This window comes from Falco biarmicus, chromosome 8, assembly GCF_023638135.1.
Source record: "Falco biarmicus isolate bFalBia1 chromosome 8, bFalBia1.pri, whole genome shotgun sequence".
Taxonomy (NCBI): domain Eukaryota; kingdom Metazoa; phylum Chordata; class Aves; order Falconiformes; family Falconidae; genus Falco; species Falco biarmicus.
In genome coordinates this window covers 6,353,311-6,914,414 of record NC_079295.1, presented here as the reverse complement: position 1 = coordinate 6,914,414, position 561,104 = coordinate 6,353,311, and the positions used below count along the sequence as shown (strand labels likewise).

At 46.0% G+C, this 561,104-nt stretch overlaps 17 protein-coding genes, 2 long non-coding RNA genes and 47 other non-coding genes across 97 annotated transcripts in view; 27 read left to right on the top strand and 39 right to left on the bottom strand.

Moving 5' to 3' along the window:
• The window catches only part of COL6A2 (collagen type VI alpha 2 chain), a 28,407-nt gene extending 11,331 nt beyond the window's left edge, over nt 1-17,076 (top strand). Inside the window, exons 14-28 of one of the 2 annotated variants that reach the window (XM_056349189.1) lie at nt 776-865; nt 1,719-1,781; nt 2,192-2,254; nt 2,388-2,450; nt 2,985-3,047; nt 3,483-3,533; nt 3,911-3,946; nt 4,328-4,390; nt 4,638-4,700; nt 4,992-5,027; nt 5,279-5,324; nt 5,879-6,031; nt 6,290-6,742; nt 7,077-7,115; nt 15,495-17,076. In XM_056349189.1, the coding sequence (XP_056205164.1) occupies nt 776-865; nt 1,719-1,781; nt 2,192-2,254; nt 2,388-2,450; nt 2,985-3,047; nt 3,483-3,533; nt 3,911-3,946; nt 4,328-4,390; nt 4,638-4,700; nt 4,992-5,027; nt 5,279-5,324; nt 5,879-6,031; nt 6,290-6,742; nt 7,077-7,115; nt 15,495-16,102 (1,890 nt within the window). In that variant the 3' untranslated portion in view covers nt 16,103-17,076. The other variant, XM_056349190.1, reaches the window with a different exon arrangement.
• Nucleotides 17,077-18,428: 1,352 nt separating this feature from the next.
• On the bottom strand, nt 18,429-28,258 carry FTCD (formimidoyltransferase cyclodeaminase). 2 transcript variants are annotated; one of them, XM_056349191.1, is made up of 17 exons: nt 28,039-28,257; nt 27,028-27,211; nt 26,521-26,649; nt 26,252-26,340; nt 25,820-25,999; nt 25,594-25,731; nt 25,169-25,300; nt 24,441-24,502; nt 23,633-23,762; nt 23,333-23,494; nt 23,031-23,074; nt 22,811-22,949; nt 22,420-22,515; nt 20,996-22,223; nt 20,484-20,519; nt 19,888-20,243; nt 18,429-18,750 (listed from the first exon to the last, which is right to left on the bottom strand). In XM_056349191.1, the coding sequence occupies exons 1-14, from the start codon at nt 28,090-28,092 to the stop codon at nt 22,137-22,139; spliced, it is 1,626 nt and encodes a 541-aa protein (XP_056205166.1). In that variant the 5' UTR covers nt 28,093-28,257; the 3' UTR covers nt 18,429-18,750; nt 19,888-20,243; nt 20,484-20,519; nt 20,996-22,136. The 2 variants fall into 2 exon arrangements, with proteins under 2 accessions (XP_056205166.1, XP_056205167.1); XM_056349192.1 differs by lacking the exons at nt 18,429-18,750; nt 19,888-20,243; nt 20,484-20,519; nt 22,811-22,949 and having other exon boundaries at nt 22,077-22,223; nt 28,039-28,258.
• Nucleotides 28,259-28,623: 365 nt separating this feature from the next.
• Nucleotides 28,624-28,705, bottom strand: TRNAS-CGA (transfer RNA serine (anticodon CGA)). Its single transcript has one exon. It is a non-coding gene; the product is annotated as a tRNA-Ser (tRNA).
• Nucleotides 28,706-28,979: 274 nt separating this feature from the next.
• TRNAP-AGG (transfer RNA proline (anticodon AGG)) lies at nt 28,980-29,051 on the top strand. The gene has a single exon. It is a non-coding gene; the product is annotated as a tRNA-Pro (tRNA).
• A 404-nt stretch (nt 29,052-29,455) lies between these two features.
• TRNAA-CGC (transfer RNA alanine (anticodon CGC)) lies at nt 29,456-29,527 on the bottom strand. The gene has a single exon. It is a non-coding gene; the product is annotated as a tRNA-Ala (tRNA).
• A 449-nt stretch (nt 29,528-29,976) lies between these two features.
• TRNAA-UGC (transfer RNA alanine (anticodon UGC)) lies at nt 29,977-30,048 on the bottom strand. The gene has a single exon. It is a non-coding gene; the product is annotated as a tRNA-Ala (tRNA).
• A 158-nt stretch (nt 30,049-30,206) lies between these two features.
• Nucleotides 30,207-30,278, bottom strand: TRNAP-CGG (transfer RNA proline (anticodon CGG)). Its single transcript has one exon. It is a non-coding gene; the product is annotated as a tRNA-Pro (tRNA).
• Nucleotides 30,279-35,763: 5,485 nt separating this feature from the next.
• Nucleotides 35,764-36,778, bottom strand: LOC130154388 (feather beta keratin-like). The gene is made up of 2 exons (XM_056350430.1): nt 36,745-36,778; nt 35,764-36,101 (listed from the first exon to the last, which is right to left on the bottom strand). Exons 1-2 carry the CDS (start codon nt 36,776-36,778, stop codon nt 35,785-35,787), a joined length of 351 nt encoding a protein of 116 aa, XP_056206405.1. The 3' UTR covers nt 35,764-35,784.
• Nucleotides 36,779-41,213: 4,435 nt separating this feature from the next.
• On the bottom strand, nt 41,214-41,295 carry TRNAS-GCU (transfer RNA serine (anticodon GCU)). Its single transcript has one exon. It is a non-coding gene; the product is annotated as a tRNA-Ser (tRNA).
• Nucleotides 41,296-41,961: 666 nt separating this feature from the next.
• TRNAT-AGU (transfer RNA threonine (anticodon AGU)) lies at nt 41,962-42,035 on the bottom strand. Its single transcript has one exon. It is a non-coding gene; the product is annotated as a tRNA-Thr (tRNA).
• Nucleotides 42,036-42,898: 863 nt separating this feature from the next.
• On the top strand, nt 42,899-42,970 carry TRNAP-AGG (transfer RNA proline (anticodon AGG)). The gene has a single exon. It is a non-coding gene; the product is annotated as a tRNA-Pro (tRNA).
• Nucleotides 42,971-43,261: 291 nt separating this feature from the next.
• TRNAA-UGC (transfer RNA alanine (anticodon UGC)) lies at nt 43,262-43,333 on the bottom strand. Its single transcript has one exon. It is a non-coding gene; the product is annotated as a tRNA-Ala (tRNA).
• Nucleotides 43,334-43,587: 254 nt separating this feature from the next.
• TRNAP-AGG (transfer RNA proline (anticodon AGG)) lies at nt 43,588-43,659 on the bottom strand. The gene has a single exon. It is a non-coding gene; the product is annotated as a tRNA-Pro (tRNA).
• Nucleotides 43,660-44,533: 874 nt separating this feature from the next.
• On the bottom strand, nt 44,534-44,615 carry TRNAS-AGA (transfer RNA serine (anticodon AGA)). Its single transcript has one exon. It is a non-coding gene; the product is annotated as a tRNA-Ser (tRNA).
• A 279-nt stretch (nt 44,616-44,894) lies between these two features.
• On the top strand, nt 44,895-44,966 carry TRNAP-AGG (transfer RNA proline (anticodon AGG)). Its single transcript has one exon. It is a non-coding gene; the product is annotated as a tRNA-Pro (tRNA).
• A 254-nt stretch (nt 44,967-45,220) lies between these two features.
• TRNAA-UGC (transfer RNA alanine (anticodon UGC)) lies at nt 45,221-45,292 on the top strand. The gene has a single exon. It is a non-coding gene; the product is annotated as a tRNA-Ala (tRNA).
• Nucleotides 45,293-45,996: 704 nt separating this feature from the next.
• Nucleotides 45,997-46,078, bottom strand: TRNAS-AGA (transfer RNA serine (anticodon AGA)). Its single transcript has one exon. It is a non-coding gene; the product is annotated as a tRNA-Ser (tRNA).
• Nucleotides 46,079-46,357: 279 nt separating this feature from the next.
• Nucleotides 46,358-46,429, top strand: TRNAP-AGG (transfer RNA proline (anticodon AGG)). The gene has a single exon. It is a non-coding gene; the product is annotated as a tRNA-Pro (tRNA).
• A 292-nt stretch (nt 46,430-46,721) lies between these two features.
• On the bottom strand, nt 46,722-46,793 carry TRNAA-UGC (transfer RNA alanine (anticodon UGC)). The gene has a single exon. It is a non-coding gene; the product is annotated as a tRNA-Ala (tRNA).
• Nucleotides 46,794-47,047: 254 nt separating this feature from the next.
• Nucleotides 47,048-47,119, bottom strand: TRNAP-AGG (transfer RNA proline (anticodon AGG)). Its single transcript has one exon. It is a non-coding gene; the product is annotated as a tRNA-Pro (tRNA).
• Nucleotides 47,120-47,992: 873 nt separating this feature from the next.
• Nucleotides 47,993-48,074, bottom strand: TRNAS-AGA (transfer RNA serine (anticodon AGA)). Its single transcript has one exon. It is a non-coding gene; the product is annotated as a tRNA-Ser (tRNA).
• A 280-nt stretch (nt 48,075-48,354) lies between these two features.
• TRNAP-AGG (transfer RNA proline (anticodon AGG)) lies at nt 48,355-48,426 on the top strand. Its single transcript has one exon. It is a non-coding gene; the product is annotated as a tRNA-Pro (tRNA).
• Nucleotides 48,427-48,683: 257 nt separating this feature from the next.
• Nucleotides 48,684-48,755, top strand: TRNAA-UGC (transfer RNA alanine (anticodon UGC)). Its single transcript has one exon. It is a non-coding gene; the product is annotated as a tRNA-Ala (tRNA).
• A 707-nt stretch (nt 48,756-49,462) lies between these two features.
• On the bottom strand, nt 49,463-49,544 carry TRNAS-AGA (transfer RNA serine (anticodon AGA)). Its single transcript has one exon. It is a non-coding gene; the product is annotated as a tRNA-Ser (tRNA).
• Nucleotides 49,545-49,823: 279 nt separating this feature from the next.
• On the top strand, nt 49,824-49,895 carry TRNAP-AGG (transfer RNA proline (anticodon AGG)). Its single transcript has one exon. It is a non-coding gene; the product is annotated as a tRNA-Pro (tRNA).
• A 294-nt stretch (nt 49,896-50,189) lies between these two features.
• TRNAA-UGC (transfer RNA alanine (anticodon UGC)) lies at nt 50,190-50,261 on the bottom strand. The gene has a single exon. It is a non-coding gene; the product is annotated as a tRNA-Ala (tRNA).
• Nucleotides 50,262-50,515: 254 nt separating this feature from the next.
• On the bottom strand, nt 50,516-50,587 carry TRNAP-UGG (transfer RNA proline (anticodon UGG)). The gene has a single exon. It is a non-coding gene; the product is annotated as a tRNA-Pro (tRNA).
• A 671-nt stretch (nt 50,588-51,258) lies between these two features.
• On the bottom strand, nt 51,259-51,330 carry TRNAP-AGG (transfer RNA proline (anticodon AGG)). Its single transcript has one exon. It is a non-coding gene; the product is annotated as a tRNA-Pro (tRNA).
• A 534-nt stretch (nt 51,331-51,864) lies between these two features.
• Nucleotides 51,865-51,936, top strand: TRNAP-AGG (transfer RNA proline (anticodon AGG)). The gene has a single exon. It is a non-coding gene; the product is annotated as a tRNA-Pro (tRNA).
• Nucleotides 51,937-52,226: 290 nt separating this feature from the next.
• TRNAA-UGC (transfer RNA alanine (anticodon UGC)) lies at nt 52,227-52,298 on the bottom strand. Its single transcript has one exon. It is a non-coding gene; the product is annotated as a tRNA-Ala (tRNA).
• A 275-nt stretch (nt 52,299-52,573) lies between these two features.
• On the bottom strand, nt 52,574-52,645 carry TRNAP-AGG (transfer RNA proline (anticodon AGG)). The gene has a single exon. It is a non-coding gene; the product is annotated as a tRNA-Pro (tRNA).
• Nucleotides 52,646-52,929: 284 nt separating this feature from the next.
• TRNAS-AGA (transfer RNA serine (anticodon AGA)) lies at nt 52,930-53,011 on the top strand. Its single transcript has one exon. It is a non-coding gene; the product is annotated as a tRNA-Ser (tRNA).
• An 872-nt stretch (nt 53,012-53,883) lies between these two features.
• Nucleotides 53,884-53,955, top strand: TRNAP-UGG (transfer RNA proline (anticodon UGG)). The gene has a single exon. It is a non-coding gene; the product is annotated as a tRNA-Pro (tRNA).
• A 255-nt stretch (nt 53,956-54,210) lies between these two features.
• On the top strand, nt 54,211-54,282 carry TRNAA-UGC (transfer RNA alanine (anticodon UGC)). The gene has a single exon. It is a non-coding gene; the product is annotated as a tRNA-Ala (tRNA).
• Nucleotides 54,283-54,575: 293 nt separating this feature from the next.
• On the bottom strand, nt 54,576-54,647 carry TRNAP-AGG (transfer RNA proline (anticodon AGG)). Its single transcript has one exon. It is a non-coding gene; the product is annotated as a tRNA-Pro (tRNA).
• A 277-nt stretch (nt 54,648-54,924) lies between these two features.
• On the top strand, nt 54,925-55,006 carry TRNAS-AGA (transfer RNA serine (anticodon AGA)). The gene has a single exon. It is a non-coding gene; the product is annotated as a tRNA-Ser (tRNA).
• A 704-nt stretch (nt 55,007-55,710) lies between these two features.
• Nucleotides 55,711-55,782, bottom strand: TRNAA-UGC (transfer RNA alanine (anticodon UGC)). The gene has a single exon. It is a non-coding gene; the product is annotated as a tRNA-Ala (tRNA).
• A 255-nt stretch (nt 55,783-56,037) lies between these two features.
• On the bottom strand, nt 56,038-56,109 carry TRNAP-CGG (transfer RNA proline (anticodon CGG)). Its single transcript has one exon. It is a non-coding gene; the product is annotated as a tRNA-Pro (tRNA).
• A 258-nt stretch (nt 56,110-56,367) lies between these two features.
• TRNAA-CGC (transfer RNA alanine (anticodon CGC)) lies at nt 56,368-56,439 on the top strand. Its single transcript has one exon. It is a non-coding gene; the product is annotated as a tRNA-Ala (tRNA).
• A 598-nt stretch (nt 56,440-57,037) lies between these two features.
• TRNAS-UGA (transfer RNA serine (anticodon UGA)) lies at nt 57,038-57,119 on the bottom strand. Its single transcript has one exon. It is a non-coding gene; the product is annotated as a tRNA-Ser (tRNA).
• Nucleotides 57,120-57,402: 283 nt separating this feature from the next.
• On the bottom strand, nt 57,403-57,474 carry TRNAA-UGC (transfer RNA alanine (anticodon UGC)). The gene has a single exon. It is a non-coding gene; the product is annotated as a tRNA-Ala (tRNA).
• A 254-nt stretch (nt 57,475-57,728) lies between these two features.
• On the bottom strand, nt 57,729-57,800 carry TRNAP-CGG (transfer RNA proline (anticodon CGG)). The gene has a single exon. It is a non-coding gene; the product is annotated as a tRNA-Pro (tRNA).
• A 249-nt stretch (nt 57,801-58,049) lies between these two features.
• TRNAA-UGC (transfer RNA alanine (anticodon UGC)) lies at nt 58,050-58,121 on the top strand. The gene has a single exon. It is a non-coding gene; the product is annotated as a tRNA-Ala (tRNA).
• A 724-nt stretch (nt 58,122-58,845) lies between these two features.
• TRNAS-CGA (transfer RNA serine (anticodon CGA)) lies at nt 58,846-58,927 on the bottom strand. Its single transcript has one exon. It is a non-coding gene; the product is annotated as a tRNA-Ser (tRNA).
• Nucleotides 58,928-59,203: 276 nt separating this feature from the next.
• On the top strand, nt 59,204-59,275 carry TRNAP-AGG (transfer RNA proline (anticodon AGG)). Its single transcript has one exon. It is a non-coding gene; the product is annotated as a tRNA-Pro (tRNA).
• Nucleotides 59,276-59,572: 297 nt separating this feature from the next.
• TRNAT-AGU (transfer RNA threonine (anticodon AGU)) lies at nt 59,573-59,646 on the top strand. Its single transcript has one exon. It is a non-coding gene; the product is annotated as a tRNA-Thr (tRNA).
• A 280-nt stretch (nt 59,647-59,926) lies between these two features.
• On the bottom strand, nt 59,927-61,054 carry LOC130153755 (vitelline membrane outer layer protein 1 homolog). The gene is given in 4 exon segments (XM_056349029.1): nt 59,927-60,328; nt 60,330-60,519; nt 60,666-60,783; nt 60,869-61,054. Coding segments are annotated over 4 exon segments (597 nt in total). The 3' UTR covers nt 59,927-60,225.
• A 924-nt stretch (nt 61,055-61,978) lies between these two features.
• Nucleotides 61,979-62,060, bottom strand: TRNAS-GCU (transfer RNA serine (anticodon GCU)). The gene has a single exon. It is a non-coding gene; the product is annotated as a tRNA-Ser (tRNA).
• Nucleotides 62,061-62,378: 318 nt separating this feature from the next.
• TRNAM-CAU (transfer RNA methionine (anticodon CAU)) lies at nt 62,379-62,451 on the top strand. The gene has a single exon. It is a non-coding gene; the product is annotated as a tRNA-Met (tRNA).
• A 610-nt stretch (nt 62,452-63,061) lies between these two features.
• On the bottom strand, nt 63,062-63,134 carry TRNAM-CAU (transfer RNA methionine (anticodon CAU)). The gene has a single exon. It is a non-coding gene; the product is annotated as a tRNA-Met (tRNA).
• Nucleotides 63,135-63,242: 108 nt separating this feature from the next.
• On the top strand, nt 63,243-63,324 carry TRNAS-GCU (transfer RNA serine (anticodon GCU)). The gene has a single exon. It is a non-coding gene; the product is annotated as a tRNA-Ser (tRNA).
• Nucleotides 63,325-63,539: 215 nt separating this feature from the next.
• Nucleotides 63,540-90,187, bottom strand: MCM3AP (minichromosome maintenance complex component 3 associated protein). 2 transcript variants are annotated; one of them, XM_056350090.1, is made up of 28 exons: nt 89,333-90,187; nt 89,012-89,235; nt 88,131-88,209; nt 85,723-85,870; nt 84,421-84,617; nt 83,383-83,522; nt 83,028-83,225; nt 82,539-82,807; nt 81,708-81,870; nt 80,993-81,153; nt 79,601-79,845; nt 78,670-78,860; nt 77,580-77,680; nt 76,472-76,603; nt 75,782-75,895; nt 75,118-75,270; nt 73,511-73,708; nt 73,155-73,223; nt 72,328-72,462; nt 71,731-71,884; nt 71,003-71,261; nt 70,549-70,646; nt 68,825-69,215; nt 68,419-68,676; nt 67,611-67,740; nt 66,408-66,608; nt 65,617-65,767; nt 63,540-65,118 (listed from the first exon to the last, which is right to left on the bottom strand). In XM_056350090.1, the coding sequence occupies exons 1-28, from the start codon at nt 90,153-90,155 to the stop codon at nt 64,960-64,962; spliced, it is 5,541 nt and encodes a 1,846-aa protein (XP_056206065.1). In that variant the 5' UTR covers nt 90,156-90,187; the 3' UTR covers nt 63,540-64,959. The 2 variants fall into 2 exon arrangements, with proteins under 2 accessions (XP_056206065.1, XP_056206064.1); XM_056350089.1 differs by having other exon boundaries at nt 78,670-78,857; nt 89,333-90,185.
• YBEY (ybeY metalloendoribonuclease) lies at nt 90,186-92,255 on the top strand. Of its 2 annotated transcripts, XM_056350097.1 has the most exons (3): nt 90,191-90,587; nt 90,902-90,970; nt 91,151-91,287. In XM_056350097.1, the coding sequence occupies exons 1-3, from the start codon at nt 90,249-90,251 to the stop codon at nt 91,235-91,237; spliced, it is 495 nt and encodes a 164-aa protein (XP_056206072.1). In that variant the 5' UTR covers nt 90,191-90,248; the 3' UTR covers nt 91,238-91,287. The 2 variants fall into 2 exon arrangements, with proteins under 2 accessions (XP_056206073.1, XP_056206072.1); XM_056350098.1 differs by lacking the exons at nt 90,902-90,970; nt 91,151-91,287 and adding an exon at nt 92,118-92,255 and having other exon boundaries at nt 90,186-90,587.
• On the top strand, nt 91,324-106,246 carry POFUT2 (protein O-fucosyltransferase 2). The gene is made up of 9 exons (XM_056350096.1): nt 91,324-91,484; nt 92,118-92,368; nt 93,928-94,072; nt 94,423-94,533; nt 98,800-98,866; nt 102,343-102,468; nt 103,020-103,200; nt 104,043-104,166; nt 104,413-106,246. The coding sequence occupies exons 1-9, from the start codon at nt 91,324-91,326 to the stop codon at nt 104,564-104,566; spliced, it is 1,320 nt and encodes a 439-aa protein (XP_056206071.1). The 3' UTR covers nt 104,567-106,246.
• A 2,257-nt stretch (nt 106,247-108,503) lies between these two features.
• Nucleotides 108,504-196,439, bottom strand: ADARB1 (adenosine deaminase RNA specific B1). 5 transcript variants are annotated; one of them, XM_056350095.1, is made up of 10 exons: nt 167,234-167,589; nt 156,311-156,385; nt 148,372-149,303; nt 138,928-139,042; nt 136,076-136,244; nt 135,415-135,563; nt 134,637-134,805; nt 124,025-124,206; nt 115,462-115,640; nt 108,504-114,764 (listed from the first exon to the last, which is right to left on the bottom strand). In XM_056350095.1, the coding sequence occupies exons 1-10, from the start codon at nt 167,331-167,333 to the stop codon at nt 114,588-114,590; spliced, it is 2,247 nt and encodes a 748-aa protein (XP_056206070.1). In that variant the 5' UTR covers nt 167,334-167,589; the 3' UTR covers nt 108,504-114,587. The 5 variants fall into 5 exon arrangements, with proteins under 5 accessions (XP_056206070.1, XP_056206069.1, XP_056206067.1 ...); XM_056350094.1 differs by lacking the exons at nt 108,504-114,764; nt 115,462-115,640; nt 167,234-167,589 and adding exons at nt 172,273-172,309; nt 186,415-186,477; nt 196,203-196,439 and having other exon boundaries at nt 123,826-124,206; XM_056350092.1 differs by lacking the exons at nt 108,504-114,764; nt 115,462-115,640; nt 167,234-167,589 and adding exons at nt 170,967-171,117; nt 172,273-172,309; nt 196,203-196,439 and having other exon boundaries at nt 123,826-124,206.
• Nucleotides 196,440-211,565: 15,126 nt separating this feature from the next.
• SLX9 (SLX9 ribosome biogenesis factor) lies at nt 211,566-268,989 on the bottom strand. 2 transcript variants are annotated; one of them, XM_056349341.1, is made up of 6 exons: nt 268,408-268,872; nt 266,704-266,812; nt 223,584-223,652; nt 219,378-219,531; nt 214,555-214,623; nt 211,566-212,177 (listed from the first exon to the last, which is right to left on the bottom strand). In XM_056349341.1, the coding sequence occupies exons 1-6, from the start codon at nt 268,870-268,872 to the stop codon at nt 212,051-212,053; spliced, it is 993 nt and encodes a 330-aa protein (XP_056205316.1). In that variant the 3' UTR covers nt 211,566-212,050. The 2 variants fall into 2 exon arrangements, with proteins under 2 accessions (XP_056205316.1, XP_056205317.1); XM_056349342.1 differs by lacking the exons at nt 211,566-212,177; nt 214,555-214,623; nt 219,378-219,531; nt 223,584-223,652 and adding exons at nt 257,311-257,748; nt 259,538-259,588 and having other exon boundaries at nt 268,408-268,989.
• A 3,144-nt stretch (nt 268,990-272,133) lies between these two features.
• ITGB2 (integrin subunit beta 2) lies at nt 272,134-285,985 on the top strand. Of its 2 annotated transcripts, none has more exons than XM_056349353.1 (16): nt 272,134-272,302; nt 278,799-278,865; nt 279,188-279,276; nt 279,572-279,755; nt 279,934-280,104; nt 280,321-280,562; nt 280,891-281,046; nt 281,248-281,343; nt 281,483-281,572; nt 281,901-282,041; nt 282,300-282,484; nt 283,173-283,417; nt 283,678-283,897; nt 284,045-284,250; nt 284,358-284,524; nt 284,806-285,985. In XM_056349353.1, the coding sequence occupies exons 2-16, from the start codon at nt 278,802-278,804 to the stop codon at nt 284,869-284,871; spliced, it is 2,322 nt and encodes a 773-aa protein (XP_056205328.1). In that variant the 5' UTR covers nt 272,134-272,302; nt 278,799-278,801; the 3' UTR covers nt 284,872-285,985. The 2 variants fall into 2 exon arrangements, with proteins under 2 accessions (XP_056205328.1, XP_056205329.1); XM_056349354.1 differs by lacking the exon at nt 272,134-272,302 and adding an exon at nt 277,165-277,254.
• A 1,342-nt stretch (nt 285,986-287,327) lies between these two features.
• On the bottom strand, nt 287,328-297,949 carry KMO (kynurenine 3-monooxygenase). 2 transcript variants are annotated; one of them, XM_056349355.1, is made up of 15 exons: nt 297,766-297,948; nt 296,032-296,101; nt 294,626-294,723; nt 293,595-293,684; nt 293,305-293,353; nt 292,461-292,548; nt 291,637-291,802; nt 291,042-291,113; nt 290,406-290,527; nt 288,972-289,119; nt 288,463-288,520; nt 288,270-288,352; nt 287,899-288,000; nt 287,746-287,805; nt 287,328-287,549 (listed from the first exon to the last, which is right to left on the bottom strand). In XM_056349355.1, the coding sequence occupies exons 1-15, from the start codon at nt 297,817-297,819 to the stop codon at nt 287,382-287,384; spliced, it is 1,428 nt and encodes a 475-aa protein (XP_056205330.1). In that variant the 5' UTR covers nt 297,820-297,948; the 3' UTR covers nt 287,328-287,381. The 2 variants fall into 2 exon arrangements, with proteins under 2 accessions (XP_056205330.1, XP_056205331.1); XM_056349356.1 differs by lacking the exon at nt 291,042-291,113 and having other exon boundaries at nt 297,766-297,949.
• Nucleotides 297,950-302,313: 4,364 nt separating this feature from the next.
• Nucleotides 302,314-309,878, bottom strand: C8H21orf58 (chromosome 8 C21orf58 homolog). The gene is made up of 7 exons (XM_056349028.1): nt 309,807-309,878; nt 309,126-309,180; nt 307,171-307,238; nt 306,309-306,452; nt 305,742-305,856; nt 304,210-304,349; nt 302,314-302,490 (listed from the first exon to the last, which is right to left on the bottom strand). Exons 1-7 carry the CDS (start codon nt 309,864-309,866, stop codon nt 302,314-302,316), a joined length of 759 nt encoding a protein of 252 aa, XP_056205003.1. The 5' UTR covers nt 309,867-309,878.
• A 5,769-nt stretch (nt 309,879-315,647) lies between these two features.
• Nucleotides 315,648-407,340, top strand: PCNT (pericentrin). 15 transcript variants are annotated; one of them, XM_056348169.1, is made up of 55 exons: nt 315,648-315,822; nt 321,521-321,748; nt 323,742-323,792; nt 324,723-324,902; nt 326,340-326,483; nt 328,021-328,185; nt 329,472-331,934; nt 332,044-332,136; nt 332,361-332,537; nt 333,575-333,830; nt 335,717-335,775; nt 335,957-336,131; nt 337,668-337,804; nt 338,322-338,433; nt 340,117-340,149; nt 341,558-341,822; nt 342,096-342,180; nt 342,574-342,790; nt 344,218-344,456; nt 346,889-347,364; nt 348,632-349,208; nt 350,321-350,554; nt 351,411-351,575; nt 353,335-353,481; nt 354,964-355,115; nt 355,936-356,150; nt 356,625-356,833; nt 358,263-358,425; nt 359,511-359,654; nt 367,825-368,054; nt 368,499-368,618; nt 369,175-369,195; nt 371,847-372,074; nt 372,463-372,633; nt 374,037-374,189; nt 374,782-374,952; nt 375,220-376,341; nt 377,661-377,813; nt 380,790-381,311; nt 382,190-382,295; nt 382,752-382,906; nt 386,681-386,878; nt 387,155-387,325; nt 387,960-388,155; nt 388,826-389,039; nt 389,736-389,886; nt 391,591-392,295; nt 392,970-393,250; nt 394,041-394,143; nt 397,452-397,616; nt 398,950-399,188; nt 400,139-400,227; nt 401,673-401,826; nt 403,721-403,845; nt 406,940-407,340. In XM_056348169.1, the coding sequence occupies exons 1-55, from the start codon at nt 315,769-315,771 to the stop codon at nt 406,981-406,983; spliced, it is 13,602 nt and encodes a 4,533-aa protein (XP_056204144.1). In that variant the 5' UTR covers nt 315,648-315,768; the 3' UTR covers nt 406,984-407,340. The 15 variants fall into 15 exon arrangements, with proteins under 15 accessions (XP_056204144.1, XP_056204143.1, XP_056204142.1 ...); XM_056348168.1 differs by having other exon boundaries at nt 356,622-356,833; nt 382,193-382,295; XM_056348167.1 differs by having other exon boundaries at nt 356,622-356,833.
• A 1,977-nt stretch (nt 407,341-409,317) lies between these two features.
• Nucleotides 409,318-531,356, top strand: DIP2A (disco interacting protein 2 homolog A). 3 transcript variants are annotated; one of them, XM_056350544.1, is made up of 39 exons: nt 409,326-409,743; nt 445,342-445,413; nt 463,042-463,161; nt 472,254-472,373; nt 477,835-478,080; nt 484,433-484,561; nt 485,368-485,487; nt 486,695-486,892; nt 488,562-488,653; nt 488,902-489,012; nt 489,761-489,884; nt 490,158-490,267; nt 490,699-490,801; nt 492,487-492,551; nt 492,871-492,964; nt 493,416-493,535; nt 494,959-495,073; nt 496,193-496,332; nt 505,524-505,660; nt 507,059-507,139; nt 507,335-507,462; nt 509,166-509,280; nt 510,436-510,637; nt 511,218-511,327; nt 511,466-511,546; nt 514,015-514,138; nt 514,942-515,063; nt 515,377-515,488; nt 515,713-515,822; nt 516,342-516,472; nt 518,049-518,217; nt 519,391-519,561; nt 521,646-521,675; nt 522,745-522,806; nt 524,385-524,442; nt 524,910-524,984; nt 525,649-525,823; nt 528,351-528,474; nt 529,362-531,356. In XM_056350544.1, the coding sequence occupies exons 1-39, from the start codon at nt 409,647-409,649 to the stop codon at nt 529,612-529,614; spliced, it is 4,746 nt and encodes a 1,581-aa protein (XP_056206519.1). In that variant the 5' UTR covers nt 409,326-409,646; the 3' UTR covers nt 529,615-531,356. The 3 variants fall into 3 exon arrangements, 2 of the variants coding, with proteins under 2 accessions (XP_056206519.1, XP_056206520.1); XM_056350545.1 differs by lacking the exon at nt 521,646-521,675 and having other exon boundaries at nt 409,328-409,743; XR_008823747.1 differs by lacking the exons at nt 511,218-511,327; nt 511,466-511,546; nt 514,015-514,138; ... (11 more) ...; nt 528,351-528,474; nt 529,362-531,356 and adding an exon at nt 510,198-510,285 and having other exon boundaries at nt 409,318-409,743; nt 510,436-510,572.
• Nucleotides 512,665-524,932, bottom strand: LOC130154461 (uncharacterized). Its single transcript, XR_008823748.1, has 2 exons — nt 524,484-524,932; nt 512,665-512,797 (listed from the first exon to the last, which is right to left on the bottom strand). It is a non-coding gene; the product is annotated as an uncharacterized LOC130154461 (long non-coding RNA).
• LOC130154462 (uncharacterized) lies at nt 528,315-529,475 on the bottom strand. The gene is made up of 3 exons (XR_008823749.1): nt 529,336-529,475; nt 528,690-528,985; nt 528,315-528,440 (listed from the first exon to the last, which is right to left on the bottom strand). It is a non-coding gene; the product is annotated as an uncharacterized LOC130154462 (long non-coding RNA).
• Nucleotides 531,357-531,590: 234 nt separating the features above from the next.
• Nucleotides 531,591-534,871, top strand: LOC130154459 (zinc finger protein 239-like). The gene has a single exon (XM_056350547.1). It carries the CDS (start codon nt 531,961-531,963, stop codon nt 533,035-533,037), a length of 1,077 nt encoding a protein of 358 aa, XP_056206522.1. The 5' UTR covers nt 531,591-531,960; the 3' UTR covers nt 533,038-534,871.
• S100B (S100 calcium binding protein B) lies at nt 533,250-541,922 on the bottom strand. Of its 5 annotated transcripts, none has more exons than XM_056350549.1 (4): nt 541,644-541,922; nt 540,218-540,370; nt 539,540-539,695; nt 533,250-533,501 (listed from the first exon to the last, which is right to left on the bottom strand). In XM_056350549.1, exons 1-3 carry the CDS (start codon nt 541,821-541,823, stop codon nt 539,555-539,557), a joined length of 474 nt encoding a protein of 157 aa, XP_056206524.1. In that variant the 5' UTR covers nt 541,824-541,922; the 3' UTR covers nt 533,250-533,501; nt 539,540-539,554. The 5 variants fall into 5 exon arrangements, with proteins under 5 accessions (XP_056206524.1, XP_056206525.1, XP_056206526.1 ...); XM_056350550.1 differs by lacking the exon at nt 533,250-533,501 and adding an exon at nt 538,059-538,171; XM_056350551.1 differs by lacking the exon at nt 533,250-533,501 and adding an exon at nt 538,221-538,709.
• Nucleotides 541,923-548,194: 6,272 nt separating this feature from the next.
• Nucleotides 548,195-558,140, top strand: LSS (lanosterol synthase). Its single transcript, XM_056350294.1, has 22 exons — nt 548,195-548,269; nt 548,352-548,541; nt 548,616-548,754; nt 548,838-548,946; nt 549,275-549,396; nt 549,728-549,824; nt 550,653-550,788; nt 551,003-551,111; nt 551,455-551,573; nt 552,013-552,110; nt 552,246-552,273; nt 552,880-552,936; nt 553,638-553,709; nt 554,411-554,461; nt 554,606-554,755; nt 555,097-555,193; nt 555,395-555,500; nt 556,053-556,118; nt 556,545-556,625; nt 556,929-557,099; nt 557,524-557,602; nt 557,824-558,140. Exons 1-22 carry the CDS (start codon nt 548,235-548,237, stop codon nt 558,007-558,009), a joined length of 2,298 nt encoding a protein of 765 aa, XP_056206269.1. The 5' UTR covers nt 548,195-548,234; the 3' UTR covers nt 558,010-558,140.
• Nucleotides 558,141-561,104: the final 2,964 nt, after the last annotated feature.

Here is a 561,104-nt window from a genome sequence, read left to right as displayed (position 1 = left end):
CATCCTGGTGATTCTGAAAATTAGCCCACTGGCATGGAGAAAGAACAAGCCTCTGGGTGGCCAAATGAGCTTTCCTGTCATGTGTGTCCCCACCAGTACATTTTGTAGGCAACAGGAGAAGGGACTGCGCAACATCCCTGCAGCTGCCCAGAGCCAAATAAATATGGGTTTTGAGCAGAGAAAAGCAAGCAAAATACACTTAGGAGGATTTACATTCCTAGCTGATCCATTGCACTGCATCTTTCCTCCTTTTCCCATCATCTCCTGGGTAGAAAGGCCCTGTTTGGCTGTGATTTCCCCTACTACAGTTTCATGACTTCCTCAGTGTTTGTGGCCATGCCAGTGTTTGCAGGCTGTTTCTATTCATGTGAGTAAAAGTTAATGATGAATTTCTCAGAGATCTAACACAGGCTTTGCCCACTGTACTTGACCTTACAGCCCAAGGTTGCTATGCTGATGGCCGGTTATTTCAGAGGTAGTGGAGGAGGCTGAAGTAACCCTCCAGCTTTAGGCAGGGCTGGACAGATGCTGTAAGGAAGAGCTGACAAGCCTTTGCACTGGGTGATGGAGGAAAGGTGACACAGCGTCACGCTGCTCCAAGGCTGGAGCCTGTGCACATAGCATTGACATATAGGCATGGCGGGTGCGTGGAAGTATAAATTCTGTGCTCATACACTCCTCTCCTCAAGGGTGGACTGCTTGGCACAGGAGAAGAGGTGCACGTGTGCACCTTGACCTCTCTTCTGACAAATTGTGTTTCTTTTTCTTCTCCAAGGGACTTCCAGGCAACCCTGGAGCTCAAGGGCCTGCTGGAAGCAAGGGAAGCAAAGGTGAACCAGGACCTCCTGGACCCAAAGGAGAGCCTGTAAGTGTCTGAATAAGTCCCTGGACAGTGGGCACACCACAGGAGCCTGATGCAGTTTCATGGATGAGCACTGAGAAAGTCCCCTGTTTAGCCTGCCTGCCCTGCCTTCTGCATCCCAAAAGATGGATGTGCAGATGCAGATCCCCTTGTCTCCGCCATCTTCATAGAGCAGTACTTCCATAATCCCAGGCCTGATGTTGACCATTTCACCTTAGAGAAGCATCCTGTATTCCCACACAACCACAAATGCCTCTGTGGATGCCCAGGGACACTTTGGTTGCAAGGTCCCCAAACTGCTGCCTTCTTGCAGGAGCTCACAGAGTGGAGATCTGGTGGCCATTAAGGCAGAGCTGTCTGAAAAGGGCAGTGTCATGACATCAATTTTGCCACACAGACTCAAGCTAATGTGGTGGGCCACTGCAAAATTTGGGGAGCAGGTGAGAGGCGATGTTCCTTGGCAGAACACAGCAGCACAGCTCCACCAGCACCAAGAGGCCAGAGGCCAGCTGGCTTGTGCCCTTGTGCAAGATCCAGTGGGGAAAGCAACGCTGGATGAGCTGGAAGTACAGCAGAGTGTTTAACCCTCAGGGAATGAACCACCAGTGTTTGTGGTCACTGCAGTGACCACCCCACTGATAGAATAGTCTGGCTGTGGCTTCCCAAAAGCCAAAGGCAAGATCTCAAGCAGTGTCAGCGTGGCCATCCCCGCTGCCCTGCTGCCCGGTGCATGCTCGCTAAGGGGGCAAGGAGAAGTCTCTTGGGTCGGGTGGGAGAAGGCAAGGCAGCCAGGTGTCATCCATCCGGTAGCATCCACCTTTGCATCCCATTTATGTAACTTTCTGTGTCTGCCAAGGGTCGACGTGGAGATCCAGGGACGAAAGGCAGCAAAGGCACTCCCGGGGGCAAAGGAGAAAGGGTAAGTAAAGCACCTGCCCAGACTATTGCAAATGAGCCCAAGATGCACGGGGCTGGTGTGTGTGATGCGCCACTGCCCAGCGACGAAGTATCCAGCACCAGAGCTGGGAATAGCACATCCCAGTGGGCTCTGCGTGGGTGCTCTGCTCCCACTGTGCCTGCTGTCTGCCCTGATGCCAGCAGGTACAGCCTCCTCTTCCAGGGCTTGATCCAGAGAGGCGATGAAGGGCAGCAAAGCTGAAGGCTAAGAGACCTGTTCAGAGGGCACACTGCCCTACACTGTGTTTCAAGCTGAAAAATGCCAGATTTGAGGATGGCATCATGCCTCCTCACTCCAAGGAGCAGTGCCACGTACACAAACAACACTGGAGACATCCCTGACCAGGAATAATATCTTTGCCCTCCTCACAGGGAGATCCTGGTCCTGAAGGTCCCCGTGGCCTGCCTGGCGAGGTTGGAAGCAAAGGAGCAAGGGTAAGCCTGGAGCAGGGGTTAGTGACAGCCAGGAGGGAAGGAGAGTGCTGCTGCCATCCAGGGCAGCTCACTTGTATTTCCTCCTCGTGCACACCTGCCTCCATATGTTCTTGCATCTTTCTTTGTTTTGCAGGGAGACCAAGGACTGCCAGGTCCCCGAGGCCCTTCAGGTGCCGTGGGAGAGCCAGGCAAGATAGTAAGTCATCCTCGGGCATCTGCGTAACCATCTCCTCCTCCTGCAGCGAGAGCTTGCCCTGCTGACATAAGCTGGCTGCACTGTCCCTCCTGAGGGAAGCCTGCCTGACCTTGTCTCAGGGATGCTCAAAAATTAGCCCAGAGGCCCCTGGCTAGCTCTTCCTGGGGCAAGGAGAAACTGCAGGAGCCAGGAGTCCCTGCTTCTCCATCACTCCAGTCCCAGGCATTCCCATGACAACATGGAAGGGAACACATCAGAGCGGGTCACGGGGTGAGGAAAGCTTGGACTCCCTGGGCTCCCATTTGTCCTGGGCTGGATGTCAGTCCAGCACCCCACAGTAGTGCCGTGACATCCATGTGGCTCTATGGGATGCAGGAACCCAAGTGCTGGATCAGGCACTGTCACAGAAACCTCATCAGGAGGGGATATGGTCCTGCAGCATCATGTCAAGAGCTGGTTTTTCCAGCACAGTCCCCTGTGCGGCCAGGGAAGCCACAGGGAACGTCCTCACCTATTTCCTCCACTGTCCTACAGGGATCACGTGGGGACCCTGGTGACTTGGGCCCAAGAGGTGATGCTGGACCACCAGGACCAAAGGTAAAGTACCTGAATGCAACTCCACATTTGAAAGGGTATTTTGGTGTGCTATTTTTTTATAAAAAAGAAAAAAGAAAAAAGAAAAAAAAAAGAAAAAGAAAAAGACGGTTTCCACTGAAAAACTTGCATGCCTCAGAAATGGAATGGCTCAAATCTGGGCATCCCTATGGGGCAGAGATGTAGGTCTTGCTGTGGCCGAGGCAGCTCTGTTTACACCCCTTACCCTGCACAGATTCAGGGGTGTCCCTGGCATGTGATATCCCCAAGACCCTGCAAAACCTTGCTTCACACAGCCAGTCCCAACGTTTCAGGGCCAGCTGAAAGAAGGTGGTGTCTCACCGCAAGAGAAGATGAAACCAGTTCTGACTGTCACTGGCATCGCCAGGTCAGGAGGACTGGGTTTGGTTTCTGACGGGTCATTTTTTTCTACCAAAGGGTGACAGAGGCAGACCTGGCTTTAGCTACCCCGGACCCAGAGGACCACAGGTATGTGTGCCTCATCCAGTGCACATGCGTGTGCTGTGAGGAAACCTGTTTCGGTGGAGATTGCTGTTGGAGCTGGGTAGCCTGGGAGTAAAGAGAAGGAGGAGAAAAAATGATCGGGGTCACAAAAACGTGGAGCCCACCAAGCGGGTGAGGGGGTTGAACACTGGGACTGAACCTGCCTCACGGCAGAGGTGCTAGGGACCCCAGCCTTGGCAGAGGTGCTGGGGAGGTGGCTGCACCCACCACCCCAACCATCGGCCCGAAGCTACACCTGCTGTTCGGCTTTGCGTCCCTCACTGCAGACTTCGGATGGATGTGTGCACAGTGTGGGGCTGGTGCTGTTTGGGTGCTGACCCCTCCCTCCTGTCCCTCCACAGGGTGACAAAGGTGAGAAGGGACTGCCAGGACCCAAGGTGAGTGTGTTTGTCTGCGTTGCCTGTTTCTTGTGCTGACTGAAATGCTGAGCAGTTGTTGCCCGACCCTCCAGGTGCATGGCCGAGGAGCCTGTCCTGCCGGCAGCTGCCCTGGCTGTTCCCTGCAGCTGCGGAGCCTGGGTGTATCTCCCAAGCCCAACTGCTTTTGAAACCATCTGAAATATGTTTTGCAAAACTTCTTGATTCTTAGTTAACGCCTATGTAAACACTGTTTCTTTAATCTGCACTGAGCTGCCGGTTTACGGGGTGCTCTCCCAGGCCAGGCAGGCGTGTTTTTGACAGGCTCATAGTGGTAGTGCCTCTGCCTGAGCACATCCAGATGTGCTCCATGCCGGATCTGTTTCTCCTTCCTTCGAGCAGGGAGGAAGAGGTGAGGTTGGACCAAAAGGACTGCAAGGGACCAAAGGCGAGAAGGGGGAACCGGTAAGCAGACTTCCCGTACTGCCCACAGGGTCAGCGTCCCCCTCCCACACCTCTGCGCGGTGTGCTGGGGATGGGGCTGCCCGCTCTCCTTGCCCACCCCGTGCCCCCAGGCTCAGCGGTGGCAGGCTGGTGACCGTGCTTAGCAGAGCTGTGTCTGACAAGGGGGTCAAGAGGAGCCCTGAACACCAGCAGCTGCATCGCCATCCTTGCTGGAGAAATATTTGATCCTTCTTTGCTTCTTCCCCAGGGTGACCCTGGCCCAGGAGGTGAGCCTGGACCCCGTGGTCCAACTGGTGAACCTGGCCCTGAGGTACGGTACCGTGCCATTGTGTCTGAGCAGATGCTGCAGCTCCCTCCTCCCCTCCCCACTTCTCCATGATGCTTTAAAGCCCAGAGGATCCCAGTGAGCAAGCCCTGCAGCAGGGCTTGCTGGAGGCGACACAAGTTGCCAGATGTGTCTGCTGGCTCCCAGCAAGGGTTTCCTACCCTTCCCGTGACAGACCCCTGCAAAACCGCACATTTTTGATGGCTCTGACATCTAGTTCCCAAAAAGGGAACTCACGGTAAAACTGTGCCTGAAATCCCTGTGTTTTTCTTACAGGGGACCGCTGGCCCACCAGGAGACCCTGGCCTGACTGTAAGTAGCACTGCTCTGCAGCCCCCCTGCTCTTCCTCCTTGGGCAACCATGGCTTTGCTGTGCACAGCCTGAGAATGAAACGGGGCATCAGGTCCTGCCGCTGCCTGGTGGAGTGGCCTGTGGCATCCCACGGGAGCCAAGGAAAGAGGGGAGGGGGTCGGCTGGGTGGGAAAGGCTCTCCTTTCCCTTAGAGGGGATGGATGCTGTGTAAGGGGAGGGGGGCATTCACCCTGCACCTCTTTGCTGGCAGGACTGCGACGTGATGACCTACGTGCGAGAGACGTGCGGATGCTGTGGTGAGCAGATCATCAGCTCTCCTCAGGGCAGGGGAACGACCACTCGAGGGATGGGGAGGGGGGGTCACCAGAGGCTGGCTCCTTCACAGCTCTGCCCTGTGAGCTGCCCTTTGCACTGAGCCGCCAGCACGGTGGGCTCTTTGCCGCTCTGCACCCTGCAGAGGAGACACCACGGGAAGTCCATCCTGCCCACCCCAGCCCCAGCCCACCCACTAAGTGTGATGGCACTGATGGGACAGCCTGGCTTACCTCCCAGAATCTAGCTTTGCCATCGCAAGAGCAGTGAGCTATAACGTAGAGTCGCATGGTCCAGATGATAGGATGAAGCGTATTACACAGTGTGATTAAAAAGGTTTCTTTTGATACACATTGACAGAAAGATGCATGTAAGATCCTCCGTACGCTGCTGCTGTGGGCAACACCATAAACCCTGTCGATGCTTGGTGTGATGCTAACTGTCTCTGTCTTCCCATAGATGGTCTCTTCTGCCTTGTTGGCTCTTTTCCCCACCATCATTGACCTTTGTGCTTTCCTCTTTCTGTCCCTCTCCCCAGACTGTGAGAAGCGCTGTGGTGCCCTGGACATCATGTTCGTCATAGACAGCTCGGAGAGTATTGGCTACACCAACTTCACCCTGGAGAAAAATTTTGTTGTCAACGTGGTCAGCCGGCTGGGCTCTATTGCCAAGGACCCCAAGTCGCAGACAGGTCTGGGCTGTGTGGGGACAGAGTGGGACATGGGAAAACTCAAAGGGTCTTGAATCCCTCCAGCATCCATGTTTGTCTGTATCTGCCCTGGGCTGCAATCCATCTGTCCAGCATTTTTGCTGCAGTTTCTGCTCTTCCCTCTTTCCTTCCCAGCTTTGTAGGCCAGGCAGGCAGCTCTTTGCTGGTATGAAAGTTTGCTGAATTTCCCCACTTTTCCCTGAGGATGCAAAGCCAAGTAATGTGACCCTTCACCGGCAGGTGCCCGTGTCGGAGTGGTGCAGTACAGTCACGAGGGGACCTTCGAAGCCATCAAGCTTGATGATGAGCGCATCGATTCACTGTCAAGCTTCAAGGAGGCAGTGAAGCGCCTGGAGTGGATTGCGGGAGGCACCTGGACACCATCTGCTCTCCAGTTTGCCTACAACAAGCTCATCAAGGAAAGCAGGCGAGAAAAAGCCCAAGTGTTTGCTGTGGTGATCACGGATGGGCGCTATGACCCCAGGGATGATGACAAGAACCTAGGGGCTCTTTGCGGTAGAGATGTGGTTGTCAACACCATTGGCATTGGAGACATGTTTGATCAGCCAGAACAGAGTGAGACCCTGGTCTCCATTGCCTGCAATGAACCCCAGCGAGTCCAGAAGATGAGGCTCTTCTCAGACCTGGTGGCAGAAGAATTCATTGACAAGATGGAGGACGTGCTCTGCCCAGGTCTGCACCTTTCCTTGCACAGTTCTGACTGGAACTGGAGTTTTCACCCCCAGGGTTTGGGGTTGGGGGGCATATATGGTGCATTGCAACGATTGTAGAGATGCTGTGCCCTAGCAGGTTGGCCAGTAGCTCATAAGCTGGGTCATTCATGGTGGGGGCTGACCTTTATGTAGCTCTGGGTAAGCAGTCCTGCCTCAGATATGGGCCAGCCTTTTGGGGCAGCCCTTTGGAGTCCTTTCCCCTTTAGAGACCTCACCCTGCCACCCCAACTGTGCAAGCCTTGAGGGGGGGTGGCAGCATGTCACTCAGTTTTCCCTGTTTCTTTTCCTTCCAGATCCACAGATCGTCTGCCCTGAGCTGCCTTGTCAAACAGGTAAACTTTACAAGTAGCTTCATGCCATCTGCACGAAGGGATGGGGGAGAGTGCACATGGCTCGGGAGTGGGAAGAGGGTGTGCAGCCCTGTTCATTCCCTTTGGATGGCAGGAGTTCGGGATATAGTGTTACTTTACATGAGGAGAGGCTCCAGGGTTTCATCTCCTGCTCTTTTTGTGTCTCTCTGAGTTCTCTGCACAGGTAGGTACAAGTGCACCATGTTAGTGCACTAGCATGGCTCAGCCCTGATATTTCTCCCTGTCCCACCAAATTTTGACCTTCAAACTCAGCAATTAATTTCTCAGTTGTTCCATGTTTCTATTATACATGAAGTCAAAAGCCCCTTGCTAAACTCTCCCACCCATGTGACCTTTGAAATGCAGAGCCCACCCTGCAGCACTGGGCAGGATGCTCTGCGGGAGTGACAAGGACAGAGCAGGGGGTAGGGGACCGTTTGGAAAATGACACCATAGTGGACCCAAAGCTTTGGCTTCTCTAACACTGGCTGTATTTAATTAACAATTAACTGAGGGTGTTGGATTAAAGGAAAAAGGCTGTAAGGATCCTGCAGTATAAAGGAGACGGCCGCTGCTCGCTGCAGGTAGCTTTACTTGAGCATATTTTGCTTGTTAAAGGCCAGATCTGCAACCTGAATTACTAGCAGTTCCGTCTGTCTGAGTCTTTGTGCCTGTTCAAACACAATAGATGCACTATTTGCTGGTATACACAAAGCTTATAAAGGACAAAGTTTTGCCAGCTCTTGCAATTTTTATCTCTACTCTTGCCGTCAATGTTGCTGTGAAAGACCCCAGCTTCAACTCAGTATTATACAGAATCTCAAATTTCATTTTCAAAGAAGTCCCTTCGTTTCCATACAAAGCAAAGGAAAACTGGTCCCAGGACACTCAGAATCTGAAGACAGGAAAGCTGTAATTACTCCCATCTAAGACATCTCACTAGTATTTTGAGTATTTGCACCTGGCAATGCAGAGCGCACGATGTCCAGCCGTGATGCTGAGCTATCCACACAGGCTCCTCTGGAGTGTCCTCTGAGGAGCTTTGTCCTGCGGATCCATGCACAAGGCGGCGACATCCCCATGCCACACTGGTGACTGCTCGGGTGTCTTCAAAGGTTTGGGTCTTTGCAGCCTCCCTGTTTCTGAGGAGCACTGCAGGAGAGAGACTGACCCAAGCAGTGGTGTGTTCTCCTAGGCTTGGGCCATCAAAGCCCTCCAAAGCAAGGCGAAGCTGGCAGTCCTTTCCCTGTAGTGCACTTGGGTGTTTCTGTTCCTGATGAAAGGTGAGAACAGTTCACTGGTACCTGACAGTCCTGGGGACCAGAAATGGCTTGAGGAAGCATCTGAGAGGGTTCCCTCTTGGGCAAATCCCTCAAGCCATGCCATAGGCAGGCCAGGTCGGGTGCAGGCCCTACACCTGTACCCCCGAGGACATGGGAGTGAGGTGGCTGAGTAGTGTGGGCCTCCTGCAAAAGTGTTGCTACACCCATCTCAGCATGGGCAAAAGATGTCCTGGTGTGCTAGGCCTGGTAGATCAAGTTTTAAGTGATACCCATTCAGGAGCCTTTGGGCAAAGCACCTTCCACCCGTAGCACTGGATGGTCTGTGATGCATTGCTGTCACCATTTAGAAGGATTTGCAATAGCAAATAGCTCGCCTAGCGACGAGGGAGCCTGTTGGATGTGCTGTGACATAAGGCATGTGACAGAGCCTGGGGCTTCTTTGCCCAGAGCTCAGCTCCTCTGGTTCTCCAAGGACATCTCACGAGTTGGTGCCAACTCGCATTCAAACCCTTTGGATGGAGGTGGTGCCCTTCGCAGGGTATGTGGGTGAGCTTTGTGCACACCCAATGCGTGTGTCCCATGGTAGACAGGCCAGACAGGTCCAGGCCAGGGAGGCAGCTGCACCCAGCCCTGCTCCCGGCCCCATGGCTGTCAGCGTTGCAGTCCTGGCACTTGTAAGAAGCAAATCAATTGCGCGTGCCAGGCACTCCAGCTCCAGCCTGGGCATGGTCAGCAGAGCACAGAGAGGGACAGGTATTGCACACAACTGGCTTCCTCCCTGCTGCCTGGCAGAGCCAGGCACATCACCGCTTCGGGTTCACACCTGCAGGTGAGGGTGTCCTGTCTCAGTACTTTGCCGAAGGAAATCCAGGTTTTCCTGTTTTCAGGGCAGATCCTTGTCTCCCTGTTACCACCCGTTGATTCCTGCGGTGCTAACAGGATGCTGGCGTGTTAAATGGGTTAAATGCTGAGCAAATCTGAACTGACCACTTGCTTGGATAGAAACCGCATGACGCTCTGTGAGGCGCTTTCTAACCCATGCAAAAGGCTTTGCTTCGAGCTTTGGGATTTTGTTCAAATGTAAGTGGAGCCAGGTGGAGATGGAGGCTCTCGGGGTCCTGACTAGCCCGGCCACCGCACGGGAGCATTGCAGGGCAGTGGCTGTAGCCAAAGCACAGCGGGCTGAGTGCCAGGCAAGGAGTTTACATAATGCTGTCCCTCGGATGTCTTTCTGGCTGTACAGCATCATGTATAAGTTTGCACGTAGCAGAATTCAAAGCTCCATAATGGCTGAATCCTGTATACAGAAAGAAGTCGGACCCTGTGGCCCTCTTCCTGAGCACTGCTCTTTCTCCATCATGCCTGTGCTGGATGAGTAGGAAGGAACCAGGCAGTTAAGGTTTCGTGTAATATTCTGAGGTCTCTCGGTTGATGTGCGAGTGTTTTCAGTACAAATCCCACAGTTCCTCAGACATAAATGTGGCAGAAAGATTTAAAGCCTGGCTTTGGTCTTTACTTCTCTGTCCTCGTTAGCTCTGTTCCCTCTGGTGCGGTGCACATAGGGAAGCCAGGGAGCTTTCAGAGATGCAGCCATTGCTAGCAAGCCCTGAAAATATTCTTTTGACGCTCACTTGCAGATGACAGGAACCCTGGGAACGTAAACCCACTTATTTTCCGCCCCATGGAAGAGGGAGTCAACATAGATTTCCCCAGCACCATACATTCGATCGCCCAGTTCCTAAACTCCACGCGGGAAACCCAGGACCCCAGCATGTACACCCAGCTGGTGGCCACTTTGGCCTTTACCGCCGAAAAAGCCAAGTTTGCCACTGGAAATGAGCGGCAAGAGTGGATGGACTTGTTCATTGACACCTTCAAAATGGTGCACAGCGAGATTGTGGGGGACCCAGAAACTGTGCTAGGGCTTTGCTGACATGTCTGTTAGAGATCCCGTGGAAGTGGGTGGAGGCAAAGGTTGAGTGGAGGTGGTAATTGTCTTTCCTAGAGTGCCTGTTTGGCAGAGGGGACAGGTACATCAGTAGGTGCTTTTAGTTTGTGAGAAACACAGGCAGTGAAAGAGCTTGGTTGCGCTCAGTCGGGCACACACAGGGCAGTCCTGTCTGACTTGGCTGGCTGATGAGCGTGGCAGCTTTCTCCAGTAATGTCAAGAGATGCTCTTGCTTTGCCCACTGCTTTTCTGCAGTCACCTCAGTGCTCCCCCGCTGCGCTCCCAGCCCCAACCCTCAGCCAGGCGTTCCACCAAGTAGGCTGCCAGTACGCGTGGCTGAGGGCCAGAGGGAGCCCCTCATTTGCAGAGAGCCTAACGATGCGCTTTTCCCACGCCTTCTTGCGTATGTATTTGCTGCTTGCTTCTGAAGCATCTTCTGCCTCCTCTTGCTGGGTTGCCGTGAGGGCTTTCTTTGGGTCTTGCAAACCGTTCATGTGACAAGACGGACAGAGCAAGGTGCGTCTCCTCTGGCCGCAGTGGGTGTCCCTGTACAACCATTCAATGGGCCGGTGGGGACAGCAAAGGGAAGGAGGAAATAGGATGGGAGAGGGGACAGCCCCGGCTTTCCATTGAGAGCACCAAAACCTGGGGAGTGCTTCTCTCAGAAGCTGTATGAGCTCCCTCCGCCCTTTTCTGTGCTTGTACTTCTGTGTTTCTTCTGTCTTAATTAGCACCATGTACCTGTTTATATCCAAGAGACAGAGGTTATGTAGGGCTAGGCGGTCCAAAGCAAAAATCCCTGACTGTGCGGTCAAACCTCTGTGATGCGTTACGTGAGCTATTTAAAAGCAAGTATTTACACTTGGTGTAGTACAGCCCATTTGATCCATACCCAGAGCTGGTTTGGTTCAGAGAGACTAAAGACCCACGGCTTGTGCTGCGGGAATGTGCATTTAGATGAGGAGTGATGTTTCCACGAGCTCAGCTGCCCCCGGTTTTCCCAAAAATCCAGGCAGGTGAATGCCATTCCTACCCCCAGAATAATTGCTGCCCTCTCAAGCCATAAGAAGAGAAAGTGGCATTTCATGTGCAGACACAAGAGAAGTGTTTACTGCCAGCAAGTGAATTTTGCAGCCTCTCTAACTGACATGGTATTATTGCAATAAAATATACTAAGCAAATGGCATATTTAATGGCCAGAAGGGAGATGTATGGTCTTAAAAAATGCTGTTGGGCTGTAATGCTTCCAGATGCACAAAGTGGAGCCAGTTGCCAAGGTCAGGAATGGGAAATGAAATGAGGAACTTGCCCACTTTGAACTTTGTGCAGCATTTTCTTCCAGCTCTGCTCCAACACCCGGGGCTTGCCAGTCTAGGTGAGAAGCCATCCAGCGACAGGCTTGCAGGGGAGGTGTTTGTGTTGGTGAGCAGATCAGATGTGCTGCACAAAAACAGCCTTTCTCCCAAGGTTTTAGCACTTTTTGCTCCCAGTCTATAGCAACAGGGAGCTCAGAGAACTCTACTGTTGGTGTTATAGAGGGAAGAGACTTCAGAGAGCTTTACATGGTGTTCTCCGTGTTTTAGGTGAAGGCAAAAGGATCAGCCTGTGTCTGAGTCCGTATGCTAGTGTCTGGTCATAATCCACGTATTCCAGGTAGTCTGTGCAAAGCCAAGCTCCCTACTGTTTTGATTTGTACCCCAAAATTAGCATGTGACTTAGCCTGCTGGGATGCAGCTTAGGAGGACTGCACTCAGAGTAGTTAAGCTGCTTCAGCCATGATGCTAGAGGAAACTCCCCCAAAAAAATCACTGAGCTGAAGAGAACATATCAGGGCTGGGGTATCTTGCTGAACAAGACAAGAATTGGGCAAGACTTCAGCAACGGGAATGTTTATTTCATTTCATTGCAAAGCAGCCATTTATTTCCTTTCTTTTGGAAATATTTCCTAGCAAAGCAGTACAACAAATGAAAACCTCTGCTCATTGGGGGGGAAGAGAAAATGTTGCTGGGCAGTACCTGTGTTGACCCTTGTTAGATGGGGGCAGGGGGGTGTAGTGGTGTTTTGCTAGCATAATCCTGGCTAATCCCTCTGATAAAATCGCAATTTTCATCACAGCAGTGGTTCCTTCAGTGAGGCTCTTGGGCAAAGGAAGGACACAGAAAAGGAGCTGGGGAAAGGACAGTCCACACCTCCCCAGAAGTACTTGAGGGGCTGTGAAAGGGGGAAGCCCCAGAAAGGGCTGGGAGGTCAGTCCCCATCTCTCGGTCGCTTTCGTCTCCACTGTCAACACCATGAGACAACAGAGAAAATGCCAGATACCCAGGTTTTAGAAGCAGCAGGAACATGATGGCGTGGTTGGGGTTACTCTGCACATGCAAGTAATTAGATGGGTTGCTAATGGCTGGAAAATCGATGGTATTTCTGCTTTCAGTGCTGCCTCTGTTAGACATCCTCAGCTGTGTCCTAGCACACGGTTCTCAGTTCGGTGAGCTGCAGGCATTGATGCCTTACTGTAAGCCACGTGAGGAGGACCAGTGCAGCAATTAAAAGCATGACATGAAGATTTAGTTGGCTTAATTCAAAGGTGGTACCTCCGAGAACTTCTCCCCCAGTTAAGGAAAAGAATCTTGTTCCTTGCTGCAGGAAAGGTCCTCAACTGTCAGAAATGGGAACAAGTTGCAACGAAAGCATGACACTAAACAGGACAAACCCAAGGTTTTGCTGCACTGCCTCATATCTGTTAAGTTGCCATGGGATAACTCACACATAGGAGCATCTTACCACACAGCTGGCAGGCGAGCAGCAGGCAGAGAGTCTCTGGGGAGTGCTCCTGCAGCAGAAGCTGCAACTGGAGAGCCAGGTGTGCATCACGCTCTTGCTGAAGCTCCATGGAGTGATGCTGCTCTCAGCCACAGCCTGCTTAACTAGGAGCTCTTAAGGCTTGCTTCAGTTCCTGTGGGAGGTGGGTGGCTCTTGCTTGTCGTCTCAAGAAACATGACTGCATGTAGACAAGCGTTGGGGGGAGACTGGTAATACTTCTCCAATGCCATAGGCAGCCATCACTCCCACTTGCTTGCTTCCACCTGCTTTTGCAGACCACTGTGTAGATTTTGGACTGTGTGGTTGCAGGGGGCATGCCTTCCTGCCTTTCCCCCTCCACGACTGCACAGAGCAGGTGAGAACCAGGAGTGCAGGTGCTGCCAAGGCAAAGCATCCCTGTGGCAGCAGTGCCCGCACACTGGGAACTGCAGCATCAATGTTCCCTTAGACCACATTTCTGAAGGAAGGTTGGGCAGAGGTGAGTACGTACCTTTATTGCTTTAAAGGAATGGCGTATTGCAGTTGAATTTGGAAATGTGATATTCTAAAAGCTCATGGGGGAAACAGCATTTTTTTGGAGATCTGACTGCAGTAGAAACCGAACTGCCATTGCAGAAGCCTGTCATTCGCAGTAGGACAAGGTACAGTAAGCACCATTCAAGGTGTGCTGTTATTGTAGGTATGTTTTACAGTGGGGGCTAAGGAAAAAAGCAAGTCTACAAGGTCAGGGAATACAATACGGAAACAACCATAGACTTCTGCTGTGACCAGTGAGTTAGGTTAAACCATAAGTACCAACAGAAATTCCTGCATCAGGTTTGACTGTTTTATCATGGATGGCAGTGATGCCAAATAGTCTGTGAGCTCAGTGATATGCACCATCAGAGCTTCTGCTACACTGTCTTGTGCTGTTGGATTCATGTTGGACACTGTCTCTGTAATCTCAAGAGCGCATGTATCTGCTTAAATACAGCTTTGCTGTTTGCCGAATGTTGACTACACACAAAGTACTCATGTACTAAAGAGTGATCCGTTTGTTCCTCAGCTCATAGGAGTTGTTACACCAGTTCAGCACCTTCCATGCTGAATCTGGCAGCCTTCAGCACTGAGGAAACACTTTATCAAATTGGATTTGCTCATAGTATGGAAATTAGACATAATATGATACTCCAATCCCAAAAGTTACCCTGCCAAAAATGGATGCTCGAGCTGGGGCTGCTCCAGAATCTCCTGTTCCTTGCCAGTCACACAACACAACATGACATCGGCTCCAGGGCTTCACCTTTTTGCGATTCAATCTGAGCCACAGAATTACTTGACAGCGACACAGCCATTGCCCTGATGCCACCTCAGGGGGTGGTCAGCCGCAGCAGGTACACCACAAATCAATACTGCTGCTGCCGTTGTATTCCCAACTAGTGCTTTCATCAGAGAAGGAAATTCAAAAGAGGAAAATTCAACAGTGCAGAAATGGAATTGCTTCTGAGAGAAGCAGTGCATGCAGAGGAACAGCAAATGCAATACACCCAACTACTGCAAAGGGAAGAAATAACAGTCCCTAACTAACGGCTGGCTCCAAAGACAGCTATTTTCTTCCCCTTTTTTATTCTGAGTTTGTTCATGGCAGATATATTCGTATGCCCACTTGCCCGCTTGGTGGACAGGTGCTGTTCTGAGTGACTGAAGAAGAACAATGTCCTGCTGTGTTTCGCCCAGATACTGGTCTTTTCTGTATTACAAAAGCTGCTTTACTATGAACAGGTGCACCGACAAGGATAGTCTTGTTTTCCAACCACATGACCCAACCTTTATAAGCTCTTTAGGAATTAGTGCTTGCTGATGAAACTAATCTGGCTGAAAGGTATGAAAACAGCTTTCATCCTCCAAATCTGTGTGTGAAAAGTAGCTCTGAAAGTAAACCACTCCCTAGGAGTAACTGAGAGGTTTGCAGACACTGCCTGCCATTAATCACTGGATATTCCTCTTGCAGATAAGAGCTGGGAACTGCTGTAAGAAGGTGGATGTAATTCTGGGGCTGAAATGCAGACCTGTTTAATCTCATGCATGTCTGTTACAGGCCCCAGAATTAACATTCATTAAGACCTAGTGCCCAGGAGCTGAGGGTGTCAGAAGCAAAGCTCCTGCATTACCAGCTGCAAAGACATGCTTTGGGAGCAGAGTGGGGCTTGTTCTTCTTTGTCCAAAGATGCACAGAGGCAATTCCAGCCCAGACTGCCTGAGGCAAGCCCCAACTTTATCCTGTAGGCTTTCTTATGCTCCCAACCCTTGTCGTCTTCTTTCTCCCGCAGAGCTTGCAGTGGCCCAGTGCACACAGCGCCCCGTTGATGTCGTCTTCTTGCTCGATGGCTCTGAAAGGATTGGGGAGCAGAATTTCCACAGGGCCCATCACTTTGTGGAGGACGTGGCCCGACAGCTTACGCTGGCCAGGAGCAACACCGATAACATGAATGCCCGGATTGCACTGCTGCAGTACGGCAGTGAGAGGGACCAGGATGTGGTCTTCCCACTGACCTACAACCTGACGGAAATCTCCAACGCCCTGGCACAGATAAAGTACTTGGATTCATCCTCCAACATCGGGTCAGCCATCATACACGCCATCAACAACATCGTACTCAGCCCAGGAGGTGGGCAGCGACTCGCCCGGCGCAATGCTGAGCTCTCCTTCGTCTTCATCACCGATGGCATCACAGGAAGCAAGAACCTCGAGGAGGCCATCAACTCCATGAAGAAGCAAGATGTCATGCCCACCGTAGTGGCTCTCGGGAGTGATGTAGACATGGACGTCCTGCTGAAGCTTGGCCTTGGGGACCGGGCAGCCATCTTCAGGGAGAAGGACTATGACAGCCTCTCCCAGCCCAGCTTCTTTGACAGGTTCATTAGGTGGATATGTTAAATGAAGGGAGTGCGCATGGCCTCTCACCGATATGCACCCCACCCTGATATTACCCGTTTCATTTCCTTCCCTCTGTATGGTTGCTAGCAGCTCTGAGCTGGCCCAGAACAGCTGCCCTCTGGGTACTCCTTTCTAGCCAAAATCCAGAGCTCTTTTTTTATTTTCATGATGAAAAGTCATATATCTTACACTTATGGTGCTAATTAAAACCAAGGTTGAAGCAGGATATAAAGCCATATGACTTACTTATGTAAAGCTTTACACAAACCAAGCCATGACTTGCGTAAATGCTGTAATCCTAGGAGGGCTTTTCAGAGAAGCAAGAAACCTTTCAGTGTAGCAGGGCCAATGAACATCTCTAGTTTTCAAAAACTCTCAATACCCCCCAGTGTCCTGTGAGGAGCTTTATGGTGGCGACATCCCCTGTTCTTTAGCAAACCCTTTTCCAGGTTATCTCATCTTTTTTGTTCTCTCGGTACTTCTGCCCCGAGAGGACTGAGTGAGTTTATGACACGTCACATGCTGCTTGAAATGGTCAGCAACTTACTTTCCTTTTGCATGGCCTTTGGTGGTTTGCTCCTCTTTCCCAGGAGCAATGGGATGGCAAGAGGTTTTGCTGCCTTATGCGCTTGTCTGCAAATACTCCTTTTGGGGCTCTGTCTATCCTAAATTCCACGTATTATCTTTAAGATCTTTTTTTTCCTGTGGACCATATCTCCCTTGCTTCCTTCTGCCATTCCAACCTTCATCAGAACCTGTTCATTTATTACTGCACCCAAAATCCTGGGTGAGAAGGGGCAGGATGCCTCCCAGCATCTCACAACATACTGGGCAGCCACCGGAGCTGCCTCCCATCATCCCAATGTGCTCAAAGTAACCACGGTGCCACTTTCCCACCAGTATCTGCTAGGCAACGCCCAGATTTGAACTTGAATTGTGCTGTCTGCAAAAATAAACAAACTGTTTTCACCCTATCCTGAAAAAGCCTCTTTACTGTGTAGTTTGTCTTTTAAAAATTATTTTAATGAGCAGCTGATTCTCCTGGTGCTAAGCTGGTAAGTCAGGATAAGTTTGTCTTCTGCCTGCCCTTACAAGTGCTGGAGCACAAAGCCAGGTATCCCTGCAGCACAGCCGTCATGGGGCACTGCTACAGACCCAAAGGACCACAGGAGGAACCTGTGGAACCTCTCCAGCCCTCCCCACTGTCTCCAGTAGGCCACTTGCAGACTGGTTCCTCTGGCCCTGCACCCTCACAGTGCCCATCCAGACCATGATCTCTCAGTTTAACAAAGACCATGACTTCATTCCTTACCTACTTCATGTTCCTCACCTGTCCATGGGTCCCTCTTTGAGCAGGCTGTGCTTTTCCCCACCCTGAAAGGGGCATTGCACCTGAGTCAGGCTTTATCCATGCTTTCTTCAGCCCTTCTTGCATCCAACACTTGTGTGTTTTGAGCCAGGACAGCGGGGTAGAGGAGCCCTCCAAGGATGAGGGCATTTCTGTACGCTGGTGGAGGTGGGATGGGGAGGAGAGTGTGGGCACAATGTGGGTGGTGTGTAGGGGACCCCAGGCACGGCGTGCAGAGGAGCCAGCAGGGAAAGGCTCCCAGCATGGGCACAAGCCAGGGCAGGCACGCCAGTGGGGAGCTGTGGCCACACATGCTGCAGTGTCCCTGCCGTGTTTTCCCTCCTTCAGAAAGGCTGTAGGGGAGCTTGGAGGGTCACCAGGACAAAACACAACCGCATCCAGAGAGGGAGCTGCAGGAAGGCAATGCCCCTGCCCCAGCACAGTACCTAGCCAGCAGCACAACAAGGACAAAAAAGCCTGCGCTGGCAGAAAATCTGGGTGAGATCGGCTGCAGCACCTCTTTTGAGATCCCTTCTGCAACAGAGAGCTGCGCATGGTTGTGCCACTAGGTCCATTAGCTAGTTGCGCTCTCTGGCAGCGAAACATTCTTGATAACGCAGCTGGGAAGGGTCCTCATGGTAGCCATGGCCATCAGCAAAACAAAAATAAAACAACAGCAAGAGCAGCTCTGTGTTAAAATTGTGGTGAAAGCACTGATGGGCTTTTCACCTTTCCTAGCAGACATGCTGCAGTCACATGGCCATGGCTCAGGGGCTCCAGAAAGACAGCGCACTGCTTTTTCCTATTTATTATTACCATGGCGCGAAGGGTGACAACCCATACAGCTCAGCAAGGGAAAGTTACAGCACTCCCCAACCAGCCCCTCTGCTGCAGCTGGGAAATCTCACCTTTACGGGCAGCGAGATCCATGTTAGCAGCCAGCATTATTGCACAGGAAAAAACACACGAACACCATCAGACTGTGAACCAGCACGTGATAGTCCCTGCACTGCTACCTGCAGCCTTGGGGATGACTTTCAGCAGGCGCTCCCGAAAGACAGAGGATGGAACTGCTGCCCATTATCCCATAGCAATTCCTGTCAGAGAATTTACAAGCTAAAACCAAGAAGAATCACCGAGCAAGCAAAACGCCACTCTAAGGGGAAGGGAAAAGGAGCGGAGCAACATGCAGGTGGTTCCCATGGGGTGTTTGACTTTGTGTTTCATCGCTTCACCACCACGCATGTGGGAGATGTCCTCTTCAGTCGGAGTCAGAACTGCTGCTTGAGCTGCTGGAGTGCTGGAGGAGATGAAACAACTTTAGGATAGCATGGAAACAACCCTCCTTCACACCACTTCTGATGCTGCCAGGGGTGCCTGCCCTCAGCACCCCACCGGGGCCAGGTTGAGCCTGCAGCGGTGGCAGCTGCAGACCTGCCTCTCCCCGGGTGTCTTTGCACACCAGCAAAAGGGGTGCCCTCAGGTTTGCACGTGGGATGGGTTGCAAACCAGTAACTAGTTAACATCAGGGCCCCGTGGGCCATGCAGAGGGTGAGCCTGCAAGGAGCCAGCACAGCACCACAGCCAGGGTACCCTGACTTGAAGATAAAATAGCTGCTACTGACATTACCACAATTTTTATTGCAGTTTATCGCAAAGCTGTCACAAACCGTATTTCAGGGTTTGGAGCCATTGTTTTCCTGTTTGGAGAATATTACAAGCATGTCGTGGGTGGACTGGGTTTTTTGTCATTGTTTTACAAAGCTGCTCAGGCCAATTAAACAAATTCCAGAAGGGTCCTGATCTCTGCCAGCAAGGGCAGATGGCCAGGCAGATCGCTTTCAGAGCCATTACAGAGCGAGAGGAGCTGACCGTTTGCTTTGCTTGGAAAATGCTCCTACTGTTGATAGTGGAACTGGGGGTTTGTTTAACAGTCCCTCACTCAGACCTGCTCTGGATGCTGCCCATCTCTGGAATGGCATTTTCTGCAGCATCTACTCCCAGCACAGAGAATTTTTTTTTTTTCTTTATCTAATTTATTTTATTTTGTAGGAGAGAACTGAACTGCTCCTCTGCTCTGGGACACTGAGCAAATGACCTTTAGGGGAGGTACAACTCACTCTCGGGCAAGCAGGACAAAGTCCTGGGATTTAATACACTGAGTAGCGCACTCTGAGCTGCGTCACTGTTCCCAATGGCTTCAAGAAATTTCACGGATCACATTTCAAAAGACACGAAATGACTTACACTTGCCTATTTATTAAGCAAACATCTCCACATCTAAAACAAATCACTGGGGTGGTGGCAGCCCGCTCCAGCCACCGCAGGGTGGAAGAGGGGAGCCCCAGCTGCCCAGGCTGGATGCTGCGGCATCCATGAGGGGGTTCAAAGGACCACAGCAGAGATTCAGAAGGGTCCATTGCCACCTCGCTCTTACCTTGCCTCCATGGTGCTTGGAGTGCTTCTTCTTGTGCTTCTTATGGTGCTTCTGATGACAGCCAGGGGGGCACGGTGAGCACCCCGGCATTCCTGGTGGTCCAGGATGCGGGTGCCCATGGGGATGATGCCCTGGTTGGGGGTGCCCATGGTGGTGCTGCCCCGGTGGGTAGGGGCCAGGTGGAGTGGGGCCACAGGGATAGCCACCTGGGGGTCCTGGGGGATAAGCCCCAGGGGTGCCAGGTGGCACTGGAGGGTAGCCGGGGTAGTGACCTGCTGGAGTGCCAGGACCAGGGTATCCCGGAGGAGCAGATGGGCAAATTTGGACTTGTGGTGGTGGCACCCCCCCGGGTGCACCTAGGAAGAAGAGGGGGGCTGTTAGCAAGCAGAACTGGGCTCCCCCCATACAGACAATGCAGGGAGCTGGTGTACCCATGCACCCAAAGGACCCCTCCTGGTCTACCCCCCTCCTCACAAACGATGCCCCCCTCCCCTTTGGCATGCAGGTAACCCCTCCGGTGCCTGTGGCGGTTGCATAGAGCTCTTCCTCAAGCCCTCATGCCTGCGTGGTACCTGCCCAGCCCCGCGGCCCCTCACCTGGGTTGGGGTTCCACATCCTCCACGGCCCCTGAGCTGCAAGGGAAAGACGGGCACTGTCAGTGCTCCCTCCCAGCACCTCCTGTCACAGGGATGTCATCGCCCTGCCAGCAGCCAGGACATGGCTCCCCTGTCCCACATGTCCGCCCCAGGCAGAAACCAGGCTCACTTCCTCAGGAATGCTGACACCCCCAGACCCCAACAGCCACCCTGCCCCTTCAGGTGACAGCACCAACACCGAGAGCGACTGTCCTTATCTCTGTGCACCCTCAGAGTCCAGGCGTGTGGTTTCTACTGTTAATGGAAATACTAACCCACCTCCAGCCAAGCCTGGGTGCCCAGCCCATGTCTTCATGGACCACGAGGGACTGGGGACGCCATGTCTGGGTGCGGTGCCAGCCATGGGGACAGTGTACCCTGACCCACAGGTGCCCACGCTCCCACTGCCCCCGTGCCCCCCAGCTGCCCTGCACCCCCCAGGCGCTGCTGCCTCAGGAGCCGCTTCTGCTCACCGAACCTGCCGAAAAGCTCCCAGCAGAGGCGATGCCGGCAGACCCTCTGCAGGCACCACTGCCAGCAGCACCCCCGATCGCTGTCCTTGGCACGGCTCACCCAGGGTGGCGGGCACCCACTAAATACCAGGGCCCTGCCCAGGTGACAAGGGGTGTGGCAGGCAGGGGTGACACAGCATAACAGTGGAACCAGCCGCACCACTCCCTGTGCCATGGTCATCACCATGGGCACATGGGAAATGTCAACACGCCGCTCCCAGCCGGTACAAAGGTCCCACAGGGCTGATAAAAACATAGGACGGAGGGTGATGGTTTCACATCCTGACATCAGGTGATGGGATGAGTCAGGCATCCCCACCATGAACCCTGGCTTGGTGCTCCCAGCGTGGACACAGCATCCAGGGGCAGGGGCTGGCACAGGTGGGGTCACCCTCCTGCAGGCACTGCTGTGGGACAGCAGGGTCCAGCTAATGACTCCCTGTGACACTGATCAGGGTGCTGCCATGGGGTGCGGGTGGAGGAGGGGATATCTGCCATCAGACCCGTTCAAGAGAGGCAGGGCTCGGTGCCCTGATGCTCAGGTCTTTCTCTCAGGGAGTCTGTGAGGAGGGGGCAGAGCTCCTCCCGTCCCATCCCCACCTTCTTGCCAACATTCCCAATACTGCCCCGCATTTGGCAGCGCTGCTTTCCCTGGCCAGTGAGCAATGCAACAGGCTGGTCTCATCATGCGGTGTCAAAAAGACACCTTGCAGGAAAGGATTGCACCAGGGCTTGCCCCAGCCCCGTGGGCAGCGGGGTGTCTCGGGGGGGGGGGGCAGTTCTGGGCATGGATATACAGAGGGGTGTGTGGGGCCAGGAGGTGCCCACGCACTGGGATCCCCTCCTGGGCAGTGCTGTCCCCTCTGTTGAGATTGCTGTGGCCCCAAGCACTGCCAGCCCAGCCAGCTCCTTCTGCCCCAGGGATTGGGGGGATGGAGACCAGGGTCTGAACCCCACACGGCAAAAATCACCCTTAGCCAGGGAAAGGCCAGCAGGGGACAGGACGCTCCTGAGGCAGAGACCGAAGGAGCCCAGGCAGGGATGACACGATTCCCAGCTGTATTGGCCACTGCAGAGCCCCCAGCGCATCCCTGAGCCCCTCTCAGGCTGCCCGGTTCTCCAGCAGCGTCAGAACGAGCGCCGAGCCTTGCTTCGCCTCCTCCAGCAGCCCGGAGACCTTCTGTGACATCTACACAGGGAGGGAGAAGGTGCATCATTTGCCTCTCAACAGGACAGAAGAGCAATCCACCATCCACCCCATGCATCCCGCTGATGGCGAAGGAACGGGGTGCCTGGGAACGAGGGGTCCCAGGGGCTTCATCTCCATCTCTGTCCCACCCCATCCTTGCCACCAGGGCTAGGACACACTCACGGCCTCTGCTTACTGCGAGCTTGAACTTCTCATCCGTTATGTCTTTGAGGTTGATCATGACGTTGAAGTAAGCTCCGAACACAGCTGCTTCCAGCATTTTGGCTCCCACCTAGGAAGAGAGGCTTGTGAGAAGGTCTTCTGCACCGGTATTCTCAGGACATGGCTCCAGCAGTGGGAACCATTCGCAGCCTTGCCACACAGGTGGGGAAATTCAGGCAAGGATTGGTGGAGGTCAAGTCTTCTACAAGCTGCCAGAAATTTAGCAGATGGAAATCCCTGGCCAGTTTGGGAAGCCTGGCTGGAGACCAGAGGTCAGGACATGATGGGACACCTCGCAGGGAGAAGCCATGAGCCCAGCAGCCTCCAAAGCCCCAGCTGGGGCAGCGCTGAGCCTGGGGCCGTACCTGGATGTCAGATTTGCAGGCCAGGTTGCAGTGGTGTGCCAGCTCCTTCAGAGCAGGCCAGAGCCCGCTCACCTTCTCTGCCAGGGCACAGGGCACCCTCACTGCCGTCTTCAGCCCCTGCTGCATGGCAGCTGTGCGCCTGCGAGGGGGGACAGCCCCAGCGTGAGAGCTGGGCAGCCATGCTCCCCCAGCCTGCGAGACGCCACCCAGCCCAGCTCACCTCTCCTGCTCTTCGGGGGTGCTTTTTGGCAGCTTCATAGCTTCCTGCAGGACAAGAAAAACAGATTTTCTGCCATTTTCTCCAAGATCCTGTGTGCCTTGGATTGGGGGCCATGGCAGACCTGATAGCTCCCATGCTTTTCCAAACCTTTAGGTGATGATGTCCCTTCCCCTGGGCCCTGGCTTGGACCAAGGTCACAGCCCTGCTCCTAAAGACACCAGGGTACACAATGCCAGCCCCCCCCTCCCAGCTGGAAAGCCCCCTGCTTCTCCATGGCATATCTGCCACCAGCAGGGCCTCACCATGTAGCTGCTGAAGGCACGGGAGTCAGCATCCACCATTGCCACCAGTTCATCCATGGCCTGGTGGAAGGGGGGAATCAGCTTCCTCATGATGGGGTCCAGCTCCTCAAACTGCCGCTTCCCATAACTCATCAGCCCCACCATGCAGCCCAGTGCTGCTCCCTGCAAGGCCACAGGGATAAATCCTCCAACTGGTCACTGTGCCCACTGCTACCACCATGCTGGCTCTCCTCAGCGGTTCAGCACACCCAGAGGACCCCCGAGGCAGGCAGGGACCCCATCCCACTGTGTGGCACGTACCAGGGCACCCGCAGCTGCAGACACAGAACCTCCTCCTGGTGCTGCCGACCTCCCACCGACTGCTCGCACAAAGGTGCCCAGCGGCTTGGCCACCAGCCCCCCATCCACCTCTCCTGCCTGCACCAGGTACCTGTGGCACAACAGCTCCATGGGTCAGAGCACACACACACCCCAGACGCAGGGAAACCCACCACCCCCTCCCTCTCCCTTTTCAGCCAGCACTGCCCCCTTCAATAGGTTTTCATCCACCCCTTGGTTCTGTGGGTGGCTGAGAAGGGGGGTAACCCCCAAAAAACCCAGTGGGAGGGTTGGGGAGAGGACAAGGAGCCCCATGGGGACCGACGGAGAGCTGGGGAGCACTTGTCCTGGTAGTGTGGTGGGTTGCTCCAAGTTAGACAGGGTGGGCTCACGCAAAGGGTGTTTGGTGGGACAGAAACACACCTGCAGCCATGTCCCCAGGGGGGATGACAAGGACATAAAGAGCATGTTCCCCCCCACCAGACATGTGTTTTACACCAGGCACTGCAGCACAGCATGTACATGCTCAAATTTGGCCAGAAAACCTGCCCCCGTTGCCTGCCTGAGTGACCTGGAGTCCCCGCACCCCATGTTTACAACCATCAGCATCTGGGAGAAGGGACCACCCCGTTCCTGCCCAACACCCAGCAGAGATGACCCCAAGGTGAGAAGAGGAGCTGGTCATAGGCACCGCTCCCAAAACAAGCCAAGTGCAAGACACAGGCAGCAGGATGCCCCCCGTCCGGGCAGGGACGGGCACCGTGATGAGAAGCAGGATGGGGGTCCCTACTCAATGATGCGCTCCCGGGGGTGAAACGGAGACAGGGAGTCCAAGCCCAGCCGGCTGACCACCTGCAAGAAGCAGCACCGCCATGTCAGCCCCATCATGTTAAGTCACATTGCATCCTCATTCCCTGCTGTTAATTAACCATGGGTGATCCAGCCCTAGGACAGAGTTGCTCGGGCCATCACCCAGGGAGAGGACAGCTGGCGTCACCAGCTTGTCCCACCCCATACGTGCGGGCAGCATGCGGCTGCCTACAAACACTGATAAATAATTAGCTTGCTCTTATCTAGAACGTTCCCCATAGGGTGGAAATGTCCCTCCCTCCTGCAGCTGAAAAGCAGAGCCTGTCTCCTTGTTCCCAGCTCATGCTGGTCCTGGGACAGTTGCCCATAAAGCCACACACTGTCCTTGAGCTCTGGGGAGGTCTCCTTCCCCTCCTGGCCTCCATGTAGGCAAGATGGGCAGCTGCTGCCTGCACTCTGTGCTCAGGGGATGGGCTATCTGCTCTGTGAGCATCGTGGCATCCTCAGGACAACAAGAAACTTGTCCTGCTTGCTGTGCCTTCACAGCTCACCAGGCACCATCCCTAGAGACAAGTGTCATGCCCTGGGGACTGCTGGGGTCCTAAATCTCTGCTCAGTGCCACTTTGGGAGGCTGGGGCGGGGGGGGGGCTTCACATGTTTCTCTCATTATTCCACCCTCATCTTGGTACCAGGAGGAGCCACATTACCAGCCTGATCTTCTGTTCCTCCTCCAGGATGAACAGGTTTTCCTTCTTGATGTAAAACTCGGCTGTGTCCAGCATGGCCTTCTTGGGGACAAGCCCCACCAGCTGGGACCCCACCACAGGGAGATTCAGTGCCTGCAAAGAACATCAGAAATGCAACTGTCCCCAGAGCCACCCACCTTGCCACCACTACCACCCCAGCCTGATGGTTCTCAGGACCTGGGGAGCTCATGGAAAAGCCTTCAATGGAGGAGCTGGGGGCTAGCAGCAAGTTGCTGAGCTTTTGGGGTTTTCATGCCATTCAGCACTCTGCTCAATGGGAGATAAAGTAGAACCTGACCTGGGGATGGGGAGAAAAACTTGGAGGGAGACATCCTCTACCAAGCCCCTACTGAAACAAGCACTTCACACCACCCCGTGCCACCCACCTCCGCGTCTCGGCAGACCTCCTCATAGACGGCGTGGAGCGGTGTGGTCTCAAAATCCAGCAGGTTCGTCGAAACCTGGGCTATGTTCTCTTCTTCCAAATACCAGCCAATGCCCTGCACCCTCTTCAAGCGCCCAGGCTGCCAAGAACTGCCACAGTCAAGGCATGGCCCAGGAGGCCGGGGGGCAATCAGGTCTGCTCCCAGCACGCTGCCGGCACGGGGGTACCTGGTCGGTGCCACGACCCTGCTCACGGAGGTTGAGGGCGATGCGGTGAGCCAGCTCTTTGGTGCACAGCAGGTTGACGTTGTATGCAATAAGGAAGGTCCGAGCACCCGTCACCGTGGCCCCCCACCGGGGGACAAAGGTTGGTGGCCCAAAATCAGGCGCCCACTCTGGTTTTGCAAGCTGGGGAGGAAGGAGGAGAGCGTGTGGGCTGGCACTGCTGAGCAGCATGGGCCACCCTCCTGGGGATGGCATCTCCCTGCCCAGCTGGCATCTGCCATCACCACCTCCATGTTCAGTGGCACCCAAAATGTTTCACCAGCTCCTCTCTGTGTGAGGGGTTTACGCCAGCCCCCAGCACTCTCCCTGAAGCTGGGGAGGTATGGCTCAGCTCTGCCCAGCCCGTGCTACCCAGAGAGGTGCTGCCAGGCTCACCTTCTCAGGGAGCGCCTCGTACTCCCCAGCACGGATGGTGGGCAGGGCTTTCCTGCTCTCATCCTGTGCCGCCTCGCCGTACAGGTAAACTGCAAGAGAAAGTCAGGGGCGAGCGCTGCCAGGCAGGGGCTGGCAGCATGTCATCTGGTTTTGCCCGTTCGGAGGCAAACACCATTTGGTTAAGGTTTTGCAAAAGGTGTGCCTTTTCTCCACAGCTGGAAGCATATGGGGTGGGATGGGGTGGGCAGAGGTTCCTGGTCCTCACTCACCAGGAACCCCCAGCTCCGCTGCCAAGCGCTGCCCAAAGACGTGGGTGCAGGTGATGCACTCCTCCATGCTGACGTTCATCACCGGCACGAAGGGGCAGACATCCAGGGCCCCCATGCGAGGGTGTTCACCTGGCGACAGGGCAGAGAGAAGGATGGGAGCTGGGAAAAGCAAGCAGACAAGGAGGGAGGACGGCCCTTTCCCAGTCTTTTTTGCAGACCGGGCACTGCCACCACGAGGAAAGCTGAGTTTGCAGCAGTAATATCTACTCCAGCCCAGGGACAGGAGGGATTCAGCCTGTCTGGATCAGGAGGACGAGCAAGAGCTTTGCACAGTCCCAGCACCATCCACCCCGGCAGCAGCCTGCTGCAGGTGCAGTAACGTGCCGTGCTCGGCCACTGGCAGCTGATTTTAGCTCCAGCCATGCAAGGTGCAGCCAGAGCTGACCACGCACGGCAGCCAAGGGATGCTTCACACCAGATCAACTCCCACACCCCCCAGAAGCTCACCCGTGTGCCGGCTCATGTCAATGAGCTGCCCGGCCACACGGGCCGCGCTCAGTGCGCCTTCGACGACAGCCTCGGGGGAGCCCACAAAGGTGTAGACAGTGCGGTTGGTGGAGGCACCGGCGTCCACGTCCAGCAGCACGCAGCCCGGTGTCCGGGAGATGGCCTGCCCCAGGGCGTCGATCACCTGCCGGGCAGCAGAGGGGAGCAAGGTGGTTGAGCCAGCCAGACCCCCACCACAGCCCCAGCTTTGCAAGGTGGGGGATGCCTTTTCTCAACCGTCCCCCTTCCCACCGGTGATGGGGTTGCGGATGACCCCACAATCAGTGGGGATGCAGCCCTGCACTGCAGACTATGCAGGACCCAAAGGCACGAGCATCCCACTCCTACCCAGGGGGTTTGGGACACCCCTGGCTTCCAGCAAGACGCAAACCCACTGTGGTAGAGAGAAATACCCAGCTGCTGCCACACGTTGGAGAGTACCATCCCAAATTCCTGTTCCTAAGGATACTGCCCCCTGCCAGCTTCCAAGCAGATTTGGCTCTGTAAATCCTGTTCCCTCGGGGAAGCAGGGATTTTATGGCAGTTTTGGGTCCGCTGAACTCCTGTATCCCCAGCAGGGGCAAAGTTCAGCCTGAGGCTGATGCCCAGAATGGATCCCACTAACCTGGACAATGTATTTTGGCACAAAACCTGCAAGCGGTATTTCTCTAAGGGTACACAGAAGAAATACAGCAGGAAATAATGCCAGACCACCCTGAGACCTGGTGCTACAGCAGCCTGCACACAACGGGGAGGTCTGAGCCCCCATTTTGCACCAAGGTGCCAAAAAGCAAGCAGGGGCTACCTTCAGGTATTTTTGGCATTAGCCAGGCAGGGCAAGGTGCACATCACTTCAGAGGAGCAGGGCAGAGTCTGGCAGCGGTTGCTGCTTGCACAGACCCCTGCCAAGGCAGCCCAGCTGTCAGCACCCCAGCATCACCCACCCCCCAGCCACTCCATGTGCTCCCTCACCTCTTTGTTATTCCCCTCCGAGAAGTTTGGGACACACTCCACCAGCTTGGCCATGGTGTCAGGGTCTGCCTCAGGGTCTGCCTGCTCCACACGGTTCCGGGCTCTCCTCCTTGCACCCTGTGGGTTTACCTGCCCTTTCCTGTCCCACAGCAGAGGAAAATCCTCCCAGCACCTTCTTCGCAGCAACCAACTTCACGGTTGCCCCCGAGCCAGGGTTTCTCATTAACCACATCGATCTGTGGCCAGGAGACAAAAAGGGTCTTGGATAAACAACATGGTACTGGCCCTTCTGTGGCTCCAGAAGCTCTGAGCACACGAGCACTGAGTGCTCACCAGGGCCAGCCTACAACGCTAGCTACCCACAAGTGTAATTAATTGCTAGAAGGTGATGCTACATTATTGAAAGCACCTGCTGCACCCAGCACCGTGCTGTGGCAACCAGATGGGACAGCCTGCTCCTGCCAAAGGCACAGCAATAGGACCACCAGTACTCCACAATGGTGAAGGAAAATGCCCCCCCAAGACCCCCAAAGCGTGGGCACCCCAGGACACAGTCTGGGCACCGAGGTGGTGGGCAAAATCTCTCGCTGTGAGCAGGATTCGAACCTGCGCAGGGAGACCCTATTGGATTTCGAGTCCAACGCCTTCACCACTCGGCCATCACAGCCCCGCACCCCAGCACCCACGGGGGATACCTGCCCCCGCCCTGGGCACCCCCCGGTCCCCCCGGGCACCCCGCTTTCCTGGCAAGTGGGGGCATGTCCGGGGTGGCCAGTGCGTCCCCGCACACCGGCTCAGCCCCGCTGCGCTGCCCAGGGGCTGCTGGCAGGGCCTGTGCGCACCCAGTGGCTGCAGGGACAGCGGGGTCCCTGGGCAGCAGTGCCCCCCCAGCCCCCCAGTGCCCGCCACAGGGTGGGGGTGCCCGTGCAGCTGCGCACCCCGGCTCGTTGGTCTAGGGGTATGATTCTCGCTTAGGGTGCGAGAGGTCCCGGGTTCAACTCCCGGACGAGCCCTTCTTTTGGGCACCCGCTGCTGGGCTCAGCCCCCGTAGGGATGGGGCACAGATGGGGTGGCAGTGCCCAGCACAAGGGGGGACAGGCGGCCTCCCGAGCTTGGCCATGTCCATGCTGCCAGGACAGTCCCACCTGAGACACGGCTCAGCCGTGGCCAGGGCTTGTCCCCTCCCAGCGGGGAAGGGGTGTTGGGGACAGCAGAAGGGGGATGTGCTGCCACCCCATCCCCGCTGGGCAGCTCTGGCCAGGGGCAGAGCCACATAGCTGGCAATGGAAGCAGCCACCGGGATTCAGGAAGCTGGGAGGAGAAACCCTGGCAGGAGAGGGAGATCAGCCTTGGGATGTCCCATGCAGCAGGAAAGGGGATGTTTCTTATGGCTACTTCCAGGGGGAAAAAAAGGACATGGAGATGCTGGGGGTTGAACCCAGGGCCTCTTACATGCGAAGCAAGCGCTCTCCCGCTGAGCTACATCCCCCTGCCCAGGAGTGCCCAGGCACTGGTGCTGTCCCTGCGCTGCACTAGTGGTGTCCAAGCTTGGTAAAACCAGTGTCAGTTGTAAGAGAAACCCTCCTGCGCTGGGTTAGTAGAGAGCAGCAAGGATGCCACCCCCAAAGGAGAGTGTGTCCCAAAAGAAGGGCTCGTCCGGGAGTTGAACCTGGGACCTCTCGCACCCGAAGCAAGAATCATACCCCTAGACCAACGAGCTGGGTTGGTGCACCCCATTGCACCCCCACCCCCATTTTGGGGTTAGGGATGCAGCTGAGGCTGTAGCTTTCACACACGCCACCACAGCCTGCGGATGCCAGGAAGCACCCCCAGCGCAGCCATGCCCGCAGGCACCCAGGGATTTTCAGGGGGGCCTGGGGGGCTCTGCCAGGCCGGCAGCCGGCAGGGAGGGGGCTCTGGTGAGGTAAAAAAACGACATGGAGATGCTGGGGGTCGATCCCAGGGCCTCTTGCATGCAAAGCAAGCGCTCTCCCGCTGAGCTACATCCCCCTGTGCCAGCAGGACCTCGCTGCCAGCTCTTGGGGGTCCATCCTGCCCATGGGGACGTGCCCAGTGAGGACAGAGGAACAAGCCCTCCATCCCCTAATACATGCCCGGGTTGTGTCACAGCCCCATGTGCCACCAGGGAGGCTGGGTGCCCAAAAGAAGGGCTCGTCCGGGAGTTGAACCCGGGACCTCTCGCACCCGAAGCGAGAATCATACCCCTAGACCAACGAGCCGGGGCAAAGCCATGGTCCCTGCCCTCGTCCCCTGTGCTCCATCCACCCATGGCACTGTGCACAGTGTGATTGCTCCTGGGTGCCCCATCTCCCATCACCGTCCCTCAGACACCCATCTCACATGGTTCCATAGCTAACGAACTGCCTTTCCCCTTCCCCACAGGTACCGGCATGGCTCTGGGACAAGGGACAGGAACAACAAGCACCAGGTTCCGCGCAAATTCCTCCAGCTTTTCATTTCTCCCAGCCACCAGGAGCTGCCAGCCATAGGGGTCAGCAGGATGCTGGTGCTGGGGACTCCACGAGTGCCATGGGGGACAGGACTGGGAGGGCATCTCCGGAGCAGGACAGGGGGATTTTTTCTTGACACAGTCCCCAAAGGTAGGGCTGCCTGTAGCTGTGCTGGGGTGGGAAGCCAGGCTGCTACGGGAGCCCCAGCTGATGGGGATCGCCCTCCACACAGGACAGACATGGGAGAAACAGGATAAAGAGCTGATTTTCAGACAGTCCTCCTGCAACGAGCCTCTAATGCTAATTATAACACCCTGCAGGCTGTGCCAGAGCAAGAGTTCCCCCCCTGTGGCACATCCAAACCCCATGAGCTGAGCCGGGGAAGCGGGAGGATGGATCAGCCATAGGCGGTGCCAGCCAGCCTTGCTCCTGTCCCCTGCAAAACAGGGGAACTGGGGAGAGCAGGCAGGGGGACCACAGCCACCCTACCCAGTAACAACCAGATCGCCCTTCTCTTTGGGAAACGTGCAGGCACCTAATTCTCGGCAAACGTGAATTAACGGCCCGGGAATATTTAATTGAACAATTCTTGAGTTTGAAACTCAAATTGCCAAGTATTTCCTCCCCAGGATTTTGCAAACCGTTGGGATTCGGGCTCCGCTGGCATTGCTCTTACCCTTGTCTCTGCCTGAGGGCTGCCCTTCCCAGGGGAGCGGCTCGGAGGAGGAGGAGGAGGAGGAGGAGGAAGTGCAGGACAGCCGGGAGCAGCGTCTGGTGATGGTTTGGGCTTAGGGCGAGGCACGGTGCTGGCGGAGCCCAGAGGGCTGTGGGCTCGTTGGGGTGCAAGCCCTGGGAGCCCCCTCTCACAGGCAGTACCAGGAAGGCCAGCCCAGCATACCAGTGCCTTTTGATTTGCTTGCTTCTTCCCCCGTGACTCACACCAAGGCAGCCTGTTATTTTCCTGCTCTATGGCATTTCCAGCCCTGGGGAAGAACTGGAGCCCTTGCCTGAGCCATCGCCTGTCTGGCTCCCCAGGCGGGAGCGGGGCCCTTGCGTGGCAGGGAGGGCAACCAGCGAGCCCCTGCCCCACGGTCGGTCTGTGGGTGCCCGGGGTGTGGGGTCCTCCTGGTGGTGCCCTCTCCTCCCTCTTATCCCGGCCATGCAACCGCTTTCTCTCCCTTTCCTGGGAGCAGGCATCCTCCCTGCTTTGGTGGGAAATTGCATTGCAAGGCTTTTCTGGGTGAGGAAGGTTTTCATTGTCAGACAAGTCCCATCCCAGCCTGCCATGCCTGCAGGCTCCCAGCTCCAGGGGCTCCATCTCTCCACCCGGCTGGCTCCAGGGTGCACGTTCCCAAGCGCTCTGGCCAGAACTCCTTGCCCCAGCAGGGAGGACAAGGGACGCTGCCTGTTGAGGCCAGCCAGCCCTCCTGGTGTTGCCCTCAGCTTGGTGCTCAGGTGCTGGGGTGGGATACACCTTTTGTAACCTAGCAAAAGCAAGGGCAGTGGATCTGTCTCTTCAGCCTGTCCCACTGCTGTGAGTGACTGGGATTTTTGTCTTCTCATCTGGATGTGCAGAGAAGCCACAGATTGGTGTGCTGGGATCTCACTGAGCCAGCAATCATCCATCCACCACCAATGCATCCATCCTTGCCACCAGCCCCATGCTGCCTGCAGCTTCCAGTCCTGATGGTCCCACTCACTTACTATTCACACCAGTCTTCCCTTGCCCATGACAACTCTCTATGCTTCTCCACTTGTTCCAACTCAAATCATGACTTCACCCCTCCTCCCCACCTCATCCATTCCCCGAGTGGCAAGGTACCCACCACCACGCGAGATGCTCACTGGCTGCTTCTGTTGGCTTCCCCAAGTACATAAATGCAGAGAAACCCGAGCAAGCTCATTTGTCACATGCGGTGGTGCAGGCTGGGATGTCCCAGGCACCCCAGACAGACACCCCAAGGCTCTGACCCCACCATAAGGAGCTACCCCCTCACCTTCCCAGGCCAGCGTGTTTTAGCCGCTCCCTGTTGAGCTGGCATACCTCACCGTAATTTCTGCACTGTAGTTTCTGCTGGTGCAGTTGACTTCACCGAAGCAAAGGGCAGAAGAAAGAAAATTAAGGGGAATAGGGGTGTCCAAGAAGCAATAACTGTTGCCGGGGGAGGATGCTAAGTGACAGCAGGGAGGTTTCCTCCAAGGACACGAGGAGGTGAGGGAGGATGGGAGGTGAGCAGGAGATGTGGAACTCAATAGATGCATGTCTGGCCAAAGGGTTGCACCTGGGCTACGCTCCAGGCTTTTCTGAGAAATGCTTTTGCTGTTGCTGCTTTTGAAACCCCTAAGCAGGCAATTCTGGGACCAAACCCCAGGATCCAGCTATTTCCTTCCATGTGCATCCTTCCACCCGCTAAACATTATTTTCCATCTCAGCCTTAGTACGTAGCTCCCTGTTTCTCACCAGAGTCTTTGGCTGCACTGTCTTTGCAGAAACCTGTATTTTAGGGCCTGATCAGCAGGTCTGTGGGCTCCTGCCCTGGGCAAGAGCTGGATGGGGGGGGATACGTGGTGGCATGAATTCAGGACAGCACGGCTCCCAGCTGAGAGTCACAGCACCCGAGGGGCGCAGGGTGCCAACTCCCTTAGGACAGGGAGCCCTGCAGGGCACCAAGGTCCTCACTTCCCCGACTGTCTGCACTAAGGCATTGCAATTTTCAAGTCAAATCAAGGACCTGTGTGGATTTTAGTCTCCTTTAAGACACTGGATCTTCAGAAAAAAAAAAAATAGGTATAACCTCACCAGTGGAGTCATTCAGTGAAAAGCCACATAAAAACGTCATCGTTCTTTCCTTCTGCTCCATCCTGGACTGTCCTGTGCAGCAGACCGGTGGAAGACAGTTGCACAAGCCCCAAATGCCTACAGCTTCCTCATAAAGCTTTTGCTGGAAATCCAGTGCTTTTCCTTATGGCAGTGTTCTGGAGAATTTTGTACCCTATCTTGGTAGAAAGTTTCTGGAGCTGGGATAAAAATCTCTGAGCAGTCCTTGGAAGAGGGATGTGAAACCACACCTCTCTTCTGGTGCTCTAACTGCTGAGCAATTGCCACATAAATTTTCTCCCAATTAGGAACACCTCTGAAGATCTCCTGAGCAATAAAACCAGTTGAGCTTGGTCAAAGGCTTTTGAAGACCAACATAATTCCAAGCTCAGCATAATCCCTTATTATAAACACTCATAAGCTTTATGCAAATTGTCACGCTACCAAAATGCTTGAGGTATGAAAGAAGATTTAAACAGCAGCCACAGAGGACTCTTAATTCCTCCCTCCATCAGCTGAAAAGGTTCTGCTTGATGATACGTGGCATCTTAAAGAAAGGCTTTACTCTGTGCCTGACATCTTTCTTTCCAGAGACATCTGCATCCACTCCCTGTAAAACAATTAGTCTCCAGTTCTCTAATGTGTTCAGCTAAAGTCTTGGATCCCAGTCCTTGGGAAGAGCTCAGCGCGGAGCTCACTGTGCCCTGAGTGGGTGTAGGGATGGGGTTATCCTTGTCCTTCTCTAACTGCCCAGCTCACAAGCAGGGGACCTGCAGGTCTCCACTCAGCAGCACAGCAAAGCTCCCTGCTGAGCACTGGTCCAGCTGTTGCTCTTGCCTCTGTATCTGGAGCACACAGGAAAAATACAGTTTCCTCTTCATGTCGTTATGATGATGTTTATATATCTTTCCTGCTGGCATTACCACAGGTCTGACTGTCCATCACGCTTTGTGTCTCTGAGAAATGTCAGGATGCCTCTCCCCATGACACCTCTGATCAGTTAGTGCCCAGTCACAGGTCCCAGCACATTTGGGCTTCTGAACGTCTGTGTCCGGAGAAAACCTGGGTAACCCTGCACTGTTTCACATCGCACGCACCCCTCTTTGACAGTGCTGGGGATGCTACTGTGTGCATGAGCTGCGGGACGAGGTGCACCTGCATCCAGGGTGGGGTGGCATTCCCTGAGCCATCATACTGAGCTGGCATGGGAACACGAGTATATTCAGCTCATGTTATTCACAGGGCTTACTCAAGGCAAACGCTGCAGCTGCGCCTGTGCATATGCATGTCTATGTGCACATGGAGCAGCACAGAGCAAAACACTGCTGCTGCTTCACTGAGAGATACAGCCAGATGTAGACACATCACATGCCCATCACATGGGCTATCTAGGTTTGAGTCAATACACTTATTTTTTATAAGGCCCCTTTTGCCACATGCTGTTATAAAAAGCAAGAATGAAGAGCCTAATGCTTGAGGTCTGATTTTGCCCTGGTATATCTTAGGAATTTTCTGCTTTTCATTGTCACTCATAAAACATTGAGTGAATTGGGCATAGGATGACCATCCAAAAAAGCATCTCCCAAGAAGCCCACTTCCACCTTTTTTCCCTGATGCCACATCCATTCTCCTTAGCTCACCCAAAAAAATGCTGCAAAATGCAGGGTAAATGCCATTTTTAACATACCAAACCTTAGCGTTCCCACCTCCTCGAGGGAACAGGCAACAAGCCTGCTCCTGTGGGAAGTCTTCCCCAAGCAGGTGCTTCCTGTGGGGCAGCAGGAGAGCTTTCCAGGCTGAGAAAGTTGCCTGCAGGCTGGTCACAGCAAACCACACACTTATGTCAGCACAGCGCGGTGCTGAGCAGCAGAAACTCCCTTTTCAGACCAAAAAACCCTCTCCCCCCAGCAACAAGCTGCCTCCAGAGCAGGTTACCCCTCCAGACCAGAGGCACAAGGAACACCAGAAGACTCAGGCTATGATTGTAGCATGACTTTAATGAGAAGGAGAATAAACCAGTTCAGAGTATAAGAAGTGCATTTCCAGCGCTCAGTAACAAAATGGATAAACCCCACTCCAAGGGACAAGGGACAAGCCGATCCATACAAGGTGTTCCTCTGCCCCACCACCCCGTTACTATCATCTTCCACCTACAGCCTGCTAGAAGCATTTTCGCCCAGCCAGCAGCAAACACTGTGTAGCACCGCAGGGTGTGACACCTACGTGGAAATATAAAGTAAGGCTTAGCGAGAAAAAGGTATACAGAGGCATGGTCTTGCCAAGCTCACAAGGCTCCCTTCCTCCTGGGGGGGCTGCGGGTGCCCCCCAAAGCTGGGAAACCCACAGGCATTTCCTTAGTCCTCTTCCCCAGTCTTGGTCCTGTGCTTTGTTTGTCCTTCTTCCCGACGCGGCCACTCTGCTGGCATTGGTGGGAGGGGGTGACCGCTGGGGACACCCCTACAGCCCACTGCCCAGGCACAGCAGTCCCGCCTTCCCCAGCCCTCGGGGACCCCCAGAGGCCACGGGGACCCCGCAGCACCGGAGGTAGCTCCCAACCGCCGCTGACGCCGTGGACCCCACCGTCGTGTTCTGCGGGTAGGAGCTGAGGATGGGCCCGGGCAGGGTGACCACGACAGTGGGGGGCTGGATGATGGCAGTGGAGTCCCCACAGCGACGGAAGCAGGGCTGGTTGCAGCTGGCAGCCAGTGGCCGCGGACCACAGGAGGAGGGCAGGCACAGGTCGTAGCAGGACATCGCTTGGCGAGGACGTGCACCTGAAAGCCAGAGCAAGGGCATAAATGCAAGGCAGAGGCTGGTCCGTCCCTGCTGAGCCCTCATTCAGCTGCTCCCATAATAAGAGGGGCGTCAAAGCTAGCTAGAGGGGCAGTCTGGATGGTTTAGAAACCCTGAAGGAAGGCTTTCCAAATGGGCAGGAGCTGGATTCCCCCTTCCCTCGCCCCGTAACCCGCTCAGGAGAAAGTGAGGAGTGTGGTTTGAGCTGCAGGTCTGGGGGAGCTGGAGGCACCAGACACAGAGCAGACCCGCTCCTGCACGCTGCTGCCTTCCAGCTGACAGCAAGCCTCCAGCGAGCCAAACCCTTGCTCAGACGAGCCTACTTGTAGCAAAATCCACTTAATACAATGTGAGTGAGCTGAACTTAATGTGAGCTGAGCTTTCCCATCCCAAAATATAAGGGACCTTCCATAAACAGGGACACATCTATCCCCACAACCTGGGCACGTGCCATTCTTTCTTTTTTTCTTCTTCAGCAAGAAAAACCAGGCAGGACACACCCGGCTGTGCGGTTAGGGACCCTGCAAGCCCTGCACCCCACAGCCCCTCACACTCCTCGTTCTGGAGCAGAAATAAACCCTTCCCCGACAGCCTCCACATGCAGGAGGGAGGCAGGTAACCAACCTTGAACTCTTGCAGAGGACCGGGCACAAGGCATCGGTGAAAGCAACAGCTCAGTGGGGAGGAGACGGAGCCCGTCTTGACTTACCCAGGCAGAGGAGGCGGCGGTGGCAGCTGGGAGCGGGTGGTGGGGCTGGGTGCCGTCCGGGGTTTTATAGGGTGCCCCGGCCCCCGGGGGAGCGGGTGCATACCTTCCACCTGAAACTCCCCAACAACCAGCAGTTTTCTCCTGGAAAGCTCCCCTGGCTGATTAAACAGTTCCCTCTTTCATCTGTCATGTTTTGTTTCCATTTAATACTGAGTAAGATTGAAATGATTCGGGCTACAGGCATTAATTACCTTGCTTCCCAAGGCCAACGTACATTTTAGGTCTTAATGCCACCAGGCAGGAGTGTTTCAGCAGAATTTAGGACAGGCGCATCCCCGGCGCATTGCTCCCCACCTTCCCCTGAGCACAACCACTTCAGCTCCCCAGTGCACCTGAGGTGAGCTCAGGGATGTAGGCTGAATGCAAGAAACATATATTTGTATATATATATACATAAATATATAAACATATATATATAAACCCTGCAACAGAGGTCACACTGACAGCAGGAAAACCGGGGGGGCTGCTGGGGCGAGGGGGCTGGGGGACCACCCACAGCTGGGAGAAAAATGCTGGAGGGCATTTCTCCTGCCCCAGCCGCCCAGGAGCTACAGACGCAGACATGGGACTGGAGCTAGCCCGGCTTGAGAAAAATGTTGCCCTTTTAGATCCACTTAGAGGATTTTACCTTTTTTTTTATTATTCCTCACACCTTGGAAGGCATATCAGATTTTAAAAGCAAAGTAATCGTGGGCTCTGCAGTCCACCCCTGAAGGGGATGCACACCAAAACCGACTGATTTTGTGCAGTGAGCTCATTTCTGAGGCCCAAAGCCCTTCCAGCCTGCTCCTCGGCCATGCCGACCGCCGTGAGCCAGAAGTTCACAGCTACGCTTCCTTGTGATGGAGTAACATCATCAAGACATTTTTAATTACAGGCTGCAGCATGACACCAGATTGCTCTGCTGAAAGCCTGTTAGCTGCTCAACCGCTGGGGAGTCGCCAAAGCCCCGACCTGCACTTAAACGTGAATCATCTGCACACTGGGGAGAGGGAGTCACTGGCATGGTCCCAAGCAGGGGGATGAGCCATCAGGCTTTAGGGCCAAGGAAAGTTTGAAAAAGGCTTTTCATTTCACGCCAGCAGAGCCCAGATGAAGGCACAAACATCTTCTGCCTCAAAAATAAATGATGGTAGTACTGGGGCACATGTACTATGCATGTGTGGGGCCGGGGGCTGTCAGCATCGCAGTTAAAGACATGCCTTGTGGGGTTCTGAGGGTCATTTCAGTTCCTAGGGTGACCTGGCCTTGCAGAGCCATGGCTGATAGCACTGGATTGTCCCTGGTGAAGCTTCCCTGCCCTGCCTGCCAGGGCAAAGTAGCCTTCCAGAGGTGCCGGGGTCAATCCCAGCTATTTTTAACAACATTCTGGAAGGGCAAAGAGGAAATCAGCTTTTCCGAGGTGCAGTGGAGGATGGGTGCTTCAGACAGCAGCAATCTGCAGCCTGCTAAAGTAAGGCAGGAAGCTGTGGGCTCATCACAACCTTCTAAATGGCAATTTGTTGAGCAGGAAAGGATGAGGCTTTATTTTAAGCTTTCCCTTGCTGCTTTTTACAGTACTCTCAAATAATAAAACAATGCCACAGGTGCACCTTGGACCCACAGCACTCCCATGATCCCAGGGAAAACAGCCCTTCCTGGGGGATGCCCTTCCAGGCTTCCAGACACAGGCTGGGATCTTCTGATTTGCAGCCTCACTGTGTGTTTCAGTTTTGCAACCCAGTTGAGGTTCTGCTCACATGGGACCATCACGCTGCAGAAGAACGTCCATGGATGCAGCGATGCTTGAAATAAATGCAGGAGGGCAAGTAGAGAGGGCATGCTGTTGAATGTGAGCAGATCTGTGTACTGAAACAAGTGCTTTGCCTGGAGAAGGGGATGGGGAAAACCAGAGGCACGTGTCAGGAAGTTAAAATAATCAGATTTGTGTAATGCATGAGATTAAAACAAAGGAAAACCATGGGGGAAAGAGCTCTTCCTGGAAATGCAGGTATTTAAGAGAAAGAGGAGGACTTGTTTTTCCAACCCCTATTCATTTCAGGGAATGAACACTTTCTGCTTGAGACATGACTTTCTCTGGAGGAACCACAAAACAAAGAAAATTTCACCAAACCAAACACATCAGACACATTTTCTTAATTTCTGCAAAGGATCCAGTCTGTGTGGCCATCTCAGCCCTGGTTCCTCCTGCAGATGAGGGCATGAGGAGAAACATGGTGCAGGACCAATATTCGCTGTGTTTCCCTTCCCATCACCAGCCCCAGCAGCACTCTCTGACTCCAGTTTCACCCCTCTGCATTTTGATTTCTGACAGTCCAAGGACTAGATGTCTCTGAGACCGGCTGGAGGGTGGAAGCTTGCCTTGCCCCAAAATTTCTCCTGAAAGCCACAGGCCAAGGCACATTTTGGAGCAGCAACAGACCCCCTGCATCCCATCTCCAAGGAACACCTGCATCCAGTGCCCTCAGTTGGGGCTTGCCCCTGGGCTGCAGCCAGCCTCTGGGCAGCAGGACACGTGGGGACCACTCCCAGGCAGCTGATGGGCGAGCAGGACACCCTGGTGCCAGGAGGCAGCATCCTGATGCAGACAGATCCACCCAGGGGCTGCCCCTCCACTGCAGCCGCAGAGCATCCTTGGCTGCCTGTGCCCTTGCCGGGGAAGACGCAGGATGCTTCAGGGCCACTGTGTGCAGCCTGGGGAGCGGAGCCCAGCCGGTGCCACTGGGGAGAGCCAGGCCCTGGCTGCGTGTGCTGCCCTGGGGCTGCAGATGATCCAGTTTCATGCCGCCACATGTCCCCTATAATTGCCGAGTCCCCAGGTGGGCTGATGTTCCACAGCGTCACCGAGGCTGGCATGTCTCCCCCCCGCAGGAGGCCTTGTCACCGCACACCAGGGCAGGGGCATGTGTGTGCTGGGGCAGACAGCCCAGCAGGGCTGAAGGGTGTCCCAAGGGAGTCAGCTCGTCTCCTCTCCCGGCTGCCTCTGCCCTGCAAGCCCCCAGGTCCCATCCTGCTGCAGCAGCCACCATGCCATGCACCACCATCCAAGGAGGAGCCTGCACCCACCGCCCCTTCCTATTTCACCATCTCCAGCTGCAAGGTGGTGTCTCTCCGGGGCTGTAACCCTGGTGCACCAAAATCCATGCCTTTTCCCCAGGAAACCTCCTGCATCCCTCCTGCAGGGCACCTGGCTGTTCAGGCACAGACATCCCACTTTCCCAGGATGGCAGAGCTGGCTGAGCACCACAGCGTCTCACAACAGCGGGACAGGATGGGGCCGGTGTTTCCCTGCCGCCTGATCACTGTTTCTGGCTAGGGAGATGCTGACAGAGGGAAGCAGGTCCCAGCTGCTCCCCAGGCACCTCCCCAAGGCTTGGAAAGGAAACGTGGCTCCAGGGAAGGTCACCAAGCCAGTGCTGGGTTTGCAACATGGGCAGCCAAGTCTGAGTGTCCTCACCTTGCCTCCAAGCCACAGCATTGCCTGGCCACATCTGTGGAAAGAAGGGGTGGGAGCGAGGAAGGCACCTGCAAGGCTGGCACAACACACGTCCCCAGCTGCATCGAAGCACAGGTGTGCTTTGAGAATTGCAAGACTTCCCTCTCTGCAAGACCACGGAGATTTCAGCAGTTAAACACACCACACACACACCCGCCCAAGCAGACAGGGGGTTTTAACTCTTTCCTCTTCATCTCGCAGTAGCTCACTCTCTGCTCTCCCCAGGAACCTCCACCGCGCGCACTGCTGCAGACACAGGAGTGAGCTGCCGGCATGCAGCAGCCATACCACCCCCACAGAAAGTAGCTCTAGGACGTGGCAATGGCTCCGTGAGGCACAGCTTTGTCCAGAGATGGCTTTTGGCTCCCATCAGCACAGCAGGGATGCCCAGGGCTTGTGTATGAGACGCAGAAAGGAATAAATTGGCTGACAGAGAGCAGAAGGGAAAAAAGCAGAGAGCAGGCTCAGGGTGTGCCCGCATCACTGCCCGGCCAGCATGGGCAGCCAGCTGCTGGCCTTCCCTGCCCATCCTCTGGTGCTTTGCCCCCTGGAGAAGATGCTGTTCGCTGGCAGGAGGGCAGGTGGGCTCGGGGAGCAGAGGGGGATGGTAGCCTGCTCCTGCACGGGAGCGTGGGGCCAGGCACGTTGCACAGGAGGGCAACACAGGTCGCTGTGCGGCCAGGAGCAGGTCTGGCAAGTGGGAGCAGCAATCCAGGGGCAGAGGTGTATTTAACATGGCAGAGCAAAACAAGAGAGAGGCAGGAGGAAGGTGGCCGTGCCGAAGGTGGCACCAAAAGCTTCCTGCTGGGTGGCAGGTCCCTGAAGGTCCGACGAGGGTGGGATTCGAACCCACGCGTGCAGAGCACAATGGATTAGCAGTCCATCGCCTTCACCACTCGGCCACCTCGTCCCATGCCCCAGCCAGTTTTTTGGTTATTTTTTTCCCCTTTTTTCACCAAAGGCTGCAAACCTGTGGCTGGTTCTTCAGGGCACCCTCTGCAGAGCCCCAGCAGCCCACCCGCCTGGCCGTGGCAGCCGGCAGCCCGCCCACCCGAGGCAGGGCAGAGCAGCAAGCCTTTGCCAGTCATCCGCCCCTCTCCGTGTTCTCTGCTGTCCCTGTGGTCAGCGGATGGCAAAGGGTGAGGTGGCATTTATTTTTGCCATAAAAGTGTGTCCCCCCAGCTTTGTTACTTGCCGCAGGTCTCCATCACCCACACACCACCAAGCACTCACCCCACATCCAGAGGGTTTTCCTGCATGCTTCAGAAGCACCAGCTGCACAAATGAAGAACGGGGAAGGTGGTGGGGGTCCAGCAGGGAAGGTGGTGGGGGTCCAGCAAATGAAGAACGGGGAGGGTGGTGGGAGTCCAGCCAACACTGGATGTGCCTTTTTATTTCCCAAATACTCTCGGATCCAGCGACAGTTTGGGTCATGCCAAGGGAGAGGGAGAAGAAGGAAACTCCTTTCCCCGAGCGTGGGGTCACCTGGGACAGAGAGGCGGGGAGGGGGCTTCGCTGATCTAGGCAGGGCAGGGACCCCCAGCTTGGGGCAGAAAGGAAAAACAGCCCCAGGCGCAGGCACCACTGGGAGTCGAACCCAGGATCTCCTGTTTACTAGACAGGCGCTTTAACCAGCTAAGCCATGGCGCCCACCTGCCCCCCAGCCATGGGGTGCCCCCCAACACACTTGACCATCTGCCTGACACCCCCCTCCCCCCTCCATGCCACACACTGCTGCCCCAGGTCTGGGATACCCCAGATCCCAAACCTTCCTCCATCTGCAACTGGGAGTACCTCCGGTGCTGACCCAGGCTCTTGGCACAGGGACATCAACATGTTCCCTACCAGCACCAGCTGTGTTTTGGGGTCCCAGCCCCTGTGGGGACTTGCCACCCCCCTCCCCTTTCCCTGACAGAGCTCTGCCAGATGCCCCCAGGCCATGTGCTTCCCCAAGGCAACAGCCTCTTCAGCTCTTTCTCTGCCTGCTCACCCCAGCAACCTGGGGCTCCCCAGAGCACCCCTTGGCTGGCCAGCTCACCCAGCGGTTCCCAAGGCCAACTAAAACAATCTCAGTGTGTCCTCCAAGGGCTCAGGCACCCCCAAAGTCTCCAGTTTTTTGAGAGGCGCATAAGACACAGCAAGGAGGAAAGTAGCCAAGAGCAGCTCCCCAGTGCAGTGGGCACTGATGACACCCATGCCCACCCAGCTCCATTTACCTCCTCCCAGCCTGGCCCAACCCTGACACTGCAGAAGGGACAGTGACCTGCTTGGCCATCGCCATTGCCACCCAGCAGGAAGGCTGAAACGGTGAGGGCAAAACATCCCACAGCACCCTCTGCCGTGCCAGTGCCCAACTGGGATCGTCCACAGGGGATACTGGTGACCCCAGTCAGCTCCTGGGTGCTGGGAACTGAGTGCTCTCCCTGGCACCTGTGCTGGCAGCGCAGGCAGGGCTGGGGCAGGGTCGATGGGGGCCGGGTGATGGATTGGCACTGGTGCCACCTGCGCACCCCGGCTCGTTGGTCTAGGGGTATGATTCTCGCTTAGGGTGCGAGAGGTCCCGGGTTCAACTCCCGGACGAGCCCTTCTTTTGGGCACCCACCGCCCCACTACCCAGCAGATGCTCCCACCACCACCAAGATTCACACCAAGAGACGCCCCAAGACCCCGCGCAAGGGGCACAAGGTGCCCCCACACCCTGCAGTGCCCGGGCACGGGGGGAAAGGGCCCCTGGCATTCCCTGCAGGCAGCGCGTGCCAGCAAGCACCCCCAGCGCAGCCGTGCCCGCACGCACCCAGGGATTTTCGGGGGGGCCTGGGGGGCTCTGCCAGCCCGGCAGCCGGCAGAGAGGGGGCTCTGGTGAGGCAAAAAGGACATGGAGATGCTGGGGGTCGATCCCAGGGCCTCGTGCATGCAAAGCAAGCGCTCTCCCGCTGAGCTACATCCCCCATGTCTGGGCAGGGTGGGGGCCTCTGCTCACCCGCTTGGACCCCAGGGTCCCAAACCAGACCATCGGGGCTGAGCTCCACCATCCCCATTGCTGCTCCTAAGGGCTTTCATCCTGGCTTCGGGATGTGCCCACCCAAACCCTCTGCCCATCCCTGCTGCATCAGGCACCGGCGCCCTCCCAGCACCCAGGCCATGGTCCCACCGCCAGCCAGGGTCATGCACACCCACCGGGGAGGCTGGGTGCCCAAAAGAAGGGCTCGTCCGGGAGTTGAACCCGGGACCTCTCGCACCCTAAGCGAGAATCATACCCCTAGACCAACGAGCCGGGTGGGGCGCAGCACTGTATTGCACCCCCAGCCCCTCTGCCCCACACACATTGGGGATTTGGGGGCACCTCAGGATGCATGTCCCTGGGCACGTGCTGGGAGCACGGAGGTCCCTCTGGCTGTGGCCACAGGACTTTAGTGCCCAGCATCTCCACATCCTACCTTCTTCGGGGGGTTTCCCCCTCAGAGCCATCTCCCAGCACCCTGCAGGTTTTGCAAGGACCACAGCTCTGCAGCATCGCCTGCCTCTCTTCTTCTTCTGTGGGGCACCCCCAAAGGCAATGGCCTCGTCTGACCTGCCTTTCTCCTCACTCCCAGAAAATCCCCGTTGCTGTGTCCTTCTCCAGCCCCCGGAGATGCTGAGTGTGGGGTTCGGGGGGCTGCAGGCACTGGGTGTCCCTTAGGTGCTCTGGGCTGGTGAGTGGGTCAGGGTGGGGAAGGAGGTTCTGGGGAAGAGCAGGGGCATGATTTTTTGACACAGCCCCCGGGCAGAGCTGCCCACTGGGGATGTCACCCGTTCTGTTCTATGACCCCATCGGGGCTGAGCCTGGCACTGTGTGCCTAAAAGAAGGGATTGCCCCAGACTTGAAGCCAGGACTGTGGCACCCTAAGCAGGAATCATACCCCTAGACCAACATGCCGGGGTGCACAGCTGGCACCCAGCACAGATCCTGCCTCCCCTGACCCTCCCTCCCCTCTGCTTGACAGCCATCCCCCTCCCCCAGCTCCCCAGGCATGTGGCACGGGGCCATGATGAGGAGCTGCCTGCCGTGTGAGCTGCCCTGGCTCCCCTCACCCTCCCACCTCATACGCCCCAGGACCCCCGTGTGGGCGCCCCAGGACCAGGGCACTGGGGCAGTGGGCAAAATCTCTCGCTGTGAGCAGGATTCGAACCTGCGCAGGGAGACCCTATTGGATTTCTAGTCCAACGCCTTCACCACTCGGCCATCACAGCCCCGTGCCTCAATACCTGGGGGGGGGGACATCTGCCCCCGCCCTGGGCACCCCCCGGTCCCCCCGGGCACCCTATTTTCCTGGGAAGTGGGGACATGTTCTGGGGTGGCCGGTGCGTCCCCGCACACCGGCTCAGCCCCGCTGCGCTGCCCAGGGGCTGCTGGCAGGGCCTGTGCGCACCCAGTGGCTGCAGGGACAGCGGGGGTCCCTGGGCAGCAGTGCTCCCCCAGCCCCCCAGTGCCCGCCACAGGGTGGGGGTGCCCGTGCAGCTGCGCACCCCGGCTCGTTGGTCTAGGGGTATGATTCTCGCTTAGGGTGCGAGAGGTCCCGGGTTCAACTCCCGGACGAGCCCTTCTTTTGGGCACCCAGCCTCCCCGGTGGGTGTGCATGACCCTGGCTGGCGGTGGGACCATGGCCTGGGTGCTGGGAGGGCGCCGGTGCCTGATGCAGCAGGGATGGGCAGAGGGTTTAGGTGGGCACATCCCGAAGCCAGGATGAAAGCCCTTAGGAGCAGCAATGGGGATGGTGGAGCTCAGCCCCGATGGTCTGGTTTGGGACCCTGGGGTCCAAGCGGGTGAGCAGAGGCCCCCACCCTGCCCAGACATGGGGGATGTAGCTCAGCGGGAGAGTGCTTGCTTTGCATGCAAGAGGCCCTGGGATCGACCCCCAGCATCTCCATGTCCTTTTTGCCTCACCAGAGCCCCCTCTCTGCCGGCTGCCGGGCTGGCAGAGCCCCCCAGGCCCCCCCGAAAATCCCTGGGTGCGTGCGGGCACGGCTGCGCTGGGGGTGCTTCCTGGCACGCGCTGCCTGCAGGGAATGCCGGGGGCCCTTTCCCCCCGAGCCTGGGCACTGCAGGGTGTGGGGGCACCTTGTGCCCCTTTGCGCAGGGTCTTGGGGCGTCTCTTGGTGTGAATCTTGGTGGTGGTGGGAGCATCCGGGTGCGCAGCTGGCACCCAGCACAGATCTTGCCCCCCTGGCCGTGGCACCGCAGAGGCCACGTGTGTCCCTCCCTCCCCTTCACTCACTGGCCATCGCCTCCCCCAGCTCCCCAGGCATGTGGCACGGGGCCATGATGAGGAGCTGCCTGCCGTGTCAGCAAAACCGTGCCCACCTCCCCATCGCACCCCCCTCTAAGGCTGCTGCCTCAGCTCTCCCGGGTCTGCAACACCTGGAAAATCCTGGGGGAACCTGTGCAGGGCTGTGGCAGCCCCGGCCTGGGGCATCAGCCAGGGAGCAGGTTCCCTCCTGCAGGACCTGCTCAACAGGGAGAAGCGCAGGGCTGGGGCTGCCCAGGCACCCCTCACCCTCCCACCTCATCTGCCCCAGGACCCCCGTGTGGGCGCCCCAGGACCAGGGCACTGGGGCAGTGGGCAAAATCTCTCGCTGTGAGCAGGATTCGAACCTGCGCAGGGAGACCCTATTGGATTTCTAGTCCAACGCCTTCACCACTCGGCCATCACAGCCCCATGCCTCAACACCTGGGGGGGGGGGACATCTGCCCCCGCCCTGGGCACCTCCCGGTCCCCCCGGGCACCCTATTTTCCTGGGAAGTGGGGACATGTTCTGGGGTGGCCGGTGCGTCCCCGCACACCGGCTCAGCCCCGCTGCGCTGCCCAGGGGCTGCTGGCAGGGCCTGTGCGCACCCAGTGGCTGCAGGGACAGCGGGGTCCCTGGGCAGCAGTGCTCCCCCAGCCCCCCAGTGCCCGCCACAGGGTGGGGGTGCCCGTGCAGCTGCGCACCCTGGCTCGTTGGTCTAGGGGTATGATTCTCGCTTAGGGTGGGAGAGGTCCCGGGTTCAACTCCCGGACGAGCCCTTCTTTTGGGCACCCACCGCCCCACTACCCAACAGATGCTCCCACCACTACCAAGATTCACACCAAGAGACGCCCCAAGACCCCGCGCAAGGGGCACAAGGTGCCCCCACACCCTGCAGTGCCCGGGCTCGGGGGGAAAGGGCCCCCGGCATTCCCTGCAGGCAGCGCGTGCCAGGAAGCACCCCCAGCGCAGCCGTGCCCGCAGGCACCCAGGGATTTTCGGGGGGGGGCCGGGGGGCTCTGCCAGGCCAGCAGCCGGCAGGGAGGGGGCTCTGGTGAGGCAAAAAGGACATGGAGATGCTGGGGGTCGATCCCAGGGCCTCGTGCATGCAAAGCAAGCGCTCTCCCGCTGAGCTACATCCCCCATGTCTGGGCAGGGTGGGGGCCTCTGCTCACCCGCTTGGACCCCAGGGTCCCAAACCAGACCATCGGGGCTGAGCTCCACCATCCCCATTGCTGCTCCTAAGGGCTTTCATCCTGGCTTCGGGATGTGCCCACCCAAACCCTCTGCCCATCCCTGCTGCTTCAGGCACCGGCGCCCTCCCAGCACCCAGGCCATGGTCCCACCGCCAGCCAGGGTCATGCACACCCACCGGGGAGGCTGGGTGCCCAAAAGAAGGGCTCGTCCGGGAGTTGAACCCGGGACCTCTCGCACCCTAAGCGAGAATCATACCCCTAGACCAACGAGCCGGGTGGGGCGCAGCACTGTATTGCACCCCCAGCCCCTCTGCCCCACACACATTGGGGATTTGGGGGCACCTCAGGATGCATGTCCCTGGGCACGTGCTGGGAGCACGGAGGTCCCTCTGGCTGTGGCCACAGGACTTTAGTGCCCAGCATCTCCACATCCTACCTTCTTCGGGGGGTTTCCCCCTCAGAGCCATCTCCCAGCACCCTGCAGGTTTTGCAAGGACCACAGCTCTGCAGCATCGCCTGCCTCTCTTCTTCTTCTGTGGGGCACCCCCAAAGGCAATGGCCTCGTCTGACCTGCCTTTCTCCTCACTCCCAGAAAATCCCCGTTGCTGTGTCCTTCTCCAGCCCCCGGAGATGCTGAGTGTGGGGTTCGGGGGGCTGCAGGCACTGGGTGTCCCTTAGGTGCTCTGGGCTGGTGAGTGGGTCAGGGTGGGGAAGGAGGTTCTGGGGAAGAGCAGGGGCATGATTTTTTGACACAGCCCCCGGGCAGAGCTGCCCACTGGGGATGTCACCCGTTCTGTTCTATGACCCCATCGGGGCTGAGCCTGGCACTGTGTGCCTAAAAGAAGGGATTGCCCCAGACTTGAAGCCAGGACTGTGGCACCCTAAGCAGGAATCATACCCCTAGACCAACATGCCGGGGTGCACAGCTGGCACCCAGCACAGATCCTGCCTCCCCTGACCCTCCCTCCCCTCTGCTTGACAGCCATCCCCTCCCCCAGCTCCCCAGGCATGTGGCACGGGGCCATGATGAGGAGCTGCCTGCCGTGTGAGCTGCCCTGGCTCCCCTCACCCTCCCACCTCATACGCCCCAGGACCCCCGTGTGGGCGCCCCAGGACCAGGGCACTGGGGCAGTGGGCAAAATCTCTCGCTGTGAGCAGGATTCGAACCTGCGCAGGGAGACCCTATTGGATTTCTAGTCCAACGCCTTCACCACTCGGCCATCACAGCCCCGTGCCTCAATACCTGGGGGGGGGGACATCTGCCCCCGCCCTGGGCACCCCCCGGTCCCCCCCGGGCACCCTATTTTCCTGGGAAGTGGGGACATGTTCTGGGGTGGCCGGTGCGTCCCCGCACACCGGCTCAGCCCCGCTGCGCTGCCCAGGGGCTGCTGGCAGGGCCTGTGCGCACCCAGTGGCTGCAGGGACAGCGGGGTCCCTGGGCAGCAGTGCTCCCCCAGCCCCCCAGTGCCCGCCACAGGGTGGGGGTGCCCGTGCAGCTGCGCACCCCCGGCTCGTTGGTCTAGGGGTATGATTCTCGCTTAGGGTGCGAGAGGTCCCGGGTTCAACTCCCGGACGAGCCCTTCTTTTGGGCACCCAGCCTCCCCGGTGGGTGTGCATGACCCTGGCTGGCGGTGGGGACCATGGCCTGGGTGCTGGGGAGGGCGCCGGTGCCTGATGCAGCAGGGATGGGCAGAGGGTTTAGGTGGGCACATCCCGAAGCCAGGATGAAAGCCCTTAGGAGCAGCAATGGGGATGGTGGAGCTCAGCCCCGATGGTCTGGTTTGGGACCCTGGGGTCCAAGCGGGGTGAGCAGAGGCCCCCACCCTGCCCAGACATGGGGGATGTAGCTCAGCGGGAGAGCGCTTGCTTTGCATGCAAGAGGCCCTGGGATCGACCCCCAGCATCTCCATGTCCTTTTTGCCTCACCAGAGCCCCCTCTCTGCCGGCTGCCGGGCTGGCAGAGCCCCCCAGGCCCCCCCGAAAATCCCTGGGTGCGTGCGGGGCACGGCTGCGCTGGGGGTGCTTCCTGGCACCGCGCTGCCTGCAGGGAATGCCGGGGGCCCTTTCCCCCCGAGCCTGGGCACTGCAGGGTGTGGGGGCACCTTGTGCCCCTTTGCGCAGGGTCTTGGGGCGTCTCTTGGTGTGAATCTTGGTGGTGGTGGGAGCATCCGGGTGCGCAGCTGGCACCCAGCACAGATCTTGCCCCCCTGGCCGTGGCACCCGCAGAGGCCACGTGTGTCCCTCCCTCCCCTTCACTCACTGGCCATCGCCTCCCCCAGCTCCCCAGGCATGTGGCACGGGGCCATGATGAGGAGCTGCCTGCCGTGTCAGCAAAACCGTGCCCACCTCCCCATCGCACCCCCCTCTAAGGCTGCTGCCTCAGCTCTCCCGGGTCTGCAACACCTGGAAAATCCTGGGGGAACCTGTGCAGGGCTGTGGCAGCCCCGGCCTGGGGCATCAGCCAGGGAGCAGGTTCCCTCCTGCAGGACCTGCTCAACAGGGAGAAGCGCAGGGCTGGGGCTGCCCAGGCACCCCTCACCCTCCCACCTCATCTGCCCCAGGACCCCCGTGTGGGCACCCCAGGACCAGGGCACTGGGGCAGTGGGCAAAATCTCTCGCTGTGAGCAGGATTCGAACCTGCGCAGGGAGACCCTATTGGATTTCTAGTCCAACGCCTTCACCACTCGGCCATCACAGCCCCATGCCTCAACACCTGGGGGGGGGGGACATCTGCCCCCGCCCTGGGCACCTCCCGGTCCCCCCGGGCACCCTATTTTCCTGGGAAGTGGGGACATGTTCTGGGGTGGCCGGTGCGTCCCCGCACACCGGCTCAGCCCCGCTGCGCTGCCCAGGGGCTGCTGGCAGGGCCTGTGCGCACCCAGTGGCTGCAGGGACAGCGGGGTCCCTGGGCAGCAGTGCTCCCCCAGCCCCCCAGTGCCCGCCACAGGGTGGGGGTGCCCGTGCAGCTGCGCACCCTGGCTCGTTGGTCTAGGGGTATGATTCTCGCTTAGGGTGCGAGAGGTCCCGGGTTCAACTCCCGGACGAGCCCTTCTTTTGGGCACCCACCGCCCCACTACCCAACAGATGCTCCCACCACTACCAAGATTCACACCAAGAGACGCCCCAAGACCCCGCGCAAGGGGCACAAGGTGCCCCCACACCCTGCAGTGCCCGGGCTCGGGGGGGAAAGGGCCCCCCGGCATTCCCTGCAGGCAGCGCGTGCCAGGAAGCACCCCCAGCGCAGCCGTGCCCGCAGGCACCCAGGGATTTTCGGGGGGGGGCCGGGGGGCTCTGCCAGGCCAGCAGCCGGCAGGGAGGGGGCTCTGGTGAGGCAAAAAGGACATGGAGATGCTGGGGGTCGATCCCAGGGCCTCGTGCATGCAAAGCAAGCGCTCTCCCGCTGAGCTACATCCCCCATGTCTGGGCAGGGTGGGGGCCTCTGCTCACCCGCTTGGACCCCAGGGTCCCAAACCAGACCATCGGGGCTGAGCTCCACCATCCCCATTGCTGCTCCTAAGGGCTTTCATCCTGGCTTCGGGATGTGCCCACCCAAACCCTCTGCCCATCCCTGCTGCTTCAGGCACCGGCGCCCTCCCAGCACCCAGGCCATGGTCCCACCGCCAGCCAGGGTCATGCACACCCACCGGGGAGGCTGGGTGCCCAAAAGAAGGGCTCGTCCGGGAGTTGAACCCGGGACCTCTCGCACCCAAAGCGAGAATCATACCCCTAGACCAACGAGCCGGGTGGGGTGCAGCACTGTATTGCACCCCCAGCCCCTCTGCCCCACACACATTGGGGATTTGGGGGCACCTCAGGATGCATGTCCCTGGGCACGTGCTGGGAGCACGGAGGTCCCTCTGGCTGTGGCCACAGGACTTTAGTGCCCAGCATCTCCACATCCTACCTTCTTCGGGGGGTTTCCCCCTCAGAGCCATCTCCCAGCACCCTGCAGGTTTTGCAAGGACCACAGCTCTGCAGCATCACCCGCCACTCTTCTTCTTCCATGGGGCACCCCCCAAAGGCAATGGCCTCGTCTGACCTGCCTTTCTCCTCACTCCCAGAATATCCATCCTTCCCTGGCCCCCGGAGATGCTGAGTGTGGGGTTCAGGGGGCTGCAGGCACCGGGTGTCCCTTGGGTGCCCTGGGCTAGCAGGAATGCTGGGATGGGGAAGAAGGTTCTGGGGCAGAGCCAGGGCATTGTTTTCTGCATGCAGACCCTGGCTGAGGGGCTGCCTGATGCTGTGCTGGGACTGGCAGCCCTAACTGCTGCAGGAGCTCCAGCTGTAGTGCCATCACCGTGCCCACTCCCTGCACCACAGCCTCGAGCAGAGCTGCCCACCAGGGATGTCGCCCCGCCCCGTCTGTGCCTCATCTCCACAGGCCTGAGCCCAGTAGTGGGTGCCCAAAAGAAGGGCTCGTCTGGGAGTTGAACCCGGGACCTCTCGCACCCTAAGCGAGAATCATACCCCTAGACCAACGAGCCAGGGTGTGCACGCATCACCGAGCACAGATCCTGTGCCCCAGCCCTGGCACTGCACAGACAAACGCATGTCCCCTCCCTCCCTTCTGCTCGCCGGTCATCACGTTCCCCAGCTCCCTGCAGACGTGGCATTGGGCGATGCAGGAAAGCCCACTCATCATCGCAGGAAAATGCCACTTCCCTCCTATCCCAGGACTGATAAACCCAGAAGACCGCGGGGAGCCTGTGCTCCGTGGCCATCACAGCCCCAGCCTGGGGCATGTGGGGCTCTCGGTGCAATGCTGGCTCCCCATCCTTTGACCTCAAAATCCCTCCGGTCCCCCCAGGCACCCCGTTTTCCTGGCAAGTGGGGGCATGTCCAGGGTGGCCAGTGCGTCCCCACACACCGGCTCAGCCCCGCTGCGCTGCCCAGGGGCTGCTGGCAGGGCCTGTGCACACCCAGTGGCTGCAGGGACAGCGGGGTCCCTGGGCAGCAGTGCCCCCCCAGCCCCCCAGTGCCCGCCACAGGGTGGGGGTGCCCGTGCAGCTGCACACCCCGGCTCGTTGGTCTAGGGGTATGATTCTCGCTTAGGGTGTGAGAGGTCCCGGGTTCAACTCCCGGACGAGCCCTTCTTTTGGGCACCCACCGCCCCACTACCCAGCAGATGCTCCCACCACCACCAAGATTCACACCAAGAGACGCCCCAAGACCCCGCGCAAGGGGCACAAGGTGCCCCCACACCCTGCAGTGCCCGGGCACGGGGGGAAAGGGCCCCCGGCATTCCCTGCAGGCAGCGCGTGCCAGGAAGCACCCCCAGCGCAGCCGTGCCCGCAGGCACCCAGGGATTTTCGGGGGGGCCGGGGGGCTCTGCCAGCCCGGCAGCCGGCAGGGAGGGGGCTCTGGTGAGGCAAAAAGGACATGGAGATGCTGGGGGTCGAACCCAGGGCCTCTTGCATGCAAAGCAAGCGCTCTCCCGCTGAGCTACATCCCCCTGAAATAGCATCCTACCTGGGATAGTATCCCCATCGCTGTGTCTTTCCCAGACCCCAGAGCCACTGAGTGTGGGGTTCAGGAGGCTGCAGGCACTGGGTGTCCCTCAGGTGCCCTGGGCAGTTGATGGGGTCAGGATGGGGAGGTCAGCGGTGGGGCAGATGGGACATGGTTATATGGAGGCCGGCCCCGCGCAGTGCTACCCACTGGGGATGTCAGCCCGTCCATGCCATATCCTCACGGGGGGCAGATCCTGGTGGTGGGTGCCCAAAAGAAGGGCTCGTCCGGGAGTTGAACCCGGGACCTCTCGCACCCTAAGCGAGAATCATACCCCTAGACCAACGAGCCGGGGGTGCGCAGCTGCACGGGCACCCCCACCCTGTGGCGGGCACTGGGGGGCTGGGGGGGCACTGCTGCCCAGGGACCCCACTGTCCCTGCAGCCACTGGGTGCGCACAGGCCCTGCCAGCAGCCCCTGGGCAGCGCAGCGGGGCTGAGCCGGTGTGCAGGGACGCACCGGCCACCCCAGAACATGTCCCCACTTCCCAGGAAAATAGGGTGCCCGGGGGGACCGGGGGGTGCCCAGGGCGGGGGCAGATGTGTCCCCCCCCCCCCCAGGTGTCGAGGCATGGGGCTGTGATGGCCGAGTGGTGAAGGCGTTGGACTAGAAATCCAATAGGGTCTCCCTGCGCAGGTTCGAATCCTGCTCACAGCGAGAGATTTTGCCCACTGCCCCAGTGCCCTGGTCCTGGGGCGCCCACACGGGGGTCCTGGGGCGGATGAGGTGGGAGGGTGAGGGGAGCCAGGGCAGCTCACACGGCAGGCAGCTCCTCATCATGGCCCCGTGCCACATGCCTGGGGAGCTGGGGGAGGGGATGGCTGTCAAGCAGAGTGGAGGGAGGGTCAGGGGAGGCAGGATCTGTGCTGGGTGCCAGCTGTGCACCCCGGCATGTTGGTCTAGGGGTATGATTCCTGCTTAGGGTGCCACAGTCCTGGCTTCAAGTCTGGGACAATCCCTTCTTTTAGGCACACAGTGCCAGGCTCAGCCCCGATGGGGTCATAGGACAGAACAGGTGACATCCCCAGTGGGCAGCTCTGCCCGGGAACTGTGTCAAAAAATCATGCCCCTGCTCTTCCCCAGAATCTCCTTCCCCACCCTGACCCACTCACCAGCCCGCAGCACCCAAGGGACACCAGTGCCTGCAGCCCCCCGAACCCCACACTCAGCATCTCCGGGGGCTGGAGAAAGACACAGCAACGGGGATTTTCTGGGAGTGAGGAGAAAGGCAGGTCAGACGAGGCCATTGCCTTTGGGGGTGCCCCACGGAAGAAGAAGAGAGGCAGGCGATGCTGCAGAGCTGTGGTCCTTGCAAAACCTGCAGGGTGCTGGGAGATGGCTCTGAGGGCGAAACCCCCCGAAGAAGGTAGGATGTGGAGATGCTGGGCACTAAAGTCCTGTGGCCACAGCCAGAGGGACCTCCGTGCTCCCAGCACGTGCCCAGGGACATGCATCCTGAGGTGCCCCCAAATCCCCAATGTGTGTGGGGCAGAGGGGCTGGGGGTGCAATACAGTGCTGCACCCCACCCGGCTCGTTGGTCTAGGGGTATGATTCTCGCTTTGGGTGCGAGAGGTCCCGGGTTCAACTCCCGGACGAGCCCTTCTTTTGGGCACCCAGCCTCCCCGGTGGGTGTGCATGACCCTGGCTGGCGGTGGGACCATGGCCTGGGTGCTGGGAGGGCGCCGGTGCCTGATGCAGCAGGGATGGGCAGAGGGTTTGGGTGGGCACATCCCGAAGCCAGGATGAAAGCCCTTAGGAGCAGCAATGGGGATGGTGGAGCTCAGCCCCGATGGTCTGGTTTGGGACCCTGGGGTCCAAGCGGGTGAGCAGAGGCCCCCCACCCTGCCCAGACATGGGGGATGTAGCTCAGCGGGAGAGCGCTTGCTTTGCATGCACGAGGCCCTGGGATCGACCCCCAGCATCTCCATGTCCTTTTTGCCTCACCAGAGCCCCCTCCCTGCCGGCTGCTGGCCTGGCAGAGCCCCCCGGGCCCCCCCCGAAAATCCCTGGGTGCCTGCGGGCACGGCTGCGCTGGGGGTGCTTCCTGGCACGCGCTGCCTGCAGGGAATGCCGGGGGCCCTTTCCCCCCGTGCCCGGGCACTGCAGGGTGTGGGGGGCACCTTGTGCCCCTTGCGCGGGGTCTTGGGGCGTCTCTTGGTGTGAATCTTGGTGGTGGTGGGAGCATCTGCTGGGTAGTGGGGCGGTGGGTGCCCAAAAGAAGGGCTCGTCCGGGAGTTGAACCCGGGACCTCTCGCACCCTAAGCGAGAATCATACCCCTAGACCAACGAGCCGGGGTGTGCAGCTGCACGGGCACCCCCACCCTGTGGCGGGCACTGGGGGGCTGGGGGGGCACTGCTGCCCGGGGACCCCGCTGTCCCTGCAGCCACTGGGTGCGCACAGGCCCTGCCAGCAGCCCCTGGGCAGCGCAGCGGGGCTGAGCCGGTGTGCGGGGACGCACTGGCCACCCCGGACATGCCCCCCTCTCCCAGGAAAGCGGGGTGCCCGGGGAGACCGGGGGGTGCCCAGGGCGGGGGCAGATGTCCCCCCCCCCAGGTGTTGAGGCACGGGGCTGTGATGGCCGAGTGGTGAAGGCGTTGGACTAGAAATCCAATAGGGTCTCCCTGCGCAGGTTCGAATCCTGCTCACAGCGAGAGATTTTGCCCACTGCCCCAGTGCCCTGGTCCTGGGGTGCCCACACGGGGGTCCTGGGGCAGATGAGGTGGGAGGGTGAGGGGAGCCAGGGCAGCCCCAGCCCTGCGCTTCTCCCTGTTGAGCAGGTCCTGCAGGAGGGAACCTGCTCCCTGGCTGATGCCCCAGGCCGGGGCTGCCACAGCCCTGCACAGGTTCCCCCAGGATTTTCCAGGTGTTGCAGACCCGGGAGAGCTGAGGCAGCAGCCTTAGAGGGGGGTGCGATGGGGAGGTGGGCACGGTTTTGCTGACACGGCAGGCAGCTCCTCATCATGGCCCCGTGCCACATGCCTGGGGAGCTGGGGGAGGCGATGGCCAGTGAGTGAAGGGGAGGGAGGGACACACGTGGCCTCTGCGGTGCCACGGCCAGGGGGGCAAGATCTGTGCTGGGTGCCAGCTGCGCACCCGGATGCTCCCACCACCACCAAGATTCACACCAAGAGACGCCCCAAGACCCCGCGCAAGGGGCACAAGGTGCCCCCACACCCTGCAGTGCCCGGGCACGGGGGGAAAGGGCCCCTGGCATTCCCTGCAGGCAGCGCGTGCCAGGAAGCACCCCCAGCGCAGCCGTGCCCGCAGGCACCCAGGGATTTTCGGGGGGGGCCTGGGGGGCTCTGCCAGCCCGGCAGCCGGCAGGGAGGGGGCTCTGGTGAGGCAAAAAGGACATGGAGATGCTGGGGGTCGATCCCAGGGCCTCGTGCATGCAAAGCAAGCGCTCTCCCGCTGAGCTACATCCCCCATGTCTGGGCAGGGTGGGGGCCTCTGCTCACCCGCTTGGACCCCAGGGTCCCAAACCAGACCATCGGGGCTGAGCTCCACCATCCCCATTGCTGCTCCTAAGGGCTTTCATCCTGGCTTCGGGATGTGCCCACCCAAACCCTCTGCCCATCCCTGCTGCTTCAGGCACCGGCGCCCGCCCAGCACCCAGGCCATGGTCCCACCCGCCAGCCAGGGTCATGCACACCCACCGGGGAGGCTGGGTGCCCAAAAGAAGGGCTCGTCCGGGAGTTGAACCCGGGACCTCTCGCACCCGAAGCGAGAATCATACCCCTAGACCAACGAGCCCGGGTGCTACAAATGGCAGGGATTCCTCCTCAACCTCCTGAGCAAAGGCAACTGGTTGGCGTGTGATGAGGCCTGGGGAAGTTCATTCTTGGTCTTGATGGATGTTCCCAGCTGGGAGGTGTCCCTTGGTGTGCCCTGGCTGTGGGGTTGACTCTTGGATATGTGCATGGGCCACAACTGCCCTGGCTCCAAAAGCCATGGGGGTAAGAGGACCGGGATGTGCAGCTGGACACCCTGGTGCTGGCAGCCCCCTGGCAGGGGGATGTAGCTCAGCGGGAGAGCGCTTGCTTCGCATGTAAGAGGCCCTGGGTTCAACCCCCAGCATCTCCATGTCCTTTTTTTCCCCCCTGGAAGTAGCCATAAGAAACATCCCCTTTCCTGCTGCATGGGACATCCCTCTCCTGCCAGGGTTTCTCCTCCCAGCTTCCTGAATCCCGGTGGCTGCTTCCATTGCCAGCTATGTGGCTCTGCCCCTGGCCAGAGCTGCCCAGCGGGGATGGGGTGGCAGCACATCCCCCTTCTGCTGTCCCCAACACCCCTTCCCCGCTGGGAGGGGACAAGCCCTGGCCACGGCCGTGTCTCAGCCCACGGGGCACCGAGCAGCACCTTGCTACCGGCCATGATGGGACTGTCCTGGCAGCTGAGCTGTGCTGGGCACTGTCACCCTGTCCGTGCCCCATCCCTACGGGGGCTGAGCCCAGACTGTCCTGGCAGCTGAGCTGTGCTGGGCACTGTCACCCTGTCCGTGCCCCATCCCTACGGGGGCTGAGCCCAGCGGTGGGTGCCCAAAAGGGGAGGTCGTCTTGACTCCAGTGAACCCACCACTGCCCAGCACCTGCCTTCTCCCTCCCCACGCATCAAGCTCCTGTCCCTGTCGGAGGGGGCTGCCCGAGGCCCCCCAGCCTCGACCAGCTGTGGTAAAATCTCTCGCTGTGAGCAGGATTCGAACCTGCGCAGGGAAACCCTATTGGATTTCAAGTCCAACGCCTTCACCCCTCGGCCATCACAGCCCCTGGTGTCCTCCCCCCAGGCCGTGAACACCCCGGCTTTGCTGTGGGGTTTGCCTTCAGGGAAAAAATATCCCCAGCCCTGGTGTGGAGGCATCTGCACAGATCTTGGCTGCAGCAGTACCCACAAGTGCTGGGGTTGGGAAAAGGGAGCTTTGGGGATATTTCCCAATGGCTGGAAAAAATCGAGGAGCAGCAGAGAGCCTCGCTGCAGGGCAGGTGCCAAAGGGAAGCATCCTCCAAGCATTCCCCAAGGAGGCAACAGGTTTTGGGGGAAAAAAGGATATGGAGATGCTGGGGGTTGAACCCAGGGCCTCTTGCATGCAAAGCAAGCGCTCTCCCGCTGAGCTACATCCCCCCGTCTGGGCAGGGTGGGGAGCCTGGACAAGTCCCCTCACCCCCCAGGGCTGCCCCACTGCCCACTGCTACCCACTCTTCCTGAAGGGCCCTTACTCAAAAAACAGACCCTCGGGGCATGCTGCTGTTGGATCTTAGGGGTCCATCCAGCCCACGGGGACACATCCGGCCAGGACATGGCACTGACCCCTCTGCCCTCACCCTGGTTATGCCACAGCCCCATGTGCCACCAGGGAGGGTGGGTGCCCAAAAGAAGGGCTCGTCCGGGAGTTGAACCCGGGACCTCTCGCACCCGAAGCGAGAATCATACCCCTAGACCAACGAGCCAGGTGTGCAACATGCTGCAACCTCAGCCTCTGTGCCCCACAGTTTTGATGGGTTGGTGACGGTGGCTGATGTTGCCTGTTGCCCTTGGTACAGCCTGGAGCACAGAAATTCGTTGTACCGTGCCCACGATATGGGGGCCGGTGTTTGGAGGTGGCCACAGCACATAACTGTCCTGGCCCCAGTAGCTGTGGGGGCAGCTGGCCCCCGGGGGTCAGCAGGGATCGCGGGGCACAGCCCTTCCCTACGTGGGGGGATGTAGCTCAGCGGGAGAGCGCTTGCTTTGCATGCAAGAGGCCCTGGGATCGACCCCCAGCATCTCCATGTCCTTTTTGCCTCACCAGAGCCCCCTCCCTGCCGGCTGCCGGCCTGGCAGAGCCCCCCAGAAAAACCCCGGGGGCTGGCCCATTGTGGGGGCAGCAGCTGGTGCCCACACCCCATGCCAGGACCCCGAAGAGAAGGGAGCTGCCTCAATCACCCTGCCCAAAACTGCAGTGACTGTCGGGGAGGAACAAGGGACGAAAGCCAACAGCTGACCCCAAATGAGCTCTTTGCTCCCCAGACAAAAGCAGGGCAGGCTTTGCCCAAAGGACAAACCCCTCTGGGTGTTGGACCCAGGTCCTCCTGCACCTGGAGATAGAAGTGTACCCCAAGCCTGCACTGGGAAAGTGGAACAGTACCCCAAGCCTGAACTGGGCTCCCCAGCCCTCCCGCTTGGCCCCACAGCCCTGAGCTTGCTGTGGCTCCCAGCTGGCTCACAGCCCTCTGGTAAAAGCATATGCAGATAAAACCACAACCGACACACCATGGCTGTGGCTGCTCAGCCTCTCTGGCTGGTCCCTCCTCAGGAGGGAGGATTTGTCACCTGGCCCCAGGGCAAGTGGTTGATGGCTCCCTTCCTTACTTGCCTTACTGTTCCCGGGGCTGCCAGAGAGTGGGTTCCCTGGTCCAGGAGCTCCTTCCCAGGAAGAAGGTGAGGTGCAGGGCTGGGGACCCTTCCATACCTGCTCACCCCAGTCCCGCTCCCACAGCAGTGGGCAAAATCTCTCGCTGTGAGCAGGATTCGAACCTGCGCAGGGAGACCCTATTGGATTTCGAGTCCAACGCCTTCACCACTCGGCCATCACAGCCCCGCACCCCAGCACCCACGGGGGATACCTGCCCCCGCCCTGGGCACCCCCCCGGTCCCCCCGGGCACCCCGCTTTCCTGGCAAGTGGGGGCATGTCCGGGGTGGCCAGTGCGTCCCCGCACACCGGCTCAGCCCCGCTGCGCTGCCCAGGGGCTGCTGGCAGGGCCTGTGCACACCCAGTGGCTGCAGGGACAGCGGGGTCCCCGGGCAGCAGTGCCCCCCCCAGCCCCCCAGTGCCCGCCACAGGGTGGGGGTGCCCGTGCAGCTGCGCACCCCGGCTCGTTGGTCTAGGGGTATGATTCTCGCTTAGGGTGCGAGAGGTCCCGGGTTCAACTCCCGGACGAGCCCTTCTTTTGGGCACCCGCTGCTGGGCTCCCACCCAGCCCCGCCCAGAGCCCATGTGCTACCCAGCCACCAACTTTTATCCCCCAGGGACTCCCTGCCGTTGCTGGGGCTCGGAGCTTAGTGTGACACACCGCATTGTCCCTCATCCCTGGGGTCCCAGCCCTGTATACCCTGGCCCATTGGTCCTGCAGGGTGACGCTGGTGTCAGGCTGGCAGCAGGATGGGGACAGGGGCTGGGCTATGGCCATGGCTGTAGCAGACCCTGTGGCCATGGGGCACCCCATGGCTGGGGGGCAGGTGGGCGCCATGGCTTAGCTGGTTAAAGCGCCTGTCTAGTAAACAGGAGATCCTGGGTTCGACTCCCAGTGGTGCCTGCGCCTGGGGGCTTTTTTCCTTTCTGCCCCAAGCTGGGGGGCATTGCTGGGGGTCTCTGCCCTGAGCAGGGCACCCTGGCGTCCCCATCGGGATTTCCTCCAGTGCCTGCAGGCTCCCACCCTTTTGCCCTTTGAGAAGGGTCCTGCTTCGACTTTTCGGTTACACCCCCCGGTGGGTGACACATCCCCATGTCCTGGCAGGGCCAGCCTCAGCTCCCTGCTTCTCTGCCCCAGTTTGCCCCCTGCCAATGACGAAGCCGCCCTGACACAGTCTGGGTGCATGCTTTTACTGAAAGCTTATTTCAGAGTAGGACAAGAACAGCCCTGGAAATGCTGGGGAATATCTGGAAGTCTGGGTGGGCGCAGAAAGGACTTGCAAACATTTCTGGGAAGCGGGGTAGGTGTTGGGGGGCTGGCAGCAGCACATAACCAATGATGGAGTGCATGGGGATGAGGGAAAGGTGCCCCCTGAGGGTACCAGAGCTAAAACATCTCCCGGTGGGGGGGACCCCATGGATAGGCTCTGCTGTGGGTCTGGGTCACCGGATCAGGTGCCCTGTAGTGGGTTTCCAGCGCTTGTTACAGACAGCAGAAGAGACGCAAATCATTCAGGGCTGTGTCAGCCCCCTTCAGCCCCCGCGCAGGCTCCTGCCGTGTCTGGATGCCGCACACTGCACTGGGGGCTCCAGCTGCCCCACTGGCCCCAGGTGGACCCTGGCCCCTCCAGGATGTGCCCGTTGGAGCAGGCAAAGCGGGCACTGGTGGCAGCCACTTCATCACTCAGGAGCCCGCGCTGAGGTGCCTGGACCCGCAGAGCGAAGCCCACCAGGCGCCCTCGATGGGGGCACCAGCAGGCCTCTGACCAGTGTCCCCCATCTAGGCGGGGAGAGAGGAGGTGGTGGGTGGTGAGGCTGGGGGTGTGGGAGGGGAGGAGGAGAGACTGAAGCCCTGCAGGGCTGGGGGCAGCAGTGAACAAGGCTCCCCAGCCACAGGGAGAGGGCAGGGGGGGCGGGGGGCTCACCTGCCACTCCGGGGCTCAGCCATGTAGCCACCGCTGGGGTTCTTGCTGTGGGAGCAGTGCAGCCGAATCCGGTTCAATGCCGTGTCATCCCCCATCACCCCCTGGGGTGTCTCTACCTGCGAGGGAACAGAGGTGGGGGGTTAACTCCCCACAGGAACGGGGTCCCTGGACTGGCCGTGGGCACTGCCACAGAGGCTGCACCTTGAAGCTGATGCCACTGGCGTAGGAGCCCTTGGGGCACATGTCCGGCCAGGTCCAGTCTCCCCAGGGTCCCCCGCTGGACACGGTGATGACCGAGGCATCCCTCCCACCCTGGTCCCACGCCTGCCCCTGCCCTGCGGCACCTGCAAGCCCTGCAGGCAGCAGCAGGACCTGTCCCCCCGGCATGGCTGCCCTGCCTGCAGCTGGCCCGCCAGGCTTTTACACCTAGCAGGGCTGGCAGGAGGGACCTGGAAGCATCTCAGTTACCTTCCCAGGGTGCCCAGGCCTGTTGGATGGCCGGGATTAGCTGTAGGAGAGAGTTAATCCTCCCCCGGGGTGGAGTGCAGGGAGCTGATCCACCAGCTCTTTGTTTGGGTCCCTCTCCAAGCAGTTTGCCCAGGACCACCAGGCATTCCAGTGCTAACCAGGGCTCTGGGCCACGCGGGACTGGGGCACCTTCCTCTCCCTCTCCAGGTTCCCACCATATACAAAATGGGATTTGCATGCTGCCTTTTGCTCTTTCTTTCTTTTTTTGGCAGTGAAAGTGAACAGGCACATTCAGTGACACCTCTGAAGGAAATCCCTTCCCACCTTCCCTGCCCTTAATCCCCCAGGTATCCATTTCATCGTGCCTTCATGCTTCATTTGTCCCAGTTTGCTTTCTGGTTGTGCTTTGCCATTCCAGAGGGTTATTGTCTTACTGCTTAACAGCATTTTCTGCAGTAATAGCTCTTTCTGAGTGGGGTTTTTGACATGAGTCTTGGATAAGAGATTTCCAGCCACTTACTTCCATGCCAGGACCTGGCTGCCCTTTCAGATGCTTCTTCAGTTTCTTCTACCCCTTGTTTTCTCCCTGTCACTGCCTTTTTAAAGCTAAATGCTACTGCGGGGGCGGGGACTGGTGACCTCTTCCCCTTGGGAGGATGCAGTTGCCATGGTGGGCAAGGCACCTGCTACCAGATACCTCCCAGGGCTCTGACTCGGCTGGGGGTGGCGCCCAGGGTCCCCGTGTGCCAGGCAGAACCTTGAGCCAACCCCTGAACCGCAGGACACGCAAACCCAGCTCGGGCTCTTCCCCATTTCTTCCGCACCGCGAGCAAAAAGCTATCCCGACGAGGGTGGGATTCGAACCCACGCGTGCAGAGCACAATGGATTAGCAGTCCATCGCCTTCACCACTCGGCCACCTCGTCCTGCCCCTCGCCGCGCGTGGCCCCGCCCCTCGCTAACAGCCGCATGCTGCCGCCCTGGGGGGCCCTGCCCCGGCCCTGCAGCCGCCCTGCCCCGGCCCTGCAGCCGCCCTGGGGGGCCCTGCCCCGGCCCTGCAGCCGCCCTGCCCCGGCCCTGCAGCCGCCCTGGGGGGCCCTGCCCCGGCCCTGCCCGCCGCCCTGCCCCGGCCCTGCAGCCGCCCTGGGGGGCCCTGCCCCGGCCCTGCCCCGGCCTCGCTCCGGCCCTGCCACCCTGCCTCGACCCGCCGCGCTGAGGCCCAGCCCCGGGCCTCACCTGCCACCGCCCTCTTAGCGCAGCCGGCAGCGCGTCAGTCTCATAATCTGAAGGTCCTGAGTTCGAGCCTCAGAGAGGGCAGAGCTGATTTTTTAAAAAATTTCTTTTTTTTTTTTGGTTTGGCTTGGTGTGGGAGGCTGGCCGCCGTTTCGCTGCCCCGCTGAGCCCCGCAGCAGCGTGAGGGGGCTCTGCGGTGGGCACACCTCCATACCCCGCGCCCCAATGTAATAAGTAACTAAGGGTAATTTGCTGATCAAACAAGTTCAACAAGAAGAACGAACCCATTGTGGTGGTCTTGAGAACTTCCTGTTTAGCAAGAAGAGACCTGTCCACAACGTTATCTTGCTACACCAAACATGGGAACTTCCTGTTTGACAAGAAACCACGATAAGAGAAGCAGCAGAGGGGCGTACTGAAGATGTCAGAAGTGACCTCGGTGAAGATAAAAAAAGCTGCTCAGCTTGCTTGAATTTGCGAGCCCTTGGTGGAGCTGCGATTCCCCGGCTGCCCAGCGCTGCTTTTGCTTTCCTGCCTTAACAAATATTTAGTGAATCCATTTCGGACTCTATTTGTTTAAATTCAACTATAACACCAACATCCTCTGCTCCCTGCCGCGGCGATGCCACCCGGCAAAAGAGCGGTCGGGCCCTGCCGTAATCAGGCTCTCAACCACCGCGGCGGCAAAAATTCCTGCCCTCTCTGAGGCTCGAACTCAGGACCTTCAGATTATGAGACTGACGCGCTGCCGGCTGCGCTAAGAGGGCGGTGCCAGGGCGGGCGGGGCCTCGCCCTCACCGGGGCCAGGACGGCGCGGGCCGGGGCGAGGCCGGCGGGCGGCGCGCAGGGGCGGGGCTGCGCGCGGCGAGGGGCAGGACGAGGTGGCCGAGTGGTGAAGGCGATGGACTGCTAATCCATTGTGCTCTGCACGCGTGGGTTCGAATCCCACCCTCGTCGCGATTGTTTTTTGCGGCCGCCCCGAGCTCTCCCACGGTGCCCAGAGGCAAAGGCATGAAGTCCTGAGCAAAGCGATACAGTGGGTGCCAGAGGCCGGTCTCGCTTCCCACAGTCTGGCAAATTTGGTTATTTTACACTGGACAACCCAGCACTTTAACAGTGTGCCACTTTGAGCGCCCCACGGCCAGAGCTTTCCCATAGCAACGAGGCACCAGTACGTTTCAAGCCACTACAAATTTATTAGGTACAAAACACATTTACAGCAGACAGTGTGAACCAACATCCCGAAACATTTCTGGGTTTTCACAGCTGAATTCCAGGTAAACTGAGAATATCAACAGCAGCACTGCGGTAAAGCACGGCCGAGAGCATCACACAGGCTTCGCTCTGCATGCAACCAGTGAACCTCAACGCAGCTCAGCCCAACAAAACTGTATGCAGTACAAACAGGCTCAAAGTATAATTTCTTCAGTTTAAATTTATTTCAACGTCATATTACGCTACTACTGCTATCCTAGATTTAAAAGAAATGATACAAATTCTATTAAAAAAAACAACTATAAAATTACTTTTTTGGAAGGCAGCTGGCCAGTTTGGACTACTGAAAATTTCAAATGAAATTAGAAGCAAGTCAAACAACTGGTCTCTGGCAGGCAAGATAACCAGTGTTTACTTCCAAAGCTACACTACTTCGCATTTCCCAGGCAGAAATTTCTGTCTGAGAAAAATCTGCTGATATTGTAATAAAGAAAATAAAATTACTTGTACAGGAGTACTGCAGACATGGAAGTACATCTTCATTCTAGTTACTGGAGATCAATATCAAACTAAAACCAAAGGTCTTCAACCTCCAAAGCCACAGCTTTTTAAACACTGGAAAATACAGGTTATCTGCTCTTCCAAAAAAAAGAAAATAATTTCTCCATAGCTGTTTACTGAAGAAAGTGTCCTGCTTTACAACACAATTAATCTGTAGAACAAGCAACTCATCTGGTTTTAACTTGGGCCAGCAGTATAAAAATCTTTCTGGATTTGCACTGAGCATCATTAAGTACAAAATATGGCCAAGTGCTGCACCGACTCAATGACAGTGCTGACTCCTGGGCAACAAAAAAGCAATTTCAAACCACAGTGCTAGGCAGCTTCTGCATGAAGCAAGCAAGCACAGAGCAGGGACAACATCTAGGGACAACATCTTGGGGACCGTGTCTATGGAGAGCAATTGCTCTGGTGTTCCCAGGGGCCCCCCGCCACCCTAAAGTATTCTCCTGGTGAAGCTACGTTTACCCATGATGACAGCTGGCAGAAAGAAAAAAAAAATCACCACTAAGTGTCGATTTAAGGCCTTCCAAGAAAAGCATTTGACCCGTCTCCTTGCCCGTGAAGCAGAAAAGGAGGGAGTCGCAGAGCGGGCAAAGCCCACCAGTGAGCCAGAGGGACACAGCGAGCCACCGACACACTGTCTCTGCGCAAGGCAGCCATGCGAGAAGGGCCCAGGCCCCACATCTGCTCCGTGTTCTTCTCGCAGGAGGATGTCTGCTTTTTCTGCAACGTGCCCCAGGAGCTCGTCTGTTCAATCACCAGACTGGATTTCTTTACCAAGTCTCTTGGTCTGCACACGTATCTCAGCTCTGCTCAAATATCCACCATGTCCACCAGAGCAGACAGGTGGAGCTCCGAGGCAACTTCACCTTCCCTGTTCGCTCTGAGGAGCTGTTGCAAGTGTTTCAGTCTGTCTGACAGCGTGGGGCTCAGCTCCTCCACCGAAAGCTTGGATGCCTCTTCATTCCCAGCCTGGGCAGAAGGAAAAAAAACAAACAACCAAAAAACGAGATGAGACTGAGAAAGAAGCATTACCCAGTACCAACAAGGCACTTCTCAGCTCACCAGCTGTTCCCCCACTTTTGAGGAGAACCACGGAGGTCAGCACCCTCCCAACCCCTGAGGAGGTAAGGCAGAAACAGCATGTTCCTCTATTTCTGTCCCCAGCTTTCCCACAACTGGGGGAAGCTGACCCACACAGTGATTCCATAAAGTGCAGCACCACAAGGGATACAGTTATGGCTGCCAGCAGCAGAAAGCATTAACGCTGTGCAGAACTCTTACTCCAGATCTGCAGAAAGCATTCCTCCTCCCTTGGAGGATAACTTGGAAGTTATTTCCAAGGCGCAGTTTTCCAATTCTTTACTTCCCAGGTCTATTCCACACGGCACACCAGGGTAATTCCCACTAAAGGTTTGGCACCTGCACTCCGTAGAGCCATAGCAAATTCTCAGTACCATCCTTTCTTACCTCTTGAGCAGATGACACGGGACTCTTCATCAATGGACAGGTGACAGTTGGGGTGGACACCAGAGACTGGGGGAGGTAGAGAGGAAGACCCAAGAAATCACCAAGGGGCTCAATGTCCTCAGCTAGACATCGGTGCAACTGTTCTTCAAACCTTGACAGAAAGAACAAGAGCATGGGTCAGATTGCAGGATGTTCTTGTAACCAGTGAGTTAACCAAGGGGTTTGGGTTCAGAAGTGACTGAACATCAGATCCTGCTTGCAGACATTTCCAATACGGGCTGACATAACCCACTGCTATGACAAAAATCCATCACAGAAGGTTGTGGTACAGAAAAGGAGCCACACAGACTGAAGGCGCCCACCTGATGGGGAAGGCAGAAGAGACAAGAAACCCTTGAGCCAACCTCAAAAGCTTTAGCTCTTCAGCTTTGGGATCTGCATTGCTACAGGCAAACTGACATCCCAAAGTGGACTTCATAGACATTTGTGATACTGCAGGACAGACTACTGTACACACAGTACTGCTTTAGTTTTGGTGGCCTGATTGACCACAGACAGCTTCTAACCATTCCTCCAAGCTCCAAGTATTTCTACCATCCTGGACTGTTACTGTGATGCAAGTAGGTGCTAGCAGGGAACTGCACTGCACTGATGAGATTAGATTAAACTAGAGATAGCCTAGGTTGTTTCCTCGCACTGTTGGACTTCAGCTTCCCATTACGTACAACTTAGAAATCGTTTGCAACCCTGGGCCAGGGCCGCAAGGAAAGGATGCTGCTCTGGGAACTTACCTCCTGCTTTCTATTTTCTCCAGTTGCAGCTGTGCCAGCAGACGCTCTGGGAGAAGCTCCTGAGCTGAGGCTGTGAATTCACCTGCACTGGGAATGCTCTTCTCTTGACCCGACAGCATGTTCACCCCAGAACTATATCCATCTGGCATCATGGAGATGCTATATGGTTTCTTAAAAGAGTTGGGAGATTTTACCCTTGACCTGAAGGATGGGGGGGGGGGGGGGGGGGGGGGAAGACAGACAAAACCAAACCAGAAATTAGTGTGTGTTGGTTTTCCTCTACTAGCTTGAAGTCTGGAAATAGCAGGGAGTGAGAACTGACTATTAGGAGACATCCCTTGTACCAGGGTCCAACATACCACCACCCATGTGCGGGAGTTGCAAGGAACTGATCTGGACAGGGGGCTGGGATGCGCCCCACAGGAAAGTATCTACCCCCACACCTCCTGCGACACAGCAGAGCAGCAGCTAAGCTTCCAAGAGTGAAGAGAGACTGGCTTCGCTCTGAAGGAAGACAGGGCAACAAGCTACACTCTTGAGATCTCAAATACTTCCAGGCCACACAGCTCTGAGGCACCCTCAACTTCTAGCACCTTCTCTTAGCAGTGGGACTTTCTTGATGTCTTCCCCCAAGCTGGGGACAAATCCTCCTTTTGAACTCAAAATGCTGCAAAATTTAACATGTAATTACCATGCAAATCATCTAACATGTAATTCATCTGTCGGGTCCAGGCTGCAACTGAAGGTGAATGTAAGGGAGGGGGCACTACTAAATAAAGGGCACGCTCGTGATTTATTCCTATGCTCTTCCCCAGCCTCACACTTTCTCCTCCATGCTTTGCGTACTTGGTACAAGTCTAGTTCCAAAGCCTCAGCAGTGGTTTCTTCAGCAGAAGTTAGTTTCTCCACTTAGAACACTTTAAGCACTCCCCAAGCAATCCATTTATTTGAGAGCTGAGTAACCCTGCAGAAAATAAAGTCTACTTACTACACTGTTTCAGCACATCCTTGTACATCATTTCAAGGAGATGTACAGAAGCACAGTCTGGGAGGATGCCACATGCTGGTTTTCAGCATCATGATGGCAATATATATTTCATAGTAGTGGCCCTGAGCAACCTCCTTGGAGTTCACCAACCAACTCCGACGGCACAAGGGACAGCTGAACGCTACTCCCACAGGGAGTGCCAGCCGCCGCCTCACCTCTCGTGGCCTTGCCGGATCTCCTCCTGCGTGCGCAGCCTGGCTTGTTCCCACGAAAAAGGGAGAGTGAAGTTCTTTAAATGCTCCTTGAAGAAGTACACGCGAATCTGACCATCTTCACTTACTGCTTCTGTGAATAAACCCAAACCCAACGCTTATCATTAGAACAGGTTTTCCCCTTCAGAAGAACAGCTCATTATTGAAAAGCCAAACTGGGGACAAATCATGTGTTCACTTTCAGGTAGCTTAAAGTTGTAACCTGCATGTAAAAATGAGTCTTCCTAAGCTGACTTACTGTTCAACAGATACAAAACTACTGGGAAAGACTGTAAAATGCTGCTTTATCTTAATTTTAAAAATTCTAGTGCATCCAGGTTCAGTGTTCAGTGGGTTAAGTAGTCATTTCATTAAAAGAGGCTCCCTATAGTTAATCCGAACAGGACACCAAAAATGCACCCACACACTTGGATTCTGTTTGCTTCTGATTTCAAGACAAACGTCATTAATCCGTGGAAGTGCTCATTAACAGTGGCAGCCTGCCATCTCAGCTGACCTGAGCTTACATGGTCCAGAAGGACCAATTCTTTGCCTTCGGCTGAATGTAAACCCTCTCCTACTGGGAAAGGAGGGCTGAAAGACTCTTGACTACACAGAGACCAAATTTTGAATCACAAGCTCAAGTCAAGTCATAATCAAACACAGCAAGACCGTAGCTCCTTCTCTGCCATGCATAAAAGGTACCGCTGTCAAGATATTAAACACAGTTACACAAGAAATATCGTCCATGTTGTAGAAGGACATGCAATACCTGGGGCAATAGGCAGTTTGGGTGGTTTCCAGTCTCTCAGTTTATGATCAATGCAGACTGCCAAGATATCATCCCAAGGGATCTCATCGACAGAAGGTCCATCTCCATCAAAGTTCCCAGATGTTTTGTTTTTCCACTTCTGGTAAACTTTGCTCAGCAGATTCTCCACTTGCGACTGGATCAGCGGCTGAGTGTGGGAAGAACTAGCAATCTGAGACACATACTGAAAAATCATGCAGCAAACAGGACGCCAAGGAGCTATGGAAAAAAATCCAACAAAATAAATTGCAAAGATCTGTGACAGAGCCAAACCACCCACCTTACAAGGTGGGTAGCTCAACAAGGCACAGGCACGTCTGAAAGAATAGCATGCCCTCGAGAGGATGCTGCAGTGTGAAGTACATACCACCTAATGGAGGCAGATCTAGGTAAGGGATCTGGAAGGACAGCACAGCCTTCTTCAGCCAGGCCAGGTGATCGGGCATGTTCCACTGCAGGTGGGGTAATAGTTTGTTACCCCCAGGCTCTGAAAACTCAGTAACGGGCCAAGACAAGTCACAAAGGTGCTCGGAGGATGCCACATCTGAAAGAAACTGCAACACACTGTTGTACAGCTCTATGATGACCCCAGGCTCCTGAGACAGCAGGCCAGCTAAACGTCTCTCCTTCCAGTCATGGTAGAAGCGCTTGCCAAATTCACCGTCAATCCCATCCTCAACGTACTCCCGAAGGGTCTGACTGCAGAGCTCAAGGGAGTCTGGGTACTGGGAAACCAGCCAGCCCACAGCCGCAGAGATCTACGACACACAAAACACGTGTGGTTGGCAACTGCTCTACAGTGATCAGGACACAAAGGATTCAGTCCTGCAACCCTAAGTGTGATATCACCTATTCAAGACACTATGCAGTAAGATACAAAAGGAATCAACTATCATCATCCCAGTACTTGCAACAAGTAATTCCCCGACTAGGCTGTTACAATCTAAATTCACACCCAGCAGGCTCAGGAAAAGACAGAAAGAGACTGTTCACACCAGGTGCAGTCTGTGAGAGGAACTCCCTGTTGCAGAACACCGGGGATGCTGAAAACTTATCTGGGAGGAATTGGACAGATTCACAGAAATAAGCCCAGGGTGACTCAATCCAGAGAAGCAACGCCTGATCCTGCAGTCCTTGAACTGCAAAGAGATGCAAGTTGTCAGGGTTTGTGGGGGAGGCATCACTCCGGGCCTGTCTTGTTCTCACCTTCTTTCTTAGGCACCTTCTTCAGACACCTTCAGAACGGAATACAGGGCTGGAGCTGCTTTTGGTCTGAGTCACCTTGGCTGCTCTTGGCCACTACCCTCACTCACCTCTCCAAACCTCCCCACTGTGACTCACACACAAAAACCTATTTTAGACTTGTAAGTATCATGGGGTTTTGAGTCGTCTCCAGGCCACTGTTGCCAAGCACACAGCAAACTGAAGGACAAGGGGAAAAGCTGGTGTCTGGAGGCTGTCAGGGAGAAACCCATACAATCCCTCTTCACGTATGTGAGAGGACAGAGGCATCCCTCAGTCCCATCCATCAAGACGGAATAATACTGGCTGATCTCACAGCACCCAGAAGATACACAAAAAAAAAGGTGCTTCGCATTTCAGAACTGGAAGCTTAAGGGCACAAAGGCTTACCCACCACTAGCACTCATCTGTTAGGCAGCAACTGTACCCCTGCTAGTCAGGGCAGACAGGACAGACAAGAACGGATTTACATAATCATTACACAGATAAAACCATCTTTCATGTAGCAAATGCCACTGACCTCTAGTCAGTTAAAATAGAATAGTCACGAATAATGGAAAAGCAGCAGTAACGCTGCATTTCAGGATAGTTCTGGCTGATGTTGGAATCACTGTTAACAAGTGAGTGTCTGACTCCAGCAAATTCAGATGCGTGGAAAAAAAATGGCAAGAGGCTTTTTGAACAAAAAATAGTTTACAGAAGCTTCCAAGAGGAAAAACATCCCATTACACAAGACTCAGTTGCAATTTAAGCTATGAAGAACATAATAATTCCTTATTAAGGCGTTAGTAATCGAGAGATTAATGATAAACTAGTCAAGTATCTCTTCACGTGAGTTGCCATCCTTACCCTTCCGGTGCCTTGTAAGTCATTGATAGAACTCGGGAGCTCAACAATGGTGTAGTCTGAAATAAGCTGGGCTGAAATCAAGTCCTGCAGCATCAAACCTTAAAAATAAGAAAACCCACCATATTCACAGAGAAAAAGCACACCTACTCTGACCACATTTCTGTGCATACATTCACAGCATTGCTTCCCTCCTCCAGCCTTGCCCACAGACTCTCAGAATCAAATACTCTGCGCAAAGAAAAGCTCAATGCCAAGAGAAAGTGCATCTCCTTCCATACTGATCATTCTTAAGGCCTCAGGATTTCTAGCAAAGCTTTTAGAAGTACTATACTTCACAGTCTCTCCCTTTAGAAGATAAGGTATTTGAGAGACTGCGCTAGCTGCAACAGTTCTACTTGGGGCCAAGCCCTAAACATTTACATAGTTATTTCAAGACAAAGAAATAATTACATACCTTCTTCTACTTCTTTCTCTATGGCCTCCTCTTCCTGACCAGGGACTAGAACTACCAAAGGAACTATCGGGTGGAAAGGTTTGGCCTGAAGCAACTGTTTCAACTGCAGCAAAGCTGAAAGCCAATAAACATCATCTTCTACAACATCTTCACTCCTAACTCGAGGGGGCAGGAGAAGAATGAGACCGCTGGTTCCAAGCAAGTCTTTTTGCATCTCAGCCATATCAAGCTCAGAGTCGGAGAGTGCACGGTGTGCCACCTATACAAAGTAACAAAGATGACAACAGTAATGTACCTAAAGCCTAACAAAGCTATTTTCATACTGAAATCTGTAGTTCACTATTGTTAGCATTCAGCTTTGCCATTCATTACCAAGAGCTCTACAAATTCTAAGACAATGAACTGTTAGACAGACACTGATGTGTCCAATAGATGCAAGTCAGCACAACAGTGCACCTGAGCACCTGATTTGGCATCAGGAATTGATTAAGATTGAGGTTTTAAACTATTGCACTGTATTTAAGCAAGTATTTACTCAGGTGATTGGAAAACAAGGAAAAAAAAAATCCATCTTTTTTCAGACCTTTTCAACAATCCCATCTTTCCCAGTATCATCTCCTTCCATCTGACAGGACACAGTGTGAAAAGCTGCTGCATAACATCCACTGGAAAAGAGCACACCCTGCCCTTCTGGCCTGTTAGGTTATCATGATATTGTTCTCACCTACCTTTATACACACACTGACTTTAATGCTTCTGCTCCCTTGCATGCCAGGAGAATTAAATAATGTCAGTGTTTGAATTCTGTCTTCTGTATGTAAAGCAGGTTTCTTCCAGCTTTTGTCTCCCATAAACTTGGCTTTTACCCAATCCACCAGTACCCTAGCAAACAAGAAAGAGCGGGTTTCTGAGGTTTTTGTTTTTAAAAAATGGCATTTTGGGGTTTTAGCACCAACACCTCTGTAACACCACAATTATCATAAACTCAACCTTCACCTTGCTTGGATTTTGCTAAATAGCTATTAAATGTCCTGAAACTATCCATGCCGCTACGTATCTCAAGGTTTTTTCGCTTTCAGTATGAGCAAAAGGAATGCAGTGAACAGTGTCAGGAGAAGATACGGACCACTGCAATAATTCTATTCACAGCTATATTCTTTAGTGCACCTTGGAGAAAAAACAACCCAAACAAATCAACCACAAACTGGAAGTTTGATATGGTACAGGGGAAAAAAAACCCACCATATCAAGGACTGTATACTACTACTCTCCTATTTGACTGCCCTGTTTGAGAAGTGGACCCAGGAATCAACTCTTTCACTTACCTGTTGGGATCATCCTCTGCATATTCGTCATCATTTGGCAAAACCAATAGCACCTTCCAAAAAACCTGTTCTTGTTGGACTGGAATATGTTCAGTGATTAATGAGACAAGATCCAGGGGAGTCCAAGCTAAATCACTTAAAGAGAAACAGAAGCTGGTGAAAAGACCCTGCTTAGTGCTCATTCCTACCTGGGGAACGTGTTGGGTTTGGTTTTTTTTTTTTTTTTTTTTTTTGCTTTGAACAAGTTACAATACTGCGTATTTCAATCAGTCCAAAATCAGAGCTAATTCTTTAGATTTGTTGCCTATTTCACCACAGACCAGACGCTTTCAAGAACTGCAGCTGCTAAGTCTGTCACATGAGCCTTACTTTGGGGATTGTGGGACCATATATGTACTGCTTCACTTCCACACTGTTTCAATACCCTGCCTCCAATAAACACACAGGCCACTAGAATGCACAACAAGCCATGAGAAGGCAGATCACCTCTTGCAATTTAAATGTCTAGATCAATCCTTTCACGTCACAAGCCAGGCCAGTAACAGCTCATTTACTCCTCTCCCCCTATACCCCATCCCACCCTGGTACAAAAACCCACTGTAATGTCCATCAGATCCTTAAAGTTACGCCCATGGCAATAGGATTAGATGGCCTAAAACTTCCATGAATTTATCTTCCAGTTTCCCTTACCTTGAAAATACTCCCAGCAGCAAGGCTGAAGTAGACACCCGAGTATAATTTGTTATTCCTTACTCACATTTTTGAGATCTCTGGCATTTCTGTTACAGTTTGCTTAGAAAGAAAACAAGAATCAAACACCAACATACCTTAACAACTGCTGGTAGAAATGCTGAACTTTAATTTCATGTACTGTTTTGTTTCTCAGCCAATTCAACCTGGGAACAAGAGAATCTTGGTTGTAATTTTTGGTATAGAACAGGTACTTTAACCAAATTTAGGAAACACTAAGACTTCAGAAGTACTGCAGACACTTTAGAAAGTTGCCGTAATAGCAGGATTTATTTGAATTTTCAGTCTTTGCCGTGGCTTTTGTGCAAAAAGGGTTTTTTTGGGGGTATTTAAGAACAGTTTTGCAAAACCATTAACATCCACAGTGGAAGAGGACTACTTTGTAACTTACCTTCCAAAAACTAACCAGATTGCTAACTAGAAGTATCCTTACCTAGTGCAAGAGATTCCCAGCTTTCCTCCGTTACCCAAGTTTACAATTCTCTTGCACAAGTTCTCCATGGCTATAGGCCACTCTGCACTGGGGGACAGTGCTTTCAGTTTATTTTTTGGATCTGTGCAACAGGGAGCTGCTGGAAACGCCCTCATTTGATGTTTCAACTTTGTTCGAGCTGCCACTGCCTCCCTCCACCTTTGGAAGACAAGAGATAAATAAATTGTTCTGCAAACCAAACAGGTTTTGTTTTTTCATCTTGCCCATCAGACTGGACTGGGCTCTCACCCCCCCACCCCCCCCCCCCCCAAGTCAGCCCATCCAGGGGACAGGGTGAGGTGGTGCAGCGGGCTTAGCTGTATTTCTGCATGCAGCCGCAAAGTCAGAGCTCAAACAGAGCGTGCACAGAATGAGACCTGCCAGCTGTACAGAAGCAGCATCCGAAAGTGGCAGCCTCGGGCCCCATTCAAAAAAAAAGCAACAAAAACAAAAGGCAGCAGCCTTCTGCTTAGTAAGCTGCACTTGCTCTCAGTGGCCAAACTGGTCACAGGAGGGAAACAGGGACTGCTGTTCTTCCATCTCACCCCTTCCTCAGCTGTCTCAGCTGTGCTCCCCTGGCAAAAGTTCAAGCATAGCTTCCCTTCCCCATTTCCAGCGTGTTTATTCCTAGCCCATATAGCATTTTACAAAGATTCATTGCAAAGCTTCTCTGGTATCTCAAGACTTGCTGAAAACACATTTGCAACTCTGCTGCAATAAGAAAGGTATGCCTCTTTCTCTCTTGAAGGAACATTTAAAAAACCAACAAGAAGCAAACATATAATAAAGTCTTTATCGTTAGATATTTGCATTTTTTCTACGATCAAATGATTCAAAATGCGTGGCACTCAATAGAATTATAACAAAAAAGCCAATTCATGAATTAAGAAAGTCTTCTATTGCACTTCCTCAGGTATTTTCAGGGCTTTATAAAAATATTCATGCATCATCCCATTTTCTTGACGGCCGCACGTACACTTGTTTTACACATCCTTAGGCTCCTCCTTAATCTTCCCTGTTGCACTGAAGGGTATTTATACAGGCCGTGAAGAGACACATGAGCTCAATTTTAGGATAGAAAGAGCTCTGCAAGGAAATATGCTCCACAGAGAAGAGACTAGCCTGCTGCTTCCTCTTCAGCGGCGAGAAATACCACCTGAAACGCACCTTGACCTGGCTGCACTGGGACAGCACAGCACCGCAATGAATCTCTGCCTTGGAACACCACAACAGCCACTAAACACTTAGCACACAGCCAGAAAATCAAGTGTCCAACAGAAGAATACAAGGAGATATCATTACAAGTTTCTAGATAGAATGAAGCTGAAGTCTCCTACCAAACTCTCAATACCTGACTCCAACGAGGTGTGCTCCTCACCCCACATACAGCTGAGTAACTCAGAGGCTGGTAATAAAACTCTAAGTCTACACTTAAGGTGGAGACAAGACAAGCCAGCAAAAACTGTCTCAAAAAGAATGCAACCAGACAGCTGATAGTTCAAACTCTACTAACCACTACCCGCCAATGCTCCCAAGAAAAGCAGCTGTATCACAGGGTGGCAACTCACCGTTGCAAGTACTTGCAGAAACACTGGAGCTCCTGAAGGGTTTCCTTGGCAATCTGGAAAATCTCATCCTCCAGAAAGAGGTCCATGACATGACCACAAACTTCTTCCGAACACCGGGCAATACGGGCTTGCCGGTCTCTTTCTAAGGCACACCTAGTTCCAAGTGAAACAAACCAAGACCCCTAGTGAGGTGGAGACTGCAGCAAGTGCCAACAGAATTAGCTGAGATGCGAACAGGGAAGACGATCTCGTTTAGCAGAGGGGAGGAATTTTCCACACTTCTGCTCTATGGCCCTTCTAAATAAGGCCTGTAATCAATTAGAAGTCATTCAAGTTTCACGCTGATCACGGGCTTCCAGAAAAGGGTCTACAAGAGAGCCCACAGCTAGAGCTGTAAGGGAGTCAGAAGAAAATTAAGCATACAGAGCAGCCTTGTCCTAGACAAAGCCTCTCTTCCCTCCACCCTGGAGGCCCACTACTGCCCAACACAGTATGACTGCAAATTGGCAGCCTGCTGTACAAGCAAGCACACTTTCCCTCTCAAGTAATTTACTGAAGATGACCTCAGAGAAGGCCAAGCAAGAAGCCCACCACTTCCTGACAAACTCTTATCCTTAGGAAAGCATCCTACAGCAAATTATAGCACACAGCACGTTGTACGTACTTTAATTCATTGGTTGAAGCTTCTTGAACGCTTTCCTTTATTACTTCTTCCATTAACTCCATACCCACCAACTGGCTCAACTGTTTTATTAGCTGTTCTCTTTCTTGCTTTTGCCTGGAGGGACAGAGAAAAGATTTACACAAGTGAACAGATTTACACTAGCAAACCTGCCACTTAGTTAAACAAGTGCTACACACAGTGTCAGACAGTTCACCTAAAATTGAGTTCCCACTATCTGGTTTCTCTCTCTCTCTCTCTAAAGATAAAAAGCTTTGCATGGAGTCGGGCTTCCCTCAAAAATACAGCTGACAGTGGGGTTATTGTACTCTTACCCCAAGTAACTTACCCCAAGCAGCTTACTCGGAAGGAAAAGTTCCTGCATACAGCAGGGCCAGGACGCGCCTCCCTCTCTGGAAGCTCTGGGTGCAGTTAAGTTCCCAAAATTCCCACCCACTATTTTCACAGTGGCTCTGTAAGGTCAAAATACTAACTAGCAGATCACCTGAGAACGCAGAAGGGACAGCCTATCTGCAAGACCCCAGGGCAGTTCAAGGCGAGACAAAGTGAGTGCTGTCAGCATGGCAGAGACACACAGGGCCTGAGCATACATGCAAGGGCACCAGCTGTCATTACCGTTGCCTTAGGAGTGTATACAGCCCACCCTGCCCCGCAGCAAAAGCAGCAACTCACCTCTCTTCCTCCACTCTGCGCTGTTCCTCTTTGACACGCTCCCTTTCCGCAACAAGCACGCTTCCTGCCACTTGTCTGAGGATCTCCTCCATCACTTCAGTCACGAGTTCCTCCACAGTGGCCTCCGAGGTGCTGTGCAGAAACAGCAATTCTCTTTTCAAAGCCACCAAATTTTCATTTAATGCCCTACGTCTGTGCTTTCCTCAAGCACACCCTTGCTCCATTGTGGTGGGCTGACTCTAGCCATCAGGTGAGCACTCACACCGCTACCGGCTCACTCCCCTCCCCGCATCGGGACAGGGGAGGAAATGGGAAGAATAAAAGCAAGAAAACTCATGGATAGACATGAATACACTGTAATAGGCGAAGGGAAAAACCCACACCCACCCCACCACCAAGCAAAGCAAAGGCAGTCTGCTACCATCTCCCAAAGGCAGACGAATGCCCAGACAGTCTCCAATCAATGGCTACCCTGTAAGCCAGAAACCTCCACCTTCTTTTCCTCTCACCCAGTTTTATTGCTGACCGTGACACCCCATGGTACGGACTTCAGTCAAGTCTGGGTCTGCTGTCACAGCTGTGTCCCCCCACAGCCTGTGGCACAGCCCCAGCCTACTCACAGGGATGCAGAATGAGAAACAAGGTAGGCCTTGACCCTGCGCTCTTCAGCTATAACCAAAACTTGGTGCATTAACCACACTGCTTTGGTCACAAACCCACATCTACGACTCTAGCAACCGCCCTGGAGACGAAGCATTACTTGAAACAGAGAAGTATCCAGATTTGGATTTACTCCTCTTGTCCTGTCCCCCCTGCCCCTTCAGGCACCTTCCTTTCCACAACATAGGTTTCTTGTGGCAGTAGTGTGAGTGTCGTGCAAGGCAAGGTTTACAGAGGTTTGCAGTTACCCTTCCATTAGGTTAGCTGGTAACAGAGAGGTGGCAGACATCTGGAGGAAGGTTGTCTTTTCTCTCAACTGTATCAGTAAGACTATATCCACTATAGACCTTGCCTTGCTTAGTAGTTTTTTGGTCTTCACACATGGTGTCACTACAGCAAATTGCAGCTATGACAGACTCCAGGAGTGCCAGCAATAAATGCTCTTTACCAGATGGCAGCAGTCACGTAAGCCACTCCTGCTCTGCCGACTTCTCTGCACTCTCCTTTGAGGACATCATTCACAAGCCCATCCACCACTTCGGCAATGTCCTACAACACAGCAGAGGAAGCAGCTGAAGCAAGATGCAGTCCTGCTCAGGATGGCCTGGGCACGCACCTGAATTAGGAGCAAGGCTTTTCAGCCTCGTTTATCTGACTGAAATTGGCAACATCATCTGTATTTCTACCTACAGACTAAGCTAACTTAAAACACAACAGCCTGGAAATTTTAAGACTATCTAAAAGGTTAGTAACAGCCCAGAAACAAAAGCAGCTTTCTGTATTAAATATGGGCAAGTTAGCAAACAATCACTAAGCAAAGTGAATTTTGAGAGGCATTCCTATCTTCTTACTCAAGAGTTTCTCTCATTCTAGCAGATACAATTCCAAATGACCAGGTCTAGTTTTCACTGAAATGTAGCCACGTTTAGGTAGAATATGGCAGCTGCACTTTACAAAGCCATGAGACACTCCGAGATGGGTTCAGCAGTACGTATCTAAACGTGGGTGGGTGAGAGAGAAAGGGGAACTGCACAGATACACAGGGTACACATTCAAGGCCCAACATTAATAGTCATATATCCACAAGAAGAAACCTTCTTGTGTCTCATTTGAAATACATGCCATTAAGGAACAGCTCAATAACATTACCATACCATGATGTATGATAATATTCACTAAAGCAAAGTTTACCTACTAAGTCAAAGATCATAACTTTCTACCATCACTTTCTGACTCTCTCCTCAGAGGTTTCTCAAATAAATGCTAAACAGTCAGGGCTGTCCATCTTATGAAGGAGTCTGAATGAGCACTGACATTTCAAATTTGCATGTGAAGTCACTGAAAACTTCCTCTTTTCAAAACAGTGCAAGGAAACAATTTTTCAAAGTATCCAAAGCACTGAAACAGGGATTGTCTCCTTTTGACTCTACAGAACACATGCAGATTCTGGAAAAATAAAACAACCTAAGAACTCAGTTACCTTTCATTATATTTCAGATCTTTCCCAAAAACTTTAAATTTTATTTAAATTTCCTTACTGTGTCTGTGTAGACAGGCTGAGGCTTTGAAGAGAGAGGCTCAGGTTGTCCAGCAGGTTGGGAGATGGCCTGCGCAGGAGGCAGCACTGGCACAAGCTGACGAGGTAACAGCGAGGGCAGAAGATGTGCTGGCGGCTGGACTCTTACTGCTGTGGCATCTAAATCCACACCTTTGCTTTCTGCTCTTCCTTCTTGGAGGGATGAGGGGGAAGAGAAATTAAGGAAACCATGTCAGTCACAAATAGCAGCATAACTATTCTTATCTTCAAAAGCTGACAAGTCTGATAGATCTCATCAGGTCATAAAACAAGTCCAGAACAGAAGCTGGCTGTCTTACGGTTAAAAATATATAATCATATCATAGAAGCTAATCTGTATTTATTAGTATTTTATAAAAAATACTAAAAAAATCCATTGCATGTTGCCTCCAATACCAAGTACATGCATTTCCAATAAAACAACTGTTTTAAGTTAAGTACACCTAACACCTACACACACCTCTTGAATAAACGCAAGATATCTGTACTTTCAACTATGCCAAAAAAGCATATGTTCAGCTAACTTGAAAAACACCACAATTACACACACAGTGGGAACAGTTGCAATACAAAATCTGCAAACTGAAAAGGGAAGTTGGTTGCCTGAAATAGCCAAATATCTAGTTATTTCACCTACGTTGGCAAAATTGCGCTCATGTCTCTTAGTGCATTTCCTGTATTGGAAAAAGTATTTTATTAATCAGGTTGCTTTTTAGTATTTATAGATACGTAAGTACATTTAAATCAAAACATGCTTTTATTACATCAAATTTCCATGCAATTTCAATCCGTATGAGCCAAGAACAGTTTCTGCTTTGTAAAATAAAACTACTCACAGAGCTGACCCAGCAGCATGTTCCTGAGCAGTATCTAGAAAGCACGTTTGCTCTTACCTGTTGCTTCCACACTGGGTTTTTGGCTACTACTAGCTTGATCCACAGAGGTGCTTCCACCAGTATACTTGTTCTGTCCGTTGAAGCTGGACACAGGCATGTGGTGAGGCACCGAGGGCAACGGCCCACCATTTACAACTTCCCCAACAGAGACAGATAGCTTCTGGCTGACAAACATTGATTTACGTGGTTTGGGTAATCCATCTGGCTCCAAGAAAGCTGAACGATTCAGCTCCACATAAGCACTGGGGAAAAATAAAAACCAGGAGTACATCCTCAAAGCTCCAGTAACCTATAGGTTTTCAGTTTGAAAGCTTAGCGGGACAAAGTGACACAGGCACAGGGCACCCACGGTTGCTCCCTATAGTTCGGATATCCATCTTTGGCTGGAACCAGAAAAGGGAAGGCAGAGATCACTGTCCTCGCTGCTATACCTCCCAGGACGGAGTACAAGCTACTAACATTTCTGGGCACCTTTGTGGACTATTCTGTCTCTTTTTCCTTTTAACCTTTATCCACTGAGCATATTATCCATGCACGTTTTACCTAGACTACACCCCACGTGACTGCTGCCAGGGCTATTTACAGAAGTCATTTTAAAAGCTGCAATCTTCTTCCAATCTTGGCACCTGTAGTCTCTCTGATGTATTACTTCAAAGCAGAAAGTTACCAGGAAATAAAGCACTCTTTATACATATATATCTATCTAGTGCTCCACATTTTTTTGCCTTCTCCAGTCTCTTGAGATTGCAAATCTGTATGAGCACATCTTACAATGTATGTATTTCCATGGCAGACACTCTTACCTGCAGACCATTGGCTTTGAACATCCTCTAAACTGGTCTGCACTGTTCAGCTTCATCCTGCCCTACACGCGTCACCATAATGCTAGTTTCCTGAGAAGCAGAACTGTAACCTCGTTTCCTATGGAGCTGCAATTTACTACAATTCAACTGCAAGATAAGAACCTAAAACGTTTTTTTTTTTTTTTTCTACTGAGTTATCTACAACATTTCTTCACAGGGAGGAAGACTCTGGAGTCCAGTGGACACCAAGCTCAATATGCAGCCTCTCCTTTGGGGGAAATGTTTCTACCGTTTTCAAAAGCTATTGTGGGAAGTCACAGTAGTTACAGAGATATAAGCCCCATTTCTTGGTGGAAAGATGCAAAATTAAAGAACTTTTCATGATTACAGCAATAAAAATAGAACAGATAATTGAAATTTGCAACTATCACTGTCCTAGTGCTTTGCTTAGAGAGGCCAGCCCCTGTTCTTTTCTTTTTCTGGCTGCAAACCACAGAAGCAGCCCATCCACATCAACACTTCACCTAACATCAGTCTAAGCCCACTAGGCATCTTAAGGCACAGACACCCTTTTCCTGACACTTACCCATCAGACACACTCAGGCCATAATAACTTATAAAATCAGTTGCTTCCTCACAATCTTTGAACAGCAGCATGCGGACCAGGTGATCCAAGGGAAACACTGTACATCTCTGAGTGCTCACAGTGTAGGCAATATTGAGAGATTTGAGAGCATCTTTACGAATCTGGGGGACAGTAAGAGAAAAACCCCACATAACTACTAAGTTAAAGAACCCAAAATCTACTACGAAGCTGAAAATCATGTTTAAAAGAAATCAGTATTTTGCCATCAAATATCCACATAAGCAACTGTTTGAATTTAACTTTCTTTTTAAATTCTCTGCACTTGCTTTCTAGTTTCTGCTCCTCTTCAATGTTGCTCATTTTGAGCATATGCCTTTGCGATTCTTGTGCAGAAGGAAAAACTTGTAAGAACTTCTGAAAATGCAGGTTCATATTTTCTTTGCAAAAGTCTCAGATTTGCTTCTCTATTGTTTTCAGGGGAAATAATATGTATTTGTACACAGTTACAGGAAAAAAATGCTGAGAAGAGCATTTTAGTATTTGCCTTTTATATCACAGCAGAAAACTCTTGATAAAATTTTAAAGGCTTCTGAAGTGGCAAGAACAAGATTATTTTTAAGGCTAAATACCTACCAAGTTTTCTGCTAAGAAGATTTCCTCCCAAAAGTCCCAGCTGATTAACACTTTAAAAAATATCCATCTGCCTTTTTCTCACCTGGTTGAAATAACAGTGTAAGAGGCAGGCATTCAGATAGGAAGCTGCTTGCACTAACTTGAAAAACCTCACAAAGTTGTTGCTGTTTAAGGCAGCAAAAGCTTGAACCGCAAATCTAACTTCAGGAGAGTTTCTAACCTCTGGATGAAACTGCTGTACTTCTCTGTGGAGACAAAAGACAGAGACAAACCTTTTGCTTCGCTATTAACAATCCTAATTCAATAGCAACCCACAACAAACCAGAATTAAAATTAGGAGCTTTAAGCAAAACATGCAACTCCTGTCCAAAACAAATGGCTGTGAATTAAATCTGCAGCATTATTTAACGATCATTAATCTTCTACTGATGTGTCCATAATCAGCATATTATTTAGGTACATCACTCCAACACCTAGGCAGAAAGGCAGTTAAAGAGATCAACTAGAAAAGCAAACTATGACTGATCACAAAACATTTTTTTCTTGGTCGTACTGCAGAAAAAGCAGTGAAGCTTGGACACAAATCCGGGAAGAGAAAAAAATTTTCCTTGACTGAGAATAGTGAAGACTTAACTTTCCCTTTTGTTTGTTTGGTTTTTTAAATACCTGCAGAAGCTCTAGTGAGTTATTCAAGGAAACAAAACAAAACTTTTTTTCTTAACAACACACACACACACTTTTTAAAATGACCTATTGAAACACTCAAGTGAAACCTTACTACAGTACACTTTCTTTGGCAAAAAAATATTGCAACTAAGTGCTTCACTTCCATTACAATTTGCCTGGACTTAATTCTAATCTCAATTTTTCCCAGAGGCAAAGAGAGAAAACAAGCGGTATCTGTTGTTCCCACCTGAGAATATCACCCTTGTTGAGATTCAGCAAGACATTGTAACCTCTGAACTCTGCTTCACTCTTGCAGTAAATCCCCTTGTTAGCCAGGTCCTGATACATCTCCTTCAAGCTCTGCAGGCATTTAGTCATGTTCTCATTGTTGATCTTGGCATCGAAGGAGGACATGGGCTCTTCACACAAGTGGTGAGCGCAATGGATGTGAAAGCGAGTGCACTTCTCAATCAGAGACACCATCAGTGGGTTGCAGAGATGTTGCTGGGTTATATCCTAACCAGAACGATAAAGAAAGTATTGCATGTATTTTTTTAAACTACAGTTGAAGAGCATAGTCATCTGGCACTACCTTTGAAAACTCTTTTCAGCTGTGCTTTGAGGCACTTCACAATTCAAAAACATTTGAATTACTATTGCTTTTTGCTTCACTTTTTACAGCATTATGTCATCTTTCATTTTCTATCATCAAACATCATCGCCCCCTGGTCCTTACCTTTCTTATTCCACGAGTCCTGTTCCAGACAAAGTCATACCATTCTCGGTAGTTTCCTTCTCCTTGATCCATAATGTTTGTCACTAAATAGTCCATGGTCATGCTCAGCACCTCAGAGGGTCTCAATTCATGGGGCAAAGGCTCCTCTTGATCTGCTGAGGACCTGCTATATTCCTTGATTGCTGCCGCGTGATCTACCTGCAAGGTGGAGAGAAAAGAATCAAAGTCTAAGGAGTATGTTCAACTTCTCAGGAGTATAGATGACTGATAGCAAACACCACCAACAGTTTCCTATTAGCACCAAGCAAACAGATGTCCCTAGAACAACAAACTCCTGCATACAGAGGGCTCATACCTTGTCAGATCCTAGAAGCGATTCAAAGATACTGAGCTGGTTTCTTGTCTCCCTCATGTAGCGCTCCTTTTCAGGACACATGTCTGGGCAAGTGCCAACAACAGTTTTTGCTTTGCCAAGATCAGTCCTTTTTATTCGAGCTAGAAAAAAAATAATAAATTGAGCAAGCACTAAGCAGCTCTCATTGTTGTTTTCATGACATGCCAACACATCCCTGAGCATGTCAGATGCCTCAGCTGCGGTCTGCACGTTGGTTAATGGATGGATGTCAAGAAGTACATTGCTAGGGCAACAGTTCACAAAAAAGCTAGTGGGGAAAATGTCTCTAGAGATTCTCATCCTACAACTACCCAGAGCAAGGCTGTACCCACAACTTGGCATGGTCAGAAACACACAAGAACGCCCTACTCCGGGAACTGTCCCAGGGTTGCATCACTCCTTTGGGGAAGTTTCTCCTAATGTTCCACCTGGATATCAAGAGTTTTTCTGAAAAGAATGAAGCCTCTAAAAGATAGCCAATGTTTTGTATCCTAACAAAGCACCGGCAATTTCACAATTCCACATCAAGTGGATGAGAAATCCATTTGTTGATATTAAAAATAAGATCTTAAATTAAAAGTAGGGTCAGCTTTGAAATGGTAAAAACAGGATGGAAGGGTTTACAAACCAGCACCATGACACAAAGAGCCATTTCTTGAAATAATTACCAGCTGTGTAGTAGTTTAAATTTAGAGAAACACAATTAGGCTTTGGGTAGCTTTCTTCAAAGAGTGTGCAGGGATGGAAATCTCCCTACATCGCCTGTTTCACAGAAGATTAAAAGTCTAAATATACACATGCAATAAGTAACACAGATTTTTGTGTGTTCTACAAGAAATTAATGTATAGATGTTCAATAGAGATTGTTTTACAGGCTGCTTCATGTTAAACCCTCTTTTAAAAGCCATTTCCATAATATCACAACAGCTTTGCAACAAACGCCAAACACTTCTTTCTTTCCAGCAGAGAACAGATGTTACACTCCATTCATGTAACTACCTTGTCGCATGATTTTGTCCCTTTGGTCCAAAAGACGGTATCTTTCTTCAGATGTCTCGGCCACTAATCCTACCAGGTTACCAAGAGATGACAATGAAGCTCCCAAGGCCTCTGAGCTCTGCCCTTCAGAATTAGAATCAAACAAATCTGCTTCAAACTGCAGCGCCTTTCGAAGACCAGGCTTCTTTGCAGGAGAACTAAAAATAGAAGATTTTTTAAATCCTATAACACTATAATGCACACCCCAGCCTTAATCAGTTCACTGCTCTTTAGGGCATCAATATCTCTGTTTAGAATAATATTTTGTTCAAAAGGCAATGTATGAAATAAATGAAGTATGTACAGATGTACTAAGGTTGTTATGAGCTAACACTAGCACTGGGAGTTAATCTGGTTAAATACTCAGCACTGCCTTGCCAACACTGCCACACATTCTTGATTGTGGTGAAAGCCTCATCCTTTGTACAACAGGAACGGTATTACTAAATGTGTCCCAGAGTGGACAGAACCAGATGGCTGTGGCAGCATTTTTGCATCACTATGGCACAGCAGTCTGCATTTTAAGCCAGGAACTAGCCTGCTGTTTGGTGTGAAAAAACATGAATGCTTTCTATAGCGGCAAGAGATTATTAAAGGATTTTACAGGGCCAAGATACAAACATGCTTTTTAAATCAAGGAACATTCATTCCTTCACAATGTATTACTAATTTTATAATTGTATAACTATGCATACCAAATTACTTTTATCAAACCAGCCACATCATTAAGGTACCACAGAACCATGACAACCTTGCCACTCCAGAAACTGACACGAAAACAGGAGGATTCCTGTACAAAGACCATTCACTTGAAGTGAGACAAGGCAATAATCCAAACACCAGTTACTCTGAAAAGGGGACTCATTCCACAGAGCTGTAATTGCCTACAAATGAAACTACTCGCTTCAGAAGCTCATTTAATCATGGCCACAGAACAGTGCCATTACTCTGCTTGGTCCCAGTTTGGCTCTGCACTGCTTCATTCCATTCCCTTATGCCTCACTATTGCAGGTGTTGTTACTCATGTTATGAACAAAACATTCAAAAGAAATATGCAGACCTAAGCAAAAGATCTTAACAAGCAGGTAGAATTATCTTTCTGACAAAGTCTTGAGATCTGTGACCTTGTAATTCAGACTAACCAGAAGAGACGAGGGAAGCACACTTCTCGGTAACAACAGGACTATTTGGCACAGACTGATAATCATTTTTCCCCAGGCACTCCATTTCCTGCCAGATGGACTCCCAGAGGAGCAGACGTACCTTTTACCAGGCATGACACCGCTTGCAGAAGATCTTATTAAAGGTTTTCGAAGAGGGGAATGCTGATAGTTTTGCTCCTCATTGTTCTGCCTTCCTTCATCTTCACCTGCTTTCTTCTCCTTGGATGAAAATTCTCTTTTTGCTGGACCTGACATGACATATGAACATGAAGCTAGGTACTTGCCAAATAGTTTAAGGAATAATTCTTCCCCCCCCGCCCCCTCCCATAGGGGTGGTGATAAGCAGTTTGGTTTTTAAAAAAACAAAATTATTAGAAAATAAGAGTCACAGTTTTGTACAAGTATGCAAAACTTTCAGGACAATTTCCACTAGAAGTTGTACCGAGTAAGGCTACCAATTGCTAGTCAGCTTCACTGTTCTATAAACAATAAGGACTTTTCAATAAAATATCACTTTGCAATAACTATAATTGGTCAGCAGATTGTCAGTAAATGAAGTCCAATCATCATGTGAACTTAATTTCTCTTAGGTCTGGGATATAACCCACAGATCCCGACTCTCTACAGCATATGAATTTCATTTCACCTATGTAAACCACAATTCCCAGTGCTCCTGCTGAAGCATTTTCATTATTTATTTCACATACTCAAGCTCAGACTGAGGTTGGCATGCTTTCTCAAGAGCTACATCTACACCATCCACGAAGGAAGAATTTCTTCTCCCAGGAACAGATTTTCAACCAACTGGATTTCTTAAATTCTCTCCGATTAGTTATTTTAGAATTCTGCCTTATACGTTTCTATAGACCCAACATCACAATAAAATGACAAAAGCAAACAGGCACCCCTAGAGCTGCTTCTTCAAGATGTTAATTCTCAGGAAGACAGCTCTACAGCTATTCATTTTCTGGAAGGCAGGTCTTTGGTTGGTCAAAGCTGTGGTGAACCATTCATTTGCTGACACCTGAAGTGCCTCCCCAGGCTAGGATCTCTGAGGTACACACGCAGCACTCAAAGCTAAAGAAAGGGAAGCACTTGACAATTCAAATATTCGCCTAGGGGATGAACAGCCAACCTTCACACCTCCTTTTGCTCTAATCCCAGGCAGGGTCTGGAATCGAGGTTTCCCATTTCTAATGTCAGTTCCCTATAGTTGCTCTCTTTTTGGTTCAAGCGGTGTGTGATTGTTTATACGCACAGAACAGCAACCTCAGCAACACAGATGCTCACTCCAGAGTACGCCTTAATTTGCAGGACATTTGCCCCACAAGCTGGAAGTCCACGCTCTGAAGTGGGCAGCAAGGCATTTGAAACTGGGTTTTCTTACATCCCCAAAGAACCTCCTACTTCTAGATAGAAGTGCTGTCCTGTAGGTGGGTTCGTTACCCGGGGCACAGACTCCGGGTCTTCGCGTGCTCAGACTCAACTTCTTTTGGGTCTGGGGAATTTCTCGAATCGGTGGTTGCTATTTCCCACTGCTGGAATTACATTTTCCCTAGTTTTGCCGAGTTCATTACTTGTGGTGAGCCTCCTATAAGCTCACCTATCTTGTGGAGGTGCTTCCTTTGTTAAATTCCTTTTCTAAACCAAAGCATTTGCCAGCCCTTAGGAAAGCTTTTAGCAGGATATAAGAAGTGCTTATAACCTGAATTAACCCTTAACAACTCATTTGCTGCAACTGCCTTAGTCAAACTGTCAACAATACATTCAGTTCTATGTTCATATGAATACATTCATATGGTATCAGAAGCACAAAGTTAACATCACTGTATTCTTCATGTGGCTGCTTCTAAATTCTCTTGTAAAACTACACTGTCAAGTGTCTTTAGCTTTTTCCTACGGCTGAAATAGCATTTTGGCTCAGAGCAGGGAAAATGTTTTACGGAATTTAAGAAAGTAATAGTGCGATTTCCAACTGTGATTCGCAGCTGCTCGCTTAAAACTTCCTCAGTACCAGAGGACAGTAATGCAGGTACTGGAAGTTTACACAGCTTACAAAAACAACTGGAGAACTTGACAGGAGAAAAATTCTCCAAGGACTAAGACACCCCTCCTGGCTCCCAGGGTTCCCTAACCACAGGCTGTTAAAGGCTGAGAAATTATCCTGGAAGCAATTACATGCTTTATCCTGTTCTTTTTTGCCTCCCCTGCATATTCATTATCAGCCTTTGCCATAGACAGAGTTAGCTGGGATGTCACATAAAATGCAAAACAACTACTTTTATGCTTCTGTAAAGAATAACCTCCAATGCTCCCAGCTGCTCTGTACGCCAGCCTGACTAGCAAAAGTCAAAGAGAACCATCATAGTTCTGGATCTGTGATGTTTCCACAAGACATAGAGACATGGAGATCATCTTTGTATCACTCTCAGCACATCAAGAAACAAGACCAGAGTGATGGCGTGCCATTTACGTATCGCCCGGTAACATCTGGAAACACAGACTTACTTGTTTTTTTCTTTTGCCAAAATGTTACTATGTCTTTGTGCAATTCTTTTGCTTTTTTCCTGGCAAGAGCTGCAGAGGCCTGAAAAAAAAAGCAGAGTATGAAAACTTATTAGCATCACAACGTTGAAACGCGCAGTGCATTTTTTTGCCAGAAAACATTTACCAGTTTCCACAAAATTCTGGTTACTGTGCTTTAAGACCTACATGCAACCAGAAGGACTGGTTTCCACAAATATTGCTGCTTTTCTAAGAGCTACAGCAAGCATAGAGCACTTGAGCCTTAAAGGTGCGTTTTTAAGCACCACAGGGAACGCACCAGGCAGTCTCCGAACCGCAGCGCACCTCAGCACTGACATAACGGCAGCAACCCCAGCAAGCAGGGGTCACTCTGCAGGGGTGGCACCAGCTCACCTCCCCCTCGGCACTGCCAAGCCCGAGCAAGAACATAGCAGCATACGTAACTCGGATGTGAGCAACATGAGACAAGAAGCAGGGACGACCCGCTTGGTGTTGGAGCTGGATGACAAGAGGACAGGTAAAGCCAGGCTGGGTCACCATGCCTGGGGCCCACGCTGAGGCCTGCACGCTGCCATCCCGGGCTGTATCGAGGCACTGATGGCACAATGCTGTCCCCCCAGGGCGAGGGATACACCAATGCTGTCCCCCCAGGGCGAGGGATACACCAATGCTGTCCCCCCAGGGCGAGGGATACACCAATGCTGTCCCCCCAGGGCGAGGGATACACCAATGCTGTCCCCCCAGGGCGAGGGATACACCAATGCTGTCCCCCCAGGGCGAGGGATACACCACGCTACCAGAGAGAGGTGGCAGCTCTTAGGGGTCTAAACCCGCTCCCACGCCAAGCGCTCCTCGACACTCACATGATCAAAGAAGTGGAGAACGGCCATTTTTTTGTTGCGCCTGGTCATGATCCGTCGAACTTTCACGAACTGGCTGAAGTGCTTCTCCAGCACCGTCCTGTCGTTGATGTAATCGGGGATGTTCTTGCACTGGATGGCCGTCAGCTCGCCGGGTGACAGCCCCCCCAGCCCCTCCGTGCTGTCGCTGCCCCGAGTCCGGCGGGCGGGGGTCGCGGGGGCAGCCTCTGCGAAGAGAGGGAGGGAGAGAGGGAGGGAAACCGCCGCCTCAGAGCGCGGGCGACGGCGGGCGGCGGCGGGGCTCCGCGCCCGGCCCCAGCCTACCTTCCCGCGGGGGCTCCCGGGCCTCGGCCGCCGGCGGCTCCTCGCCCGCGCCCCGCTCGGTCTCGACGGCGTCCCCGCGGTCGCGGTGCCCGCCGCGGCCCTGGCTGCGCAGCATGTCCTCCAGCGTGCGGCCGAAGAGCGCACCACCGCGGGGGCGGCTCAGCAGCACGGCCCGCTTCTCCGGCGGCGCCGCCCGCCCGCCCAGCAGCGCCCGCCGCGGCGAGCGCTCCCGCTCCCGCTCCTCCTTCCGCTTCAGGCCCTTGGGCGCCGGCTCCCCCGCCTCCCCGAAGAGCGACCGCGGGCCCTTCTCCTCCGGCCGGCCCAGGGCGGCGGCGGGACGCGAGAAGGAGAAGGGCCCCCCCGCCGCCGCGCCCGCCGCCGCGCCCGCCGCCTCCGGGCCCGTCTCAGGCGCGAAGCCGAACGGCGGCGAGAAGGTGAAGGCGGCGGGGGCGGCCGGGCCCTTCTCCCCCTCGCCGCCCGCCAGCGGCTTGAAAGCGGCGGCGCTCTCGGGCGCCTTGAAGCGGAACTCGGGCGCCGCGAAGGCCCCGCCGCCGCCCGGCGCCTCGCCCGGCCCCGGGAAGCTGCCTAGGTTGGTGGGCGGCTTGAAGCTGAAGCCCGCGTTGCCCGCCGGGGCCCCGCCGCTGCCCGCCGCCGCGAAGGCCGGCGCTTGGCCTAGCCCGTAGGGCGGCCCGAAGGCGGCGGCGGGCCCGGGTGCGAAGGGCAGACCGGCGGCGGCACCGCCCTGCCCGAAGACGGCCGCCTGCCCGAAGCGCAGCGGCGGGGGGAAGGCGGGTGGCCCGCGGAACGGGCCCCCGGCGTTCATGGCGGCCGCCGCCTCTCCCCGGCGGGCGGGGTCTCGCCGCGCAGGCGCGGGCGGCCCGGGGAGCGGGGGCGGGCTCCCGCCGCCATCGCCATCATGAGCGTGGTGCTGCGGAACGCCCAGCGAGCCGTGCCGGTGCGCCGGGTCCCGCTCCGCCGCGCTGTCTGTGCCCTGCGGGCCGCCTTAGGTGCCTCTCGCTTCGACGTGGGGCTGGTTTGTGCCGGCAACGGGTTGATGCGGCGTCTTAACGGCGCGTACCGGCAGCGCCCGGAGCCCACCGACGTCCTGTCCTTCCCCTTCCACCGGGTCACGGCGGGGGAGCTGCCGCGGCCGCGCTGCCGCGACGAATACAACTTGGGGGACATTTTCCTGGGGGTGGAGTACATCCACCAGCAGTGCCGCGCCACCGGGGAGGACTTCGACAGCGTGCTGGCGGTGAGGCGGCCGGCCGGCCCGGGGCGGGGAAGGGCAGCCGAGGGGTGTCCCCCCGCGGCAGGGGGCGGCTGCCGCTCCCTTGGCCCGGCTGGGCTGGACGAGGAGGCGGTGGTGGTACAGCTTACCCTGAGCTGTGCGGTTTTGCGTTACCGGCTCTTTGCTGGAAGTTTTGGCAAAGCGGCAGATAGTGGGGTACGGGGCGAGCTGGCACGCCGGTGGGGCCGGGGCGGGCTGCGGTGCCGGGGCTGCCCGCAGCTGCCAGCCGTGGGACTGGGGCTGTTACACGCCTTACAGAGCCCGGCTGCTTTCCGCAGGTGACGGCGGCCCACGGACTGTGCCACTTGCTGGGCTACCAGCACAACACGGAATCCGAGTGGCAGCAGGTACGGCGGTGGCGGGGCGCCGGGAAGGGCGTGCGGTGCCCAGCCTGGGGGGGCGGAATTTTCCTGTCCCTCACGCCCCCACCCGTGACGGGGCACCCGCCGGCTCCACAGGGCTGCGGCTGGCGGAGAGGCCGGTAGCCCGGCCGCGGGGCACCCAGCGGGGCTTCCCTCCTCCCGCAGATGTACCGGAAGGAGGTGGAGATCCTGGAGGAGCTGAACCGGCTCACCGGCGCCAGCCTCCGGCCCCTAACGGCGGGCCTCTTCTGAGGGAACCGCACCGGGGCCGCTTTCCTCCCGCGCACCGAGGGGCCGGGCCGCCGCCGGGGCCGCCCCGGACGTGTCGCAGCGCGGGGATGGCGGCGCAAGGCCCCGGCCGCCGCCTCACGCCGCTGCTGCTCGGCCTGGCCGCGCTCGTCCTGCCGCCGCCCGCCGCCGCCCAGCCGCCGCCCGCCGCCCTCCGCGCCGGCCACGCCGCCTCCTCGCTGCCCGCTGCCGCCGCCGCGCCGCGCACCAGGTGAGGAGGGGCCGCGCAGCGCCCCCCGGCCCGGCCCCGGCCCCGCCGCAGGGTCGGCACCTGCCGCCTGCTGAGGGGGCTGGTGGGTCCCCTGCCGCGGTGCTGAGCCGCGGGCCAGTGGCAGGTAAGGGTCCTCCTTTGCCTGCTGGTGCCGTTTGGGTCGTTTCTGGAAGATGCTGTCGCAGCTGTCTGGGGGCTTTCCTGCTCTGAGCGCGGCTGGGGCACCCCAGCTGCACCCTGGTCCTCTCTCCCTCCTCAGCCTGTCCGCCTGCCTTTGTATTCAGCACTGCGTGATGTGATGTGCCTCACCGTGCACCATGTTACCCTCAGGGCGAGCAAGACATCTAAGGAATTCACTCCTTTCCCCCCCATCCCACCCCATACAGGAAAGCCTCATGGCATGTGCCACTTTGATGATGTCCCACAAGGAGACTGCGGTGCCTCCCCTAGCCCCTGCAGCATGCACTGCTCTGCCTTCCCCTACTTCATCCCTTCGCCTCTTCTGAGTACCACAAGCTCACAAAAGAGGAACAGTTTCCATCCCGATAGAGTTATGTGGTGGTGGGATTCAAAAAGCAAACCACTAGAAGTTCTGAACTCCCCAAAGTAATTGCATTGCTTTGTTCTCCCCAGGTACCTTTTGTATGATGTAAATCCTCCTGAAGGGTTCAACCTTCGCAGAGATGTCTACGTTCGCATTGCTTCCCTTCTAAAGACCTTGCTGAAAAGTGAAAACTGGGTGTTAGTTTTGCCTCCCTGGGGACGTCTTTATCACTGGCAGAGCCCTGACATCCTTCAGGTCCGGATCCCTTGGTCCGAGTTCTTCGATCTCCCAAGCCTCAACAGGAACATCCCTGTCATTGAATATGAGCAGTTTCTGGCAGGTAGAGTATGGAATTGTACAGCATACAGTTGGCTAACTATTTGAGGTGATTTCTTGTTTATGCTTATATGAGCTTTTACCTTTAATGTGAAATAAAAAAAAAAAAAGGTGGCAAGAATCGTGCTGAGCAACAAACCACTGGGATGAAATAACCCAATTATTTGGCAGCTTGTTTGATGTAGCACTGTCATCCCCACGATTTCCTAGGGACCCTAGAGAAAGACCGTTAATGCTTCTGGTTAAAGTCACAGATGCTTCTGTGTAATTTTGGCCATGGTAAAAAACCTTCTAAGGAGAGAGAGAGGCAGCCTGTCAAAATACGGGCAAGTCACCTTTTTCTGGAGGTGGTTGGGCAGTAAAAGCTGTGCAGCGGTGTCATGGTTTAACCCCAGCTGGTAATTTAGTACCACGCAGCCGCTCGCTCACGCCCCCCTCACCCAGAAGGATGGGGAGTAGAGCTGGAAAGGAATGTAAAACTCGAGGGTTGAGGTGAGAGCAATTTAATAATTGAAATAGAATAACAATGAAAGAACAATAATAACAATGATGACAATAACAGTTATAATGAAGAGGGGAAGGAAAAGAATAAAATCCAGAGCAAAAGGAAGAAAAGAACACGTGGTGCACCGTGTAACTGCTCACTACTTGCTGACTGTCCTGAGCGTGACCTGCCCGCCCTGGCCACCCCCCAGGTATATATACCAGGCATGATGCCCCATGGTATGGAATACCTCTCTGGCCAGTTCGGATCAACGGACCTGGCTGTGTCCCCTACCAATTCCTTGTGTCCCTCCAGCCTTTTCACTAACAAGGCCTGAGGAACTGGAAAGTCTCACATCAAAGCCAAAACACAGCACAGTACTAGCTCCTAAGAAGATAATTAACTCCATCCCAGCTGAACCCAGGATAAATGGGTTCTTCGGTGAACTTACCTTTTCATCATCGAGGTTGCATAATCTCAAAATACTTACCCCTGCTTTTTGTGTACCAAATGGCATAGAAGAGAAGGGCCTGCCCTAAGAACGTGGAAACCATGAAGTTGGTTCCTTTAGGATTTAATGCCATGTTGAACTAATCACCAAATGCCAAACTCTGCAGCAGTGTCACAGACTTTTTCAGCAAAGGAAATAAAAGGCCCCCCAAATGTCACACTTCCTCAAAGAGCTCTGAAAGGGTCACTGTCCCTTTCTTTTCAGGAAAAAGCATTTAGAAACCCTGAAATTTAGAGGAAGGAGGGCTTGTACTTGTCAGGAGGCACTCTTCCCATAACAGCTACCTACAGCATTGAAAACCTTTGTGCTTCATGGTGTGTTTTACCCAGCTTTTGAATTTACATTTCCATGGTGATTCAGTTCTGTGTGTCACCTTAAATCAGGCATAGCTGGGTGGGAGTAGTAGGTTGTCACGCCCCCTGACCCTTTTATCTTTTCAGCTTACACAGAACTTCCTTTCCTTTTTCATAGGGAAGAAAGTAGTTTTTTAGCTGCAAGTAATGCTTGTTCATACCTTTATTGCATGATTTTTCATGCTCACAAATGCTTTGTTTTGCCTTCTGTGCAGAGTCAGGTGGGCCCTTTATTGAGCAGATTTATGTCCTACAAGGCTACGCAGAAGGATGGAAAGAAGGAACATGGGAAGAAAAAATAGATGAAAGGCCATGCATTGACCAGCTTATGTACTCCAAAGACAAACATGAGTACTACAGGTAACATCTAGCAGTCCTTTCAGTCTTCTTTTTACTTGTGTTCAGTGAGACATTTGCCTACTCTACAACAACTGCACAAGTCTGTTCTGTAAAGTGTTGTCTCTGAATCTCTCGATGCTGTGGGTTCACTTTGTTTTTAAAACTCCACTGATAATAAAATGTCATATTGGTAGTAGAAGATCTGATTTTAGAAAGTTATTTCACACAAATACAGTGTAAAGGAGCTGGCTGGTTTATTTACATTTTCTGTCATCTTTCTAGGGTGTGCTGTTTATTTGTTTCATTACAGATATGGCATTAATTTAAAATAGAAGCCTGTGAACCAACCAATACTTTGTGTTCCCTTTCAGGGGATGGTTCTGGGGTTATGAGGAGACACGGGGCCTAAATGTCTCTTGTTTGTCTGTCCAAGGATCTGCCTCTATTGTGGCTCCAATCCTTTTGAAGAACACTTCAGCACAGTGAGTTGCCTTGTATTGCTATTTATTGTTGTATCACGTGCCCACAAACCCATTGCCAGGTGGGAAGAGCAGGGGGAACTTAGAGACTGTTGTGGCAATTCATCACTGAGTTACTGTAATCCGTTAAAACCATTACAGAAGGAATTTACATTGTAAGAAGCACCTAATTAAGTTAAATGATGCAGTCCTAAAATCTAAGAGGAAATAGCCTTGAGCTCCTTAGTCGTCTCTCTTGGGTAGCTAAATGTCCTTCCCACCCTATGTTTGCCTTTCCTTCCTTTACCATTTGATGCTGGGTCAAGAGGGAACAAACAGAGTGGCATCAGTGTTTCCCAAGCCCACGTCTCTCGTGAGGTGCAGTGCCTGGTCTCTTGGGACATCTGTCCTCCATAGTGTGAGCTGGGTTTAGAGAAAGCAAGCATCATGTTCTGTCTTTCTGCTCTCAGATGCCACTAGGATAATCAGAGGAAAGGAAAGCTCTATATGAGAGTTGGAGCATGCTTACATTATCCCAGTAGCAAAGTGTTTCCGGTCGATTGTGACCCTGTAACAGCTGAAGACATCATAGCAAAGCAAAAGCTACTGGGGTACAGGAGCGAAGAGGAAATAATCGCTGTCTGGGAATACATCAGGGAAATAAATCCTTAGGAGAAACACAGAAGGTCTAAGCTGAAGCGCAGTTTTGCCATGAGAGCAAAAACATCCAAAAATTTGACATCAGTATGATTTTATTGAAAATGAGATGAAGGTATCCCTAAGGGGATCTGTAGTACCTCCCGCTGGGAGCAGGGAAGCAAAGTCCTGTTTTTTAACAGGAAGGTTTTCTATTTATAGGAGTTATACCACAGTCTTTGCCAGTGACAGCAGAAAACTGGATTAAATAAGCCATAGAGGTCTCCATGTTTAGCCCTACAGTTAATTCCGTCGTGGCAGCTGTCAAAGGTCTGGCATGAGGAAGATCAAGAGAAAAATTAGGAGTAGTGCCCAAGTATTCCTAGCGTGCAGACAAGGTGCCTTATCCATGAGATCACATTTCGCAGTCAGATTCAAGTAGGAAGAAGTACGAATGTAGCAGCAGTGTAAGGGCAGCTACAGTAGTTCATGTTAAAACTACTGGTTCCTGTTAAAGTTGGTGCAGTTTTGTCTGTGAAATCCAATAGTGGCTAAAATCAGATGCCTGCAGAAAAGTATAAGAAATGGGCAAGTGTGTGTAATGCCTCCCCTGAGTCTTGTCCCACCCTGAATTCACGTTTGTGGTTGTAGGGACCTTCTTTGCTGAAAGCGATCTTCATATCTTTTACATCTATCAGTCAGTCCACGGATCTGTGCAAGCCTCCCTTTGAACCCCCAGGCACACTGTTAGCATCTACGAAATCTTGGAACAAGACCTAAAGGTTTTGCACCTTAACTGTGTGCCCTATGAAAATCTACCTCCTTTTGTAACTCCTGCTTGCAAGTTTCATCTAGCATCATGTCGTGCAAGAGACAGTGAACAAACAGCTCTTCAATATTCACCTCCATACCATGCATGATTTTACATCTGTCTTACTCCTCCTGGCTTGTCTCCTCTGCAGTGATAAGAGTCCTGGCTTCACTGGTTGTTTCTCATGTGAAAGCCTTTCCATGCCTTTGGTCATCCTCAATGCCATTCTCTGAACCTTTACAGCTCAGCTGGATCCTGCACACTGAGTGCAGGTAAACCCATTACATAGTGGTACAATGACATGATCTGTTCAGCGCTCCTTTCTTTTTCTGGTAATTCCTGATCTACAAATTCCCTTTTTTGACCTCTGATGAGTGTTGCCTTGTCATTTTCATCAAACTGTCCTCATTCCTGAGCGTCAAGCCCTGTAGTTATCAGATGAAGCTAATGGTTTTTATTTTACCGGGTACACTCCTACATTAGATTTCATCTGCCACTTTACTGGCCAGTCATCAAAACTTCACAGTTGGCCTTTGTCTTTCCTGTTTTGAAAAATTTAAAGTGATCCACAAGCTGCGTCACCCCAGAGTTCACACCCTTTTGTAGGTTGTTTAGGAATATGGTGAAAAGCAGATTCCTTCCACTTGTGACCTCCCTGTACAGTGAGAACTGGATATTTACCCGTCTTTAAACTTTTTTTTTTAAATCTGTGCCAGGGCCTTCTCTCCTGTGCCATTGCTTAGGTTTTCTTAAAAGCCTTTAACAAAGGCTGTCAGGGAACCCTGGTAGGCAGTGTCAATGAGCTTTCCCTTACCTGCATGGGTGCTTATGTCTTTAGGCTATTCTGATTGTTCAGAGCTCCCAGTTGATACTTCTCCGATTTAGATATCCATCAGTTCTGGCTTTTATAATAGTTGCTCTTAAGTTGTGTAGTACTGACATCAGGTTTGCCACTATGTTGCATCCCAGACCTCCCCAAGGATGTTTTTAGAAAATTGACATCACATATGCTGTGTTGCAGTTGTAAGAAGTCACATACCAGAATTAGTGGCACAGCTGCTTCATCCTTGAATTCCTTGACAGCTATTGGGTGAATACTGCCTGGTGTTGGTCATTTGTGGGTTCCTTTTGTGTGGCTGTTCTGTCGCTGGACACTTCCTGTGGCCGCTTTGGTTTGGGAGATGCGTTCTCTGATGAGTTTGCCTGTAAAATGTCATTCTTGCAGGTGAATCTTCCCAGCTTTTCCACCTAGTGCACAGCTACAAAAAATGCCAGTAGCTGTTGCTGCCATGACATTACTGTCTCTTAAGTGCTTATTAAGCCTTTGTCTTTGTATTGGAATGAAGATTTGTCATTAGATTGAAGGCCTTTATTTCTTGTTGCTCAATTTCTTCTTTGACTTTCTTTATTGACTTTTTCTATTTAACTTCATGGAGTGTATGAACCTTTTTGTTTTCTTCACTTGGATGCTACTTCTGCATTTTTGCATAGTCCCCTTTTTGACACTGAATGCAACTGCAGTAAGTTTCCTTTGGCCATTGTTGATCCAGTAGGATGTCGAAGATGAGTACATTTATGGCCACTGTCATGAAGTAGCTCTTCCACTGTGAGATTGTGGTCTGTGTCTTGCTGCTGCTCAAGAGGATATCAGGAGCTACTCCTTGCCCAGTTCGTTCATGGAACTGTCTTTGACAGTACTCAAACTGCACTTACTTAGTCTCATCTTGCTGTGACACTTGCCCAGCCTACCTGGGGATAGCTGAAATCTCCAATGCACAAGTCACTGTAGCCTCTCTGATCTCCCATGTTGCCCTTTTGGACAATCAGTTTTATGGTCGTGGTACTGTATTATTACTCTTCAGGTGTGGTCACTTACACAAATCTTCCTGGCATCTTTAGATTATTAATCTGATTCACCTCCAAGCTTCCTGTTAAATGCAGCTCCAGCAGCACAGTCTAGTCTGTTTTCCAGATTATTTTTAGGCTATATTCAAGTGTCCAGCTGATTTTCAGCAGTGATAAAGTTGATTTGTTATTTCCTTTCTTTCATTTTAGTAGAAAATGAATCAGATAATGAGTTTGACCCCTCCTTTCAGCAGAACCATTTTCTCTGTGTGTTTGCTCATATTGAGCACAAACTAAGCCTACATCCCCTATGCTCTTGGATATTTCAAACTCCCCAAATTTTTTCTGCTTCTTAGCGCTTGGGTAATGCAGTTATGTTTCCAGTACACAATCCAGTCCTGAACTGTGTGTGTTTATGAAAAGCACAGGCTGCTTTCATGTTAGTGAATAAGTTTCATTTTAAAATTTGGGTGTAGTTGCTAGTGCACATTTTTGTAGAGTCTGCAGGTTCTTTGATCTGTTGTTTTACTGTAGGACATCGTATTCCCCAAGTGGAAAACACCTGCTCTGATTTTGCTTTTGTGAGCATGACTCCAGCTTCCTTCAAGAGGCTTTCACATGCTCCGAGGCTGAGCATCATTCATGGGTTGCTTCTCCCCTTTGGATCACTCTCCCTGTTGGCAATCTTGTTTCTCCAGCACCAGCTACTGTGAGGACTATGTGAGGGACTGTTAAGGCTTGTTTGTGTTTAACTGTTAGAATTAAGAGTGTCATTCATTAAGGAAGAGAGCAAGAACACGCAGTGGCATAGTTCCCTTCTCTCCCCAGCAGGCTATGGGTCACAATTTGCTTTGTACAGAACAGACTGGCAGCCTGTCCCTCATTCCCTGTGCTCCCTTTGCAAAACAGATCATTTATCCTAGCAACTGTATAAAGAAACATCATAATGTAAATTCTATTCCTAAGGGAACTGCACTCAGTTTTACAATTTTTAATAGGTCAGTGATGTTAGACAGAGCTGAAAACCTTCTTCATGACCACTACGGAGGGAAAGATTATTGGAATGTGAGTATTTTCCAGTTAGCTTCTCTAGACTTTCTACTTGGTTCCAATAAAAATTTGATAAACGGTATGTGCTTCAGTTTTGCTTCTGGTTTCTTTTCTTGAAAGTAACTCATGTCTTATGTTTCAGCAGTGTATGCTAAAGGTGGTCTGCAGGCTGCTGTGGATTAATGTAATGCAGGCATTTGTCCTGGTGTCTTGTCCCCAAAGACTGGGTGCTGCAGGGCATGGTGTTTAGAAGGACCTCCCCTGTGCAACACATCTGCCATCAGAAGGGAACTGCCTTTGGGCAGTTTCTTGTCTAGTCAGCCTTAAGATCAGACTTTTGAAAAAAATTCCCCAAAGCGCTCAATATTGTCCTAACCGCCTCCCCATTGGCTTCAATGGCAAAATTCCCATGAGTTTCAAGGTAACGCTGAGCACTGTTGGGAGACCCCACCCAAGGGTCTATGGTAAAAGAATTCCTATGGGAAAAGTTTTAAGTCAAAGGTTCAGCCACAGGAACATGGAACACTGTACGGAGTGCTTGATGTAATTACAATTTCTAAGAGCAAGTGACCCTCAGGATGCTATGAAACAAGTTACGTAGGCCTCAGGCTTGTAAGATGTAAGTGTCTGGCTATTCACTTGGTATACGGCATGCTTTTCAGAAAGGGACCAAACAGTAGTTTGCTAACTATGAATTTTTCATTGAGAGTGATTTTCCAAACAGAGACATGCAACCCGTTTATAATTTTGGAGTCTGACTTGTAGTCCTGCAAAAGCAGACATAAAATTCATGTGGATCCTTAACATGTTTCTTAACAGTGGTACTTTAAACATTGTCTCAACAATTTAAACTTGTTTCAAAATGATTTCAAACTAGCTAGAAAAATATTCTTCTTTCTTTTATTTCAGTTTTAACTGTCTGCATGATTTTTGGTTGTTTTTTTTCTTAATAACTCTCTGGATGTCTAGAGTTCTTCTTAAATCTTGCAAACAGATGCCCTCTTGTCTCAAAGAAGTTTTTAAGTCATAACAAGCCAGCTTCCCTTTGCAACCAACCTACATCTTTGGTGTCCAAAAATACTCTTAATTTAATATTGAGCTGTGCTGTTGTCACCATTTTTGTTTAGCTTCTCTACCAGTGCAAGATGAAAGATACTGCTTTGGGATTCTTAATGGTTGAATGACCACGGAGCAGGAAACAGCTCCTGAAATGGTTTAGGAGCAACTTTGAATCCCTTGAGGAGCATTAGTGTAGCATGTGGACCATGTAAGTGCTTTACTATCTATATGGAAGCAGAAAGTTCTCTTGAGGACAACTGTAGAAAAGCCAACAGTTTTGACTGTGGTTTCACCATTTTGGAAGGCCGCTCTCAAAGAGTTTGAGATGTGTACAGTTAAATCACGTACACAAAAAGGAGCATAACCAACACTGTTTTTGTTTTCCCAAACTTGGAATCAGAGAAAAATTCAGGTGCGTAGGTGTCTCGGCAGCCCTGCCTCCAAGTTTCCACTCCAGAATTTGACCTGGTGGTTTGGGGCTGTGTCCAGCTGAAGGTGGAAAGCCCCCCCCCAGCTGGAGATCTGCCAGCTCTCTGGGGCCTGTCCCGTGGCGGTGCCACTCTTGTGGGCAAGAGATTTTGCCTGGTATCCAAACAGAAGTTGCCTTGCTCCAGCTTGGGCCCAGGGACTCTTGTCCTTTCTCCGTGCACCTCTGAGAAGTCTCTCCCTTCTCTGTTTGTTTCTTTGCAGACAAAAAGGGAGAAGAAGCAAAACTTGGAGGTAGTTGGAAAGGGTGACGGTATTGCGCATGCAGAGTTGAAATGTATACTTTAAATAAGAGGGTAGCCAGATACAGAGTATCCGCTTTAGAAAGTGTATCAGTGGAGGTTCACACCTTGGTGTTTTCTCTTTTATGTACTCTGTTGCAACATAACTGTTCATCCAGAACAGCTGCTCTCCGAGGAGTGCTTTGCACCCAGGAAAAACTTGGCACAGCATACTGCGGGGGTGCCGAACGTGACGTAGCAGTCACACAATCCATCAGGGTGAAGTTTAGAGGTGTTTGATGCAAGCATAGTGTTCAGGGATGGTTATTGTCCTCCCCAGTGCCAGTACTGCCCCTGTACGCGTTTGCTGCCTCTTGGACATACCGTGTTCACCACATCTTGGGTAAGATACCCAACAGCTTGACTCGACAGGAGCATATTGTGTTGACATATTACAAAAAGGAGGAGGAATGTCTGTCTCTGAACTGCAGTGTGAGTGTTTTGCAGCAGACTGTGTACATCTTCCCTTGGTATAAATGTTTTGCTGGAGGATTTTGGATGGGATTAGAAAGCCAGTGCTGATCTCTTTAAAGATGCTAGAAGAGCAGGCTTTGCCATGTAATAATAATTATATATTTATGTATGTGTTAAATAATACATATTTGGTTTTATATGTAATATATAAATACATATAAATACTACATATTTAATTTGCTATTAAATATGTAGAGGGGTGTGGATCTCCAGGTCCCAGTGTGATGGATCTTACCGAAGATTAAATCATTCTGTGTCTTATTGAATGATACGGAGGAGAAACCAGTTCAACCACAGCGAGTTTGGCACAGGGAGAAATAGCTGCTCTGGGAGAAGATGAAAAAAGCCTGGCAGATTGTCGTTCCTGCCTCTTTGCCAGCGCAAGGCAGAGGCAGAATTGGTGTGGCTGTGTCTTGGAGTGCCAGTGATGCTCTGCCTGGCTTTGCCACTGTGTAGCGAACTTTGTCCACTGTGGGTTTCACTGTGCTGAGAAAAGAGAGGCTGTTGGAAATGGAAGAGAAGTGTTTTCATTGCACCTTCTTTGGTGCCCATCACACAATAGACAACAGACTTGTATAAAATTGAGACTTGGACCAAACTGCCAAGTGTCCTTTGTAAGCGGTGTACGTCAGATGGGATTTCCTTAGTTCTGTGGTGTGTGCCTGTTAATAAGAAGGCTGTGTGTGACTGTGTACGGTGGTAACTGCATCGCAAAATCTTTGAAAGAGGTCATTATTCACAGGTGAAGAAAATAATTCCTTTTTCATCACTTTCCCACTGAATTTGGTACGAGCGTCTGTAGCTAGACGCATGGGGTTTTTAAAGCAGGTTTTATTCTTACGATGTTTTGCAAGCTAAAGTCTTTGCCCAGATTTTGTTTCCAAAGGTGAGGTATGTTGCTAGAGTGTTTAATTTGTTATATTATGTCTTCTGTTATGTAAATAACTATGGTCTACTCGGTACACCTATGTATTGCAGGGTCATGGATGAGTATGCTGGTTATAAATGTGGTTATGATTAGGATTAAACAGTTAAGTCTCTGATGAAAGGTTAGAAATTGTTGCTTGCAGTGCTGCATGGATGTATCAGAAGTAACTGCATCTTGGAAGCTCTGTGTATGTGAAACTATCTCCATTTAGGCATTTTTAGCTCTCCCATTTTCTGACTCAGCATCTGCTCTTATTCCAACAGACCCGTCGGAGCATGGTGTTTGCTAAACACCTCCGCGTAGTGGGAGATGAGTTTAGAAAAAAGTATCTTCAATCCACCGATGAGGCAGACAGAACTCATTACAAGGAGGACTGGACACAGATGAAGGTAAAATCACAACAGTCTGTTTCCCATAACAAATTTAATATTTATTTTTTTTTATTTGTGTACTCCTGGCTGTGCGTGGCAGGGAATACTGGAAGATACATGGGACTAGCTCTGCCTGTTCAGACAGAGGTGGATGTGCATGTTCCTACTGTACCCTAATCTCCCTGCGTGACATGAGGTAACAGTCTGTTGAGATGTGGCTAACTGGTTCTGGGTGCCAGATTTTTGTTGCCCTCATTTTCTTTAGTGAAACAAGGGCAGCTTCTGTATTCAGCATCATCTGTGGGTGTAAAGTTCCACTGCAGACTGCCAGTTGTGGATTTGGTCAAGGAGAGCAATTTTTGTTTACAATGATTTCACTCTTCTATGATGCAGTCCATCCAGGGTCAAAACTTTGCAGTAAGTGTCCCAAAATACTGCCAATCCATACCTTAAAATTACTGTCTGCAGCCAGAGTAATTTAGTGCCTTATCCAGAGATTATGCATTCAGGCCTTTTCAGTGTGAATGAATAGTGTTGCTCTCAAGTTTTAAATTTTATTTGTCTTTTAGGTTAAGATGGGCACAGCTCTAGGTGGCCCGTACCTTGGGGTTCATCTCAGGAGGAAAGACTTCATCTGGGGTCACAGAGAAGATGTGCCTTCCCTGCAAGGAGCAGTAAAGAAAATCCGCAGCCTTTTGGACATGCATAAACTTGGAAAAGTTTTTGTAGCCACTGATGCTGTTGAGGAGGGTAGGCAGATCAGTCAGTTTAGGACTGATAACCTTTGACAATGAGCGCAGCAATTAGCACTTTGCTTTTATAAATGACTGGAAGTGCATACGCCTCCATCATTGAATGGGGAATTGAACAAGATCGGGCAGCTGTTTCCTTCCAGCTCGAATAGTTGTGTCAAACCACTCATCTGGTATTTCCCATGGGAGGTTTGACACTCTCTGCAGTGGGAAACTGGGAATTGAATTTGCCTGTTCCTCCTCCTCTTAATTCCATCCCACCTTTTTTAGCTTTTCAGAGACTCTCGGACATGCTGGTGGGAAGGATCCCCTGAAGTCTCCCACCCAGCCTTCCCCTTGGCTGCCCCTGGTGCCACACTGGGGTGGACCTAGCTGTGTGTGGCCAAGGCTTAGAAATCCCCAAGGGTGAAGTTCTCCTCCCAGGCCTTATCCCAGGGCTGCACCTCCCTCCCAGTGGTACCTAGGGATCTATTTCAACATGTGATGTTAGAATAACCCCGCAGGTCATGGCATCTGCATAGCTAATCAAAGTTTACTGTCAAGAAGCTGGTACACCTACCCTGTAGGGTTAGAGCATGAGGCTAGTGGCAGTGTCTGCTCTATCCCTTGCAGGCTTCCCCTCCCACTGAGAACTGCTCCTCTCGGCACCATGTCTCTGACCCACTGCCCCCCACCCCCAGCTCAATACTCTTGACGTTTGGCAAATGTAAAATTTTTAGGTAGATTTTGGTTTGGCTGGCTTCGTAACTGTTCACCCAGGGTTTCCTTAAACACGTTTTATGACAGCAGTGAGTGGCTTTTTAGAATGTAAAAATAAATTCGCATCCTTCCCTTTTTCAGAGATTGAATTGCTCAAGAAGCTGCTGCCTGAGATGGTGAGGTTTGAACCCTCTTGGGAGGAGCTAGAACTTTACAAAGATGGGGGCTTGGCCGTGATTGACCAGTGGATCTGCGCACACGCAAGGTAGTGAAGTCACAAAACAGAATGTTGTTAATGACCCAGATATAGTTGTTTACAAGTCGTATATGACATTGATTTATACAATCGACATACATATAAAATAGCCATATACTAGTTATATTGTGTATGAATATATATGATAATTTCATTATATTGTTTCAGTGAAATTAAAGTTCATGGGACTGAAATCAATTACTTGCATTTAAAAACTTCCCCCCCTTCACAAACCCATTCTGATTCTTTTCACAGGTATTTTATAGGCACCTCAGTTTCAACATTTTCCTTCCGGATCCATGAAGAGAGGGAGATCTTGGGGTTTGATCCAAAAACAACTTACAACCGATTTTGTGGTGAAAAAGAGAAAAACTGTGAGCAGCCAACTCACTGGAAAATTGTATACTAAAATACGGAGAAATCCAAGGGCTTTAATACTGGTGAGCTCAAAAGAACAAGGAAAGACTATGGGGAAATACCTCCTTTTCACCAAACTGGCTCAATCCTCTACCCTCTTCTCAGTGTTTACTTGACATCTGGGTTTTGAAGTACAAGCAATATTCATTGACTTAGTCAGGCATTGATAGGAGCGAGAAAAACAAAGTCAGCCTGGGATCCCATTCTCAGCATAGCTGGGACTGGAGGGCAATACCAGCCCTGCAGTTGAGACCTGAAAGGCAAAACTTTGTCCTGAAACCACGTCACAATTTTCCTTCTAGTTTTAAGGAAGAGGAACGGTTTTAACTTTTATAAACGTAACACAGCTGTGGTCTGTACTGCATTTCTGTCTTTTATTTTTCATTCTGTTCGGTGTTTGCCTCTGGTAGCAAAAACTACATCTTGGTTTTTTAACCTGCACTACGTGAGCTGAAGATTGCGTGTAAAGTCTGTCGTTCCCTGGGGAAATCTTCCTTTTCCAATAGTAATTTGTGAACATTCAAATTGTCTGATGCAATCAGTGCTTGATGAAAGAAGAGAAGGTGGCATTTCTACCTAAACCAACTGCTTCTAGTAGCAGTCTCAGTGAGTCTGTGCTGAGGGGTGCAGCGGTGGGGCTTGTAGGGTGCTAAAGGGAAGGTTATATTTCTTCTTACGTTTTACCTTCACAATGGAAACTTCTTTTTTTCACCCGTTGTCCTCCCAAAGGCCTGTTCAGTTGGACTGATGCAAAAGTCAGCACCCTTTTGGGGTTACCCAGTCAGCTCGGTGATGGTGATGCTGTACTAAAAGGCCTTTCAGTTTCCTTGTCAGATGGATCCCAGTAATTCAAATTAATTTGCTGCATTTCTGCCTTTATGCAAGGGTGCAAACTGAGGACAGTGACAGGCAGCAGAGGTCATTGGCCCTGGAGGTGACGTGTGTGAGCCCAGCAGTGGGGAGCGTTGCAGGTGGGGCTGTGCTCTGATGCAGGTGGCTGGCTGGTGGTCCGGGGGGAGAGCCCGGTGCTGCACTACCTGCCAGAGGGAAAGCGCAGCTCCTGTTTGAGAAAGGTTTTGTGTGAGTACCCATTCTAGCTCTTGCAGTCTCTTGCTGTGTAGAATTGGCAGTTGGGAAGTATTCTGCCCCATTCGGTGCTTCAGGTTGATCTTTTGCCCTGCAGGTCTACATGGCTCTGTTAACCTTCTTCAGACGTGGGCTAGGAGACAGAATTCAGTAGGCAGAGCAGGCATTTTTCCTTAAAAAGTCAATTTTACCAGATTGCCTCGATGTTAGCAGACTTTTCATTTGCTCTTTCCTCTTGGCTTGAGTAGGGATATATATAACCTTCCTGTGCTGTGCAGTGGACATTTCACAGGGGCCCCCAGACAATGAGGTTGGTTCCTCCTGTGCAGCCGCAGTGGAAGCTGTCAGGGCTTCTCAGACAATAGTAGCAGCAGCTCTCCTGTTTATTACCAGCTGCACGTTGCATCTCCGTGCAGCAGCTGAGCCCCTCTGGCGACAAAGTGGGGAGCCCAGCATTTCAAAGCAGTGCCTTTTCCCACCAAGTCAAATGTTCTCGTTCAGCTTGTGCGCCGTGTAAAGCGATGGTGGTGATTTACGTGTGATGTATACCTCGCTGAGAAAAAGTAAAAAGCTTTGTAGCATTTTATGGGATGTGTCCGTGCTTCTTCCTTCTTTCTAACCATGCATTTTGCTGTCTCCTGGCTCCCTAGTGTTGAGGTCCAGCATAGGAGAAACTTGGGATAAAACCTGCATGCCCTGACGAAGTTGGGTTTTTTTCATCTGTCCCACAAGGTGCTGCATCAGGGAGCGCAGCTGGGGTTACCGTTCTTGGCGCTGGGAGGCTGCATCTCCGTGCATCCCCAGATGCAAGAGGATGTTGACGAACAGGAAGAGTCCACAGGAAGGCTGCTAAAACCTGCGGCAGCTGGAGTATGCGGTGTATGAGGAGAGGAGGGGAGAGCTGGGCTTTCTCAGCCTGGAGGAGGTGAAAGAGGGATCGAACTTGCCTTTCGCTGCATAAAAGGCATCACAGGGAAGGCAGAAGTGGGCCTTTCGGAGGTGCACAGCAAAAGCACAGGAGGCTACAGGCACAACCTGCCACAAGGGCTAAAAGAGAAAATGAGGATTAGAGAGAAGAGAGCAGGGCAACAGCTCCCTTGGTCAAGGGCTTCCAGCAACATCCCCTCTCCCTTGAGTCCCTGTCTTGACAAATGAAAAAAAGGATGGAATTTCCTCTTAAGTCCACAGGATCTTGGGACATGGCTGTCCTTTGTCTTGTCTTTGCAGTGACAACACGTGTATGTACAAACGTACGTATGCATGTATATGCGACTGTGGCACCTTTCAGCTGGCGATCTGTGCCAAAGCAGCTTGTTGCCTTGTAATTCTGTATTTTCTGGTGTTGTACCACTGTCTGCTGTTTTCTGGGTTGTAGAGCAAGGAACTGAGCAGAGCAGACCTTGTTACCTATCCCCTTGCACAGGAGAGCTTAGGAGATCTGTATCCTTGGCAGTAATGCTGTTACGTTCCATTTTTAGAATAGATGGAAGGAACGTGCGGGATCAGTTCTCTCTGTCTCAGCGTACAGTGGAAGAAGATGCATTCATCAATGTGAAAATAAGAGCAGAAAAAGTTCTGTGAGATGTGAGAATATCCACAGAGAGTATTGCAATGGGTTTTCTCTCCACCTTCAAGGACAAACATCACGTGTTCTGTGTCTGCTCCCACGCCTTTCGGCAGAGGAGGGCTTGCAGAGGGTGCGAAACCTAAAGCACCGCTGCACTCGCATCCTTTGCACAGCTGCTGCACTCGCAATCTTTGCACAGCTGTCCTAGGAGCCTGCCGCGTTGGGGTTTTATTCAGTGTGTCCCTTCTTGGCTGTGGAGTTCCCTGGCTGCCAGCACAGCCTTTCTGTCACAAGGTGGAGACAGCAGACCGGTCTGTGACCAGAGCCAGCTCTCCAGATCCACGCGGGGCCTGAGCAGCTGCCTCCTGCAACCAGCACTGCAGCGGGGCTTGCAGGTACATGTAAAACCAATCAAAGCAACCAGCGCAATGCTGCTAGTGCGTGTGAATTGCTGACAGCGGCTGCGGAGAGCGGGGCAGCGAGGCAGGGCTGATTTTCCCCTCTTGTGGTGTACAGGTTCCTGCTGGGAAGGAAAGGCTTAATGGCTACCAGGCGTGTCCGTGGGGCTGCCGTGTGGCCTTGTAAGGGTGAGCACCAGGCTTCTGCTGTCCCCAGCACTGGGGAGCTGGGGTCCACCCCCGGTGGGGGCAGTGCTAGCACCCACAGGGCTCACCCAGCAGCAGGGCTCAAGGCTACAACCACGTAGATGGAGGACGCACGCGTGCAAGTCCCTAGAAGTTAGGGACCCACGCACTTGGGATTTGAGTAAATGACTGCAAAATAAATACCACTTTCCAAGAGCAGCAGCAGCAGTTGCGCAGCCCCCCGCAGCCAGCCGCAAGCCACACATCCACGCCAGAGCTGCAGACCCGTTGGGTATCTTCTCGCCCTCCCCTCGCCCGTGCTCCGGGCAGCGGTGACGCTGCACATCACCCACCGCACCCAGGCAGCGGGCTGCTGTCCCACGGGCAGGGAGGGCAGCTCCCACCTCCAGAGCTTCCCCCTCCCAGCTGCAGGCACCGCCACCCCCAGCAGTGCCGTGCGTCCCCAAGCGTGCACATCCTCCCTCCCTCCTTTTCTCTTTGCAAAAGCTGCGATTTCAGAGATCAAGTTGGCAGCATCACGTAAATACCCTCCGCTCCCTTCCTCGCTAGCTCTTCAGGATGTAACCAAACCCACCATTTTAGGGACACACATGGTATTTTGTGACATTTCACTTATTTTTTCCCCCTGCCACTAGCCGTATCAATATACAAAAACAATGAGGAAACTTAGCAATGATATAGCTCTTTATATTTTCAAATCTCTGTACAAACATTAATTAAACAAAGCAAGGTAGTATGCAAAACAGTCATTGCTTAGAATAATCGACCGATGGGTTGTGCTTCAGCAGTGACACTGGGATGGGAACAAGTGTGCTGTAAGGAAAGACACAAACCAGAGGTAAAATGAGGTCTCGTCTTCAAAATTGGGGTTATGAATGGAGAAAGTAACTGTTGAGGACAGTATCTGAGAGTGTTCTTTAATATCCTTACACCAGGTTGGTAAAGCTAATGTATTCACACCATCACACAGGAAGATTGGGGAAGAGTAACTGCTTAATGCAAATAATATACAGCAATATATATATGTATGTATAAATATATATTCACACACACGTTTGATCTAAAATTTGTTAAAGACGTCTCAGCCGACCTACAACAAAAATGATATCGGTATGGTAACGGTGAAGGTATTAAAAATGCAAAAAATACTGCAGTGACCTTGACTGGGGATCCTTCCCTTCAGAGAACAGAAATTCTTTAAATTGTTACGCCTGACAGCAAACACGGCTCTTAATTTCTCCTCTCTGGAATGACTGAAGAAAACCAAACACAGCTGCCCATGAAACTCATTCCTGCACACGCAGATGCTGTTGGCACTATTAACTGTCCGTTTGTGGACAGGCAAGGGGACAGACCTTTGGCTGCAAAGGTTCTGAAAGACACCACATGTTGACGTGATCCAAGGAGAAAGCTCAGGTCCTGTCTGCTCTGCACCAGCGCCGACAGGTTCAGCATTTCAGCTGCAGCTCGTTTTTTACGGCCCCTGTCAGTCTGCATCACTCCTACCACGACCCGCTCCACAGAAACGACGACAGGAGAACTTTTGATCAGAAGCACCATCACAGCTTAGGCACATGCTGCTAGCAGATGTACTTAGGGAAAAGCAGGCCTTAGTTTTATCTACCTGGGTGTGTTTTAGGGGCAAATACCTGCCTAGTGATGAAGCACCACACATCCTGCAGCTCTAAGTACCCAACCCGCCCACCACAGCGACCCACGCAACCTTATTCCCTGGGGGGTTGACCCAAAATCGCTGCGGATACTCCAGAGCAGTTGTTTCCATCAGGGATGGGCGGCGAGCTCAATGCACGCTAACAGATTTCCACACAGCTAGGGCCGCCTGTGCTGCCACATCTCTGGGAAAGGCCGTGGCTGGGAGGAGCCGCTGCTGCCGAGCGGCCAGTTCGTTTGGCCCGTACTCCCCGTCTCCTGCCCAAGGGCCTCTTCAGCGGGAGGGAGCAGGAATCCCATCCCACACCATCATTTCTGCTTTAGGAACCAAAGAAACCGGCAATTTCAATTTCTCTCCCTTCCTCCTCCTGCTGCAGCCAGATGCTGCCTCAGCATCAGCACCGGCCCGAGCCCCTGGCGGGACAGGGACCAAGCCCCGGCCACCGCGCTGGGGTGCAGCGGGGCCCTGCCCCGTGGCACTGTGCTCAGCATCCCTTCCACAAGCCACAACATGTCCCTTTTCACTACTGTGCCTCCGTCACCTCCAGGTAACCCTGGGTTAAACATCAACTCCTCTCCCAACAGGAGCGCGCTGAACAAAGACGTGATCTTTTAAACTCAATGGAAATCACTTAGTATTAGAAAAACACCCCAAAGATAGAAACCACACGGCAGTTCTGAGACAGGATAATTGTATTTTATACGTTTTATTTCTGTGGGGGTTTAGGTTTTAAATAACATTAGACATTTTTGTTCTGACTGTATACCTGAACTGCAGCTCTTCTTCCTTTTTGGTAAACTTTGGGATAATTTTCACAGTGGACAGTTTATGATGATAAAAATGCAAAGAATTCCAAGTGCAGCTTCTCTACAAGCACGAGCCTTCCAAGCATTAAAGCTTAATTGAAGGAATGGCAAGAATAATCTTAGCTATTTAGAAAACCACTGATATTTAAGAAAAAAGAAAAAAAATATATATATCAATTATGTGGTGACCACGACTAAGCAATTCTTAGAATTGATTCTCAGTTCCTGGGTGGTTATTTTTAAAAAGACAGCTTGGTTTCAAAAGGCGGCACTCGTCTTCCGCAAGACACACACTGCTTCGTGCTACCCAGCGCTCCGAGCCCACAGCTTTGTCTCATGCGCTTTCTCACTGAGAGAGCAGGATGAGACGTGGTTTTGCCCCTTGGGCAGCCGGCACTCTGAGATAGCACAGACCCGGACTGATGAAATGCAACACCCACTCCAAGATCCTTAGACTTTCAGCTGCAAGTTATTCTAGATTTAGAGGATGTACAGAGTAATAACACACGAAAGTCTTCTACTCCTGAGTTTCCTATGCAGTAACCGGTCACAAAAAGATTTCTCTAAGACGAGATCGCAATTGCCAGCTGTACGGGAACCCCGCTGCTGTACACCCCTAAGCACGCAGAGTCACAATTACCATCACCAGCTACACGAGGGCAAGCGGGGGCCACCACAGCTATGCAGACATCTACGCCGTTGGGGGAGAACGGTCGCTAACGAGCTCCTACACACGATACACTTCACATACAAGTGGTAAGAAATAATCTATAGTTATTACCAGGTCCTGAGTACAGCCATAATCGATATTTCAAGTGTTAGCTTTTAGGCCCAAATTTTCTTAAAACGATCCTGCAGAACATATATATTTCAAACATCTATATTTAAAATTATCTATTTTACTAACCTACAAACTTTATTATAGCTAGACTGTCATCTGGAGAAAAACACCTTAAATTAGATTTCAAGTATTCATCAACATTAAAGTTGTTACTCTTTAAGTCCTTTGAAGATCCTGAGACAAACACTCATAGTCAATCAAAAATAAGGACAAAATAATAATAATAATTAAAAGAAGCCAAGCAGCTCCCAGAGCAGCATTGCAAGTCCCTGTGCAGGCCAGCTTCCACCCCCCCAGCCCAGGCTTTCCAGCCCCCCAACCCGCCGGGCAGACGCGCAGCTCCCGACAGAAAGGTCGGTCACAACACTGGGCAGCTGCCAGAACCTGAGTTGTCTTATCTTTCGCAGTTGCTTAAAATTATATACATCGCTATCCGTTCGTGCTCGGTGAGGGTGATTTGTGAGGAGTACGGGAGCGGCAGCAATCGCAACTCTGCCTCCCAACTCCCTTCCCAACTTGTGCACATTGAACTGCACAAAAAGTAACAAGCAGGCGAAGGAAGCCAAGCGGTGTTTTATTGACTCCCGGAAGACAGATATGGATTGCATACAACCCTGGAAAACTTCTTCCTTTTTTGAAATCCTGGAATTATAAACAAGAGAACTCATTCCTCATAAATGACCTGACACCATTCCTTCATCAAAAGGTTTTGGCATGGAACGTATTTTCTTTACAGTTTAATTTTTATCGTTCATTCAAACGGCTTAAAAAACTATGTCTATAATAATAATACTTAAATATATTGCTCATATTTGTGACTTCATAAAAAAAATAGTTTGAGCTAATACTTTCCTAGTCATCAAAAAAACCCAGAGAGACACCAACTTTTGAATGAGCACTTCAGAAAGATGGGTAAAAATAATTTGCTGGAAATTATCAACAGACTCCATTAATCAATAGACTGAGCCCCTTAAAAGAGTGTATTTCCTCTAACAGCAGTAATGATCTCAAGGAAACGCGCACGGTACGACCAGCTTTCCCTCGATCCTGCAGAAACATATGCACGTCCTCAGCTACAGCCACAAACAGAATTTCTGCAACACGAGCGAGACAAGGTTGATCTCAAAGGCAAGATGCCTGAGCGCTTGTAAAATCTGACCACACACAATTAAATGCCTTTTAGTTTTCGAATAGGTCAGCCTAAGCCTCAGTCAGATGACAACCGCAAAAGCCTTGTCGGGCTTGCAGAGGCCATGGGAGCACTTTTGGGTTCAATGAGAAGCCGACAGGATAGCTTAAGTCACCAACAAAGCTGAATAACACCGCCTGTCTATTGCAGCTTGCAACATTTGTTCCTCCGGCATCTGGAAAAGGCAGTAACCTCTGGAAGCATCAGACTTTTCCAAGGGGATCACCAGGCCACAAACTTGCTCGCCTTCCCAGAGCAGTGCTCGCTATTACCCACAATACCACCAAAACCGCATTGTTTGCACCTCAATGCGTTACTTCTGAGACACTAACCCAGAGGTTTCAACTAATGCACAAGTAATTTGTGAGCTTGATCATTTTTTGAAGTTGAAAACATGTTCCTACTTGAGCAGTAACACAGCAGCACATCTCCTTGGCATTGGCGATTGGCCAGAAGTGGTTTGACATCAAAGTCTCCAGCACCCCCCAAGTGTTTTCTAACCCCCTGGAGATGCTGGGGCTGAGGTACGGTTCGCTCCAGTCACAGCTTTGTGATACACAGGCTTTGGCCGTGAAGCTGGCTGAAGGAACCCACGCTCCACTCCACAGCCTCCGCGGGTGCGATGGCACAACTCTAAACGGGAACTCTGACCCAATGTGGGTCTAAAAAAGTAACCCTTGGTTTGACTTCAAAGCACGGACCAGCCCGCTGATCTGCTGTCCTGTGAGCATAGGCAAGGGGCGGTGGAGCGGAGGGACGGGAACCAGCAGCTGGAGCAGTGGGTGCACCAACTTGGTTTTGTCAGGCAAACTCTCGTGTCATGAAGCATCACCTTCATACTCGCAAAGGGAACATGGAAGATCTCGGAGATGCTCTTCGGAAAGCACAGGTGATACCTGGATGGGCATGAGCCAAGGGACGTGTTTGGACGCACGCCATGTGAGCAGAGAAGCGACACCGGACACTGGCTCATCTGCTCCTAAATGTCACGTACTAAAAAGTGTTTTTAAAAATGCCTTCTACACACCAGTTAATTAAACTGATCTCACAACATTTCCCCCTTCTATCTTATATTTTTACATAAAGCAGAAGTGTCAACACCTTCAGGAAAAACACCTTTCTAAGTAATCATCACAGCAAATGAAAGCATGTTTGAGAGCAACTTACCTAGTTAGTTTCATGAAGACCATCACACACGTAAAGCTAAAACGCAATGAAATCTCAGAGACACAACAATTTGGGTGAAAGCAGATAAGAGCTCACAGGAAAGAAGTTGTAACAACTTTTTGTCCGTACAAGAGCTTTTCATTTCTGACAGGAGAGCAATTAATACCCAGCAAGTGACTGGTTTTGGCAATTCAGGCTTAGTGCCCTTAAAATGAGCAATTTAAAGTTGTCATATTACTGTTACAGTTACGATTGTATTCTGATGAGTTCCTGGGATATACAAATCACCTACTTCTAAACAGGTTTCTGCACGTTATAGACTAAACTTCTTAACTTACAAATAATTATTTTGCTGTTTCCAGTTTACAATGGTAAAAAAAAATGAAGACTTCACAATGTGTGTAAATGGGAGGTAAATGTATTTTTAAAAACAGAATAAAAAGCTGCATGTTAAAAACTGGGTCACAGACTAATAAATACATACATCAAAGACATGAAATTTTCAGCAGCTGGTTTTAAAGAGCAAGGAAGTGGGGAAAAACTAGCTGTCCAGACTCCACTCTGGCTCTGTGATCTATACGCTAGAAATATCTGCAGTTCAAAAACAAGTTAACAGAGGAGTAGAATCAGCTTTGTCGCCTATTTTCTTTTAAAAAAATTAAGCTACTTCCTAAAAGTGTGGTGTAAAACCTAGAGAAACTTTCATTTCTTCACGCACTTGATGACACTGAATTAAAAAAAGAAATTATTTTAACCCAGAAAAAATGAGTCATTGTATAGTGTAAGGACAGCCTTACTGCTAGTTTTCTACAGTAAAAGTATTTCTAGAAATACACCAGAAATTACTTTCCCATAACAAAATATACAATTATGTGTCAGATCATTGAGTTTCAATACTTAGGCAAAACAGAAACAGTTACTATGAAGTTTCAAAAAAAAAAAAAAAAAACCAAAGGGAAAAAAACCCAACTCCAAACAGTAAAAAGATGTTTTGACCACTGTGGAGATGCCAGAAAGCAGTGCTGGACACCAGGAATTTCCAGAACAACTCCCTTTCCAAAGTGATGTGCAGTCTGTGAATTAGACCGTGAGAGAAAACTGATCCTGTTCTATGGGTTTCTCCACCCAGGCTCCAAGTCCTGCCTTCAGGAATGCTTTAAACAAACACTCTTTGGCAGTTTGATACTCAGTGGCTCCTTGCTTGGTTTCGTGGTACAGGTTAGGCTTGAGGATCTTTGAGCGCAAGCTGGAGGAAAGCTGTGTGGTTTAAAGACGAGAAAAGAAGAGAGACAAGAACCTATTAAGCCAAAGGCTTTGAAAGTGACAACTATTATTAAAGCAAGGTAATGAACTACTTAAACCAAATGTTGAGGCAAAGGCAGACGTGTACAGGACTGCTCCTGCCAGCCGTCATGGTTCTGCACCCAGCTGCAACGCCCGCCTCTCACAAAGCGTGTCCTTCCGCAGCAGCCACGGCACAGGCACTGCGCACGCCCCTTAGCCCCGCTAGCCTGCGCTTTGCTGTCTCCAGATTATCAGCTTCCTTTGGTGGAAGAAATCTAGACACTCCAAAGCCATTGACAGATACTTTCTTGGAGCTTTTCTTTCTGAGGGGCCAGGGCGAGACCTCTGTAGGTTCGACTGCAGTGAAACGGGGATTATTCTTCCAAATAAATTAAAATGAGAAGGCAAGCTCAAAAAAGAGAGCACCTTTTGTTTCCTTAGCTATAGATCAAGGATCATTATATCCTTGCATGCATTTTGAACGAGACATCATCAAATTAAAGAATAAGCTAGACAAATGCATTGTTCTTTTCCATTACCACATGGAGCAGTAGCTAACATCAGGCTTAGCTTAAAACAGATTCAGAAAATGGCTTCTGGATATAGAAAGCAGCACACACAGGTATTTAAGTAGTAAGAAGTGGAAAATCTAGCACTCTGGAAGACATACCTTTGCATGAATACGCATCCAGCGGCTGTAAAAAGCATGCTTACAAAGGCGAGATGCACGACCCATTTCATCTTTGCCAGTTGTAGCATTAATAACTTCTAGACCAGTGTCTCCTACTGTCCAGTTCACACTGAAGTTCGGTGCTTTCCCTGGTTGACGGGCTTCTGCATTGCTAATACCTGAAAGAAAAGTGATGTTTAATGAGAATAATAAATACTAACTCTTGATTTTTGTTTTTATTGGGGACTAAGCGATACAGCTACTAAAATCACACTGCTAAGCAGTCTTACAGGCAGCCGTTTTATTCCAAGGACATTCTCCTGCAGATTTTTCACTGACTTGTGGAGATATCGCCATGCACATCTCATTCTCAATCTGGCTAAAGTGCTGTCTCCTTGTGTCCTTCCTAGCAGGGCAGGTGTGCATCGCTGGAGCCAGGAGGAACTAGCCCCCTCAGCGGAGGAGATCCTGCAAAGCAAGGGCCCATGGGCACAGGAACACAAGTGCCTTGCCACATTAATCCCAGGAGGATCTGGTCTTGCTTATAGGGCAAACCAATGGACTAACTGAACAAATTAATCTGCAAATAATTGTGAAGCAGAAAAAAGTTGCTCTGCTCCTGCACAAGAAACCGCCCCTCTCAGAGTCCACTCAGTAGCAGGATGAGCAAGTGTAGGGAAGAGCAGATACTGTGAGGTTTTGACGGTTGTAACTCTCCGATCAATTCCCTGTCACTCTGCTGTGTAAAAAATTAGGTGCAGGTTGCTTATCTCATTTCAAAACGGGTGTGAAACTACGAACCCTGGTCATGTTTCAACTCACATCTACAATTCTGCCAAAAAAAATGGAGTACAGTCTTATTTGGAGAGGTTGTGCTTATTTAGAAGTGCCTACAATGTGCTTTTTCACTTTCTGTCATAAAAATGGAGTGAGGTCAGAGCAGCGGTACGAGACAGCAGGCTGCCTTGCAGACCAAGATGTGAAGCTGCCTACATTTCAGCAGCTGTCGAGTGTGCATCGTTAAAAGCTACCACTCTGTTTCCTATTTCTCATGGACTATGCTGGGGCATGGTGTGACTAGCACAGGCAGCAGCACCGATGCTGTGGGCACCCAAGTGAGACAAAGCCAGTCCCATCCTCTGTATCCTTCACAGAACCCCCAAACTGGCAGACATTTGAGTCTTTCAGCATAAATCCAGCTGTGCTTCAGCTGCCTACCCATTTTACATGCCCATTGCTACTTACAAAGCCCAGAAATGGCAAGCCACAGGACTCAAGAGGACTCGGATCATTTTGCTCAGATGTTAAATTGTGCAACACCTCTCAACTACGTCTTCATCTCTACTGATGGAGAAGCAAAACACCAGCAGTCTAACCCCAGTGTGAAGCGAGGCTGGCTGGCTGCCTGCCTGCCCAGCCTGCCTAGGGCAGGATTTATTCCCCCCCAGCACTCCAGCACTGCAGAGATATACTGTATATATGACCACAGCACCGTGCTTAAAGATGACGGCAGCTGCTGCCATCCGTGTGCACCTCCTCTCTTGCATGTGCAGCCGGATGGCGCTCGGTGCTCACAAGCAGCAGCCAGGACCATGGGTCTGGGTTGTGCATGCTATGGAAAAGCTGAGGAGCACATCGGTTTTAATCCTGCAGACATCACAGGATGGCAAAATTCTACCTTTAAGACGTCTCAGTTGTCTCACCAGCAAAGAACAAAGGAACAGGGCATTTTTTTTCTTTCCAATAAGATCCCATTTTTACTTTAAAACAACTCTGAGAACCTATTTCGAATCTACTCTGAGGTTATGCTAACTCCTACACTTTATAATATCTAGTAAATTTGGATAAATTGCATGTAAACATTACAGCAGGATGTATTTCTTGCTGATATTTGAAACACAAAAATCTAATAAACAAAATTAAGCCAACCTCAGGCACCCGAGCACTGGCTCAGCACCAGTCTCGTGGCACCTCTGGGCCAGTGTACACAAGACCTATGAGGTCTAAACGACACACTGAAATTGTTTGCTTACTATAATCAATTCCCCATTTAATAAATAAACAAACATTTTGAAATATCAATCATATTAAACTCCCTGAAGCTGTTGTATTTTTACGTTTGGTTTTTGTCAACCTGGTCACTATGACTGATAACCAGTAATTAAGTGAATAAGTAAATAATAAAAAATAATCCTATCATTCCCTATTTTCTTAAAATATAAGCTGAAAAAATCGAGAATCAGAACAAAAGTTTCGTGAAGAGCTCTTTCCAGACTTCTTTTAGGAGAGATGCATCCAGAAGCTGAAGTACAGCAGGATGACACAAATCTACGCCCAGCGATCTGCAAATTGGTGAGCGGGGATGTGGGATTCACACACTGACCGACCCAAGAGGGAAGACAGCGGTCCCTGCTGAGCAGGTACCACCAAGAATCTCAGGCAAGCAATACCTGAGGAAGACCCAGCAAGAACAGGGCTTTATGACAAGAGCTGAAAAGTCCTCATCATAACTTCCACAGTCGTTCCGAGCGGCTGGCAATGACCATGCACGTCACGCCTCCTGAAAACCGGAGCTGCTCATGCACAACACAACTTGTCCTGTGCCACTGAAGTGCAAACACTGCCGCTCCATGAGCCACACAGCGTGAAGCTTGCACCTAATAAATGGTAAATTCTGGGTGCATACAAAACGAATCTCAGCTCTGAGTCTCCAAAAGCGTATCAATTCAGGCTGCTTTTGTTACACTCATGTGTAACAGACCCATGCTGACAAAACTCTTAGAAAAAAAAACTTCTGAGGCAAGAGAGCAAAGAAATTGCTGTCACACGACAAGCAGGTCAGTCATATTCTTTCTTTAATTTAATGATATCTGTATTACTACCTTTGCTTTTGTTCCGTATGCTACTGAACAAGTACAGGGATCAGATATAGTTCATCCAGTACTGCAAGACATCACTTGCTCCTTGAGCCTGCTTCTGCCCCATCAGCTACTCAGAGACCTGGGACATCACAAACACCCACACAAACAAATCAAATAAAGATGAGGAAGCTGAACATCCAGTATGCACCACACTCCCGTGGCAATTACACAACTGCATTCCTTAGGTTATTTTGATGAATTGAATAAATTAAAAAACAAAAAAAACCAAACATGAACAAACTCAGAATTTCAAATAGACTTAAATAACAACACCCTGTTCAGCTGATTAATTATCTGCATGAACCCTGGAGATATGGCAAAATCACTGAAGGTAGATCACGGGTAGCACAGACAGGGAATAAAGGTCATCTCAAGAGCAAAATGACTTTAGGTGGATCATACCTTCCCCCTAAAAATCTAGACGTGAACATAGCACGATAAGTTGAAACTGGTAATGGGAGAGAAAGCTAGGATAGAAAATAAAATATATTAATTCTCCTCTGAAGACTGATCTAAGCTATTTAGAGAACACTGCTCAGAACTTATTGTTGAACATTATTATAATGGGGTATAATAAGCACAAGCAAAGGTCACAGCTCTTTGTGCTAGTGCTTATGTAAATAATAAAGCCTGACAGTTCTTTGTGGGCACAGTTCAAAAAAGCTTCATTAAAAAGGAGAAAGAGCTGAAAACCACCAATATGAACAGGGGGATAAAGTACCAAGGAAACAGCCAAAAGAAAATCACCAAAGGTTCTGCAGAAGGATTTAGTTTTGTTTAAAAACATATTTTAAAATGCAAATGTAGACAGCAGCCAGAGGAGTGCTGAAGCATAAACATTTATAATAACCACTCTTGCTGTGGTGGCTGAAGTCTTCTTGCATGCAAAAAATGAATGAATGTGTTGCAAAAAGGGCGGGTGGGTTCCCAGGCTGGAGCCCCTCTTCGCAGGCAACATGCCATGGGAACCGACACAAAGTGAGGTGCCAGTGAAAAGCACTCGTAGGGTACGTGTGTGAGGTAAGCAAACACTGGCTACGGCACCCAGACAACACTGCACCACATTCAAGGAAACTAAGGATGAGGCAGCAGGAACCGCAGCCACGGTACGTATCTCTCCTCTCAAACCACGCAAGTTCTCCAAAACAAAAGGTGGCCAATGCAACTCCAATTGTTAAGGAGTTTAGAGGGGTGCCAGGGAACAGTCAATAAACATGACACCTGCACCAGGAAAGCTGCAGGACCTGCCATACCACCCCACTGGGCACAGATGTAAACACAGCAATACTGAGAAAGACTCCACAGAAAAACGCCCTAGTAACTGAAGACCAGAGGTGGCCAGTGTGACACCAATTCCTGAAGAGCCCAGGGTGCACGAGGCCTGTCTGTTAAATGTCTACCTTGAAAACTGACTTAAGGGACACCTGGAAGGAGATGGTGACCTTGGGAAAAGCCAACACAGCTGGAGACCCTCAAGCTTTGTGCAGACCTGGAAAGTGTGAGAGAGAGAGAGAGAGAGAGAGAGAGTGTGTCTGTGTGTCTGTGTCTGTGTCCGTGTGTCTGTGTCTGTGTCTCTCTCTCTGTCTCTGTGTCTGTGTGTGTCTGTGTGTGTCTGTGTGTCTGTGTCTGTGTCTGTGTCTGTGTCTCTCTGTCTCTGTCTCTGTCTGTCTGTGTCTGTGTGTGTGTCTGTGTGTGTGTGTGTGTGCGCGCGCGCACGCGCGTGTGTAAAAACACGGTAAGACTGGATGATGATACTAAATTATTTTAGAAGATAAATAAGGACTTGCAAAGACTAGCAGAAAAAAAGCTTACAACATTGGGTGACGGGACAATAAAAAGGCAGATTAAATTCCTCACAGATAATAGTAGGTAATACATACGAAGAAAAAACAAAGCAATTTTGCATAAGGAGTGCTGGACTTGGATATTAGCATTCAGGAATGAGAATTTCGTTTCTAATATTCAGTTCTACCGAACAGTCAGGTCAATGATCAACAGTAATCAAAGGAAACAAGCTGAATGTTAGGAATTATTACTGAAGGATCATGGAACTGAACAAAATATCGTGATGCCACCATATAACCCACTACTGCTGCTTTATCTTGAGTATCAGGTGCTGCTCTGATCTCACTCGCTCAAAAACACAATTGTAAAATGGATGGGAAGATTCTTACGTAGAAGGGTCTCCATGCAAGGAACAACAAAAGCAGACTAAGATTTTTCAGCTTGCAAAAACAGGACTTGTGTAGGAATATTGCAAAGGTAAAGAAAACTGAGCGCCGTGACAACTGTTTATAGCCTGTACCATACAGAGCACTGAGGAATATCTAATTGAATTAGCAGAAAAGAAATTCCACTGCATGAATCTTTCTAAGTGCTACAGCCCTCCTTACTAAAGGAGGCTGTGGATGGTGAAAAGTTGAAAACAGTTCAAAAAACAAAACCAGGTGTTTATGAATGAAAGATCCATTAAGGTTTTCTAAACACAAAGATTCTCACCACCTGACTCGGGATGTCCCTGACACACAGGGAATTACGCTGCGATTCTGAGGACACCTCTGCAGAGGCTTACTATTTCCTTTTGCTTTTCACTGCCTGCCTACCTACCTGTGAAAAAGAGTTCTGGGCTGGATGGATTGTACCTTAGGATCTCGATCTTACCTAATAAGTTCTCATGCTGGTGACAAGATAATCAGCAGATGCGACAGTGCTCCAGGATGTTTCAGACAAGAACTGAAATAGGAAATACCTGCCAGCAGCACCACGGGGAACGGGTCAAAACTGCCAACAACAAAATTTCTGACAATACTCTGGTAAAAGACAGGGAGCTCCAGAGAAACTAAAGCATAAGAAACTATCAACTGACTGGACATCAAAACAGGGAAAACTTTACCTGTATTAATATTATAATCACCACTAAGAGAAAAGGCATTGTCCACAAAAGCAGACACCGCGGGAGGGTTCGGGGCTCGGGTGAGTAGCTGTTGCAGACAGGAGAGCACGTCAGGGCTTAGCCTGCCGTCCGCTTTGTGCTCAGAGCCCCAGCAGACACCATCAGCCCAGGTCCTCAGGCATCTGAGCACACCTACCAGCAACAGGAACCGTAAGGACAGATGCCTGATAAAATTTGGTTCACGCTAGCTGCTGCCAGTGAAGAAAAGCTTGTCTTTTATATGCAATGGGCTCTCTTACATTTAATGACTTCTGCTCTCAAGGATTTTCATGGGTTGATTCTCTGAACAGATTATCTGCTGACCTCTGCCACCCTACTTCCACCTGGGTGAACCCTTTCATGCCCACCTCCCACAATGGCTCCAAAATGTCTGTGCAGATTACCCTGCAGACTAGCACTTTGTTACTGGCCGACTTATACAATCATCCTCATTCTATTTGATTGAGAAATCCATCCCTTTTCAGATTATTCTAGAAATTAACATGATTCAAAGTTGTCTTCTCTTCAACTCAGTGAGAGTTCATGTGCCCTCAGTGCTGCAAGTGCAAAAAGCATCCCAAAAGGCTGGGTCCTGCAACCAAAAGGCTTCCAAGAGTCATCACAAAGAGGGAGTTTTCTACCAGCATAGGGGTTTCTGGCATCCCCTAGCTGAAAACCAACTACTCTGATATGCACGTCCACATTTAACTTGCTGGGCGAAGGAGGTGTAAGTAGAAAATCTTCTATGAGGAAAAGCTGATTTATAGCAATAGGTAACAATAACTCCGTTTGACTTTGACTTAATGCAATTGTCCCTGCAGACATAAAACTTGTTTTATGAGAGGAAAAAAACCCCAGTTTTTACAGTACTTTCTCAGCTAAGAAGGTGAGACAGCGAGGAAGGACAGCTATTTCTCTTTCAGTTCACGGCAGAAATGAGTCACCATCACACAGTTGTGTGTGTGGTACCAGGAGGAACATAGAATTGGGGACAGGTATTTCTGCGGTGCTTATTCCAGGTAAGAATCCACTGTAAAATGTATGAATCAAAGAGCAGATGGGTAGCTACATAAATGCCCCAGCTGAACCCAGCAGCATTGGTCAGACGACTAGCTTTCAAGGCTGAACTAGTAGAAGAAAACCCATCAACACAATTCTCCCCCCAACCTCCCAAACAAGCTCCCCATACTTTTTTGAGACGTGCATTTCCATGAAAATTCAATAGCTGAGAACATTTCTGAACCCTCTTTACTGCTCAGCAAGTCCTGGCTGAACTGTTTAAACAGAAGGTCTACTTCATGGCAAATAGATGATCTCAATATTGCAGAAAGATATCTTTTAAGACGACAAGGTACTACTATCTGTTGTGAAAAGGATAAAAAACTCCTCCCACCCCACCCCAAACCTGCTGTCTTGAAGAATTGATAAAAATTCCCCCAAATTAGGCAGAAACAGTCCATACATCAGCTACTATGCCCATACAACTATTAAATATTTGGTACTGTGAGTGTTGTAACTGTACTTACTTGCTAATATAAGGACAAATACATTGCTTAACATTTTTATATGTCCTGGTTCAGGGAATCCTTATTAATTACCTTTCTTATCTAAAGAAATGCTGGTTGGTCAATATGCTCTTCCCCCCACTCCCTCCCTAAATCTATTTTAAAAATTCATGTCAAACCTTAAACACGCTTTAAAATACTGATCTTTTTTTTTCCCCTGGAAAATAAACAGACACATGCCAAAAGCTAAGCTCTACAGAACAAAGCAATGCACACAACGAGAGGGAGGAGAAGAGATTTTAGTTTTAAAGCTTTCACAGCATTACTGTAACTAGCAGTTTTAGAAATGAAGACACCTCAGAACTTTCCTTTGAAAATCACGTCTCAGAAGTTACAACCTTTTAATTCAAATACTGCCATTCCTCTTAGCCCCACGAGACCCCAGGATCAGTGCAAAGCCAAAGAACGGTACTTAAACGTTCAACAGCAGCTGCAAAAGACAACCGCTAACTACACCGGCTGGGGCTTGCCATATTGCTGTCTGTCAGATATGCTTAATACTCTATTAAATATATTCCAAAAGAATGTGCCATCAGCTTCTGAATGCAGTATTTATGCATTAACCTACAAAGCGGAAATTAAAATATGATGATTACTGGGTCATGCAAAGTTGGGTGCCGTGCTAATTAAAGCTAATGCTGCATGCAACAGAGATTGATGATAAAAAGAAAATACAAACCATGGCAGCTGAGATGTTTAGTTGGTTATTGATCTAGAAATTGTGAACCAAATGTGTCTATCTTGGCATACAGATTAATGATGCATCAGTTCAACAAATATCTGCAATGGCAAGAGAAGTGACAGCGAGAGCTAACACACTATTTCATGGGCGGGAAGAGGTTTCACTAAGCTGGGGCCTTCAACTTGCCTCACATATTGCTAGGGCACGCTCCAGGCAGCAGTTACGTGAAGCTGCACCCAAGGTTTCATAACCCCAGTTCTTTCCATCTTTTAACTCATGAAGGGTCCTTGCTATGGTAATGCTGACCGAGTACCTATATCAGGTTTAGACCATAACTTCTCTCTTGTAACCAGAAAGCAGTTTACTGACAGTACATAATTTGCAAGGTTTTGAGAACTGCAAAATCACATTGCTACTGGAACAGACTTAGTTACCGGCACGGCTTTCTCCATTAGATACTTGCCACTAAGTAAAGGTCTGTTGAGTGTATAAAGAGGTGGTAGATCTTCTATCTCTGCTATCCTCTGGTATACGGCTCTGGATAGATGATCCCCATGATATAAACTCCCCAAGATGATGCTAGAGAAGTAAATTGGCTCCACAAAGAGGCTAAGTAAGGCTCCTTGAATACCCAATACGTTCCACCTAAGAGGGAGGGAAAAACAAAACAAAAAAACAAAAAAAACACTTTCTTTTTAATGGAACAAGTAACATCTGCCAGACATAATAGCAGTCAATCACAATGGACCAGACTTTCAACCTTTCCTCTCGACCAGCACATGACTATGGTAGCACACCTGCCAGAATTTCAGAGATCAGCTTACGGGATGCTCAACGAAATCCTGAGTAAGACAATCTATAGCATCAGGTCTACTGTCAGCATCCACAGGATGCAGACTCCATAACTTTACTTCCCCACTAACATGTTTGGTGATGCATTTTCCAGCACCCTAATGCCAGAGAAGGACGGGATCATTCAATTGGAGAAGGTGAAACTGTGAGACCCTCAATCGGAAACAGCAGCTGATGCCTCCAAGGACACCTGGCAGTGGGCAAACCATCCTTCCCAGGACACAGGAGGGGTTGGTCTGCAAGACCTCAGCACCTCATCACCATAAGGGAAGACTTCTCCTTGACACCCTGGCCAAACTGTCCACATTCTACTGCCAGAAAGGACATACGTAGTTGCTTGCAATATCCACGGGCAGGGACAAAACTGAAAATATGCAAAGAGTGCAAATACCCTTTGCTCACTTTAGCTGCTTCATAAACTCCAATCATAAATCTCTGTCTGCATCACTGTGACCTACACTGGATCAGGTCTGGTGGCAGGGATATAGCAAGCATAGGAGCAAAACACTGAAGTTGTTTTTTTGTAACTGCATTAATTTAATCAAGTTTTGGCTCTCAATCTGTATGTAACAGTTATACAAAGTACTTTTTAAAACCTCAGAGTCTCCTGCAGAGTATTTTCACTGTCCTTGCCTCTGAGGTATACTTGCAAACAGCTTGACACTATTAAATAGCATACTTCAAGCACAACTGCAACACCCAGACACAAGCAGCAGGAAACTTTCTTTTGGTGCTTGAATAGAACAGATGCGCATAACGGAAGCTCTCATGCTCATGTAGAATTGTCCTTATTAAAAGGCCCATCCTAAACCGGGTTGCAAGGTTTCCCTAGCAAAACAGGGAACTCGGATGTTGCTAATGGTCTTTCTTGCAGCTTATGCTGGGATGACATGGCTACGCATCGTCATCAGTTCAGGCTGAATACAACTGCTGCACTGCTGCAAAAACTGAACTACACATGTTGGCTACAAGACTTGCAAAATGTTTTTAAAAACAACAGGCAAAACAAAAGTTGCAATCCAAGGAGACAACTTCTTTGCATATCTTTACTGAGGATGAAAATGGAGTCAAAGTGCATTAGCTTACTCACCTGTCATTAAAAAAGTTGGCCCTATCGAATGAGGAAAAATACTGTGCTAATTAAAAATAAGGCATATTTTACATTGAATAAAGACATATTTTGTACAACACTGAAAATGCAATCAGCAACCAAATGTCAAAGTAAAAACATCAAGTGACAATTATTGCTTCCCAAGGCCAAGATGCCTTTCTAAGGACCTTACCATGACTAGGACTTGGTAAGCACAGAGGTATTTCAAGTGCCAAATGAATCACAATACTATTTTCTTGTTATTTGCAGTATTACCTACATCAAGCATAGAGAAGCATATGGACTGCCACAGCCGCAGATAATATTATGGAAGAAACATCTGGAAAGAATTCAAGACTAAGCATTGCAAATTGGGGTCTTACAATTCTATCTGAAACTTGCAGATGCACAAATCGAGCTTCCTTCAGTGAGGCACATCACATTTTACTTTTTAATGGACACTACTTGAGTGACAGATGGACATTTTAAAAAAGGCCAAAGCATTCCTCTGGCAAGCCCTAGCTCCTCAAATAAAACCTCTGCCAGACCTTTTTCTTGGCTTCAGTTTTCAGTATTTCCAGAGCTTGTGTTTTGCTGCTTCCTCCCACAGTTGGTGACCTTCTCTGGCACAGAAAACAAAAGCTGAACTTTGTCTTGCTAAACTTCTTTCGGTTAAAAGAGGAGGAGGAGTGTGGACAAATGAACAAGCTTCTGCAAGGTGAACTGCATGAACTGGTATTACAAAAGGTACTCTGTGACTGCCCACCCGTCTGCTGTTTTGCTGGGGTGTGCTACATCACATTTACCGCTGCAGTACGTGCTCATGAGCACTGGTTTCAGAGCAGCTGACTTGCTGCAAGGACAAGGTTTGCAGAAACCGTTCATACAAGTGAAGCCTCAAGCTCTGAATATAGATCAGGCAGGGTTAGATGGTGGTTAGGTTTATAAAACTAGCTTTAAATGTCAATGGTTATAATAAAAGAACACATACTTGTATCAGAAACTGGCAGTAATGCAGAGATAAACGTGAGACCCAAATGAAGTTCTGCAGGTTGTAACAGAGTCAAAAGGAAGGACTGCATGAAGACTTTCTTGCTGTTCCTTTTTTATACTGTACTTATTTCTGTCAAACAGTAATTTCTCACTTCCATTAGCATGTACACTAAAAACCCCCTTTATAGACATAAACTGAGAACGAGCTACATGAATACCACGCATCAGTTTTCAAAAGGCCACAGGCGTTGACTCCTGAAATGGTAAAACTGCCTTGTCCCTCCAGTTTACACGCACAAGTTGTCAGAATGCATACCAGCAAAAGCTGTCAATCTAGTGTTAATGTTTACTGAAACCACAACTTCTTCTGAAGTTAACGGGCCAAATTCTGTATTTCACTACAAACTGTGAGGTGCAAAGCAGAAAAAGCAAAATTTATTACAGAAAACCTAATTAAAGTCAGCGTTGTCTTTCCAGTGAAACAAATAAGCATAAGACTTTTTTCTTCACTTTAAAACGAGTATCAGAAAAGAGTTAAGTAACTGAAACGACTTAAATCTAGCTTACAAACTCAAACTTTCTGAGGCTCAGATATAGTTTATAACATAGAAGAGAACCTTTCCGGTGCAATGCCTCACTGCAGCACAGTGGACATAGATCCTGGCCACAGCACAGGACTCATTTAGGAGCATTTGATGGCTCAAGAAAGTGGTAACAGAAGACAACTCTCCCATCGCTAACTCAGCAGTTCCAATCTCTCCTGCACTGACAATGGGCAAAATTGCAGAGCTCCCACATAAAATGACCTGATCTTGGGTCTAGTCTTACTGGGCAGACCACAGAGCAGACTGGACCCATGCAGTACCTCTTCACACTACTGAAGGAGGACAATGGCACTACATCTGCAACAGAGAAAAGCACTAAGTATGAGCCTAAGCAGAATACAGGAATGCTGCATCACGTCAACAGGGACACTGAAACGCCTGAAGTCAGGTGTGTCAACTAGAGATTTGCCAAAGGGAAAGAAAAACCTCTCAGCAGACATTGAGATTCCCCCCCCCCCCCAGCGTAAAACTTCTCACTGGAAAAATCTGAGATGGTTGTCTTAGTTGAGCATAAAACCAATGCCTCTTATGACAGTGCTTTTAAGTTACTACAAGAATTTTCTTTCACAATCTTTAAAAAACCTCAAAGTAAGCCTGACATTTAAAATACAAGCTTTTACATCGGTATAAAGCATGAGCCATAGGATTCAGGTCCAGACTGCCAGCACTTAAATACAGGTGCCTTGATTTGAGCTGGGTGTCTAGATCTCATTACAGCTAACGTTGATCTGCTCAGTAGCCGAGTACGACCACGGCTGTTGGGCTGACCAGCTCTCCATCAGCAAGTCGGCCGTCTAAGGGCAGGGAAGCTGGGATACCACGTGTGGATGGGGGATACCTGTGGCCAAACACCAGCCACACGTTCAGCAGTGTGCAATGCTCTTTCAGCTTCAACTCTGCAGTTCTGCAAGTGATACACAGCGTAAGGAAAGGCAACCTGACGTGATGCCAGGAAGTTAAAGCAAAGGCATATTTACTCATCCTGAACTTGCCTTTTGCTTCTGAGCTGCCTTTTGTGAGACAGAAGATCAAAGTCACCAAGCTGTTTGGCTCACTCTACCAGGGGCTCAATGAGGTGACATTTAAGCCCTACCATGTTCGACAAGGCAACAAAATTTCTAACGTTCTTCTAGCAATAAATTGAAAAGTACTTAAGCATGAGAAGGGAAGCAAAAGCTGCAAATCAAAACCACAGCTCTCCTTTTTCCTCAGACAGGGCAACAGACACACTGCAATGGCCCTTACTAGCACTTGGACCGGGAGGTTCGGTGTTCCTATCACTACACATACGAGCTACTGCTGCTTTTCCGGGACAAAGAAACTTTATCTGACTACCTGGCCACCGAGCAGTTCCAAACACTTAAAAAACAAAGAGGATGACAGTCAAAGGATGCTCTAATCTGCTGCTGCTATGAAGCGTTAAGTTGCACCCCATAACTTCCTCAGCGCCAAGTCTGACTGAAGAAAACTGCCTATCACCACCTTGATCCTCCTCAGCCTGCTGATTTTATTGGTGGTGTGGCTCTCCATAAAGTCAGATCAGTGACATGATTCAAGTTTTTTGAAACAAACAAACCCCCTCGGCCTTATATTTTGAAGAGGCAGCTTCTCCAGCCCACTTTACAGCACAGCTCCACAAGCAACTGCAGGACCACTGCTAAGAGGCAGCGAGATGCAGCAGGCAGGAGGGATGCAGCACCTCAGCGTGCATGCTAGAATCTCCTAGAAAACTTTCCCCACCAGAAAATACACTACTGAAAGCACACTCCCAAACCCAGACGAAAGTTACCTTGCTTTTAGAATGGAAATAGGCACTGGACAAATTATGCTTTTTTCCTGCAGAAAATCTTACTGATTTCAGTGGAGCCACTCTACTGAGCAAAATGATGCAAGATGGAGCAAGCTGTGTGAGAAGCAACAAATTACATCGGGTTTGACCAACATATAACATATATCCTTTTAATAACCTCTTATTCTTCTCTAAACTCGTCATTATTTCATATATTCATATATTCACTGTTTGCTATGAGGAAGAAATAATGCATAATTACATACAGCTCTATTATTTGGTATCAGGTTTATTATTCTTTTGAGAAATTTCCATCAAAGTTGTACTGGCAGATCATTTTTTTGTTTATTTAAGTCTTTTTCTTAAATAAAACCTCTTCTTTTAATTGTATTTCTGTTGAGCATGAAAAATTCAGCCATTTGAAAAATTTCAAGTGCAAACCAAAATCTACTTCAATTCAGAAACGCTGCTGAAATGTCTCCCTGGGAGTATAACTTGGGGTGACTTGTATCCCCACTTTGCTCTACAGTTCACAGTTCCCCATGCACACTTAGCTACAGTGAGACCAAAAGCCCAGATTTTCCCTGCCACCAAGACTTTCCCATGTCCTCTATCTTGTCTACGAAGTAATCTTGTGCTCCAGCATTCAGGGAAATGCTCTTTCAAACCACTACATCTCACCACCTTTACAGATTAGACCCCAATGATGGCCTTGGCATATCGGTGCACATGAAGTGTGTTCAGCTCCTGACTATTTACACAGGGGATACTCTCTGTGTAGTGTGCTCACCTGAGGTTTATAGACAAGCACTGCATTGGGGAAACTGGAATTTTACAAATGTATTATACTGGTTTCGTTATTCTGTATTCACCACTTATATCCTATTGATAACAACCTGGAGGAGGGATGCACTTTCTCAACCTTTCTGCTGTTCTCAATCACACCACATTAAAAAAAGAGGGTAGAGAAACCAGAGAGTGACACCGAATCAGAGCAGTCCTTTCTACCTTGCTGTGTTGTCACATTTCTGCTTTAGACTGCCATGTGTTCAGAGGCACGGATTCCTAATGGATACGATTGGATTCCTAAAAAGTCTGTTGATTTCTTCATGACATATAGCTGATTTCACAATTCTTGATACATGAAAAGGTAAGTGAAATTTAACTCTGCAGCAACACTTTCACAGACTGTGCTAGTGCACCTCTTGCCAAAAAACCACACCCAGGTTAAAATCACATGCTTCAGCTGAAAACTCTCCTCTGAACTTTCAAACCCAAACAGCATAGAAATTGTTATTTACACTATTTTAGAGAAAACACAGAAACAAGGGGAGCCTAACTGCAGTAATCAATAAACCTGGATGTTAGTATCAAATATCTTAGTACCAGTCTCAGCAATTTTTATGCAGACAGCATTACGGAGGAGGCAAGTCGCTACTGCATTGAACTTACAATAGCGTGCACGTGGAACTGGTGTCAGAATTCACCTCAGGAAAATGAATGGAGTCTCCTGCAACTACCAACATGAGGCAGACTGCAAAACCTGACAAAAACGAGTGTTCGAATTCAAAGAGCTGCTCTTATTAACATAACTTATAAACAGTAATGACTATGAAGAGAAGCATTTAGTAGGCATTTTTTTTATGACAAGGTTTTACCTACAACTGACAGCAAGGGAGCGAAAGTGTCAGCGTGTGAGAAGATGTCAGACTATCCCTACAAAGCATTTTGCCTCCTCACATGCATCGCCTGCCCTCCTCCCTGACAGAGGCACACAGCTCAGCAGCTATCTTAGGGACGAAACCCCCAAATGGGCATGGCTTACCGCAACACCAAGATTTCAAGGTCTTTTGAATTGCAATGCAAACTAGGAGCTCCCCATGCCCACTGTGCATCCAAGATGTGGGGCAACTTGCTTCTTACCATGAAGACGTTAGAAAACACGGACCCAGGGGCTCTCGCTAGCTCTAAACAGAAGGTGCTTGTGTTTGCAGTAGCTGCACCCATGGATTTTCCTGCATGTTTCTGGGTTTCAAGCCTACTGTAATCAGCCTGTCAAGTCTGAGGCCAGCAGCACCTCCAGGGATGCTTGCAGTAAGCCCTGTGGTGGCCTTCATCTCTGTAGCTCAGTGACAAAGGTTTGTCTGTGCAACCACATTTGCTGTGGTTCGTCGTTCATATGCAGTGACGCACCTGGTGCTCAGCTTCAACTCAGCCCCACACTGGGCGGGTCATGCTCTGCTTGCTGTGGACACTCATTTAGGTGGGCTTTACTCTCATCACCTGGCAGAATGCATGGGAAGAGCTGACTTTATACAGCTAACTGCAATCTGGTTTCTTTTCTGATTTTAAATCCAATTTCTCTTTGTTTCCTTAAGAGATTAACTGAATCTCTATGACCAGTCCATGCCTTCCACGAGCCACGGCACAAACTGGCAGCAACACCTTTACATGGAGTGGAGTCAGAGCTTCTTTTACACCAAGTGGCTCAGTCAGTGGCTCACACTATAAATCAGTAAGTGCAAGAAGTCCATGGTCTTTGACAGCAGCGCTTCTTGCAAACATCTTTTTATTTATCCTGAGGTCATATTTGCAATTACAGACAAGAGAATCTCTTTTCCCTTGCAGCCGTACCTAGCCTGGCAACCACACAGCTCTGACTTGTCCCGGTTTTTCTGGTGTCGCTTGGATTTGCTGCGTATCAGTGAGCCTCGGTCAAGATTCAGGTCACTGGTTTGAGAGGTTACACGGTGCTACATCTGGTTATTTAGATGCTACATCTTGGGTAGTGGTTTCCTACCACTCTCCCTCGACTTTTTTACCTAGGTGTCACACAGCCACCATGTATCAAAGTGAATACATTCACATGGGTTGCTGTCATTTGGGCTAAGAACTGATGAGAACTGCTCTTTCTATTGCTGTTCAGAAATTACGCCAGCTCAGTCATGGAGCCTGCCACTTAGAAATAACTCTCAAACTCAAAGACAGATGGATGGGCACAGACATAGCTGCAGAACATGCAGCCTTTAGTGAGCATGCACAGGATTTTGTTTGTGCAACTTCATCAGTCCCAAAGATCTGGGTGGTAGGGTCAATAAGACAAAGCCACTGGGGAAATAAAGAGAAAGACTGAGTTACAAACTTCCATTCGAATTTCCCACTCTGAATAAGCACAAAATGAGGCCAGGGCATGGGCACGTGATATTCTTTCACAAAAAAGATTATCAGAAATAATACTTCCCCTTCTTTAGAGTAGAAGAGCATGGACGACTTCCCCTTTAACAACCTGACCTAATGTTAAAGCTCTTCTCAATTCCTATAGCCTTCTTAGCAATGAAACAGGGTGAAAAAATTTTTGCTCTTCTCTGCAAGACATTACCCACAGCTGGAATGTTTCATGAGAAGTGAAGTAATTATTTTAAGCCAAAAACTCAAAATGAATGTGGGCGGAAAAACATATCAAAAAGCGAATGACAAAAATAGACATCACAAAGCACCATGGAACAAAGTTAGGATACATTTAAAACAAATGCATGTATATTAATGTCCCAAAGCAGTTTTTCTGGTCACAGAAACCACCCTAACACCATATTGCAGTTGTCACCAATGTCCCAAAGCAGTTACTCTGATCACAGAAACCACCCTAACACCATACTGCAGTGCCATCAGGCACTAACACACTAGGATAATCCTGTTCTAATGCTTCTGACCCAAATGGGATTACACTCGTGGCCTTTCCATGCTTCTTGCAATTTTTCTTGGATGTTTCTGCCAGGCTCAGGAGGCTGCTAGACAGCACACTGCAACAAAGTGCTCAGAGGCTGAAAATAACAGCTTGGATTATATGTATAATCCACACAGATAAGGCTGTTCAGATACAAGGAGTTTTCCTCCTTGTGCAGTCCTGCACCCTGAATTTATCCACGTCTTTTCCAGGCTGGGACTGTGAACCTTTGGGAAAGCTCAGTGGAAATTCACAGGGCTCAGGCATACTGGAGGACTGACTCCTGGACACTACAGAGCAATGCATTCTTTCAAATGTAAATGGACAAAACACGGTTGTAAGTGTCAGGGAAATGTAAAAAAGAAAAAAAAAAAAGAAAAGAAAAAAGAATATGAAAATTTGGGCCTCCTTACCCGTCAAACAGTCTTTGTTCTGTGTCAAGGGGCTCTATTTGCTTCCTTCACTGGCACAAACAAAATTATTCCCATTAGCCCCAAGGAGAGGTGACAGCTAGCTACGCAAGCGAGAGATGGATTCTGTTCTGCATCACACAAAATCAACAAAATAGTCAAATGTGTTCTATCTCAACAACTGTCTTCATTTCTTTTTTATTTGTGCTAACAGCAATGAGTATGTGATAAAAGAAGTCAAATGAACGCAGCATGATTACCATGTTGGGTGGTTGGGAGAAGTCCCTGGCACAAAGCTGGGAAATTTATTTGATGAATTTTATTGAAAATATTATAAAAGAAATTGAAATGTCATTTTTGTGGAATACTTTTCAACAACCCACTGTCCTAGCTTCTGAAAGGCCCTATCTACTTATGTTAGGGGGATTTAAAGTAAAATGTCTTCCTTCAGTAGAGACACTGATTACTTGAGACAAGACTAAAGGAACAAAGTGATTACATAACCTTCCTCCTGATATTTTTGATTTGGCATACGCAGTTCACAAGAATAGTTCCAACTTAATACACTTAATAAATTTTGAATCAGGCTAACTGTGACTTGACAAAACAGCAGAGCTATTTTAATTAAAAAATAACTAAAATCTCGTCAACTGAAAAACTTGGCATTTCTCATCTATTTTGCAAGAATGCAGAGGCTGCAAACACACAGACTCATTTCAAAAAACTATGTTGCAAATCTCCCATACTTGTGATACCTGTTAAAGGATACTGCTGCTAAATTCTTTTGGGGGGTAATCATTTTCCTATTTATGACTGAATAAAAAAAAAGGCTTTCAATCTTTGTCAAAAAGGAAAACAAAGAAGGAATCGGTTAAAATATAAATAAAAGCACTAGTATTGGAAAAAAATATTTAATTACAGTAAAAATATTTAAACTAAAATTGAAATAATTCTGAGGTTAAAAATTAAAAGTGCCCATCCCTTAAGTTTTTTTTTTACCTGGAACACTTTTTCCCCTGTATAAAATAACACAAATCTAAATTTACCCACGGAAAATGTATGTATCGCTGGTATCATAAAATCACAGAGTGGTTTGGGTTGGAAGGGACCTTTAAAGATCATCCAGTACAACCCTCCTACCATGGGCAGGGACACCTTCCACTAGACCAGGTTGCTCAAAGCCCCGTCCAGCCTGGCCTTGAACATTTCCAGTGATGAGGCAACGATGTATATCGTCAGAGGAAGTTATCCAAATATAACTAATGTAATATTTTATTGCACTGTTTTGCTAATGCTATACTACTTGGGGGGGGGGCATTCCTCCACTCTTTCCAAGTGATATAAATACAAAACAAAGCTGTCGTGACTTGAAGTGGCTGGAATGATACATAATGATTTCCCCTTGGCTCTGAAGCCAGCAGAAGGTCTGACACCAATTGCAGGTGAAGAATCAGAGTTTTATCACTGGAGTCACAGCCACCCTCACGCTACATCTAAGCAATGAAATAAGCCAATCAACAACCTGCACATTCACTGTAGGTATCACACAACCCTCTTTTCTTGGTCAGCAATAAAAACCAATAGCAAAGAAATCAATCGTTCGATATCTCACCTTGCTATCTTGTCACTGCAGGACATGGTAAGTAGCCTTTCTCCTTGCAATACGCCATCCCACGTCTGGATAGTGGTAGTAGAGCGTACGGGGATGGTCCCTTCCCCAGATTCTATTTTTGTCCGTAGCTGTCCTCTTGCTTTGCGGTTTGGATGCCTGTCCCCCTGATCTAAATGATAAAAATCACTTACAGTCAGCTGAGAAACATTCTCAAAGTGTTTTACAGACAGCATTACAATAAGAAGAGTCAAATAAGGGTCTTTGTCTGCATAACTGCTGGCTTGTATAATATTTCCTATTGCTCCTTGCAAATTAGCTACAGCATCAGACATCTCTCACAAACACTGTCTTCTAAAACACACTTGCAATTAAAGTAAGCTTTCCACAAAGGAGCAGTACGCAGCAGGTAGCTCTTCAATTCTGTTCTGCGCGTTACAGCGTTAGAATGAAGTTAATGCACAGATCAAGAAAAGGGCAGGCAGACAACCACCGTTAAAAGATGGAAACAGTGAAACGGTTTGGTTAGTTCTGGACAAATACTTGCTGACTCACTGGCTTATCTTGGCTAGCACTCAGCCTCTTCAAGACCACATGGTGGATCAGTCTATACTTAACTTCTACCACACAGGACCAACAGCCCAGATTTTTTTTGAAGAGATCTTTGTCTAACACACATCTACACTAAAAGGAAAGAAGACACCTAAATTTTAACTGTGCCACTTGCACATGCTCGAAGAATACTTTTAACTCCCTTGCTTGAGTAGGACTGCTGTCATACCCTCTTGTGCTGCTTCGTGTGGTGAGAAAATCCTAGCGTCCCCACAAGGAGATGTGCTGATATAGAGATGAAACTGCACATTCTCCTTCAGCTTAAACCCGCCTCGTTCCGATTTGATAAAAATGGATTTTTGTTGATCTTCTTTATTGCTGAAACAGAAAATAAAGCTCAAGTCAAAACTGACATTAATGCGCAAATAACCATAAGCTGGGCAGTCTTAGTAGGTGTTAAAAACAAACATAGGATGCCTAGAAATTTTGTAGTACAATTTTAACAGTTGTTACAATTAACAAAATTAAAAGACCATTGAGACAAGAAAGACAGCACTTGACATCCCCAGATGTCAAAAGCTTTCAGGCACTTACCAGCAAATGAAACATCACCATTCTCTAGCCCACTTGAAATTATTTTGATTTACATGCTTACAGTCTACAAAATGATCCCCAATTATTTTTTCTGTCCTCCCCTCTCATCACTGACACCTAACTGAATACATGTTTTGTTGAAGTCAAATGTTAGGGCAAAGGGCCTGAGTTCTAAATCAGACATCCTAATGCAACAGGACAAGTGTTTCACATCGAAATAATTAAGACAAATGTTTTACACAGACAACTTTTCAGCTCGGTGTGATCAGCTCATCTTCCTTTTCCTTCTAGCTTACCTTAGATAAAGCTCAAGTTGTGTATACAGAAATTTAAGCAGGCACCGGCGAGATATAATTTCTGCATGGCAATCATTTAATGCAAGACCACGATCACTCATGTATTCACCATTGATGCATTTTGTTCCTGTGGAAACACTTATTACCAGGGCATCTTTCACATCTGTACCTTCAAAACAGAATTTCAGGAAGAAGTTACAATTAAAATCACAAATAATCTAGCAAGTGATCTTCTTGCAGAACCCAAATAAAGCTCTCTTTTTTTTGTTTGCTTCTTAAAAAAATAATTAAAAATGTTTTTTCTTCTGGTACTTTCTTTAAAGCAAAAGCTTCACTCAGCCATACCTTCCCTGTACCAGTACGGTCTATGATTCTTGTGACTTCTTCATGTTGGAGTTCAGACAAATTAGGAATTGAAAAGCTGCAGGGAAAAACTGCTGCTTCAGGAAGAGTTATTAAAGCCTGAGCTCCAAAACCAGTGCTTTTCTCCTGAGCCCCAGGCACCCATCTAAGCTTCCAGCATGTCCCTTCCCAGACACATATGCAGATATTCACAGCAACTTTGGAAATCTTAAAAGCACTGAATTAAAACAGCAACACTTTATGGAAGGGTATTAAGCCAATAACAGGAAAGGCAAGACTAAGGAGTTAAATTTAAATGCTTAAACCAACGTAAAACTTATCAGCAGTATGATGCTTCTGGAAGTGTAGTTTTTTCTATTGAAAAATATATCGAATCATTCTGTACAATAGAATTAAAATGTTTTGGGTGTTTTCTATACAGAGAACTGTCTTTATCATGCTAAAACCCCCAAAGGTCAGCTGCATGAAGAATTCAGAAAGACAGGTCAAAAGTTACATCCCTCTAGCAAAACACTCAGCAAAGCCCTGACAAGCCACGCTGATTCCTCAAGCTCTCGAGGTGTCACCAGCAGAGGCAGATAGCGGGGAAGCCCTGCCAAACACCTTCTGCTGTCTTCCTCCCATAGAATAGCTATTGTAGTATGTAGTATGGAAGTAGTATAGTATACTGTAGTAAGGAGGAGCAGAAAAAAACACTTTCAGTGCATCCCCCACACACCTGGAGTTGAAGATCCTCCCATAACCACTTGGCTGCACAACAGCGGTGCTGATATAAGGGGCAAGAGAATTTGTAACTGAGTAATCAAAAAGTAATTGAGACATGGACCTGTCCTCATTCCTGATGAAATACACGGCCTTAAAAAAATGAACTTGAGCCCAGCTGCCCCCTCCTGCCCACATGGCTGGAAGAGACCATGAAGGAAAAGAAGGGAACTGCTTCGCTCTACAACACAAGGCTGTGCAACGGGGTCATCTATTGCCAGGGTTCCCCAGACATGTATCCATGCAAAGATGCTTTCTAATTACGTGCAGAGCTATTTCTTCAGTTAATCAAAATGTATTCACATGTTCATTTACGTCTTAATTCTTTGGTCACATGGCTTTTCTGGGAATTTCGGACACAGGACTGTAATTACAATATAAACTTGTTATCACAAAACATGTTAAATAAAACTACAGCATGTCCCTCACAGTGCTTTGCATTTGGGGCTAAAATGGTGCTGGCACCGCGCAGATGCTTTGGCTGCCATTGAGCAGTGCTTGAGGAGTTTCCAGGCTTTCTTTCCAAACCTCCCAGAGGCCAGTGTGCTGGGGGTGGGCAAAGAGACTGGGAGGGGACACAGCTGAGCAACAGTGACGAAGGGATATCCCTCACCATAACACTGTGCTCAGCAATAGGAGCCCCAGGAAAGGAAAAGACGATGTTTGAGGCTACCACGTTTGTCCACCCCATGAGTCTTCTCTCCCTCTTTCCATTTTCTCCTCATGCCCCAGGACAGGGCAGCAAGCAAGAGGATGGGTGGGTGTTTGACTGCTGGCCAGGGTCAGCCCATCACAGACTTCCTGTAACAGAGTTTGGGCCACATCATCCCCTTGTCACATTCCCCTGCCCCTAGAGTTATCATCTACCCTAACCAGCACCCTCAGACCTCTCCGCTCTGTGGAGGAGGCCCCTACAAACATCCCCAGGGGAGGAAAGGGCTTGCATTGCCCAAATCATCAAGGGAAGGCTGTACATTTATCACTGATCTCTGTCTGACTTGTAGAACTAACAGGGGACATTCCATGACAGGCCCAAAATGGACATCCCGTCAAGGGCTCAGTTGGCTTGAAGACCAAGAGAAATCTTAGTGTGAGGAAAATACAGCAGCAGTGTGGTCGCAGACCAGCCTGGGGCAGAACTTCCCTGTTTTGGGTGATCTGGCAGAGCACAGACCTTGTGCCAGCAATCAGGGAAGCATGATGTTACTGCTGCTTGTACATGCGCACCAGTGTCAGCTGCCAAAACATAAGCTGCTTTCTTCAGATATTTTTACTAAAATGACTGAGAAACAAAGCACTAAGAATAAAATACAGCAAGAATAACTCTAACAGTGAAAAACCTTAAAAAACGTGGAAAACAAGCATAATTTCTTACATAATATGCCAAAACCAAGAATGCCATCTGTGTGACCAGTATTATTTTAGATTTACTTTCAAAAAGTTGCACCACTAATTTTAAAAGGTACATGTATTTTGTAGACCATGAATTATCTCAGATGATTCATCAGGCAGAAGACAAAAACTCTATGGAAACAGAAGTATTTGCAGGTCTAATTTTCCTGTAATTACTTTTAGCCAAGATTTAATTGCTGTATTTACTGCACCTTGAAGATTAAACAGTAAAAATACATTTCAAAGCTGGTTAACTGAAAAAAGATAGTTTCCTAGAATGCAAACAGGGCTCTTGTATGTAAGTAGTTAAAACAGTACTTTCTTTTCTTCTTTACCTGTTGTCATGACAATTCCAGCAAGGACTTTTCTACGTGCGTGTGGAGATGTGAAATTTTCTGTCAAATCACTGAATTTATCTACAACCAAGCGTGCAACAGCATCAGCTAAAACCTGTAGGATCACACAGAAATGTGCATCAGAAAACAAAACAAATAATCTTTAAATGGCAGCAGCATTAGGTTATAAAGGTTTGCACTTGTAAATGATTTGATACAATAAATAAAATGAATTTTTATTGTTCCCTTTATAAACGGACAGAGGCATCAGCAGTATGTCACGGAGGTGGCTGGGTCTGATTTTCAGGCACACTGAGCACTCGCAGCTCTTTGTAAGTGGAAGCAGAGCTCTCTGTGCTCCACGTTTATTAAAACAGGGTCAGACAGCCCTAAGCCAAGCATCGAAGCACCTAATGCTCATGATTGTTATGAACATTTGAGGCTTAGGAGAACAACTGGATAGACAGATAAGTCTATACTTTCATGCTCAAACCTCAAAACACATCATTTCAGTATCCTCAACATTGGACCTGACCAGAAAATTAAAGTACAAAACCCAGGCTCCTCAAACAAACATAAACTTTTTACAACAGTTGAATTCATTACCTAGCTGTTACATAAATAAGAGCGAATCTGTTTTCAACACTGGTTAAACACTTTTTGTCTTATTTTTACAAGACATATGCAAATTTAGGAATAGAAAATGTCAACGTATAACCCAAAAGAAGCTATCTCAAAATTAGGAAGGATTTAGCTCTTTCACCTTCAGGAAAACTTGAATAACAGTCAAAGCCCTGTTGTATCTGGCCAGCAGGTTAGCAGCAACATCGCTCAGGCTGTAAGGAGGGCTAACTCCCAATATTAAGGAAAACTTCAAAATACCAGTCCCGCTCTTGTTGAACGACATTTCAGTTCCACACTGCAGCTAATCTCACCTGCTGGTTTTAAGGCAGCTGGAACCGTAACAGCTAGAAGAGATGAGTCAAGATCAAATTCTTGAATTTTCACCTGAAAAGAAACTGAAACCCAGGGCAACCTATGCTAGCATAGCTGGTTATTCCCAAGGGAGCGGCTGAGAAAGGCAAGTTACGCGCCAGGAAGTGTGATGAGTGGTCCCCAGGCTGGCAGGAGAGACAGGGCAGCCTGTCCTCATCCATCTTCCACCAGCACTGGGACTGGCAGCTGGAGAGGAGTGGACAGCTGGGGAGGGAGCTCAGGTCCTTGTCTTGGAGCACCACACATAAAAACCTTGATCTGCTTCTTCGGGTACTGGCACCCAGCAGTATCCAAGATGTTCTGGTCTAACCACCTGGCCAACACATTGACGCACCAGAAGAACACAGGTCCTGTGTGTCATACCTGCCGGTGCCACGCAGATGCCTTACAATACCCAAGAGAATCCTGCGTGGTGCTAAACACACATGTAAACAACTACATGAAGCCCAAATGGATGATAGTGGCTGAGTCTTCTGCTTACAAACTGGTTTTGGGCTCTCAGCAATGGAAGATCACCACTCTCACCCCTCCAGAAGGCCCAAGGCAAATCAACAGGGCTGATGGGCAGCAGTACATACAGCTTGGAGGCACCCACTTAAATGGTACAAACTCTTGAACGCAATCAGTTCTAAAAACAGACTGCCAGGGTCAAAAGAAAAGAAAGAGAAGAATAAGCGGGTTTGAAGACTGCCAGCCCAATTCACCACCGTTTTCTTAACAATGCTCATGAGAACCGACAGCCTAGAAATAACGTGGAGGAGCTCTCAATGTTAACTTCCTTCTGGAAAAGCTTTAACAGCCAAGGAAGCAATAATTAAAGTTCATGTGACATGATTTCAGACCTCAACAGCTTTTTCCAGAATCTGACTGGAAACAGCAATCAGCAGTCAGTGGTGACCAAGGTCACATCTGCACCAAGCATTGGTCAATGTCTTGCAATTGCACAACTTGTAGAGCCAGAAGACTCTCGACATTGCACATACAAATCTTCTTGATGCATTTGAATGGACTGCAACTCAGAAACTCTTACCAACAGATAGAGAAGTTTTTCAGGAATGCAGTTTGTCTCAGAGACTGTGAACATGTCTGGTCAGGCACTGATTTTCAAACAAGGTCTTTTTGCTGCTGGACCCAAAATTTTGTTACAATCTGTGCTCCGACAGCACCATGACCACGCAGCACAAAATCTGTATTTAATTGTGCTAGTACTTACCTAATGCAGAAAGCGGAACTTTAAGGTAAATAAACACACACACAAAAAAAAGCGACAGTTTTTTATCACCATGGTTTTACAAACAGAAAAGGCTTAAAAGATTAACCTTCCTGCAGCCACATGGGCAGATCACTGCAAGGACAAGAAACAAGTCCCCACTCCACTGTTTTATCCATAGCTCCACTCGATAATTATGGATACTGCTTCCCAGCTGCAAGTTCTATGCTCTCATTTCTGTAATGTATATGTTTTTCTTTTCTACTTTACATCATGATGTGCTGGACAGGAGAACAATGCTGGCAGCTGACAAGCTACCAGGCAACGTAAAATCCTGATGACTGAATGACATTATGGTGGAACATGCTAGTGAAACAAACTTTTTCAAATAGGTATGGACGTGACCCACAAAGAGAATACATGCTTCAGAGAGGCTTCAAAGCCTGCCAGAATGGCTTGCCATCCAGGTAATAAACAATATGGGTCACTCCCTCTCCAAAAAAAAAAGTGAGTGTGATGACTGGTAAGTGGAGGAGTCTTCCCCAATGCTAAGCTACACAAAACTACAAAGTTCAGCACATGCCATAAATGGTGACTGCAAAATGCTGAACCAAAACTGACTAGTTGCCAAGGGTGAACATAGAGGAGGAATGCTTCTTCCAGGATCACCAAACACGGGTAACTTGCTACACAGATCCCAAACCTACAGGACCAAACAGAGCCTGATCTAGAGAGGCAGAAGACTGACCATTCCCTGAGGGAACCAGGGCTGGCTTGAGGAGGTTCTCATCAGGAGGTGGGAACTGAAACTGCCAGGTGTTTCTGGGAAGAAACCCATGGCCCACTTACCTGCCAATACTGCTGACAAAAAGGCTACTTGAACATCAGTTGGGTAGGATGTTTGCATACAAGGTGGGCACATTTAGCTTTTTCCAAAAAGATTATTTTTTTCACATAATAAGCAAAGGAAACTGTTGTGTTGGTATACAAGTGAGAACATGGTGAGTCCCTCTGGGAAGATGTAAGCTGGCGCCGAAGGACGGGACTGCATCTCAAACAGCGTGGAACTAAGCTGCTGGCAAGGAAACCTAAAAACACTTGAATGAACATGTAGCCAGACAGTGGGGAGGGCTGATAAGGACTAAGCAGAGCTCAAGCGAGACAAAATGACCGCCAGAGATGCAAACAATAGAGGAGGAACTGTGGGGGGCGGGGTGTGTCGGGAAACAGGCAGATACATTAAAGATTTGTGTTATGAACAGAGCACTGCAGTACCGGGAACAAGACTGGACTAAAAAGATGTCCTTGTCCTCATCTCAAAACCAAGGACTTGAAGCTGTCTCCACATCAAGCCCTGGCCACTGATCAGCCTGGGTAGGGATCTTTCACTTCCTATTCTGACTCTACTCCCTTTCATATATATAAATATTAATTGGAACAGAAACTGAACTCGTGTCTCACCTTCCCAGTGAGTGCCCTAGCATCTGACACACAGTTCCTCTGCCCCCGCTCCTGCATTAAATCATTATTCAAAGCTGGATAATTCAAAAAAGGAAAGACCTAAAATAGCTGACAGTTCGCTCACTAAGGCATGTGAGCTCAAAGCTATTTTGGGTGCGTTGTTCCTTTCTCCAATGAAGTTACAGTGAATCCACTTTTCCACACATAAGACCAATTTTGGTTAATCTTGCAGCAATGTTGTAGCAGAACCCCCCTGATCATCCATGTTTTAAAATATTCTGAAGCTGATGAAGTTCAGGTCTGTCTGGATCTGAAGACAACCTTGGCAGGCCACAGAGACCACCCCAGGTGAAGTGTGGTGATCACCTGTGTCGTGGAACCAAAGGCAGCAGGAGCAGGGGCACTGCAGGGGCTGACAGCACCCCAGCTCTCACTGGGGAACTGACCCGAGACCTCCCAGTCTTTTGCGCTCTCTGGGTCTCCAGTGATTCTTCTCAAGCACAAATGTTCTCCCTCAGCTTTAATTTCTTCTTACCTTCACAGTTTAGGGCTTACGTGAACTTTCACAAGGTGCTGAGCAGTGGCAGTTCCCACAGTAGGTAAAACCAAGGTCAGCCAGGTCTGTTATCTCTCCTCTGACAGTGACCAGCACACATGATTCACAGAAGGTGGAAACATATGTACACTAATAAAACAGGATAATTATTTTCTAGTGCTCCAAAGTTCCCTGTATTTATTTAAAGGAACTGCTGCCTGGCAGTAGTCTCTCACTGCTTCTGCAGATGGATCTTTCACATTTCCTCCAGTTCCACAGCAATTATTCTGACATATAATTCATTAATTCCCATAAATATATTCAGTATTATCTTTTTGCTAGGCTTGAATGTTGCATTCTCATTCTCCTGGATATACTAAGCAGTCTGTTGCAATAAACTGCCTAGAGCTCTTCAGTACCTCTGCAGAAGCAGCTTTCCCAGATCTCTGATCATGTTCATCATTAATTTGTGTATCTTTTCTATACTTGAATACTTCTTTTATAGTTTCCCCCTGCCCCAGGTTGAACCACGATTAACATAGCACTTCAAGTAAAAGTAGCCATTGCAGTGTTGGTTCTCACTCCATTTCTTCTCCTCAACGTTCTGTTTCAACAGCTGTCCACAATGGTATACAGGATAAGTTGAATTTACAACACAATTAGGTGAATAACTAAAAGTATTCCCTCTGGTGGATTTTTCAAAACTAATTTCATCTGCAGCTACGCTGCTTATTTGTGTAGCTCAGGTTGCTTTCTCTCACAATTGTCCAGCTTTCACTAATCTAAATAACTCTATATTTAAGCTTCAATATTTACAATTCCAATTTTCTAATTTCTACCCTTTTGCATCCTGACTAAACAACTATCTTTTTAAGTGACCAGTTTGAGGAAATCTGGGAAATATAATTATAGAGCTTATATGGAGGTTTTCCAAAGAGAGTCTGTCAGTGGCCTAAGGCGGATACCTCTACCAGCTGGTTCCTACCATCTGATGGAAACAGTTTCTTCCACATTCCCATATTACCAGGACACAGATCATTTTACCAGGGCACACCAGGATGCACACCGCACATTCAAAACAAACGAGATGAGACTCTTCTTCTGCCGTACATACTTAAAACTGTGGAACTTACTGCTACACGGTGCTGTGGAAGGTAAAAAGTTTACAGAAGTTCAAGAAATGGTTGAAATTCATGGGGGGAAAAATAATCCATCAAGGAATCTCAAATGGAAAGACATCATTTCTGCCTGAGAAAATCCTTGAGACACAAACTGCTGAAGGTTAGAGGTGTATACTGGGGAAGTATGGCTACCAATATGCCCTTTTCTCATTTTTTTTTTCCCCCCCAAAGGCATTTGCTACTGGCCTGAGTACTTCTTTTACAGCCAGCACCATCCCACCTTTGACAGAGGTGTGAGACCCCTCACAGCCTTCCTTGGGAAGCAGGGAGTGTCTAAAGAAAAGGAAAAAAAAGGAGAGAAAACAAGTGATCTCTGGGAAACTTATCTCTGGGTGATAAAGACATCAAAAATAAAGAAATAGGGAAGTCCAATGGAGCATCTGCTGCTCCTGGGATGTCCTTGGACGTCCTTGTCCCAATTCCTGAGATGTCCAAAGTGATGTTCAGTGGCAGGACTGGCTCTACTGGTGGAGATAGCCTCAGGCAGCATCAGCATTCCCTGCAAACCTCTCACTTCCCACTGATGGGGCTGCTGGCAGGGATGTAGCACCGGGCATGAGACAATGTGTGAGTAGGAGCTATTGCTTGGCCCAGCGTGGCTCTTGCTGTGGTTGAGTGCTCAACAATACTCTTTGCCCCAGAAATCATGTTTGCATTTTGCACAGTTTTTAAAAACCTGATCACATCGACCTGCATGCTTCCTCTGTAAATGTGTGACTCCCCTGCTTTCAGAAATTATTTTAAAAGACTTCCCATTTTACTGTCTTCTCCAGTTCTCATCACCTACCAACTCTGCAGACCTTTGAGAACCCATACACTTAAACCTTGTAATGATATTAACCTAAGTATACTGAAACATGCAGTTTTCTTCCACGGAAACGAATAAAACTTGAAGGACACATTTTAGAGTCCTCGGTATGTCCTGTGGCTTACTGCAGAATATAGGACACCCCTCTGCATCAAGGGGTGGGAGGTAAAGTGAGGATGGCTGTCAAATTACAAGACATAGCTAACTACAAAAACATTTCCTTTGTTTTGGAGAGGCAAGTCCCTATAAAGCAAGATTGACAACCTCTTCCATTTTAACACTCGCTGCCAAGGGCTGCAAAAGCTGCACAAGGGCTGACTGTTTTCAGCAGGGCTTTTACATCCACCCTGGGGCACATGCTGAGTGACTTACTGGCTTTAACTCCCCTTTCCAGCAAAGAGATTTCCCTCACCGTAGGCAACGTTGCTTCATCCCTCACAGTCAAGCTGCAAGCAAGCAGATACGCTTGCTTTGCAGAGACTGGTTTTAAATATGTTAAACCATGGGATCAGCACTTGAACGACCCACGCTACAGACCATAAGATTATACCTACATCCATTTTATAAGCTGATTTCTGATGTCAACTGCCCCTCTGTACCATTTGATAACTTGCATGTGTATTTCCACATTTAGTTTTCTCTGGAGCGCCTGCAGCTGTTAGGAGGTGTGGGATCACAGATAGGCATTTCAGCTGATACAACCACCACTGGAGCAGGGATCATCTTCCTCTTGACTCTTTCTGCCCTACCAGTTTTTCTCACAAGGCACCACAAATTAACACACCAGCTACAGGCAGGTTTTGAACCTGCCACCCAGGCAGTCAATTCCACCATCATTATTGGCACAACCAGACTGTACTTCTAATATTTCCACTAAGCATTTGGTATTTTGATTTTTCCCCCTCTTGCATGTTTCTAGCTTCCATTTTTTTCCAACCCAATCAACATTTTATTTCATCCATGGGTTATAACAAATGCTATCCTCATTTACATCATTCCTGCACTTGCCAATGTTAGGGACTTCACCTGCTTTAGGATTATCTCCAAATTTAACATCTTTATACATCCTGAGTAAACACTCTGTAAAAAAACAAACAAACAAAAAAACCACCAAAAAAACCCAAACCCCAACTCACAGAGTTAAAAAAACAGAAGATAAATAAAGCACTACCTGAAAACATCACCAATGCTTAAATCCCTTATTAATCATTAACACATACCAGACCAAAATCACTAATACGTGACAGACCTGATACCATTCCCATAACTTGACAGCTAATTATAATTAAAAGCAGAGTAATAAAACAGAGCGAAGTGCAAAAAGGACGACAGCATCCTGATGACAAGCTGATGAAAAGCCCCTGAATAAATAACCAACTTGGAATCGGGTCTACATGAGGTGGTACCAGCAACCTCCCCTTCCCACACAGCCTATTCAGCATTACTCCTAAAGTCCACTGGCTTCTCCCCCACACCAGAGCAGCCTTTTTTGGTGCACACCTATAAGACAGGTGAAACGCAAGCTATCCCTGGGGCGTGCTTTGTTGTATACAATATGGGTATCAAAGTCAGTGTAGGAGCACTGGAAAAAATGAAAAATAGTGTTTGTACATGTTCGGGTTTTGTTATTTAACACCATACCCTAGGCTCAAATGCCCTGATCGTCCCGTAAGGTCTGGGATAGCCACCTGGGACTCCATCAGAACCTGACAAAGGCAAGGAGCTCAGATAAACCCAGCACTGCCCCGTGGTCCATCCAAGTCCTTTAAAGAAAAGAGGCTGTGTAAGCTGTTATACACTGGGCTGCTGGGCAAAGAAAGAATTTTACCCTCTTAGAACGACACCTCTTTCACATCTCACCTTGTGCTCTTTCCCACTTCCCTAATCTAGTTCCAATTTTCACCATTTTACTGATTCAAGAAATAATAACACAAATTACTGGCAGTGACTTTTTTTTTTTTTTTTGGTGTCTGGGGCCAAATCTACTTTTAAAAGCACCACAGAGAATGCAGTCTGAAATTACCAAATCTACTGAAGAAATCATAACTACCTGAAACAACATAATCCTAAGATTTGAAAATGAAGGAAATGTTCATCAATAAAGCAGTAATTGTGCAACACTGAAAAGGAAAGCGTAATTCTAAATGATGCATATTATTCATGCATTTTAAGAAAACAACATTCTTAAAATAGTCACACATCTAAATATACTGTTCAGTCCCACATTATCAAATCAGACCAGTACGTTACAATTTTAATGAAATCTAAACCAATGTTTTTGAAATAGAAAAGGTCAAATCCTTGGAATTCTCATAATAAACAAAGTTGCAAAAAAGTCACAGTCAAGTATCCGAATTTAGCAGGTGTATAATATCATTAAAAAGACTCAAGAGAGACAGTAAAAAGAGGGTAGCTGAACAATCATTACTGTAGTTTGAATGGGGAGAAACACAAGCAAACGTGGGAGAATTTGTCTTCATTAGAAAAACAAAAAAATACTCTGTTCTAGCTACTTTAAATTTCTGGTCTATGTCTGGTATGTTTGATACTTTCCCTAGTTCATTATTTGATTTAAACTATTCCTCATCCAGATTTACTTGCTTACGTAACTTACATATACTGATTAATCGATTTGATTAGAGCACAGTCCTTTAGATGACAGCTATTTAACCACATGTCTTGGATACACGGACTGTGAGTGTGTGGTTTATTTAGACCCTCTAAATACAGGGCAACTGTATCAGTCCCACTTAATCTGTCCTTGCCTTTCATTATTTAGCTCTGTAAATACCAAAAATTTCAGTTTTCAGAAGAGAACGATTTTATTCTCTGCTAAAAATTGTTGTATCACATAAGAATTTTCTTTAAAGCAGTAATTCTGACTTGAACTCCATCCAAGTCTTGCTGCCTAAGATGAGCAAGGTGCATTTCAACCTTCCCTCAGCACAAAGCATAATCCAAGCTGGCATTGCAACTGGGCTTGGTGCTGTCTCGTGTGACGTGATCAAGGCTGAAAGCATCAGCAACAAAGCCTCCTCTCTGTTCAACAGAATACAAAGAGTTCATGCAATTATCAGAAGCCTTAAGTGAGTAAATCACCTAATACATATATACACTTCTATATGTATGTGCACACACATCTACAGGAGCAGAATAAACAGCAGAAATGCTGTTCAGGCTGACTCAATACGCATGACTTGGCTTCTCTTGGTCATAACCCAAAGACACCTACAAAACCCAAAGGGCTTCTCACCTGTGGCAAGTGTAACTGGAGCCCCTCGCTGGGAATGGGCTGTCGAGACGGGGTCTGGTCCAGCTGCATGTTAAACAAGGATGCTAGGGCTGACTGAGCGGCCCGAGCTTTTGCCAGCTTTTTATTCCTTCCCGAGCCTTCAAAAGTCTGACCATCCACTGCCACAGCCATGACAAAGTTTTTTGCGTGGCTCTCCCCGCTCTCTGAGAGAAACTCGTACTTCAGTCCCGGTCGCAGCTCGTTGAGGATCATGACAGGGTTCTTCCCGCTGGCAGAGGGGTAGGGCGATGGCACAGGGAGAGGCGACTGGGAAAGGCTGCTGGCTACGGCAGACGATGGCAAACCGTAGTCCCCACTAGAGCTAAAGGACCCGTCCCCGTTGGACCCTAGGTAAAAGGAAGTATCGGAAGGAACTGGCGTTTCAAACCCATTGAAAAGGGTGTCGGGGAAGTCCGCTTGGTCGGAAGTGAAGTCTGTGTTGACCGACAGAGTCCTCCCCATTGCCAGGTGGGCTTCCGAGGCATTTGGAAACTGGACAAAAGACCGCAGAGCCTTCTCAGCAGCGTGAAGCTTGGCTTTCTTTTTCGTCGGGCCAGACCCCTCAAATACCTGCCCATTGACTTCAACTGCCATCACGAACATGGGGGCATGGACCGGCCCCGTCTGGGACAGGAGTTTGTACTGTAAACCGGGTTTAATCTCATTAAGTTGCATCAGGGCATTCTTTGGCAGAACAGGGCCGGGCGTTTTCTTCCTCTTCTTCGGGCGAAATTTGGAGTGGCCATTGTTGCCCTCCTCCAAAGGACGCTTTCTGCTGCTGCTGCCACCACCATTGGAGAGCTGCGCCCCCTCCCCGGCGCCTTGCCCACCGCCGTCCTTGGGGGGAACGTTGTCCACGTTGCGGTTTTCTTTAACATCGGTGCTGCTCGAACCTGCGGTGCCCAGAAAGAGTAACTTACAATGCCTTCGTTGCAGGACCTTGTAAATGCAAAATTTATAGATTCCTTTATCTCTCTTTGTAACTGGTTAAGTGATGTGTGCTCACAAGTTAAATGTTTTGCAATGTGATTAGAAATAATAATAATGATAATGCAATATAACCTCTTGATATTTCAAGAAATAACACACAAGAATGGTTTTCAAACTATGCACTTGATACAATTGTCTAGCAAAAAACACTGCAGCTTTTTTTTTAATTATTATTATTATTATTATTATTCGCATTTAAATCATGCTGGAACAAAACTTTTACTCATAAGTTACGTTTGGCCTGAAAAATGCTTTAAACCAGAAATACGTTACGGTGGCATATGCCTATAAAACAAAAAACTATCATTAATAAAACAAAAATGGATGCTTAAGACCAGTACTAGAAGATAGATATTTAATTGTACTTTATTCTTAATTTAGTCATGCTACATTTTTATTTCTTCAGTAATTTTAGTTGCTCAAATTGAGAAATTACATAAATAAAGCCTGAGCCATTAGGCAGTTCTTTGGTAGGCACCGCAACTGAAGACTGTTTGAATGCTTCTGTTTCTCTTTAGCTATTCCATAATCTCTGAATTAAATTCTTTTTTATGCTTTTCCTAGATGTTCATATCACCTCACCCCAATTTGCTCAGGAACTACAGCTGCCTGCTGTGCCAGCATAACCACAAGACTACTTTATACAGAGCCTTCTGTTAAGAAACTTTATTTTGTCATTTACAAGCTATTTTGTAATTCCTTGCAAAGAAGAAAACTGCTGTCACAGAGCTACAGGCCCCAAACTCATGATAAAGATCCTCTCTTACGATTATGCAGAATACAGGAAGTGTGACAGAAGCTGCACAGTCATAATGATGATATTTTAATGGGGGGAAAAAAAGGTATTGTAATATTAGTGTAACGATTTATTTTCTAAAGTAGAAAGTTGGGGTAATGATGTCAGAAATATATTTAAAGAATTATATTTGCTATAACTGCAAAGACCTCATTTTTACCCTGATAAAGAAACTAAGAATATTTATTATTTCTGCTTCATATTGGCATTTGTGAATGAAAAGGCAAATTTAGTAGGTCAAGCCTTTCTAACTCTTCTGTTCCAAAACTTCAAAGTATCTATATTACATCTACACTGATACTACATAATAAATATTAATTGAAATGTCAGCAAATCAAGGTGGAAGCTCTCTTTCAAAGTGACAAATTTCAGCCACACTTTAAGTTTTCCCTAAGAATCCCCTACCATGCACACATCACTTTGCCCAGGTTACAAAGCTGATGGAATGGTTACTAAATTTTCATTTATAACATCCTCCAGCAAAAGCTCGATAGGTTACTCCTTTCGGTGCTCGAAGAGAAAAAAAGAAGAAAAAAAAAGATCAAAAGAAAAAGCCAAGTTGGGACACATTTTGTTAAATCACAGTAGCACAACAAAGAATTGTACAGTACTGAACATCAAATTCCAGTCAATTAAATTTGGTCAAGAACACAACACTAAATATTCTGAGGCACATCACTGGTAGAAATCTGCTAAATTTAATAAAGTATCTCCTGTAATGTTCAACCACAAATTATACTGTCTGCAGAATGCATGCTGTACGTTCATGCACATATATTCTTTATTTTTATATATATGTGGTGAAAGAATCTAAGGACAAAGAGTTATTTTTAAAAATCTTTCCTTACAATGAGTTTCTTACCTGAAGCTGTAATCTCAAAAAATTACATCTCATCTAAACCAGCATTTCTGGAACACTGCTCTTAACAGTGGCACCAGGAATTTGCTATCAACCAATATGACCTTTAGGCTAAACAGAAATCATTTAGTTAACACTGATTATCTTTCTTTTTCTACGAGACTATTACCAGTGGAAACCACAGAAGGAAAATATGAGTTGAATAGACTCCAGCTGAACATAAAAGAAAACAACTTTTGCATGTGAGTATGGCAGCCGAAGGAACTCCTTAATCCATCTCATGACACAGGTAGGGGAAACGATGCCCTGACAGAGAGGGGGGACTTGTAGGAAGCAGGAAAGGAACTTGCATGCTTACCTTGTCTCAACAAGAAAGAAGGGAAGAAAACTACTCCTTGCCTGAGAGCTATCAGGCTTGTTATCTTTGGAGAACCTGTAGGGTGGAAGAAACTAGGAGAGAAAGCAAGCAGGGAGCTAGCAGCCTGAGTCAAACCCAGAGACCATGGAAGCAGCAAGTTTCTACATCACAGAGGTGACCCAAATCCAAAAGACTTTCCGTGCAAACCAGAAGGACTCAGGTTTGTTTCAACCCACAGAGTCACTGGACTGCAAGAAAGAGTAACTGCTTCTCAGGCTGAGGGTGAAGATGTGCTTTTGGTCCTTTTCTTTAGCCTGTCCTGCCCAGCAGGGGTGAGGTCCTCTAATTACCTTAGGGCTGGAGAAGATCTGACAGATTAGTCAAAGATTAGCTATCACCACCAGTTCAAGTCAAAGAAGCCATCTCATTTAATCTTGTCCGTATTTAGACATGGAGTAACTCCTCCAGCCCAGTCTCTCCCCACTGTTCAGAAACAGTTCTCCCTTTTCCAGGCATCTCACCTTGCTAGAGAAGTTAAGAACGGCCCTGCTAGCTCACCCTCACCTTGTCCAGCTCATCACACGTGACAGGGCACCCAGCAGACCCCAAAACCAGAGCAAGGACACAGTGGCCCCTCCCCAGGGCAGCCTGCCAGCCCACAGGGAGCCACAGCTCTGGGCTGTCCCAGACGGCATGGCAGGGAGGCACTGATGGGGGTTGTTCCCCCCCCTCCCCGAGAAATTTTTCTAATTGCTTTTCAAGACTCCATAAACCCTTAATATCCACAATGTCCTGGGCAACGCGTTTCACAATTTCATTACACATGGCATGAAAACATCTCCCATTGCTTGCTTTGAACCCCTATTTGCTAATCTCATTTAATGCACCTATCATTTTTTGTTTGCTTTTTTTTTTAATTTGATGATTCCAATATTAAACGCCCTGTGCTGTGCATGATTTTACAGACCATTTCTATTATTTCAGCCTTGTCATCCTTCCTCTATACCACCAGGCTCTAACTGTCCCTCGTCCTGAGGTCGTCCTCTTCTTCTCAGAGCAGCTCCTTACCTCCCTGCATGCTTTCTGACATGGAAGAAGCAGACCCACAGCCTGATGCACTGCGTATTTGATGCTCTAGCTCTTTTCTGAAGTCTTTTTCGTTCTGGTAATATGCTGGTTTAGAGACCATAAGACTCTGGGGAGTCTCTCACTCATTCCAAAGAGATTGAGGGAGGGCATCCTCACCCCCCCAGAAGCTCTGGGTGATTCAGGATCCCACCACAGCTCAAGCCCAGAGCATCAGGACTCAAAAGGAGCAAAATTTTGTTGCTCTAAAGCAGAAGTCATGGCACGTGGACCACCACTCCAAACTAAAAAACAGTTCAGATAACTTCAAAATCTATCTTGGAGACCACTGTTAAGCATTGCACCACCAGCATCACAGCTAAAATAAGGCAACAAAATGAGAACTGTGAATGTTAAACAAAGCATAAAATACAAAGCATAGGAGAATGCCAGCACGAGGAAAAAAATTACCATCTGAATTATATAAAAAAAAATATCTCTGTGTTCAGTAATGGATGCTCTTCATTATCCTTTTTTCTTTTTTATTAAACTTCTAATGGGACTGACAAGAGACCATATGTTACTGCTGTACGTCTTGCCTCAGAAAGGTTACAGTCTTGGTGGATCTGCTAACATACCCAAAAATCAAGAGATTTAAAAAAAGCCTAGTCCTAGATTTTAAATATACTTTCAAGTCTATGCATTTTACAGTCTTTAAATAAGTTTTCAAGGAATGAATGATTTAGAGAGCCCTTTGAGGTCCATCACGGCTGCTGCGTATTCAATACTTTAAAGTAACATTAATACAGATAAACATTTGACAATGGGATCCTGTTTTCCTAAACGTTAATACTACCCATGATTTAAGAATAAGACTTTTTTCATAAGAATAGCAGATATTCTAAAAATATCTGGCAGCTTTGACTAGACATTTGACTGACGTCTGTAGAAGCTGCCTTAGTAAATATCATAGCTGACAGCATCACATGCCAACAACTTCAGTGGAAGAAAAGTCCTGCCCCTGAAATCTTGTTTGAGACGCTTTCAAACCCGAGAACACTCTAAAAAGTAAAGAGGCACAGGAAATTTTCATGCCAATAAAGAGAAATTTCTGTCCGAGTTTGCTGGTTTATTTTTGGTTTTATTACCAGTAATTAACAAGTGTCTGAAATTAAGATGCTTTTTCCATTGGGTACTTCCATTACCTGTTTGCTGAGAGACAGCACTCCCCCTGCTCTATCTGATCTGGAGCACGCTTAATTAAATTTAGATGACTCTTAGCGGAACCAAAAGATGTTTCTACCTACCCCTTACACTGCTGCTCTCATTTACTGGCCTGGGGAAATTTTAAATAACTCGTGTTTTCATAAAAAGCAGGCAGAAAAAAACATGTGATGTCTTTTGAGCATCTTTTTAGAAAAAGGGAGAAAATGATCAGCAAGAAAGGTCAGGACAGCCACACGCTAGTATCCCAAGTGTTCTGCAAAATGCCCCCCTTCTCCCTTACCCATAAGGTAATCGATAAGTATAGGCAACAGGGTGAATTTACACCTAGTAAATTACTTATTTCTATTGTACTGATGCTTCTGCAGGGCTCTCCGATTCGACACTGAGATAAAATGCAGATGGGCTTCTGGCACAGATTCCCGGGGCATTCAGAGTGTTGCAGACAACCAAATAAAGCAACAGAAACCAGATAAAAACTTTTCAAAAAATTTTGTTTAAATCTTTCCCCTATTCTCTTGTAACATCTTCTCTACGATGAACAGATGAAGGAGGAAGACTTTAAAACCTGAAGCATGAAACATTGTATTTTCTCAAGGATATTAATATCACCTCATCACTGTCATGCATTTCAGCTGAACCAATGCAATTTTAATTCAGGCTGCTGCTGCAGAGCAATTCTAGTTACGCAACTGCCAGCTACAAATATTGCATATGCCCACCTTCCCTTCCTGTAAGATACTTCCCCAAAAAGGAGTTACATAAACTAATAAAAAATTTAGTAGGCAACTTCTGATATCACACTTCACAATCTTAAGAGATACAAAAATACAGAAAGACAAAAAACTTTTTTAAAAAAACTTTGCACAAATCAAGGTGAAGAACTTAAGAATATTAACTTTGATTTCTCCCTGACAAATGCGATGATTTAACTTTAAAATTCATGTTTGTGTGGGCCTACAGATGCAGGAAAGTCTTCTTGCACCTTCTATTAACCGGGCTCATCCAAGTAGTTATTTCTTGGATATATATATACAAGTTGTTATCCGTAGCTCCCTTTCAAAAACATGGTACAGATGACACTAAAACATACTTCTAGAAGACAACTGCAGTAAGACAAATGCATGCCCCAAACCTACAACAACTCCAGGGAGCCAGCCCCCCGACAAGACAAAAAGCTCAGTGAATGGTTTCCCACTTTGATGCACTAACACACACCAAAAAACCCAGAAGCAGACAAAAATTGAATGTTTGGCGTAAGGACACTTATAGAATGCATCTGTAAAGAGGTGATGTTTTCTCCAGCTCAGGAAGGCACCTTTTATTTATGCTCAGATAGACTCCTTATTGAGATAAGGGGGTGCTTTATCCAAGAAATTATCTTATGTGAATTATCCAAACACAGCTCTTTCTTTTCTGAAGTCCTCCTTAAGGACTTGGAAATAGCTAAAGAATCCATCTGAAGTTAATTTCTTTTATACCAACAAAAAGAAAGTGTTAGCAAGCATATTTCTGAGTTTCAGTCAGAGAAAAAAGATGCATTCTAGGCCAGATAATATTTTTAGGGTTGGGTTTTTTTGGGTTGTTGGGGGTTTTTTTTGAGTGGGGAGGGGTTTGGAGGAGTGAAGTTGTTTGAGTGTTTTCTAATTTTTAAGCACAATGATCTGACTTCTTTATCTCCCAATTAAAATGTTCTGTAACTCCTTCAGACTGAACTACAACTCTCCTGGCTCCAAAGCCTCCTACACTGCTGGGCTTTGTTGGCTTTGCCAGAGATGCACCGTTTAGCCATTGCCACTCAGGGGAAGCAAACACATTTGTTATTATATCATATACAACTATTTACAGTCAGGCACAGCACAACAGCATAGCAGCAACAGAACATTTCTCTCATTCATTAAAAAAAAAAAAAAAGATACTTGAAAGGCCAATAATAGTAAAAATATTTTTATAATATGTTAATGAAAACACTTTTCTCCACAGGTTATCAGATCCTAATTATACCACAGAGTTAGTACCCTCGCAGCACTTTGCCAGTGTATGCATCAAAATGATCACTGTATTTGGCTATTTTTGTGCGTAAACACAATTCAATAACTCAGTAGCTCAGGGCTGAAACAATCAACATTTAATGAGAATAATCAGCTATGCAAGACCTGCGGGGAGCTCTTCTAGCTCCTCCTCTTGCTTCTCCTTCCTCCATTTCTGCTTTCCCTCATTTATTTTGTACACTACAACTCCACCTCCTTAGTCTCACCCTTCCCGTCTGAATGGGCCCTAACCTCTGGCATCAGCACAAGCAGTATTCTCCCTCTCTTCTTCATTGCTGGTTCAAAACAGGGGAATATTTTGTTTGGTTAGTCAGTTGTTGGAAGAAAAATATGAGACACAAGGTATTACGAGACTAGCATATAACCACGTGTATTTAAAACACTTCTACTGCAAAAGCTCCGGTTCACTCTTCTATACTGTGCTTTAAAAACACACAAAGAAATAATTTTAATTTGTGATTCCGAAGTTTCTCCGCTGTCATCCCTGTGCTCATGAGAAAAAGTCACCTTTGGAAATTATTACATAGTTTATGACTGTGTAAATAAACACATCTTACTCATGTTTTCTTCATCGTCTACATCCATTGTGAAAGATTTTTGCTCGTTTCTTGGCTGGCGGAGACTGCTTCTGTCTGGAAAACAGAGAGAGGGATATTTAAGCTTTAAGGTACCAACTTACAAGACAAAGTATTAAATCTCCTTTAAAAGCAGCAGCCTTGGCACTGGCTTTGCTTTGGTCCATGGGTTTTGCTAATTTTTCACATAGTATCTCCCCAAAGTGACTACTTCTGTAGCTGAGGTACACTCTGCAGAACTGCAGATTCAACAAGGTCTGCAAGAATTCGGGGGTTTGTATGATGAACTACATTTTTTTTAATCTGAAAGAGTATGTGTTTATCTCAATACTTTATCTCACTACTGGGGTTTGGGTTGTGGGGTTTTTTTAACTCCAAAGTAACATCAGATCCACTGTGCAGGTTACCACACAGACAATTCAAGCAACCAGAACACTGAAGATGCCTTTTTCTACCCAGCATGAAACTGATGAACACCTGTTCAGTTTGGTTAAATCCTGACCCAAGATATCTCCTAAAACTGAGAGGATCAACAACCAAAAGATGTAGCCCCGTATCAGGTGAAGAACAGAGTGAGTAATGTAACCCTCTCTCCTCCATGTGCATTTTCTTATTAACTGAAACATTCAGACGATACTACATACAGGTTATCTGGCTGTGGGGTAACAGATTTTATTAACCACAGGTACTTCTATTTCAAGAGAGTCGGATCTAAAGGTGAATATAAGCCTGTGACATATAAAATATGTCACCTACCTAGCAATTGGTTTGAAAGAAGGCAACGCTTTTGCCAAATCAAAAGCACTAATTTTAGGGCAATGGGTTTTGTGGTTTGGTTTTTTTATTATTCCAGTTTGGGTTTTCCTGAAAACTAATCAAGTACATCATTTCTGTTGCTTTCTAGGTAACTGCTCCAATCTCATGATGCCACGAGTGCTCCAAAAGGGAGCACTGAACCCCAAAACCATGCAGAGGCTTACACTTTTAACAAAAGATCCATTATTACAGTGAGGAAAAAGTCATGGAGCATTAACAGGCTTTGCATTCTTACACTGCAGTGTATCAAACCACGGAAATTTGTCTTGTACTTGCCAATCTGTTGAATGGTGTGCATCTGCCTCTGAGCTTTTCTGAAACATTAACAACTAAGCATTGTGCTTTCTACATTCTGCACTGCAATATTTTTTTTAAATTAATGCATTTGTTTTCTGCTGATTTTTACCACAACTAAGTATTTGGAAAGTACCTTAAGAGAGTAAAGTCCAGTACAAATGCAAAATCGTTCTGTGATCATCTAGTCTCATGTAACATCTGTAAACTTTGACTCCTTTCGCTGATTAAATCAGATCACATTAAAATTGAAATCATATTTTTACATGCATCTTTGATCCTACTCCAAAACTATTATGAATAGTCCACAGAAATCACAGGGCGAAACTTCAACCTTCTTTTGTTATTCCCAATAGTACAATTATCTCCCAGCAGAGTTTCACTCTTTTACTTAGTTTACTTTTACCATAGACAGTGTCAATTCTAATTACCTATGGATAGTTTACTTACACTGCACATATCTTAAAAGTTTAAAATTGCATGGATGCTTTTAGGTAATTGTTCAGGATACCAAGAACTTGGCAGAACAAGCGATACCCAATTCAGGCCAAGGCTGTGGTCACATACACCAGATCAGATGAAGGAACTGATTCTCACCACTGGTACCTCACTACTGGTACCAGTAATTATACCTGGGCGCTGTGGCTAGGAAGAAGAGAGGCATGATGATGTCTTAAGAGGATACTGCCAGGAATGGTAACGCCTTATGAAAACAAGGGTTGAGGCTGCAGCTGGAAGGAATGGGAAAAACCAGGTAAGAAGCTGAGGCTCTTTGCGCCATCAAAAGCGTGGGAACACTGGAAGGTATGTGGCATGAAAGACGATACTTGGTTTCACGCTGCTGTATGGGCTGGCACAATTTACAGCACTCCAGTATTTGCTCTATTATATTATGATTTGCCGTCCCCTCAGTCAGGACACACATCTGTGTCTCTCATCCAGCTGCCAAAGGCAAATATTTAGGAGCTTCAATGCCTTGAGACTTCTTAAAGTGTCAGCACTGGTGGAAAACAAAGTCAGAAGTTATCAAGAAGAGGAACCACATAAACCAACATGGTCACTTGATGAGGTTGACACAATAAAATCAACACTCATTTTAACATAGCCAAATGCCTACTCCGTAACAATGAATTTGTTCCATCTCTCTTCCCACCTCTTGTGGGAAAACCTAGCTCTAATCCCACTCTATATTAAAAATGTAGTCAGCTTTAGCTAATAAACGAAAGGCAGAATGCTGTACTGATGTTGTTCTTAATGCACAGATTGCATACTATAGTAATCTGAGTGCATAATACATAATTACCATGTTTTGCAAAGAGAAACTAGACATTCCACCCCTATTTATTATTTTAGTAGACGCTTCACGTAAAGCATGCAAAAGCATGGTGCAAATCCAGAGCCCAGGTCTAAATGCCAAACATAATGAAACACATTGCTCTGTTTTGCTCTTTTTTTAAGTCAATTTCATTTTATCTTTGTTAACATAAGAAAAAAAACCCAGGAACACAAAAACTTCCATCCAAGAATGAAAGATTGAAATCAGAAACAAATAGTACAGCTAATTGCTCAATTGTATCCATGCAGATAATGCGCATGCAGTCCTCCAGCACTGCAGCTGCAGAAGCAGCACTGACCAGCCCTGTAGTCCAAACAGCTGGCTGAACCATCAGCCCACTAATCAACACACTCAAACTTCAGCAATGAACTGCCAGGAGACGATGTAGGAACAGGATCACTGCATGACTTGCCCAGTGAAACTGACACTTCAAAAAAAAAAGGTTTTTGTAAAACTGCAACCACTGGCACATAGGTGAGTAAAATGTAAATGTTAAATGCATATATTGGAAACATCAAGAAACTTGTAGTCCAAAAATAACTATCAGAAACTAAGAAACGAGCAATAATGTTAAAATACACATACAGGCGCGTAAGTTTGCAACTTTAACATCCATGCTAAATACTGTTATTCAGTAATTTAAAACAATGAAATCTGTTTATCCTCTACTAAGCGAATCCTCAGCACACTACTCTTTGCAATATTTACAGCTTACTTTTCACAGCAGGAGCTAGGCAGCCCTTAATGAAAATGTAAAATGTGCCTTTAGCAATCATTACACTAATACCATGCCTCTAATAGTAGAATGAGAAAGAAATGTACGTTTGTCACCATTTCACAGTTTCAAAAACAAAGCTCACATGCTTGCAGATATCCTGAATCTCCTACCACCACCACAAAATGTTTATGACCATCCCAGTTTGTGACCTGAACGAGTGTCTGTGCTCACACAAGACAATTCCTGTTCACTCCACAACCCTGTCTGGAGAAGACCCTGATTTAAGTAACTAAGAAGATTCTGCACAAACAGGGAGGAGAGGTAGTAACAAAAGATGCAAAACCACCACACTTCTGAGCACAATGAAGCTGTTCAGATCCCCCAATAGCCAGACAGCATAAACGCAAGCAGATTGTAAATATATGACAACTAAGACAAACAGTGAAACTCCTCCCTAACTTTGTCACTAGCAGTGCACATTTCAAGGGGCACAAAGCTAAAATACCTGACCCACACACACTACTTCTCCCAAGACTCCCAGGAGCATCTAAAACAAATCACAGGATTTCCACAATATTTTTATTTATTTTTTTTTAAAATCCAAACACTATGTAACAAAATGACTATGTAAACTCGATCTTACATGCATCAAAGCTTTAGGTAAACTGTGGGTTTCAGAGTGGTAATCTCTCTTCCATGCCCTTGACATCATTCACCTTGTGTACTACCACCTCTCTGCTGGTCCATAACAAATCCTGTTTTCCAAGCAACGTGCGCATATTCAAAGAGCTTCTTAGACCATCACTTCCAGCCTGGCTACACGTACATGCGCTCATCCTCTATGCAAGGGGTTGCTCTCCTTCCTCCATCCCTTTAGCCCCACAGAAAACATCCAGCCCAGCAAGACCAGTTTGAACTTCACACCACTGTACCACCAGGCTTTCATGTGAGCACTACCACACCAGAATCGAGCTCCTTGTAAGGACCCGGAGAACTGTAATATTATCCTCTCAAATCCTACCCCAGAGCTTTCTCCTGCTGCAATGCCCAAGGGTCCTAAAAACTGCTACTCAGGAGCAGGTCTGTGAGCCCACGTCACATTGCTGACCTTGCCCTTGTGACACCATGTAATGCATACCCTTTGCATTTCCTCCTGTGCCACTAAAACCAACAGACTTTATCATGGTTGTTCCATTCTCATTCTCATGTGTCATTTGACAAAGTATGAGACAACTCTAACCCCAATGCAAACCCCTTTAGCATCAGAGGACCACTGACATACTTTAGATGGGCTATTCCTCATCCGAGCTAAAATACTCAGGATGACCTGAGGGTGATGCAGAGCTTCTCATGATGTTTTATCCCAGCCGCAGGCTACCGCAGCCACAATCCTGGCTACTTCACTTCAGGCTGGCTAGCAGAGTCCCTGTCTTGTGACAGCATCTGTCCCAGTGCAATAGTGGGGGAACAAACAAACCAGTACCTAAAGTTGCCATAAACTGATGGGTTTTACTACACAGAGTAAAACAAAGAAGTCACCTCAATCACTCTTTGTCTATATAAGAGTTTAGGAGTCAAAAAAGCCTTTCAAACGTCCAAGTGGGAACTGATCAGAGTTCCCTTTCTTTCCAACTTCAACAGCCTCTGGATTTTATCCATACACTGAAATACATCCTGCTGTGCTGAAAGAGGCAACTGAGCTGCCTCTACTGCTTAATACTGAAAGAATTACCAGCCTTTTCACTGCAGGTGATTGTGTTGCTATGCTAGTGTGTTATGCTGAACAAGAAATTGCAAATGTGTGTATTATTTAACATTGGCAAGTATTTTTTTTTACTGCTTTTCTTGCCGTACAGCCTGTCCCTAGACCCACTGTCGCCAGGGGCCAGAGCAGCAATGCGTACTTGGCATTGATGCAAACAAGTGTCAGCAATAACCAACGAAAAACTTACTGATGAAGGATGAGTGAAAGAACTGGGAAGGGAAAAGAGTTATTTTCCAGAGAAAGTCAGAAGAAACGCCTACAGCTTGGAGACAACTGCTTTCACGTAGGATGTGCGTGCCTGGGGGTGCAGCGGGAGGAAAGGAGGACAGCACGCCCAGGCATCTTACTTTGTTTTTTGTTGGGAGTGCTACACAAATGAAAAGCCACAGACACTGAGCTGTTGAGATTTCCCTAGTCCCAGCTGGGAAGCAACAGATTTTGGAAAAAAGACACCACTTCAGAAAATATGAGACGTTGTCCTAAGTGCGCACTCTGAACATGAGCACAACACATTCCAGAAGACCTCTGCTGCCAGCCAGGCCCCCTGCAAAAATGCAACAGCTCAAGGCAGGCTGCCATCAGGCCAGGATCACACGCCAGTCTGATCCAGCTCCCCAGAAGGCCTGGGAACACGTGGCTCATCAATTTTTAACGACAAAGCATGCCATGCTTCCACTGTGGCAGCGTCAGCTTGGGCATCTTTCTTGCACCTGGTCACTGTCCTCACTAAAGCAGATGGACGGAGGGGAGAGGATCATGTAAATCACATAAGCCTTCTTTCCTTGAAGAGATAAGAATTCAAGCAGAACATTTGCTAAACAGGCTACTTTTATTTGTTCTATAAAAGCTGCTTAAATTTACTTTCCTATTACCATAGGGAATGCCTGATTCCAATCCTAATTAGCTCTGTACTATCAATAAGGCTATAAAATCTTGGCATACTAATATTACCACCAGCCAGGTTATCTATTATGTATATCATGGACAATATTATGCACAGTTATGTGTAGCAGTTAAGAGGAAACATTTCTCTACAGTAACAGAAGCAGCAACAATTATTCTGTGTAGATACACAGCTCAGATACAACAGTCAACAGATCTTTAAAATCCAGCTGTGCCAAAAAAGTATAAAAAATTGTCTCTATGAAAGGTGACCTTTTTTTTTTTTTTTATGAGCTACAAAAACCAAGTTTTATGCATTATCATGAAAGCACCGGTATTTTATTTCATTGTTGATGATGCATATTTCATGACAACCAAGCACAGACAAAAGCATTTTGGAAACAGAATTAAACTCCAACATCTCCATAGTGTCTCCAGACTGTTGTACACCGTGCTGAAGTCAGGAAAAGGATGTTGGCTTGTTTTCAAACTACCCCTGCCAGTACCACATATTGTATGCGTGGACACAGTACATCACATATAGTTTATGTGCTTACTAACCACATTTGGGGTTTTAAAACCTGCGACTGAAGCAAGTGTGAAGATTTAATACACCTTTCCTTGGACTGATTAGCAAAGACCAAAAAATTAAAGTGATAACTAATAATTTTTTTAACTATTAATTGAATATTCATTGTTTAAAAAGCAAGTATTTCAAATACGTTTGAAAAAAGGTGAGATGCTTCTAAAAGTACTGTATTCCAAAAGATGTTATGTTTTCCAAGCTTGTGAGTATCAGTTCAGGATAAATTTTCCTTGAAAATAAATTAGTTCAATAATGAAAGGACTGGGAAGGTTGTTAAAAAAATAATTTTCTTTTTTGAGTAGATTCTTTTCAGATGTATTTATTTCAATGCATATGAAACAGTAAAATAAAACATTCCCAAGGCAATAACATACTTTAAAGACTTGAGGCAGTTGAGGTATTCTTAAAGACCACAGGTAGCTTCACATCAATTTTAAAAAGTCCATACCACATACACATAACTGAATAAAGATCGAAACCGTGAGCAGGTGGCTCGGAAATTTTTAGCTGTGACCAGAGGCAAGTGCAATTATCACTGTGCCTGGGCAGAGAGATCTTGGGAGACTGACAGCTGATGCAAGTATCCGGTTCAAGCCTGAATTAGAAGAAAAATAGGAAGAGGTTAGCTCTCCTTTTGATGTACTGCCCTCAGAAGCGTGATGCCCAGCAGTGTTCATTGCTCACAGCCCAGATGGAGCATCACCACTGTTGTAACACACCCAGTTTTCAAAACTCACATTTGCTGCTGTCCGAAGTTGGAGAGAGAGCAGGAAAGCAAGCCAAGCCTGCAGCACAAGCCGGGCAGCTAGTACAGCAACCACCTTGATCTGTGCTGTTACTCAGATGTTGTTTAAACCTTAAGTATTTACTAAAATAAGTCTTTATTCAGCTGTTGACTCTAAACACAAGTCTTGATGCTTTGCTAGTTAGGCTCAGACCTGGCTTAATTTTTCCTTCTGTTTTAGCCTTGGTGACTATTTTGGAAGCCCAGTATAAAGAGACTTTATCCTCCTTCCAGAAAAAAAAAGGCAAACAAAACCCCAACTAACCAATGTTCTTACTGAAGTACTAGAGCTGCTAGCGAAACATTTTACTGTAATGCCACATTTGCATTATATAGCATCAGCACAACTCCCCTGTAACAAAAGGAAATTAGTTGACTGTAATCAACAGGACTTGTAAATAATTGTCACCTTATTTAGCACATCAAACTGGCTCCAGTTACTCCTGCATCACCACTGCGTGCTCAAGGACAAAAAACTTGGACAATTCCTGCTTGAATTACTGTGGAGGTGATCATCGAGCTGCCCAAGCCAAGCCAGAAGTGAGAAACACTGTACAGCGGCCTCACACTGCCACACCAGGAGTAAACCCTCCTGAGGAGCTGGGTTATCATTGTGGGCTCAGCCCCGCATCCCCACAGCTGAGCATCCTGTCCCTCCAGCCCAAAGCAATGGAAAAGAAAGCTCCTCTCTGTTAAAAGCATAGGTAAACAGGAACTCCAGTTGCATAAATATTTGTATAAATTAATGTAAACTGTTGGTGGCATTACTGAAGTTTGTAAAAACCTGAAATTTATGCTAATTTTTCTTTCTTTTTTTTTTCTTTTTGTAATTTAAGTAAGTGTGCTAAACAGATTTTGGAAGCATCAATAAAGATAAACAGCCAGGAAGAAGGACAGTTGACTGAGGAGCTGTAAAGCACGTAAGAGATACAATGCTAGAGTAATAAATAATGTAGCCAAATGACACTAAGCTGTCTGTCCACATTTTCTAATGAAGCATTTGTGTCCTTTTAAGGTTTAACTATATGCGTTTAAGTGTTTGGCTAAACATATTCTCAGTCTATACTGAATGGCCACCTTTTTTCCCAATCCTTTCCTTATAAAAAGATACACTTCAGTGAAGTTAGCAGTGCTTGGCACTTTCCTCCAGCATCCAGCACTGCAACTGCGGATTGCTCCTGTGTTGCTCTCCTCGCTGACCTTCTCTTTCACAGAAGTCACATAGCACAGACCCCAGGTGAGTAAGCCTGCGCTTCCCTGTGCTTTGGTCCCCTAGATGTTGTGCTGCAGGCACTGAAACTTGCCCTGCATGAAGTGGAAAGGGTTCAGGACAGCATATCAGGTTGGATTGTGTCACCTACATGATCCCATTGCTCCAGTTCAACTCAACAATGCGCATTCCCACTGCATACAAAGCTGTGTACACACCATCTTCCCAGGCAGGGAAGAGCTAGAAAAAGAACTACTAACATATATATAATACTTTAGTATACTAACGGATACAGATTCTTGGTTCATGGACTCCACACAAGCATCCACAGATTCCTCCCTTTGCTTGATAAACAACCGCTCAGCTGATCTGGACTGACCCAACTTGACCCTACTCTAAAACCGTCCTACAAAGGCTAGGATTTTACTTTGACACCTAAATTAAGGAGTAAAGTACACTTGAAGTCTCTCTCAGAGCACCCCCAGTGGGAAGCTGTGTACTTTTCACTACAATTCCGCTATTCCAAGCACATCACTACAGCAAGAACAACTAACTTCTAACACCCACCCCCTTTAAAGTCAAAAATACTTTGAAGAGAATGAGTTACATATACTTACTAACGAAGTCCAAATAACTTCTACTTTTCCTAGCAAACAATATTCAAACAGTATGTATAATGTGTAGGAGACAGTACTTAGCTGGGGCAGAGAGAATGAACTTCTCAGCACTTACTGTACATATATTAAATGGGAGACTAATCTTCCAAACTTGCTCCCACTGTAGTCCATGGATTTTTAAATTTTTTTTTTTTTTCTATCTGGCTTCCAGAGCTACAGGATTAAGTAACAAAAAAATTTTAAAAGCCCTTCCATATAAAAGAGGACCCACATATGCTTTCAGAAACTGGGGATAGATTTTTTTCAGAAAAAGGACTCTGAACCCAGGCTGCTCACTACAGAACAGAGCTTCCTCTCTTGCCAAGGCATGCTTGGTTACTTCTGAAATCATTAATAACTCAGTTATCATTTCACTTTGAAGAAGGAACAGCATTTTTGACTTCTTTGACCTTCCAAACTTTTATTCAAGCAGCTTTCATAATGCAACAAAACTGCAGTAATAAACTCATTTGCTGCCTGTAAATAATCCATTTAGCAACAGATGTCCAGAAACCTCTCAGGTCCTACGGGCACTAAGTCCCTGCACTGCTTCAGCATCGAGGCTGGGTAAACATCAGTGGCATCTGAGCAAGGACAGCTCCCAGAAGGACTCCACTGAAGCTACACATTTGCCTCGGACAGCAGGTGTGAGTAAAACCTCAATTTTTTTTTCCTAAAAACCTGCTCTGAGATATTGGCGCAACTAAAGGAACACTTTCTGAGAGCACTAGATAAAAAAATTATTTTGTAAGAATAAAGGAAAAAGCTTAACTGCTGCTCAGAGATTTATAAACTGGCATAAATATTAGTTAACTGATTCAGACCAGTGTATGTGCAGCATGTTACATGTGGAATAAGACTGTGGAGAAAGCCAGCTCCTTGGCTGCATGAACTATTTTCTCTCAGGTACACTGCTAAAATAAAATCAGGTTTCAACTGTACTATGCTGGTGTAGTAGAGGGGATTTTTGCTTTCAAAGTCCATCTGTTTAGCTGATGATGCTCGCCAAAGCCAAGTGATTCTGCATAGCAGCACACCCTGTAACATTTAGACTACAAGCAGTACTGCAAAAAACTTTCCTTTTCTAAATGCATTACATGCCAGGCATATCAAACAGGAAAACAACACCTAAATGTATGCTAATTTAAATGGAGTCATGAAAAAGTAGTATATTTTCACTTTTAACCTTCTCCTGGTTTTGAAGTCTCCACTTCCCATAGAGTACTTCCAAAGATTGGAAGAACACCATGCATACTTAAAAATGTACTACCCAACACAGCAGTGTTTGCTTTTATTTCCCCAAGAGGCTAGTTGAAAGACTTTTAACTAAATGTTGGCTATAGCAAGTAAGTGTTACCTGAGTACAAAGACAACTTTCATTTCTTTTGTTTGAATATTCTGTGTATTCACTGCACACAAAAAAGTTGTGAAGGACTCTTTACAGCTCTCTTAGTTTATCCTCATTGTTAAGGAAAAACAAGGTATCTTGAAAGGAAAATTTATCGGCTACCCAATGTTTTATGTTAACAGAGAATGGCATCTATGCAAAAAGCATAACGTGACAGACAGAAGTCTCATATAAGAAGAGAGTAAAAGTCAGAAAGCTGCAGTTTTAAAGACGTTTCGTATTTGTTAAAAAGTAGTCTCCTTTCAAACTTTGAAAGTTAAGTGAAATAAAACACTGGGAGATGCTGAAGGATCCTATTCAAAATATTTCTTAAAGATTTCTTACAAATTCAAACTGAAAACACTGAAGTTCCACTTAACAACGAAGCTTCAGACCTCATCTGAAAACTTCCACGTTTATGACTCCTCCCCCCAGTACTTTGTTTCAAGCACACAGCAATTAAAACACTACCTTTCCGCTCCGATCGTTTCTTCCTCCTCCGCTTACAGCGCCGCTGGACCACACTGAAGAGGGTCCCCATGCTGAGAGCCACAGCTAGAAGAGATGCCATGCACACACCTACAGTCCACCACTTGCAGCCTGCTCTGCTGCACCCCCTTCACCCCCTCCTCAGGAGGCAGCGGTGTATTCCTGAAAGGAGGGTTACCCCTGCGCTGCCTCACGCTCTCTTCACCCAGATGAGGCCCGTTCCTCAAACCGCAGGATGCGCTGATGCACAGTCCGATGAACAAAGATGAACAAATGCTGCAGCTCATCCCTACCCACCGCAAGAGGCACATGTGACAATTAACCCTTTGGTAAGTGAAAGGGGCAAGGAAGGACAGTATCAAAGACATCCTCACTATTGGGTGTGGAAAGGCAAATTTATTTTTATTTTGTTATTAAAAAAGGAGGGCAAGTCTTTGGTGTTGCTTCAGCCTTATATGTGTCTTAGAAACAAGGAGAGGCATGAGCAAGGAAATGTTTATACATCCTAGTACATGAAATTAAGATACCTTCAGCATCTTTTATAATTGTGTCTCATGTTCTTAGGTATGTATTTCATACGCTGCCTAGAAATGCACAGAATATATTTGTGAGAAGCAGGAATACACAAATATGCAAATCTCAAACAGCAATGTTATAGTTGCACATTTTCCATATGAGGGTTTGTATGTCGGGTCTGACTGAGAAACTTCCCAATGTCAACATTAACTGTAGCATTTTCCAACCTTTTTGTAACCACAAAAGCAACACATGATGTTATGGGATAATGTGATATTATCCTGTTTCCCTGATTTGAGCAACCAACCAAACACATGTTCATCCTGTGGATCCAGTACAACCTATGGATCAGCAGCACAGACCGGGTGTTACAGCTGTGCTTTAATCCTGCCTGCAGATTAAACCTCACAGGACAAAAAACATCTTCCAGCAGGGAATGTCTGCAGGTGCAAGGCCCATACAAGTTTCTTCAGTGTGTTACTAAAGTAAGGAGACTTCTCTGACAAGTCACCTCCACCTGCTCTTAGACCTTCATTTCTTAGTACACCTTGGCTCTTTTGAAGACAGCACATGATCAAGCGCGGATAAACTCTGGTAGATGACTTACATGGACCATCATATTTTGACAACTAGCCAGGCTGGCATTTTTGGAAAAACGTTGCCACTGGCATCTTACATTAGCAGTACTTCACTAACCAAAGCCAGCATACTCAAACTCACCACTGGGACTCGGCTGTCCTGCTAACAAGGAACCCTGCCTCTCCACCTCCTGTTCCCTCGGCTAGCACTTGTTCTCCAGGTGCCAGGTATCAGCTTTTTCATCTCCAGTCCGTGATGGAAAGCTTCAGAGACTGAGTTAACTTGTTGACTGAAATTATTTCTGCAGGAAGCCTAAGTGCCAAGAGCTGCAAACTTGCCTGCTTCAGAGAAGCTCAAGTTCTACTTCAGCATCTGTTGACATTATTTCACTAAGGATGAAGAAATGCCAACAGGACCATTTGTGCTCTGTTTACATGATTTAAAAAGAACTTGCCACAGCAGAACAAGCCATCAATTCTACCACGTGTTCACCGCCACCAAGAAGCCCAGGAGGCAATGACTCCCAATGTCATCTAAGACCAACTCCCCAAATCAGTCTTCCCTGGGGAAATAAAATCGGATCTTCCTTTGCAGCAGACACAAGGTAAGGTGTTTTCTTATGCTTCCAGCATCTCTTATTCCCTTACTAAATACTGCCCCACTTGGGTTCACAGACCATGCTCTGTATTAACAAAGCAACATTTCTCCCCTCATGGAAACCAGAAATAGCTTCATTTAAAAGTGGTGCTAGTCTGACATCAGGCCCTGCAATGCTACATCCTGACGGATCTACGCAGTCATGGCAAGATTAGGCAGACATCAAGGAAACCCCAGTGAAGCCCACAGCTCCAGCCTCGGCATGGGCACTGGCTATGTGTTGGCAGAGCACTTTCCCAACTGAGCAGACCTAATTCAAGACTGAAGTCAGCAGTTCTGCGCCTTGCTAATTAACAGTTTCAGGCCAAGTCTGACATTTCAATCCACATTCAGCTGTGCATGATGGGGAAAGGACAAGGAGGGTGAGTTATCTACATCTACATGGCCCTGAAGGAAAAGTACCATTGATACACAGAGAGAAAAAGGGAAAAAATACTCCCCAAGAGAATGGGAATGAATTTTGCTCCTTCGAGCAAACAGCACACTTTGTAAAAAGGAAGAAGCAGCCTGTGAAAATACTGAGCTCTTTGCTGTAATTCCTCCAGCTGTTGAAACCTTCACCACCTTGTTCTCACCACAGGCAAGAAAGATGTACATAACAATGTGTATTTCTCCTTCCCTTTCAGGGAGGAGTTGCTGCATTAGGTATTGAAAGTTCAAAATGGATTTTGTCTTCAACAATTAATTTATCTACCCTCACTTGTCAGAGATTTCATTCACAGGACTTGGTGTAAAGACAAAAAAAAAAAAAAAAAAAAAGGCAAACAAAAAAAGACTCCTCTGGGTCACCCCTGCAGCTCTCCTCTCCAAAGCAGCTCCTACTCTACTGAGCTGCTCCCCAAGGCAAAGTGGCTCTGGGGTATGAGAATGAGGAAGAAGATCTGAGATAATTTTAGCTTGAAGGATGACAGCTTTCAACAGAGAAAAAACGGTCTCTTAAATCTGATTACTGGCTAAGGAATGTACAGAGTATGCTTGGGAGAGAAACTTAGCGACCTACTGCAGTCACTTGCAGTCGGCACATTAACAACCATTTTAGAAAATAAAAAAATACACAATCTGTAATATGTAAGAGAATATTTAATATCTGTAAAAATACTGCAAACCCTGCGTGACTAGAACAAAGCAGGCTAAAAGCTGAGTGAAAGGAGACAAATGCGACACACCAGAAGAAAAACATGGCATTCAGCTTTAATGTGTACAATGGAAGCAGTAAATCCCATAACATTTTGTATTTCACAGGTTTAACACACACCAAGGTATCACAATGAAACCGGACTGCCTTCTCTCCAAAAAAAGAAACAATTCCCAGGGGAAATCTGGTTATGTACCTACACATCTTGAATACTTCCATCTCACGTGCATCACTGAATTAGGAATGCAGAGACACCAAACAACTGAGGTGTCCTCCATCAAAACCCCAGAGGTAAACTAACTTAAGTGAGGCCCGGGGCTACTCAGTGAGACTGATGGAAAAGTTCAGTAGCTTCTCAGTTCTCCCCTCTACCACCTAGATCACAAGAACATGGGCAGCTTAGGCTTCTGTGGATTTATGGCTTGTGATAGATAGGGTTTCTGGCTAAGTCTTTATCACTTCAACCTGGAGACCCTGAACCTGTAGCATCTGCAGCCCCTTCCCATCCAGGTTCCCCAGCACCAGGCAGCTCAAGGCCATGGGGCTGCCCTTCTGCCAGACACAGCACTTATGAAGTGTGTCCTTCACCCGGCGCTCTTCACAAAACTCATAGGAATAATCTATCATATCTGTAGATACCCACCAGACTCACTTCAGATCAGGTAAGTTGGAAAGCTGCTGGGGAAAGGAGAAAGAGCCTTATCACAGAACACTCTAGAAACTCACTACTACCTTTTTACTTAATGTATTACACAAAAAACTCTAGGTACCAAAAACATCCTTGCAAATCTCATGTACTTATAGATTTGGCCACTATTACCAGCTTACTTTATATAGTCTTTGAAGAAGTAGCTGCACGCTGTATTTTGTAAGTGCTTTCAGTGATTGGGGTTTTTCTCTCCCACATGCTATTCATGTATTTTTCAAGCACGACGATGGCATTACAGGCCAACAGCAGTTTTCCTTTGAGTTTTGTGTACTGCAACAAGAATGAATATAAATTAGCAGCAACGCTAGAATTTGTATAGGCTAATTACAGCCTGAGCATTTGCTCAGCACAGCGAATCTCAAAACACAAAGCTGCTGGCTGCACACCAGGCACCCCAAGAGCTCTGGTACCATATGCCTCAGCTTGCAGTTCGACTCCCCCGGTGGTTAAATCCGCTCCAACAGCGCCACCTACTGTTACACTACAGAAATAATTGATTTTGCATCTATTGCACCCCTTGACCAAGGAAGTCTAGAGCCCAGATCCAAATTAGAAATCACTTGCAATGTTTACAAATTTATTCTACAGTAAACTATTTTGGAACGTATATTTATTAAGAAGTTTTTTATCCTTTGTCTGTATCCTTCTTACTGGCTTACTTTGAGGACTGAACACACAATTTTTAACATACGTTATTTCTGAAAGGTCCTCAAATACCCATGACTGTCAGAAATGTACTTAAGATGTGATTCCAAGGAAAAAGTGGTAAACGTTCAGAGAAGAAAACAGAGCAGCCTAGATCTCCCAATAAGTAACATCAGTATTTTCAATATTACTTAAAAGATAATAGATGCAGCTACCCAGCTGGTGCTAAGGAAAATAACAGGTAATTGGAAGAAAAATCTAAAATAGTTTTAAAGGAGGTTAAAAAAATTTCAAACACCTTGAAAATATTTTATAAAAAGAAAAAAATATATAAGAGTCATGCAGGTAGGGTGATGTTTGGTGTTAGGAGACTTATAAACTGGATACATTTCCTCCTTTCCCACCACAATCAGTTATCAAGCTCAACTCAACCATTCAGCAAACTGAAAAGTCCTAGATCCCAGCCTTGCATATTTATTTTATTCATATGGATTGGATACAAATTTTAAGTCAGAAGGGTAAGTAGTTTTTTGTAACATGTATATTGACTTGATATAGTTAGATATTTCTGAACAATATTTTCTCTATTTTCAAACTGTAACAATCTTGTATCTTTGAAGGGATTTAGTGTACAAACATAAATGTTAAATATAAAATAATAAAGTTTTAAGTAACTCTTTAAATACATTAAGATTAATTTTCTCCTCCAAGTTATGATCTGAATGCATCAATCAGAAAACAAAGAATCTCACTATGCATTTGCAAAAATGGTGTGCTTACCTTTTTAATTATTGGAGATACATGCCGATTCTGCAACCTGTAAAAAGAGGAAACACAGTTAGTATTCTTTCTTTTACAGATTCAAGTGCATTACAAATAGCAAGTCCTGACCTTAAAAGGGACAAATTTCTGATTCTGTAAGAATAAATAGTACATACTGCATATACACAGTCACAGAGCCAACTCCCTTGTAACCCCGGAAAAGGGAGGGGGAGAAACAATTCTGGACATTCCTGATTGGAAACGAAAATAAATTAAAAAAAAAAAAAATCAAGACTGAAGATGCTTAGTACTTGAGGCCATGAGAAACATCCCAGAGGTACAAGCAGCTATTTAGCAGAACCTAATCTGCAATCTCTGCATCTTCTAGCAGAAAGGGTCAGCAAAAAATTTGGCCAATAATGGCTTAAAACTAAAATCAACTTCTGTGTTATCACAGCCAAGCAAAATGCTGTTACCCTGAAAGCAAATCTGAACTTATCATCTTGTTGGAATTTTTTTTTTTAAATTTAGATCTTAAATTTTATTTTTAGCGGTTTATTTTAACCTATATAAAAACCATCTCACAGCACAACCCCCTTTTCAAACACCAGTTTCTTGATACTACTGGCATCAGCTTGCATTCTCCTGAAGTGCCTGAAAAACTGGAAAATCCCTCTATTAGCAGTGGAGTGGGAAAGAAATGGCAGATGTAGGATAAGAATACAGGATACTGTAGATACAGGATAATGGGAAGGACTAATGCTGCAAGAAATTTTCTTTTATTTCCATGAATACATGTAAGCTGCACAGCTGCTCGATCAGGAGCAGATGGGATTTATTTTTAAAGATAACCTTGTAGTTATAAGAAAATATTTATATGACTTTATCAATGTGAAGATACAGTATTCTAAACGGTTCAGTAAATCACAGAAGCTATTTCCAAAGCGATAGAGTGTTACAGTCAAGTGGCTACATTCTGCAAACACACACAGTCCAGCAGATGATCAGAGTGGAGACACTGCCTGTACCTGTAAAGTATTGTGATATTTGCACCTTGAAGACAAAAATTCTCTGCTGTTACACTGCCCACAAGAGGGTGCTGGCAGCCTACAAAAACTTACATTAAATTTAAGTTATACGGCATGCACAGCACAGCTATGGACATTACAAACTGGTGGTTTTGGTCAAGTTACACAAGAAGGGATCTGACACCACGACAAGTCCATATATTAGAAGACTGCATTAATGTAATCTTGGTTTTTTTCAAAGACATTTCAATTTCCCAATGGTTCATGGTGCCATTTTCTAATAATCCAGAAAAATATGCCAGTTATACATTTGTCTTGACATGAAGTAGTAAAATGCCTAGAAAGTTCAATGCAGTTTCAGTTGACGTCAACTTCCCACATGCAAAGGACTATACTCAAGCCCACCAAATGGGGATACAGTATTTACAACATGATAATTTACCATTTCCTTTAAAATTTTCTCAACGTAGTAGCCCCACATCCACAACAAAAATTCTTCCAAACTCTTGAAATATGAGCTACAAACTGTGCATGACGTGAAATTCCCATATTTGTGGCAACATCCACCAAAAAAAAGGTATTTTTTAAAGGAGTTTTTGATAATTCTCTTTCTATATAAGCATTGCTTTAAAGTTATAATTAATCCTGAGACACTGCTAGTAGTTTTTAACTAAGTTTTAACATTAGTATAACCTTGAGTTGTTTTAGGAAATGTATTCCTTATATACACCGTATTACCCCAGTTGGTAATTCCCCGAGTTTCAAACAAATTAAACACATACAGTTCATGAGACTTGGAACTTAGTAAGTTTACCATCAAGTACAAAAGAATCCTTACATATTGACAGCTGCAGACTGTTTCACAGGGTAAGAATCAGCCCACAGGCACGACGCATAAGGAACAGTTTCACAGTACTCCTTAAAACCGTACTTACAGTGTAAATACAAACGTTTATTTTCTAACCCTTAGACTTCTAGCTAGCAAACTGCAGCAGTCCAAGTCCATACTGAAGGAGGCAAGTGGAGCTGGCAGGGTGGGCAGGCAGGATGGGTGCTTCCAGCTTGCCCAGACAGGGCTGGGTGCTGCTTCCATAGGGCACGGCCATCCATCACCGCAGCACCTTTGCCCACACCTAAGATGCTACACTCATCTGTTTAACACCAAGAAAACATGCTTATTTTAACTTTTTCTTTAAAAAAACACAGTTTTTTGTTGTTGGGGGTTTTTTTGGTTGTTTTTTTTTTTTAAATTTAATCCAACTGGGCATGCCACACCATTCGTGCTGGGGTTTTGTGGCAGGCTGGGGTTTTGTGTGCAGACAACTACTCAGGGCTCCGAGGGCATTTGCTCAGCAGAGGATCCCTCTGTCCCGAGGTTTTGTGGCTCCTGCACGGCTGTCAGCAGAAGAAAAGGCCCTTGTGACCAGCCTCCAGCCCAGAGCCCATGGTCCAGCCCTGATCCCCTCCGCCAGTATGCATGGGCTGACAAAGCCAGCTTCGCTGCTGAAGGACCATGAGCAGTAAAGACAGGTGGAAGAAAAAAGAAAACAAAAGACTTGTTACACCATAAAACAGTAAAGAAGCTAAATGGGAAAGGTCGGGAAATACCACTATGTTATAAACACCAGGAACAAAATTCTCATCTCCAGCACATCCCACCTGGCTCTGCCAGGTGGCAGATGGATACTTCAGGGCTTGCTCAAGCCGTAACATGCTTCCGCATCACCTTTTGCAGGAAGACTAGTGTTTGCCTGCCAGCAGGGGCTCCTCTAGGAGCTCAGCACCTCCCCACAGCATCTCCACATCATTACTTCCCAGTAAATCAGTAAGCCAATTCTTAGTCCCTAAACAGTGTCATGAAATAGGCCCCAAAGACAGATGTGCATGTTGCCTTGTAGTCATTTGCTTCCCTCGTGGAACTAATGATTGTTATTTTAATAGAGATTTTTCCTCCTGCCACAGACAGGAGTAAAATAAAGGCTTCAAATGCAAGCCTGAGAAGAGTTTTTCATTACGTGGCTGGAATAACAACTAAAAAGCAAAGCAAATAGAAATCAAGCGACTTCTGAACAGCTTTATTCTGAAAATGACTAGCGAGTTTATTTCCCCAAAAAAATTTGGAAACACACCCAACATGGTTTCTCCCAGGGCCACAAAGGATACTTGAAACCCATTTGAAGAACACACCATGCTGGACATTTGAGACTTTCTGAAAATACTAACTTTTTAAAGATCAACTGAAAATGTTTCAAGGCAACAAAAACTGAAGCAGACATTTGATAAGCAACTTCATTACACAGACTGCATCTCGCATGTATGAAACGGCATCTCTAATTTCTCAGAGGTAATCTGCTGGCCCTTTGAAACTTCCTTAGAAGAAAGGCCCCGAGAAGTGCCTCCAGCTAAAATTTTGAGGTCTTCATTGGCCAACAAATAGTCCTAAAATATTTGAGAAAGGAGAAAGATTTCAGGGCTCTCCTTTAGCAATGAAGATCTCCTTCCTTGAAGGCAACGAAGGCCTTCCTGGCTGAGCAGGTGGTGGGGCTCGCCTGACTCCAACTCTACAGCTATCACTGCCACCTTGCCCAAACAACACCCTGCCCCATCCCAGGAGACATCAGCCCATCCCAGGCCCATCTCCTCCAGCGCAGAGGAGCAGAGGCATGCCACCAGGCAGGGACCCACGTTACAGGGTCAGAGGATGGGACACCCTGTCCAGGCTCCTCCACGGGGAGCTACAACCCCAGGTCCCAGACGTGACACCAGTGGAGGAATCAAGGAGAGCAGGCACCCTTGTGCTGGGTGCACACACAAATGTGTCCATGTTCCCCTCTGGTATTTTAAATTTGGAGGATGTTAGAGGCATCGATTCAGTTCTGTAATGTGTTGGGGAAAAAAGAATGGCCAATCACAGAGACCTCCAAAACACTCACCCTACAAGGGACAGGAGACCCCCTCCTTGAGACACAAACCTGCAAGAATCAGCAAACCCACAAGGCAGCTCTCTGGAGGCACTAATCACCAGCCATGTGGACAGGACAAAAGCCACTACTTCCAATCTTTACACATTTGCTTTCCTACATATTTTACTTTTCTGGTGTTGAAAAACACAGGTAAGCTGCTGAGGCATCTCAACTGCACAAGTCCACACGATAAAAACCGCATGTATGTTAAATCCAGCATCCTCTGCCCTTCCATTTTTACCACTGGCCCAGGAAATAGCACTGCGTAGAGGTGGAAAGCTAACTGCACTGCTCAGCTCATTTTTGCTCTGTTCACATCCTTACGCAGGCTGTGTCAAGACATTTCACAGACAGGTCAAACATGAAACTCAAAAGATGTTGCGTTTTGCAGGCAGACACAGCCACAGCTTTTGCTAACTGATTTACACCCTCCCTAAGCACCAGAAGAGCTAGTTATTTTAATGAAAATAGACTTGCTTCAGCCTCTCAACCCCAAATTAAGGTGACCTTTACTCCAGCCTGAACTATCCACCCATTCCTCTGCTGGGACACAAGTGATGCCAATGTGCTCCAGCTGCAAAGCAAATGCAGCAGGTTGCAATTTTTTGTTTGGTTGTACTTAATTCCTAGATTTCGTCTCTCTAAGTTTTCTTCTATACCATCATCTTCTCCTTCAACTAGGAATCTCCCATTTCCAACTGCCACCACCAGTTCCAAAGAGAAGGGTGCCTCTCCAGGTTGAGGCCAGCCATGAACAGCTACCAAGGCTTTGGTCCCACTCTTCCTCTTCTCCCATTCTCCCAGGGAACATAGGGAAGAGATGCCTTCATACCAGATTTTGCTCCTGACCCCCAAAAACTATAGCATTAACTTGCAATAGAAGACATAACATCTTTTCATACACAAAGGGGATGAGTCTCTGCCGTAAACTATGAACTCAGTTCAACAGTGCAACTATAGAACTGAGTTTTCCTCTGGAAATAGTTTTTCTGTCCAAATATGGAGAAACAATTTGGCATCTATGATGGTACCTACCTTGATTTATCAGACTGAATTAGCGAAATAATAGCCCAAATCCAAACCACAACCCCTATATCCCTTTTGAACCGCTCATTTTAAATTCTAAAATAAGTTAGGAAGATTAGCAACCAATCATCATCGTAAAAAAAAGAAGTTTAGGGAAAAAGGACATACATGCTGCACTTGGAAAAAGCAGTAACTGCAGTTTATACACAACACAAAGCTGTCAAACGTATCTCCTTCCCTTGGCATAAAACAAACTCGTTTTGAACTTTTGTTTATAAAGTATCTGTTTGTAAGATGCTGAAACAAAGTTCACTGACACTTCAAAGGCTATGAAAATTCAACAGCTATTAAGCAACAGGAATCAGGTTAGTATCCACAGGAAAAAAAAGTATGCTACTCCATGAAGTAATATCCAAGCTATTACTGCTTTTGCTGCAGGTATGAAGTAAGATTACATCAATCACTTATTCTGGAACACTCAAATATTCAAACTTGTTCAGGAACAAATACAGACATAAATTATTTTTTCAAACATTCTCTCAGCAAAAATGGTTTCACATATTCACATAATATCAGCATGAACCCTTCATTTCTGATTTCTAATTTGGGGATCCCCTACATTTGAAAAAATGTTGTTAACAATGTGTTGATGTACTGGTATTTGTGACAGCCTAAAGCCTCAATATAAAATTTCAACACTGAAATTCAAAATCAAAGATTTTAGTGCCACACTTCCCCTCTACAAGATCATGACATCCCATGTATAAGAGCAGTTACCTTAGAAGAGAACGCGACTGAAACCACAGGGATTATTCACATGAGCAATAATACCATTAAAGTCTTCACAGGAATCTAGGCTTTAATCTTGTTGTTCATGATTTCACTACAGCTAATGTTTAAACATCTACATTACTCATTTAGGTGTTTTAAATATTAGTCAAATCGAAACAGTAAAATAATGCAATCTTGAGACTAAGCAGCAACTTTTGAAAGACAAAGGAATTTAAGAAATCAATTGAAAGTAATTTCTCTGCTCCATATCAGGACTTTTTAGACAACAGCTACAAGTGAAAGATTAGTCCGGACTACAGACAGGCTGTGGATGAGAATTTAGGTTAGAGGACCAGCCAGGACAGGACAACCCACCCATCCCAGCGGCACCGAATCAATTCTGACACTGGAAGATGCTCCACTAAGACCTGGATGTTACTGCACCAACCAAGCAAGCTGCTGAAAGCTGCTGTCTTGGCTACAGTGAGCAACTGGGGGTTTCTGCTTAGCAGGCTGATTATTTTCGTTGTTATTTCCTCCCTAGGGCAAAGGTAAGATGCACGTGAGCATTTTGTACCTCAACATTAGACTTCAGAAAAATGCCTCAGAAATCAATGTTCAGTAAAAAGACGCAAACTAATTATCACTCAGTTTAGCAGTGTTCAAAACCATGAGATTATGTCCTGCATTACCAATATATGAATATCTTCTCTAGTCTTTACCATGGGAAGTCACTCCCCACAGTCCTTAAACAAAGTTTACTGCTTCAGGACAGCCAAAACAACATGCCTGATTGACAGACTTCTACTTTTAAATGCAGGACAGGATGGCTGAGTTGCTGCCAGGCAGAAAAGCAAACCGCTGCCGTCAGCCATCTCCAGCCTCCTGGTGTAACAAGCAGCTGCTGACAGAGTTGGGAAACAAACTGGTGATTAGCAAACATAGAAGGAAGATGTCCACGCCAAGCAGCACCTGGTAATGAGATACACCTCGCTAGAAACTCTTAGACCACTTCTGCAGCCTGAAGAACAAATGTGATTTATTGCTGGATTTAAAAGCAGAGCACTGAGTGAGACTAGGATTACCTATCTGCACTTGACAGAGGACAAGTGACATGAAGGAGATTAAAACACCCCTTCCTATCAACAAGATCCAAGGGGCACAGGCATAGCAACACGCACAAATGACTGCAGGAAAAAAATCTTACACAGCCCAGCCAATGAATTTCATTAATTTTATCAGTGAGAAGATTAGAAGGCAACTTGATTGCTGTTTATAGTACCTATATGAAGATAAAGCAGCAGAAGAGGGTGCTGCAACTCCAGTAAAGAGAGTACACCAAGATAAAAGCCATAACTGGCTGGAAACAGGGCTTAACACAGGTATGGTTTGTGCACGTTTTGGGCTTAGCCTTTGATAGGAATTACAATACTAACTATTCCCCATCAGCCTGCAGCTTGCCAACAGCTTCCCCCACCAGGAGAAACAGCACTAAACTGCATCCACTGTGCACAAAAAGCCAGGAAACACAAACTAAACCAGGGAAACAAAAATCCGGGGATTGCACATGTGTACCAGAAGCCAGGGCACCCAACAGCAGCAGCAAGTACTCTGCCATCCCAGCAATTGCCTTACTCAAGCAGACAGGTTGTGATCACTGCTGGTACATGCTTTATTATTATTTTTTTAAATAAATGTTATGCATTTAACGTGGGAGGGTTTCAGAGCTCTTTAATTCTTTGGCTTTAACTTGCATATTACAGGAACTCCATGCACAGGGAAGTTAAAAGACCATGGAAGAAACCTGAATCACGCTGCTTTCCCGAACAAAGGATTGGGGCGTGATTAGCTGGAAATCACGCTTCCAGGTCAGTTGTTTTCTTGCTGCTTCCCTACTTATGCATATATACCCATTCTCTACTCCGGGCAGAGCTGGAGACTGGACTGCGGGAGGGCAATGCATGCACAGGACAGGGGCTAAGCTCCAAGGGAGCTGGGAAGGTGAAGAGTGGCCAAAGCTAATAGCCAAAGGCTGTGCAGAGCCATAACTTTTGCCCTTCTCTTGCACACAGGATCACCCATATACCAGCACACACCACTCTCCCGCAGCATCCCAGTCCAGCTGCAGTTGTTTTCACAGCCCAACCTTGGGGCTGGACCACAAGTGAGGACTCTGACCTGCCTGCAGACAGACAGTGGCCCTCACACTGCCACGAGGAAAGAGGGATCTGCAAGCTGCCTCAATGCAGCAGGGAACTAAAAAAACAGCGATCCAGTGCCTACATCTTAAATTGAGTTTTCTTCCCCCAGAGGACTGCTCTCAGACCATCACAGCATGCAGGGAGCACGCACAGCAGCAGCCTCAGCAAGCTGAACTTGAAGCATTCCATGTTTAACTCAAATCTCGTCAACAGACTGCATTTCCATGGTGGTGGCTTCCAGGATTTTTGTGTGTGCGTCTCATCACTGTAATGTTTCTGGAAGAACCAGCTGCTGGACTTGCAAGAATATGAAAGTATTACCTTTCACTTCTAAAATCACATTTCTGCTTTCCCCCACTACAAATATGAGTAGATTTGAAGAACGTCAAGCTAACTTTTAAAAGGGTTTGACTCCCAGTCTTCTGAGTTTCTGGAAGCATTCCTCAGAACTTGGCAGCTGCAGCTGGCTATTGGGGATCTCTCTAACACAAGACCAACTCAAACTCTCCCTTCCAGAGTAGTTCCTTATGTTATTCAATATTAAATTTCTGTATGTTAAAAAAAAAAAAACCCAACAAAACACAACCACCAACCACACTTATGGTGTAAAATCTGACTTCCATCACCACTCTGGTGTGTGGGCAGAGTGTTTGCCATCACAGAACATTAGACATTTTACAGCCACGTTGTGCAGAAACGGTACTTACCACCTTCTTACTCAAGAAATTGTAATACATCCCCAAGTTTGACAAGACCAGCAGGGGAAACACCCCATAGGGTTTGGATAGAGCAGGAGAGCGAGAGAGAGGAAGGGTGCTGGCATGACCTGGGCACAGGTCAGGATGGCATGTCCAGGACAGACCCTTGGCTTGTATTACTTGCATACAGAAAACGGTCTGAAAAGTCTTGTATGTTGTGATTCTTGAGCAGAAACCACAGCTGAGGGCAACTGGACCAAAACTTGTGAGTGTATCAAGGCGGTGACTCAAGACTACAGAAGACAATTTTGATGCATTACCCCCATAGGCTGAGCTGTCAGTAGGTAACTCATACGCCCATTTTCATTAGTCTTTTTGAGTTCCAATAAAATTTGATAAATACCTTTTCAGATAATATAACATCTCCTGCTGAGTATTAAAAGTTGCTCCTGATAGCCAAAGGAAATGAAGCTAAGGAGAGCAGAAATATTTATGCCTACTTTATCTACTAACTAAACTATACAAAGTGGCCCCAAAGAACCTCCTAGCAAAACAAAGAGGAGACGAATTGATCAGTCAGTGATGAAAGTTCCAGATACACAGCAAATTCTTTCTTCGCTTTTGTGTGTTTGAGAAGTTCCATAAAAAAAATATTTAAACACTAGGGTTGAAAAAGATCGGTTAAAGGACTGTAAACTTGAATAGAAACACAGATGTTCAAATTGCAGTGAGCTAAAATGATTCCCTTCACTGGTTCATGTGAAATATAAAACACTTCCACCAACTCACACCCAAAAACCCGTCTTGCCCTGTGTTTGTGGGCTGTTAAGCAAATTCCCGGCACCACTTGTCTTCCCAGAGTGTGGGGATTCCCATACTGCTTGTGCTTTATTCCAGGAGCATCCCAACTGGCTCAGCTTTACCCAGCTGCAATGCCTGCTGCTGCACCAGGAGTTTCCCCACATCTTGACCTGCTGTAGCTCTCAGTGCAGCCACAGCTGGGCAGGTGCTCAGTGGGCACTTACTAAGTTGGCAGATGTGGTGATGCGGTACCCTTAACCATCAGGTTGTGCTTTTCCCTTCCCGGTGGAACCAAGTCTGGTTTATATTTCAAACTACCAATATTCAGGTCAATCCAGCAAAAACAGAGGGAAACATAAAATAAGGCATTTAAGATTGAATGTAGAGCTCAGCAAATGCTGAACTTGAAGTTACAACTCATGGCTTGCAGGTTTTGTCTACAACATTCAGCAAAATCCCTGAATACAGGAACCAAATGATCCCCAAAATCAAAACAATGAAAAGGCAGGACATGAAGGTGAGTTTTTCTCCAGAACTGAGTGATTTGCTTCTCCTAAGCACAAGTCTCTTATAACCTCATGGGAACTCGGAGGCTGACTCTCCCCTTGATTAACAGAGAAAATACCACTTATCTGACTTAACTACCACAGGTCACAGCAAATGTCATTTTCCACTGTAAATCAGTTCCTAGCTAGCTAATCTCTTGGTTCTTATGCCAAAAGCTGCCCTCTTCCATATTTTTTTTTTGAGGGGGGGTGGTTTCTCCACCCTTTGCACATTTATAGACAAGAGTCCTTTCCAAGTTCATTAGTTTTCCTTGAAAGCAGGAGGTTAGTGTTACTTAAATGGTAGTTGCTCACAAAACTGTACTACAGTAGTAACAGCTACTAGTAGTCATGTTAGAAAGGAGGGGTGAAGAAATTTCAATCTTAAAAAAAAGGGACAAAAATATGTGCCGTGTTTTTTTAACCCCATGAGTTAATCAAATCTAAGACTTAAATGGGTAAAAGAAACGGTATTTCAGTTACATGTATTGAGGTTCAGATATTGGTTTTAATACAATTTGGCATAATTACAACATCTTGGTCGGGTTTTTTTTTGTTGTTCCCACATTGGTTCCTGTAATTCAGTACTACTGTGCCTACTTTCATGTGTGCTGCTGTCAATAGCCACATTCGCTAGCAAGTGTATGGTCTACACTGCTGTTTGCTGTGATGGGACTTAATTTTGAACCCACAAAAATGCTTGACTGATTCCTAAGCAATACAGCCTTATAACTGTGATAACTGGGAAAGCTGGAGAAGTATTTATGGTGGAAGATGCAAAAATCGGTTTCAGAAGAAAAAAACCCCCACACTTTGAATGACAATATATTCCTCTCTGTATTAGTTGAGCCAACTGTTGAGTAAGACTGGCCTAAAAGAAGGCCTTGCTGAGCAACAGAAGGAGAAGCTTCAGAGAGGACCACACACCCCATGGGACCCCAGCGGTCCAACTGTGTATTACCAGTTTGCTAGTGCATCAGTGAAGCAATGGTTAGAAACAGGCATACAGGCTTTCAAATGGCTTTTGCCAGCGTCCCTCTCAAGAAAACACACATCTTTCATAATAGTCACCATCATCAGGCAGATGGGGAAGTGAGAGTTAGGAGTTAATACCACTCATATCAATAAAAATAAATCAATAGAGTATTTGATAGAACACCATAATAATTAACTTCTCCGCAGAGATGATGGCGACTTCCAGAATGAGAGGGCTTAAAAAGAGGACAGAGTCCTGCCAGAGGGTACATTTTGTTGGGGAAACTTTACCAATACAAAAGAATTACTTATATCAGGAATTTGTCATTGCATGAGGCATGGCAAAATTGCATACAGCACCCTTTCCATCTTTGCCACCTCTTGCAAATTGGTGTTATTTCAAAGCAGTAAGCAAATGGGGAAGGACTACAGGGTGATACACAGCACAGGGAGTTTGAGGGAAGTCTCCCAAAAGCTGCTCAGTCTAACAGAACAAATCAGAGTATGCCTGTGCCAAGTACAAGGGGGGGAAAGGAAAAAAAAGGAAGTAATTATATGTCCTGGAAGGAAGTGCTGTACAGAACCAAATGAGGCTTTTTGTATGAAGGAAAGAAATAATCGATGCTTTTCAGGCAGAACTGATACACGCTGCAAGTGATGGAAGAGCAAGCACTACACTGGCCTAGCTGCAAGCACATTCGTTTTTCTTTAGCCTTTCAGAAAGCATTTCCAGGTGGCCCCAAGAGGAGGAGAGAGCTGCCAGCCTCCCACATCTGCTGTGGGAGGGCAGCAGCTGAGTGGCACCCAGCTGCCAGCTAGCCCCAAGCCCCGTCTACTGCTGCCCATGGAAGGAAAGATGGAAAAGCTGAGGGAAGCCAGCCTTCACCTGGGGACAAGGGACACCTCCCTGTGATTCTGCTGGAAACCAGAGCCATATCTCCTTTTCCCCCTTTTTGGTTGCATTTCCACTCCAGCCAAAACCACAGCACTGCAATGCCATGCAAGCTGCCTGCTGTGGTACGGGATGTGACTGCCATCCTCCCCACCTCACAGCCTTACAGGGCACACACATACCTGTACTGCCACCACATCCCTCCTCCATCTCTGCCGCTTCCCACACATCCATCAACACGCACATGAGGTCTAAGGATTTACCCCATCATAGGTCCCAAAGAATTTTAAAACAGCAAGAGATTAACAGAGGGACAAGCACTGCTTCTGTACAGACTGTGCTGTATCTGCACCTGCAACGGGGTGGAAATTCCCCGTTCCCCTTGGCACACCGACAAAGGGGAGCAAATAACTCAAGACATAAAACTTGCTTCAGGTTCACTACAACAGAGCTGCAGAGTGAAAGAGCCATTTAATGCAATCAAGACTACCTAAGCAATCTCAGCCACCGAAGCAAAGGGAACATCAGTTCATTTTTGAAGAAACCATGTTATTGACTGGAATTTAGATTATGCACCTACTTTAGTGACCTTTTCCTGTATCTGAATTATTTTTAGACTGAAATTTTTATTCTGGACAAAGTATTGAATATAAAAAAATATACATATGCATGTATTTCATATGTATGCATATACCCCAAACATTTTCTGTGAAGTAAAGAAGCTACTGATTCATAAATACAGCGAGTTAGCTGTTCTCTGAAGAATAACCTAAGCAGTGTGAATATGCACGGCACAAGAAACCTTGAGTTTAGCTCTGAGATGAAAACCTCCAATAAGGATGCCAGCAGCCTCCTAACAGATCCAAAAGTCTCTTTTTCAAAACTATCCCACCGTGCACACACTGAAGTAGTATTCACTACCAGTGCTTCCAGGACAAAATACACCTGAAGTCCAGCAAAGTGCTGGAGCAAGAGAAGTTTGTATGCATTTTAAGTACCAGTAGACGTAAAAATATACTTTTATACTCACTTTCCTAGATTTCTGGACATCTAGGGGGGTTTGCTGTTTTCAGACCGCTCAGAGGGTTATGCTGTTTCCCTGTTTCACAGGACAGCCACCACAGCTCCACATCAGAAAGACCTATACAGGTCTCAGAACCATCATCATCACCCTTCCCCGGGCTACACTCTACAAGCAAAGAGCTGGTTATGGGTATAGTTAAGACTTACACAAGATGATAGTTACAGGTCAACAGCAAGAGTAGCAAATACTTTACAGTGGCAGCGCAATATTAAATTTTAAACAATTCACTCACTTTTTATCAGAACAGTCCACTGTCTAGTTGTTCTTTTGGGTCTCCTGATCAGAGCAAACCTGCAGCTAAATGGACAGTGTTAGTGCTTCTTACCTCTTCCCAGGCAAGGGGACTATCCTGTCCTGGGTAATATGCTCGTTTCACAATTTATGTCCCATTGAGAGTACAGCAACGTACCGAACCTAGGCAAGAAACCACTAGAAGGCAGCAAGGTATGCAATCCAGGAAGAAGCACAAATACCAAAGCCAAAACCTTGGCTAACGTTGAGGAGCTATGCTGCACTGAAAGCTATCAGGAGAAAAATTCCTTTCCCTACTTTCTACCACCGTTCTACAAAAGCTATGACCTTCAAAATATTGGCTTTTTTTTTTCTTTAGGATTCAAAACAGCCTGCTTCATCCAAGCTGTCCTATAGATCAGGTGACACTCTGGCAAGAGAGTAACAGTCGATAGCCATATTCCTCAATGGAGCTTTTATTGCAAGAATCAAATGTTGTGTTTCTAGTCTCTTCCACATTCACTTAAAGTAATCAAGAGCAGCTACTTAGAAAATGTTCCTGCAGCTGTTAGGGAAGCTTGCTTAAGACTGGAAAGCCAACTTTCTTTTAAAGTAAGCCTCTTGAAGGTCCTGCCAAGGGAAGAACAGATGGAAAGCAGGACAAAGGACAACTCTGAACTTGAAGTAGGCTTATGCTGAAAGAGCCAGCAAGGACACCACTGATGCTGAGAGAAGTCGCATGTGTTCACAACTGGGCTGGCAAAACCCGCCTCAGGAGTGTCATGGCTCACCTTCGACTGAGATCTCCCCCGCTAACTGCTGAACCAGACTGAACCCAACACGAAAAGCAGGCAGTTTTGCCTAAGAAAAATGCACGAGGAGGCCAAAGGAAATGGGAGATGAACAGCAGAGTTGGAAATACTGCCGAACAGTGTTGAGTATTACCTGGGCTACAAGAAAAAGCCAGCTGCCATGATGTGAAACGCAGTGACGGGAGAAGGAGGGCGTCTGCGAAAAAACATACAGAGTTAAAGGAACACTAGCTATATTTATTTATGTTATATTACATTTACTCCATCTCCAGGATTCGTGACCATGGCCTAACGTTCAAAGTTCATATTCCTAGCGTGCTGATGCTGTCAGCACTGCAGCGAGCAGATCTGCTGAACACAGCCACCACACGGGCTTCGTACCTTTGGCAGACCAGGTCCAAACCTGGTACCTTTGGCAACCTACGTCCAAAGCAGGGCACCAGATCTGCTCCCGTGCGGCAGAGCCAACGCTAGAACACACCAAAACCAGCAGGGCGGGCCGAGCCTCTCTGCAGGTGACCCGCTTCCTTCAGGGGCCGCACGACCGCCCGCGCTTCGGGGAAGGAACGGCCAGCCCGCGGCGCGCAGCGCTCGGCCCCGCTCGGCACCACGGAGAGCTCCCTCCTTCCCGCCAGCCCGGCGGGCGCGGGCACCCACAGCCGCCCACGGCCGTGAGGGGAGCGGGCTGCGGGCCCTCGCACCCCGCCTCAGCGCGGCTTCACACCCCAGGGGAGCCGTGCACAGCCCCGGCACGAAGAGACTGACAGGTGTCAATCACCCCCCTGGTCTTTTCAAGTCGACCAAGCGGCCTAAAAGGGAGAATAGGAAGCTTGCCACCAGACTGTCGTTTTACTCTCAAAGCAGGACACCCCCCTGCCTCCCCCCCCCCCCCCGCCCCTTTTCACAGACTAAGGAATTTCTACACAGAAAAATTACTCTTGACAGCACAAAATAAAAAAAATGGGGACGGCATGGTACAAGAACTTATATGCATGAAGAATGACGCCATCTTCCAAAAATACAAAGAAATTATCATGCTGGCAATAAATACAAGACAAAGCCCAAAAGAAATATTTTACTTCCAGGCATGTTCATTCATACATCTTGTTACTAGTGAACCTGGTTCCTTCATGAACTCAGGAGCAGCAGCAGGAAAAGCATATAAGAAGATTATGTTAATACTATATTTAAGCATATGTAAGGACAGTGAATGAAATACTGATTATTCACTCACGTAATTCAAAAAAAACCAACAACCACTTACTAAGAATAGCTTTCAGGGGATAAGAGAAGAGAAACTAGGCTGCAACACAAAAAAAAAAAAACCAAAACCAAACAACAAGCCACAGCCACGGTAGTACTTGCTATCCCTCATTATCCACATTCATCAGCACTGAGGTCTACGGAAATCAACTTTGATATAAAAGCATCAAACAGGGATAAACTACCTAAAGACTTTCAGACTAATGCGCCCTTTGCACAGATGGGAAGCATTTCCAACTTGTTATCATGGAAAACAGCAGAGCTGGGTTTAACGTAACTCCTCAGATTTTGGCAAAGAGGTTCAAAGACATGGGGTGTGTGTAGGGAATTTGCGGGCTTCACTGTGACGGACAGACTGACAGACCTCAGGAAATAGCGGGGAGGCTACTGGGCTCGAGCTCCCACTGGTCCAAGCATGTAAGGTAGGCTAGGGAGTTAAAGGATTTTCTGCACTTTCTTCAAAGTGCTTTTGTCTGTGGGAGACTTTGCTCCTTTGCCTGTACTTTGCCAAGAGCTCAGGCACGCTTTCGCTCAAGTCAGCTGCATTTTCCTGTTTCACGATCTTAAGAGCTGCTAACTCAGCGAAGGGTCCCGATTTAGCTTCTGATTAATCCAAGTCTGAACACTCATTAGCAACTGAGCCACAATCCAGTTGCAAACTCACAGGCAGCAGACATCTCCCTGTAGCTCAGCCCTGTGCTTGCCATCCTCTGAAGGGAGCCTGGGCACACACTCCCACCTCGCTCCTCCACGCAAGCCGAAGCACAGAGGTGGAGACAAGCAGGAGGCTGATGCAAAATAAAATGCTAGTGTACACACCCAACACACGACTGCCAGGATCACTGGTTTGAATTAAGCATTAATTTCCAGCTCTGCTTTGTTATCAAAACACAGTATCACACAATATCAAACTGCAGAATACCGCTTGGTGCTGGTAAGCAGCATGAGACAAAAAGCATCTGTACAAATACAACTACAAGAATGTCTGTATAATACACATTAGATCCCAGGAAAGCACATCTGCCCTCAGCACTTGAACGATAGCTTCGCTGGCTATTAAGAGTGCTTCTAACCAAGAGAGGGCCAGCAGCTCCAGAGAAGACATCAAAGCCAATGCTGCTGAGAAAATGGAAGTGTCATGCCATGAGGCTGCCTTGAAAAGCTTGGGTGGGAACAAAAAAGGGAACATGTTTTAGCCTAGCTGGAAAAGACCCTCGTTTAACGTGGAATGTGACCTGCGGCTGCACACCTTTGAAACAGCACCCAGACTTTGTGCAGACTACACAGGCAACAGGTCCAAGGGGAGGGTCCAACAGGGCCTGCATGGAGTCAGCATCCAAAAGGGGACATTCAATCAGATTGCAAGTTTCAGCTACCAAAACTACCAAAATTTAAGTGAGAAAATGCTATTTCTCATACAGATTCAGAAGCTGTCATTTCTCAGACCTCTCCCTACATAAAACCCCTTGCTAGTTTCCGTAGCATGGAAAATGCATAAAACACACATGCTAAAAAGTTCTTTCCGTGGTGTAAGCTTGACCAAAAGCTATCAGGATTTTAAAAGTGAGTAAGTACCTGACAGAAAAGAAGTTATGTCCTCCTCCTTTGGTCTCCCAACGTGAGCTACTTGTGTGTGTCACGTGCAAGCTCTAAAACTTGGTCAGCAGGGGAAGGATATAAACCCAGTTCCCCCATGAAGCTAGCTTTATTACAAGTTTCTCACAAAGCACAGTTCAGCTACTGGTTTTTGTTCATTCTTCTTGTTTTTCAGAGACTCAGATTTATCAGTAGTGATCCTCTATCTTTTAGCTGTGAAAAACATGGTAAGTCTAAGGACAAAAGCAGCATTGAAATGTGTTACCTTAGTCTGGGTTTGATCAGTATACATTTTTTCCTTCCTATCTTCCTAAAAGCATCCAGGGTGGACCATACCAAGGCTCCATCATCTCAAGGGCTATACTCTTCCTTTGGCAACTGCTGCAAGACCAGAACAAGCCTGCAGAGATACTTTCCTTCAATACTGTCACAAGTCCCTGGTAATTTCTGCTCCACAAATCTGCTGTTTTATGGTCTGTACCTTGGCATTTATATTATCCCTAGCTGGAGCCTTCTGCTAGGGCTGCCCATGTTTATTTTCCAGCTAATCTGCACACTTGTGCAAACTTCATTAATGAAAACACAGGGCTAATCATGCTGTTGAATTAAAGATCCTACTGTGCTCTTACTGGGAGTCATATAAAACCTTTTTTATTTTTCTTATTAAGTACTCAGTACCTGTGTTCACTATTTCAGGTGAAAAATAAAAACTCATGTTGATTCAGCATGGGCTTTGTAAACAAAGATTTATTGAATCTCCATCTAAAGAAAGAAGTCAAAGATATTTTTTCCCCTCTAATACCTTCCCAGAAGACTGTGCCCAAATATTAAAGTATAATTAAGCAAGGAAAAAGGCTGTGAAAGTTTAAACTTAAAGACTAATTTTTTTCATAAAGATGGGGAGCTGAGTACTTCAACCTAAATAAAAATTAACCTCATTTCAGACACACTGAATGCTTTCAGTAGAAGCTCTTTAGAATACAAGAGGCAGGTACTAATTGTCTCTGCAAATCTCAAAACTTAAACAGATTAAACAGGGAAAAAATACTTCTAGTTGAGGCTGCCGCACATTCCCTATGTAAAAACTTCATTTTCACATGCTATGTCTGACAAATGAAAGAAACTAATGCTTTCCATAGTTGCTTGTTCTCTTTTTGATCAAATTTTAAACAATGCATCTCTTCCCAGAGCTGAAATGACAAAATTAATAGCAGAAAGGAGGAGGGAGAGCCACTGGGAAATTAAGAGTCCTAGCACATGTAGAGTTTGGAATGATGATAAATTGGCATCGGTATAGTTCTCAATCCTAATATTACCAAAGGCCCATCGTAAAATTGTTTATGCAACTTGAAGTATTATAATAACAAAAGCAACAGACAGCAAGGCAATGAGAGAGTACACCCTGAAATCCAGCAACAAACTCATCACCAAATGAGGAATATTTCTACTTTCCTTTAACTTCAAAATACGGTATATTCTTCCCACGTTTTCCTCTGAATGCGAATACTCAGGATAGTCGGCATCTTACCTACAAGAGTCAAGATACGGGTTCAAGAGCTACATGATGTTAGAACCTCTTTAAAGTAAAAAAAAAATTAAAACAAGCAAAAAAATATTTTCCTGTTTCAGTATGCCTCAAAACCGAAAAGCCTTAGAAACTGAAACGGCCAAGACCATCAGTACAAGTATCTTAAGTTTGTACTGGTGCAAACAGGAAAAAGGTGATGCTCTTCAATCCCCTGAGAAGATCTTCCTTTTGCATCTCTGCCAAAACCACTCCGCACAGAAAAATCCTGGCCTCACTGTTTATGTGGCACCTACAAAAGGACATTATCCCAGGCACCTGCAAGAGCCTTTACAGTGAAATTTTAAAATCTTCACTCATCTCCCAAGGGGCAGGGTGAAGGATGGTGCCCAAACCCTTTTGTTTTCTTCTGTCACCTATAACAATGCAAGATTGCTCATCAGATTACTCCTTGCCACTTTCACAAAGGAAAATAAGGATACTCAGCTTCTACAGGAACTACTTATGAAACTTGATTTCCTGTTTGTCTCCCTACCACAAAGATCTTCTGATGTCTAATAATATATCTGCACTCAGCCAACAGCTTTTCTTCCAGCTGAGCACTAACCTGAGAACTTCCCTCATGCAGACTTCTCACACAACTTCTCGGCACTTACCTGTGACATCTCTACCCTCTTGCCAAACTTGATGGGACTTTTCAACAAGGTGACCAACTTCATTCAGGGGTACTGACAGCGTGATGCTTATGCAATAGGAAACCAATCTCAAAAACACAAGGACATAGCAGGAGTTCCCGACAAATCACTTGTTCATGAGGCAATCCTGATTTAAAAGCACGGACAGCATCCTCACTTTAAGAAACAGAAACACAAAGAGAGCTAACCCTACAGCATCAGGGAAAAAATTTCTCCCCAAGGAAAACTGCACCATTCTTCTTCAAACATATAAACAGAAAAAAAATTACATTAAATAAATTAAAATACAATTAAAAAACTAACACAACCCACAAAGACATAAAACCATAACACCATGCTATCAAGCACAAAGGGAAGAAGCTTCTGGCCTCTGAGCTCCCTGGCACTTCCAAAGATGCTCAGTATCACATCTAAAAAACTCAGTAATGACCAGCTTCCACCAACACGCACATAATTACCAAAAGCAGCCCGACATTCCCAGACCCCTCTAGCCAGCACATACCCACAGAGGACACTTCTGTAATTGGGTTATTCCCTGGCTCTGCTGGCAGCGGGCTGGACGTGCATCCAAGGGGACAGCACTGAGTCACAGTCCTCGGCAGCCAGCACTGACTCAGCCCCACGCTCCCCGCTGGGAAAGGAGGCTCAAGGTAACCCGCCCAGCTTCTGTGGAGGCGATGAATTCCCTTTGCACAGGGACGGACAAATGCCGCGGCTGACCTGGAGGCAGAGAACGTAAAAAGATCCCAATTCCCACTGCAACCAGATATCCTTGAGAGGACGGCTGTCGGGAACATCACTCAGACAAGCTCAACTCCCAGAGTAATATCAGTTATGTGGCTTTCTTCTTTATTTTTTTTATTATTTTTTTTTTAAATGTACAGATGTGCTGCTGCTTTAGTCAGCTACAAACCCTGATACTCACAGCTGGCTCCTGCCAGCACCTACAGCTTGCTGATGGCCTCTTCAATGATTCAAACTGCAAAACCAAACATTTCTCATACCTACCACACAAAAAATAATCACTAAAAGGACTGAAAAAATGCACTGTGTTGTTACGTGGTAGGAAGAAGCAAAAACCAGTCACACTGTATACAAACAGGAAAGAAACTCACTTTAAAATGTCATTTCATTTCATTTGCTTACATAATCAACTTGCCAAGCTTTTTTTTTTTTTTTTTTTTTTTTTTGTCACACAACATTTTATAGTATAAAGGTATTTCCTTTAAAACCAAGATACATAAATAACAGCTTCTACTGATAAATACAATCCAAAACCACAGTTTTAATCTTTGGTACTTAAACTGAAATCCATAGAATGGCAGCTGGATGGCCCGAGTTTCAAAGGTGCCAAGCACTCACCGGTTTCAGTAGTTGCAGAAAACAGCAAGCGCTATGCATCTCTCTTCATCAGACCACTCCTTAGACATTCAAGAAAAGACCCTCACCTAATGTGTCAGGGTCCTGCACCAGCCAAACTGAGCTCAAATGCAGGGGCCATCAACCTGGCAGGCCACACTCATTGCTACCACCTGGAGAGAGCCTACTTGAGCCTCGCCTAAAACCCTCCTGGCACAGAGAAGCACTAACATACCCATAGAGCTCCTGCAGCTGCTGTAACGCTCCTCATGGGGACACACGCACCCCTGCCACCCCCAAAAGTTCTTCAATTCACAGATTCGAACCAAAAAACCACCAATATTGAGTTGCTTAGAGGGCACAATATATTTCTGGTCTGTCTGGCAGCTCTCCGACAGGAGTGGTTGCCATCGCCCCCTTCAACAGGAACCCCTCATTCCCACACAGGATTTGCGTGACCAGCTGACTGAACAACCGAAGGCACCAGTGCAGGGCATGCCAAGCACAGAGATGAGTTGGCTGGAGAGCAGCACAGCCTGACCCGGCTGCAGTGCCAAACTGCGATCATGTCCTGCCTGAGCCAATAAGCCCAGCCATTTAGAACGTTTTATTCACTTAAGTCAAAACACAGTTCGCTTTTAAAAGAGAAAAAAGTCCCACTTGCTTATAATAAACAAGACAGAAGTACTCTAGAAGACTTACGTGCTCACAGCAAGCAAGAGGCCTGTTGCTGAAGGCTTACGGCACTGCATTTCCATTCCCGAACCACACACAGCCCACAAAAGGGCACTAAACTCTCATCAGAGCAGACAAATCTGAATAAGCCAGGGGCAAATATAAAAAAGCCTGAGGTGGTCTGCAAGCGCAGCGTAAGCAGAGCTATCAGACACCTCCCACTTCAAACACTAAGCGCAACGTCCTCTATGGTACCTTCTCAAGTAAACAAGTCTTCATAAAGCAATTTCTCCTCTTGCTGAAAAAGCTGAGCTGCTCTCCCGTGAGCTGAGAAGCCAGCGCTTCTGCCCACAAGCCACACCAGAGAACCCTCAGCCAGCACGCTGGCTGCTGAAAAGAAACATTAAAAAGCACGTGTGCATGAGGGGTTAGGGCCACAGCTCATCTGTTACGCTCTGATAAACCGTACTGCAAAACGTGAGAAAAATCCTCGCACAATCCTTTTTCTTAATTAATGAAAGCAAGAATTGTGCGTTCATGCAGCTGTGCTTCGACAAACTTGGGGAGGGCATCCCGGGAGGCCAGCCTTGCGAAGCTGAGCGCTGTCACAAAGAGCATGGGGTGAGCACACCAGTGCAAGCAGCGCAACCACGATCACACCTGAGCTGCTCTCTCCTCACCGCACAAAAACCATGGACTTACCAGCACAGATGGGTGCTAGCTGACAGAGCTCTGCGCTGACTTAACTTGAGGACAGTGCCGCAAAACAAAAGTCACCTGTCACAGTCACCTGTCAAAGCTAACTGCTGGCCACATTTCTGTGAACATGGCAGCCTACAGAGCATGAATTTCATGGAAAAGAGAGAACTTCTCAACCTTGGGCTGCCAGGAATGGCAGGAAGATTTCTGTCCCGCTGTGCCGGCCCCAAATGGCAAGGGTTACTGAGCTGTTCCTCTGGTCATCACACAACTACACGCTGTAAGGGCCAAGAACCACATTATTCGCTGCAGAAAAAAAAAAAAAAAAGAAAAAATTAAACAGACAGAGGATTTGGCACAACCCCCAAAAGCATCTTGGACATCCTAACAGTAACAACAGTTATTCAAGACATGACTGTTTATACTACGAGATTCATTACACAGGAGGCCTGCCTATTTTTAGAGGTAGATATCGCTACAATTGAGTGCTAGATAAACCCAAACAATTATTTTTAAAGGGTATTCCATCACTAATTATTCTAAACTTCTGTGCTCCGTAGGTTGGCCTGCTGCCACTCTCCAGCATAACAGCTCGGAGAACGATGCTATGACTTCGCTGTGCGGCGGTGACAGCTAACTCACAGAGCAAGCAGCATGTCCGTACCAGTCTAACAGTCAGGGCGAGCTCATCACCGCATCATCACACCGAAAAGAAACAAAATTAAAAAAACCACGAGACCGCAATTTTGTTTATGCTAAAAAAAACCAGGAAGTTTTAATTTGCCACCAAAAGAGATTCCCTGAGGAATAAACGTGCAGCGAACAGTGGTGAAAGCCCCTGAGCAGCAGCACCATGTTGAGAGCCCCAGGACTGATGTCCAATAGGGCGTGAAGCAGAAACATCAACTAGGGTTTGCTGCTGCTTGGGAAGAACCTACCGGAGATGGGAAGGAAAGAGGAGGTCAGCTCCTGCACACAGCTGTGTTATCTGCGTAGAAGCCCAGGCTGAGCATGGTTCCAAGGACCCGCGTGGCTGCCGTTGGCTACGCTGCTCATCGATCTATTTTGTGGTTTCACCAGGCTGAGCCTGAAGTCCCGACTGCTTCGCAGGCTCCCCTCCAGCCACGCGCCACCAGCGCTCCTGCACCCCGAGTTCTGAGCCACGGGGTGACGGACACGGGCAGAAAGCCAGGCTCGATCCGGCCCGCAGCTGCCCCTCAGCCACCGGCCAAGCCAGACGCCCTTTGGGGGGGAACCCACTGCGTCTCAATTTCTAAAAACGTGCGTGAACGTTTTTTTAAGCAAACCAGACTTTTCACGATATTGTAACTGCAGTTTTGCTCCGGCACAGCCTAAACCCAACCAAATCCCGGAGGAACACCGAAACCCCAACCCGCCAGGGGCGAAGCAACAGATGGCACGACAAAAAGAAGGGCTGCCAGGGTGCCTGGACCAGCCAGGGGAGAGGCGCTGCGGGGCGAGCCCGCATTTCACGCCCGAGCTCCTCTCGCAAGGACGCGCCCGCCCTCCCCGCTGCAGAGGGCGGGCAGCGGGTGCCGGTGGGGGGGGCAGCCCCGGCTGCTCCGGAGGGGGCACGGCGGTCCCGGGCGGCCGGGCGGCAGCCGGGGGAACGGGAGGGGAGGGCGGCCAGGCCACCGCCGCGCTCACATTCCCCGCCAGCGGCGGGCTCCGCGACGGCACGGCACCGGGCAGAGCAGGTACCCCGGTCCCCGCAGCTACCGCGTCCCCGGGAGGCAGGAGAAGGCGCCAGGCTCGGCGGCCGAGCCCCGCCGGGTGGCTCCCCCGGGGCGGGCGACCGGGGCCAAACTTCCCGCCGCGCCGCCACCCCCTCAAAATGGCTTCGCCGGCGCCGCGGCCCCTGGCCGGGTAAGACCGCCCGGGAGCCCGCCCCCGCCCCGCCGCCGGGCACGGCCGGGCCCCGCGCCGCACTGCGCCCCGCCACGCCGCCGGCCGGTACCCCCGCCCCGACCCGCCGCGCCGCGCTCAACAGGTGCGGGGCGGCCGGGCCCGCCGCCACCGGCACCTGCCGCCTCGTCAGGACCTGGACAGGTCCCGCGGGGCGCTCCCGCCGCCGCACCCGAACCTCACCTCTCCCGGCGCCGCGCCGCTGCCCGGGCCCCGCCGCCGCCGCCGCCGTTCCGCCATCCGCAGCTCCGGCCGAGCCGAGCGGCGGCCCCCGCTGCCGCCGCCGCCGCCGCCGACACCGGCTCCCGTGCGCGCCTGCGCGCGACCGGGGCGACCGGCCGCGCGCGTCCCCGCCGACGTGCAGGCCGCGCCTGGCCCGCCAGCGGCGCGAGCCCCGCGCGGGGCGGGGCCCGGGGGCAGCGCCGCCGTTCCCATTGGCGGGCCCCGGGCGCGGGCGCGGGCGGGGAACGGGCGCGCGCCCTGGCGGGCGCGCGCGCTAACACCGGTGGACGACAGGCGGAGCGGGGCGGGGCCGGCGGCTTGGGGAGCCGGCGCTGATTGGGCAAGCGCGGCGGGAGGCGGGGCGAGAGGGGCCCGGTGGCGCAGAGCGGGCAGGGGCGGGGTGGGAGTGAGGGGCGTGGCTAGCGCCGGGTGGGGGCGTGGCCTGGGGCAGGGGCAGGAGGTGGGCCGCGGCCAGGGCCCGGGGGCCAGGCCAGGCCCCGCGCCGAGGCCTCGGGATACGCCGCCCCCCTGTGAGCCCAGGGTGCCTGTCTGTCCCCCAGCACGGTGCTGCCTTCACCGGCCCAGCCCGCGCCCCACCGGTGCCCTGCCGGCGGGTGGTCGTGGGCCAGGCCAGCAGGGCTAAACCAGGCCCGCTGCTGCCCAGCCAAGCCCCGTGCCAGGCCTCAGCAGGTAGGGGACAGCAGGGTGGCCCAGCTGGTTCTGCACAGTGTGCTGTGCTGGGTGCCCGCATCGCCCTGTGCAGCGTGACGGGTGACAGGACCAGCCTCCACAGGGGTCAGTGCTGGGGGTGACTCCTTGGCCAGGCTGGGGCCACCCAGCATCCCCCACACAGCCTGGGCAGCCTACAGGGATAAAGCTGCCTTCCACTGAGCGCATGGGGATGGCTGCGAGTGAGATGCCCAAAACAAATGCTTTAAGGAAAGCAGAAACCAAAATACAGGTTTAAGTCTTAAAGTGACTTTAGAACATGGAAAAGGATTTTGCAGTGTTAGGAGTCCTACTGGGACCCTATGTAACCTGCACGTGATGCCCAGCTTGCGGCAGCAGCTGTGGTTGAGGACACCCAGGTGCTGCTCACAGACCTGCCAAGACATTCATGATTGCCAAGAGTATATAAGATGCTGCTGAGCTTCTCTCCCTTTCGCTTCATTTGCCTTTTAAACCCAAATGTCTTCATTCTATTTTTCAACAAAGTCACTTTTTGTCAAGAGGCACAGAAATGCCAACGTTCGTTCAAAAGAGGAGTGAGGGGGAAAGAAAGAGTTTCCATGTTTAACCCCAGACACTTGCAAGTGGCCTCGGAGCCAGCAGGGCCCAAGGACTCAGCCTCTGCATTTCTAAAATCATCTCAGATGCAGCGTCCGTGTCCGAGTGCATCCCACCATGCCAAGACAAGAAAGCCAAACAGTGTTTTCCAGCAAGCCATGAGTGATCTCCACTCAAACACCAGCAGCCAAGTTCATCAGTGCTTCTACTGTTTGTATCCCATTGCTCATTATGTAAATTACAGTTTCAACCTCTCATAGTACAGGAGACCCAAAAAGGTTTAAAAAATTACTTTAAAACCTGTCTCTTACATGGTCTGCCTGTGACAGCAGGCTTAGAGTTAAAGCATGTGGTCACTTGGCAAACAGGTTTTTGAGCAACGACTTGCATTTTGCTTTTGACATCTGCAGGTCTCAAACCAAGCAGCCCATGGGATGCAGTGGGACACAGCAGGATACAGAGCTGGCCTCACTTTTCCCAAGATTCACGGTTTTTGAGGTCTGCAGCCCAGTATTACTCCTCTCCCATGTCCTTCAGAACACTCCATCATGTCCCAAAATCTCATTCTTGGCCACCGCTGACCACATACATTGACTGGTCGAGCAGAAATCTTACTTCCCCAGCTTCCTGTCCCTTTGAGGTTACTGAATGAACACAAAAAGTTATTAGAAAAGCCATCAGCTTATTTAATTTGCCCTCAGGTAATATTTTTCCATCTAAGAAGCCAAGTTAAACATTATATACTGCAGCCTTTTTGCCTGGAGCGTGGTTTCCAGAGCCAAGCAATGGAGCAATCATCCATCACACATAGCGTGTGTGTGGGGAAGCAGACAAGCCCAGTCCCAGCTGCACATGATGGGGGATCTCAGGGTGCAAGTGGACCCATCCACAAAAGCATCAGCTGCCCAGAAGTGAAGGACATGCTGGCAGATTCAACTGCACCACCATGAACACCCGTGCGAGCCCTGCAGCTCATTTCCTTTTCATGGTAAACAGGTAACAGCTGTTCTGCACTCGGGTATTTCTGGTGAGAAGAACAAGGTGTTAATTGTAAAGTCAGTGAAATGCAGAATATATGCTGGAAACATCTTCAGAAGCAGCTTCCTCCAGGGGAGCAATGGGACACGTGGCCATGGGGTGCACCAGTCCCTGGACTCCCTGCAATGGAACAGAGCAGAGCAAGGACACAGAGAGTACCAGACGTACTGCAGAGAGCTGGAGTGCTTCCCCCAGCCCACCTCCTTGCCAAAGCGGACCCAGGTTTCCCCACCCAACATAAAGTTTGACCATGGATGGAGACTAAAGCCCTGGCTGCTGTTGACACCAAGACACAAGCAGAACCACCAGCCTTTGCACGGTGGAGAAGAATACCCAGAACTGCAGCAGCCAATGCTGAAACCAAGGTGCTGTGAAGCCAGGTGGGACCTTGCCCACAGGGCCCCTCCTGGAAGACTAATCCTGATGTCCATCCTCCTGCAGCCGCCTGCCAGACCCACAGGTGACACCCAGCTTGCTGGCCACTAGAAAAAGAAACCGTTCATTAAAGTAATTAGGATCCAAAAGGAAGGGACATTTAAATAGATTATATTTAAAGGGGATATTTAAAGAAAAACACATGGTTTTCTAAGGTTTCGACTCATGGTCATGTTGGTGAGAAGAACCTCTGATGGCAAGTTCCTCTGGCATCTCCCGTCTGGCTTCACCCATGGGAATCCAGCCCTGTCCCATGGCAAGATGTGCCCAGACATTGCAGGAGCCTTATGTAGAGATCAATCAGACAAAAATGACAGGTGTTGCTGCATCAACCACCTTGGTATTATTCAAAGCTGGTGTGAAGAACTCGGTGTGCTTTCTCACCCATTTCTCTAGAGCGCTTGGGTGGTGGCATCCATATTGCCATGTTGCATCACGCTCCCTTCAGTGCCCAACGCGAGTTCCAGGCGCGGTGCCCAGCGGCTGCTCCACTCACATGTGGCTTCTTCCCTCTCTCTATTCGTTCTTAGCAGGGTAAGGATCCTTACACACGTTCACAGGGAGGGAGAAAAGGACTGCCATGAAAGCCCGTGCTGGAAACAACAATCTATTTTTTATACCTCCTCCCTCGCGGAGACAATCCTCCTCCTCTGCCCTGCTTGGGAGCGGCAGCACCTGCGGGCGGGCAGCTCTTGGCTGGCAGAGCCTTTGCCTCCAGGAATGCCTGTCCACATTTCCTTACCGTATTTTATTTTCAGCTTGAGGATCTTGACACAAGCTACTACTTTTTCCCCACCCCCTTAGGATCAGCAGTGAAGCCAGCAAGAACAAAACCGTGTTCCTCAGTTCCACCTCTGTGTCACGGGCCAAAGCGGTTGTGTCCTGCCAGGACGTTGGGGAAACCACTGCTGGGACAGGAGCAGAGGGACAAGGCTGAGAATGAATTACCTTGAGTGGTACTGCCGATGGTGGTGAAGAGCACAGCACTCAGCAGAGCGAGTGCTCCCACCACTGGGCTGGAAGAGGCTGGGGAAGTGCTGGCCCCCAGGACGGCTGTTCCTCCCAAGGACATCTGGATGTAGCCCCCAGGACAGCCAGAAGCACACCTGAGGACATCCTCTTTAGTCCCTCTGGAGTCCAAGGGATAAAGGAGGGGCACTCTGCCAGCTCCAGCCCTGTGTTGGAGAGAGGAAAGTCACTGCTGGGACCCCCACGAGGGCTCACGTTGGGCAAATGGTGCTACATCGAGGGTGGGGTGGGAGGCACGGCATGTCCCCAGGCTTGTCATCCTGCTCGGTGGCCAGCCTGATCGCACCATAGATCAACTTGGTTCCCTGCCCCTGCAGGACAAAAAGGGCTCTCTCCCTGCATAGCACCGGGCTTGCTGAGCTGCGCCACTGTAATACAATTGCTGATGCTTATGAGACACCACATTTTTTCCAAATAATTTGCTCTTTTTATTCCTAATTTTCATCCAAATCTTATTTTAGGGTTTTTATTTTGTTGGGTTTTTTGCTTGGTTTGTTTTCCGTAAACTTACTTTAATAAATGAATGGCTTTTCAACAATGGCTTTTTCATCAAAGTCCTGGGAAATCTGAAATACTTGGCTGTTGCTCGTAAAACTGAGCGCAGTGCATTTTGAACACCACAAGCCAAAAGCAGCTTTACTATTTCCATGCTCTGAAATGGTTTTCCATCCCAGGGCGGCTTGATTTGCAAGCTGGCCTTGCTCCTTGGGGTCCCTACACCCCAGGACACGTCTCAGGCCTCAGCACTGGTGGGAGTGGGGCTGTGCCCGGCACAAGGCTTCTGCATGGGCTGGTGCTCCCCCAGCATTCTTCAGCCATGGCTAATTTGCCGGCTAGTGTCACTGGCGAGGCTTGTGAGCGCTGGAGGTCCCTGCGGGACATGGGGTTTCAAGAGCTGAGGTGACTGTGGGTTTGCCAGAGCCACAGATTTCAGAAATGGCCCACTCTTCCCAGAAGCGCTGCCTGTGATTTCAGGGAATTTTGTCTGGAAATCTTGCCTTGCTGCCATGTCTGACCATCAGCTGAAACCTCCTCCTGCTTTTTAATGGCTCTGTGTGTGCACACCCTGTCACGCACTGCCATCTTCTGCAGGCAACTTGCCCATGAGCTCTGAATTGGAGTGCAGAGTCCAAGGTGATGGACCACATCTTGGCATCCTGAAGGCCTTCAGGGCAGGTGCTGAACAGCATCCCCGTGCACTGAGCCTGCCATCCTGGCACATAGCTCTTGCCATGCAGAGTTTCCATCCCACACCACCATGCTGGAGCCACATCTTGCACCAGGCATGCCGGTTCATCCGGACCTACTTTTAGAGTCCTTGCCCTCACCTGGTGGATGTGGCTGAAGCACTGCCTGGCCCATCACCGTGCCACCAACCCAACGGAAACTGGATCCCCAGAAAGCCCCAGCAGCAGATCCAAGCTTGGTAGTTTCCCCCGCTCTGTTGCCATACGATCCTCAGTGGAGCAGCAGCCAAGCCTGGGGAACCTGCTTCCAAAGCGATGCTGCAAAAGGAGGGAGGGATGTTTAACCCAGACCTTGCGGAGTGTGGCAAGCTTATGGAAGGACAGCAGCAGCCTCACCAGGGCGGCGGCTGCCTGCTGGAGGACACCTGGGAAGCACAGTTGCCTCCTCCAAGATTTAGCCGCTTGCTGACCGCAATCCTGCTTAGAAAGGAAACAGGGCTGGGGGAACCCCTGTGGTCTTCAGCTCCTCACCAGAGTGCCCCAGGCAGGTCACCCAGCTCCCTGCACCCCCACCATGTCCCACCCCTCCTGCCCAGGGCCCTGGGCACCCTGCAGATGAAGCGCCCGCCTATTTGCCCGTCCATCCACCCATGTGGAGCCTGCCATGCTCCCAGACCCCTCCCCACTGCGGTGCTGACCCTCGCCCCACGCCTGGTGAGCTTGCAGGCATTAGCTGCCTATCTCTGAGCAGAGGTCACTACAGAGCATGTAATTTAACTCTCTCATAAAAATCATCACTGCCTCAATTATTCAGCACCCTCGCCCCACTGCCCAAGCTCATTGCTGATGTTTCCATGCAGTTGAGATATCAAATTGTATAATTGGCATTGGTTGCCAAGACCCAGCTCTGACTTTGTAACACCAGTGTGCCTGAATTCCTACCGCCTCATTTATACGTCACTGATTTTACACATATGCAGATGCCAGAACACAATATAGCTGCTTTGTAGATGGTCTGTAACATGAATTTCTGAGGCCAGCACATGATTCAATGCAGTCTGGCAGCTCCACTTGCAGTAACCTGCTTGTGCAGACCCTTGAGTACCAAGACGTGTACCTGTGCTTGCATGATGCCCTGCACTGGGTCTGCAGGCAGGATGGTGATGCCAGACTGGCACGTGCCTGTGAACACCCGGATCGGGTGCTGGCCGGTAGCCCAAGCAGAGTGCCCTGCCTGCTGTTGTCCAAGGGGAGAGCTGGCAGCAGGACGGCCCCAGGACCAACGGGCTCCCACACTGGGTTGGGGACAGGTCCCAGAGATGGGGACCTCCATCCCTGGGGGTTGGAGGAAGGGTGATGTCAGGCCAACACAACTTCATGCAAGCAGCAACGCTGCCATCTCCTTGCCCCACTGGTAGGGACCCCTCCTGGGGCCAGGGTGGAGGAAGGGCTGGCTCCAGCTTTCCCTCATCCTCTGTCTGAGCTCAGATCCCTGGGCTGAGTGGTGCCACCCACGGTAATATGTCCTCCAAGGGTCACAGTGGGCAGGCAGGACCAGAAGCCAAAGCGCAGGACTCCCTTGGGGTCAGTCTCAGCAGCATCCAGCTGTGAAGCAGGTTGTGACCCAACTTGCTCGGTGACCAACGCAAGGCCAATTTTTAAATCATGAGCATCTAGGGAAGTCCTGGTCCAAGCCCAGCTAGTTGCACCAGGCAGATCTGCACAAACCACCCTAAAGAGCAGGAACAGTAGATGCATGGAATAACATGAGCCACGGGAAGCCAGGGGACAGAGGGGACACAGCTACTGGAAGTGTGTACACATGCATGAGGGAGATCAACTGATGGCAGCTGCTTGGACATCTACAGGCATTCAACAGGGTTACCCGCCAGCAGGTCTAAGGATGCCAAGGTGCAGCGGGATAAGGGGGAAGGTCTTTGCAGGGGTAAATTGCTGGTTACAAAGATAGGGAACGGAGGGTACAAGCAGCAGGTAGTTTTCATCAGGGAGCCACAGAGGGACCTGCAATGACAACTGCATTCTCCAACACAAATGGTCTGGAGAAGGAGAGCGCAGCGAGGTGGCACAGTTTGTTGCTGATACTCGTATCAGGGAAGCAAAGACAAGGCTGAATGCAAAGAACTGCAGAAAGATTTTTCCAAGGCTGACTGAAGGGGCCCAAAAAGCAGAGGAGATGAAATGCAGTGTAGGCAGTTGCAGAGCAATGCACCGGGAGAATGTTACCACTCAGCTGTGAGGCCTTGGCACTGTGACAGATGGAGCTGACCTGTGGAGCTGTGCCAAGGAAAGATCAAAAAAATAAAAAAAGCAAAGTTAAAATTGAGAATTAGGAGGAGGAAAAATTGGAAGCAAGTTCCAGCAAGGGCTATTAGCTATAAGAACAACATCTCTGGCTCAAAAATCCCAAGACATGGACTGTAGGAGGTTGGAAAAATGTATGAAGAAGCATTGCTTGAACCGGTTTGTCACTTACACAAGGTTGGTCACCATCAGCAACAGCATCCAGGGCTCACTCCAGCTCCCTGCAGCATCCCCTGCTTTGCTGAAGCAGCCTGCATTGCACACTATGCATTGCACAGAGCATCCCGAATGTTCACTTGTAGCTCGCCACCAACATCATTGCAGGCAGGGGACCCCCTGAAGCAGCCCGAGCTCTGCCTTGACACAGAGGACCAAAAAGCAGCTGGAACATCAGCAGCTTTGTAAGAATTCAGTGCTCTTCCCACAGTAATACCTCCCGGCTCCCATACCACTAGCAGTTTCGTGAGACAGGCAGTGGTTGTTCTACCAAGTGGAAGGTGTTTAGATTAACCTTCACATTGGTGAGCAGTGATTAAACATATCCAGGACAGCTGTAAACGCACTCTGATTAAATGTATCCAAAACAGATGTAAACACAGTCACGTCGCCTTGGCCTGGTGCACCAACGCTGCTTCCAGCAAGGAGCCGCTGGCCACGTCTCTGGGCCGTGGAGCCGCTGATACACTCATAAACCCATCAAACAGTGTCCGGGCTTGCAGCCCTCGCAAGCCGCGGGAGGCATCAGTCTCCCCACTGGCCCGGTCCCAGTGCAAGGCTCTGAGCAGCCCCCTCCTCCCTGCCCAGCTGGCAGAGCCTGCAGAGAGCAGGGGGCCAGGGGCAGCAGCATCCCCCAAGGAAGCAGGTCTCCTTCTTGTCACCACCCTCACACGTGTTGGCTTCTGTCCCTCAATACCTCAAATGGTGCCTGCTAAAGCTGGACAAACCACACGTTTAAATACAGATCAAGCTCTCAGCCGTGAGAACCGTCTGTCCTCAGGGCCCCTTCTGCTGTCTGTCCGTCCATCCTCCCACGGTAGCTGAGTGTGGGACAAATGGGGTGCGTGTGCCAGGGTGGTTATCTCTTCCTCCATCTCCTTCCCTTGGGAGGATATCCTGGCATCATCTGCCTTCACCTACCCGGGCCCTGACATTTGCTCCCTTCCCAGCAGCTTCCTGCTTGGGACATTTCTTTGTCTCAGCTTCCTTTCCTACTTGTGCCACTGAAACCAAGGCAACTGTCCCGGGAGCATCAAGCGAACAAGGTGTCGCACACCACTTCTTGTGCTGCGAACATCCTCCACGGCAAACTGCCTCCCACGCGCTCATCGAGCAGACCTGCCAGCTCGCCACGCCGGGCAGCAAACCCGCTACGGCAGCCTCAACACCACCAGAGACCTCACCACGTGGCTGTGGTTCCCACCAGCTGTGCTGACATCTTGCTTCTTGTCTCCCGGACCATGGCTCGCTCGGTCGCAAAGGGAACCTGCACCAGGTTAAACCGCAGAAATCCTCACTTTATGAACACTGAGCATGGGGGCTGGGTGCCACCGCCGCAGCCACCCACCCTCATTGCCCCAAGGCAGCACAGCAACCCCTTTGGTACCACCGGGGACAACCGTGGCTCCCCACCCATGCAGGGATGAGCCACACTGAGCAGATAAAGGCAGACCTGTATGCTAAGGGGAGCAGTTTATGTACAAACCACAAGTTCAAACAGGGTCACCAACACACCCACCCCGTCTGGCATGGAACACCGATCATTAAAGCAGAGAGAAACCCTTAGACTATATTTTATGCATCCTACATGAAACTAAGGGATCTGGAAAATCCCAGAGCATTCGGATGCAAAGGTCTAAATCTTGACAACGCTCCTGGCAAAGCTCTGTGTTTTGTTTGCACTATGTAACAGCTTCTTCATAAGGAAACAATTGACTTGGTTAAGGAAAAAAGCCACCACAAAAAGCCTCGCCCCGCTGTTCAGCTGATAGAGCTCCATCAGTGACGTTGCTCTTGATGCCAGTCCCAGTTTGGGTTGCTGAAGCTCCTGCACTCAGCGAGGAATCTGGACCAGGCAGAATGAAACCACAGAGCCACACGTTGCGACTCCAGCTGCTCAGGCGCCAGGAAAGGACCGGCCTCAGGGAACTGAAGGCAACCATTTGTTTTTGTGTGTTTTTGGAAACACTTCCTTTAGCATATAATGCAGTTTTCTCCCATCGGTGTATCTTATCACCCTCAAATATTTAGTTTTTTAGCCACAAGTCTTAACTTTGTTACGTCAATTTGTGCTTAGGAACTGTAACTTATTTCAACAAGGGTTTTGTTTTGTTTTTTTGTTGGGTTTTTTTTTGGTTTGTGGATGAAGCCAATGCTTTTTCACAGGCTCTGAGTGAGAAGCCCAGCCCTGACAACTGATACGCGGCACAACCAGTGGCCTGCCCAGCACTGTTCATCTGCCCTCCCTTCACCACCGTACATGACGCAGGGGAGACATTCCGGGAGCTTCAAGAAACCCGAGGAGTTGGGATTTGTAGGTCGGGCATCTGTGCTGGGGCCAAGCTGCCCGTGTGCCCCGCCGGCTCCACAGGTGCCACCCTGCTTGGTGCTGCTTCCACCCTGGACTGCGGCTCTGCAGCTCTCAGGGGGGCAACACCGCCTTTCACAGAGAAAATAGCTAGACAGGATTAAATTACTCATCAGAATGAAAACACAAAGCCAGGTTTAACAACTCACACTAAAGCAAGACGTGGTTCAGAGCAGAATCAGCAGATGCCCAGATAATAATCATATTGGGAAGAGTTCGCATTGCAGGGCATGATTTTTCCCTTGCAAGAAAATGGTAAGTATGGAGATAAGGGTGATCCAATTAACCAGGCTTTATGTGGATTTCCAAATGGCATGTGGCAATGCTCTTAAGCGCTTAAAGAATGCCCAAAAGCTCTTAAAGAAACTGAGCTGCCATGGGATAAGAGGTAGAGACCTCTTGGGATTAGTAACTGGTGAAAGGTCAGGAAGCAAAGAGCAGGAGCAGGACTGCATCTCTCAACAGAAGGAATGGGTGAGGCCCCCGAGGGTCCGACCCATCCTGCACCTCCCTGAGTGCTCTGGAAAAGGCCAGGACACAGCAAGGTGACAACAACGTGTCCTGGCAGGACAGCCACCAAGGGAAGTGAAGGCAACAGATAAAGGCTGTCACAAAAAGGCTATGGTGAAATCCATGCTTCAGGGCATCTGTGCTCCGGGGCAAAGGCTTGATCCAGTGATTCACCTCACCCCTCTCTTGTGCAACACCTGGATGAAAGGAGGAGTTGCTGCTGCCAATCTCATCTGCTTCCAAAACTACCAAGCAGCTTAAATTCACATGCAGTTGTATCTGCTCAGGTTCCCTGCAGCTGCTCCTGCTACATCTGCAGGAACCCATCTCTGCTTGGCTTCAGATGGACGCGTGCTGTAGATAAAGGGCAAAAGAAACAGATGTGAGCGTGCAGTGGCTTCGTAAAGCGTGGAAAATGTAAGGATCAGGCAGGGTAGAGGGCATGTAGTGGGAGAAATAATGCCACGCAGGGAAAAGGCTCGCTGCACTTGCTGGAGCATGCAAGAGGGAGGAATGGCAGAAGGTTCCAAGTGCTGGGTCTCTGCTCTGCCAGCTACGCTCAGTTCTGCCCCTGTCCCATCAGGGGTGGAAGGAGCAGGAGTCACTACAGCTTGAACCCTCTGGAGCTCCCCGAGCACTGGGCCAGCCATGCTCCCTGCAGCGGGACTGCTGAGGACTGTCTTCATGGCTGGAGGGAGCCTGTTGTCTGGATCAGTCCCCGAGCTGAGCACTGCAGCCCCCTCCCTGGCAAGCCGTGCTGGGCACAGCACGCAGGGCCTGGGGTGGAGGAAGGAAGTTCAGTGTTAAACTTGCTATTCAAAGGAAAAATCTGGCTTCCTCATGCCCCAGGATCTCCGTTTCCACGACTCCCCATACTCCCCAGGAAGCCAACGCGTACACAGTGGAGCTGGACGGGTGCTCCAGGTCACAGGGAGGCAACCAGGACCTGGGCTGCAGCAAGGACAGCCATGGTCAGGCTGAGTCACAGCCAGCCGGGTCCCAGACAGACGCTCCTGTGGGCTGGGGCATGACTCAGCTCACAGCCCAGCCCTGTTGAGGTTAGGATGAGGAGTTCAGGTCTTTTTTTCTGAGCCGGAGGACATCTCATCCCCATACAGCAAACCTACAGATGCACCCCCAAACGACTCTGCAGAAGTTCAAGGCTTGACGTGCCTCTGGGGACAGACTGGCCAGTGGCTGTGGTGAAGACGTGCCAGGAGGGAGCCAGCCCAGGCGTGCCCTGGCCAGGGAGCAGAGAAGAGCAATGACCCTGCAGACCATACTCCCAGTATTGCCACTGGTCCTCACCAGCTGCCACCAACACACCAAATACTGGGTGAGGAGCACAGCTGAGGGCTGAAGTTGCATCAGACCAGGGCATGACCCGGAGACTGCTGCCAGCTGGTGGAGAACCTGGGAGTCATCTCAAGGAGCCCCTGGCAGACCCCCAGCCCCCCTGCTCCCAGCCAGCAGTAGGCACAAGCCACCTGAGAGCGTCCAGCAGATCACATAAAGGAAGGATGGCTGGGCTCACTCAGCCAGCTCAGCCAGCGGGTGCCTCCCGGGGTGCAGACCAAGGTCTCGCTGCACGTTGGAGGCTGTTCCTGGGTCTGGCACAGGTGCAACATGTGTCAGAACTTGGGATCAAGCTCAGGAACCCACAGGATGAAGGTAGCTCTGCATGGCTGGCAAACAGCATCCCTGCCAGATGTCCAGCTCTTTCTCCTCAGCCACCCCAACAGAAGGCTTCGCTCCCGTGACAGGTGATTACACTGCACGGATGAAAGGCAGGGTGATGGTCCGTTTTAGGGATCCAAGTGCAGACTGCTCATCCAGCCAGCAGCCCCCTGGCAGAATCCTAGGATCTCTTCACCGGCTCAGCAAGACTCAGGAGAAAGCAAATTAATCTGTCATGTTCCCATTCCTCTCCTCCACAAATTAGTGTTGGCATGAAGGAGGCGGTGCCGACAGCAAGCCCTCCTGTCATCCAAGAGAGGGTACTACCAGTATCTACAAATGCTGTCCTGCCTATACCCTGCAGTGATGCTGCTGCCCCTGATTTCCCTACACCAGCCCAATGCACCATCCCAGCGCGTTTACTGACAAAGCCAGTTTGACCAAAGCAGCATGGATTAGCCGTTTTTTGCAGTCCCTTACAGACTGTATTTACCGGGAAGGTTCAACTCCACCTGGGAAGCAGGAAGGGCAGCACTTCCAGCAATGAGTTCCCAGCCACAGGCCACCAGACAAGTTGCAGGCACAGCAAGAGGCTGCCAGCTTGGTGGAAAACCTAGGAGCAAAACTCCCAGGGTGCAAAACTCTTGACAAACCTGGGAGCTCCGCTGGGCTCACCCACCTGCCCCCAGCCACCACAGGCTTTCCCTGGCAGCCTCAGAGGCAGCCAGCTCCCTCCCGCTGGTACCGGCAGCGCCGGCATGTGCCTCAGTGCCAGGGCTGGCAGGGGTTATGCTGGTAAAAGTCATCACACATGCTTAGCGCTACGAAAAAACCAAAAACCATGGGGCCAACACTGCTCATCATTTCAACTGGAGTGTAAGCAAAAGTCGTCTACCTGGCATTAAGTTGTATTTTCCACATGCAAAAGGGATGGGGGGACTCGCTCGCACAAGATCTGGACGGAAAACCTTCAAGGCCAGAAAAGGCAGAAGGCGGAAGGAAGGCGGAGGGAGGCTATGTACTTGCACTAGGGACTTCCTTGGGTTAGACAAAGGGTCGGGGCCAGGTCTGTGTGACTCACCACGCTTTTCTGAGACCTGCTGCCAGCCTGATGCAACCCCTGCTGCAGCAGGAACAAAGCACAACGGCCCATCGCCAGTACCAGGGAGAAACATGGGAGCTGCAAGAGCTGCTATAAAAAGATATCCTTTTGCAACCTGTGAACTAAAGACACTACACATGAGCTGCTGGTAGAGGAGAATCCCGTTCCACCCACTGCTTTGGGTGCTTTGTGTGTAGCAGAAAATATCTGCTGGTACCACCAGATGGACAGGATACTGAGGCTTCTGCTTTCAGACATGGTTCTGCGAGCAGCCTTCGAAGGCGAAATCACCAAAAAGAAAGAACACAGCCGGAAAAGTAGCCCCAAATTTTTGCAGTCCCAAGTTTGCAGCGCATTCGCTACTTACTCACTTTTCTAAGTCTAGAGCTGCCGGGTCGGGCCCCCACCCTCCCCTCTGGCACAACTACTCCTTACAGCTTGGAAGCTATTTTTTCCCACCCTGCTATCTAAAAAAAAAAATTGGCGTGAAAGCTTTTATCATCCTGAAAACATGCCAACTGCGAAGGCGACTCTGTGTCTCAGACGCCTGTTTCCTGGCAGATTTTAAGTCCTTTGCTCAACTGCTAGCATGGCGGGGGCAGGAGATGCCTGCAGCAGCAGGCTGTGAACTGTCGTTTCAAACCATCGTATGTTTAACTGCTGCTAAATACCCAGGAGACCAACGTTTTCAAACAGCAGGCGAAGAGCTAGACATGCAGCCAAGTGGCGTTGGCCCATCCAAGGTAAAGAAAAGGTGTGAACGTGCTGCGGGGTGATGCCGCACGTGGAGACGAAGGGCCACCAGCACAGGTACAGCCGCCAGGCAGCGCTGGGTAGGGTCACCCGGCTCCGCACCTCTGCCAGGTCCGTCACCCCTTCGCTTCCCAGGTAATAAGGCTTCAGCTCTGTTGGCTCCCAGTAGTTTGAAGGGAAAGGATGGGACCCAACAACCAGGCTGAGTAGGGGAATGTAAACCATATTCAGAGCTTGAACTCCACGCTGGCCCAAAAGAAATACAATCAGATACCAGTAAGACAGCCAAGGAACCAGCCAGGAGGTGGGGAGACATTTTGAGCTGTTTGACCCCACCACAGCCCTCTGCTTTCCAGAGCCTGGGTCCCGCAGGGCATCACAGCGCCCGTCAAACAGCACAGCGGTGTTCACCTCCCAGCACCGACTCCGGATCAGGAGAGAGGAGAGCCCTGCCACCCTCTGCCAGCCTGAGCAACAGGGTGGAGGATGGGACATAGCCAGCATCTCTCCGTGGCCTCTGCCAGCAGGACTCTCCTGCCAGGCCCTGGGGGAGGAGGGGTGGCATGGTGACATTCCTCTAACAACTAGCGGGATCAGCAACAGCGTCTGCACTGCCAGGGTTAAGAGGCAGGCATTAGAAAAACTGCCTTTGTTCAACAGTGCAAGCCTAGAGGGAGAAAGGAAAAAAAAGCATCTGTTACTAGTGATGCAAGAGACCGATATGATCAAGGTGCCTGCCTCTCCCGCTGCAGCTGGTTTTAAGCACAAACTTGGATACGAGTCAGCTGCAGCTTCCCTGTTTTGTCTGGGCATCAAAAAGTGAATTTCTTTCTTAAGGGTTTCAGATGCTTTGACCTGACATAGGCAAGCTGCTTTTCCAAGTTTAAGAAGCATCAGAATACTTCTTGTACGGTTCCAAAGACAGCACTGATATTTTAGGGTGTCAGACTGGGATCATCTCAGATAGGGAATGGCCCTGCCTTCAGCTGTCCCCATGAAAATTCACTGGAGTTTTGTGAAAATTGGTGTTTGGTAGAAGGAAAGGCCTCTCCCTGCTGCAGCGGTTCCCAAACCCAAACACGTAAATGACTGGCTGAAGTTCACAGTCTGCAGCCAGGACACATTTTGGGGATGCTTCCTATAGAGCAGGCCAAGCAGGGAACACAACACCGGCCCAAAGTGACCAGCGTCACCCACGGAAAGCACACACTTCCAGGGTAGGAGGAAGGCAAGTCTGTGAGTTAGATGTGTTCTGCAATGAATTCACACGGCTTCTGTGGCACGCTGCAGCAGCACTCTAGTGGTTTACTGTACACATGGAAAAAACCACTGTCATTTTTCCAGTGATGGGAATAAACTCGTATTTCAATTAGTATTTACCAAAACAAGAGCCAGACAAATTCTGTACTCTCTGAAAATGTGTTTATTCCAAAGCTAAATTTCTCACATAAAACAATGTCTCTGAACAGCAGCGTCGGTCCTCACACAGATCAACAACAGCCTTCTGGGCTCCAGGGCTTGGGGTCTTGACCCATCTCAAGAGAAAATCTCAGAAAGCGGAGGGGAACAACAGCAAACAAGATAAATTGCCACTGCTCACAAGATGAGAAAAAGTGCCAAGGCACTTCGCACGGAGCTTGGTGTCTGCACAAAGATCTCACAGAACACCCTGCTCTCTGCAGGCTGCTTGCTAAGGAGCAGCTGCTACTGTCAGGAGAGAACTGCATTATTCCTGCAGACAGAAAACAGGACTGTTGGATTTAATAATCTGCTGAATTGCTTCCAAGGACTGAAGTGGCTGAGAGGTCATGTTAGCGATGTGCTCTTTTGCAGCCTGGAGCCCTCGCACCAGCTCCAGCACGCATGTTTGGTCCCAGCTGACACCCTAGAGGGGTTTACCTTCTTCCTCTTGCCTCAGCCTCTTGGAGAGATGCTCGCTGATGGCCATGAGCGGGTTGGCTCTGTACCTGGGATTGGTGATGACCTCATGAAACCGAGTCACCTCTTCTTCCCTGAGGAAAGAAAAACAACACACAAATGCTAAGTGCCTCGTGCAAAAGGAACTGAGCAGATAAGAACTCATAAAGCAGCGAGTTTCTGTACAGACAGAACAATGCTGGGTATAAACCTCAGAAAGAAAAAGTGCAAGACAGAAACCTAATTTACCGAAGGGCAAAGCTCAAATTGCTGCCAGCTTCATGGGAGCCAGAGACTTGATCTCATGCCACAGAGCCTGAAACAATCATGTTAGTGTCCAGCATCACTTGCAAATGTTTTTTTTAGAGCTTTTCCATAGTAAATCAGGAACAAGAGACTGTGAGTAGCTGGTAAATCACTAAGAATGAAAACTACTTCACATTGCACTAGCACAAAAGCAGATTCTGCTTTTGAGAGCCCATCTACCGACTCTTTTATTGCTCAGTGTAGAGGCTCGGCGATCCTATGTGCAGTACTAGTTAGACACCATGGGAGGAGCATGACAGAATTACCTCTGCATGCTCGGTCACAGCTGGTTGCTGTGGTAATGGTCTTGTCTTAAAAAGCAAGCAAGCAGGGAGGAACAAGAGAAAAACAGGAGTGTAAAAAAAACCCAGTGAGTTTTCACGTAAGTTGCATCTATTGCAGCCTCCCCATCTCCCTCAGACACACTCTCCACAGCCCATCCAGACACACATCTCCACGTTCTCAGTAGTTTCTGCGGATCAGCAGAGCACTCTCCAGCTTGCAGCATGCAGCTAGCTCCCTCCCCAGTACAGCCCTTCCCTTCAATGCCAGCCCTGCCCCTGTCAGAGGAACAGAGGAGCCAAACCTGAAGCTTGGGTTGTGGCAGGTGGGGCAATAAGGTGAGGCTTAGGGAAGCTCCAGTCCTAACTATCATCTGGGAAAATAAACCTCAAGACCTTCCTCCAAACCTTGTCCCTCCCAAGAAGCACAGACTTCCCAGACCACTGTGGCAAGATACGCACCACTGCTCGGTGCAGCCGTACAGCTTTGGGCAGAGGAGAGGAGCGGGGCACGCAGGGGACCAGCAGCTCGCTGATACAGAAGGCTGTGGTGGAGATACCTATTTGGATTTAGACCTGCATACAAGTGTTCCTCAAGCAGTGCTCCTCACCCATGAGTTCCAACACAATGAGACACTCACTGGTGGCCCTCAGGGCCTGGCCTTCTGCAGTAAGCCAAGGAGGGACTCATCCAGAAAGGCAGAACTGAGCAAGAAAGGCATCCCGGCACCGACACCGGCCAGTTTCAGACACAGAAGGGTATTCACAGAGTGGGCTGGAGAGCAGTGCTGGGATCTGTAGCCTGACTGTTCTCCTGAACGTCAGTTTGAAGTTGAATGGCTCAGAACTGATGGAAATCCTGGAAACATGGATCACAGAAAGCAAACACTGCCAGATCACAGTGCTTAGCTCCAGGAGAGCTGCGCTGAGGGGAAATGAAGTTCTTGATGCCTGGTGGCAGTACGAAAGAGGAGTAAGGACTTGCCAGACCAAGTCCAGGAAGCATTTAGTGCTTCATTTTACAAGAAAAGGTTTGGCAGATGCCAGCGGACAGCTGTCATCATCAGGGACGTATGGCAAGTTAAGCTAGCATGCCAGAGGTGTTCTAACAGAACAGCTGTAGCTCCTGATGCTATAGCTCCTCAGCTACACAACTGCAGGAGGCTTTCCTGAAGGGATCAGCTAGAGCTCCAGGGGCCTGGCATCATAAGAGACTCAGCCACAGCTGGATGTTGCAGCTCCCACTCAGCAAGCTGAGACAAGGAACACACCACCTGGCTGATAACCACATTGTCCATGCTGCACAGATGAACACGGTACAGACATACTTACTTGGTACAGCCAGAAACGACAATCGTGGCCAGGAGGAAAAAGATGACAGCTGGTGTGGGTTTGTCCTGAAACCCCACAGGCCATACCCAGGAAGCCCAAGCCATCGTTTTCTTTTTAGTGAGACAGGGAAAGTAAACTCTTAAAGGAGCAAGTGCAGTTTCCTGAGCTCTCTAAAATGAGTTAGATTTTACATGAGACAGAAGCCGAAGCAGACTGAATCCATTTAGAAGTGACCGAGTCTGACAGGGACTAAGACAGAAGGACATGCACAAACATCCTGCACTATGTAAAGGGGAAAATCAAAGCTTCCACCTCTTCTAAGGCCTTCAGGTGTGCAAGACTAAAACACTGGTTGCCTAAAGAGGTTGTGTGATCTCCAACCTTGGAGATGTTCAAAAGCTGTGTGGACGTGGTCCTGAGCAACCAGTTCCAGTTCCAGGTGACCCTGCTTGAGCAGGGGGGTTAGACCAGGTAATCTCCAGAGATCCCTTCCAGTCTCAACCATTCTGTCATGCTCCACAGGAGGTGGACACTCTCAGAACTTGGTACTTACAAGAGCCGGTGTTTTTGAGCTTGTTTCATCAGACAGAAGTCTGCTGGTTCTGCCTTTGCTTTTACATGGCTGTGGAGAGAAAAAATAAAACAAGTTGAGTGAGTGTTACAGAGGAGTGGTAATTTAGCAATTGCTGTGGAGATGGGAAGAGTCCAGGGATTCTGCATCTGCCTTCCCAGAAAGTATAGGTAATTGTCCTGTATGGCAATTATCCTGAAAGGCAATTATTTCCATAACCAGACAGTAATGGAGATGCAAACTTCTTTTGCCACAGACTGACAACAGCTTAGGAGTCAGGACTGAATGGGCAGGAGGTAAATGCACTAAAGAAAAGTCAGATCACTTAGTTCCAGAGCTGGTCATTAGCTGTCCCTGCCCAGATCACTTTCTGCTTATCACTAACATCCAGGCCAAACCGATACTGTTGCTTAAAGAAAAGATCCCATTGAACTTCCCCTCACCACCAGGCACACGTCACCTCTGCACATCTCATGTTCCTCGCTAACGCTGCAGAGCTCCAGCGTCGGCAGATGTCAGTTACAGCCACACGGTTACTTATCGAGAACAGGGGACTGCCAGCCCTGCTTTGGACCCTGCAGCGGGACCACTGGGGTATAAGGTGTCGCTTATATTTTAAGATGAAGAACAGTAATATCCCTTTCTCCCTGTGAATGCATATCCTGGTCAAAGGTCGCCAGTTTAAGTCAGCTGCAGATTAGCTAGAGTGAAAGCACAACGGCAGAGCTTCAGCTTTGGCCACCAAACACAGGTTCGAAGAACCCCATGAAGTTACGAGACGATGGACTCGTGGGCACGCAGGATGGTGCACTGCGTGCAGCTGAGGCACAGCAGCAAGCACAGATCTGCACTCTCTCTTGACATTTCTTACTCCTGGGCAAAGTCCAAGGAGACCAGAGGTGTAATCCCATCCTGCACAGGATGCTGGAAGCACGTGGTGCCCGATGCCAAGCAGCAGCAGAGATTTCCACAAAGCCAAGCGCTGAGCCCAAGCAAGGGACATGCAGGAAGAGCAGCGACTGCTTTTGGGACTTGAAGTGCGCAGGGGGAGCTGCTGCCAGAACCGGACATTAAGGAAAGGAGAAGAAATTTCCGTTCTTCAGGATTACATAGATACAGAAGTAAACAGGAGAAGCAAGTGGGGAAGAGGGTCTGCCTCCACAGAGCAGCTTCCCTCCGGTTCGCCCTGGGGCTGAGCCCCAGCACACAGCCCAAGAGGGGAAGAGGGTCTACCTCCCACCCCTCTGCTGGGGCTGAGCTCAGGGAGGAACCTTCCCTTACTGGTGGGTGCTGGGGGCCAGAGCCTCCCCTGCCTGATCTGCCCCAGAGCCCTTCAGCTTTCTCAAGGTTAGGAAACATGACAGCCCCTCACCTTCTCTTCAAGACAGCAGGATCGGGTCTCTTCTTGGCAGTGTTACAGTCATCTCCTCTTCCTATTTCCCTCCCTGACCTGTTACCCTCTGTCCTTTTATTCTGCATTTCCCCCCCCCATTCTTCCTTTCCTCCTCCTCCTCCCTTGACCCATATTCCTTCACCCCACTCGCTTTCATCATCCCTTTCTACTCCGGTCAGCTCCTGCTCCTTTTCCTCATCTCTCCCTCTCCCCATTCTGGCCCATTTTGTTATTCCTCAAGGGGGATGCTGGTTGACCCAAGCTTCTGAGGGCTGCTCTCAGAATTACCCCCGGCCCAGCACAGTGTGCGCCAGCATCCAAGCTCCCTGCCAACCCAGACAAACGCAGACAGCGTGGATGTATGTCAGCCAGCCTTCGCAGCGCAGAGCCTAGGCAGGAAAGGGCAGCCAGGCAGATCAATGCCTGCGTGCTGCTGCTCCTGTACCCTTCAGTCCCTCTCGAGGTCACCCCAGCACTGGTGCCATTACACAACAGGCCTGAGAGCTCACCACGAATGGCAATCAGCAAGAGCAGACAAACAGCTACAGGGGTTTGAGCAGCTCCCATCACACTGCTGCGTCCACCGATACTGCAAGACACGGAGTGAGCAGGAAGGATCTCTGCTCTCTTCATGTCTGTTAACTGCTCAGCACAGGGACAATTTCTTGTCCCAGTTTGCCGGGATCGTTCACAGAAGCACAGACAAATTCCTTCTCAAGTTGGACGGCAACCCGTGGTCACCAGAGTAGGGGCTTGCCAAATCCACGTGTGCCACCGAGTCGCCGTGGCAGACCTTTCAAAGATGAGTCGCTCTGCAGATGGAGGCAACGCTTAAAGGAAAGTTCCAGACTCCATCCTGGGCTATATGAGCCCACGAGCCCCAGAGGCTGTGCCTCCCAGGACAGCTTCCTCCGCAGCACACTGCGAGGGCGCGGGGCTGCCTCAGGCTCTGCAAGCCCCACTTTTGCTTTCAGCCACCCCGGTATTTTAAAGGGCTTGGTGCTTCGGAAGGCTTTTCAGTTCCACTCGATAGCTCTGTCCTGCTCGTCTGGCAAGTTCAAAAGGCTGCTGCCTGAATTTCCCCCATTACACCACCAGCACGCTGCCTGCTCACTTGGACCACGTTAGTAGCCCTGTTTCATTACACTTCATTGCATTCATTCATTATAAAACAGAATAAAAACCTCACTGTAATGCTCTCTTACCCAGCAGGAGATCAAATTCCTGGAGAATCTAATCTTTTATTAATAATGCTGACAAATCACCAGAGTATTACCCTTCATTTATGTAATGATTCAAATCCTATAAAAGCCTCCTCTGATTATTTCAAACACTTACGCACACACAACCTCATGCAGCCCAGGAAGCCACAGGCTAGCAAGGGGAAGAGGAGCACTGCAGCTTCTCCATGACAGTACCAAGGGGGACTGCTTTTTGGTTGGCATGTCGCAGGCAAGCTGGGTGACACCAGTCAAGCTCCCGCCTCCGCTGTGTGACTGCAAATGGTGCTGGCCAAGCCCCAAATTCTCAGCCAGGGCTGGGCTTCTCTACCCTGCTGCGCCACAGGCCCGCTGAACTTTCTAGACACTAGAGCCTTGCAGCCGAAGTGAAGAGTATGAGCTCAGGCTTCCAAAAGGAGAGCAGGGCTGCCATACTCGCACAGGAGGCCTGGTTTGGAGAGAGAGAGGGAGCTGACAGCACTTCTCTGAGGACGTCAGGCTGGAGGGTCGTGCAAGACCACCAAACGCTTCCACGTGTGCCACACATCCTCTGCCACGCGAGCCTCCTGCTTGCACTGAACCCGCCACTTGCCAGATATGTTTGATGTCCTTTATCTCTCATACTAGGAAAGAAGAGGAACTACTTCCTAACCACATCACACTTGATTTTATAGACTATTATATTTCCAAGCCTCTTTGCCTCTATCTCCTGTTCAGGCCGAGGACTCCCTAGCTCACTTAGTCACCCCGTGCGCAGAAGCTGTGCCAGATCCTCCACCATCATCCCTGTCAGCCGTCTCTGAGCCTTTTCCAGTTCTACCCTGTCTTTTGAGTGGGTCAGGAATTCCAGGCTGCAGCAACATCATGTATTTGTACTAGATTATGCAGCCACCTGGGAAAGCAATACCCAAAGGAAGCACCTTACCTGTCCTCCCTTCCCTGTATGTACTTTCTGCAAGCCACTCTCTTGGAGAGCAGGGGCTCAGCCTCCAAGGGGGCTGGGGGAAAATGATGAGGGGGAATGACTCCTGAACACAGCCTGGAGTCCGCGACCACACGTAGTTGTAGCACATCCTCACAGAAAGAGGACAAAGCCACCTATTCAGGCTTGGGCTAAACCTTGGCCCAGAACTCCATCCAACCAACCCTCAGTGCTCTGCAGGACTTTAAACTGCGCGCACTTCTGCCGTTCATTCCCACCGAAAGAGAGGGCAGGCTGACTGAATGGCTGCATAAAGAAAGAACGAAAAAGAAAAATAATGCTATTCAAAGAATTAGAAGCCAAGTTAAGGAAGGAAATATTTTCCCATGCTTAGATGCAAGGTTCATAAGCTGCTGTTTGTCTGAGGAGTGGCTTTCCAGAAGCACAGGGAACTGCCAACTTAGCCACACTCTGTAGGTGGGTGTCCCACCTGGGTCGAAGTTTATTTCTGGGGCATCCAGCGAGTCACAAGAGGGTTCATGGTATCTCCAGCCTTGATCTGCCACCAAAGAGGAGGCTGCTTTGCCAGACAGACGCCTTCTTGGCTGTTCTCTAATCCAAATGCTTTCTTATTATGGTCAAAACAAGTTTCTAGTCCAACCCCTACTGAGCAACTGGAGAGGAGGCACAAGCGTTTGTGCGGCATGCACAGCATTTTTATTCTGCACTCGGGGATGCAAAAGCAGCGGCAACACTGGCCAGATGTTCAGGCAGAGCACTGCATTAAAAAGGAGAGAGCACAAGGGCAACCAGAACCCACCCCACAGCTGGCTGGGATGGTCGACACGTGGGTGTCAAGAGGATCTGAAATAGCCCTTCTCTTTCAGCACAGTAACGTCTGCAAGGACAGAATGGCAGGCTGCAACACCTCAAGTCCAGATTCTTAGGGCAGCTCAGCAGCATTACACTCTGGACACTTGTGTATCACTCCTGCGACGTCCAGGACATGTAGTTGCTCCCAGCCGGCCTCGTGCCAAGCCTCAGCTGAGCAACACAGCTTCCCTCTTAGCTGTGGATTCAGAGGATACGTTTAAGCTTTTTTCTTGTGGTGAGCGAAGCATGCAAAGGGGTGGAGTTGAGATTGAGGCCCTGTTGTCCTGGCTATTGGCACGGAGCTTGCATTGCCCGTAGCTACAACAAGCTGAACCGAAGGACACTCGATCCTGCAGGAAAAAGGGAAATACACAGCCCATCCCGAAATGGCACGTACCTCTTGGGTGGCTTCCTGCCCCTGCCACCTGTGGTCAGGTCACAGAGCTCAGGCAGGGCTTCCATCAACGGCTGCATGTCTCCCACCACAGGTGTCGCCTTCCGCTTTGCTTCGGCTTTTTGCTTCTGCTTGGCTAGCTTCACACTTTCTATTTCTGAATCAGAAACAAGACATGACTGGAGGACAGGGAAGCGTTTTTAAGAGATAACCTTTGAGCTAAGAAATTCATAGGCTGCTTCACCATCTACAGGAACAACAGGCCAGCAGTGATTTAAACCAGTTGAAGACTGAAAATGCAGTTGGGTAGCTCCCTCCCTTGCTGTTTGCTTATAACCATATACATCTCTACTGATATTTGCAATGGGAAGTGAAATTCCCTGACCGATTTTGTCTGAACTGTTTCCATCCCTTGCACTGTTCATGGCTCACAGCAACATGGCAGGAGACCTGGGGTGGAAAAAACCATGCTGACCTTGCATGGAACTAGGAGAGGGGAAGGGACAAACCAAATACACTCGGCTCCACATGTGGCATTAAACAGTCATAGCCCCATCTCTGCTTTGCTGTTGGGACAAAACAATGGTCTCCTAGCACAGGCTGGAAAGATGGACTTAATTTCAGTTGTTTGCTTAGTTTGAAGGAAGTCAAGGTCTCACCTTCCTGACTCATGGTAAAGCTCAAGCAGACAGATGCTGGATGAACTGGGCCCTTAAGAAAAGCACTGTGCCAAGAGGCAGACCCAGAGGCTCTTCCTCGAGGCCACATTTACCCGTCTCCCTGCAGCAGCTCTGAGCAAGGCTGTGGGCACATAAGGCTCTATAATGTTACGGCAGTCTCCCTTCTTGGCTGTGGGAGGTGGGCATTGACAGTGGCAGGCTTAAGCTTAAAGCTCCCTGGTGTAGAAATAGGTCCCACAGCTACACAAGCCTTACAGAGCCAGCAACCTCCAGGCTGAGCCCCAGCAGAACATGTTCCCCTCTAGGACAGCCCAAAAAAGCCCAGCCCTGCTACAAGCCTCCAGCTCAGCTCCAAGATGCCCCAGCCTGTCCCAGAAGCCCCTTGGTGATGATGATGCCAGAAACAGCTAGAGCTCAGCGGGTGCCATGAGCTCTTTTTCCTTCTGCCAGGTGACCAGCAGGCCTGGAAACCCACTGCACTGCACTGCCACCCCCGAGGGGTACGGTACCGGTGCGCTGGGGTGCACGATGGAGGACTCCACCTCCTCCACATGCACCCCACGGAGGCCGCAGCAGCAGGAGTGGGCTTCTGCTTATTGACTTGGACGACGAGCGTATTGCAAGGACGAGCCTCAGCACTGAGCTAGAAACTCCTTGTCTGGACATGGCAGAGTGCGGCACCAAGCAGCTGTGGGGCCAAGCTGGCGACACAGGGAGGCCAAGAGCTTCCAAAGCAGCATGGCCACAGAAACAGGACTAAATCAGCACAAGTATTTTTGGTGGGAACACAAAAGCAGCCAGTCCCACTTACAGACTGCAGGCAAGATGCCACCTGCAATTCTGGGTCTAATCCTGCTGCCCACATTCAAGAAAGCAGAACTCGAATTCACTGGCTAGCCACATCAGGGGAGGGAAAGCTCAGCTGGCTCCTTTCATCTTTGTCTTCTACTTATATCTTTGTCTTGTTTGCTCCCCAGCTTGGCCGAGTTGAAGAGCAACAGTTTTTCATGAACTGAAATTTTGCTGTACGTGGATGTTTGTGACAAATATGGATTGTAAACGCTTCTCCTCACAGCCATCTCTGCCAAGAACACAGCTTTCTGTTCTGCATCGCTTCTTTTTTTGGTCTGGCTTTATGAAGCTGACTACTTCAGTGCTTTCATAAACAGTATGTGCTCGAAATTTTCAGACACCTGATTCTGCACAAACATCCCAAATTCTTTTCCTATGAAGTCTTGTTCGTCTGAAGAGCCATGCGATATATGTATTTTTAAATGTGCATACTTCTAATGTCTGAAGCATTGCATAATCTTTTTCCCCCCTCTAGTCTCTCCTGAAATGATTTACTGGAATGGAAGAAATCTCCAAGTTCTGCATTTGCACTACTGAGCTGAACTTTAGTTCCCAGGGTCTCGGCAGCCAGCGTCACAAAAGCAGCCCTGGGACAAGAAGAAACAACAAACCCTTGGGAAGATTTAGGAAAACAGAGATATAATGATAACAACTTCAGCAGCCCAAGTCAGGTTCTCTTTTGGGGGGCAAAGACTGCAAAACCCACAAAGAATAGGCAGTTATTTGCATCAGATAAAAATAAATGCATTTCAGTTGACCGCAGCTCTTTTAAGGTCACAATGTTGGAATACCAAGTTTCATTTAAAATTCTCCGTCTCTGGAAATACCAGTTCATTTCACTCCATCAGCTAATAATAACAATATCAGTTTCTTTATTGATGTTTATATAGGCTCATTCCAGCTATACCATTTTTCTCAATAACAAGCTGCACACCTGGTACCAACACTTGCTGAATTTTCTTACGGAAACCCCCAGGTACCTGCTACCCTTAGCAAAGCATTTGCTAGGGAATGCTGGTGTTTGTCAGCTGGCCACAAGTTTAGTGGGGGAGTCAAGAGAGCCAGCAATTTAGGTACTTCTGTATCTGTAAAGCACTTCTAATACATAGCATCTTCTAAGATGCAGATAGTTTGGCCTGAAGTTTTCCATCTTGGTGTTCACCTCAAAGCAAAGCCTCTGCATTTCATCTGTATTCCCTCAGCTTAATAATTTCAGAGCCAAGAGAGGAGCAAAGAGGCCACAGCAGGGCTAAAATAACATACGTGATCTTGAGAAAGGCTGATGCTACAAAGGCATATATGCAGGAGGGCAGGATTAAGAGTGTAGGGATCCTGCTGCTGGCTTTTCCAAAGTGGCTGACCTTGACTAGAGGAGCAGTGCTGTCACCTAACTGCAGGAGTGTGGTCTCCATTTCTTGCAGAAGGCCCGAGTCCCATGTACCCCTTTTATTGTGGATTCTGTCATAAAATGCTGCTGAGGACATGCCTTCCTCCATGGCACCTGGTACCAGGGGAAAGCTCAGCGGGGCTCCAGCAGTCCCCTCCTCTGTTCCCACAACAGGGTGAGACAAGGAGAGACCTTTAAGAGCACCAAAATCGCAGCTGGCAGGCCAGATGTTAGGCCTAGCGCAGGCATCTCTGCTTTGAGCCCAGCAGGGACACTGAGGGTTGCAGATGTCAAAGGCACTTGGAAGTTGCTGGTTGGTGATAAGGAGGAGGTTTCCCTCACAGTCACTGTTACGCTACTAGCCTTTTATATAAGAGGAGCCAGAGACACCTTCACCGTGACTGGTGAAATGGCAGGTCGATGGCCCTGAGCTCAGAGCTCAGGAGCAGACAGCATATGGCGCAGCAGAAAGCCACGTCCCTCAGCCCCAAACACGGTCTGCCAGCAACTCTGTTGGGCAAGAAGGTGTTAAGAGAAAAGCCTGTCCCAAAACAGCTCCAGGTGGCAAGAGGAATCCCTCTGCTACACCAGCTAGCACAGCGTTGTCTCTTACTGTGCTGAGATAGTAGAAGCAAAAATACAGATGCTTCCCACAGGAAACAGAAGCATTTCTGCCACGGGCTGGTTTTGTTTAGGTCATATTTCACAGCCTCAAGAAAGGACAGACTGTCTGGTTAGTGGGTTCACTGACCTGTGGCATGTGGGAAAGTGCAGTAACCCAAGAGCAGTGTCCAGAGACCTCCCCTACCGAAGGGCAGGAGGGCCCACTGCAGGCTGTCACCACAGAGACCTGGGATTAGCTGGTGGCCGTGTGGGACTCGGCTCCAGGCTGTCCTGCTGTCCCTACAGCTCCACAGGGAGGAGGAGCTCCACTATACAGCCGGCCATATCTGTACTGGAGCTTTAAAAGATAGAGAAACAGGCTAAACCTACAGGGGCACAGTGTTCTATCTGTATAAATAAAGGTTTTAGGTAGTCATTTACGTTACACGTAGAGGAAGATCAAAAGTAGGTTTGGGACAATGACTCAATGTCAGCGCTGAACACTGAGAAACAATACCTGGGACTTTTACCCCATGTGCTGGGGAGCAGATGTGACGGTTTCTGAGAAGCACTCGGCCTCCCGCAGCACTGCCCGACGCTGCCACCCACACCCCACGTACAGGGAGATCCAACAGAGCCATGCTCTGCGATGCTCGCAGCACCGCCGTGCGTCGGAGGAGTACTTACTCTGCAGCCATCTCTCCTTCCTCAGCTTCATTTTTTCTTTTTTGGAAAGAACTGTTTTTTCTTCTAAACCTAGAAGAGAAGAGAGACATAAGATGAAGCCTGGCTCCTGTACACAAATTCAGTGCTGGACACCTCCCAAAGACAGCACAGTCCGTAATATTTTGTTCAACCCTTGATGCTTTTGAACTTGCTGGCAGGTCAGGCAGGCTGCAGGCAGACTGGGGGCTGCACCGCACCTCAACTTTTAGCCAAACAAATCAAACCCAGCTCGCTGTCGGTTAAAAAATAAGAAATGGGCAAGTAGATTAGATCATCAGCCACACAGACCCTGTTTTCTCAGGCCAGGTAGCTCGAGAGACCCTTGCCCTGTTGTTCTGCACTCCTGCGTGAACCTGGCCTGGGAGCTGGCATCTGAAGACTGGCTGCAAGTGATGGCAGGACTTACAGGTTCCAGAACTGGGAGCAAAAAGCAAGTTTTAATCTGAAAATACGCAGGCTGATAAAGCTAAGAAGGAAAACATGGGCTGCAGACATGCGTGAGGGCAGGAGAGGGGAATGGCGACCTGGCATCAGCACCTACCCAGACAGCACGCGGCAAGCGGGGAAGGACCGAAAAGGGTCTGAAATACGCAGATCTGTGGCAGCCCTAAGGAGCAGCTGATTACTAACAGCTTGTAAAAAAGGCTAGTACCTACTCTATACCAAATTCAGTATTTGGAAACCAGCTGTTGATCACTGATACCCAACACCAAGCAAAATAACGTCAGAGATATGTTTAATGGAGATCCGTTGCAGACGCTGTAAAAATTTATCTTATCTTCAGCGTCTAAAACAAAATTGTCTTTATTCAACTTTTCTCCTACAGTGTGCTGGGAATACTGCTACAGGAGTGCCAACAGAGGAACAAGCTCCCCAAAGAACACTCCTCTCACCTTAGGTTATTCTTAAGCCTGGAAAATTAAAAATACCCTTTTTCTCCCCAAAAGAAACAGGAGGAAGGAATTCAATGCAACTCTGAAAACAACTCACTGGACAATTTCTTTGAAGCTGCAAATCTTTCAGGATTATTTAAACAAAAGCAGGGTCATAATTTAGTCATTTCAGTGCCTTAAGATCAGAACAAGCCTCCTGGGGCTGGGGAGACTTTTCCATAAAGCCAACAACCACCACCATGTTTGGAGTTTCTAGAGGACACGGAAAATGAAGCTGTAGCTTTCACTGCCTTGTGTCCCAGGAAAAATATACGACCGCAGTCAATGCACCCAAGAAGCCAGAAGTCAAACCACACCTGGAAGCCATCACTTATTTATAAAGCTCAGGGATGTCTTGGGGGGTTTGTATGCCACTGATGCTGCTATCCATTTTTCCATCTCCTGCATGGAGCACTGATGCACGGACACTGTGCTAGGGCCGGGCCAGGAGGACAGCCCTGCGGGACACAGGGCCAGGCAGCAACGGAGCCAAACATCTCATCACATCAAGGGAACATTTCCTCAGTCCGTTTGCTGTGGTATGAAAGCAGATGCTAAAACAACTAATTGCACGTTCCAATAACCAACTCCCAGCTACCCCCCACCTCATGTATCTGCAGTTTCAGGGGAAAAAAAAAAAAAAAAAAAAAAAAAAAGCATGAACCATGACAGGCCAAAACAGGAATCACACCCCGATGATCTCTGGGGGGCTGCCCACAGGAGACCCCCCTGCCCTGGCTCGCTGGCTGCCCCAGCCTGCCCAGTGGTGGTGGGGCCGGGGAGATCTGCCCCCTTGTCTGAAAACACGCTCATTACTTCATTGGGAAAACAGCCCCTGGCAGGATTTGTTAATGAAAATAATTAAAAAAAAAAATAAATTCAGCCAGCTGGCCAATACTAGTAATAACATCAATTCAGATTTTTCTTTTTTTCTTTTTTTTTTTTTTTTTTTTTTGTCCCAAATGGCAGCGGAATATTTAAGGAAACACAAAAGCTGTTTCCTTGGCAGGAGCCCAACCGTGCAGCAGGCCAGGATGGCGGCCGGCACCCGGGGCCGGCAGCCGCACATCGCCAAGGGTGCAGGGAGGGGAGCCCGATCCCTCCTCTGCCCGCCACCAGCAGCCAGCAAAGCTGCCGCTTTCTGCCCTTTCTCACTGCCCGCTCCCCGGACACCTCCGTTTTATGTCTCCCACCCCACCCCCCAGGAGGTGATCTTGCTGCTGGAAGGTGCCAAGTTGTGTTTGGCAAGTTCCAGTGGCAATGCCGAGTGCCAAAGCCGCTGGAAACCCACTGGAGAACAGCAGAGGCAGAATTTAGCTAGTTAATTAATGGCACAGACTGTCCCCAAGGTAGTCTTTTATTTTTATTTAGCTTGCAAGCACCTCTGAGATCAAAGCCAGACCGCAGCTCCAGTTTAATTATTTTTCTGTGAAATCAGAAGGCTTTGGGTCCCCCCCTCTGGCCCATTCCACATGTGATTTAACAACACTTGCCTTTGAAACCTTGTGCACGGAAGAAAGGTGAGCAAACCCCACTTACATTAGCTGAGAGTAATTTACATACTGTAAACTTGAAAATTATTCTTTTTAGCGAGGATACGTTCTTTCTTCCCTCTAATCTGTGCAGTACAAAACATCTCAAATATAAACACATTAAAAAAAACCAATAGCTTTTTGCGTCCTACATCAAACGTTGGATACTACTCCTGGCAGTTCTCAGGATCCTGCTTTCATGGCAGACAAGCAGATACTTCTTTTGAGTACGGCTTCTTTCGTTTCAAAAAGATAAGGTTTTTTGGTAGAGGACTTCTTAGACTGAAAAATAATAATAAATGTATATATATCTATATATGACTGCTTTTCCTAAAGGACTCCTTCAACTGAAAAAATATATATCCCACCTTAAAAAGCCCCATTTTATCCTTTCTAGGCATCTGGAAAGAAGCTGGACTGGGTTAAAGCCAGAACACTACAGGCCTCCCTGCGCCCCAAGGTCCCACTATTTAAGTTTGACTCCACAACGGAGAGGGTGAAACCCCAGGCTTCGCTGTTCCAGGAAACCACGTTGCTTCAAGGAGTTGGCTATGAGCAGAAATATCAGGTATGAGCAGAAATATGAAATAAACCTGTGCCTGTGCAACGCCACGCGAGCAGAGGAGGGTCCTTCAGCACCGGGCATCTGCTCCCCCCCATGCAAAGCTGCAGCTGAGCACCAAGTCCCCTCTTTGGTATGAGCTATTAAGAAATAGCACGTAGTATTAAGTATTATTCCCAGAACTCTGATGATACATAACAGTAAAGCTGTTGCTGCTCGAAACATAATATTTTGGCAAAACAGGGTACGGTATAAATTGAAGTTAAATAACAACAGATGTGTTAATTTTAGCCTCAGTTGTATAATAGCAGCAAAAATGAGCATATGCCTACAGCTGTGGGATGAGTTCCCCAAAGAAATTCAAAGAGTATATCCAAAAGCAGAAAACTGGGTCTGGTTTGGTTTTGGTTGGGTTTTTGTTTGTTTGTTTGTTTTGGGCTTTTGTTTGTTGTTTTTTTTTTAATTACGTGCTGACACTTGTAAATTGTCTGATACCCTTTTCCACCGAAAGAGCCTGGGAAAGGGTAACCCCAGTCTCCTGGGGCAAACACAACGGTGGTGTGACCTGACAGATGCCAGCACAGAACCACTGAAGGTATTCTCTTTCCTCTAGGAAGAAAGTTGAAGGACAACAAGGGCCAGGCAGAATGTCAGCCAAGATGTCCTCCAGCAGAGATGGTGCTCCACGGGAGCCAGCCTGGTGGCTCACTGCCCTCATGCCACCCAACAGCTCAGCTGCCAACCAGGTGACCTCCAGCTCTGCTTCTCCTCCAGAAAGCACAGACACAGAAGTGCCCATGGAGCTTGGGTCACTGGTGGGACCAAGGCTCAGAGGTGGCAAGGACAGAAGCAGTGGATTGATATCCAGGCTCTTTGCCCCCTTGCTCTTAGAGAAGCCCCCGGGTACAGCATGGTCGCCTGTACGTGGTGCACAGAGACCACGGAATGTTTGGGTTTTACCTAGTCCAAGCCCTGCCACCCTGAGCCAGCTCAGGAACCAGTGCTGGAGAAGATGACAGCCTCTGCTGGGACAGGGCAGGTTTCACCATGGATACAGCCTTTGCTTTTTATGTTCCAAAACAAGCTGCATTATTTTTGTTCACGCTTAATCATTACACCAGCATGCAGCCTTTCCTCCTGTCCCCAATGAGGAAGGCATCCTATTTAAAGTCGGATCTGCATTCTCAACCCTTCCAGATCCCCTGGTTATTTAAAGTGAAGCCTAACTCCAAGCCCAGCTTCCCATCTGAGACCCAGAAGAGCAGCGTGATCATGTCCTCACACCAAGGTCATGCCTCTGTCAGGCCTGGTAAACATCCCCGGGCTCTGACCAGCTACAGCAAGGGCACGAAACCTCCCTCTGCAGAAGAGCCGAGACTCAGCTCTAGTTAGCCGCATAAGCGCACAAGTGACATGCCATCTGAAGCGGGAGCAGTTCCCCTCAGGAGGTGACTGAGAAGTCACAATCTGCACAGCAGTCTGTGACAGGCAACTCTAGAGACAAAGTCTGTCCTCCCAAGCGATGGCTTAAGCGCTGCAGGCACGCTCAGCCCCTGCCACGAGGAAAAAGTATCTCCTCCCCCTCCTCTGCCCCAGGCCTTTCTCACTCTTCAGAAGTCCTCGGTCTTCCCACCGGCACCCTCTCAGCAGCCCTCCCCAGCACAGGGGATGACATTTCAAGGGCCAGTCTCAGACAGGCACACAGAGGATGCTCAAGGTGGCCCACTGCGTCACTGTCCTTAAAGCCAGCTGTCTGGCAGCTGGCAGGTTATTTTCATAACCAGCGCAGAAAGAAAGAGGTAATGCATCGGGGAACCCCGATTTCTGAAGCAAGCGTGCCTCAAGGACTGCAAAATGCCTTGGCTGAGCCAGGTACTTGGCACTGCCACGTTCATGGCACAGAGAGATCCCAGAAACCACTGTAAGCCTCCCGGCTGAGAAGCTACGGCTGCCACAAGGAGCTCATCTCATCTGCCAGGTCGCAGGCTCCTCCCTAGGAAAAGTCACTTTTTGCTCTCGGAACAAGTTCGGTTTATTACAGGAATTACCCTCCCCATAAAACATGTACAGGGTATAAACATGGTGGGGTCAAAGGGAGAAATACCCCACCCATGATTTCTACAGCATGCAGCCTTCCTAGGGGAGAAATACCCACAGAAGTAGCACGGGGGACAGCAGGAGAACATGTGGCCTCTGCTTTATTTTGTTCATGAATTTCCATTAGCTCCTTCCCTGTATTACCCCCATCCTGCTGCTAACACCCTGGAGGGCAGCAAATTAGGTCAGACCCATCGTAGTCCAGGGCACCAAAATACATTTTTCACATACATTTTTCTGGTTTTGGAGAGTTTCTCATTTAAAAAAACTTTAAAGAAACCGTTTTTACTATCAGCATGTCCTGCTGAGTCACTGGGTAGGCGGTGAGACTGAAGAGGGAGAATGAAACACAGGATACCAGACAGACAGTGCCACTGTCTCGTATCAGACAGGCCATGCTGCTTCTCCCCTTCCTGACCAGGAAAGCATTACGAGATGCAGGCAGGACCCACGAGAGACAAAGCATCTGTAGAAGCATTTGCTGGCACCTACAGGAAGAGGAGGACTTGCCTACATCGGGCAAAGTGAATCAAGTATTGAACTTGTCTTTCAGAAAGCCTAGCTTGAAGCAAACCCAAGGGGATGAATGCTAACCACGTGACATCTACGCGAGCTCGTGAAATTCTGCATGCAGGAATTACTCTCTTTTTTAATAGTTTGGTTTTTTTTTTCTTGGTTTTTTTTTTTTTTTCTTTAAACTACTTTGTCCTTACTACATTGCAGATGTTTTGTCTGAGTAAGTTAGGTGCTACCACTCACCATGCTTTTTTCCTGCGGCTTGCACATTTGGCTGTCATTTCTCTGGGAGTCTTGGATGACTACAGTGGGCAACAGCCAAACCAGCCTCTGTGTTCAGCAGATGTGGAGGTACATTCTTACACTGAGCACAGAAGCAGTGAATGAGACGGCAGCTCCTCACCTCTTTCTCAAATGCTTCCCTGGGCAGAGAAAAAACACCCTCTGGCAAAAGGTGCAACTGCGGAGGATGTTACCGTACCAGTGAAGGAGCTCTGCATCATTTGCTAGAAAAAGTGTCCCCAGTTGTGTGTCCTCACCAACCAGACAGGTCACCATGCTGCCTGGATTCAACAAGTCTTTGTGAGAAAAGATGCCGGATTACTTACTTCCCTTTGTATCTTTTCTACACCCAGAAAAAAACCCAGTTCTCAGTACTCCCTGAGCTGTAATATTCAAAAACCACAAAATCAAATGCAGAAAAGCTCAGCCACAGACAGGTACCCTGGGAAACACATGCCACATCAGGGACTTTGCAAGACCAAGTGTGATTTTACTTGAGAAACAGGGTTTTTTCCAGCTTTGGGAATGAGTTTGCTTTCAAGAAAAGTATTTCAATCTCCCCTTGCCTCTGTGTCCACAGAGAGGGGGGGGGAAAAAAAAAAAAAAAAAAAAAAAAAGAGGGTGATGTACATACAAGTGTGTGTACATTTCTTCCAACAAAAAAAGCAGGCCCTCCAAAAGTATCTTGAAGTTCCACAGTGCAAATAAGATATTCTTATTTGTCAAGGACTGGCATGTCCAAAAAAGCTGACTTTTTCTTTGCTTCCTCTGGGATGTATTTACTTCCTGTGCAGCCCCATAAGCAGTTTAAATACCTGTGATCACAGTGAATTTTATGCCCAGCAGCTCTCAGCGAGTGCTGCTGCAGCTTCTAGCCTTACAAAAGGCCACCTAGTCCAAAAAGGAGAGAAGCAAGGGGCTAGGGCATCAATGCACGTTTGAGACACTCCCAGCAGCTCAGTTCATGAGATTTCTTTCAGGTTTCATGATAAGCCATCTTGTCCTTCCTGCACACCCTTCTCTGATCACAGCAAATAACACAGAGAACAGCCACAGAAAATGAGAATTTGCTGTGTCTGCATGCGAGGCAGAATGAATGACAAAGCCTCCTGGCAATCAAACATATCCAAGGAGCTGGAGGTCTGCAGCAGAGCCTCAGTTTTTCCACACTCAGCCAAGAAACCTGACCATCTCCAACCTCCCGCCTCACTAGAAACCCCACCAGCTGGCTTCTGAGGGTGACCAACCAGACTCTCTGATTTCACCGTCCACGTAGAACCCCAAGAGTCAAGTCTCCAAAGGGTGCGAGAGACTGGAGCTGAGGCCAAACGCTGCTTCAGGGAGCACCATGGGAGCGTGGTCCCGCAATGCCACCACACATTTCCTTCCCTCACCTAAGGGAAACAAGTCTGATCAGCTCAAGATATTCCTTAAGAAACATGAACAAGGGTGTATCTGCCGGCTCTTGGGTTAGAAAGCTGGGGAGCTTGTATACTGGCATTAAGCGTTCCCACACAGATAAAGCAGCTTCCCCTGTTGTCATTCCGGTATAGGAGGCAACAGTGCTATGTGAAGCCCTCAAGACCCGACTCTCAGGGGGAAGGACCCCCTGGGAGCGCAGGCAGCCCCCCACTACCTATGGACGTCAGCCTTCCCAAAGTTGCAGAAGCCAGCCCTAGCAAAAGTTTTGCAAATAAGCAACACGTAATCCCCCTTGGGCATACATACACCCACTATACCCACTTTTCAGCTCCTGCTGGGAACGAGACCTGGTCCGACAGGATTTGTAGTGTCTCTGTTCCACTGCCAATCCCTTCTCTTATCTGTGGAAGCCTAGCAAGCTGCTCTTCCCCCTCCTCCTCTCACCCAGCGCTCGCACTGTTTCTGGGAAGCAGCACATAAGCTTGGGGTGTGAAGCACTCCACAGCAGCCCAAGTGTTCGCAGCCTGGGCCAGCCATGGTGTAAGCTAGGACTGAAAGCAGCCTCAATACTATCATTTTCTCATCTCTGCCACAGACACTTCTGACCTATTTATTTCTCAAGTTTTGAACAATACGCCATTTCTTCCAATGCAACAGAAAAAATTCTGCTCCCTTAGCAAGAAGGCTGGCACATGCTCGCTGCAGAGATGGTTTCCAAAATAAATCACTAGAGATGTAAGTTCAGGCCCTCAGCTCTCACTAGCATGCAGTCTCAAATGCCATCCTTAAAGTCAAGCAAACCCAAAATTAAGTAGCCACCTCACTTTCCAGATTGTGCGTTGGGGGTACTTTCCTTGTGCAAGCCTGACACATGCAGAAAACCACAGACGCAGAGGTGAGCCATAGGAAGAAGCAGTGAAGAACACCCTGAGCGTTTTACCACATGCAAAGTGACTACGGAAAAGATAAGAGAGGCTGTGTCCCCATTTATAAGCACTGACCTTTGGGAGAGGCTCACAGCAAGGGCAGACTGCACACTGCTACCAGGTACCTGGAACCTCTCCATCGAACTGGGCTGGAGACACAACACTGTTAGAAGATGGCTGCACCATGAGTGAGAGGGGTCAAACCCAAACCGGGTGGGTTAGGGCTGACCGCCCCCTGAACGGCTGTGAAGGGTGTGCACCCACAGATGCTGTCACAGCCTCCCACCGACAGAGCTTTCCCACCAGCTCAGTGCTGTAGCTCCCGTCCATCACCGTCTTCCCTCTCCTCCACTCTCTCTCCTCCGTATGATATGCTTCCAGGTAAGCAACAGAGAGCAGCCGGCCAGCTGGAGAGCGTTTTTGCACAAAGGGCCCTAGGCTTCCTGGTGGCCACCAAGTTGAACATGAGCCTGAAACATGCCCTTGCAGCAAAGGCAGCCAGCGGTGTCCTGGGATGCGTTAGGAGGAGCACTGCCTGCAGGCCAGCATCCTTCCCCCCTGCTCAGCACTCACGAGGCCACACCTGGAGCAATGGGTCCGTTTCCTCGGCTCCCCAGTACAAGGAAGGTATGGACTCACTGGAGTGAATCCAGCTAAGGGCCACTAAGATGATTAAAGGACTAGAGTATCTGTCACTTGAGAAGAGGCTGAGAGAGCTGGAAAAGAGGGGGCTCGGGGGAAATCCTATCAATGTGCGTAAAAACCTGATAGGAAGGAAGGAGAACAGGGAGCCAGACTATTCCCAGTGGTGCCCAGTGACAAGACAAGAGGCAGCGGGCACACATTGAAACATTTATTTTTGGGATAATACTGTGGGTTTTCACTGTAAGGTCAGTCAAAGACTGGAACAGGTTGCCCAAAGAGGTTATGGAGACTCTGTATCTGCATCTATGGAGACATTCAAAACCTAACTAGACAGTTTTTGTCAGTCCTGGACAACCTGCTGTATCTGACCCTACTCGAGCAGGGGCTGAACTAGATCATCTTGAGAGGTTCCTTCCATCCTCAGCAATTTTCTGATTATGTGCAACATCCGAAGGAAAACACTCAGTTTTCATGGGCGCACCTACTTTCCACACCCCTATAGGGGAGCTACCCTTTGGGAAAGATGTCTGCCATAAAACCAAAACACTTGCCTGGCATGGCAAGGGAAAGCACTGCAGAAGATTTTTCATCCCTACCCTTGGCTACTGTTGATTTCAGGAAAGATCAGTGACACCAGCAGAGCACACCAGCTTAGTGCAGATCAGCCCCTGACTCCAGCCTCAGCACACGCTGATCAGGCAGGGTAGCAGGGGTTTGCTTTCCAGTTTTTTTTTCCATAAGGCAAGAGCACTAGAAGTCCAGAGAGCAGGAGCTTCCCCACTGCCCCAACAGGGTACGACCCACCTTCCTGGCTGGCCAGCGTGATGTGGACAGATCCATTCCCTCTTGAGCCCATCCTCAGTTTTTGTGCAGCGAGGAAAGCGCACCCCTCTGTGGCTCTCCTGTCAGAGAAGGCCTGCCCTTGCAAAAACAGTACTTGAAAAGTCACCTTGGCAACAGAGTTCCTCTGAGCACGCATCTGTATAGGCAATGACTCACAGGTTTGCCATTGCAACCTGCAAACAAGGTACCAGGGGCATGCGGAGGTGGGAGGTGGGAGTCGTTCTGAGCTGGTTTTACCTCCTGCAGCAAGTATTTGCAAGGTTTGTACAAAACCATGGACACCACCAAGGTGAACCGCCGAAGCAGACTCCAGGGAGTCCACGGCACGGCACAGGCTGAACAGCTGGCAAGTCCCCCTCCGTGGAGGATAAAAATTTATATTTTAACAAAACAGAAAGATACCTGTACAAGAAAGAGTTGTGTGGATATTGCAGTTTCAATACTGAGCAGTGAGAAGAACAGAATACAATTTCTATAAAAGCTTGAACGGCAACAAATATCTGCAATGAGATTTCTCCTGAGACCTAAAGTAATTAATGCTTACCCATGGGTAAATTCTCTCCTTAGGGCTTACTGAAGGAGACAGAATACTGAAACGTCCCTATGCTTTTTGACAATGCCTTGCAGGCTCGTATTTTAAAGAGATTTTCACCAAAACATCCTTTCTGTTCCTGCTAACAAGATTACCTTTGACTACATTGTCTTTTGAAAACTTCGAAAAAATCAGAATACCTTCTGCAGTATTACATAGTGAAAAATCCAGATCTGAAGCGTTATACTATTTGATTTTACCTGATGCTTGTTAATTTATGCAAGAAAACACTAATTTACCTTAATTTCCATGTCTTTTAACTGTATATTAGCTAGTAGACAATTAAATGGGCATTCTCTAGGGAGGTTTTCCATTTCCAGACACTGGTTCCTACAATCCCCCTTGCAAATTTTTTTTTTTTGGTACCTGGCATTTCTTTTACAAGTCTGTTCCTACCTATCCCTTCACATACGCTCTTTCAGCATCTCAGAGGAGACAGCTCTGCTCAGTTGTAGCAGTTGCTACATTCTCAATGCACGGATTTAGTGGTGACCCTGCAAAATGGTCTTCAATCTCCTTCCCTAGGTCTGACCACAGGCAGATTTCTTCCCATCTGAATTTCTTCACTTCAGTCCTTAGTTTCTGAAGAGCTCCTTTAACAGGACTGCAGACAGAAGACTTCTGTTTTATCCAAAATACTGATTTTGCTGTTTAGCAGTTTCATATAGTTGAAGCCACCCTACACCCCAGACAATTTTGTAGCTCCTGCAAGTTGTGCACAAGAGAGATCTAGACATAACCAATGTTTATTCATAATTATGAACACACTTGTATGTTCACCATAGCTGTGTTCTAACCACAGGCATTTCTCCTCAAAATACACAGCAGAAAACCTCATTTTATGGGGCATTTCCCTCGATGCCAAAGCAGTGGCCTGATGGGGTGCTGTGGGAAGGAGAGACAGCATACAACAATAAGGAAGTGAGGGGGGAAAAAAGTATTTAAAGATGCTCAGAAGAACTGCAGAAGCACAGAGGGCGAGACTTCCAAGGCAGACAGGCAAATATGTCACTGTCAGGTGCCACTGCAGCACTGGCAGCAGACCAGCGCACATGGAAGGATGTGCAAGATGATACCTACAATGAGTTCTGGAGTTGTTTTCTGTTCCTCAGGGATTACAACAGACACTACAATGTGTTACGTGTGGAGGCCCATCTTCCCCCCCGCACTTCTCCAGATAATACACTTCATGAATTCGTTGGTTTGTTGTTAGAAGTAGTGAGTTTTCCATATTCCCTTGATCCAGGTTTAGGATCTAAAGCCATTTTCTCTCCCTCTACTAGGAAAAACAGGGTGCGGTAGAGATGCAGACAGAGAGCATCATCTGAAATGCGGAAGGATAGGCAACCGGACTGCATTCACTGTGCGACTCTGTGAAACAAGCGCCTGCAGGAACCTCTACCTTAAGCAGATGATGAGGCAGGGATGCAGCCAGTAGGAAGAGCTGCAGCTGGATCTTTTCGAGATGGAGAAAAAGAGGCAGGAAGAATCCCAGGGCTCAGTCTTTCTGGTGCTGCTGAGTGAAGGCTGAGTACACATTACCTGAAGAGTTGCACAGCTAAATGTTATATAAAACTCCAGACAAGGCTGCACCTTCCATCCTCCCTTTGCATCTATTTCAATGCAAATACACACGAAGGTGCAGAAAGAGATTTTGTTTCTTTGGTAACATGCAGCTTAAGATCCTCGTGCAAGCCAGAAGTGCTGCCCTGTCCCTTCTCCTTCCTGGAGAAGTGTGCAGTAAACTCAGGCTGTCAGAACAAGCTTTGCAGTGAGGTGCAGCACAAAGTAGTAGTGACAGCACTGGCATCCCTGGGACGCGCGTGGTTGCAGCTAGTCTGCAGAGCTTTCCGTAAAGCAGACTGCCCTTCGTCTTGCCTCTGAGCACCATCCTCTCACCGTGTGGAAGCACACCACATTTCGTCGTGACTTTTGCTAACACACTAATGATAGGTGGCAAATGCTTCCTCCATCCCAGGAAAGCCTGAGGACTCCAAATTCAAGCTACTTCCGAATTTAAGAATACGTTAACGGAGATTTAAAAACTATCTCCATCAAAATCCTTTTAGTTTAATGCTTTCTACTTTATTTTGAAAAAACCACAACATTGCAAAATGACATTATTTCAAAGTTTTTTCCCAGTTTTCTCTGGCTCTTCCTCACAAACAATACAGGGATACAAATAGATTTCTAGGCAGTTTTTCATTAGAAAATGCAAATTAGAAACCACTCTATAAGGAAAAAACAGCCCTAAGACTGTTCCATACTAACCAGACATCCTGCAGAACCCACTCCATCAGGTGCCTTAAAACATGCAGAGGTTGTTGTATCTACACTAATAGGGTAGAAATTTTTTTACAGAGTTGTGTGCCTTACAAAGAATGCAGGATGTAACTGGAAAACACGTACAAAAAACAGAGCAGCATTATGCAGGCAAACCTCACTCTGACATTGCCTGAGTCAGCAACAGCATTTCTCCAGAAGGGGAAAATGACACAGCAAACAATTTTATAAATGGTATTTCTAATGACAGGTCCTCACACTGTTCTCCAAGCAGTACACAAGCTTGGTTTTCATTTATGGCTATTACCAAGCTTTGAATCTAAATGGCCTCCCAACATGCAAGTCCCACAAGGCAAGTCACAGCTCTGGCCACCCCACACAGAGTGGGACGTACCACAAGTATCATGGTCTACAGTCCATCCATTCTTACTTTAGGACAATTTGACTTGAGTATTTGAAAATACTTCTTGCAGGTTTCTTCAGACGCTCTACTTAGGCTGAGGCTGGGTACTCAGTGTCCAAATCGAGCTCAGTAACAAGTGGCATCCCTCAGGGCTCCCTACTGGGACCAGTACTGTTCAATACCTTGATTAATGACACAGACAGTGGTACTGGGTGCACCCTCAGTGCATTTGTACATGACACCAAGCCAAGTGGTGTGGCTGATTCATTTGAGGGAAGGGATGCCATCCAGAGGGACCCTGACAGGCTAGAGGAGTGGACCCACGCGAGCCTCATGACATTCAACAAGGTCAAGTGCAAGGTCCTGCTACAATGCAACTGTGCTAATTTTCACAGCCACATAATTGGCTAGCCCAGTATTTAAATCCCCAAACATCTTAAAAGCTTCATAATAAAACGGGGGTTAGCTCATCACAGACACTGCAGTAACTAAGCAGGAGGGACACAAAGGAGAAAGCTCTGTATCTCCCAATGCATTCATTGAGGTCAGGCTACGTGACATTTTTACGCTAGCTGTAGCACTGGGGGAGCCAGCAGGGACGCAGTTTCAGGTTAACCACACAGCTCATATTAAAGGCCACCTCTGACCAGACGTTTTCAAAGATTTTTGATGGACAGAATCCAATGTGAACTGGTAGCAAGACTTCACAGCAGAGAAACGTTTTTTCCTATCTGTGCTTCTTACGCCATGTATCCACAATGGCTCTCTGTGGGCTCTTGGCAGGTCTGAGGAAGGTGTGGGGGTCAGAGCAATGGAGACCACCAGGGAGCAAAGAGGACAAGTTGCATTTATTTGCACTTTGTGATGTGGAGACCTGGAGGAGGAAGGCATCTTCCAGCAAGCAGCTACGCAGCGCCTGAATCAGGTTAACCACTGACAGACAGACACTCTTGTGTGAGTAAAAGAGATGCTGGTATTTTCCAGGAAGCCCCCAGAAGGCAAGAAGTTAACTGGAAATAGTCCAGCATGGCTTCCAACAGACAAAAGGATTTAGCAGCAACCACTGAGGTGGCATAGGGCTTCTAGAAATTTATGACCAGCAGAGAATAATGATCAGGAACAGGCAAGAAACAACGGTACCAGCAGAACAGCAATACCCAGACCACCACTGGCCAAGGGACTCGCAACTATTAAAAGGCAAAAATGAAATCAAACACAGCACACTACTCCAAGGTCTCTCTACGCCCTTCCTCTCAATGCACCCACACACCACCACTTAGAAGTAGTAGGTAAAGAACTATACTGGAATGACATCCTGTTACACATAATTAATATATTAACTAATTTGAGTGCCCACTGCACTGTGATCAATACTTAATTATATTTCCAGGCAATACAACAATGTCAGCCAGATATTGAATTGAGTAGACAATGCAGACACATAACTTCAGGGTAAAAACAAAACCATCACAAGAACAGCAATAAGTGGGACTTGTACAGGAATTCCAGCAGCGTGCACAGACTGGAGAAAACAGATCACATCACAGATGTCTTCACAGTGAAGGAGGAGGAACTGAGCCATGAAGTTCAACAGAAGAATGTCAAAACTGGCTGAAATTATAGGTTCAAATGACAGAAAGATAAGGATGGAGCTCTTGCACAGAAAGAAAGGGAAGGGAGGGAAGCAGGAACAGCTAGGGAAGGGGCAGAAACAAGGGCATCAAGGGAAGCTTGACATCCACAAGATACCATTAAGTGTACAGTGAGGTTTGCCTTGCAGCAGACAGGTGCAGGGCTGCCAGGCAATTAACACCACAACAAAACTGAAGCACACAGAAACCCCAACTGGGCACATGGGGTGAAGAGGTACTTTCAGGAAGGCAGCAGGACCACTTCTGTTCCCAGCCTGGTGACATGAAGAGACTACTCACTCAGTCTTCTCTTCTCCACTGGGCACACGAGGCACAAATCGGGCAAGTTTTATCCTCTCCTTTCATCAGTGGGGAAGGAATAAGCATTCAGAGGCACAGCAGAAGGCAGGGAAGAGCTGGGAAAGGATTCCCCCCCCGCCCCCAATTACGTCCTCAGTCTCTGGTTTACCAGAGGGGCATCAAGTACTTCACCCCACAATCTTCCCTTTCAAAATAACTGTGCTCATGCCAATCAGTGCTTTGCAGAAAAATCTGCATTTATTACTTTTTTAACAAGACTGCTGACCCAGAAGTAACATCCAAGCCCAATCTCTGCATCCCACCATTCCATGTGGCAGTCACTATTCCAATGGCAGCAAGAACTTGAGCTTGCCCAAACTAGAAGACTGCGTAAAATTGATTCCTGAAGCCCTCCATGGCTTCACAAGTATCCAGAAATACAAGGACACAAAGGAAGCCCATGTGTGAAACTGGGAGAAATCTTAGGAAAAGTCTTGAAGATCCACACGAGTATGCTTCCCAGCTAAAAGCTTCCCTTGCCTCTCCTTAGGAAACCTGCTAAATTAGCATCTGAAGCGTGTGTTTTCTTCCAGTTGTGAGAGCCTGTGAGTTTCAATCTAGCCCTGAGGAAAGGGATTTGGCTGGGCAGCCCTGACTGAATGTATTCCTTTAACACTGCCACAGCGAGGAGCTGTTGCAGGGGACCTTTTCAGCAAGGCTGCATGCTCAGGAAGCAGAGGATGCTCAATCAGTAGGCAAGACCATCTTGCCGCCATGGTCCAGAGAGCTGTAGAGCCTCAGGCTCAGCCTGCCATTAAGTTGAGAGCACAGTGGCAGAGGTGTAACAAGGAAAATGAAACATCGCTCTGCTTTCCCTACTCAAAAAAAACTTCCATTAAGCAGAAATAGTGCTTCAGCATCTATAATCAAGCTGGGATTCCACAAAAATACATATTCTAGAACGTGTCAGGCAACAGACAAAAAGTCTGAAGTGTAGCCAGCCACACCTAAGGTATGCAGTCCTCAGCCTTTGCTAAACCATGCATCAGAGATGGAGCCTTGACTTAATTTAATAAACTCTCCATTTAGTAAATCTGTTTTCTTGGCACACCAGCAGCCTCTTCCACTACATGCCTGTACAAGCAAGTTTTCCAGCACACCACTCTTAAAGGTCTCTATATGCCAGCACCCCACCTCCTGTTAAAGGGATTGCTCCCATCCATCAGCAAATATCCATCAGCACAGTGAAAGCAGTAGCTTCTGCACAAGGGCCTCGCATTCACATTAAAAATCAGAACAACTTCCTTCTAATGCAAATGGAAGAGAGCTAATTTAAGTCTCTGGCGTGGCTTCCTGCCTGAATCCAAGCCTATGAAGAAGAAGGGGACTGCCTGGGCAGATGCACTCCTCAGACTCTGCTGTGATGCTGGCAGGATGCTCAGGGGTGGTTTGGGGAGCAGGGAAGAGGTCTGGAAGGTGCTGACCTGCTCCAGGGAATGCTGAATGCAGTATTGTATTGCTCGTCTGTAATGGAACTAGAGGGGGAAAAAAAAAAAAATCAATTGTAATCGACTTCTCTGTTAATGACACAGAGACAGGGCTGTTTCCTCTGGAAAGATCAAAATCCAATGTGCAGCAGTATCGATACCAGCAGCATTATCAACACATGACATTTGGAAACTTGGCACAGAGACAACAGCAGGCAGACCCCAGTGCAGAGCATCTCCAAGTGTAGGCAAACCAGCTTAGCTTACTCTGAGCTTACCCAAGAGCTTGCGGCTGCCACAGCAGCAGCCTTCCACCATGCCTCCCCCACGCCCTCCTTCTCCAGCTCCGATGTGCACCTCCGACAGAAAAACCTAACTCGTTTCCACCCAGGTTAGTTTTCTGCTAGTTTAGTGAGCTGAACCAAATCAAGTCAGCATCAAGACAGGAAGACATGTGGTCAGAAGCAGGGGAAGAAGGAAGCAGGCCTCCTCATCCTCAGCTTTTTGAGACAGCTGGACTGATCTTTCAAGACTTCAGCCCTGAGGTCTCAAGTGCCCATAATCTATTTTAGACAGAAGTTAAAATTTATGAGTAGCGATTATTCTAGCCTGATACGAATGAGCCTGCGAGCACTCCAAGCCCTCCGGACAGGCTCGCAAGCAAGGGCGGAAGCAACGTCTGTAGAACCTCTTGGGGCTGGAAGAACAAGGGGGCTTAAGGGATTTGGCACTGGCAGCACCTTCTACTTCAGCTCACTAGTTTGTTTTTCATAATAGTTATTAGGCACTGGAAGTTTTTAAGTGCCCAGCTAAGCATTTTGAGGAAAATAGCGCTCTATTCTCCAGGTTTTCCTTGCTGGCTACTGTCAAAAGACAGGATTGCCCAAATTTGCTGCCCTTTTCTGGCGTGGTACACCAACTCATATGCTAAGCTATGTGGGAAGGTGAGGAAGGTCTTGTCACAGTAAGAGGTTCAGCAGTGACAGTACTGACCAGACCCTGAGAAACAAGAGAAACCTGCAAATTATAGCTTCATGCCTCTGGCTAAAGATCTGAATTCCAGGAGTGGGAAGAACGCTGAAAATGAAATACAATTTAAGAGTTTGATTAGTGGAAATTTTTTTTGTTTTCCAAGTTTCCTTCACACAGCCTAGACCAGAAAACCCTTAATGATCTACTAAATTCATGCTAAAAAAATAACAAAGGGATGAATGACCGCAATCTGGGAATAATTACTGCCTTGTGCCTAAATCATCCTAAACCGATTAGCTGAACTGCAACACCACCAGTTAAATCCATTCCAAGGCAGAGTGCAGTCCTCTCCCCTGCTCTCTGCATGCTCCCAGGAGCCCAGGTGTGAAAGTCCTGTTGATAGCTTGGGACAGAAGCAGTAGCGAGGCCAAGCTGGATCCTGAAATACATTCTGATTTCAAGGTTTTTCTAGATCTGTTCAAACCAAGCAACAAAAACACGTAATGAGGCCAAGAGCCCTGTGTCTAGCCTCTGCATCACTGAGGGCAGGCGACCCAGATCACTGTCCAGAGGTCAGGCTGACCCACCCCATCCCTTATCTTGCAGACACAGCTCCCCAACCAAAGGAACCACAGAAATGCATACTTCTCACTGTTAGACAAGGAGGGGAAGAAAAATCTCCAGATCAGACATCCCAGCACCAATTCCCCCCCTGATGTGGAAGCATAAAACAGAAGTGGCTTCAGAAACAGCACAGGCGTCAACATCAAACCAGCAGCTTTTGACCTGCTTTAACACCAGATCAACAGCCTGAAAAATCTTCCCTCCTCCCTAATTTCACCTTCTCCTTTAATGTTTCTAGCTACAAATTTCTCAGCTGGGTTCTGCTTCTTCCTGAGGACCTAATTAGAAGAACAGACAGCCAAAAGGCAGCTGCCACAGCTTCACTGGGAAATAAGGCACCATGTGGCACGGGAGAAGGAAGGCCACCAGAGGCAGGACCTGGCATGATACCACAGCTTGATCTCCCAGCCAGACTTGGACACTACCTCAGGTTTGACTCCAGAAGAGCCACGTTGTTAAGACAGGTGGAGGTAAGGCGGTAAGGGGCTGGGCATGCGGCTGGCAGAGGACTAACCTGGAAACCTGGATGCATGCTCTCAATAAAGAGCTTCTGGGGTGAACCCTGACCACATCGCCCACATCAGTCTGTCAAACAGTTATGACAAAAACTGCTACAGGATCTCCTTCCTCTCTTCTTCCTCACAGATTGAGTAGCAGCTGAATAGTTTAGTCTCTCATGGCACAAGTGCCTCTCCTCTCCTCCTACAGTCCCCTAACTGTCCCATGAATGAGCTTTCCACTATCTCCACAGTGCTGTCTTCCTTTCCTACTCACTCTCTAGGGTAGTACTGGGATGCCAGCACCTCTGTCTCAATACCCAATATGGAGATCTTGCTAAGAGATCAGGACGCCAACACTACAAAACACAAGACTATCAGCTCAAGGCTGTGCCATGAAGCTGGCGGTGAGAGGCTGTGCAAGCACACCAAGGACGCAGTAGCTTTCAGATGACAAGAGAGATACAGATGACAAGATACAAGATAAGATACAGATGAGAGACAAGAAAGATACAGATGACAAGAAAGAAAGTGCCCGCGCTGGCTCTTGGAGAGCAGATGACATGAAGAAAGCAGGCAGCCAGAGAGGGATGGTCTCCTACACAAGCCAAGGCATGCTCGATGCAGCCCTACTGCACGCCAGCCAAGCATCTCGCATGCAAATGTTTCCACGTTACACAGGATCCCAGCACCTGCTGCTATAGCGACAGGCTCCTTCCTTCTGGCACAGCAACACCCCAGCACTCTAACAGGAGGTCCAGCCTCCTTGTCTCCTGGCTGACCTTATCTGGACACTAAATTTTCCCCCACAAGGGCCTCAAGAAAGAGAAAAGCTGGAAATAAAATGCTGATGATGCAAGAAGAAAATACAGCAGGCATGCGCAACACTTGGTGATGCACGCAGGCCTACCTCTGCGGCCTGACTGACATGGTCTTACAAGTTACATGTTGTGTGTTTGCAAACAGCAAATTCTTAACTGGTCCCAGCACATACAGAGCATAGCATAAACATCAAATCAGTGGTACTGCATTAACCACCTGCCAGTTTGGCCCAGAGCACATTCCCAGAAAGGAGTACATGGCTGCTAAATTAAAGATGCAAGCATGACAGAAGCTTCCCTCTGGATGTGCACGTGGGAGCTTTTACAAGGAATAAACAGATACAGCTTAAATTTTGGAATGAGCCAATGAATAGAAGAAAACTGAATGGGAATAGAAATACAGAAGAGGACTAAAAGCTCCAGTCCGCTTCAGGAACGTGTGTGAGGTGAGAAAGAAGGTTCGGGCAGAAGACCACAAACATGATCCAAGACTTTGAGCTTGCAGAGACTGAGCATCAGAGGTACCTTTAACATATCCACCATGGGGACCACCACACTGACAGCTAGTTTGGGCAGCGTCCTACTCCTCCCAACCCTCTGTGGGATGGACTGAAATCCAGTCCTACACAACCCTGTGTAACACTAGGAGTTTGCGATTAATTAAGCTAGCCGAGAGGAGTACAGACACTGGAAAATGAAGGGCATTCCCCGCCTCCAGCTTGGTGGTGGAGAAACTGAGCAAGGCAATACATTACACACCATCACCCCAACAAACTAGCCAAAGCGTTTAACCAGACCTAACTACTGCAAAAATCCTGCCACATGCTGTAGGGCGGAAATCTGTCACCGCAGCAGCTCGCATGACTGGTATGACACCCCAGGGCAGGGGAAGAAGCAGGGACATGGCAGGAGTCTTCTCCTCTGTAGGTCAAGGCTTGCTGTGGGATGACAACTTGCCTCTCTTGAGCTCGGCTCTCCCTCAAGCACTGAACAAGTTGCTCTGGCTTCCCACGATCACATGCCCAAGCCCAGGAGAGCAAAGCTCCAGGAAGGGCCACACTGAGAGGTTAACCAGACGCTTCCTTTGCTGGGGCAAAGGGGTAGGAAGAAGGTTCTAGCCTCCTCAAAGAAACCCCCAGTGCCTGATCCTGGGTGAGACTATACAGCAGAGGAAGGAAAAAAGGCTTGCCCCACCTTATTTTCTTTCAGGTGGTACATGAAAAACTGGTGACGGAGTTTTGCCTTTCAATGCTGCCCCAGTTAATCCAATCAGTCCCTGCCCTTACCAACTGATCCCCACCTCTGCCTTCTACCCAGCCTCCAAGCAGTTGCTTCCCAGGCACTTAGGCTCAGGTCACCCTTTTTCCAGGCCAGCAGAGTCAGCATTTCTATTGCCTACTATATATTCTTGCCCTGCATGGTTGTTTAACCAGATTCTCTCCTCCCCAGCACTACAATGGCCAGCGCTTCCAGCCTTGGCCTTACTTTCCAGACAAAACCCGCACACTCTGTCTTGAAGCAAGAAACATGGAGCAGATGTCTAATGTCTTACAGAAAGAGTATGCTTTACCTGAGATAGCACTGCCAGCAAACTCCTGCCACATGCAGTGGACTTTATTTTCCTGTCTTCTTTTTTCCTCACCGATTAATTTCATGACAGATCTGAAGGCCACCAGGAAGCACAGGAGAGAAGAAAGTAAGTACAGACTAATGACTGCAAAACAGACTGGGAAGATTTAGCAATTTTCAGCCAGTTACAAGAACGCTACAGACAGAAGGGACAAAAAAGCCCAAAACCTAATTTGTACCCCTGAAATATTTTAATCAGCTCCTCTCAATTCCAGCAGGTCTGCCATACAATTGTATCAAAGGCAACTGTGCAAGGTCAGTTTCTTAACACTTTCATTTCAGTCTTTAAATTACAGCAGAAATACAGTGATAACTTTATGCTAAAATAGCCAAATGGCAGAATTACTGCATGAATGTATTTGGGACTGGGATCAGGACAGAATTAAAAAAACTCAAACACTCTGGCACTGCTTAGCTCTGCCACTGGCATCCCCTTGGACCCACCCCAGCTGTAGATGTCTGTAGCTTCAGGAGACAAAGAAGAGCCACTGAAACTGGGTTGGAGAGGGAACCCCAGCATCCTTGGAGGCTCTTTGCAACACACAGAGGGCGATGAGCCTTGCTGCTGTGAAGCACATGGTAACACCACCTACTGCTGCAAGGATGGACATTGCTGCCATGTGCAAAGCCTAACTCACAGAACAGATGAATACAGGAAAAGTCTCCAGCTTCCCTCTTGCCTGCTGCCTCTGCCCTTTTGGGGGTTTGCATTTGGGGACCTTTTCTTCTCAAGGTTCCCCAGAGACTGACAGGAATTATGAGTTGGCATCCAGGTGATTCAAGATCAGCAGGCCATATGTTTCAATAAAAAAAAGTCCCCTCCACAGCACTACCAATCCAGCTGCCCAGTTAGGCAGTAGATGAGATTAAAGCATTTGCACCAATTAGGAGATAGGACATCACCTGCAATGGCAAACCTGGGCAGCAAACACAATGGAAACCCCAAGACATGACACGCACAAGGGATGCAGCCAGCCTAGCAGAACACACACTGGAACAGCCATTGCCAGCCTCCCCTTGCCTTTTGTTCTGTCCAGTAAGTAAGCACTGATCCCAGCAACCATCAGCAGAAGCTACATACAAAAACCTCATAAAGCTTTAACAGAAGGCACTCTGCGGACTTGACTTGAGTTTAAAGTGTCCAGCTTTACCACTAGTAAATAGTACTACTGAGCTAAGAATTACCAGGCCCGACCAAAGCTTCATGCAAGCCAATACCACGTGTCCAACAGGGCCAGCAATGAATGCCCAAGTACGGAGGGGGTGCATTTAGAATGCCCAATGTAGTTTTATTTTGGGAGAACTGACCAGTTGCTTTGAAGCCCATGCAGGTACCAGAAATTCAGAACACCTGTGTGCAAGCAGTCCTACCACTTAGCTACCATTCTCCTGAAAGATCTTTGCTCATTCTGAACTCAGTATCTTCTAGTTTAATTTGATCGGTCGACACACTGGAAGGAAGGGATGTCATCCAGAGAGACCTTGACAGGATTGAGAGCTGGGCCTGTGCAAACCTCGTGAAGTTCAACAAGGTCAACTGCAGGGTCCTGCACCTAGGTCAGGCAGCCCTCAGGATCAATACAGGCTGGGTGGAGAACAGACTAAGAGCAGCCCCGAAGAGAAGGACTTGGGAGTGCTGTTGGACATGAAGCTCAACATGGTCTGCCAATGTGTGCTCACAGCCCAGAAAGCCAACCACAGCCTGGGCTGCATCAAAAGAAGCGTGGCCAGCAGGTCAAGGGAGGTGATTCTCCTTCTCTACTCCACTCTAGCTAGAACCCCCCTGCAGTGCTGTGTTCAGCTCTGGAGCCCCAACACAAGAAGGACATAGACCTGTTAGAACAAGTCCAGGGGAAGCCACGAAGATGATCAGAGGGCTGGAGCACCTCTGCTATGACGATGGATTGAGAGATCGGCTGAAGAAGAGAAGGCTCCGGGGAGACCTTATAGCGGCCTTCCAGTACCTAAAGGGGCCAACAAGAAAGCTCGAGAGACTCGTTACAAGGGCATGTAGTGAAGGACAAGGGATAATGGTTTTAAACTAAAAGAGGGTAGATTTAATTAGATATTAGGAAGAAATTCTTTACTGTGAGGGTGGTGAGACACTGGGACAGGTTGCCCAGAGAGGTAGTAGATGCCCCATCCCTGGAAGAGTTCAAGGCCAGGTTGGACGGGGCTTTGAGCAACTTGGTCTGGTAGGAGACGGCCCTAACCATGGCAGCGGGTTGGAACTAGATGGTCTTTATGGTCCCTTCCGACCCAAAACCATTCTATGATTGTATGACTTCTTCCACTTATCTCACTGGAAGAGACTGGGAACAAATCTAATCTCTCTTCACTTCTGAGGCAATCATATTTTACTAAACTTCATCACCTCCTCTTTTCTCACAGTCATCTTTTCCAGGCAAAAGAGCTCTGATCCATTTAATCACTGCTTATATTTCACACCTTAGCATCAATGCTGAAAAACTGATCTACAGATAAACAGAAATGCTCTGGAAGGACTGCATTTCACTGCAGACACTGTTACAAGCTGGTATAGCCAGGCTGGCTAATGGCTTTTTCCTCTGAGGTGAAGCATGTGTGTTTTTTGTGTCCCTGTGCTGAAGAAGGTCAGTGAACCCTGGCATCACCTTCCACACATTCACAGCCATGAGTACTCAATGCCGATGCACCAGCAGAAAGAAAAGCAGGAGCAGAGTTTCTAGAGACAGTTCCTTGCTGCTCTGATCAAAGTTTTCATGAAGTAATTACTCTGAACCTTACTCAGAGCTCATTAGGACCGCAGCAAAATTTCCACTAAGTTATTTTAACCGTTGATTAATTCTCCTTTCCTGGCAGATTTCCTTGGATTCTTTAACATGTCTGATCTCAGGCTCCCCATGGCGTGGGTTCATTTCCCCACTCCCAACACTCCATGCATTGACAGGGAAATGAAAAAAAGTAATCACATGTCAGAGCTTGCCCTTGATTTTTAAGTCTTTGTGGCAGATTAGTGTAGCGCGCTCCCCCTCCCCATGCTGTCCTATCTATTGCACAACCGTACGTCAAGGAGTTAATCCCACCATCTGCAGCTGTCGGAGCTCCTGCACGCCAGGGAACCCAAACACCTAACAGTTTGGGAGCACCAAGGGAGCAGAATGTCCAACCATATCTTCCACCATTGAACAGCCACATATGAAATGTAATCATATTAATTTAGTTTACCCGATAGCCTGCTTAGTCCAACATACACAGATAATTTTAGACTTAGACATGGAAAAGAGCTCAACAACTCAGACTGTATAATGCCAGCAGACATTCATTATTTACATAATGTAAGAATCATTAACTCAATCCCAGTCACATTTTGATCAGTCAGTTCCAACATCACTTGCAACATAAGTGGCTTTATAAACTTCTACACACACAGAGGACTGCAACACTAACATGAAGTAGGAAGGAGGGTGAGAATACTCAGGAAAGCTTCCCAAATTGTTTGTGACAGGCATGTATTTGACCTCCAGCCCTCAACCCATTGTTCAGCTTTGTCTACAGATAGTTGGGCAACAAAAGACACATAGGATTGGCAATGCCTAACACAGAATCGTAAAATCATGTAGGTTGGAAAAGACCTTTGAGATCACCAAAACCAACCATTAACCCAGCACTGCCAAGCCCACCACTGAACCATGTCCCCAAGCACCACAGCTACACATTTTTGGAACCCCTCCAGGGATGGTGACCCCCCCCCCCACACACACACACCCCGGGCAGCCTGTCCCAGGGCTTCACCGCCCTTTCGGTGGAGAAATGTTCCCTCAGACCCAACCTAAACCTCCCCTGGCGCAACTCGAGGCCGTTTCCCCTTGTCCTGTCGCTCGTTCCCTGGGAGAAGGGACCGACCCCCCCTGCCCACAGCCCCTGTCAGGCAGCTGCAGGGAGCGATCAGGGCCCCCCTGAGCCTCCTCTTCTCCAGGCTGACCCCCCCCCCAGTGCCCCCAGCCCCCCCATCAGCCTTGTGCCCCAGCCCAGCTCCGGACACGCTCCAGCCCCTCCACGTCCCCCCTGACGTGAGGGGCCCGAAGCTGCCCCGGGGCTCGAGGGGCGGCCGTGCCGGTGCCCAGCGCAGGGCACGGTCCCTGCCCCGGCCCTGCCGGCCACGCCGCTCCGGACACCAGCCAGGGCGCTGCTGGCCACTTGGCCACCTTGGCACACTGCGGGGTCATGCCCAGCTGGCTGTCAGCCGGCCCCCCCAGGCCCTTTTCAGCCAGGAAGCTTCCCAGCAGCTCTCCCCCACCCTGTAGCATTGCATGTGGTTGTTCGAGCTTTATTGCTCGTTCTTCCTCTCTCCTTTTTCCAGAGCACATACAACAGATTTCAAAACTGGAAAGCATTCAAAGAATGGAGGTGGACAAATAATTGTCTGGAGAAGCACAAAGCATAAAATCCACACTACCCTGGTCTGCAGTTGGGGTGGAGAGATAACTTTATCCTTATCTCAGGCATCTATTGCATGTGGGTACCCACCAACTCCTGCCCGACATGAGCACACAGCCCTCCCAGCTCGAAGGGCTGGCAAGTTACATCCAGACCAGAAACAAGCTGACATTTTTCTTTGCAGCACTATAAAACTGACTAACACGTAAATGCTTCACCACGAGATCAACACCAGAGATGTCAAGCAGAAGCCCCTAAAGCACAGATAAAGGTGATCTGATGTCTGCATGAAGACTGCATGGCCATAACAGCCCTTTAACCTTGAAAACATCTCACTAACTCCAGCATTCAAACGTGACACAGTGTACTTTTTTTTTTTTTTTTTTTGCAGTGGTGGGTGCTGATCACAAGTCCAACAAGCCTAACCCACGAAAACACTCATTCCAGGAGATGCGCAAGCACCTGAAGACTGCTTTCCTTCTCATGGGTGCACAGAATGTCCCATAAGTGGAACTGGTCCAAACACTGCTTCACCGCCTCTTCCAGCCTCCAATGTTTCTGGTGGCTGTGGCTTTTGTTCTGTCTCAACTGTTCTTCTGCTTCAGAGAACAATTTAGAGCTCCCAAAAGGCCTGAGGCACCAACATGATCACCAGCTCTGCCATATTACACAACACATGACACCCCCACAGCATCTTCCCCCCTAAACAGCCCTACATCCATTCCCAGCTCCTCTTCCGCTGAGCTCCAGGGGACACATGGGTACCATCCCACAGCTTTACTGAGCCCTGAAACAGACCTCTGTGATCATTACCTCACTACCGACCTCCGACAGCATTCACCTCCTGCCAAAGCTGGGCTTGACCGCTCTGCTGGGGACCCTTTATCTTACCCACAATGACTCTCACACAAAACATTTTCCTTTTTTTCAAACACGCCTTAAATTAGAGCAAGCCACTCTATTCTAATATGCCCATTTGGCTCAATTAAACAAGGATAAAATCTTTTAAATAAAAGTCAGGATTTGTTCCCCTCCAGGAGAGGCAGAAGCTATTTCTTTCTTCATCCCACCACCTCTTCCTCTTTTATTTGAAACTTGCAGGACAGGATCAGTCACCCGTCATAGAGTGACGTTCTCCTGGTAGAATCTATTTTAAAGCAAGCACAATTTAAAAAAAAAAAAAAAAAAAAGACAAAAAAAAGACAGGGCTTCACCACTTTGTACTTCGTCCTCTCCACACCCCTGCCAGCAGCACACGCTGACAATAACAAACCTCAGCAAACAGCATGCACTGGTGCACAGCATTTATACCCTGCCTGCATTAGCACAAACGGGCGCTCTCACCACAGCCCCATCTACCCCCTGCAGCGATGATCAGCAGCTGCCAGAAGAGAGCTGTGGCAAGATCACCCATGTCATTAAAAGAAATAACAGGGGGTAGGGGAAGGACTAAGCCATAGTAGGTGCTTCTCTGACACTCCCTGCTGTCAGGTTTCAGAGCTGCCAGCCACGTGGCAGCATCTTGCTCTTATCAGGTCTGGGACTACAGCACCAAACCACAGAGCCTTGAGACCTACCTGTCCCCTCGCCTCTCTGTGCCTCAGTATCCCCACAGGGGAACACGGTCTGGTGTCATTCCTGCAAAGAAAGTGTTCCTCAAACAAAGAAACTACACACCCTTTCCCAAGTATCTTGCGATACTTAGGCTCACCATGCCCAAAATACACCCACAGAGAACACCCGTATCCCCAACACAATGTCCTATTCGTTCTCAGAAGAGAGAGACTTCCGTTGTGAAAGAAGGGTCAGCAAAAGATCTTTCCATATTGCACGGAAGATGCTGGCAGAAAGAATATTTCTCCGCAGTGAAGAGGGCTGCTGGCACAAGCGCTGTGCCTGCTGATTCCCTAATATGGACCGAACAGTCAAATGGGTTTAGATCCGCATGTCAGGCACCTACGGACTCATCACTAGTGTCTCACTTAGACAATTTAATCTTTTTACCCTGTGGACAGGATATTAGTTTTACCTAATGGACCAAGAGCTGCCAAGCACTATGAGACATTTTTCACATTTTTCTGGCTTTGGTCAGCTTTTCTTTCCCCAGTAAGGGCCTTCCCGTTAGCCCTGCTTTCGCCGAGGTGTCGCAGCAAAGACATGAAGAAATGCCAGCTTCCCAGTGGATCCCAAACCAAGAGTGCAAAGCACAATCTGGACTTCTCCAGGAGGTGGGGCTGATCCAAGCCACTGCGTCCAAGAACAACGTCTGCCAGTATCAAGAAGGCTGTTCCACTTCAGTGGTTTGCAGGCTGGGATATTGCCACCCTAAAAAATAGTGCAGGACAGAAAGCAGCAGCCAAGTACACCCTGCTGTACTAGGGCCCCCACCCATGTGAGGAACACGTGGCACCTACCAAGTCATGAGGAACCTGCAGCTATATGCCTATGGGCAGCTACGTGAGAGGGAGATGTGGAAAACTGCAGGATGTCAGGTGAGAACACCCAACACATTCTGAGAAAGAGGGAAAGGTGTCATGTCTCCCCCTGCCAATCCTCACACATGCTCCACCACCCCAGGCCAAGGAGCTTCAGGAAGAAGATTCAGTAAACATTCTCAGACACAAAATCTATTTGTCCAATCTCTTGAAATATTTTTTTCCAGTTAATGAAGTTTTGCTTTCACTGAGGACCTCACAAAATCAGAGCCATCTGTTGGAAGCCAATGGCTGATGCTGCTAAAACTGAAAAATCAATTTTTCCTTCTATTCCAGCTGCCTTGAACGAGCTCACATCCCCCAGAGGTCAACCGTGTGCAAAATATTGCTAATAAGATGTGCATTGGAGGTGTTCACTCCTGGCCAGGATTTCTAAACAGCTTTCTGAAGCCAAAAACACACTAGCTGCAAAGTCAAACAGTGCTACAGCCTTCTTCTATGAATGTTACATAATAAATAATGCATTTAAGTATTGTGATGTTGGGCTCCAAATCCTAGCCTCATTTAGCCTTTAAAGACAGTGCCATAATTATAGTATTTATATTATAGAGGATGGGGGGGGAGGGCACGGGCATACTATCAGATCTCATTTTAAGATTACCTTCAGATGAAGGAAGTCTGGTTCTTTGACGTTTTCTTCAAGCAGAAAAAGGCTGCAGCAGCTGGGGTGCAGCAAGCAAATCAATAGATGCATATGGACATATAGGTCAAATAAGAATCAGGCTGAGTGAAACACAAGTTAGCTGTGAAACATTCCTTTGGCTGCTTTTCCACATATGGTGCGAGCCGTTTGTGGTTTAATTTTAGAGAAGCTCCATCTCATTTGAGCTGCAACACTTAGAAGCTTCCAATAAGCAAGTTTTTACTATAATTGCTCTATGTTTCTTTACACTGGCTAACATTTTCATACAAGCAGTGCTGTTTTACACACTTAAAGCACTAGGAAAAGCTGAAGGAGAAACTGGAAAATTTTGTTCTGTGTCCTGCAGAGCAGGAAAATATAATTCAAAAATATAGAACTGACCTAGAAAAAGGAAGTTATTCTGCTGCCCTCTAATGAGCACATCTAACATCTGAAAAAGCACTGTCAAAGAGTTGCATTCTGTTCTGCCACAGGCACATCCTCTGCTGCTACAGAGCTGTCAGCAATGCGGTCACAGCTGGAGCAAGGCAGCACCTACCATGCAGTGAATGAAAACATGCAGAAGAAACATCTGGGTGGACCCAAGACCTATTCTGTACTTTCCTGAGCTTAAGAGTATATGGCTGTTCTGTTCCTTTTCCTTCCCTGAATAAAGGGAGGGGTTCCTAATTCTGACCTTCAGGACACAAGCAAATATTTCAGCTCACCTCTCTGCAGCTTCAACGAGGACCATTCTCCCTCGGAAGTACCCCCAAAGTACATTTGCTGCATTCACCTCGTGTCTCCCTACCTTGGCTCTGTCCGGATGCTATTCATATGTTAGATGTCTTTATTCAATCTAGCAAAGGAAATACGGTAGCCTCATGATACAGAGTTAGACCATATGCTCCACTGCCACAGAGGGCCACGATGTTGTTAGAGGTATACAGGTACAACAGAAACATGGAGGAACGACTTCCTTAAACGTCTGAGAGTGTTAATGAAGCCCAAAGGAATTCAGTTCTCATGCAAGGGTGTCTCTGGATCTGCACAATGCTCAGAAGACATTCAGTTGAAAAAGGTAGTAAGGAAGGCAGAGGAACAACCACAAAGCAACAGTTTTACCTGGTAGTGAATTTAACCTCAGCTTTTACCAAGCTACGGTAATGTGGTGGGTTGACTTTGGCCCGCTGCCAGACACCCACCCAGCCGCTCCCTCATTCTGCCTCCTCAACAGGACAGGGGAGAAAATAAGTTCCTGGACCAAGGTAAACAACTGGGAGATCATTCACCAATTACCATCACAGGCAAAACAGACTCGACTTGAGGAAAATTAATTTCATGTATTGCCAAAGAAAATAGAATCGGGTGGCCAGAAACAAAAACAGACACTGAAACACCTTCCCCCACCCACCCCCTCTTCTGCAGGCTCAGTTTCACTCCTTCATTCCCAGCTCCTCTACCTCCTGCCCTGAGCAGCGCAGGGGGACAGGGAATGGCATTACAGCCAGACCATCACATCTCTCTGCCACTCTCCTCCTCACACTCACCCACCGTGGTCCTCTCCTCAGGCTGCTCCAGTGACTGGCACACCTCCTCTCCTCCTTCTCTGACCCTGGTGTTCACAGAGCTGTTTCTCACTTTTTTTCTCCTACTCCTCTGCCTGCCCAGCACTTTTCCCCCTTCTTAATGATAAATTTTCCATGAGGCACCACCACCACGGCTGACAGGCTCAGCTGTGGCCGCAGTGGGTGCACTGAAGCTCTCTGGACCCAGCCATGTCCAGAACAGGGCAGCCCTGGCCTCTCCCCCTGCTACCAAAACCTTGCCACTTACACCCAGTACCAGCAAAGAGGCCAACACTCTCTATTTGAGAGGAAGAAAAGACACGAAGAAGTCATTATAACCCCATATAAGCAGTATCTACACATTTGTATGCTATTTCTATAAATAAAAACCCACTCAGCTAAAGGCACTAAAGCAGCAAGTGTGCCGGCAGCTGTAAAGGAGTACCCATAAGCCCAGCCCTGGGGTCACAAATTGCTGGCATGAATCAAAAGCTATAGCCAGAAGCCTCACTGAGAAAAATATGAAAGTGCCACTGAACAAAGCAACTTAAAATAGTGATTTCTGTCACCAGAATTCCTGCAGTCTGGAACAGCCTTCCCCTACCTCCCTGCCAACACGCACACCAGGTTATTTCAACTCCAAGCGCACTGCAAAATAACTACTGCATGTATAGACACAGCCTGTACCCGTCGCAGCTGGGAATGTCCTACCCATGCTAAAGAAGCCCATTCCCAGTTACATAAGAACACTCAGTGACCTGAATTTAAAAATCATCTTTATTTTGAAAGGAAGGAGAAGAAAACAGACCTAAGTAAAATCACATTTAAAAAGCCACGCAGCTAAGAAATGCAACAGAAGCAAATCGGCCCAGAGCATGCACATGCACAGCCGCATTAGGCACAAACGTCCACAACACCCACAGAAGCCAAAGTCCTTTAAGCAGACCTATTTATTTTCTGTGTGTCCTCCATGCGCAGTACCAGGGGGCCCAGAAACAAGTTTGTGTGCCCCATTATCCTGCCAGGGCTCTCTGAAACACCATGTTTTATTGGAGTTGGTTAACAGTCTCACTAAATGCAATGCTTCCAAGAATACCTTCCAGCTGAGAGCCACTCCTTGCTCAAACATCTTCTTGGATAGCCTGTTCTCCTGCAGGATCCATTTTCTGTGGTTAGCTTCACAGCATATTTGCAACACTGCCAGCTCAATCTAAACCTATCCAAATTACCATTTCAAACAACCCAAGTGTTTCAGTACCCACTGCATTTAATCCTTGCATAGTCTTTCCTATATTTAGCTTAGACAATGTTTAAAAAAAAAAACCAACCAAAAAAGCACCCCAAAACTGACTTCCTTTCTGTAAACCACTTGACTCAAAAGCTAAACCCAAATTATGTGCTGTTACCAGTTACGCCACATACGAGCGTCAATAATGTCACTTTTGAAGCACTAAAGGGGGCAAACATGTCCTGGTACACAGTTTTACCCAAGTGTAGAGAAAACATTTGTGCACAAGTTGCTCACAAAGACTCTTTGAATAACTCTGCATCCCAAGGATCCCCTGAGCAGAATGGCTTTCGGCATACTATTTCTTAAGTGTGCACTGCAATCAGTGGTGGCCTGAGAGGAGGAGTTGGCTCCAGGAGAGTATCATGTTTTCCCACAATTTTTACAGGCCATGTAATTATGGGCCATTAGTACTATAACTGAAGGATTACAGATTATCTGTGCCCCTATTAACAGACCATATAATTTTAAAAACAAAAACAAAAAAGAAAACCTCAGGCAAGCCAGGCCTGCTACTATTTCAGTAAAGCATAACTTACATAGAATAACACTATAGATCCCACTTAGTCTGAATTATAGACATCAGCTTTTGAAAGATCTACCATTAAATACACAGCCTGTAGTTCAGATAAGGGCTACATCAGTAGGGCAGAAATTTATCTCTCAGTAAATCAGAAATCTGAATTATGTAGATGACAATCTTAGCATAGAAGTCCTTGGAAAAAATACCCAAGCAAAATAACCTTCCTCACATGGGCATTTCCCAGGGGTATTAGTGGAGGAAAGAGGCTGAATTTTTTCCGCACCCCAAAAGTTAGTCAAGGCAAGTCAGAAGTGGCAACACAGAAGGAGACCTTTCATCCACCCTCTACCAGCATCTACCAATTCTCTAAATAGAACGTCTATTAAATATTAAACTCCCAGGATGCACATTTCAGAAATATGTTTGACAGCTTGACACAACTCCATACCGATGGTGGTAACAAGGGAAGGGCTCTAACTTCCAGAGCTGTCAATCCGCCCTCTCCACAAGCGCTTCTTCATCCCTCTCGGGACTCACTCCTTCAATTCACACAGTGTTAAAACTGCTCCTCTCATGCCCCACGAGAGGTTTTCATTACCAGGACTGGTGCTGGGTGGTATCTTTGCCCTCAGTGCACAACTGTGCCTCCTCTCTCTTTGCAGCATTTAAGAATTTTATAACTTGATTATGCCAAAGCTGTAACATTAGAACAGCAAAGGCATGGATTTCAGTTCATAACCCTCTTTTATAACACTGCAGCTTCAGTACTTTCCTAAGCAGGGTTGATCTATTTTTCTGTAAGTAAGGATGTCTGACTATTTTAAACTGATTTAGCAGGAGAATACCAGGGTAGATTAGTATCCTTTTAAAGCTTTGGGAATCATAATCACGGAGCAAGACATGGCGTGACATACAAAAGACCATGCCCCATCATGCCTAACCAGGAAGGCACGGTTAGTGGCCCCAGATTCAGCAAGCCCTTCAGTGCACAAGGGACTGGCACATTTGACCTAAAAAGCACATGGTTGAGCACTCAACCTTTACAAAGGCCGGAAGAGTGCTTTGCAAAAGCACAGAGCAGCACCTTGGAAGCCTCACCAAAGGAGTCCCCAGCTCCTCGCTGAGGCCCACCCTCCTCCTCAGCCACCCAGCTTCAACACAGCCCACAGAGCCACATGTAAAGGCTGCTCCAGGGCAGGCATGTACCTTCCACCATCACTAGCGGTGAACGTTACGTTACACAGCAGGCACAGGCACAGCAACCAACCACAATAAGAAGTTACAGGGATCCGACGCGTCGTTTCAAGACTCATTTCAAGCTCTTCCCACTACTGACAGCCTCCTCTCCCTGGAGCAGGCTGAAAACATCTTGGCAGCTTCAGGCACTCTGGAAAATGTTACTGTGTTTGTGTAGTGCTCAGTATCCATGACCACTTGCTAATTGGAGGAATTTTTTTAATATAAAAATGTTAATTTTAAGAACAAGGACTTAGCCACAGCTACAGGGAGAGGACAACAAAAGCGCTAATTACTTCCATAAATATTAACACAACTGATTCCCATGATCTGGCAGGAAGCACTCACAACATGGAATTGGTCTCTCTCCAGAAGGGAAGTCAAAGCACTTGAAGCCGTGCAAGTTTCAGACACTAATTTAGCTCTTTCCATTTAATTGCACTGACTCTAATTATAAAGTGGAGTTTCATACTGCTATTCTCACAGCCAGCACCACGCTTCCCGGACAAAAAATCGTTAAAGTAATTCTAAGCAGTGTGGATTTTTTACTTTTTAAAAAATTATTTTTATTTAAGGCACCAATATCTTTAGCTTTCGTAGGACTCCCACTCCAAATTCTCCTAGAAGCTACCAACAGCAGGTCATGGTCCTCCATTTCAAGCAGTCCACACAGCTGTTCACCTCTGCTGAAGAACTTTGTCAACTTGACTCTTGAAGCATGGTCCCCACTCATTTTCATCCTTTGGACCAAAGCAACAGAAAAGCCGCCTGGCTTCAAGGTGAGTTGCTGCAACATAGAGTCTTCTGTTTGAGGCTTCCTACAGACTCTCATCTGACCTCACTGGATAGGTTTCACATACCACAAACTGCTACTGGAGCTCCTTTCAAACACAGTGAAGTTTTATAACAGCCTGTTGTAAAACACTCACCGAAACTGCCCTTACAAGGTCATCTGGCACTGTCAAGGTAAGAGCAGCTCCTAACGACACAGTCAAGAAAACAAATACTTTTTTTTTCCAGTTTTCAGCCAGAAAGCAAGGAAGAAGGAATGTATGTTAAACTGCCACCTATAGCAATTTATCCAGGTATGGTAAAATGCTAGCTGTTACCTTATTGAACTTCCAGGGTGGCTATCCTGGATGCAGCCTTGCTCTGCCAATCAGGCTAGCACATACCCTTCCAAGCTCTTCACCTGCTCTCTGCTTTCTGCTGCAAGCTATGGCATGGTCTCCTTACAGGAGCTCCCATCCACACTCAAAAGCAGCCTGCCAGTAGCCCTAAGCATGAAATAAAAGTTATTTTCAGCTACAACCAAGTCTGTAAACCTATTAATGAAGTGGTATACTGCGTTATCAAAAGTTAGCAGCATTCCTTCTCCAGGAGGTTCAAGTTTTCTGCTGGCTGCTATGCAAGAAAGTGATGTGGCTGGCCCCTGCGCCATGCCAGTCGGTGCTCAGCTGGGACCGCAGGCCTCCTGGCAGGGTCAGCCTCCTCCCATTCAGCAACACCAGTTCAGGCTCTCGCTATGGCATGTCACACCAGTCAGGGTACAGTGATAGAAAGGGTTAGTTACAGCTCAGCTCAAGGCATGGAAGTGAGCAATGGTTTTTCAACTGTGCTTCTGCAAACAGGCAGAAGAACCGCTCCCCCAGTTAATATAATAAAGACACATACAGCATCCTTCACAGCTATTTTTGGCTGCCAAGTCATTAACCTTGGGACTGTGGGGAGAGGTAAAGAGTATGACTTCAGCTGTTTAACCCCCACTCAGCATTTCCCCTCTCCCAGGACTTTTTCCTTTCTTGCAAATTCTTTTATTGGAGGTTTCAAGCACTTCCATGAATGACATCTGAGAAAACACCAGCTTACAGAGGGAAGTTTGCAGTTTGACTTAAAACCTGCACATGCCACTCCTGGGACACATCCTTGACCTATGCACGGTACACAAAGGACACAGCCACCCTACAGAAGGTAGGTGCGTAGGAAGGAGAGAAGCACAAAGGAGAGAGGTATGCAGCCCACGCCTGCCCTGGGAAAGTCCTCAGGGCTGAAGGTGGTTACACTTAGATTATTCATGTCTGCTGGGTGGTTGAAGATACAAGAGATAAGAGTCTACAAGAGAAATGAGGAACTGCCAAAACAGTTGCTGGCTTTTCTAAGCCCTTCTCCCCCCATCCCTCAAGCCTGCGCAGAGAAGGGGAGCTGGTCTCTACTCAAGGCTGGATGTCCACTGCCACGTGTCATTCTCAGCCTGTTGTGGGGCAAGAGGCAAGGGACATGCAGAGCTACCCTGTGTGCCCCAAGGCCACAAAAAGCAGCCACCGCCACCACGCGCATCAGGGGCAGCAGATGAGTGGGACAGGCTGGGAACACCACTTCAAGGCTGAGCTTTATCCAAGCTGCATTAGCTGAAGGCTCCTTTAATGGAGCTTGGGTGCCCTGTTTTGAAGCCATATTGATATCCAGTCCCCACCCATGAAAGTGAGAAATCCCAGCTCAAACAGCTGCTCCTCCTAGGGCTGCATCTATGTGCCAAGTAGAGATTTTTGAAGGTGTTAAACCAGCTTAAGAGAGAGCATTTCAATGCTCCCAAAATTCACACAGACCAAAGCCTGGGCAGCTAATAACAAAGACAGATGGAGCAGGAACATCTTGTCATTTTGGACTAGCACAACACGTCACATTTTACACACACACTGGAGATGCTACAGCCACTCCTCACAGGCCCTTCTCTGTCATCCTCAGTTTGCAGAGCAAATCGTTCTCACCCCTTTCCATCTGAAAAGTGTTATGGTGGGGAACAGCTTGAGAAAGGCACCCTGCACAAAACAAACACAAGACAGGTGTGACAGCTGCCAGCACAGAATTAAATGCCGAAGAAAAGTGACAGCAGCAAAATCCGGAAGATCCAGCAGCTTTGCACACCAGGGACACGGTGAATGACCAACACAAGCAGATTTAAAAGTACCGCATTAAGAAAAAGCATCAAAAGCTTAAAACCGATATTCAGAAAGGATGCGTTCATTAAACCCAGCAGGATTATTTTTTTTTTTTAATCCTTCAATTACTAAACACTCCACCATGCCAGAAAAGAAAAAATAAAAACAAAACAAAACAACAAAAAAACCAAACAGGAAACCTCCAGCTTCATGAGGCCAGGCACTGCACAATACCCAGGCAGGCACAGCTGAAGGGGACTACACAACGTGGCAGGCAGCACGCTGTGCAGGAGGTGAAGGAAAGAATCACAATGTACACAGTGGGAAGGCTGCCAACGTCTCAATCCTGTTCGTACCAATTCACATCACCAAAAATCTGCACATAGAAAATGCACAGCACTAAGATTAGACACGGCAGGAGGGCACTCACACCACACTCTGCAGGGTAACACAGCAAACATCTTCCCTGCAGAAACAACCTGCTCCTACCAACAGCACAACTCTGGGATTGGCACAGAAGCATTTCACAGAGCAACGCAATTGGGGTGGGGACAGGAAAGGAAGAACCATAATATTTAAAGGCCACAAACAAGCAGAAATCCAACCAGCTGACAGGAATAAACTACAGGACACACAGATTTGCATTTTGTCAGAGCTCCTGAAGAGCAATGGGGGACCGGCCACAGCTGCAGTTCTCCAAGCAACACAACAGTGGATCCACCGCAGTGGTAACCATGAGTCCAGACACTGCAGGCACAGCAATGCTAGAAAAGGAGATGTCTTTGGATTCTGCCACACCACCCATTAAAACACAGGAAAGCAAATCATTTCACATGAAGTGTGTGCATGGTCCCATGGCAGGACCACGATGCCAACCAACCATAGGTTTTCTGCTTCTCGTTTGAAGCTACAAAAGGAGAACAGAGTTGGACAAGTGGCTGCAGAGCCCAACGAGAAGCAGATACATGACAGACACAGCAGATTTGGAACACCAAAAGCAGAAGCTGAGCTGCAAACCAGAAAGGCATAGTCAGTGACTCTGCAGAGGGAGGCCTGGTAACAAAAGGAACTCCCAGAGTACCTAAAGCTAAAAAGCAAGCCTGTAGACAGCCTGCAGACTCCAACAACTCCAAGCTGTCAGGTTCCTTCTTGGCCTGATTTTGCCTGATTTTTATCCTCTCCTGTCTCCACGTTTCTTCAGGAGGAAAAGGGACTTCTTTCTTTGTCGAATACTCAGTAATGTCACTCCTCTACTCCCCTCTATGTCACTGACAGAGGAACCCATGCTGCAAGACAGTCCTGGTCATCACAGGATGAAAGCTCTCAAAATACAAAGGGAAACTCAAAGAAGCTGGCCAGGGAAGTGGGGGGGTCACCATCCCTGGAGGTACTTACATAGATGTGGCACTTAGGGACATGGTTTAGCGGTGGACTTGGCAGCACTAAGATTAATGGCTAGACTCTATAATCTCAAAGGTCTTTTACAACCAAAACTTTTCTAAGATTCTATAACTATACTGCAGCATGCATGCCTGAAACTCCCCTATAGCTTTGCATACAGTTGTCTGGGTCAAGGCTTCAGCAACAGCAACACCTTGCACAATTTCCGTTCAGGCTAATGTATGGAAACCTAGACTCACACAGTGGTTTGGGTTGAAAGAGACCTTCAGAGATCATCTAATCCAATCCCCTTTTCATCTTTCACTAGATCAGGTTGCTCAAAGCCTCATCTGACCCACTCCTGAACACTTCCAATGATGGGACATCCACAGCTTCTCTGGACAACCTGTTCCAGTGTCTCGCCACCCACATTATAAACAAAATGCCTCTACATCCAATCTAAACCTACCTTCTCGTAGACCTTACAGTCTCCTTAAGAACCCTTAACTGATCTAGGACCAGAGGCAGCAAATCGTTTTAATCTATGTTTCAGATTTTCTTGGCTCACTAGTAGCGCAGAAGGAGCTATAGCAAAGTGCAGGAAAAGCTACTCTTGCCACAACCTCAGAAATCAAGGCGACAAGCTAAGGTTTTGCAAGCAGTTCTGAAGTGGGAGCGCTTGTGGCTGTTGCACTTTTACTTTTTCAACAACACATCTTGTCAAAATTCCTTTCTGGAGAAGCTGAAAATAAAGCAGGAAGCTGCCAGTCCAGTTGTTGATATCATTCCACAACTGGTTCATCATCCACTCCAAAAAGAAAAAACCAAAAAGGACATTCCCAGGCAAATGGTTTGCCAGAGCCACACTTGAACAGGCCCTTGCTTCAAGGAGCAAACACTGAGGAAGGAAAGCTAAAGCAAAAAAAAAAAAAAAAATAGATAGAAGGCCCCATATGACAGGCCATTATTTCTGACTTAGTTGGAAACATTTAATTCCCACGCTACAGAGGCTCACCCAGATGAGATTTATTTACTCACACTAGTAACAGAAGTCCTTGTGTGGATTAGATTATGGCAAAGCATTTGATTTACATTACGTCAGTGGCTAAGTAAACTACACTGATAGGAAGCAATCACTAAACAAGTGAGTTAACTCATGGACTTAAACTCCAGTGTTCACAGTGATGTTGCTGGCTTTTGTTACCTACGAGCATGTGGAAATCATCTGGAATCTGGTGTTAAGATGAGCTAATTATTAAAGAAGAATTATTAAAGAAGCAGAGCAGGAGAAAGTGGGCAGCAGGTCTGCTTCACAGTATGGCATGGCTCAGAGCTCCCTGTATTAAAATACTTTCCATTTTAGACCACTGCCTTTCTACCGTCACAATTGCATAAAATGAATTCCATTTTGGTGACACATTTTATTACAGTCCCACCCTCTCCCTCTCATACCGCAAGAATTAGTGATGCCAGAACAGCCTAGGCTGGTACCTTGCACCGATCACGAGAAGCGCGCTGCATCAGCCTCGTAACTAAGAGAAGCAACGAGACAACTACCATGAGAGCAGCAGATACTTTGACATAGCACCCTGCCTCCACCAGACACACCAGGAATCCTCAGAGAAATGAGGCTTTCAGTTGGCAGGAACCAACACCACCTGTTTATTCTCTCAAAACAAACAGCCTCCTTCCATCTCTTTTCAGCCCCAGCACACACCTGTGTGGGCATAGACAAACCACTTGTGTCAACCAAGATGCTAACCCTGCTATAGATGCTGAACTTTCCAGCTTATGTATTGTGCTGCACCCTGTCCCTCAGAATAACCACAGCCAAAAGAGCAGCAAAAGCTGGTCACAAACTGAGGAAAAGTAAGGGGGGGAAGGAAAGCAGAGAGAGAGGTCTCCTCTCTCATTGGTGGCTACAGGCAATAGCCCCCAAGCTCCAGCACAACAGTGACTTGGTTTCCTACAGGATTGCACCCCTCTGGCCCTGGCACACCAAAGCAAGTCTACCAGATGAAGCTTTTCATCATGTGGAAGCAACCACACTCTGCTGTTGTTTATTAGCCCCTAGCACATCACCCAGCCCCACGGCTGGTCTGGGCCCTCCTCTTGCCCCAGCTGCCCCATACTGCCCTGGTGCAGCCTGTGTCCCTACCCTGCACATCCTGGTGGCCTGAGCCACCACACAGCCCCCCAGCTGCCTCTCTGTGCTGCATATAGGGACCTCGTGGGATTTCAGACCAACGCCCAGGGCAGGGGGAACCTGTCGCCAGTCCTGTTGCATCACCACAATCCATTTCCAGGACTTGATACCCTTCAATTTTTCCACCCAAGACTCAGCAAGAGCAGAGCCACCACACTCCACCTGCACGTCCCACACCTGATGAGTCCTTGCGATAAGAAACCCTGATGGCCCCCTCCATCAACCTGTGCAGCCTATTTCTGAACCCACAGAAGTGCTCAGCACTCACATCACAGATGGCTGCAGAGTTCAGAACAGGATTCGCCACGTGAGACACAAAATGTCTTGTTCAAGTGTGTGTCTACCATCTGCTACAGCTTTGCAGCAGAAGGGACAGCAGACAGCTGCAGCAACCCTCCCTCACCATGCAGCTTCCAGGCTTCCACCACACCCTGCCTCGCTGCCCTCCCCCAGATGAAGAGCCCACTGCTTTTGCTTTAGGAACAACTAAACGGGCATCCCAGGCCTCTAAGCAGCCTTTCTGCCCTTCTCTGAACCTTTGCTGGCCTGCTACATCTTTTTTGATATGAGAGGACCAGGGCCACACATAGCCATACATAGCAGCACACACCATGGATTTATTTATGGAGCATAACAACACTCTCCAGGTCATTCTCTTTTTTTCCTACTTCTCAACAGCCAATTTGCTTTTTTACCACTGTTGAGCTCCAGGCTGACATCTTCTAAAATCTAACCCAATTGCAAATTCTTCCTCAGACTAGATTTTAATTGGCAGAGACCAGACCTGTAGAATGAAGCACAGTGTAAAAATTCAGTACACAAGGGATATTTTTCATTTGCCACTATCAGTCAATTTTACAGGTACCTCAAATAATTCAATGAATTCAAAACGTCACCTCTCTGCCTCCTGTTAAACAGGAGGGGGTGTGCTGACAGGTGGAGCCACAACACAACATCATCACTTCTTCCTTTTCCAGCAGCAAGCAATCTCACAACCCAATGTATCCTGGGCCAGCTCCACATCTGACAGCTTCAGAATTTGTTAGAGAGCACTCCGGCTCGCATAGCTTTGGTGGTTGGACTCCGCCAAGACCATTTGGTCCCCCAGTTCAAGCACAAAGCCAAAATGTGAAAGCCCAAGTGCAGAAAGAAACAGAGGCAGAATAGTAGTAGAAAGGTCTAATGTTTTACCCGGAAGTATCTTTTGCAGACACCTTTGACCAAGCTGCAGTGGTGTGGAAGCACAGAGGGAGATGCTGGCTTTTCTGGGAACTATACTTCCCTGAAGCAGAGGGATGCAAGGTCTAAGAGAGACAACAGTCAAATCCCACAGCTGCCCCTTGGGCTTGGTAATTCATCAGAGTGCTTCCTGTCAGGTCCAAGCCCTGTAACCCGTCCCTTGTTTCACTCATGCCCTGCAAGCCTCTTTAAAACCTGCAAATAATTCTTCCTGGCTTTCCCTAATGTGTCACACCACAAGGCCAGACACAAACACAAAACACAGAGGTATCAGCAATCTTAGGTAATGTGAAGCATGCCTGCACACACACAGAGGGAGGACAAACAAACCAGCTTTCTCAACTGCCACATCGCACCCTTACCAGAAAAAAAAATTAAAAAAATCCTCTTCACCTGTGAAAAGCACAGGAGAGAGAGAAAGCCTACCTACAGTCTACCAAGTTGACCTTCTCAGAGCTTGAAAACCAAGTGGGAGAGAAACACTTTTTTGTCTTGCTATTAAATCTTAAAATAACAATGTGTAGGAGAATCCTGCCCTCTCACCCTGTGCACTGAGCTAAGGGGTGATGGGAGAAAGGAGGGGGAGGGTTGGAGTAAAGTTGAGTATCCTGCTGAAGAGAGATCCCAGGAGACAAAGCACTTCTGCCTAGAATCTCTTTCCTAACGCCAGCGTGTCTGCATTGTATACACAGCCTAGTTACAGCCCACTGAATTAACACAAAAAAATGAGTTGATTTCCATAATGAAAAAACCTCCACATGGCTGCAGACTGATACCACAAGAAAGGGCACAGCAGCTTGGGAAGAGTTAAAAAAAAAAAAAAATCAGATCACTTTTTGCTCGATTGAATTCACAGTTTTGAGCCCCCAACCGAATACCTATTTTTAGCTGATCATCTGGAAAGTGCGAGGGAGCACAAAGCATTGGGGTCAGCATCACTGTCTGCAGGAAGCCAGCACACAGCCTCAGGAGAGGGTTAAACATAGGCAGGCACCACACATCTGCATCATCAGCACTGCACAGGGACCAGCAGCACAGGTCTATTTATAAACCAGACATGTACAGCTGTAGCCTGCAATGAAAGGCTAGGATTGCAGGCTGTCAGCCTTCAACAACATGCTGTCTAATTTAATTAAAGAGATGGTTATGTTCACACGCACACACATATGCACACACAGTCCTTCTCCCAAGAGTTACGAACAATGAGCTCAGTGTTTCGAAAACAATACGTTTCACAACGGTTTCTGCGCAGAGGGCAAGCAAATGTGTCTTCACACAACCTTCCCATTCCCTCACCCTGTGACCAATGGGCTACGGCTGCTTCGGCTCACCACTGCTCAGGTAACCCCTACCCCTTGGGTGGTTGCTGGGTTTGTAGCCCTAGACATGAATACAAAATATTTTAGCAATATTAATCTGCATGGAGAGAAGAAATCAATTTAGTTTGCAAACAAGGTTATTTGGGAGTCACGTACATCTTCTGCACCAGGACAGACTGCTGTGCCATCAGTTTTCATTTAGAGGTGTGAAATCTAGTTTCTGATACAGAGCTCTGCCTACCGCTAAGCAGTTAGAGGGAGCATTTCTTTGCTGGGACCAGAAAACAAATGCCTCTATCATCACTTCCCTGCTGCCACTCTGACTCCCCATACTCCCTGGGTGAGCTTGACTCTCCTGCCCAGGGACCTGACAACAGCAAACGACAGGAGGAGAAAACCGCCTGTAATCAAGCTGCTGCGGGTAAAACACAGCTGACTCACAACAAGCAACTAGTTTTCTGACAAAATACTGGTATGAATGGCAGCTGCTGGTGAAGCAAAAGCAAAAGCAGCCAGAGAAGTAGCCAAACCAGGTCACCAGCCAGGTTCTGCTGTTCCCTCAGCTCCTGAGGGCCAGGAGCCTTTGGCTGCATGAGGACTTCCCACAGGTGGGGCTCCAGCTGGATCAGGTAGCCTGAAGCTAGTTCCCCACCTAGGGAGCGCTAAGCACACCCATGCCTTTCCGCCTCCTCCAACCCCAAACAGAAACCACTTCTATAAGCCTCTGCAGGAACACAGGGAGCTGTGTTTGGGTTCGATTATCCTAGACTGGTTCTGACAGCCACCACAAATACAGTCCCCAGTGTGTCTGCTCACAGCCGAACATGCCACTCATCCAAAATACAACAAACCTGTTCTCGAGGAGATGATGCTTCTGGAGTCCAAGTCAAGCTTCTTTACTAGAGTATCAGGGTCAATCTTCAGCCCAGAAAAAACACCAGAAGATGACAAGTCCCAGTCCTTATCCAAAAGAAACATGAAGCAGGAGTCAGTACAAATACCACCAGGTAACATTCATTAAAAAAACCATCCCCAGAACCACAAAACAAACCCAGCACCATCCAGAGGCAGGACGCACACTCCAGTGATAGCGTGTAGGTGCCTCCCCTGAGCAGGCAGGGGTAGGTAAGTCACCCCACTGGCTTGGTCCCACCAGGATCCTCCACACAGAAAGAAGTTTCACATAGTCATGTTTTGTTTCTTTTATTCCTATCGATCTCTACCTCAACCCAACATCACCTCACTCAAGTGAATTCAAGTATTACTCCTAGGAGAACTGTGAAAGGCATCCTTAGGTACAGCCAGATTACAGGTATATAACACTACAGATAAGCAACAGATGAGCAGATTAGGTGCCTAAATCCTCAATCAATGGTTATTAAGCAGATACAGTGACTACTAGCAACTTACCAAATCTTCAGTATTTAGCTGCTTTAAGCACACAATACCTCTGCAAGTCCTAAGCTTTGCAGTAGTGTCCCTGCTTGGCTTAGAAGAACGTATTATGTTAGCCAGCAGCTATGTCCCAGCACCAACACATAACTTCAGAGTGGCATAAATAGAGTTTTATATGGCACAGCCTACTCCTGAGAAAAGCTGTAGGTGCACAGAAATCATTTACTGCTGTTCTGCGTCCTTGCTGCGAGGGGGCTGGGGGAGGCACCCAGCTTGAACCTGAACTGCTTCTTAACAGTGCTGGTGAAAACAGACGCAGTCTGAATCTCCTCAGTGATTTGTGCATAAACTGCCGGCTCACCTCCACCTGCCCTAAGCTGAAACCGAAGGGAACCACTGCGAAAACGGGCCAGCAGCCGCTGACTCCTCCTCTGCCAACACTGTCTGGTAACGATCCCCAGTACCGCACCCAGGCCACCCCACGGAACGCTGCACAAGGCACCTTCTACACCAGAAGCAGTGGTGGCACGGTCTGTCACTGCCACCTCCCCGAGCTGGCTCCCCTCGCCACATGCTAAAGGCCTGGTGACTGTGGCACAGGCTGACAGCCACGGCCGGTGGCACAGAGCAGCCACCAGCACCCCCGTGGCGGCACGCTGGGGCTCCCACGGCACACGGGTGGGGCCTTGCGCTGGGCGCCCCGGAGCCCCCGGTCCCCGTCTGCCTCCCTGCCCGCTCTGAGGAGCCGTGTCCCGGCCGAGCGTCGTGAGGGACGAGGCACAGGGCCGCAGGGCGGCGTGGCAGGCGTCACAGGCCTCTTCTAAGTGGGGAAAGGCGACCGGCCTTGGGGAAACGATCTCACTCGATCCCCTGAGATCCCACCAGCTACCCCTGTCCCACCGGGTGTCCTCAGGTGCCCGGCGCGGCACTGACACCCCGTGCGGGCCCTGCACCCTGACGGCCACCGCGCGGGGCCTGGCGGTGTCCCGTGAGCCGGAGGGGCCGCCCCGGGGGTGCTTGGCGGGGGGCCCGGGGGGCGACCGGCGCATCAGCCCAGCCGGGCCGGGCCCGCCCCTCGCCCGCCGCCGCCCGCGCCCGGGAGGCGGAGCTCTGGTTCCCCCACGCGTGAGGCGGCCCCGCCGCCCGCCCGCCCCCGCTACCTTGCCGGCCGCCGAGCCCCAGGAGCCCGGGCCGGGGCCCGGGAGCGGTGGCGGATCCCGGGCGGGCCAGGGCCGGGGGGCGGCGCGGTGGAGCCGCGGGCGCTTGGCTTTCCCCACCATGGCGGGCGGCGCGGCGGAAGAGGCTGGGCCGGGCTGAGCCGCGCCCCGGGGCCGCCCCCGCCCGGGCGGGCCCACGGCTGGCCCTGCCGGCCCCCGGCGCGGCGCGGTACCGGGGAGTGCCCCCCCTCCCGCCGCCGGCTGAGCGCGGGGAGCGCCGCGGGGGCCGCCGCAGCCAGCCCGCTCCGCGGTGGTGACTCTGAAGCGTAATGGTGGCGCGTCGCTTGGGTGGGCGGCCCGGGGGGGCTTCGTGGCCTCCGGGCGGGCAGTGGAGCAGGGAGCCTGGAGCCTGGAAACTGCTGGAAGGTGTTCGATCGGCATGCTTAGGTTAAACCCAGACGCTGCCATAAAGGCTGGTGTGAGCCCCTGGAAGAGCTGAGGCCTGTCGGTGGCACTAGCCAGAGGCCAGGATGCCACGGCAGGACAGAAAATGGCGCTCTGAAACTCCCTGCCCAGAAACACCATCCGTAGAGGATACCTGGCAAGCCCCGTGGAGCCCGAGCATGTGTCTGACGGTGCTGCCACGGGTGGACCCAGACCCTGGCAAAACCTGACCTGCACCTTCCCACGCACGCCAGGGGATGAGATGCAAAGCCGCTTCTCCCCCCAGGTGAGTAAAAAGCTCCAGCCTTGAGAACCACGGTGGGTTTGCTCTTAAAATGCCCCAACAATTAATACGTGGTTAATATGTCTTCGTTTTACGGCTGGCCTTTCTCTGCCTGTCCTGCTCTGAGCTGTGTTTCCCAGGGCCTGACGTTGGGGAGCAGCCCCAGGGACCCGCATCCCTACCCTCACTTCGGGGCTACCCTGGGTAGCATTTTTCCACTGGATTTTTGAACACCCCCCCCAAAAAAACCCAATAAAAAAATACAATGACAAATTTCATGCTCACCACTTACCGGTTTCTTAAAGCAAGGCAAACTTCTTGCCGCATGCTTCTCTACACCAACTGAAGGTTTTTTCCCTTTTCCCCAGGGTCTTTGTTCAGCCCTGGCTAGTAGCCAGCCGAGCAAGAACGTGCCAGAGGATGAAAAGAGTGAGGCTGGGGGAAGCCAGGCTGCTCCCAGCAGGAAGGCCAGCATGGATGCGTCCATCTCCTGGGCAGCAGCCACTTCCACCCGGCTGAGAGGTTGGTGAGTGTGGATTGGCGTGGGCAGCGTGGGAGTGCAAGGCAAACTGTGCCACACAAGGACTTGGCTGGTGGCCCCCCTCGTGGGTACCAAGGACATGGGGAAATGCAGGGAGAGGTGATGCTGCTTGGAAAGATGCCACGTCCAGTTCACAACCAAGCGTACCTGAGGATGGACATCCCACAGCCACCCCAAATCCCTGCTCCCGTCATGCCACCCATTCAGGCGGAGTATGGCAGCGGCTGGGACACACCAGGGAAGACTTAGTGTTGGTCAGGGATAAAAAATAACACTGGGAAAACTTCCATTACTCTGCTGTAGGCTGGGTGAGCACCAACATCAATGACCTTGGAGAGGAACCGCTCTGAGAGTGCCCAGCTGGATGCCCTGCTCCCCATCCCAGCTGTTCAAGAGCATCCTGCAAAAACCACAACAGTTCCGCAGTCAGTGGCGGCAAGAGGGGAAACCCAATCCACTCTAGTAAAAATAAAAAGGAGAACTAATAAAAATCATTAAAATAAAATAGAAAAAGGAATGTTTAACAGCTTACAACGCTTACAGTGGGGTTGGGGAGCATACACGCTACGACTTAAGGATGCCCACCCCCTTCACCTGCGGCAGGCTTAAACATCAGCAAGGAGAAATAAGATGCAGAAACAAAAAGACATCCTCTAAAAAAAACCAGGAAGTTGTTCCCACATCAGGAAGTATCAAAGATTAAAATGTCAAGCAGGTGAAACCCACACCCGAAGAAGCATGGGATTTGCAGGCGCCAGAGGTTAGCAAGCAGGAGAGCATGTACACGAGCATCCTCACACTGCTAGCTCCAGCCCTCACTTGCTTCTGCTTGGACATGTTGGACATGTGAAAGCACAGACACAGCGTCAGGAGTAACTACTCATTGGCTAATACATGTAGTAAATAGCCAGGACTCACGAGCTACCAGGCTAAACAGTGATATGCTGGAGATAGGGCACGGCTACGTGTTAAGGGTCCCCAGGGAATTGTTAGGGACAGTGCTTTGCTGTGGATGTCCACTCCAGGCCAAAGCTGCAAGAGGGTGTGAAGAACAGCTCGGGACGAACTGGGAGAATGCCAGTGAGTTTCAGCTTTGGGCTGCAAGGACCCATAGCACACCCGCTCTGCTCCCACCGCTCCATCCCAGCCTTCCCACCCCTTTCCCTCGACCTTTTGTCAGTGGGAGCAGAGCGGTTTGACAAAGCCAATGAAATAAGAGAAAAGAGCAGCCTGACGAGGGCCTTGTGCAATACAAAAGGAAAAATGACTACAACTCATCTCACTCAAGCACACTTCCTTCCCCCAGATCTGCAACCGGCAATGCTGGCAGGAAGCCCCACCAGCTTTCCCAGCTTCATGTGTCCCAGCCTACCCGGGCCAGGGCTGGGAGCTGCTCTGCAGCATCCAGCTGTAGCCACCTGGGCTTTCCAAGCACGCTGTGCTGGGCACCCCAGCTCCCAGCAGGCTCATCCCTGGGCTTGATCCCCGCCGTGTCCCACGCCAGCCAGGCCATAGCTGCTGCAGCGCTCCCATCCTGCTGCAAGCGTCGCTTTGATGCTTTCTCACTACACCCAGTGCCTGGCTGTGATGAAACCAGGCCAGAGCTCTGTTGTCATCTGTAATAAACACGCTAACCCATGGAACATTCATCAGGGCTCAGAATTTTTCTGCTAGTTTTCTGCTAATTTTTCTGCTGATTTTCTTTGCTTGCTGCAAAAATAAACCTGGCTCCATAAGCGTGAGACAGCAGCAGGTGAACTGCATTGATGTCTTTTAATGTATTATGGCCACTCAACATTGGCTAGCTGGAAGGGGAACCTATAAAGCAATTAACAAAAACTTCACATTAATTATCTTTTTTAAAAAGCTACAATCCTGTATATTTTCTAAATTACTTCTATTTTTTACTTTAATGCCCTGAGGAGATTAAGAGATATTTGCCAGGAGCCGGCTCCTCTCTGCTCAGGGAAATACTGTTTGCGGGTAGGAGGAGTTATTGCAGTCTGCACAACAAAATTTGAAGGCTGCTTCAAAAAACAAACCACACAGCTGTGCCATAGTGAGAATGGTGCTGGCATCCTCTGCCAAGCGAGGAGGCCTCCCTACCCCAGCAGCGAGCCCAACACAGAGCCTGGGGGGAGCCAGCTCCCCTTCTCCGCACCCAGGGGCTACCCATAACTCCCAAAGGAACCAGTTTCCCCCCCTGCCAGCTTAATTTGCTCACTGGGGGACTGAGCCAGGCCCTGGCAGTTCTGTGAAAGGTTAAAAGTGGGGCAAAAAGGGCAAGTTTTGGATAGAGTCCCTACCACAGGTGCAGCGGGAGGGTTGCAGACCCCAGGGTGTGGCCCAGGGGGGAGATGAGCCCCAGCCCTGCAGGGTGGGATGCTTCGGCAGGGCTTTGGCCAGCCTGAGTGGGGCTGATTGGGTTGGGCGGGGAACGCCCTCACACGGTCACCGCTCCAACTTCCTTCTTTCTGCCCCAGCCGACTGTACGACAGAAGTAGGAAGGAAGGATTGGGGTGCATCGCAAGGCTCCGGATGCCCAGCTGCTTTTCCCAGCCAAGCCTGAGAAGCTGAGACCATCCTCGTCCCAGCCCCAGCACGGGACGGAAGAGAGGGCTTGATGCGAGGCAAGTACAGCATCTCCATTTTCTTTGCTTCTGTTCCTCCTTTCTAAGGGGGAAGCAGCCCGGGCGACAAGGTGGTTTTGTAACTCTGGTGTTTCCAGTGAATTTGTTTTATAATTCCTGATCTAAGCTCTGGCTGCTCAAGTCTTTAGACAGGTTTCAGGCAGCTTGGCGCAGTGTCCTTGCCACATGCAGCACACCATGGCTGTCAGCCTACGCAGCCTTTGCAGGGGCAGCTTGCCTGGTCTGTAATGGCTTTGCTTTGGGAGTTAGGATTAAGCTTGGAACTGCACGTGGTTATCAGGGGGAAGGTGTCAGACCCCCCCAAAATACCTTTTGTCGCCACCCTGCAGGCCTGGAGGGCAGAGCAGAGAGGGTGCAGTGTGCTCCCCCTGCACCCTGGCTCATGGCGCTGGGAGCGCAGCCATGTCTGGGTGCCCGCCGGCAGCACCAGGCAAGCGCCAGGGCAGGGGGGCTGTGTCGGCTCCCCTCCTGGGACCCCCCTCTTCCTCATGGGATCCTGTACAAGCACCCGCCGCCGGCTGCAGGATGTGATGGTGCGGAGGGGAAGGGGGAGCTGGCATGGTGGCGTGGCGAGAGACTGGGGGGATGGCTGCCAAGGGGGGGCTTAGTGGGGTGCCACTGCCAGCATGCTGGCACAGGGACCTCCCTGGAGGTCTCAGCACCCTGTGGGCCTAGGAGAAGAGCTGGGAGAGGGAGTGAGAGCCTCGCTGTTCTCATCTATCTATCTGTGTGCTGTACACATCAAATACTCTGCTGATGACCATTGAAAACGCCTGGCAGTGGCAGGCACGGCAGCAGTGGCTGCGGGCAAGCTAACCCCAGATAAAGGAGGCCCTTCCCAAAGTCTCTGTGGCTTTTGGATGCAGGCAAAATGCAGGGCACACCCCAAGTGAAAGGGAAAGCAGCCTGATACCTGTTTCCAATGCTTTTTCGAATGCCACAGCCCCGGCTCCGTGCCGCCCAAGCAGGTGAAAAGCAAACACATGAACACTTGCAGAGGCGTCATGCTCTGCGGCCGGCGTGGATGCCTGTATGTGGCTTCTGCAAGGTGTGGGAAGGCTGTAAATGGTGCGTTTTGCTGTTATGGCTGTCACATCCTGCTTCACACAGTGGTTTTGCGCTTTTTCTGTCCTCATCTCGGTCCTGTTTCAATCGCAACAGATCTCAGCATGCTGGAGAGCACAGTGCAGGGTGATTTATTTTCTCAGAGAAAGACGTAGTCGAGTTGCCACGAGGATGGTGGTGAGAAGGGGTCCCTCCTTTGCTCCCACGAAGCAGGAGCTCTGCCAGCTTCAGGGGACAGGCTGTGGGCAGGTCTCTGCTCAGGCCAGGGACTCTGTCCTGCATCTCTGCCAACCCAGCAGCCATCACAGCATCCCTGCTGGGTTCAGCCAAGGGGTGATGCCCACTGGAGATGAGACATAAGAAATGGCTTCTCTGCTCTTAAAACCCCCAGACTACCCAGGGCAGGGCAGCTGGCAGGGCTGCCCCTTGCTACTCAAATAGGGCTCTCACCCAGGGAGACCCAACAGCACAAACCCCCACCCTCCCGGGACAGGGTGAGGGTCCCACAGGTGCCCAGGGACTTTGGCGCTCAGAGCCAAATAGGTGCCACAGAGCAGGGGCTTGGTGCGCATGGGGGAATGCTCATCCCACACACCTGTCCTCTGCAGGTACTGGAGGCTTCTGGAAGGAAATATATATAAAATATATACTTATTTCCTATAATAGAACATAGGAAAAAATATATATTCCTTTTGTATCTATTAAAGTAATTATATATATTTATATATTTTTTATATTTTTCTGTTATTTATATATATATATATAAAAATACATATAGACTGAGTGTGTATACATATATCCTGAGTGTGATACTCTGCACAGAGGGCGTTTTAGCCAGCAGAAAGCCCTGCATATGGCTGTGTGCCTTGATGGGAGCTACTTGCATCACACAACCAAACAATAGAAGAAATGGCCACAAGCCAAGGGACATCCAGACTCCCGTCCTTGCTGTACCCTGCTCCTCTCATTTACCACCCAAGCATGGGGGCTGGGGCAGCCCAGAGCTGGGGGGGAAGGAGCAGCACTGCTGGGTGTGATACCCGGCGTCTCTGTCACGGCGTGATGGTGACGCAGCACCGGGGATGCTTGGGAGCGTGGAGGAAGCACCCAGGGGCACCAAGGTGGAGGCATTGACACTAGTGGCACCTCACCATTATGGTGCAGATGGTGCAGATGGATGGTGCAGATGCCTCAGGAGTCCTCCCAGGATGCTGGGCACCAGAGCATGTCCTCCCATTTTGCAGGAAAACAGATGTTTAGCAAAGCACTGTAAGGGCAGTTGAGGCTAACAGGCTGTGCTGTTGAACACTCATCTTATTTATAGCAACGAGACCTCTGCTAGCATCAAAACTTCCCCTTCTGCCCTATTTATAAATCGCAGCTCACCCCTCCATGCTGCACAGCAGCCTGTCCATCCCACTGACATCCCCAGCACCCTGAGGAACTGGCATGCCCCAGCTCTGCTCCCTGCTCACACGTGGGACAGCACTCAGGCGTTCCCTCGTGCACCTTCCCCGAGGCTGCCTTCACCTTCCCTGGCTCGCAGACCCTTCAGGAGCATCTTGCCCTGCCAGAGCCATGCCAAGGATACAGCATACAGCAGGCGAGAGTTGCTCCATGGATGGAGTGCCCTGGTGGCTTCTGCAAAGGGCTCCTGGTGAAGAAAAGCCCTGGTTCCGAGCCACCCAAGGCATGTGGTGAGGAGATCAGTGCTCAGGGCCCAGGGGGACCCCACTCCTGGGGTGCAGTCTTCTCCCCGCGATGCCACCGTGCAGCCCTGGCCAGGGAGCAGAGCCCGGTGGCAGCACACCCTGTCCCTAGCCAGGGCGCTCGCTCTCAGCACCTCGCTCCCCACCCCAGGATGGAGGTGGTTGTAAAGCTCTGCACTTATGCTCCTTCACACCCGGGCAGGAGGATGGACTGCGTGCATCTCTCTGCATACCTTAATTTATGGAAAAAAGGAAAAAGACACCCCAACATCCCAGGCAGAACACACTCAGGAGAACAGCATCCAGGACTGGTGGTGGCAGTGCAAGTGTGGGACTGAGCGGAAGGGATCGTCAAGGCGGTTGGAGAAAACGCTGCTGAGGCTCATGTCTGGGCCCTGCTGATGCTGAGAGTCAGATTGAAAACCTGCTGTCCCCTCCTCCGAAAGCTGTAAGGAGTCAGCCAAAAGCAGAAGCCCCATTTGTTCTCTTGGGAAGTCGCCCTACATCATGTATACACTCATCCACTCACATAGCAGTGAAAAATTTCCCTCCACAGCAGAAGACAAGAAATGGTGAGCTTGCTTCTGCTCTCTCCCCTAGTGTGAGGGTGTGCCTTACATGCTCGCAACATGGGAAAAGAAACAACTTTGGGGATCAGAGAGACATCCAAATCCAGCCCATGAAACGGACCCTGCACTACATAACTCAATAGCAGCCAGAGCTGGAGGTCTGCCAAGGTTCCCACTTTAGTTCCGGGTTTTGGGAGCTTTTTTAAAACCTAGTTTTAATTGCAAACTTGCTTTATTTTATGAGATGCGCCTGTAAGCACAAACCTCTAACCTGCAGCCAGGATGAGAAGCTTTTAGAGCCTTGGTCCACCCCGTTGCTGCCCCACACCTTGGCATGGCAGTTGGAATTAAACACTTGGAAACATTGGGCAGGTGGGATGGCAGGAGCTCATCCAGCCTATGAGTTTGTGTGGGAACTTCTAGCTTGTAGAAGAGCTGGAGCCTAATTATGCATGTTTAGGGTGTCAGTCAGCTCCATGAAACGAAGGGCGGGAGGGGCTCTTCTCTCCTGCCAGCAGCAGAAACTCTTGCTGGACAAAATCCTGTTTCCCTGACCCCGTTTTTTTTGGAGGGTTTTGCAGAAATATGAGCTCAGACTATTTTCAGCATCCCTGGGGCACTACTAATTAACTAGACATGGGTGGCAAAGCAGATGCAAGCAGTGATCAATAACAAATGAAGCGCATAAGTACAGCTGAGAGTGCAGCAAATGTGGTCATGCTGGAGCCAGCTGTGCCTCGGAGTGCGATGCTGATCTTGGAGGACCTCTCAGGTCCTGGCACGGGTCACCAGATGCATCCTGGGCACAGGGCACCACAGACGAAATGAGAGTCATTTCCCAGAAAGGTGATCCCAGGAGTGTCCAGCAGGGATCTGGTGTCCACTCTGCCTTGATAAGGGCTTTTACTGTTAAGATTTATTTATTTCTTTATTAACTTTAAGAGTTTCTACCTGTTGTGTGCAAGCTCAAACAATGCTAGCACAATTTGGAGGTGGCAAAAATGTGTTGGGCCAGCTAAGCATGGCAAGCGTGTCTTACGCAGGCAGGGTTGTTGCAGCTGTGATGACTAAGAACTAACCAAAGCGGACTGTGGTGGTAGAGGGAGACGTCCAGAGGATGTCCTTGTGAAAAAGGGCTCTGTCCACCCACAACAGGATGGTTGTGGGCCAGACACAGCAGAGTGTGCTCTTGGGCCACGTCACCATGAGGGTTTGAGTAACTGCAGATGTGCCTCCTGTTGCCTGTGCAGCTTGCGGCCCAAGGCTGCAGACCTTCACACCCAGGTGGCCCCTGCCCAAATCACTGGTGGCAACCAGCCTTAGCTGTCCTGCCACATCCCCGACTCGGAATGACAGCTGGGCACCAAACCTCGCTGTGCTAATGTCACTGAAATGACACCTGTCAACATACCTAGACCTTTTTTGTGGCCTCGAGAGGAGACCGTACCTTCTTTCAAGGCTGACCACTGTCATCCTTTGCTTGTCTGGTATCTTGCAGACATTGGTGAGCCGAGAAAGGACATCCTGATGTCTCAGAAGGGGATCTAAACAGCCCTGCATACCAACCTGGCCACAGTGCCCTTTGAAGGTTTCCCATGTTTCTATTTCACTCTGAGCTGTTAACCTGGCAGGTTCACAGGAGGGGGTGATGGTGCTTGGTGAAGGTGGCAGGACCCAGGGGGTGGCTGGTTGCTTGCTCAGGGCAGCGTCAGAGCTGTTTCAAAACCGATGACCTTTTTTTCAGCTGTTGTGTCTAATACTGCTAAAAAGGGCAACGTTTGTTGTTGCTTCGAGCTTTCTTATTCCTTTTTCTTCTTCTTACAGATTCCTCTTTTCTCACTTCCCCATGTGTATCCGTGTTGCAAGGCCACTAGTCTGGTGCCTTTTCCTCCAGGGCTGTACCAGGGGCAAGGCGTTACGAGAAATGATGGTGTTAATGACCATGATCTCATTGACACCACAGGAAGAACACTGAAAGATTACTCCCGGAGAGTGATTTAGCCAACTTTACGGGTAGCATAAATTTCTGGGATCAGGAGATGTGCTTTGGGGCAAGAGGCGAGTAGTGTGAGCCACGAGAACAAGCACTGGGAGAACGTGCTTGTGAAGGACAGGGTCTCCATCATGCTCTGAAACGCTGGTGTAACCGAGGATAGCAAGCGCCTGTGGGGTTTGGGGTGCTGGGAGTCCTCCCCTGCAGGCTGGTAAGAAACACACAGCCACCTCCCCAGCCCTGGGCTCACAGCCCCCACCCATGGCATCACGTCCTGGCCCCCTCCCCTGAATCCACCACCCCCTCCTTCTTCCCCACCCTGCGCATTGTGCAAGAGCCAGCCTGGCGGTTGCCACACCAGCAGACTGGCCCTACCACGCGGTGCGAGCCAGCCTCTGCGCTCCCCTTGGTGACAGGACTGCGGCTGTCCTAGGGTGTCGGTCACCTGTGTTGGGATGTGGCATACCCTTGCTTGTTGGGATCCCTCAGCAGGAAATCTTAGATTAATTCTCTACATGAAATACTTCACTTCCTTGATGAATCAGTTAAATGTAAACCAAGTAGTAATAGACTTTTTTGCCATGTATCTAGCACACCATGCTAGTTAATCAATAGAAACGTTTTTCTGTTAATTTTTATTCCAGTTCCGTTCAAATATAGCTCAATGCAGAAGCTGAAAAAACTCACATCTAGTAAAAACTAAGTGCAGTTGTTGAGATTTTCCAGTGTCTCGTAGATACAATCTGTAGGTTGAAGAGCCTGGATAAATACTGCATCAAGCTTCGCAGCAGTTCAGCTGACCGCAGAGCAGTACAGTGCAAGTTCCGGCTCTGCTGACTTCCGTCTGTAGGCCAAAAGCTATATTTATTGGAAACCAACTTATTTTTGTAAGAGCACACAAGCACCCACCCTGAGTCAGCCCACGCACCCGGGGTGCCCTGCCCTGGCCCTGGCTGCCCGAGTCCCCTGGCTGCCATAGCGTCACCTCTCAGGCTCTGCCCACAGTGGGATGGCTGCAGGAAGGGCACGTCCCCCTGGGGCCACTGCCCTCTGCGGCCACTTTCTACAGGGTTCAAGGGCTTACCTTCCCTGTGGCTGCCGTGCTTCGGGTGGTCACAGGGATGCTTTTTGTCTTACAGAAAATGTTGCGTGACTGCTGCCTCCGGCTACCGGTGGTGACCTGCGTGCTGCTGCTGGTGGTGACAGGTGAGCCAGATGTGCCCTTCCTCCCAGCACCTTACGTGGGCTGTGAAATAGGGGGGGAACACAGATGCTGCCCAGCAGTAGGGGGAATGTGGCATTGAGAGGTGTGCAAGGGCTAGATCCTGCATTTCCCAGGAGCTGGAGCTAACTCAAGGCAGCCCAGCTGAGGGGCAGCAAGGCAGGTGAAGGACCCTGCCAGAGTCCCCAGCCTGGGTTTTATAGGCAGGGTCGGCTCGGGGTGTCAGAGCATCCCGTGGCTGCTGTTGCTGCACACCGGCCTCCCCCGAGCACCTCCCATACCAACTCTGTCTTCTCTCCATTTCAGCCTTTGCCATGGAGTGCCCCAAGATCAAGGTGGGGACGTGCAAGGACTGCATCCAGTCTGGTCCCGGCTGTGCCTGGTGCAAGGAGCCGGTAGGTCCATGCAGCCTCTGGTGCTGTCAGTCCCCAGCAGCCGGCTAACAAGCAGCAGGATGGTCACCCTGCCCACCCGGCTCTGCCTGCGGTGGAGGGGGAAGACTGTATCTGGGGAGGGTTTCATGTCCTACATGGTGGATGGGGCCAGGAAGGAACTGTCAGACAGCACCCTTCAACCTTCCTTTCTCCATCAATACCCTAGAGATCTGGTTTGGGACCTGGGTCATCTTGTAATGAGCTCATTCACATCCTACTCCTCTGATATTTTCCCTGCTGGTGTTGCAACACGCAGAGTTTCACCAAAGCCGGTGAGCCAGACTCCATCCGCTGTGACACCGTCGAGCAGCTGCAGCAGAAGGGATGCCCACCCAACAAGATAGAGTTTCCAGCCAACGTTATTACAAGAACACAGGACAGTCCCTTGAGCAACGACATACAGCTGACTCCCCAGGAGGTGCACCTGAAACTGAGGATAGGTACAGTCTGCCTGGCGTTCCCGGTTCCTCTCACCCGCAGGTTCAGGTTCAGCTGGGACGCAGCAGCATGTCACAGCCCACCTTCCTTCCCATTTTCTTTAGAAAAAGAGGAGGATCCCAGCTGGGGGTGGGCTATGGGGTAAGGTGTGAAGCTGGTTCTGACATCCCTGTCCCGCAGACCAGCCTGCTATATTTGAGGTGAAGTTTCGCCGCGCCACGGGGTACCCCATTGATCTCTACTACCTCATGGACCTCTCCTACTCCATGTTGGATGACCTGGAGAAGGTGAAGAAGCTGGGAGGGGAGCTGCTCAGGGCATTGGAGAGCACCACCCCTTCTCGCCGCATAGGTGAGCCTGCCTCCGGCATGGGACCCCAGCACAGCTGTTTGCTGCTGGGAAGAGCCACGGGGCTGGAGTGGGACACAGGCAGAGTCCTCTGCCAGACTGGAGAGTGTGCCAGGGCAGGGGATGTGAGCACATGGGGGCCAGCAGATTGTCCGTGCCATGTGCTATGGGCATGCTTGCTGGTTCTTGCCCCTGACACTGCAATCTTGGATGCCCTAGGGTTTGGCTCCTTTGTGGACAAGACAGTGCTGCCCTTCGTGAACACGCACCCCGAGAAGCTGCAGAACCCCTGCCCCAACAAGGACGAGAAATGCCAGCCTCCCTTCGCCTTCAAACACATCCTCTCGCTGACCGACAATGCCAAGCAGTTTGAGAGCGAAGTGGGGAAGCAGTTCATCTCGGGGAACCTGGATGCCCCGGAGGGGGGGCTGGACGCCATGATGCAGGCAGCAGTGTGCGGGGTGAGTCCCTGCATCTGTCCCGCTGCTGGCAGCTATGTGCAGGCATGAGGGCTGTGACCTGCGCTCACAGACTGTCCCTCAGGAGGAGGGTCAGCTCTCCAGGTGGGCTCTGGAAGCCCATCGTGGGTAAGTCCTGATTCAGCAGCAGGGCAGGTTACTCGGGGGGTGGGGTGGGTATGAGAGAGCATCTTACTCCAGAGCCTCCTGACCCTGCTCTCCCCCACGCCCCCTGCCCCACGCTGTGGCTGACACAAGACTTTGGCAAAGGCCGTACCATGCTCGCTGGCACTGTCCCCCCAGACCAGCCAGGTGTCCGTGCCACTTGCAGGACTTGATCGGCTGGCGCAACGTGACCCGCTTGCTGGTGTATGCTACTGATGATGGCTTCCACTTCGCTGGTGATGGCAAACTTGGGGCCATCCTGACCCCCAATGATGGCCAGTGCCACTTGGAGGACAACATGTACAAGAAGAGCAATGAGTTTGTAAGTACCCAGAGGCTGCTCAGCAACTCTACACCTTCAGTCTTGCTCCCCCAGGCAGACAAAAAAAAAGTCACATAAAAAGGCTGTGGCTGAGACCACAGTGTCACCGTAATTGCCATAATTTGGGCCATGAAACACAAACTGTCACCCTTCTGCTGGAGGGGGAGATCGTGCTGAGTGCGGCATCCCTCTCCCACCTAGGACTACCCGTCTGTTGGCCAGCTGGTCCAGAAACTTGCCGAAAACAACATTCAGCCCATTTTTGCTGTCACCAGTAAGGTGCTGGATGTTTACAAGGTAAGGAGACTTCAGATGGTCTAGGTGCCTCCTGTCCCTCCCCAGGAGGACAGAAACATCTGTGCGTGTCCCATGCCACTGCCCCCTGCTCTGCCGTCACACAGGGGATACCGCTCACCTCTTTGCTCTCCGTTGGCAGAAACTCAGCGAGATGATCCCAAAGTCGGCGGTGGGAGAGCTGAATGAGGACTCCAGCAACATCATTGAACTCATCCAGGTGGCCTACAATGTAAGTGCTGGAGGAGGCTGTGTTCCGCCTGTCTGGCAGGGCTCGGAGCAGGGAAAGGTTTCCATCCTCGCTGTCAGAGAGCAGTTGGGACCAGGGCTTTGAGTACAGGACATGCTGAGTCCCTCTGCCCACAACAAGCAAGAGGTTCCCACCTCTTCATTGCCATCTCCTGCCTTTCCAGAAGCACCCCATGCAGCTGAGACCCCAGCCAGGGGTGCTTCCTGCCCCTATCCCCTGGGCTGGAGGGAAGCCCTGACCTGCAACCCCACACCCCCTTGCTTTGGTCTCCTCTTGGACTGATGGTGCTTTCTCCACCATTTCCCTACAGAACCTCTCCTCGCGGATCATCCTGGACCACTCCACCCTGCCAGATGTCCTGGAGGTCAAATATGACTCCTTATGTAGTAAGGACAAGGTCACTTTGGATGAAGAAAGAGGGCAGTGCGACAATGTCAAGATCAATGATGAGGTTCGTTCCCCCATACCGGCAACACCCCACAGCTCGTAAGGTTCCTGCTGCCCATCCTGTTTAACGGCAGGAACCCAGACGGTTGTTCCAGGCTTTCTATTTGCATGGATTTCATGCCAAGAGCATGCAAAAATGCTGCGGGATGGGGGAATCCTCCATTGTGCTGGATGTGTGTGCGCTCAGCCTGGGGCCACCTTCCAATTGCTGAAGTTAACCTGATGGCATCTGGCCCTTCTTTTTTTCTACTGCACTTTCTAGATTGTCTTCAAAGTGAAGGTCACAGCCAAGGAATGCATCAAAAGACAGTCCTTCACCATCCGGCCTCTGGGCTTCACAGACACCCTCACCGTCCACCTGGACAGCAACTGCGACTGCAACTGCAACGAACAGCCTGACCCGACCGCCTGCAGTGGGAAAGGCAGCGTCGTCTGTGGGATCTGCAGGTACCTGCTGTCTGCCCAAAACACTACTTCAAACACTGCCAGAGCTGGGGAGCTGCTGCGAGAGGGCCCTCAGGCTAAACCGAGGGCTTGACTCTGCAGCTTTGCACCAATTTTCTTATTCAGAGAGGTGGATTATGTCTGTGGAGGCAGGGGACACAATTAGCATTCTCTTATGTTGGTGGAGCCTCTGCTGCTTTCCTAAGGGCATCCACCCACCCATCTATCCAACTATGCACCCATCCATCCACCCACGCACCCATCCACCAACCCACCTACTGAGCAGACAGTTTTCTGCAGAAATCTCTCAAACCCCCACTTTCTGGTCTGCAGTTCACACAGGTCTTAAAGTGCAGTTATTGCTTCATGGACCCTCGGTGACAGGAAAACACTGGGTTTCCTCAGGAAATATTCTGATCTCCTTGGCAAGGGTTTGAAAATCATAAGTGTAACAATAATTTCCGGGCAACCGTTTGGTGTTGTAAATACGACTGGGGGAAAACCAGCATTTCTCAGGTTTCCTCCCAGTCGGTCACCCTTCTGCAGCATGGAGTTAGCACCAACACGTTGTGGTTGGGTTTCGGTGAGGCTGTCCCACATCTGCTCCACTTCGGCTGAGGTCTGGGCTGTTCGCGTGCCCCACAGCACTTCTAGCGGCTGCTGACCTGGGCTCGCTTCTCTCTGTCTGCAGCTGCAATTCGGGATACACGGGGAAGAACTGCGAGTGTGACACCAAAGGCAAGAGCAGCAAGGAGCTGGAGAGCAGCTGTCGGAAGGACAACAGCTCAGTCATCTGCTCGGGGCTGGGGGACTGCGTGTGTGGGCAGTGCATCTGCCACACCAGCGACACGCCCAACAAGCATATCTATGGCACCTTCTGCGAGTGCAACAACGTGAACTGCGAGTTCTACAATGGTGCCCCTTGCGGCGGCAGAGGTCTGCATGATGGGGTCTCCACCGGGGCATGGTTTAAAAAGGTTAAATCCCCAGGGAGATGCTGCATTTCCCTGGCAAAACCCAAGAAGCGGGTGGGTTTGAGGGTGCTGGGCCCCACCGCACTAGCCTGCAGGACATCCTTGGTCATCCCACGGAGGGTGGCACGGGGAGCATGGGGTGGGGGGTGTTTTCCAAGCATGGGCAGAGGGTGATGACCTGGCTGTCTGTAGGATCCTGATCTGAAAGATGTTTCCCCACAGAACGCGGGTTATGCGACTGTGGGGTGTGCAAGTGCATGGCCGAGTACCAGGGCAGCGCCTGCCAGTGCAAGAAATCAACAGAGGGATGCCTGAACATCCGCCGCAACGAGTGCAGCCACCGCGGGACCTGCCACTGCAACCGCTGCCAGTGCCAGGAGGGATACCAGCCCCCCTTCTGCCAGGAATGCCCCGTCTGCCCCTCGCCCTGCGGCAGATACGTGTGAGTGATGCGCACGGAGATGGCACGGGGGTCTGCGGGGATGCCCCCCACCTCCCGGGCGGGTGCAGGCGAGCCCTGCCTGTGGCCAAAGCCAGGCGAGAGGACCTCTGCCCCTGCAGAGGTGAGCTGTGTCTGCCTGTTTTGCAGCTCCTGCGTGGAGTGCAAGGCCTTCCAGAGTGGCCCCTTCGAGAAGAACTGCTCCCAGGCCTGCCCCAACATCCATGTCACCGAGGAGCTGACGGAGGTGAGCAGGCAGTGCAGGGAGAAGGACTCTCAGAACTGCTGGATCTCCTTCCACATGTTCCAGGAGGATGGTGACGAGATATACACTGTCACTGTCAATCCTGAAAAAGGTACCCCAGGCCTGCTCCTCTTGCCCCGCTGCAGGCAGGCTGCCAGCTCTGCCACGGCAGCCTCGCCGGGGGCCGCAGCCGGACACATCTCTCTGCCTGCCCCACAGAGTGCCCAGAGCCTCCCAACATTGCGCTGATCGTGGGCGGCACCGTCGCCGGCGTGGCCCTCATCGGCCTGCTGCTCCTGCTGATCTGGAAGCTCCTGACAGAGCTGTTTGACCGCCGGGAATACCGCCGGTTTGAGAAGGAGAAGTCCAAGGCCAAGTGGAACGATGTAAGAGAGCCCGTCCATGGCACTGGAGCGTGCCAGGATGCTCATGTACATGTGGTGGGGACACCTGGAGGGGACAGCCTCTCCAGAGGCAGCCGTGGCAGGCTGAGCTGTCCCCACCAGCTGCTTTCACAGCCTGGCTGGGTTTTGCAGGGGGCTGAAGCAGCCTGTGGGCTTTTCTGCCAACGCTGTCTGCGCTGCTGACGCTGGGAGGGGTGAGGTGGGTAACTGCTGGAAACCCGATACAGCACAACAATGTGGGCCTGTCACCTCTCTCCCTCCAGGCTGATAACCCCCTCTTCAAGAGTGCCACCACCACGGTCATGAACCCCAGGTTTAATGGGCAATGAAGCAGTGACACCTGGCAGCGCTAGGACCTGCCATTAAACAAGGAAATGCCAAGCTACAGAAATCCCAAACTAAGGCTCCCACCTCCTCTCCTTTACCCTGTTGGTTTTTTCTCCTTCTTCCAAGAGGCCGCCAGCACATCAGGTGCTGGCTTAGGGGCTGCACCACGCCTGACTCCTGGCACAGTGCTCAGCGGTTGGGTTAGCGGAGCTGAGAGAAGGGAACAGACACAGCTTCACCATGGATGGGACTGCAGAGCAGGGCACACCCAACAGCTCCTGTACTGGTTGCTGACCATCTCAGCTCCTGGTGCTAACTTTGCCTTCTGGCAGGAGGCTCGGACACCAAGCCCCAAAAACGGCTGAGTGCACAGGGTGCTTCCAGTTTTCATTTGGAGCGGGGATTTCAAAGCTGCCATTTCCCTCCTGCTCTAGCAGGATCTGCTCCCAGGCTGCTCAATGCCTTCCCTGCTGCACTGGTTTCCACCACTATGTTTGCACTAGTTTCTCAAGCCAAGTTGGATGTGGAGGGCCCTGCAGGCTGGTGGTCTGCTCTGGAGGTTGCAGTGAGCACTTGTACCCGAAGATAAAGAGCAGCTGAGGAACAGGCACTGAATCTTTTTTTCCAAGCCATCAGCTGATTCCTGGTGTCACTGCCCTTTCAGACCTACCTCGGGCAAGGTTCTTCTTGGGCTACTGCAAGCTTGCTTACCTCTACCTTGAGCCTTCTGCATGACAAGGAGCCAAAGGAGCAATTGTTTGGACTCTGAGATGTCGGCACCAAGCACGTGAAACTGCCTGCTGCTCAGAGCTGGGCCACAGCTCCTTCCACCACCCCCAGAGTGAGAGCTTTTTCCTGCTCTGCGAGCACTCAGACATGCCGAGGGCCAGGTATGCAAAAGGCCTGGCAATACTGGAGCATCTCCGGCTCAGCACTTTTCCAGACCGTGCACAGCAGCTAATTGCTCTTACACTGTGGAGTCATTGCCATGAAATAGCGGTACAATTCCATATTAGCTTTAAGTTTGGGAATAATTTGCAAATAGCTGTATTATGTCAACCTTCATTTGCTCTCTGAACAGGTTTAGCATCAATAAAAATTAATATATAAAGTAAATACATCTGGCCTACTTAGAATCAGGTGCAAGAGCAGCAGCTGAAGTGTTTGTTGGAGAAATTACAGCAAGATCCTGGCATTGCTGCCAGCATCTCCCACAGGTACAGTGCCTAGGAAAAATGCTGGCCAGAGAAACAAACAGTCTTCTACACTAATTTGCCGTTTACGTCCTGAAAAGTGCTCCTCTGCAAGCCAAAAATTACTCACAAAATGATGCAAACCAATTCTTGTCCCTGCCCATCTGCTGGCAGATAAACCTTACAGAACAGTGGCTGCACCGTGTCAGGTCAGGGGTTAATCTGGGCCATTTTGCTGTTTTTCAAGAGTGACTGTGAGGGTCTAGGGCAAGCTAAGAAGAAGGAAAGCGTGTCTGATGCTCCCCCCAGTACTGTCCTAGCCTGCAGCTATTTTTTGGCTCAAGGACCCCCAACTCAGTGTAGGTCCTGTGCATTCCCTGGCCAGCTGCACAAGGACACCAGCGGCACCCGTTAAGGGCTGTGGGTCTTGAATGCAATGCCCACCACCAGGGACCCAGGCAGGGGTCGTTGTTAGTCTCTTCATCTTCAAGTATCTCCCCTGTCAGCAGCTCCAGGTCTTACTGCTGGTGTAGCACGTGCAGTACAAGGACAACCCCATACATGCTTCGGAGGACAATCAGAGAAAACTGATGAGGGATCCAGAGTTCTTCAAAAAGAAATATGGTCAGTAGTTGCATTAGACAGAAGTATATGCTAGGACACGTGCAAGAGCCCAGAGGGAAAACAGTGAGCTAGGAGGGTCCTTCAGGCACTTGGTCTTGCTTTAGCCCAAAGGCTTGGTGGTCCCTCTGTGGAGACCCGCTTGCAAAAGTCAGAAGTATTTCTTAGCCAGGTGTGGAATGGCCCATTCTCCAGGCTTCAAGCACCGCCTCAGGGCAGCCTTTCTTAAAGCGGTTTCATTTCCACCAAGAGTAACTGAACTGTATTTTCTTTGACTTGGGGTGAGGAGGAAGCTGGCCGATTTCAAGTCAAGATGTTGACTTACTTTTCATAAGAGCAGAAGTCAGCAGTAGCAGCTGGGACACCCCAACCAGTTCAAGTGACCGTCCTGCCGGCTGGGAGGGTACACACTCCCCCCGTTACTGCACACAAAACCCGCACCCAGCCCATGACACACCACATCACTCGAGACAAGGCTGCTGGGATGAGACAGACATGCCTGAGCCCCTGCAGAGGCTCTCTGTGCCCCGATGGGCTCCTCTAGCCCAGGGAGAGGGACCACCACCACGCTCCCGAGGGGCAAGGAGGCAGAAGGGCTGCAGGAGCTGCCAGCCCACATCCCAAGAGAAACAATGTCATCCAGCTGAGTCAACAGCCCATGCCTTCACTTTTATTACAACCAGGTTGTCCCCTTACATTTAAGCCTCTTGCATGCCAAAGGGAAAACGTCCAATATTCTGCAGATAATGGGACCAGCCCCACAAGTTTTCCACACAGAAGTCCAAGTCCCGTGCCAGCCGCTTTATGAGCAGGTAGGTGCCACCCAGTCCTGCCACGGCCATGACAAAGAGCCCTCGATTAATTATCTGCAAGTGCAAAGAGAAACCCCCGGCATCGTCAGAGGTTTGCTTCTACCCTGCAGCACCAAGTGAAGTCTTCACGCCTGCACCCACCTAACAACATCCCCCACCAAAGCCCCCACCCAGCAGCTGAGCAGCGCTGGCACGCGGGATGCTCACAAAGCTCATGGCACGGGGAGGATGGGCACCACCACTGACCAACCTTTTTCTGCCATTTCCAGCGCTGAAGTGCCTCATGGTAGCGAATTCTGGTGAAGGTCACCTGGGAGGGTTGCAGGAGCACATCACCACCTCAAAGCCAGCCAGGAGGAGCTCACGGCGGCTCAGGCAGTGGGGACCGAGGTGCTGGCCTTACCATGGTGTACAGCGGGACGATGGTGGAAGGCATAAGGGTGTGGAGGAAATTGTCTACATGCTTCCGAAAAATGAACCATGTTGAATTTACATGCTCACGCATCTGTGAAAGAGCAACAGTCACCCCTTTGCAGGATGCCTTGGCTCCCCTACATTTTGCCAGCTCTCCCACTGCCTCTCCTGGGGCTCACCACAGGGATCAGAGCCTCCCCAGCCCCAGCGATATTCCCAAGGAGCAATTTGGCTAAAGTCTGCCACGGTGAGAGCCCTACCAGAGTCTTGCCAGAGACCTTGCCCGCTGCATGCATCTCAGCAGAGTGCCATCGCATTGCACAGCCCACAGGACCACACGCCTGTGTGCAGCTCACCTACCTCTATGTAGTTGTACATGGCTAAATCTGAGATCGCGTGGTCATCTGGCACCCTCAGCCTGGAGAACTCGGGGAGGCAGGCACCTGGGAGAAGAAAGCGGCAGCTCACGGGTACCCCAGCAGGGTATACCCAGCTGCCTTCAGCTGCAGAGGGATCCCCCTCCGCTCTCTCTCCTCCCAGCCATCTCACTCACCAAGGTCATTGTGGAATTGGTCCATTAATTCATCAAAGACCAGACAATCCTCAAAGCCCTGGGAGGAAAATTAGAGGGTCAATAGGCAGAAGGAACCACGCGTTCTCAAGAAGTGCTCTCACAGATGCCTAGCTAGTGTGGCTGTTCACGTGTGCAGGGTCCCACTGACCACAGCTTCAGGGCAGGAGTGTTACCCCAGGCCACTCTGCCAGGGGTCTTGCAGAGAAATCCAAGGGTTGCCTTTCCCAGACCCCCCTCCCACACAGTCCTCTGCCCCACGGGAAGATGACCCCACCACCCTGTCCCCTCTCCTGCCCAGAGGACAGCCAGTTCCTAGTGAAGCAGCCGGGTACCTGAGGGGAGCTCAACACCGGCCAAGGCAGAGGACATCAGACTGTGGGGACAGGCCAGCCCCTGATCTCTACGGAGCTACACTCTAAAACCAGGCATTTCTGGGTGGAAAGAGTGGGGACCCAGCTGAGATGGCCCAGGGCCAGCCGTGAACTTACTGCATTCATGCCCTGCCCATAGAAAGGCACGACGGCATGCGCGGCGTCTCCCATCAGCACGCAGCGGGAAGCGAGGTGGTAGGATGAGCACTTCACAGATATCATGGCCTGGGCTGGCAGCAAAAAGTAATCGTGCTTCAGCTCTCGCCTTCAGGCAAAACAACAGATACTTCACTTGTGGGACCACAAGAGACCAGAAAAGCAAGTCACGCCCCACCCAAGCTCAGGAAGCCGGGGCCACGGGTACCGGCAGCATGCAAAACCCGAGCCTATTCACTAGGCAGTTTGTGCTCAGGAGAATGTGGAAAGTCAGCCGGCCTATTTCATTAACTTCCCCTGGGGAGCAAATATTTTGTCTGTGTGTTTTAAGCTCTGCACGCAGCTTGACTGTAAGAGCGTCATCAACAGCTCAGTCTTCTAACAGCGAGCACTGGTGGATGTCGGTCACCATAGGAAGGATACACCGGGGGCTATCGGAGTTTCTATGTTTATATGAAGTCCTGCGATACAGCCTCCTTAAGAGGAAACTGTGAACACAGCAGAGACCCTTCGTATCAACCAAAAAAAGCCCATAATAGGTAGCTACGTTGCAAAGCAGAAGCATTAATAGGCTGGAGCTCCCACCATCTGGAAAGGCTCCCCTCTGCAGGAAAACGAGGACACACTGAACAGAGCCACAGCCATCAGGACCTGGGAAGGCTGGTCCCGGTCCGCGCTGCCACCAGGGTCCCCGGGAGGAGCAGGATGCGCTGGCTCTGTCCTGCTGCACCTTCTGCCCAGCAGGAGAGGGTGCCCGCTGCCCAGGGAGCTGGGGACCGCCCGCTCTTGTGTCTCACAACCCTGATATTCGTTCTAGCCACACAATCAATAAGTGTCAGTCTTTTGCTTAGTCAGCACAGCGGGTCGTTTTGGTTTTGATTTGGGTTTTTTTGCCAAGTCCAGATTTTCTCAGTCCTTCGCTAAAATGTCACTGTTTGCGCAACCCAGCTCTTGAGCAGCGGGACTACCTGCATGCTGCTGGTTTCGGCACGCAACCCTTACCTGCGCTCTGGCAGAGTCGCTTTGCTCACCCACCTCTAGCACCAAAACCCCACCGCTTATGAACAGCTATTCCATCCCTTGAGTTCAAAGCCTTCAAGAGCACTACAAAAGCAGCGGGAGGTGATCTGCTCTTTGTGGCAGGGATTGCGCCGTGCCTCCGAGGGGCAGAGCGGTGCTTCAGTGCCGCTCCGTCAGAAACTGCCGCGGGATGGGTCTGCATCCCACTGCTGAGCTTGTTATCCCAGTGCTGATGCAATGCAGACCTACAGGCAGTGGGGACCCATCCCAACAGTGTTTAAAACCTGTCACCAGGACCTCAAGGCTAGGTGGGAATGCGTGCCCAGCTTCGTGGCACTGTGCTGATGAGCCAGAAAGGGAGATGGGAACACTTACTCTCCGATGAGGGGGATGGCATCTGGGAAGTAGGTCTGGAAAAAATCCAGCACTTGCTCGCCCGTTGTGAGCTTCTCAAATTCCTCAAAGGGCATGAAGAGTGTGCAGGTGAAAGACTTGTCCTGCCAGCCAGGGAGGAAGGTCAGAAAGAGGCCCAGAGGCCATGGAGAGCACCTGGAGCAGCAGCTCAGTGCCCAGCCTGTCACCCATCAATTGCAGCAACCCGCCTGCAGCAGGGATGAGTGCCCGGCCATCCCGTTCCCCGTGGTGGGCTTGCACATGCTGGGGGCAGGCAGAAACAGGCAGCACGTGATCTGCCAGCATGGGCATGGCATGCTGCCCTGGTACTCCCGTGTCTAGTTTATAACATCCAGCTGGTTTTTGGGGGGCTCGGCTGGGCTCAGACGTGGGGGCAGAGAGAGGTGGTGCGGGTATCTGCTCAGGGCTGTGAGGCAGGACTGGTTCTGGGGGTCCTGTCCTGCACTCCCCAGGCTGTGGGACACCTGGCACAGGCTGAGGGTCCCTCCTGGTGCCTAGTTGGCCCTCCCAGCCCCTGCCATGTGCCTGTCACTGCAGCCAATTCATCCCCACAAGCTCCATCCCATGCCCCAAGGGAGTGTGGCCATGGGTTATCACCATGTTGGGCAGCGCAATCATCATGAAGGTGTTTCTTGGCCAGATATGGAGGTAGTTTGGTTCCATGGCAAACTGAAAGAGAAGGAAAATTGCCTTGTGTCCCTGCCCTGACCTGCTCAGCTTGCACAGCCCAGCCACTGGTTCCCCTCCACACCAGCACACTGGTCCCCATCCTTTATACCATGAGAAGACACAATGACCACACAGGCTCCCTTTCTGGTCCCTGATGGTTCAGGTAGAAACAAAACAAGGGCAAGAGGAAAGGGTAGGAAAGACAGGCAAAAAATCTGCTGGTTTGCAATGGCTGATGTCCTCACAGAAATGTTCCCATATACCCAGGACCTCTCAGAGCTAGAGTTAACCCACCACTCTGGGGCAAGCTCTCTAGGATTTTTTTAGCCAGGTTCCAAGACACTGCATCCACCACTGGAAGAAGAAGAGATGCCTGCCTTCTCTTAGGAAAGCTTTAATCCCTTGACTGACCCCAGGTGAGAAATTAGTTTCTCTAGAGCTGCTGTAGCAGAGCCACCATGAGAGAAGAGCAAGGTGTCCCACCTGCAAAGGTGGGAGCAGACCCTGGGACAGGCACACTTACATCTCCATCCTTGGGAGGGATGGTCAGCTCCATATAGCCGTGAGGAATGTATTCATGACTGTAGTTAAAGCGTGCTTGCCTCATGAACTGCTTTCTGACTGTTGAGAAGGCTCCATCACATCCCACAATGAGATCGTAGGTGACTTCCAAGGGCTGCTGGTCGGCTCTGAAACCAAGAGAGTCCCTTAGACCAATCCTGCCTTAACTCCAGGCCAGCTCAGCACATCTGCCTTTTGCAAAATGTCAGGGTCGCCTCCAGCATTATTAATCTTCTAGGGTGAGGGAATATTGTCTTCCACTGACTGGGACGCTTAGCGTTAGGTTGAATAATTATCCTGTAGGTTATCAAAAGCACAAGTCTGCCAGATCTACCCAAGAACGCAACAGGCACTGCACAGGGATTTTTCTTAGATATTTCTTAGAGCCTGCATCCCCAGGCAGACAGGGGACATGACCAGAACTTAACACAACTACGAAACAAGGTCGTTAGCTGCCCTCCCTGATAAGCAATCTGTCCCTGAAAACCAGCACAACAGAGCCTGGCACATTTATTCCCCGCACAGGTCAGCGAGCGATGCCTAACCTACAGCCAGGCTGCTGCTGCTGCTGGGGGGGTGAGTAGTGAGTTGCTTAAATTTTTTTTCAGCCTCCCCATGAACCCTGTTTTCCTGTTTCTCCTTTCCAAAGCTGACACGGAGTTCTGCCCGCTCAGTAATAACACACTAGTTTCAAACCGAGATTGCTCAATTGTTTGAGGTTTTATGAATGATTAAGCAGAAACTAACAGAACACAGCACTTGATCCCAAGCTTGCGCAGGGATTACCTTTTTATGGTTAATGTCCCCAACTCTGCATTGCACCCCAGGAGCTTGTGTCCAAAGTACACTTTAGTGTTGGAGTACTTCTCAGCAGCTGTGAAAAGAAAAGACAACTAAATGTAGAGGCTTGTACTGTGACCCCAAAAATATTTCCAAGGGATCCCTAAATTACAGGGGCTTTTGGCATTACAGCAAATAAATTGTTGTGTTGAGTGACGGCTGGCAGGCAGGACACACTAGGGCTGTGCTCGGTCAACTCTGGTGACAAATATTTAAAAAGTGCAAGGAATGCCGCAAAGTTTTCTTTCTTCTCCTCACTGACATGAGTCATTGACCTGTTTCCACTGTCACTGCACTGTATTTCAGGACGGGGTGAGGTGTCTGCAGTCAATGGGAAATTTGGCCTGGCCTGATTACATGCTTTGCCACAGTGCTCCAATTTCTGACTGTCTGTACAATCAGGGGTTGTGGAAAATGCTGCAGACCATGGCAAGGGTAAGGAGGTATCTCCTGCTTTGGCTGTGGAGTTTTGGGAGCAGATGCCGGTGCCAGGAGCTGGGGAGTGGAGGTGGCTCCCACTCGATGGCTGATGTGGGAGAGCCGCATGCGCAGAGAGGCCTCGGAGGACTTGTCTGAATATTCTTTTGCATCAGACAAGCAGCAGGGAAACAGCACCGATTGTCTTCTCAGAAACACAGCCAACTCACGTTCACGTTTTCTGAGAGCCAGGTTATGCAGAACTCACGGGCAAAGAGAGCTGGGTGGCCCAAAGTCTCCTGCGTGCGGGGCAAACCTTAAATCCTCGGTGAATGGGGTGTAAAAGCGTTTGCAAACAGATCTGGCAACCTACCTGTTAGCAGCTCTCTGTTTAAGTTTGCTCTGTCCACAGAGAGGATGTACTGCAAGGCAAACAAACACGGCGTTCAGGAGGCATTGCTGAAGGATGGTCTGCACAGCCAGGTGGGAAACACCACCCTCTCCAAACTACCCCACCAAAACCAAGGGGTCACGTAACCCCGTCCCACTCACAGCATCCTTTCTAAGAGCATGAGCCCCAGGCTGTCCGTCACACAGAGATACACATGCTACCCAAGAGCCCACACGCGAAGCATCTCTGCAGCGGCATCATGAGACCAGTACCTGGTTCTTCTTCCCATATGGGATGGAGTACTTCTTCCCTGAGGGTGTGTGTATCCTCCTTGCCCACATGGGAATGCCTTTGGTCACAATCTGAAATGGAAGGGAACACAACCCAGCCTTCTGGCCCAAACTGAGATGCCAGGGGGAGGGCACAAGTTACCAAGCACCGAACCCCCTGCGCACTGCACTCTGGGCACAGTGGGATGCTCCCTGCTCATACCAAGGTTGTTCAAGTTACCGGGGAATATTTTACAGCGCTGTCAATGCCAAGTCACTACATTTTACTGAGATTACTTACAAGGCCATTCTCATAAAAATCAGAGGGAAATTATTTTCTAATAGAAGCGAAATGAAAAGTCCCAGGGTGCTAGATGGGGCAGGTGATAACAGCCAGTTTACATGCTGGTGCCACAATATGAGCTGTCGAAGCCTGGGCTCCTCCACAGGGACCCTGGGGCCAGGAGATGCCACCACTGCTAACAGCTGGATGTTGTGATGCAGAGGAGCACTGGGTTCTGAGCCAAGCATGCGTGGATTTCAGGGGTCAGCCCAAAGCTCAAGGTTTTGTGGGGAAAATACAAATCTGGGCATGTCACTGGGGAAACCAGCCCCCTTTACCGCATCCTGCTGGTACTCCAGCTCTTTTGGGAGCTCACCAGCTCCTGCCCCATTTGCTCTCACCCTCTAGGAGGGAGGGGAGCACGGCGGGAAAGTAAATGCTGGAAGGTCTTGTCTGAGTGATGGTCTCCCAGGGAAGCACGCTGTACCATGAGCAGATCCCAGCTGCCTGGGTCAGGGAGCTGCCCCCAAACTGGGGGACATCCCTGTTGGCAGCTGTCCCAGCAAACAGTGGAGAGCCAGGCTGCAGGCGTGCAGTGGGAGAGGTCTGCCTCCACCCTTACAAAAGCAGGGCTACCTCTGCGGTGGCACCTGCCTGCTCGGGGACTGGAAGGGAGCCTGTCTATCAGCAGCTGAAGCCAACAGCATTTTAACCACAGAGACCCCACCACTGACAGACACTGCCAGGGTACCTGCTCTTCCATCCCCACGGCTCGGAGGGCTTGGCATCCTCTGTGGGACAGGGCTAAGTTAATGCTTCTGCCACGGGTAAAGCTGGCCACACGGATATCTGTACAGAAAGAGGAGTTGGTTATGGAGACACAGATACTGATACCACAGCCTGGTGCAGGCAGCATCTCCCAAAATCCCTGCAGTGACAGCAGGCAGGGCAGTGAGGAGTCCCCATCCCCCTGATCTGCATGCAGAGAAGGCAAGCATCAAAAGGCACGTTCAGCTGTCAGGAGGGCAGCTGAGCATCTTCGAGGGCTGCTTCCTCCATGCCACCTCTAGCCTGGAAGAAGCAGCTGCAGCCAAGTGCTGCAATGGGAATGCTGGATCCTGATGGTGCTGGAGGGCACGTTATCACTAAGCATCATTTCCCCTCTAAGTAAAGAGCACCCTGGCAGCTTCTGCTGAGACCCGTCACTGTTCACATGGAAATGTCTCAGCTCTGGCCTGTTCCTCCTCCAAATGCCCTCACTTAAGCTTCCCCTGTTGTCCAGCCAATGTGTGTGGCAGAGCCTCATCCCAATGGCTTTCAGGAGCCATGGGCCAAAAACAGGAGCAGAGCAGTGGGGACAGGGGCAGCTGGGAGCCGAGCAGCAGGACCACTGCCCCAACATCTGCCGCAGCCGGAGCAGCGAGCACAGAGACCACGTGTCAGACGGGGTTTCTCCTTCCCTTTGATGCCCAGTCAAGTTGAGTTTCACCATCCATGGTGTCATTCTCATCTGCTGTCTGGCTTGCCATCTCTGCCCAGGTTTCATTTACCTGCCAGCTGATAGACACTGAAGGCAAACAATTTCTCTGCCTTTCAGCCAACACCTGGGCTCCAAATCATCATTTCTCTGTTGTGATACCCTGTGGTGCTGAAGCCTTCCTGAAAGCACTTCATTTCTCCTTCTGCCCCTCTCGCCACCAGCCCTCCTCACCACCGTGGCAGTGGTTATGAGTCAAGTCGATGCTTTTAGCCCTAACAGAGATGCTGCAGCATCAACAACAGCCTTTGCTGCCAAACTTCTGACCCTGCTTGGTTCAAAAGCACTGTGCTATGATTCTTCATGCAGAGACCAGGTTTTGAAGGTGAGCATTTGAACTCATGTTTGAGCCAAGAACATAAAAAAGGGCATAATTTTAGTAGCTGAGGGGTGGGTTTCCTCCACACAAAACAACGTATTTCAAATGAATGCTCCTCCCCACCACAGGAATTAAAGGGAAGAGTGAAAAGAATATCCCCAAAGTGCCATGCTTTCAGATTTAATTTTCTTTCTGCAGTTTCAGTGAGCCCACACAGTTCCTGTTTAGCTTCTTCAAGGACTGTTATCAGTAAAGGGACAGAAACATATTGATAAAGCAGTAATGATCAGGTTGAACTTACCTTGTCTGGCTTCATAAACATCAACTTGGAAACCTCGTTTAGCGAAGAAACAGGCGTTTAATGCACCCACCTGTAAGAGAAGGATCAGGAATGGGGAGGTGTTTCACTAGGAGCTATATCACACATCACTATGAGATGCATCAAGGGAAGGCAGCAGTGAGGGGATACAGCTCAGCATATACTGGAGGATCCTTTGCTCAAGAACCTGAGGGGACTTCTTCCTGGATACAAGTCCTCTGGTACCCCTGATGCGCCTGAAGAGCCTCCAAGACAGAAGTCACCCATCAAAACTCATTGTATAAATTTGTACCAAGTTCAGGGCTTGTTTACATGCACGGATTGATTGCAGCACGGCCCTCCAGCCAGAGGCAACAGGAGCTGGTACAGGCAAGCTCCCTGCTCCCCTCCAGACTGTATTTATCTTCATCTATAGAAATCAGGGTGCTGCAGCATTCCGTTGGGAACACAGCACGGGATGCTAGACCTGTGCAAAAGCAAGATGTTACCTTAAAAAGGACAACACACCTACGTCCTGGTTGTTATGTAAATGGATGGCTGTCTTTCTCTTGTTTAATTTCCATCATTAATCACTGTCAGAACTACAGACTCTGATGTCATCGCCCTTTTCCAGCAGCATGGGGAACAAGAAGCTAATGGCCAAAAATTCTAAAGAGGTTTAGGTGCTGCAGTGCTTCATGCTGTCCTGTAGAGTCAGACCACCCTGCAAACAGTACTGCAGGAAAACAAATCTCCCAAAAAATTGGGCAGAGGAAGGGATTTCCTTTTAGCCTAGCACTTACCAAGTCTCAGTCCTCGCAAAGCATTTCACATCAGTGACTCGGTTAAAGCCAGAAGCAGCCAAGGGGCAGGAGGATCTGGCAGCCCAAATGAGAACTTGTTATTTAGTGAACCTGGGCACCACGGCTCCACCTCCCAACCCCCCTCCTCTGAGAAAAATGCTCTTGGAGGCAGGATTTTTTTGCACACAGTGTTCAAGGCAAGGTTAGCCACAGACACACATTTCACCTCTGGAGCGTCTCAGCAGCAAAGCTTTTTCTTGAGGGAAAGAGCCGCTCTCCTCCTACAAAGTCCTAGCTGCTCAAATGAGCCTTGCTGCTTCCTGCAGTGGGAACTCAACCAGCTCCTCTGTAACACCTCGTTATCTGAAGGAGGAATGATTTCTCAGAACCACAGAATGGCCAGGGTTGGAAGGGACCTCTGGAGATCATCTAGTCCACCCACCTGCTAAAGCAGGTCACCTAGAGCTGGTTGCACAGTCACATCCAGGTGGCTCTTTAATGTCTCCAGAGAAGGAGACTCCACAACCTCTATGGGCAGCCTGTGCCAGGGCTCTGTCACCCTCAAGGTGAAGTTCTTCAGATGGAACTTCTTGTGCTGCAGTTTGTGCCCATTGCCCCTTGTCCTGTCGTTGGGCACCACCGAAAAGAGCCTGGCCCCGTCCTCCTGACACTCGCCCTTGAGGTGTCTGTAGACATCGATAAGGTCCCCCCTCAGCCTTCTCCTCTCTAGGCTGAGCAGGCCCAGTTCTCTCAGCCTTCCCTTGTAAGAGGGATGCTCCATCCCCTCATCATTTTCATAGCCCTCCGCTGGACCCCTCCAGTAGTTCCCTGTCTCTTTTAAGAGAAAAACATTCCCTCCACATCAAAGCAATGCTTTCGCAGCTCTGGCTCCCCGGAAAATGCAATCACACAGCAGCTAAATTGAGTTTCTTACCAGACCACCACCGACAATGGCGACTCTTTTCCCCCGTGGGTCACTGGGCTCCATCACCGGGGCAGCCACACAGGTCGCAGGGTCTTGTTGCTGTGTCCCGGCTCCCTGTCCTGCTGTGTTGCCCTCGCCAGCGGGAGGGGAAGGGAAGGATATGGACTGATGAGTGACATCTGCATTTTTCTCCCCTGGTTCATATTAAAGTTTAACTCCCAGCACAGAGACTGTAGGTGAATGAGCCTGGCCACGTGGCCAGCCGCGCTGAGCCTTTGGTGAAGGGATGTGACTGTGGTGTTATTCATCCAGGCCTCATTAAAAGGTCTCTTTTGAAAATTGTAAAGCAACTCTGCAGTCTTCAAGAACCTCCTAACGAGACATGCACAGAGCATGAGGAGAATTTGCATCTGCTGGGCTTTTGCTGCTGCTTTGCTGGGCTGCGACTGCAGAGGCAGCAGTGGGGTGATGCAGGGTAACTCCTGAAGCCTGGCAGGCATTCTCCTGAGGGCGAGATGTGAACCACACTGCTACCCAGGGGCCTGATCCCATCTATGAGGGCACCTTTTGCCCGAGGAAGCTGTGTGTGGCTTGAGCATTTTGGAGCATGATGCAGAGCAGAGGGTCCATGTCTAACCTCCAGAAGCTTTCAAAGTCTTGGATGAGGCTGGGAGGAGACATCTCTGTGAGCACCATCTCACATGCCCATCCTTGGGAGGAAATGCTCTGCTGAACCAACACTGCACACAGCAAGCTTGGAAAAGGGGGGATCAAGTTACAGCCTACACACAATAAATAAACAGCAGCAAACCCACAGACATTAACTTGCACTAACTACAATTTATTGCTAAACCTGCAAAGCACAGCCCTAAACAGCAGATTTGTCTCAAAGGAGCAAGAGCAAATCCCTGTGCAGGCACAGCACCATTCTCCATTACAGGTCCTGGGTGCAGAAAGCACAGTGCCACAGCCCCAACCTGCAGCACCATCAGTCAGCAGAACCCCCCAAGTAGTCCCAGGCCCAAGCTTAAATAGGACAGCTGGCCTTGGGGAGGGTGGGGGTCTCAGGTGCAGCTGGTTGGGGTCATTAAAAGCTACTAGTGCCCTAGTGCCGTGCCCAAATGAGTTGCTTCTGAAGACCCTCTGCTGGGCTTCTCTGATCTATGTGGCAGTGAATTGATCCACGCTGACACACACACACAGAGCAAACAAAACAGAGCAGAGGGGGCAAAGAGCAAGGTAAGTTTTACACAGTAAATAAATTTTCATTATTTGTTTTCAGAGCACAGACAGCACACCATTAGCTTCCAGCAGTGACATTTATTATTTGGAAATGCTCTCAGCACCCTTTGCATACTTGTCTGGTAGACTTTCCAGATTATCCCACCACTCTGGCTCACCAATTTGATAGCAGCACTTTAAGGTATGCCAATTAATTCAGGGGCTCCTGTGGATAACCCAGCATACAGTCGTGTAATTAAAGCTGGTCTGCAATGCTGCTTTCTGCAGGAGCAGCCCCAGCTGCCAACCGTGCACCTGCTCCAGAGGCAGAGGCAGGCAGGGGAGCATCCGACCCGACCTGTTAGTGAGCAGCACTGTGTGGCATGATAAATGGGCCACAGACAAACAGTTTTTCCTTCCTTCCAAGATGATAACATCAGCTTTTTGCTGCCAAGCCTATCTCCTTAGCTACTGACCATAGCTTGGCAAACGAGACTCAGTTTTCCCTGTCAGGGTCTATCTATGCCCAGCACAGTATCTTTTTTTCTTGGTCACCATTCTAAACAAAATTTAGGTCCCTGGGTTATCTTCATCACGTTCACCGACAAATCGCACCAGGCAAAACCAACATAAAGAAGTTCTCCACTTTATGAACAGGGGAAGGCTGGAAGACATTGAGAAAGTGCTACTAATTCATTGTTTGTCTTTCTGTATGAAACACAACCAGGCTGCTGAAAGCATGAAAAAGTATCGCTTGATGAAAACTGTGAGTGGGCCTTCCAAGGAATCCTAAATTAAGCCAAAAAGAACAGGATAGCATGGGCTTGGATTAAAGCCTGCCCTCTGAAAATTAGTGGGAGAAACAAGGAAAGGAAAAGTGTTTCTGTTGCTGAAGAAAAAGACATGTCAATATCCAAGGGACAACTTCAGGATTTTATTTATTTTCTGTTTAAATCAAGTCTAAACCCTGATTATATGAGGGAAAGGTTGGGAAATCATGAAACGCATATACCTAATTCAGGCTGCTTAAATCGCCTTCCAGTAGCTCCTTGAGAAGGAAAGCTCGGGTAGCTTTGTAAATGTGAGATTTGGGAGAGCCTGAGAGTCAGAAGCTTCCTGGGGCTGAAAAGGTGGCGGGCAGTTAGCTGTGGGTAGGTGTTGCACTTCAGCGTTCAAACCCGCTGGCTGCAGGAGCAGATTTCTGTCTGTTCTCCTCCACTGAGGATTATTTATCCAAACAGTGCATGAAGACAACTCACGCAGGTAGGGCAGAGTGCTGGTCTTGAGGAAAATCCAGTGCCAGGGGGTAACTTGCATTTGGATCATTCCCACTCAGCTTTACCTCCATGGGTAGGTAATTACTGTAGGACAAGTATACCTGAGGATCACTTCAGATGATGAGGTTTGGTGACTAAACCCTCACTCAGGCATCCCGGGTTAGTTTCCATCACCCTCCCCAGGACAGCAGAAGGCCTCTTTGCAAGGGGCATTTCCTCGGTTTGGACGTGAAGGGGACTCTCAGCCCCGGAGCTGGGTCATACTCACTTGCGAGGGCTCAGAGAACCCTGGTGTCAAGATTATCTCCTGCCCAGGGGCTGCTCTGGGCTGCCAGGCCTGCAAGACACTTTGGGTGGGTTTTCTTGATTCTGCAGAGAGATGGGCAAAAAAGCAGCAATTGCCTGTGGCTGGTCTGGGCTTGGAAGATGTGAGGAAACAACTGAACTAGCAGAAACAGGGGTGAGGAGACTACAAGTGCATGGTACGTTCATTCTGAACATCTGCAGTCTTTCTGCTGCTCACTTCTTGAACCAACGATGCGCAGCTTTACAGACAGACTGTCAATCAGACAGATTGTTTAGGAACTGTTCAAATCCAGATTGACCTCAGAAATGCTGTGGTCCACATTAGAGGAACACGTACTGTCAGTACGTGGGCCACCTGCAACAAGAAAAATGGCTTTGTTGTGTTTGGTAATAGCCAAAAGGACAGTGTAGGTGTGTTGGATCTCGTAGCTTATGGTGGACAGCAGCTGAAGGAGGGGAAGAAGACAGCTTAAAAGCCGTGACATCTTCCTTTGCTGATTTCAGCAAATGGCTAATTGCACCGATTCTGGAAGGAGCCAAAAGATCTTTGCTGGTACAGATTACAAATCCATGTAAAAGTGAAATGGGTAGAAATGTTTATCCCTTGTAATCCCATTAGGTAAATACTCTGTTCAGGAATGCAAGCCCCTTGTTAAAGATGGCCGTATAGATACCCCTTCCAGCAGGTCCCCCATTGCCTGAGGATGCAGCTGCCTCCATCTCATCCTTCTGTTCCCTAAGGCTTTGAAAGAGCCGTAGCACGGAAATAAAAGCCGCGTTCTCACCAATGCAACAGTAAGTCCCTGTGCCAAAGTCCCATGCCACCTCACCCCCTCTAGCAATGTGCATTTCTTTACCAGCTTTGGCACATAAGAACCTTCTAACACTGCTGCTTCCATGCCTGCCTTCTTGCCTGTCCCCTCCTGACGTACTTGGCATTCGCACCGCTCTCTCCGGGCTCAGACCTTGCCCCACTGGCATTCGCAGGAGCAGCCTAGTTCCAGCACCAGTCCCAGTGTGATGTGCTCACACCTAGAAAGCTGGCAGGGACGAGCTCAGCCATCGCAAGGAAGGCACAGGCAAGTGAGCCCCTGGAGGCACCCGCCACTGACCTCTGCTAAGGACTCGAGGGCTCTGCAGACCCGGGCGCAGCCTGGGGACAAATCCATCCATTCCTGCTCCTGGAAAAACACCCCAGCTGCAAGCACAGGCTTATCGCAAAAGCTCAGCTTTATTTCTGAGTACTCCCCTCCCTTTGTATCATTTTTCTTACTGAGTGGTGGTGGTGGGTTGTTCCAGGAATTTCTGATTAGCATGTCTCAGCAGTGTTTTAAGAATATAAATCCTGCTGGGAATCTTAGTGCTGTAAAATGCACGCAGACCTTAATTAGCAGGTGTCTGCTGGGTTCACAGGGAGACCCCAAACGCAGGGTACCAGCCACGGCAGAGTGGAGCCATGCAGCATCGCTGGGGGGTGGCTCTGTGCAGCAGGAACACAGCTTGCTATCATTTGTAGACTTCGCCTGCTCCTCATGTTTATTACACAGTAAGCAAGGGTTAATTACTTGAGTTATAAGATTGAGTGTATCAGATCACCACTTAAACCACCTCAATTCCATTGTTGCATTAAAGGCAATATTCAGGGCTGGCCTTAGTGAAGAACCAAGAAGGCATGGGATTGTCTGGTCTGCCTTGCCACCCCACCTGCGCAGGAAGGATGGACTAAAAGTTTACATCATGGCTGCCTGTTTACTTACGTAGCCATGGCAGGGAGTGTGCTGCCGGTCCTGGGATGTGCCATGGATGTGGATGGGAAGCCCCCATGGGGCACTGGGAGCATCCCGGTGGGAGGGTAGTGGTGATGGTGGTGCACCACAGGTAGTCTAGGCCTGTCTGCTTTCACAGCCAGGGGAGCAGCAAACTGCAGATCCTTGTTGGAGAGAGAGAAAGGGCCACGTGTGAAATCTGTGACCCCACGGGAAGGGTCTGTGGCTGAGGGGCTGGGTTCCCACTAAGCCACCCCTTGGCAAAGGGAGTCCTTCAGCCTGTGTATGGGGATGAGTTTTGCAGGCTCCAGTATAGGAGGTTGATTTCAAATTTCACCTGGTATTCAGAGGCACTCAGACCCCACACCCCCACCTAGTTTATTCCACTGCTCTATGACAGGGAAACGCATGGTGCCAGGATGGTCTGGGGAGGGAGATGGGGACCAGGGGGATGCACACTCTTCCTCTGCCATCTCCCCTTAGATGTGGGCTTCCCCGCAGAAAGCTGCAGATGAGTCTGCTGGCTCTCCCTGCACCACCGTCTGCCCCACTGCAAGGTGGAAAGTGTATTCAAAACTAGAAACTGCAAAGTTTAAGGGAAATAGAAAAGGACTTCCGTCTGAGGCAGCGCTCGGCACAGCTCCGACATGGGGAAGAGCTGGCACTGCCTGCCGTTTGCACAGCACGTCCACCCTGGAACCATGGCAGAGGAAGCCAGCGGGCCCCTCCGTGCGCCGGGTGGCCCCGTGGGATATCGGTGCCCCGAAAAGCGAGAGCTGGCAGCTGCTGTGGGAGGCTTTCTGTCCAGGGCAGCCGTTTGGTCCCAACAGGTGCAAAACCCCATCAGCTCCCTCCAGGCCATGGGATGGGCTGTGGAGGAGGATTGCATTTCCTACCCCTCCACTAAAGCTGGGGCTCAGGGGCTTTTAAGCTGTTTGTTGCTTTTGCAAACAGCCTGTAGGAAAAGTGCGAGCAAGCTGGGCAAGTACTGCAGAAGTGTGGGAGTTACTGTCTCAGCACCTGAGAACCTCAACATCTGAGCGAAAGAAAACAAATCTTTCTTACAGTACAGGGACAAGATGTAGTTAGCCTGAAAAAGGAGGGGTAGGAAAAGTCCAAGGGAAGTTTTTGCAACACTGAAACATTGCCTCCTCCCCAAAGATCAGCTGTCCTTGCTTCTTAGGTAATAAATGCTACAGAGTAGAAACCAGAAATACATTTTTCCAAAGCACTTAAGGATGCTAAGGATATCACTTTGTTAAAAATAGCTCAGTAATTGAGCATCTAAGGATATGTTCAAAATTACCTACCTCTTATCAGGCACTGGACACGTTTTGGAAAAATCCCTATAGGGATCTACACACCAAAATACCTTTAAGATCTATCCTTTCAGAGCTCGGTAGCCATTGATTTTCGGAGAGGCAGGAACTAGAGCGGCGGGGCTCCAAGTACAATCACAGAATCTGTGCTTCAGGTCTAGCAAGTTTGAAACTGCCAGCTCAAATTTTACCGATTACAGGATTTGTAACACAAATACTCCCCTGCTGTTTGCAGCAAGCGGACCTGCAGCAGCAGATGCCCAGTGCAGATATCTTCCGTGCGTAGTCTCATTAGTGGTTCAACAGTACAGGCCAGATAATTTTCAGAGCTGGAATGAATCTACTTTGCACTTGTGGAGGAGATATTCTTCCATGAGGTCCTTCCACAGCACTTACCGTGGTAAAGAGGCAGGCTGTGCTTTCTGGTGCAGTGGGTTTTAAAGATGTGCACAGATGTTGTATGGCCCAGCCTTTCCGCATGTTTCATCCAGTCCCTGCACCCTCCCAAGGGGATCAGCCATTGCCTCGTGTGAGCAAGGATGCCCTTCAGACTGGTGTGGTTACCTGCTGTGCATGCTGGAGCAGGGGAGAGCTGGTTCGAGCAGGCTGTGCGAACGCCATCGGTGGCAGAGCCTTCAGCATCATGTTTTGCATGATGATCTGGTGCATCTGAGCGTTCTGCATCAGCATCATCTCTACCATATCTGGGAGGAGGTCAACCCAAGGAAGAAAGTAAGAGCTTTATCAGCAACAGACAAGCAGCAGAGGCATCTGGGTGAGAAATGCCCTCCAGCATACAGACTGGTCACTGCAGCCAAGACAAAGCAGCTGAAAGGGACACGTGAAGAATATTAGCGTTATTTGCACAGGCAGTGCAAAATTAATGCCTATGCATAATGAAATCATACCAGCTTTCCTGTTGCTCCTCCCTCCTACAAGAAAGATGCTGTTGCGCACCTTCTGTCTGATAATTTCCCTGCAACCAGCTCTGACTACGTTGACCGACAGGCTGGAGAAGGGCTGAGCACTAGAGCTCTTGCTTACTCCAGCGTGGACCCACTGCTTACAGTGCTCTCTGTTGCTTTGGCTCACGATCATTGCTTTCCATCTGAGAGGTTTCCTCTACTTTACACGATATTGCAGTGCCACCTTGAGAGTCCGCTGCATGCACGTTAGATCTGCTTACCATCATCTCTGGGTCCTGATCACAAAGGACCTTTGCAGTGTAACTAATTCACTCAGGGTGGGGGGAGAGGAAGGAGGGAAAAGGTAGAGAAAAAGAAGGAAAAATAACATCAAGGCAACTTTCCTTTTTGTCTTTAACTGGTCATACCAAAAGGAGCATACATGTATCAGCTTCAGAAAAATCATGTGTGAATTGCGACTATTTTGTTTATGAAAACAAACTCCAATTCAAAAATCCAGACGCTTAGATAAAGAAAGAGCTGAGAAATATTGCAGTTTCACAACTGAGGATTTCTCTGTGGGATGAAGAAACCTTTGGCTGAACGCTGAGTCAGGGAAGTCATCCCAGGTTTTTGGTCTTGTATTATTTAACAGTAGCATCCACCTATGTTTAGAAACAAACTCTTTCCATTGGTATTGCACTATATTTGGAACAGCACTCTCAACAGCTCTGTTTTGTTTCCAAACACGGGGCATAATAAAAGCCTGTTTTGTTCTGAGGAGATTGAGCAGCAGGTTAAGAGGGAACAAAAGAATAAAACCAGATTTTAGAAGCCTGTTTGATAATTCTGGAATCATCCATGTGCACGAGTTTGACCTTGGAATATTCCTCAGTGCCATGGGCTGAGCTGTTTTGCTTTCCCAAGCTTTCCCAGCAGCTTAACCTGGTTTTATTGAGTTTGTAGTCCCTTTTTCTTCAGTCTTAGTGACAAAAGTCTGCCTGAAAGCCTCTCAGAAATGGTATCTAGTCCATTTATGGACTGCAGTTCCCACAGCAGCAGCCCCGTGATGAAAAAGCACATCGCTAACTAGCTTGGATGCTGTCCCGTGCCCCCTTCCACTTGCCATGGCACCTTGCCTGCCCTCTCCAGGCCTGATGATGGAAGCTGGCTGCTAGACAGGTTCATTACCTTCTTTAATGCTTCCAGAGCGGGGGGCTGCAAAAGGCTGGGCAGGGGGGATCTGTGTGATCAGCGGGGATGGCTGAGGTAACTGCTGGATGATGGTGGCAGGCTGAGGCGGCATCTGAAAAAGAAAGGAAAATGGAGAAGCTGGGGTTGGTTTTGGCCAGCTCCCTCATCTTTGGGAAGGAAAAGCAGTGAGTATCATCTGCCTGGACTTCAGTAAGGCTTTGGACATTGTCTCCCATGAGATCCTTGTGGAGAAGCTGTTGAGGTTGTGGGCTGCATGAGCAGACAGCGATGTGCATTGGAAACTGGCTAGGCAGCCGGGCCAGAGCGTGGGCAATCCTCCCACAGCTCTCGGTACCTCATTCCTATGGTAAACCATTTACACTGTTCATTTTGTCCCTTACTTGTAAAATGATTTCCCTTAGTCTTGCCTAGGGCGGTAAAGGTCCCATACAACAGCAAGAGATGTATCTTTGGTGGGATGAGTGTCTCCATACAGCTGCCAAGTGGTTGTTGTCTCAGTCTGGCACAGCGCCAGCAGTGTGTCCTAGGAGAGAGGATCCTTACCGCCTGCTGGATAATCCTTGGTGGCTCCGCTTGGGAAGCTGGAAAAGGTATCTGGTAGATACGCGGAGAGGCAGATCGGTGGTTATGACAGTGTCCTCCAGCTGGTGCAGGGGGCTGTGAAAGCTCTTCCAGAAGGCGCTGCTCCTACAAAATCAAGTATCTTCTTAAAGAAAACCTGGTGACAGGAAGGCAGACAGTATTGTTATGCTCTCTGGACTAAATGGGGATTAGCCCCTGGGAGCCCACGGCAGGGCAGGGCGCAGCCTCGCTCACCAAAACCCTGCTGCAGACACATCCAGCACTGCTGTGTCTGACAGGCAGACCACAAGCAACCACTGCATGAAGGGAAGCACTCAACCAGTGCCTGCACAAGTACAAAGACAGTTTTTCTTCCTGCATATCTTGAAGCCATACAGTTTTCAGCACAAGGGAGAAGGAATGGAAAAGAAGTGAAGAACAAACAGCCAAAAGTCTGGGAAAATGTTTTATTAATGGTTGGTACCCTCCACAAACTAGGAGTAAGTACCAGGCACGATTGTCCCTATTTCAGCGGCATTAAAAATCCCTTGTTTGCATTTTGGCACTACCCCAGAGAGCTTATAGTACAGCAGTTCAGGACAAATAGCCCACCAACCAACTGCAGCGGGTGCAAGCATCGTTAGCTGCAGTGAGGGAAGGCATCCTGCTCTCTGGCCCCTCTCCCTGATTAACTGGCCCAGCCTCTAAACTCCAAACCAGCAGAGGACTGAACACTGCTCAGCCCACAAATTAAAGGACGGGAAAAACCTAAATCCACATTGGCAGTGGATGTACAGATAACCTGACCCTTTCTGTTGTTTCTGTCCACAGAGAGAGCTCTTACCCTAAGCTCCTGCAGCAGATCTTTCCTTCTCCTTAGGGCGTTTTGGAGCATATCCTCCTGTTTGTTCCCTGGAGGAGGAGAAGTCCATTATCTTCTCATAAGATCACAGAGACAGAGCTGTTATAGCACTTACATTATGAGATTAATTTTGGAAAACATGTTATAAGATAGCTTGACTTCTTCCACAAAAGGCTTTAGGCTACTTTTCTTGTCAAATCCATGGACAGACAATGACTTTATGCCACAGGCAGACTCAGCTGTTCAGCAGCTTTACAAAGGCAATGCGCCTTCTCTGAAGAGAAACTTTTCAGATTGCTCTCTAAAGCCCCCTTTTAACCTCCTGGCTTAGCAACTCATTTCAGCCTGGAATTTTCTACATTTGCTTTGTACATGCAGGCGATGATCATGCAAAGTATAAAAAAAGTTTGTTGTGAAGTACCAAAACAAACACAGTTTTGAATATCAACTTCTCTGTTTCTTTTTTGTTCTGAATCAACTTCCTTTTCGGTTCTTCCCACATGCTGCTGATTTTGAATTAGCTTGAAATGAAAATCGGAAAGAGTGTTTTCAGATACATTGGAGGCACGCCTGGCATCTGCTCTGAAAAGCACCACTTTGTATTTTGAAACTCTAAGTTGTTAAAGGGATTTATGATTTCTGGCCACAGCACTGAAAATTTCCAACTCTTGGTGCATCAGCTCAATGAATATGAGCCCAGAGTACAATCTAGAAATATTACTGATCTCCTACTGGTAGCCTTTAATCCATAGATAATATAATTATAAACACTGCATGTGCCATGCAAAGAAATGAATGCACTGCACGTAGTATGCGTACCTTCCATGGGAGTGTTGTTGAAGGGAACACACTTGTATGTGATATGTCACCACAGTCTTTGACAGGGTTTGGTAAAGACACAAGTTATTTTCAGCTCCCTTACTTATCAACTTTTAGCTGGTTCACTAGCTTTTATATTGTCTAAACTTTGGAAGTTTTATAAGCACGCTGGATTCCTAACTTCTCAGCCCAACCCAAAGTTAGGATGTAACTGCACATGTATGTGTTTCTGGTAAAATGGTTTCCCAGCTTTTATCAGCACAACCAACTCAACCAACTATCAAGACCAACTCTTTCAGTATAAGGATTTGTTTCATAAGCTGAGTCACATTTTTTTACACTGGAAACCATGTTCTGGTCTGCACAAGGCTGCGTTGGTGAGCTTCAAAGCTGCAAAACAGCATTTGTAGTGGAGTGTTCCTCCTGCCTGGCTCCCTCAGAGAAACACAGACATCCCAATGACTCCTTTCCAGGATCACCAGAGCCAAGAGTACAGCTGGACTGCAACAGGGGCTTAGTACTAGGTACAGGAGCTAGGACAAATAAGATCACCAGTATTTAGCTCCAGCTGAACCTGCATCCACGGCTGAGAGGCTGCAGAAGACACCTGGGCAGGAGGTCATTCCTACGTCAGTGCTTGTCTGGTGGATCCCTTCCCTTTGTTGAAAAAAAACAGTAGAAGAAATCCCAAAGATAAAGTGTGGATAGCTGCACAGCATAGCAAGCCTGCTCTTGCATCAAGGCCGCTAATATTCACCAGCTTAGTTAGGACTGAGACGACTATAGAGACTGACATTACTGCACGAGCTTCGCTGGAACTTGCATTTTTACTGCTTCTAGTCCCCAGGGCTGCATACAGGTGTAGATACATAGGCTGAGCTGGGGCAGCACTGACTCCAGTTCAGAGTCTCCCTCCAGTCCTCCAGACAAAGTCCCTGTCACAGACACTAAGACAAAGCAAGTTCTGACTACACAAATGCCCAGCTACTGAGCGTACAACTCAGTTTAGGGAGGAGATGTGATCATCTGGTATGACCTAGTGAGGAACTCGTGCCTGAGAACATCATTAAGCCCTTTCTGTATTATGTCCATAATCAGAACAAATGCTTCTCTTTTACTTGCAGTTGGGAGAGGTGACTCCATCTTCTCTAGGTTCTCTTCATTTTCTAGTCTCTGTTGGCAGAACCACAAAAAGGACTGGTTATGAGTCAGGCAGCAAAGCTCACAACAATTTCCAAGCCTACCTTGCAGGGACAGGTAACGGATGTCAGATGTGCTGAAGGTGGAGGAACAGGGCTGAATGGAGACCTCTGGGTGTGTTTGTGTGCAGAGCCACAACAAAGCTATCGGGGCTCTGCTTCCAGCAAAGGTCTGCCTGTGTTTCACCAGGCACCATATCTTATGTGAACATAGACAAAAACAAAGACAGGGAATTGCCTTAAAACTGTCTGAGGTCCTCTTTACCCAAAATTTACTCCTAAACTTTGCCTGTCACAACTCAAACTGGTTTTGAGCTAACGGGTGACATCTCCCGTAAGAGTGAAGTCTCCTTAGCTCTATTTTTAATTTACCGTATGTCCACATAAATGTGTACAATGTTATTTAAGAAAGCAACAGTGACTGTAGCACCCCTGCACATTGGTCTTCTTCTGCTTGTGCGAAGAAAGAGGTTCTCAATTGGCTGCAAATCCTCTTTGAATCTCAGTAGTAATATAATTATTTAAAATCCAACGTTAATGCTTAAACACACAAGAGCAAAAAGCAGAGCAAAGGTGACCACTGCAGAGTTATTCCCTTACCTTTTCTAGGAGCTTGATTTTCAGTCGTGTCAGGTGATCCACCACTGGAGGATCTGTCATTGTAGTAATCTCCTGGAAGAGTAGGCAGGCAAAAACTGGTTAAAAAGCTAAGCAAAGGCAAATAGGTTTTCAGTGGTCGTTTTTCCCCTTCCGTGATCTTCATAGAAGAATAAGAAAATAAAATAAAAGATTGTGAGCAATTGAGGGGAAAAGATAAAAGCTTCAATCTCACTCCCAGATAAAAAAAAAATAGCACAGATGTTCACCACAATGTCTCAGACGCAGCTTTTTCTGCCATTTCTTTCAATGCAGTTTAGTGCTGCAGGTTGCGATGGTCACAGGAGGGTAACTCAGGGTGAATATTTGTCTGTTCTTAGTGGTTGCTAGCCTTTCCCCAGCAGTGTCACTAGGCTTGGCTCTCTGTGTTGTCAGCGTCTTCTGAGTAGCTCAGAGTTTTGTGCCTGTAACCTGGTTGCTAAGTTTGTAGTGTCAGTCCATAATATAAACAATCTAATCTCCAGGTGTAGAAGCTTCTGTACCTTTTGTAAAGCAAATACCCAGCACATTAGTGGGCAAGAAAAAAAGAAATCTAAGCTAATGATTTGTTAACACAAGCACAATGCTGGGTGTCAGGTTATGATCTTGCTGATACCTGATAGCAACGTTTATCCCAGTGTAAGGTGCCCACTCACTTTTGATGTAGCCCTTTGTATGAGTTTTCATCACCAGCTAGTAACTAAAAACTCAAAAAATGAAGGAGCATAGCTGGAACTCATCTCCAGATGAGTAAAAGAGTAAAGAAGCTATGGTATAACACCCTTCTGCTTACCATCTCCCAAGCAACCTGCAGGGTGTCTCACTCTCCCAGCATAAAAAACAGGGCAACATTTGTCAATGACATCTGTAAAATCAACACGAAGGCATGAGAAAGAAGCCGAGTAACAGGTATTCATTCGTATTTTAAGCCTGGTTCTGCTCCTAGGAGAGCAAAGTTGCAACCCCTTGCTTACTAGGCGGCCATACCAAAACCGCAGCTGGAACAGCTGACAGATGCTTGTAGAGAGCTGTGTGGGAGCAACAGAGACCACCTCCTCCAGCTGTGTCCCACACGGCATGTGTGCGCAATCTGTCCTTAAAAATAAACAGGCTGGTAGTCACCGGAGAGGTTATAGAAGCTGGGACGTGGGGATCCCAAAAATAGCTGTGCTGTTTTAGAGCTGGGGTTCAGCTTTCCTTGGCAGGGCTCGTCTGTGAAGGCTACACGGCAGGACAGAAAACCCTCTCACCTGCCAGCAGTTTTCCTGAGCAACAACTCTGTGTACATTTTTGTACTTTAAAACCCCAATAGATTTTTCTCCTCCTGTTCTAACATATTTGATCCCTTCATCCTTTGGCAAGGAGTTTCCTAGTTGTCTTAAACTTAAGCATAAGCCTAGTTATGCAAGTAAACCGCATAAGTATTGTTTATTTCAGTGTTACACAAAAAAAAGGACTACATTTAGGCTGTTTTAAATCTAGAGTCCTGAAAAGTTAATTGGAAATCTTCTCACTTGTTACATGAAATTTATATGACTGCTATCCATGCAGAACCATTTAGGTAACATTTTCTCATTCAGGAATCCATTCAATTTGTCCTCAAATAGCAGATTCTCCTTAGCCACTGATCTCATAACTCAGCTGGGAGGGTGTAACGCAAGAGCCCACACTGACTGCTCTCACCCCCACCTCCAGGCCTCTGCCATCGGTTGCTCCCAGAAGGTGCCGCATCAGCTGCACCTTTGATCACACCGTGGCTGTACGTGTTTGTACAGCCTTCGTGTTTATTATCCGAGTTGCTCCTCTCTGTACCTTTCTAGTTTCATAAACCCTTTTGCAACGGGGTGACCGGGGTTGTGGGCAGCACTGGGGCAGTGATGTAGCAAAGCAAGCTGTGTTGGCTTCTCCAGACAGCAAGCGACATAGCAGTGCTGCGGTAGACTTTCCGACTGCTGATGAGTATTATACTGGTTTAACACAGTACCCCCTAGAAGTTAAATTACTAGAGCCTTCATTGCAATAGGAATCAAAATTTACAAGAAAGGTTGACAAAAAGAACCCCGTAAGAAGTATTCCGTTAAAAATACAGTGCCAGTGTTAAGCAACTGAGTTGACTGTAGAGGAAAGGAAGAGAGAGAAACTTCTGCTTGATGTAACAGGTATCCTAGAGAAAGTCCAGTTCTAGGTATAAAAACTCTTTCCAGCAAATCTGCTAAGGGATCCTTCCTTCCCCACACTTACAGATGGCCTGGTCACAGGGGCATCCCTACTCTAGGGACACCTTACAACCTGCTCGTTAATGACTTGCCAGAAAGCCGCCAGCTGGACACAAGTGGATCTTGCTGAAAGTAATCTACGTTACATTGAAGCACACACTAGGGATCATGCATGAACATGGTGATGCGAAAGAGCAAAACCAGACAAATTTAATTCTGCAAAGGATTAACAGAAGCGTTATGTGCACCTCACAGGAGCCAATTATTCTGCTCTATTTAGCAGCTGAAGTCAGAGTTTAATTTTAGACACGGTGGTTTAAGAGAGAAAGGAAGTCCAGGAAAAAAAAAAGATAATAACGGTGTATTTACAAAATTTACGTTCTGAGGAAGACTTGGAAGACCTGACTTTTCTCACCATTAGCAGTAATGGTGAGAAGGGGAAAGGCTAGCAATATTTAAATAAATGAAAGGATATAATCAAGAACAGGGTGTTTTTTTTCTGACTGGAAAGGCTAGGCAAGAAGCATTTGGCTTAGTGAGGGAGAGGAAAGCCTGATAACAACTATTTTTACTTCACGGATGTTGTTTAAAACAATATAGAAAAACAAACATGGTGAATGTTGTAGGACTATTAGACCACTCCTCAGATAAAAGAATGGGTTAGATAACCTGGTGAGGTCTACATTTCTAGGTTGTCTTTTTTTGATGGATTTTGATACTTTTGATACTTTGTGCCTTTAATTTTAATTAGTATGATTTCTAAAACATGAGATAAAAAGAACCAAACAAACTGACACACCTGGAAATATCCAGAGATGATAAACTTCCATGCTCTGATTCCTCAGAGAAGGGTCTCTTATTGTTTCAGTCTTACAAGAATATTTTAATTTTTTAAAAGACAATTAAAAGAATTAAAAGAGAAACTCACACACAAATCATCAGTGGAGAAGTACGTATAATTTCCTTTCAATCAACTGTCTGCTTCTGCCAATTGTAATGTGGCAAATTAACAGTTGAGAGCTCTTGTTAGGTTGCTTGGTGGTTACAGGTATCATAAAAATATCCTGTCTGCATTTGAAGCTAAACACATGAATAAAATATATTTTATAATTAAGAATTATTTCACACCACTGTCATATAACAACATGCAATGTTGGTTTTTACTGTTATATCTGAAAATGGTTTGGACCAAATTATAATTAAGACTTTTTACTTAAGAGTAAGTACACTATACTAATCATATACTGTACTTAAGATTATTGTCTTCCTATATGACAATTGCAAACCCCTAGCCTCTGCAAATGCTGCTCATTTATTTGCAGATATGTTGCAGCAGCACCCAGAGTTCTCAGTAAGGTTTTGATTCCAGCCTTGGTGCTGCTGCTAATTTAGTCAAGGTACAAAATGGCAGCTACAGCTTTTGCGTCAGGTAGGATTGACCCCAGCAAAACCAGGAGTGGTGGCCCCACCACCCTGTCTGGTTGGCTTCAGCTCCCTCCCCACAAAGCTGCACTGACTGTGCAGAACCTGAGTCCAGCTGCCAGCAGAACAACGTGGGTAGCACGCAAACAGTGTTGCTGGTGCTGCCAGCTAGCTGCCGTGTTGCCGGAGACAGGTCCCTTTGCAATATTTCCAGATGAGTAAATTTAGTTAGATCAGCACCAGAAATCCTGATGTTTTAACAGACAGGGATAGTAGCAAATAAAATGCATGAGGTGATTATTAAAAAAAAAAAAAGAGAGAGAGACAATTACCAATAAAACAAAATCCATTAAACCCAAACCCCCATGACTTATTGATTTTACATTTTCAGCTAGAGCAAGAAGTCAAAGCAGTAATTTATTTTAAACCAAATTTAATTGACATATCTGTTTTAAAAAATTGTCATTATAAATGCCATGATGTATTATCTTCTTTGTTTTAAGAAACTTTGTTCTGAGCTTACCAGTTTCCTTTTGCTTTTCGGATGGTGCCAATTACACAAGCTTTTGCACTAAAAAATCTCATAATTCAGCCTTTAGCCCTCAGCATTGACTGGGGGTACTCAGAATCCTGGTTTTGGGGTGAGAGGATGTCGGCCGTCCCACAAAACCAAATAAAAAACCCTCGAGGGCTGACAAAGCAGGAGGTGACCAGAATTAGCCTCGGGAGCCTGTCCTCGCTGTCAGATCTAGCATCCCTGCACGGTTTGCTTACTGAAACTTCAACTCTTCCTTAGAAGAGCAGAATTGGTGGTGAAGAAAAGCCAACACATACAGTCCCCCAGCAAGCTCTGCAGGTTGTTCAAAACTTAACCTTTACCTTGGCTCTGGACACAGACAGCTTTTCTAAAGTGTAGAGGAAGCCTTGCCAGCCCTGCTCGGCTCCTAGCATCCTCAGCTTTCTCTTTGGAGCACTGAGCACTCGCACTGCTCCAGTCCTTTTGTTGTCTATGCTGAAATATTTACGTAGAGATAACACAGGAGACCAGGAGATTGGTACAAAGCGGTTTATTACATGAACGTGTCCGTGTTTCTTCCCACATACGTTTTGGATGGTGGTTGACATTGGCATAGGAAGCCCAGACAGAGCAGACACAGCCCACAGGAGCAGCTAGGTCCAGCTCACAACCTGGACAATACAATGTCCGAATTTGAGGCAAAAGCCTATACAGAGAAGAGCCCAGCTTAAGGACCAAACGCACAGAAGGGTCCAGGGGTGGAAAAAGAGCTGTCAGATCACAAGGACACTCGTGTTTCCATGTTTACCTGGAAGAAAAAGCCGGTGTTCTACAAGAGGTTACCTCTGAACCGGAGCTGAGGAGCAGATTTGATTAAAGCGAGTTCAGTATGATCTAATCACTTCAAGGGACAAAGGAGCCACCAGTTTTGTAGATGACTGTGAGGTGAATTATTCACACAATGAACGAGAAAGCCCCTGATTTCTCCCTGTGCGTGCTGGGAAGGGTAACTACACAGAAGTTCATGATCAGGCTGGATGGCACAACCCCCCTGCGCCAACACCTTCATCTGTCTCCAACGGGGCGAGGGACCGCTCACGGCCGAGCCGGAGCGGCAGGCGGAAGCACACAGCTTCCACAGGGCCGACCTCGACCCGAGCACCAGCCCCGGCGCGGGCAAAGGGAGCGGGGGGGCCCGGCCCGCCTCTCCTCTCGGCTCGGCTCCGACCCGCTCGGCTTTCCCGCGGCGGCCGTCCCCCTCTCCCCATTGGCTGCCTCCCGACGCTGGGCGGGGCCGTGGCTGGCGGCCTGTTTGAAACTGGCCAACCAGCGCGGCCCGGGCTGGCACGGCTGCCTCTCCCATTGGTGGCTGCTGTGGAGGGGGCAGGCAGTGGCGGCCGCGGGAGCAAGGGCAGAAAGCGCGCGGCGGCTTGCGCTGTCTATCCCAGGAGTCAGTTAGCGTGAGTGGGCGGGGCTAAGGTAACGATCGCTCTCGCCATTGGCTGGCGAATCTCCCGGGGACAGCGATTGGCACCAATTGCCGGAGATCTTCCTCCCTTGCCGGGGAAGTTGGGCCAGCCCCCGCTCTCCTACTGGCCAGCGCCGGCCGCCGCCGCCTCGCGGTTGGCGGTGGAGCTGAAGCGGGCGGGGAGAAGGCGCTGAGGCGGCCATGACCGAAAGTTGGTGGCCCCCTCAGGTGTGACATTTGGAGCGGTGAGGGGCGCGGGCCGCGCCCGGCCGCTGCCTCGGGGCCTCCGGCTTTGCCCGCCGCATGGAGGCGCAGGAGGATTCGCGGAGGCGGAAACTGGAGGCCGGCAGGGCCAAGGTGAGGGGGCAGGGGTCCCGGCTGGCGGGGGGCCGCGCCCGCCGCGGCCTGGCCCGCAGTGCCCCGGGCCTGGCGGCGGGGGTGGCTCCCGGAGCCACCTGCGGCATCGCCTCAGCCCGCCCCGAGCCTCTCCCCCGCGGCGGGGTGCCCCTCGGTGCGTGGCGGGGCTGTGTCGGGGCGAGAGGGGTTTGCCTGGGCAGCGTGGCTCTGCCAGAAATAAATGTGCCCGGCGGTGCTCCCTGGGTGCAGGTTGCCTGGAAAATTTCCCGAGTTACTACAGAGGTGTATAAAACGTTATCTTCAGTGAGTAAGGAGCAGTTTAAAAGTAGTGTTTATATCTTCCCTGAGGGTCAGGGTTTGTTTTGTTTTGATTTTCTTCCCAACTTTGCCAGGGATTCCACTCAGTTATTTGTGGACATGCTATATATCCAGGTGAGAATCTGCAAGAATAGGTGTTGCACGTTTTATTACTGAAATGACTAGTCCGTTTGCCCTTCCATCTGCAGGTGGGTCATTGGGGAAGTGGGTTGGGTTGGTTGGTTTGCAGTCATGCTGTTGGCAAACACTTTGGACGCTTTAAGCAGTTACATGTCTTCAGTTAGGTGTGGTTTGGTAGGACTATGCAGACAGCTCATATGATGCCACTGATACATAAAAGTAACATTCATTTTGTAATTATTGTCTGTAACTATGTGATTAACACTTGGTATGTATTAACCCTCTTAAATAAACTTCTGCTTTGTTTTTGTAATGATGATCAAGAAGCTGGTTGGAAATGCTTGATCACTTTTCTTTTAATTCTGCACTTCTGTTGTTTTTTGAGCTGTTACTGTCATATTTCCCTTCTGGGAATCTACTGCTGAATGAGACATGCCAGTCTTCAGCTACAGCTTTTCCCTGTTCTCACTGTCCTTGCAGGATTGAAATGGGGGAATGTAGTTAGAAGGGGATAGATGAGGATGCACAGGCTGTCAGGAGGGTTAGACAGATTGGATCTTTCCATGATGTGCTATAGCTTCTTCATGCCTGGTATCACTCGTGATTCTCCCACAGGCATAGGGGCATGACCCTTTCTGCAGGGGACCTGTCTGGAAATGTAGCTGGTGGGGTCAGAGGTGGCTTGGAGCTACGCTGTCTGCCTCAGATCTTTTCATCAGTCTTCTGTGTTTCTGTTTCAGCTCCCTCCCAGTGCTGTGCAGAAGGCAATTAAAGAGACTGTTACCCGGAGGGGAGCAGGGCTGGAGCTGTGCTGAAGCAGCTTGATGGTGCGCAGTACAGCTTGTCCCACCCAGATGCTGTTGTGGTTGCCATACTCCCCACTCAGCAGCTCCTCTTCCACTTGCTTTCACAGCCTTGTTATGTGTTGTGTGGACATTATCCCCTGTTGGAGAATGATTGTATGATTAGTTTTTGAATTAATATCGAGAGAGGAAACTTTGAGAAACAGGAGTTCTTCAGGCTGAAGTTCTTCATGGCAAGGCTTATGTTAGCATTTCTTTTGTAACCTGTCTCTAAGTGCAGGATCTGTTTATGGTTAGAAAAATGTGATAGACTTGTCTTGGATAAGTTATTAGTTCCCACCTGTTGTACAGCTGTTGTTTGCCATTTAAAAAAAAAAAGTAGGGACTTGCATTATGTTTCAAGTTATGTGTGCGGAGCCAATGTTGCATTTATTTATTTATTTATTTTAGATATGTGCTAAATATCTCTCATTCCACCACTTAAAAAAATTGTTAGCAGCCCTGTCAATTTTGCTATTGCATAGTAGCACGTACCTGGTACAGAGAGGAAAGAGTTTAGAAAGGCAGAGACAGATGTAGTGCTTCCTCTGCTTATTAAAATGTCACAGAGATCTGTTACGTAGCTAGGAGATTGTGGACACCAACTTTCAAAAAACACCTGAACAAATGATGGCAGCAATATCTACTGCAGCTTACTAGACACAAAGATAGTATGTTAGGGTTGGGAAGGCAAACACTTGAGCTGTACGTTCCTTAGTATGTTCATACCTGATTTCTACCATGTATGGCTGTATGCTTGCCCTGTTTTTGTATCTTATATGTATACACCTGAATTTGTACAGCTAACTTATGGAACAAATGTATATTGGGCTAATTAGTAGGGAAATGTTTTTCTGTTATTTTCCTTTTATTTTTTCTTGTTTTCTTTGTGCTGCCCTCCTCATGAATATGAATATAATTTTGAAAGGGATAAATGACCATGAGCAGGTACAGTGTTTCCTTCCTGGAGTACAGACCTCCAGAAGCTTAAGGTGATCCTGCCTCCGAAGTGTTTGGTGTTTGTCCAGATCAGCTTCCTGAATCATCTCACTGCATCACTGCGAGGGTGCTCATGATGGCAGGGGACAGGAGTGTAAGGCTAGTTGTGTGTTGCGGTCTTCTGCTGTAGCAACCTGCAGTCTGGTACTGCTTGAATCTGGAAGTGTGAACTGCTCTGGTTTTTTTGCCTCATCACCCTCACTCCCACCCCGCGACCCCCCAAATAATTATTTTTGTCTTTGGCATCCTTAGATTTTAGTTTGCTAAATAATCATTTGGGAAAGGAATACAATATGAATGTTTTCCTCTTTAAACCAGTGCTTGCATATTCTTTTTCATACAGGAATAAACCCTCCATTATTGAAATGCCCTTAAGTTATCACCAAATAGTAATAATTTCAACTGTTGTATTAATTGGAAATTACCATGATGTGGCAGCTAAATACTGACTGTATCAGGTACTTGAGATTTCAATTTTAATAAGTGCAATACTGATAGTCAAGGTAGTAATTGAGAAACAACAAACCTCAAGTCTTCAGTGCTGCTGTTTTCTTCATGTTTCTTTCCACCTTCTGTTAGCCATTATGTGTGTTGGTAAGCAGTGCCTCTAGTTGCAGACCTGTATGTGCCATACCTCATGTGTGAGAAAGTTTTTGCTGTTCCTGCATTTTGCACAGTAGAAGCTTGAAAAGAAATGTGTGTTTTCCAGGAAGTTTTCCTGCTTCATCAGTTTGAGGAAGCTCTAGAAAATATTTCTGGGTTTTGTTTAAGAGCAGTTGTTGCTTATGTTTACCGTATCTAAGAGGTGGACTAAGGTTTATTTGAACAACCTGTTTCTATTTGTCGCTAATGTAGTTTTCCGCTCTGTTCCGTTTTCTGTGTGTAATCTTTTGGTACTAATTTCTGAAGCATGTAAAGCAGTAAGTCAAGGAGTAAATTATGTGTGAGGTAGGCTCGGGAGAGCTGAACAGTGCTGCCTGTGCTGTAGTTTTCCTGTCTTCTGACCCATGCTGCTGGTGCTGGGCAGCTTGCAGTGATGCAGTGGAAGGATGTCAGCGCAGCACTTAATTGGGGACAGGGATGACATGCGGACCACACGACACAAAACCTGGCAGGCTTGTTCTTCTAGTAGTGGGATGTTTCTGTGGTGCTGGCCATACCAATTCAGAGGTGCCTGGCAGTTGCTACTGTTAGCTGGCTGGTCCTGGTGAAATGGAGTTGCAGTATATGGGTACTTGCAGAAAGGCCGGGTGTTCTCCTGTTACGGAATGCTGCTTTGGATGCTGTGTTGATTGGTGCTATTGGTGTTCCTGTGGCATCCTAAATCTTGGCTAATGGTGAAGCTTTCCTGTTTGCACATGCTGCTAGAGAGCACACTGAGAATCTGATCCTTCAAAAGGGGCATGACGGGATCTCACTGGGAATGGGGAGAGTCAGTGTTATATTCTTCCTTCATATTCACACACTGTTTCATAGTGGATAACTGTCTGTGAATTTCATGATACTGTTATAATGGCACTGAAATTTATGTAGCTGGTTAAAGGCTTTGGAAACCTGATACTGCCATAAACAGAACTTTTCCCCATCCAGTGATTCCATAAATCTGGAATGTGTTTGACTCCAGACACGTTCATGGACCAGCAAGTCTAGTAGTTCCATAAAATTTTGGAGTAGTTGGATGTTTTTGCATAATGTGTATTATGGTTTCATATGTTTCATGCATATGAGTGGGACAAAAAAAGTTGTTTTTTCTTTGAGCTGTACATTTAAAACTTTATACTCATTTAGATGTCCAGTCATGGTAAGTCTTGGCATTTTAATGTCAAATACTTGGTCTCCCTTCGTGAAATCATTAACTGCTCTCTGATGGCCACTCTCTCTGCCTTAACTTTTTTACTTTTCTGATTGTTTTACTCCTGTTTTCCCTTTTTTTCCTGCTTTAGCAGCTTCCTCTACTTTCAATTTTTCTGCAGGTTTCCTCCTGTTCCTTTCCCCCATGTTATTAGGTTAATTAGTGCAATAGCTATTTTTGACATATATTGCCATCAGTAAGTGCTAGAGTTAACACCTGATTTCAAAGAATAGTGTTTGTGTCTCACTACAGCTTTATTTACTGGTCTGTTCATTTTGCTTCTTACGAAAGGCAACAAGGCACCTGGCAATCTCTGTTTAATCTGCATTCAGTATTAATAACTATGGAAACTACAGAAGCTAATCTTAAAAATAAGCTATTTGTACATAAACATTTTAACGTCTGGCAAGAAACTGATGTCTTTCTGCAAATACACCTTTTAAACACCCTGCTTAGTGTATCAGATGTGTAGCTGTGCATCTGTTGAGTAGCTAAGCTGTCAAGTGGGAGTTGCTATAATGGCATCGATGTGAGGGGAAAGGACTGAACTAAATCAGTTTCACAAGTTGAATGAAAAGAAACAGACAAGATTTTTCTGCAAGGTGGCTGTTTTACAGGAAAACCAAACTGTCAAGTAGTGGATTTTCATATGTATTGCAGGTAGAACTTGGCAATTATGTTTACATCCTGTCATCATTTGATTATTTTGTCTTGTCGCAAGGATGTATTAGCAGTGCAGTTGATAACCTATGGTTGTAACCTTGGAGAAGGCTTTTTCCTTATGAGAAGGATGTCTGGATTTGTGCTGTGAGGGAGATGTATTGTGTTTAGGCAGCACTTCCAACTAACTAGAGTTGAAAAGACGATAATCCTTTTTAAGCTGTTTAAGGTGCTAAGGAAAGTTGGGTAACAAATTCTATCAGTGACATTCTTTACAAGTCCCTGGTGCTTCATAGAGCTGTGATAGTCTGATAAAGTAGAGCATCTGATTCTTCAACAGAAGAAATTAAAATGACCTGGCTTAATTAATTTCTATTTATGTACTGTAGACTGCTTTCCGGCTAGGAAGTTTTGCTGTATTCTCTTAAGGGGGTGGCAGGGAAGGAGCGTGAGGATTCACTTCCGTTAATTTTAATCTTAAAGCTTACGCTGGCAACGATCTGTTTAGATAAATTTGTAGGGGGTTGTTGGTTTTGCCGGTCTTGCGGAAAGACTGCTCAATTATTATTTTTCCTAATGATTCTAGTATATTAACAACTCATTCCTTTATTAATCTGTCTTGCTGTAATTCTGGATTGTCATTGACATACAAAGTTGCATTGAGTAAAATTTGATTCTCTTATTGAAATGAGCCTTTAGTACTGGTGTGAGATTTCTTGCTTAATTGCACAGTTATCCAGTATGTTCTGAATGTGTAGAAAGTAGGGAAGATAAAGCAGTTTTTCTGCAGATGTATATATTTTATCAAGATAGGATCTTCGTCACCCATGGGTGGGTTAATCTTGTGGTCCTGCTACCTTTTTCTCACTTACCTCTCCCTCTACCTCTTCCAATCTTTTCTGTACAGTTTGCTTACTTCAGACAACGAAAAACAAAAAGTGACATCACGCAGTCGCAGAAAAAGACGGCGAAGAGGAAGGGCTCGTCTGTCCACGCGCATGACGTTCCGAAGGAAGAGTACGCACTAGCAGCCCAAGATGTTGGTAAGGGTATAGAGGGTAAGGCTGAAGACACCAACCTGCTAGAGAGTAAGGCTGAAGACGCCAACCTGCTAGAGGCAACAACAGAGACGGAGGTAAATCTGAGTATTTCTCGTGTTTCACTTTGCTCCATCTGCAAATAACAGGTGTTCCAGATGACTGTTTTGCTTAGTTGGGTATTGGTGCTCTGACACTGTCAGCTAGCTGCCCTTGAGAAGTAAGTAAACTGATGTCTTTTCGTTTGTAATAATTAACTCTCTTACAAAGGGATACCGGATGCTAAAAAACCCCAAAACATTATATGGACTGGAGAGCTGGTATTGTCAAGGAGCTGTCTTCCGTTAGCCTGCTGAATTGAGGTCTTTCACCTTTTACTGCCATGAACTTCTCTTTGGGCGGACTTAAGGTTATGTGGCTGTGACTCTGGCAAATCCAGACTGAGAGGTGTAGTAGATGAGCAGAACTGCTGGGACCTTATAATGCACAGCATTAGTTTGGTTCTGTATCACTTTGCTGGCTCAAATATACTTTTTTTCTGAAAAATTATGACTTGTTCCAGCATGCTTTTAGTAGCCATTGTAAAGCCAGCATAGATGTTACATTGTCTGACATATTTATTTAACATGTAACTCTGCTTTTGCCTGATGTATTTCAGTGTGTTTGTACTGGTGACCCTCTAAAGGTAGTTATGTCAATAAATACAGAAACATAGCTTTTCATACAGCTTGAGGTTACTAGACATAAGCTGATAGATGTACTAGTCTACCTGAATAAAGCTGTCGCTTTCTTGCATCAGCTCACAAGCAAGATTCTTATTTTTAATTAGCTGTGGATTAAGCAGTCACGTAACGCTTTCTTTCCTTCTGTCTTGTAATAAAAATGTGCAAAATGTAGTTTTAAGCAATTTTTTTTTAATAGGGATCCAGCTTACTTCAGAAGTGGTTGGCTAATGCTTTTACAGCTTTCAGAAGCTACAAGGCAATTCTCTGGTGACAACAAACTGTATCTGTCTTGGTCTGAGTTTCTTTAAAAAGTATTTCTCAGTGCATTTCAGCGTGCTGTCTATGCAGAGATTTGTGAGTTTTGGGGAGGTGGTGCCTTCTGCATAAAAAGCATCTCTCCAGCTGTTGGTGTGTTTTGACAACATACAACAATAGCATCAAACTAGTGTATTTGCAAGCCTGCCATAACAGAGGACACTGTTTACATGTTTATCCTCCTTTCTGTTGTAAGGGTATCCCTAGTGTTTTCAGGATATCCTGAACGTAACATTAGCGTTGCAGAAGATTTTATGAAGCTACTTGCTATGCTGTCTGCACAAAGAAAAAAGCATACAGTATTTTGTCACTCAACCAGGGCAGTCCTTACTACGTTCACATCAACTTAACTTAAAAAAGAAGCAAAAATCACTTATTGCTTCCAAACAGCTTTTGTCAAAATAGCTGGGTTTATAAGCAAATGGAATTGCTTTCTAGGTTATGTGAAGAGGGCGCCTCTAGGGAGACAGTAATTGTTGGAAACTACTTTGTGCAGATTCAACAGTGCAGGGAGGGCTATGGGCTCCCTTTTCTAAATGGTGCTACAGTCGTCTTTGTCTTGTGAATTTAGTGAGATGTAAATGTCTTCCAAGATATCAAGCTACATTAAGTATATGCATCAGAAAATAGTACTGCTTTTGCAATTACCTGAACAATTTTAGCATGGTTGTTAAATAATCTCCTGTCAGTTAGTTTACCAATATTTACTAATATTGAGTAGCAGATTAAAGAATGCTCAACTATATTTGCAGGCCGCTAAATCAGAAGATAAAACATTGAATCTCAGTGATGAAGCTTAGCCCTAAAGTTTTAAGTAGACATTCATAATAATTTTAATTTTTTTTTTTTTTGCATTTATTTCATTCATTTGACCATGGATGACCAACTGAGGTTAGCATTAAACTCTGTTTCACTCTCGCACTGGCATGTTGTCTCACAACTTGGACCTTTCTGGCTCATCTGCTTAGAGTGCTTCCAAAATAATTCTGCTTTTCCTTATGCACCTTTAAAATGCCTTGATTTAGTGTTTGTTTTATTTGATTATTACCAGGGGAGTGCTGACTTGTCCAACTGGGATGTACTGAATGATCATGCAGCTGAAGTAAGTGTGAAAGAATGTATCTTTATTAAAAGATGCTGATATATATAATGTGAAAGAAGAGTGTGGTAATTGGTTACTGAAATGATTAGTTTTTGAGCATTGTTATCAAATGTAGTAAAACTGATGTGATTTCACTATTTTACAGTCTAAACCAGGTACTTATTTGTACGTTCACATACTGACTGTGAAATTGGCTGCTAAGTTTTAGTGAAATCATGGAACTTGTCCAGAGACATTTAATGATGTTTTTAGTAGAAAAATAGGGTTGTTCTTTGTTTCATACATTGAAACCCAAAAAGATTTAAAATAAAATACAAGATACTGTCTCCTCTGTGAGAACTGTAACAATATTGCTCCTAAGAAACCACAGGACTGATTGAAGCAGCTTCTGTCGTTGTACTTGTCTTTTTCTTTTGCTGTTAAAGGCCGTAGACACTCAGAGTATGTTGAAAACTTATTTGCAATAGCTGCTTACACTTGAATTTAATTTTAAGTCAAGAACTTTACATTATTGTTTTTCCTGTGGATGGACTGTTCTCCAATCAGCACAGATGGATGTAAAAACTTTGTTTAATTTTGGTAGTATTCCCCCAACTTGTAAGTTGGAATGTATTTTGAATTCCAGCACATGTCAAAATAGCACTTTACCACAATTTGGTGCTGTAGAATCACAGCCTTTTCTCCCTAATTTACTTTTGTGCCTTAAAGTATCATACAAAGATATATTATTTATGATTTTTTTTATTTGAAATATTTTAAAATTAAGGACTTTATGTATAATGCTTCTATTAAATTCTAAGTCCCACTGTTGAATTACTTATAAACTAGAATCTGCCCTGAATTTAAGCTTGAAACTGAGTTTATTTTCAGAGTTAATTGCAAACCAGAAATGTTTTGGTGAATAAATACATTTTTGTTTCTTTTATGAAGAAAGTTACAATAAATTCTGCTGCAGAATACAGTGAGCTTGATGCTAAGATGTATCAGGCGAGAATAGCTGAATTGGAGAACAAACTTCTGAAGAAACAGGAAGCAGTTGAAAGGCTCACTGCAGAGATGGATGAGCTACAGGAGCAACTTAGCCAGCACAGCGACTCTATGCAACTCCAGGTATGTTTCATAGAATTGTGTAATGGGGATAAAGCTGCTTTATTTTAATTCTAAAAATATTTCGGAGGGAAAACTCAAAATAACTGTTGTTTTTTCTTGAAAAGTACTTCACCTTTCTAACATGTGCTGCGAAAAGTGGTACTAAGGGTTTCCATTCACCAGTGTTTAGGACTTCATATTGCTTGAATCGAGTGAGAGTAAAATTAAATTTGAAATGCTTCTATATTTAGAGAGTTTTTATGAAATGCAGTCTTCTGCTGAGAAATGGTTGAATGCTTGCTGCTACTTTTATTGATAAATTTTCTTACTATATTGAGAGTGGGCCTTTATAGAGAGAACCTGCAAGAACCACTAAGGTAAGTATAGTTAATCATACATTGAGGTAGGGGCTCAATGTAAAACCATGGGACTTATATTTTTATAATACTGATACCTATATAAAGGTCATGCTGAAAAAATGCTGCAACTCCCCCCTCACCCTGCCCCGGCCCTGAAGTATTTTTCATGTTATTGTAAAGGAAGTACTTCTTGGAATGTCAGTGTTCCTGTGGATATGTGTGAAAACCATTACATGGACGCAGCTAGGCTCCTTTTCAAATGTTCACATGGGATGGCAGGCACCACCCGCCAACTCCCTGATGACTTACCCTCCCCTTGATGACTTTCCCAGCCCCCTGAGATTATTCACACTTTTTGAATATTTGTAAATACTTATGCTTTTTGGTTTTGGAGTGGTGGTTGTTTTTTTGTTTTGTATGGGAAAATGATTAAGAAGGATAGGTTAAACATTATTAAATTGACACGTACCTTTCCCTCTCTCAAAATATTAAAAAAAGATATTTTGAATTCCCTTTCTCTAGCATTTCTATGTAAACGTAAATTATCAGGTGCTTCTAAAGAATAGTTAGTTCCCTCTTTGCATGTTGTTCCTCTCTGTCTAGGACTGCAGAAACAAAGACATTTCCTGTTGGTGAGAAACACATGGAAAAGATCAGTGTGATTAACATAAAATAGGATTGATGTGTCCCATCTCATTAGCTTTCTCTCACATGGCTGAAAAGAAGAGCTGACAGATAGGAAACAATTTAGGGAGTACTAAATATTCATTATATGCTGTAGAAAACTTGATCGCTTTTACATCAATAAGAGCTACAAAATTTATAAGTAAAAATATTTATTTCATTACTAGTATCCTATCGTTTGTTTTAAAAGTCACTTTTGCTTAGGTTTGTCATCTCCGAGATCAGTGTAAGATTCCTTTTTCATCATGCCTGCCATCGTGTTTGAACGCAAATACTTCTGGTCTTTTGGTGCATGTTTCTTACAGTTTCTAGCTACACTCAAGTTTTAACAGCTTTGCTTGAAGAAAACTTACAGGGTTCCTAATATGTTAAGCATATTTTGATTTTGAAAGTGCACTTCTTGTGATCCATGTAGGAAACAACTGTTCAAGAACAGAATGAAGTCATCAGGAAACTAACAAGCTGCCTTCAACAGGCGAAGAAAGATCGGGATGTCCTAGAGGAAGAGGCTTCACGTGTAGCTGGTCAGATCCATGATTTACAACTTCAGTTACATCAGGTGTGCCTCTCCTCCAATTTTTGTTTCCTTACAAAGACAGTAAGAACAGATTTGGAATAGGAACATAAAAACATACTGACCTTATCACATAGCTCTCCCTAGCCCGGTTTGCAGTGTAGCAGTTAAAATTGTTTCAGGGCAAGGCAGAGTGTTCTGCAGTTGCTAGGGAGAAGTTCCGGAAATACCCTTTCATTTTCCACTTGCTCGTGTAGTATTTGGGATCTCATTACACTTCTTTGTCCGTCAGTTTAGCCCTTGCTAGGGAATTTTGTCCAATATTGCTGGTGGTTTGGGATCTGTGCACAGCAGTTGCTGTAATGACAGTTTTCCTTGTCTTTGCCAAAAAATGTCTGAGTATATGCTTGGGCAACTGTAACAGCTCAGCTGTCATACAGACTATGCTGAAGTAACGTGACTTGGCTCAAGGAAGGAATTTAAAATAACATGAAGACAGTTGATTCAGCCCTTATGACACATAGGAACCTGCTTCAGTGCAGTAGGTTGATCATGAATCTGATCGCTGGCTAATGAGATACATTTCAGTCTTTCATCTACTGTAAATTTTTTGTTAAAAAAATACTTTATTCTTTTTTGGTGATGCTCAGTGTTCTAGTGGCTATTCTCCCAGAACACCTATATATTTGTTGTCTCGGGAGGCTTGTAGTGTATACCAAAGAGTAATACTTACGTTTACTTACCGTTTCAGGTTTCCAAGGTAAGAATTGCACTAGGAGGGATTACATGTCTTAAATGTCTGGATAGGAGGGGGCTTTAAAAAACTAAAAATAAAAGCTGGGATAAAGGCCAGGGATTATCTTGAAGGAGTTGCTCATGATGTGGGAAATAAATCCTGTGCTAAATGAAATTTTGGGAAAGAACAAAAAAATACTGCTTTCTATGTACAACTCTTATTGCTATTCAAAAAAAATGTGGTAATAGTGAAAATTACTCTACAGATAAGCCATCGAAAGACAACAGTAAAGCCTCTAAATAGCACTTTGGGCTCATTCTGAATGAGGCTAGTAATATGATCCAAGTTGTTTGTGGAAGCGTGTCAACTCCAGTAACTTGTGAAAGTAATGATACTGTCTTAAATATCTTCTTTGTTTTAGCAAAGCCTTTAGGAAAAGGTTTAAAAAATGAATAGAACACATTTTACTTTACCCCTGTAGGGGTAAATGTTTTCATTTGGAGGGAGGTAGAGAGAAAAATCCTTTAGTACCGAACTGTAAATACTTTGCAGAGAAGACTGGGTTTGTTCATTGTCCTCTTACCGGTATATCTAGTCCATTGGAAGCCTTGCTTCATTTTGGAGGTTTTGTAGAGATGAATTACCTAATATTGATATCTTTACGGTAAGAATCTAAAACATGGCAAGTATTGTCTGACTTTTTAGGGAGATTCTTACTGAGAATGAAAGACATAGGGTAAATCTGTAATAAATTAATACAGTATATTTTATGCATACAGTGACACTTGTGTGTGAGTTATTCTGATACAAACTTACTTCTGACTGTGAGCACCGTTATGTGTTCAGGTTAATGAGATGCTGAGGAGTAAAAGCCCTGGGAAAAATGAAGTGTTACAAGCCCAGCAGCAGGTGGCCGTGTTACAGAACCATCTCAGAGAGCAAAATGCACATTTGGAGGTGCTGCGTCAGAAGGCACGTGACCTGGAAGTACAGCTTGAATCTTCTGAAAAGGTAAAAACTGTTTAAAGTGCCTTTATAATTATGAGTTGTAGGTAGGTAGGCCTTTGTTATGATTGTTCAAGCCAAGGTTCTTCTTAGAGGAAGAACCTGTAATGAACATTTAATTTGTCCATGAGGTAACATTGATGCTTCAGGACTGCAACTACACTATAGTATGGAATTGAAAAGCTGTTCTTCTGAAGGTAATGATGTTAAGATAAAGCAAAATAGCTGTTCACAATTTTAAGATTGTCGAAATTAAAGAAATAAGAATTCAGTTCTGGCTCTTTAAAACTTGCTTGTTTATTGAAAATACTCCATTGTTTTCTGTTGCAGAAGGGTTGGTCTTTAACTCTGTTATTAAGCTGTTGTATAACATTAAGAAGTTTCCATCAGAAGCAGGTCCATCTGGTGTTTGTTGAACTGAGGCATGTGAGACCATAACTGACAGAGGCTTGTAGTGGGGTGAAGGTTGCAGGGTACACTGCGTAAGCATATAACAATACACTTGTGTGTGAACTTGAAACATCTAGGTGACAATATTAACTGTATCTATAATCATGTTAGTTTCGGGTACAAAACAAAGTCAAAAGCTTGTGTGCAAATACTTTGATGTAATAATTCCAGAAACAGGCACTGTGAATAAAGAAACTCAGTTAAAGTTAAAACCATGTAACAATGCTTTTTTCCAATATGTATTTCAGATTTGGTGATAAACTCTGACCTGCTGTAGAGGCATGGTCATGAAAAAAGTCTTTAGAAACGGATTTATAGGGATTGTGATTACTAAAATACAGTAAAGGAACAGTTTAAAAGGTCTGATTTCCTTTAAGCACATAACCAGCAATGCTATAGGTGGAAGCCTTAAACTTTTAAGTGAGTCACACGAGTCAAAATTTGACATGGCTGTTCTATTGGCCTGCTCGTGCCTGTGGGAGGTGTTTTCTCTGTGCAAATAGATGTGAGATGGGGAGGTGTCTGTAGCTCTTGATATCATTTTATTTTATTTTAAATACCTGAAATTTGAGACTGCCACTATTTTCTTTCTGAAGTCAGTGGCGTACCACTTGTTATTGCTTAGGCAATTTTGATGCTTGTTTCTATGTTTGAAGGGTTTTTCAGTAGTACTTCATACTCTCAAGGATGTGCTTAAAAATCCTCTTCCCTAGGCTAAGGATACACCCTGCACGTAACAGTAAATACTATTTTTAAAGATAAATTAAAAGCATGAGGCTTAAGGAAATTAAAGCATGTCATATTTCAATGGCATATTTCATATGTGATGTTTTATTTTTAAGAATACTAAAGATAAGGAAAATCTGCTTGCCCAGATGAGAGAGGATATGAAAGATACGATGCAACAGCTATACAAAAGTGTAGAAGAAAAAGAACAACATATTAAAACCCTTCAGGATCTACTGACATCGGGAAGATTGAGCTTGTCTATACTACAACATACCCTTTCTCTCCGGGACTCAGAAATAACAGAATTAAAAAATGAAATAGCTTTATCCAGAATGAAAGAACAGCAACGTATGGAAGAACTGAAAATCAGTCATGAAAAGGATATTTGCCAGCAGTTAGAGAACTTGAGGGCTGAGCTGGAGACGTGCCACAAAAGAGAGATTGCAGAAGCCAAGCACGTGTATGAAGAAAATTGTTTCTTAAAATATAAGAATGAACTTGAACAGTTAAAAAAAGAACTTTGGGCTCTGAATTCTGAAGAACACGTTCAGACTTTAAATGGCATAATAATTAATTTAAATAATAGTCTTTGTGAGTCTGAAATGAATAATGAAAATCTGAGAAAGAAGCTTGAAAACCAGCAGGAAGAGTTCCAGAAAGAAAAATATGAAATTGAGACTAAATACAAGGATTTAATTGATGGCCTTAAGATTCAACTTTCTGACGCAGAAGAGCAGGTGAAGGAAGCCCAGCGATATAAACAAGAAAAGCAGTCCTTGAATGAAGAGATTCAGAAACTGCATTCTTTCATCCAAGTATTAAATGAAAAGCGACTTTATGATGCTGCAAAAAGTATGGATGTGAGGCAAAAGCATGATGAAGAGATTGTCTCCAATGAGAAGCTAATGACATTGAGGGAAAACCAGATATTACCAGAGGTGTCGCAGCTGCACAGAGCAGAGCTTGAGGAGACATGGAATAAATTGCACCAGTTGAAAGGTGAAGATGAGCTAGTTCACGAGGAACTAGAGTTCCAGCATGACTTGGGAGTAGACTCCTTAAGGGATCAATTAGAAGAAATAAAGAATTCAAAGATCATGGAGAATAGCGAAAGTAGTGAAAGAGAACACTTGTCAGAACTAGGGCTTTTCAGTGGTGATGAAGGCATATTGGCTAAATACCTCATCTCCACGGAGAGACCAGATGAGTCGTATGCGTCCAGCGCTTCTGAAGGGTATGCCATTGAAGAAGGTAGATGCAGTAGGTATGAGTTAGACAGTAGTGTGCTTCTAGAACCCAGCAGAGGTTTTATACCTCCTCCGTTAGCCTTTGGCCTCAATGAGGGAACTCATCCTAGTGGTTTGGCTCAAGAGACTTTTGAAGAGACTGAGGTGGGAGAAGAGGCCTTTGTTTCATTTTTGTCAGATAGCTCCCTGCCGCAAAACAAAATAAGTGACCACAGTGACATAAAGGATGAAGAGACAACTTCTTTAGTAAAGAGGTGTGTGAAGCTAACTGAGCAGCTCCATGAGAAGGAGTCAGCCTTGAAGAAATCTTACCAGGAGACACAAGAAGCTGTTGGAAAATGGGAAAAAGTAATGGCTGAGCTCTCACATATGCGTGTGGAACTGGGTGAGGAGCGTGAAGCACGGATCTGTTGTGAAAAAGAACTCCTTCAAAAAACAGAGAAGGAGAAAGAACTTGAAAACAAAATAACATCTCTACTAAAGCAGCAGGGTGAGGATAGAGGCCAGCCTGCCGGTGCTGTAGAGCCTTTGACACAAATGTCAAAATCCTCTGCCTGGCAAGAAATGGTAAAAGATCTCCAGGAGGAAAGAGAAGCGTTGATGGTGCAGCTACGAACTCAGGAGCAATTAGTGAAAGACGTTCAAGAGCAGAAGACAGCTTCTGATTCTGTAACTAGTGAAGTTCAGTCTCTTTTTGGGCGGCAGTTAGCTGCTTTGCAAAGTCAAAGGGATCAAATGCAAAGCCAGCTTGATGCTCAGAAGGCTAAAAACCAGACAATAGCAGAGCTGCTTGGTCAGAAAACCGTATCTGAAGAGACATTGCTAAAAGAACAGGAGTTGCTCAAAGCTGAAATCAATAATAAAGAACAAAATTTAGCACTTTTATTGAAAGAAAAAACAGCCTTAGAAGAAAGATTATCTGGCGTGGAGGAGGATCTAATAAAGGCAGAAAAAGCACTAGCAGAGAATGCTAGCATCATTGAGGATCTTGAGAGAAACATACATGAACTTAATGCTGAAGTGAAAAACCTCAAAGAATTACAGGAGTGTGAAAGACTGAGATATGAGGAAAGGTTAAACTTCAGCAACTTAGAAATTAATAAACTTAATGCTGAAATGAAAGCAAAAAGTACTGAATACAGTGAGAAAAAAAGCCAGTTGACTGAAGAAATCGCCCATTTGAAGAAGGCTCATTTGGAGCTTGAGGCTCGCTTGCAGGAGTCCTTTCAGTCTGCACAAGCTGCGCAAGAGGCACAGTCCGAGATAGTGAAACGTTACAAAGACGAAATTGATAAAATGGAGGCTCAACACCTTGCAGAATTAACTAAAGTGAGTTTTAAACACAACAAAGAGGTAGGGAACCCTCATAATGGCAGGAGTCTTGGGATTTCAGAATGCTTAAGGTAGTCATTGTATGTGTTTGTATGCCTGTTTTCAGATAGAAGAACTAAATGCTGAAATAAAAGATAAAGTGGAAAACCAGCAGAAGTTGGAAGAAGAAAGAAAGGAACAGCTTGCTTTCATAAAAAAGGTAAATGCTATGATTGGGTTTATTTCAGAAATACAAACTAATTTTGTGGTGTTTGTCATTCAAGCAGTATAAATTTTTTAGAGATGCAAAAATCTATTAATTGTTTTTTTCCATGGGGTCTTTGATTTGGGGTCGGGGGAGGGGGGAATTCAGGCTCAACAATTTATTAGGGAGCTAACTAACAGTATTTTGAAGACAGCGCTTTATCTGAATATTCTCTGCAGGTACATGAACGAGAGCATGATCGTGAAATCTCTGAACTAATTACTAAACATGAAGAGGAAATGGAGAAGCTCCGTGCTGAACTAAATAAAGAACAGCAGCACCTGTTGGATGAACTTTGCCAGCAAATGGCAGCCACACACAAAGCAGAGATTGAGCAAGTGCAGCTCCAATTACAGGTGAAATAAAGTAAAGCTACTTGCTGTAGTGGTTAGATGGCTGTTGCAAAAAGAAGGCTCCTTGATTTTTGTGCATACTATGTGTGCTTTTATGTAGTGCTGCAATTGAAGAATTAGGAGTGTTCTCTTTGTGGGTGGTAATAGATATTTTCTACAGGAGTTCTCTAGGTTCCTCACTGTAATTATATTTTAATGTTAATTCTGAAGAGAACTGGGTGCTTAAAGTTGATGGGTTTAAAAAAACCAACCAAACAAAAACCAAACCCAAAACACTTTGTAATTTTTCATGTCTTGGTAAATTTAATAAGTAAATTTATAAAGAATACTAAACCACCCCTACCACTTTTTAATTATCCCGCTAATGTAATTAGGAATGCTTTCTTGCTAAACTGAAGAATGTATACCTGACTTTTTCCTCTAAATATTTACTGTTTTTTTGAACACTTCCGCTAAATGCAAAGTGGAAATGGACAGAATATGTCTAGCGTTAGGTCTAATTATAAGATGTTTGTGTACTGTATAGTTTATTTAAGAATTGAAAAGTTCAGTTGGTCTATTTCAGCTGCCATTTGTAACTGTTGAATATTTCTCACTCTTTTATTAAAAAAGCATTGTGAATTTTATTTCTACTTTCCCAATACCACTTCAGAATTTTGCTTTTTAACAAATTATAATGCATAGCAAATATGAGGAATGCTTTTAATAGATGGTGAAGGGTTGGGGTGAGCTTGTGTTCTGTTCTGATGACATTGTGAGAAAGTGGACAGATACGAGTTATTTTGTAGGACATGAAGTTAAGAGGCAGGTAAGGAAAACTTTTTACTTGGCACTGAAAATGTTAGGTAAATCTCATTGTAACAAAAGTCAGCTTATTTTCAGGGTTCTGTCCCTGACATGAAGGAACACTGCAAGTACAGAAGGGCAAAACTTAGATGTGTTTTTAGTTTCCATTCCTTTCAACTGCTAACTGGTCATTGAAAAAAATGAACACATTTCATTAAAGGGGAGAGAAAAAATCTTTTTCTTCTGAATTACAGACACTGCACAGCCTTGAACTGGAAGCTTTACGCCTAAGCTTAAATAATATGCATACCTCTCAGCTTGAACTTACACAGTCTAACTTGAGAAAAGAAAAGGAAACTGCCCTTGTGGAACTACGGGAGATGCTCAATGATAAGCGTGCTCAAGAGGTAGCAATTCTGCAAAGCCGCCATCAGGTGGAGTGGGAAAAGATTAAAGAACAGTGTCTGAAGGAAAAAGAAGACATTAAGTCAAAGTATCAGCAAGAACTAGGTATTAAAATTTGCGAATAATGGACCAGAAATTGAAACCCCCATTAGTATGTTTCTTCTTCCACAGGTTCCAGTCTTGGTGTAGAGCTGGGCTTTTGAGTGGCAGCTGGTGTTGCCTTGAACAGGGACAGCAGCTAGACTGGCATGTGCAAGAGTGCATTCTTTCTATGCAAAAAGGAACATCTAGACCCAGGTTTAATTTTTATTTGACTGTATGGGTGTTTTGCTGTGGCATCTGTAAAATAGCTCTGTACTGAACTAGAAAATGCTTTCAGGAGGCATTAGACAGAGCTCTCATAAAGAATTTAATCGGTGCAAAGGGTAGAGCTCTTACCTCTTTTGGTTCTTAAGGTTTTTTATTGCCTTAAGTCAGCACTAACCGCGGTTGTGTTTCTGAGAAGATAAGGAAATGGTTCCTGGCTTACCCTCTCGGTGGTTTCAAAAGGAGTATAAAGGAATTGGAACTGAAAGGTGCAGTGAGAACCTGCAGCTTGGTGTCCTTTGAGATGTGTTTGATACAAGGTTATATTCTGACGTCAGCAAGGGGAAAGCTGCACTTGACAGTACTGAAGGTCTGCTGGTGGTGCTCTTGGCATTGTTTGGGATACTGGGATATCTGGGATCTCTTCCCAGATCAGGACACCATTTCTGACCTATATGGCAGCGCTTGAGGAATTTCTGGAGAAAGGTGAGGCCTGCAGCAAGTCACTGAAGGAGTGTAGTAACCATTCCTTTAGTTTTCCTTCCCTGAGAGGAAGAGAATATTTTAAGGCTGTGTCTTTTTGACACAAGAATAGAAAACAGTTTGTTACCACTAGTGAACTGATAGCATCATGGGATTTGGGAGCAAGAGGTCTAGATGCAGTTCTTTTAAGATCAATGCTGTTTACATGCGTTTTGGCAGTGTAACTTAGTATGCATGTGACCACTTAGGAATGCTTGAATGTAGAGGCTGAGAAGAAGAATCTGGAATCATGTGATGCCGGAGATGTGGTGGGAGTGGTGGATACTCCCTGGGTGGCTAGAGGAATGGCATTTCTCTTCAGGGAGGTGATGACTGGGCATGACCCAACTCACTTGAGTGCTGGGACGCTGGCTTGTAACTTCGATGATATTTCTTCCTTCACTGGACCATTAGCTGGAAAGCTGGCACCATCTTAGTCTCCGAGTTCTCATTTCCCACTGAAAGACTGGGAATAAGGTTGCAAGCTATGGCAACAGTACTTGGAAGCTGTGAGGAAGACTTTTACAGGGCTCTTGTAGGCCAAGAGAAGTGCTGAACAAGAAGCTGGGATGAATATGGGAAGGAAAAAGCCATTGGTGTCAGTGATAATTGGGCAGATAATACCATCTGTCTTGCAGTCTGTTTCCTAGGCTTTCTTAGAAGAAGTTTGAAGAGAGTTTCCTACTTGCTGCTGGTGCCTGCTACTCTTTTGCTGTGTCTCTGGAGGCAGAGATGATTCAAGTAGTTAATAGTGATGTACAGTGAAATGCTAGTATCTAAAATGGTATTGGTGGGCGTTTGAATTTATATCTTTAGGATTAAAGATGTGGTTCTTTTCTTCCCGACCCCCCTTTTTTTTTCCTTCCCAGTGTTGTGTTCTCTGTAGATTTAAACAGACTTTCCCTTGCTAATTAAGCTGAACTTAACCTTCAGGGTTGTCTTTTCAGTTGTAACTGCTGGATGTTTAGTTTCTAAAATGAAAGTGAATTGCTGGGGTATAAGATAACAGAAGGTTTAGATAGAACCGAGTACCTTACACTGCTGCATGCCTACTATTTAAGCTCTAAGTTTGATGCTGAAAATGGTAATCTCATCCATGTTTCTCCTTATCATTTAATTATAACATTTTATGTAAATTTATTAATAAGTATTTTATTTCACAGTTGATCAGAGAAAGAAAATAGAGTTGGAAATGGAAGAGACACATATCCAGGCATTAGAGGTACAAATTCTGTTCTTCATACAAGAAAAAGTAAAACTCCTTTCAGTAAACTAAAGCTGGTAGAAGTCCTGTGTTTACTACTCTTTTGTTGTGGAGGGCAAATAAGTGGAAGAGGGGAAAAAAAAAAAGTACTGATTTATTAAATGTGTTTTCTTTAATAATGCATGTCTTGCTTTCTTAGGCTCTCAGAAGAGATTTGGAATTGGAGTCTGATACGTGTTTAAAAAAGATGTGTGAAGAGCTGTCTGAAAAACATCAAACTGAAATGGTGGAACTGCAGAAAACTTTGGAAATGGAATTAGAAAAGGTCAAAGCAGAGCTGGGGCTTCTTTCCCTTGAGAATGAACAGTCTAAAAGTAAGTGCCATGGTCTGGGAAGCAGTTGTCTTTACTGAACAATGGCAAAGCTAACTAAATGTTTTCAGAACCTGTGTAAAAAGCGAATATAGATACATCCATGTACTTCTGCGTAAAAACTTGGTTGATGGCATGAGACTGTCTAGAAAACAGGACATAAATGAAAAATTGTTTAAAGCCTACTTAGCTGTGTTGCGTTATGACTTCCGTAGAGTTGGATTATATTTTCCTTCAGGTGTATTAAAGGGAGGTGCTGTTTTGCTTCCAGCTGAAAACTAGCTTTGGCAGTTACTGAATTAATCAAAATTCCAATTAATATTGATTGGAAGCAGCATCTAACAAACAAATTGGGTTTGGACTGTGGATAGTTAAAGCTTAATGGAACAGTAGCTTTTTTTTAAGTACTGTTCTGGAAGTGATGTCTTTGAGACTACTGTAATTGGAGCTTTCATTAACTTGAAAAATGAAATTTGGGTGAGTACCTAGCCAGGTACATCTGTGTGTCTTTTGCTGAGGTGCTATGGGAGGTAGAGCTATGAAAAGTTTGTGTAGATCTCAGAAATCTGACACATTTCTCGAGACAGTGGTTGGCTGGCACAACAGAGACTGATTTGCTGTCAGTGGTGGCATGGAAAGGAGCCACGAGATGTGGTGTGCCGTGAAGTGAGGAGAGATGGCTGGTTGGGTTGCCTAGCCTCTGAGGCGCTATGCAGGTGAGACACTTGGGAAGTAACACTCTCAAATAAATAGACATGCAGTGTTAAGGGTATTGGATGATGCTGGCTGGCAGGCAGCAAGACCAGATGTGAGAAGTGAGGAGTAGCCTTTGCGACCTGTCAAGGGCCGGATGCTTTCACAGTATTTGGCTCTCCTTTGGCTGCTGCAAGGACGTGTTTGTAGCAATGGCTGCTTCTTCCCAGCCTGTACTGACTTGACTGGATTTCCTTCAACCTGTATCATTAAAATCTGTTCTGTGAAGATAACGTGGTTCTCTTGCAGCTCACTGTGGCTGAAATGCAGTCACTTGATTGCAGATTCTTTCTGGGCAGGCCAAGATTTGTTGACCAAATGAGGTAGTAGCAAGTTTGTAGGGTTCAGAGAGTGCTCAGTGCCGAGGCAGAGTGTACTCGGCAGGAGTTTTCCTAGTCCTTCCTTCATCTTTTCTACTACCTGCTGCTCAGTGTGGTTGTAGGAGAAATCCTGTGCTTGTAGGACGTGAAGAAATGCTTGATTCCCCGTTCCAAGTACGTGTGCTTCTAGTTCAGGATGGTTGTTCGTGTACGCAGAGAATAGATGCTCATCCCTCCAGCACTGCTGTTGGTTATCTCTTGGCTAACAGCGCGGGGTGCAGGAACTAGGAAGCGCTGTGTGGGAATGTTTGACTTTCTACTGCTTTACTATTCAAGTGTTTTTGTGATTCCCTGTAAATTAGCATTCTTGTCTAGAGACATGAATTTCTGTTTTATTTGCACAAAAGTTGTACAGGTTATTCAGTAACCAGGATGATGGAGTAACAAACCTAATTTTTAATTTTAGTAAAATGTGTAGAATTGGAGAAGCAACACCAGGTAGCCATTACAAAATTACAAGAACAGCTGCAGACTGAACATAATCAACACCTAGAAGATGTGAAGATGAAAAGCCAAGAAAAAGAACAGAATCTTCAGAAGGAGGTAAATAAGGCTTCTTTACTCATTTAGAGTGGCTGGTTACTCTCTCCATAAGAAAAATTAGACCATATACATCTCATCTGGGTGACTTGTTTGTATTTAGGGGTTTTATTGAGAAACTGAAATGCATCTCATGAAGCAGATAAATACTCTGGGATTTTCTACAGTGGTTCAAAGTCTTTTGAATGCAGTTGCCATTGTGCTACTTGGTGTCATTTCTTCCTCTGTATTTATATGCTTAATTTTCTGATTCTTGTGTTTGATTTGTATCTAGCTAATACTTTATTTTTGCCAGTAATGATAAATAATGGCATCAGGAACAAATTCCTCTCTGCGGAGTGAGTCTAACAGTTAAGTGCTACTCAGTATCTCTGGTAGCCTGGGTTAGGAGCTGAGAGTCTGGTTGTCACTAAGTGTTTCCACCTATCTCTGATAGAACTGTCTGCCTATAAAATAAGCAATTAGAACAAACTTTTTAAAACAAGTTAAATTATTTTGTTTTTTGATATGTCTTTTGAAGCTGGAGAAACTTCAGGTCATGCATGAAGAACTCAAGACTCAGTCGCAAGAAGAAATCAGGCAGCTTTGGTCTCAGCTCGACAGTACCAGAGCAAATCGGCAAGAGCTAAGTGGTAGGTTCAAAACTGATGCATTTTATTTTTTGCATCTTTTTTTTTTTAATATAGAAGTATGCCTTATTGACATGAAATACTTTTAATTGTGTGCCAGAAACACACAGGTAGATCACAGAAGTGTCAGTGGGTTGCACCCTCACGATCTGTTGGTGAAGTGAGAGGTTAGCTGTTGTCAGATGACTAGTTAGTTCTGCAATGTCCAAACCCATGGTATGGCAGTGGGAAAGAGCTCACTCCTGTTGGTTTCCTTTCCCTTCCCTCTCCATTCCTACTATAAAAATCTTTAGTGAAAACCATATGTTTTTCATTGCAATGTCAATTTAGCTATAATGTGGTTAAAAAAAGGAGAAAATACTGGCCAATGCAATAACATACCCCTATTTATATTCAGTATGGAAGTGGGTATGAATTCGATTGAGATCACTTAATTGTAGGTAGACAATAAAACTCACTACTTGATTTATGACTTCAGCTGGTTTATTGTGGCTATTTTCTTTTATTTGGAGATAACGAAGAGATCTTAAGAAGAGTCTACTTTTAAAATATTTCTGCCTTTTTTTTTTTTTTTTAACTGTGACTAGGTTATATCTTGAGGTGGAAATGGCTTTTTTTTGCCCTTTTACTTTTGAGGTGAGTTAAAACAAATAAATTTAAAAAAAAGAGAGCTTTTTCATTGACACCCAACATGGAGATTCATCATCTTCTGAAAGACTTTTAAGTCTTAAATATAGAAAAGCCCTGGATTAAAGATACCTCTAATTTAAAAATAAAATAAAAATATTCAGCTGATGCTTCTGAAATCAGAATGAATGATAATGAGCTTTTGCTATAAGACTAAAAGTAACCTCCTTTTTCCATAATGAGGCTTCTGTTTAAAAAATAAACAATCTAAACCTAAAAGCAAAAAATAAAAGGAAAACCTTGTGCACACCAATTAAACATGAACAGTTTTGGGCTTTCTGTTGTTGTTGTTCTTTTTTTTTAAATTAGTTTTATATGTATCTGCATTAAACACATGAAAAAAAAATTAAAGCCTGGGAGAAAATAATGACTGGATGAAATCTGACATGTATGCTTTACATGTCTTTGGATTTCTGTTTCAAGATCTGGGTATATTAAACAAAACAGCTTTACAGTGTAGGGATTGGAGATGACACAGATTTTTGGTTGAAATGAAGTATAGCATGTCTTGTGTGTGTGCAAACGGACATATATTAACATGAATGGAAAAAAATTTGGAAAAGCAAAAAAACAGACTGTCGTTTACCTTGATCATTTATATGTTCACCATGTATTGAGTCTGTAACGTTAGGTGGGATTCTGTACTGCTGGGGTAATTAAAAGGCGAATGTAATATGCTTCAAATACAATTTCAGGTTTTCTGAATAATAGAACTGTGCATAGCTTATGAAGTGTAATAGGGTTTTGTGAGGCTGATTCTTTGTTGGTTTTTGGTCATAAATGGAATCAATAATTTTTCTGTCTAGTCAGACTTTATCTTGACTTTTTCAGGTGTCTGTTTTGATATTACAGAATTATAGCAGATAGTCCTTTATAGTATCTGCTGTAATTCTTATACTTCCTCTCTGTAGCCCTACTCCTTATTAACATTTCAAATGTCTTTCAAATTCACATTCCCATTCTTTGGACCCTTTCTGTTTCTTCTTCGTCTTGCTTGAGATGGTGAGACCAGAATGCAAGCCCATGGTCCAGGTGAGGATATCTCTTTCAGTGTGTGAGATCTTAAAAGTGTTTTGTTTTATTCTGCTTTTTTTCACTTGAGTAGTCATTTGACAATGCATTTGGATTCATTTGAGGACTTGTGGTGGCAGGTTCAAAACATAGCAGCTGGGTGATGGGATCGCTGCTGTGATCTAAGAATGACTTGCCAGTTCAAAACTGTTAAAACACTTCTCTGGGTTAATTTTGTGCCGGCAGACTTTGCTGCACAGGCAAAACCTACTCATGCCAGATTGGACTTCTGTTGCCTATTCTGCTGGTGGTGTTACTAGTGCCTGCTTGTCACTTGATTCCTCTGGTCTCTGTGCTTGGCAGCTGCTCCCTTTGGAAGCAGGCTTGTGATTTCTCCTTTTATTCTTTCCGTTTGCACGTTTGTTGTGAGAATTTTTCAAGCCAAGTGTGTATTTTCTGGTTTGCTACACAACACACTGTGACAATCAGCTGCGTTGCTTCCTGGGTGGCATCCTCTGTTTCTGTAAGTGTTTCTAAAGTTTCTCTTCTTGTATAACATAAGCAGCTGCTTTTCTCCAAGTTCTTTCTTCTTGAAATGCAGTTCCATCTTCAGTTGAGGCTGTGGGCATTCAGCTAACTTCAGTCATCTGTGAATTTGAGCCATGTGGGAAACTTTTTAATTCCTTCTCATTATTTTTGTCTTTTTTTTCCTAACTTCTAACTTCCTGAGATGTTACTGCTTCTTTAATAGAGAACACGGGGAAGAAAGCTCTCAGAGAGTTCACGAATACGCTGCAATGTTGGCCATTCCCCTTGCTCCCTGCAAGGAGGGTAGCTTGCTGAACAGCCTTGGTAGCTGTTTTCTAATGCATTTTTTTTCTTGTTGTGTTTTTTTTCTTTGGTTGGATGGTTCTTTTCAATCCAATGAATTTAATCTCTGCTTGAGCTAATGGATACCTGAACCATCACTAACATAACCAAGAATTGATTTTGTTTTTCTGCATAGTTTGTGCTAAAGTTGTTTTTATTTGTTGGATAGTTTTCCCTGGAGCAAATGAAATATTCTTGGCAAAACTATGGCCGCTGGTTGCTACAATGAGCAGGGATGAAGATCAAGCAATATTGCAGGACTTTGCATGTTACTAGCTTAGACCTGAAGCACAAGGAAACAAGGAGAGCTAACAGTCTGACAGTAATTTTGATTGTGGTGATGAGAATGGTTTCTCTGATTGCAGTGTAAATGGAAAGCATGGTTTTACAGTCTTTGAAGGAAGGAAAGTTTCATCTTTCAGGTTTGTTTTCTTATGTAGCTTCTGGGAGAACATTTTACTGCTATCTCAACAATAAAAATGAGGCTGATCTTCACAGAATGGCTTAGACTAAAGATACGTACTTCTGAGGACTTGTGTTGGTTTTGCCTCCATTCCAGAGCTAAAAGAGCAGCTCCTGGCTCGTGCATCACAGGTGGAAGAAATAGAGCGTTTAAAACAAGAATTTGAACTGCAGCGTCAGCAAAGAAAAAGTGAACATGAAACTGAATTGGAACAACTGAGACTTTACTTTGAAAAGAAGTTAAGAGTTGCTGAAGAAAACTACAGGGAAGAATTGACTTTGCTGCATCAGAGACTGCAAGAACTGAAGGAATATTCACTGTCGGAGTTGGAAGTGAATCAAGATCAAGCAGGGGACACCAGGTGATCCATTCTTTTTCCTTTCATGTCATGTTATGACAAGCATGCTGCTTTTTCTTTTGTTATAAAAAATGATGCTAGCTTCTAAATATATTGGGACTGACCATTAGCTAATCTGTAGTTAGAAACCCAGCAATGGAAGTCATGAGTTTGCAGTCCTGTGCAGTTGTTACAGTTGCTCTGTGCCTACTTTCAGTATTACATCATAAGTCAGCAAGTTCATGTAACTTAATTTTTGACGTGTTATGTTCTTAAACTTTGAAACCCTTTTCCCAGTTTGGTCACAGTTTTTGAAGAGACTGCTGAGGGTGAGAGAAAGGATATGCTTGGTCAGCTAAATCAACAGCTGGAACAACATCAGGTAGGATTTTTTATATATTAAAGTTCTACTGTTCTTTACATGACCTATATGAAAATTGGTGTCTGATTCCTTAGCTCTTAGTAAAGAGTTAATTTGAGACATTTATTAAGGCTTAATAATTTCTGACAAGTATATTGTAAATTATCAACTTTAAATAGTTCTCAGACTAGCAGAACAGATGAACAGTGTTTTGTAAGATCTTAAGGGGCTCTGCTGCTCTGGTAGCAGACGGAGTGGCAAGAATGGCACAAAACCAGTAGGGTTTTTGGAAACCAGATATGTAAGTGTCAAACGGGTGCTTTATAGTGCAATTCATGTAGTGCTTTTATTGAAAGATTCTCATAGTGGTTTCTTCAAAGCTGAAGATGTTTCTCTAACCCATTTCTTACGTAGGAAGAACTCGCCTGTTTGCAGGTGCAACTTAAAGAACAGCACAGGCATGAATTAGATTCCTTAAGATTTTCCCTTGCACTTCAATATAAAGAGGATCTAATGAAAATGAAGATGGATCTGTCAGACAAATTTATCACAGAAACTGAAGAAATTAAAAGAAAGCATTGTTTAGAACTTGAGCACCTCCGTGCCCAGCTTTCAGAAGAACATATTAAAGGTAAGATGATCTGGCAGACTGGGAAGTAAAACAGTAAGCTGCTTGTGTGGCTTATATTTTTCTATAGAAAGGCTGATCTGAAGAAGTTTTCAATTTGTTATTGGTTTAAACTATAGGGAGCATTTTACACATTAATCCCTGGCACTGAGCACTTTTTGACTTCTATGGGCATGTTGAGTTACAATTCCAGATGTGGTGACCTGAAGTTGATTGATCTGTAGTAAAACCTACTACAACTGTGGAGCAGTTGCTAAAAGGAGTTGTTCAGGTTTCTATTTTTGATGCCTAGGAGGGCACTGTCAATTCCTGCATTAATATTTACTTGAAAATTTCTTAGTGTTGTTGTCAGCTATGATAAATGTCTCTTGTATTTGCATGAAACAGGCCAGTTCTCGGTTTATTCCATAGAGTAGATGCACTTCTGTTCTATGTTCAATACCTTTTTTGCCTGTGTTCCTTTTGTTGGTTTGACACTGCTCTGCTTATTGCTTTTTCTTTGTGTGTTTTCCCCTAGTTGGCATACATGTTGGGATGAACTTTGTGAACAGAGAAGAAAGTATTTATGGGGAACAGAATTTGTAATAGATATCTTTTACTGTGGAGTTCAGGTTAAAGTTCCTTTTAAGGCTAAATTTAGTGAGACTTCCTATGTGACCATGGCTTTATGCAGTTTAACAGTTGCTGCTTGTCTTGGAATTGTAATTTATAGAGATATACTGCCTTGTACTGGTTGAATATGAAATGCGTATATTGTTGAGGTGCAGGTCGGGGATTGTGACAGTTCTTCTGTCTGCAGCCTCTTTCTAGAAGCATAGTGTGATACGCAAACATTTCAGTTTATAATCCATAACTTGCAGTTAGCCACATAACACACATGGCTATAACTATATTCCAGTGTATGTCAGTTAAAAGGATCAGTATGACTTCTTTAATTTGCTGTTATATTTCTTACCTTTATTTATTTATTTTTAAATACTAGACGAGTATATCAAAACTTAAAAATTTAAAAGCTTAAATTAGAATAGAGATTTTTCCCGTCTGCTTTTTGGGGAAGTGCCTTATGTAAATAGCACGTGCAAAAGAGAAGGTAAAACTTCCATAAATCTGCCATTACTTGTCCAAAAAGAAAGTCAGCTCCTGTGGCTGTTGCTGTTAGGAGGGAGGTCCTGCCACAGGTTTCATGATCTGTCCCTGTTGTTCTTTGTGTGTTGAAACTGAAAAATTTCAAAGGCAGTGATAAAGCAGAACAGAGTACAAAATCATCCTGAGGAGGGATTCTTGTTGGCCTGTGGTTAGCATGGCTACTGATAAACTGAACGGCTGGCAACATTAAGATTTATTTCTGTGGACTAATTGGACCTTTTAAAATAAAATAAGTTCTGGAACGTCATTTTATTGTTTGGTTTGGGGTTTTTGCTTCTTTCCAGAAATCACCAAATTGCGCCTACAAACTGCTCAAGAAGCAGCACGTCAAGTTGAAATGGAGGTGGCTGAGCGAGTGTCTGTGCTGGAGGAAGAGCACAAAGCTAGGCTCTCTCTTCTCAACTCTGAGAAACAGCGTATTGCAGAACTTTTGGAAGAAATAAAGCACTTAAAGGAAGAGATTACTAAACAAAAAGATTTTTCTGTGCAGAACGAAAAGCATCTGAAAGAGGAAATGGAAAAGGTAATTCGTATTACAGTACTGTTTTGTATAGAATTGGGAAGGCCAAGGGAGATGGAAAAGGCACTTCCCTTTCAGTGTACCTAGTTTAGTGATAGTAGCTTCAGCTTTAAATGGACTTGTGTGATACACACAAATACTGGAATAGGAGTCTGAAGTTCAGAGCACTTTAATTTTAAACGCTTAGTTTCTCTGCAGATGAACTTTTCTTTAAGAGCACAGATAGTGTGGGAAGGCAGGTGCTTCAAGGGTTGGTCCAGTCCACCTTTTATGTTGACGTAGGTCAAGCATATGTAAACTACTCTTAACACAGGCACGTACAAAAGATCCTTATTCGGAACATCTTCCTGCAGCACATAATAGTGTCCTGGTGGAAAAGTAACAGGGTGCGCTTGCACACCGTGGTGTGTCATGTGGTAATGGAGAATTCAGCAGAAAGCACTGTGGATGGAAAAGGCCCCTCTGCTGAACACGTCCCCTTTAAGAAATTTCTGCTTTTGTTAATACTCTATTTTGAAGCAAATAAGCAGAAATATTTTTTTTGAGACTGTTTTTTGAGGGAGGAAGAGAGAGTTGGACAACAGATTTCTGCTTTTGCTTTGCTTTGGTGTAGCACTCGTACTTTCACTGTCAAAGTCTGGGAGTTTAGAGACTCTTCCTTGGCACCTTCACTCTTACCTGTTAAATCAGCTGTCCCATTAGAGGGTAAACTTAGATTGGATGTTAATTAATTGCTTAATTTGTCCCCATATTTGAATGCTTATGAGAATTAGATGGATGAACCCTCCCTCCTTTCCTCTCTTTTTAAAGAGAGATGGGTATGTATATTCTTTTCACGATTTCAAAACTGATGGAGCAGGCCAGAGAAAACAGTTACAGGCTGTAGATAACAAGGGGACTCAGCTGAAGCTTCCAGTAGTGAAGCTTTCAGTACTACTGCTTTACTCCTACCACCTGCAGTATCTGGTTTGTGGTGCTGCTGGCAGGGTAAAAGATAAGTACCTACAGAATGTGCTGCTTGAAATGAGCCTGTCCTACAGGCTGATCCTCTGTTTGGAAATACATATGTTGTTTGCCTTCTGGTCTCTTGGCTCTCAGAAATGGAGTAAATTTCCTCAATTGCCCCTCTATTTCCAGTGCCTCCTGCAAAAGTTTTCATGGATTGTGTGTTAATCTTAGAATCATGGAGGTTGGCAAAGACCTTTTGAGATCGTCAGGTCCAACCATCAACACGGGACTGCCAAGCCCACCACTAAACCATGTCCTGAAGCGTCGCATATGTGTGGGTTGTTTTTTTTTTTTAACCCCTCCAGGGATGGTGACCCCACACACCCCCCTGGGCAGCCTGTCCCAGGGCTTCACCGCCCTTTCGGTGGAGAAATGTTCCCTCACACCCAACCTAAACCTCCCCTGGCGCAACTTGAGGCCATTTCCCCTTGTCCTGTCGCTTGTTCCCTGGGAGAAGGGACCGACCCCCCCTGCCCACAGCCCCTGTCAGGCAGCTGCAGGGAGCGATCAGGGCCCCCCTGAGCCACCCCTTCTCCAGGCTGACCCCCCCCAGTGCCCCCCATCAGCCTTGTGCCCCAGCCCAGCTCCGGACACACTCCAGCCCCTCCGCGTCCCTGCTGACGTGAGGGGCCCGAAGCTGCACCCAGGGCTCGAGGGGCGGCCGCACCGGTGCCCAGCACAGGCACTAGGGTTTTTTGCCTTTCTTTTGTGCTTCTTTATTTAGGTTGCAGCATAAATGAATGCTTTAATTTTTTGTTCAAAACAAACCTTCCAAGTGAAAACTGAAGAGTATATATCATACTGATGCTCCTATATTATGTCTTAGCTTTTTTTTTTTTTTTAAGAGATGACCCTGTTGTTTCCTTAGTTTACTATTTATTTGTTTACCTGTTTGCCTCTAGTGTATTTTTAGAAGCTTTGCCTTTTTTCACTGAGCTGGTGAAACCGTTTGGTACTTTGGCTTCTGTTTTTAAGCTATGTGCTTTTTATGTTGTCTTGTATGCTATGTATGAATACTGTCCTTGTCATGGACCCTGCATATGAAATGCCACTGGAATGTGTAAAGAGAGGAGAGGTTTAAGAGATTTTCAATCATGCCCTATATAAATACTGAAGGTGCCCATAGCTCTATAAGCTGAACTCCTGAAATGAGGAAAAGCAGCCTCAAGAGAAAACTGCAGAGTACCATATTCATGCTAGAATTTTGCCTTATTTTTTTCCTATCTTCCTTACCCCAATTAATTCTTAATAATGAATTAAATTGAGCTACCTATAAACTGATATTTCAGCCTTACTTTTATTTGGAAGGGTGACTTCACTGGAGGAATTAAATCTCTCCAAGACCTTAAATGCCTGAGAATGTTCACTTCAGACACTTCAGTTTGGTTTTGCTATTTTATGTATTTTTTTAATAACTGTGTTTACAGGTGAAATATACAATTGCTGAGGATCACAAGAAAAAATTAAGGGAGGCCAGAGAAGAAGTCCAGAAAATAGAGGCTGTGTACAAAGAAAAGGAGAAGAAATGGAAATGTGAAAGCGAGGACCAGAGAATCCAAGCAGAAGAAAAGTTATTATTGTTGCGTATGGAACTGCAAAACAGAGCAGAATGTGAAAAGCAGAATTTACAAAAAGAGTTTGAAATTCGTGAAGCTGAAATGAATCAACTTCAAGATCACCAAGCTGCCAAAATTCTAGAGTTGGAGAAGCTGGTAAAAGAGCAGCAAAACAGTTTGCAGCAGCTAGAGGACAGCCTTGCAAGTGCACAGGCTATGCAGAAATCTCAGGAGCAATATGACACTGACCTGCAGGCAGCTAAAGCGCTCATGGCAAAAGAAATGGAAAAGGCCACGCTCTGTCTGCAGGAAGAATGTGCACTGAAACTTATGGAAGCTCAAAACAAGTAAGTCCCTGAGTATGTGAGCACTTTTCACTTACTAGTTCGTTGTTATTGTTGCTTTTTCTTATTTTAAACTTAATGAGTGGTAGTGATGTAGGTTTGTCACTTGATGGCACCAGCTAAGTTATATATGTAATGCTTACTCTCCCAAGGAACAGTAATACTGTCCGTTATGACTTACGATAGAATTTTGCTTCATGTAAATGCGTTTAATCTAGTCTAGCAAATCAAATGAAGCATAGTCAAGTACTGTCTGTTGCAGTTAGTATACGATTTTCAGTTGCGTGTTGTATTCCTAGCCTTGGAGGAGAGGAATATTATGGGACATGTAAGTGGAAAAATTCTCTAAATGTTTTCAAATGATTCAAATGAATTTAAGTAAGTTTTTCCTGGTGAATAAAGCCTGTGTTAACCACTGAATGCTAAGGTTGATGGGCTGCATATGGTATTTTTCAGTTCTGGTTAGACATGAAGGCTGTAACTGCTCAATTTTTCCTCCCTTCCTACCCCCATTGTTTTAAGTGTGTTAAAAGAAATAACTACAAGCTTGTATTTGCATGCATTCCTTCAGATTTATCCCTTCTTTCCTCCAGAAACATACACTCGCAGAACAAGATTGGGGAAACAAATACAGTAAGAAAACACTGAAAGCAGGAACTTAGCTTTTAAGTAACCAGTCACTTTTTAATTATTGGTGTCTGTATCCAGAAATACTATAGTTAATGATTACAGTAAATTGCAGCATGTCGTACTAAATCTTTGCATCAAGCTTTAAGCAGAACTCGGAGAGCTGAGATGAGTTTGAAGGAGCCCTCAAATATCACACATAGACTTCCACAGTGGTTTTTTTGTCTTAACCAGACATTGTTAGAGACATTTCTTATGGTAGTTTTACGTGCAGACATCACATTTGAGATGTAGACAACGTATATACCATGTCCTAGATGCTTTCATATGGCAGTATTTTCTCAGAGTGAAGAGTGTTTGTATGTTGCTCTGTGTTAGTAATTTAATAGGGATGCCAGTCTACCTAGTAATGACCAGATACTACCAAGTGACATTGCATAAACTTTTAAGTATGTAACTTTGAAATAATTGTTGAGGCTTGCTTTGAGTGAGTTGCGTATTTTGAAACATAAAGTAAAATTTGTGGAGGTTAAGTAAAGCCTACTTATTTTTCTTTGATTTTTCATTTATTAGTTCAATTTTTTAAAAAAACAAACAGTGCCTTTTTGACAATATTCTCTGAACTTTCTTGGAAATAATATAGGTTTATGGAGGAACACAAAGCTATGACTCAGAAATTCACAACTGAGCAAGAGGTTCTTCTTCAAGAACTGAAGAAGAAACACATTGATGAACTGGAAGTCCAAAGTCAACAGTCACAGGAGAAGCATAAGCAGCAAATTTTGTCTCTTACAGCTGAGTTTCAGACAAAGCACCAAGCTGAAATTGAGACACTTAAATCTACACTAGAAAGTAAGCATCAGATTCAACTTGAAGCTTGTGTTGCTGAACTACAGACAAAGCATCAGGCACAGATTGATGAGTTGGAGGCTAAACACTTATCAAATCTGGATTCTTTGGAGTCGTCCTACCTATCTGAAATTCAGAATATAAGAGATGAACACAGTCAGGCTCTTGAGAAGCTACAGCTGCAGCACACAGAACAGCTCCATGAAAAGGACAAAATGGATCAAGCGCGCTTGGTTCAGGAGATAGAGATGTTAAAATTAAAGCATGCCGAAGAACTTCGGCTTTCCCAAAATAATTTGAAAATTGAGCTAGCTACTGCTCATATGGAAAAACTTAAAGCCATAGCTGCTGAAGCAGAAGAAGCTCATAAGGTGAGTCAGAAAGAAAACTTGCGCAGAAGGTGAAATTTCGTGGTACGTTATGTGAGATCACGTTCTCCTTTGTTCTTGGGGTGTATATCTACAACCTTCTTTGTGCCAGCTCTAACACTTGTGTGTGACCATATTGTGAACCGAAATAGGAAACTGTCGTGAAGCTGAAAATTAAGTCTGTCTGTTGCTCCCTCCCCACGGATGCTTAGACTAATGAGTTTTCTATCTTAATGTGTGGAAAAGGTACAAATGAGGTAAATATTTTTAACATAATTTGGATTGGAGGGTCTTCATTTTGTGACTCGGAGCTTCTCTGCCTAGATGGTTAACTGTGTTATTCTTCAGAAGTGATCAGAACAAAGCAAACGTAATTCTATAGGTTAAGCTACATCTTTAGGAATCTAAATGCCATCCCTAAGTAGCACAGTCTCTAGAGGAATAGAAGAAAGGTAACTCTAAAGGTCCCAGATGGGATTTTGGGATGAGCATATCTTGTCTTAGGGCCTTTAGCAGAAGTCAGTAGCTTTACTCTTGATGGAGCAAGAAGTTTGAGCTCTCTTAGAGATCAGATGGGCAAAAAATGATCCCGAGGCTTTTCTGAGTCAAAGAGGTAAGAAGGCTTAGCTCATTGGTAAAACTTCAGAGCCTTCCAGAGAGGGATGCACTGTTTTTTTCAGACTTGTCTGTCACCATGCCTGTTCCCAAAGTTATGATTATGTGTTGATTTTTGCCCACAAAGGCTAAGAGTAAGGTCCTGTGGGGAAAAAGGTAGGTATTTTTTTTCTTCTGTCCTATCTTTGTTGCCTGATCTTAAATCTGCATTTCAGTTGTTTTCGATTGTAAAGAACTTCAAAAAGAAAAAAGTTGAAGATAGTGCTGATGGGGAGTGGCCTTGTGGATAGACGAATAAGTAGGGGATTTACAAAGCTTCTACTAGATATGAAATATAATTTAAATTTCAATGATATGTAAGTGTGCTTATTATTCGTGAGGAAATATTGTTCCTGTTTACTTAAAAAGCTTTAATACAGCATGACATGGACTTTTTCAGTGGGTTACAAAGGTATTTGTATTTACTTTTTTCTCCCCTTTCTTAATTAATGCTTAAACAGGATGATTTGAACACAGCTCTTCAAAATCAAAGGAGGTTGCTGGAAGAAGAAAAACGTCTGGCCCTGGACATATTGCATAAGGAAGTATTGGATATGGAGGAAAAGCATAGAAAAGCACTCCAAGAGGTTCAGGATCTTCGTGAGGCAGAAATTAAGAAACATAAGGAAGAATACTGCAGGGAACTGGAAGAACAATTGGCGAAACTAAAAGTACAGCATGAACGTGAGCAAGAGGTCAGAATATTTTACTTAATAATTTGAAAATTGGATGGTGTGCCAAATGACTCCCTCATCTCTGGTGCGCCTTTGCCTCAAACCTAGATGCTAAATGTTTTTTGTGAGGTGCACCAGGTAATACAATCTCCTGCGTTCTTTTGGAGTATCAGGCCTTAGAGCTGGTAATGATTTCCAGTTGGCTGGAGTGCATAGCAAACTCTCCTGACTTTTGGAAGAATAGCTTGCCTGGGAAGGTAGTTTTGTTTGTGTTCTGGGAAGCTTTCATGATTATTAAATTTTTAAGCCCTTTAATCCAGAAACAGGATTTCACTCTGATGACTGCAGTGACTGTTAAAGAGGATAATAGAAAAAAACACAAATGCACAAATAAAACCCCGAACCTTTCTGTGATATTTTTGGTGGACTTCTTTGTTGTATTCCATAGGATAATGCACTAAATATAGCTGTGTAATGCTTAATCCCATATGAACAAGAGAAATCACATTTTAACGAAATACACTCTCCCTGTGTTTCTTTCCCCCTATTTCTTGCTTATTTCTTTGAATTTCTCTTAGGGAAGTGTCTGTTGGAAAGAACAAGTAGGGAGTGCTTTGCTAGTCTGACCTAATGGTCTCATGAATACAGGAGATACTTGGCACCTAATGCCTGGTTGCTTCCTACCTGTTTTTATCAACTTGCTTTCTTCTATAGTCAGCATGATGATAAATAGCAGCTCTGTATGACCTTGAGGATTGGAGAGAACTATAGTGAAAATAGTCTTGAGAGTTTGATGGTTTGGTTTGCGTTTGGTTTTAGTTTTACCTTAATTATAACACTATGGCTAAAATGTTTTATATTACTTACTTGTCTGCAGATGTATGCTTCTGCATTGGCCTCTGAAGTAGAAACTGCACGAACAGCTCTTCTGACTCAATTTGAGGAGGTAAAATTGAAGCAGCAGCTTCAGTTCCAGGAAGAGATTGAGCTGCTAAAGTGTCAGTCGGAGGTACTGCTTGAACAGCAGATTGCACAGCTGAAGGTAGTGTCTGATTAAAGTGAACTTCAGAGTTCACACTGGTAGCGTGTTTTGCTGAAAAAGAACATGCATTTTTGTTCTTCAGCTGTATGACTCTCAGATGACAACCTGAGTTAGATCTCTTCCTTGCTTCACAATGTAATCTATTTGCTTCTCTTTGAAAGAATTCAACAGATCTTTACTGTTCCTGTCAGTGCTCCAACCTGAGATGGGACTCGGGTTCCGAAAACTTGCACAAACCTCTAAAAGTGGATGCTGCAGATGTGCAGAAAATTTCTGTTTCCTGCCCCTGGCCTTTTGTGGACTCCTGGTCATTCTTTGACCTCTCTCTGTATGGTGCAGCTGTCTTTTGAAACAGGACACAAATATATCCTGAAAAGCTGCTGGAGGTATATTTGGCATTGGTGTCCTCAGCTGAACCCTAGCCTTCAGTCCACAGAAGCTGGGACTGGACTGGCTGTTATGCATACACCCCAGAAGTGATTCCTCTTTTTTCTCTCTCTTGTGCTGCCTAGGTACTTTAGTTAGCATTTGGAACACTGGAAACTTCTCTTTCAACTGAAATTTTGCCAGGGGTAATTCTATAGCTAGTACGGCTGTCTTTATTTTTTTTTTTTTTTTTCTCCCCTCTTCATTAACTTGATGACCAGTGTTTTGTCCCAGGAGAGACTGACTGGATCTCTTTGCAATGTCAGGCTGAGCTGTGTCCTGGTCTGCTACAGGTTTTTACAATGAGCCTTCCCCTGCCTGCTTCCCCCGTGATCAATTATGTGGTTGTCTTCATACCAGCCAGTTTTGTTGCTTTCTTCCCCTCTGCCTCCCCTAGCAGGTTTTAGGCATTCAGAGTTCCCCTTTGCAGTCTGACATGCTCTTTTAGTGAATGCATTGCTTCTGAGAAGAATAGGCAGGCTGTTTCAGAGACTTTGTCAACAAGTTTTCTGTACTGGTTAAGGAAAGTCCTCATACTCTGTTGTGTCTGTTCATTTGATCTTGCTAACTGCTAAGCACTCTGCTGTTTGAGAGCTCAGTGCAAGGGCTGCCAATGTTCTGCTCTGAAGTCTTATTTCATGACCTGGGGAAAAGCTGTTAACTTACCAATGGGAAAAAAAAAAAAGCAGGCACCTATCACCTTGGAGCATATCGGTGTTCATAAGTCAAATTGCACAAGTTTTTTTTATACTGTGATTTAGATAATTTCTCGGTTCTGGTGTTGCAGAAATAATTACTAATCAGGGTTCTTTTTAGTGTTTTTGGGAAGGTATCCCAGGACCTTCTTTCACCTCCCTTATTTGCTGATGCAGGAGTGGGGGATGTCTAATAATCCCTTCCTTTAGAGTGCTTTAGAGCACTTAAAGGTGAGATCTGCTTTAATAGCTTCTAGATCATTTAGCCATGTAAATCTACCTTGTAGATTTTAGTTCTGTTCTGGTAAATCATTCCTCCTATGTGAAACTGAGTACTATGCATGTTGTACTACTTGCAGTTGCTCTAAAGTGGCTTCTGTCCATCTCTCTCTTGACTTACCTGTTTTCTGTTCCTCATCGCTATCTCAGCAGTCTGAAGTGACCCAGGTCTCAGTGAGCGCATTCAGATAGTTCTTGTACCTACCTAACTGTTTTTAAATTATAGTTTCTGCATAATTTTGTTGATTTGGGGGTGTTAACTGTGCACATTGGAAGAGGAAAAAATGCATGGGGGAGGTTGGTTGTGGGTTTTTTGGGGGTTGTTTCTCTGTAAATCAAAGTATATGTGACTTATGTAGGACGAATTTGAAGCTGAAAAAAAAGCATCACTACGTGACAAGGAGCAGATGTTGCTTCAGGACAGGGAGAAAGCACTAGCTGCTCACCAAAAGGAACAGGAGATGTTATCAGCCCAGCTGCAGGAAAAAGCAGCAATAATTATCCAGGTGCGTGGAAAATTAAACCTAGATTTTAAATGTATGTGGTTTTGTGATTTTATTTTAGCACAGTGCTCACAGCTTTCTCAAGATTTATGTAGAGGACCTGTGTGTATCATTCTTTTGATCACTAGTTTTCGAGGTGTAATCTATGATGGGCTCTGTCTCTGAGTTGGAGTGCTGCAGCAGTAATATGGAAATTGAAACTGGGGATCAGCTTGAAAATGAGTCTTCGGCCATTTCTCAGGGAGAATAATGCTGCTTTATAAGAGAATGCTGGATGCTTACCTTTTCGTGGTCTGTATATTGATGCCATCTGTGTCAATTTATTTTTTTCCATGTGCTCTAGTAGCTTTTGTTAGACCAGCTGACCTGTAACTTAGAGGAAGTGACAGGCAAATGGGAAGTGTGGATCCACAAGTAGCAAAGATAATCTTAGTTTGCCCAACTTTACGCCTCCTGTAAAGCATATATCTAAGTTGAATCTAGTTTACCCAGAAAGCATTATAAACAGCTTTGAAAAGGCATCTGTGTTAATTAAGAAGTTTAGAAACATCAAGTTCTTTTTCAATCGTTAAAATAATAGCTTTGAGTTTTCAAAATAGAAGATACAATGAAATAATACATTAACGTCTTATCTCACCATTCAGAAAGCTCTGACCAAAATGTAAATTTGGTATATTAGACTGTTCTGTTAGGCCTTTATGTTCAGTGGAAAAATGGAGAGTAACACTAAGAATTTCCCCTACTAGAAGAAATGTATTACTGTTTCCTGCTGTTCATGCAGGATGTGATGAGGGGTGAGCAACTTGGTGTGGGAGTAGAATGCTTTTCTTTCCTTGCAGAGTTTCTTCCCAAACAGATGCTTTGACTAATTTGTTGGCTTAGTTAAGAGACAAAGTTTATAACAAAATAGTACCGAACTGTTTGGCAGCAAAAGAAGGTCGCGGAGGATATATACATATATTTATATATTTTAATGGGATAGAGGTTTCATCTGAAAATATAAATATGAGGTGAGAAGGCAGTTATCTAGAAACTTGTTTTCAGGCAGGGCTTACAAAGCAAAGAAGAAAATTAGCTGGCACTGATACTGGATCAGGTTGCTGTTCAGGTTTCTGTGGTACAGTGTCAAAATCTGTGCTAGGACATTGCTTTGTGTCTTTGAAGCATAACAATGAAAGCAAACTAAGAGCAAACTGAAGTATGACATGAAGTTTTTACAATTTTTTTGCATTGCTTGTACGCACTGAGTGAATGCAAGTGAGGCAGCTCCCTGAAGCAAAACCAACATCAGAAAAGGAGAATTAAAAAAATAATAATTCATTTTTAGGCTTTCTGCTGTCCTTCATTTCTAGTATTTGTAGAAGCAAATTTCCGTAACAGCAGACAATGATAAATATGAAAGTGATAAAGGAGATAAGATCATTAGGTGAAGTTCCTAGTTTAGGCAAAATGATTGACTTTGCATTGTTACTGTATTTTGCACAGCTGGAAAAGAAAGTGGAGTCTTTAAACCATGAAATAGAGGAGACCAACTCTGAACTGGAGACACTTCTTCAGCGGCGAGACAGAGAAAACGAAGAAGGAGGGAATTTAATAGCCATGTTGAGAGCTGATATTGAGCAATCCAAGGATGAAAGGTTTGTCTGTCTTGGGTTACATAATGATTAGTAGTTGTGTTTTCCTTTGCTGCTTTTCTCACTTTTCATAAAGAAATCAATAACTAGGCAAAATTAAGCCAGCTCAAATTAATAGTGTAGGATGATGGTTTTATTTGCAAGGGGGTTTTGAGGTGGTGGTGTTTTTTTTTTTAAATTACCAACCTGTCTTGATATGGAGAGCAAGATTATTTTTTTCTTTTTCTTTTTTTTTCTTGTGGTCTGATGGAGACTGGTGTTTTGGGGTTTCCACCGTCTATAATCTTGGAAAAAGCTAGTAAATGGAGAAAGCCTCTTGGTCACAGAAGCCTTTCAGTGCAGTGTGGACTGGTGTGATCTGTCATTGGAATGTGTGGGTTAGAGAAGCTATCATGCTGAGTAAGCTTCTAGAAGAATTCCTTCTCTCACCTTTCAGAAACTGCTTTAATGTTTTTCTTAAAAATAAAGTGTTTTCATAAATACAGTTTTTGTTGTCTACTCTGCCAGAACACCCCTAGTTATTTTGATGTCACATAGTAGGTGCATTCTCCCTACTGGTGCTTCCACAGATGTGCAAGCCTGAGCTGCTTGTGACTGTAGTATGATCTCTCCATCTACCTGTGGAGAAGACTGAGCTTTTTTGCTGAGCCTGCTCTGTGAATTGACCTTGGTTTTTTTCTGAGTCATCTAAATAATCTTCACTGGTAACTGTCAGACTATGGCAAGACATCCATTTTAGGCTGTCAGTTTTTCAGTAGGTTAAAAGTGTCTTTTGAATTGAGTGCATGCGATTTTTCAAGTGTTCAATATGCTTTTGTTCTAGGAAAAAGCTGCAGGATTCTTACCAGCATGTTTTGAAATTGCTTACGGAGTTGGTGAAGGCCACAATAGCTATTGAGGACCTTACCTGTAGCAAGATTGGTCTTTGCCTTGATGACAGTCTGGCTTGTGGAGATTCTAGAGAACATCAGAGTATTGTGGAAGAAATGGGATTCATGCAGTATTTCAAAGCCAAAGAAAAGCATCACCTGGAAAAAGGTGAGTATAAATCTGTACAACTGGATGTAATCAATTCATGTTCTTGAAAAATATATTTTCTTTTCCTTTTCTGTGGAGGGTTTCAGAAAGGGGTTATCTCTTGTTGCAGTGTTTTCTGTGTTTCTTTCAAAGTTGCTCCATGGTTAAGATAGTGGCTGTCAGTGTTCTTTCATTTTAATTCTTTTAATAGTGCAACTACTAAAATGTTGCTGGAGACGGCAGAATAGATTATATAGAGCAGGAGAGATGAACTCAGTGAATGCAATTTTAGGCCCTGATGTATAGCACAATATTTTCAAACCTTGTGAAAGACTGTCTTGATATGTCAACATTGAGTTATTGATGTGTACAAGTTTTTACCTTGTAATACATCTTCAGGACCAACCATGTCACTGTCTGATGTCAGTTGTTATCTGTGTGGCCAATTCTGTGTAATTTTTCTGTGCTTTTAAGTAGTTTGTGTGTTTTCAGTAGATGAGCTGCTTGATGAAACTCTCACAGAGCACAACCAGCTGTCTCCAGTGACTGATGAGGGGTCTGAGTTGAGCCAGTATTTATGTGAAAGCGTTTTTACAAAGCCAGAACTGGCATGTGAAAATGAAGAAATGATACAGAAAATTTGTCATCGATTGCGCACTGCAGTGGAGAGACTTCTGGAACTGGTTACAGAATCAACTGAACAAGTAAAAGTCTTTAATCTGTATAGATGTGTAATTATACTGAAAATCTGAAATCTGCTCTAAGGCTTATGTATTTAGCACCCTGGAGGACAGGCTACTAAAAGGAAATAGATTCTGTGTGAATGCATGACAAGTTATCATTATAGGGAGGCATATGCATCCCCTGCTTCTTACAGTGAAGATTTTGCCCTTATTTGATCATTTCTTATTAATGAGACTTTTAACAACTTATAAGTTGATTGCCTTCAGTAGATTTTAGATGCATTTGGTAACTTCTGGAGACCAAGAGTTAAATGTTTTTGCGAGGTTTTTATTGCATCTCACATCAATGCTTCAACATTGATTAGTAGGTTGAAGAAAACATAGTCCTGTGTTAAAATATTTGGGGGGTATGTAGGTAGCAGCAACCAAACATCCTTTATAATTATATACTGTTTAATTGTGATAAAAGGAGCTGAACTCAATATCATAAAAGAATTTGAATATTTCCATACTGAGTCTTGCAGTGTCTATAGTCATTCAGCTTTAGGAGGAGAAGCTGTAATTCTGAGGTAGATGTCTTGAGTACTGTATGCATTTAGAGAATAGCATTTAGTACTACAGTAATTAGCTTGTTGAGTAAGGAAGCCCCTAATTTAAGAGAAAATGTGAAGGGAAGGAATTTGTCTGAAATTCCATCTTCTCGTCAGGTATTTTGTGCAACTCAGAGATAAGCGTATGTGTGAGATAGATATTCACCATCTTAGAAGTACCTCCCAGAATGAGGTGCTTAACTTTGTACTTTTGGGTACTGATGCTGGTTCCTCTGGCATGTAGCTAACTGTGGTTGAAGCACCTGGCCAAGTCGTGGCAGATCTACGTTCTAGGTCACCTTCATCAGCTGTATTCAAGCATATTCTGCTTACGTCTGTGAAACGTTCTGTCCACCTGGATAAGCTAAATATAAACTAAATGGGAGTGGGGCTGCCTTAGTCATTTTCTTTGAACTTGAGACATTGCATGTAGGAATGCAAGATACATAGTCTCAGAGAACTGGGGCCATACCTTGGAAACCTGATGATGTCACTGTCTATTACATATGCCTGAGTCTCTTGAAGAGTTTAAGGATGCTCTGAATGTCAAGTGGCTCAAGAAGTGTCAAGCTGAGCAGTTTAGCCAACAGGGAGGTATCTTTTTTTATGCAGAGTAAGGAAACCTATGTGCCGAAGGAAGATTTGTGGCAAAAATACAGGTATGTGAGTACAGAGAGTCACCAGAATGTCCAAGTGTTTTGAGCAAAGTCAACCTAGTACTAAAATGAAACTTAAAAACCTGGACCTTAATGTATAAATGTTATAAAAAAATTAAGAAGCTTTTTGTTTAAATGTCTGTAGTATTATTACATTGCATGTGCGTCCACGATCTGATGCTAGGGGAAATTGTTTACTTCTAGCTAGAGAAAATGCATGAGAACCATGTGCAATTTGAAGAAGAATTCAGCCGCCGAAATCAGGAAACTGCCCACGTGGTTAGTCAGCACCAGGAACTAATGGAGTGCCTCAGCGAGGAGAGTGAGGCCAAGAATCAGCTGGCCCTAGAGCTTCATAAAGCAGAGGGTAAGACAAAGAAACCAATATAGAGATTTCAGTATAACTTATTCATAGCCCATTCCTCCAAATATTTATGATATGCTTTCTGTGTCTTTTGTTGTTGATTTGCCTGTCTATAATCCAATTTCTGCATTTCAGATTGCTAAGCGGGGTCTTCTCTTGCAAATGTACTACTTAATTCTCTTCGTGCATTTCCCTGGGGCCAATGTGATCGTGCCTAGTCCTATACTTACAACACTGACTGCATGTGAAAAATATCATAATTTTTCAGACAGCAGTTTGCATTCCTGCATGTCTAAACATGGGAGCTTGGATTATTGAAAAGAAAATATACTCCCAGTGTAAATCAGCCCACCTGTCTGACCTTGGAAGGGTTCCACATGAACAAGAGCAATGTTTGATGGTAGTGCAGCCATAAAGAGATTCTGTTAGAAGAGACAGAAAGGCTGAGGCTGTTGATCTCAGCGCTGCCACAGACTGCATATCATCAGTCTGCTTCCCCCTTGTGATGATCACTATTTGAGGTCCTCATCTTTATGTAGGAGAATCTTTGAGAGTTTCCATGTCCTTCAAGCTGAGCTTCTCTCCCTAATCATGGCATCTGCTTTCCATTCCTCTTCAGTTGTACTCCTTTAGGCTTATTTAGTCTTTCCAAAATCCTGTTTCCTTCCTTTCTATGAATCTTTCCTGGATTTCTTGTGCTCTGAATCTAAATTTGACCTTACTTTCTGGAGAATCTGTTTCTTTGAACCTCTGCCCCCAGCGGAGGATGTGTCAGGCTGTCCTGTGTTGTGAGGTGATCCCAGGTCATCAAGGCTTACCAATCCCCATATATATTCTACATGTTTGGAGACATTTTGTGACATGGCAGCCTCGTAACATCTGTTGGAATACATTAACTGGTACATTTTATTCCTTCAAATACTTCCAAAAGCCTAGCTACAGTGCAAATTTAAGTCACCTTGCGCTGCTTCCTTTCTATATTGTCTTCCACTGTTTACAAAAAATTGTTTACTCATGTTTTCAAGCTGCTTTTTTCCAACAGGTGAGTTTCTCTGTTGCTTTATTTGCATTCTGACTTGGGATTTTAGGCATTATTGAAGGCTATGTTGCAGAAAAAGCTGCACTGGAAGAGGCATTGAATCTGAAAGAAGAATCTGAACGTCGCCTTGTTGTGGAGCTGGAGAATATGCGTGAACGCTTCCAGGAGCTAACCCAGGAGCAAGCAATTATTGGTGAGGAGTGGATGTGATGCTGTTAATGGAAGACAAAATTGTCTCCAGTCAGGGAACACTGCAGCATTTCTGTAATGTATCAGTCTGTGGTTTTATGACTTAGTGAGACTTAGTTTTATGACTCAGTCTGATACAGAGGTTAGCAGGGTCTTCCTTTAAAAGCAGAAAATAAAATAAAGCAGCTGGTTCTTTGCTTTGGCAGTAGCCCTGTTAGTGAAACCTATTGTTTTAGTCTTAATGGCAAGTGTCTCAGAAAATGAAGCTTGTATTAACTACAGGTAGTTAGTTGCAACAGATAATTAACACCTAATTAATAAGTGAAATGCTGGTTATTTGATGCTACAGTCAGAGAAGAGTTGGAGCTTCAAGGCTTTCCACTGCTTCCAGGACTAAGGAGATAGCTTAATAATGATGGAAGAAATGAAATACTCCTGGGAGATAATTTGTATTATGAAAAAATTGTGCTGATGAAGTATACTTTGTTTCATACATAAGCTTTTCCCCTGCTCCCCAGCCTTGTTCTGTCAAAACACATGCACGTGATCAGTAAGGGTGACCGTGGGAAGATTTTAATGATCAAGCTCAAAGTCTGTTTAGGTTTTTAAAGGAAAGTATATGGGTTGAAAAAGCTGAATGAAATAGTGTTGGAGAAGATAAAGTGAGGCCCGTATCTTTTATGTGAAGGGTGACTCACTGCTAGGCACAGCCAGCCACTGAAATACCAAATCAAACTCGGATAAGTAGATCGAAATAAGAAATCTACACAACTCCTTCCTTCACACCATCACTCCCTCAGCCCCACAGAGTATGTGACTATGATGTAAGTTAGCTACAAGGAGCTCCTGTAGGGAACAGGGGAGATGGGGAGCGGGTAGGGAGGGATATTACAGGGTGTGGGGAACTTCAACATCCTGGATGGAGTCTAGTAACACTCAGTGAGTGGAAGTTGGTGCTGTGATAACTCACACTGCAAATGAAGGAGCATGCATTTTAGCAGTGACAGCAGTGATTTAATTAAGATCCCGAAGAATCGCAGTAATATAGCTGGCTTACATGTAAGATACTTCTTGCATTCACAAAAGAAAATTCAGAGATGTTATGTGACTTGCACTACACAGGAACTCTAGATTAGGTTATGCTGGTTCTTACTAATGAATCTGTGAATCATTTAAATAGCATTATATAGCTTTAACTTCTTGAATTTGCAGCCTTTATGACGTTGTAGTACTTCTGTAAGTGAATTTCGCTGTATTGTCTTGAGTAGAAATTTTATCATTTGGGATTACTGCCTTTCCATTTCTGCTAATGCCAACTTTACAGTGCCCTCAGCTATGTCACCACAGTGCCACCTTCAACTACGTTTCCTTTACTGCCTGAGCAGACTATGTGACAGGTAGTTGTACATAGTGCATGCTTAGGTCAGAAATGAAGACGGCAGGAAAGAATTTTCTAGTGAATTTCTCCATTGTCAGTAGTAGAGGAATGTAAAGAATCTAGGTTTCAGGGTATAGACCTAAGTGTTACAGGAGGGATGTGTCTGACTGGACACTGTCTGTACGTTGCAATTATCTGTCCTCTTCTCAGGAGCCTCTGTTGTAGACTCCTGCCTTTCAGCCCTACTGTATCATTCCTCTGTAACTCTTGCCTGCCTCTCTTCTCTACCCCATCTCATCTTCTCTTCACCTTGCTGCTCTTCACCTCTCTTCTGAATCTTGACGCTACCACTGTCCTGCTCTTGTGGACCACCATCCTTCCATGTTCTTCCTTTTGGCTCTGCACTGGGCCTTTCAAATACAGTGCAATCAAAATGCTTATGTTCTACGTAGAATCGTAGAATGGTTTGGGTTGGAAGGAACCTTTAAAGGTCACCTAGTCCAACCCTCCTGCAGTGAGCAGGGACATTTTCAAGTGGAACAGAATACAGTATTTTCAGTTGGAAAGGAGCTACAACAATTGTCTACTCTAGCTGCCTGACAACTCTTGGTCAGTCCTGAAGTTAAAGCACGTTATTAAGGGCGTTGTCCAAATGTCTCTTAAACACTGACAGGCTTGGGGCATTGACCACCTCTCTAGGAAACCTCTTCTAGGTTTTCACTGCCCTCTCAGTAAAGAATCCTTCCTAATGTCCAGTCTGAATCTCCCCTGGTGCAGCTGTGAACCATTCCCACATGTCCTATCACCAGATACCATGCAAAAGAAACCAGCGTCTCCCTCTCTGTGTCCCCTCCTCAGGCAGCTGTGGAGAGCAGTGAGGTAGCTCCTCAGCCTCCTTTGCTCCAAACTAGACAAATCCAGAGTCCTCAGATGTTCCTCATACCACATGCCTTCCAGCCCTTTCACCAGCAACTAGATCAGGTTGGTCAGAGCCCGTCCAACCTGACCTTGAATGTTTCCAGGGATGGGGCGTCTACCACTTCTCTGTGCGACCTGTGCTAGTGTCTCACCACCCTCATCATAACAAATGCCTTCCTTATACCTAGTCTGAATCTACTCTCTTTAGTTTAAAGCCATTACCCCTTGTCCTATCGCTACTGGCCCTATTAAAAAGTATAGTATGCATTTGTTAGTGTTAAGTTGTGTCTGTCTCTGACCTCTCATAATGGCATCTTAATAATAACTTCCTATTGCCTTAACAGAAAATTGGTTAGTGGTCTCTTGCAGATTGTGCTGGCTTACAGAGCCCACACTCATTTGCCCCAGTAAGTAGAGGAAGAGGAGGTGGGTGAAGACCTCTCTCCCTCAGGGGAGAGACAGGAGAACATAAACAGATCTGGGGGCTGTAACTGAAACTAAATGCATGTTGTGCTTGCTTTACAACAGTGATTATGTCATTGAGCAATGTCCCACAGGAAACACAAAATCATTCTGTGATATTGTTGAACACAAGTACATCTGTGTGTCGTGGAAATGTATGACAGATTAGAGAGTCTGTAAGTCTGTGCCAGTGAGTCCTGCTGGACTGTATCCTGTCTTGAGTCTCCTGCCAGGAAATAAAAGTGGGGTCTGAGGCAGTAATTATTCTATCTGTCTATGGGGAAAATTGCAAAAAGAGAATATTGATTGTCTTAGAAAATGCATAAATGACTAGCCAAGAATGTTGCAACAAACGTGTATGGTTATAATGTAAAACCATTTCTGTAGTAGTTCCAGTCCAATTACAGGCATGGATCAACACATGTCATCAGGAGCTTTGAGTGATAATACAGATGAAATGCATTTTTGCCAAATGAAAGGTAGGAACTATCTGTATTATATATGAATTTTTAGTGATTTAGAAGATGGAATGGACACAATGTCCCGTTCTTGTTTTGTACATGTCTGTGTGTTTTGATTTCTAGGAACACCTATTGCTAATGTAGCACAAAAAGAAGGTTCAGGTTTGTAATGATGTGTGGTTTTTTTCTGGTTTGTGTTGCTATAACACTGAGTGAATGAAATGGTAGTTTTAATTTTATTTTAACAAAGAGGAATAGTACTTCATAAATAGGCCAAACAAATTACTGGGATTATGAATATCCTGGCAAAAAAAAGTTATGACTTCTGTGATGCATCAGAAAACAACTAAAACTAAGAACATTCAATTTGCTGATCAAAGTATTTAAGGGAAAAAAAGTTTTGCTGTCATTAGGCTTAAAGTGCTTTGTGCCATTATCTTGATGTTTGCCAACTTCATTTTCCTTTTGAGAGGATGGAGTAGGTTGTAGCTTTGAACTTCTAATGCTACGCAGTGGGCTGCAAAATTATTAAATTAATTTAAAGGGGGGAAAAATATTTGAAATGATGTGAAAGGGTGAGCTAAAAAACATACACCAGGAACTGAAGGAAGTCTAAGGGAGACTAGAGAAATGCAATTGAACGGATAGGTAGATGAGAAAAAAGAAGAGAGCAGAATGGTAAGGAAGGCCTGTTATGGGAAGAAAGACAAAGCCAAAAACAAGCAAGAAGAATCAGTATAATTTTATACTGTCTGATGCTGAAGTTGAAAGTTTGAAATGCCAAATTGAAAGAGACATTCTTACCCCTCCTAAACCAAAGCATAGTTAACTCCTGAGTAGCTAACATTTAGATGTGATAAATTCATAGCTGCCGTGATGATGATTATGTACTCAAAATATAATTCCTTCATGTTTTTAGATTAATTTTATTTGTATGCACATCTATATTTGTAAATGTGTTCTCTTGCATATTCACTGCCTCTTGTTTCTAGACTTTTTCTTTTCCCCTAGAGGGTGTGAGGTGGGTAAACAAAGTCCCTCAGGTGAATAAAAAAAGAATTGTCTAGGTAAATTCCTGTTAGAGTTAAAAAGCTGTACTGAGTTGTCTTGTCCATTACTATGTCTTTATTCCTTCTGTCCATTCAGATCTCCCTCAAACACTATTTTTATTTATCGTACTTTTGGTAACCACCTCACTGTCCTGAAATTTGGTGCTGCTGGCTCAGTGAGAGGGAATGTCTAACCTAGCTGGTTGGAGTGCATTTGAGGATTGGCGTTCTCCCAGTAGCTGCAGGCCCGCTCTTGCCAGCAGCTCATTAGAACTTGAACAGTTTGCATTTGCTGCAAGTGCTAAGCCCTGAAATTCATCCCCTTTCTCCCATCCCAGCCATCAGTAGTACTCTTCCTCTGGCTTGGAGTTGTTTGTAGTATGTGGAAAATATAATAAATAGAAGTCATATTGTTTGGAGTTGATTGACATGGCTTCTTCCTTGAAAAGCTGATGCTTCCTCCCCTTTTTGATGTGGAGCACTAATGTGAGTAGAATGGCCTTGCTAATAAAATGCACTTAGAATGGAGCTTGGCATTTGCTAATGATGGTTTTGGGAGTGGGGAGGAGTGTGCTGGGGCTTTACTGAAGTGGAATTGCATGATCTCAGTTAGCATTAATAAAATAGCAGGCTTGTCCCTACAAAGAAACAAACCTGTGATTGATGTTCTATTAATGTTGCTTGAAATGATATTTATACACTTGGGGAACATGTGCTTTAAAAAAAAAAAATCATTGTTCAAGCAAACTTACACTTATTTGAATTTGCCGAAATTTGATACCTGCTTTCCATGAAACATTTTCAATTCTATGTAAAATCTGTTAGCCTAATTGCTTTTTTTCATTAACTTACGTTTCTGTCTGAGGAGGTGACGCTTTAGTTTAGTTTTAGCTAATTGGTATTTTGTTCGTCAGAAAAGAATAGTGTTCCTTTTGAAGCTTAAAAAGCAGCCTTCAACTTGTTAATGACCATGTTTCTTAGGATATAGAAGGAAAAATTTCTGTGCTTGTTTTCACAAAAGTCGGCTCTTTTCACAGAGGGCCACTCTACACGTGTGCCCTTCCCATGGGTGCACGTTGATCTGTACACGCTATACCTGCCCTTCTCTGCATACCGTGTGTAAGCGACCAGAACGTTATTTTATTCCCACCTCCTGCCTGCCAAAACACAGTGCTTGGTAAAAGAGATCCTCTGTGGTGCAGCTACGGCTGGGGGTCGGTCTCCTATCAGAAGTCAGGCTGGTGCTGGCTTTCTTCTGGGCTGTGTTTCAGCCTCGGATAACTTGCTGCGTTGCACCTCAGGCTGGCAGTTGGCTATTACAGCTCCAGGTGGGTTGTGAGAGAAATTCCTTCGTGGGAGGCTCTTCACGGACCATTCTGCCAGAACCTCAGTGACATCCGTGACTCAGTGAGCACTTGATGAGGAAACTTGAAGCTTTGTGTATGTGATTATTTAGCACAGTGCTAGGATGTGGCACAGAGATTGCACAGCTGTTATTATGTAGGCATCTGAGAGAGCGGTCTTGGTAACTGTTTAGTTTGCAAGATTAGTGCCTGGGGTACAATGTAGTTGAAATGTAGATGTCTACTCAAAGGTAGAAAGTACTACGAGAACTAGAGCTTTTTGAGATACTGTAGTCTGTGTGTAGATCTCCAGCAAGTTCTTCAAAGTCCTCTATTAATCCTGTGATTTGTATTTACTATTTGCAAACTTAAAATGGCAAGAGAAGCCTGGTGCCAGTGTACCTGTGTGTAAGGGAGGGGAAGGCTTTTAACATGTTGTCTAGTGTGACTATGAAACAAAATGGTTTTTTCCTTCAGCTGGTGTGTGTCGTGCTCTCATATTGACAATGTACATGAATTCTTCGTGATGCGTAACATACAAGTGCCCAATAAGCAATTTTGTGTTCATTTCAGTTGGTTTCAAAAGCTACCATGGGTGCCTAGTATATGGCTAAAGATTCTGGTACTATTCCATATCGGCTAAGTTTTCTTTTGCTCCATTAACCTCGTAGTTTTATCTTGTGTATTTTAATATTGCCTTAATGTAGGGGAAGCCTAGCTGCTGCAGTAAGAGACCAGGGTGACTAACCCATGGAATCACAGGCTTGCTGTAGTCCTCGAGAGCTTGTTTTGTCCATATCTTTGTCTCAAAAGAGAATCTACTTATTTCTCTTTGTCCAGCCTCTTTAATTTCCAGAGACAGAGACTTCCTAGTCCCTGTACGTTCTGTTTAGCGATCTTTGCTGTGGTGACGTTTTCCTCAATGCCTACTGTAAATGCTGTTGCATCATTCTAAGCTTGTGATGCTTATTCTCTTAAGCATGAACATAGAAATGTTTGTGTTATTGGCATATTTTAAAGTGTCTAGAAAAGTAATTAAATACCTGTAGATAGTGGAGCACTAGAAAAGATGTTGTAAGGAGGCTGTGGCGTCACCTTTTGTTTTTGAAGGTTTGTAACAGCAGCTTAAAATGGTGTTAGGTCAGAAATCATGTGGATTTTGTTGATCATGCTTGGAAAAGGGAATTGTCCCGTTCTGGGAACTGGGCTGGATGACCAGTTAAGGTCCTTGTTGGAATCATAGCCTCTTACCTTTTTCTCTATGACTGAAAACATTTAAGATGAATAATGGGACATTTGAAAAATAAAATAATGAGCTCTTGTAGGACCTTGCTTTAAATACTAAATAGCCAGATTTCTGTTTTCATGTTCAGGTTACTTGGCTTTATCCACGTTAAAATAGCTTTGCTCTGAGTGCACTCACAGTAGAGTCTCTGTGTGGGTCTCCTAAACGGTGTATTCGGTGCATCCAACTGATTGAAATTGCAGTTTGTAAGTATAAATTAGCTCTTGATAACTTAAATAATCTTGAGCTATGCATGTTTTCGTATTTGTGGTATTTCTTTTTCAGTCTGTATATGGCAGATATGTGCCATCTTTTCCCCAGGTGTGTGTTCCCTTTGTAGCCTCAGAACTAGAGTCATTCTCTGTAAGCGTGATTTTTCTCTGGGTTTTAATCCCCACTCAGATTCAGAGATAAATATTAACTTTGCTTTCTCATAGCAGCTAGCTTTAGGGTAGGGCTGGGCACCAGTGGCCGCTGAAAAGCTGCACTGGCTGCTAACTCAACGTAGTAGGCGTCAGCAGCAGTATTCATTGTGGCACGAGGAGTAATTGAGAGGCTGATGTGAGACTGGATGTTGGAGGGCTAAGGAAGAATCTCATCATGGTAGTTTGGAGAAATGGAGAATTCTGTGTCGGATGGCTTGATTAGGAGGAGATTTGAAGTAGGATGGGAATTTGGGATGGAAGGGGTGGCAAAGATCTAGGATAGAATAGTGAAGGATGGGGCAGTTGGAAGGACGGGTATGAGAGATTAGGTGGCTAACAGTGGGGTGTGGGGCTTAAACTAGGGATGGAGCACATTTGGAATGGAATGAACTTGGAGGATTGAAGATCTGGTGTGGTTTGGAAAGAGCCTCTGGGACAGGAAGAGTGTGGAACCAGGGTTGAGAGGGCAGGGATCTAGGGAGGGAATTTGAAGAACTCCTGGTCAAGTGAGATGAGGCTGTCTGGAATTGTGAGGTCTCCAGGGGTGAAGGTGAAAGCTTTCTATGTGCCCAGAATATCTCCATCCAGGATTCACTTTGGGGGTGGAGAACAGATGCTCATGTCCTCCTTGACTACGTTCTACAGTAGTCTTATCAGAGATGGCTTTCAGAGACACAATGGGCAGTCAAGTATCAGACTTGCTTTTGTGTCTCTTAAGAGGCCATCTCAGGAGACTTTTTTTTTTCCTTTGGTTTTGATGCTATTCCAAAGTACCTGAATTTAATCTCAACCTCTATTTGATTTTTGTACCCTGCACTGACAACTTAGTTGTTATTTTTGTGTTCTTATTCAGGTCTACTCAAGGAAGTAGAATTTTTAGCAAAGGAGAAGTTAGAGCTTCAGTGTCAGGCAGAAAAGGACCATTCCAACTTACGCTCTCAAATGAAAGTTTTGGAGGTGGAACTGGAAGAACAGCTGCATAGTAACCAAGACCTGGCTACGCAGTTATTGGAGGTTGCTGAATTAAAGCAGCAGATTCAAGTTCTTGAAAAACAGCTCAAAAACCAGCGGCAATTCATGGATGTAAGTAAGCTTGGTACCACATTTCCATGGTTTTTGAGGTGATAAATATCCCTCCTAGTTTGTGACTGAGATGTGAAAGATGATTCCTATAATGGGGTATGGTCTGTTTTGTTTGAAATTAAGACCTTGATATTTCAGTGTTGTAAAAGAAAAAAAAAAAGTTTTTAAATTCCCTTTCTGTAGTATTACAGGATATTTTTTCCTTTCTATTAATTGCTAATTATAGTTTGTATGTACATTGGAGTCAAAAAGGTGTTGTGTTTTCTTTCTTTCCCTGTAATTTTAACTATGCTTTCAGGACTACTAAAAGATCTTAATTATTTTTAAGTGATCATAGTTTCTTCACCACAAAAAACAAAACCCAAGTTTTTCTTGTACTCAATACTTTAATGAAATGCAAAGTTTCTTAAAGAAGATTTTCATTATCTTTCATTGGGTTTATAGGAGCAAGCTATTGAAAGGGAACATGAACGTGATGATTTTCAGCAGGAAATTCAGAAACTGGAAGAACAATTAAAACTTTCAGCAAAATCACAGACTTCAGGAGAGCCCAGAGAATATAGGGTGAGTAAAATCAAACTTAACGGCCAAAGGAGTTCATTTACTACAATTAAATATGAAAACCTGTATTGTCTTGGGGGACTGGCTCTTGAGAGACACTTCCCCCCCCCCCCCCCTCCCCTTTTTTTTTTATTTTTTTTTTTCTTCTGTTGTCACTCAGATTGCAGTTTTTCCCCTAGCTGACTAGACTACATTTAGGCAGTGGGAGTGAACTTAGAATATTTCTTTTCCATCTCCATAAGAAATAGTGTATGTGCATTACAAAGAAGTTTCACAGCCTACGAGTCTGGTTTAAATTCGTCGAGGAGGACAACAATACAGGCACTCCGCTCTACAGAGCACACCTGAGGGATGATTTCTGGGTTGTAAATGTGTTTGTTTTTTCCAGTTCTAGCCGTTATAATACAAAAAATGTTCTTTGTCTGCATGCCTTGTCCTATTTAAGTTTGTAAGTCAGTCCTTTTTTTCACATGTTCATTTGCTTGATGCTTGGTTTCAAATATTAACTATTGGTTTTTTATTTTTGTGGTTCCCCCCCCCCTCCATGAACATTATACAGAACTATGAATTGATTCTACAGGTATGGAAAACAGCATGAACATCTCTGTTTTCTTTCCTTTTCCTTTCAATCCCTTCTATTAATTAGATCTGCTTTGGCTTTTTTCTTGTTCTTGGTATGTCAAGACTGCTTGAACTTGCTTGAAGATAAGGATACATGTTTTAGGGTGGCAGAATTCTTGCAGGGAGTGAAGAACTGCTTTACATTTAATTCCCTGTACATAAGTGTTTCATTCTACTGTCTGATTGTTCAGGTGTGTTACAGGCATTACTTACTGTAAAAAAAGTTTTTTGGCATGAAAGGAAAAGTTCAGGTTTGGAGTATGAAACAGAGATAATGGAAGTAGGAAGATACACTGTGCCTTAGCCTCCAGCTTTTGTTTGTGGCCCTGCTCTTAATGGAACTTCAGTATTTGTACTACTTAATGTCATTTTCATCTCTTCATTTATGTACAGTTTATGAAGTTGGCTTCTCTAACACAGAGGTACATGGTCTGGTAGGAACAACTGAATCTTTGATAGCGTGAATTTTGCATGCTGGTGGGCACCTTGCCCTCTGTAACCTCTGATAGGACTTCATTAGGCTTCTTAAGAAGTAGAGTGATTACATATCATTCTGCATCTGTCTCGGCTTCTCATTTGTATGAATACCATTATCAGACATTAAGGTTTTCTGAGTACATCATACACGTAGCCTATGTGTTACACTGTGGCAAAGCTTTTTGTTTTGAAGGCCACGTGACTTGTTGAAGATCTGTTTGTACCCAGAAGGTACACCTCTGTGGCAGTCTTGGGCATACAGGATCATAAAGGATGTATGTCAGGTTACTCAAAATATGTCAAAGTGCTTTTTATCCGAGATGTTAGGTGGTTGACAGTTACTAGTGAGCTTGTGGCTTAGTAAAGAGGAATATCTGAAAACGTTAAGATTACTGCTGTAACTTTGCAGCCCCTCTCTGAAAGGATTAAAACTTAATAGGAGAAAGGCACACAAGGAAGGTAACTAATCAAGTGACATTTCTGGGTAGGGTGAGATATGCATGCAATCTGTGCCAAAATAAAATGTCAGTATTTAGACAGTTCTTGTACAGTTGTTTAATGCAGCTGTAACATTGGTAACTGTTAAACTCTGAGACAAGTCAGTTCAGGTGAACTTCTAATTTCTGCACGTAGGAGTTAGGTGAAGTTCATAGCTGTTCTTTCTGCTGTACTCTAGGCTCAAGGTATATGAGAGTGGGTTTATTTTGTGAAAAGAGTGCTGACTGGTACTGGGAGCTACTATCTTGAGAGTATGCCACAACGGTTGAAGGTTGTGAAAGTGTTTTCTTAGCTACAGGACTGCAGCACCAGCTTTCTAGCAATGTGGTGTTAAAAAACCCCATGCTTTTCATGTATATAGTGTTACAGTTTCTGGGATTCTGATGCCAAAATTTTATAGCATTAGAAAGTGTTGAACTTCTAAAAGATTTTTCTGTACTGAGAGGATTTACTCTAAGGCCTGTGTTATGCTTAAACAATTAATTGCTGATGAGATAAGAAAGGAGTAAGATAAGTACAGAATTAAGGAAATGTATATGTGCCTGTAAGCAGTTGAAAATTTAATGTTAAATCAATTTTGATTTTCTTAACTAGTCTGTGACACTCTCCATGCTTATTAATTTCACCACATTAACTATTCTGTATTTTACTAAATCAGAAAAACTGTCTAGTAATAGCTGTACAATACTTTGAAGATATAAAGTCTATATTAATAAAAAGACTTTTTATTTTATAATACTGAAGTGGAATTTGCATAAATTCAGACACTTACCGGGGAGCAAAGCATTTATTTTGTAAAATCTCATTTTCCTTGCTCATCGGTATTGACTAAATTATTTCTTCTTTAGAAAGGTTCCAGTTGCTTTCCTATCTGAGCTTGCTTTCAATGTGCTTAATGACTTTATGCCTTCTGATGTAGTCAGTCTGTCACACTCTGTTCTCTCCTGCCTCAGTTAAGCGCCTAGCCTTGCCTTCACTTTAATTACTGGGATGAATGAGTGACGGTTTTCCTGCAGCTTTGTGCATGATTGGATCTGAGCAAGCTCAAACGCAGAATTGTTATCCTTTTCATATTTAAGCAATGTTAGGAAAACAAGTACCTGTTCTATGTTGACTACTGCGAATCTCTCTGATTTGCAGACATTTAATATGTTAATGTTGCATATTTATAATTTAATTCTTGTTACCTTCCTTCAAACTGAAATTCCTTGAAGTAGCAGAAGAGGGTTCTGAGGTTACAGAAATACCTCATATGCTATTAGCAGTAATTTGTGTAATCTTGGGATTTTTTTAATCTTAAGCAAACAAACCCCAAAACCCTACACACCACAAGGTCCCTTTTGATGACTGCTGGGCCTTGCGAGTGTGCCTTCATCCAATACTTATTAGTGAGAATACTGCAAATATCAAGAGTAATCAAATGTGTATTTAAGAGCTGCTGCATGTGAAAAACAAGAATTCAGAAAGTTACTTTTTCATCCTTTCTGTCCAGATTTCGTTTTACTTTCACCTGGGATTTTAGCACTAGTTTAGTCCATAGTAGAACTCTACCTGCTTTGCCATGGAATTACTCTTGCTTCCAATGGGAAGTTTGTTTTGTTGCCTGAATATATGTATAACGTGACTTCTGTACAGGTAGAATCTTTGCAAGCAGAAATAAAAGAGAAGATGGATGATTACAATAAGCTGTTATTAGAAAAGGAGCAAAACCATGAAGAAATAACAGCTCGTGATAAAGAGATAGAAAACCTGGTGGCACGGATACAAGAACTGGAGCACAGCGGTACTGAAGCCTCAAAGACTGTACGCTGCATGGAACAACAGCTGCAAAAAATGAAGAAAGTGGAAACTGAATTAAAACAAGTAATTTTAAAATACTTATTTAAATGGGAGTGGCATTATGCAGACTGTCTTCATGGGGGATATCAGTGACTCTGTTAGTGGTTTTTGAGACTCTCTGGCACCTTGTGGTGAGTTAATTGTTGTATTAATGGCAGGTATCACAGCCACAGTTTTAAATGAGCTCTGGTTTTACAAACTATAAGCCTGCTTACTATAGAGACCACTTTTTGACAGTTGTCATAGTTGCATGGATCAGAGCTGCTCTTTTGCTTCTCTGGAAGTTCCTGAGAAGATACTGTTACTGAATATGAAATCTCACGATGATGAAGGATTTCGGTAGGATTGTTTCATTCAGGTTGGTATATTGACGACAATTAATTCTAACATAAAAATCAAAAATATTTTGCAGGATAAAGAGGCATTGCAACAGCAACAGTACAATAACTTGATTCAGATCTCGGCCCTACAGTCTAAATTGGATGAAGCAAGGCACAGAGTACCAGCAGATGGCAGTTCTGCCCCAGTGCTGAAGGAGCAGTTACAGGCAGAGCAAGAAGAACTTCAGATGAAAGAGAGAGAGGTAAGAGTTTTGGTGGAGTTCTGTAGGCTTTGGAGTCACTTAAATTCCCAGCTACAAATTTGCACAAAATGTTTCTGCAATTAAGTCATTCAAAACCCCAGTAACTAATGTTATAGGAAATGTGCTTTCTTACCCAGTAATCTCTGTGCTTTTGTGTAAACTAACATTGCATTTTCTTCCTTTGTTCTGTTTTGTTATCCCCCTGTCTGTCCCTCTTCCCTCCCACTGGAAACTGTCTTTGGTTGATTCACATCGACTTTGAGACTGGTTGATCAATATCTGTTATAAACTGATTTTCCTTTCCTTCCAAAGCTGAAGTGGAACGTAAGGTAGATACAGTTTTGTTTGACTTTGAGAGCAAGTGGTAATTCCTTTAAGAACAGAAAGGACAATTACCCATAATGGTGTCAGCTGACCTTTCCTATTTTGTGAGCCAGAGAATGTTGGGGTGATTTTTTGTGCCAAGTTAAGCTGAAACACAGTGTAACTGGTCACATTTAGAACATTTATTGGGTTTACATGCATGGATACATACACCCCCCCACCCCCCTGCTGTATGTTGATTAATATTACATAATTATTATAGTATCTGTAATACATAAACATACAGTTCAGCATGTGCAAAGAAGAAAAACATGGGTGAACCTCCAGTTAATTGTACAACATTGTTTTAAGAGCACTAAGATAATAAAACCTAATTTCTTACAGATGGAACTTCCATGTCTCTTATGAAGGCTGACTTTAGGAGCCACTAAGCCTTTTTCATTCTCAAAACCACTATACCTTGCTACTCATTAAGGCAAGAGATGATAAAACCTGAGGGTGACAAGATCACGGTGTTTCCAAATAGCTCTTTGCTGTCAAGCTTTCAAATGGCTACAAGCGGAGAAATGTGTAGTTATTGACTGTTTCACAGGTTGAAGGAGTCAATGCCCAGAAACTATTTTTGATTGCTGTGTTACTGGGATTAGGACTGCAGGGCTAATTTCTGTCTTCTAGGAGGAGGAGAATGGTAATTATGTTAACTGCTTGTGATTACACTAGACATCAAATGCTAACATGTAATTTGACATAACAATAGGAGATATCAGTCAAGCCTTGATTGTTCAGAACAAGATTAACATATCTTTTACGAGCAGTTAGATTTTTATTTTGTTTTAACACAACATGGAAAACCACCTTTGCAGTACTTTGGTTTTGCAGCTGAGGAACTGGAACACTAGTTTCTCACTCTCCTTTTATGTCTCAAGTATTTCATTAATGCAAATTGACTAGAGAGAGTTTAAATCATAGAATTTGCTGAAGTTACTTGTTCTCAATAAATAAGCTGATGACTGAAGTTTAATCTTTTCTGCTTAAATAAGAGGACTTAATTGAAACAACTATGCATTTTCTTTTTTTAGATTGCAAGCTTGTTAGACCAACTAGAACAATATAAAGATAATTTGATCAGTAAAAACGAGGAGATATTGCAGCTGAACTTGCAGTTAGAGATGCAAAAAAACCTTAGCACTTCCAGCATCAGCCAGCTTCAGTTAGAGAATGCACACTTGAAGGTAGGTTTTCTTAGCGGTAGTGTGCACCAGCTAAAACTTCAGACCTCCTTTCTTGCGAGTTGTGATCTTCATCTCCTGATTTTATAAACAGATACTTTGTTTGTTTCTCTTGTAACAGTAATGCAATATTCCCTTGACAAGGCTAATGCTGCACATTGTAGAACAAAAACACCCCAGTACTCTAGATTCATGCTTATGGCATTGTCTTCTACAGTCATTTGATTTAAATAAAAAGCTTAGCTTTTTTCTGGCCCTGGCAGATCATGAACTACACTGTTGTCAGTCAGTAAACAGCACACAGTTTTGTGTGCATTCCTGACCTCTACACCCATAGCAAATATTGCAGGTTAGAAAACAGATTAGTTGTCAGTCTGGCAACTAGAGTGTTCATCTCTTACCTTGACAGTTGAGAAACATTGTGGCAATCTAATCCAGTGGTACAAACCCAAACAAAATAGCTGTAGTTGTGTTCTTGAGTTCTTTAACTTTACTGTAAGGAGGAGAATGTTTAAAGCTCTTAGTTCTGTTCTGCCGTAAGGCTGGGAGAGAAAGTAAGTCCTTTTTTAATGAGAGTGCTGTTTTTTCTGATCAGGAGGATCTAAAAAAACTTAATGTGAAGCAAAATCAGGACCTGAGTATTAGTGATCCCTCAGCTTTGTCATTCCCACAAGCACTGCTTAAAGAAAAGAATCAAGAAATCGATCATTTGAATGAGCAGATGAAGAGACTCCAGCAGGAGCTAGAGAATATTCAGGAGAATAAAGTAAGAGAGTATTTACTGTATGTTCATTGCTTGATTTTTTTGGGGCAAGCAGGTTGTACAGAATGTTGTTGTAAATGAAATCATTTGACCATTCTATTAGGAAAATAGAGAGTGTTCTGAGTAGCTGTCAGCTGTAGTATGCAGTTCTTCTTGCTGTTAAACGTGTGATTTAATGCCTGCATGATTCAGAGGAAGAACAGTATTTAAACTGTGCAATAGTAATTGTGCCTACATAGAGTAATATTGAGACCTTATTCTTTTGCTCAGATTGTGGAAGACCAAAAGTCTGAAATTGAAGAGCTCCGATCCCTTGTTGAGCACCTTCGTGGTGACCAAGAAAGGCTGCATAAGGACAGAGATGAAGAGGTAGAGCAACTCCATGGCGTAATTGAGAAGCTTCAGAAAGAGCTGGCACAATTTGGACCAGTATGTCATGAAGTTAGTGACACCCAGGAGGATTTCTATCAACCTGCATTTGGAAAGCCAGTGGAAAACCTTCAGAATGAGTTGAAGAAGGGACTGGTAGATTGTCAGGGTGATACTGATCCAAACAGAAGAAGTGCATTGCTACTTTCCAAATTGAAGGAACTTCAAGAGGAATTAGAGCTTGTCTCAGCTGCTAGAGAAGCTCTGCAGCAGCAACTGGAGGAAAAGGAGTTGCAGTTCAAAATGGAAGTAGACATTTTGGAGAAAAAATGCCAAAACCTACGAGAGTCATCAGAGCAGCATGTTGCAGAGCTAACCTCTCTGAGAATACAGTACAATACACTTCAGGAAGACCACAGTCTTTTCCAAACTCGTTTTGCTCAGAGAGAGGCTGAAGCAAGGGCGACTTCTTCCCGCATTCAAGAACTTGAAGATACTGTGAGAGAAAGGGAAGCAAATATTCTAGAGAAAGATATGCAAATGAAGACAATGGCAGATCAAAGAGAAGCTGACACAACTGAATTGAAGTACTTAACAAAAAAGGCAGCAGATCTTCAAACTGAGTTGGAAAAGAGAGATGTGAGCCAGGCTCAAGATGTTTATAATGTTCAACTGGAAGTTTCTAGACTCGATTTCCAGGTGCAAGCACTGAATCAGAAAGAAGTAGGTTATCAGAGAGAAATCCATGAACTGCAAGGTAGCACTGAAAAACTGAAAAATCAAATCGAGGCATATGTGAAAGAGCTTGAAGCCTTACGGTTGGAAAGAGGTGAACTTATTTCACAGTTGGAATTGTACAAGTCAAAGGAGCAATGTGATCGTGAAGAGACTAACCTTCTCAAGATGTCCTGCCAGAGAAAAAGAAAAGGCGTAGACCTTAAAGAAGGAATGGAGGAATTGGAAGAACTGGAAGCAAACACTAATCAGTCATTTGCAGTACTGGCTTCCCCTACTGATAAACTGGTGATTTTTATTTTTTTTTTTAACGCTATTGGTTTTTTAAATAATCTAATTCTATGTGTCATGTAAAGCCCTCTATGTTATCTTTTTCAGTGCTGTAAGAAAGGGTGAAGATGAATAATGTGGCCTAAAAACAGCTGTGGTGGGTCAGTTGAAGTGTCTGTCTCTGTAGTTCCTCCAGCAGTGGTTAGAGATAGATGCCTAGGAAGACCAGTAACAATCATGTTTTGCGTAGTTACAGCCTTCATTATGGGTTAAAAAATAAATATAAGTCATTTAACATAGTAATTATCCTATTATTTCTTTAAATAAGGAGAGATGGCATTCAAGTACAATTTAAATGAGATACTTCCTAAATACAATTAGTGTAGCTTAAAGATAACAGGCAAAAGTCTAAGGAAAACCCACCATTATTACTGACTGTGTTTTAGAACAGGGGACTGCATCCTGTTGTGATTGCCGGGCTATGAAGCGAAATGGCAAAGTAATACGAAACATTCTGTAACATCATGGTAACTCTGTAAGTAGGTTTTTAACGTTAGCGGTACCTATATTAAAGCTCAGTTATTTTACCTAACTGGGAAACCCAATAATTCTGTCCACAAACAACCATTCCTACATCTAGTGCTGAAAATCCATTTTCCCTTCCCACGAAGAAGAGGCAGGTAGTACAGGATAAGCCAACCGCCTTGGATTTTTATACCCTGGTCGTACTGCCAGTCGGAACCCCCAAAGTCCACATAAGTCTGACGCCGAACTTCTCCTTTCCTATGCGCTCAGAAACTTTTTTCATATAAGCACTCTTATTAACACTTGTCTCTTCTGTAAGCCTGTCTAGTGATCTACTGGACCATGATCGTTAGATCCCTGTTAAAGAACAGAAAGTAACTGCCATAACCAAATACACTATGTACCAGTTTTGCTGGCTGGTTTTTTTTGTCAGTCACTACAGGTCTCTTTCAAATTGTAAAAGCCGATTGCTAGTAGTGGTAACTCGTGACGGTCAGGTATCGGGTGGAAATCACATGCAGCAACACTGTCTTTCTCTTGTCCAGAAGAAGAGTACAGCTGCTTAATCTCAGTTTAGTAATGGCTATTTATTACAAGCTTACATTACCAGAATATGCTGTGTGAGTTCCAGCCAACTGCATTATTTATGCTGTTTGTCGTGTAAAATACATATACAGTGTGAGGTGCCTGCACAACTTTAAAATCATAATTACTGTAGATACAAATTAAGAATGTATGGAAAAACATACTATCTATATGAATATGGAAATGGCTCATGTAAAAAATATTTTTTTTCTTTGAATGCAATGCAGGGAGAGTTAAAAGCTATGAATGCTTCACAGAATGAAAATAATTTAATGGTAAAGATGGCGTCTCCTAAAGAGCTTAATTCTGAATTAGGTTCAGCAAAAGAGGAGTTAGGGTTCAGTGAAGACAGAACTGGTGAAATTCTGAAGGATATAAAGGTATGCTGGAATTCTGGGGACAGTTAAATGATTTAAACATGGAAGTACACATACTGACATATATACATGTACTTAAACAATTCAGAATCTAAATTTCTACTTGAAAAGTCATTATTAACTGCTAAAATTTCAAAGTAGGCTGAGGAGGGATATTGATCATCAAAGTTGGAGAATACGTTGAGTCGAAGTAAGTAAACTGCTGTGTCTTCATGCATTCATCACAATAGGCCTTTTCCTATGGATCTTGCTCATCCCAGTATAAGGAACAGTACAATATTTGGTTTAGAGTATCAACTATATGAGCAAAATAGCATGAGTCTGAGAGCTGGAGAACAGGAGAAATAACAAAATTTGGGTACTTCTGTTGTTCTGGTGTGGATTAGCTAAATGCTGTTATACAGAACATCTTCAGAGGAAAAGAAATGACTGCTGCTTGGAGTACCCAGACAGAAAACCCACATGAGATTAAGCAGCTCTTTACTTAACTCTGAATAGTGAATGAGAGTTGTTTCAAATCATTAACATTGAAGAGCCTTTGTATAATAGTGAGCAAAACCGAACGCAGCTTTCTTAGAGGAGCAAAGAAACCCCCTACAGTTATTCTTGGGTTCAAAAGTGAGAATGATGTAAAAATTAGGAAATGTATTAAAATGAAAGTTGGAGGAGCAGCTGAAAATGCAAAGTACCCGCAGCTAGCGCTGGGCTTAAAACACGGTAGGGCTCATCAGCTAATTGGATGATTAACACAAAAGCGTTAAGGGGATGATCTAAAATGAGGAGAGAGAACAATTATTCATTGTATCTTACAATGTAAGAGGTATGGAGGGTGAAATGGAACTTGCATAGTGGCAGGTTTAAACTGAAATACCTTTTCAAACAGTGCATCGTTTAGACTCTTAGGCATGGAATCTAAGCAGTCAAAACAGTAATTGTATCTTAAAACGCCTCAGGTTAAGTGATTTAAGGCAAAATCAAGGAAAAACCATCAAACAAATATGTTGACTGCACATGTGGCCTGGGACGTGCAGATCTTGGATCACAGGAAGCTGGGCAGGCAACCTTGGGGAGGTACGAGTTTGCAAGGACAGGGCAAAGGTTCCTTTGCAGAAATATTGTTCTAGTCCTGCTAAAACTTCCTCAGGATGATGGTGGTAAAACGGAGAGGGAACCACAGAACCAGGGACCCAAAAATTCCTGATTTGAAGGGAACAGAGAAGAGAGGGAAGGAAGATATAAAAAAAAAAAAAAAAAAAAAAAAAAAAGGCAGCAAGGAGGGAAAATGGACCTCTCTTAAAGCAGTGGGTAGGCCATCTTGGGAGAGGGCTTTGAGAGGATTCAGTGCCTGGGGCACTGAAGATGAAAATCTGGAAGGGAACAAGGCAGCCAGACCTTCTGCCAAAGTTGTGGGGGCATTGGAAGAGAAGGGGCAGCTTGGCATGCTCAGTGAATGCTTTTCTGCCACAGAAGAGGCACTGCAAAGAGGCACAGCCTCTGCCATGAGCACACACCTCTGTGTGCTTTTCCCTTAGGAATTTCTCTGTTAGTGATACCAGTAAGCCCTGGAATTACAGTGAGTTGGGCCCTGGCCGCAGGGTGTCTTCGTTGCTTGGTGACGGCAAGCCCTACCACATTGTATCCTGAGGTCCTAAGAATGATGTCAATAAAGGCATTTTACTCGCCTATGTAGTGATGCAGTTCAGAGGTGTTCCATTGGGATGTCAGCTTCTAGATGGAGTAAGTAAAGGGTTTGGAGGCTAAAAGACAGGAACTTGACTTCTGATGGAAGCAGTGGGACCTCTGCAACAGCAGCCTTCCCATGGTGTCTGTGACACCTGCTTTTTTGAAAAGAGCATTAAGGTGATACAAGAACAGCAGTAACTTCAAGAGGCCTTGGGAAGAGAAGAAAGCTCTCTGGTCATCCCTTCTATATAACTGAGAGTCCCTGTAGCAAAGTAGGCAAGGATGTATCTGCGTACTCCACAGCACAGTGTTGACACTATTCAGATGTCTGTGTAGTTTGAAGGTGGAAGTGTAGCCTTGGCCTGGTCAGTGACCATGCTGGAAAGGTTCTGTGGCCGTTAGATACCCAAGCCCTCAAGGCTGGAAAATAGCTAGTTCTGTGCCGGGATCACAAGAACTGAGGAAGATGGGCGTGTGTAGTGTCTGTCCACGTGCTGTGTTGCCCTGTCGGCCTCTGGTGGGGGTGGGGGTTGATTAGAAACACTTTGGTCTGACCTAGTGTGTCTGTGTTTGTGGAGTCAAGGATTGGAGAAATGATCTGTAGTGCTGCTGATCAACAGAGACCGAAGTTAGTAGTCTGATGCTTTGAAAAATGAAAAATAAATGGGTGGAGTACCCTTGTGGGAACAGGGTGCTAAAAGGTACAAGTATGGCCATACCAATATTTAGAATATAGCATGTTGGTATGTATGGTTGCTGTGTCTTACGTGATGGGAAACGTGAATCCATGTTGCTCTTCCCTGCAGTGACTAGAAGCAGATGGTTGACAGTGTCTCCTGTATTGAAATGGCAGGCGTAGGAACCGTCTCTAGACTTCTTAACCACTTTTTCCTGGTGCACTAGGTCAGGAATTAAGACTTAAGATAGCTCAGATTTGTCCACTTAGGAAAGCAACAGGTTTTGATTTGTATTTATTTGAAAGTGGGAAGATTATCTCCAGAGCTACAAGGAATACCCTTTTTTTCCGTATGGATATAAAAGTCAGCTCTGCAGAAATAATTTCCTTATTGTAAGAATTTTTATTTAGTTTTTGCTATTGATGATATGCTTGTTTAAAAAGCACGGTTAGCTGGCATACAAAATGTACTGAAGTATCAGATCATTTTATGTAAAACCTGGGAATTATAACAGATATGACTACTAAACTTGAGACTGTCTTTTTAAATGCATACTTTCCAGTTTGTAAAATCATATTTAAATTCCATTAAACGATTAATACGTGTTATTTCTTCATAGGAAAAAGATGAAGTTATGTTTGAATTGACGACTCACAGTATAAATCCAAAACCTCAGATGAAGCAATCACAAGAAAATATCTTGACTCAGGAGTTGGATGTGATCAACAGCTCTGAAGAGGAGCAAGATTTAAAAAAGCATTGCCAGCAAATATTGGAAATTCATCAAACTTCTGATTCTCCAAAACACAATTTGAACATGGGCAAAGACACTTTGAAAGACTTCCAGGATTTGGTGGCAGATATGTGGGGCTCACCTGAGATTGTGAGAAAGCAAGATATAAGCATGGAACTTCAAGCAGAGCTGCATCTGACACCCTTTTCAGAAGTTGAAAGCGTGGATTTCGAAATGATGCAGACCAGGCCATCCACACGAGAAGATAATTCTGTATTGCTGGGCTGTTCTAACCTGTATGAAAGTGGTAGTGAGGAAGCAGCAGTCAGAGTAGTTGGAAAACCTCCAAAGTTCTCTGAAAGTACCTACTCTGTCGATGATGAGCAAGATATGGAGAAGAAGATTTTTGTAAGTGATATTTCATGTCTGATTTAATTCTAATTAAACAAGACTGCTCAGCTCTTTCCCCCTCAGATCACTGTTGGGCCAGTGTCTCCAAGTAGTAGAAACATGCCGAGAGGGTTGGTACGGTAACGTTCTGGATGTTAGTTCATCTCTTCCTGAGGTAGTAGAGCAAATTTTTGGCCTGTATTAAAACTGTTTACCATTGCTTTTAATAACTGAAGAGTCTTCCAAATCCTAAAATTGATCAATAAGCTGCTTATAGCAAGCTTTGTGTCCTGCATGGCTATATGCTGCTGATGTGGTGTCAGTAAAAATCCAGATACTGCTCTTGTGCTCTCAGAAGATTTGTTGAGAGGACTCTTCAAATCCTGGTACTTTCGCAGTAATGCTACACAGAGATAACTGATAAATTTGTCATAATATTTCACATGGAAGTAATTGAGGTAAAACCTGTAAAACTTTTTTGCTACCACAGTACTCGATGAACTGTAACAGTTCTCTGCTTACAAATATATGCCATTGGCTGTTAGAAGAGACTTTCAAAAAGGAGAATAGAGGTTTTTCTTTTTAATGGAAATATATATATTGTGTCTGTATCATTTCTTCAGTTGTATATTTTTGTGCCTTGCTTTTGAAGGGCAATTCATTATAAGTACATGTCTATTTCTTGAGACTCTTGAAAGGGATTAAAAAAAATGAGATGGCATGGCTTCCAAAGAGCACCAAGGTTTCATTCATGATGGTTATGGTATTTGCCACCTCTAACACTACAATCAAATAGGCATTTGCTGAAATCTGCACTAGTAACAAAGTTGTTATAAATGCAGAAAACTATAGCTGTATTCGGAAAACTACACTAATGTGAAAAATTTATTTCCAAGCAGATGAGCGATGCTGATAATCTAACTTTAACCCCTTCTGATTTACAAGATGATGTAAGATCAACAGCATCTGTCATAGATGTGATGAGCAATGGATATGGCAGCAGTAAGTTTAACTTCATAATGTTTTTATATGGAACTTAACAAAAGGTGAAAGGAATCTACAAACTGATGTTTCCTCTTTCTCTCATTTTCTTTTACTGTGGATCTTCTATTTGAAACCTGTGTCTTTGTCAGGTGGTTCTTTGTTTAGAAATACTTGTATATTTGTGCTAGTGGAAGTCTGCTTTTACCTTTCCATCTTTACATACTGAAAAGGAGGCATAGGATTTTAATGGGGTTTTAATGAGCCCTGACTTTAACACCAGACAAAGTGTGGTAGTTAAGGCAACTTACAACCTTTTTACCTATTTAAGATAGTTGAGATCTCAGCCAGCTAACTTCAGCTGACCTTGCATTCATACTAGCAGACATCATGGTTATTTTGTAAAGGGTTATGTTGATTTCAAGTTCTTTTCATCTTTGTAACACTTGTGTGGTGGGGGACTGTCTCTTTCTTCAGATACCACCTCAAATTTGGCAGCGAAACTAAAGCAGGAGCTAGAAACATCAGACCACTTAGATGCTAGTTTCATGGCTTATCTGCGGTATCGTGGAATGTTTCCAGATACTATGGAATCAATGAGAGAAAAAGAAATACTTTCACCACAGCTGAAGGTAATATATGATCAATATAAGCATATCGGCAAATTAAAACTGAAACAGTGAAAGTGAAATGCTAATATAAAATAGTGTTAGCTGCTACCTTAACGGTTCTGTAATGGTTTAAACTTCAGGTCGATTATGGTTCTTGAGTCATTTTTGCATCTCTCATGTGACAGATTCACTGACATTTGTCTTGCTTGTATTTGCTAGAACTAAAAAAGATTTGCTAGGAAAGCACTAGTGATGTTCCAGAATGTGGCATTACAAGGACTAATTGATCTGATTTATGAGTTTGTCTTGGAGGCTTTACAGAATGCTGTTTCTTAAATAAACATAGCTAACTGACATCATACTCCCCTGCCTAGTCTTGTCATTCTGATATGACAGAGAGCTGTGGAAACACCACTGCAAGGTGTGGAGGGATCTTTCAGAGTCAGCTTGAGGAGCATGAAGGAAGAATGTAAGAATGAGCAGTGATTGCTTACTCTAGTCGGTAAGGCAAGTTTAAGGAGGTATATGGCTGGGGCTCTGGTTTGGTGAAGAGCTGAAGAAGCTCTCGGCCATTCCAGGAATTCCAGCTGGTGAAAGGGAGAAACTCAGTGCTCCAAATCATCTCATCTGTGAGGCTGGGGAGAAGTACATGGGTCGGTGCAGTAGGCTACAGGGAGTTCCTGACTAATAGGAAATTGGAAGGAATACACTTCCTAGAAAGTGAATGCTGCTGCCTAAAACATTTAGCAGATTCTTTCAGCTTTCTCAGTAAAATGGAGGAAGATCTGTGCAATAAATGAAGCTGTGCAAGGGGAATTCAAGCCTGAATTCAAAGTCAACCTGCCTGACACAAGTAACTTGCAAGATGAAGGAGACTGGACCTTTATCTTTGCTTGAGGCATAAGGAAGAACCTTCATCCATCCTCTGAAGTGCTTTTTCATAACAGACATGATGCTCTGGCATTGCAGAACGAAGAGCACATTGAGTAACTGACAGATCCAGGAAAAGTCAACCATGCAAAGTTGGTGCAATCACCCACTCAATTAGAACCAGTGCTACCAGAAAAGCATGTAAAGCATTAGTAATTGGAGATTCCTTATTGAGAGGCACTGAAGCACCCGTTTGCTGCCCAGACAATTTCTCTAGAGAAGTCTGTTACCTACCAGAAGCTTGTATTCGTGGTGTCACTGAGAGGATGCCAAGCCTGGTGAACCCTACAGATTATCTTCCTCTCCTACTGTTCCATGTAGGGTCTAACAATACTGTAACAAGGCAACTTGGAACCATCAAAAGAGACTATATGTCCCTCAGATCAATGTTAAAAGGATTGGGAACACAGACGGTATTCTCCTTTATGCTCCCAGCCAGAGGAAGGGGTTCAGTATAGAGGACACGAACAGGTGAATGCCTGGCTGCGTAGCTAGTGCTGTACTCAAGGTTTTGGTTTCTATGATCATGAGTCTACCTTCTGAGAAGCCAGGTCTGTTGGGAGCTGATGGGATTCATCTGACCAAGTGGGACAAGAGCATCTTCACCAATAAGCTTAGCCAAACCTGTAAGGAGAGCTTGGAATTGGACTTGGTGAGAGAGGGGGATGGAGTTGTGAGCAACAAAGAGTCAGGGGCTGTTGATGCATTAGGAACCAACAAATACCGATGACATGTGTCAAAGGAACTGGGGCTTGTTCCACCAAAAATGTGACACAGCCAACAGCTCAAGTGAAGTGCCTCTATACAAATGCACACAGCATGGGTAACAAACAGGAGGAGCTGGAAGTCACTGTGCAGCTAGAAAGCCATGATCTAATTGCTATCAATGAAACTTAGTGGGATAAATCACATGATTGGAACGATGCAATTAATGGCTACAAACTGTTCAGAAAAGACAGGCAAGGAAGGAGAGGCAGTAGGGTTTCTATGTTAAAAAAAAAAAAGGGGGGGGGCAGTGGGGACTGTGCAGAGCTGTCTTTGAAAAACAGAGTAGAGTCAGGACCCTGAGTTTTAGGAGAGCAAGCCTCGTTTAAGAAATTTGTGGATGGGATTCCCTGGGAAACTGCCCTCAGGGATAAAGGAATGGAACAGAGCTGGCAGCTGTTTAAGAACACCTTTCTCAGAGTACCAGAATTTTTGATTGCCATGTGTAAGAAATCAGGCAAGGAAGGCAGGAGACAAGCATGGCTGAGGAAGGATCCCCTGGTCAAACTGCAGTGTAAGAAGGAAATGCACAGGCAGTGGAACCAGGGATATGTAACTTGGGAAGAATATAGGGACGCTGCCTGGATGTGTAGGGATGGGATCAGGAAAGCGAAGGCACAGTTGGAGGGGAAATTGGCAAGGAATGTGAGGAATAATAAGGGCTTCTATAAGTACATTGGACAGAAAAGGAAAATGTGTGTGCACACAGACACACGTAAATAAGGGGAATTAGTGACAACCAACGAGGCTGAGGCACTCAACAACATTTTTGCCAACTTTTCACTGGCAGTCTGTTCTCGCATCCTAAGTCCCTGAACCTCCTGGACCCCACCCCTGGAAGTGTTCAAAAGTAGGTTGGACGAGGCTTTGAGTGACCTGATCTAATGAAAGGTGTCCCCATGCCTGTGGCGGGGATGTTGGACTAGATGTTCTTTATAAAGGACCCTTCCAAACCAAACCTGTTTGTTCTGGCTCTGTATCTAAAACCTGGTTCTGTATCTAAAATGTTAGTAATTTATCTAAGAAACAGAATTTTTTAATTTAGTTTCTTCTGTGGGTCATCGGTCTAGACTTTACTGGCTATAAGATCTGAGTGTATATTCCAGTACTGGGTGTTCAGTTTGAACACTTTACTGCGCTTCTGTTGTTAACGTTTCGGTTTTTGTCTTTTGGCATTGTACCTTGAAGTAAACGCTATTTTGATTCCAGTGACAGAAAAGCAACTCAAGTTGGTTCAAAAGTTAACTCATTCGAACAAGTGCAAAGAAAGAATATCAAGAGTTAAAGCACTCTGTTGTTAAAGTGAGTAGCAATGAGGAGCAGCTCCACATTGAGGCTGGGATATTTCTGATGAGATGTATGTAGAAAAGGACTTAATTCTCCAGTGACCTTCCTTGAGAAGAGACCAGGAAACATCTGTGCATGATGTAATAGTTTGTGAACAGGGAATTTATTTAAAAGAGGTTATTTTGCCTGACAATGTCAGAGGAAACTATTTCCACTGTGTAAATTATGAAGACGGATTATTCTGGGAGATGTTATTTGTATGTATCTGCTAAATTAAGCCAAGGTTGTCTAAATACGTAATTCAGTTTTCTGGCATCACCAGGGTTTAGTAACATGGCTTCAGACTTTTCAGAATTGGATTTATTCCCAGGAAAGTTAGCTAAATAGTTCAGAAACCACAAAGATAACATACAGTCCTTTGGCTTAATTGCATAGTAGCGTGTTGCTGTACACAGCAATAAGATGTGCTAGCTGAGGCTGCCATTGGTACTTTAACATTGTGAATACAGTATTTAAGAATACAGTGGCCAATATTCTTAAATATTGACCTCAAGTGTTAAGAGACAAAAATTCTTTTGTTAACTGTTGGGTTACTCTGTGTGTGTGTATACATGTATTACTAGTTTATTAAGCATACCAAGTAGCAGGGCAGACCTGTGTGCCTTTATCTGTTACCGTAGCCACCTTATTTCTGTCGTCTAGTGCTATCCCATCCTACTCTTACGCTGTCAGGATGCTGGTTCCTGTTTCCTAATATTATGCATTATTGTTGGTTTTTTGTTTTTTTTGTTGTTTTTTTTTATATCTTCTCAGACTGTGCTGAAGATGGTATATGAGGAGAGCCGCAAAATATTGGCTTTGTCAGAACATCCCTTTGATTTTAGGGAGCTGAAAAATGTTCCTCAGACCAGAGTGGCGGTAGAAGAATGGCAGAAGGAGGGCTTAGCCCTGCTGGATGCTATACAGTTGCTGAAAGATTACCTTAGCAAGATGCCAGATAGAGAAGACAAGGTATGACAATAAAAATATCCTTTCAAGCAAGGTGACCAGTTATTATATATATATGTATGTAAAAAAATGTATATGGTTATGTAGTTTGTGTGTGTGTATATATATGTATGTATGAGGAGCAAGGGACTCTTTCCAAGATTGGAACAGGCCTGGTTTTAAACACCTTTGGTCTGCTTAAATTAACAGAGAGGTATACTCTCACACAGTAATAATATGAAAGACAGTGGGTTAGACATTGAGAGAGTTGCCATTTAAACAAAGTAATTATTTTAACAGGAGTTCTCAGATAATGCTGCTGACTGGAGAGGAGACCTTCTGCAAGCAGTACAGAGTGTGTTTGAGAGGGAGAAAAATATGTTGCAGGTTCACTTGAAGTCTCACTTTTCCAGTCCTGGGTCTGATGATGGAGGTTCATTAGTGGAAAAACTGGACTATATCATGAAACGAGTAAGAAAACCTTTTAAAAAGTCATGCTTATAAATTACTACTTTTATTGCCTGATATTTTTTAAGGTTTTACAGTTTTATTACTTCCATTGTTAAATCTTATCTTGAGCATTAATCAAGATCGTGTGGGATCAGTAGGCTTTTATCGTCTGTTTTGGTACCATTTTTCTCAAACTTCGTATGTTGTGTTACAAAGTGTTTATTTTAGCTGGCATCCAGTAAGACAGTGACAGTGAAAAGGAGATATGTGATAGAATTCTTCCCTTCCTTCCCTTTTTTATCTAGAATTTTACAGACCTCTCTTGCAATGGATATATATTGAGCTAACTCTGAATCTGGGATTTTTTACTGATAATATTGAGGTTTTAGGTTCCTACCAGGTGGTTTATAGTAACTATTATGTATAAATTATTAATAATAACTATTCTATTTGGAAGCTAGTGAAGTGGGGGTTTTCTTTGTTACTTAATATTAACATTAACATTAACTAAATATTAACATTGATATGAAGCATGAACTTAGTAATTTGAAGAGTATCATGTAAAACTTATACTGCAAGGGTTTCTCTAGGGTATATCTTCGTAGAAAACACGAGAATAGCCTTGTAGATTTAATAGGACTTGGTTCATTTTCAGGAGGAACAGAGGCAGCTGGTTGTAGAGCACCTTTTCTCCTCAGACCGGAATAGCTTGCTTTCTGAAATACAGGACCTCCGGGCTCAGCTACACATGACACATCTTCAGAACCAGGAGAAGCTACAGCAGTTACAGGAAACCCTTACCAATGTGGAAGATCATGGGAGCAAACAAGAACATCACCTTCGAAGGAAAGGTAGTAACTGCCAAGTTCTTGTTATCTGGTCTTCTATGTCAGTTCTTTCCTTCTTTGCCTAGAAGATAAAAAGTAAAAAAAGATTGTTTTGCGAAGAAGCAGATGCTGTACAATTCTTCAGTTTTACTAATGTGCTCAGGTTTCCTACGATTTTAGCAGAGGAAGGAGTTCTTCATTCTAATATTGGTAGTTAAAAAAATATCTGTAAAAAGCAAAGAGAAGCTTTTAAAAAATCCAAAGAAAAGAACTGAAGGGAAACTCTTTGTTAAGTAGTATATACATGTAGAAAACCCATCAAGGACAGTAAAATACCCTTGCTGGTTTTCAGGAAATGCTTTTTATGTATGTTTGCTATTAAATGGATGGGTTAAGGAGGTTTAGAATCCATTAGTAACATGGTACGTACAGTATATCACAGTGGCTCTCATAGCCACACCCAGCTTTCATGTTCTTCTCTCTTTGCCTGGTCCACTAGCAGCAGAGCTGTAGCATCTATCTGCATCTTTCTGCTGATTCATCATGTGTTTGAAAATAAATGAATTCTCCAGACTTTGTATTTATACACTTGAATACAGCTGATTTTTTTCCCCCTAATTTGAACCAGTGTAAGTGATAACATGCTGTCAAATTCTCTGTAATACAAATAACTGTTAATGTTTTCTTGTTCTAGTTGAACTACTAGAATATAAGCTTCAGCAGGAAAAATCTCTTCTAAGTGAATTGCACAGCACACAGTCTGAGGAGCAGAAGAGAGCCTCTGAAATGTGTGATCTCTTGAATCAAGAAAAAGCAGCCCTGAAATCAGAGCTTTATGAAAGTAAGCAAGAAAATGAAAGGCTGCAGAAATCCCTAGAAGAGCTACAGAGGGAAAAAAAGCAGTTATGGTGAGGAGATTTATTAATTTATTGTATACATCAGTAGGTCTGAAAGAGCTTTATACTCACTGGATCCACGAATGGTTTAGCACTTGGAAACACAGGAAGGAAAACTAGCCTCTCATTTTTCATGGATGTTTTTGGGGTTTTTTGTTTCATTTTTGCTAACTGCTTAAATTTATTTATTTTTCAATTCAAATTTGCATGTTTATCTTTTCTGTAGCCTTGATTGAGAAGGCTGCGGAAACAAGTGTATGTTGTATGGGTGTATTAAAAGTGAACAGACTAGATCCCTGTATCCCTGATGTATCCAACTCGTGCAGCTTTTGTCTTAGTCTTTAAGTTGGTACTTCTGTTTGCCTGTCATCTTGTGTAGTATTCCCCCCCGCAATTTTCTAGTGTATGCCAGTGTTTTTCTTTCTTCTCACAGGACAACAGTTTTGCTCTGCCAGGATAGGTAACTTCCCCCTATCTCTTAATTGTTACTAAATGGAGCGATTCTAGCTTTGCTTGCAGGAAGGTAAATGTTTTCAGATGCTGAATAGCTGTGATTTGAAAACGCACCCTCTTTAGAAAGAATAGAGGCCATCTTAAAGAAAAAGATCAATAGACCAACTCACAAAAAGTAACTCAAAATGTCTTGCTTACATTGCTGGTGAAGGATGTTCTGTTCTGAAAGCAGAAGTGTCATTTTGAACTTTGCAGTTCTGAATTGGAAAAAAAAGCGAAGGATTTGACAGCTGCACTTGAAGACTTGCAGACTGAACATCTGAAGGAAACAGAGCTACAAGGTTTGCTTGAGGAACAACAGCTTCAGCATAAGAAAGCAGAAGGTGAAAAGACAAAGGCCTTGGAGGTAATGCCATACACCTCAGTGCTTCAGTCCACCTGCTTTTGTGCATTACTAAGTTAACTAAACAGGTTATTTTTGCAGTCTTTTTCGTGTCCAATGTTTTTTTGTTCAGTAACTGTTCAAACCCTGCCCAAGTTTCTACTGAATGTGCGTAGCACTTACTTTGCTTTCACAGAATTAAAGCTCTCAGTTACCTTTCTTAATGGCACATGCAGAAATAAGCAGAAGTTGTATCCCACCCTGCTCCCCCCCCCCCCCCAGTATCTTAGTGGTTTTGGAGCCTTATGCTTTCACATTGCACATCTTCACCATTTTGTACTGCCCCTTGCTGTGTAGGGAGAGCTAGATCGTACAATTGTCTAACTGCACCCTTTATTCCAGAGCAAATGTGCTATGAGGATGTGATGTGTGTAATCAGCTGAGATTATAAAGAAAACCACCCAGTGATACATATCCTTGGCAGAGAGTAACTGGAACCTTTCCAATAGAACATGCATTTTTGGAGGTTAACCAAAGTCTTTTTGTTCCCTTTCTTCTAAATTGCATAGAAAGTAAATGAACAGCTTTCTCTCTTATACTGTGATAGCAGTGACTCAGTTCTTGTAACAAGCCTACAGTGACTGGAAAAGGAAGATTTAACATCCATCTTTTTTTAACTTAAAAACCAAAACCAAACTCAGCAGATAACTTCCAAACGCTCCTAGTTAAATGCCCAAATTTAGGAAACACAAGTCTGACTATTTCCTTGTAGTTTGGCCTCTCACATCATCTTTCTGGTAGGTGTTTAGGTTTGTGGGTGGGTTTTGTTGGGATTTTTGTTACTGCTTCCACCGTAGGACATGGAGCTAACGTCCTTTGTTTTTTGGAAAGACTGCTTGTGCAGGGAAGGGAGGGATCATTTTAGCCAAAGAGAAAAGTGCATTACCCCAGGTGTAGTTGTGCAACATATTAAACCATTCACAGTTCACATTGCTGCAGTCTTGCATTCCCAGAACGTCCCTTGAAGCCCTACTAGGGAAAGCTGGTGCCATGTAGCATCTGACCTGGCTTTCTACCAGATCAGAGGACAGGTGGTGCTGGCTGAGGGGTTAGGGCAGACTCCCCTGCTAGGAGGACAGCAATGCTAGTTCTGACTGTCTGCAAACGCCCTGGGACTGCCCCTTCAGTCACTCCCTGCCCTTCTGAAGAAGGCTGGCTGGCTCCCAAAACGGATCTGGGGTTGAATTATTTTCATCAGTCTGTACTGTGTGCCTTAAACAGATGGGCTGTAAAATCCAGAGGGTTTACATCTACTCTTACTGGTTAGATTTTTGTGTTGGTTTGTTGTTGTTTTTTTTTAAAACAGCATGGGTTATTTCTGCTTCAGCTGTCACCTATTGATGGGATTGAGCAATGTAAAGAATAGTGATTTCCTAAGCATGGTCTCACTAACTGAATCAAAAATAATGTGCCAAAAGATATTTTAACATTACAGTCTTTGGTTTTGTTACTTGATGTCATGTTTCTAACAAGCATATGTCTGGCACTTGTAATTAGAACATTAAACCTGTCATTTTAAATTAAACTTTTTAATACCTGAACTACTGTAGTTTAGTCTTGAATTTCTTCCTGGATAAAACAGGAGGCTGAAAATTGCTAAATGCCAGCAAGCCCCACGAATGAGTGTTTGTGCCAGAGTATTGACACGTGCTTCCCCCTTTTGAACAGGAGCTGCAGGCTGCCTTGGAGCAGCAGTCAGTGCAGAATCGCCTGCTGGATGTATCCTTAGAGCATGAGAAGATGGTAAATGATAACCTCCGCAAGGAACTTCAGATCGAGCACTCCCGCTGTGAGGCATTGCTGTCCCAGGAACAGGCCAAACTGTTGGAGCTTCAGAGAAATCTGGATGCTGAGAAAAATAGTTCCTCGAAGCTCCTGAATTCCTTGAATTATGAACGTGTTTTGACAGAAAAGTTGATCATGAGAGTGGAAGAAAAAGCTTGTCAGCACAGGGAGTCACAAGCTGTTGTTCAAGAGCTCGAAGCCCAGCTGGAAGAAGAGAGGTCCCGAACTACAGAGCTTGCTGCTGTTATTGAGCAAACGCACAAGGCGGCCATTCATTCCAAAAGGCAGCTCGAGGCCGAAATACAGATGTGCCGTGAGGAAACCCAGAAGGAGAGAGAGGTCAGTGCTGAATTGCGAGCTACGCTGGAATCTGTGCAGGCTGAAAAGCAAGAGGTAACCCGTTCCTTGGAGGCCCAGAAGGAAAGAGAGGTGAAGCTGAAAGCTGACTGTGAACAACTGCAGTCGCTCTTGAAGACAATGAAAGAGCAAGATAAAAACAAGAAAGAGGAGAGAGAGCGAGAGCAAAGACAGCAGCAACAAAGAGAGCTAGAGAAACAGAAGGACCAGCAGAGAGATCAAGAGAGACTGGTGAGAATGGCTCTGCAAGCCTTACCTTCCATTGAAATAGCCACAAACTGGGATTTAACTCTGTGGATGGTGTTCTTTAATTGAAATGTTTCCTTCCCTTAAAGCATTTGGAAAAACACATTAGATGAGCTCTTTTCCCGCATTTCTCAAACACAGCCGTTTTCAGGGGGTTGTGTCTGGGTTTATTGATGACAGTTGATCTTTACATCTTTGCCTATGCTGGGAACTGCCGGTTGGTAACAGATGGAGAGCATGACTTAAAGGCAGAAAAGATGCCATTGCCCTTATTTTGAGCTAGGCTCCTAATCATGGTTTGCAAAGTATCAGTTTCACCTTTCTTGTTTCTCAGCTCCTTCGATTCTGTTAGAGGAGGAGGGAGGCTTTGCAGGCTTTCTGGAGACTTGTCGGTCACCGCATCTGTTGATGAAGAAAATGCCTGCTCCAGAGTCATCAAATGGCTTCCTGGTGGCTCTGGAAGGCAGTACTGTAAGCCTTCCTCTAAAAGTGGTCTGTGATATAAGGAACACTGAGAAGAATATGCTAGTTAGATGTGATGCTTTTATTTGCAGTCTGTGTGTGTACAAAAAAACAAAACCCACTTATATGGGTGTATGTGTATATATGTGTGTATGTGTAGAAGATGCAATTAACTACTACTTATTCTGTTCAAACAGCAAAACTTGGAACGGCAACACCAGAAGGATGAACAAAGCATTAAAGAGCTGCAGGAAATAGTAACAATATTAGAAGAAAGAGAAAGAAAGCTCTTATCTTCAAACAGTCAGCAAGAACTGTTGTATACCTTAAACAAAGATCGAAATGCCAAACAGGACATAACAAAAGAAACCGAAAAATCGTGTTTGCAACAGCAGCAACAACGGCTAGAGAAGATAAGACAGCAGTTGCTTTTTGTAGCTGTGTACCTGAATGAGTTCATATATAAAACCGTAGATAAGTGAGTAGTTGTTCATAAATTAGTAGTTTTCTTTCCATCCTGCTTCTGAATTTGTGTGGGTCATGGCTGAGAGCCCTGTGCTGAAGGGATTGAGCAGTGTATCTGCTTACAGAATTCAGCCTTGTGTGAAACCATGGTTTTGTGGTGGCAGCAGGCTCTGGTTATTGTCATCCCAGTGCAGCCATTCCCATTAGAAGCTTGCATGTCGGTGTTTGAACTAGATCTGTGAAGTGATCCGGCTTAAAACGAACAACTAAAAAAAACCCAACACCCAAAACAAAAAGAAAACAACCCAACCCCCAAACCCCCAAAACGGTGCTGGAATGAGTTGTTTGGTAGTTTGGCAACTGCAGCAGTCTGATCGGAGAGCAATCCAAACAACAGGTGAAGCAATACATCTGCATGTTTAGAATGGGAAACTCCACTGAGCGTGGCAGGGAAAGCTGTGGGTCAGGAATGAGCGGCCAGGTAGCAGTAGTTTCTTATTTCTTTGGCAGCAGAGTGAAATGCTGATGATGTTTTGCTGCAGCCTGAACTTGCATGATAGAATGTCAGGCTGATATAAAATACAGACTTCTAAATACATCCTATGTGGCACTATTTAGAAATTCTACTCTTAAAAATTAACAAAACTTCCTGATTTCTGTGTGTATTCATAGTATTTTTGTGCTGAATAGTATGTAAGTACAGCCTCAAAACTTAAAGGTTGTCCAGTGGGGAGAATGAATCAAGTGTGTGTTAATATTACTACAAATCAACCTGATACTGAAAAAGTATTTCTGTTTAACAGAACAGTTAATGATTGGTCTGTATCAAACGATGAAGCCGTAGCCTCTTTACTGCAGACGTTAGAGGAAATAAAATCAGATTTATTGTCTCCTTCGACATCTCAGGTAAGGAAAACAGCATATATTTGTTATCAGTAAGTTGTTCTGTGTTCTTTGGGTTGCAGTACACATATAAGTTGATTGATTAATATTTATTTTTTCCCCCCCCTTTCCTTCCTTTTTTGGGTAAAACATTCTGAAGAAAATTGTATTTTGTCTTGGCGATGAAAAAAAGATATACTCTTGTACTCACACTGTCATTATATTGACATATTTTAGTACCAGATTCTTGCTTTTTTTATTGTATTGCAGTCTGCTTCTGATGCAGTTTTTTTCCTAGGTATGTAATATGCCCAAGGATATCAAAAGTCTGGGATGTGTTGCCGCTGCTTCTGTATGCATCTAGAGACAGTTGTTTTTCAGCAAACTGTCAAGTAATTTTCAAAAAGCACAATAGTGCTTTGTCATCTCAGGAGGAGTGTTTTGACTGATGTTCGTGGTATTGCAAATATTTTACAATAGGCGTAGGGATTATCAAAGACTCAACACAGGTCTATTGATACAAAATACATCATGAACACATAGCTTTTAGATTCCATCTCATTCACCGGAGATGTTTGCCTTATCATTTATGTCTGTCTTTTGTAATAAAGAAAGAGATCTTCAACTGCATCTCAGCCAGAATTTTGGGATTAGGTCTAACAGTCTTGGCTCTTTGATTCAGCCTCTCTGTTTTCTCACCTACTTGGTAGCAGATCCCCAGAAAACACACCTTTGAGAAGGAGTTCTGAGTGTTTGGTACATGAAGAGGCTTTTGTAACTTCTGTTCTCCTCATGTGCTCTGCAACACTAGCTGCATGGCCTGGCATGGTGCACGCTCTCCCTGTGTCAATCTGCTTGCAAAATACAATAAATATTTTCCCCCCATCACCTATGCGGCCGCTTAGGTGGTTGCCAAATGGATCATTTCCAGCCTCGAGCAGGGCGATGTAACCTCTTCCCAGGCAGATGTTCACAGAGTTACTTTGGTTAAGCCTTCCTCTCACAAAGCATTAGAGTCCTCTGCTGTGGACAAAAAGCCAAGAGAGCCTGTGGAAGGGAACTAGACGACCTTATGCTCTATTTAAATCTGACTTAGCAGAACTCCCTCCAGAACTGAGCTGTTCTTCATGCTCAGCTCCCTCCAAGTTTTTACTCTACTGGAAAAGAAACAAAATAGTTTGGGTTGTTTGTTTTTCCTCTGATGCTATTAGTTCTTCTGCATTAGAAACACAGTTGCAAATGCTTTTCACAGCTTCCAGGTTTTCCAGGCTCTTGTTGCCATCAGTTAGCGGGCCTCTTAACGTTAGGCGGGTGAATCCTGTGCAGAATAGCAGTTCCTTTTCCTGTTGGACCAGAATTTGCAAATTGCCTCCTCCAGGGATTATGACCACGCCAAAATAAAGGGATTCAAGTGTTCTGACTTAAGTTTTCTTTAACAATAAAAAAAAAAAAAAAAGTTTTGTGGAGCACTCTAACATATGCCTTTCTATAGCTTAGAGAGCAAAATCTCTACCTTGATATCCTTTCTTCTGTGGGCACAAACAGTCCCTCCTCTCTGCCCTCTTTTCAGGCTTTGGGTTTTTTTTCTTTCCAGAATCTCCTTTTGCTTCAGTCTCCTCCCTGAATTTCTCCCTCCCTTAAGGTACTAAACCACGTGTTCTGGAGATCAACGGACTTTACTGCTGTTACCTCCTTGACTTGCAATAAACTGGGGACACTATTTGGCAGGGAAATGGAAAAATGCCAAAATTAAAAATCTGCTCCCAAATGAATATGGAGGCAACTGGTCAGTCAAATGCTAAATGGCATGGTAGAAATTAAGTGCCTAGATGAATAATGTAAAACTCCTTCAGATATTGCAAGTATGTGTTGCTACCTCCAAACTGAGCTTTTCTAGGTCCATAAAATGCCTGGGATGGTGGGACTGTAGTCCTTACTGAGAAGACCAATATAAAGCAGCTTCCCTCACTTTAGTACAACACAGATGAGTTGTTTCCTGTGTTTGAACTATTTTTAATAATACTTATCTGAAGTATTTTTTGTATCTGAAGCTCTTATCTCTGTTCTCAAAATGGTCTTCTGTCCCACCTCCGTGTGTGGTATGACACAACTGCTGTGCTGGTGAAAGCCATATGCAGGAAAATGCGTGCTTTAGTTTAAAAAGTTTCAGTGTAAAACCTGAAATTGTATAGAACATCTGTGCATTAGATAATAGGTACAGGACAGGAGTTTAATTTGGACAGAAATACCTAATTTCAAAACAATAATGAAGGTAGTGTTAGATTCTTGAAGCGTTTGTTTTTTTTTTTAAACTCATTTTAAATATGCTGAGAAGTGGAGAGCCTTTGCTTTGTGAAATTTCAAAGAAGCTGCAAAGTCAAAAAGAAGGGAGGTGGATTATGTGCCGTGAAGGTATGGGTAGCATTGGAATCGCCATTTGTTGCTGTGTATTTTGCAGGCGGTAAAAAGACTTAGATGGCTGTGGTTTATTAAGCTTTATTATATAAGATTTTTTGGTTGACAAGTTATGCTCTTCATAGAAGACAAATGTAAATGGCATGTGATAGTATGTTAAGGTATTCAGAAGAAAAGACTTCTGAAAAATTTCAAATGCCTAATAAGGTTGTACTAAAACAAGTTGCTAGGAGAAATTGGGGTCAGCTGGGTGTACTGGCTCCTTAAATGAATAGATTTTGTTTCAAGGAATCACACCCTAACTGCCTTTTATTTCTCAGCGTGTGATCTGTGCGTCACACACTGATTTAACTGTTAAATTGGTAGTCTATACGAAGAGGGTTATGAAGGCAGAACTTCCACAAAGAATTGGACCTGGAGTTGTGGGTCTTATTCCTACAAGAGATTACTTACCAAAAAACTGAATTTCCTAGAACTGAATGTGATTTTTCAGAATTTACTTCTGTAGATGCTTCACAACATATTCTTGTGCATGCACGTACACAGATACCTTTCTTCAGTTTCTGTGCTGCCTGTGGATTTCGGAGAAAGCCAGATGATTTGTTTCTGTTTCCAAGTGTTTGGGAGACTCTCTCTAATTAAGGGGAATAGGATTCCTGTAAAGCTGATCAGACAGAACTGTGGAGAAAAGGGTAGCTTGATTAACAATTAATTTGATACTTCTTAAGAAGGGCTGCTTGTGTGTTTCAGCCTCCCATCCTACCGTTTAACACCTGAATGCCATTACTCATTTTCAGGCTCATTATTTTGTGTTCCAGTTTGTCCATGAACTTAGGTTATTGCTCAGATTGAGATGTTTGGCTGTGGAAGTAATGTGCAAAACATCATGGCTTGCTTCCTTTGGGTTTCTTTTTTAGATCAGATCTACAGGTGATACTGACTCTGTTCAAGAACTGGAAAGAGATGCTTGGCAGCGAGAGAAAAACATGTTGCAGAATGCACTGAAACAGGCTGAATCCAAACTGGCTAAAGCGAGTGTTGAAATTGAAAACAAACCAGTGTTAGAAACTTGCAGTCCTAAGGTAAAATGATCATGTGATGGCCAGCAAATGGGCTGTCTGGAGCTTGGTGAGCAAGCAATGTCATCGCCACTAGCGTGTTGTTTAAACCTTTGACGCTTGGTTTGCTCTTGCTGTCTTGCGTGTTGTGCAGATTTGCTCTGTAAGAACTGTTACCAACTCAAGATCATAAAAGCATCTGGAGAGTTCCGTCCTTGGTAGTCCTGTTCTTGGGCATTGCCTAAGGGACTAACGTCACATGTCGAACAGGCAATTTAGTAATTTTTCTTCTTTTTTCAAATAAATATGATAAAACTTGCTGTTGCGGCAGAGCCAGGAAGTGTACAGCTCAGATTTCTAGGATTATAAGTATCTGTCAGATTATGGCGTTTAACTTTCACTTATTGCTGTAACCTTCACTTGCTATTTTAAAAGGTAATTTTATAGATGAATAGTTTAATATACAGCTAATTTTCCTAATTATAGGAATATTATAGGAATAAAAAATATAGGAATAAATATAATAGGAATTTTCTAATTTCCTAAATTAGGAATGCTTTCCTCATATGTACGTCATCAGAGAAGTTCCTTTGTAACTTTCTTGGTGTTAGACAGGAACTTGCACCAAAAGCAAGCTAGCTCTTTGGGATCTCTTTCTACTCTTAAATGAGAGGGAGAATCGGATTTCTTGTCTAAGCATGAAAATACTGAACATCAGTTATTTTTAATTTTCCCCCCCTCTAATCTTAAATACTTTTTATTCTGCTGACACATTTGCTTGTAATCAAGTCTGATGGGTGCTTATCCCAATATGCTTTCTGGTTAATATTTATTTAAAGAAGATGTTATTTTGCTTTGAAACATTCAGGAGTAAAGTAGTCTGAACTTGGGTGCTTTTTAGCTGTGTATAGAATTGTTCCAGCTGCTCTTGTGTCTGCAGTATGGATGTCTGACATGAAGATGGCTTATTTGTGGCTCTCTTGTGTTTTGTACACCAACCAGTAACCATGCTAAAACTTCCTAACCTAGCCAAGACTTCATACACATACAGAAATCCAGTAGACTTGGTACAAGCCTCTATGTCCAAACTGCCAGAGTGTATACCGCTACATTGACCAAAGCTGGCCAAGTCACAAAGTGTTATACAAATACTTGCTCAAAATGTCATTTTAGAGATGTGTGCACTGCTTCCGTACTTCATAATTATTAAATAGCTTGCTATAATTTTGTAAAGCAAACCAGGTTTTAGATACCCATGAATACCCAAGTTGTGGGAGATTTTGCTGGAAAAAGCAACCAACTTTTCTGAGCTTTCTATAGTAAATCTTAACAGTTTTTTTTTTTTTTCTTTCTCTAGTTGCAGAGATTATATAGGAAGTACCTTAGAGCAGAGAGCTTTAGAAAGGCTCTAGTTTTTCAGAAGAAATACCTCTTGTTACTTCTTGGCGGATTTCAGGACTGTGAGCAAGCGACCCTCTCTCTAATAGCACGTATGGGAGTCTACCCCTCACCTGCAGACCTGCAGCTTTCTGGATTCCGATCCCATCCTTTTACCAAGTTTAGATGTGCAGTCAAGGCAATCATCGCGATATCAAGGTAAAGCCAAAACACTTGCTGTCTCTCATACATGGTGTTTTCTTGGAAATTTAAAAAATTGGTAGTTCCTTTGGTTTATCTTACATTGATATTAAGCAAAAGCTATCGCCAAAACTAGTTCAAACTTGACTTGTTCGCTGTAACTTTGGTGAAACTGCTATTTCAAAGTCTATGCTAGTTGGATGTGTACTAAACTTAAATATTTATAAAGAGCTGCTGCTTTATTGAGAGATACCCAGCTGCAATATATTTGAGAATTGGTACACAACCATCACAAATTATGTCCTTTCAGGTCTGACCCTTCTCTGTTTGGACTCACTGAATAGCCTGTCTTGTATCAGAACGTGATCATCTCGTTACTGATGGTTTTCCTCTCTTGAATCCAGTAGCCTGAGTTTTAGTGGATATGGTTTTATCGTACTCTGCCACTTAGTCTCAAATGGATTTGTTTGCTGTACTTGGGACAGTATGCCATTTCATGATGGCTTTTGAGTCCGTTTAATGAAGAAAAGTTACTTTTGAGCGATTTCCTTGCCTAGTAAAAATGATTACTAGCAAGTTTAAGACTTTCAGGAAATGGCACAGGATGTGTTTAGGTTGTTGGGTTTGACATGGATGCTATAATGGTAGCAATGTCAAAAGATGTAGGAACAGTGACCTCCAAAGCCACTCCTCTGAGGCAGGAAGAGCTGCCACAACTCTCTGGAGATTAGGGACAAGTGGAGGCGCAGTGCCAAAATGAGCAAACCTTTCCAACAGAGGATTGTTGCAGGGTAAAATGGGATGAGCCTTCATTCCAGAGGCTGAAGTTGAAGAATTCTTACTCCATTCCTGCAAAGATTGTTACTTCTGTTGTTTAATATGTTTCATGCCAACAAAGAATTTAATATTAAAATTCAGTGTATTTTTGCTTATTTTTAATGATTGTACAAATTTATGTTGTTACTAAGGTTGAAGTTTTTGGTGAAAAAATGGAACAGAGATAACAGGAAGAGTGCACAGGGAGAAATCGTTTCTCATGGTGTACGAGGTAATACAGGTAAGCGTTTTGGACAAGTACATTGTTTTAATCATAATTTCTCTTTAGTGAACAGTTTAATTTAAAAAAAAAACACCAAAAAAAATTTTAACTGTTACCATAAATGTGTTTATCCGTTTCATGAGCACAATGATTATGAGTTTACAAGGACGTTATAAGAAATTACAATTGAAAGCTTTCAGAATTTATAATGGCAAGCTCCTCCTTTACTCCCTGTATTGCAACTGCTGAAGCTGCAAAACTAAGTTCCGTCATGTTCATAAAACTCAGAGAATTATGTTTTGGACAATTTGAAGCTACCTGTAATGGAAATGAGTGCCACAAGTTATTCATAAGGCAGAGACAAATGCTGCTGTAATAGTATTAAAATGGGTACGTGTGGTATCAAAATAAGCCTTAGAAGTGGTGTACTTGCTGGTGTTACTAGAGGTGAAAAAGGGTTTTAAGTGGTTCTAGAAGTTCAGAAGAGGCTTAATTTGATGGCACATACCCCATAATGATCTCCTTAGGAGTTTAAGTGCTGTCGACAAAGTGGAGTGGATGGATAGACGGTCTGGTGCAGTTCAGCAAGGACTATGTTCCTTTGAGTTACTTAGGGATGTGTTTGTAAGAATTCAAACGTGCATCTTCTTGTAGTACCCAATATTGTGGAACTGCCTCGTTTTATGTAATATTCCATTACTGGTGGCTTTTCAACACTAAACAAAATGGTATGTTTTTAATTACCTGGTACTACATAATTTTCACCGTTTCTAAGTTCCTGGAGATACTTAAAGTATTTTAGCTTCCTCCATAAAACCACTACGGTGTAGTTCCTACGAAACGTGAGTCCTGAAATGCATGCTGAACTTTCTACCTCACTACAAAATAGCACCTTGGCAGCCTCATTAAAAAGTACTTGATTTCTTTTTGTGATTTTGAAGGACTTATCTGAAGGGGTTTTTCGTTTTGAATGAAAACAAAACAAAACTCCATCCTCAACCCCAAACCCTTATGAAACCAAACAACAAGCCCTCTTCCTTTCTCTGATCTCTCTAAAGTTTGAGAGTGTTAAGTCAAGAGTAACATATATTTAGAGCAAACAACGTTAAAAATTTATTGAAATAAGTATTTTGCTCATATTAACCATTGGAACGTGCCCTGTACGGATATAGCAACAGCTGATGAAAAAGCAAGTCTGGAGAAAGAAAAAGAGTGCACGTTCACAGTTTGTAAGAAGCAGCTGTTCAATATTGAAATGTCAAACTTCTGTTAAATCTGGTTAAAACAAACAAAAAAAAAAACCCCAAAAACACAGCTAGCTGTGGAAAATGTATTTTAGCTGCATTGAAAACCACAGTTGTACTCTGCTGTAATTCTTGTGGGTTTAATTGGTTATGTTTATGATAGCCTGTTTTGAATGGTTCCCAGCGCATAGTTTTTTAACTGTTTCCTATTTTACACAGCCTCTGCTGCTAGAACAGAAATTCTGAAAGAGCAGCAGCACCCAGCTGTTCACGTCAGCTCTCCCCCAACCAGGGACACTGGGCTGAGCCACAGAACGAGCTCTGCAAGATTTGTGAGCCACTCCCCCAGATCCTCCTACTGCTCACACAACAGGTCAGTCCGCACTCTCTGCCTGTGTTTAATCACCCCGATGGATGGTCTTTCATAAAAATGTAACCACTTATTGGAGGAAGTACTTGAAGAAGGGGAGTTTGCTTTCTTACATCTTGTAAATGTTCTATTTCTTTCAAGATGCTACAGGAGAAGAAAATTTCTTGTTTGCTTTAAGCGTGTCTGGTGTTCTTACTGAGAGCCTTCCTAGTGGTGTTCCCCGATCTGATTTGGACAGGCTACAGGGTTTACAGTGGCTATGTCTGTTAGCCTTTGAGGGGTAATTCTCGTTGCCTTTGCTAAGCTGGAAGTTAATTTCTGAGCATCCTGTGGAAGCAGCTCCCCTACCATATGGCAGCGCTGCATTAGTATTAGCAGCCTTCAGGCTCTGTGTGTGCACGCAGAACGGGAAGGGGAGAACTTGCGAGGTGTGTGCTGTTGCAGTTTTTCATGAATTATGGCCAATTCTGCACAGAAATACAATCCCAGCTATTTGTTGCTGGGTTGGATGTCACAGGTAACATTCTGCACAGTGCTGCTATGACAGTGCCTGAGCTGCAAGCTCTGTGCTTGAGTTGGCAGAAGGTGGCCTTCAGTCGTTGCAGAGTTTCCCACTCCCAGGCTCTTCTGGGACCCAGAGTAACCTCAGGCATTGCATAATCCATTACTGGCTGTAGTGTATCCTCTCTCAAGCCACTCCTCATATGCAGCTTCCTCCTGAAAGTGAGGATTTGCAGGAGCTGATGTGGAAAATAGCTGTTCTTGGTCTTGTCAGCTTGGGACATTTTGTTTGTTTCTTAACCTCCTTCCTAAATTAGAAACTTGCAACTAGCAGGCAAGAATCTTCCTCATAAAGGACAAGACTAGCCAGGAAGTAGCTGTGGTGATCTATAGGTACGCAAAGACAGCAGATGCTCCCAATTATGTTAGGGTTTTTAACATTGCTGACTGGCTTGGGGGACAGGACAGTGCTTGTCACGAAGGACAGGTAGTGTTCTGGTTTGCATAGGTTATAGCAAAACATTTTGGAGAGTTGAGACCTGCAAGCATTTCCCAAAAGACTTAATTCTACCCCTGCCCTATTCCTCTGCCCTGGCACATCTCTAGGTCTGACAGCCACAAACAGTAGCTGGCAGCTTACTGGTCAAGAAAAGTCATCCGTATCATTGGGAACAGAGGTGTTAATAATAGTAGCCCCTGACCGATTACTCGGTGTGACTGGGCTAGGGGTAGCTCAAGCGTAATGCGGGTCCACGATAGGTTAAACGATGCCTGTTGCTGCTTTTGTTTGCTAGCAAAGCTAGCAGAACGGAGGGATGGTCAGGAGCTACCTTCCGCTGATGGAAAAGTACAGGGGGAAGGAATAGATCTGAACTCCAAATAGCAGTATGTTTGTGCAGAGCATCCCCTCCGATGTAGATTTCTGCTAGTATTTGAAATTAGTTGTTAATGTCCAGAAAGGAAACTAGCATACCATCTGAAGAGTCCCCTTTTTCAACCTCGTCTTTCAAGATGGCATTTTACCTGCTGAACAGGAGAGGACATGTCTGGATGCAGCATGTTCCTCTTCAGTCCTTCTCCACAGAAGTGAGTCCTTTCCCACTGGGCCATTTAGACTTGCCTCTGAATGCAGCTTTCTTACCTGAGGGGCTCTGTGTTGCGTATCAGCAGAGACAAATTCATAGATACTCCAGCTTTAATCAAAACGTGCTTTTTTTTTGACTCCCCTATATACAAATCCACCCAGTCCATACTGTTTTATATGTAAGTTTGTGGTGGTTTTTGCTGTTGTTCCAGTTTGATTTGCACGAATTACTGCCAATATGAATTTAAATTTTATTGTATTTATTTGAGTATATAGTATGAGAAGAAATAAATAATGTGTTTTCCTTTTAAGATTGCATCCATCCACAACTTCAGCTTCAGAAAAGGCACTTGCATCTACTCAGGATTCTGAACAGTCACTAACGGAATACATCCACCGCTTGGAGGTTATCCAGCAAAGACTAGGGGGTCTACACGGTAAGAACAACCTTGTTATCCCTCACAGCTGCCAGAAGAGCCTGGGCTGCTTTTTGCAAGGTTCTTCCTACATGTTGCCTATAACGCTTAAAGCATGTAAAGAGCATCATTTTAATGAATAATTGTAAGGGGGGGTGTGGGGAATTAAGTAAGTCTCTGATATGAAACCTTTCTGTGAATCATATCTAAAACTAGTCCAAGTGTGACATTTCCCAGAATAAGTTCTTAGTGAAATTCTTCAAATATAAGGCTGAATAATTTCATGTGATTTCCGCCCCCCCTCCTGTTATTGTCTAAGTAAGCAAGTGTTGCAGTTTAAATGAAGTTGTATGTAGAACTAATTTGCTTTAAAGTCAAAGACAACCATTGTAATAACTGAACAGGGCTTTCTCTGCAGCACAAACTATATAGTATTTCCTTCATTTATTGCTTCCTTATATTCCACAGTAGATTAAAAAAAAACCTTGGCGGCTGGTAAAAACAGCCATCTAGTTCTAAAATTGACTGAGGAGCACACAAAGGATGGTAGTGGCACCTACCTTTTGCTATTTAAAACACTTCCACCTAATTTCTAGACTTAATTTAGTTAGTTTAATAGTCTAGTTGCTCTTGTTATATCTCTAGTTATATCACAGAAACTCCTTGTCCCAGGGAAGTACTTACAAACTGTCATCACATCATCCTCAAATCATCTCCTATCAAGATATGATTACATGTGTTTTCCAATGTTCTGTTATTTTTGAGACGCCTGTCTAAACCTTCTGCAGTGTATTAGTATCTCCGGATTATGAACAACAGAGCTGGACCTCCAGCTGCAGGGTCATTTGTGCTAGACCAAATACAGAGATAACCTGTTCCTTGTTTATATGTGTAGCCATCGTATTGCAGGGCAGACTCCTGCTGTCTGCCTTTCCCACCGCAGGGCAGCAACATAAATTAAACAGCAACACAGTACTTACAATGTACTTCTGTAATATACAATGACAGTTTGTGCACAGAGCCTGCTCACACAGCCCATGCCATGCTCCTGCACACCGATCCCAGCAGGTGGCGGGGGGAGGGCACCCATCTTGGCTCAAATGGCTGACGGGAATGGGATCGTGATGACCATGGTCCACGCTGGGATATAACACAGAGCTTCATCCCAAGCCCAGGGAGAAGCACAAAGCTCCAGTGCTGCCTCCTGTGTGGAAGCTCCTGAGAAGCTATTGCCCTAGGGTCTTTGGTGCATCTTCCCTAAAGTTTGCTTCGCCCATCCAGGTTGATACAGTGTCCTGGTCTGAGCTAATATGGGTCACCAGGTCAGGTAATGCCATTGACGTTTTCATCCAGCCTTTATCCCTTTCATGGGCTATGGCTGGCTTCTTCCCCATGTTACTTCTGGCTGCTCATCTCCACAGTTTACTTCATGATGCTGCTTTTGGGTCACTATGGTCCTTGATCTCTAGGCAAGCACTGATGATTACTTCCTTCCACCAGCCACTACCCGTGGCTTCCCAGAATTTCAGTCAAAAGCTGGGAAGACGGCCAGGTAGATACTTGGCTGTGGCACTGCGGGAGGGCTGTATGGATTCCTTTGCATGTTACAGCATCTTATGTCCCTTTTGCTAAGCATAATCGTTGTCACCTGCTGCTTCCCAGGCTGACTTGCCTCCTGTAATTTTCCTTTAGCCTTTGTCCAAGGATGTATGCCTTGATACTGGTTGTGCCAAGATGAGAAAAATATTTGACCATATCCATAAGAATCTCTGCCAGTCACCAGTACTCTTACTGCAGGCCACTTCTCTGGTTGTCACTGTCAGCAGATCCACCTCCGTGGTGATTTTTATGGGACAAGAGGCAGGTATTCAGTCACTGATCACAGCATTGAGTAGTGACTCTTGGCCCTGCAGTCATTGCAGATGCTCATTCAAATCGTATCTACCACACTGGCTCCTCAGCAGTACCAGGTCTGAACATTTCTTCTGTACTGTAGAGGTGCTGTATTGCTCTCATTCACTTTCCCTACGATTTATAAAAGGCATTATTTATTGTGACTACTGACTTTACTGCTTTTTGAAAAAGAATGATTCTTAACTTCTGAGGCAGTTTCTTTATGAGAACATGTTACATTCCTAACACACTTTTCGTCTTAACTTTAAAAAATCAAACTTTAAAATTACGTGTTTCTCTAGAAAGAGAGGGAACTTGGCTTTGTCAACATTCATGGGAGCCTGGTACAGCTGGACAGCAGCTCTGGGGAAAGTCTGAAACATTGCCTGTTTTTCTGGCTGAGATGATATAATTTAAAAGAAAAAAAAAGGTTTTTGTTTAAAAAAGGCTAAGCTTTGCTTACAAATCCTGGTCTTGCTTATATCACTAAAGCCAACAGCTACAGTGACACTTCCATATAGGAACTTTGATGTTATTCTCAGCAGGATTTTACCTAGAAAGCTTAATACTGTCACTTTGTGGGGTTTTGTTGTGTTCCCTCCCCCACCCCCAAATACTGCAACTGTATATGGCAGATATAGATGGATAAACGAATTTTAGAATTGAAACCTGAGAGCATTTATAGAAATAAGGTATTTTACTTTGTGCTAAGTTTGGAATAAGTCTTCCCCAACTGGGGCACCATTAATAAGAATTCTGTGGAAAGTGCATATAACTTCTGTAATTTTCATGTTACCAGAATGATGATGATGTCAGGAACTACAAAATGATGTTGCGCCCTTTAGAACCGTTCTGTGAGCAGAATGATTTCCCAGTTTCTAATGAACTTCAAAACATCTACTCAGTGATGAGACCTTGTCCAGCAGCAGAGCGTATATTGAATAACTACAAGAGTGGCGGAGTTGAACTGAGCAGCCCTGTTGCTGTGTGTAAAGCAGGGCTGTGGTGGAGCGTTGGTCTTAATGTGTGAAGGTTTGCTTTGGCAGACATGTAAGCTTTCAAATCTTGTTTTGTATTGCTCCTAGGTGGCTCGTGAAGATGGTAATTGCTTTCAGTGTAGCTCACATGAAGCACATTGAGAAAATTACTTGCTGCTAACTGCACCCTGTTGCTTCATAACACAAGCAGTTTTCTAATACTCATTTGTTCTGTTTAAATTTAGGACAAGTTCCAGGCCCACCTCGCCAGAGAAACATGAAAAACTGATGAGAATGCTTCTGAAATCTGTACTGCACACCCCCCCTGCATTACTACTTCCTTCCAAGTTGGTCCATACTGAATGGGGAGGCACTTGTGATCTCTTGTGCAACTGAATAAAGGGCAGTGATTTTGCAGATTTTTATATGACTCTTTTTATTATATTTTAGTACTTTAAGAGGAAATTACTTTTCAGTAAGAACAATGTTTTACGTTCTCATGTGAAATTACTACTAAGTTAATAGCTGAAGTGTGCCTGCATCACTGTATTGAAAGTTGGCGAGAGTGTCTTTGGTGTTTATTTTTCTATAGTGTATAGGTGGATTCCGTGTAAAAAAAGTTATTAAATGGCATTTTATTAGTGAATTCTTACATTGTATGGTTATTTGTTTCCACCTATTTACTTTTTTTTTTTCCTGTTTCTAAAATTGGGTTTTAATATTTCTGTAGGATTGTTCTCACTAACAGAACAGCTAAAATACTCTCCCAAATGTGAAAACACGTGTAGCTTTCTGTGAATTTAGGGTTTGCTCTTTTGGTTTTACAGTAAGTCAGTCCTCCCCCCCTCAGTCTTTCTTACTGCATTACAATTCCATGTGAAGCCACCACTCCTTAGCTCTTCTGTGACCAAGATATGCACTGGCACTAAATGAAATCTGTGATTTCACACTCGTGCATAAACCGCACTTTCAATTTTGACTTTGAAAGCAGGAGGGCTATTAGACCTTAGGGCCTGTACTCATAATGAGCCAGTAAGTAGTGATGTTGCCATTGATGACTAGTTTTAAAATCGGGCACTTGTAGGTGGACAATAGAGCACCTTTTAAAGGACAAAAGGTAAATTTTATGTGTGTATTTAGTTGGTTTTTCGGCATGCCCAGGTGTTCATAGGTTGACACATCATAAGAATCAGATCTGTTTTGGCTTTGCATTTGCATGGTTTTAAATCAGTCTACAGGGTAAGTAATTTAATGTCCCAAAGATGCACTGTTTTTAGGTCAGTGACTGATAGGGTGAAAACAATTCAAGTATTGCCTTAATGTGTACACAAAAGCCCTAGGAACAAACACTATTTTCCCTTGGCGCTTTGTGCCAGATCTAAGCATAGTGGAACAGTGGATAATTTAAGTGTTCCTATGCATAGTTGGCCTCATCCTTCTAGGAAATGAGAGCTGTGAATGAAGTAAGGCTGGCTGTTAGGGGTTCACCTCTAGGCAACATGAGCTATCAGTAAATTGATGCTTTGGCTGCTGAGGCTTCCCCGGCTCAGCTCCCCGCCACCACCTGCGGAAGCCAAGCACACAGCACCACTGGACAACAGCGCTTTTTCCTGCCTCTGCCCAAGCCTCTGCAGGGCTCGCTTTCAGCTGCGCGTTCAGTAGGGACCTTGCTGTGACAGTCAGTGTTGTATTATTCCCCTGCCCTGCTTCCTCCCTTCATAGAGACCTCTTGCCCCACAGGCACCGAAGCGGCCCCTCTAAGATAGTCTCCTTAAGCATTCACTGTTTCCAGAAACACAGGCAGGATGGCTGGGGTGGAGGGGAAGAAGAAGAAGACGCTGCAGCTCCCTATTCAGGAAAGAAACCTGCAGAGAAGAAATCAAACCTGTCATTCTACCGGGATCTGTGGACTATAGGTAACGTGTTGCTTATGGCTGTGCTCCTGTCAGCTCCCTTGTCCCAGACGGTTTTCTGAAGGGCAGGGAAGCACCGTGGCAGAGGTGTTTCTGCCCGGTGTGGGCAGGTAGTTTGCAGCCTCCTGCCTTTCCAAGTACCGGTGCGGTGGCTGTGCCCTCTTGTGCCCCTTGCACAAAGGGCCATGCCCCTTGCAGTGTGTTGACCTCAGCAGCGTGAGCAGCGATGTCATAGGCTGAAGCATTTTGGCACTGCATAGGAAATCATAGTCACAGAATCATCGAAAAGACACTTTTTTTTTCTTTTTTTTTTTTTTTTAAACTTTTCATAGGCCCAAACACTGCTTTACGTCTAGGCTCTTGTGTTCCCAGGTACATGCAGTGCAATTCGGCTCTGTGAGATGGTCCGTGCCCCCTCCGGGGAAGGGCTGTGAGAGCAGCCACCGGGGCTCTGTCCCTGTCCTGTTTTCTGCTGAGAGGGAGAAGCGGGAGCACGTGCGGTCTCGCTGTTTTCAGAAGGGGACACGGCACCAGCAGGTGGGGAACGGGGAAGGGCAGCCGCAGCACGCGGGAGAGGACGGGTTGTGCAGAGGCCCGCCCGCAGCGGCGCCTCCCGCGGGCCGTCCTGCCCTCACCGCCGGGGGAGCTAGGGGAGCACCGGCGGGGGCCCGGCGCGCAGAGCCCGGGCAGGACGGGCCCCGCCGGGCCGCGGCTCCGCTCGGGTGCGGCGGGCGGGTGACTCCCCTCAGCCGCGCCGCCTCGTTTCCCGCCGCCAGGGGGCGCGTGCGCGCGGCTGGCGCGGGGCGGCCTGGGAGCGCCCCGCCCTCCCCCGTTGGCCGCCCCGCCCCTCGCGCGGGGCACGCGTCCCTGGCTGCGGCAGTGGCTGCGCGGGGCGGCAGGGCAGCCGCCTCCTCCTGTCCCGGCCCGGCCCGGGGCCGCCGCCTCCTCCTGCCCTGCCCTGCCCTGCCCGCCCCCGGCCCCACCTGAGGCAGCGCTGGGCGGTGGCTGTGGCGGGGCCCGCTCGCTCCTCGCCCGCACCATGGCGGCGGAGCGCGGGGGCTGCTCGCTGGAGGCGGTGCCGCTGCCGCCTGAGGTGCGCGAGAGCCTGGCGGAGTTGGAGCTGGAGCTGTCGGAGGGTGAGGGGCGCCGGGGCACGGGGGGGCGGCGGGGCCCGGGCCGGCGCGGCGCGGCGGCAGGAAGCCCGCGGGGCGCTTCCGCCGTCCGCCCGGGGCGGGGCGGGGGCCTGGTCCCGCGGAGGGGCCGGGGGCGGCCGGGGCCTCGTCCCGCCGCCAGCCCTGGCAGGGGAGCCGGCTTCGGGAGCCGTACAGCGGGGAGTCGCGGCCCCTCTCTGCCCGGGATCCCCGGCGCTGGGAGACGCGGCTGCACCGCCCGCCTCTGCCGCCCGCGCCCGGTGGGAGCGGCGGGGGAGCCTCTTCAGAGGCGTTTTGCAACGGCCCTGAGGTATTTTTCCGCTCGATCTGAGCAGGCACCGAGGCGGCCAGTTAGCATGCAGCTGGATACTCTGAAAATACCATTTAAAAAAAAAATATACCTCTTCCTACTTACAGCTGAAAGCTCAAGTCTCTCGCTTCTGTTCTCGCCATAAGCCCCAACGTTTTTACCCTTCCCTGTATATCAAGTTTCCAGTCAGAAATACGGTGACGTTCCCGCCGCGCCTCCGGTGAAGGAGCCCTGGGCCGGCGGCGGCGCAGATGTGGCGCCAGGCGGAGGTTCACTTTGACAATATACTTGTGCCCATCTGTTGGTTTGCTGCCCTCCAAAGGCACAGTGCCTCTCCATCCACCTCCAGGCTTGTGGTTGGTGGTAACAGGCCTTCTGTGACCCCTCTGGAAATTATACTTGGTTTTTTGTTGTTTTGTTTTTTTTTTTTTTTTTTTAATGTATTGGTTCCCTGGCACGGCCCGTGCTGCAGACAGGCAGGTGTAGGCACTTGGTGCAGGAGAGCACGCAAGGGCTGGACAAGACGGGGACAACGTTTTCTGGGAGCGGTTGTGGCATTTTCCCTAGCTGTGTTGTCTGAAAACCTGTTAGTGCCGTGGTCCTGGTGTAGGAGCATTCAGTTTGCTCCTCAGATGGTGCAGTTTTCAACTCAGTATGTTCAGGTGGGCATAACTGGGGTTATTTCACCTTAATATGCTGGCTGGTTATGTTGTGGTGTAGGAAATGATTCACAGGTTGGCTGTTGTCACCTCCAGTGTGGAACCTTTGGTGCAGAGACAGAGGAAAAATATACGATCGGTAACTTTGTTGTCCAAATTTAACGTGTCACTGCATGTCTGCCAGAGCAGTGGGAAGCGGCACCTGATACGTACTGTTGCTTGTGTGAGAGGAGTTCCTGTGACTTCCGAGACGCAGTAGCGTGCAGCCGCGTACCCCGGTGCTCTCACACTGCGGCCATGCTTTGTACAGTGCCTCTTGCCTGTGTGCCTGCGGGCGCTTGTGGATCGGCCAGGATATGTTTGGGTTGGCTTCTCTTTTGCGTAGGTCCTGACTGTGTGTTTGTTTAACCACTGGAATATATACATTATTTTTTTAATACATATGGCTCTGCAGTATGGTAAATGTTTGAAACACCTAAAGTGATTGCAAAGTGTCTTAGTGCAGTGCATCTGATATTGAAATTTGTATTGCTGTATAGCTGTTGCGTTAGTTAAGTGAACAGATAAAGTAATAACATTATCTCAAATTTCTTGACCACTCTGAAGACTTAGTTCATTATCTTGGATGCAATCCCTTTTCTGCCTTGCTTGAATGACTTGAAAGCATTTGCGGGTAGTTCTTCAACATCTGGTAATACGTTATGTGGTCACATTCTGCAGTCACTTGATGTTTGTATATGCTGCTTTTAATGGACCCCTCTATCATTAATATTCAGAACTTGGAGATGAAGGAATAGTGATCTAGGTTTAGGTGCTTGCATTTGAATCTATGCAGAGATTCTCAGTTATTTCCCTCTTTTTATATGAGCAGAATCAGCCCATAGTGGAAGTCCTCTGCTGACAACCGCTTCCTCAAGTTTTCAGCAGCCTTTTTACTGGTGTACAGTGTTCTTCTGTACTTTGTGTATGGATGTCGTAGCTGACCTCTGCCTTAACGAAGGCTTGTGTGTGTGTGAAAACGGGCAGACCGCAGGGAGATTTAATGGGGGATTTTTTTATGCTGAATATGCTGTAATTAGAGAAGGTCGTGCTTGGGAGTATGTTACCACAACCTGGGAGGAAAAGAAGAAACTTGAGAGCAAGTTCCTTTCTACTTTGGCTGTGTACTTTAATTGAAATGTCATATATGCTTTGCTGGGGCAGGAATAACATATGTTCTCTTTGACTACATTATTTTCACCTGTAAATAAATCAAGAAGATTATTAAAAACTTCTTTCGGTTTTGCCCCAGGTTGTCATAGCGAAGGTTGGGAAGAGTCTTTGCATTTACATGTAGAAGAAGAATGAAGACAATCACAGTACGTTACTACTTTCTAACGACAGCTCAAAATCCCAAATAGAGTGTTTAGTTTAGAAGAGTTTTGCATGGGCAGGGAACTCCAGCTCTTGCTACAATTCTAGTCACATGTCTTGTTATGGATCCTTTCACTTTTACAAGATCCTAATTGTCAATCCAAAGATTGACAATTGTTTGTATTCTTCATGTACTAGAAAAATAATAGTTGTGGGTATAAAAGAAACCCTAGAACGGTGCTGCTGTGTTGCTTTGTTATATCAACACTGTAATTTCTTGCTGAAAAAATTAGTCTTTTAGTGAAAACGAAGAGATCTGCCACAACCTTTTTGGGAGATAAGGAGAGTTTTGAGATGATGGTTGGCAGCTAAGCTGAATTGTAGCCGATTGATCTGTAGACTAAGCTTACTTACCTTAAGACTGTAAGATGCTGCAGCTTTCTATGTCATGGAAAGATGCAGTTACCTAATCAGCCTGGCAGGGTCTTCTGTAAAAGCATGAAAGTGATGCTGTGAAAGTCCAGTACTTCAGTTTTTTATTAGTTACTATAAAATGTGTGGGGTTTTCTCTTCTATGCTCTGAAAGAGAACTAAGGTTATAAATCCCTCTTTTTTTTTTAAAAAATAATCCAATCTGCAGTGGAGATTTTGTAGGAGGAACATGAATGTGCTGTTTTAAAGCCTGTACCTGTTTTATGACAGCGTGTCATATATTTGTGTGTTCTTTTATGTGTCTAAATGTACTTGCATGCTTTTTTTCATTAAGGTATGCTAATTTTGAAGAGCAGGTCTTATTTGGACACAAATGTTAATTGTGTAATTTGTCCATTCATGAAAACCACATTTTATTAGAAAGCTGTGCCTCAAAACAACTTTTGACTGCTGTCTGTGCTAAAGGCTCCTCGTTTTTATGCTTTTCCTTTTCAGAGCTTTCCCAGATTGTGTTGTAGTTTTTTCCATGGCGCACAGCTATAATTTGCTGGCTTATGCAATGAGATGTGTGTTTTGGGTAAGAGAGATAAGCCTGAGAGGTCATGAAACCCTTTCTCTGGCAGAAATAAATATTGACATTTAAAGACCTCTTTCTGAAGAGCGCTAGGTGCTGCGCTTCCACTGTTCGAGCAGCCTCACTTTTACTCCTGTCAGCTGAAGGGATGTGGAATTGGGTCAATTTTGCTTCTTCCAGGTCATCTGTGCAACAAGATGCCTCACTTGTTCTTTCTAGTCCAAGGACAATATATGTTGGTCTTTCAGAGTCTTACAAGAACATATGACTACACTTGTGTCTTTTCTTGGAAATTTTTTGTACTTATTGCTGTGTGGTTCTGACGAGACCGGGCCATTTGGATGCATAACATGATTTGCCTTCAGTAAACATTACATAAAAACCTGAGGAAAGAAAAATGTGGGTTTACAGACTTTCACGTGGCGGTTGGACCAGTGTGTGAATGTTAAAATGCTTTGCTTTTTTTTTTTTTTTTGTCTGAATATCGGATCGGCTTTAAACATTAAATATACGGATTTGGTTTACCATTTAAGAAAGGAAGAATTGGTGTGTGTGAGAAGCTTTATCTGTGGGGTTTGGGGGGTTTTTGAAGTACTGCAGGTAGTGTAATGCATACAGTGTGGAAGAAGGTGAAGAAAGGTTTACTGAAAAAAATTGAAGGTATTTAGTGTCTGACATTTTTGATTGTTGCAAATCTTCCAGTGATGCTCTAGCAAATACTTACTGTAATAACTCGCCAATATTAGCCAACTAGCAGTGTGGTTGATTTTTTTTTTTTTTAAAATAAATTGATAAGAAAATACTCTTCTTGGGCAGAACACCTTCCTTATAAAAACCAAAGGTAGTGGTCAGAGCTGAAAAGTTTTAACTCACTTGCTTTTGTTACACTAGCAGTATTGTTGTGGTATTAAAATACTGTATGTGAAATTGCACGCACATAAATGCATACTTTAACCTAATATTTTTATGATAAAGCATGGTATTTGGGTGTTAAGTGTATTCTGGTCTTAATTTGGTAGTTTTCTGTTACGGAAGTCTTCAAAAGGCGTTTCTGCATATTGCAGTAATTTACCACTTCTGATTTCATTTTAACGCTTGGAAGTAAATGCAGTGCGAGGCTGTTGGGGAGAAGAGCTGTTGAAACTGGGGAGACGGATGCTCGGTAAGTGGATGGTAGTCTGTGAAACTTGACCTGCAGCATCTTCGTTGCTTAATTTCTGGGCCTCTCCAACAGAAACTGTTAATTGTGTGATAGTACTTGGGGCTTGCCAAATGCCCATGGGGACTGAGTAAGTCTTAAAAGCTTGTTCTCACATGTCATACCTGGCGCAGGTCTCCGTGACTGGCTGACGTCCTTCGGGCTAGCTCATATCCTTAGGTCTGGTTTATGACTGAAATAGTCATGCAATGTTCAAAGGGAAGCAGGTTTCTGATTTATTTTATTTATTTATTATAAAACAGTCCCGTGGCAAGGAGTGGTTGCCATTGCAAGCTTCATGGTTACCGTACACGAGGGATCCTTTAACTCTGGTCATGTAAGGTGTCTGAAGAAGGTCTTCAGGGCTAGTTGTTTGTGACTATCAATTGATGGAACAAGGCTAGCTTTTTCTGCCAGCTCTGTCTGGAGGTCAGCTACTGTTGTATTCTTTATGAATACTTGCTGCTTTAATGCTATATTGTATATAAGCCAACTAGCGGCAGCCAGCTCAAATGCACCTTGTATGGGTACTAGCATATTTGAATCCTTTTATCAAAGTGTGCCTGTGTTTAAACTGGTTTTGCTTTCACAAATTTTGATTGTAAAACTACACAATGATGTAGCTAACATTGCCTTCCGGAAACATTGAGAGAATCTAGTTATAATGGCTTGGCCTTGTTGGAGCCCAATTTTTCAATAGTGGGTCTCTTAATCACATTCTCATCTCCTGTCATTCTTAAATTTATGTTGTTTAATGCATGTATGATGGGATTATTGTTAGAAAGGAAGGGAGGGGCTTTTCACAGTCTGTAAGAGGTGGAGGATGTAATTTGCTGCTACTTGAAATGAGCATTGTGAATGTGTATATGGAGTTGCATTTTCAGCCATCGTTGAGGATAAGTTCTAGGAGATGAAACCTGCTGCCCTCACAGTGGTAGGCCTTTGCTCCAAAACCTTCTTTTTGTTCTATGTGCGAGCAGATCTCTTGCCTGCTGTGAAAGCTGGTGGCTTCACAGGCAAGAGGTGTTACTGCTGGATGGAACTGCTCTCCCAGCCGTTCTCTTTCACTGATGGCACCAGTGGATGCTAAGTCACCTGCAGCCATTGACAGGCTGGCTGTGAGCTAGCTGCCCTGCGGGCTGTCATTGCTCTGTCTTGTCCCATTGCTCTGACTGGTGAGCTAAACCATGTCATTAAAGAGCAGGTGCCATGTGCCTTTAGCTTTCTGAAGCTGTGTTCTGGTCACAACTAAATTTTCTTTTATAGCAGCAGCAGCTGAAAACTAGATTGCTTTTAAAGCCCACTTTTTTCCAAGTAAAACTTTCTGATTATGGTAGAAAACACAAATTAACTTGTCTAATAAGGTGATGTTTGGAGTGAAGATTTTTTTTCCTTACTGGTTATGACAGCTTTAATGATACTGTTTCTGTTAAACTGTAAAATGGAAATAACAGCCTTACTTGGTATGGTCAAGAATGGTGTCTTGTCTTAGCTGAGAGCATCCTTACATTTCTATCTTTAGCTGTTTCTGATGAAAACAGTTCTGTGAGCAGTGAGAATCTGCAGAAAACATAAGGACATCCAGTCTTATGTTGACATCTGTGGCTTCCGACTTAGGAGTGATGGTGATATACTTAAAGGCTTACAGAAAAAGGATTGTTGTGTTATCTTTATCAGTTTGAGGAAACAGAAAATGCACAGCTGGGAGAACTGGGAGTGCTAGGTCATCAACTTTCTTTCCAATCAAAGCAGAATTTCAGACTCGACCAGTTAGGTGGTTGGGGCTTTTTCTTTTTCTGGTCTTTTGGATTTCTGCTCTAGTTAACCAGTGTTTAAATTTATCATCTTCACTGTGTTTGAGTGGAAGAATGTAAAATACTCTCTGCCTCATTCAGAACCTATCCTGCATTGAATGGTTGACTGCAGTTGTTGGAGATTGAGGTTGAAGACTTAAGTGGTGGGTCACTATGTTTCTGGGAGATACCTTAATTCATTGCTAGTCTGAATGGCAACACAATAATAACTGTGAAGTGCTGGGTTTTATCTAGCTAAGACATGGGTGACCTTTGTCAGAAATTCCTTTAGGATTTCTTTAGATGTGCCTCTGGGCAGGCTGCTCTAGCTGCCACTGCTGGAGCAGTGGGTTGAGCTGGGTTGAACTTGAGTTCTTTCAGACTTCAGCTGTTCTGTGGCAGAGGGCTGGACTTTAAACCCTGTTATTCTTCTGTATGCTGCTTTGCAAGGAAGGTTAAATCCTGCTGAGGAGCAGGAGTATGATGGCAACCTGTACTCAAAGAGAATTAAAGGAAATATGTTTTTCTTCCAGCTGTTTTCATGCAAAAGTAAGCTTCCCTTACAATTATACATGCATGTATTTATTAAGTAAATAGACTTTTATAAAATCAACATTGAACACTGTCCTGTGTTCTACCTTCTTATCCTTCCCTCCAAAACTAAATCAAGGTCTGTCAGCCCTGGGAACATGAAGTGATTTGGGGTTTGGGTTTTTTTTTCTCATTTGGTAGTTAAAATGCTGTTGGTTTGTGGGGTTTTGTTGGGGTTTTTTTGTTTGTTTGTTTGTCTTTTCTTCTGGAGTGCGATTTCATTGATGAAGGGTTATGGGTATATTTTGGACTGAAGAACAGCATGACACAGAGATTCAAGACATTCATAACATTTCATACTGCTGAGTTAAAGATTATCATCCAGTTCTGTTACTGGAAGAAAGATCTTTTTACTGTACCTGTATGCAAATCAGAGGCAAAATATTTCAGTCTTTCTGATTATGTGACAATCATTTGCTTATAAAGAATCTGTATGTTTACCTTGGAATAAATATTGAAGTATTTGACAGTTTCTTGGCACGAGGTTTGTAGCTTTCAAGGAAACAAACCTGGAGCATTCTCCTGAGTTTTGTCGAAGGTTGCAGACCCACATTTGAAGATCTGCAGTAAGATTAAAAAAAGTGATTTTCTTGGGCTAAGGTTGAAGAAAGCAGTTCTGCAATGCAGAACTCGGGGCACCAAGTTGAAATGTGTGGCTGAATCATTAAAGCCTCAAAATCATCATTGTAGCCTTCTACTTTCTTACTGTTCTGTTACCACCTTTGTTCTTTCTCAACTGTTGTTACCCCGGCAATGCTCGACGGGACACAAAGTTGAAAAATGCAGCATTGTCTGGCTTGCCTCCTAACAAGTGCATTTTATTCACTCCTCCTTTTTGATAACCTGCTTTCTTTTAAACCTCCTTGAATTTTTTGTGCGTGTTCCTGTGTCTGCTAGTGAGTGTCTGAGAAGTTTGTTGAGAAAACAGTGAAGAAAGGAGCTCAGAATCTTCCCTGTCATGTTGTTACCTTTTAAAGGTCAAGATGTTTCCATTTTGCTATTTCTGTGTGCATCCCTTTAAGAATTTGGATAGACCTCTTATAGCTGCTGAATATAGTTGGGCCTCATGCCTTTGCGAGCAGGAACTTCTTGTTCACTGTTCCTCGTGGTTGCCAGCAAGAAAGGTCTGACAAAATTATGCCTCTTCTACTATGCATTGAAAATGCACTAATAGCTGATGCAGTATTATGAAGATAGCTGCAAGCATCTTTTATTCTGGCTTTTTGTTATAATTTGTTGTGGCTCAAATTCTTGAGTTTTTTTCTTTTTCCATTTTGCCAGTTTTCTTGTTTCTTTCCTTCCTGCTTATCTATCTTTCCCCTAGAGTCCCTTCCAAAGCAAACAGCTATTTCAGAAGAGAGTTATGAGGGTAACGTTTCCTTATTTATCTTTACAACAATATTCCACACTACTGCAGAAACTGTTGATTGCATTTAGAAGCTGATGATGAAGTTTAAAGGGTGTGCACATACATATATGTATATATTGGCCGTATCCGTTCAGCTAGCTCCTTCCTTACTGCTGGGAAAGATTCTAACACTGAGATTTTGCTACTTCCCTTTCTCTGCCCTATTATCCTTTGTGCAGTGGTTTTCCGATGAAGTCTGGGGGCACCCTTCTGCTGCAGCGGGAGCTCGTTCTGTCCACTTCCCATCTTGCGCACAAGAGAACCTCAGTTTTTACAGTGGTTGCCTCACTTCTCTGCTTTCTGGCTGCTGCTGGGAAGGGAGCTGGAAGGGGGCCTGTGTCCATCCTGGGTTCTGGGTAGGGTGCTGTTTCACCGTGCAGCTACACTGAAGAAGGAGCTGTTGGCCAAAAGGGGAATTCCCATCACCAAGTTTTTATCTTGAGCTATATCTGGTACCCGTCCGATGCTGTGATACAGTGGCAGCAAATTAACAGACGAGAAAGACTTTTTTTTTTAATTATTTTATTTTTTGTAAGCTATGTAGTGAGTTGAATTGGCTTAGTGTTACAGCCAGCTGGGTGCAGAGCTGGACTGGATTGAAGGGAAAATGATGGAGGTTGCCAATACTTCAGCGTAGCTACAACATGAATTCATATCCAAAATAATTTTTTCAGTGACTGCCTGTATCTGTAGTGCTGTTTCTTCAGAGCTGTCCTGGATCCAGCCTGGAATGAAACATTAGCCTTGCTGGTTATAGCAGCATTTTGACCTTCTAGAGCTTGAAATATAAAAACTCCCATAAATCACGGTGCAAGATCGATATTGTTAGTGTCCCACAGATCTGCAATTCATCAGATGCAAGGAAAATACAAGCCACTTGCTATTTTATCACATAGGGTTTAAAAAGCTATTTATATGTGGAGAATTGAAAATGTGTAATGATAGGTGGTTTAAAGATAACTAGAGGGCCTTCAGCTCTGTCCTGGCACAAAGAGGTTTCGGCAGGGCAGTCCAGGAACTGTGGCTTTTCTGGAGGCAAAGAGGGCTGGGGGGTTTGGTTCTATTTTTTACTGTTGCAGCAAGGCACATGGGTAGGTGGGGCGAATGAAGAAAGGTGTATGTACTATGGAGGATGACAGTACAACAGCGAGGCTGAAAAGAGAAGTACTGTGAATGGTATAAAGATAAAGGATGAGCAATTTTTTTGTGCAGAGCAGGTTCAGCTCACAGATGCTGGTAAGCGTCATGCACTGTGCAAAGTCCATGGTGGGAATGTGTCATCTGGGGGAGTGGAAGGGGCAGCACCTGTGAATTTCCCCCTTCACCAGGCTTTAGGTTCTTGGCTATCTCATGGGTTTGTGCTGATGCATTTCCCTCCAGCAGACCTCCCAGCTCCAGATGCACCGGTGGGTCCATCCTGTGGCTGTAGTGGTACATGCTGCGTATGAGCAATGCTGCACTGCACGCTTCTCTTGCTGGTTACTGTCCATTGTGCCAGAGTGGTCTCTACCATCCTGGAGCTTTGTATGATCCCAAGGTATCAAAGCAAGGAAGATTTCCAGCTGAATGCATCACGCTGTCCCATGATGTTTGTAAGGTTTTCACCCTTGGTCTTTGAACCGACCTCTTTTTGACAGAAAGAAACTGCGTGCTGTAATAAAGTAGGGAGAAGAAACTGAGGGCTAAAAAAGTGTGCTGCCCTGTCTTGTTATCTTCAAGACCATTTTGCTTCCTGGTATGAAGCCTGAATTTGCTAAAAGTGTCACAGTATGAGACCTCTTGTCTTATATGACAAGGAATAAAAAATGTTAAGAAAATGCAGGAGTTTGTAGTTGCAAAGAAAGCATGTCAGACATATCGTATCATTAAAGCACACTGGGAGGCAGGGTTAGGAAAAGATGTTTGGGATCACTGGGGAAAAATGTTTGTTTACTGTGACATGTTGTTTAAAAAAATATTTAAGTTTCTCATTTCAGATGTTTGTGTATAATTTGTGTTTTGTGGGATTACTTCCATTTGCAGGGAGTATTCACCAGAGTTAGAAGCTCAGTAAAGATTTTTCCCTTCATTTTTTCCCAGAAATTGTGTTTGAAGAAAGCAAGTATTTAGGTTTGAGCATCTTTTTCTAATTTTTTTTTGTTGTAAGTTTTCATTTACTAAGTAACAATCACTAAGAAACTTAAGCTATATAAACCAGCTGGCTGAGGTTGTAGTACATGTCGTGGGAATTACAATGACTCTACTTGGAAATATTAATTCTTGCTCTTTGCCTTGTTTCTGCTGCTTATTACTGAACCATTTAGCCAGAAGAGACCAGTGAGGTAAGGATTAGTTTGGCTGTTGCGGCTTTGTGTGTTGTATTTTTGCTGATTGTGAATTCGTCTTCCTTGAGCAGTTTGGTAAACTGAGAAACAATCTATTTTGTGGGGGTCAAATCCAAAGTTGTAGCTGGATATGTCAATTTGAGGAACAGTGCAGGAGAAGAGGTGGCATGTGCCTTTGTCCCTGTGCTCCCTTTCCAGTGACCCCACCTTGTTTGTAAGGGTTTGGGTTGCTTTTCTTGAATAATGCAGTAAACTGGTCTGTTTAAAAGCATCATTATAGTAATTGACTAGTGTGATTGTGTGGCAGATGGAGGAATGTGTTAAGGAAATGGGTATTTTTAAACAGGAAACACTCTTAGAACAAATTATGTATCTAGACTTACAAACTTGTGATGCCAGAATTGGATATATCAGCAACTGTTGCCTAAATGAGTGCAAAGTCGTAGTTTTCTTCAAATTTTGGTTTTAACAGATGTTGACACTCTTGTGATTTGGTTTGTGTTTGTTTCCATAGAACATCAGTTTATAAATTTATCAGTGCCTGAGACTGACCATTAGCAAGTTAGTATCTTTCCTTCCCAACAGAAGGTGTTTTTCAGGTGTCCTTCAGAATGGTTAGGTGCTGCTAATTGAAATGAAAAATTTTGGGTGCTGGAAATTCTTTTAACAGAGCTGTTTGCAGGAGGCAGGGGCTACTCCAGAGATCATAGAATGAAGATCTACAAAAGGTAGCACTATGAATATCACACTTTTTCAGTGAAAGTGTTTGTTTTTTTTTTAATTTGCCTTACTGTTAATAGTAGAATCTTGTGGCACAGTACACTAAACTAGAGAAACCTTGCATCGTTTTCCAGCAGGAAGAGAAAGGGAACCAGAACCACATGGAATAACTGTAGCTTCACTTGTTCTCCTTTTCCAGGAGAGGTGACAAAAAAAAAATTACTTACAGACTAGCTGTATGAATTTTACTTGGGAAGTGGAGTAATCAGCTGCAGCCTGACAGCGTTGTAGTAGAGGCATCAGCATGATTCCTAGTTACTGAGAGTTTCTGTCCATCTTAAGCTGTTAAGTTCCGTTCATAGGGATCCCTTGTATTCAGTGTTCACTTGTAGTTATGCCTCCATATTCTGATCTTAAGCTACTGTTAAGATTAGAAACAATAAATGGGCAGTGTGTGAATTCTGATATATATTCCTTTTGTCCTCAGCAAGTTGTATGGGTCTTAAACTTTGAGAGAAGTCCCATGTGTTGCAAAATCATCGCAGGATAGTCATGTTGATGAAGGTAGCTGACAGGCTGGTTTGAGATGATGGAGGAGGAACAGAATGCTTAGTAAAAACCAGTAAGTGGTAGATAGTAATAAGAAATAAATTGTCTTGTAATTTTTAAATGGAAGCTATATAAATAACATTTGACAAATTCACTGGCTGAGTAGGTGCTTCCACAACTCCTGTATTGCTTATTCTTCTCCCCTGGCAGGACCAGTGTTGTCTCACGTACATCCAGAGGTGAGAAAAATAAAAATAATTTTAAATACACAAAACTTGTGAATAGTTAATGTCTGACAACTTGTTCCTGTAATTGTTTGTTCTGTGCCCTGCTGCTTCGTTGCATCTTCCACCTGGGTGATTTTGCTTACTGTTGTGCTATAAATGGGTAGATTTTTCTTGACTGTGAGAAGAACCTGTTCTTGGTTTTACCCAACTCTGGCCAAAGTCTTCAGCACTACTGATAACCCACAAGTTTTTTGGCAGCTTTACCTTGCTTTAGTGGATATTTGTAAGTAGTGAGGTGAACAGATAGGTACTTCATGCTTAACTTTGAGCCGTGCTCTGCAGTGCTTCAATCATGCTTGCTGTGTTGGTGCAGTATTGTGCTTCTCAAGCCCAATAAATTAAATCATGGGCATTCATCTGTATATTTAATGTTAAGTTTATAGTTTCAAGTTTTGAATTTTAAGTGCACGTGGAGTATTTTTTGAATAATAAAGCTCAAAGACTGTAAATGAAGTAGGTGGTATCTCTTGCAGCATGATGCAATGCATGAAGCTCAATAGCCATTTCTGTGTCATGTTTGCAGTATGGTTATGTGCTGCATTGAGAAGTGTGGTAGCACAGTAAGCTCTTCTGCGTAAAGGGGTAGAAATTAACAGCAGCCGTACAGCTTCAGACAAACACTTTGCTTGAGACATGCTGGACAGGTATTCTGTGAGCCGTTTGTTCTTTCCTTGTTGTCCCCCCAGTATTTTTTTTTTCATTACTGGCTGTTATTCACTGAGCCTGTAACTAGTGTTTGTGATAGAATAAATCATAACAAGAGGTAACCTTGCAGTGTTAAAACAAGCAATGTTTTGACAATGTTAAATAAAGAGAGATTATGAATTGGCATGAGATAATTCCCCGTGGTGACTGAAGGGTACTGTTGGATAGATTGATGACTCATGCAGTATTGATGTGATCAAAAAAGTGTTTTATCACATGAAATAGCTTCTCAATGCCCTTTTATAAGGGAAATTCAGAACTTCAAAACTTGAGAACTTATTTTGCAGCCGTCACTGGGTATCGTATTTGGTAGAATGACTGCAGTAAAATTAACTGATACAGTGTAAAGACCATATCGTAGTTTTGTGCTAGGAGGACAATATGACTGTTCACTGGAAAATAATGCTGTTGTGCATAACTGGTAGAAGTATCTTTGGCAGAATATGGTTCAGATTATTTTAAATAGAGATATTTCTCTAAGCACAACATTTATGACCAAAGGGGGGAAAAAACCTCCAGACTGCTCATGTTGACATACTATCGTCAGATGATAAACCAGGTGATAAAATAATAACTTTTGCAGGTTTATGGATTTGTAGACATTTTTAATAGCAGTGAAGTAATACACATGTAATGGAATGAAGCTATTGAGTGTTTAATGGTAAATGCTGGTGGATTGTATTTTAAGACTAAGGAAACTTAAATTTAAGAAAAATGCAATTACCAACATTATAGGAATTACTGTTACTCCTTTGAGACTCATCTTCAGGGTTTGAACTTGTTTTTCTGTATAAATGATTTATTTGATTCCAAGTATATCCAAGTATTCTTTAATTGTTTATTGAATTGCTAGTTTGTGCAGTCTATACTTAACTGCCATAAGCATTTAAAAAAAAATCTATTGGTATGTTTACTAGAGGAAATGTTTGAAGAAATTGAAGAGGATTTTTGGTTTTGGTGGTTTTATTTTTTTTCAAAACCAGGAGGAACCACTATTCCAGTTATTTCTTGAATTGAATCATAGAATAGAATCACAAAATGGTTTGGATTGGAAGGGACCTTTAAAGGTCTACTAGTCCACTCCTCCTGCCGTGAGCAGGGACATCTTCAACTACATCAGGTTGCTCAGTGTTCTGTCCAACCTGACCTTGAATGTTTCCAGGGATGGGGCATCTACCACCTCTGTGGGTGACCCATGCCAGTGTTTCACCACCCTCATCATAAGAAACTTCCTGTTGGTTACTTTCAAAATAGTAATTCTCTTTTCCTCAGTGTCTCAATACTTGCTCAGCGTAAATTCTTTTTACCAAGTGTCTGGCACTTGCTCTAACTCTTGTCTACTACTTTCTTTTTCTACCACACGGAGGAAAACCTAACAGCATAATATTCCTTTCTGACTTGAGATGACAGGACAGCTGGAGATCAGCTTAAAACAGATGACAAGCAGAGAAGACGTTTTCTTTTCGTTGCTAGTGCTAGCTAAGAAGTTTTTATTCTACCTCTTTCTCATCACAGGGTCAATTTCAAATAGGCTTTCTTTTTCTTTCTGAAAAATGTTTGTTGTCTTACTTGAAATGTTTGCTAAATATTAGGCAGAGAAGGACTTCCAAGAATGTGCAGGGGTATGTTGCCAGGTGTGGACCTCAGTGCTGGTTTTTTGTGCTGTAGAAAGTTGCAGTTTTTTGCCAAATGCAGTCCTCTGCTACCCCAGGAAGATGGGAGCTTGGGACTCAAGGAAACTCTTTGCACTGGATGTTTACTGCTTTACAAACAGTCAGGAAAACATCACGTGAAGACCTCAGGATGTTGCTGTTTACACATTCACAGGGAGAACCAGTGGTGCTTCTACCAGGAGACCATCCACCTTTGTTCAGAAAGGATGCTAAGGCAAACCCTTATTAGTTCCTAAGGTTTCTTAGGTGCCAATTAGCAAATGTTATCTCCCCTCAGTTCTTCCAGGGTTTTCGAGGAAGTTTCTGATGTCAGGGCTTTCACATGACACTTCCTGGAGAGTCTAGAATACATGTGAATTTATTAGAGGAGGCTCGGAGCAGCAGGTCCTTTAATGACTGAGAGCTGCTGAAAGCAAGGCCTAAAAATAGGAGAAAACATAAAATCTGTCGCTTGGCAAAAGAATGTCACGCTGATGTCTTTAACCTTTTTTTGATGTTTCCAGTAGATACTACTGTATTTTGACTCCATGTTAATAACATCACTGATTTCCAGCTTCTGCAGGAAGGGACTTCACTGGTAGCTTTTGTAGTGAATTTTATTCTTGCTTACAACAAAAAAATAACAACAGGACCTTAAGGAAGATCTTTATGCAGAATATTGAATTTGAAATTACTTTTTTTTTCTTCCCTAGCTGCAGTGACTCGATGGCTGACATGGATCATCAGAATTTCTTGATTTCAGTCTTTCTTCTTCTGATAGGAAGGTTAAAATAATGCTGCTTTCTAGAATATCAGGGAGAAGGAACCTTAGCAACTGTAAAAGCTTTAGAATTGTGAACTCTTTAAATAGCTTTCATAATTTGGGAACTGAAATTACTTTCTAAATTTATAAGGAAATCAGTCTAGCTGTTGAAAGAGCACTTGAGTATCTAATAGAAATGTGTTCGGATTTGGAATTATTATCCACTTGTGTCAGTTTTGGAGTGTTTTAAACACAGTTTTTGCGTTGTTGTGTATACTGAAAAAATTGCAAGTAAGAATTGTGGAAAACTATGATGCCCTTATTCCCAAGAGAAACTAAAAAGGGAACATCTCATTTCTGAAGCACAAGAGAATTTAGCCACAAAACTGTAGAGAATATATGATTATTTGTATTCAGTTGTATTCATCCAGACCAAAGTGCATGCTTAAAAAACACATGCAAAAATCGGAAAAGCTTTGCAGTTTGGTGACATTGGAAAGTTTAAAACTGTGGAATGTTGGCTGAAAAACGGAGCCGTTAATAATGGTATACCAAGACAGTTCTTTTGCCGAAGGAATTGCATTTCCAAAAGAGAAATGTTATGCAAATACATGTATGTAGTAGTATGAAGATTGCACTAAACATTTTTCGGAGCAAGAAATCTCAATGAAAGGAATAAAGCTGGTGTCCACGTGCAGCTCAGGCTCTGAGAGGCTGGAGCTCTGAGGGAAATGCTGAGTTCCTGCAATGTTGGCTTACAGTAATGGCAATATATTAAAAGATGGAGTTTTAGCCATTTCTTGTTACTTTTGTGTCACTTAAAAATTTAAGGAGAATGTTATTAGATAGCCTGGAGGTTAATCCTTGGATTATTCCCATGGAAAATGATACGTAGTTTTTTTGAGGGCTGAAGAGCTACCTGTCACTTCCTATTAGAAGCTTATTACTTAAGATTTCCGGGCCCTGTCTTAAAGAACATAATAACAGTTACATAGAAATTGGATGAAATAATGGTTAAGATTAAAACAGGCTGTGGTAATATTGCCTAACCTCTACAAGAAAATTGTGTTGGGCTGCTTCCCAGATTTATTTAAATTTGTCAAACTAATGGGTAATGGAGAAGTTGGTGGGGACTCAGGACATAGATTTTTACAGCATTGTTACCAGACCTTTAGAGCATCTAAATTTTCCAGAAGTAAAAAGCAAAGTGCTCTAATGAATTAATAAAGGCCACGGTAGGTAAGTGGATAGTAGCTCTGGTGGATTTTTTTCCCTCACCTCAAGACTGGAGAGACAAGACTGAGGAACTTGAGAAACCTAAGCAAATTAGATGAATGGGCAAGGTAAATGAAACTTAGCATTTCTACAGATCATGTCAGCAGCTTCTACATATTAGATTAACAGGAATTTAGTTGATTTAAGGTTCCACAGCTGTTTATAAAATGCAATGAGGCCATTAAAGTGTCTTCTGATCATCAGTCGAAATGAAGGGACGAATTATAGCTATTTGAAATACTTAACTCTAAAAGCTACCTGTATTTTCTTGTATTGGCAATGTAGGGACTTAGTTATTCCAGTCTAAAATAATATAGAGCCCTGAAGCATTTGACTGTTGTGAACAGGAGCGGCTTTGTCTCATGGATGTTTAAACCAATTATTGAAAAAATTTGAACATGGTTTGAGGTGTCAATTTAAACATGCTAGTGCATTTCATTTATCTCAAAAATCTTTTAAAGGCTTGGTGGTAAGTGAAATAGTCACCACCATAAGGGGTGGTGTTGAATCATAACTGTGTTATGTAGTGACTGTTATGTCAGGTGGAAAACAACTACAGATTTGTAACTTTCAGGCAGAATAGTCAATATTTGGCATTTGTACGGATATACAGCTATGCCCCAGTCCTTTCTGGTGACAATCATAGCATCACTGAGGTTGGAAAAGACCTTTAAGATCATCAGGTCAAACCATTAACCCAGGGCTGCCAAGCCCACCATTAAACCATGTCCTGAAGCGTTGCATCTGCATGTTTCTTCAACATTTCCAGGGATGGTGACCCCACCACCCCTCTCGGCAGCCTGTCCCAGTGTTCCGCAGCCCTTTCAGTGAATAAATGTTCCCTCACACCCAACCTAAACTTCTGTGGCTCAACTTGAGGCCATTTCCCCTTGTCCTGTCGCTCGTTCCCTGGGAGAAGGGACCGACCCCCCGTGCCCACAGCCCCTGTCAGGCAGCTGCAGGGAGCGATCAGGGCCCCCCTGAGCCACCCCCTCTCCAGGCTGACCCCCCCCCCAGTGCCCCCAGCCCCCCCATCAGCCTTGTGCCCCAGCCGCTTCCCCAGCCCCCAGCCCAGCTCTGGACACGCTCCAGCCCCTCCGCATCCCCCCTGACTCGAGGGCCCCAAAGCTGCACCCAGGGCTCCAAGTGCTGCTGGGTAAGCTTAGATGGAGCAAGCATTGTGACATGAAATAGTGTGGATGTCATCTATGTTATGTTGCCCTCTCCCTTATGCTGCTGTTCATCTTTCTGTCATCCCCATCTGTGAGCTCTTACACTGCCTGGAAGACCATTTGCTTTAACTTTGAAGCAAAAAGAAAGCAGCCCTTTAGCATGGTCCTCTGACATTTTTATCATTCAGAAACTTACAGATTTGCTAAAGTAGGTCTAGATATTAAGTAATTTAACGTGCTACTGTTAAATGTAACCTTGTAATCTGAGCTGAAAAAATGCTTCTGTAAGACGACATTAGTAAGGGTAATGTCAGCAGTGCCTTAAGTTTGCCAAGGCTTTTGGAGTCAAATGTCAAATCTGTTGCTTTGAACCAGGGCAGTGTCACTGCTAATGAGTTTCCAATGTGGAAATTTTTATGTTCCGATCTCTTAAGTTTAAATGCAAGACATTGCTTAAAAACAATTTATCAGTAGATAGCTTTATTCTGCTTATATCTGGAAACTATTTTAATACAGGTTATACAAGGTGAAACCAGATCCAGATGTTTGAAGATACCAACTTGAGTGCAAGCAGTGCCATCTTTTTTGTTTTGTTTTTAAATTCTTGTGTGGTCCTGCTTTTTGTATTGCATCCAGTCCTAAGCATTCAGCCAGGTTGCTGCTGCTTCAACAGGTTCTGAACACCAACGAGAGGCACTGCTGGGATCTTGGTGGGACTTTTGAAATTAATCTCTGCTCAGACTAGATGTGAATTTAGGATCAGGTGGCCTTTCGTACAATAACATATCTGAATTGAGACTATTTTGAGTATATACGACAGATTTTCTATTTTAGGATGAAAAAGTGTGAACACTTGGTGCCAGCCTAGTAACTCCTTCACAAGTACCCACGATCTGTACCCCCAACCACGACCTTCCTGTTCACGTGCTCTTGCATTCTGAAGCCTGTTCTATCTTGGCAAAAGAATAGAAAAACACAACACAAACCTATTCAATATTCCATTCATTGAACAATGTCTCTTCAGTGCACTGGATGAGTCAGAGGTCTTGTTGAAAAAATAAATGTGGTCATGTAGATTTTTCCCAGTACTTGCATGCAAGGGACTACATTGGATTTTACGGACAAGCTTAAGTCTGGTATTTTTGAACTCCTGTATTTGTCTATAACTTTTATGTTTGTCTAAACTTGTGTTTTGGGCAGTCAGACTTTGTGTGTACTACTGGGTAGCACTGCATACAAGGGGGTTTTTTGTACTGGGCTTCATGGCTAAAGCATTGAATAAGTGAACTTTCTAAAGTTCATAGGTGAGTACTGTTCTAAAGGGGTTGCTTGCAATCTCTTTATTAAAATAAAGAGATTCCAAGTGATTAAGTGATTAGTAATCATTTAATGGCAGTCACTGTTGAGGAGCTGTGGGGAAAACTGGTAGTAATGGAAGAGCTTGAGGAAAACCTAACTGTTTGCTGTTAAGCTGAGTAACTTTGGCATTTCACCAGTGGTCCTCACCATGGCTGAGGACAGCATAGTCCCTTGCTGCTTGTTATTTCGTCTTGTCCTCTGGGCCGTGGGATGCTATCCCATATGCTAACTGTGGGACTCAACAGGCCTTTCTATGAGCTGATTCAGATCATTCGTTTAGAAGAAAACTAATTCTTCCCACCCATCCCACTTGGCTTTCGTACCATTTTGCTTCCTGGGTTAGCATCACTCGGGTTTTGGAGGGGTCTGAGAGCTGGAGGTGGTGCAGAGCTGTGGCAGAAGTGGTTGTTTCAGGTACACTGAAGGGGAGCAGGTCTGTCTCTTCCAGCTGCAATCCTGCCTTGTGTAGCCGCACCCTTTGCCTGCTTGCCAGGGTGAAAAATAGTTATGCTGCCGCACCTCTCCTCAGCCACCCTCTTAATGAACTGAAACAATTTTCAGCACATTTAAATGTTCTTTCAAAAACACTTGTATTAATAACAGCACCAAACATGCACACCAAATTTGATGTGAGCTCTAGATAAAGCTGTATGGTTTAGATATGGGCAAGATGCAAAAGAAGATGGAGAGAGCACGAGTGTGAGAGAAGAAAAAGGAAAACCTCCTGAATGAGTTGCCTGGCTTTGACACTCACAGGTATTCTAGTACACTCACGTTTTTTGTGTACTTTGTTGATATTTCCTTGTATGGAGATGTCGAAAAGTGAAAATGAGGACCTAGTTCCCCTGCAGGAACTAGGGAGACCTAGCAGCTTGCCGGTGTCAAACAAAGAGCTGCTTCAGTTCACAAACTGAACAGAAAACTTGTCTGGCACAAAGTGAATGGGTCTGGCTGTTTGTTACCTTGCCAGGTTAGCGATTTGATTGAGCATATTTTGTGATCACATGAGCTCTATGGCTGCCCTGTGGGAGGGTGCAGTGGGTGGGAGTTATAAGCAGGGCCACATCTTTCAGCAGCAGCAAGTTATGAAATTAGCCTAGGTGTGTTGTGTGACCAGACTTGGAGAAATTAATCTGTTTTCTTTAGTCTTATTTCCGTTGCTATATCCTTTGGCCTTGGCTTGGGAGCTTAGGTACCTACTAACCTGTCCTCTTCTGTTATTTATCTGCTGACTTCGAGGATCTCCACCTGCCTCTTGCTACTGTTGAAACTGCAAGTGTATCTTGAGAAGAGGCGTACAATGTTTTGAGACACAGTTTTGCAATGCAGACATTGCATTGGTGTCCCGCTGATCAACAGCAGGTGAGTGCTCTCCTCCCTCTGACCTGAAGCCAGACCTCCTCTGTGAGGCTTGTATTGGTGGCTCAGCAGGAAGAAGGCATTGTGGTTTAGAAAAAACAACTCTCTGTATTGTCAGATCTTGCTTAAGTGGTCATCATTCTCTCCAACCTGATTTGGAAAGAACTGTTTCCAGACTCAAGAAAGCAAGAAACTGTCCATCAAGAAACCAGAGGCTTAATTTGGCAGGTTGTAATAGCTAGAGCAATTTTATTTTGCGTAACTGGAGGCAGGTGAGATGATAATGCTACAAACACTAGAAGAAACGATGAGGTGGTATTATCTATAGTTAAAAATGTAAAGTCCCAGGTTCAAAGCACAGAAACATAAAAAGGTCCTTACAGTGTGACCTACTCGTACTGAAAGAATAACTATATTAAGGACAAAGGAATCCTAAGAAATATTGGAGCATAATTGTATTGAAATCCCATGTTTCTCAAATAATTTGGGAAAGGCAGAAGTACTCAAAGGAATTCCCTTTTGAGTAGGAATTCAAATTCAAATTGAGCACAGGGAAGGGATAGCAGATGCTGTATGCCTTTTTTCAGCTGTAATTGAGAATGTTAAGCCTTGTCCATTGGAGTGAGAAAACTGTAAATCAGTAGCTAAGGGCAGTTTACATGCAGGAGCCCTTGAAAAAGGAGGGAAGAGGCTAGTGGAGAAGACCTTTGGACTGTTGGAGTGCCTTACCTCCAAAGAGATTATCTGAAAGATGGAGCCAGGCACTTCAGAGAAGTACATGCAGGGTGAATGAGAGACAGTGGGCTTAAAATGAAGCAGGAGAGATTTGGCTTGATATAAAGAAAAGGATTAGTATTGGCCTTTCTACCATGAGAGTGATCAGAATTCCCAGCGAGGTTGTGCAGTCTCTTTCCAGTTTTCAAAATCTAACTGTGTAAACACCTGAGCCAACCCGTCTGACCTCTTAATTTTCCTGCTTTTAGCAGATCAGGCTAGAGACCTCCTGAGGTCCCTTCCAGCCTGAATTACTCTCAGATTCTATGTTAATTTTTCAGCAGTGCTAGAAGGAGTGGGAAGGGAGGAATTATTTCATGAAAGTTTAGCTTGAGAGGTGGAGGAAAAAGACTTGGGAAGCTTACAAGGACCCCTCCCCAGCAGTGAGGGAACTGTTAAATGGGTGATTTGGAAGGAACTGGGATGCATTGGGTAACACAGGCAGCTAGCAGATTTCAGAGTTTGCACTGAGAAATAATTTTCAGGGTGATAGTGCTGATGTAGTTCTTGCTGACATTCACTTAAATATATCAAGGTCTTAGAAGACTGTGGGATTAACAGAGAAAAGAAGGAACTGTTACACGGGCTGAAGTAGACTATAATCAGTAAACAAAGATAAGCATACCAGTTTATTGTGGGTGTCCCTTCCACCTCCCATCTCCTGCCCCATTTTGATTTCCTAGCTAATTGAGTTGCCAGTCCATTCCTTACTCTTCTTACGTTATTTTTTGTTTTTGCAATTTAATGCACTCATCTGCAGCTTCTAAAAGGGGATTAGATTCTGCCGAATACATTTCTTTAATAAAAGAATGGCTCAAATCAGAGAAAAAACACGGAGTAGTTCACTGGAATCAGCCTTTGCACACCGTATGAATAGCAAATATTTGTTCAGCTATGGTCAAGCAGCTGGTCAGATTGATGAGGTAAATTGCCTGGAGTCGCAGTATTCTTTGCCTTGTTTTTCCAAAGTGTGTGCATTAGAAGATCTGAATTATAAAATAAAGGTAAAAAAAATACTTTCTATTTTATTAATGCAAAGGCCGGGCTATACATGTTGTTAAATTAAAGAACAATGTTACCAGAGGTGTTAAAATAAAAATCACTTATTTGCTGGAACAAAAAACAAAACCAAAAAAATGCCTGACCTGCTCTTCATGTTACCTTTCTAAAATTACCAAGTGAGTGTTGGGTTTCGGTTAGTCCCAAGTAAGGAGGTAGGTCTTCACTGAATAACTAAGATGGAATTTAGCAGTCAAGCCCATGGCAGTGCTTCAGGATATGGTGGGGTGAAATGATGGCTATAAAACCTTATTGGGCTAATTCATTCCAACAAAGCCCTCAGCGCTGTTTGGGGAGGATTGCTGACCCCTTTTGCTGGCTCTCCTGGTCATCTCGAAGTAAACTGTCTGAAAGCAAATAAGGCAGGAAAAAAGTTTTTTTTCAGCAGGTGGTGTGGTCAGTGTGTGCTACGTTTTGAGTAGTGGTGCAGTCCTACTCAGTGGCTTATCCACAGAAGGAGATTTAAAAATTATTTCAGAAATGAAAGAAATGGACTTCTGAAAAGACAAGACAAAAAGTGTGCATAGCTGAGGAACTTTCTGAGGAAATATGAATTGGCAGCCAAATAAATTTTTTTTCTAAGCTTTTTTCCTCAGTTTTTGAATATTTAGCTTACCATACAAAAGAATGTTACAGAGGGTGTGTGTGATACATTTGACAGCAGATATATTTTGGTAATATTAAATGGGTTTAACAGATTCAGCAATGTTTTTTCTGCTACTGAATTGATGGTGACACTCATCGGAAAGGAGATTTACTGCTTGTTGTGTTTTAACCCCAGCTGGTAATTAAGTACCACGCAGCCGCTCGCTCACTCCCCCCTCACCCCAAGGGATGGGGAGGAGAGCTGGAAAGGAATGTAAAACTCGAGGGTTGAGATAAGAACAATTTAATAAATGAAATAGAATAAAAATGAAAGAACAATAATAACAATCATGACAATAACAGTTATAATGAAAAGGGGAAGGGAAAGAATAAAATCCAGAGGGAAAGGAAGAAGGGAACACGTGGTGCACAACTGCTCACCGCCCGCTGACCATCCCCGAGCAATGATCTGCCCACCCTGGCCAACCCCCCAGGTATGTATACCAGGCATGGCATCCCATGGTATGGGATACTGCTTTGGCTAGTTCGAGTCAGCTGACCTGGCTGTGTCCCCTCCCAGTTCCTTGTGTCCCTCCAGCCTTTTCACTAACAAGGCCTGAGGAACTGGAAAGTCTCACATCAAAGCCAAAACACAGCACAGTACTAGTTCCTAAGAAGATGATTAGCTCCATCCCAGCTGAAACCAGGATATTGCTCTAGTGGTGTTCCCAGATTCCCTTTTACCAGTTGCTTTGAACCTCTTCTAGACCGTTGTTACTTTAGTAACTAAGGGTGTTTTACTGCAAAAGACACATTGCAGCCTTTGATTATGGGTATCACCACATATGAAATTCTGGAAACATTTTGTTTTGTTGCTGGAGTTGTTTCACTTTTTCTTCCTAACATACTTTGTCCTTCTTTAGCTGCCAATTAAAAAATATTGTATTCAATACTTAATAAAAGTGATGTGTTTCACTACTTTGGTTTTAACAAATTTTATTTTATAGCAGATACTGCTCATTATTCACTGCCTCAGCAGCAGCATGGTATCAGTGTGTTACGTTCAACCTCAAACAGGGTGCTGGTTGTAGGCTTGAGCATCTAAGGCTACAGACACTAAACCTGGCTTTTCTTTGGCTCTTACTAATAAGGTAAATGAGGAAAAGGCACGCTTGCCAGGAATGACAACATTTTGGTCTTGCTGTTCCAGGAGAGCTCCCAGTTCATCAGCAAACAGGCATTTGTATGTTTTTCTAAGGAAGATTTGTCCCATTAAGGATATGAAAATTTGGAAAGTAATCAACATTTTCCTTTTGAGGAACTAATTTTCCTAGCATCAGCAGCAAGCTGATGGCTCCTGTCTGATCATTAAGTAGGAATGACTGAGCTGAGCATCAGGGGAGGTATGCAGGAGTGAAGTAGTCTGCTTGCCCATAACCAGCACTGATGGGAGGCTGGGGTGGGGTGGGATGGTCCTTGATGACGGCCTTCTACACAGAAAGCTGGCGTGAGAAGTTTGGTTTAATTTTTGTGAGTGCTCACAGTTGCTGGCTTTGAACAGATACATGATGTGATAAGACAAGAGGAAATGGCCTGAAGTTGCACCAGGGAAGGTTTAGATTGGATATTGGGAAAAAAGTCTTCACTCAAAGGGTGGTAAAGCATTGGAACAGGCTGCCCAGGGAGGTGGTAAAGTCACCTTCCCTGGAGGGGTTTGAAAGACATGTATATGCAGCGTTTAGGGACAGGGTTCAGTGGTGGGCTTGGCAGTCCTGGGTTAACAGTTGGACTTGATGATCTTAAAGGTCTTTTCCAACTTAAACAATGGTATGATTCTATAACCTTGACTAGTAAAGCATGGCTTTTGTGAATAATCAAGAAAAGCCTTAATAAACCATGTTCTTGAACTTTTGCTTTAATCCAGGATTTGAATACTTCATTTGCTGATCATTTATAGGCTGCTAACCTCAGCTAGACACTTAATAAGTAATGTTGCAACTAGAAGTAAATATAAATATATGTAGTCGTCATGGGGGCCCTTACTGGAGCTTCCCAAGCTTGTAAGCACTGAAGCGTTCTGGTTCTAATAGGGATTGATGGGTTTTTTCTCCTGCCATGAGAGGTTGTTTGTGTGCACCAGCTGGCTTGCTTTTCTGCATGCTTCTGTGAATAATTCAGCTGGTTTCTTTTTTCAGCTTAGTTTATAATTTTGTAGTTCAGCCAGGATCTCTGAATCACTTAATCTGTGTCTTTGTGATCGCATCAGATGATTTATGTGGATCCAATATAAAGTCTTTTAGGGAAGCCTAATTTCCTAGTAAAATTATATTGTATTATGTTATTGTGTAGCTTTACCATGGATACTGATTAAGATTTTTTTAAAAAATACATACTACCTTTTTATTTTAAAATGTCAGTGTGTGCATTCATAATAAAACTTGGCCCGGTAGCCAGTCCCACCCCACCCCAGTTATTTCAAGATCAATGTTAAATGCCTTTTTGCCTTTCTTTCCTCTAAAAGCATGGTTTGACAATACATGTGAGGGTGTGGTGATAATGTGTCAGGAAACTAATCAAACATAACCCTGAGACCTAGAAATCCATTGAAGAAGTTTCATAGTTTACAAATTGAAATAACTTGTGTATGGTCTAGGTACTTCAGGTTACAGGACTTCCGTTTGTACGTTTTGAATGCACTGTGAATTTTGAATGCTGTGCTGTGCTGTTCTCTGTGTGTTTTGGGATTTTCTGGTAGGTCTTTAAAAGATTTTCAGGGTGTAATTAATGCATTGGATCTGCCTGTAGTCATGGATTTCTGAATCGGGCTGCTTCGGTCTTTCGTATTGTACAATATGCCTAAATGACATCCTTGCTGTGAACTGTTGGGCTTTGTGGTTGCTGCCAAAGTGCTAATAAGAGCTTTTTTTCAACTAGTAGATATGAGGTGCTCAGTTGCTTGTAAAACATGTGCAGCTGATTTTGTAACTTGGGTATTCGTGGAGAGAAAAAAAAAAATAGCAATGTCACTGACATCCGAAAGGTGTACTATAAAAATAAGGCTTCATACAAGATGTAAAAGTTTAATAGTCTGAAGTGTCTTCATCTTGCTCATTAATCACAGTGCCTTATGTAATGAGTGTGTAGAGGACGTGAAAAGAAAAAAAATGGCTCTTTGGATCACAAAGGGGGTTACAACTTAACAGCTTCAAACAGCATTAAATGGTGCATATGTCCTCTTTTATTTTTCACACAGACATCTGTCAAGGCGGGATGATTTCATGATATCAGGCATTTATTGCCAAGTTAAATATGAATTTTGTTTTGTGACTGGTTGTCTTAACTGAATTATACAGAGAAAATTCTATCTAACCAGTAATTTTCTTCTATTAGCAATGTTACTAGAGAGGACTGCATATTAAAGTTGTTGCAAAAAGCACTATAGAAGGGTGGGTTTTTTTCTTTATGGTCCCCCATTTCTATATCTGGTTGTTTCTAGATTTGCATCTTTGGGGTCAGTTTTCAGTGAGTCTTTTGAGGTAACCACAGAATAGAATGTGGTCTGAGGCTGCTCCGGAATGTTACAGAAATAGAAACTGTCAATGCAACCAAGTGAAGGGAAGAGAAGCATCTTTGTACCTAGCAGCAACTCATCTTCCCCCTCCTTCCCCATTGCATGCTCTAGGCTAAAATGACTTGGTTCAGACAATTATTTCTGGCCTAATTCATTATAATGGTTGATTACTACATGCCAGGCATAATTATTCTGCTTTAATATTGTATCCCTGATGCATCGAGGAGGTGACAAGCAAAACGTCTGAATTTTTTCATCTCTGCAGTACACTGAAATTTTGGTTATTTTGAAATGCCATTTTCTTAATAGTGTTGAAAAGGGGAACACATTGCATGCATACAGAATCCTTTCAAAAGCTTTTCATGTCTGTATTTTACCAAAATAATTTTTCATCTGTGTCAGGAAAATATTTTTTAAGCTCAGAATTTAAAAGATACTGTTCATTGATCTGCCACTCCTAGTCTGTTTTTTTTTTCACCTTCATTTGTTGGCTTTTGTGGGAAGCAGACAGTACATTCCCAATTTACCAGATGATTTCCACCAGTCTTCCCCATGTGTATAGCTTTCCTCAGCTTGTTAAAGGGGATGGCAACACTTATGATTTACATAATAATGAGATATGAAAGCTATATCTGGTTCAAAAAATTTTGTTCATAACCTCTGGGTGAAGATTCTAATCAACTTTAGAGAACATATCAATTAAGTGTTTCAAAAACAGTTTCCATGCTTACAAGTCTGCAGGGTGTATTGTATTTTGAAGCTTGTATCTGCTGTGGAAATACAAAGTGTAATTTAATACAAGCTTAATGAAGACGGTTCTTCATTTGTCTTCCTGGTGCAACGGTAGATAAAAGTATGTTTCACTGAAAGGAAACATCTCAACTTACATAAAACAGGACTAGTTTCTAAATCACGGTAAGAGTAGGAGCCAGGGTCAGACTGGTACACCCACAGATGTTTGTACAGGCAGCATCTGCCAGTCTGTTCCTGTATTCTACAGAGAGCCCTTATGGGCTAGAAGGGAGGTGGTAGAGTTTGAGCTTCTCCTGTCTCCCTGTGGAGTGAGCTTAAGGATTTACTGAAGCAGTGTAAGAACAATTAATTAATTGGGCTAACTGAGCCTGGAAACTTGCCAGGTTGCTTTTGTGATGCAATTATTTAACCTTCTTTTACTCTGTCAAATGCTGACTCCTGGCAGATGAAGCAAATAATGGCTTAAAGCCAGGCAGCTCATGATTTAAAAAGGAGCATTTCTCTTGCCTTTCAACATACACGTGCAGTTTACAAGTGTGGATTTGTGCAGAACAGAATAACCTGGAATGCACACTTTTCTCATCCTGACTGTAATGCATACTTCATTCACCTTGACTTTTTTTTTAGTTTGTAAAATTTTAAAGTGCCACCTTTGTCTACCAACTGCTTTGAAACATTGAGGTGACAAGTATGTATATAAATGTGTCAGAATGTAATTTTTAAATTCTAACATACTTGGCATTGTTTTGCCAATAGCAAAACTGCTGATGAGTGAATCAGACTAAGTTTAGGCCAAGAGAAAGCATGCTAAGGCAATTAATGGTGATAGTCCCATTATGTAAATGTGCACAAAGTGGAAAACTTGGTCTACTACTAACACATTGATAAAAATTACTTCCCTTTCTATCATTAAGATACATGCAATTAGCTAGTCAGTATTTGTCTAGTTTCTAGAATTTGATGTTTCAGTGCTTTCATTGTATATGCGAAGGTTTAATGAAACTGTATATTTAAGTAGTTGTGTATCTCCACGTAACTATTTTTACATGCAGACAGGTTTTGTACTTCGGTAACTTAAATTCTGTCAAAGGGAGGAAAGTCCTGCAGCAAATGAAGAATTACCAGTAACAGATTTTCGGTAAAGTTGTGCTAAACTTCTAATACTGCTTAAAAGCCATCTTGATGCTCTTGGGATGTTTAAAATAGGATCTTTGAAATAGAATTTCTTACAGGTTAGGCAAATGTGTCACCATATAGAATGATCAGATGTCACTTATTTCCATTTTAAACATATTCGTATAATACGAAAGATTATAATCAAGATATTTTCACACTTCACTTAGCTCATCGTATGCAAACTAGAGTAAGGCATCAATGGATAGCCCTGACTTTAGAAAATAGCAGTGATTTGGGATAAAGGACTGCTGTTTGACTGTTTTGCAAACTTAACATCTGTAAGGAAGTGTTGTTCTTTTCTGGATATTTAAAGATAAAGCTTCACCTGCTTGTCAGGTGACTGATTTTCCATTTGTTTCAAAGACGACATGAACATAAGCTTAGCTGTGGCTGAAATACTGTGCTATAGAATGAGTCTTGGAATGAAGGTATGTTGTGTAGAGGAGAAAAAAAAGGGACTTTTTACTAGAAATTGCATGCCAGAATGGACTTCAGGTTACATGAAAAGTTAGAAGTGCTTCTTTATAGCTGTGATTGCAAAGCATGGGTTTTATAGAAGAGCAAACAATTGCAAACAGATGTACTTACCGTGATTAACAAAAAAACCCACCCCAAACTGCTCAGTTTAGCAGTCTAACTAATCTTTATAGAGTAACTTATTTCAGTATAAAGTTCAGTTAATGATGAAAATACAGCTTGTAATACAATTTTAGAAAAAGAATCAAAGGTTAAGATTGGAATGGGAAAAATATGAGTAACTAAAAATGTAGAACCAAGAATACTTAATAGACTGCTTATTTACAGACAGTTGTGAGGTGTCCTGCTGGTTCATCAAAACACTGCTGGTAATTTAGCTACTAGGGAAGAAAGAATCCGATGCTAAACTTTTCCACTATTTCTGCAGTTTGTCTTTAAGCATTTGTATGTTGAACTTTGGTTCATCTTCAGGGACTTTCTTTCCTCAGGGACATATTTCAACCCTAACTATGTGTAACTGTCAGAATCCATGTTCATATGAGATATGTCTGCAGACTTGGACAGTTATGCTACATTCATCTTCAAAAAAGAAAATGCTAGGCTTTCGAAACACCCTCATAATATTTGGCTTTGGGATGTTAATTTCAGTTAAGCGGCGACCTTGGCAAGCATTTTTATGGTTTGGTCTTTGGTTTGGTATCTGGTATTAATAGGAGGCCAACTGTTTGGGAAGATTCTGACCTTGCCTTTTTGCCAGCTTTTCAGTGCCACAGCACGAAGATGCCCTGCAATGTACGGCCCTGCCTGCTGAGGCTGTTCAGCACCCAGGAGAGCTGCTGCTCCTCTTCCTCCTCCTCTTCCTCAAGGCCCTGTTTGTGACCACCAGTTTAGGCATAAATATAACCATCCTACTGTACTTCAGCACCGCGCCCTATTTTTTCCTCAGGATATCAGCAACCAGTATTGGCTACCAGGGTGCTGTAACAAATGGCATACCTTGGAGTTTGAAAGTTGGGTAACAAGGGATGTGTGACATTGCTTGCATCATATATGACTGAGAATATAGATTTGATATAGAATAATAACTCGGCATTCATTTCAGGAATTGCATGTGGCTACGGCTATGCATCTCACCCTTGAGGAAGAGCTTTATCCTGCTGTCTCTCCATAGTCAATCTTCTACATGTTTTTTACTGTTAGCAAGGGCTTTCTGAAGCCTGCTGATCTACTGTAAATGCATCTTGCTGGAAAGGTAAATGTTGTGTTCATAGGAGTGTGGATTTTTTTTCTTCACACTGTTTACTGCAGTTCTTAGAGCTACATTTGAGACAGCAGCATCCTTGAGTTTTTTGTAACAGGAATTGTTGTTCAGATGTTTTTTTCATCCTTATTACAGATTAGATGTACCAGTTAGTAGATATTACTTGCCTGTATTGGTTTTGAGCCTTTGAGTAGTAAGCATCCTTAAGGAACTTTGTCCCTCTTGATATTGGATATGATTTCTCATTGGCACGGTGTGAGGCTGTATCAAGAATGCTTAAGCTTGCAATGCACGTGCATGATATGACTCAGAAGCTCATGTTCTCTGCAGTCTTCATGCTGTAACAGCTGTAGTTTCAGAGCTTTGCCCTGTTAGCATGGGAGACGAACCATCCGTTGATGGTTTTGTTGTCGTCAGTCTTTGTATTGGTGGCGTCTCTTTTCTCTTCCTGTGTGCTTTCACTACCAGCAATTTCCTCAGGACTGGTTGGCACATTTACTTGGAGGACAGATAGCATGAGAAACTGAGCCATTTCTTCTGCTGGCTGCGTGGTTCAATGTTCCTCAGCACCATCTTTTGATTCCCCAGCTGTTACACCAAGTGTTACTGGTTTTCCTTATTGTTATGTGTCATCATAGTTCTTAAAAATGCCTTGATTATTTTTGTTTCATAGTGGACAAAAATCACAGATGTCAGAGTAATTATTTCTTTTGCTATTTTTTGTTGTTTCTGACTTGTAGTTTCTTGACATCTTATAGTGATGCAGTGTTCCTTTTATAATTCTTCTAGGATGATGCAAAATAAAGCTTGGCAAGTTGTTTCACTTAACAAAAACATTGACCAGGCATGTCTAAAGGGTGGAATTAGTAATGATGCCTGCTGAATTGATTCTTCCAACTCCACTAACCCTTCAAAATTCATTGACAGGCTGTCCCCAGAAGCTCTGCAGATTTACTTTAAATTTTTCCATGGGTGACTTTTGAGTTATGTTTTAGGCTGGCAACTTGCCGCCTCCTCAAACCATCCAAGAATCACCTCTTTAGGGAGAAGCCAGTGTTCACACCCTTGACTTTTACTTTATACTGAAGGAGCTGGCGGAAGTTTCTGCAGTGATCTGTTGATATATCTGAGATTGTGATTGTGTTTGCCAGTGGCTAAACACTGGAATCCTTAAGGGTTTCATCTTGCAGATCTAACATGTCTTACTCTTTTCGTCCATGTTTAATGCACAGTTATTCATTTAGAAATGTTCCTGTTCTTGACCTCTGCAGATTCACAGCCAGGAGCCATTTCCTTACTTTAGCAAGTACTAGGCTCTCACAGAGTGTGGTACACACAGTCACCTTGTAGAGAGCGTTTGCATGACAGACTCTTGAGACCTTCTGCCAGCACAGTGTGGTGCATGGTTTCCTACAGCTGCTCCCAGTGATAATTTAAGTGCATACTACTGATAGGACTGGAGAAGTTGCTGCCTTCATAGAAAGCTCACCTTTCCATGAGCTGTTCAGTGTTTGTCTGTGTCTCGCTCATCTTCCCTCCTCCGCCAGAAGCCTCCAAGGACTCGTCAGCGTAGGGATACAAAGCTACGAAGGAGCTGGACCAGCACTGGATGTGCTCTGCCCTGTATGTTCATGCACTGAGGAGAAGAGGCTGCTGCACTTCGGAGTGTCCTTTTCTGGTGGTGATGAAGGAAATAATGTTCTCGGTTAGGCACGTTGTGTTTATTTATGAACTACATAGCTCACATATGACCAATTCCTACTTAAAAAAAGCCTTTGCTAAGCACTGTCATCCAATGGGCAGAGCTACAGTAAAATACTTGAGATTACAAAGTCAGGATTTTGCGGTGCCATGAGGCACGGCAGCTGTATCGAGGCAGTAAAACATGGGCTTGTTTCCTTTTCATGTGGTTTTGAAGAGTGTCGAAGCACTTAGTGTTCACCACCTACTTTTCAGAATTGAAAATACGCTAGTTGAAATTTTGGAACCCAGCAAGTGGGTAGCCAATGAAAAATAATTCATGAAAACTCAATAAAATGCAGGTAACTTATTTAGGTAACTTAGCATTAAGATTCTGTTAGCTATAGTGCTAACACTGAAATAAAAACATGCCTGGGTAGGCTTGGGGTAACCGCATGTCAGATTCTTTCTGTACTAATCAAAGAATAATTTTTATAGATAATTTTATGAAATGCTAACACTTTCATCTCTGCCTAGATTAATTTTCTTGGCACCTCTGATGTATTTTACAATATGACAGATATTCCAGGCGGAGAACTAACTGCTTAACCCAGTGTCTAGCTTTATCCAGGCTTCCCAGCTGGTTTGCTGAGACTGAGGAACCTCATATTGCTTTTGTGTAATCTAATAACTAGAGAGAAAGTGAGGCTAAATGACAGCAGCTGTGGCCCCGACATACCAGATGTGGCTAAGCGGCTTTTTTTGGAAGAGGTGAGGGATCACAAAGGACCCCAAATGATGGGTTAATCCCACTGAGGCTCTGAGGGCGAGGGGGTGGGGAGCAAGTGTCAGGAGGAATCCACCCCCAATCCTTTGAGAAAGGAACAAAGAAAAGCTTTGCTAGGCAGCGAAGTCTGACTTGCCATTGGGGCTGCAAAAGTCGACAGAGATGCTTTTGATTTTGGACTTCTCTTAACCTGATTCAAGGAAAATTCTTCCAAGTCAGCATTCCAGCAAAATCAAAGAATTTCCAAATGCAGTGAGATGCCAAAGTTTGAGATATTCTGGTTTAAATGAGACTTTCTTTTCAACCCTCTCTTTTGATGTGCTGCTTCCATGGCATACCTCTTCAACTGGGTGATACCCGGCAAGGTGGCTGATCTGCGTAGAGGTTTGATTTAAGAATTACTTGGATCATTTATGAAGCTGTGAAGTTACGGTATGGCAAATTTGTGTTGCGTGCAGCATTTGTCACTTAAAGGATTTTGCTGAGATTGCTTTAGCGTTCCAAATTACTTATGCTGTAAGATAAACTGTTCTTTCTCCTGGCGCTTCTTGTCTGGTGGTTTGTGGCGTTCCCCCCTGACCCCAGCTAAAAGCGATGCATCTTCTTTGGTACCCTTTTTCTTTCTTTGTAGAAATTACTTGGAGTGTAATTTGCGATTTTGATCAGCTGTTCCCAGGCACAAAAATCTGCTCAAGTGTTTGCGGTTTTAGTTTTGTTTTTATTTCATTCTTGTTTTGATATGACTATATAACATACATATATATACATATTTAAAAACTGTATTTCTGTATTTCTTATGCTAAAAAAATTTCTGCTCAAGAAGAATGGTAACCAAAGCATTTCTGTCTTGTGTTCAAATTTTATGTTAAATATTTACACAGTTTTTATGTTTTTATGAGAAAAAACTTGATAGATTCTGTTTGGTTGTAGGTTGAAATACCTGCAATGATTGAAGCACTCCAGCAATTGCATGTTTTTTTCTTACCTGTTTTGAAGAGTGTCTTCAAGCTCTCACTGCTTGTTCTGGCATGCTGTCAGTAACTTTAAATGATGCATATAGAATCATAGAAACACTTAGGTTGGAAAGGACCTTTAAGGTTCACTTAATTGCAGGGGATGTTAGAATGAAGTGACTTTGTTTCTGTTAGCAGCGTCCTCTGATGCAGAAGGGAGCTGGATATTTGAGGAAATGTGTTTAGAGCACATACTGCTATGGACAACATTAAACAAAAAAACCCAAAACCAACCCTTCTGTATTAAGGCAGATACCCAAGAAACATTTTAAAATGCAGAGTAAGAACTTTTCTGTGTAAAATCTGACTGAGGAAAAGGGGTTCTTTTTTCTTGTTTTCATTCCTAAGCCGTATCACTCGTCCGGACGAATTAAAAATGACTGTTACTAGTAAGAGTCAATCTTACATATATATAATTTTATAGCTTCATTTCCGAAGGGGATGAATCCAGTGTAAATCATGCTGCTCTTTCTGCTGGTTGCCTGCAGAAAACTCCGGTAATGATGAAGACAAATAACCCAGCAATATCCCAGGTCTAGGGCACATTGTCAGCTCTTACTGCACACCTGATAACTGAGGTCAGAGAATTCTTGGAGTTCTGTCAAATGCAAGACATAAATCCATTCAAGCACTAAGTGTGCTAAGACTCACAGATTTTTATTTCTTTATTTTTTAATTTTGCTGCCCTAAGTTTCGATTCCTTGTGTGACTAGGGTAGAAAAAAAGTTTAAGGTTTGGCAGAAAGCAAATTGCCAGAGGTAGGCGGTTTTACTTAATCCATATATGTAATTCATGCTTTTTTTTTTTTTATTCCCCTTCCTCCTTAGTTTGCTTTGATATGTTCTTTCACCAGTATGTTGCTGGAAGAATGTGCTTGAAGCAAAGATCTAAATGTAAAATTTTACGTTTGTTTCCTAATTAAAGTCAAGGTAATTATCTGCCGAAATTTCTAAAACTCACCTTCTACTTGAGTACATTTTCAAAAATATAATCAGATATTTTTAATGTCTTTATTCTTGATTATATTTCATGCTATTCTGATATATTTGCCGGGTATGGAGAGATAAAAGTCCACTTTGTTAGTGGAACTGCATGATATCTCAGTCTTTAAGCAAGTGTGATTTTTGGGAGTGTGGTTTTAAGCTATTTGAGATCACTGTTCTCATGTCTATGCTGAGATCTAAAAAATGGATAAAGGCAATAAAATTCTGGTGGGGTTCGTTTTTTGTACTAAGCTTACTGCTAGTTTTGGGTGAAGCCACCTTGTTCCGTTGGTAGAATAATGGAAGTGCAGATTCTGAAATGGCTCAGAAACTTATTTTGGGTTTCTATAGAAGTTTTCCTTTTATTCTAGTCTGTGTAAAATGACTTTATCTTTTACTGGTGGATTCTGCAATACGGTTTTAAAACAGGATATCAGACGACAACAGTGAATAAAAACTAGTGCTAGAAGGAGATTATGACCACCTAGAATCTGAAAGTGGACAGACACTCTGATGTGCTGCATGGTGCGGAGTGGGCAACATGATGTAGAGTTTGAAAGGGACTGCACAGATGTGCTAGGGTATGTTCTCTCAAGCCTTAGTATATTGAGCATTTCTGATGCCCCAGAAGGGTGCAGAGCCAGGTTTGTCAGCTTCATTGGCTTCCACTACCCTGCAAGTCTTTTGTGCTGCGTTCTGTGTTACGGTAAATATCTCCAGAGCCAGGTTCAGCACAGGTGCTGTAGACAAACCCACTATTCCTCTGTTGTATATCTCCAAGACGCTCATTTTCATATGTGCACAGATTGTGCTGCATGGCTGGTATGTGTATGGCTGTGAAGGTCTCTGACAGGCCCAGGTCTTTGTTGCTAATGTGACTGATTCAAAGTGAGCGAGTTTAATCATAGGTATCATGAAAATGAGAAGGCTTATTTAAAAACTTTTCAAAACAATATAAATTTATTTTTTTTGTTTCTTTAGGAGACATCACTCAGAAAGGCTATGAAAAGAAAAGAGCAAAGCTGTTAGCACGGTACATACCACTAATTCAAGGTAAGAGACTGCATATAAGTTACACCTTTTTGCACTAGATCTGTGAAAATATGTAATGGAAAAGTTCTCACTAAATAGAATAGATGAATTAATAGCATTTGATTGAGCTGGCATCTAACCCGTAGTAGAAAATGGCTACAAGAGAAGTGCAGAACAAGAGAAAATGTGGTCTGAAATGTGGGGGTTTTGTGAAATGTTAAGTGGTAACATTTTTGTCAGCAAACTTTAGTTTGAGAACTGCATCCAAGACTTCAAGATAACTTTAAAGATGAGTAAAGTTATTCCTGAAAGCAAGTTGGCCAGTTTCATTAAATGAAAACAATCACTAGTTGTCACTCTTGTTCTTTAGTGTCCTTTTTTGCACATGCCCTCTGCCTCCCCCTGCCCCAATTTCTTCAAAATACTGACCTTTTATTACAAACTATTACTTCTTAAGCTGGTTATCATCAGTCTTTATCTTCAGTGGCCAAAAGCTAAATGCCAAACTCTTAAAATTTATTTTTATATTAGGACACTTAAATCACTTGGCATTAAAGCTGTTGTGGTGCCATTGAGCCTTGGCCTTGTATAATAACCCTAGGCCAATTCTTCTGTAGTTTGAGAGACTCCAGTTGAGATAAGGGAAAATGAGAAGACAACAGAGATGGGTGGAACGGATAACGAGACACTGTAGGTAGGTGAGAGAAGAAGAACTGGTATTAATTTACAATGTTAGTTTATACTTTCAGATCAGAGGACAGAGGACTTGCTGCTGTGATTTTCGTCCTGTTTTGGTTCTGATATGTACAGAAGTTACTGATTTGAAGGAGAAACGGGCATCTCCGGACAGTTTTTTGTGCACGTTGTTGAACTAGATGATAGTCTCTTTTACTTTTGAAATCTTGATGTAGTGACCCCTGCGGCTCCATAGCAGGATATACAAAAGCTTTATTCTCATGAGTTCTGCTGACTGCTGAGGAATTGTGTTTTAGAAAAAGTTTTACGGTACGCGTGTGGCGTTAAACAGTGTTTCATCATCGGGTTTCTTAGCACAGGTTCATTGTGTTGTTAGTGGTTCTCTTTGTTGTGTTTTGTTTTTTAAGAACAGCTGTAGTTTTTCCCTTAGCAAATTTATAGTACTCTGTAGACCATACAGGACTTAACTCACCTCTGTAAAATGGCTTATTCCTTGAATAGCAGCAGTTTGGTCTTTTTTGATAAATACTGCAGTCAGCAGCTAGCTCTAGCTTTACCTGCCACAGCTTCTCCTCCTTACACCATTTTTCGCTAAGGAGCTGTCTCGCTTTTCTGTTCAAAATACACTGTCCTCCAGCTCAGCTTAAAGATTTTGAGACCAGGCTAAGTGTGGATTTTGGTTGAGGATTAGCAGTTGTGAGAAATGTTCTGTCAGGGAACTCTGTCTACTAGAAAGTCGTGTCTTCAGATTTTTCTGTCTCTTGTTTTAATCTCTCATAACCATTGATTTACCGTGTCTTCTCTCTATTGATGGGGATTTTTTATATATTATGTTTTATTTCCTCTCAACCCTTAAACTGAAAGACTGCATAAATTGTTCAAGGTCTGAGCTCCTAAGTGTAGCTTAGAGAAGTACAGCACTTTGTCTTCCATACTTTTAAAGTAAGTTTTAAAGCTAGGATGCAGTGTAAAGCACCTTTATTCCCCTTTTTGGCATGAATACTGCTGACTCTGTCATATTCTAACTCTTGGGGTCTTAGAAGCAACACTGACTCCTGTGCAGGATTTCCAGGGTTGTTAGACAGATTAAATTCAGTTGTGTGCTCTAGAAGCCTGCTGTGATACCTGTATAATTTCTGAAGGTGTTTTGTAATATCCTGTTTAGGTAACCTGCTCATTCAGGAACTCAGTCGGCTGAAGCAGTGTATGAAACTACAGAATTGACTTGTTAGACAGCTTTGGAATTAAAAAAACAAAAGGAGTAGGGAAAATATGTTAATGGCAGTTTTTTAGAATTGTTTTTCACTGAAGCTTCTCTTTCAAACTTGAGGTGTTCAGGAGTATTTCACTCAGTAGTGACTTCATAGAATCTAGGTTAACACCTTAACATCCTGGACTATAATTGTAAGAAAGCATGTCCTAAGGAGATGACAGTGCAGCGCAGCAGTCTCCTAGTTTGTCTGTGATCTGGTATTACACTCAGCGAAGAATCCTAGGTCCCTTTAGATTTCCAGCTGCTTAAAATTTCTTCTTTAGTCAGGTTTTGCCAAATCATTTTAAGGAGTGGTTGAAAATTAGCTGATCCTGTGGTTTGTCCTACTTGCTTGATATCACATTTTCTAAGAAATACCTACCTGATTTGTTTACGACTTCTGCCTAGCTTTTCATTAAGTTGACAGGCATCTAGCTTTAATATACTAAAAAAGAGAGTGAGCCGACTGTCCGCCTCTGAGCACAAAGAATGTTACTCTGACAAAAAGACAAAGTTTACTTAAAATCCTAAGCTAACTACTTACTTATTTCAATTTCCTGACATATGTTCCATTAACCCAGTTCTAGCTTGGAATTTTGTTAATTGATGCAGCTTCAGTGTGGCTCAGATTAATGTGTGGGAGTCCCAGTGGCTTTGAGCCTGAAGTAATTTTTTATCATTAACAATTTGATTGCAGGATTTTTTGTAATGGCCTTTGTTCAGTAGCACTCCTGACAGGATTGCTTAAGTTTCCCATTATCCATCAAGCTTCTGCAGACTGATGGATGCCAGCATTTTAGATTTGAAGAGGTAGTCTGTGAGTTGACCATCCCAAGGACCAGTAACCTGTGTCTTGTTAAAGCTGATTTGGTCATTGTTTCTCTTCCAAGTACATGCATTGTCATCTTTTCTCTCTTGGTTTATGAGATAAAATTGACTGGTCAGCAGTCTTTACCTCATGTTTTCCAGTAATTATTTGAATTTCACAAAACCTGATGTCTTCCTCATAGAGCATCGATACCTAGCTCTACTTGTTTTGTTACAAAACTGATAGTACAATTCTGCTGATTTTTAAGGCTTTTAACAAAATGTAGGGTGGGCAGCAAAAGTACTGATGAAGAAATAGAATTCCTCTGAGAGGCAGGAAAGTAAAAAAAGGAGTAATGGGAAGATTGTTTGAAATGAAAGGTTTTGATTACTGCAAGTTTATGAAATATGAAATGATTAGAGAACTCGAGGACTGCATGTTGATGTGGTACTTGTAAAGAAAGAAGAAAGTGGTGGCACAGGTTTGGAAGCAACTGTGGAAAGAGATGGTTTAAACTGAGAGGAGAGAGTTACTGTTCTGTGAATCTGATGTAGGTTCTCCAACTGAGACTTGAATGTGGACAGGGTTTTCGGTGATTTATGGGGTACGTGATTCTTAGGTCTTGTTAGAAATTAGAGACAGGTATCTGTACTCATAGCATTCAGATGTACATGGGTAGCTGATGGCATCTTCTTTTAACAAATATTTATTAACCAAGAAGTTGTATGATCTTTGTGTCTTAAAGCATACTCATAGTCATAAGGTTTGAGTTCTGGATGTTTAATTTTCCATATTGTACCTCTTCAGCTGCCATGTAAAAGCTAATCATATGAGAACTCCTGCTCTTCCAATGCCACGTACAATGGATTGCATTAAGTTTCTGCTGCACGGTGTAGCTGATCCGTGGGGAACCGAATCATTATAGAGAGAGTGTTAAATAACCCCACAGAGGGCTTGGTGAATAGAAGACGGAAGTGTTTGCAAAGCACGTTTTCAATTAATAGTAAAATTAAGTAGAACGTGTTAGTATTCAGGAATCGCATGCCAGTAGGCTCCATTTTGCATTCTAAAGTTCTAAACCTGCAGTTATGAGGAGTTGGCAGAAATCTTAAGATTTTACTTAGGAACCATAAAACTATGTAGTTACAGGGAAATACTAGCTAAAATACGTTACCATTTACTAATCCAACCAAATGCACTATGCAAAATTAAGAACAACTATTGAGTAATAGCAAGCCTTAACAATAATCAGTCAGTACTGGGTTTCTTCAGTCAACCCGTGCACCCAAATTTCAGATAAAACTCTGAGGAAATAAATAATTGTATCTGTGGACAACCTGGCGTGCTGCTAGGTGAAGCTTCTGAGCAATGGGTACAGTGTCAGACACATTGCAAAAATCCATTTTGAATTCGGATAGAACTTGGGTGTAAAAAGGTTTGGAAATACCATGGTAAAATGGGCGGTGTTTGTAGTGAAATTTGGTAACTTGCATCCTGGAGTGTACTGTCATGATGGGGAGCAAATACTGTACTCCCTTTTCTTCCTTGTAGCCAATGTTCATCGTCATTTTTCTGTTGGCTTTCAGGAAGATTTTGATGATTAAAGGAACTGTTTCCTTCTAGAATCACTTTATAATCTCAGATGTGGGAATATAACCTCAGAATGAGAAACAATACCAGGGATAATGGCAACTCCAAAAGCCTCATTATAAGCAATCTCTGCTGTGCTTGGGAGAGCACGTAACTTCTACCTGTGAAGTTACATTTGTCATAGGAGCATTAAAAAATGCATGTTAGGGAGTGGAATGTCATGAGCTGATGGATATGAAATAAATAAAAATTCTTCTCTGCACTCAAGTGTGATATGTGGGTAACTGTAGATTTCTTTTTATGGTTGCCGTGCCATTACCTGAATTGTGCTGATACCTCAGATACTTGAAACCATTTCAAAGCTATTTTAACCAAAGGGGAAGATGAAATAGGAACCTCAGAGGTTCTGACAGTAGCCAGTCAGTCACTTGGAGGTAGTCTGTGTTTCCTTTTGTTAAATAGGAATTAGCCAGGCGCCATCCTTTGCTACTGTGGTAGTTTCCTGTGCACCTGCCAGCTGTTTCTTGAGAATTTTCTGTAGTTGTAAAAGCTTGGCCAGTGTAACTGTTTAAAATTTTTAAATGCAGTATATATAATATATATAAATAAACCAGCTGCACTGTTACATATATAATACCTAAAACATGTATTTTATATATGCTATATAATTAATAGTAATAGCTATATAGCGCGCTCTATATTCATTTTTTATTTGCCTGTGTTTTACTTGTTTTCTTCCTAGCTCTTGAATGTTTCAGGAGTCAAATCCTCCTGGTCTCGATAGGCTTTCAGTTGAGAAAACTAGCTGACAATGCTAGCGTTAGAGGCCAGCTGTCATGTTGTAGACTAGTTGTCAAAGACCAGTGCCTTGAGCACCTGTGTTCCGTTGAGACGCACCTTCCATGCTGCTACTGGGTTTGCAGATTGACCACTGCACTCGTTCAGAAAGTCAGGGACCTCTTCCTAGCCAAGGCACCCCAGGGTCATCAGGGCTTGCATGCCCTGTATTTCTGGAGAACAGAAGATATATGTAAGCTTTCCTTTCCCTTTTTTTGCCATTTGTGTGAACAATGAGAATAAATTCCAAGATTCTTCTCTGAGAAAGTCCAAGACAGATCTTGGTGTGGTACCTAGTACCAAACTGAGAGAGCTCTGCTGGGAAAAGAATTTCAGAGATTGTCTTGGGCAGCATAAGGGATTTTTAAAAGTACTTAAATGTACTTCAAATATGCTTAAGTACTCAAAAAATAAAACATTTGTTGTAAGAACCTGCTAGGACCTGGTGATCTTAAAGATTCAAAAACACTTCCAAGCGAAAGCAGAAGAAATGAGATAAAATCAAACATGAAAAATACATTGGTTGATTTCCATCTAATCCTGAAATGACGGAAGAGGCCTCTATTGACTTGGAGGTAATTGCTTCAGCTTGAGGCCATACTTCTGCAGTCAGTAGTGGATCTGCACTGAATCATCCAATGACAGAGACGTGTTCTGCATCTCCTACATGATTGTAATTAGCCACAGCACACAATGGTCTATTTCTGTTAGCTTTCTTACATCATGCTCATCTCTTCAGCCATCAGATTTCACGTGAAGATAGGTATTTGGAACTTTGGGACAAACAAATTTTTACTCTTGTTGCATTTATGGATTTATTGTGGCAGAAAATAAGTGGTACATTAACCATAGTGCAGCTGCCACTGCTGCTTACCTATTAGTGAAAATATAATAAATATGAAGAAACCAAAAATGGAGGGATATGTAGATAAACCCCAGACATGTTTCTGCTTTATAAACTTGACAAAACACATGTTCTTCATTTTTCTCCGAGAGCTGTTATTTACAGGACATGGTGTGTTTGTCAAACGTAAGTACTTGTCTAGGCTAATGGTAGTTTTGAGAAAGCTTACCTGAGTGAAATCTGGTTTAAAATAGGACCTACAAAACCCAGTGTGTTCAGGTCAAGCTTCTTGTATTTCTGTCTGCCCCCAGCCCCATAAAAGCAAGCTGTTACCCTGTGAAGCTTTGCATCTCTTAATTCTTGAGAGCTAATATCAGCTTGCTATTCTGGAGTTTTCCTGTGGTGGATTAAATTTAGATACTTGCAGATCTCCAGTGTACGTTTTCATAGAGTAGGAGTGTAACTAGTGAGAACAAAAATCCCTGAATTGATTGTCATTAACAAAACATTATTCCTAATATTCAGGATTTTTAAAAAAAGTATTAAAATACAAAGAACCCCAAACCCCTGTATGGCAGCAAATCACAGGTTATTTTATTGAGTTAAAAGTGATTCTAGATGTTGCATTTTATAAATATCAAGTAACCTGAGCTGCTCTTTAACACAGCAAAACCTTGCCTCTGAGTATCTTGAAGTCTAATGGTCATTCAATGGTATCAGTTAAGCCAGTTTTTCATAGTGCTTTAATCTGCCACAAATTAACACACGCAGAGACATTTTTCAGTTCTGTTACTAATACTGTGTTATATTTAAGTTGGAGAATAATTAAGATTGTATAGTCTTAAAGGAAACAAGCTGTTTGTATTTTTTTATTAAAACACATGGTGGTTCAGATTTTTTTAAAAATAAGGACAAGTGATTTCAGCTTGTTTTCTCATAGATGTCTTAAGGAGCTCTTTGAGGCTTAAAACACAAATTCAGTCAGTGTCCTTTACTTACTTGCATCAAGAACTGATGTTTTCTACTGCATCAACATCTTTATGAGTGAGGGCCTTATAAAGGTGGGTTGAAAATTTTAAAGAACCACAAATATCATTAGTGGTAGTACTGCTTGCGAGTCATAATACAAGGAGATTTTGCCATCGGGGATCTTGTAAGCAATGCGCTGGTATGTCTGATAAAAGTGAAATACCTACAAATGCACAGGACTTGTATGATAAAGGAATTATGTCTGAAATTGAGGTTGTTTTTTTTTCTCATCGACATTGCCCCAGCTATTACTTGTTCTAATACAAGGTACTATATTGCTGCATAAACTTTGGTATGATTTGCTTTGCAGTTTCCTCTGCTCCACTTATGCTTTTCCTTTGTTTGGGTCATTAAACCCCGAAAAATATTTAAAAGCATGTAAGGTGTTACTCCTTTTTGTTATGTTGATATTCTTGAAAACAAATTAACTTCCTTTGGCTTCAAGGCACAGTCAAAAGGAAGGGGATTTATGTGAAATCACATCAGGGGAAGAGTTTATTCTTCAATATAAACAGCGTTATGTAAGCTGGGTGGCTGCCCTGAAGAATCATATTGCAAAACTCCTCAAAATATTTGCAGAAGGGTGTGGTAATGTCAAATAGGAATTAGTTAGTTTAACAGCTGAGAGGTTTGACAAAGGGCTTGTCATAAACAAACCTCCGGATAAGAGAACCAGCCAATTTTTCTAGCTCGTTTAGCATTTTCCCCTTTGCTTAAACCTAGTGTTAGTGACTACATCCTGACCAATTCCTTGGGTACTGTCTGAGCAGGGAAAGCAACCATGAAATCTCAGTTCCTTTTCATTTGATGTGTTGTGCCGAGTAAGATATTGGTGTTGGGTGTTCGCTGAGGGATTTCTGCTCTGAACATGTGCAGGTGCTACTTCATCCCTGCCATGTTAGTGTATTTCTGCTGAAATTCCCTCTGGGGAAGCTGAGATGTGAGACTGGAGTGGGAGGTGGTCCCACATGGGTTTTTCTGGCTCTTGCCTGTAGTACAAGTCCATCATCTCCTAGGCAGTACTGTGGGAGCATCAGTTTTGTTAAAGGTCCAGCAAAGGATCAGCAAAGGATGCCGGGGGGGATGGGGGGAATGGGGAACCTCGCTGGAAGGGAAGAGGCAATTGCATTTGTAAAAGAAACGTATGTTTGTAAAGGAAAATAGTATTTTACTTGGATTGAATGTATTGGAGACATTCTGAAGTGATCTGTCTAAAACACAGGACAAGACTCATCTAGTTAGTGAGATGAAGCTGGGGGATGGTGTCTGCCATGAGTGCTAATTTTACTTCCTTACACTTCGCATGCTCTGTTGCTTACTGTACTTGCTTATTCTTCCAAAAGCTTATCAGTTCCAATTAACTGGAAATATTTTTTTTGTTCCATGATTTTGTCAGGCACGTGTTGTCTCCATCTCCTGGTGTAATTCCCTGTCTTTTAGCAGGAATGATTATGCTACCATGATGGTGCTGGTCGTCAGCTCTCTTTCTCTAAACAGCTCAAGTTGTAACTCTAAAATCTCTTTCCTGCCTTACTGGTGCCTACATGAACTATTACTGCTGCTTCATCTCCGATATTTTGCAACACAGTGTTCAGATACGTTGTGAGAACTTTACACGCAAGTGGGAAGTCATCATGCAGCTCTCCCTGATACTGTCAGAAATCTCGACACTTCATGATGGAAACACCTAACACAGTAGTTCCTTTTTTTCTTGCCCCTAGAGAAACATCTATCAACTCAAAAATAAATCTGGCCATTTTATCAAGCAGACACATTATGGAATAGTTTATCTTTGTTTGGTTGCTGCAGTCTTCTGTGGAAACTTTTCTCCTCTATTAGGGCTGCTAATACAGAAACAGGATTTCTCTGTGATGCCCCTGAATTACTTGTTGACCCTCTTTTTCTCCTCTGCGGCCAGTTACTTGGGTGTTCAAGGGAACTTGTCTCCCTGAACTTTCTGTCTGTTTTGGTGAACTGGATCTAAGTCTGAGGACCTTTGGCCAGCTGTGCCATGCATCCTCCTGAGATAGTGTGCATCTGTCCTCTTGCCTGTTGGTGGTCATTTTCTTAGTATTCTGATTTTTTACAGATCTTTTTACAGTGTTAATGGTTATTTTCAAATTGCCTCTTCTACTGTGTAAATCAGATTGCAACTGAAGCCAGTGTTCTGGTGCTGCTTTACAGAACAATCTGTGTAAATTATTTCACTAGATTTAGTTAGTGCTAGAGAAGCACGTTGCTGAGTAACTTTATTCCACTGTAATTAAAATTCTTTTCTCTTGTTTTCTCCCCTTTTCTTCCTTAGCCTTTCTGCTCCAGAAAAATTAAGGGAAGATCATTAAGAAACCTCCTCTAGTTTTGGTTGAGGCTGGCATGTCCCATACTTTCATTTTTCTCACATTTTCATTGCTTTATGTAACTTCATTGAAAAATCCTAATTCTGTAGTTAAAGCATCAAATAATCAAATAATTACTTAAGATAACTTAGCGGTGCAGCCTGGTATGACTGAAGACATGTCTACTGACCATATGAAGTCCTGAAAATGAAAGAACATTTTTCTTACACTGTAATACTTTTGATTACTTGGCGAATTATCAGTGCATATTAGCAGTGCTGAATAGAAAGGCATGTTAGAGAGGGGTTAAGGTATAGACAGCTAGCAGGGGAAACTGGTTTAAGGCTGCAGTCCTTTGGAATTTCTCTAGTCTGATAAATGTTTCTGCTGCTAACAAGGATAGATGACCTTTCTATTGCAATGAAAAATTTGATCAGATGATCTTCTGAGGTCCTTTCCAACCTGGGCTGTTCTGTGATTCTGTGTATCTATGATTTTTGTTTACTGCTCTGTGGGTACTTCAGCCTAGCATCCGATTAGAGTGGGATGAGTTGTACATACCCTGTAGTACTTTGTTCTTTAGCTCCTTCTCTAAGGAATGTGCAACTGACTCTGGTGTCTTGAAGTCTACAATATAGCATTTGTAATTTCTTACACTTATCATCTATAGGAAAAAAAAGAGGCAGTTAGCTTTCTTGATGCTACTGAATTAAACTCCTATTTTATATTACAGGTAAAGCAGTTATGATCAAAGCATGTCCGGATTTTAATAGGCTAATTTGGTTGGATCTTAGTGTAATTGGTTTAAATGAGATACAGGAAAATGTAATGTGATCATGTGGGTTAGTTGAAAAGGCTGTTTATATATTCATTGCTCAAGAGTTTCTGAAAATAGCAAGAGATTGCTGCTCATGTGGTTTTTTAATTGAGTGATTTTTTTAGTATTGCACTCTTATGGCCGAATTTCATAGTACATTCTTTTGGGAGCTTGAATATGGAGATTAGGCTATTAGATTGACTATGGGGTTTGATTATTTTTTTTTTTTTGTCATAAGTTAGTTTTTCATGAAATCTAAGAATCATCCCGCACCAGTCTAACTTTATGTGTCTAGGTACGGCAAATGTTTTTTAGCTTGCTGCCAAGGGAAGAAGCAAAATGTTGGTGATTTCACTCTGTCAGGTAAACAAAAATAATTCAGTCAGTTCCTCAGGCAGGGCAGGTGGCTCTGAAGTAATCTGAACTTAAGTAGTCAGGTCCAAGCCGTTAAATCTTTTTCCATGGTTCATTTGGTAATCGGTCAGTGGTTACCACCTAAGTAGTGGTAAAGGCTGCCTAGATAGTATAGAATTTAATAATCATATTATTTTGAGGATGGTGTATTGTGTATGGATCTTAATGTTATAGAATATTTGGTTGATGGTTTAGAAGCTGCTCGAAGTATATGTCTTGGCATAAATCTGACGCAGTCAAGAGCAAATGGTTAAGCAGCATGCTAAGCTCGAAGGATTTCATGTTATAGGAAACAGTGAGGTAAATAGTTTTTAAAAAATGCCAAAATTAAAAGCTACATTTCTGTGATCTCAGAGTTTTATCTAGAAATAATGTATTTCTGAGAAACAAAGTGGACTTTGATTCAGGATTTGTAGGTTTTGGTTTCCTTGGACGTGTTCTGTAGGTGGTAGCCCTTCATGCTTCCTTGTGCTTATGAAGCGTTGCTGCTGTTTCAGAGGCGTGTCTTTTTTGATAGACAATGCCTTGTACTTTTCTAGAACTAACAATGTAAGCGCTCTGTTCCCGTCAGGAACCCAAAATGTGCTTATGTCAGTCATCCTTGGTAGCTTGCTTTCATGTTTTCTGGTTAGTGTGCTTAAATAGACGTTGCCTGTGCTGGCTCAGCTAATACAACCAAATTTACCTGAGTGTTGTGGCCAACATCACCTTGAAAGCTGATAGCCAAGCAAGGACCGTGTTTTAACAGGGATCTTCCAAGGTCTGGGGGCTGCATTGTCCCATTGCTGCCTGCTGGAGCCAGGTGCTATGTAGCCAGCATCCTCCTCTGATTGCTGTGCTCCACTGGCTGTTCCTTGCTCCTTGTGTTGATTTTGCTGACTTTCTGCCATGAAGGCTTTTCATATCTGGCTTCTGCTTCTTTTACTGCCTGCTTTGATTAGACCTGTGCTGCGTGGCACAGTAATTTATATTAATTTGGGCTGTGACTGACAGGCAGAATCTGCTTATGTTAGGAAAGCTGGGCTGCTTGTGAAGCGTGTCCTGAACTGTTGCTTAGAATGAACTATTATTTTGAGAAATAAAAATTCTAGCTAATGATATGTAGGTGTTCTGCTTACTAGCCTTGTCATAATGTTTAAATAAACATGTCTCTTGCTGTTGATATTTTCATGGAGACAGTTTAGTTTCCTGGCTAGTATTTGGATTCATTGAATTTGTAACAAGTGTCTTCTGTGCTTTTGTATTTTTGGCTGCTGTTGTATGCTTGCTTTAATGGAAAGTAATAGTGCCCTTTGAACTGTTTCATTTTCTTGGTGTGGAAACTTACAAGCTGAAATGTACTTCCTTGAGTAGAGGAAGATGTACAGAACAGTAGAAGGTTGTCAAACATAATGCATGTATAGGATGCCTTTTGTTGTGGTTGGTTGTTTTTACATTGGGTAGAACCTTGCTGATTTCACTGACCCAGAAGGTGCAAAAACATAATTGTTTCAGAACTTGAAGACAATAACATGCGCATCAGGTAACATGTTCTGGAATGTGGTATGACAGCAAAGAATGATAAAATTAAACTATGATCTGAGAAGAAACTGGGTGCTTACTGAGGTGAGGCTTACCAGACCAAAAAGTAAAGAGAAGTCCTCAGTCCTCAGATTCCAGTCTCTTGAGGAGTAATTTCCATTTAGGTTCTTGCCTTAAATTTTCTATGAAAAGATCTGGAACACAGTGTATGTGTTTCATGTAAAACTTCAGCATCTCAGGGTCATTTTTGTGAGAAGAGTTTGCTTTTTTTCCTTTAACGGTTCAACGGGAAGTAACTGTATTTCAAGAAATCTGGAATTATTATGACTGTTATTGTGGAGCTGTACTTCAGCTAGGTATGCATTAGCACAGCTACACAGCTTTGCTTGAGAAGGCTGGAGTAGGAGGTGCCCTAGTGACGGTGAAATGAGGTGGTTGCACGCAGATACTTTTATGTGAAGGTGCTAGGCACCAATGCGTATCTTCTGCTGTGATATATGAAGTGGTACTAATGAGGAAGGAAAGGCGATTTCCAGCGCACCGGGCCCTGCCCTTGCTCCTTGCATGCATTAATAAATGGCTGAAAAAACTGCCAGGAGCGACCTTACCTATTCTTGTAGACTACAGGTCTGTAACTAGGGAACCTCCAAAGCTCCCTCTGCTTTAGGGCAGGCAAAGGCAACTAAGAAATACCGTAGTCCTTGGCAAAAACCTTCCGATTTTTGGTAGGGGCCCTGTGTGAGTGGGGGTGGCAAACAGACCACGGCATAGAAATATGAACAGGAGGTCTGTAGGGCTTGAATCCATGGAGAGAGGGTAGAAACCAGAGTCAGGGTTGGAAGAGATGAGTTGAAGAGCCTGGGGCTGGAGGGCCAGTAAGGGAAGGAGTGTGCTGCAGCCTGGATGGCTGGCCACGGTCTTTGGGCAGAGCAGGGTGCTGGGTGCGGAGGAGACAGCAGAGAAGGTAGGGCTGGATGGACCGAAAGGCTGGCCTAGAGCCAGACCGGGAGTTTCCCACACTTGTTTTATTTTCTGCCTTGTCATACCCCTTTTCCTTTCTTTCAGTACTTTGAACCTAGTTGCTGTCTTTTGTTCCTTTCTTATTTCTAGATCCAGTTGAACAGCTGCAGAAAGGTTTAATAGTGTATGCAGAGCCTGAAGTTTCCTCTTTGGCCTCCCTCTCCTCTCTGCAAAGCTCTTCAGTATGATAACGTCATCTTCTGCAGATTGTGGATGCTTGGAGGCATGATACATAACTGGGTAGCGATGCAAGTGGAACTGAGATGAGGGAATTGTTGCCATGCCATTTTAACCCCTTTGGTTTTACTTTTCAATTTACCATTAAGCCTTGGAAGAGAATACTTTTGAAAGGTTCAGCTAGTTAACTGATACAACTTACCTCATATAAATTAACCTAGTTTAGGACTGAAGTTACTTTGTCCAGATTTGTGTTTTGGGAGATGAATTTCAAGATCAGTCTTTTTGTGAGGGTAATGAGATTTGAATGTCTAATAGCTGTTACAAATAAGGCTTTGCTGAGACACTGGTGAAAGTCTTTAAAAGCAGTTGAGTTTGCTGTTAAGTCGTCACATCTTAAGCAGATGAGATGAAAGTGTCAATAGGGCAACAGCTCTGCATGTGGATTCCCAGGAGAGTCCTCTAGCAATAAAGTTTGTGCTTTTGCTAAGTATGTTTTTGAAATATTTATCTCTTGCCTATCTGATGCCAGGTGTGTTTACCTAGGCATCCTCCCCAGCAATGCTGGCAGTCTTCGTTGTCCTGTCAACTGTTCCGTGCTCTTATAGTAAAACAATTTTTGCTTGTATAAATCAGAACTGATAGAAATGTCAGTGTTAGTCGTGATTCTCCAGAGTTAGTGGATGGAAAAATACAGTTATAATTCAAATATTAACTTCAGTTTCATCCTGTAGAAGTGAATTGTTCAGTTAATTGGAACAAGTGGACTCTTTAAGACGACTTTTCATTCTTGATAGCCTTGGGTAAGTTAAAAATGGACAAAATACAGTGATAGTGGATCAAATGTCTTTAGTGTATAGTTCTTAAAATGTTATTTTTATAAAGATCTGCAGTGTGAATGGGGGGAGTTAGCCTAATTACCCAGCTGTTTTTGCTGAAGGCAAAGGTAATGATTTGCATAGTACCAGAATAAATTAACTTCACCAAGCTTGTGGAACAGGATTTTTTTCTGGCATGTAATTGTGTAGCCTAAGAGTTAGATGCAGTTTACCAAAAAGTGATGTTTTTCAGATTTATCCTTGGTATTTTTTGCACTATGGTGTGAAACCACCTTCTTTGAGAAAATAAAAAGGGACACAACCTGAAGAAAACACAATTGTGGTTTCCAACAGTGCTGCTGATTTTGTAATGCACCCTAATTTAAAGGGAACTTCTGAGGTTCTATTATTCCATCAAAATACACCTGCCCTGCCTGTGATCCACAAAAATCTGTTCTGTAACTGTTGGAGGACAAGAGGGTTCTGTTTTTGAAGTTAGTAAGCTTTCGTGTACCCTCTTGCTTATTTGTGGCCCCTTCTCTTCCCCACTCCTCCTGCCCCCAGTGCTGTTGTGGCCAAATAGCAGTGCTTAAGTTGCACATGGCTTGGGAGTGTCCCACGTGCAGCTTGTCATTTGCTGATTATACCAGTTAGCTCATTTTCCATCTTATTTTCCCCATATGTTCAAGGACTAAACCCTTGTGCCAGACACAGTAGTGTCATTCATCATGGATTATGCTGACAGCTTTGCTGGGCACGTGGGATCACAGAGTGGGAAAGGGGCTTGGTTGTGGTCTTACGTGTCCTGATTCCAAGGCTCTGCAGTTACTTGCTTACATACCAGCTGCACGAGTTCGCAGTGGGGATTTGTGGGCTGTACTGTGCCCAGGGAGAGGGGCAGGTTTGGAAAGCTGGGTGCTGAACTGTGGGACTGGAGAAGATAAGGGTAAGGAATTAAGAGTAGAGCATTAATCTCTTCTTTCACTTACAACAACCCTCGTTTGCTGGAAAAAGAATGGCATGTGCTCATACACGGACACAAATCTCATGTTCTTTTGTTACCTTCTTCATCCAAAGTCCCTTGTGACAAGTTCACACAAAACTGACCTGCTGTTTGGCACATTGACCTCCCTAATGCGGGTATGCTGTTTGAAAATTTCATAAACAGTCTATTTTAAGGAGACTCCCAGCTGAGCTGTTTGTCCTGTTCTCTTTTTTCCCCCAGCTTAGTTATCGCATTATCCATTTGCATCTGCTTTTTTCTTGGCTTGGGCTTTGAGATGACTTACCTCAGTCATTTTAATGAAATATGAAGTTGTTTACTGTTTCCAGGTCAACAAATCTCTCTGGACTCTTGACTTGTGGTTATGTAAAAACTTTTGTTCACATGAAAGATAAAATAATAATTCTCGGGTGTTTTCACTGCTCTTCAAGTATCGGATATGTTGAACCAATCCAGTTGGTAGACTAAATTTGCTTTTCTTTTAGAAACAGAATTGTGCTGAAGTGTTTCAGGGAATGTTACCTCTTTATATTGGATAAGCACGTGATACTTGAACACCAGTCACATCTGTGCTCAACTGCTCTCTGCCGAGCACACTTCAGTTTCTTTACTGGCTTGTCTAATTTCCCCTACTGGGAAATGCATTTGATCTTACTTAGCCTGTCGTCTCCTTAAAAAGCTTTACTTTTGGAGAATAGGAAAACTCCATTAGGTGAGAATGTGTTTGTTTTTTCTGTGTAGCAAATTGTAAAAGACAGGAGCATGTCTCTGGAGTCGAATGAATTTCTGAAAACTTAGATCTGTGTGATTTATTGAATGTTACTTCTTTTTCTGTTATTTAGGCCCATGCCTTCCCAAAACCCATGGCTAACTCAAAGTTGCCTTCTCTACATCAAAATGTGTTAACTCTGAGCTGCAAATGGGGGTGGGAATGCGATTATGGAGTGCATTAACTTTGTGGTCTTAGCAGACACCTAAGCAAGCTGATGTATAACAACTGATCCAGTCAGGAAGATGATAAAATGCTTTTCCTGAGGATATTATATTTAAAGAGAGTATTAGAAAGTTCATTTTGGTCAGGTGAGGTAGAACTGGTATATTTAATCCAATTGCTATTTGAAAACTTACAATTCAAATGTGAAGACTTTAAGTCTTCACAAGTAAGAAGACATCTTACTGAAGGGTCTTAATAAAAGTCTCTTAAAATTGCTAGATTTATTAATAATTCATTACCAGTTTCTTTCTTGGTGTGCACTTGGGGAGAAGGGGAGGGAACAGAAACCCCATGAGAGGAAGAAGAATCCTGTCTTGTTAAAGTCAGAGCCTTACTTGCAAAGGAACTGGCACAGATTCCTCTTGAATCACATCTTCAGTTCAGTGAAAGCTGCTTTCTGTAAATAGGCATTCAGAATTTGGGTTCTGAAAATGCTGTTTCTAGTTCCAGCAAGACTTGAGGGCAGGTAGGAGAGCAGAAGCTCTTCAAGAGAAGGAAAAAGTATAATGAAAGAAAAACTCAACCCTGTATGGTACAAGGACTAGAAACACAGTAAACTTGGTGAAACAAATCTTAAATGGCTAAGAGGAGTTTGCTGTTAAATACAACACTTAAGTCAGATAGCCACACAAGATCATAAATTTATGATGGATTTGTACAAAAAAACCCCACTTCCAACTGCATTGTAATTTTACATCTGTTGTACTTGGTGTGTAGTGGCTGTTGTACTTCTGAAGGTGATCATTCACTGGTCTTAAAACAGTTTAAACTGAAGAGAGTGCCTCTTTGTTCCTTATTTTCCTCCGGCTTCTCATGGCTGTGACACGTGTATCCTCAGAGAGCACCTGCAGAGGTTTCAGCTCTTGGTTTTGTACTTCAGGTGTAGATATATAGAAGATGAGAAAATAAAACAGCAAGTGAAGGTTCCTGGTTCAAGTCTTTTGTAAAATGTGCATCTTCTGAGTATTGCTTTATTAAATGGGAATAGGTTAAACAGATTTATAATTCCTAAATTAAATTCAAATTAGCTGCCTTGTGTTTAGACTCAAAAGAAATTTGAGAGAATAGTTCAATTTTTATTTGAAAGTTGGAGCAGTATCATCTTGTCTCTTCAGGCTCTCCAAGTCCAGTGTGTGATTGTACCCATCTCTGCAGTGTTTCTCTCGATCGCTGACAGTACGCGGGGAGAGGACTGGTTCCCTCTCCTCCCTCTGCACGGATGTGGCATGCAGAGCACCTAATAGCCAATGATTGTCAACTTCTGCAAGGAGCAGAAGTGTTCCTTCTGTGTGAAATGCTTGTCAGGTCATGATAGGGTTTAGTTTAAACAATTTAAAACGCAGTTGGAGGATGAGAGTTTTTTAAAGGTGTAGTCTTAGGGCTCCAGTTCAACTTGTAAGTAAGTGTCAAGGGTGCTAAAAGAACACAACACGTGGGAAGCAGATGTTTTATTTGCGAACCTGAATTCATACTGAAATTAAACTGTATTTCAGGTGTGGATCCATCCTTGCAAGCAGAGAACAGAGTCCCAGGCTCTTCACAAGCTACCGCTGCTGTATCTAAACAGCAGAAAACCCGTTCTACCAACTCGAGGGATGAACGCTTCCGATCTGGTAAGGAAAAGAAATGTAGCTGAAACATCGGGTGTCTCAAGAGGAAAAGTGTACCAGTAAAGTAGTACCCTCACCTAAAGAAAAAATCGGAAGAAGTGAAGAGCTAATGAATTATTTTTCAAGTAGCTTTTTGTACTTCTATAAATGAGTGATTTTGTTTGGAAATGCTAGGAGAGGAAGAAATCGTAGGCCCACCTTCTGATGTTTTTCTTATTGTGAATTTTACACCGCGCTTAATAATTTTGTTTACTGAGTAAACAAGATTGGATTTCCGATCTGTATAACAGTTATTTAAATATTTAGAGGACTACAGCATGTGGGCTGTGGGGTTATAGGACTGATTATCATATTTACTGTAACTCTCATTCAAATATTTCCTGGTTTAAAGCAAGTGCACAAAAAAGGGAAATGTCACAATGGATATTCTACATAGTTTTAAATGGACACCACTGTGACAAACCTGTTTTGGAAACTTCTGTGAAAATACCAATATCCTCATTACATCCTGTTCCCATTGTTACTTTTCAGGTGGTTGAAGTACACTGTTTCCCTGTGAAATTCCTTGTCACAATAGTGAGAAAACACACGTGTTTGGAAGCTTTTCTCTCCTAAATACCTTTGGACTTTTAACTGGAAATTTTTCTCTTTGTTTTCCGGGGTAATTATATGTCTTGGGATAAGAAGTGCAAGTGATGACATGCACTGCACATCCTTAATATGTTGCTGGTCTTGCATCACCTTGCTTTGCAACTGCTTGGGCATAGGGGTTATTGCATCATATTTGCATTGCTGACATTTAAAACTTCGCTCCAGAAATGGGGCTGATATGCCTGTGTGGGTTCCTTATGAATAACTGGAGGATGAATGAGGCTTTTTGAATATTCTGAGGAATATATATGGAATCCTGGGGAAGATGCATGTGTTCAGCTGTATTCAGAATGTCAGGGAAGATTACATAGTATCAACATTAAATTACGCGTTTAAGAGTATGGTCATTTAAATTAATTTTTGCATTTCAAATGTATCAATGTAACCTACTGCTGAATATATATACTGGGAAAAAAACCCCACAGATTTAGTGGTTGAATTACAGCCATGATTTTCAAGTTACTTTGTGACCAAGTGGATTCCACATAAACTCAAGCACAGCCATGAATCTGATAGAAATTAATTAATTTTAAAATAGCATGTGATGTTTTTAAACTAACAGAAATAAAATCTGCAAAAAGAGCACAGCTATAACGGAATACTTGGGACCATTATCTGAGAGAGCCAGGAGGGTCTAGAGCAATATGCTGTGTACATGGACAGTTTCCCTGTCTGAGAGGCTCAGATGTCCTATTTAGTTTGCACTGAGGATACTTAAAAAAGCAAACAAACGAAACAAGAATTAAGTAAACAACCCTGCCATATTATTGGTATTGTTTGGGGGAAATTTGGCATTGGGCTCATTACTTTTACAGTGTAAGACGTAGAAGTGGGTGGGTGTTAGCAAGTTCAGCTAGCATACTTGCTCATGAATAGATGTGGCTTTTAAATGTTAGTCTAACTATCAGTGCTAATTATCAGGGCTTCCTCTTTTCCTAGAGTTAATGTTTCTATGGCCTTGTTGATTTTAAATTTCTATAAATTGACTTTTAGTGATTCTGAACTAGTGCTCCCAATCTTGTCAGTCTAGAGCTCAGCCAATATTTTTACATTTCAAGGTGAGTGTTTCTGAATGACCCTGAGAGTTCAGGCAGTCCTGCTAGTGGACAGTTAATTCCAGATGAAGCCTAATGTGCAGGGATTTGGGGTTACTTCTTGTAATTATCACTGTGCCAAAACGCTAGGTAGTACTTCGTGTGGACTTCCACATCCTCATGCGGTTTCCCATCACTGCATTGCTCACTCGTGTTTCATTAAATATTCTTCCCTAGAATGTGTTCTTCATTTTGAAATTTAAACCTCTGGGGGGGGAAGGTTCTTAGTTGTAAGATATGTAATTGGATTGCGTTTTCCCATCAGTGATATATGACAAGGTTTAGTGTGCTCAGGTGGTATCAAAACCAAATAGTGATGGTTTTGCTTGACTTGATTTAGGTTAAACTTATGTCTATGCAAGGTAATGTAGATACAGCTTTCAAGAGCCATTACTTTTTTCCCCTTTTTCCTCTCTGATTCTTAGAAAAAATTCTTCAGATTTATTGCAGTATTTGTTCTCTTCTTTACCTCAATGAAGAGATAACCTGGAAGAAAAACATCTATTGCATGTTTTTTTACTCCTTGAAAGCGCTACTACTGATGGTAATAGATGTTGAATCATCTAGTTGATTTGAATATGAAAATGCTTCACATCGTTGTTCATAACTACTCATGCTGTGAGATTTACGTGTATGTAGGACACGAATGGAAATGTTGACATCTCAGAAAATGCCAGTTACTGCAAAGTAGCTTCATTTTGTTCCTCCCAATACTTTGGCTTAAAAAGTGTCACAGTTTTGCTTCACAGAGCAGTCCCAATTTATCTGAGAAATTCTAGCTATTGTAAAAGCATTTTCTGCCTAAAGAAAAGATTCCACCACCGCTGGCTTGAAATGTTGTTACCTTTTAAAATTTCCCTGTAAGCTGGCATCTTACCTATTGTGACGGACAAACAGCTTTAGGCTATAATCCTGGGTATTTTGCTTCTATCAATTGCATGCCTTATTTATTTTTCAGACTTTTGAGGGCAGTGGAGGGGGTGTTGCTGCTTCTTTTTTTATTTCACTGCTGCCTTTATTTCTTCTTATCTTTGCATCTCATCAGTTTGCTGTGTCCTTTTCAAGAGTAGCTGATGAGGGTGGGATATAACTTTTAATAGAACAGGATCTCTTTCTGGAGCAATTATAGTTATTTTAGAACCATCAACATAAATTACTTAAAATAAGCAAGTGAAACAATTTTGCCTTTTTATTAATCTGCCATTTGCTAGCTGTAAGCACATTTTTTCTATAGCTTCCCAGAGTTGTTGTCCATTTAAATGAACTATAATTATCATCCACATATTTTTGTCTTCAAGCAGTAAATTATTACCAAAAAATTTCCAACAGTGAATACCATCAGTACATACTGTAGGCTACTAAATTACCTAAGAGTTCCTGGAACAGGAGATAATACTAGAGGCTTTAACTAGGTTTTCGTTCTTTTGAATGATGACAGTGTGATGGAGGAAGTGAGAAATGCAGAGACTTCGCAAGCATTTGTCAGTGATAAACATGAAGACCCTCATACCCTCACTTCAGAGGATGCTTGGTGATGAGTGTATTGCTGGTGCTGCTGGCTTTTCTGTCAGGAGAGGTGTGTGGTTACTGGTAGAGGCACTGTGCCTTCTCCTGCACTGAGTCCCACTGCTGCCTGGTTTTGGATAAGAACACAAATGAGTTAGCTGGTAAGCCTTTAGGGCGTCTGAAGAAGTTTTCCCAGCAGCTATGCTTTCTCTTTCCATTCTCGCACTTTTTTTCTGGTTACTGTTCTTCAGCCTGTTGGACATACAGCTGTAATATACAGCCTGCTCTCCCAGCTTCCCTGGAACAGGATACAGAGATGCATTTGGGGAGCTGCTCCAGGTGAGGAACAAGTCTGTGCAGTGCGCAGGGGTGATACCTGTACATACAGCAGCTCTATCATTTCATGTGAATAGAGCTTGATCTCACACTAATCCTCTGTGCTCTGCCAGCCTTCGTGTAGTTATACTAGCTTTTTAAAAAATATATTTTTACTTTTCCCCTGGCAATCATTCTCACAGGGATGCAGTCATATGGGACACTAGGTTTGCAGCAGCCATTTGTAGAGGCAGCCAGTGCTGGTTGCTTTAGCTGCTGGAATTTGGAGATCTGTGAGCAGCAGGGAAACTGGTCGCCCTATGAATGCCATTTTTCTTCAAACAACTGTAGAAATTCTTCCTCTTGTGCCTAAGGCAGGAACTAGAATCAGAGGCTGATGAACAAGTAGAGGCTGCAAACAGGAAGGAAAAAGGCCTTTCTAATAGCTGGAGGGTTTGGAGCGTAAGAGCTTAGGTGATTTATAGTCCACAAACTGTGTCTTAGTTTTCCTCCCCCATCCTTTTTTTAAGGACACGTAGAATGAAAGAAAATGAGAATAGGTACATAAAATGGAAGAGAAGATTATGTGGTTTACTACAGCAGAGGAAGCAAAAAAAAATGTTTTGAATCAATAATAAATTGTTGATGGTTGGTTGCAGCTTAATGAAGCGTGGAAACCTAGAACTATTTTTTCAAGACTTCTGCTTTTGAATGGCAGTATATGTATTTCTTGCTCTCTTTGGTATGCATAATCTTCATGTTAATAAGATGCTGGGCTTATTCATCTCTTCCAGTGTTCACTGTTGAACATTTGTTTTCCCTCTTCTCAGAAATATGGTGTATTACAGATGACATTTGATCTGATTTTAATGACTATTTAATCCACTGAAGAATACTGAAGTCCCCAGTTCTTACATGTTAAATGAGTTTCGTGTTTAAGAATTTAGTAATAGACAATGGTAGAAGCTTCTTTTTGCAATTCCAATATCCAATTAAACCTCAGTTTGTAGTATTCATGAATTCTTGTACCCTAAATGTTCTGCTGCTTCAAAATTATTTCATCCCTTTCACTTTTTTTTAGTGAAGTCTGTTTCATCGTGTACATAGTGTAGAAAAGCTCTTAAAGGAAACATGGAACAGGAACAAAGCATTCCAGGGAAGTGAAGCTGATTAGGTACTTTGTTTAACTGACAGAGGATGGTCCTACTCAGTTGTTATCCAAGGACAAGATATTAAAAGAAGAATTTCAAGCTGGAAATAGTTCTTCGATGAGTACAGAAGAAACTGATGAGTTAAATCAGCACTATAAAAACAAAACATGAAACAGAATAAAAATTCATCCTTACTGTCTTTTGCTTGCATTTTTATTATCTAATGTCGTATTTGCCATGTTTTGGGGTGAGAGTTGGGAGGGCTAAAGGAGGTGGTGCTGATTTTGCCCTCTGGAAATGGAATTAAAAAGTAGTTCCCATGCTTGCTACCACCTATCTGTGTGATGTTATGACCTGTCCTGCTCTACTTTGTTAAAGTGCTTCAACACACCCTTGCCTCAAGCTAGTCCTTTCCATCCCCTAAATGGGAATTCACAAAAACTAGCTAAGAATGCTTTCATATTTTATCTGCAGTGTTATTTAATGACTTAATGAATTTATATGCAGACTACAAATTTGTGTTACATTTCTCTTCTGGAGAAAAAACATTTATGTTCCCCTTCTTCCTACCAGATGTTAATGTAACAAAAATGTCTTCTGAATTACATAGAGATATGTGCATGCTTGAAGTGGATGCATCTGATAGTTACTATCCTTCTTAAAACATGCAGCTTCGTTCTGACTGAAGGTTCTGCTGTGGGAATGTGTCCTGCTGAATTGGTGTTTTGCCCCTAACTTTTAAGGCTGCAAAAATAACCTTGAATTTAAGTAATATTCTCAAGTCTATGGACAGCAGTAATGTCCCTGGGACATCTAAGTAACACAGCAAAACAAGAAGTATGTTGTTGAGTTCTGCTTAAACTTTCTGGAGTTCTGTGGAATTAGGAGGTTTGCTTCTGTAACCATGAGAATAAACTTCAGTGGTGGACATTTACAAGGTGAGGGGAAAAAATCTAAAACTAAAGATCGGGAAAAATGAAGACTTGACAAAAAAGCAATAGCCCAGATGTGGGGGAGGGAGGCAGGGGGACATAGGGAGAGGGTGGTGAGATTTTAATTCATAAAACATCTGTTAACAGCTCCTTGGTGTGAAGGACAGCAGCAGCAATCTAACATGTTACCCAGTATAAAAAAAAATAAAAAATCTTGTCTTAAAAGATAGAGGTTTAAGAAGTGATTTTAAAAAAACCCCAAACACTCCCCCTTCCTAACAGCATTGTCCTTGAACTTCACAGGTTAGTTGCATAAAAAGTTCTTATTTGAGACAAGCATCTACTCCCGAGTCTTGTAAGAACACATAGTTGGCATGGTATATTTGCATATATATTTGCATATATATATTTATTTTTTTTTTAAATATAGTGCTGAACAGATTATCTGGGGGTTGCTGCAGACTTGAAAAGTGACATTCTTACTGCAAAGAACTAGGTGATGTCTGGGACCCTACACACAGGGCTTATTTTGATTTGGCCAGGCTGAAGGAAACAGTTTGTTTCTCATTTGGACCTGTGACTAAGAAAAGCAGCTTCCTGATTTTTGTTTAAATGTGGATTGTTTATTTCTGGCATTTCTCTTAAAGGCGCTGTGCTCTTCCAGTACTGGGGTTTTAACTTGCTTCTTCCATGGCGTCTCTTTGACCTCATGTATTGCAGTAAATGGTGCTGTGTAGGTCAGGGACCGAAAGTTAGATGCCTGAAGTACATGGTGTGAATATGCTTTGGAGCAGAGGGAGCAACTTACATGTGGAAATGGAACAGTTTTTATCTAACATAGGAAAAGAGGTCAGATTAAGCTATGGTGATTTTTGTTTGATTACTTAACAGAAGTTCTGAAAGAAAGTCATCTGCCAGTTGTTAGAGTTGGTTTGAAATGTATTGCACGAAGCCTCCCTGGCGAGGTCATGCTTCTGAGCTTATGGGCAACATTTGTAATCTGGTTTTGAAAAGGAGAATTGATTTAGTAGTCCCCCAAGTGTCAGGTTTATCCAGTGCATTGGGACAAAGCTGCCTTTAGAAAGAGTTTTGTGCCTAGACTTCATAGAGGTTCACACCGATGTGCTGTGCTTTGCTGCTTCATAGCCTTTCATTCACTGGGATACTCAAAAATCTCTTTTGGTTTTTGTTAAAGTATATACTGATTAGCTTTCCCCTGAGCTATCTCCTGCTTTGTCAAAAATTTTCTAAAAATATCTAAAAATTTTACAATCAGGAAGAACCTCCTGCTGAGCATGGTCAAAGCAGGTTCAGGGCTAGTGCCAGAAATGGTACTTTTTTTTTTTTTAGTAAAAAAGGTACCGTAAAATATGGAGCTTTACCTGTAGTTGTCATCAAGGTTAATATGGGGCAGAGAAATTACTTCTTTTGTACGCAAGTTGTGTAAGTCTGTGTATGTCATTGAGTTTCATACCTACAATTCGATAAAACTGTTAGGTATTTGTAGCTTTAGAATCACAGAATCGTAGGATCACGTAGGTTGGAAAAGACCTTTGAGATCATCAGGTCCAACCCTTAACCCAGCACTGCCAAGCCCACCACTGAATCCTGTCCCCAAGCACCACAGCTACACATTTTTTAAACCCCTCCAGGGTTGGTGACCCCACCACCCCCCTGGGCAGCCTGTCCCAGGGCTTCACCGCCCTTTCGGTGGAGAAATGTTCCCTCACACCCAACCTAAACCTCCCCTGGCGCAACTCGAGGCCGTTTCCCCTTGTCCTGTCGCTCGTTCCCTGGGAGAAGGGACCGACCCCCCCTGCCCACAGCCCCTGTCAGGCAGCTGCAGGGAGCGATCAGGGCCCCCCTGAGCCACCTCCTCTCCAGGCTGAACCCCCCCAAGTCCCCCCCATCAGCCTTGTGCCCCAGCCCCCAGCCCAGCTCTGGACACTGGCCATTTCCTCCTGGGCTGTGGTGGCTTCATCCTGCTCCTCATCCCTGTCTTCCAGCTCAGGGGGCTGAGCACCCTGAGGAAGCTGGTCTGGCTGTTAAAGGCTGAGGCAAAGAAAGCGTTAAGTACCTCAGCCTGTTCCTCACCCTTTGTGACAGTGTTCCCCCCTGCATCCCATAAAGGATGCAGGTTATCCTTGGCCCTCCTTCTGTTGCTAATGTATTTGTATATAGTATTCTCCTGATTCTTCTTAGATGGATACTTAATGAAAGAATAAATCTTGTTTCAAATTGAACAGTTTCATTTGGTAATTCTCATACAGCAGCTTCCATGTAAAAGAGATGTGGCAAGATGAATGCGTAACTGCAGTACTTGCTTTTGGGCCCTCTGTAGATAACCTGTAAGTACACAGATGTTGGAGTTGGTTTTCGTGAGTCTGAATCTTAGGCAGCAAGTTAAAGTATATTTTTGGTCTGCCTTATTTCTCCTTGACATCTGTTCACTTCTCATGATATTTTTTTTTTTTTTTGCCTAAGTTTTAGCTTTTGACACCATTGAAATACATATGTCAAAGAGAAAAATCTGCTGAAGGCAATTTAGAATTACTTGAATACATTAAATTTTATCTGCAGTGTGGTCTTCATTGAACACTAAGTTCCTCTTTAATCTCAGTTTTGGCTTAAAAATAAGAAAAGTTAAAATGTACCCCATGAGTATATTAGGGTAATTTTTGCTTTCAGGAAAGTGAAAACACTTTGTGTTTCTTCCCTAATTCTTCATATCCATTTAGCCTCTTCTTTCTGGCTTTTATTACTTGCATTCTTTTGTGAGAGCTTCAAGTATACGCTTTTCACTAATTTTCCCATTGTGGATTTTGAGGATGAAGAGTCCAACGCTGTTCCAGTTTTTTGGTATCTGTGTTGAAATTCCTTCCCCCCTCCCCCCCCAAATGAAAATAAATCATAGCTCAGAACAAACGTACTAAGTATTCTGTAACTTCAGTATTGATTTTCAGGGTGTTCTTCCTAAATTATACTCACAAAGCCTTTTCAAGCTGATTTCATGAGGAAAATATGTTAACTTGAGCCTGCTTATATCCTCCCTTAACTTTTCAAACCATTGCTTCTGAGATGAGTTTGAGTGGGAGGCACGCATGTTTATTCAGCCCTACTAAACACCCTTGAAGGAGAGAGGAACAATTACTGGAGTTGTCACAGCTTCAGAATTGAAACCATGTTACTGTAGTTCAGCTTTGGACCTTTCTGCTCTTTCCCGAAGTGCTGCTTCCTCTGAAGGCGAGAACCTGCTCCTTCCTGCAAGCTAAGCAAAACAGGGCTGAACAGGGCTAAAGCTGTAAGGGCTATCATGTGCGATTCAGCCTTTGGATTTGAGCTGTAGAAGATGGCAGTATTGCTTTCTGTGTTTTTTAGAAATAAATAATGATTAAATTTAATCTCTTAACCCTTGTTGTTTGTTTGTTTGGTTTTTTTCTATGTAGATGTCCACACTGAAGCAGTACAAGCAGCGCTTGCAAAATACAAAGAGAGAAAAATGCCCATGCCTTCAAAAAGACGGTCGGTTCTTGTGCACTCTTCGGTAGAAACGTACACACCTCCAGGTATCTATTGAGTTAACATATGTAAATCTTGCCAGGTGAACACGATAGCAAAATATAAAGTTATGCTTTGTTCTGCTAAGTTGTAAGTACATTGCAATAAACTTCTTCAATATTCATGGCTGTATTTCCTGATAATCAGGTGTTGGTCAGATTTGTTCTTTGTTTTAAAATTTTTAGTGTCTCATATACTGTAGCTGCTAAAGATACACTTGAAAGCAATAATAGAGTGAGCAGTTCCCCTTTATGCATTATGTTGGTTTATGTAACGTCTCACTTGGGAGGAGATAATCTTGGCAAGCATGTCAGAGCTGTAAATACCTTATTTCATATTGCGTAAGATTCTTGACGAGGTGAAGAAAATGCCAGAGCATGAAGTTGCTGCATTAGCTTGCAGAGCACTCGTCAGATGGTTTCAACTGTAAGCAATTTAAAACATTCAGAAAATCATATGCTAGAATTGTTCAGATTTAGGTCAGAAAGTTTATTTCGGTTTTTTTTTTGGGGGGGAAATAAAGTAACCTTCCTGTTGTGTCACAATGAATTCTTTAGAGGTTAAGAAAATCTTTCTCTAGATAACATCTTGTGCTAGCAAGCTAAGTGTTTTGAGGCCAGTATCTTGTATACAAAGGAGAGGAATTTCCCTAAGCTCAAGTTTTGAATGATGTGCTCTTGTCTCCTCTGATGTGGCCCGGGAGTAGAAGCACACTGACCTCTAGTGCCCTTCTCCATCAATTCTATTTCTTATCCCGCTTCTGTGAAAAACCAGGTCTGATGTGCTGCTCTCTTGCTTCCTGGGCTGTATTTTTTCTTTCTGTTCTTCCCATTTGAAGGAAATGCCACTTTTCTTTGTTAGTCATGCTTTTGTACATTGCTTTTGTGGATTCTCTGGTTATTTCATTAGTTAATAAATAATGACCTGCTTCTGTAGTCTTACATATGGACTTTCTTCACCCTTATGTTTTTTCTATAGGGTATGTTAAAATAAGTTTTGATTAGCTTGTTCTTCTAATACTCATATACTCAGAAGCCCATGAGGGCAGCTGTTGCAGTTGGTGGTTATACTCTGAGTTTTCTTGCATACATGTTGTTTTTGTATGTGAAAGCTGTCGTGAATTCCATAAAGTGAAATCCTGGAGAAAAGTTAATGTATAGCGACTATCTGTATACTGAGGCTTTGGGAGAGAGGCCCTGAGGTGTCTGTTTGTAGCTGTTCAAAGCAATATTCCTTCTCACTCTCCAAAATAAACTGCTAGAACAGTCGGAGGTACATTTCATGTAGCATCACTCTGTCCTTTTCTCTCATTCCCCTAGTGTGACAAATTGCTGTGTGCTTGGCATGAGGTAATATCATGACAAAATAAGAACATGCCACTGTTCTGCCTAAGATTTGATGTACAAAAAAAGAGCTGGTGGCCAGAAGCTCTGCTGAAAGCAGAGGACAGCTAGGTTTTCTGGTCTCTCTTAGCATTTAAAACTGGAAGGAATCTCCTTGCAGTGTTTTTCTGAGAGAACCAAAATACCATTCTCTTTGGAATATGTTCGGGACAGATTTGCAGCAGTGTCCCTGTGGTTAATGCTGTGCCGACTCAGCCTGAGGTCAGGGCCCTGCATGCTGCGCTGAAGGAACAAAGTATCTGAGGGGTTGAGAAGCTATTAAAAAAAATGGAGATGCTGCAGGTAAAATGTTAGGTTGTGTGGTTACAGCTGGTGGGCACACCCTTGCAGGAGCAAAGAGAGTGGCAGGTGGGGGAGCCCAAATCCTGCCCGGCCCAGCTGCTCCCAGGCCTGTCCCAGGAGCCGCCAGCCTGGCCCAGACCCATCGGCACAAGCCCAGAGGAGCACCAGGAACCGGAGTTAAGGGCTCCAGAGAAGGGTCACCCTGTCCGGGCCCCTCCCGGGGCTGTTCCTGGAGAGTCTCAGCCCTCCTGCCCAGGCTGGAAACCCATCATGAGTAGTCAGCAGCAGAGCACCTTCTGGGCTGAGGGCGGTGCCACGCAGGGGGACGGGGCATGTTACGGGGTGCAGGGCAAAAGTATTTTGAGATTGCGTGAGACCTGTTGTGGAATGTTTAGGTGAGGAACCACAGATGGGGAAAGGGGTAGATTTAGGTGATTAGGGGAGGAACAAGTGTGGGGAAAGCAGTGGGGTAAGGGGATAAAAAGGGCTGGTCATGTATAAGTGGTACGCTTGCCTGGCTGTGCCCTGCACCTGACCCCGCGCTCTGTCCTCTCCTCCTGTTATACTCCATTTCTAACACCTCTCCTGGGTAAGGGACTCTATAGTCTGTGTGCGTGGAGTGGCTCAGTCAGTCTGTACAAATGGGGTGGGACTGCAGCCTTGGGCTTGTATGTCCATTTGGCAGCAACTGGGGAGACTGGGATCTGGGGACCGTTGCCTGTAGCCTGAGTGTCCAAGCCCAGCTGCTGGAGGGGTCCATGTTGTGCTTGTGTGTGCGTGTATGGTCTCCATCCTGCTCAGCCAGAGAGGGGAGCAGGATGAGGCCATGGGATCTACCTCTGTGTGTTTGTGCTGCTGGAGAGTGTCATCTTCTACATGCCTGCCCAAGTGGTTAGCAGAGAAGACAAGCAAACTCATGCTGGGCTTTAGGGGGATACGGGTGCATGCTAACTAATACATTCTGAAAGAAGAGTTAAGTGTCTCTGAGATCTGTTGTGCTGTTTCTTAAGAGAAGGTGACTTATTATGAGATACCTTTTCTACCTCTGTAAGATACTGTAAGGCCAGTGGATGAATTCTGTATCATGGGTGATCATAGAAGACCATGTATCATGGGAGGCCATTCAGAAATTTTCTGAAGGCTTGCTTCAGCTATATCAATCCACAAAAATAATTGTCTTTTTATGGCCTGCCTTTATTTGCAAAATCAGTTCAGCAAGAAAGATCTAAAATTACAAAGAACCTGAGTAGTGGCGAAGCATCTAGTTTTGTTGTCTTGAGCCATTAAAGCACTGTCTTAAAATCCTTGTATTGGCAGAAGTTAATGCAACTAAAGCCAGGCTTTCTTGATAACTGAAATTTTGTTACAAACAGTTGCCATCAGTCACCAGGAAGGAAGCATCAGTTTCTGGTCGCAACGTTAAATTCAAACCCAACTCCTGACCTGCAGTAATGGAACTGCTTTCATCAGCCATCCTTCCAAAAATTTTATTGTACTTTTGTTTTCGTCCCGTCGAGTCTTTCGTCCTTTCCATATGGATTTCACGTGATCAGAACATGAGCTGTAGTCCAGATGCAGGTTTGGTCCAAAGGGTGGTGGTTTCTGTGGCTATCTTGGGTCAGCTCCCAGCCAGGAAGAGCTGCAGGCCAAGTACATAGCATTCTGCTCACCGCACACCAGAACCACTAATTAACTCCTGCGACTGCCGCAGAGCTGGTTACTGATGTTACCTTGTGACTTTTCTGTTGTAGTTAGGCTTTGGTATTAGAATGTTTTTACTATGGATCCTTCATTCCTATACACAGTTAATGTTTTACGTTTAAAGTGAGGTTTTTTCTCCTCTCTGCTTATGAAAGACATCTGAAAGCTTAGAAATTTTAGAGGCTTCATTAAACTTGCATCTGGGTAAGGAGGTAGCTTCAGAGTGTGTATTTTCCTCGTGGTTTTGTATTTTTATTTCATACTTGATAATAGATCACAAATGTGGTGGTTTGGTTGTGGGTTTTTTTCCCCAAACCTGACTGTTGTCCTATCTTGTCCAATATTCCTGGGAATTGTTTATTTTTGCTTTCTGCCTGAAAGAAAGGGAAGGTCGCAAGCACCAAGGGGCAGGTTTGGCTCCTCTCCAGGAGGAGCAGCCAAAAGCTACAACCATGGCAGCAGACCAGAAATATCATACAAGGCACAGACCCAGGAATGGTGATGCACCACAGCTGTATCTTCTCAAAGATCAATTGTTTGTGTATTTTCATCCAAAATTGTCATGTTTGACAAGGGATGGTCAAGTAATGAGAGATCCACGATTTTAACTTTAAAAATGCCATAGAGTTAAATGGGCTTCTTATGAAATGATGTCTGATTTTTGTGGTTTTAGACTGTTTAAAAGCAATTGCTTTGAAGCTATTGGAAATGCACATACTCTTGAAAAGCAGAAAATTAGACACCTGGTAACTGAAATTTGTTGCCAAAGATAAGGAAAAGATTTTTAATGTGGCTTCAACAAAATTTACGTGGAATTCTATATAGCTGAACAGTTATGTGTTCAGAGGATGCTAAAAACAAACAATAAAAACAAACAAACAAAAAAGCCAAAATTAAGTTTGCAGAATTTCTCATGTAACCCACCCCACTATCACCCAGTATTTCCATATCTGGAAGGGACTCTAGAGGATAGTAACGTACACCCTATCTTTTTCAGAAGCTGTTTTTCAGCTCGTGCTGACTTCTTAATTGGTCTGGCCATAGTGTGTGACTTAAAACTACTCTTCACAAACTGACTTGATGCAAACTTCAACAGTATGTGGGCATTGCATTGTTTCAGGAGCTTTCGTTTAATTACCTGGGGGGGGGGGGGGGGGGAGAGCTGGGGAGGGACATAAAAGATCAAGTTCTTAAAATGCAGCAGTCTCTTTAGGAGGGCAGGATTTTTTTTTTTCTCTAATAAGAGTTTGTATTTTTCACTGAAAACTAACAAGGATGTATTTTCTTGATATTTAGAAAGACCTTTTTATTTGTTACTGAGTGGATAACAATGTGGAAAGTTTGAGTGCCAAAGGGAGGCTTCTGGAATGCTGTGAATAACTGAATGGTAGTTAAAATAGGAGCCCTTTATCAGATTTCTAACAGCAACAAATCTACATCTAGAATGAAAAGATGCTTTACTAAGCATTTCTGTGTAGTTCTTGTTCGTATCAGTTTGTGGTTAAAATTTGTGCTTTTAAATTTCTTCTAATTATCCTTAGATTAATGATATTACTCTTTCATTGAACTTGATAGCACAATGTTTTTGTGAGTAATTAGTTCTCAAAAAATTTGTCGAAGGAACCAAAAACTGAAGAATTACCACCACCACCACCCCAAATAAAAAGAAAGTACCCAGCAAAAAATGTAATGGAATTTGTTCAGGTAGATTGAGATCCAGTTTACTTGTTCAGAACAAAGTATTCTTTCAGCAGAGTAGGTATGCTATACTCACTGAGCATGGTTAGCGAATGTACTAGGTAACTTAGGTAAAGCCTTTTTTGAGTCTTAATGTCATTCCAAATACAGGAGGTAGCTGAAACTTTGCCTCAAGTATGTTCTAGCTATAATGTGTAGAAGTTGTTGCATTAATCTAAAAAATGGCAATGAGCAGAATATGTGCATGTGAATATACCATTTGCTTAATACACGCATCTCATGTGTAGCACATGAGAACGCTACCTGAAGAACATGGAAAACTTCATGTTCCCGTCTGTTGGGTCATTCCCACATTACATGCCTGTCATCGTTATTTTAATCACAGACACATCGTCAGCATCAGAAGATGAGGGCTCGTTACGTCGGCAAGGGCGGATCACCTCCACTCCGTTCCAGAGCCATTCCAACGTAGAGCCCTGGCTTAACCGGGTTATTCAGGGCTCCTCCACCTCATCCTCTGCATCCTCCACTTCATCTCATCCAGGAGGGAAACCTGCTGCTGCTTCCAATACTGCTACTGCCACCGCTGCTGCCACTGTGCTTGCAGATCTCATGGCACACACCCAGCTAGGTCAGTAAAGAACTGCCTGTGTGGTTGGAATAAAATCAAATTAAAAATCCCAAAGCGAGGCTAAACACAAAAGTCTTCACCAGAAGATATCTGTAAATAGCCTTAAAATGTACAATCCACAGACCAGGTATGTATGATATGTATGTATTTAATTTAAGCCGAACCAGTTGTTCATGAGATCTGAACGTGCATTCTTCTTGGTAAAATGCTTGATTTATCAAGAAAGGTTCTTACTGGGTCAAAAGCAGAATTTCAAAGGGATCATATTTTTGGTGCATGCTTTCCCATCCGCATGTATTTACAATACAGACAATATCAGGTTGTGGATTTCTAAGGTGACTCAGTTGGGGAACACTGAAAAGACCATAAAAACATCTGGAACCTTTTGAGAAAGTTATGAAATCAGAGGTACTGACAAAGCTAGATTTCAAGCTCGAATGTGATTTTTTTTTTTTTTTTTTTTTTTTGTCCTTTAGGTAAAATTTAGATCATGAATAGGCCATTGTTGTGAAACTAGAGTGGAAATGTAGTACTGGTAAGCCAAAATGTATATGTGTGATTTGTTTCAAGCTCTGTAAAGCCGAAAGTGCAGAACTTCAGGTTACTTTTTTTTTTTTTTTTTTTTTTTTTTTGTATTGTTTCCTAAAATGCAGAACACTAGTCTTTTGCTTTTGCAAAATTTGGTAGGGAGGGAGGATGGCAGTCTCTTCCATCATGGAAGTACTTTTTACAATGTTTTTGTGAAATGTAGTGGATTTATGTGCACACAGTACGTCTGCACTAATGTTAAGCAACTGGAAAGGACCTAGACAAGAAACAATAGTTTTGTATTTCTAACCGTTTTTTTTTCCCCAAAGTAATTTAGAAAAATGAAATGAACAATGATGGTTTGTATTTCACCTCTGGGCTACAGCATGAAGTTCTTGTGCTTCTAGTAATATGCAATAGGCATCACCTATATTGTTTCTGGACGTTTCAGGTTTTGGCAGCTTTAGTGCTCTACTTACCTGACTGTTTACCTGTGACCGTGTGCCTACGTGCGCTATACGGACAGGCTTTATCCAGTTGTTTACCGAGGACAGATTAGGTCAGATGAAGAAAACACACTGAGATGCTTTAGATTTAAACTGAGTCTACAGGGTTCTGTATACTTAGAGACGTTAGTTCATGTGATAATTTAAGACACAGATACCTTTTGCAAATAGCTGTTTGTTTAGCTGGTCTAGCTGTTAGGCTCACGTTCTGCTGAAAGCCCAGTCATGTGTCCTTTAGACTTCTCTGTTTAGATGATACAAACAGTTCACAGTTCTCTTAGGCGCGAGGCAGCTGGTCATGAGAGGGTCGCTTCTCTGTTCTTTGTGGATTTGCCCTCTGAGTTCCTCCTGCCTTATGCTGAGTTTGGGACATCAACCCTATAGTAGCTATGGGCTTTAAAATGCAAACAGTGCTTGTAGTTTGTGACAGGGAGTTCTACTTCTTCAGGTTCCTAAAGCATGGGGAAAGGAGTGTGAACAAGCTAGAGGCTCTCCAAAAGAGGATCCTCCAGATCTTCTGTGTGGCTTAGGTGATGCCAGAAACAGGGGTTGACTCATTTTGCTGTGACTGACATCCCAGTTCTCACAGCACAGGCAGTTTTCTGTAAGTGGAGCTGAGATGGGAAGAGGTAGTAGCTTGCTTTGTGCTCTGGGAGGCTCGTTAGGTTTCAGGGAGTCTGGGAAGCGTTATCTGTGTCGCTCCTACATTCTTTTGCTCCCTGCTCTGTTTTTCATGGCAATCTCTTTATTATGGAAGCTAAGCATGAGAGGAATTCCGGTACGTAAGCTTTTACAAGGCACAGTGTTTTTCCCCAAGCCTGCTTGGTGCTGCTGCCTTAGAAAGCTCCTGCATGTTGAAATGTTGGGGTTTGGTTTGTGTCTTAGAAAGTTATGGGCAGTGTTTGGCTTTGTTCATTTTTCTGCGCTTCATCAGTACTTCATCCATAAACAGAGAAAGAGCTGCCTCTGGTTAAATTTTGTGCCTCTGTTGCTAGTGAAGTGTTTCCGTTTAAAGGCAGTAAGATGTTCTGTACAAAGAAATCTGAAATTCCATCTTCCCATTTCCAAGCTTATTTATAATGAGAAATTTGCAAAATTTTTTGTGTACTTAGTGAATGTAAGTAAGATGGAACATGTCTCTGTTTTGCTTTGAGGGCATTCTGGATTTCACGCTGTGGATTTATAGGAAAAATGTTTAACTCATTAAAATTAACAAACTTGGAAGGTTCAAGGCCAGCTGGGATGGAGCTTTGAGCAACCTCATCTAGTGGAAGGTGTCCCTGCCCCAAGGCAGGGGGTTGGAACTAGATGGTCTTTAAAGTCCCTTCCAACCCAAACCATTCTGTGATTCCATGGAGGCTCTCCGTAATTCCAAGCATGATTGATGAAATTCTTAATATAGCTGTAAAAGCTTCAAAAATACACAAAATGTAACACAGCATCCTGTTACATCTGTCTCAGGCCATAGAAATACACAGCAAATTTCACAACTAGCTTCTTAAGACCTATTCATCAGATATTTAATTATCAAAATTGTATGCAAAATCAAGGCCTTATTTACAGTTGAAAGTCCAGCTTTTAAGCAGTTAAATGTTGGACTACATGCAGCGGAGTGGTTTGAAATTTCATTAATGGGAAATAAGTGTGCAATTATGTTATCTATCAGGAAGGGAGCTCAGGGATCATTAAGAGCTGTTCTACTAAAAATATTCAGAAAGGTAAAATTTCCAGTGCCTTTGACAAAAAATTAAATGTCCTTCTGCATAAGAATAATCTTCCTCATTTCTGAAATGCTTGCCATGTTCCATCAATTTTCATTTCTAGCTGGGTAACATTCGTGCATGTCTGGTAACAATTCAGTTGTGACATTTTTCATGTTTGTCTGTAGTCTTCCTTGCTCACAAGAATATGAAAACTTAGGCAGTTCTTACGTGGCAAACCTTTCTGATTATCGATAAATACTAGTATACTTTCAAAAAGGACCCTTTTAATTTGTCCTAGAGCATAGAAGACAATTTATTTTCTCAGTTAATATGCTGCCATCAGCAATATAAAAGGCATCTTATATATTTTAAATACTGTGCCTTACTAAAATATTTGGTATTTTGACTATGTACTGAATAACTATTCACAATTTTGATATGTCAGAGAATTTAAATTTAGCAGATCGTTCCCTTGCGGCTCATCTTCTCCGGCTTGCATTTTTAATGATGAATTGTACTAAATACCCAAGCAGTAGACTGCAGTGTTGCAAGTGCAAGGTTACAGTAATTAATAAAGTCAGATAGGAATATGCATTGTTTTTAAGCTGTTCGTTGATCAGCTATAAAAGCAAGGAGAACATCTGGATGTTGTTTGGGGGGCTTCTTTTTTGTAGTGTAATATTTTCTTTAAAATGAATAAGGCTGCCAGTGTGTCTGGGTTTTTTTCAAGGTCACCATCTCAGCTATGGAGTATTTCCCAACTTAGCTCTTGTTAGAGTAGCTGGAAAAAGGGATTATCATGGTATTGACCCACTAGTTACTGAACAACTTACAGTTTGGTTTTTTAAGGGGAAGCAGCGTTATAAGCGTAGGTGTTCTGAAGTGCCATGGCTCTGTAAGCGGTTTTACAGGAGCTGTAAGAGTGAAGTGTGTTTAGAAACTGTTTCAAAGCGTTTATGGAAGAGGAAATGCAAGAATGAAGTAGTGGCTTGTGGATGCTATTTTGTGTTCTGGCTGGGTTGGTGCACTCTTCTGGTGGTTTGGTTGTTTTTTTCTTTTCTCCTATTGTTCCCATGCAATGTAATAAACTTCTTTTAAATGTCTGTTTTGGTCCAGTGGTTTCCTGGAGACGAACCAGTCATACATAGCCATCTCTAGGTCTAACCTGACTTCCTGCTAGGGAGGGGACTTTTCTTTACCCTGAGATTCCCCCTTAGAGCCTACTTTCTCTCTAATGCCTAGCTTTTTGGTTTCTGTATCATATCCCGTTTGTTCTTTCTTGGGCCACTGCTCTCTTTTGCATTTATGTCTGTCTTCTAATCAATAATGGAAAGGTACTTCAGTCTAAATCCAATTAACATTTTTCCTGAAGTCACAAGTCTGTTAAGACTTTTTTTTTTTTTTTAACTACTCACCACTTCTTTCTCTGCTTTGCCACAGTATCTCTAGATGATACAGACTAATTTAATGGTTTCTCATGGGCATACATTAATAAAATGCCTAAATAATTAAAGAAGCTAATGTGGTTTTTATTTGAGCATAAATCCTGAAAACTGGACTTGGTCCTTCTGCATGCATAGAAAGAATTTTGCCTTCTCAAGGCAGAATTAGGAGGGAGTCAGTTCTCTGCTGTATGCAAGGTGAAATAGATGTGGGCAGCAGAGAAGTTGTTCATAAGGTCACCTGCCGTTTCCCCTCTGTGGTGAGGGACATCGATTTTTGTGAACCTTGGCTCTGAGATGCTTGTAAGATACATGAATGCTCTAGATTAGCATCTCCATATATAGCAAATTTTTGTGCTTGTTTTCAGTTGGGAATGATTGTTAATGGGGTTTTTGTTCCTTTTCTGAGCATTCTCATTTTTTGTGTGATTTCTTTGAGCTGTTCCCAAGTACACAGCTCTTCTGTAAAATGTTCCCAAATAGCTTCTTTCTTCTGTTATTTGCTGAGCATCTAATTGCAGAGCTTTTGTATTTCGGATATTTGCCTCATGCATGTGGGTGGAAGATTGCTTTTTCCCAACAGAAATATGCACTGTAAAACCTGCATCCAGCAGCATTTCAACTTCTGTACTTTATGCACGGCTTCTGACCCTGATGTGCACCAAGTCTCACAGTGTGTGCCAGTCTGTCTTGTCCTGTCTTGATTGTTTTATTTGTACCTACGTGTATGTCACTTTCAGCGTACATTTTGAGTCGCCTTAATGTTCAGTGGTGACAACTTCATCTATTGGAATGCCATTTTGGGGCCTTCCACTGATGAAACCCCACTGCACATACGTCCCTAATTGTAGTTCTTGCTGGTGTATCCAAGGAGTGAAAGCTTTAGACACGGATAATCACTGCAGGGTTTCTCAGGTGAGAAGTATGGACTTAGGGGCTAATATTTGCAGTATGGCAGCCAGGTACATTTGACTGTGCCCTCTTTTCTGTGGTTGATTTTTGTGCTGCTTGTTTTGGGACTTCGGTAAAGCTAAGGAAAATAAACAACTAAAAAGCACCTAAAAAAGTATATAGAACAGAGCAAGAGTGTTTCAATTTACTCGGAGTGCGCAGGCTGTCTATATGCCCTATAAAATGGTTATATAGATCAGCTTTATGCTGATTTTATTTGTCACTTCTTGTTACTGGTTCTGGCATTTATCAGAGAGATGAAGCGATACTTTGTCCTTCAGGTGCCTTATCCACATGACAGGAGTTTTGGTCCTTGCTTTGTACTCAGCAAGGCAGGTCTCTGCAATACAAAAGTTGGCATTGCAGCGATGACCATCGGAAAGTATGGGAATGGATTTCTTTTTTTCTTCTGGTGATCCCTCTAAAACTGCTTAGAGCTGTACTGGTGACTGGTGGCTTACATGTCAGCTCTGGAAATCTGTGGTCAGGGCTATGAGCACTTGTTATCTTAGTGCTAATTGTTTCTGCAAAATGGGTGAGGTAGTACATGCATTTCACAGCATTGCCCAGATCTCCGTATGTTTTTGAGTTCTTTCCTGCAGGGTTTGTGGCATGCTGAGGCCCTGCAGGAGCTATCACCGCAGAGCTGTGTGACCCGAAGCAGTTCCTCCAGCACAGCGCAGCAGCATGTTCTTAAACTCTTTCCTCTTGCACTCCTATTTTTACTCATTAGGATTCTGAATATTTTGGGCCTGCAATTCTTGTTTTTTCTTGTTCGAACACTTCTCCTGGATACTGCCACTTCCTAACCTGTGATTCCACTACAAAACCTTTCCATAATCTAGGTGACAAATTGGGAATGATGATATTCCCGAAGCATTGCTCTGCACCACAGAAGAAACAGCTAGACTTGTGCTGTTTGTTCATAATGGATCTCCTTGGTTTCACCTTGAAGTGATGAAGTGAACCACCGCTGTCTTTTTTTGTCAGAATTTGGATCACTTGGCATGTTGGAATAGCCCCTCTCTACTCTGGAAAGACATGCTGGTTCCTTTCAGGGTTCCCTCTGTATCTAGAAGATTTTGATTACAGTTTGATTAGAGAAATCAGTGTTTGTTAAAAACACATGAGAAAACAGCAAGAATGCTTTAAGAAGCAGCTTTGGAGATATTGATTCTTAAGATGACTGATGAGCTCCCATGTCTGTCTTCCTTTTCTACAGATAACCACTCTGCACCTCCAGATGTAACCACTGGCCTGGTAGAACATTTACATCATGAGCGTCCACAGGTAGCATCAGTACGAGGAGTTCCCAGAGGCTACAACAGCAGCATTTTGGAAACTGCAGATGGTGATTGTATTACAAACCTCCTACCCCTCTGTCTTGTGTCCCTTTTTCTGAATAAGCGAGTGCGTAACAGAGCGTGATGCCCGTTGTGTGCTGCGTACCTGCCCCTCCAAAGCTCTGCAGCAGTGTGGTGTGTCTATGGGTCTGTCACAGGGGAGGGACCTGTTCTGTGTTCCCCATCTTCTGCTGGTGGGAGCCATGCCCCCATTTCTGGATATATTTCTATGGTAAAAGGCAATGTAAGCCCTTCAGTCTCACGTTTTGATTTTGTATCACCTCAGAGCTATAGATTGCCATAAATATAAATAAACATACATATTTATATTTCATTTAAAATATATCACATATACAATTGAAAATCAGCATTCAGAATGGGTTTGTGTTGTGATTATTTTTTCCTAGACCTGTAAAATATTGAAAGATTGACTTATTTTTTCCAAGCATCCTCACACTTTCAGAACTGGGTGAATGTTAAGATGCAGCAAATACCTAGACCCTTGAAGAAAATAACATTCTTCAGGTTTGTATTGGAATCTCATGAAGCAGTCAGCAGTTTGAAAAGCTAAAGTGTGAGAAGGTATATGCATCGTCCAGGTAGCTAGGCAACAGTGTTGTTTTAAAACAAAAAATCCATGGTTGAAACTGTTTCTGATTAAAGCTGGCTTTTTCCAAACAAGCTGCTCAACTTGAATGACTCTTCCGCATGAAAGCTGCACTGAGCTTAGCGTAATGTTGTCAGCAATGTGGCAGCATGTGTTTTAGTCTGTTTGTTAATATATGGTAAGTAATAAGTCTTTTCTGTTTGGCAGGTGTCCCAGTGAATAGCAGAGTGTCCTCTAAAATCCAGCAGCTTCTAAATACCTTGAAAAGACCAAAGCGCCCACCTTTGAAAGAGTTTTTTGTTGATGATTTTGAAGAACTGCTAGAAGGTTAATTTTCTTTCAAACGCATTTTTCTCTCTGTGTAAGCGGTTCAGGAAAGTACAGATGCTTCTTAGCAAGTGTTGTTTTCTTTTCCTCTTCCCAATAGAAAATCATGGTGGAATTGTTAAATCAGAGAGAGAATGGTCGTATGTTATGACCACTGAAGTGAAGCTATGTTCAGTTCAACCCTCCCACCCAGTGTACTTGTTCTCTTGTCCTCTCTCTTCTGGTGGAAAAAACCCATATCTTAGAAATGGAGAAGTTGCTTAGCAATATGTAGCTGCCTTTAAAACCAGCTGCATCAGCTGAGTTTGGAGGATCATTTGCGTTCTGTTCTTTTAGTCTTAAAGAGTAAATGAAAATTTTGTTCTTGATGTGACGTTTTTGAGCAGCTGCTACTAGATTCCCTGTACTATTTTTTTGATGCTTTAAGATACAAAGTGATTGCAGCTCTAGTCTTTTCATTGAGGTGCATGTGTGTTATTGTGGAGAGCAGAGAGCATCGCTTCGAACTGTTGGGTTTAGCTATGGCATAGATTGAGTGTTAGCTAAATCCAAATGTCACTTTGTTTTAATAACTGAGATGAAGATACTTCACCTTCTTGAGCAGCTTGGGGCAGGATTTTAACAGCAGGCTTCTCAGAGACCAAATGGCATACAAACCCTGCAATGTTCCACCGCTGAGACATGGTCCGGAAATCAAATGAAATATTCTGTGAGCAGTGCAGCTTTAATTGTAGATAATCTGTACAAGGAGCATATCATCCAGCTTTTTTTAAAAATACATTTTCATAGAAGCATAGTGTCATTCTTCGTTACCTTTTGAGAATTCGGTGCAGCAAAAATAAACAACCAGTTGTCATTGAAGCCGTTCTCTCTGATAACACTTCTTGACTTGGGTTAGGCTTTCATTTAAATAGATGTGCAGAACAAAGAGAAAATACCATCTTTCCAAAGCAGAGAAAAAAGTAAACTAGAGATTCAAATTCGGTGCCTGTGGCCCTTTCCTTTCAATAATGTGGAATCAGAACTCTATAGGGATGGTAATTATTTTTTGTGAACCAACGGATGATTAGTGTAGCATCATCATAACGCAGAGAAGTAATGATAGCTGTGAGGAAGAGGAAGGTGAGAACAGTTTGTAGAATAGTCTGTTAAGTGTAACTTGCACACATTGTAAAGTTTGATATTTGCCATTTTACTCTGGTTTTAGTGCAACAGCCTGACCCAAATCAACCAAAGCCTGAAGGAAATCAGATGAATGTACTCAAAGGTGAACCCTTAGGTGTGGTAACCAACTGGCCACCTTCTCTGCTGGCTGCCCTGCAGCGCTGGGGAACTACCCAGCCAAAAGCCCCTTGCCTGACGGCACTGGATACGACTGGGAAAGCTATTTACACGCTCACCTACGGTAAGTGTTGGTGGTAGGTGTAAGGAAGGATTAGATGTTCATTGCAGAATGAACACTTTGCTTTGCTTAAGAGGGGCTGACTGTGCTCATGGTACATACTTTGAGATTGCTATTTGAATGCAAATTACTAATTCATTGCATATGAAAAACATTTGAAAGTTAATGAAGGGAAAATGTCTATGGTATTGATTCTTTACAAGTGACTGTTTGTAAATTTCAAACAATCGTGGGGGGTGGGGGGTGTTCTTAAAAGAACACTAAAAATAGCCTGATGTAAAATAGGAGGAAGAAACAGATGAGTAATAATGCACTTTTCAGATTCCCAGAGTAGATACTAAATTTTAGCATATTCTTGCATATCCTTATAGAGAAGGCTTGTATTTCAGGAGCATATTAAGGATGTTACTGTGGGAAGTGAAACTTGCCTGAATCAATACAAGTGATGTAGTAATTTCATTTTTTTTGGAAGATGATTGTGTCCCCCAGGACAGCTAACTGCAGCATTTCATTGTATAGTATGTTATAATGTTAAGATTTCTTGTTTGCATTCTTACAGATGAAGTATACTAGGAAACGTAGCTGAGCAGCTGCGTTAGTTTTATCGCTTTGCAGTGGAGCTTTGAGAACCGTTTAGAATATCATGTTTAATTCTGCATTTAAAGAAAGGAAAGGAAAAGACAAACTAAAAAGAAACCAAGCTCTAAATTGTACTTCTGCTAGCTGCACTGAATGGCCAGTTCGATAAAGAACTGGAGGTTTGAGGTACTTGAGTCCTGTGTAACTTTTCTTTATGTAACTGGAAATTACACAGAAAAAACCCAACTGTTGAACTGAAGAAGTCTGAGGCTGACAAACATAAAATAACTGGTAGTTGCTACGTGGTCTGAAGGGATCTGAGTGTGGATGTCAGTCCATGGTAAAGACGCTGTACTAGAAAGCTGAGCTCCAGAGGCACGTGGTTTGCCATGGCGTGCATTTTTTGGGGTTCTTGCTTTTGATTTACCATTTACGGTGGAAGAGTTTTGCTGTTGCTCCGTTTGTTATAGACAGGTGGGGTTTTTATTTAGCAAATGTGGAGGGTTGGGGGTTTTTTTCAGGCTACAAATTAAGAATTTATTTATATATTGTGTCAAATAAGTAGTTAGATTGTTGTCTTTGTATTTAGTAGCTTGGAATAATTTTTATATTCTGAATTACTGAAAGCTCTGTAGATCACTACAGGGCACTGAAGTGGCATTTCACAGAGCCACATATTCTGGCATGTACTCCTACCCATTGTTCCTTAAATTTCAGTTAATTTTTTTTGGCCAGTTTAGGATTTTTCTTTTTATCCCAAGCAGATTGCTTTCTCTAAGAGCCCTTAGGAAGGAGTCTTGTTAAGTGCCTTTTGGAATTGCAGTTAGGTTGTATCAACCAGATTACATGTGTGTGTGTGTGCGTGTGCACTGAAACATTGGAAGAACGCAGTAGGTTTGTGGGGTGGCATTGCTTTCACAACAGTAATGTTCACTTTTCCCAAATTACTTGCTCATGTGCCTGTTGACCTTGTTCTAATAAAACTGACTTGCCTAGTGCATATATAAGGCACTGAGATTTGCCGATTAAGTGTTAAAGTTTTAGGTTTTGGGGTTGTTTTTTTTAATTTCTGTATTGTCTTTTTTTTCTTCAGGCAAGCTGTGGAGTCGAAGCTTGAAGTTAGCGTATACCCTGCTAAACAAGCTAACCACTAAGAATGAACCACTGCTGAAACCTGGAGACCGGGTAGGCTGCTGCTGGAAATGATCTCCACAGATAAAACAGTCAGTGGGGAACAGCTTTAGCTAAAGAAAATCTTGTAATACTGTGGCTTGTAATAGCATGTTACCACAACGTTTAGTATTTCTGTTCCTGGTTTAAATATGAATGTGAACATTGCTGTGAAGATTTTCTTTTTCTCAAATGAAAAAGCAGCCCTTACCCCACAAATGACGACAAAAAACATTTATTGTTATTTGAATGTATTCTTGTAGGTGGCTCTCGTATTTCCTAATAGCGATCCAGTTATGTTTATGGTGGCATTTTATGGGTGTCTCCTGGCGGAACTTATTCCTGTCCCAATAGAAGTTCCACTAACAAGAAAGGTAGGCAAATACATTCAGCATTTTTATGGTTTCATAAATAAATGAAGAGTGGGTGGGGTCTCAAGCCTGGTATGGTGCATCGGCTGAGCTACTCAGTGCATGTTATATGCTTGGAAAGTGTTTTAATATTTGGCTGGGGAAGGGGGGAAATAGTTTGAAGCTAGTAAGTTAACTATTTTTAGGATATGGAACCGCAGAAATTATTTTAATTCATTATTTTTTAAAAGATGTGTGAAAGTGTTTCTCAGAATACAACACAGAAATGCTGTCTTTTCAGTTCTCACGCTGAGTAATGAGAGCGTAGGCAGGCAGAGACACCATAGTTATTGGAAATACTGGTATAATCCCACACACATTGAGCTTATTAGGGAAGAACTGAAAAGCCACAGGCTGCGCTTTTCAGTGCTGCAGGACTCGGAAACAGCAGCAGACCAGCTCTCTGTTCTACCAGAACTTGCAAACATCGCTGTTGGGTTGGAGAGGGCTGCATGAGCATTGCTTTTGACACTGCTTTGCTACCATTGCTTGCCAGATCTGCTGCCAAATCTAACTTTGTCGGCACTAAGCAAAACTAAGCCTTTTGAGTGTAGATTTGTCTTTTGTCTTCCATAAAAGGTCTTACGGGTTAGAAGCATACTTCTTCCTGTGATATAAATTGGCTTAATATTTTCTAAACATGGAAAAGTTACAGTAAACCATATGAAGGCTTCATTATTTATAAGTTTGCTATAACGTGTTTTCTCTGTAGGATGCTGGCAGCCAGCAGATTGGATTTCTTTTGGGCAGCTGTGGGGTAACACTAGCTTTAACCACTGACGCCTGTCAAAAAGGCCTTCCTAAAGCTCAGACTGGCGAGGTGGTTACATTCAAAGGTATGTTTTTAAGCTACTCAAATGTCTTTATAGGATAAAGAAAATATCCATTGCTGCTATTAAACAACAATCTTTGAGTTTGCTTGCATGCTTCTAGCTTACATACAAAGAACGATTGCCTTAATTGTCAAGGCAGTACTTAGTGCTGCTCCCTGTCAGAGGGGTGATGCTGCAGCCTTTGCCTGCCTTGTGGTGTTATCCCCGAATGCCGGGGCAGGGAGGGAAAACAGACTTTGGAACTGTAATGACAGTAGCTTTTCTCTTTCCTTGAAGGCTGGCCTCGTCTCATTTGGTTTGTGATTGATGGGAAGCATCTGGCAAAACCAGCTAAGGACTGGCATCCACAAGTACGGGATGCCACTGCTGAGATTGCTTATATTGAGGTGATCCAGTATAATATGCCTAATCTACGGTTACTCTCTTGCAGTTTCTATCACAGCATGTTTTCTTCCTTTAATCTCTTGATGCAATAGGAGAGATGACTGTATTATTTTTAACTGTGGAACAAGAATGCTTCCCTCAGGGTTGCCAGGCAAACTGTCATTTGAGTGGTTGTGTTGGATCAAATTGAAGATTGGGGATTATTGGCGTTTTTGGATCCCTGAGATGATTTGTTTAATTGGAGCAGAGAAACAGTCAGATTTCATATGATAGTACTGTGTTCTCTGAACACAAACGTATTCTTTATGTAGCTTTTTGATTTTTTTTAAGAAGCTTGCTTCATTTTTGTAATAAAATGTCCTTTCAGTTCAGAGCTATAAATTTTCTACATTTTGGTGTTATTCTAACGCATATGTAAACTTTCTCTTTTCAGTACAAAACAAGTAAAGAGGGCAGCACAGTGGGCATTACTATATCTCATGCTTCCATGCTGGCACACTGTCATGCATTGACGCAGGCATGTGGTTATTCAGAAGGTAAGTTAGATAGGTACAGCTTTAAAATGATACTTGTAACTTTGAATATTCCGACAATTTACGCTGCAAAGTCATGTTTAGTGTCTTAAAAGAACTTTAGATAAGCAGTAGTAGCTTTGACTGCAAAGGGGAAGACAAACTTGCGCATTCAAAATTGGTGTGCTATGTGAAGGAAAATAAGAAGCCAGTTTTGAAACCATAATCATAATGTATTAACATTTTTTTAACCTAAGATCCTTATCGATTTTATTCAGACGTTTGGATTTTTCAGTCTTCATAAATTTGTTAGTTGGTGATAAGAGCTATACTGATTTTTTTTTTTTCATCATCTTGAAAACAGCTTTGCTACAAATCTGGTTTGCCCTCCCTAATGCCTTTTGAACACACTGGCCACTTTAAGAAGTCATGAGTAGGCCAGTTTGAGATGCCCACGTGTGGAGTTGAAGAGCCCTCCCCGCAGAAACTGATCCTGGAGGCCATTTGGGTAGCTTGGATCTCTTTGAAGAGCATTGGATGCTGCCCGTTGCAGTTGTAGCAGCTCTAACAGTGCAGACTGGTGTGCCGTGCAGACAGGCTGGTGTCAGTTACGCAGCTTCTTACCTCTTCGGGGGAAGAGTTGCGGTTATTGACCAAAGGGAAGGCCTTTGGAAGTCCTGACTTGAAAGCCAGTAATGACTCGGTGGGATGTAATATGCATCATAGGCCTTACAGCTCTTCTACTTTTGTGATTCCTCGGAGTGTGACTTGACCCCCGAAAGACAGGCTTGATCAAGAAAGTCCGAGTTACCCTATTGAAAACCACCCCAACTTGCTTGGCCTTACTGCTCTTGCACCTTTGATAACCCTGCCTGCCTAGATCACAAAGTTGGAAGTCCCAGTGCAAGTCACGTGGTCCAATTACTTACACTAGGTCTGTGATCGTAGGTACTGCATTTGAGGGCATGAGCAGGCTGCAAACAGTTGCTAACTGTCCTCTCTTGCACTTGTGGGGTTCTTTCCTTCCTCATTTGGGCAATCGGTTTATGCCTGGTAGTGCTTTCAAGTCCACATAAGTAGTATGATAGGGTAAAAGAGGTTTTCACAGTGAGGTGTCTGTATTCTTTTCACTTACCAAAGAGGACTCTCCCGTTTTCATTTTGGGGCACCTTCCCATCACAGCTGCCGACTACAAGAACCGTGCCAGGAGAGGGGGCAGTGCACCCAGCTTGTAGGTAAAGGATTGTACAGTGATTCCTGAATCCTGAAAGGATGATGGCAACTAGTTATGGACCAAAGGGGTCCACACGTGTTAATTCAGACAATTGCGGAGTAACATGTTACTGGCCATTAACATTTTCGATCTTCACAGAGGGCACTGAATTCTCTTGTCCTCTTGTATGTTCATTTTTCAAAGCTATTGCCACACGCTAGAGATGCTGTCACAAGGTTTGTGTTCTGTGTAAGCCATACCCAGTATACCTTGTAACAATCTAATCTGTTATCATAATACAAAGATGATTGTTGTAAGAAAAATAAGACACTTCCAGCTTAAGCAGTCTGTGTGTTATAGACAAGAAGCATGGCAACATAACTTTGATTTCTTAGTAGTGCTGGAAGTTTCATAGTTGCTTTAACAAATATTTTGGGTGTTTAAATATTTTCATAAATACGCTTCTTAAGTCTGATAGTTTTTCCTTTGCTTTCAGCTGAAACGCTAACAAATGTCTTGGATTTCAAAAGAGATGCTGGTCTTTGGCATGGAGTATTAACGGTGAGTATTTGAATGAATGGAAAGAACTGCAGCAAGTTGCTTCTCTCAGGGGTAGAGTGCTGGTTTCGGAATGAGGTTATAAACTCTGTTTATGTTTCAGTATTTATTTTTTTCAGAATAAAGTGTTACTTTTTCAATAACAGACTGCACAGACATAGCTTATGTTTTTACTAAGTCACATAGTTTTCACTAACAATTACATGTAAGAGTTACATTGTAGCTGTAATGAATTTTTTGGTGGTTTTTTTTTAAAGTGTTGGTACATGTTGTGTGTTCTTTGAACCACCTGAAAGTTTATTTTTAAATATTTTTCTGATAGAGTGTTATGAACAGGATGCATGTCATCAGTATTCCCTATGCATTAATGAAGGTTAATCCACTTTCCTGGATACAGAAAGTCTGCTCATACAAAGGTAACCTTAAAGGATTTTTACTTAACCCATCTCTTTTTAGATGATTTAAAAAAAAATAAAAATAATTAGTTTGTGTAAAACGTCTGCTCTAAGCTGAGGCCACTGCTGTTTATCCAGATAACTTTCTCTGCCACATCTTTAGCAACTGGGGACTCCATTTCAGTGTTACTTGTACTGATAGATTCATTGATGAGTGACATTGATGGCTTCTTCTGATAGACTTTTAAAGAAACTGTGTTTCTTATCTCAGTATTTGAATTTATACCAAACATTTAAATTCTATAATCAAGTCCATCTGGAGACGTTGAGTATACACGTCATATTAGTTACATATTTGGCAGTTGTATTTGTTTCATAAATTTACGTAAATACACAAAAATATTTATATACATTTATAATTGGACTTTGTTTTGTTCTGCACACACACCATAATTATTTTTTTTACTTTCAGCCCGTGTAGCAGTAGTGAAGTCCCGTGATATGCACTGGTCACTTTTGGCTCAGAGGGATCAGAGAGATGTCAGTCTGAGCTCTTTACGAATGTTAATAGTGGCAGATGGAGCTAATCCATGTGAGTATGGATGCATTTTCTGAGTGTCGGTCCAAGGTGAGCTGAAGCACGCTGTAAATCACAGATCTTTGGATCTGGACTGTAGGACCTCAGCAGCACTGGCTATAGTTCATCCTCAGCAAAACAGACAGCAGCAATATTTCTTTGCCAAGGACACTGGAGCAAAACTTCCATAGAAATTGTTCTGAAGGATCTGTTCTTCATAGAAGGAATAGTAGGCAATGTGATTTGAAAGAGGCTTTTAAAAATTTCAAGTAAATTGTAATGCCAGTTTCAAAGTAGTTGCTCATGTATTGCATGTAGACATAAAATCTTTGAGTTGCAGTGTGTCTGATTCTGTACGTGACCCTAGGGCTTGTCTCAGTCACGTGCAAGGACATAAAAATGGGAGCAATCACAGCCTTAACTCAAAACCATGACAACTATTAACTAGAATATGCGGTAGGTTCTTGCCTTTTTCTGTCAGTTGTATGGTGGTGGTTTACAGTAATTTGAGAAAGCAGCTGGGAGGGTTGGGGTTTTTTTTGGGGTTTTTTGGGGTTTTTTTTGCAAGAGGCAAGAATATACCTACCTTAGTTGCTTAGTTTTGCTGTTCTCATACACCAGAAAATCAATAGTATTTCAGGTTCCTTGGAGTTGCGTGATGAGAGGTCAGCAAGGTGCTGGCAGAAGGTGAAAGCTTGAAATAGTCTTGCTATGATTGTATTTGCTGTAAGCATTGTTTCAGAGCTGATGCTTGCAAAGTTAGGCAGTTCATTCTGTAATGAGATGCTGTTTGTAAGCTAGTGATGCTGCTGCTTTTTCATTGCTGTTTGCTTTTCTTAGCTGTGTAAATTCATGGTTTTTTCAACTTCATACTTCCGTCAGTGCTGTACTCTTACATGAATTGACATGAAATGATACGTAGGATGTCATATAATCAGTGAAGTTTGCTGGTTCGTGTTATATGCTGCTGTGCCACAACTGTGCAATACAAAGCTGTAGGTGATGAGGTAGCCTCTTGCATTTTGGGCTGAGTGCTAAAGGCCAGTTAGAGTTCTGAACTGAAGATATGTCAGAAGTATTTGATGTTAATTTCTAAACGCTTTGGTTCTGTGACCTCTGTGAGAAACACTCCTATAGGAGCTATATAGGAAACTGACAGATACAGTTACCCTTAGTGACAAAATACTGTGATTGCTGAAGGACTGTCCATAAAGTTAAGTGTTACAGAGCGCTCCCAGAGAAAGAGAGTATGCAGTTGTTTTTTCTCCAAATTGTAACACATAGTAATAGGCTGGAATGTCTTTTAGACAGTTTGAAAGTATATTGGTTTTATGCGCAGGTACAACCATATTTGTGTAGCTGAGCTAAGTGTAGACTTGGAAATCCTACGGCTCAAGCTTTGGTGAAATGTTTCTAGTTGTGCGATTGTTCTTTTTAGGGTCAATATCTTCATGTGATGCATTCCTGAATGTATTTCAGTCCAGAGGCTTGAGGCCAGAAGTAATCTGCCCCTGTGCTAGTTCTTCTGAGGCACTAACTGTTGCTATTCGCAGGTAATTCTCTTTTCTGAGAAGTGAACTGCATTTCTTGACTATTGAAACGTATCTGACTATTGAAACGTTAAAATGTTAGTCAGAAAAGACCATTTTCTGCATAAAGGAGCCCAAAGACCCAGACAGAGGAAGTCTGAGGCTTGCAGGTATCTCCCTCACCGAAGGATGGATGGGTTTTGTTTGGTTTTGCTTTAAAAAGTTTAATATTTCCTAAAAGTAGTCAGTCATAAGAGTTTTGGGTTTGGGCTGGGTTGGTTTTTTTTTACTGCTTGGGAAAAAGAGGTCTCATCCTCACTGATGTTGCTGGAAGACCTTTATAAAATACCCCCAAAATCAAGACTGTTACTTATTTGGGAGGAAGATGATGATGCTGAATCTTCAATTGCTTATATACAATGTCTTGTAAACAGGGGGCTAAAGAAAGAAAAAAATATTTGTAACTGGTCTGAAAAATACCATTGAATTTCTGGAGATAGCAAGGGGTGCTCTGAAAAAAAGGAAATACTTTGATTATTAGTAGACATATGGATCGAATATGCTGGAATTTTTTATGGTGGTTTTTGATCAAAATGTGCTTTTTCAGAAAAACAATTTAAGAAAACTTGAAACAAAAAAGTTTGAGATTTTGGAAAGTACTTTCTCTGATGGGAGGACTGACATTTCCTAGTTTTAAAGAGTTGTGCTTACCTATTTTTTACAGCAGCACCTGGAATCTTTTGCTCTGTTCCTTCCTGAAAGTTGAACAGTTACACAAAATGGAGTTGTTGGTCCTCAGTCAATTCTGCTTAGAGTAAGAGGTGTCAAGCCCTTCAAACACTTGGTAATTTTTCCTGGTGTTTTGAAAAATCAGCCTTCAAATGCTTATTCTTGACACTTCTTTGTCCATAATAGAACTAAACCTTCTCTGTAACATTTTAGAGTGCAAGGAAGCTATGTGATGTTTTGTGATAGCTCTTTTTTCATCTAGTTAAAATATATTACCAGTCTTGAACTCTGTTTAAAACAAGAAACCGTTATTTCTCTTAACCTTAACAAGCCTGAGAGACTCACATGCTATTTTTGATGGCCATATTGCCATTGATTTGTGGATTCATACCTGATTTGACTTTCTGTTTTCAGACCTCCAGAACTGGGTGGGCCTCCTCCAGGAAAAGCAGTGCTGTCTATGAATTGTCTGAGTTTCGGCGTGATAAGAGTGGATACAGAAGAGAAGCTGTCAGTGTTAACTGTGCAGGATGTTGGTCAGATTATGCCTGGAGGTAAGAAAGCATTTCATGTAGGTTTAAGCATACTCCACGAGAGTTATCTACTATTTTATACTTGTGCTGGTGAAATAAATAAAAATGTCAAATTGTAAGTGCCGTTAAGGTAGTATGACTTACGTTTTGATGCATTACTTAAACACGTGACGATTAAGTACTGTCTCAACTGGATTATTCAATGTTTTCAGTAGAGGTTAATCCACAATAAATTTGAATGACCACACGTTTTGGTATGGGCGGACGCTATTGGCTGGCCTGCAGAGTTGTTTTCTTTTTCACTGGTTAGCATTAGTGCTGACATACAGCTGTGTAATGACAAATACAGCAGAACAAAACAAAACGTGAAGTGTAGTAAGAAATACTGTCTTTGATCCAGAAGTGACAGTCCACGCGTTAGGATGAAATAGAATGGAATTTAAGGTTTTGTTGGAAGGGACCTGCAATGATCTCTCTAGTCCGACTGCCTGACCAATTCAGGGCTGACCAAAAGTTAAAGCACGTTATTAAGGGCATTGTCCAAATGTCTCTTAAACACCAGCAGGCTTGGGGCATTGACCAGCTCTCTAGGAAGCCTGTTCCAGTGAGTGACCACCCTCTTGGCAAAGAAATGCTTCCTAATGTCCAGTCTAAACCTCTCCTAGCACAGCTTTGAACCATTCCCGCCTGTCCTATCGCTGGATGCCAGGGAGATCAGCACCTCCCTCTCCGTGTCCCCTCCTCAGGAAGCTGTAGAGAGCAATGAGGTCGCCCCTCAGCCTCCTTTTCTCCAAACAGGACAAACCCAGAGTCCTCAGCAAGGAAGACATCCCCTTGGTAGAAGAGCTGAAGTTAAGGAATACTTAAGGAAACTGCACATGCACAAGTCCATGGGCCCTGGTGGGATTCACCTGTGAGTGCTGAGGGAGCTGTTTGATGTCACTGCGAGGCCACTGTGTGCAACACTGGGCTTCCTAAAGGGGGTAGATATGGGTATTGTTCCCCAGCCCATTAAGTGGCCTGAAGCAAAGAGACTTTGTCTCTTTCCTGTTCTCTTTTGAGGCAGGGCTGCTGAGTCATGCCCTACTTGGAGAGGAGAGCACTCTGAAGAAGATTAATAAAGTTAGGGTGCCAAACTAGACCTAGGGCTCTGGACATTGACTGGGATCTGTGTCCTGAAAGACCACTTAGGGCCATCTACTCCAGAAGTGAAGATTGCAGCACTTAGGTTGGTAGTGTAACGTTCCCTGGCACTGTCTGTCAGAGGTAGCTTTGCTAGCCTCAGGCCCTGTCCTGACCTGGGTTAGGTGTGCTTGGAGAGGATGAGAGACAGATTGTCTGGAATTCTCCTTACCCCTTCAGGTTTACTATGTAATGAACAAAGAACCTGATTTGTTCTGGCCATGCCCTTGGCACCTGTGGCTTTGCTGTTCTTGGTCCCAGTAAGAATAGGAGAGGAGGGTTCCCAAGCCCTCCTCTCTGTAGAGCGTATACTCAGGGTGAGGGTGGGGAGCCATCTTGTGCTATTTCAGCAACCAGCTCTTCTCCATACATCAAGGCCCTCGATACGAGTAAGGAGGCAGACACCTTTCCAGTCTGGTGATAACAATTTCAGCCGTCACGTAGCAAGTGGTACTGATCTTGTTCATTTTCCTCATTGCTCCCAGAACCACTTTGCAACCAATAAGGCTGGTGGATCAGTTATTCTTGCTGAACTTCAATTCACATTCAGATCTTACTCCTGCTACTAATAACAACTTAAGTAGAAGCTCTGCACTTCATACCAAAATAAAGGGGAAGGAGCTGTTCCTGGGGGGATTCATGTCCAACATACTTATTTAACTGCAGAGAACTGAACATCTCTATTGTGACCTTCTAGGTAGACAGGATACTAAAAATGTTCTGGGAGCAAGGACTTTGTGACCAGCCAGTGAGTTTTAGTACATTCCTAGACGTGTTCATAGAACTGTATGTATCCTGCAGATCCTGCTGGAGTTTAGTGTGCCAGGCACCCTCAGGCAGGTGGTATCTGGGTAGGTCTGTGAAAAATCCTTGTGTCCTCTTTGCTGTGGCAATTAATTAGATCACCATCTCTCTTTTCTGCTCTTGATCTTTGAGCATACTATAGCATTGTGGATCTGAGACAAGATAGATGGGCTGGGTAATTTACAGCAAAATAACTTCAACTTAATGCTCTAGGAAGTAAGTTTGTTAAGGGCAGGCCAATGTGAATACAGCCATTGAGGGTAATGACTGCTTTGTTGTGTGGCCTCAGTGTGAAAACATGAGTGCAGGGAAAAAAATTAAAAAAAGATGAGTGTGGTTTAATGGCTTCTGAATTGCTTCACCTGAGTGTTCAAATTCAGATGGTTACAGTTGTCTGCAGAGACCCAGGTCAGCTGTGACTGGCCTCTGTGTCTCAACAGAATGGTCATTTTTCCACTTCAGTGAGATTACAGGTGGCATGGTCTACCACTGCTGCCTGGTTCGGCTGTTCACACTACTGATGACCCCTTTAAACCCCACTGAAATTTGGCTGTGCTCCCAGTCTTCTACACAGAGCCTGGGTTAGTCACAGGAACAAGAGGGAATAAGTTTGCATGCCCTTCAGGTAGTCATGGATCCTTTGGTGAACTGGCTAAGGTTGAACTTGGTGGTGGTCTGGTTTTTGAGAGTTTAAAAAAGTGGTATTTGATGCAGGATCAATTAAAATCTTCCTTTGGATCAATTTATCACATGGAGATCCTCCTGGCTTCGCTGTAGGCTTGCTGTCTGGGCAGTGTGCTTGACTACACTAAGGCGCAAAGCAGCCTACAGTTGTGTTGCACCTTAAGCTACGCTTCGTGTTCAGCCATTACAGCTGTAAGTCCCCTTGGGTAATCTTCCGTAGTGCATTTGCTCAGTGGCAGGTTCAAGTGTACCTTATGATGTTGGAAGAATTACCTGTTTGTTTGTGGGTAAGTAATTTCACCTTCCTCTTCACAGTCATTAATGAAAAACATGTCCCTGTCCTTGTTAAATGCTTAATTGGGTAGTGAGAGGGATCTTTGTCAAAACTCCTCTTCCTTTGTCAAATGCCTGAGCATTGTCTGGCAAATCTAACAGACCCTTCTGGTTTAGGATGCCATTGACAGACAGTTGACAAGACTACCATGACTTTCTATACATTAGTAAGAAACATCAAGTTACTCGTCAGATTTTGTGAGGGGAGAACAGTCCACTGTGTGTCCATTTAGTCCCTTGAAGTGATATGACTTGTAATTGATGGCTATTGCTATTTTAAAATACAGTAGCAACTGGCAAAACTACTTGTAGGTTAAGCAGAAGTTGAGCAACTTCATTCATTAACTCTTTCAAAACTGCGTTCAGCATTGCGCTATCCCTATATGGGGCAGATTAGCTTCAGTCTGACCTAATAATAAAAGTTCCAGGTCTGAAGGTATGTTTTTAGCAGAAATTTGTCTGTACGTTCCTTAGGTCAGAACATGCAGTTTTTTCTAGACAAGAATCCAATGACTTTGTTCCCTGTGACTGTTTCCTAAAAAAAGAAAAAAAAATCGAAAATTTAAAATTGTTAAAAGCTTCCAGAGTAGGAAGAAAGTAAAATCACTAGCAGATATTTATAGATGTGTGTCAAATGAAAAGAAATTAAGGAAATTAATGACTTATTTTCAAGTGAGTCCTGCATGTACATTCTAACAGTGGATATACTTTTGCCTTACCTTGTAAGATTTGTGCTTTTTCCTGTGTAGTATTCATGGAGGATGTGCTTTGTCCATTCTCACGTGATGTTTGGCATACAGGAGAGAACATACCACCATTTCCTTTCTTGTTAGTTGCCCTCTTGAATTATTCTGCTGACAGATGAGTCTTGCTCTTTATCTGGTTTTGGGTTTGTAGGTTGGGTTTTTTGGGGGTTTTTTTTGTTCCCTTAGATTGCTGTGCTTTCACCAAAGGCCTAATTTGAGTCATGTGCCATCCCTGAAGGCTTTGTTCCATCTTCTGATCCCCACTGAAAACATTCAAGGTCTTGAAAGGGGCTACATGCCCAGTCTTTCAAAAGTCTTAGGACACAGAAGCTCACATTTCTGAATTTCGTTTGTAGTCTCCTAGCCAAGAACTAGTAAATCATGCTGAGGCTTGTTCAGTCAAGCCAAGTGGTTTTGATCTCATAACCCTGGAAGATCCTGGTGTATTTCAGTCAGGAACCAGCTGGTTAAAAGGTCCACTTTTGCCCTCCTTTTCTTCAGATCCTGCTATTTGTTCTAAGACACTGAGCCCACCGGCTTAGGGGATCTTATTCAACAGACCCCTCAGCACCAGGATCACGTCTTACATCACTGCTGTTTAACCCACAGGCCACTCTTGATGCCACATTCACTTCAGTTGCCTCGGCTGTTCACTTTCGTTATCTATCGTGAATGCCAATCACAAGAGCCACCAGGGAAGTGCAAGCACCCGCGAAGAAATCTTCCCATCCCATCAAAGATAGCATGGGAATTCTTGAAAGTGAACCTTGTATGCATTCCCCTGGAATCTTCTCCACAGCTGATGGAGGGATGATGTTTTGCCTCACCTGTTGACCACCTTGGGCTATTCTGCATGGTTTTTCTCTGGGAAAAGCAGTATTTGGCTCATAACAGTCTTCAGTTCGTTTTTTCAAATTGGGCTGATAAAGATGGTAGGGAGAGTACCAAACCTCTCTTCTTCTGCCTGTTTTGTGCCTCCAACTGTCACATCAACTGGGATGTGATATGTCATCTGTCATCTTAGAAGCTTATTGTACCTTGTGTTTGGACCTGGACATGGATACTTGGGATATTCAAGTTAAGTTTGCCTCCCTGCTGCTTCCTGACCAAGCATTTCTATTTTTACTGGGATCCTTCTCACATTCTTTCCTTGACAGGAGAGTAACCCACTCTAATCCAGAAGACCTGTGTCCCTGTAGCTCCTAATCATGCAAAGCCTGGTTCATAGGACTGCTGCAGCAGCTACTTTTTTATACTCCAGCAGAAAACCTTGGGTTGGTGCCAGATCTTGGACTTCTGCAAGATGAACATGCATATACAGTTTCAAGTTCCGGATTGTGACTGTATTCCGTACTTTTCCCAGAAGTTCAAGGAGGATGGTCGGAATTTCTCAAATGTCAGAATGCTTACTTTGTCTCCAGCCTGTGGATGTCTGGGATGTTACTGTTTCTTCTGTCCGCGTCTCAGCAAACATTAACCTACGTTCTGGTAGTTGTTAAAATACATCTTCACTGCAGAGGAATCTGGTTGCTTTATCTTGGTGCCTGATTCGTGAAAGGAGTTGTTACAGAACAACTATGTGAAGCTTTCATTATTTTTCCTTAGGTTGTGAATGCGGGATAGCAGTGCCTCATTCCTGCTCAGTCCTTAGGATTTATCATAGTAATCAGTTCTGCATGTTCCACTTGGCTTCAGTCTGTCACATGATGGCACAACAGAATGCAACACTGCAGAACTTCTCCTGGAGATCTGTGGCAGTGTGCACACTTGCATTGAGATGCTTGCTTCCAATTTAATTGTTGTGCTTTGCATGCTTGTGTGACCACCTCTAGAGTCTAAATTCTTGTGCATCCTTATCTAGGAAGTTGACCTGCTTTATGCCTATTGCCCTTCTCAGAGGAGCAGGGAAAGGTTCAGGTCCCTGCGCTGGACATCCCCATGTGCTGCTTTCTTCAAAGATTAGGTTTCTCTGGAAACCCTGCAGATACCTTCCAGAGTGGTGGTAGAGGCATTACATCCTGGCCTGTTAGTGCTTTTCCTAAGGCTTTATCCTCCAGAGCAGAAGTTCTAACTAAAGACTGTAGTGCAAGGAGGGCCCTCTTGTTTTTTTTCTCATGGACTCAGGGCTTTTAGGAAGACTTGCTTGCTACAAGAAGATCCTGGAGTTCCACTGCTGGCACACAGTAACAGTCCAAATGGATATCAGTTGCATAAGGATCCACTGTGAAACTGAGAAAGTGGAACAAGAGAGCACTTCCTAACACTCATCAGGCGCTTTTTGGTAGTAGCCACCTGCTGTGCAGGCCTCGGACATTCTTCTTACATCATGTTGTGCTGGTCTTGAAACATCAAAGCTGAATCCAGTCTTTGGTAGGGCATCAGTGCAGGCATTTGTTTGCACAGTACGGTTCTCATCCTCTGCCAGAAGTCTCATGGCAGGGCTTAACCGCTGAGCGTCATCATCTATAAGAATGTACATGTGGACTCATTTGAAGAAAGAAAACTTTCTTATCAGTAATCGGTGTTCTTCGTGATGTGTAGTCCACATGTACATTCCCGTCCCATCTGCTTTTCCCTTCTCTCTAATTCTTTTTCAGATGCAATGCTGTTGAGAGAGACTGAAATGGTGGTAGATGCACTCTCTTGTATGTCACATGAAGCAGGAAAAGAAGGAGAAGCGAGAGTACAGGCTCTACAGATACTGCAAAAGGAAAACCTTGCAGTATCACATGGCAGGGCAGAACTCTGCCTGCTGTTAGAATGTACGTGTAGACTACCTGTATCATACATTGGTTACTGGTAAGTATTTTTTCTTACTTGATCAGGGTGATAGGATTGTCCTTGGGTTTCATGGATGGAGCATCATTTTGGGACTGTAGGCTAATCTGTTGGGTTTTCCATGTTTGTGAATGAGTTGAGGACTGCAGCATTTGTGTATGCCTGCAAATTGGTGTGCTTTCTCTAGTTATTAACACTTATCTCTGCATCATTGCTTAAAAGTTTTGCGATTAACTCAAGTTATTTCCTGTGGTAATAAACTATTTATTCTGTTTCGATTTACCATTACATTTTAAATGGCCTTTTCTTCCAGTTTTTCCTCCTGAATTGCAAAATGTATTTTTTTTTTTCATGACTAATTGATATAGTTCATACAGTATAATTTAACTTCAGCCTTCTAGTTGATACGTATGATTTTCAGCAACTGAAACTCTTCTAGTTCCGACTTGGACCTGTGTCATGGTGTAACCCCGGCCAGCAACTAAGCTCCAGACAGCTGCTCACTCCCTGTCCTCGCACCCAGAGGGATGGGGAGGAAAATCGGAAAGGAGTGTAAAACTTGAGGGTTTTACTTGAGGGTTAAAAGAACAATTTACTAATTAAAACAGAATAAAAATGAAAGAACAATATTAACAATAATGACGATCAAAGTTATAGTGAAAGGGTAAGGGGAAAGGATAAAATGCAAAGGGAAAGGGAGAAAGAAAAACAAGTGATGCACAATACAGCTGCTCGCCACTGCTGACTGATGCCCAGCCAGTTCCCGAGCAGCGATCAGCCAGCCGTGGTGCTTGGCTGCTGGCCAGGGTTAAACCGCAACGGTCCTTTTCCAACTGCCTTGTCAGTGCCCCCTTCTTTAGGGAGTGATCCAGCTGCGTGGCTCCCCGACCTGCCAACTCTAAACTATTAGCCCCATTATCCCAGCAAAAAAGCAACCAGGTAGTAAATGTGTTCACCTGGTTGATGGACATAATCTTTCCACATGTGCCGGGGTTAAACCACAACAACCTGTACCAGAATTTGAGTGTCATCTCCTTATTTGGTCACCAAAGGTTATCATTGCATGATTCCAAACATTTTATTCATTAACGCTAGTTGTTCTGATAGATATTTTTTATAAAACCAAGGTAATTTACAGGTTGATCTATTGGTAGGGTGAATTATTGTCTCTCCTGTTCAGACCTAAGTTGCTGAGAACTGAATACTTCTCTGAGATTTGAAAATGCGCCTATGAACCTGTTCTGCCAGCAGAATTCTTGGTCCGTGCTTGCAGTGGCGCTGGCTTTATCATGTGTTAGTAGTATTAAAGGAATTTGTGATTCCTCTTCCTGCTAGTTGGACAGTGGTAAAACTAAGGGCTACCTGTATATCATTTAAGATTGGCTAAATTAGAAAACAGTGATACAGTCTTTCATAATGGCTGTTGTAAGCTTCGTCTGGGCTTCCGGTCTGACTTATGTTCCATGGCCAGAACATTCCAAAGGAGCTGATGAAAATAAACCAACTTCCTGATACCTCAGGTGTCTCTTGGCTGTTTTCTTGTCTTTAATATAGTGTGCATTGACCACAAAGTACTCTAATCTGTGTTGGAAGCAGATGCAGTGGGAAAGGGCAGAACATGTATGGCACAGTCTGCATTATTTTTCAAAGGCTGTGTTTATTTTATATTGACCCAGGTAGCCATTTTGGTTTCCTTGCTAATCTTGAGTCTTAAGTGCTAAGCTAAACTTCTTGCTTCATCATGTCTTCTGCCTCCATATCCTTTTTCCTTTCCCTTTCAGCCTAGGAAAGGACAAATCCAGACTACTTAAACAAGGGCTCTGCTTAGCCAGAGAAACCGCTCAGAAAACAGTGGCTTCAAAAGTAAATATAGCCGGTGGCCAGAGCAAAGTTCAGTGTAATAGCTGGTTTGCAAGTCTGTATATCCTTGATTAAAAATAAGATAAAGTGTAGGAAGACTTAAGAGATTTCAGAAGAAAACTGATGAAGGGTAATAGCAGTAGGACCTTCATGAAATGTAGTCCTTTAAATGAGCTGAAGGTCATCATCAGACTGGGGATAGTGAAGAGAGAATGTGCAGTGACAGGAGTAAGTTCAGTAAGGGATAACTCTGACCTAAGTTGTCTGTGTTCTCCAAATAATAGTTGGCAGACTGTCCTGCTTTAAAAGAAGATGGGACATAGTGCAGAAAAATCATTGACCTGACAGTGAGAGAGTAAAATAGCTTTGTTTTCTCTCCATTTCTAATGTGTTTCTCATGTAACTTAAGGGGTGATGCTATGAATACCGAAGTGTGCAATAAATAAAAGGAATGGTAGGTCTGTAAATGCTATCTTCTTGTTTTTCCTCTTTATTTTCATACGTGCTTGTACTTGATCAAGCCATCTGCCTTCGTGTTGAGAAGCAGTTGGTATGGTTTTGGATTCAGTGCAGCTGATATGTAGGCTGTAAAGCACTGTAAGGAAAAAATAATTGCATTTGCAAACTTCCATCTTTCCTCTTGGAGAACACGTTACACAGGCTGTCAAAAAGATGGACGGAGCTCTCTTGCATGCTGTGTTTCTGCTGTAACTGGTAGATAATTGATCCCAAAACCTTCATCTGCCTGTCAGTGGCGAAGCAACTTCTGTGTCAGCTGCTGCTGCATACCAATGCTGTGATTCTGTGTTCTTCCTCTCCCTTTAGCAAATGTGTGTGTTGTGAAGGTGGATGGGACTCCATATCTGTGTAAAGCCGATGAGGTTGGAGAAATATGTGTGAATTCAGGTGCAACTGGCATGGCATATTTCGGCCTTGTTGGAATCACCAAGAATGTGTTTGAGGTTTGTATTTCTCTTTTCATTGTTAAATTTCTAGTGTTTCTTCTTGCAAATAAACTTATTTGTTCCTTAAACCTCCAATTTTATTAGAAAAAGCCCTGCCAAATACACTTTGCTTCATTCTCTATCAGAATGTGAAATTCTGTCTCTTAAAACCAAAAATCCAAAGTACCATCAGCACTCAACTAGCTGCTTGCATACTCTGCAATCCAGTGTTGTGCCTGTGTTAGCATTGTAATTCATCTTGGTTCTGCATTAACACAGCAGTTTTATGTAGAGTTGACCTGAAGACATTTCAAGTTTATTGGTGCGCAGCTTGAGATGTAGAGTTCCAAGTAGGTCTGATACTTGCGAGCTTCTTCCAAATACAACTAAAATGTATTTGTGAAGATGCAGTAACTTAGTTCTAAAAGTTTCCTCTGTGTATTGCAAACAGTATGTGCTTTTCAAAATGAACTTTATTGGTGATCTGCTGTAATGCTTAGAACACTAGTTTGCTGTGGGATGTATGACATTATGTTCCTAGGTATATGGAAGAAGAGACAGTAAGGATGATACAGCATTAACAGTCATAAGCCTTGTAGTTTGTCACAGTAGAGCAAAAGTGATCTTTCTGCCCAGATTTTTCCTCACAGTGGCGCCCCAATTTCATGTTTTCCATTTCTGGCAAGAAAGGAGCGAAAGTCCTTTGGGAATCACACACACAGTAGTGTTACACTGGGCAGCAGTGTGAAGACTTGGCTGAAGTATGGAGTTCTACCTGAGAGATGAAAGAAATGCTGACCATAGTCTTCTCTTTCAAAGAAAAGCTCTTTTCTCTCGGCTTGCCAAGCCTCAACACTTCAAACACGTTAGCTTTCAGCACGGTCCTTAGCTAGTGAGAGAGCAGTGAGAAACCTGCTGTAATGGAAGAGGTGGGGGGTGAGGGGAAGGCAAGGAAACCACCTGGGCAGGTGGGAGGAACTTGCTGATGAGCTTAATGCTTTCGCTCTCTTTCTCCATTGAAGGCGGTGGTCCCATAATTGCAACAACTTGACTTCGAGTCTAAGTTTCTGATAGGTGTTGTTTGTGCAATGGAAGCAAGGTGCCTGCATACAGATCTCATGGGGGATGTTAGTAGTAACAACAGAGTATGTGCTATAAGAGTCCATACTGGAACACCTGTTTTAAAAAGCAGCGTGAACTCTTGTTATGAAGGCTAAGCAGCTGAGAAAAGGAAGAAAGCAAGCTACCAGAGTTAAGAACTGGTGTGTTCTTCATTATTCAAAAACTGTTGTACATAATTCACGTGATACTCACTGTTGTATCAGTTAATTTTTCAACTGAGTGTAGAGCTGCAGAAAGCATTTTAACTTCACTTTTCTTATCAGTACTGTGAGTGTCTGAATATTTGTTTTTCAGGCCATTCCAGTGACGGCAGCCGGCGTTCCTGTTTCAGACCAGCCCTTTACAAGAACAGGATTGCTTGGCTTTGTGGGTCCTGTAAGTGTGAATGAACCGTCCGGGGCTCGGTTTTGTCCTGACCCCAAATCTAAGTGGTGCCCCTGAATTCAGCAGAACTTTGTGTCAGGGCAGTGACCTCATACAGATCTTGAGAATATTGTTGGTTTTAGTCAGGCGTGTATCGCCAGGAGTCCGGAGCTACCCCCCTCTATTTATAATCTGTCTTCTTTACAGGACTATTTAGTGTTTGTGGTGGGAAAATTGGATGGCCTAATGACAGTGAGTGGCCGCAGGCACAATGCGGATGATGTGGTAGCCACCGCGCTGGCAGTCGAACCCATGAAGTTTGTCTATCGGGGAAGGTGAGTATGTTAAAAATGTCACCGCTACTGATGAGACTTTTTTACTCCTTTTTTCACCTGGAAATGATCGACAAGTAACACAGTGTACACAGAAGCTCTGCATGTGAATTGTTACACGTGTATTTTGTAGGAAGGGTGGCACTAGGCTGTGATATGCCAGGTGAGAACTTGGCTGTCCCTGTGAACTTGGCAGACACCCTCTGCATACATAATCGGTTCACATTCCCTTTCACGTGGTATAAACACAGATCTTGGAGTGTCAGTTTAAACCTTTCAGAGCTGCTCTGAAGACAGTCACATGACGCTTGTATGCCACATGTAAAACACAACTCCCCTTTGTCCACCTGAGCCTTTCATGCAGGGTGGCCAAGGGAAGAACTTTGCAGCACGTTTTGAAGAACAGACGAGGAGTGTTGAGGCTGCTGAAAGACTTTCAAAGACAGTATTTGTTGTATGGCCAACCTTACTGCTCCTCGCTGGTCAATGGCTCAACGTCCAGATGGACATCAGTGATGAGTGGTGTCCCTCAGGGGCCCGTACTGGGACCTGTACTGTTTAGTATCTTCACCAATGACACAGTAGGATCGAGTGCACCCTCAGCAGATTTACAGATGACACCAAGCTGAGTGGTGTGGGTGACACACCTGAGGGACAGCATGCCGTCCAGAGGGACTTCAGCTCCAGAAGTGGGCCCATGTGAACCTTATGAGGTTCAGCAAGGCAAAGTGCAGGGTCCTGCAGCTGGGTCAGGGCAGCAATGGAACACCTCTCCTGTGAAGAAAGGCTGAGGGAGCTGGGGGTGTTCAGCCTGGAGAAGGCTCTGAGGGGACCTTCTAGAGGCCTTTCAACACCTAAAGGGGCATTATAAAAAAGATGGGGGCAGACTTTTTAATAGGGCCCGTTGCAATAGGACAAGGTGTAATGGTTTTAAACTAAAAGAGGGTAAATTCATAAAGAAGAATTTTTTTACCGTGAGTGTGGTGAAAAATTGGCACCGGTTGCCCAGAAAAGTGGTAGACGCCCCATCCCTGGAAACATTCAAGGCCAGGCTGGATGGAGCTCGGAGCAACCTGATCTAGTTGAAGATGTCCCTGCTCACTGCAGGGGGGTTAGACTAGGTGACCTTTAAAGGTCCCTTCTGACCCCAGCCATTCTGTGATTCTATGAAGGTCAAGCTTTTCTCATTTTTGCATCACTTGTGCAATTCATGTATCATAAAAATAACAGCACATACCTGGTTGAGACATTATTAACATTTTACCTTAGAAGATGCAAGCCTAAAACTAATTTAAGTCACAAGTGAGAGTAAGTATTTTTCAGTGCGAGCACTACAGACGTGCTGGTCAGTAATTTGGCATAGTGGTTGTCTTTCAGAGGGGACTTCATATGTAGGTGCAATGAGTTTAGCGTGCATGATGGCTACATGAGCAAGGTTTGCACAGCCCCTGCACGTATGGAACCTGCCTGTGTTAAACACATGCTACATTGGTGACTGCAAATTTGACACCCAACAGAAAGAAGTTACAATAATGAACCTATTTTGTTATAAATTTGTCTGTGATTTTGCGATGATCTGGCATGAATAATGCTTGTGTTTGTTGAAACGGTACCACTAAAGGTTGCGGTCCTTTCCACATTATAATAAGCCATGCTATGTTCATCATATGTTGCATCCTATCATTCTTCTGTCCTTTGCGTTTTAGGATAGCAGTGTTTTCTGTGACCGTTTTGCATGATGATCGAATAGTGCTTGTGGCAGAGCAGCGCCCTGATGCATCAGAGGAGGATAGTTTTCAGTGGATGAGCAGGGTTCTACAGGTAGTCAGTCTGTCCTTTCTCTCTTTTCAGGTGAATAAGGCTGATGTATGAAATGAGAATATTAGAGCATATTTTTTTTTCCATAAGAAAAACCTATCAGCGTTACTACATAAAGTTGTAATAAGCTGACTTCAGAATGTATTTCAGGGTCAGTAGTTAACAGAATTTTGTAAAAAGTAGGATTTCCTTTCATAATGTTTTTTAACTTCATACTACTAGTTCTAAGGATGATAGTTTTTGGTTTAATTCTGCACATCTCTGCTGATTTCATACTGGCTGGGAGAGTTAAGTCTGAAAATGTTTAAGGGTATTCTTAGTGCCAAGTATCTAAAACAGACCCTGAAATCTTTTTATATCACTAACATCCCTATTCTAGATCTCCAACAGTAAGGTTAAAAACTCTACCTTGATTACTTTATTGCTGTTCTGGGGGAGGGGGCAGGAGGGAGGGGAAATCTGGCAGATTTGCATTTGAGGATTTTGGAATTAATTGAGCAGTTCTAAAGAAGGTAAAGAGTGAGAGCAATTATGGAAGAAGACTGGTGAAGGGACAACTGAAGGGAAAGCTAGAGAGAACAGCTTAAGGAAAGATTCCTCTTGACAGTAAAGCAGTTGTGCAATAATGGTTGCTATCTACTTTCAGCTTTATAATCTTTTTAGAGGGAATATCAGGTAATAGAAAGGCTGTTTTTCATGGGAGAAAACACATATTTCTCTTTTTAGAAGTGTCATAGCTAAAATAGACACTTAAGTTTTAGACAGCAAGATGTTTCCCTCTATTTTTGTGGTTTTATGTTCTACTGCGCTTCTGTGATTGTGCCATACGTGCTAAATTTGCTGTGGTATAATTTTGGCTTTTTAAAATCTCTGCACTTTTTGCCCACTTTTAAGAGACTTTCCTAATCCCTGATGTGCAGGTGGCATCCCCTTGATAAGAGTGCACAAGCAAAGTCCTGGGTCTGCTCCTGCTCCCATTGAAGTCATGGCACAGCTTCTATGAGTTCAGTGAGTGCAGAATTGGACCCTTTATTTGCAAATTGTAGTGCAAGTAAAAATTTTAATGTTACTAAATGACTGAATTCAAATTCTTGCTCTAGCTACATCCCAGTTGATAATGTGGAATGTTTTTGGGTTTTTTTCTTTCTTTCTGTCAAGGCAATTGATAGCATTCACCAAGTGGGCGTCTACTGTCTCGCCTTGGTGCCAGCCAACACTTTGCCAAAGGCTCCACTTGGAGGAATTCATATTTCGGAAACCAAGCAGCGCTTTCTAGAAGGTGCTCTGCACCCTTGTAATGTCTTGATGTGTCCACATACTTGTGTTACTAACCTGCCTAAGCCACGACAGAAACAACCAGGTGAGTAAACCGGAGCGCGTTCCTTAGCTCTGCGCGTCTGTCTCCAAGGGTGTGCGTGGAATATGATCCAGGGGCAGTGTGGCAGCTCAGGGCTGTGCATGTTGGGTGGCTTTAAGCTGCCTAACTTGGCAGAGCTAGTGGTGATGTCAGAGCAGCCCAGAGCCCAGGGAGGGCGTTGTCTTATGCCTCAAATCCCAGGTAAACGCAAGGGCGTACAGCATGTACCCATTTCATGCTTCTGTAGCTGTGTTGTCAATTGTTCCTGTACTGACCACCTTGCAAAGGCCAGTAACTCACTCTAAATATAAAACAATAACACTGAAGTCCAGGCAGACCTCAATCTGCTGAATCAGTGTAGACTGATTTTTAATGTGCTCTGCTGATAATGGGCGGATTTTTAGTGTACCATACTAGCCTCTTCTCTCTTTTTCTGTGCAGTGTGATCCTTGGTTTTAGCTTTTCATCTTTTCAGATCTGTGTTACATACGGCATTTATAGTAATGTGCAGGCTGAATTCTAGATTATTACATGTTCCTTATATTACTTTTCCTCATTTTGCACTGTGTTTTTCAAAATGCAGATGTTGGTCCTGCTTCAATGATAGTAGGAAACCTTGTTGCTGGAAAGAGAATTGCACAAGCCTCAGGGAGAGATGTTACCCAGTTGGAGGATAACGACCAGGCAAGAAAGGTAACACTGATGTCCTGGTATTGGTAAATATTTGAATTGGCTAATTCAAAATGAGAGAAAACCACTTATGGTATTCTGCTGAAACTAAGCATGCTGCATTTTGAGTGAATCTGAGTGTCTCCTTTTTTTCTGTTTCAGTTCCTGTATTTAGCGGATGTTCTCCAGTGGCGAGCCCAGACAACTCCAGATCATCCCCTCTTCCTTCTGTTGAATTCCAAGGTGAGATGCACTTTAGGTCATACTTGGAGATTGAGATCAGCAAAACATCGTTTGGATTCTAAGAAAATTCCAGCTAGAAGTCTTTTCCTAAAATGCTTCAGGTTACTTTGATGAAGCAGACAAAAATTGCTCATTAACAAGCAGCAGAACTTTTCCACATCTGGAATTTCAGTATGTATTCTGCCTAGCTTAAAACATTGCAGTAGTTGCATTTCCTGCTGGAACACAACTTTTGTCATATTAATGGAAGCCACTACTCTGTCTTTGTCCCTGAGCACAAGTGTAACTGGAAGTTCGAGCTGCAGGACCTTTCAATTGGAAGATCTCGAGCCTAAGTAGAGAACCCTTGGGACACCTTTGGAGCCATATGGTTCAGGAGCACTGCCCACCCTTCAGGAAACACTGATACCTTGTCCTTGGCCAGGCTCTGCCCCCAAAAAGGATAGCACTTAGGCACTCCAACATGAACAAGCAAACGCCTCAGTTTCAGAGCACAGGCTCTACATACTTACAGGCTCTATATTCTTGATTATTCAAGGGCTGTCTGAGCCTTTATGACATACAACAAGGCAACAGTCACGTTTCTCAGTAAATGCATCATTTTTGCTCATAAGCCGTTCTGCATGTGACTTTCAGTAGTTTTGGAGCATTTATGTGTCTGGTGCATCCAACACTTTGTACAGGGGTGTGAAAAAATGTGCACTTTTCTATGTTCCTCAGTATTTCAGCCTCCGTGGGCCTGAGGAGCACTACTGCTGTGCATGTTTCAGAAAACTCAAATATTTTAGATACTTCTACTGCTGTTCTGGCACTTTTTTTTATTCCCCTTCTTTCTTTTCAGGAGGCAGAGTTGGTCAATTGTTTTTTTGAGCGTGTACTTGGTAGCTTCCAGCAACAATAACAGCCCAGTGACTAACTGGTCTGCCTTGTGCTGTGCTGTACTGCAGACATGTGAGACAGGGAATGTGCCTTGTGAAGGTCCAGCAGCAGTCCCTGGGAAGTGAAGGGTTGGCCTTTGGGGGGCTCATTCAGACAGGCGGGATGGTATAGGATGTGGTTTGAAGTTCTGACTTTTGTCATGAGACTCTGCTTTAGCGAAAGAAACTGCTTTGATATGGTTATTGTTAAAAGCCGCAGAATTGGTTTATTTTACTCTCAGAGTAAAATGGCTTTTGAGGGAAGTTTTCTAGTACGAAGAAGGCCCTTTCTTGGTCACTTGTTCAGGCCACCTGTACCCTTCACAAGGAGACTCTGCAAAAAGGAAACACAAAAATTAGGCACAAAGAAACTACCTGTTGGTGAACACATCTTAAAATAGCAGGGGACTAACGAGCTACAATGCTAAACATTAGAGTGTTCACAGGTCTCCATGAGAATCTCTTTTACACCTTTTCATGTCTAGATTTTTCTCCCAAGTCCTTGAACTGCTGCTGTTCCTGTATCAACAATCCACCGTATTTACTGTTCTGATTTTGCATGATTTTAGCTCCCAGGCTTTAACAACAATATCCTTAGTAAAACTGAGCAGTGCCAGTGCCATCCTGCATCAACTAGACCTTGCATCAGAGAGCTGTGCGCTTGGGCTGAGGATTACATGTGGCAGCTTGCCTTGGACTTGAAAGCAGATGCTTGTATTGCAGACATTTGCTGTGATAATCCTTATCTGTATAGTGGGAGGCTTGATTCAGTCTCTGTGTATTTCCCTCTGAGGTGGTTGTCCCACCAGTTTTTCCTGTATCAGATTGTAGTCTTGGAAAAAAGGGTACATCCCAACCTCAGGGGCTTAATTAAGGCTAAGGCGTCACTTCCTAGGCTGGATAGCAAAGTGTGTTTTCTGTCTTCACATCTAAGGTTTTTGGTATCCTCATGACTTTGCAACTGCCTAAGCAATCCTAAGATACAGCTGCTTCCATGTGAAGACCTCCCAGATGCATAGTTGTGGGAAATACACTTTCAGTAGACGCACTGAAGCAGAAGTAACAGTGCATAACAAACAGAGCTCAGGTTGCCTCTCTGACCCTTTGAAAGAGTATCTGTACTAAAGACATAGCAGAGTTCCCTTTGCACTTCTAAAGACTGCTGATTGCAAAAGTATGTAGAGGTTTGGCTGTGCATGGTAGAGCTGATGCAGTGCTCAGCTTGCTGCTAAAACAATTGTGTTCTTGCTACTGCTACTGTGTTTTCTCCCTTGGACGGTGAAATTTCAAATATTTGTAAGATACTCGTTTTGTGATACCAAATACATTTAGAAGCTGCTTTGCTCTCTGACATTCACAATAATATGTATAAAATTCTCTAGCATCCTAGAAGTTCACGGTACCAGCAGCATGGCTTCTGAAACACCAAGACAGAGTCTTTAAGTGTGCTGCACTGTTAAAATAAGGACAATGCAGTATTGCACCTGCAGCATGTACTTTGCGGAGAACAGTTTGAGTAAAGTTGTCTAATGTTGCTTCTCTTCTGTGCAGGGCACTGTAGCTAGCACTGCATCATGCATACAGTTGCACAAGCGCGCAGAGAGAGTGGCAGTCGCACTAATGGAGAAAGGGCGACTGAATGTTGGTGACCACGTGGCCCTAGTTTATCCTCCAGGTAAGGCAACAGACAGCAGAATCGGTCAGACATCACAAGAAAGGAACTAAGGGTGTTCAAACATCCGTTTAATATCATGGTATATGGCAGTGACTTGGTATTTCAAAGAGACGTCCTTTTTGGGTTTTTTATTATTAAGTTGCTTGTCCTAAGTGGCAAACTACATGTAGCAAACATTTCATCTGACTGCTCCAGATGTCTGGGCAGTTATGCAAAAGTAGGTTGATTTAAACCACATGAAAGATTCTCGATTTTCAGCCTCAAGAATGGAATAAAACTGCCTAAGTATCCTTGGGAAGCTAGGTGAGGGATGTCAGTGCACAAACACCCTTCCTTTCCTGAAAGGCTGTCTCCAGAAGTCAAATGTGAACCCCAGACTTGCATTACTAGTGTGTATTTGCAAATGTACCTCATGAAAGTTGGGTGATGGTGTATTTCAGAGTCATAATGGTGAAAAGCAAATGTATGCTTTTTAAAAGAGTCTGAGTTGTCATCTTCATAACTTACAATACCTTGTTTTGTTATTTTTGTCCATGAAAATATATCCCCACAAATCTAAAATTTGCAAGGTTGGGTTTTTTTTAATTAAAAAAAAGAAGTAATTTTTGCTAACCTTCAAATGCAAAGTTTCTTAACCTTATAGAATTGGGCATGGCCAAGAACAGCCTGTTGATTTGAAGAGACATTTTTGACAAGTCCTTACATCCTAATAAAATAAATCAGTGTGTATTTTGGCTTTGGTGAATGAGTTTGGCCTTTTGTTTTGATAAAAATGGCTTTAATTTCACAAATATCCTTTACAGGAGTAGACTTAATAGCAACTTTCTATGGCTGCTTATATGCTGGCTGTATACCTATCACTGTTCGCCCACCTCATCCACAGAATCTTGCTACCACTCTGCCCACTGTCAAAATGATTGTAGAGGTATGTATAAGACATTCCTAACGCTTTTGGTGGGTGTAAGATGGTTGATGCAGCCTGATAAATTGCTTTGCCACAGTCGATGTAAAATAAACTAGGGGTAAAAAAAAAAAAAAAAAATCAGTATGCTGTGGCTGAGTCAATTAATACTTTTTTTCAGAAACTTGTTTAAAATGTTCTTTCTATTGTGATGTTTCCAATGTTTTTTTCTTCATCTGTTCAGCTTACTGTTTATCTCATCTGGATGGATGTGTGATCACTTGAGCATTCTTTCACTAGTTATTTATAAATGTTTTTAATGCTGTGTCTTTTACAGGTCAGTAAGTCTGCATGTATACTGACCACGCAAGCGATAATGAAACTGCTGAAGTCCAAGGAAGCTGCAACAGCTGTAGATATTAAAACATGGCCCACTATTTTGGATACAGGTATGGGATGTTTGCCTATTATCCAAAATTCAAATAGTCTGAAGGCTGATTTATTTATTTTATTATACCAAAACCGCCTAATTGAATGGATGTATCTTGCTTTGCATCGAAACAGCTGTCCAGAAACTATCAAAAGCACCTGGAGTTAATGCTGTAAAGATACATTTTTTGACCTGTGCTGTTTTTCCAAAACAATAATATGATATTTTTCTCTTCTTAAATAGATGATATGCCTAAAAAGAAGCTGGCTAGTATTTTCAGACCTACATCTCCAGATACGTTGGCATACTTGGACTTCAGCGTGTCTACTACTGGTATATTAGCAGGAGTAAAGGTAGAGTAACAAGAAAGATATTACTATACTTTATCTCCTTATATATAGGTATATTCCACATTTATTCCTCCTGCTAGAGAAGAAATACAGAAATGTAAACAGACCATCGTAGTGTTCAGGAAGCTTATTTTTAAGTTTGCATGACATAAAAATTTCTTGTGCTTTTTGGAAGCATTCAGTCTTACTGGCCCTATGGGAGCAATCACTTGAGGGGTCTAAATGGAGAGCGTTTGTTGGGAAGTTCATTAATGTTTTCTTTTGCGATTAATTATAGAGACGTCAGATGTCATTTGGCACCATTTGATGTCATGACAGATGTCATTTGCCACTAGCTTGAAAAGTACCTGTTAAATTTTGGGCTCGTTTGCCTTTTCCTGTTTTATTAAAGGTGCTTAAAAAAACTCAAACCATTACGTGTTGCCATGCCTTCTACGATAAACATTCCTATCAATTATTACATGATACCCTTTTTTTTAAAAAACAAAGTAGTCCCTGAGAGCACCTGGTTTTCTTTTACAGATGTCACATGCAGCTACAAGTGCCTTATGTCGCTCTATAAAGCTACAGTGTGAGCTGTACCCTTCGCGCCAGATTGCCATCTGCCTCGACCCTTATTGTGGCTTGGGGTTTGCACTGTGGTGCTTGTGCAGGTATGTCATTTGAGTCATAGGCTTTCCCACGTGTTCCCAGCCTTCTCTAGAATCCAGGGGAGCAGTTGTGGATGAAACCGTCAGATAAACCCAAATTAACCTTTTTATAGGTATTTCATAAAATACCTTTTGTGGTAACAAAATTCATTTAAGTTAGTTAGTTACTTGAGTAACTTGGGTTTTGCAAATGGAATTAATTAGATGCCAAATCCAAGAAAAAAAAAAAAGACTTCACTGTCTATTTTACAGATTCCTTTTAAAATCTTTTGAGATTATACCATATCTTTTTAGAAAACCCGTAAGGTATTAACTGCAAAATTGGCATGTACTAAGAAATACTACTAAAGGAAGCAACTGAATGTTTCTTAAAATAAGTAAGATGTGAATTGATTCAATCAGATGGCTACTACAGTGCAGCACATCTTGCAAAGCTGCAAAATTTTCCCCAAGTGGAAAGGAAGTGTACTGAAGGAAAGCAAAACTTTTAACTTTGGTAACATCTGATGATTTATATCATCAATAAAGTGAGGGAGGGTCGAGGGAGAAGGAACCTCAGTGATGGAAGAATTAAAATCTAAATGGATTTAAAAGAATATTTTTAGGGAAGGGAATTAAATGTGTCATGCTTTCTGTAGAAGAGTTAATACAAGGTCTGTTGTGTTTCATCTGAGTTAAACTTAGTTTTAGTTTGAAAGACTTTTATTACAGAGTAACTCTTTTTCTATTTTATAGAATATTTTAAAAGATAAAAAACCAACCAAACTCCTCCTCACATTGCCCATAACAGAAACACATTAACTCTAGTCAGGAGAACTGGCAAGCCTGTTACGCTACCTGTTGAAAGCAATTAGAGATATTGTTATTTTTTTCAAGATGCATTGGTTTATCTAAGCCTGGTTTTATGGAGGGTTGTGTCACTGATTTTGTTGATAGTAACTGATCTAAAAAAACATCTGGTAATTTAAGACTGCATGGTCATGACATACAGTGTCTTGAAATGAGTATATAATATTTAAAAAAAAGTGAAAAGGTGGTGTGATTCTGAATTTGACTTTCTGTCCACTCATGTTAACTGGTATCCAGGTTAAGAATTTCACATAAACATTGTTTAAAAACAGACACCCATGGCAAAGGCTAGAAAATTGCACAAGAAACTTCAGTGGTGCAGTGTAGGTGTTAAAGACTCACGTCACTCAAAGCAAAAGGTGTATTTTCCCTAGAATGACTCACAAAAATAAGCTCAGTTACCAACGGTGATCTGTAATTGGAGTGATGTCTCAAATGTTAACATTTTAGTGTTGGAAGTTCTGTCTACTCAAGGTATTCAGTATTTGTCTACAGTTCAACACAATTTACTGAGGGCAACACACATATACTCTCGTTAAAGACTGTGGCATAACTCAAACCTGTGGTTCTTGGCTAACTAAGAGATATTTGCTCTCTGCCAAGAAGCTGCAGTTCAGATAGATACCAGGCTTACAGTTTTCCTGTATTTGCTTCATTTTAACTTCATGTAACTTTGGAGGTTTTTACACTGGCTTGAAGTTCTCATGTTTCTTTTTCTTCCTCTCCCTAGTGTATATTCGGGTCATCAGTCTATTCTAGTCCCTCCTCTGGAACTGGAGAGCAATGTGTCTCTGTGGTTGTCTGCTGTAAGTCAGTATAAAGTGCGTGTCACGTTCTGCTCTTACTCTGTGATGGAGATGTGCACCAAAGGGCTTGGAACACAGACTGATATACTGCGGGTGAGCAGACTTAATTTGTCAACACACTGATGTATAAATACATGTATCTTTCTAGAAATACTGCATTCTGGCTTGCAGAAGATGGGCCCTTTTGTGTTTCTGTGAAAGCTTTTCATTATGACTTGCTTTTTGGGAAATGTTGAGATTGCTGGAAGTTTCAGCTCTCATGTTTCTGGTGGGGCAAAAAAGAAGTCTGATTTGTGCCACCTCTGTGCTGCTGGATATTTCTGAGATTTGGGGGCAAAATCCGTAGCAAGCCTATCAACTTTTTCTTGTCTGAGACAAAAAAAAACCCGCAAACAAACCAACCCAAACAAAGAGACAAAACCCACACAGAAACGAAAAAACCCAAAGCCCCACCAAACCCCAACCCCAAAAAATGTCTCACCCAAAAAAACGCCCCCCAAAAGCTGGCAAGTCTCACCTGCTTTCAGATCACTTGACACCAAAAGTATTGAGTTCTAAAATGGATGTAATCTTCCTAACAGCAGCAATTAACACGCTAATCCATCAGTTTATTTTTGAGGGAGATCCCTTAACTGAAACTTGAAGAGGCGCCTCTGTCTCAATGGTAGGAGAGTTCCCATGGCTGGAGTAACTAAGCTGCTCAGGACTTCCCCTGGGAATGTCTGGCAGCTTGTTGCAGACAAGAAAGCGGCCACATTGTGCTTATTCTCAGCATAGACAAAAAGCTCTGTCCCTCTGTTCTCCTGGACCTCGCTGAAAGGAGTCCTGGCCCGCAGCCAGTTGCTGCAGGTTCGCATTCATGCTGATGAGAGCTATTAACGTCTCCAGTGCTCTGCTCGCATCTGAACTGCGCAGCACTGGGAGCAAGCGGGTCTCCTGTCAGCCCACTCCTGTGACACAATGACATTTTGTGGGTTTTTTTCAGCTCAAAATGATGAGTGACTGTGTTGCAGTTACATGATGCAAGTAGTTTGCATCTTGTGTGTCAAATGCTGCCATAAAGCTTCTTGGCACAATTTTGGAGGGTTGTCCTGGATGGATGGAGCCAAACTGAGTGCAGTCCATCGTCTCTATATTGTTCAACCAGTTCATGTCAGTTATTCTGGTGTTTTTAAAGTCCATCTGTTCCGCAAATTAAAATGGCTTATTTCTAAAATTGTTGACTCAAATTTAAATTGTTATTGTTTTCTTCATCCCGCCTCTCAGATGAAAGGAGTTAACCTGTCCTGTGTGCGAACATGCATGGTGGTGGCAGAAGAGAGACCAAGGATTACGTTAACACAGTCTTTTTCAAAGTTATTCAAAGACCTGGGCCTCTCTGCTCGTGCAGTGAGCACTACGTTTGGGTGCAGGGTCAACGTAGCAATTTGCTTACAGGTGAGATTAAACTGCTCATTCCATATACAGAATCTCTGGGAGCTTTTTTGGAAACCATGTTCAGCTTAATGTAATTTTTTAAAATGAACTAGAGCTCTGTTGCTTGCTGGTTTCATCACCCAAGTTGAATAAGCCTTGAAGATAGGGATTACGATAACTTCACTTTTCTGTATTAACTGACCAATTGATTTGCCTTTCTAATACAGGCAATCAGCATTAAGAAACTTGCTTCCTTCCTACTGTTGACGAGCAGTATTAAATGAAATATACAGCTTCCTGCTGATAAAAAAAGTCAGCCGTGCTATTTCAGCTTTTGTGGGATTCGTATTTTGCCTGTTTAAAAATAACTTGTGTATATGTGGAATTAAATGGAAGACAGAGTTCCTCAGATAAAACCCAGGGAAACTGACAAGGTTGACAGGCTTTTTTACTTTTCAAGAGTTCAAATTAGCATTATCAACATGCAAGTATGTTTGTCTCGCCTCATGTGAGAGTTGGATTCAACCCCCCCCCCTAATTAAAGGTATAAAATTGGAAGCTGTGAGGTGGAGAATATGCCCATAAAGTACACTGCCCTACTTCACAGACTGGAGATAATGACATGCTGTGGTCCAGACCTGCCTTTGATAGTTTAGTATTCAGTTGACGATAGTGTTGTATGTGTAATTTAACCAGATAAAATCTTAACTTTTCTTAATGAGATGTTTCTTCTCTAGTTAAGAGAAAAAAAAAGTTATTGCACAACTTACCTGAAAATCAGGTACTAAGCATGGTCTAGGAAATGGCAAAGCACCCTGGGTTTTGGATGATCAAACTGCTCAAGTTTCAGATGTGGCAACATGTAGCATTGTATGTGGGGAATTTCACAGATGACACATGTATTAAGTATGTGTGTAATTGTAAATTTTATTTCCCATTTTATTGGTATGAATTACACTTAAAAAAAATATGGTTCTATGAAGATTGCTACTGTACTTCTGTATAACTTCCCCCGACCCCCGGTGCCCACCAGATGAAGGAAAGCATTTTTCCTTCTCAGAATGTATTTTACTGTTCTCTATTTCCTACAAGAGAGATGGTTTAGACCATGAACTTCTTAAATACGTTGCCATTCATCATTTTTTCTGTAGTTTCTATAGCTTCTTCACACATATTAAAGGCTAAAAGGTTTTTAACATCCCTAGATAAATGGTTATAAAGAAATGCAGCCAGAGAAATTTTATGAATCGGTAGACGGAAAAATAGGAAGGATATAGATAAAATTAAGATGACTGTAAATCAAGATTTTTAAATTCATTGAATAAAACATTTCAGATGCCATGTGTGAAACAAAAACTTTCCGAATTGCCTGTCTAAATAAGAATTTTAAAAGCCAGTTTTGGTTATTTGCTGTTCAGACTACACAAAGGAGTTGGGGGGAAACAGTTTTTCTGCAGAATGTTAAATGGCAGTGTGAAAAGTGCTTCAAGAAAACTGTGAAGAGTGCAGGGCTGCTGGGCAGCTAAGCTTCCCCTTCATTTTACACCTTTTTCATCTCTGTTCTCCATTCTTGAGCCCTTCTTTAGGTATTTTTTTTTAACCCCCTTCTGCCATTCTTCCAAAGTGATGCATGTATTTTGACTTTTTTAAATCATTGAATTTAAATGAATATAGCTGAATAACCAAACTGGAAGGGTTTTTGATACAAGTTAGCATGCAAATAGATATATAATGTCTTCCAACCTTATTGGACTAGTTTACTAAGAAGGTGTTTCTGAAGGTGCAGGCAGCCTCTAGATCCTTACAGGTAGAGGAGGGATTTATGGTTAAGGCAACGGGCATTACATATGATCTGCCTTAAACCTCTTCTTATTAACTGGGACTTGCATGTTTCCCAATGAACCACTTAAAAGTGCCGAGCTCTTAAGTAATCTGAAATGAAAATTCTCTTTTCACTCTAAAACAGTGTAAGTTTTGTTTTCTGTCTTACTGTGTGTATCTTATGTTTCCAGTGCCTCTTTGTTTGTATTTTCTTTTTTCCCCTTTCTCTCTGTTTCACACACTTTGATGGCCTCTGTTACTTCTGTTTGTGGTCCCGCTGTCAGCCAAACAGGCTGGGCAAGCTGGCTGAACAGGTATAGTGATGCATGTGTGCTTGTAATGTCCTAAAGTCAGTTTGGTTCAGTGGTATGACTCTATAGAATGAATGTATGCCGTTCAAGAGTTCTCATTTGACACAGACCAAGCAAGATATTTTTTTTTTCTGAAGAAGTTCAGCTTTACTCACAAAGAACACTTGCAGCTCAACTACAAAACCTCTTTCTCAAACAAGCTAGAAAGGGGGTTATAGCAATGATTAAATTACTAAATGGTATATTCCTAAAGAAAAAGATCATACCGTTAATCTGGTGTGGCCATCAGCGTCGCTGAGCCTCAGCAGCACTACAAAAGTGAGTGTTGTTATAAAGACATTATTACTGTTCTCCAGCACTGCAATCTTGAGCCGATGGCAAAGCGGCCTCATTTTAAGTATTTCTAAAATGAGAAACTGCTAAGGGGGGGAATAGTCATTGAAACTTTGTGTAATTTTTTAGCTTAAATATGCATTTCCTAGTAGTTTCTAGTTGTCTTGAGGTTAAATTCTGCTGGGGGAAAGAAAAAGATCCCTTGTTCCCATGTTGGGAAATGGAAAACCTCTCACCAGGGTTGGTCAGAAGGTTTAGCCTCTGACTACAACACAGCTCTGCCTCTGCCTAGCCTGTTACTGGCAGGAGCCTTGAAAAGACATGGGTTGGTTAGAGTTGTTTTAGGTACGTGTTGCCATCTTTTTTTCTTCGAAGTTGACAAAACTGATACAAAGTAGAACAGTTAGGCTTTGGGAAGGGGATTAGGCCTGCACAGGTGCTTTGCACTTGCTATGTAGTTTTTAGAGGAGGTGCTTACCAAAATAAAACTTTAAAATACTAAAAACTTAAAGATTTGCCTGTATGAATACATCCTTGTGCATTCATTTACAGATTCCATAAAACATCAAAGCTTTACAGCAGTCACTCTAGAAAGGGCGGGCTGTTTTACTATACTTCAGCTAGATTAGGACAGTACTTCGTAAAAAAGGGAGAGGAGTTTGTGAGTTTATGTGGCTGTGAGAATGAAAGCAGGATTTTCTGGCTTCTGTTGAATTTGTTTCTTCCTCCTTATTCTTAGGGAACAGCAGGACCAGATCCAACAACAGTCTACGTAGATATGAGAGCACTTCGACATGACAGGTACAGATAATGTTAAATCATTAGCTATTCAATGAGTGTAGAGGAGAAAGTTCAGCCTCGCTGCATTGCATGGGTTTGCTGAAATATTCTTGGCAGCGGCTAATCCCTGTCACCGTATCCAGGGAACAACTCCCTAGGGAATGATGGCTGTGCACTCAAGTGGTCTGGCATCTCCACCTCTGTCACTTTTTCAGCTGTTGCTTTCTAGACCCTCACCTAATTTGCTGTCTGTTCATCAGTCATGTATAATCTAGGCGCATTAGCTGTTTCTTACCTAGTTACGCTGTTAGCAAAAGGTGACTTTGCCAACTGGCTGATCAGTCACAGAATCACAGAAGCAGTTTGGGTGGTCAGGATCTCTGGATGTCCCTCATGCAACCTCCTGCTCAAAGCAGGACCACCCTCAAGGCTTTATCAGGTTACTGAGTGGCAGGACCAGTTCAGTACAGGAAATCTCCAAGAATGGAGATCCTCCTCCTCTCGGTGTATGTGCTAAGACTGACACCCCACTCTGTGGAAGTTTTCCTTACTGGCATTTATGCTGCATATTACGTCCCTGGCTGCTTTTCCTTAAGGTTTGCAACTCTGAGAAATCTGGCTCCGTCTTCTAACTATCCTTTAGGCAGCAGAAAAAGTATAATTAGTCTGTCTCCCTTAGTCTTCCCCTCCCCACGCCCTTTAGACCAAAGCAACTCAATTCCTTCAGCCTTCCCTGATCCAATAAATTGATGTCAGGCCTGTACTACAGCGTATTGAAACACACACACACATGTACACACGTGTCATCTGGAAGCTTGCTGCGGATACACCATTCTATCAGACTTAATTCTGTAGTCATAATTTTCATATTAACTTGTTTCTCAGTTAACTTGGTCAATACAAGTGCCAGCTGCACCAAGGTCAGACTAAGTTTAGTAGAGTACATGCATATACGTATTTAGTTCTGGACTTATTTTAAGAAACATAATATCAAGACGGAGCATTTGCTTTTTTTAAAAAAAAAAAATAAATTCGTAATGTTAAATTAGGGGCTTGTTAACTGGCAGCTTTTGTGACTACTCATCTCTAATTTTTGCAAGCTTAAATATTAGCCGTTAGAAGACAGGCTATTCGCCATCATTTGCATGACCCTGATTTGGCCTCTGAACAGATCAGTGTAAACTACAGTCATTTTCTCCTTGTTTAATATATCGCTATGACTTCATGGTATATATTCCTGGTAAAAGCAAGTTCAGCCGTAGCCTCAAAGCTGCCACTGTGTTAGCCAGTTCTAGCCTATGGGTGTGGGGCTAGCGTAATATGACATAATATATAGGATCCATTTCTCCTGTGCGTCTCCTCCTATGGCACTCAGTTCTTGTTCCTTCTGCAAACGTGCAAATATGGAAGTCTTGAAGACAGCTAGAAACTCTTAACTGTTTTACTGCATTGTGAATAACTGAGCATAATTGGCTGGCATCGTTAACAGTTTGGCCAGTGCAGCTAAGGGCAGGGTAACACTGCATATACTGGAACACATCTGTTTACCTTCTATAAACTCATAAATCCTTGTACAAATGTATTCTCTTATTTTCTCAGGGTGCGTTTGGTAGAGAGAGGTTCTCCACACAGTCTGCCCCTTATGGAGTCTGGGAAGGTGAGAGACAGAGAGCAATCCTGCCTCCTCATGACCCTTACCTGGGTGGTGAGCTGCTTCAGCTGGGTCTCAGTACAGAATCCGTGCGACGAGCTTCATTCATCACAGTGTTATCTAAGAGAAGCACTAGAGAGAGCATAAAATGAACAGCTAGTTAAAATGAAGTCAGATGTATGAAGTGAAGCATTATGATATGTTGCTGCAACTGAAGAAAATCAAAGGCGAATTAAAAAGTATGGAAGGCATTTTTAAGGTGTGAAACTTCAACTCGGGAGCTGCAAAATAGCTGCTTAGAGTTTAAATGATTGAACAACTTGGCAGGAAGAGATAGCTAGTATCTATGGTGCAGAGAGGAGCAGAAAGGGAAGAACTGCACAGGCTGTTGACTGTGCCATGTGGCTCTGCATTATTAACTTTTCTTTTGATGAATTCAAGTTCTTTTAACTTCTGTTCATTTCTTATTCAAGATTCTTCCAGGGGTGAAGGTCATCATAGCGCACACAGAAACCAAGGGACCTCTGGGAGATTCACATTTAGGAGAGGTAAAGCTTTGATGCTGTTGTACTTTATCAGCAGTGATTTAATATGTAGATAAATCATGTTAGATAAATGCCTGCCTCTTGGTGGGATGGCCACAGTTGCCTTAACGTGGCAAGTGAATGAACTCTACAGCGAGCTGGAACTGTTTAAGTACTTGTATGTATGTCTGCACGGTTTCCTCCCTCCTCTGCCAAACTACCACATGCCAGTACCAGGTGATCAGTTCACTAGTCTGTGAATATCTTACGTATTCCCATCAGTGGACAGGTAATTAATTAGCTGACTGGTTTAACCTTCATTTAATATACATCTGCATTTGTGTATACTAAGATGCCCAGCTAATAGAAGATTGCAGGTTAACTGGTGTTCCTTCCCAGTAAGCCAGATGCCTCTTTATTCATGTTCATGTTGCCTCTTTATCACCCCAATTACATGTATATAAAACACCTTCTTACTCTTTTTTTCCTGGTCATTTTCTGTGAGGCAGAAGTTAATGAATTATTTTAATAAAACTACTGGCATTTTAGAAGCAACAAAGTTGTCAGTGGAACAGATCTTTTAAATTAATAAATGAAGCTGCCCAGGTCTGGTAACATAACCTGTGTTTGTCTGGGAATGATTCCCTTTCGTTTGGTTGGGTTTGGTTTGGTTTTTTTATCCCCCTAGATATGGGTGAGTAGTCCACACAATGCTACTGGTTACTACACTATATATGGAGAAGAAGCACTGCACGCTGATCACTTTACTGCTCGCTTGAGTTTTGGAGACACTCAGACCATATGGGCTCGGACTGGGTACCTCGGCTTTCTGCGCAGAACAGAACTTACTGATGCTAGTGGAGGTGAGAGAAAATAACTGTACTTAGAGAAGCACGTGTTTGAAACTCCTTGGGGTAGGAGAGCTAGCAAAGAGTAACCTGTCCTGCAAGTTCATCCTGATTTCCATCAAAATGCTGAATCTAACAGGAATTGTTACTCTCTGCATATTCATTGATAATAATGATACTGAGTAATAGTGCAAAATGAGAAATTTATAATGACCTTTTGGCAGATTCAGAAATCATGTTCATGTTCCTTTTATTTCCACTTAGACAAAATAATACATCTGTCAGAAGCACTAAAGCCTTTCTGCTCACTTTTCCTCTGAACCTCTTCCCTTGCAAACTGGATGCAGTATTTCAGTGCTGATCTAGAGAATACGAATAATGTTGTCATTCAGCAGTTTTAGGACATGCACAGATACCAGGGTTTTCTCAGCCTTTCAGAAGTTAAAGGTCTAGAAGAGTAACTTCTCCATAATTTTTCCAGTATAGAAAATAAACTGTTAATCTCATTTTTTCAGTCTAAGCCGAGATGTCTAAATTTGAGGAGTGTAAGCAGATGGAAGACAAACTATTCCTTTTTCTGTTGAGACAGAATATGGAGTAGGTATAAGTCTTGATTATCATGCATTTTTTTTAAGAAAAAAGGAATCTCTAAACATACCAAGAAAAGGAGTTTGAATGCTTATAACTCATTAGCAAATGTGTATTGCTAGTTGTCTGTGATTGGACTTAAATGAATGGTGGTATCTACAAGGATAGTGCCAGTGCCCCCTCATTGCTGTCAGGGATCATGAAGGGGGGGGGGGGGGGTTGTTACACTTCCTATAATCGCTCACGGTACTGTACAGAAAAGCAGCGTTCGCATTTCTGGAACATAAGCATCTGTTTGGGGGACACTGTGCATGTCCTTCCTACTTTTAGTCCTCCATTGTGCGAAGGCAGTAGAGTGAGCGAGGAGAGCAGTGTGTTGAAGGCGCAGGCTTCTGTTGAGGCATTACCCTATCTGTTGCAGTGGATACCAGCCCAGGGTTCAGAAACGGGGTGTGAAGTAACTGCTGGCCCTAGTCACTAAGAGAGGGTCACCCTCGAGTCCACTGTGCTGGTGTGCTGTTCAGCCTCCCTGGGGCCCCTGAGAACAAGAAGTGTGGGTGCTATCGCTCCGGCTGGAGAAATCCCTGCAGCCCACCCAATTCCATCTCCTCCAGAGCTGCATCCTGCAGACTTCCCTCTTCCACAGTCCGAGTGCCATCAGAGAGAAAAAGGTGAATTCTGGTAAAGACGCAGTCCTCACCAGGGATATGTGGTACCCGTATCCCACAGCTACCAGTGTAACACAGAAGGGTCCCGTCTTGGCACCAGGCCGTTCAACCCACTTAAGTACACTGAGAAGTTCTGCGTTGGCCAGCCCCTCCTGAGTCTCTTCCTGAAGGAATGTGGGCTCAGGCTATCGGTGAGAGCTGATGTAAGGTAGATCCAGCTCCCTGAAAAAGCTTCTCCTGCATGTTCTCTTCCTCTTCAGAGCTGGTAGAACATGATAGAGGAATGCTTAACCAAGGTGCTCTTAAAGTTTCCTTGCTTTCCTCATCTCTGATTTTCTAGGGTTTTACCTGGCCTCCAGGGCACATTGCTGCTTAATGCAAGGTTCTGCACAAGACGCTTTGACAGAATTGTCCTTCTGTCAGTGCTCAAAGTGAAATGGCTCCCTGTTCTTGAGAAAGCTGGTACTTGGCAGAAATTGGAATCTGTGAGTAGACATTCACAAGGAGAAGTTGCAGATGGCAAGGCACCAGATTACTACAGCAAGTTTTTGTGCCTTGTAGCTTTCTGAAAAATCACGTAACATAGAGATTTTTATCACAGCAATGTCAGTTATCCTTTAGTTTGTCAGCATTTGAGAGGCTGTCTATGTATGGTGAATTAACGCAGCAAGTATGCATGAAATACACTGCAGCTTCCCAGCATGCTTTTTGTCTCAAGTTACACGATTGAGCAGGATTATAAAATAGGTGCAAAAGAAAGCAAAGCTGAACTGGAGAGTTACAGGATGAATCTCCACAGGTGGCAATGTGGAGAGTGTGTCCTTCAAAAAGGGTCTAGGAAAGCTAAGGCTGAGGGAGGGGATAGAGCTGTTCTAGCTGCATTAACTTAATGTTAGTGGAGAGAAAGTTAAATTTGGAAATTGGAAGAGTATTCCTGTTAATCAGAGGAGAGAAGCTCTCTGGTAAGAATAGCGGGACAAAAAGATGCTTTAACAATGGATTTTGATTGGGTTTGTGAACTGAGATTATATTATGTGAGAGAAGGGGCAGAACTGGATGACCCAGAAATTCTTTTTAGTCTGGTTTCATTTGCTTGGAGTAAGTAAGCAGAAGTGTTACGTGACCTCTGAATTCCTTTCTCTCCAAATGGTAGAGCTTGATGTGTATTATAGACTCTTTCTCCTAGGAAGCACGAGGAACATCTTAGAACGTCAGGAATGAGCATGTACGAATGACCATGTTGGTTCTGTAGACCTGATGTTTTACACATCTGTGCTATATTGCAGAGCGGCATGATGCCCTGTATGTGGTCGGCTCTTTGGATGAAACACTGGAGCTCAGAGGAATGAGGTACCATCCCATTGATATAGAGACCTCTGTAATAAGAGCACACAAGAGCATTGCAGAATGGTAAGAGCCTCGGTATTACTTTTCTGTATCCTTGTATTCTAAAGCAGCAGAAATCAAGCTCTGTGGAACAGCATGCTAGATGGAGAGCTTGCTGTAGAGTGAACTCACCAAAATTTTGCTTAGAAAACTACTGCAGGGAGAGCAACTGAAATGTAATGCCCTTTTTCTGTCACTCAAAAAATAAAAAAAAAAAAAAAAAAAAAAAAAGCCCACACCTTTATCAGAGTTGGTCTTCAAAGTCTGAATGAAACACAAAGAGGGTGGGGCATGAACAGGGCAGCAGAGCACTTGCAGGTTGTGCTGTTGACTGCCCTTACTGTGTCAGGACGAATGCACTTGGATGTAGTAAACACATCTCAAGGATTTCTTGAATGGTATCTTCTAACTTAAATTAGTCTCGTTTGGTCCTAATGGATGATTTACGCCATTTGGCTGTAGGTCCTCTTCAGTCTCAAAGTGGAAGTGTTTACTGGTAGGCTTTGGGAGGTTTTGGCTTTTCCTTTAATAGTTGCTGAAAGTTTACACAAGTACATTAATCTCAAGTGTGCACACACTGAACATGAAATCTTAATGGTTCCCGTTTTAATCTGCAAGTGCAAAGGACTTTTAAACACATGATTGTGTACATGTAAAAGAAAAAGACCTACTTACATTTTGTACACAGACGGTTACAAAACAAGTGGCAGAGAATATCCCAAGAAGTTACAGCTTTAAGACTCTTGATTTATGAGTATTCTCACATTATTGTTATATCACTTGTTCCCATTTGTTATATTGTTCAACTCCTTACAAAATCTATTTCCAGTGAGACTCTCTTTGATAACTAGCTTCTTTTGACTGTTGTGTTGGTTTTTTTCTCACCATTAATATTTGTATCATGCTGACAGTGCTGTGTTTACATGGACCAACTTGCTTGTGGTGGTTGTGGAGTTGGAAGGCTCAGAACAAGAAGCGCTGGACCTGGTTGCGCTGGTAACAAATGTGGTTCTGGAAGAGCATTATCTCATAGTAGGTGTTGTAGTTATTGTGGACCCTGGTGTTATTCCTATAAATTCCCGTGGTGAGAAACAACGAATGCACTTGAGAGACGGATTTTTAGCTGACCAGTTGGATCCTATTTATGTTGCCTACAACATGTGAAAACAGAAAATCACATCAAGGCTAAAGCACCAAAATTAAGGGCCTTTCATTTTCTGTGGTTTTAAAAGCTGTGGAAGACCTTAGGAAAATGGAGATACTAATCTTCACAGACCTTCATCTCTCAGATTGCATCTGCTTTCATAAGTCCATTGTAATGATTTCAGCTGTTTTAGGATGGAGAGATTACTGGAATTCCTGAAGGAAGCTTATTGGAACTGTCATGGACCAGTGTTTTTTTTACAATAATTATGAATGTCAGTACTTGATGCACTGCATAAAAGGACATAAGGCGGGGTAGGAAGAGAACACCAGCTGTGAGGAGGACTCTTGGAAATAATACTGAAAGTTGTGAGTAACCGTTCGGAGTTCACCCTCCGTGTCATTGTTTGCAATATATTGGCAGTATCTGGGTTGAGGCATAACTTTCAAGATTGCACACATCTCTACCATATTCTCTACTGTACTGAAAGGAATTTTGCACATATTTGAGATTTAAAAATGCAGCATTTTTAGTTTAAATCACTGACTTACCCCTATTCAGAAGAAACAAATTCATTCCAATCCAGATTCAATATAACAACAATTATGCTGCTGTTCAGCTTTTTTTTGTACCAAGCGAAAACAAATACTGCAACTGTAACAAGGTTACTCATCGTGCCATGCTGGACTCTGTAATGCTATAAACTTTATAATAAAATATAAATTAATATCCAGTTTTAACTACTTCATGCAGGAGCCTTTACTGCTCTTACTGTCGTAACTTCATGTTAAAGTTGCTTGTTTTCATAGCATTAGCTGTTAATTACTGCCCTGCATAACGCCAAGTATTTGAAAACTCATTCCAAAGCCAATAGTCTCTGAATGATTCGTAGAAATGTTTACAAAGCATGGTCTTACAATATTTTCCCTGAATATCCTGTGCTAAAATTTACGATAGTGATTTTTTTTTTTTTTCCCCACCATGGAAAAGTGTTAGTTAGCTTGTTATGCTGTGGTACAAACTTTCTTCTTTTTTTTTTTTTTTTTTTTTTAATTTTAGAGTTGTATGTAGGCAGCTTTTTTGTTCAAGCTGAAATAGCCAGTTGGTTGAGTCACACTTGACTAATTAAGGTTTTGAAGTTCCTGCCTGATCTAATACTGCAGTGAACCTAATTCAGAAAGAGAATGTGAAGTTACTCAAATACTTCAGGTATTTGAAGGCAAGCACGAGACTAGCAAATAATTATTTTTATAGAGTTGTTAAAGACTTTGAGCTACATGAAATTTTTTTAATAATGCATGAGTTTGGCAAAAGAGCCAGGTTTTTCTGCAAGGCAATTCTGCCCAGATCAGTGCCTAAGAAAGATGGATGTCCGTCTCCCGATACAAGGATATCAAATTGACTCCTGGTCAGATAGACTATAAAATCTTCAACAAAAAGCTTTCGTATATAGTAGTTCTGTGCCCTACTTGTGTTTGGCTGTGGTGTATTATACAGCTGCATACTCTATTATGACTGTAATTATGTACAGAACTTGTGTAACTTATTAAGTACAGCAACCTCTTGCAGTGGACTTCGGGATGCCCCTCACAACAAGACAGCTGGCAAAAGGAAAGAACTACCTAACCCCCATTTTAATGTTGTAGTTTTTTAGCAAATAAAGCATTGTAAGATTTTTGTATTGAGATATTGATGACAGTGAGACAAGTTGCCTTGTAAAGTAAATCTAAAACAAAAAGCACATTAAACATTTCAAAACAGCTCTTGAAAATCTGACTTGCTCAATGTTGAAACTGACGCTGTTGGAGAAGCTTAGCTTTCTTAACGCCCTTTTCCCCGGTGTTTTGGTCAGTTTAATGTCTGAGGAGCTTTTACTGGTCAATTTCATTCCGGTTGCTTTATAATTAAAGCAACTGCACATCCTCAAGGCCTGGATGTTCCCGCATTGTGTGTATTTCCAGTACCCCATGGCAGTGCTCTCCGGGCTCTGGCTTACCTGCCCTGCCCGTGGGCCCTCCCCGCCGCAGCGGGCACCGGGCCCACACCGAGGTCTCTGGGAACGGGGGCAGCGGGGGTCACGCCCCTCCGCAGCGCGGTGCTGCTCGTCTCGCACAGCGCAGCCCCGGCCGAGGCCCGGAAAGCCCAGCTGGCTCCGCGCAGCGGGGAGACGGGAGCAGCCCGGCACCAGGGCGCTGCCCAGAGCCGCTGCCGGCCCGCCCGGCAGGGAGCGCAGCCGCCCCGCAGAGCGACAAGATGGCGGCCGCTGCCTCGGGGCGGCGTTACCCCGCGCTTCCTGACGTCAGCAGGGCGCGCGGCGGCGCGTGCGCGCGGTGCCGGGCCGTGGCGGCCGGCGGGGCGGCAGCGCCATGGGGCCGGCGGGGCCGGCGGGGCCGGCGGGGCGGCGGGCGGGCGGCGGGCGGGGCTTGGCGCGGGGCGGCGGGGCGGAGCGGCCGCACGGGTGCGAGCAGTGCGGGAAGGCCTTCGCGCAGCCCGGCGCCTTGGCCAAGCACCGGCGGGTGCACACCGGGGAGAAGCCGTACCGCTGCCCGGTGTGCGCCAAGGCCTTCGCGCTCTCCTCGGGGCTGGTGCTCCACAAGCGCACGCACACCGGGGAGCGGCCCCACGCCTGTGCGCTCTGCGGCAAGGCCTTCATCTCCTCCTCGCACCTCGCCCTCCACCTGCGCTCCCACACGGGCGAGAGGCGGTACCAGTGCCCCGTCTGCGGCAAGCTTTTCCTCCAGTCCTCCCACCTGGTGCGCCACAAGGCCATCCACAGCGGCGAGCGGCCTTTCAAGTGCGAGGACTGCGGCAAGCTCTTCGGGCGCGCCTCCCACCTGGCGACCCACCGCCGCGTGCACACGGGCGAGCGGCCGTTCAAGTGCGCACAGTGCGAGAAGGCCTTCACGCAGAAGGCCGGGCTGGTGCTCCACGTCCGCCTGCACACCGGCGAGCGGCCCTACCGGTGCGACAAGTGCGGGAAGAACTTCCGCTCCTCCGCCCACCTCGTCTCGCACCAGCTTCTGGAGTCAGGGGAGAGGAACTTCAAGTGCGCCGCCTGCGGGAAGGCCTTCAAGCAGGCGTCGTCCCTCAAGCAGCACCTGAAGACCCATGAGGCGCGCGAGCCTCACTGCTGCTCGGTCTGTGGCCGAGCCTTTTCCAGGTCCTCTTACCTCCAGCTTCACATGAGAACGCACAGCGGTGAGCGGCCGTACCACTGCTTGGTTTGCAACCGGACGTATGCCAAAATTTCAACCTTTGAAAAACATTGTAAAAGGCACCAGCAGGATGAAGAGCGGCCTGATGTGAGGCCCAGCGCGATGACCACCAGGGCAAAAGCCCTGGCCGAAAAGAAAAAGCAGGAGCAGAAACGGCAGCGCCGAGATGACTGCCTCGTGCAACCTCAGCAGGCTGACCCAAAGCAGCAGCAGGTGGAAAAGCTGTAAAATCATTAAAACAAGAACCGTTCCTGGGCCCCTGCAACATGGCTTGTGGGAGGTGGGAGCTTCTGGTTTAATTTTTAACAAAAACAACAATGACATGCTGCACCAGCATTACTCCAGAGCGTATTTCCCAATGAGATTCTCTCTCTGCCGCAAGGCTCAATGCAAACACTTCTCCAGGGCGCAGCAAGGTACTTAAAAGTCCGCTGAGGTCCCCCGCAGTCCGGGTGGCGTACAGAACGCTGCGCGGTTACAGGGGGTTTCCACCCTGTTTGCAGGCCCCAGTGGTTTTGTTTCATGTCAGCAGTGTTTGCTAACGCAGACTTCTGGGGATTCCTGACCAAAGCACCTGCTTTTACCCAGATTGAAGGAGGGATGATGGTTCTTTGTATGCAGAAATAAATTAAGTTGTAGTCTTTTAAGCGAAGGCAAAGGTTTTGGTTGAAGAGGCAAGAGAGTTGGTGCACCTACAGAAAACAGATTTGTACCAACAGTGGGTTTAGGAAACAAGTAGGAATTTATCCTGCAAAACAGGATTTGTTTTTAAAAACACTGTACATAGCAAGAAAATAGCATCTTTGAGCCTTTTCTGTTTTTCTCACTGTTAGTTACAACGAGGCATTGTACTTGGCATCCAGATACTGCTGTGTATGAAGTATGTTTAAAGCACGGCAGATTTATTGCCAAGGCAACTCATCTTTCTCGAAACTAGTAAAGACAGGTGCCAAAAATCTGTAACTCATCTTGACTGAGTTTGACTTTTGAAATCCCAGATTGTAGTAAAGGTACAAGAAATTTTTATTTTATTTTAAACCTGACTTTTGGGAATGTAAAATATAGTGACAAGGGAATTCTAAGCCTTGTCTCCTGAATTAAACTGCTGTAGCTGATTTGCTGGCTAGTCACCATGCTGAGGGAATAAGGCAAGATGCCACGAAAGGGTTGCTGTCGAAGCGGAATGTTTCAGATTTATTCTGGGGTACAAGATCGGACTCCAGTGAGTACTAAGTAATTTTGTAAGCATTAACAAAATGGCCTTTATTACAGCAGTGTTCTTCATGAGCCAGCACTTTGTACTGACTTTCGATAAGCTTTATGTCATTGTAGCAACAGTACTATGAGCTTCTTTACATCCTTATTTATTGGTTATTGTTACCCAGTAATTTATTATGACAGAAAAATGGAAGCAGTGAGTTCCGCTTTAAGTTCACATTCCTGATTTTCTGTACCAAGTCCCTGATTATTTTAATGCTATTTCCCTGCCATTGTGTGAAAACACGTATTACGCACTTTAATGATCTTTTTGGATAGGCTTCTGGTTTTGGTTTCTACAGCATGTTCACAGCTTTGCTTTAAGGCCAAAAAAGGAATTTTTCAAAAGCTTGCACATTTAAAGTATTGCAGTGTATCAGGCCACAAATCACGTTGGTAGATGATAGATCTGGATTACATCTAAGAACTAATTTATAGCTAACAAAACTGCATTAAATAATTCTTTAACTTTTTGTACTTCAGGATTTCCTTGGCGCTGGGTATACTGAGATACAACTCTTCTTGTTGAACTGATGGTTTTGTATTCAGCTGATTAATATACTTTATATATTTATGTGGTCAGATATTTCAAATGAGATCTATCTAAACCAGTGTTTCTCATCATGACAAATTCTAATGTAAATTTTTGCTACAGTCTTGAGATTTTGGGTTGTGACCAGTCATGTTGTTAGGAGGAACTAGACACGCTGGGTTTTATTTCCAGTTCAGTTATGCCAGTGCCACATAAGCAGAGTTCTATCTTGTTTTGTATTTCAGTACAGGTTATTAAAATAATACACACTGCTCTCTTTTCCTGCAGTCGCTTTTTTTCTTTAATCCTGTTCTCACCTAAATATAAAAGTTTGCTTATGGAAGTGAAAAATATTTGCTAATTTTCTAGCATTCCTTGAAACTTAGCTTGCAAAGGTAACTGCAAAATAACGATTTCTCTTTCATTTCTGGCATTTCTCTCTGCCAGATGTGGACAGCAGTGCCCTGGTGGTTCTGTCTGTACCTGTAACATGGCATGCCTACACGCAGAACCAAAATTTCGGTGGGAAGAAAATGTAATAGTGGCCTTTTAAAGATCAGTTGTATGTTGCTCCTTTAATAGTTTTGGAGGTGTTTTGGTTTATTTTGCTTTGTTTAACAAGCTTCCCATTTTTTTCTTCTAGTTTCTTCCTCTGTCAGCTGTCTTCCCCCTGCAAGCAGAAGTCCACTCTGTCTGGGATGCAGGGTGAACTCAGACTTTGTATGGTGAAATCCAGCATCAAGAATATTTCGGACTGGGAAAACGGAAAATGCGCTCTAATGCCCTGACTGTTGCATTACAGTCAGTAAGGCCAGGCAAATCCTTTAGATTTAATATCTGGTAAGGGAATAAGTTCAGTCCATGGAGCACTCACAGAAATGCTGCCGCTTTCTTTTGAAATGTATTTTTCAGCTTAATGTACAGAGGGAGCAGGAATGTGCTTTGATGTCGCTAGACTGCCAGGATGGAGAAGCATCTCTCAGTGCTGTCGCAGCTTGCAGCATGGAGTTCTGAGTGCACAGGAGACGTGCCCCAGCAACACAGTGCTTTGCTTACACACTTGCTTTACTCCATTCAACAAGGTCAGGAATGTTCCTCCTCTGGGGTCTGTAGAAGTCCACATCTGATTTGTGGAAAAAGCATAATTCATTTTCCTTTTTAAAATAAGTTATTTTTCTTGCTGTCAGCACATGAACTCTGCTGTTGAATGGTTCAGCCTGAATGCACTTCCATCAACAGTTAACAGCATGAATTTTTTTTTTGGATGTGCTCACAACAATAATCAGCAGTCCCAGTAAGATTAGATCCTCTGTGGAAGAACATTTTTGTGAGGATCTGGTACAGTAATTTTGTCTGGTGCTGGTAATTTTATGTCTGATCCAGAGGGTTCCCCTTCACAGACGCTGTCCATCTAAATTATCTGGGAAGAGTGCAGGTTCTAACCTCCCAGAGCAAAAAGGAATGGCAGCATTTTTAATTAGGAAAATGTAATTCAGCAGAGCTCCAATGCAGCATGTATGAACTAAATCCGCCCCAGTCTGTTGCTTTTCTAGTTTGCAAAGTTAATTGGACTCTTGGGCTCTTGCTGTTAGTGTACTTTCTTTGCTTCATTTTTAGTACTTTTGGTAAGTAGTTCTTGTCTTGACAGGGCATTTAATATAAGAAACCATCTGTTGGTGCCCTTCCTGATGGGAAATTCACCTTTATCCTCTTCTATAGGCAGGCAAAAGTGTAACTGACAAATGTGTCCAAACGTCAGGTAGGCACTGGTAGTGTAATGCTGCTGTTTCATCCTCGGGCAGCCTCTGAGGGCCCCAAGGGTCCCACAGCGCAGACCCCAGAGCTCCCTGTTACCAAACCATCATTCTGCAGGTTGTCACACGCCAGTCTGCACTGATGGCAAAAATGTGGATTTTCTGAGCGCTCCTGGGATCGATGCAATGTCAGATCGATGTAACCAGTGCCAGTGAGCTAAGAGCACACACACCTCTGGTACCCAGCAGGCACATCTGTTGCATGAGGTGGGGGCATAACTAAAAATTATTTAATAATGTCATTAGCCTCTCACCTTCCCTTCCTGAAGGCTGAACTATCCCTGCTAGAGCCTGAAAACCAGTGGTGTCAAGACTGGCACTTCTAAGTATCTACCCTGTCGTTTCAGGGAGGCTAGCCAGTTGCTTTAGCCTTTTGAGCCTCCTTCAGAGCCAGCTGTGACGTCTTCCTTGCAAAGCTCTGACACCTGCTCTTTGGTCAGCCCCAAGGCTTGAGGGATTTTCCTTTTTCCCCAGAAAGCCTCCCCGCGCTTCTGAGCCATTCACAGTGCCACCCAAGCCCCTTGTCATGGCAGCATCCTTTTTCTTGGCTGGATGCAGGGGGCTTCCGCAGTCCGTGGGGCTGTGGGGTGTTGGCAGAGGTGCTGTGGGTGGCTGGCAGCGGCTGTGCCCCCGCGTGCGAGCAGCAGTGTGCGGTGGTGGGTTGTTGGCAGAGGCGGTTTATGCTGGGTGCTTGGGCTGGTCTTGCCCAAACTGCTTTGCCGGCCTCTCCCACCGTGCCAGTGTGCGGCTGTCCCCACAGTCCGCGCTCTCAGCTGAGCCACCACTTTGTGTCAAGAGCGGGACGCCAGGGGAGCTGAGCTGCAGTGCAGGCCGGGTGGTGCTGAGGGCTGTGACCATGCAGTCTCTGTTTCAGGAATTTCACTTCGGGAAACCTCTGCTTTCCTCGCTGACTGGGGAGGAGTGTTCAGGGCTTGGTGGCCTGTGCACCACATATGGCACCGCTGGCAGTCAGGGTGCTCACCTCAAAGGAAGATGCGCTCTCTGCCTCCCTGACAAGAGGCACCAGCTCTGCTGTGCTGTCTCCTGTGCCAGGTAAAGCCTCTCTGTGAATTCCCAGTAGTGGCATTACCAAGTCAAGGTCACCCTTCCTGCCAGAAACGTGCACAGTCACACTGCGTCACTCCCTGCTCCTGCTCTCATTGCTCGCCGAGGGAGAGGACGGCCTGCTCCGTGTCTCACCGGCTCTGCCAGCGTTCAAGCCGCGTGTTGCACCTACAGCTCTTCGCCACTGCGATGCTGTGCAGAGCTGCTGAAAAGGCTCAGTCTCAGGGAAGGGTTTCTCATCCATGTCAGCACTGCTGCTGCAGTGAGGCAGAAGGCAGGTGGGACTTGGAGACCTGCCAGACAACCTCACCGGTAGACCCTTGTGCTGAAGCATCAGAGCCCTCTGCTGAACTCAGGTTCAGGCTCAAGAGAGGGTCGTGAGAGTCCCCGCTACTCTGCCTAACCCTGGGGACACTGGGACAGATGGTGTCCCCACCCATTGTCCTCATACGCTGCCCCAGGTCTGTACAAGTGTTTGAAACAGCTGAACCGAGAACCGATGGGAATGTTAATGTAGTGGAAGTTTCTTGGATGCTAAACAGGTTCTCCACAATGAGCACTACCCTGGGCTGGAAAAACTGCTTTTTTAATTCTAGATGGAGTACAAAGCGTTGTCTTTCTTGTATGCGTGTCTCTGCTGAGTGTCCCCTTCCACAGCTTGGGAAGCAGATGAGAGCAACAAGATGGCCCATGTCTGAAGACATGTCATTTTGCATATTAAATTGTTACAAAACACGGAATGAGGTAAAAATGACATCATCATCTGCAGGCATCTTTGTCATGAATTTGTTGCTATAGATGTTGCCAGCCGTGAACGCCTAACTCACAGGTATTGCTGAGCTGGACAGCAAGTGCAGGCTGAAAAAGGCATGCACCTAGGCTGCGGGGATGTGGTCCTAGGTTCAGTTTTGGCTCTGCAAAGGCTCACCACTGCAAGCCCCTGCATGACCCTGGCAGCAGCAGACACATCCTGAACAGCAGCAGTCGCGCAGAGATGAATTGCGCTCCTTTGGCCTTGCAGATACATCTGCCAGTTAGTACAGCCAGGCAGAACACAGCGGTGGTGACAGCCTTGGGCTGTTTGGCCAGCCACAGTGATGCCAGGGAGGAGATGAAGGGTTGATGCCCAACAGGAAAGAAACCCAGGGGTGTGAGCCACAGCAGTGCTTCAGGCTGCGTCCTCCAGGCTTCCCCTCTGACACCGAAGGGCAGCTGGGGAGCTGCACACAGCCCTGGCACAAAAGGACACGTTTTTCACCGCAGACCAATTGCGGCCCAGAGACCAAACCAACATTTTATTCTCACCATTTCCACGCATTCTGGAGGCTGTGCCTGGTCTACATTAACACACTGTGGTCACACGGTACAGATCCCCCCTTCCCTTCTGACTGAGCCTGGAGACCTTGCCAAGGCACATCCCAGGCCCAGAAGCTGTCCCCAGCCCAGGAGCCTCGTATGCTTTCGCTTCCAGTTCTGCAGGCTGCTAAGAGCAGGATTCATTGACATGAGAAAAGCCTGGGCTGTTAGATGGTTATGCTTTGCCTTTCAAGCCAAGGGTATCTCAAAAATGCGTGGGCTCTGCTGAGCCCCTGTGACGGGCCAGGGGCTGTGCTGCCTGGGTTAGTACCATGCACAGGGTGGTCAGAGCCCACAGGAATCAACGGGAGCCTTTCTGTTCAGGCCAGTGGGCTCAGAACCATGTTTCTGTAACCAGCCCTTCTGCAATCACCTTCTACTTCAGCCCTTGAATTTCCTTTCCCTTTGCAAGCAAGCTTGGATTGCAGCGTCCGCCTGCCTCCAGCCCCATGCACGTCCTTTGCATACAGCAGGAGGGAAGGAGCTTGAAATAAGGCATTCAGACACCGCATCCAGCCAGGTGGGCACTGGCTGACAGGCTTTCCTGAGCCGTGTGGGTGTTTCTTGTTCACAAAGCCGCAGAACTTAATAAGCTGCTTAAGTCTAGCACAAGCTTAACTCCAAGAAGCCCCCGATCACACCCAGTCTTTCTCCTGGAGGAGTGATGCTGCTCTGCATCTCTCCGGCATGAGCAGGAGGTGCTCACCTGCTTCCCACCAGCTCACTCATGCTCAAAGAACTCATGGCAAGCAGCGGTGACCATGGCAATGAAGGCTACAAACTCCTGGAAGTCGCACTCTGCATCCCCATCGCTGTCCAGTGCCTCCATGACTTTGTCCACAGTCTCCTGGTCTTTGATCTCCTGAAGGGACAGAAACAGGCAGCCAAAGCTGGGGAGGATCAGACTGAGGCCCAGGCAGTAACAAGTCCCCGCTTCTCAGGAACTCTCATGGCTGAATCTCCGTTCAGACACATCCCAAATAGCTGGTGCCTGTTTCCCATCTGCGTTGGCGCACCGCTCTGCACTTGCAGCAGCAGCTGTGCAACAGCAGTCCTCCTGAAGCAGGATTTTCAGCCACAGCTGTGCTGCTGGGAAGGCCACCTTGAGCCCCTTGGGGCAAGGCTGCCCCCCCCACCCCTTCCCAGGGAAGGATATTTCCCTAGTATCCAACCCAAACCCCAACCTCCAACACAGGGTGTTGCCCTTGTCCTGCCACCCGCTGCTCCTGCAGAGCTGAGGCAAAGTGTTTAATGCACTACTGCATGAATAACCCCCTTCCCCTTCTCTTGCTTCGCGTGGGAGACGGAGTTAGCGGAGCCTGGCAGCTGCTCAACGCGGCTTTCTGCGCCCACCCAGCCATGCTGTGCGGAGGGCAATACTTACGCCAAGGAAATGGGTCAACTCGTTGTTAATGAGTTCCTTCAGTTCTGATTTCTTCAGCTTGTGCTTATCTCCCTCCTTCCCTGAGTACTGGTGGAAGGCATCAATGATGGCAATCATGGCTTTCTCCAGCTCAGACATGATCACAGCGTGGCCCTGAGGTCAGAGGGAGTGATGGGTGAGTTAGCCTGGGCAAGTTCCAGCAATGCCTTTTGCTTTGCAAGCACAGCCACCCCAGGACTACCCCCGTGCATCAGCAATGCTGAGGCCCTCACTGAAAACGTGCTGCTGAAGGGCCACCACTACCAGCTCTCGATTCAGGGAGGAAGATGAGAGACCTTGGCTCTGCCTCTGAGAGCTCTCGAGGAGAGGAGAGCCACAGTGTGAAGAGTGCCTGGTGTGGGACTGTCACATGCCGGGAGCCGACACATCCCCCGGGCTGATGTGAGTTTGGGTCTCTGTGTGAGCAAAGCACAGGGGAGGAAACGAGGAGAGGCTGCAAAGCCCTGGCAGCTTCCAGCAAAGTGCTCCTGCATTTTCCGCCTGCGTGGACCTGGCTATCAAGGCGGCATGTCACTTCACCTCTTCTTTCTCCCACTGCTTAACCCATTACTTTGTTCTCCTTGCCTGGGAGAGGGGCAGGCAGGGGTTTCATTTCTGCACATGGAGTTTCAGAAAGGTTTTGCTGTCCCCTCTCCGCAGGTGCTCTTGCCCCTGCCTTCCTTGCCTGCAAGGCCTGGCTCCAACTGAGTAGCCGGGGGACCCAGGGCCAGAACCAGTGGCACAAAATAAGCACATCTCCTCTAACCTCCCTCCTCCCACACTTGATCTGGAGACCCTCTTGGGAATGTTAATCATCGGGATCGCAGTGTTTCCTGCAGATTTCAGAAAGAGGCAAACCAAAGAGACTGACTGAAAAGGGAGATGCAAAACCACCTTCTGAAAAGCTGTCTAATGCACTGATGGTGGGGAGAACAAAAAAAGCCTTATTGTCTGGCACTTGGTTAATTCACACCCCTCGGATAAATGTCTCCTTCCCTGCAGCCTGGCTCCTGTTTCGCCACCGCAAGGCCTGCTGCTGGAGGCACTGAATCTCATCCTACAGCCTGACTCAAGCTGACTCCCTCCCCTGTGCACCAGTCAGCGTCCAAACTGCAAAACCGTTTCCAGTCAGGTAGGAAATATTCCTGAAGCACTACATGCATCCATCCTAACGGCCCTTTGCATGCTCGTGCCCTGAGCCAGCTGCCAGTGGCGCTGCCTGCTTCCCCATCCGCAAGGCTGAGGAGCGTTCCAGCTCCCCGCCCGCCTCTGCTTTAGCGGCGGAGCTCGGAGCTGTGCCGGTGCCCCCGCACCACCCCTCCCGCAGCAGCGGCCCACCTGCTCTGGCAGCCGAGCACCTGCCCCGGCGTCCCCCAGCCCCTCTCACCTCCCTCTGCGGCGGGGCCGTGGCACAGCAGCGCGGGGCGGCCGGGGCTCGCTGCCTTCTTATGGCCGGGGGCGGAGAGCCCGGGCCCTGCGGCAGCGCCCGCGGCACCAATGGCAGCGGGGGGCGGGGGGCCGAGCCGGGCGCGGGGCCGCAGCGCAGGGCCGCGCACACAGGGCGCATTGACGCGCCGCAGCCCACGGCCGCGGGCGTGGGCGCTGCCGCAGAGAAAGGCGCTGTTGTGGGACAAGACGTCGCTGGGCAGTCAGCAGGAGAGCCGGCCTGGCCGCACCGCGTGTGCTGCGGCTCTCGCTCACAGCAAAGGCGATGAACCGTGAGCCCTGGCTGCACAGGCGTGGTCAGAGCTGGGCTGGGGGCCCCAACGCCTGCCCCGAGGTGCCCCACAGCCACGGCCGTGGCCAGAGCCAGGCGTGTGGCAATGGTGGCCCGTCCCTGTCCCTGTGGGCCCTGTCCCAGGGCTGCAGCACCCTCTAGGGCAGAGTTCTCCTTGGCATCTGACGGGAACATCCATCGCGGCATCTTGTGCCTGCGGCCTCTTGTCCTGTCACGTGCACCTCTGAAACAGGTCTGGCTGTGTCTTCTCTGCCACCCCACAAGTCTGGGGGACAGTGGCACCCTTTTGGGGGAATTGCAATCGTATCGGGCTGTGCGTGCTTGAAGGACAGAGCTGGCAGCAGCAGCAGCTCCTCCCTGATGCCTGTGGGAGGAACAATGCCCGATTCTGCAGCCTGCCTTACCAAGCCCTCACAAAAAGCCATGTCGAGTGGCTCAGGGTTGTGAAGGTGCTCTCACAAGGCTGTCACCTGACTGGCAACTGTGACACCTCCCTTTGGCTGGGGGGATGGTAGGAACCTCCTGCCTGTGTCTACCTGTCATGCTTGTCATAGCTGTGCAGGTGGTGTGGCTCAGAAGTCCTCTGCCGGCCCCAGCAGCCACCACAGGCATTAAACGCACTTTTATTTAAACCCAAGAGCTGCAAGTTTCCCTTCCCACCAGAGGCTCCCTCGCAGGCTGGTGCACGGGCTTGATGGAGGTGATGCTTTGTGGGGGCTGGCGGGCAGCCCAGCAGGGAGGGGGGATCTGGAGGGGAGCAGGGAACGAGCAGCAAACAGCGTCTTTCATCCAGAGCGCTCCTGGTAGCGCAGCACAAGCGGGTGGTTTATAACCACAGAGAACATGCTGAAGAAAGCAGGTTTCCAGTGTGTTTCATTGCCTAGCCATGCTGTTTTCCGAGAATGGGATGGGATGAGCCAAAGTTGAAGCTGTCTGCTATTACTTATGTAGCACGTTTCCATTTACACCTTTTTTTACTGCAGTACAGGATCAATAATTACCTTATGCCTGTGTCGAATTTCAGGCTCAGTACAACTCAGAACAGATCACCACTGTTACTGAGAAGATGGGTTAGCAATACCCATGATGGAGAGCCCAGAGGTGTCATCTCATTACCATAGTCAGCTCCCGTGGAGAAATGTGAGGAGTGTAAGAGCCTTAAACATATGCTTGTGGAGCAGGAAGAAGATCTGAACTTCTTAAAAGATGTCCCTTTGAAGAGGTAAGACTGTATTGCTGCGCAAACCCCGTTCCTGTGTTCCCCAAAGCTACCGTGGATGAGATCACTGACACAAGGGTTACCATGTTATTTAACGGCTTGTCACATACCGGTGTGAAAGAAACCCTTCCACATTGATCATTTTCTTACATCAGCTCTTGAAAGCTTTTGTAACAGCTTCAAACGCTGGTTTGGAGAAAAACAGTTTCCCCAGTGTTAAGCTTTAGTATGTTGACTCTAAATATAGTCCTGACCACTGAAATTCTTGCATTAATTGCACTGCAAACTGCAGCAGTTACCTGTGCTCTCATTGGACTGGCAGAGATAGAAGTCACGCTTTTAGGCAGTGGTATTTCTAGCGTGGAGATAGTTTATCGATAATCTTGCAATATTCAATTTTTTCCAAGGGTGTTTGTTTTCATTTAAGAGCTAGCTATAAATGGGGCTCTCTGTCAGCAGGAAAGAAACAGGTTTTTTTTCTCCATCAACAGCAATTGATCTGGTAGATCTCTTAGCTCAGTCCTTAGCCAAGAAATGCATCAAAGCACACCATTTCTAGTCAGAGACAATCTTAGCTCAGCCTCATTAAAACAATTTCTGATGTTGTTCTGGAAAGTGACCTTTTCTTTAAAAGGATCAGAAAAATTAGTATTTGGCAGATCAAAACCGGCACAGTCTTGGAAGTCTCTTTCCTGCTTATTCTTACTGTCCATGTCACCCCAAACCATTCTGACTTCTATATTTTACAGGGAATGATCTGGAATAATCTGCCGCACTGGCTGATGGCGTGGGAAGGAGCCGCAGGATCAGGTGTGAATACCAGAAACCTTGGCCCTTTCCTGCCTCTGCTGATGAGCTGCTCCAGGTGACTTCCCTGATCCTCATCCAGGCTCATATCCTGGCAAACATTGCTCTCCTGCCCTGGGTTGTCCCTGACGCAGCCTGTGAAAGTCCAGGAGGTCTGGGCATGGGTGTGGGGCTGAGAGCTGGCTGTTCTTTTAGTGCTGCCCGAAGAGCTGCTTCCATTATTTTGAAATTCATGGTCCTGATCTTTGAATAGGAGACTGTAACCTTGGGGCTCCTTTCCTCAGGGTCACCGCTTCCTCGCCAGAGCTTTGGGCTGATGTGTTTAAAGAAACAGAGGGTTTTACAGAGCCCAGAGCTGAGCAAAACACTTCAGTCCTCTGCCTGTCTCCATCTCCCCAGTAAAACACAATGTGGGCTCTTCATAGCAGGCTCAGGGAGAAAAGCCAGTGTATTTCTTTGTCTCTCTGGTGTGTGTGGCACCAGGCTCTGCCAGACCACGAGACAAAGGCCGGCGGTCATTGAACTGGGAGAAAAAAGTAATGAAAGCAGAGGAATTTGAGTGGGAGGGGGAAGAAGCTGCTCCTGCCTCCGCAGGGCTGTGCTCCCAGTCCCAGCATTGCAGAGGGCAGGTTCCCCAGCTCTGCGCCGTGGTCACTGTGTCCCTTTCTGACGCCACAAAGACAGCAGCCAGACGAGCTAGGGTCCCTGTGAGAAGCCTCGAATGGTGCCTAGAAGCAGATACACCTGGACACATCTGAGAATTGGGCTAGTGCTTGTTGGAGTTGTTGGAGGGAGGTGATGGGGCCCGATTTAGTGCCCTGCACATAGGTCCAGGGGACCCAAAGTGTCGTGTCTGCCCCAGGAAGGACCTACTGGCTTCTGCACCATCTGTGCCAGCTCTGTGCAAATGTCACCTCTGCCTCTGCCTGAGGATGAGGAGAGACCGGGCAGGCTCCGTGGGGGGAGCAGGGGGTCTTTTTTGCCCTCACAGAACAGACTTGCAAGGTTAAGATTGGTGACTCCCTCTCGAGGACCACAGGCAAAGGTAGTTTTACATCCACCTTCACCTCATAAATCCTGGGCTCTGGCTAACTGGCATTTCCCCCAGTCCCTCCATTGCCCCACTGTCCTCCCAGTGCAACCATGCACTAAGGTTGCAGAGGAGCAGCTCTGAACCTTGCTGCTGGCCCACCAGGTGCTGTCATCTTGGAAGTTTTTGTGGTCCCTAAAGAAAACATCAAGTAGTGCTGCTGGCACTGCAACAAATTCTCTAGAGCTGAAAGCACTGGGATGCTGTTACCTTGTCTGAAACACAGCCTTGAGCTTAGGTCAGTCCCTGGCTGAATTCAGCTGAAACAAGAGACTACTCTTAAGTTCATTAAAAAGATATATGAATATGTTCTCCATCAAACGTGTGCTCAGAGAAGGCATTACAGCGTTGATCTGGAGTACTCCTCTGGCCCCTAGTACCGACAACAGCCCCAGCAGGATAGGGCCACAGGCTTGCTGGTGGAGCAGGGTGCTGCAGGCTCACACTTCTGCTGGATAGAGCCAAGTTACCCTAACAGGGACAGAGGGAACCACAGAGCTGTTTTAGATGCTTCTAAAACACCTGTGTTTCTGCTTAAAGTAGTTCTGCTGAAACTGTGACTGTTTCAGGTCTGTCTTCTCTCAAAGCAGATGTGGCCATATTTAGACTGTGTTTAGTAAAATCCTTTTGATCAGATCCCTTTTAATACAAACTAGATGATATCCCCTGGCTTTAAAGGACTTCTGCAATTTTTACTCTAGCAAGGTTACAAATAGCAATTGGCAGAGGAGACCTTGTGGACGGATTGTCATGCACTGACTGCAATAAAGGAGGGAAGTTGTAGCCTTTGCTTTTACGAGCTGCCGGCATCCCTTTCTCGGGGGAAGACTGAAAGCTTCTAATGTCTCTGGCAAGCAGAATGGCCACAGACAGGAACAGAGTGTTACCCTGTCAGCTGGGCTCTAAACCTCAGACATACAAAAACTAGTGTAAAAATAATGCCCAGGATACAGGATTTTGTCAATTATTAAATAAAAAAGTTTCATAACTAAACCGGAATTTCTAAGGCGGGCAGATTGTACAGAGACAGAAAAATAAAATAAAAGTGGTTACTCTTCCATCACTGCCTTTAGGCAAATATTACCGTAAATTACCTGAAGATTTTGGCATCCGCAAGGAGCTGAAGATACTTACACGAAGCTCAACTCTGGCAGATTCCTTATGACCATTATTTTTTTTTCTTAAACCAAACCCAAACGGCAGGCTATTAAGCCCCGAATACAACACCGAACCCGGGAACTTCTGGAGTTCCCGCTGTCCGTTTAGGCTGTTCAGGAGAAGCAACACAGCGCCCCCTAGTGAGGACCAGTGGTATAGGGCACAAGTCAAAAGACGTTACCTCATGCCACGACACCCCCCGGGAAGGCTCCAGCACCGCTAGTTGTTCAAACAAAACTCTGCTGTTACTGAACACAGCCAGGGCTGAACATGGGTGTGACCTAAGCCTACTTTATAAAATAAATACCAAATTAATTTTATAATTCCCAAATAAAATTACTGTATCCTCTCCAAATAATCCCTGAGGTTATACTGTACAAGAGCGAAGAGGTATTTGCCAGCAGAGGAGCATTTTTAAATTCAACTTGTAGTGTGTGAATGCAATGAATACTAATTCACAGGCATGTTTCTGTCCTGGGTTGCTGATGGGTGCCACATCTGGGCATAGCTCTTCTCCCCCTGGGCCCCCCGTGCTCTCTGAGGGCCCCGGAGACTGCTGTGCCAGGCGGTGCACAGGCATGGAGGTGGTCACTGCCTCCGAGGCATTAGAGGCAAGGTGAAATTTTGATCACAGGTATTTACGACCATGAATTTGGGCTTCTTCACCTGAACTTTCCACTGACTTAGCTTGATCTGGTGTCACCTCTTCAGTAGGAGGGAGGCCAGGTCACTCAGGCAGCAGGAAGAAATTTTACTACTACATTTAAACAAGTATACATTAAATTCCCACCCAGCCTTTAACAGCAGCAAGTAAAGCATCTCTGGTTTAAATAAAAGTGCATTTAATGCCCGTGGTGGCTGCTGGGGCTGGCAGAGGACATCTGAGCAACACCACCTGTGTGGCTGTGATGTTGTCTCTAAAATATGAGTCCGTTCCTAGTGTGCAACACACCAATGTTACACACTGAGGGGAGATACTGAGGGTTACAGAGTTGTGTGAGCCTGGATGCCAGCAAACTAAGCTAGCACACCGCACTACAAACATTATATGCAAAATGTCATCATGCTTCCCCCGCCCGGAGAGCAGGTTCCTATAGATGACCGGCTACGCATTTGCATATCTATTACCTAACTTATGTTACTAGCATGCATGCTCTCTGAGGAAGGGTCTTTTAGTGGGCCTGGGTCTTTCCCTTAGAGAGTGTGATTTTTAGTATTATAATAAGGATAGTTCACTTTTAGAGCCATAAGAGCTGACTAATCAGAGTTTAGCATAAATGAGTTAGCCTAAGCATCCATGGCATATGGTGCGAAGATAGGGTGTTCTTTGTTCTGTCTCTCCCAAAGCTGACTCCCTTGATGAGAAGTCCCTGCGTTCATCATTCTTGACAACTCTAGAGGGTCAGCTGGATCTAAACTCTGTGCATGTATAGTTAAGCACTAAATCAGAGTTCAAATATTCGGGAGTTTTAGACAGTGACACAGAGGACAGGTTCACACAGGCCTGGCTCCCCAGCCAAAGGGAGGTGTCGCAGTTACCGGCCAGGAGACAGCCTTGCGAGAGCACCTTTATAACCCAAAGCCACTTGACGTGGCTTTTTTTGTGAGGACTCGGCACGGCAGGCCGCAGAACTCGGCACAGCTACCCTCTGCAGGCTCCGTAGGCCGCCCGCCTCAGCCGCCCGCCTCAGCCGCCCGCCTCAGCCGCCCGCCTCAGCCGCCCGCCTCAGCCGCCCGCCTCAGCCGCCCGCCTCAGCCGCCCGCCTCAGCCGCCCGCCTCAGCCGCCCGCCTCAGCCGCCCGCCTCAGCCGCCCGCCCTAGGGGCGGGGCTTAGGGGCGGGGCTGCCAGCGCGGCTCGGCGTTCCCATTGGCTGCCGGCGCGGCTCGGCGCCCCCATTGGCTGCCGCCCGTGGGGCGATGTGGGCCCAGGTGGTGCGGCGCGGGCTGCGGCCCCGTGGCGGCACTGATGGAGCCGGGGCTGGCGATGGCGGCGGACGGCGGGTGAGTGCGGGCGCGGCGGCGGGCAGCGGGCAGGGCATAGCGGGGGCGGGCGGCCGCGGCTAACGGAGCCCGTGTCCGGCAGGGCGGTGCGGCGGCGAGGCGGCCCGTGGCCCTCGGCGGCGGCCACGGCGCTGCCCGCCTGGCGGCTGCGCTGCGAGGGCGGCCGGCAGCGCTGGCGCTACTTGGGCGATGGTGACGGCGAGGACGGCGAGGCGGGCGGCGAGCGGCGGGCGCAGACGACGCTGGAGGAGCACAGCCTGGGGCTGGACACGGTGCGGGGCCGGGGCCGTGGCGGCGGCGGGGCCGGGGCCCGGGGGCTGAGGGCTGAGCCGCTGTCTCTCCGCAGGGCCGGGCGCTGCGGCCCCTGCCGGCGGCCGGCACGGCCCGGGAGGCTGCCCGCAAGGGGATGCGCTTCTACGCTGCGCTGCAGGCCGAGGACGGGCACTGGGCAGGCGACTACGGCGGGCCCCTCTTCCTCCTGCCGGGTAGGTGACACGGCCCCGTCCCTGAGAGGGGAGAGGGTGTCGCCTCTGGCTCCCCGTCAGAGCCAGCCCATCTCGTCCTCCAGGTCTCCTCATCGTGTGTCACACGGCCAAGATCCAGCTGCCGGCGGGGTTTCGGAAGGAGATGGTGCGCTACCTGCGCTCTGTGCAGCTCCCGGACGGAGGCTGGGGACTGTGAGTGGCAAAGATGGTTCCCTGAGTGATGGCCCCTCAGGGGTCCGGCACTGGGAGCGGCTGTCAGATCTGCCCGGGCCTGGGGAGTGGGGCTCAGCAGCTGTGACACCTGGGGGTGCTTGGACTCGCTCGTGTGGCGCGGCAGGTACTTTTGTCACAGAGATGCTGGAGCATCGAGTCTGGCTGCCTCTCCTGGGCTGGTAGGGTTTCCCCTTTCCCATGGTCCCCGCTGCATCCCACTTCACCCCAGCAAAGACAACCCTGAGCACTGGGTTGTGTCTTGCTAATGGCCGTGCTGTCTCTGTGTGTGTGTGTGTGTGTGTGGCAGGCATGTGGAAGACAAATCAACGGTGTTTGGCACAGCACTCAACTACGTAGCCCTGAGGATCCTGGGGGTCGGACCAGATGACCCTGATGTTGTGAGGGCCCGTGTCAACCTGCACAGCAAAGGTCAGCTCCCTTGTGCCCGGCGTAGCAGCTGTGGGGCTGGTACACTGCTCAGAGAGGTCTGGCCTGAGCTGAGGGCTGCGTGCAGCGTGGGGGCTGCCAGGCAGCGGAGGAACTGTTAATCTCGCTTGCCCTTGATGGCACCTGCGTTTTGAGTTAACAATGGGAAAGTGTGTTATGTTCTTCACTATTGCCTGCTTGCCCTTTCCTGGGATGTGTCCCAGCCTGAGCAGCTGGCTCTCAAACGTGGGGAGAAGTGGACCCTGCAATGGGGGAGAAAGCAGGGAGCTGGCAGGGTTGCATTAACTCTGAAAGCCAATATCAATCTCTGCAGGAGGTGCTGTGGGAATCCCTTCTTGGGGGAAGTTTTGGCTGGCTGTCTTGAATGTTTACAGCTGGGAAGGAATGAACACACTTCTCCCAGAGTTGTGGTACGTGCCCCCCTCAGATCTGGATGTTGGGGGGTGTTCTCAGCCTTTCCACCAGCCTTAATCCAGACCTTTTCCCAAGTACTGGTGTTTGCTGGGATAACTCTAGCTATGGCCTGCAGCTGGGGATGCTCAGGCTGCTTGTCAGCTGGGAGACCAGCAGCAAGGCCAGCCAGTGGGTGTGTAGCAGTGAATGCTGCACTGAAGGGAGATGCCAGAGCTCAGCCCTGTTAGGTTTTTACCCACAGGGTCCTTGATACTGGTGGCGGGTAGGGAGCTCACGGATGTATCTTCTGCTCTTGTGACTAGCCAGAACTGGGCCCTAGCAGGGCGGGACAGCCACATGTAAGGCTACTAGCTCTAACCCTAACCCTTACTGGTGCTCTCCGATTACTCAGAGGGCTGCTGGGTGTCAGAGGGGGAAAGTATATGACATTTTCCCTGGGGGGAATTGCAGACTGCACAGTACCAAGGGCTGCTGGTGCTTTGTCATCGAATGCACTTAACCATCACTCGGCCCCTGCCTTCAAAGTCGCGTGGGGAAGAGAAGGGCCCTTGCACTGACTTCTCCCCTGCCTCCTCTCTGAGCTCAGCATCCTCCCTGCCCTGTGTCTACTGGCCCTGGTGGGGAGGGAGCAGCCCTGTTGGGGATGATATGAGCATGGCCAGGCTGTGTGGATATTCCCTTCTTTTCTCCTGTAGCTGTACCAGCAGCAGCAGGCTTGGTACAGGGGATAGGGAAAGGCACACCCTGCTCTGGGCATTGTTTCTCTGTGCTGCCCTTGTGACCTTCACTGTTCCTCACAGTAGCACCTTCTCTGTTGCAAACAGGCTGCTTCCTACGTGGTTCCCAGCCCACCCGTCCCGGCTCTGGTGTCACTGCCGCCAGGTTTACCTCCCAATGAGCTACTGTTACGCCAGGCGTCTGTCAGCAGAAGAGGATGAGCTCATACAGAGCTTGCGGCAGGTAAGGAGCTGACCTTGCTGGGGCTCCCTGACAAGGATACGTGGCTCCCTGACTACTTGCTGTGCCAGCCATGTCGTTGTTCTGGCTTGCAAAGTGGCAGTTCTGATACCCGCGCAGTCTCTCTGTCCAGGCAGTGGAGGCAGCTTCCAGCAGTGAGCTGCCTCTGGGTGCTTGCTACCAGCTTGCCAGGCTGATGCCCTTTGTCTTGTGCCAGGAGCTGTATGTGCAAGACTACGCCAGCATAGACTGGCCAGCCCAGAGGAACAACGTGGCTGCCTGTGATGTGTACACCCCGCACAGCTGGCTGCTGGGGGTTGCCTATGGTGAGTGCGGTGTTGGCTGGGGCAGGAAGGCCCTTGGCATATGGGCCAGTGGTGGTGGAACTAAAGCTGCCTGGTACCATGGGGGCTCTTCAGGGTCCACTACCAGCTACTGATGTATGCCGTGGAGTTGGGATGGAGACATGGACTGTGTGATCCTTGGGCTTCTCCCTCCCTAAATACAGCATGGCCTTGTGCTCGGGTCCTCGAGCCACTCTGGGGTATAGCAGTTCCCATGCTTTCCTCAACTGGTCATCACGAGAGCAGTGGTGCGGCTTGCCACACCAAGTGAGTCTTGGCTGCACAGGGTGGATTTTTCATTGCATGTCCCTTTCTTCTCCTGCAGCTATCATGAATGTGTACGAAGCCCACCACAGCACTCGCCTGCGGCAGCGAGCCATTACAGAGCTGTATGACCACATCAAAGCTGATGACAGATTCACCAAGTGCATCAGCATTGGGCCGGTAAGACGGTTGCTGTCAGTCTTTTAAAAATCTTGCCCCTTGCTCTTTAGGGACCAACTTGTGGCCCCCCAGCCCTTTGTAATTGTGGTATGCAACCATAGTCTCCAGATCTTGCTCAGGCACAACTCCTGCTGCAGGATCCTAATGCTCAAGAGCTTAATGCTAACAGGGCACAGAAGGTGCAGAGGGCATGGGGCCAGCTGTGGCCCTGGTGAGGGGTGCCTCTTGTAGTCCAGGAAAATGGTCTGAGGGGAAGCTCTGAAGTAATCTCGTGGCACCTGCCTCATTCACTCAGCTATGCTGCGTGGTGCCACAGACGGAGCTGCTGGGATCAAGCCTGGGACCACCTCTAGATGGTTTTACGCTGGGTGGGAGGGGTGTGTGTCTCTGAGGCTGGAAGAAGCTGTATCCAGAGCAGTGACAGTGCTGGTCTCGGCAGATTTCCAAAACGATCAACATGCTGGTTCGCTGGTTTGTGGATGGGAAGAACTCCCCAGCTTTTCAAGAGCATGTTTCCAGGATCCCCGACTATCTCTGGTAAGGGCTGAGTGTGGTCCATCTGGCACAGCATAGGCTGTGATCCCTGTGGAGCGAGCACACCGTGTCTCCTGACCCGCTTCCTGGCATTCTCGCTGTGTCTGTGCTGCAGCACTGTGCTCTTTCCTCCCACAGGCTGGGCCTCGATGGCATGAAGATGCAGGTGAAGTGCTGTAGGAGTTCTGCTGTCACTGAGAGGAACTCTGGCATGCTGGGGCAGCCCGTGGGATAATGGGATAGCTTGTTCACCCTAGGCCTGAGCTCCTGGTATCTTGCCTTTGGTGCCTGGTGGCCTTGTCTATCTCACTGCCACTTTGCCTGGCTGTGCCAGGAGTGAGTAGTGTCTGTCCTGCTAGTTTGCCTCTCTGTGGCTGTGAGCTGAGGGGGCAGCTCTAGGCCTTCATTGTCTTCATTCCCATTGTTCCTGGATGAAGGGAAGGAGAAAGCCTGGCCCTGGATATTGCATGTGGACTGAGCTGTGCTTCTCTCACAGTCACTGTGTTCCTCTGCTCCTTATCACTAGCCACCTCTCCTGTCTTGGCAGAGCAGGCTGAAGCAGCTGTCTCATTTCCTATACCCTTGCTGACCCTGAGCTGCTGCATCTGTCCCCTCTATGCCAGCACATTAGCCATCATGCTGGGTAACCTAAAACTGAGATGCAGGGCGCTAGTGGGGGTATTGCAGGGGCGATATGCTGTCCCATAGACCCCACAGCTGGGTCAGGCTGCTGCCAGCACTGGCCCCTCACTATCTGCTTTCTCTGTTCCAGGGCACAAATGGATCCCAGCTCTGGGATACTGCCTTTGCCATCCAAGCCTTCCTGGAGGTAACGCACCCCTCAGTGCTACGTGCCATCTTGGGAAAATGGTCTCTCCTGCTGCGTCCCTGAATACCAGCAGCTCCTGCTGTGCATTCCCTCAGACCTCTGCTGTGCCAGTTCTGGCATTGCATTGTATGACTGAGCCTGGCAAACACATGACCTCTCAGAGCCCACCTCAGCTGTGGTAGGCAGGGTGCCCAGCACAGCTGGTACGGCCCACTTTTGCCAGCTGATTTTGAAGCAGGAGGCCACAGCACCAGCTGAGTCCAGTTAGACTTCCCAGTTGCTGCAGTCTTGTAAAACCCTGGCCCTTCCTCCTTGCTCTGTTTGGCCTCAGAGTGTTGCCGTTTGGCAGGGACAGCGTGCAGGTTCTCCTGCTTTCCCGCACTGGGGCAGAGACCGCTATGGTGGGCGTGCTTTTTGGAGGGCAGTGTGATTTGTGATTACCCTGGTAAGCCCCTAACCTGGTCGTGCAAATAGCTCTCTCAGCAATGCTGGCAACAGTTGTGGGTTCAGCTCTCACTGTAGGGGTTTGTAATGGAGACAGTAAATGAAGTATGAGTGCAAACTTACAGAAAGGGCTATATGAAGGGCCAGGCATTAACGGCACCTAGATCAGCAGGCCAGGAAGATTCCCGCACATCCTCTTCTTGAGGGGCATGTTTGGTGGCCCCAACTTCTTGCTGACTGTGCACATCTGTTTCTAGGCGGAAGCCCAGAAGATTCCTGAATTCACATCCTGCCTCCAAAACGCTTATGAGTTCCTCCGGTTCACCCAGGTGAGTGGAGCCAGTTGGTGGTGTCTCACACACGCTGGCTATGCAGACTTGGCTGCTTCTCGGAGTCCTGTTGGATGCATCTGTTGCCTTCTGAAGAGCTCTTCTGAAGGGCCAGATTAGCAAAGTCCTAGGGACAGCCTCCTGTTTTCTGCTCCCTGTTGCTGGGAGCCATCTTTGCAGCTTGGAGAGGACCTTGGCCAGGCCCAGGTTTGGGTTGGCTACCTGGGTTAAGAGAGACTGGAAAACTCAGAGCTTAGACTTCTCTGCCCTTCGTTCTCTCTGGTGCCCACACATTTGAGGCACCCTTCTGGGAAACCCAGACTCCTTGGCTAGTGACTATGAACTCCACTCCTACTGGCTGGGTTGGTGGCTCAAGGTGGGGGTCACCATCACCAGCAGCTTGGTGCAGATGCAGTTATAGGTCTTGCTCATGGTGCTGCTAATGGGAGCATTAAAAGCAGGTGGCTCCCTGACAGGAAAGCACCCAAAGAGGGGACTTTCAACGTTTGCTAAAAGGCCAAAATGTGCTTTCTCTTCAGCACTCCCTGCTCCAGAGCTGACCTCTTTCCTTGTCCGCCTCTCTCAAGTAAGAGACAGGTAGTGCCAGTCCCACATGGTTCTGCATCTGCAATGGTTTCCAGCGCGTGGTCCTGCAGCCAGGCACCTCCAGCCTGCCCTGACTTGTTTCTTGTCTTCTCCAGATCCCAGAGAACCCACCTGACTACCAGAAATATTATCGCCATATGAACAAGGTACAATGGCTAGAACTGGTCTCTGAAGGATGTGCAAACGGGGCAGGGATTTGGGCAGAGGGGGTGGGAATGAGGGGCAGCACCTCCCCCTACTTACAAGAAGTGAGCAGGGGAAGGTGCTGAGCCCTCCTGACCCCTTTCCAGGGTGGCTTCCCCTTCAGCACCCGAGACTGTGGCTGGATCGTGGCAGACTGCACAGCAGAGGGACTGAAGTCAGTGATGCTGCTGCAGGAGAAGTGCCCCTTCATAGCCAAGCTTGTGCCCCCTGAGCGCCTCTTTGATGCAGTGAATGTGGTAAGTGCTGCAAAAATTAGGGCTAGGGGAAATGTGGGCAGCTAAACTGAGCTAAGATAGGAGAGGTCAAGGCCTGACAAGTTGTTAGATCTGCTATTACTAAGCTAGTACGAGGCCTGTGGCCTGGTATGGCAACACCATATTTACTATGATACAGGGCTACATATGTGTTGTAATGTGATGGTCCAGGTTGGGCCTGTTGATGTGGTTTGGGACCTGGGTTGTCTGCCAGCCCCACCGACTTCTGGGTCTGAGTTTGTCCTCACACCTGGCTTGCGGCCAGACTGGGGTGGTGCTGCTTGTGAGCCAGCCTCAACCCCTCTCTCTGCTTGTCTGGGCAGTTGCTGAGCATGAGGAACTCCGATGGAGGCTTTGCTACATATGAAACCAAACGAGGAGGACACTTACTGGAGTTGCTGAATCCCTCGGAGGTGTTTGGTAAGGGGAGTTGTATGGGGCTGGTCACCCTGTGCACTGTGAAGGGACACAGTGGCCTGGCCTCGCTGTGCCCAGCGGGTGCCTGGTGCTGCCCCCGGCCCCTCTGTAGGATAAGGGTGCCCTGGGTCCAAGGGAGGGGTTGGCAGTGTGTGGCTCAGGGGCTCCCCAGCTGAGAGGCTGATATCCTTCACCTGTTGGTAGGCGACATCATGATCGACTACACCTACGTGGAGTGCACGTCAGCTGTCATGCAGGCACTGAGACACTTCCAGAGTGAGTTCCCTGAGCACAGAGCCCCAGAGATCAGGTGAGGCACTGAGGTGAGAATCGGGTATGGGAGAGGACAGGCTGCAGTGTCCCGTACTGCCTGCTCTGGGCTCCTGGCACAGTCCCTGCTGAGTCTTGTCAGGGGGCTTGCCTGGATTTCTGCATTGGCATGAAGCAGCCTCTGCAGAGGCCCTCGGTGTGTGCGCAGCTGGGATGCTGGTGACTTCTCCAAACCAGAGCCCCCCACAAGAGGCTGGGGCCCAACCTCTCTCAAGGAGCAGGGCATCGGCTGTTTGGGACCAGACTGGGGAAACTGGGGGAGATCTGCCTGCCTCTTAGCAGTTGCCTTGATCTTGCAGGCAGTTGTAGGCTGGGTCCCCTGCTTGCATGCTGGCATGAGAGCACCCAACTGGTGCATGATTTGACTCTGAGATCCTGAACAGTGTGGTTGCCTGTCTGCAGCATGCTCTTGCCTCTTAAGCCTTCTAATATTGGGACCCATCAAAGCCTCAGAGGGACTGGTGGATGCCCTTGATGAAGCAGCCACTGAATTTGAGCTGCTTCTGAAGTAGGTGTCTCTCCTCCTGACCAGGGAGACTCTGCAGAAGGGCCTGGACTTCTGTCGCAAGAAGCAGCGAGCTGATGGGTCGTGGGAAGGGTAAGCGGTGTTCCTGGTGCCCAGTTTTCCTCTGGGTGCCCCAGTGTGAGAGGGACCATGATGGCAAGCATTCCTGGCTGGCAGGATCTGTGGGAAGGGGCAAGAAGGGGCTGATCCTCCTGTAGCTCCGGTTCTTTGCTCTCCTTTCCTCTCCCTCCTGCCTAGGTGAGGCAAGCACCTTGTGCATTGCACAAGACTCGGACAACCCCTGGGGGTTAGGGTGGCTCCAGCTCCACTGGTTCCAGAGTGTCTGCTGACACCTGAGTGAGCTGGGAGCAGGTGCTGGTGGGACTGGGCATGGTTGCACCATAAGGGACGTCAGGCTCTGTGCCTGGCTCTGCTCTTCCTGTGAACATGGCCACGTGCCATCCTGCCTCCACGTGGGGCCTCGTACCCTTGACAATACCACTCTCCTCTTCCTTCCAGGAGCTGGGGGGTTTGTTTCACCTACGGCACCTGGTTTGGTCTGGAGGCGTTCGCCAGTATGCAGCACACATACCGCAACGGGTGAGGAGGGGCTGTCTGGTTCCCCTACCCCTGCCTGCTTCTTGGGCCAGGGCAAGACTCCGTGGTGGGGCTGGGTGGATGCCCTGGATGCACATGGGCTCTCCTGCCCCGGGTGCTGCTCCTCCCAGATCCTTGGCCCTGCAATAATATCCAGGGTGCTGGCTGCCCGAGAGCCTCAGTCTCTTGGGGGCCATCCCAGCTGTGGGCAGGGCAGAGCACAGCTCCTGTTTGCCGCTGGGAAACGTGGGTGTGCAAAGGCTCCCTGTCCCCAGCCCTGTCTGGTTCTCTGCCCCATCCGTGCAGGGTTGCATGCCGAGAGGTGGCCCAGGCCTGCCAGTTCCTCCTCTCCAAGCAGATGGCAGATGGTGGCTGGGGAGAAGACTTCGAGTCCTGCGAGCAGCGCACATATGTGCAGAGTGCCACGTCGCAGATCCACAACACGTGTTGGGCCCTGCTGGGACTCATGGCTGTCAGGTAGGAGCAGCCCTCACCTCTTCCCCTCGCCTGGCCCTGGGTGCTCGGTGAGGTGGGGAATGTAGGCTGGGTTGTGTGGCGGGGCTGGTGCGGGCCGTGCACCCAACCATGTTTGTTCGTGACCTTGCTGGTCACAAGCCTCCTGCAATGAGGGACTGGCCTGCACAGTGCTCCACAGGCCAGCGGAGCTTGTAATGCCGGGTGAGGGGGAGCCGGTGCAAAGCAAAGGTCTGGATCACAACCACAGGCCTCCAGCCTGGGAAAATATTGCTGTATTCATGTCTGGTGTCCTGGGGTTGTGGGGGGCCTTCCCAAAGCTCTCGGCGTGCCTGGGACACGCTCGGGGCAGCCTGAAGGTTGGGCTCCCTGAGCGGATGGATGATGGTTTGGGCAAGAGTGCTCACATCTGCCTCGTGCTTTGCAGGTACCCTGACGTCAGCGTGCTGGAAAGGGGCATCAAAGTGCTGATTGATAAGCAGCTGCCCAACGGGGACTGGCCTCAGGTACATCTTTCCTCTGGTCTTTCCAAGGGGTTCCCTGGTGTTGCAGATGTCCTGGGCATTGTGCAGCCATTGCAGTCATGTGCTTTCCCTTACCTGGAAAGGAAGCCATATGTGGCTTTTGGTGGGGGACTTCGGGAAGGCAATGAGCTCAACACCGCACCCTGGACACACTGTGGTGCCCTGTCACCCATACCATCTTGCTCTCTTTCTCTCTCTCTCAGGAGAATATTGCTGGGGTATTCAACAAGTCGTGCGCTATCAGCTATACTGCCTACCGCAATGTCTTCCCCATCTGGACGCTGGGGCGTTTCTGCCGGCTGCATCCCAGCCATCCTCTTGCTGGGCAGCTGCAATTCGGATCCTCGTCTGGGGCTGTGGAGACTCTGCCAGAGGCCTTGTCTGCCTGAACCCAGGCCACTGCAGAGGCCGTGGCCTCTGACTTGTAGTAGGTATGGGTTGCTGCATGGGCCCTGGGGGCGTTTGCTGCTCAGTGCTGATCTTAACACTGCCTCTGCCAGGGAGGAGTGCTGCCGTGGTGCTGTAGGTCCTCTGCTTTCTGTTGAAACATTTCTAAAAATTTACTCTTAAAGGTTTTTCCCAGATATATCCTTCCTCATGGGACAGGGAGTGAAGTGCCTTTTTAGAACAGTTTAGTGATCCGAGAAGAGAAAGCTGCCGAGCTGTGTTGTATTACGTATCTAGACAGACTCTCTCAGCCTGGGCAGAGCAAGGCTGCCTTTACCTTCCCCTCGTGCTGTGGAGGCTGGTTGTCTGCAGCAAGAGTGGGATCTGGGCCTCCCCCATGCCCAGCATGGTGATGGGGTGCGCTGCACAGGCCCTGCTGAGCCAGCCTGGGTGCTGTGGGTGCCAGCGACTGCCTTTGAAGTGCTCTCTGCTCTGAAGCCCTGGCAGGGGAAGGGCACCTGTCCTCTCCCCCAGACAGATGGGAAAGACAAGTGTTTGGCTCAGTTTCCTTGGCATTCTATCCCCTAGATGGTGGCACCTGGCTTCCCAGAGCCTCACAGGTGGAAGTTGCCACCATCGTTTCTACTTTGAAAAAGGGGAAACTGAAGCAGAAAGCACTGAGGTGGTGAATGTCAGGGTACATCTTGGGTCCCTGGGCTTCCAGCCTTCCCCCAGTGCAGCGGGTGCCTCTGTTCAGTCTATGGTGCAGTTGGACCTTCATGTTTCGTTGTCAGAGTTGGAAGTCACATTGACTGACAGGTTAATAAATTGCTAATGGTGTTGCAAGTGGAACTTAACCGTGTGTTGGTCTCCTTATCGTTTGCTCCAACATGTGTCCCAAGCAGAGGGGAGCTTGCACAGCAGCATCATGTAACCTGGCTTGGGTCACCTGTCCCCAGTGGGATGGGCAGCATCTCCACCAACAAGCAAGCCATGCTTGGAGCCTGTATCTGCTTTGCCCTCCTTCTGCCTTTGGCCCCAGAAAAATATAATTGAGGAAGCAGCTGACTAAAAGGTAAGGAGCACTTCATGTGCTGCTTACACTCGTGCAAATAGGCCCGGTGTGCAGCTGGCTGAACTCTCTTGGACTTGTTGCCCACCAGACCCTCAGTCCATTTTTGCAAAGCTGTTCCCCAGCCAGCTGGCTGGCCAGTAGGGTGACCTGTGCTACCACACGGTGTTATTCCATCCTAGGGGCAAAATATTCTTATTTGCCTGGGTCTAACTTCATAGAAGGACAGTATCTTTCAGTAAAGCTTTAGCCACCACTCGAGCAGTTGCTTTTTGGGAATGCTTCTGCCCAACAGTGCAGTTCATCCATTATAACCAGTAGGTTTTTTTGTCTCTCTTTGGCAGACACATCTTGGAAGTGAAGCTGTAGTTTCCGGAATGGCATCCGGGTCCAAGGGCCCTCATTTTGGGTTTGTGTCTATTTTGGAGTTTGCGTTACATTCTGCATCTCTCAGACATCCTTTTGTGACTTGTAATATTGCTTGGGTCAATCCAGGTGCCACCCATGACTGAGAGACTTGCTTTTCTAGATAAGATGCTCCTCCATGTGTCTGATGGTGGAGCTCTCTGACCAGAGATATCAACAGAAGAATCCTGGAGAGAAAAGGTTTTCTTTCTAACGTCTGGATTCCATTTACCTGTTTTGCTTCTAGATGTTTCCATTTTTCAGTTTCTTTTGTGGGTACGGTTTCACATTCTTGTTTTGATTCTTCTGCAGTTATGGTAGCATTTCTTCTTGTATTTTTGATTGTACCTGTAAGGGTTGTAAAGCCGCTGCCTTAGCTGCACCGTTGGCAAGGCTGTTTCCTTCCGTCAGATCAGAAGTGTCTCACGGGTGGGCTTTATGGTATAATACTGCTACTTGTTTTGTTTTTTCTGGAGCATGTAGAAGATCCAAAATATGTTCTGGATGTGCCATTTTGTGTCATGCTGATGCTAGAAACCCTCTTTCTTTCCAGATCAGTCCTGCTGCAAACACTACTCCCAGAACATAGTTGGGAGACTATGTGGATGTAAGTGGTTTGATTTTTCTGCTAAAGCATATACTTGAGTTAAAACTTTTCATTCTGCAGCTTGTGCCCCAGGGTGTACCAGAAGAGCTCTTGCTGCCAGCACCACAAATTGTGTGGTGATGGTGTGTCCTGTAACTGTTGTCCCTTTTCATAGTAGGATGATCCATCGCAGAATAACAGCAAGTCCAGGCTGCCGAGGGTCTGTTCCTTTTCTTTTAGCAAAACTGTTTGTTTCAATTCCAGAGTTTCTAGGCAGTTGTAAAGAGATTCCTGTTCTGGCTATTAGTATTTCCAGCAGTAGGGTTACTGGATTTAACAGGTCACACTGTTGTGAGGTCATAGTTGTTTCGGTTAGTAGTATCAATCCATAATGATGCAGGCATCGACAGGTAAATAAGGAACGACCCCTCGGAGTTATAATACAGCTTTCGCTGCCTGGGGCATCGTTACCCTTAGGGGGGGCCCTAGGACTATGTTTCTTGCTCTCTCCATCGCTGCTGCTGCTGCTACACCAGCCCTAGCCATGAAATCATGCCTTGAAGTACGAGTTCTGGTGCTGCTCAGTAATAAACTGTGGCTTGCAGATGTGTTAAAGGTTGTCGCTTGGGCTGCACAGTATACCAGAGACACGCTGGCCACTGGAGCAACTGGTGCCACTGCTTACAGCCACCTGGTGTCACCCAGCCACCTGGAAAGCCCCGTTAGCATGCAGGGCCTGACAAGATGAGGCCACAAGCCTCTAGTAAACACATAATGAAGTTACTCCACGTTTCAGCCAGAACCTCTGCACTGATGATAGGGGCCCAGCAGCAGGAGGAGGCAGCTCCAGGCTCTCCACCTCATTGTCCTTGCTTCCAAGGGCACAGTGCCATGCCCTGTGGTTCTTGGGGGGGGGGGGGGGGGGAGGAGGGCAGCCGCAGTGAGGGGCTGCTCAGTGGGTTCACCTATGCTCAGTGCCTCTGCTGTTTATCTTCCATACTGCCCTGAGAAGGTCCCAGATGTGACCTAGATCA

Excerpts from the sequence above, each read along its gene's own strand:
- FTCD (XM_056349191.1), bottom strand. The coding sequence starts at position 28,092 with ATGGCCAAGCTGGTGGAGTGTGTCCCAAACTTCTCGGAGGGGAATAAC. Across the intron at positions 26,341-26,520 it reads AGCGGAGCTGGGGGTTCCTG|TTTACCTGTACGGCGAGGCG; the intron begins GTGAGTGAGGAC and ends TTTCTCTTGCAG. Across the intron at positions 25,732-25,819 it reads AGGGTCGTGGCACCGACCAG|CCTGGGCGCTTGAAGAGGGT; the intron begins GTACCCCCGTGC and ends AGTTCTTGGCAG.
- LOC130154388 (XM_056350430.1), bottom strand. The coding sequence starts at position 36,778 with ATGCCTTGTGCCCGGTCCTCTGCAAGAGTTCAAG. Across the intron at positions 36,102-36,744 it reads GTCCTCTGCAAGAGTTCAAG|GTGCACGTCCTCGCCAAGCG; the intron begins GTTGGTTACCTG and ends TCTGGCTTTCAG.
- MCM3AP (XM_056350090.1), bottom strand. The coding sequence starts at position 90,155 with ATGAACGCCGGGGGCCCGTTCCGCGGGCCACCCGCCTTCCCCCCGCCG. Across the intron at positions 81,871-82,538 it reads AACAAGGGTGATATTCTCAG|AGAAGTACAGCAGTTTCATC; the intron begins GTGGGAACAACA and ends TTGTCTCCACAG. Across the intron at positions 71,262-71,730 it reads AAGTCAGTGTGTGTATAAAG|GTGGCACACCGTGCACTCTC; the intron begins GTAGGTGAGAAC and ends TACTTTGTATAG.
- YBEY (XM_056350097.1), top strand. The coding sequence starts at position 90,249 with ATGAGCGTGGTGCTGCGGAACGCCCAGCGAGCCGTGCCGGTGCGCCGG. Across the intron at positions 90,588-90,901 it reads ACTTCGACAGCGTGCTGGCG|GTGACGGCGGCCCACGGACT; the intron begins GTGAGGCGGCCG and ends TGCTTTCCGCAG. Across the intron at positions 90,971-91,150 it reads CGGAATCCGAGTGGCAGCAG|ATGTACCGGAAGGAGGTGGA; the intron begins GTACGGCGGTGG and ends CTCCTCCCGCAG.
- POFUT2 (XM_056350096.1), top strand. The coding sequence starts at position 91,324 with ATGGCGGCGCAAGGCCCCGGCCGCCGCCTCACGCCGCTGCTGCTCGGC. Across the intron at positions 94,073-94,422 it reads GACAAACATGAGTACTACAG|GGGATGGTTCTGGGGTTATG; the intron begins GTAACATCTAGC and ends GTTCCCTTTCAG. Across the intron at positions 104,167-104,412 it reads TGGATCTGCGCACACGCAAG|GTATTTTATAGGCACCTCAG; the intron begins GTAGTGAAGTCA and ends TTCTTTTCACAG.
- ADARB1 (XM_056350095.1), bottom strand. The coding sequence starts at position 167,333 with ATGGCATCTCTTCTAGCTGTGGCTCTCAGCATGGGGACCCTCTTCAGT. Across the intron at positions 136,245-138,927 it reads TGGAATTGTCATGACAACAG|GTACAGATGTGAAAGATGCC; the intron begins GTAAAGAAGAAA and ends TCTGTTTTGAAG. Across the intron at positions 124,207-134,636 it reads TGCAGTGACAAGATAGCAAG|GTGGAACGTATTGGGTATTC; the intron begins GTGAGATATCGA and ends CCTCCCTCTTAG.
- SLX9 (XM_056349341.1), bottom strand. The coding sequence starts at position 268,872 with ATGGCAGCGTCTGGGTTTAACCTAAGCATGCCGATCGAACACCTTCCA. Across the intron at positions 223,653-266,703 it reads CATCATCTCCTCGAGAACAG|GTTTAGAAGAAAAAACAGTT; the intron begins GTTTGTTGTATT and ends CTTCTCTTCTAG. Across the intron at positions 214,624-219,377 it reads GGCAGGAAGCCACCCAAGAG|CCATGTAAAAGCAAAGGCAG; the intron begins GTACGTGCCATT and ends TTCTCTCCACAG.
- ITGB2 (XM_056349353.1), top strand. The coding sequence starts at position 278,802 with ATGTTGCGTGACTGCTGCCTCCGGCTACCGGTGGTGACCTGCGTGCTG. Across the intron at positions 278,866-279,187 it reads GCTGCTGCTGGTGGTGACAG|CCTTTGCCATGGAGTGCCCC; the intron begins GTGAGCCAGATG and ends TCTCCATTTCAG. Across the intron at positions 284,251-284,357 it reads CACTGTCAATCCTGAAAAAG|AGTGCCCAGAGCCTCCCAAC; the intron begins GTACCCCAGGCC and ends CCTGCCCCACAG.
- KMO (XM_056349355.1), bottom strand. The coding sequence starts at position 297,819 with ATGGAGCCCAGTGACCCACGGGGGAAAAGAGTCGCCATTGTCGGTGGT. Across the intron at positions 293,354-293,594 it reads CATATGGGAAGAAGAACCAG|TACATCCTCTCTGTGGACAG; the intron begins GTACTGGTCTCA and ends TTTGCCTTGCAG. Across the intron at positions 289,120-290,405 it reads GCCATCCCCCTCATCGGAGA|GCGAGAGCTGAAGCACGATT; the intron begins GTAAGTGTTCCC and ends TTTTGCCTGAAG.
- C8H21orf58 (XM_056349028.1), bottom strand. The coding sequence starts at position 309,866 with ATGACAGATCCTCCAGTGGTGGATCACCTGACACGACTGAAAATCAAG. Across the intron at positions 307,239-309,125 it reads GTCACCTCTCCCAACTGCAA|GGAACAAACAGGAGGATATG; the intron begins GTAAAAGAGAAG and ends CTCCTCCTCCAG. Across the intron at positions 302,491-304,209 it reads TGCTCCAGCATGCACAGCAG|GATCTGCAGTTTGCTGCTCC; the intron begins GTAACCACACCA and ends CTCTCCAACAAG.
- PCNT (XM_056348167.1), top strand. The coding sequence starts at position 315,769 with ATGGAGGCGCAGGAGGATTCGCGGAGGCGGAAACTGGAGGCCGGCAGG. Across the intron at positions 338,434-340,116 it reads AAATCGGCAAGAGCTAAGTG|ATGGTGAGACCAGAATGCAA; the intron begins GTAGGTTCAAAA and ends GTCTTGCTTGAG. Across the intron at positions 369,196-371,846 it reads ACTATGAATTGATTCTACAG|GTAGAATCTTTGCAAGCAGA; the intron begins GTATGGAAAACA and ends ACTTCTGTACAG.
- DIP2A (XM_056350544.1), top strand. The coding sequence starts at position 409,647 with ATGGCGGCGGAGCGCGGGGGCTGCTCGCTGGAGGCGGTGCCGCTGCCG. Across the intron at positions 488,654-488,901 it reads TGCTGAAACCTGGAGACCGG|GTGGCTCTCGTATTTCCTAA; the intron begins GTAGGCTGCTGC and ends GTATTCTTGTAG. Across the intron at positions 496,333-505,523 it reads TGGTCAGATTATGCCTGGAG|CAAATGTGTGTGTTGTGAAG; the intron begins GTAAGAAAGCAT and ends CTCTCCCTTTAG.
- LOC130154459 (XM_056350547.1), top strand. The coding sequence starts at position 531,961 with ATGGGGCCGGCGGGGCCGGCGGGGCCGGCGGGGCGGCGGGCGGGCGGC.
- S100B (XM_056350549.1), bottom strand. The coding sequence starts at position 541,823 with ATGCGCCCTGTGTGCGCGGCCCTGCGCTGCGGCCCCGCGCCCGGCTCG. Across the intron at positions 540,371-541,643 it reads CGGCCCCGCCGCAGAGGGAG|GGCCACGCTGTGATCATGTC; the intron begins GTGAGAGGGGCT and ends CTCTGACCTCAG. Across the intron at positions 539,696-540,217 it reads AGTTGACCCATTTCCTTGGC|GAGATCAAAGACCAGGAGAC; the intron begins GTAAGTATTGCC and ends CTGTCCCTTCAG.
- LSS (XM_056350294.1), top strand. The coding sequence starts at position 548,235 with ATGGAGCCGGGGCTGGCGATGGCGGCGGACGGCGG. Across the intron at positions 552,274-552,879 it reads TCGATGGCATGAAGATGCAG|GGCACAAATGGATCCCAGCT; the intron begins GTGAAGTGCTGT and ends TCTCTGTTCCAG. Across the intron at positions 553,710-554,410 it reads AGTTCCTCCGGTTCACCCAG|ATCCCAGAGAACCCACCTGA; the intron begins GTGAGTGGAGCC and ends TGTCTTCTCCAG.